Genomic DNA, 511,785 nt, shown 5'->3' with positions numbered 1-511,785 from the left:
CGATGCTCAAGCTTTGTGTGCCCTAAAAATGCCCAAGCCCTGTGCACACACGCACACCCCCCACCCCACCCCCCCAAAATACTGCTTATATATAACAGGAGCAAGAGCGTGTCTGTAAACCATCGCACACGGTCTCTACCACCCGCCTCTAACTGTGGAGCTGTTTGTTCTCCACCTGCACCTCGTAGAGACCCCTGAGGTGCACTGGGGTGGGGGGTGGTCGGACGGACTTGTCCCAGCCTTCTATCCCGTTACTCGCTGGCTACCACAGTCACAACGGTGATTATCAGCCTTTCTTGATTTTACAAGTCCGGAACCTTAATTTAGAAATCATTTTGCAGCCTAAACTAATTACTGCGATACTGGCAGGTGCAGAGTGCAGCCAGAACACTTGTAAATTACCAAGTAAAACTGTTCGTGAAAGGATAGCTGGCATGGATCTGCGAAGGACGCACGTGGGGATGGACCAACTCCGCGCTGGCTGAATATTTATTAGTTCTGCCTCGAGGATGCTAAAGTGCATAAGGGAAGCAACCACCCCCCAGCGTCTCACGATTGTTTTACCTCCTCGTCAGATGCACAAAACAAGGGCTGAAGGACGTCAAGGAAAAGAACAGGTTGTTTAATCCTGCGAGAAGTTGGGGGGAGGGGGGGAATAAAAGGAAAACAGTTTAAAGATATATATGCCTTTTTAGGGCATATCACAAAGATCACATAGGCCACCATCTTTTAAGATTGCCTCATTGAACGCTTGATTCTAGAAATGGCCTTTATATTTTAGCAAGTGTAAGCTATTGACTAGGCGTTAGTGGAGCCCGTTTACAGTCTCTTGAGCCAATGTTGTTGGTGCCTAGAGAGATTGCACATGCTTGATACTCTCTGGTCAGAAATCTCACCAGCTCACGGGTCCCAGCAGCCGCTCTAGGCCAAGGAGGCAAAGAAGGAAGAGAGGAGGGAAGGAATGAAAAAAAGCAGGGCATGTTGGGAAAATAGATCAAATTCTTGACAAAACATTAAGCACCCCAAGCCATGGTTGTTTATTATCATTTAATAATCGTAAATCTAATAGAGCACAGTACAATGAAACACCCGATTCTTTCCTCTTTCCTCATAACCATCTTAATTTAAGAGTGATCCTCACACATCGTATGAAGACATTCTATTTCCCCGAAGCTTTGACATAATGAGGGAAGAAAAACATGGCATAGTTGGAGCGTGGGATTGCTGGTACCGGAATCTCTGAGCAAAGTAACAGGGAAGATGAGCTAAGTACTGAATGGGCCTTGGCAGTAGCCTGGGCATCTCCCAGGTGTGGAGTGGAGTGACTGTTCTCAGCAATGGGTAAACCAGATGGAGACAATAGATCTCTTTTCTTTCAGGTTGTGGCTCTGTTTTACTACCTCAGTTATTACTGTTGTTCCTTGTGGGAATACAGAACATAATGAGAAGTTAGTTGACTGATAAGTGGGCTAAGCTTCAGTGGTCATTTGCCTACGGCTTAGCACAGTTGTGGGGGCTGGGGGTGGAGATACACCTGAAGCAGGATTCCCAAGCAGTACGACCCTGCCCCCGGCAAGGACTAATGGCAATGTGGGCTGCAGTTTGTCCCTGTAGCCCACCTGAGAAGTTTCCTTGGCAGCACTGAATGGGATGGGATTGCAGAAAGGAGGAGAGGGAGTGGTCAGCCAGTCTGGGCATTACTAATTATTTTAGAGTCAGCTGCTTCAAGGGCAAGGTGTAGGAGGGAATGGTAGACTGAATATAGCTTGTCAGGACCCTCCTCTGTGAGCCCTGCCTTTCAGAAGTAAGCTTGAGACTCTTCAGGGAGGTGTTACTTAGACCAGCAGGACCTAGAGGCTGGTGGCTGGGATCGAACAAAGTCAGGCCACTAAAATGATGGTCCCAAACCAGAGTGGTTTACTTAAAAGCCAATAATCTTTACAATGCAACCTAAAACTTGTTGCTCTGTTTTTTCAAAGGGGCCAGGCCATTATTATTATTATTTGACTAAACCTCTCTCCACCTCTCCCTTCAGGGCCAGGCCTTCTGTACCCTTTCTATGATTTTTATATCATTAAAAAAATCTAGGAACTGGCTTTCAACAGGGTAGTTTAGGGTGGGAGGGAGCTTCAAGGCAACTGAGCAGAGAGAGGGATTGCTGGCAATGACCAGCTCCAGGTCCATTTGCACAAACTGAGCAATAAGAAATGGTTATATATTTATATAAAGCTTGATTCTGAGAATCATAGTAACCGAGATAATTTAAAGATAAATTTAAAGACTCATGTTTTGCTCTCTGCACTTAATCTAAGGTCTAGGAGGGCTGAGATGCCTGGTGAAAAGAATAATTACTTACTCAGTGTTTAGAGTTGGGGTGAAGGACAGGTCTCATGAAATGGGGAGAGGCTGTTGCTGTGTAAGTTAGGGAGGAGGATAATATTTCATAGGGATCGGCGGGTCAGAAGCCCCAGTCAGAAGTTGATACAAGAGCTGCCAAGTATGGTTGTATAAGCGGAAGGAGGAAGAAATACCTTTTACTGTGTCCTCTCTTTTAATTCAGAAAATCTGTTCCTAGTTTAAGAAAAATGGTGATTTTTTTTGAAAGGCCTGGAAACAACACCATAGGTTTCTAATTAGATGTATTAAAAGAAGTCTGTAATCTCATAAATGGAAGAAGCAGGATGTAAAACGGTATTCAACGATTCTATTTTTTATTTCATTTTTTAAAGATTTTGTTATTTATTTGAGGTGAGGAGGGGCGGAGGGAGAAGGAGAGACTCCCAAGCAAACCCTACACCAAGCACAGAGCCCCACACGGGACTTGATCTCACAACCCTGAGATCAGGACCTGAACAAAATCAAGAGTCAGATGCTCGATGGCCTGAGCCATCCAGGTGCCCCAGGATCCCATTTTTTTTAATGTCTGTACATGTATGTACACTTACATCTATATGAACATAAATATGCTTGTGAATGTGTGCACATACACATATATAAAGGCACATACAGCAAAATGTTCATCTAAATGACTATCTCCAATCGCTTCTCAGCCTTTTGGCTAAGATCAAGTGTAATTGACTATCTCTATATGGTGGGAATATGGATACTTTTCTGCCCTGCAACAGAAGCCTTTGGCCTAGGACTCATATTTTGAAAGGGCATCAGAAGCCATAATTTTCTACTGTTTTCCTCTAATCAAAAAGGCATTTACTATTTTAAGCACGGCAAGTTTCATTGGCAGACTTTTGTTGTTGCATGGAGTAGAAACCTTACCACTGTGAATGTAACATATCTGAAAAGTCTGCTTTAAACCATTGGCCCTCACCTCTTGCTTAGCCCTAATCCACAGTGGGGAGTCGATCCTGAGTAGACTGACTGCCCAAGGAAGCTTCTTGGTGTCCAGTGTTTCACCTTTGCCCTCAAAGTGTTTTTTCTCCACTTCCTTCCAGTTTTCTACAGTAACCATAGCACAAACCACATGGGGTTCGACCACAGCCCCAGCACTTACCGGTTTGTATAACTTGAACAAATTAACTTCTCCAAGTCTCTAGCTCTCCTTCTAAAAATGGAGCTATTCTTAACTAAGGATTTTCTTAAGAATTGAACCAGTTGGTGAGTACAAGTGTTTAGTCAAACCTAAAGTCTCCTGTGAAAAACCAAGGTAGGATGGTCCTTCTTGACTTTACCAAGTCTGCAATTTGGGGAAAGAGAGTTGAGAGCTCTCTTGTTCTAAGCCAGTTCTTCCTCCAAAACTGACAGATGTATTTCCTTCCACTCCCAGTGACTATGAGATGATGCATGGAAGGAGAAGAAAATGTATCTTACAGTTCACACTGCAAACATACACCGTCGCCCCCCTCCCCCACCTTTAAGTTGCTTTTCAGCGAAGGTCATAGTGCCCAGATTCTTTGAAAATGCTGTTTGCAAGACAACCCAAGCAACTCTCATGACTTTCAATTCACTACTAATTGAAATGGGAGTGGGTACTTAAGAGTTATCTCGCTTTCCCACAGCTGGGGGGAAAAAAGTTATCTGCCCACCTAAGTGTGAAAATGAACCCATGTACCTAGCACCCAGATTCAATAATTATCAGTTCATGATGAATCCTGTTTCACCCATTCCCTATCTCATCTCTTTATCTCTAGATAATAAAACGTTGAGTCAAAGTAAAACATACCAAAACATCGATACTGAGAGGAAACTTTTAGGGCGATGGCCTTGTTCATTATTTGTTGGTTCCCTGGGTGTTCCTATATTCAAAACTCACCAAATTATACGCTTTAAATTTGTGTACAGTTTATTGTGAATCATTTATACCTTAACAAAACTCTTGAAGCTTTAAAAGCTAAATAGCTAAGAACACTAAAATAAATAGACAAGCCAGAGGAAAATGGAGTAGAAAAACCAGTTGGCCCTCCCACATGGCATTGGGCTGCTCTTCCCCGGGGAGCTAAAACAAGCCCACTCTGTCAGATAGAGGACAGTCCCGTTTTTGTCCATTCCAGTACTCACTGAGCTCCAACTCTTTGGCAAACACTTTGCTACACTCAGGAATACAAAATAAAGAAAATATGCCCCCTGCCCTCAGAGAGCTCAGTGTCCTTCTGCAGTAGCCCAAAAGGAGAGAACTTCAGCCCTGAAGTGGAATATCTTATAAAGAAGCTGGATCCAACAAGCAAAAGGAAGTGAAGTTAAAATGAAAAGAATGTCATTTATCTTTCAAGTCCCTCAAAGGGAAGTAAACAAAATGCAATTCATAACCAACTCCCAACTAGACTTTACAACCCCTCTTTCTTCCTTTACCACACTCATGGTGACCTCCCATATTCTCAGTAGCCTCTTCAGATATGCCCTCACCCCCCAATAATAGTTGCTCCCTTACCCACAGCTAGATCAGCTTTTAATTCCTCTCTTTGTCTTTGTTATTTCTTGTACCCTTTATATATTTATTTTTGGACAAAACCTCTCTCCACCTCTCCCTTCAGGGCTAGGCCTTCTGTACCCTTTCCATGATTTTTACATCATTAAAAAAATCTAGGAACTGGCTTTCAACAGGGTAGTTTAGGGTGGGAGGGAGCTTCAAGGCAACTGAGCAGAGAGAGGGATTGCTGGCAATGACCAGCTCCAGGTCCATTTGCACAACAATGAAAGCTAGGTCCTGGAATATTAATATATTATACTGTATGTTTGCTATACATTGCTACAGTGGTGGGCACAACAGATATAATACCTGCCTCTGTGTAATTTACATTCTCTTTGTGCTTTGAGTGAGAGAAGGAAGTTTGGGGACACTTCTCCCTGGCAAAATTTAACTCCTCACATATGCTCACTTCTATTTTTATGACAGCCATCATTTAAAGCATAACTACCTTCAAAACTTTGATCTCGTTTTAGTTTGGATGTTTTATGCTATACACAGTAATGGAGTAAAAATAGCACCCCTCCTGCCAATTGGCCTAGGGCAAAGATTCAAGCAGAAGTTGGAGAAGCATCCATTAAAGTTTGTACAGGTGGATCAGTAAGTGGAGTAGAAGCCAGTCTCTCCTGGGGTGAATCTTTCACAAGATTCAGTGCAGTGGTGACAGCCTGGTTCTCTCAAATGCACACTTACTACTTTTTTTTTTTCCCCACAAACTCTACAATTTGCAATTGTATCTGTGTTGGCATGGCCTTGGAACTAGAATGGTGACTCCACCCAAAGCCTTGGAATCTATTCAAATGTCATTCCACTTTCTATACAAAGTGCAGCTCTAACAAGTAGGAAGAATAAGGAAAGTATTTAGAAACAAAATTTATAGGGGCGCCTGGATGGCTCAAGTCAGTTAAGTGGTTGCCTTCAGCTCAGGTCATGATCCCAAGGTCCTGGGATCCAGTCCTGCACCATGTTCCCTGCTCAGTGGGTAGCCTGCTTCTCCCTCTCCCTCTGTTGTTCTCCCTGCTTGTGTTCTTTTGTCAAATAAATAAAGTCTCTAAAAAAAATTATTTAATAAATACTGATCGGGCATGGATAACATGCTTGGGCACTGTTTCAGATAATGGGGATGAAGTAAGGACAGAACAGACAGTTTCAGTGGAAAGATGGGGGGTCAAAGCTTGTTTGGAGTTTAGGGAAGGAAGAAAAAAATAGAAACAGAAGGATGAGATTATACAATACTCCTGCAAACAGGAGTGAAAGAAGCGGAGGAGGGTGGTCAATGAGCTATAAGTATGGTTGATAGGTGTTAGGGAAGAAAAAATTTTCCTCTGCTCACTTGGGTTCAAAGTTTGGAGCATGTGATTTAAATTGACAGAAGACAGATTAACAGGAGAAAGGACCCAAGTTTATTCATGTACCTATGCAGAGGCACACAGGAAAATGTTATTCAAAGGGGTCATTAGAATATGGGGCTTCAAAGTCTTAATAGGGGCAGAAAGGCCACTTATGCAAAAAATAACCTTTAGGAAGGATAAAAGGGCCTTTAGGAGAATGGATGGGAAATACGGTATTTTTGTGACAGTATCTGTTTAAGTGATTTCTTATCCCTGTGACTTCATCTCCGTGGATAAAAGTTATGAAACTCCCAAGGAGAGGATTTGTGACAGTTGAGTTCTTTGGAAGGCTCTGTTTCTAGGCAGATAAGGAGAATGGAGTTTGTGGCAGAGCAGTTCTGAAAAAAGGGCTCAACTCTATAGGCAGTCATGAGAAAAGTCACCCTTGGTGTCATAGTTGTGGATTTCACTCACTTTTGCAATGTCTGGCAACAGCCTAGCTAAGTGAGAAGGGAATCTTACATTGCAGGTACAGTATAAATGTCTTCTATTCAGAGGGTAAATGTTCTTTACCCCAAGGGGATCTAGACTCACCTGTATAGATGATAAAATACATTAAACCTGCAACATTTGGGGGCACCTGTGTAGCCCAGTCAGTTGAATGTCTGACTCTTGATTTTGGCTTAGGTTGTGATCTCAGAGTTGTGACATGAGTCCAGTGTCAGGTTCTGTACTCAGTAGGGGAGTCTGCTTGAGATTCTCTCTCTCCCTCTCCCCCTCCTCCCCAACTTACTCTCTCTCTCTCAAATCAATAAATAAATCTTAAAAAACCTGCAGCATTTGTATTATCGAGTTGATCTTAGGAACAAACCGTGTATACTTATATTCGAGAGAATTTGACATATGAGGGCTTTTGACAGATTTACTTTGTAATTCTAATTTAAAATGTGCAACTGAGTAATGGATTTCGACTGTGATTTTAAGTTGAAATCATACTGCCTTTATCAGCAGCAGTAAAACATTTAAGGGAATTTTAACATTCATCAATTTTATAAGTTTAATCCCTTTGTTTTATAAAACTTAAATGGTAAGTCTTAAAGAGGAACCTGTGTTTGCCAGATGATTGGTTCTTTTTCTATGGTTTGTTAGGGTTTCCTTCAAGCATCTCTAAAGTGATTTGTAAATAAAAGAGTAAGATATTATAAATTGAACTTAAAAGCTTAAGGAGGAACTAATTTTTAAAACTATGACATTAGTAAATTCAACATAAAGGTTAATGATATGTTCTGAGTGTTTTTCTGAGCAAAAGAGTGACAAAAGTGACCCTCAGGGACACAAAAACCCATGTTGACAGTGTTACATTACAAAATTCAACCAAGTCTAATTTGAAGATCTAATCAGCTTTATCATTTTTTTAAAGACTTTATTTATTTATTCATGAGAGATACAGAGAGAGGCAGAGACATAGGCAGAGGGAGAAGCAGGCTCCCCACAGGGAGCCTGATGCAGGACTCAATCGCAGGACCCCAGGATCACAACCTGAGCCAAAGACACTCAACCACAGAGCCACCTTATACTCAGTTTTATGTGGAGATTTTTATATCCTGCCCTTTTACAAGGGTCTAGGAACAGTGGGAACCCTAAGTTTCATAGCTGGGGTACTGGGTGCACAGACATTTTGAAGGGTGCATGAGTTCCTTTCCCAAAAAATATCAAACGTATATTGAAAGGAGATTGGACTAAAATTTGTCAAATTTAGATTCGTTACCTTTGAAACTTGGCACTTCCCTTAGAGCTTGGGAATATTTATATATATATAAATATATATATTTAGAGAGAGAGAGATCTATATATATATATATGGAGAAATTAAGAGATCTCAATATATATATTTCTATATATTTGGATATATATTTTTATCTATCTATCTATCTATCTATCTATCTATATGAAGAAATGAAGGTCTAACATTGAAAAAAAATCTGGCCTACAAATTGCTCCACAGCCTTAGAAAACAATGTTGGTGGAATTTCAAAGGAGTGAATTAATCTAACACAGAAAGCATACCCTTTGATGCCAGCTGTTCTCATACAGAAACAGTGACATTCAGGGAAGATCTGCTGAGACACAGTCAGACAATGGCATTCCCTTGCCCATTTGACCAATGAAATATAAATGTTATATTTACAACACTGTCTCTAATAAATACCTGTAGTTAACACTACATCATTTAGCTCTCTATAGCTAACCTAAACAGACTTGGTAACATAAAGTTTAGCAAGAGAGAAATGACTATAAAAAAAAAATCACTTAACATTTATTGGGGGCATAATGATATCCCAGGAACTATTTTAAGCTTTTTTTTTTTATTTTAAGCTTTTTAAAAAAAGATTTTATTTATTTATTTATTAGAGAGAGAGAATGAGCAGGGGGGGTGGGGTAGAGGCAGAGGGAAAAGCTGGCTCTCTGTGGAGCAGGGAGCCCTATGTGGGACTCAGTCCCAGGACCCTGGGATCATGACCTGAGCCAAAGGCAGACACAGACACAGAGCCACCCAGGCACCTCTATTTTAAGCCTTTACAGGCAAGTGTTAGCTTATTCAATCTCACATCATACGAGTTGGTATTAATATTTTCCCCCCTTAACCTATGAGGAGTAAAGGGGTGCTGAGACAGGAAGAGGTGAATGTACATAGCCAAGATCATACAACTAGGAATTAGTAGAGCTGAGAGATTTGAATCCTGGCAGCTGGACCCACAGCCCGTATCCTAAACCCATCCACTCACCTGTCCACCATATACAATGATGGTGCTGGTGACATCAGCATTTTGCATGTCAACTCCAGGTCTTGACAAGAGGAATTCTCCCAAGTTGGTTCTCTCAGGGGTAGCACGGGATTTTTATTTTTTTTGTTTTTCCAGTTTAGGAAATCTTTTGGTGAGGAACTAAAGCTACTGCTGACAGAATGTAAATATTGAAAGAGTCGGAGAGAAGCCAGTCTTCCATCTAGTGGTGTGAGAATGATTTGTAGCAGTTGAACACAGAGCTTCCTTAACATAGCTCAAAGGAGGAACAAACAGGCAAAACAAATATTTCAACCCCTCCATCGGAGTCACCACCTCTTTTGTTGGGGTATTTTCCTTTGACACATGTGTAATTTACCTCAGAGCGATGGGACTCAGGAAAGATGGTGCAAACAAACACAAACTCCAATGCTTGATACTTCTTGATTCTTCTGCAACTATGGCGACCTTAACCTAGGCGCCTAGGCAGCCGAGAATCATTAATAAAGAATCATTTGGTTTTGCAAGCTGAGAACTAAAGACATGAATACATTTTGGGGATGGTGAGCTCTCCTGTGTTTGTCATAGCCTGTGCTTTCCATCATGCACCTGGGAGGATGTTGTTTGCAATCATGTAGCGTATGGATAGAATATGGTAAAGAAAGGTGACGTTATGGACACTATCAAAGCAGGATAGCAACAAACGGGGAATGGTTTATGGCTTTTATTGCTTTTCTTCTGCAGTTTCTTAAACTCATACTAGCAAAGTCACTAAAAATGATAAAGATGTCTTAAACTCAAGAGAATCTCCAGTACTACAAAGGAGACTCAAAACAGATACTCCTAGTTTTATACCATAGATGTGAGTAAAGTGTAGCAAATGAACTCTGCTACTGCTCTAGGGAGTTAGATGTCTGACCATCATGACAAAAATACCTCTACAAAGAGTGTCTGTTGGACTTTGGGTGAATAAAGGTAACCAGGCAGGCCTTGGGCATGTCACTGGCATGGTCAAGTTTGTCTCCATTTCCTTCTTTCCTGACTCAGCAGTGTTAGAACCTCCCCTCACCTATCAAGTAGTTCCTGTCTTCCTGTGCCCTGTCTTCTCTGTCTTTGCCCCATAGCCCTCTGAGCTCCTCCCCAGCATACTGGGATAATTATCCTTTCCTCTTTAGTCTCCCCACCAGCAAGCTTTTCTTTTGCCTTCCCACTTTCTGGCCTAGCATCTAGCACATTCCAGCTCCATGCATTCCATATCCAATAAATATTCCTGAAGTGCCCACTATGTTTAAGCACCAGGGATACAGCAGTTACTAAAATAAAGTCCCTCTTCTGATGGAGCTTCCATTCTCATGCCCTGGGCTGAACTGAACCATCAGAACCCCAAATACAACCTGGCCCCACCCTTCTCACTTTGACCCAAGCCATTCGTCTCTAACTTCCTCAGTTGATCTTATTTGCATTTTAAATCTTTTTTGTCCATCTGTGGGTTGTCTTTCTGGCTTTTTTAGATAAATTTGCATGATCAGGAAAATAGGAGTGGTCTTCTGGACCCTCTCATTCTAGATTTGATAGGGGCCATGGAAGTACATCCCACTTTTGGTGCCTATGAAATGGGAAATCATCAGAAGGAGAGGCTAATCAACCTCTCCCTCTTTCTCCAGTCCTTTACTCCCTGTCTCTGCCAGGAGGCTGATTCCTGGGGAGCATCTGGTTTCTGAAGGATGTTGTCCAATCTCTACCTTTTTTGTGCCCAAGGATGTAGACTCTAAAACCTGTCCTTCCTATTGGAGACACAGATGGTTTTGCTGCCCTCCTGCCCTGTCCTGTTCTCTCCTGAACCCTTATTGCTCTTCCTCCATCCTGCTGCCTCATCCTCTCATGTCCCTCTAATCTCAAATGTACCCAGTTGCCTCAGGGATGGCCCTCTTGTGCCCTATTATCTCAAGCATGGTAGGCAAAGTCCATTGCCTGTAGCTTGTGATGCTACTCAAACAAATTGCTGGGTCCTCGGAATCAGAAATGAAAGCTAAGGTTCCAGGGCACCTGGGTGGCTCAGTGGTTGAGTGTCTGCCTTCGGCTCAGGTTGTGATTCCAGGGTCCTGGGATTGAGTCCCGTGTCAGGCTCCCTACATGGAGCCTGTTTCTCTCCCTGCCTGTGTCTCTGCCTCTCTCTCTGTGTCTCTTGGGAATAAACAAAATCTTAAAAAAAAAAAAAAAAAAGAAGAAGCAGCAGCAGCAGCTAAGGTTCCTATCTTCAAGGAGCTCAGGGTCAACTTGAACTTGTTTTATCCAACGACTGATGATCTTTGAACAATGCTCTGACTTTACTTCTAACGGGTCATCCACAACAGCGACCTTTTACACTTGAATTTTATGTTCTTCTGATTCCCAACTCAAATAATTAGTCATCTGTAGACACATACTAGGGTAATATGAAGAGCTCTTATCTGAAGAAGTTCTTTATGGAATTAAAAAAAAAGTTAGTAAGAAAATCATTCACAGGGCAGCCCCGGTGGCTCAGCGGTATAGTGCCGCCTACAGCTCAGGGCGTGATCCTGGAGACCCTGGATCGAGTCCCACATCAGGCTCCCTGCATGGAGCCTGCTTCTCCCTCTGCCTGTGTCTCTGCCTCTCTCTCTCCTCATTGTGTATTCTTATGAATAAATAAATAAAATCTTAAAAAAAAAGAAAAGAAAATCATTCACAATGCATATAATTTATCCTTTCATAAAATTGAATTTTCATACATAAGGTCTCCTACAAAAGTATAACCATACCCATTTCTACCCACCCCCAGTGTCTAAAAAATGTTAGATTATTGGACTGAACTATCAAACACCAACAAGTATTTTTTTTAAAGAGTCTTGGTGGTTCAGTTGGTTTAAATGTCCAACTCTTTTTTAAATTGATTTTTAAAAGACTTTATTTATTCATGAGAGAGTGGCAGAGACACAGGCAGAGGGAGAAACAGGGTCCATGCAGGAAGCCCAACATGGGACTCGATCCTGGGTCTTCAGGATCCCGGGTCTCCAGGATCAGGGCCTGGGCTAAAGGCGGCGCTAAACTGCTGAGCCCACCCCCCCACCCCCGGGCTGCCCTAAATGTCTGACTCTTGATTTCAGCTCAGGTCATGATCTCAGGGTCGTAAGATCGAGCCCCACCTCAGGCTCCACATTCATTCAATGTGGAGTCCGCTTGGATCCTCTTTCTCCCTCTCCTTCTGCCCCTCCCCCTGCTCATTCTCTCGCTCACTCTCAAATAAATAAACAAAATCTTAAAAACAAATAAAAAGAGTCCTTTGGCAGTATAAAATAGCCTAACAATCACCAGTTTGCCTCCTGCTGCTTCATGTGGAGAAATAAATAAATATGTGTATTTTAGGGAAGGGTGTGCAGATGATGGAGAGAGCCTCTCTTGTCGCTCTTTCTCGATGCTACAGTCACACCGCCTGCAGGGACAGGTGAGCTGGATTCCTATTTATTGGAAAAGATGCCATGTGGGTTTCGGCTGCAGCTGCCTGAGGTGCCGGAGCCCTATGCATCTGGGCAGAACCAAGCAGGGGTTCCAAATTAATGAATCTCTGAACTGGAAAAAAAAAATCCCCACTTACAAATGAGGATGCTGGTGCTGGAGGTTCTTAGAGCAGAGAGCTAAAGGTAATGTGAGTTTTCCTGAAACATCCAGCTAATCACAGCCAAAAATGTTTTCCCTCAAATTTTCAGGAAGATGTCTTATCTTTCCCCTTCACCCTTCCTCAGGTGCATGTGACAATGAGAACCAGCCAGAACAGCTCAGAAGTTAGGATCAAAACCTGAAACCCTCCCATCCGTATTTCTCTCTCTTAGTGATCTCAACAACTGAGGTTTTTTGTGAATTTACAGCAGGCATGTCAGCTTGAAAGAAATGGCAGTGATACGTTTCTAGTGAATCTGTACAAAGAGGGTGAGTTTCTCAAAAACAACCTCTACTTGTGCCCCCTCCTTTGTGGGGGTGTTCTTTTTTCATCTGAACTACTGTTTGTTTGGTTTTTTTTTTTAAAGAAAGCTCAGATAGGCACATGGTAAAATACAAATATTAAGGAACTGTTTTTCTCTCCACTGCCTCCTCCCTGCCTGTCCCCCAGAGGTAACCTCTATATATACTTGCCTTTTAAAGAAAAATATTCTTGTTGCACAACACCGTGTCTTGATCCAAGTTTTTAAAAAGTGAAAGACAAAATGCCTCAGATAGCCTCCATCGCTGCCGGGCCCAATCCAAATATCAACAAATTGGTTCCACCAGACGTTTGGAATTAAAAGGTTAACAGGCACCGTAGCTTAGGATATCTTTTTCTAACTATATCCAATAATTTCTTTGCATGTTTACTCAGCCTTAGAAGAAATCAATACATGTTTTTTGGTCAAATAGGTTGTTTTTGCCTCACTAAGGGGCCCTTAAATGAGAAAATCATAAATAAGCATATAATCACCACTTTTTGCCTCTTTTACCACAGAAAATATATTCTGAGGCAGGTTTCCACAAATAAAAGAGCCTCAACGAATGATCAGAAATGTAACCTGGCCTGGAGGGAGGGAGGGACACACACACACACACACACACACACACACGTAGATGTTCCTGGAAAGGCATCCAGTGGATTTGTTTCAGATCTTTTATTACTGCTGATAATCCAAGTAGGGGCCAAAACCCTCTTTGACTTTTTATGAGAAGGATTGGAGCAGTAACGGTAGAAAATGTCTATGTTTATTTGAAAACTCTGTCAATGTCAAGTTGTTATGAAAGTTGATACTGTTTTGTCTCTTGTCTGAGAGATTCTGTAAGCCTGGGCATGTGCCCCCAGCTGTGGCTCATCATCACTTTGCTCACAGGTCAAGGACCCCTGGAGGGGGCTGGCTGAGCAGCTGGGGGCTTGTTGCCTGCTTAGGCTCACAAAAAAGAAAAATCTAGAAAGTCAGCCAAAGCTTGGATGCCTCAAGCTCATTCTTCTGAGGAATTCTACTGGCAGGCCAATGGCACTTGATAGCTTAGACAGATCGGGACTTTATTAAAAACAACAAACAAACAGGAATTCCGTATCTATTTTGCGAGTTTATACTCAAGTAATTATTATTATTTTTTCAAATAAGTAATTATATATCTGTAACTCCCTGATAGCACTTCAAGGATCCTCTGAAAAATAATGGAGAGAAATGAGAGTTTGGGAGGCAAATAGAGCCAGATGTAACTCCTAGGGGCAGTCTATTTATCTGTTTGACCTTGATAGATTATTTGACCTCTGTGAGTCTTAATTTCCTGCTCCATAAAATGAGAATAGTAGCAGACATCCCCACTGAAGCTATTGGGAGAACTTCGTGGGATAATGAACATGAGGTTCCAAGCCCAGTATCTGGCACATAGTAGGTGCTTAAAAATGTAAGTACCCTACTTAAGATATATATTAGGGATGGGAGAAAGAAAGGATCATTAAGGAAGAATAAAAAGAAGACAAGGAGGGCAGCCCAGTTGGCTCAGTGGTTTAGTGCCGGCTTCAGCCCAGGGCCTGATACTGGAGACCTGGGATCGAGTCTGGCATCAGGCTCCCTGCATGGAGCCTGCTTCTCCCTCTGCCTGTGTCTCTGCCTCTCTCTCTGCCTCTCTCTCTCTTTGTGTCTCTCATAGCAAATAAATAAATAAAATCTTAAAAAAGAAAAAGAAGACAAGGAAGGGTAAATCAAGGACAAGCAGAGGAGGACAAAGTAAGTAACAGAAACCTTTTTGTGATGGAGAAAATATGTGTGCTGCGTGCTGGGCTGGTACCTATTGCAGGCCCCCCCTCCTCCCTCCTGCAGTTCAGCCTTTAGCCATTTCATTGCTCATTAGCACCTGCCCTGAGAAGAAGAAAGAGTAGCTGAAGCCCCAATCAGTCAATTTTGCTGTTAGCAAGTCTTATCAAGATTGAATTGGGAGCAGAAAAGATGCGGTCAAAATAAAGGTTAGGGATCTTGTATATTTCTATTCTCCCTCTCTCTCCCTCTCCTCTTTACTCAACTATCTCTGCTGAGACGTCTAGGTCCTATATCTTTTCTTCCTCATCCTTGCTCATCATCTAACCCTTGTCCTGTGTCTTCCACCACACCCACCCCCCCAACCCAGCATTCTACCAACCTCTCCCTGTCAAAGGTCATTGGTGACCTCTTGGCTGCCAAATTGTATGGCCTTCTCTTAGTCTCTGTGATATCGGCATGGCTGACTTAAAACTCAATGTTCCTATAACTAACTATGCCCCTAGTGTCTGAGAATACTAGCTGTCTACCCAACCCATTGGCCCCTTCTTCCATGCTAGCCTCTTCTGGAGGCATGATGCTCACCTAAAATACCACAGCCTCCTTGGCCGCTAGAATGTCCAGTAAGATGTAAGCAGGATTATCCACAGGGAAGGGGAGCTTGGAGGGTCATCACCCAAGTCTTCTGGTGGCTTGAACAAAACCCTGACTATAGCCTGCTTTTCCACCCAGCCTTGGGAGACCTGAGATCAGTAAGGAAACATTTCCCTAGGACCTATAAGAATTCAAGTCTGGTGAAATTCTCCCCCTTCCCTCACATGGGTGTGGAGTAAGTGTGATTGGGTTGAGGGGGTGCCCTACTATACTTTTGGGCTCCTGAGAAGGAAAATGGAAAAATCCATTTGGAAGAGGAGGGTTTCTATGTGACGTATTGGGGATGATTCTTGGTTATCCTTCCTGGTGGTAGGGTGACATATCCAGAGATTAGAGAGCTGCAGGGGTAGAGGAGGAAAGGCTGAAGTAGAGAGGCCCCACCCTCAGTACAAGGAAAAATCAGTCTGGAAAGGAAGACCTTTTAGCTAAAGGAGAATAGAAATGCCTGGGTCCTTGCTTGTGCTCAGAGAGTCTGAAGAGGGCTTGGAGGGTGGGGTGCTCAGTGGAAGCCCCTGCATGGTCCAGTCAGCCTGAAATCTCAGCCAGGGATAGGACTCTGGCTCCTCGAGGGGAGAAGCTGAAGCAGGGTGGGGGCAGGTGGCATGGGAATGGCTGTGCAGCTAGAAGAGCCAATCAGGAAAGTATTGGTAAGATGTGAAGAGGTCACAGGGGAATAATCAGAGTGGGGGCCCTTGAGCCCCAGTGAGTCACTGTGGCACAGTATACACCCCTTGCTGGTCTTGTTTTCTTAGTGACACATCTTCCTGATACATTGTGGTCACTCTACTGGCTAGTCTGGAAATTTGTGCCAGCTTACTTAGTCATCTACTGGAAAGATTGTCTTAGGCATTTAAAATCTCTGAAGGATAATCTATAATGTAACGGGGAAGTACATAGGAGTCAGATATATCTCTGTGGCTTGGGGCAAATTCTATTTCTCTCTTGAGCCTTAGTTTTTGCGACTATGAAACGGTAATCATAAAGCATACCTATAAGCTTCATTGTAAGGATTAACTGAGATCATATATTTAAAGCACCGGATCTTAAAGTTCAGCCACCTGAAAAGTGTTAATCTTGTTAAATTTTTATTAAAATTTTTTAAATTAAAAGCTTTTTAATCTCATTAAAATGGGCTCTAATTCCAGAGTTTTTTTCTTTTTCTTTTTTTTTTTAATTTAGGTTTTTTGTTTTTGTTTTTGGTTTTTTTGAAAGAGAGAAAGAGTACATGCATGTATGCAAGCACCTGTGCAGGAGTGGAGGGATGGAGGGGCAAAGGGAGAGGAGAGAGAGAACCCAAGCAGGTTCCATACTCAGCTCAGCACAGAGCCTGATGCAGGGCTCGACCCCATGACCATGAGGTGAAACCAAGAGTTGGGCGCTTAACCCACTGAGCCACCCAGGTGCTCCCTACCTCCAGAGTTTCTGATTTAATAGGTCCAACTAGGGCCTGATAATTTGCATTTGGAACAAATTTCCAGGTGATACTTCTATTGCTGGTCCTGGTCCCACAATTTGAGAACTACTGTTTTAAAGTATTTAGGCTTGGGGCGCCTGGGTGGCTCAGTCAGTTAAGCATCCAACTCTTGATTTCAGTTCAGGTCATGATCTCAATGTTGTGAAATGGAGCCCCTCATTGGGCTCTGTGCTCAGTGGGGAATCTGCTGGACATTCTCTCTCTCTCTCTGTCTTTCTCCCTCTGTCTGTCCCCCTGATCTCTCTCTCTCTCTCTCAAATAAATAGACAAATCTTAAAAAAAAAATAAAGTATTTGGGCTCTAAGACTTAGACATGAATTTAATGGGTTCCTTTTCTTCCATCCATGCAATGAGCAGCTCTAAAACAAGGCTTAGGCTTTTGAATAGTTTCTTTGTATAGATACAATTAACAATTGCTCCATACTTCCGATATCAGCCTGATTTATAAGAAAATAGCCCTAAAAAATAGCAATAGATAGTAGTCTCTCTAGAGATAACAGTAACAATGCTAACATTTGTGTAGACCCATCACAAATATAATTTAATTTGATCGTTACCAAAGCCTCATTTTGTAGATGAGGACATTGAGGCTGAGAGAGGTTGAGTGACTTGGTCAAGCTCACACAACTGGAAAATTTAGAGTTTGCACTCATTTTGAGGTCTTCTGACCCCTAGGCTGATATTCTTTCCATCAAACACTACTGACTTCATTGTTGTTGTTGTTGTTGTTGTTGTTATAACCTAGTGTGAAGGTGGGTTTTCTCCCACTAGGGTCATATATCTGTAATGAGGTACCTGATTCACCGCAGAGTCCATACAATGAATGACTTTATCACCCACAATCCCCAGATGGCAGGTGTGAATGGCTTTCTAGTATTTGTTCATGAGGCCTGCTCACTTTTAACCAAGGAATAAGCTAAAGAAGCTGGTTACATGAGAAGTGCTAAAGTGTCTTGGCCTTTCCTCCTCAAAAGAGATACTCCCTACCCAGTAGTACTACACTGGAGGTGATGCATTGTCTGAGAACAAGAATTCTTGTTCCCTGCAAGGTCCTTCTAGCCAGACTAAGAATCAAATTGTCATGAGACAGATGAACAGCAGAAAATAAAATTGATGGTGTTGGTACAGGAAACCCATAGACATGGAAATTCCAAAAACAGGCAAAATAAAGTATATCTGTCATTCTGAACTAAGGAGAGGGGGTATAGGCCTGGGTCTTCAAAGGGAAGGAATGCAATCTTCAGGAAGAAAGAAAAAGAGTAAATGTTTGGTAAACAAATGTTGATGGGACCGGTCAGACTGAATGAGACACAGAGGACTTTGATCGAATAGGCCTTCTAGGTGCCTCTTTATCTACCTAGTTCATATCATAATGTAGTTATCTATGGTGATATCTCTCTTCCTGGAGCAGATCCTCCAGGTAAATTCTTGTGAAGCATTTGAGGGGGAGGTAAAGAGTTTCTCCCAAATCTGCTGGGTTTTGATTGCTTTTCAACTCGAAATAGTCTTCATACCAATGAGGCCCATTTTGGGGCAGACTACCCCCTTCCTTGACACCTACGATGTTAAGGATGAAAAGATTTAGAACCACATTCAACCAAAAGATTGCTGAAAAGCAAATGGAAATTGTACTCTATCCAGGGAAAAGGAGAGTCAACCACCTCTCAGTGATGGGAAGTTCATAAGGCTGAAAAAGAAGCATCTGGCTTCATTTGCAATGGGATATGGAGCCAAAAAGACACTCTCACTTCAATGCAATTAGGGAATTACAGTTTTGCTGTGAGCAGCACTGTAGGAATGACTGATGATGTGAAAGAAGACAGCTGCTGGAACCAGACGAAGTTGGCTGCCAGTCCGGGACCCTCCACTTCCTGGACAACCCAGGGCAAATTCCCAACCTCTGACAGCACCTGTACTCTTGGAGCTGTTGTGGAAATTAAATAGGTCCCTGTTAGCACAGTATGCGCCAACACGCTAGTTCTCTTCCTCTACACACTGGGGTCCCCTTAAAGGGGGACAGCTGTCTTTTTTGGGTAGTGGCGCTATTTTATTTTTCCTGCCTTATAACCAGCACACCCTTCTTATCTGGGGATGAGTCTTGGGACCACAGGACCTGTCGCCCTTTAAGGAAGGTGAAAGGGCCACATATTCCTTCCCTCTGATCCTTAAGGAGCAAGTGTGTAAACGGGTTTTGCCAATGATGAACTTTCATATTTTGAGTTGCCTAAAAGCAGAGCCAGAGACAAGGACTTGGGTTTGGGGAACATATGTTAGAGATGAACCCAGGGAGCAAACCTGCAGGAGCAGGAAAAGTGCAATGGAGAAGAAGGGAGCACCAATTAGGGGCGCATTATTGAGCTGCTTCCAGGGTGGGCATTGGGGCTCCATCCTGCTGGGGACCATCTGGAGAACAATCTAGAATGAATCTCACAATTGTCTTTCAGAAATGAGAGGCTAGAGGGGCACCTGGTTGGCTCAACCATTTAAGTATCTGACTCTTGGTTTCAGCTCAAGTCATGATCTCAGGGTCCTGGGACTAAGCCCTGTGTCAGGCTCTGCACTCAGTGGGGAACCTGCTGAAGGGTTCTCTCTCTCCCTCTCCCTCTGCCTCTCCCTCTGCTCATGCACATGTTCTCTTTCTCTCTCTGAAAATTTTTTTTAATTTTAAAAAATTTTTAAAAAGAAAGGCTAGAGCAATTCTACTCCTAATCATACATCCAAGAGGAATAAAAACATATGTCCCCATAAAAACTTGACCCCAGATGTTCATAGCAGCACTGTTCAAAACAGCCAAAGAAAGAAACAACCCAAATGTCTACTGACTGATGAGTGAATAAATAAAACATGGGCTCTCCACACACTGGAATATTATTCAGCCACAAAAAGGAATGAAGTATGGGCACATGCTACAACGTGGATGAACCTTGACAACATGATGCTAAGTGAGAGAAGCCAGACACAAGAGACCACATGTTAGGTGATTCCATTTATGTGAAATGTCCAGAACTGGAACATTTGTGGAGATAGGAACACAGGGTTGCTTAAGGATGAGTGCATTGGGGAAGGGGGTGATAGCTAAAGGGTATGAGGTTTCATTTTCTTTTTCTTTTTTTTTTTTTTTAAAAAGATTGTATTTATTTATTCATGAGAGACACACAGAGAGGCAGAGAGGCACAGGCAGAGAGCAGCCTGTTGTAGAGCTCAATCCCAGGACCCCAGGATCATGACCTGAGCCAAAGGCAGATGCTCAACCATTGAGCCACCCAGGTGCCCTGAGGTTTCTTTCTGAAGTGATAAAAATTGATTCTGGTGCTGGTTGCATATCAGTGACTAACTAAAAATCAATATGAATGGCACATTTTAAATAAGTGAATTGTATGATTTAGAAACTATATCGCAATAAAGCTGTTTAAAAGAAAAAGGAGGTTGAGATCCTGGTTGAAAGGGGACTCTAGGAGATGCTCCCCTAATATCCGGGATACAAACTGAGGGCTGGGTGAGTTCCTGAGGTCCGGGCAACAGGTGGACTAGGTGGGAGCAGGAGCATGGCTGGGGCCTGACCACAATGACAGTGAGCTAAGCAGAAGTGTTCAAGGGCACCAGAAATGTTACCTACCTTTCCCCTAAGGTGTCAAATCACATAAAGGTGTAGCAACAAAGGGGAGATTATTCATAATATGATCCAGCAATTCACTTTTGGTTATAGCTCCAAAAGAACTGACAGCACGGTCTAGAAGAGATATTTGTATACCGATATGTATACCCATATAATGCCATTCATAATGGCATTATTCATCATTGGAAGGAAGCCAAGTGTCTATCAACAGATGAATGGGTAAAAAGTATGTAGTGTATACACACAATAAAATATTATTCAGCTTGAAAAAGAAAGAAAATCCTGCTACATGCTACAACATGATGAGCCTTAAGCCTTAACATTAGGTTAAGTGAAATAGAATCACAAAAAGACAAAGACTGTATGATGCCTCTTACATGAGGTAGTGAGAGTAGCCACATTTATAGGGAGTGAAAATAGAAAAGTAGTTTTTAGGGGCTCGGGGGAGGGGACAACAGGAAGTCACTTAATGGGGACAGAGTTTCAGTTTGGGAAGATGAAACAATTGTACAGATGGATGGTGGTGATGGGAGCACAGCCGTGAAAATGTACCAAGTGCCACTGAACTGTACACTTGTTGGGAATGTAAATTAGTGCAGCCACTATGGAAAGCAGAATGGAAATTCCTCAAAAAAAACCCACTAAAAATAGAAATACCATATGATCTAGTAATTACACCCTGAGTATTTATCCAAAGAAAACAAAAACATTGGCGCATCTGGGTGGCTCAATCAGTTAAGCGTCCGACTCTTGATCTCAGCTCAAGTCTTGAACTCAGAATCATGGGATTAAGCCCCATGGTGGGCTCCACACTGGGCATGGAGTCTACTGAAAAAAAAAAAAAAAACGGAGAAGAAGAAGAAAAAAGAAACAAAACAAAAACATTAATTTCAAAAGGCATATGCCCCCTATGTTTATTGCAGCATTATTTACAACGGCCAAGAAATGGAAACAACCTAAGTGTCCATCAAGAGATGAGAGATAAAGAAGATGTGGTGTATATAGATGCACATATACATACAGTGGAAAATTAGCCATAAAAAAGGATAAGAGCTTGCTGTTTGTGACAACATGGATGGACCTGGAAGGTTTTATGCCAAGTGAAATAAGTCAGACATAAAAAGACAAATGCCATATGATTTCACTTACATATGGAATCTTAAAAACAAAAATGAGCAAACATACAACAGAAACAGACTCATAATTACAGAAAACAAACTGGTGGTTTGGGTGGGGGATGGGAGAAACAGGCAAAATGGATTCACAGGTAAAAGGGATTCCAGTTATGAAATAAATAAGTCACAAGGATGAAACGTATAGCATAGGGAATATATCAATAATATTGTAGTAACTTCGGTGACAGATGGTGACTACCCTTATGGTGAGCGTCGCATAATGTATAGAATTGTCAAATCACTATGTTGTATCTCTGACACTGATGTGACATTGTTTGTCAACTATACTTCAGTTTAAAAAAAAGCTGAGGGGCGCCTGGGTGGCTCCGTCGGTTAGGCATCTGACTCTTGATTTAAGATCAAGTCTTGATCTCAGGGTCTTAAGTGCAAGCCCTTTACTGGGCTCCATGCTCAGCCTAGTACAGGGCTTCAAATTAATTAATTAATCAGTCAATTAAAAAGCTGAGATGATTTAAAAAAAACATAGCTTACTGTACACATTTTTTTAAAAGATTTTATTTATTTATTTAGAGTGTGTGTGTGTAAGGAGCAGAAGAAGAGGGAGAGAAAGAATCTCAAGCCAACTCCTGAAAGAATCTCAAGCCAACTCAGGTCCCAGTCCCTGAGTACTGGGACCTGACTTGGGGCTCAATTCCTTGAGCCTGAGATCATGACCTGAGCCGAAATCAAGAGTCTGACACTTAACCACCTGAGCCACCCAGGTGTCCCCCGTACAAATATTTTTTAAAAGGAGTGGAGGGGAGAGGGTTACTCACGGTGGTCATGTTTCAAGTCCTATGGTCTATGGTGCTATCTGCAAGGCATGGAGGCTGGGCTTCCTGCTACCTCACCTCCCCTGGTTCTGCCTTTTTCAAGCCTCGCTCTCCAGCCTCCCTGCAGAATCCATGAATGCCCAGATAGCCTTCTAACACGCTTCTTCTGTGCTTATACTTGCCAGAGTTACTTGCTGTCACTTGCAGCTCAGAACCCTGACTCATACGCATCTAGAGTAGAATCAGCAAAACAGAAGTTTCAGGACATTTTCTAGCATAGTCACTTATGAATGTAAATCTCAGGGCCAGACTCAACACAAAGGATGCGACTGTTGTTGAGCAAGATTGTGGCTTTCTCAGCAGCAATATTAAGCAGGTCCTACTGGTGATTCAGGAAGTGTGCTTTGGGAAATGCCCATTCCCAGTGTGAGTAGGGGCAGGGTTGGGGGACACTTCTCCATTTGCCATCTAGATAACATCATCACTATGACCGTGGGGGCTGCCGGGGCCATCCCAGGTTGGCAAGTGTGTTTGTTTCCCAAATATGCTGAGGACACTGAAGGGAGAAGGGAGCCAGCCATGGACTCCACAGCAGCATCAGGGAGAATTACTGAGAAAAAAAGATCTTTAGGTGGTGTTCTTACCTCCATTCCCTACTGGCTCCCATTCCCAGGAAGGAGAGGCCAGCATGGTGTGTCTAAAGGCACATTGTAGGGAGATCTGCAGAAATAAGCACTGAGTGACCCATCTGCTTGGCAGGACAAATGTCTAATTACCAAACATCTACTCTTCTGACCATGCACGAAGTACATTTCTTTCCTCTGACATCCCAGACCCCCACCCCCTTCTCCTCAGTGCAGGATGGCATATAGACCTCATTTTGCCTGACCGGTTTGGAATTTCCATGTCTATGTGGATTCCCCATCCCTACACCTATTAAATTTGATTTCCTCCTGTTATTCTCTATCATGTCCATTTTATTCTTCATCCAGCTAGAAGGACCTTTGAGGGGACAGGAATTCTTGGCTCCCTGATATCATAGTCAGTAACCGTACAACCAGGTCAGGTGCATTCATTTCATTACAGAAGCAATGTTGTTTGTAAGCAAACTCTGTGCAGCAGAACTGTGTTGCATGGTTTCGGTCAAATGGAGCTCAGCCTAATTTGATGCAGATCTAAAGTTGTGGGCTCTCCCTTTCCCTCTCTCTTTGTGGTCATCTCTTTCTGCTTTGTTGATTCTTCACTTCGTTGATTCTTCAACAAACTTCCCATCTTGGGTTAGGGCTGTCCTCTCTTTCTTGGCTCCGCAGGGACCTCTGGAACCTCAGAGTCTTGTCCCAGCCCTTCTCCTCACGTAGCCACTGGAACTACTTGGGCCTCAGGGGCAGCTAACAGTCCCCAGTGGCCCTCAAACTCAGCATATCGCAATCACTTGAGGGAACATAAAGAATCCATCCAAGTCCTTAATTGATGGCCTATTGAGTGAGACGCTCCAGGAATGGGGCCAGACATCCAGATACTCAACCTCCCTTTGCCATTCTAAAGTACAGCCAGGTTTGAGAACCATCGCCTTGGCCCAAGCTCCCGGATCTGTCCACTTCCTAACCACAGAAGAGAATCAGCAGGGAGCCCCTGGGAATAATCCGGGCCCATAGATCAAGTGCCTGTCAAAAGCTACAACGCCTCTGGAGGCTGGTGTTCTGTCTTAAAACTCATTCAGGTTCGGATTTCTTAAAGTTCTGCCCTCTGTGACGGACTGCTCATGTTGATTACCTCTCAGTATTTACGTCACCAGAGATCATGAACCCAAATTTCCTATCACTCCTCACAGAGAAACACTTCCACTGCCTAAATTACCTGGAAAGACCAACGTGATGCTGGATGCTTTATTTAACTGCAGCTATCAGACCCCTCACAACAACATGCACAGCAGGTAATATTATACCCATTTCATAGACCAAGAAGCTTCTGCTCAGACGCATGACAAGAGCCAGTAAATGACAGAGCTGTGGGTTTTTTTTTTCATTGTGGTAAAAATACGCAGAACACAAAATTTACTTTTTTGTCCATTTTTAAGTAGCATTAAGTACATTTACAACATTGTGTAACCACCACCATCACCTATTTCCAGAATTCTTTCATCACAGACAGAAAGTCTGCCCATCAGACAATAACTCCCCGTCTTCCCACCCACAGTCCCTACTAACCACTGTTCTGCTTTCTGTTTCTATGAACTGGCCTAGTCTAGGTACCTCGTAGTAGTGCATACAATATTTGTCCTTTGTACCTGTTTTTTTTTCATTGACCATAATGTCATCAAGGGTCAAGTTTCATCCATGTTGGAGCAGGTGTCAGAGTTGTAGTTTGAACTCAGTTCTAACAGATTCCTAAATCCACGTTCTTTCCGCTTCCCATTTTGTCTGCAAGTACTGGCAGGGCTGGGAGGTAGAAGAGGAATCAACCCAATTTTTTTTGGTCATAGGATATAGAAACGAGATCATCAGGGGAAGTTTCAGAGAGGCCAATTACAATTGCAGAAGGTAAAAAAAAATTGTTTTTAATTTTTTTTTAACTTTTATTTATTTATGATAGTCACAGAGAGAGAGAGAGAGGCAGAGACACAGGCAGAGGGAGAAGCAGGCTCCATGCACCGGGAGCCCGATGTGGGATTCGATCCCGGGTCTCCAGGATCGCGCCCTGGGCCAAAGGCAGGCGCCAAACCGTTGCGCCACCCAGGGATCCAGAAGGTAAAAAAATTTTGTCGTTAGAACTGACTCAAATTTTAGAAAGGCATCCCACTAGGTGGTAAGTTACCTGTCATTGGAGGTGACCAAACACAGGCTGGACAACCACATGCCAAAGGAGCTAATTTCTCCTAGCCCATAGGATTTTGTTTGGGAGAGGGAAGGGTTTGGGATAGAAATAGGCGCTTACAATGGCTACTCCTGAGATTATGCCAGAATCACCTGGAAAGCATTTTAAAACAAGGATCCCTAGGTCTCCCTGCAAATTTTGACTCATCAAATCTGGAGAGGACTCAGGGATATGTTTTGGAAGAGCTTTCGGAGACCTAGGAGGCATCCCCAGGTTCTGGACTACATAGCCACTCCCATCCTGACACTAGATCTTTTTTGATTCTAGGGCCAGATAGTCATTCTCAGCCAGAGATTTTAAGTTCCAACTCATTTATTAAAGGGACAAATTCTGCACTGAAACAGGCTCTAAAGACTGTTAACAATCTCTAAGAAACAGAGGTCAGTGGTAGGCAGCTGTTTCTTGGTAATGACTCAGGCACTGAGGGAAATACTAGAATGGTGGAGTGTTCTAGCCCATTAGCATCACGAAACATTGCCACGCTCAGGGAAAGGGCAATAAAAGTCATTTCTGTGTCTTTGGAAGTAACAAGATCTACCTTGGCACCCCTTTGGATGCTACTCCTCGTGGTAGGCCAGCCATGTCCTCTGACACCTGCTCCTTCCCTCTCCCTCCCTCCAACCCTGCCTGGTCCCCACCAGTCCCCAGGGAATGCCTTGGACTGGGAGTAGATGGGGAGAGGAGGCACAGCGGTCCAGAGCAGGCTGGTCCTTGGATGGAATAAGCACATGGATCGCTGAAGAATCTTGTGAAAATGCAGATTCTCGTTTAGTTGGGGGCATGACAGGTGGGACTGGAGATTCTATTCTGCATTTCTAACAAGCTCCCAGGCGCTACTGCTACTTTCCGCTGCCATATATCCCTGCTCCGGGGACCACCCTTGAATAGCAAGGGTGGCGGGTTCAGAGGGCAGGTTCTGGGTTCACAAGGTCTGAGTCTAAATCCCAGGCCTACATCCATCCTAACAGTTGCATTCGCTTGGGTAGGACACTTAACCTTACTGAGAGCCCAGTTCCTGTATCAGAGCAAGGGCGAAATAATAGTGCATATGTCCTAGGACTGTGAGGATTCTTCTAACAGATAAAGTAAGAAAAGCCCCAGCACCGTGCCTGGCACACAGTAGGAACCGTGAGCCAGCATTAATAAACAGATTGAAGAAAAGGAGGTGTCCAGAGCCAGTGCTGGGAGGGGAGGCAGAGCAGCCAGGGTCTGAACTGGGCTCTGGGTGTGGCTGTCGCCTCTGCTGTTTTGCTGTCCCATCCCACACGTTAGCCCAAACCCTCAGATATCCCATTCCTTTGAGAGTTTGTGGAAGTTGCTGCTGCTTTATCAGCTGCACTTCTTATGAAGCTTGCTTGGATGGTGCTGGTTGAAACCCACCTCGCCAGTAGGAGCCACTTAAGGGCTTGCCTTGAATTTGGTACCGCTGTATGGGCTTAGCAACCGTGCCTTGATGTGCTTTAGCTCAGCCATCCCTAAATTGCTATCCTGTTGCTTTGGCCCAACTATACAGAAGCCAGTAATGAGTCCAGCCTGATGAGCGATTCAGGTAGGAACACTTTTTATTTCCCTGGTGAGACTTCATTGACTATCCTGGCAAGACCCAGCAGGAGCTCGGAATTATCATGATCTCGTTAGCAGCGATGGCTTACCATTGGCTGGGTACTTGCAGAGTGTGGCAAAGGATGCTCATGGGGCCGAACCCTCAAGCAGGCCCACTGACCTGTTCTTTTTTGCCAATTTCCCAGATTCTCTGTACACCTGTGTCCTATTTCTCCTGGACATTTAAGACTCCGATATGTGGTCTGTTAGCGCATCTTTTATTTGCAACCATCAAAGCCTGGTGTTACTCAGTGAGCAAAAAAAATCTTGGTTAGGAACACTGGGGGGAAAAAATCTCTGGCAAGTGACCGTAGTAGCAACAATGGCTAAAAAGATATTTGAATTTAAAAGATATTCTAGAGCAGTTTCCTGGGGGCATTTATTTACTAATTTATTTATTGCATCCCTGAGTGGGCTCGAACTCATGGGGCCTTTTTTATTTATCTCTGTTTATTCAGAAGGATAAGGGATGGACCAGCGTCTTCAAGATTCTTATCTGTTATTTCAGGAGCATTAATAACTTAAAATTCAAGCTTCTGGCCTTTTTTCATGTGATTGCATCCAGGTCAGGACCTCATTCTCTCCAAGCTGAGGGCTAGGACGGGGTGCATCATGGAGTCCTTTAACAATAAAAGTGAGATGGGAGGAAAAGCAGGGTTGGGAGTCTGAGGCCAACTTGATTTGAGGCAGTAGTGGTTTTGAGGAATGTGCAACTCTATACGGAAGAATTGCTCAGGTGAATTACACCTTGAACCTCAAGAGCCAAAGCATTTCTCAATTTAACTATTTCTTACACAGATATTTCTTTTTTTCAAAAAACATTTTATTTATTCTGCCAAGACGTAGGCAGAGGGAGAGGCAGGCTCCCTGTGGGGAGCCCAATGTGGGACTCGATCCTACAATCCTGGATCATGCCCTGAGCTGAAGGCAGACACTCAACTGCTGAGGCACCCAGGCATCCCTACACAGATCTTTCTAAAATGTACTTTACACATCATTATATGGAAACCACAACTTATTTTCAGTGGCCAAACCACCATTGGGATATCCATTATTACCCTGACAAGTTTAAGAAGGGTTGAAGTGCCATCGACCCTTGCACAATATAGTGCCAGATCTTCAACTTTTTATAACTAACCTTTATTGGTTTTTCTGACTGTAAAGTGACAGAGTCTTAACATTTTTTTAAGCTTCACTTTTTAATAGTTTTCAGACCATTTACCTATCTATTTGCTACCTCTAGCTTTTGTTAATACATTCTAGCATTATCCCTCTTGTTTGTTCTGTTTGATCTAGATTTAGCCTGGGAAGCCACACAATCAAGCCTACTACAATTGTTTGTGAAGAGTACCCTCAGGATAGACAAACCCTTGGCTGACCAATATCACTATTAGGATAGAACTTTCTAGTGCATTATAAAAGAAGCTTAGGCTAGGGAATCAGATAGACCCAAGTACGAATTGCCTTTCTGACTCTTACTGGTATCGGGAGCTTCTGCAAATGACCCTATCATCCTCAGCTTCTGTTTCTTTAACATAAAATCAAAATAATGTCACCAAACTTGAATGGCTGCTGTAAGGATTAAAAGATGGGACACACCCATTAGAGTGTTTGGCTCTTGATGGTGCCTCTGTAAACACTTGTTACCCCTCCTTGTGCATCGCTCCCATGTATCACAATGTTGTAGAAGAAGAATGCCTCTAGGACAGTGGTTATCAAACTTGAACTTGCATCAGAATCTCCTGAAGGGCTTATTAAAATACAGATTGTTGGAGGTGTCCGAGTGGCTCAGTCAGGTGAGCATCTGACTCTTGATGTTGGCTGAGGTCATGATCTCAGGGTTGTGAGATGGTGCCCCATGTTGGGCTCCATGCTGGACATGGAGCCTACTTAAGATTCTCTCTCTCCCTCTCCCTCTGCCCCTCTACCTCCCACTCTCTAAAAAAAAAAAAAAAGAATAAAATAAAGTAAAATAAAATGAAATCAGATTTCTGGGCCCCACCTTCAGGGTTTCTGATTCAGTAGGAATAGGATGGGGCTCAAGAATTTGCATTTTGAAGAAATTTCCAGGTATGATGGTGATGCTGGTGGTACTGGTCTGGGGGAGTCACACACTGAGAACTTAGCATTGGTCTAGGAGATCGGCTTTGGTCTAAATCCTGATGGCTACTCAGTAATTGTGTTAATTAATGTATGTCAAACTGAGCCATAGTTTCCTCATCTAAAACATAAGTGTATAGCGGGATGAGCACTGGGTGTTATGCTATATGTTGGCAAACTGAACTCCAATAGAAAAAAATAAAACATAAGTGTAACCTCTGCCTCATGAAGTTGTAATAGAAATTAAATGAGATGGCAGTTGGAAAGATCTAGCAATTAATAGGTTTTCAAAAAATCTTAATTTTTCCCTCTTTGAGGAAGGTTCCTTTCCTGTTCAGCTTAAGACTTTTTAATGCCCCGAGGAACTATAGGAACCAGATGTTTTTTTGCCCCTAAAATCGCATACCTCTTGTCTTCAGATACTTCACAAATAAGGCATCTGTCACACACTCAGAAAAAGCAATAATAGACTCTGTAATAGGTAGTGGATATTGATCCCGTACAGGTAGCTCAGCAGATCAATATCATTAACTTCCTACCTGTTTAACTTGTTAGAGGAGTGATGGATGGATTTAAAATATCTCCCCCTGCGGACCAGGAAGCGTTTTACAGGTGAGTACATACAAGTCAACAGGTACTATCTCTATGGGGTGTATGTGGGCTATGGGCTGTGGGTTGGGGGCAGCTATTTAAACTCAGATCGAAAAGTATATCTAAGTATATAAGTTGCAAAGCAGGTGTCACTCTAATCATATTTACTCTGTCCAAATGACAAACTCTCCAGGAAAAAAAGAATGTTTTTCTGCTGTGAAATTGGTTTGCTGGTGTACTGCCAAAGGGAAGCCTTATCATAGTAAATACATCAACTTTAATTATTCATTTCTATTTGCTCGAAGAAATATTCTTATGTGACATACATATGTTCATACATTTCCTTGTTGCGGCAACATGAACTAAATAAGTCACTTTCACACATAAATGCAACTCCAAGAGTTATTATCGCTAACTTGTGTTCTCTATACCATTCACACATTTTCCATTTAGCTGGAGAAAAGGTTAGTATTTGGGTAACGGGGAGGAATCATGGAGCAAAAGATGAAGATCTTTTTAGTGTTCCTTCAAGTAAAGGGGGGTGGGGTGGGAAAGCACAGGCTACCATCTGCTTTTGCTGATGCACTGAAACATCTCCTCTATAGAGGCTCCTTAACGTGTGACTGGTTCGCCAAATTCATGTTCTGAATCTTCAGAACCAGAACGCGGCCTGCACGCTGGGGTCTGTTCCGCCACCTGCTGTTCACTAAAGGAAACGTCCGCTGAGACCTGAGTTAAACAACCTGTTTCTCCTATGTTGTGGGTTGTCGTGAAATTATGATCTCGGTGAAAGAGAATTCCAGAATTTCAGCCAGATCCCAATAGAAGACATTGGTTTGTTAAAAAACATTAGTTTGGGGGCGGCTGGGCGGTTCAGTCGGTTAAGTGTCTGCCTTCGGCTCAGGTCATGATCTCTGGCTCTTTGCTCAGTGGGGAGTCTGCTTCTCCCTCTCTCCCCCCATGCGCTCACTCTCTCTTTCTCTTAAATAAATAAATAATATTCTTTTAAAAAGAATAAAAACATTAGGGGCAGCCTGGGTGGCTCAGTGGTTTATTGCCACCTTTGGCCCAGGGCATGACCCTGGAGACCCGGGATCGAGTCCCATGTTGGGCTTCCTGCATGGAGCCTGCTTCTCCCTCTGCCTGTGTCTCTGCCTTTCTTTCTCTGTGTCTCTCATGAATAAGTACATAAATAATCTTAAAAAAATAAAAACATTAGTTTGAAAGTGATCAAGACACACTGTTCAATGGCAACCGGGATCTTTTAACTCAGGCTTAGCACCCAGCTTCTAGGGATGCTACAAGAAGATAAAACTGGCCCTGGCCACTTTCTATTCTGCATCTTCCCTGTATCTACCCTCTCTCTCTGCTTGGCTCAGTCACATTTACTCTCACTCCACAGTTTTATTGTTTTGTTCTAGTTGCCACCAGGCCCATCTACCCCCTTCAAGACGCTCCTTCCATTTCAACCAAAATGCTTATTTCTTGAATGCTACCCTATCTGATGTCTATCTATATGTTTATTATATACTTATAATAGGTATTTATAATATATGATCCGATTAAATTAATTTTGTTACAATATGGATGAGACTTAACTTTTCCAAGAAGTGTTTGCATTTTCCAAAGAGCTTTATTAGCACAAGAGAATGTGAAGTTGGTGAGTGTTGCCAGAGAAATGGCTTTGAGTGACAATGTTCTTCCATCAGTCAGTTGACAGCTATTTATGGAGCACTGACTTGGGTGTTAGGCACTGTTCTGGGTGCTGAGGGCATAACAGGTAAAGGCAGAGTCAGTCTTAGAGGGGCCTGCACTCCAAGTGGAAAGGCAGGTAATAAATACACAAGCAAATTAGTAAAGATAACTTCAGGTGCTGGTAAGTGTGAGGAGCAGGTAAAGCAGGGCAGTGTGGGTCTGAGGAATGAATGGGGAGTCAGGGTGATGTTTTTACCAGGTTTGTAGAAAGAAGGAGCCTCCTGTGATGAGAGGGGGGGGCCACCCAAATGTCTCAAAGAATAGTTTTCCAAGCAAAGAGAAATAGTGCAAAGACTTTGGCATGTTTCAGGGAAAGAAACAAGACTATTTAAATACCATCAATAAACTCCCAGAATCATCTCTCCAGCCTATCCTTATCTCTTCAATTCCAGATTCTTATATCCAACTTGGCTTTAGAAAGTGTCCCAAATCTATTGGGTAAAAAGTTGCAGTTCTGGTTTCATGAACCGACCTCAAAGTCAACCCCTTCCTGGTCTCCCAATCTCAATAAATGGCATCTCCATTTCTCCAATTGCTGAAGCTTACAATTTAGGTCATTCTTAACCTTCTCTCTTTCTGGAGTCTCATATCCCATCCATCAGCAAATCACAATGACTGTTTCTTCCAAGTGCATTTGATCACTGCTCACCACTTCCATGGCTACCATCTTGGTGCAACACATGAACTATGGCAATTGCCTCAGCGGTAGCTAGGGTGTCAGCTAATGTGCTGGAACTGAAATACCATCCTAGCTAAGATACTGAACTAAAAATACGGGGGTTCAAATAAGGTAGCTGCTTATTCTTCTCTAGCCAAGAGGTAGAAGAAAGTTCTATGCTGTGAGGTCATCCAGGGAACCAGATTCTATCTTGCGTCTCCAGTATTCCTTAAGTTACTGTTCTTCCCTTCATGGCTGAAGCAGGCTCAATGCCATGTCTTCTATTCCAGCCTACAGCAAGGGAGAGGAAACGAGTGAGTGTGTGTGTGTGTGTGTGTGTGTGTGTGTGTGTGTGTAGGGGAGAGCTGGCTTCCTTTTAAGGATGCAGCCTTGAAGTTGAGTATATCACTTCCCCCTACATCCCATTGGTCAGGATGTGGTCACACAGCCCCGTTAGCTACAAAGGAGTTTTAGGAAATGTGGTGTCCAGCTAGGCAGCCCTTGGCCCTGATAAAACTCAGGGAATATTCTTAGATAGGAATGCATAAAAGAGAAACTCCAGCAATTTCTGCATCTACCTCTGTGGGAGTCACACAGATGCCCCACCAAAATCTTCCACCAGGGAAGATTGCTGCTCATCTACAGGAAGTGTGGCCGGCACACAGCCTCCCACTGTCATGTCCTTTGATGAGGAACACCAGTCCTTGCCCGATGTCATACCCATCCTGGGCAACCTACCTCCTGTGACTGAGCTGGGAGGGGACACAGAAGCCCAGACATTTCAGCACACTGGTGGCCAATACTTGCCCCGGAGCTTCCCACTGGGTTGCCCAAGGCTTGCTGGCTTCACATTTCAGTTCCGCTTTTTTGTCTGGCAATCTAGCTTTTCCTTTCTTCATAAGTGTTGGTTCTTATTTCTAGGTCAGAAGGGGCCAGACTACGGAGGTTGGTTCTTATTTCTAGTAAGTCTCTGGCACCCCAAACTGTCTTAGCGACTATTAGAGAGCCCATCGTCTTGGTCTCCCTTCTCTAATCTGTGTTCACCTAGAGAACGCTCCGCACACAGCCACGAGAGGGATCCTATCCCCAAAAGATCTGCTTCTCTCCCCTCACTGTCCCCTCCCTACCCTATTTCAGATCTCACTCACTTCTTGCTCACTCCCCTCCAGCCTCGCTGGGCTCTTCCTTGGACATGCCCATCACCTTCCTGACCTGGATCTGTGTCCTTAATACAACCTCAGGGATCCCTGGAGTTTGCTCCTTCCTTTCCTTCAGGTCTCTGCCCTAAGTCACCTCTTCGGAGAGGCCTGCCCTGATTGCCCCATTTCAAATAGCCCTTCCTCCTATCACTCGCTGTTCTTTTACCTTGTTTATTTTTCCTCATAGCACTTACCACTTGACACTTCATTTATTTGTTTCTTATCATTCTCTTCTTGTCTTTCTTCCTCCACTAGAATGTCAGCAATTTCAGGGCACAGACTTTTGCTGGCTTTGTTTGCAGCTGGCTTGGCGCATGGTCATCCTTAAAGAATAATCACAAAGTAAATGAATAAATAGACAAAATGCAGCAAAGGAGAGAGAGCGGAAAATACAGGTCAGAAGGGGCCAGACTACGGAGGGCGCTGTGGACCACAGTGAGGAGTCTGCATTTTGTCCTAATTTTAATGGGGAGCCATGGAGTGTCTAAACAGGAGTGACCTGATCTGTTCTTGGGATGACTACTCATTGAACTCCGAAGGATCCAGAACCTTGATGTTACCAGTGACGGAACTCTCACCATTTCTTGAAGAAACCAATTCCATGGCTGAACATCTTTAATTATTAAACATTTATTTTATATATTGAATCCTTCTTCCCTATAAATGCTACTCATTAATCCAAGTCCTGCCTCCAGGAACAACTCAAAACGTAATGGATCTTTGAAATACTTGGAGACAGCTTTCTAAATCTTCTCGTCTCTAGAGTAAACATCCATGATCCTTTGAATTATTATCCCATTACACGACTTTGAGACTATTCATTGTCTTTCAGAGAGTTCTGACTTTTCGGTATGCTCCGTAAGAACTGCCAAACTTGGTCTGACCAGCACAATACAAAGGAGCAATTGTGTCTGAGACAGGATTTGTCTATGTCTTTGAACAGAGCCTAACTTGATTACATTTCAGTCCCATCCTGGGGGTCAAGCTAAACTTGTGGTCAACAGAAGGATCTGGAAATTCTTCAAGCTACAACTACTCCGCCCTCTACTCAATCAACCTACATGCTGTGATTTACATCAGTCTTGTGAAATTTATCCTGTGGCTTATCCTGTGGTTTCTGGCTGATGTTGCATTTTTTTGTGATCAACTCTGTGTTCTCTTGGCTTGTGCAACATCTGAAAACCTGCAGGAGTGTTCTTTGGACTTCATCTGGTTGTTGAAACTATTAAACAGAATAGGACTGGGGACAAAATTCTATGGTTTTCGTCTTGAAAAGGCTTTCTAAATTATCAGCTTTTTGTATAACAGACTGAGTAAGGAGAGGAGTGTACTCCTATGCACATAGCACAAAGATCTTTAGTTCTAGGATGTTGATGGAAAGATTAGGAGCAGGGCAAGTCCATGAAGGTAGGTATGCAATGTTGAAGAAAACTGATAAGAGAACACACAGAAACAAAGGGAAAGTCATAATGCCCTTGACAGGCTGAATGACCAGTTGGATTTGTTTTCACCTAGGAGACATCTGTAAGGGTCCTTGATATGTTCATACATATTCTTATAATGAGATGCTTTAAGAATGTTTCTTAAAATCCATGATCTTCTTTTTTTTTTTAAAGGTTTTTTATTTATTTATTCGTGATAGACAGAGAGAGGCAGAGACATAGGCAGAGGAAGAAGCAGGCTCCATGCCCGGGAGCCCAATGTGGGATTCGATCCCGGGTCTCCAGGATCGCGCCCTGGGCCAAAGGCAGGCGCTAAACCGCTGCGCCACCCAGGGATCCCAAATCCATGATCTTCTTGAGGAGTCCACATAATTCAACCTTGTTGGGTGTCTATACCCACTCTAAATTTAAAGACTAAATTTTTTAGTGTATGTGCTGCCGAAGTGAGCACAAAAATTAAAATAAAAAAAAGTAGTAGATAGTATTCATGGGAGAGATTTTTGCCTCCAACCATCTTAAAAATAGCAAAACATGGGACACCTGGGTGGCTCAGCAGTTGAGCGTCTGCCTTCGGCTCAGGGTGTGATCCCAGTCCCAGGATCGAGTCCTGCCTTGGCTCCCTGCAGATCGAGTCTGCTTCTCCCTCCACCTGTGTCTGTGGTCTGTGCCTCTCTCTGTGTGTCTCTCATGAATACATAAATAAAATAAAATCTTTTAAAAAAATTGCGAACCATTCCCCGAGACTTTGTATGCTTTCACATAATCTAACCCCATTAGAGCTATTAAACCCCTGTGGGGTTTGGTTGTTTCCTTAGAGCTACTTAACAGAGCCTTTCGCATACAGTTTGTTCAAGCAGCTGCAAAGTCAACTGGTAATATGTGAGTCCAATCCACACTTCAAATATTTTTTAAAGATTTTTTTAAAAAGATTTATTTATTTTAGAGAGAGAGACAGAGAGAGAGAGAGTGAGCGAGTGGGGAGAGGGGCCACGGGAGAAGGAGAAGCCTGAAGCAGACTCCCCGCTGAGTGCAGAGCCAACTCAGGCTCCATCCCAGGATCCTGATATCATGATCTGAGCTGAAATCAAGGATCGCCCCTTAATTGACTGAACCATTCGCCCTTTTTTTAAATTAAAAAAATGTATTTAAGTAATCTCTGCACCCAGCATGGGGCTCAAACTTATGTCCCCAAGATCGAGAATCACACACTCTTTTGACTGAGCTATCCAGATGCCTCAGTCCAACTCACACTCAGTGTCCCCCTCCCAGGGATTCCATCAGGAGGAGTGTCATCAAAAAGTTTGCTAAAATGGAGGCACACACCACAGCTAGAGCATTTCCCCTTATCTGTTAACCTAATAACTGTGTCAAAATCAGACTCAATTTTACTATGTTGTAACCTGTTGGAAGAGAACCCATGTTGGTTTTTAGTGATCCCCTCACCTTCATCCAAGTGCACATAACAATTCAAACCATTGGGCTGTGGATTTATGTCAAACTTACTGGTCCTTGGTTTTCACAAACTATGGCTTTTCCTCCTGTGTCTTCAGGAATCTCTCGTATTTTTAGAAATTCATTTTCCCCCCACCATATAGTGTTACAAATTCATTACACAAAATTTGGAAATGGAGAAAATAAGAAAAAAAAAAAAACCTCTCCTTCTAGCTGACATACTCAACATTTTGGTGCATTAACTTCTAGCATTTTTTCTATATATATTCTTTATGATGTCCCAATGTTGTCTATGTACTTTTTAAAATAAAATATTCATGTTATTAGATTGTTTTCCTTACCATCTTATATTATAAAGAATAATGACAGTGATGTTGAGGTCATAACTACAAGATCTTGCAACTTGGGATACATTTTCCTCGGTTAATAGCCCTGAAATGCATTCTTTTAAAGATTTTATTTTTAAGTAATCTCTACACTCAACGTGAGGATCGAAGTTACAACCCCAAGATCAAGAGTCACACTCTCCACCAACTAGGCCAGCCAGGTGCCCCCTCTGAAATACATTTTGAATAGCTAGCTACTCATAGTATTTTTTTAGTTGAATTCCAATTCCATCTTCATGATGTCCACCTTACCTTTTTTGGTGTAAGTATAATTTTCTTTGCTAGATAAGCCAGAAGAAGACTGAAGATTAAATAATTGTGCTCTCTCTTTGCCCTGTGTTTAGATCCTTCAAGCATTGGAAAGTTGGAACGTAAATCTGGCTAACCTTTTGGAAGGCAACCATGTAATGTGTATCAAGATCCTTAAAAATGTTTTGCTTTTTGTTCAAGTCCTTCCACATCTAGAAATAAGATCTTAAGAACATTATATATTGAGAGATTTTATAAAAGGATCTTAACTCTGGCATTAGTCACATGGTAAAAGATACCATCTAAATGTCCAAAAATCGGGAGATGATTAAACTACACCCGATGAAAGTTTTTATACAGTGACTTTAAAAGAACATGCTGTTAAAACAGAAGTAGTGATCTAGGAAAGTGCTTATGACATGAAAATAAAACACAAAATTATGTGCTGCGTATGATCCTGATTTCGATTTTGGTATATAAAAAGGCTGCAAGGACATAACTCTACGTGGCAAGATGATAGGATTTTTATTTGTTTCAAATATTTGTTTTCCAGATTGATTAGATAGATGAAACATGCTTCTATAATGAGAAGAATAAACATATAATTCTCCACTGTATGAACCTCTTCTTTGTGAAGTAGAACACCCGCCCCCGTTCTTCCTGTTGTGACTCCGACCTTTGTTGTCCTTGTAGCTCACGTGATCTTTATCTCAACCTGGCCTTGTCTTAGTCATCTGAGCTCCTGATATTTTGCAGACTTGGTTTATGCTGCATTTGAATTCATTCTATGTAGTATTTCCTTCCTTCCATTCTTTTCTTTTTTCTCTCCTTTCTGTTTTTCTTTCTTTCTTTTTTCTTTTTAGCAGGGTCTTTTCTTTCTATATCTGAGCTCATCAGAGAACTTCTTGAAAAGTCATGTTAGTTTCTCTGGCTGCCTTCTCATTTTCTTCTACCTCAGATAATCAGTGAACACATTTTCAACGTTTTATTCACAGGCCCTCATCTGTTCCCTTCTAGAATCTCTAGTAATGAGATCATATGGATCTGTCCTTTTGATTGCTTACAATATGTTTTTTCTAAATAGAGGATGATGTCTATGGGAAAGATCCCAGTGTTCTCTCCTTGGTATTCCAAAGTGTCACAGCCTTTTTGTCCCAAATGTGCCATAGCTCTGGATTTCATGTGAAACAGGAAAAGGGAGAGAGTTGGGACCTGGCACCAGATCCACCTGCCAGGCGTAAAGGACGCTGAGAAGACTGACTCTGGAGGAACTGGCTGGGGTTTCTGGTGATCACTACACATTCCATGGGTGACATGATGACTCTGCTTTATATTGGAGGGAAACATCAGTAGTATTTTCTATACAAAGGTGAGTTCATGGAGCAGAGGGATCCTATGCTTGTGCTGTCCATGGGGACCAAGGCCAAGTATGCAGTGCCCAGGAATGCTCTTGTAACACACAAGTATTACATACCTACTTTTGTGTTTGTAGATTTCCATGGAGGAAATATATTTTTTAAGATTTTTATTTACTTATTTGAGAGAGCACACTAGCAGGGGTTGGAGCAGAGGGAGAGGCAGAAGCAGGATCCCCGCTGAGCAGGAAGCCCAACTCAGGGCCGGATCACAGGACCCCAGGATCATGACCTGAACTGAAGGCAGACACTTAACCAGCCGAGCCACCCACATGCCCCTCCATGCAGGAAATCTTACATTTTCCCCGAAAGTGGAAATAGATTTTCTGTCTTCTCTACTGAGCATATTGAAAAAAATCAGCAAAAACAAAATAAAATAACAGCCTGACATGTTAAAAAGAGGGAAGAAAGGAAACTACCCATATTCCACCACGTAAGGATGATGCTGACATTTTGCAGTAGTGTATGGAATGTGGCTTTTTTTTTCTTTTGTTCTTTTGTGTTTTCTAGTAATGAACACCAATTCACTGAGTCTTATTGAAATCTATTATGGTTTTGTGTGGGAATTTCCAGGACTTTGGTGTAAGACTTTCGACTCATTGATATTAACGATAAGAAGAATGTTAATGAGAACAAAATTTTCTCAAGTACTCAGTATAAACCAGGCACTTTTTAAGTACTCTGCATGTATTCCAATTTAATCCTGACAACAAGCATTTGAAGTGGGTTTTCTTTTCATCCTCATATTAGAGATGAAAACTTGACTATAGGCTCTTACTTGCTGAAGATACCACGGCTAATAAGAGGCAGAGTCAAGACTCCTACTCAAGTGTACCGTGATTAAAACCCATTGTTAACCAGGGCATCACGTTCTCTCCGTTGTGGTGGGCATGTCCTCCTTCCTGGAGAGAGTCACCCTCCGAAGAACTACGCACTATGCTCCTTTTTTCTATTTGGCTCATATTCTCCTCCATAGATTCTATATCATAGTTACATGGTGGGCACTTTTCTCCAAATCCAGTTTAAAACCTGAACATCTGAGTTTGGTGATTCTGTCCAGCAAAATTCCCTCCAGTGTTGACTACGGTCCTCAGTCCTTTGCTAGGAGTCCCTTCTTTGGAATAAAGTCTTTTCCTCCAATGCATGCCTCGGGAGAACAGCGACGTTCCAATTCCAAGTGTGGCCAATTTTACGTTGGTCATTTCACGAAAATGCTCCCACTCACTGACACCTCAGCATTCAAGTTTCATTTGGAAAGTCAGAATGGAAGACAAGTTCGGTTTGAGATGTACTGAGGTCTTTTTCTTTCTTTCTTTCTTTCTTTCTTTCTTTCTTTCTTTCTTTCTTTCTTTCTTTCTTTCTTTTTCTTTTCTGTCTTTCTGTCTTTCTTTCTCTTCCCCAATCCTTTTCTCTCCCTTACTACTCTCTTACCCCCATTTGTCTTCTATACCACCATTAACACTCTTTCCAAAATATAAACCTGACCTTGGCTCTCTCTTTCACTGACTTCAGGATGAATTCAAACCCCTAATCATGGAATATAAGAGGCTCTGTCATCTAGATCCCCTCCTACCTCCAGCCTATCTCCCTCTATCCCATATGTGAAATATTCTGCTCCAGCAACATTCAACTGTTTGCAGTTATTGGGAAAACATCATGCTGTTTTATGCCTCTTTGCCTTGGCAACTACCTGGAATATCTGATCCTTACCATCACATTCCCACACCCCACCTTACTCCCTTTGAACAACTAAGGTCCTATAAGACACAATCCAAGTGAAATACCCACTGTGAAGTTTCTGCAGGTGCTTTTACATTTTATTTATTTATTTATTCATGAGAGACACACAGAGAGAGGCAGAGACACAGGCAGAGAGAGAAGCAGGCACCTCGCAGGGAGCCCGATGCAGGACTTGAAACCAGAACTCCAGGATCATGCCCTGAGCTGAAGGCAGACACTCAACTACTGAGCCACCCAGGTGTCCCTCTGCAGGTGCTTTTAAGGAGAATAAATACCTTTGACTTTCTTCTATTATTTTATTTACAGCACCATATTTCAATCCTAGTAAACTGTGAACTCCTTATAGGCAACAATGAAGCCTTCTTGTTTTCTGAAATTCCAGTATCAACCACAAAGTTTGGCTTAGTAAGGGCCTAGTAAATGTTTGTAAAATATTGAATGAATTGGGTGCCTGGGTGATGCAGTCAGCTGAGCATCTGATTCATGACTTTGGCTCAGGTCATGATCTCAGGGTTGAGAGATTGAGCCCCACATCAGGCTCTGCACTCAATGCAGAGTCTGCTTGAGATTTTCTCTCTCTCTCCTTCCCCTCCTGCTTGTGCTCTCGCTCACTCACTCTCTTTCTCTGTCTGTGTAAAATAAATAAGTAAATCTTTAAAAAAAAGAGAGTGAATAAATTTATGGAGCCAAGAGGTAATTCACAAGAGATCAAGGAGTCACATAATATAGAAAGTATAGAGAGTAGTGTCACTTTGCCAAGAGAGAGAACGTATGTGGTGGAAACCTACCAGTTGAACTTGACTTAGGTAAATATTAATATGCTAAGACAGAAGGTCTTAACCCTCACTGCAATCATAATTACCTCAGCACTTAAAAAAAGCAATGCCTAGACCCCTACCACCCCCAGCAAGTCTATTCAATTTTTCTTTTCTTTTTTTAAAATGGTCTGGGAGATTATAATGTACAGCCAAGGTTAAGAAGAACAGCTCTAGATGAAGATTGAAATTGTAGTATATAGAAGACTTTCGTTTCTTCAAGGTAGAAGCTATTTTCATGTAGGGGATCTCAGAATTCACACAAAGATGTTCCAGTGATGACTCAGGCTGGCCATGTGTGTTTTTGTAGACATGTATAATCATGCCCATTAAGCTCTGTAACATGTTCCTTTACCCACTTTGCAAACATGTGCATAGTTCCTGATAGATTCTGTTATCAGAGGAGAAAAGGCACTTGCATCTTTCCATCGGGAGCTTGTTGGTGGATGTGGCTAGAATCTCACCCCAGAAAGAGGCAATATTGAAAAAAAAATGTTTTTAATCTAAACTGTTGAGAAATGTTTAATGTTATGGTCAAAGTCTCTGTTTGTAAAGTAAATAAGAACATTTTTGAACATGTGATGCAATGTGATTTTAGGAAGACAGAACCTTGAACTCTGAGTCTAGGTCTCTATAGTTTAATCTACAAAAGAGAATAGGGATGGATCTATGAAGTCATTAAGGGTTTCAAGTACAAGGTCCTATGTTTCTTGTAAGACAAATGTTTTCATGTATTCTTCAAAATAAATGTCTATGTGTCTGTGTATTCCTGCCCAGGGTTAACAAGCAATATACTAACTGCAACATTAAGTCCAAGGGTTGGCTAATCTTTAGTGGTGAGTATAAACCCCAACAATACAAAACAACCACTTGATTTGCCAAAATTCCTGGGGCTTTTTTTTTTTCCTTAAGGGTTTTTCCACTTACTCTGCCAAATTAAACTTCAATGGTAAGTTTAAATGGGTCTTTAAAATGTCATGTAACATCGATGATCAGCCAGCTTCTTGGTTTTTATTATAAGGCAGTTAGTGGGAGTTGAATTATATGGAGGAGATAGATCAGACTCCAGGCCAACCACATGGTGCTGAAGTTATTTGGGGCAATGATTCACCAATGTAAGATGAATGCTTGCATCTCATCCTAAGGCTCATTGTGAAGGCTCTTCATTAGATCCATGTGTGTTTTTGGAAGAGTTCTGAGAACATCTTGTAATTCTCAGACATGTTCAAGTGGCAGTACACTCAGGACTAATAATAATGATAATTTATTAATTGTGCATATTACCATCCATTATCTTTGTATTTAATTACACAAACCAGGGAAAATTTTACTAACAACAAAAAAGGGAAAATACACAGCTTCCCCTGAAACCACAAACACATCTGACTCCCCTGAAAAGCTGTCCAGACTTAAGTTTGATTTAGTTGTTTCTTCATTGGCTTGATACTATAATTTTTGCATTATTTTCCAAAGTTTAATAGCTGGCAAATAGGAGCTGGATGTCAATGGTTCAAAAATAACATGTATACATAATATATATGTAACTGCTTATGACTACTTCTCTTCATACACACGCCTGCATATCCACACACATACACATACATATATACAAACTTAAAATTGAAAAAATTCTGTCCATTATACTGATTTTTATGGGGTGATGCCAAAAAAAGTTGAGGCCTTATACAGTTTGGCTTAAGACCACCCTCAAGGAAACCACAAAAAGGGCACATATTTGTTTTGTGTTGTTATATTTTTAAGCAACTTCAAATTTAAAATATACAGAAAATTTCAAGAATAGAACAAAAACCTCCAAATACTCTTTACCCAGAGACCCCATTCAACCTTCACCAAACATCCCCTCAGGCACTTACAGCAACAACATGGCACACTCACGTAACAATTCTCCCTAAGGTCCCTCAGTCTTTCTCTGCCTTTCATGGCCTTGGCCATTTTGGAGATTACAGGGCAGTCATTCTGCACAATGTCCTTCAACTTGAGTATGTGCAATATTTTCCCATGACACAACCCAGGTCATCAAGTGAAGGGCAGGACTGTTGCAGAAGAGATGCTGTGTCCTTTCCATTACATCCTCTCTGGGGGCATACTATGTCAATTTGTCTCATTAATGGTGATATAATTTTGATAATTTGATTAAGATGATGTCTGCCAAATCTTTCCACTATAAATTCCTTTTTTCTCTCTTTGTAATAAATACTTATGTTAAGTGGAGACATTTTTAAGGCTATATGAGCATCCCATTTCTAATCCCACTAATACCCCTAGTTTAACATCCATTGGTATTTTTGCCAGAATTAAATATTTCTTTTTTTTCTTTTTTTTTTTAGAATTAAATATTTCTATGATGATTTCCAAATGACAATGTTCTGATTCCAGTATTCCTATTACATTAATTGATTGGCACTCTACCATAAGGAAAACTTTCTTATCTTCCAATATACTTGTTAATATGTTTATTGCTATCAAAATGGACTCCTTTATTTCCATTTTAGTCAATGGATTATAACTTGTTACTATCATTACTTATTTTGACGCTCAAACTGTCTCATATTGAGAGCCCCTTCAAATGCCTTCTGGGTCCTTTTAACATGTCCCTATCATTCTCTGAACATTATCTGAGTTGTTCTTCATAACATAATGTTCCAGACTTGGCTTACACTTTCTAGTCCTAGACTCAGCCAATTTTCCAAGTAGCCTTGGTGCCTTTCCATGGATAGTTATAGTAGAAACCAAGATCTAGGCACCAGGTGTGCCTAGACAATATACTAAGTATATTGTCATTCCCAGGCTATCTTGGAAAGAGCTAGGAATAATATGTATGTACAGGCACACATACTTACCCATGTGTATCTATAATTTGTATCTATAATTTCTGTTTCTGTCCATATATATGCAAAATTTGTACTGCTATCACTACTTCCAATCCAAAGCTACAGGGTTTATTTAAGCCTTCCTTCTTTCCTTTTTGCTTCTTCTCCCCACCAGTAAAAATCCTGACTCCCATCATCCCTCATATATTTGCCTGTTTCTCAATCCCTTTTTGTAGCCAATCCTGCAGCAACACTGGGCTGTCAGCATCTCAAGGGTCAATGTGACTGCCCCACTGAGTCTGCCCCATGACTTTTGGACAGAGTTACAAAGGAAGGACAAAGGAATGGAGGGATTGAGGGTGCAAGGGAGGGAAGGAAGGAAGGAAGGAAGGAAGGAAGGAAGGAAGGAAGGACTGCGCTGCTTTTAATTTGAGGTATAGTGAACATAATAAAATGCACAGATCTTAAATGTTTAATTGGATGAATTTTTATTTTTTAAATTTTTTAATTGGATGGATTTTTAAATTTTATTTCATAAATTATTTTTTAGAAATTGAATTATAGTTGACACACAATTTTACATAATTTCAGGTGTACAGCACAGTGACTTGACAATGCTGTGCTCACTGCTAGTGTAGCTACCACCTGTCACCATACAATGCTATTACAGTTCCATTGACTATATTCCCTATGCTGTACCTTTAATCCCTGTGATTTATTCATTCAGTGACTAGGAAGCCTGTACCTCTCACTTCCTTTCACCCATTTTGCCCATTCCTCACCCTTTGGAGACCATCATTTTGTTCTGTGTATTTATGAGTCTGTTTCTGTCTTTTGTTTATTTCTTTGTTCACTTGTTTTAGTAAAATGAGTTTTGATCATTGCATGTGCACTAGTAACAAACACATAAAAGAAAATATAGAATGTTCTCACCACTCCAAAATGTCCCCTCAGGTGAAGGTGCACATCTGTCAGCAAATATTGTTAAAAACCCCTCTTCTGTCACTGTTTCTCTCAACATCTATCACTGCATTTGCATCTGTTGCCAAAAATGTCTCTTCTTAGTTTCACATTTCTCAGATTTGTTTTCCTGATGCCCAGCCCATTTGGTTTTTCTCTCTCTTCCTCCATCTACCTCAGATCTTTGTTCTGTAGAACAACTCGGTCTTGTCTTCTTTAGCTTCTCTCTTCTCCATGCATTAAAGGAATTCTCCACGATAAATTAGAGCCTGTGGATGATCTAGAAAACCCTTTGAAAGGGAAGGTGGAGTGTATGTGTGTGTGTGTGTGTGTGTGTGTGTATTTGTAAAGATTGTTGTTTAATCACAGAAGGGGAAGGACTACGATTGTTTTCTATTAGTGGCAGTATACTTTTCCTCTTGTCATGGAACACAATGTTCATTAGAAGCATAGTTCAAGAATCACTGCCTGACAAGGATATTACTTAAACTGATGTGTATCAAGCAACTTTAGACATCAAAGACCAACTTTAGACCTCAAAGACCTGAGAACCTGCAAAGACAGTTGACTCAGACTTTGCCATAACAAGGGAGGCAATCACTGTCATTTGCATTTGGCAGAGAGTCAAAGTCAGAGGAGTGGCCAAACTTAATTGTGGACAGAAAGGTCCAATTTCAGGTATGTCCTGATGGGAGGTTGTTGGTATGATAGGGATGGCGGAAGTGTACTAATTAGAAGCTGGGCATCCTATGCAATTCATTAAAGAACATATTTGGGTTTCTCCAGTTTGTCCTAAGTTGAGTAAATTGCTCAATTGCTCATGGAGGTCATGATTTGGCTTGCCAGATTGGTTGCTACAGAAACTAGGGGTCAGAGTTCTATTTTTATTTATTTTCTGGCCATCGTCCACTTGTATATTCAGTCCTTGAGAGCAAAGAGTATATGAGAGGATGAAGGAGTCATGGCTGGTCCTCTCTGAACCCCTAAGCAACATCATCAGCATTGGTCATTGTCTCCTCCTACCCAACTTCTGTTCTTCTCTGAGTCCCAACTTGTAACTTCATGTCAACTTTCCAATTCCTAAAACAGATATAGAAATCTGCCTATACAGATCTAAGCATTAGGAATAACAAGCAGGACTTTGTGTTGACTTGATGTGAGAAGACTGTGGATTTAAGGAAAGCTGTAAACTTGCGCCTGGAGCTCCCAGGACAGTCTCATTACTAATTGCAGGTAGAACAGAAATCTGGAAGAAAGCATCATTTTGTGATGGAAGATGATGAACTCGGTTTTTTTAGGCATTATAATTTTCGATGCCTCCCTGGTGGATGTTCTTTGGAATCATACATCTGGAAAGTGGAATATCATTTTAGAGGTGTGGAGACTGAAACCCAGAGATGGTCCTAGGTTTCTACATCAAGATGGTGGGAGAAGCAGGTGCTCCTCACTTCTGATCCTCCACCTACTATGTATACAAAACTAAGGATGGAGGATGAGAGGTGTGGTGTAGAGGCCTGACAATCTGGGAATCACCAGGATTCTATCAGGGGTGATAACGGGCAGTGTTGTGCTGTTAAAATAAATGCTATGAAGACGGAAACCATTTGCCAAAGATTTCACAACAGACCCACAGAAGTGAAAGTAAATGATTAAAAAATAAGTCTCAGGGTTCCTTTCAAATTGTGATATTTTACCTTCTATTGACAGAGATAAAAGGATACAGGAGAAGAGGTTAATGTTTAAGCACTTTTATATTTACATCCTTCTTTTTAGCAGAGGAAACCACTTTGGTAGTGCCCGTGTGTGTCATCCATAATGATTTCTCTGTGGCTCATCTTGTTCTCGAGTGTTCTCTGCCATGTTGCTACTGCAGGACGGAGTAAGTATTCTTTGCTTTTGCAAATATAATTAATATATCCAATCCCTTAGCACATGACAGGGATCAATAATGATAATTAAAATTCTCTCTAGTGCAGATGCTGGATACCGATTCTTCAATATTGTCATTACTTAAAGCTCCCTAAGGTATTCAGCCAGTTGAAGCCTCGATGGATTGACCAATAAAATGGGGATAACTATAGTATCCTTCACAGGGTTGTTGAGGAGGTTAGATGAGATATTGCATATGTGAAATATTTGACATAGAACTTGGCATAGTTACTTTTGGCAGCATTAAATAGTTTTTTCATTTTTGTGCTGGAAAAATGAAAAGCTAAAAACTCAACTTTTAGCTGAGCTTAAAAGTGAAAATATAGAGTTCTTTTTAAAATTTTATTTAAAATCAGTTAGTTAACATATAGTGTATTATTAGCTTCAGAGGTAGAGTTTAGTGATTCATCAGTTGCATGTAATGCCCAGTGCTCATGACATCACGTGCCCTCCTTAATGCCCATCACCCAGTTACTCCATCTCCCCACCTTGCTCCCCTCCAGCAACCCTCAGTTTGTTTCCTAGGGTTAACAGTCTCTTATGGTGTGTCTCCCTCTCTGATTTCACCTTATTTTAGAAAAATATGGATTTCTTAACCACTTTGTGCTTTATTTCAGCTTGTCCCAAACCAGATGATATACCATTTGCCACAGTTGTTCCATTAAAAACATTCTATGACCCAGGGGAGCAGATAACGTACTCCTGCCAGCCGGGCTATGTGTTCCGAGGTCTGACGAGACGGTTCACCTGCCCTCTGACAGGAATTTGGCTCACGAACACCGTGAGGTGTATACGTAAGTCAGTGCCTTCTCCCACTTGCTTTCCCTCATTGGATTCTGGACACTTGGGGGATAACATCTACTTTGTCATGCTGGGGGCACAGAGGGCCAGCAGAGGCACAGAGGGAAGAGCTGCGAAGACACAAGAGGACCTGCGGGGATGTTCATGGGAGGAGAGACCAGAGGCAGTGGGTGCTGTTTAGAGAGGAGGAGGTGAGCATAGCCCGGAAGTAGGAGAGTGAAGACCTGCCAGGGTATAGGAGAGAGAAACACTGCAGAGTTAAAAAAAAAAAAAAAAAAAAAGATGTACAGATACTCCAAAATTTAGATACCAAAGAGACTCTTGACTAAATAAAACACAAGGAATCATCATATCTTTGGATTTTGCCTCAAAATTAAAGCAGATCTAATATAATCATCACATTATAATACCTTATAATAAATATATGAATTATATATGATTAATAATTTATAATAAGTTACAATAATTTATATATACACATATTAAAAACTTAAGTATAAATTTATTGCCATCACCTCATGGTAGATGGTGGCTTTTCTTTATTCCTTAGACCATGGTTCTGTGGTCCCATGCCCACATTACTTTTGGCAGTCAAATATAGAGCAATCAACCCAATAGAATTTCTGGCAATTTTATGTAGAAGTTAAACAGTAAAAATAACTATATGGATCTATATGAGCTCTGGTTATTTTGGTCATATGAACATGACCTTTGTGAAAATCACATATTTAATAAAAGTGATTTTAGCATGCTTTTTGATTTAAAAAGGACTAAACACGATTTTTAATAAAAAATAGCTATAACATCATAAGAGAAAAGCTTTCTTTAAATTGGTCATAAGCCTAGAACACTACCAATTTCATTTTTTCAAGTTACTTTCCACATGTGTATTTTTGCATCATTGTAGAGAGTAGGTACCATTTTATATCTTTCTATTTCATCTGCATAGCATAAACATTAACTGTATCTCCATGCTCTTCATAATTCATATTCGTATTGGCTACATGAGAGTTCAACTATTGATTTGCCATAATTAATCAAAACAATCACCTGATGTTAAACATTTAGCCTGTCCAATTTTTGTTATTAGAGATAACAGTGCAATGAGCCCCTTTGTGCATATATCATTTGACTAACTTTGATTTCTTTTCTTAGAATAATTAACAGAGTTATTGGATCAAAAAATAGAAATGAGTTTATATGTTGTTGCTTTAATGAAAAATTCTATAAATTGAAATTCACCTTTTTATCTTTAAATTACAGCCAGAGTATGTCCTTTTGCTGGAATCTTAGAAAATGGAGCTGTACGCTATACAACTTTTGAATATCCCAACACGATCAGTTTTGCTTGTAACACTGGGTAAGGACGTCTAGCCAACAGATGCAGAACATTTCTGTGCCTTTAAGCTAAACATCAAGACATATTTTATTTTTAGCCTTCAGGCTGGACTTGCTGAATACAAATCAATTATAGTCCTGTTTTTAATCTATATCACAGTGGTATTGGGGTTGGGGAAACCATAACAACTCGTGAAATGTGAAGTTGCTACTGCATTAAAACTTTTTTCTCCCAATTAATTACTTATCTGAGGAGGTACACTGGAATGATTAAAACTGGATAATAATTCTTAATCACCTCTGGTCAAATCTTGGCATGAAGGTTAAGATACTTTAGGAATTGGACTTGAGCTTTAGTTATGAACCTAATTTGATTGACTGACTTGGGAGTCTCCAGAAGGGAGGTTTTTTTTTTTTTTTTTAATTTATTCAAGACACAGAAAGAGAGAGAGAGAGAGGCAGAGACACAGGCAGAGGGAGAAGCAGGCTCCCTGCAGGAAGCCTGACACAGGACTCGATCCTGGGTCTCCAGGATCACAACCTGGACTGAAGGCGGTGCTAAAGTGCTGAGCCACCTGGGCTGCCCCCGGAAGGGAGTTCTTTGGTGAAGGTTGGGTGTGTGGTGGTATAAAACATACTTCTGTTAATCCTCACGCAATGCAGGACAGCATTCCCAGCAAGAAAGCATGTACAGTGGGTCATATATAGCTTATGTGCCTTATGAGCAAAGGCACTGCCAGTGACATTGTCAATAGCACGTCGTCTGTATCCTAGGGCAAAATTGCACCGAGACTTCTTGCTCGGAATTGGAAATTAAGAAATACTATGTGTTAAAGAGAATTGGACTCCTTTCATCTGAAACATCAATTAATTTGTGGGTCTGATGACAAAGTACCTTGAAACAATTCGCTTCGAGGAGACAGTGTTTTCAATGGAAATATACTGCATTGTTTTTACCCATTTATGTCAGTAGACTGAATCGTTTCAGAAAATGGATAGCAGCCATGACTCAGTTTGATTCACTTTTGTGATCCTGAAGAAGAGACAGACGCTTCTTTGCTCCACATAAGAAGCTGTTAATTTGGCCTGCTGATTGGAAAAGAGGGATTTGGGGTTTTGGCTTTTACGCTCATAGCTATGGAAACTTCTCATTCTTCTGTGAGACCTCTGCAGCCCTGGGCTGGGAAATTTGATGAGCCTTAAATGAGCGCTGAGCAACTCAGGAAAACAGCATTACAAAATAGGGGGAAAGTCGGTAGCATTAATCTGAAGCAATGCTCAGTGGAGAAGACATTTGAAATGCCATCAATGGATTCTTTTACTGCTTGATGGGTTCCATTTTCCCTTTGCAGGTTTTATCTAAATGGAAGTAGCTCTGCTAAATGCACCGAGGAAGGAAAATGGAGTGTTGACCTTCCTGTCTGTACTCGTGAGTCTGGGGGAACCCAGTTATGGGGAGACTAATTGGTTTGCCTGGGACTTTGCTGGTTTGACACCTGTATGTTCCACACCCTGGAAATCCCTCAGTCTTGATTTCATTGGACAGTTGCTCACCTTTATGGGGAGTGTCCATCCTGATATCAACTCACCTTGGAAGATGCAACAACCCTTTTGGAATGACAGAAAGAAAGCGTTTGACTTGTGAACACATTTGTATCCTTCACCTCGTGGATCCAGAGATATCTGGGTCTATTCATTTCATCACTCACAGTTCTTGGCAGGGGCTTGGATACATGTGGCGTTGGTCAATCGCAGACTGCCATCATTTGACTAGAAGAACATCTAGTGAGATCAAACATCTTCCTCCTACTCTGGGACCTCATTCATTCATTTATACATTCACCCATTTGTGTTCCATAAACAGGTGTTGAGGACCTAATGTGTGCCATATCCTGTTCTCAGCACTGAGGCTACATGGCTCAGAAGACTTCAGTCTGCCCCCAGGAAGTATGTCTAGTGATGAGGGAGACAGGAAAGTAACCTTCACAGTGAGCTTGGACTCCATGTAAGGGCCTTGCCTCATAGGAGTGGGGTGGGATTGCCCCCCAAAACATTGCTGGTTTATCCAAGGGACACTCAGTCACGAAGTCAGGGTCGGCTCTGGGCATTGTTCATCTAGGGAGGGACATTCTGATGTTCCCTAACTTGTGATTCATAGGAGTCCAGTACAATCATTGACCAGGAGGCCCCTGCATTACAATAATGGTTGCAGTTCTTTAACATTTCAGTGAGGCCTGTCCTAGCAAGAGCCAGTAACAAAGTAAAGCAATTTCAAATCAATGATAGTTTAAGAAAAGCTGAACTACCAAAGTATTTTTAAGGGTAAATTAGAGTTCTTTACTCAGCACTAAAAATCACCATGATTCCTATTGTTTCCCTTGTAAGCAGATTTATATAAATTATGTAAAGTTACTTTTTCTTCTTGGTTACAAACAGAAAGTCTACTTTTCTTCAATCTCATCTAAGTGAGAACTTCTCATACTTTAACATATGTATGACTCAACTGGGCATCTTGTTAAGATGCAGATTTTGATTCAAGTGTCCGTGGTGGGGTCTGAGCTTCTGCATTTCTTGTAAGCCTCCAGGCTTTCCTCTGCCGCTGGCTCATAGATCACACTTTGAGTAGCAAGGATCTAAATAATTCAAATTAAATCACATTCTGGTCTGCACTGACTTTCTTTACATTGGTATAACTCTCCCTGGACTTATTGAAACCCCATATTAGTGAGTCCAGATGACAATCCCTACTATGCCTCCAGGTAAAGCTACTTATATAAGCTCCATACATACAGAGTGCAAAAGCAGGAGATATTCAATAGGAACAAATGTAAAACAGCAGTGGAACTGAGATGTCACAAACGACTTTGTACCAAGTGCTATCATCAGCAATTATTGCAGGATGGGGCAGCCCCGGTGGCTTAGCGGTTTAGCACCACCTTCCACCCAGGGCATGATCCTGGAGACCCGGGATTGAGTCCCACGTCAGGCTCCCTGCATGGAGCCTGCTTCTCTTTCTGCCTATTTCTCTCTCTCTATCTCTCTCTCTCTGTCTCTAATAAATAAATAAATAAATAATCTTAAAAAAATTATTGCAGTATGGTTCTCCACCAATTCACTTCCAGAAACATCTTCCACGTAGCATTTAGATTAAAGACTTAGGGAAACCTATGCATTGTGTCATTATAATAGGCAAATTAGTGGTAATGAAACTTAGATTTACTTCATTTTTCAGTCTTTGGACTGGTTCAGACATCTGATTTTCAAATCATATTTTCTTGCACAACTTCTACAATAGATTGTTTTTACCCTGGCATTTGATCAATTTTTGCATTCTCTCAAGTTAATCTGTTTTTTTTTTCCTTTCTGTAAAGAGTATCTTTAAAGGACTCAACTATTTCATAAGAGTGATCATTCTTTCTTTTCCAGCTGTAACCTGCCCTCCCCCATCGGTACCTAAGTTTGCAACACTTAGTGTTTTTAAGCCATTGGCTACAAACAACTCCCTCTTTGGAAACAAGGCTGTCTTTGAATGTTTGCCACACTATGCTATGTTTGGAAATGATACAATTACATGCACAGCACATGGAAATTGGACTACATTACCAGAATGCAGAGGTAGGTGCAACTAGACAAAACTATTACAATAGTATAGAATCCCATGTTTGAGAAGTATGGAAAATTCTATCATTGAGTGTTTCCAATGGCCTTGTTCAACAAATGTTTATTGATATCTACCATGTGCCAGGCAGTGTGCTGGGTGTTGGGGATATCAGATGAATGAGACCTGGCTTCTGACCTCAAGACAATTAAATATAATGCAATGAACTGTTTGGAGTTGCTTGGGAGAGCTTCCTGGAAGAGGAGAATGGAGAATAAGGAAAAGGCATGGAAAATCAGGGAGATGTGAGAGAACAGTGTGTGTGCATGGACAGTCGAATATGGTGGTGAGGCTGGTAGAGAGAAGCCAGGATTAAACTGGGGAGTACCAGGAGATGAAGGTGAAAAACTGGGCTGTAGTCAGATTGTCACAAGCTTTTACTAAGAATCACAAGAATATTTGATTTAAAAAATTATGAAAATTCTTCCTCTTCTATTTATTTTTATTCTTTTAGAAAAAGAGCATGCATGTGCTTGCAGAGAGGGGGAGGGGCAAAGAGAGAAGGGAAGAGAGAATCTCAAGCAGGCTCCAGGCCCAGCACAGAGCCTGACATGAGGGTCAGTCCTGCAACCCTGAGATCATGACCTGAGCAGAAATCAAGAGTCAGATGCTTAACTCACTGAGCCACCCAGGCACCCCCTTCCTCTTTCAATTTCACCTATCTTCGTTATCTTTGAGTTTGTCAACTACACAAAAGTAGCAAAATTATAGGCTTTATCATGTACACAAGGAGTTATACTGAGGACTACTACTTTCTCCTAAGTAGATATTGCAGATATGTCTTGAATGATCCAAAGCATAAGTGCTTTTTAACATGGGGAAACTACCAATAATGATACAAAGCACCTCTGAGGGACTGAAACTCTGGGTCAGGCACTCGTCTCCTGCTGTATATGTGTCATCTCATTTAATTCTTTCAATCCTAAGCAATAGGGTCATTTTTTTTTTCTTTTTCAACCTTTCACCTAGATGCATAATGCCATCTGTTGTAACTGCCAAAATGTTGTAACTTTCTATGTCTCTTTCTCTTTTTCCATAGACAGATGTTTTTTCTTCCTGAACCATTTGAAAATAAGTTGTACACATCATGACACTTACCCATAAATACTTCAGCATGAATGTCCTAAGAACAAGAACATTGTCACTGTAGGCAAGACATTTAATGCATTTTGAATTATTAACAATAATGATTTAAATTATTATAATAATATAAACAATTAACAACATTAATTTCATGTGCAACCACCGCCCCCCCCTGCATTGACCTGAAAGTGTTCAGTTTTGTATTACATGAGATCTCATCAAGTGTCACACATTTGGTTTAGTGTCATGTCTCCTTAGTCTCCTTTGGTTAGGAATGACCCTCTGACTTTATAATTGTCTTTCCTTGGCATTTTTATTTTTATTTACCTATATCCTTTTTTGAGAAAGAGAGAGAGTGCGAGTGTGTACAGGGGTGGAGAGGGAGGGGGAGAGGGAGAGGGAGAGAGAGAATGCCAAGCAGACTCCATGCCCAGCATGGAGCCCAATGAGGGGCTCAGTCTCTCAATCCTGAGATCACAACTTGAGGTGAAATCAAGCCAGATGCTTAGAGGCACCTGGGTGGTTCAGTCATTAAGCATCTGCCTTCAGCTCAGGTCATGATTCCAGGGTCCCTGCTCAGTGGGGAGCCTGCTTCTCCCTTTGCCTGCTGCTCCCCCTCCTTGTGCTCTCTCTCTCTCTTCCCCCCCTAAATAAATAAATAAATAAATAAATAAATAAATAAATAAAATCAATCTTTGAGAGAGAGAGAGAAAGAAAGAGAGAGAGATGCTTAATTGAGCCACTCAGGTGCCCTTCCTTGATATTTTTAAAGAATATAGGCTTGTCTTCTAGCATATTCCATAATCTGAATCTGGTTGATGATTTACTTGTGATTAGCTTCAAGTTAAATAATTTTGTTAAGAATCCATCACATCAGGAGGTGCCACTGGTCTTGCTTCATTTGATCCCTTGGTCAGGTGGATTGTTTTTTTTTTTTTTTTTTTTTTTTTTTTTTTTTTTTATTTATGATAGTCACAGAGAGAGAGAGAGAGAGAGGCAGAGACACAGGCAGAGGGAGAAGCAGGCTCCATGCACCGGGAGCCTGATGTGGGATTCGATCCCGGGTCTCCAGGATCGCGCCCTGGGCCAAAGGCAGGCGCCAAACCGCTGCGCCACCCAGGGATCCCTGGTCAGGTGGATTGTTAGATCTTCTTTTGGTAAAGGCATCTTTTCCTCTTTGAAATTAGTAAGCAAATGGTGGGTAATACTTTGAAATTGTGTGAATATCTACTCTAGCTGGAATTTTGACATCCTCTGAGGATCCTCGACTTAGTCATGACACTGGTGGTTGCAGACTGGTGACTTTTTATCTTTTCTTCTTTATTTATTAGATTGCACACTTCTATAGAAAAGAGCTTTTCTTTTCTTCCATGGACTATTTTTTAAATATTACTATAGACTCCTAGATTCAGGTGCCAGCTAGAAGCACCATGTTTCTCCATATTTCATTCTGGCTTCTAGTATAGACTGAAGACATTCATAAGAATTAGATTTAACATCTGAAATCCAATAATGGTGTGCTAGTGCGTGTGGAGGGAGTCTTTGTGTTTTAATTTCATGGTTTGTTGATTAAAAGAGACAGACTCTTTTTTCTTCTTTCAAACCTGCCATCTTAGACTGCATGGAGATGAAATTTGAAAAAAAAATACCTTGTGATTGTATGAGAGCCCAAAGAACTTGGTAACTCACTGATTTAACTTTCAAAGTATTGATTCTTTTTAATATCCAGGGTCATGTGAGCATAAGATAAGGGGGACAGAATTGAACACCTAGGTCCCTAGAAATTGCATTCCAGCTACAGGAACACCCAGTGGCTCAATGGGAGTAATGGAAGCTGGAAAGTAAATATTTCATAACTATGGGAAAGTACTACCTTTTATACTAATATGTCTTAATGAATACACTTTTTAGAAGTAAAATGCCCATTCCCATCAAGACCAGATAATGGGTTTGTGAACTATCCTGCAAAACAAATACTTTATTACAAGGATAAAGCCATGTATGGATGCCATGATACGTATACCTTGGATGGCCCGGAAGTAGTGGAATGTAACAAATTTGGAAACTGGTCTGCACAACCAAGTTGTAAAGGTATGAAATATGGGTAAGATCATAACTCATGTCTGAATTTATCCAGGGGATTAACCTTACTTGCCATTTTCTTGTGCCAATCATTTTCTGCTCATTGTTCAGACTTGCTTCAGTTATTGAACTTTAGGACTCACATGTGCAAGGGGAGCTTCATGCTTAGGAAGCTTGTTTGAGATGATACTGTAGAGGATAAACAGATCCTTTGAGGATCTGTAACATTGAGGATATGGTGGAAGATTGTGTGGGTTTCCTCTACTTGCCTTCCTGTGAGCATCCTTTTCTGCTTTCTTCTAGTCTAGACTCTTCTCATTATTGCAAAAAACAACCACACATTCAAGATTGTTCAAGGAAATGGGGGTTTGTCATAAATGGGCAACAAGTGATCATGTGGACATGGAAGATGAGGAAATGAAATGCAACTGGTCCTCCTGAGGATTGGAACTGAAAGTCAGGCCCTATTGCTACTCTTTCCATATCTCAGTGGCCTCATGGTCTCTCTCTCATCTCCGTGTTTCCCTGCTCACTCACTTCAAACATGGCTTGACTCTACACTAGGACCTTTCAGCCAAAGGACTCATCACTAACTGGCATCTTTTCCTGGAAACACTGGTTCCTTTTGAGTTAGGTGTCTATCCTCGATCTGGGGTCATGCCTATGCAAGAGTATTAGCACTATATTTCTGCTCAGGTTGCCATAGGGCTAGGCAGTCTAAGCAGAAAAGAAAATTATGGGGATCCCTGGGTGGCTCAGCAGTTTAGCGCCTGCCTTTGGCCCAGGGCGCTATCCTGGAGTCCTGGGATCGAGTCCCACGCTGGGCTCCCAGCATGGAGCCTGCTTCTCCCTCCTCCTGTGTCCTCTCTCTCTCTCTCTCTACATATATATCTATCATAAATAAATAAATAAATCTTTAAAAAAAAAAGAAAAGAAAAGAAAATTAGGCACTGCAGGCAAAATGATGTATAATTAGTGTCTTAGGTTGGGGTTCCCTAGAAGCAGAGCCTAAGACAGGGATTCAAGTGCAGATGATTTATTCAGTGAGTGTCGCAATTTCCCTGTACCCCAGAATCATCTGGAGGGCTTATTTAAACACAGAGTTTCTGATTCAGTAGATCTGGTATAGGACCTGAGAATGTGCATTTCCACCAAGTTCCTGCTGCTGCTGCTGCTGCTGATGATGATGATGATTCAGGGACTAAGTTTTGAACAAATATGTGGTCTCAACAGGAGTCTGGTTTCAGTTTCATCCCCTTGGGGAGCTCTAGACATGAATTCTACTCCAGAATGGGTCCCGCCAAAGGGAATGGGGACCTGCCTCTTGTAATACTTTTATTAATCAGTCATTGGCTATGGGCTGCTCCCTTCCCTGACCTTCGTGTGGGGGCTGATTTGCTCCCAGAAGAGGCAGCTCCCTTATGGCTGAGGGCAACTTTTCAGAGAAAGGAACCTTTATGAGCTATTATCAGCCAATGCACACAGTGGCTGGTAGATGGCTACACTAGCTTAATAAATGGGATCTAAGTGGGGCAGTGGAGGTATGTATGAAATGGCTATATCTGGTAGAAATTCTTTTTCACTGACGCCTAAAATCTGATGCTTCTGCTTTGACCCTCATATGTCACTACTACAGGGGGGAGAAAAAGGCATCTTGGAAGCCATGATTAATGGTTCTATTGATAAAGAATTGCTATTAGCACTGACACTGACATTAGTCACTATGAACATACTTGGAGTCTTCTTGTCTTGAGCAGTTTGTTTCAGGTGTACTCATCTACTAATTCACATGCTATGTTGTCCTTAAGAAAGACTAAATGAACTCCTAAGTCTTGACTACAAATATTGTCTCTTTCAGCATCTTGTAAATTATCTGTTAAAAAAGCTACTGTGCTATACCAAGGAGAGAGAGTAAAGCTTCAAGAAAAATTTAAGGATGGAATGCTACATGGTCAAAAAGTTTCTTTCTACTGCAAGAATAAGGAAAAGAAGTGTAGCTACACAGAGGATGCAGAGTGCATAGATGGCACCATTGAAATCCCCAAATGCTTCAAGGGTGAGTCTAACACTGGTACTTTTAGCTAGGACTTCCACTTGCCCCTCACCGTAATAAGTACTTTAGTTACATAATAAGAAGCCATATCAGTTTGGCCATTGGATTTTTTTTTTTTTTTTGAGAGAGAGAGTAAGAGGGAACGTGTGCAGGTGCATGGCAGGGAGGGGCAGAGAGGGAGGGAGAAGCAGATTCCCTGCTGAGCAGGGAGCCTGGGATCATGACCTGAGCCCCTGGCTGCTGGGTTTTTAAAAAAGAGGCAGGGACCAAAGGAAAGAGTACGATGAAGCAATAAATGGATTCATTTTTTTTCACTTGCAATAGCATCTTCCTTTCCAATTCTCTTCCTTAAAACTCAGGATTGCAATTTTATTCAATGAATATTGAGATGAATTATGCCGTCCTGTATAATTTCAGGTTAAGCTCAAATAAGAATAAAAATATTTCATGGAATATTGAATAATAATAATATTTGCTGCCTCTTGGTCCCAAGTTATAGAGAAGTCACCTCAATTACAAAGTAACTCATGGTAATGGTGATTGGTTTATAGATCTTCTAACATTTTTTCCCTTCCTTCAGCAATTCCTAGAGTTTGAAAAGTACCCATTAGAGCAAAGTACTCATTAGAGCAAAATATTTTAAGGAAGATGGGATCATGTTTGTGTGAGGTAAAGAAGCGTACAATGATCAGCATTTAGAACTGCTGACTTTTTAAATTTGGGGGTTTAGGGTTTAAATATCCTTGTACTGTAGAGGAAGAATGAGCCAGAGGCTGAAGTTACTATTGGCTCTTAGTTTAGAAGTGTTCCAAGAATGTGGACAGCTCTATATTGGGCAGGCAGATTAGAGAAGAGAGGGTTTTGAGAAGTGACCAGCTAGAGACAGTAGAGGGAATGATAACTAGTACTCATACCTACTTCATGGGTTTGATTATCGGAATGATCCAAGCCAGAGTAAGTGCTCAAACAGTGATAGTTATTATAATCAGTAACAGTTAGAAATGCACTGGATAAATTGTTCAAAATATAGCAGACCCCTGGGCAGATGTTAAATATTGAAATCGACAGAGGACATGAAGTCTAGTACAAATCAGAATACAAAATATTAGGATAATAATAAAAAAAGACAAGCAGAGTTTTGTTGATGTATTTCTTCAGGCTATTGTCTCTTACAATCTTCAGACAGATGCAGCACCGTTAGTGTATCGGTGAATAAATAAAAGCCTGATATAGTTTTTTTTTTTCCTTTTAATCTTGACTGTCAGAATTATACAGAACCTTTTATTTTCTCTCTTGGAAATGAGTGCCTTATCATTTCCCTGATGTTTTCTCCTAACACTTAAACCTCACAGTCGATGGTTTTATTCATATAATTAAATTTTCCCACACGTTTGTAAAATGTATTTGATTTGGCTTAGCTACTTAACAAATTTAAGAAATGATTGTTTCGCCTAGAATCTTTCTCTTTTCCTTCCCAAACAGAACACAGCTCTCTGGCTTTCTGGAAAACCGATGCATCAGATGTAAAGCCATGCTAAACTGGTTTTCAGATTCAGAATTAAAGGCCATACTGGAATCGGTGTCTGTCCAAGGAACATAAAGAAAGGTGGAAAAATAAAGTGACTGAAAACTTACCCTCTCTGTCACTGCGGTGTGGTAGCTTACTTTATGTTACGTTATGTTAGCTGGTTAAGAAATCTGAACATTTGGAACATGGAAATTTTATGGCTGTGGAATGGAAAGAGTACACTTATTATTCAGGTAACTCAGTTCCCCTCTCCCTTGTTCTATTCTCAAATGCCTAAACCGATTGCAGTATTTTTCATAGAATGGTCCAGAGAACCATCACATGAGCCCTCAGCTCTGCCTAGCAATCTTACCATATCTCTTCACTTTGTGCGCTCTCCTCCTCTCCAAGGTGGCTATTTCTCTTCTCAACCCTCTCCTAGCCACCTTCTTTCCCCTCACGCTCGCCAGATAATCATGCTCCTATTGCATCAAGAAAATAGAAAAGACTTTTTAAAATATGTTCCCATGGGGTACCCGGAAGGCTCAGTTGGTTAAGTGGCTGACTCTCAATTTTGGCTCAGGTCATGATCTTAGGGTCCTGGATTCGAGGCCCATATTGGGCTCCATGCTCAGCAGGGGGAGGGGGGCGTCCTGCTGGAGATGCTCTCTGTCCCTCTCTCTCCCTCTTCTCCCCCACTCATGCACATACATGCACACACACTCTCTCTCTAAATAAGTCTTAAATAAAATAAAATAAATAAAATAAAATAAAATAAAATAAAATAAAATAAAATAAAATAAGATAAAATAATCTTCCTATGACCAAATCTGTCAACTTACCAGTACCTGCACCAGGTTCTCTGTCCTTTGTCTTGCTGCAGTGGAGAAACTCTGAGTTCCCATCTGGGGGCAAACTTTATGCACTGCATCCCATCTTGTCCCTCCTACTTAAGGATTTTCCCCCTGCCATGAATGATCTTCCATTTTATTTTATTTCTTTCTATTGGACTATTTCCATCAGTGTACAAATATACAGTAATGCTATCCTTTGCAAAAACCCTTCCTGTTGCCTGACATCTTTTTCCAGCCGCTGCTCCATCTTTTCATTTCTTATTTTTATAAAAATACTGAAAAAAGCTGTTTCTCTTTGCCAGCTCCACAAATAGTACCTGCCACTTGAAATCTGTCTCCCCAAAGGTATTTTCTCACTGATGCTTTTTCATCAGGATTTGACCTGCTTCCTGTGATGGGGGTCAGATCTTTTCTCCAAGATGTTTCTCTGCTTCTCGCCCTTTCCTTCTCTCCCAGGTGGTGATTCAAAAGCTCCACATTCCCATTACTTAGCCTTAAAAAACAATTTTACTTTTTCTTCCTCAACCCTTTCTGTATTGTCTCTCCCTGCCCTCTGGGTATTAGGGCTTGAGTTTGAGATGGTTTCATACCTCCCCATCATAAACCAAAAAGCCCTATTTGGAGATTTTGCTGAGCAAAAGAGACATTGCTCTGGACTTCTTTTCTTGCAAAGCTTTAGACCCACTTCCCTAATTAATTTTGTTATTTCAAAATTTAAAAATACATAGAAAAAAATTTAAATTGCTTACTGTCCCTCAGCTCATTTGAACAGAGCTATGGAGCAGTGAAAGTTGGTAATGACTTTATTTTACATCTGGTTAGTAATTACTGGGGGCCTTTCTAATGTAGACCTGAGCTCCAAGGCCTTTTGCTCGATATCTGATGGCCTTTTAATAAAAACTCACAACTAAGCTTTCCTGTTCTTTCACAAGGCCATTACCTAAATCAACTAAAACGTAATCCAGAAATTTTGAAGTACTATCATCCAGCTTATACCCAATGAAGGAATATACCCAATGGGGGATTATTCACTTTAAGTATTGATTATCTACGACCTATCTCGAGGGTTTAACCAGTGAAATATAGGACCAATCAGAATGAATGGTGGTCCTGGATGGGGGGCTGAGGTGGGGAGTTGGGGCTGAAAGCCCCCTGATGTATCAGGCATTAGTCTTTAGTTGTCAGACTGTGTGAACTCAGGGCAGGAGGTCCTATGGGAAAAGCTGTTGGCCTCGTGGTTGGTACTCAGAGATTTGAGACAACACCTATCTATCAATTGGCATAAAAGCTTTTCAATATTTTCACACCCTGTAGGCCCTGCCATGCCCGCTTTCAAGAAATATTTGGGACATCTTGATGTCGAAAGGACATAAACAACATAAAAATAAACCACACACATCAAACAAAACAAAACAAGAACACATATTGTATTTTTACATTATTCTACCATTTATTTTTTGAGGCTTTGTTATTTTTTTTTTTTTAGAGCAGTTTTAGGTTTACAACAAAATTGAAAGGAAAGTACAGAGATTTCACATATACCCCTCACCCTCACACATGCATACCCTAGCCATTATCAACATCATTTACCGAAGTGGCACATTTTTAACCAAAGATAAACCTACACTGACACATCATCCCACGTCCATAGTTTACCTTAAGGTTACCTCTTGGTGTTGTATACAACAGATATACAACAATAGAATATATTCTACAATAATAGAATATATTCTATGGATTCAGACAAGAGTATAGTGACATATATCCATTGTAAAGAGTATTTTCACTGCCCAGAAATCCTCTGTAATCTGTCTGTTCATCTATCTCCCATGATCCCCCACCACCACTGATCTTTTTATTGTGTCCATAGTTTTGCCTTTCCGTGTCTTATAGTTGGAATCATTTAGCCTTTGTAGATTGGCTTCTTTCCATAGTAATCTACGTGTAAGTTTACTCCATGTCTTTTTTCACGGCTTGATAGCTCATTTCTCCTTACTGCAGAATGATATTCCATTGTCTGGGTGTACCAGTTTACCTATTATCCTTTCACAGACTGCAGGACACTTCGGTTGTTGCCAAGTTTTGGCAATTATGAATAAAGCCGCTATAAAGATCTGTGTGATTTTTGTGTGGATATAATTTCTACAGCTTCTTTGGGTAAATACGAAGGAGCATGATTCCTGGATCATATAGTAAGAATATGTTTGTTTGTTGTTGTTGAGATATAATTGACCCATAACATATTATATTAATTTCTTGTTCAACATAATGATTTGAGAGATATATGTATTACAAAATGATCACCACAATAAGTATAGTTAACATCCATCACCACACAATTATATATTTTTTTCTTGTGATGAGAACGTTTAAGATCTGCTCTCTTCGCAACTTCCAAATATACAATACAATAGGGTAATATTATGTATAGTCACCATGCTGTACATTACATTCCTGGGACTTAATTGATTTTATAACTGGAAGTATATATTGTATTACTGGAAGTAAGTTTTGGCCACCTTTACCTATTTCACCCAGAGTGTGTTTGGTTTTGTAAGAAACCACTAACCTGCCTTCCAAAGTGGCTGTACCATTTTTCATGCTCAGCAGTAATGAATGAGAAGTCCTATTGCTCCACATCCTTGTCAGCATTTGATGTTGACAGTGTTCTGAATTTTGGCCATTCTAATGGGTATATAATGAGATCTCATTGTTTTAATTTGTATTTCCCTGATGACATAGGATGTGTATCTAAAAAAGGTGTTGCCATACCCAAGATCATTCAGATTTGCTCCCATGTTATCTTCTAGGAGTTTTACATTTTGGTCTATGATCTATTTTAAGTTATTTTTTGTGACGGATGTAAAGTCTGTGTTCTAGATTAATCTTTTTGCATAGGGATGTCCAGTTGTTCTAGCACCATTTATTGAAAAGACTATCTTTGTTTCTTTGAATTTCTTTTGCTTCTTTATCAAAGATAAAGTAGACTATCAAAGAGTGGACTGTATTTATGGTGGTCTTTTTCTGGGCTCTTATTTCTGTTCCATTGATCTATTTGCCTATTATTTGCCGATACCCACTCTCTTGATGACTGGAGCTTCACATCTGTTATTTGGTAACAACACCAAGTGTTCTCAATGCCAAAGTTTCCTGATCCTAGCTCTCCTATTTTAAGACTACAGTACCTCTCTACCTCCTATCCCCTTAACTTGCTCCACAAAGAAGCTCCTAGAATATGGTATGTTTGTTGAGGATAGTGTTTGCACCATTTTGTTCCTCAGAAGGCATTTCAGGCTGCCGGATAGGATTGGATCCCTGAAAAATTAATCAGAGTAGACTTTGAAGCTTAGGCCATAGTTCCGAGTCCTCTAATTTAATGATATTTTCATAGGATGAAAATCTGCTATTTTTGGCAATCTGAAGAGGTTATTTGATTAGAGGGCTCCATCAGTAGAAACTGCCCAATTGCAGTCCTCTCCTTTCATGATTATGTGGTCCACTTAATGACATAGGTAGATTTTCTTTCCCAGATGTTTTTCTTCTTAAACGCTTAGGTCATCAGGTCACCTGTCATCAAAATTCAGCTATCCCCTCTCTTGCCTAAGCTCAGTGATCTCTCCTGCTGGCTGACAGGCCAGGAAGTACTTCCCTCCTCCTCCCACAGGCAGTCAGATGAGAAAGGTACAACTATGGCTAAGCAGCAGGTTATCATCCTATATTTTAGTATGGCTGAATTTGTCCTCCCATGGTATGTTATAGTAATTAACTAGCAACTGCAGATCCATCCAACGCAATAAGCTACATATGACCAAGGAGGCCGCCCCCTTTCAGGACAACTAGGTCCCCAGCTGTGCTTCCCAATGACCAGCTTTCTTCTCTTGGATTATGGCTGGTTAAGCTTCTAAATGCAAAGGTGTCCATGTTTTAGCTTTTCTCTAATGTTGTCCTATATATATCTAAGAAGTTTAGAGTATCAAAAATGAATTCTCTCATTTCTAAGATACTGAACAGTCTTTCAATATATAAGGTCTCATTTCTGAGGCCTTAATAACTCAATAACAAATATTCATCAGTGAAATTTCCCATCTACCCTGAGGATCATGCCTCACTTTAATCCCTAAGTGAAAGATTAAAAAGACACAGAAGTAGAGAAAGAAAAGAAAGTCACCTGGGATGTGTGCAAGGATGTGTGTGAATGTGTGATGTATGCATATACATGAATGTGTGTGTGTGTGTGTGTGTGGTTGGTGTGCACATGTGTGAGCAAGTTTATCCAAGTGGGAGTGTGTATGTGAGTGTGTGTTTGAGAGTATGTGAGTGTGCATGTGTAAATGTGTGATGTATGTGTATGTGAATGTGTGATGTCTGTGTGTGCATGAATGTGTGTGCATGTGTGTGAATGTGTGATGTATGGGTCGACATGAGCGTGTGTGTGTGAGTGCGTACATGAATGTGTGGGTGTGTTAGATAAATAGTTCTTTGTGGACGAATGCTGCCTCCTGGTGGCATCTATTACTTTTAAAATTGCTTGCAAAACTGTTGGGAATGAAAAAGATACTCAAGTTTCCTCGTGTCAAGCATTGGGCAATTTTCCATATATCTCACGTTTATTAATTTCATTTTCCCAGTTATGCCACAGGGAAGGTAAAGAAAATAAAGCTCATGTCACTTCATTTACCTGAGTCACAAAGCTAGTGACAGTTATCCAAACTTCAGAATCTTGTCTTTTCTACCATTCTTATGCTGCTAATTTAGCTATGAGTTTCCCCAGTGGCTTTGTGGAAATGATTGCAATCTAAAGTTAGAATTTCACAGCCAAGGGAGAAGTGCTGAAACATTAGAGGAGAGATGTCTGTATAGGGAGGCTGTGAAATGCCCCAGTAGGTGGTTGCCAGTTTGCACACTGGCTAGGGCAGTATGCATATTACTGAAGGGAGAAGGGCCAGTTTCTTTTGGTAGCTCCAGTAGGGATTGCCCAAGAGGGCAGGATAGAGTAAGCCACAGGGGTAGGGATAGAATGGTGAGTGCAGCTTAGTTCTGGCGGAAGGATGGAATCCAGCATCATCGTGTTACAGGTAGTAACTTTTTCTTCTTCTCTTTTTTAGTAGTGAAGAAAACATGCCTCATAATTCTGTTTCTGCTCTCTACATGCTGCATCTGTTTTTGTCTTACAATTTATATTTTGTGACCTGTAAATAGGAAGTTCTGAATCATTTCCTATCCAATTTAAGGAATTTAGTGGCTGCAGGATTATTTTGATATCTACCTCTAATGTGTTTACGTAATAGTAATCATTCTAGGTATTTACGAATTGCTTTCCATTTAGATAGAAGAGAGTCATTCATTTATTTCATTCTAATGATACAGAGTATCTTGATAATGCGAAATGGTGAATCAACTAAAATTTGATTAGTTAGAATATCAGCCCATGCTAAGTAATATGTACAGAGCCATTGCTGGTTTCAAAGCGAGAAATCAAAATATGGAAGTTAGGTATACATGTCAAAATCTAGAAAAATGGACAAAGGGCTAAAGAGATTCTTTGCAAATGAATAAAAGGAAAAAAATGAATAGAGATTTAAAAATATTTCAATGTTTCTAATAGTGGAAAATGCAAATTAAAGATGACTGTTTTTATATGCAGTTAGCACAGATTAGAAAAATTGTTAATGTGAGACAGCCACTCTCAGGGATGATTGGGTGGGATGGCAAATTTGCAAAACACTTCTAGAAAGCAATTTGACAGTCCTGATCAAAAGTCTTAACTTTTTTTTGTTTATTTTAAGATTTTATTTATTTATTCATGAGAGACACAGAGGGAGAGGCAGAGGCACAGGCAGAGGAAGAAGCAGGCTCCATGCTGGGAGCCTGACGCAGGACCTGATCCCAGGACTCCAGGATCACATCCGGGGCTGAAGGCAGTGTCAAACTGCTGAGCCACCGGGGCTTTAATTGCTTCACCTAGAGAATCACTGTCCACACTTGATTCATATTCTTACCAGTTGTTTTCCTTTCTTTGTGTGTCTGGCAAGTATGTGAGATGGAATAATGATATTTTGTAACTCACTGCTGGTATTTATTAGTACAGACTTAAACTTTTGGTATGGATCTTTAGGGCAATTAAGGTATCAAAAGAATGCCTTTAGGAAATATATAAATTTTATGTGTATATAGCTTAAAGTTAAGAGATGTAAGTTACTGTAATCAGGTTTACATTTGACTTTATAAAACAGGAAACTCAAATGACGGTGGCTTCAACGAAATAAAGGTAACCTCCCGGTCTGTGCTTCAGTTACTATGATTTTATAGAGCCAGAGTTTAAAATATAGAGTTCATCAGATTTAATACAACAAAATCCAGGCCTAGTTCAAACTAGGTATGAAAAATTATTATCTTTCTAATTAGCAATAGGTCACATTTCCCCATGTTTTATGTAGGGAATATGAATTCACATGGTTCAGTATTATCTAGGCTAATTTCTCAGTTTAAGTTTATATTTTGAAAAGAAACAGATTGCTTGCGACGTGAGAATTATAGCATAATCATCTTCCCACACAAGAAATAAAAACAATTTGTATTTTACAGAATGTCATGTTTTTACTATCATGCTCATACTCTATTATCAACTGTATTACCATTGGATTTTTAAATATTGAGGTAAAATGTTACTTGGTTTTGAAACATCTTTCATTTAAGTTGTTTGTAGCTGATAGGAAACAATATATATTTTTTGAAACAGTATTTTCAATGGGAGTAATGTTTCAATTTCAATACCTTTTTAAAGGCAAAGATAAAACAAGATTGAGTATATACTTTCATTTCCTGACTATAATCACTATATAGTGTTTGCTTTATCTTCCTTCTCTTCCCATAATATATTATTGATATACCTTTTAAAGCAGGTCACATAATCTGACTCCAAATGTGGTTATCTGTTTTTTTTTTTTAATCTGGTGTTTGTCTTATCATCTCCTACTATATTTTAAATTTTTGGAGGGCAGAAACTCATCTTTGTTCCCAACAACTCCTGAGGCTTTGATGTAGTTGGAACCATTTGTGCTAACTCCTCAGCCTTCTTCTCTGAGAAAGGAATCCCAATCCTTGTCCTTTAGCACAAAATTGAGCTAATAAAGTCATGTTTATAGAGTGGGATGCCCAATCTCCTGACCATACCCGATCTGATTAAGTGTGCTCTCACTGGATTCAAATTAGACCAATCAGATGCACTCTCCCAGAAAGAAATGTGAATCCAGACAAGTTAGTCTCCTTGGTCTTTTGAATGGAAGCTTTGTAAAGTAGGAAGTTAAGGGTGGTCCTATTCTACCACAGGTGCGGAGAAAAGCACAAAAGACCAATCTGTCTTCATTCTTTGATTCAATAAACATTTATGGATCATCTCTAAGTGGTAGGTACTCTGCAAGGTGCTGGGTCTACCGTGGTAAACACGGCACATATGGTCCCTGTCCTTATGGAGCCTACAAACATTTGAAAAAGATTGTTAATATTAGTTAATAATTGATAATAAATTTTGATAAATGCAATGGACGAAAGGTACAGGGGTTTTGAAAGAGAATAAAGTGTGGTTTAAGAATCAATGAAGGCCTCGCTAAGCGACATTTAAGAGCAAAGTGTTAGAACATTCCTGGTAGAGGAAACATTCCTTGAAGATACATACTAAAGGTTCAATGGCACCTAGTAGCATTCAATAAATCTATTTTGAGCTGAAAAATTATTATGCTTGATAAGGTAACTAGACACAAAAGTCCTGTTTCTTAATTGGTTGCCATAGGTGTTTAGCCATAAAAAGTTTATGTGAAACTGTATTTTTCAGGCCATATAAACTTGGGGCTATTACTACAACAGTCACAAAAGAGTATTTATCTGGCTTTACCCTTGAGGTCCCTGAATGGACTCTGATTCTGGCCACTTCTTCCTGAATATTAATGAGGTCTCCAGGGTGGGTCTCACATGTGCTCTGTATCCTACTAAACTACCATACGCTGTGCAGCATTAATTTTTCTCTTAGGGTGTGTAGCTGTGAGGATGCTGTTATTCTCACTTATCTCTGATGCTTGATGAAAGCATCGCTGCTGCTGCTACTTTTCATTGAGGCCTGCTCTGACCTTGTTGGCGCCCACTGCTAGGGGCAATGTTGTCTGTACTACGTGCTACCTTGAGAAACTATGTTCACAAATGCCAGTTATGGCTTCTGTTCTCAATGTTTAAATGGGTATAAAATCCAAACACAGGCGTTCTTAACCTAAGCTGTATGGATGAGCTTCAGAAATTTTGGAAACCCTTTGATTGGTATGCACATTTTGGGGCATGTGAGCATTTGATGGTGGAGGAGTAAGGGAGGAGGGTTATAAGTTTTTAAGATTTTTGGACATTCCTTACCTCTAAAGATTAGGAATCTTTTTTTTTTTTTTTTTACAAGAGGAGGAGAACTGGAAGCCATTCTATGGCTAGCACTATGCTTTATGGAGAACTGCCTTCCCCTTCAATGTTTGTATCATCACTGAACCAGATCTGCTCACCATCTTGTAGGATGAGTTATTTCCTAGGGGTTCCTTGGTTCTCATGTAAGGAGATTCTTTACATTTTCCACCAGACCTCACAATATGATGTATAGGCTTGAATCCTAAAGTGAACACAGCTCAGTCTCAAACTGGTATCCCAGCTACATACTTATAACATAAATAACAATCAAAACCTCCCCGCATAACAATATTTTTGTTTGCATAAATATATGTATATATGTTTACATACATTTGGCCCTTGAACAACATGGGGATTAGGGTGGCTGAACCCCTGAACAGTTGATTGTATGTATGATTTTTGACTCTCCCAAAACTTTACTAATGGCCAACTGTTGACTGGAAGCCTCACTGACAAGAGTCAATTAACACATATTTTGTATGTTATATACTGTCATATACTGTATTCTTACAATAAAGTAAGCCAGAGAAAAGAAAATCATAAGGAAGGGGAAAGAAGGGCAGCCCTGGTGGTGCAGTGGTTTAGTGCCGCCTGCAGGCTGGGGTGTGATCCTGGAGACCTGGGATTGAGTCCCACGTCGGGCTCCCTGCATGGAGCCTGCTTCTCCTTTTGCCTGTGTCTCTGCCTCTCTCTCGCTCTGTGTCTCTCATGAATAAATAAAAAATAAAATCTTAAAAAAAAAAAACTTTAACTCCCCCCCATCTGAAAAAAAAAAAGGAAGGGGAAAGAAAATAACAGGACTATACTACTGTATTTATGGAAAAAAATTGGTGTATAAGTGGACTCGTACAATTCCAACCCATTTTGTTCAAGGGTCAACTGTCTATACTTTTTAATTTTTATTTATTTAAAAAGATTTTATTTATTCATGAGAGACACAGAGAAACAGAGACATAGACAGAGGGGGAAACAGGCTCCCTGTGGGGAGCCCGATGCAGGACTTCATCCCAGGACCCAGGGATCATGACCTGAGCCAAAGGCAGATAGGTGCTCACCCACTGAGCCATCCAGGTGCCCCTGTATAAACTTTTTTAAATGAAAAAATGACAGTCTTCTAGTTATTTATTTATTTATGCTAAACCGCTGCGCCACCCAGGGATCCCAGTCTTCTAGTTTATAAAAGTAGAAAGGGAGATTTTCATATCTTCTTACTTACTTGAGTAATTAATTAGTACTCTACTTAATACTCTACTTAATAGTCTTGATACTCATTTAGAGGAAATAGTTTAAGAAGTTTGCTTTCTTAAGTTTTTTACTTATTTTTTATTTGTAACCATATTTTTCTCTGCAGTTATTTCCTCTCAGATGAACCTGACTTTGTTATATTTTTTCCCTTGATCTTTTTTTCATCTTCCATTTTTTTTTGCTTATGCTTACTTAGACATCAAATGTTGAAAATTCATTTCATGTTCTCCATTTAATGTGGTTATATATTTTGAAGATCTTCACTGAGGGGTCAAATTCCTGCAATTAATTGCTTGCATGGGTTTTGCATCCCTGAATCTTAGTGCAAATGATCCGGATTAATGATCATTCTTTAGCTATAAACATGTTCAAATATGCTTTGGAAGGCTAATTTCTAAGAGGGTTTCATCTCATTACCTTCTTTTAGCCTTCATAATTTGTCATGGAAACAATGAAGAACTGTTGGTGCTTATTTCCGGTGGGGTGGGTTTGAAAAAGCACCTTGGAGAGAATACGACTTCCCTTTGGAAGCTTGAAAGTAACTAGTTACAAACGAATGAATCTTCTATTTTCTTTATGGAAAACTGAAAAGCTGCGTCAAGCTGTGCTTATGTTAGATTTGGCATCACGCTGAGTGCATTGCAGAGATACTGCAGAAGGATTCCTGTTGTGAAATTAGATGAAAAACAGTGGTAAACGGAATTTCATTTAAGTCAGTGTTTTTACAATTTAAATGTTGTCTCTGCCTTCCATTTAAATAAATATACTTCAGAGCTTTTCCAGAAATGGAATAGAAGACCAAAGAAAGCCACAACAGAGCAACGCAGACATGGGGACTGCCATTGGGGTGGTTGAGACTTCCTGGGAGTAGCAAAATTACGTTTTCCACTTGATCTTGCTATTATGTTTTTTTTTTTTTTTTGATCTTGCTATTCTAACACAGAATTGGCAAACACAAAACCTTTTATTTTATTTCAGCATCTTCAGACAGAATTTGGGGGGTCCAGTTTCTCCAAACCTCGGATAGTTCTGAATGCAAAAAAAAAAAAAAAGAAAAAAGAAAAGAAAAGAAAAGAAAAAAGCAAACTAATGTGCATGTTTCCTGTTTAATCCGACCTCAGGCACCTCTGGGTGTTGAGCTACCAGGCAGAAAATTCTCACTTCTGCAGCCTCGGCGACGTCTGTCCAAAGGCGCACCCCTTCTTGTGAACACCCTCCAGCGATCCCGTCTTCCTTACCCTGCACCTGTTTCTCCTCCACGACCCCTAACGCGGTCACCAGCGAGATGCCCCAGGGCAGCACCGCGCACCCCGCGCCCCGGTTACCCCGGGAACCTCCGCCTGGGACCCGCCCACGTGCCGTCGTCAAGCAGCCCCGCCGTCCTGGAAGGCGGCGCGACGACCCGGAGCGTCGCCATGGCAACGCTCCCGCGACCGGCAGCGCGAGGACACGGGGACGGAAGTCCCGCCTCCGGAGGGCCGGGAGCGTCGCCCTGGCAACGGCGCCGCGCGCGCCGGCCGCGACCGGAGGGGTGGGAAAGGGGGCGGGGAATGCGGGCGCGGAAGTCCCCGCCCCCGGGCTGCCTGGGCGGCGGCGGCGGCGGCCCGCAAGGATTTGAAACCGTTTCTCGGCGGCGGCGGCGGCGGCGGAGGCGGTCGACCGGAAAGCTTGCATGTAGGGGCGTCAGGTTCTCGGTTTCCCGAATTCCCCTGCCCCGCCCCTGCCCCCCCGGGTTCTCGAGTGGAATTTTGCGCGGGGGGCCGGGGGCCCGTTCGAGGAGGGGCGTCGCTTCGCAGGCCCCGGGCCCGTTCGCCAGGCCTGTGGGGCGCGCGCGCGGCTGGGGGATGGAGGCGGGGGAGGGGGAGGGGAGGGGGAGGGGGAGGGGGGGGGAGGGGGAGGGGAGGGGGGCGGGCTGCGAGCCGACGGCGCCGCTTCCACTTGCGGAGGGAAATCCAGGCTGGGAAAGTTCCGGGCAAAGTTTTCCAAGCGGCTGGAGCTGGTCCGCAGGACGGGGTCCCGGGGTCCGGGCGCGGGGGCAGGGAGGCGGCCGCGGCCTCCGGGGCTCGCAGCCCCCCTCCCCGCTCCCCTGCCTCCGGCTCCCGCGGGGCAGCTCAGCTCCTCCCAGGGCGGGCTGGGCGCCCCGCGCTCGGGAAGGCCTGGCCCGGCGTGCTCCGAGCCCCACGCTTCAGGACGACCACGCAGGTCCAGACCCACAGCTTTCATCCTCCTCCTCGCGTGGCTGTCTTACCCTTTGTTCTTTAGACGTGGGCGTAAAGATAAGGTAGAAGAGGCGAGCGGAATGGCAGGAGCATCTGCGCAGTGGTGCGGCCGCAGCCCGGAGCGCGCGGTATCGAGGCCCAGCTGCCACTTTGCGTGGGGCTGACTCCCGGGGCAGCAGCAGCTCCTTAACCCCGCGGAGCCTCGGCTTCCCCCTCTGGGAAATGGGCATGAAACAGGGCCCGTCCTCCCGGGGTGATGATGCCGCCCGGGACAAGTTTGTAAAGCACACAGCACGCTCCTGGCACCATCAGGGAAAGCAAGCCCCAGTCACTCCCTCTGCTGACTGTCCGAACATCACGTGCACCTGCAAAACTTGCTGATTTACCGAGGGGATGTATTTCAAGTTTTCTGGAATGACTCCTGCAACATTTATTTATTTATCTATCTATCTATCTATCTATCTATCTATTTATTTATTTATTTATTTATTGCTGCTTTCAGGAATATGTTTATCGTGTTGGACAGAGGGCGTGAGAGATGCGTATCCTTCGTTCGGCAGCGTGGCTGCTTTTCTTCCAAGGCCTTACGATCATTGAGGCTTGCTTCTACTTTGCTGACTCCTAGGGCAACTAAGCACTTTGAGGAGGTCTAAGCCCATTTGATAGGTGTCCACGTATAATTAGTTTTTTTTTTTTCCTATTTATTCATGAGAGACACACACAGAGAAGCAGAGACACAGGCAGAGGGAGAAGCAGGCTCCATGCAGGGAGCCTGATGTGGGACTTGATCCTGGTTCTCTAGGATCAGGCCCTGGGCTGAAGGCGGCGCTAAACCTCTGAGCCACCCAGGCTGCCCTGTTTTGTTTTGTTTTGTTGTGTTTTGTTTTTAAAGATAATGCTAGTGAGTTAAATGAAAGACATGATCAAATCTAGATTATAAGCAAGAGTCACCCAGTTGACTTCTCTTTTTGCTTGTGAAGTAATTTATGTGACTAGTATAGGTACATGCCTAAGGCAAACATACAGCTTTAGGTAGTCCTAAAACTTTTTGATTCGTTGGAACTTAGTAGATACAGTTTGTTTATAAGATGTAATTTGTGTAGCAAGAATTCTTTGAAGGTTTGAAATGGTACCTCAGTTTTTTTCCTTTTTGCATTTCTTAATTTTTTTGGAGAATAAATAAGGGATAAAGAGATGCAGATTTTTAGCGTTTACCCAATGTCACATAGACCCTTTATTGTGTTTTAAAAAACTGTACTCCAGTATTGTAAGTTCTGATAGCAATTCCAATTGCCTTTCTACTTTTCAAAGTATGTCTTTATTGGAGATATTGCTGACGTATATGTAAATAGCCAAGAGGTCCGGTATAATGGATCTGAGAGCGTGGGATTTCAGAATTTTAATCTGAGCTTTGTGCTTAATTTCATGACTTTGGGGGAGTCTTTATTGAGTTTTATTTTTCTCTAACATTAAACGTTAACCTTTCTTGCGTGTGTCAAGGGATTTATTGTGAATTAGTGATCATTAGAAATCTTTTTGCTTTAGCTTTATCTATTGATGCTCTTAGGTGAATGAATAGATGGGCAGGATGCGCTGTTTAAGCCTGGGAATATACTCCTAGGCTAGAGCTATGCTTAAAATTCTGAGTTTGGGAGTTTCCAGTTGTCTGTTCATCCATTTGAATAGTTGCTTTTCAGCTTTATGATCTAATATCCTATAGTGGTATCATAGTCTTCTGTTACCAAGTACATAACAGGTGTAATTATATAGGAATGCAGTTAGTTATTGTAGGAAGGCAAAACAACCAACCAAACACCCCCAACCCAACTAACCAATCAGAAAATGCATTTAAATAACATTTACTTTTTTTGTAAGATTTTATTTATTTATTCATGAGAGACACAGGGAGAGAGAGAGAGAGAGGCAGAGACACAGGCAGAGAGAGAGGCAGAGGGAGTTAGCAGGCTCCATGCAGGGAGCCCGACGTGGGACTCGATCCCGGGTCTCCAGGATCATGCCCTGGGCTGAGGGCGGCGCTAAACCACTGAGCCACCCGGGCTGCCCTAAATAACATTTACTTTAATCAAGTCTTAAATTTGACAATATGTTTCTTCTATTGTGATGCAGAAGGTAGGATGGCCCGTTTTGGTAAATCGAATTAAGGCCATATAATATTTCTATTCTTGATGATCTGTTTGGTACTTAGAATCTTCTAAGCGTTATTAGTCTTGTTAAAGTGGGACATTTTCGCCTTTGGTTAGCATTTGTTCTTTGTACGAGTTCTTTAGCTTCTAATAACGTGCCACGTAAAGTACCAGATACGTCTAAGATGTATGAGTCATGGGCCCTGCTTTCCAGGAACATCTCACAGATGGTGGAAGGCATGTAAATAATACACAGATATGTACAAAGAATAATAGCATAGTGAAGGCTGCCCCACAGATGTGAGCAGTGCACACTGAGAATGGAACTTAAGAGTCTTGACCAAACTGGGCAGGCTTTTCTCTGAAGTGCCGTTTAAGTTGTATTTACCTGACTGTAGGCAGAGGGAACTGCTTGGGGAGAGGATGTGGGGTCGTGTAAAGGCTTGGAGTGTGGCAAGAATGGCACGGAGGTCATTGGCTGGGAAGTGGCCCTTGGCAGGTGGACATGTTGGGCGGCATGGATGTAGTGAGAGGTGAGAGATGGGTTCACTTGTAGGCCTAACTTTGGCTTTAGATAGTATCTTATAGTAGGTAGTCAAGAGAGATTTTTGTTTAGAGAGGGATATACTTAGCTTTGCACTTAGGGAACTTACTCTGGTACCAGTGGCTGGAGTAGGAAAAGCAGACAGAGGGGCGGCCGGCTGTTTCAGGAGGGCTGGGAGTAGTGGGAAGGGCTCTCTCTGACACAGGGGCAGCAAGAAGAGAGACACAGGCAGGTTTGGAGACATTTCTGAGTACTTGTTGACTTACTGGCTTGAGGGGAATTAGAGGATGGAACCTGTGGAGGGGCTGGAGGCAGAGGGGATGCAAAGTGTGAACCTGTGAGGAGGTAACTGATAGGTGATAGAAATAATGGCACTAGAGAGGAGAGTTAGCGCTTAGGATACAGAAGCAGGGGGTCCCTGGGTGGCTCAGCGGTTTAGCGCCTGCCTTTGGCCCAGGGCGCGATCCTGAAGTCCCAGGATCGAGTCCCACGTCGGGCTCCCGGCATGGAGCCTGCTTCTCCCTCTGCCTGTGTGTCTCTGCCTCTCTCTCTCTGTCTATCATGAATAAATAAATAAAATCTTTAAAAAAAAAAAAAAAGGATACAGAAGCAAAGGAGGCAAGGAGGTGTTCTCCTAGAGGAAAGTTCAGAGGTGTAGGGAAGGGCATTTTGAGGTGTCACCACTTGACTCTTATTTTTCCCATGAAGAGGGGGTAAGTTTTTTTTTTAAGATTTATTTTTATTTATTTATGATAGACATACATATAGAGAGAGGCAGAGACACAGGCAGAGGGAGAAGCAGGCTCCACGCCGGGAGCCCGACGCGGGACTTGATCCCGGGACCCCAGGACCGCGCCCTGGGCCAAAGGCAGACGCGCAACCGCCGAGCCACCCAGGGATTCCCGGGGGTAAGATTTTTTAAAATTGAGAGTGAGGGAAGGCAGGAGCAGTTTGAGGGGCTCTAAGATGTCTGATAAAAGCTCAAAAGCTGCTTCTTGGAGGAGGAAATAGTGAAAGACATCTGAGGATTCGGGTAAGGTGGGAAGCTGACTACAGGCAATGCCATTTTTCTCCAGCAGACCCTTAGTGAAGGGGTGAAGGAGGGCATCGGAGGAGTTCAGGCTTGCTGAGAGAAGCGGAGGATGAGAGAGAGTTTAAGAGGATAAAGGCTATGATCAGATAAAAGGGATTTGGGAAGGTAACGGTGATGGGAATGGGGAGAATGAGGTCTGGTCAGATGTTTAGGGCCTCCTAAGACAAGAGTTCTGGGTTGAGGTTGGAAGAGCAGTAGCTGGGAAGCGGCAGGATGGGTTGCAGTCACTGGTTTCCTTCCTGGCCGAGGCCAAGGGGAGGGTGAAAGACCCCAGAGAGTGGGTACCATGTTTCTTTCTTTTTTTTTTTTTTTTTAATTAATTTTTATTGGTGTTCAATTTACCAACATACAGAAAAACACCCAGTGCTCATCCCGTCAAGTGTCCACCTCAGTGCCCGTCACCCATTCCCCTCCACCATCCGCCCTCCTCCCCGCTTCCACCACCCATAGTTCGTTTCCCCGAGTTAGGAGTCTTTATGTTCTGTCTCCCTTCCTGATATTTCCCAACATTTCTTCTCCCTTCCTTTATATTCCCTTTCACTATTATTTATATTCCCCAAATGAATGTATGTTCTCATTCATTTGGGTACCATGTTTCTGAGAGGGAATGGGTTCATGTCTAGCAACTGGGAGGGAAGTCATGGCAACTGGCAAGAGCTATGGTTTACTTGCAGAGACAGGTAGACCTTTCTAGAAGGAGATTGTTGGTAGTAAGAGGGAGGACACTGTGGTCAGTATTAGAAGCTGGTTTAGCAGGAGGAGGGCAGTCTGTGGAGACAGCTTATGAGGCAGGACAAATTTTTTTCCAACCTGTAATTTGTAAATGAATAAATGACAAGTTGGGGACTATACGTAGTGTAGAGGTAGTCCATATCCCTTCCAAGACCTTTCTTATAATTTAAGGGAACATGTTGAGTGTGGATATTTTTAACTTAAGGAATTTTGTCAAAACCTACTGATTTTGGGGATTCACTTTCTTATAGGTAGTGTGTTTCTTGCTAATTACGAAGAAATGCAAGGACTAATCTTTTTAGTTTTTTGAGGGGAATTAAAAATTTTGGATTTACATACAGTTAAAAAAATCACTTTTTGGTATACAATTTGATGAACTTTTACACATACATAGAATAGGGTCTATAACCTGCTATAAAAACAGTATGCAGAATAATTTCCAGCACCCCAGCTGCTTTCCCCATGCCTCTGCTTTGTGTTCAGATTCTTCTTCCCCCACCTGCCGACCCCTGTGGACCACTGATCTGTTCTCTGTACTCATACTGTTTGCCTTTTCTAGAATGTCATACAAATGGATTTGTACAGTATAGCCCTTTGAGAATGGTTTCCACAACTCAGCGAAATACATTTAGAGTTTATCCCTGCCATGTATGTCAGTTCATTGTTTTCTCTTGCAGAGCACTCCTTCATTGTGTGCATACACCAGAGTTTGTTTATCTGTTCCCCAGGTGAGGGACATTTGTATTGTTTCCTGTGTTTGGTGATTAACCAAGAAAAAAGCGGCCACGGGTCTTAAATTCAGGTCTTTTTTGCATGATTATAGACTTTGTTTCACTAGAGTTAATACCTAAGAGTGGGGTTTCTGGATCATATAATAAGGGTATGTTGGACTGTGGAAGAAACTGCTTAATTGTTTTTCAAGGTGGCTGCGCCATTTTGCATTCCTGCCAGCAGTTCATGAGAGTTCTGTGGTTCTGTGTTCCCATCAGCATTTGGTATTGTTTATTTGGTATTTTTAATTTTAGCTGTCCTAATAGGTATGTACTGAGATCTTGTGATTGTAATTTGGAGTTCTCTAATGATTAATGACATTGAGCATCTTTTCATATGTTCAGTTGTTATTTGTATTTTCTTTGGCAAAGGGACTTTTTTTTGGCTATGTATTTTTTTTGTGGTTTTCTTATGGTTGAATTTTGAGAGTTCTTTACAGGTTCTTGATATAAATCCTTTATGAGATATATGACTTACAAATATTTCCTCCCAGTCTGTGGCTTATCTTTTCAATCCCTTAATGGAGTCCTTTGCAGAGCATTTTTTTTTTTATTTTGGTGAAGTCCAATATAATAATTTTTCTTTTATGGGAAGTACTTTTGGTGTCATATCTGAGAAATCCTGTCTAATCCAAGGTCATAGAGATTCTCTCCTATCTTTTCTTCTAAGTGTATTATAGTTTTACATTATATAGTTACGTCTATGATTTATTTTGAGTTGATTTTTGCATACACTATAAGGTTTAGGTTGACGTTTGTTTATTTATTTTCCATTTGGAAGTCCAATTGTTACAGTGTCTTTTTTGTAAAACCTATAATTTCTCCATGAATTGCACCTTTGTCAAATACCAGCTGTCCATACTTGCATCAATTTCTGAACTCTAGTCTGCTTCATGAGTCTGTGTGTCTTATCCTCTCACCAATACCACATTGTCTTGATTACATAGCTTGATAGCACATCTTAAGATCAGGTAATTGAATTCTTTTTTCAGAATTGTTTTTGCTATTCTAGTTCCTTTACATTTTTATGTAAATTTTAAAACCAGCTTGTGCATGTCTACAAAGAATACTGCTGGAATTTTGACTAGAATTGTATCTATACATTAGTTTGGTTTAACACTATTTAGCTCTAATGAGTTTTTCTTGATCTCTTTCATTAGAGTTGTGTAGTTATCAGCAGACAGATCTTAATATTTTAATTTTAAATCTTTTATAGGCTGAATTATGGAAATAGGAAGTGAAGAAGAAAAATGGGAGAAGCTGGACGCAGAATTTGATCACTTTGTGGTAGATATGAAGCCCTTTGTTCTAAAATTATCCCATAGGTCAGGTAAGATTATGATCGTAAACTAGATTCTTAAGAATAATTTTTTTCTTTATATTACTTTTTCAAACCAATGAACTATCACAATGAAAAGAAAGCTAAGGGACACCTGAGTGGCTCAGTGGTTGAGCATCTGCCTTAGGTTCAGGGCATGATCCTGGTCATGGAATCGAGTCCCACATTGGGCTCCTTGTGAGGAGCCTGCTTCTCTCTCTACCTGAGTCTCTGCCTCTCTCTGTCTCTCTCATGAATAAATAAATAACATCTTTAAACAAAAAAAAAGAAAAAGCTAAATTTATTTAAGTTAAAGATTTATTTATTTTAGAGAGAAAGGGCATGTGTGTGTGTGTGTGTGTGTGTGTGTGTGTGTGGCGGGAGGGGGAGAGGGAGAGAGAGAGAGAGAATCTTAAGACTTCCCACTGAACCCACAGCCAGACACAAGGCTCAGTCTCACAATCCTGAGATCATGACCTGAGTTGAAACCAAGAGTTGGATGCTCAACTGATTGAGCCACCCAGGCATCCCAAAAAGCTAAATTTCTTTAATCACAGTTTCATCTTAAGCTGATGTAGGATTGTTTGCTTTAAGCTATTCAACGGTTGGTAGAAATTTAGTGATAATATCCTAGTAAACTGTGGAAAGATCTTCCTATGATACCATTTTCAGACATCATGAGCTTAAAGCCTGTGGATCTCTAGAGTTAGCTACAACTGTTTCTTCCTGCATCTTTTTTCTCCCTGAAATGCTTCCTCTTATAGGAGCCTACTGTCTATCTTTTTTTCTGACAATTTTATTTAACAAAGCAGAAAAATATCTATTGCTCTCATATGCTTATTGGTTGACTGAATGAAATCAGTTGTGAATGAGTTTTTGTTGCTATCTTGTCTGCAATTCCTGGCCTGTTTTCTCTAATTATGGGATGAGGGTCTTTGTATCAAGTCAAAGACTTGTCAGATAATTTAAGGCATCAGAGAATACTTGGAGTGAGTTTAGGGGGCCAGGATGATTCTCTAAACTGTAGTAGGATGTGAAGGTAAATCTGATTTGGTAGTGGGGAGTAGGGCCAAGAAACTCTGGCTTTTATCCAAGTTTTGTCCAAGTTCCCTATTTCCCTAAGGTCTCTAAGTGAACTCCGTATTCAAAATAAGGCAGCAACTCAATATTAGATATTTGTTCCAGGGAGCCACACTGGGAGAAGAGGGTATAGTGTATCAGTTACGCATTTTGTGGCCACCCATTGTTGCAGGGCTGCAGCCTTTTCTCGCAGGATGGCTTGGCATGGTCTTCCTTCCAAGCTTCTTTTCCTACTCTCTTCTCTTGCCTCATCAGACTGTAACCTCCTCTTTCTCCCTCTGCTAGTCTTCAAAGATGCATATTTCACATCCTGTGGCTCATTCATGATTTGTATTGTTTGTATATTATTTGATTAATTGTATTTCTATTTAATGATATCTATACTGTGTTCTTTTCTGATATTCACTCCCTTTATCTTTTGTCTTAGATCTGCTGATTAGGACAAATTTGCTTTAAAGTCTTCCATTATAAATGTATTTGTAATAAAACTATTCTCATATTTCATCTTCTTTTGAAGTGAATGTTAGGTACATAGAATCGGATTAATTGTAATCTTTGGTTCATGACTCATTGTCAGTATTGATATATTCTGCCCTTTTGTTTAATTCATTAATTTGTAATGAATGCTCCAGAACTTCCATTCCAGTCAAGAGCCTGAACAATGATAATAATTTATATCTTCTTACAGCTAAATTCTACTTCTAATAATGGCTCTCCTCAATATTTTAAATAATGAATTCTTTTCGTGAGCTAAATTGTACCACATTCTGGCCCTTAGGGTATTATATAGATTTGCTGCAAGGCATATAGAAAATACATAGTTTGAAAAAGTATTTTCTTAATTTTATCTGTTTCACATTTTTTTTCTCAAAGTACACCCAATATTTCAACTTTGCTTTGTGATTATATAATTTTCAAAGCTAAAAATACAATAGTTCTTTAAAGGTTAGCCCTCGTACTTGAAGTGATAAATCTGGTATGAGCAAAGTGGTAAATCCGGTCCTAGCGATTTTTGTAGGTAAAACAATAAATGAATATGACCTTTAGAAACTAAGAGATTAAAGCAGACTTATGATTTATGTTAGATATATAATCCTCAAATTGAGTTAGATTGATAAAAGATTAATGTCAAAATAGTTTTCATGAGGCCTAGAATTCTGTGTCGTGGTCAGATAAAGTAGTCAATAGATCATTATATGTGGATTAAACTGTGCTGTATTTTTAAGGTAGTCTTTAGAGGGATAATTATTTTGCTAAATTACAGGTTAATAGTCCTCAATTATTTTTAGAGAGGCTAAAAGAAAACCCTAAATTAATCAACTACAAATCTGAAATTTATCAGCTTTAATAAGTAAAACATTTGAGATCTAATTTTAGGTTAAGTTTAAAAGCTTAAATAAGATTGCATTTCATCTCTCCTTTGCTTTGTGTAGTTAGAATTATAGAAATATTTTTCAACACAGCTAAAATTATCTTAGAGATGTTTTTATAGTAAAATTTTATTCAGACATTTATTCAATAGTGATCCAGAGGTTTTATTTTTGAGAAAATAATTCTTTGCATTTGTCTTGCCTGATCACTAGTTAACTGAAAAAGTTAAACTATAGACCAGGGGTTGGTGAACTATAGCCTCCCAGGGCCAAACCTTTTCTGTAAAGTTTTACTACAAGATGCTGATGACTATTTGATTACATGTGGTGTGTAGCTGCTTTCACGTTAGGGTGGCAGAGTTGAGTAGTTGTGTCGGAGACCAGGTAGCCTGCAAAGCCTAGAATGATCACTGTCTGGCACTTTACAAAGTTTGCTAGCTCCTGCTCTAGACCAAAGCAGGTGTTTTACAGGTCTTTACTGTTTATTTTCTGAAAAATCAAGTTTCTAACAGTTCTTACCTACTTCTAGAACGGCAGAGGTGTGCACTTTGGATCAGGAAACTGTGTGAGCCTTCAGGAACAGGTGCAGGAATAGTGGGCCGGAAGAACCGGAACCTGTATGCAAAACTGTTATTGCACATGCTGAAGCGAGGAGTGCTCGAAGGGCCCTTTACACACCGGCCTGAACCAGGGACACTGAAAACATTGCCTTCCTACATGGTAGGTATCATAGACCAAAAAATGTCTTAGTTTCATTCCTTTAAAAATGTCAATTCATCAGCCCAATTGGGAATAGTTATATTATTAAGTCCTAGGTAATATATGAGGTAAAACTGTTTTTATTCTTCGTAATTCACTTTTTCCCACTTTGAATAAAAATCAGATATTGGCCTTAAGAGCACTGTGCTTATTGATTTGCCCATTCCACAATATTGTACAGTATTTCTGAAAAACTGAAATAAAATTTTTTATATTGAGCCTTAATTTCCCACTAGTTTTCACTGAATTAAGTGTAATAGCAAATATACTTAATAACATTAAGTATAATTTTTGTCTACCAGTAAATTCTGGTTTATTAAATTCTTTCAGATACATTATTTAAAAATTCATGAGAGGTTGGATCTAAAATTCCTTTCTACTTAGGTTGGAGTTTATACTTCACCTAATTTCACTATCAAAATCAGCTGTTACAAAGGCAGATATAATAACGTTCATTGGTGAATTGTCACTGTCTTGATCCTTGTAACCATGAAATATGCCTTAGTTCGTGTGGTGTTTGAATACTTGAGAAATCTGACTGGGGTACTCAGTATTGGTAGTTGCTATTAGGATATTTATGTATTTTTTTTAAAGCTGATTTTATAAGTTTACTTTGGTTAACCTAAACCAAAATGCAGTCAAGAGGCATACTGTACCCTAGATGATAATTCTGTTGTCCAAGGCAGAGATGCCGAAAGTTGTAATGGTGTTTCCAGTTGAATGTTAAAGTAGAATTTGTATTTTGCTTCAGATCAGTAGTGTTGGAGGCAGTAGTGACTTGACTTTGATATTCAATTGAACATTGCAATGAGGGTCTCATAAAACTGCTGTGCCTGTCTGACTTGGAATAGAGAGGGTCATGTGTCAACCTCTCCCTAGAGTACACCCCTCTTGAAGATTCTTTGGGTAGAATTTGGAGAATTGGTGCCCAAGTATCCAGTTAATGCAGAGTTTTCTTTGGAAGTTTGTCAGGAAGTCCTCCTCACTTGAAACGCAATTATTAGGCTCCTGCCATTCTTCTTTAAGGACTAAAGGTAGAACATTGTCCGAAACTCATTCAGACGTTGATAGATGGATGTGTTGCATCATGTTTTCCCGTTCATATTCATTTCACAGAATCATAGGAAAGGCTTTATTTCACAAATAAGAAGGCCGCGTGACCCGCCTGGGATTTTCTAGTATGTGGTGTGGTCAGAACTAAATTCCTGGTCTCTACCTGTTGCTCCTCCTTTATTTTATCAATGGATTCCTAATTTTTGTTTCTGAATTTTATAGATTGTGGTTTTCTGCCCATTGATTGTGTGTGTGCAGAGTAATTAATGATCACAGAAAGAAATAGAGCACATAATTTAAAAGGAACTTTTCATTTATCTTTTTTTTTTAATTGGGAATTTCTAGTATTCCATTTCATCTTCACTATTTTTATTAGCTATATCTTTCCTTCTTAGTAGTTGCCTTAGGGCATACAAATTGCATCTTTAATTTATGGCAGTTTTTACCTTCAAAAGTATTTTACCAATTTATGAATTATGGAAGAAGCTTATAAGATTTCCTTCTCCCATTCTTTGTGCTATAACTTTTCAGACATATCACTCCTACATGTGTTTTATTATTATTTAAAATTTTAATTCCAGTGTAGTTAACATACAGCATTATATTAGTTTCAGGTGTACAGCATGGTGATTCAACAGCTCTATACATTATTCCGTGCTCATCATAATTAGTGTACTTTTCATCCCCTTCACCTATTTCTCCCATCCCTCCACCTACCTCCTCTATGATAGTCACTGGTTTGTTCTCTATAGTTAAGGGATTGTTTGTTTGTTGTTGTTTTTTGTTTATTTGTTTCTTTTTTCTTTGTTCATTTGTTTTGTTTCTTAAATTCCACATATGAGTGAAATCATTGTGGTCTTTACTTTTTATAAAGCTTTATTTTTTTATAATACAAATAATCACCAGATTCACCTGTTATATCATTTCTATCACTTATCAGATTTCTTATACAGCGAAGCATAAATAAAATGTATAATGGTATCCATTTTATGTGTTTTAATATTTCATAATTCATTATTCATTTTTTATGTAATTGAATTTACATTGAGTATTTGAAAGGTTGTTATCAGACTTGAAACTTGATGGAAATCTTTATTTCATTATAGTACATTCTGAAAGAATTTTTCTAATTTTTAAAAATCAGTCCATCTATTTTGATGAACCAAATCCAGCACGAGCAAAAGGTTCAAGCCCAGAAGGATTACCAGACTGGGTAATGGGTGAGCTGGGGACAAGTGAACACAAATTAAATGAATCATGGAAGCTTTCTTCTGGAGAAGGTTACTCTTTGGTGCAGTCGCCAACTGATGGACACAGGTATGCTATCAAAATGGGATTCAGATATGATTTGTAATTTAGCCTGTCTTCAGAACTGGTTCATACATTGTTTTTTCGTGTGTGTGTGTGTGTGTGTGTGTGTGTGTGTATGTGTGTGTGTTTTATGGTAAGTAGTTGATTTACTTTATAATTTTATTAAAGTTGAGGGCTGTGAAGGGATGTGAGGTAGGTAAAATAACAGTTTTGCTTTAACATTTACTATATATTCAAGATTGTGTTACAGTTTTAGCCACTTTGTGGGTATCTATTAAATATATATGTATATATATATCCCATTACTTGAAAGGTGGTGCCTCAGTATCTTTAAATAACTTAATTCTCTGTTTTCCTTCATGACAAGCATGAATTAAGAACATTACTAATGACTTCAACAAAATATAACATCCTGCATATTCATCTTGAAGCTTATACTTGAATTTTTTGTTTTCCCCTCATTGAACAATATTTGTTTTGATTTAATAAAATAATGAATGTAACGATAAACCCCATTCAACTGTACTTTGTCACTAAAGTTCTAACTTAAATAGGACTTCTGGTGGAAATAAAAATAAACTTCTAAGTTTTCCAAATACACAAAAGGTTTATTATTGTCATAGTATAATTTTTGGCCTTTAGGAGGGATAGGTTTACATTGGGCTTTTATCAAATTTTGAATTTTACCTTTGGTATTTTCTGAAATATTAAAATGTTGGACAGTGGCAATTGAAATGACCCATACTTCATGCTTCACTCCTTATCACCATTATCTTGCTAATTATCTTGCTAATTTTACTTTTTTGGAATGTGATTTGGTTAACAGTATAGTCTCTCTTTTTTGGTATAAATTTTTGTTTCTCCCTTAATCAGAGAAATGTTATTAGTAATTTGAAATGCCTTCATGGTTGATATAGCCTGGTTATATGTTTTTGAGATCTCAGGTATTATGATGGAAAAGGGCAGATGAATACAATGCAAGAGATCCAGTCCATAAAATTTTTTTACTAGCAAGGGGCAACAAAATGGAGAGGCAAAAAGGAAGAAGTGGTAGGTAGAATTAAGGATGCTTTCAGAAGATTAAAGAGAAATGAATAGATAAGTTAATAGCAGGTGGTGTTAGATACGTATTTTTTTTTTGCAGTTAGGGGAGATTTAAAAATAGAAGAAGTGCTATCATGGAATTTTTGTTAGCCTTATAGCTGGTGAATGGAGGTATAAAGGGATTGTGGTTTGCATATGAAGAAAAACACAATTCTTAGTTTGCCTGCAAAATCCATTAGGTGTTTGCCAAAACATTTCTTGAGTGTCCAACTAAAAGCTGTATTCCTTTCTAGGTAATGAATATGGAGTTTACAGTACAAAGGTGAACTAAAGTAGTTTCCCATGTCTTGGAGCTGAGCAGAAGTTGGAAACTTGTGGTCTTAGACTGAATGAATCATGTGAATAGATTTTTGTTTGACTTATGTAGTATCTTTAAAGATTTTTGAATGAGTTATTCAAACTTAAAAACAAGGAATTTCAATTTCATATAAATACCTAGTTTTCTGGACAATTTAAAAAACTGGAGACGCACCTGTCTCTCCAGAAGACAGCCATACATTGGAGCTAAGTAATACTTGGCTACTCCTCTAATGCAGCATGCCTTCACTATTTGCTGCTCATTTTTGACACTGAGTTGGAGATCAATTGCATCTCTTATTGAGTATGATCTTTCTTCCTTTTTAAGGAGGGTTGAGAGGTAAAAGAAGTATTTCTTTTCACATTTTTACATTATATCACAAGGGGAAAGAAAAGGTAGATAGATGAAGAGGGATTATAAGACTCAAAAAGAGGAGAGAGACTGCATCTTTGTAGAAGTGAAGACTATCTCTACATCTGGTAGCATAATCACTCGTTACCTAGACTGTACAGACTTGGGTTTCTAACTGGTGTTTTAGGTAAATAGAGAAGAGAGTTAGGTGCATGGATAATTTCCACATAGCAGTTATAAGTAGTTGTGGGGATATTTGTGAAGATTGAGGTGTGTGTAAAATTAAGATTTAGGGTAGGAATAGATTTGAGATCTCAAGGAGTCCAAGTGAATGGGCTTTTCTTCCTTGGAACAGAGGATAAAATTTAAGAAAATACAGAGAATATTCTTCAAATATTAGTGACTTTTCTAGAAAATACCGTAATAAAATCTTCATAATTTAAACACATAACTTCTTTTTCTTTGTTGCTCACCTGTAATAAAATGGCATTTAATGCAAATTGTTCAAATATGAGACATTAGCTCTCAGGTATATAATAAGTAATTAATGGGAAAAGCAGGCAGTCCTTTGGTCCTCCTCAGTCGTTTAGAGCTCACAATTCAAAAAATTCTTACCTAACACCCCAGGTCTGTTTAAGGGACTCTTTGCTTCCTTGCTGCACTCATGACATGCAAAGATTTCATATCTGTCCTCTGTGCTAGATGGTAAATGCCGTGAGGCAGGAACTATGCTTTTCCTATTTGCACTGTTTCCAGCGCCTAACACTGGCAAGGAACCTCTTGGGAACTTTGTTAAGTATTTCTATTTGATGAGTGCTTACATGCGTGAATGAATGTATCATATTAGGCACTGCCACATACTTAATTTAATCGGTACAAAAACCTTTTGAGATAGGTAGATTGTGACAGAGAGGATGGCCCACAAGGATTGAAAAAAACTTTTGGACAAGTTGAGGAAAGAAGTTTTAAAGTTAAGAGAAGCGTGGATGTAGACTATAGAGATGCTCTTCACACACTGTGAGGAATATAAAGACAGTGAGCTGGAAAGACATATTGAAATATCTTTCTGGTCAAGTGTCAGAATACCACCAAGGCTAATACCAGTTAGTGTGGCAAAAACAAAACTTCTCAGTATCTTTTCTTATGTTTTTCTCTTAATTTAATTCGATCTATTTTCAATTTTAGTTTGATTTAACATTTTAATCCACATGTACATGAATTAACATATTTGTAATTTTGTATACATGAAGGCATTTAAAAAATAAAACTGACATTAACTTTACTTTAAGGCAATAAAATTGATTTAAAAGCCAAATACATAATGAGTGGGATGAGATCAGGAGTGGTGGTGAAGAGTCCACTGATGGTCTGTCCTTGTTTTTCTAAAGTTACTCCTTTACTCTCTGAGTGGTCATCCTGCACTAATGAAAAAGTTAGTGTCTGCTAGTGTTGACCTAATACATCTAATCAGTTCTGTAAGAAATTGTTTTAAAAAGTTTAAGAGTCTTATAATATTTGACACATGTATGTTTTTATAGTGAATAATTTATTGTTACTTAGAACTGAAGTTTAATGCTGCCTCATAAATTTTACAATCACTTCAACTTGTCCTTTGAAAAACCTCTTTAATCTTAAAAGATTTTCCCCCTTAGTGTTTCTTTTTTGATCACTTTATAAAATCCTGCTTTACTTAGACCTTTTTGTATGTGAAGTATTTCTAATGGCATTTTAGATTATGCTGTTTGTGTCCTAGCCTTTTCATATTATTAAAGATGCAGAGCCCTTTTGAAGCCTCTTTGTTAGGATTCTCTATTCAGTAGAGGTGGCACCTTTTCTTTACCTTTATTCTTCCTGTAGGATACAGGGTGTAGCTTCATTCCAGACATGTTAGAAGTAGTATGAGATTATATTCAATCATGCTTATCTTCGTGCTCCCCCCCCCCCCCAATACACATCATACACTAGTAAACTTAGTATTTCACATCAGTTTTGACATATAGCTTGTTCCATCCTGGTTTTATTCTTTGCTTTCCTTTTTCATATTTCTTGGTTTAAGGTTATGTCATTACCTATGTTTTCTTTTAGAAAAACCACTTTCAAATCATTTTTCTATTTTATTAGAGATCTATTACTGTATTTTAATGTCAAATATCTGCTTATTTTCTTGACAGTGAAGTATTTTACTTACATTTGAGTTTGGAGCATGGTTTTACAGAATGTTACTGATGAAACTGTAGACTTAGATCTCATCCCTGTACTGTTTGGCTGACTTCATTTAGTTCTGTAACCATGAGCTGGATCCATATATATTACTTCCTGGTCATCCTTCAGGTACTTAACCACTGTGATCTGGTAAAGACATTAATTATCTTTGTGGTAGGCAGATTTTCAGGTGGCTCCATGGTCCTCCTCTGGGTGTTCATAGTCTTGTGTGTGGGCAGGACCTGTGACTTGCTTCTAACTAATAAAGTATGGCAATGGTATTGGGATGTCACTTCTATGATTACATTATGATACATAAGACTCTGTCTTGCCAGCAGACTGGCTCTAATGTCTTGCTGGTTTAAAAGAAGCAGGCTGCCATGAATTCACTAGCTCTAAGGAACTGAACACTGCTGACAATCATGCTAGTGGGGAAAGTGGATCCTTCTCCAGTAGAGTATCTAGATGAGAACCCAGCTCTGGGCAAACCATGATGGCAGCCTTGCACGGCCCTAAGCAAAGGACCCAGCTCAGCTGTACCTATGTTTCTGACCCACAGAAACTATGAGAAAATATGTAAAATATATGTGTGTTGTTTAGAGCTCTTCAGTTTGTGGTAATTTGTTATGCAGCAATTGGTGACTAATACAGTTTTTATCCTCATTTTAGGAAATTGTACAAACTATATATAATACATGCTTGTAAAAACCTCAATGTAGAAATATGTGGAATGAAAAGTCAAAATCCTTCTCTCCTTATCCCCCTATTCCACTTGCCTCATGGGAGATAATGACCATCAGCAATTTGGTGTGTATCATTCTGCAGTAGACACATAGCCACACAAATGTAACTTAACAATTATGAATTAATTTATACTATATGTACTATTTTGCAACTTGCTCTTGCTCTTTTGCCACTTGACTTGTCTGAACCTGTGTCATGTAGTCTGTGTAGTTTTTTTAATTGCGAATCAACTGTGTAGATTTACTGTAATTTAACCTAACTTAACCTGTCTCTGTTGCTTTTAATTTTTTATTGTTATAAAGAATGCTTTAATTAACATTTTGGTACATATACCATTATGCAACTGCTTGTTTTTTGAGCTATTCCTGATGCCCAGAAATGAAATTGCTGTTTCAGTAACTAGGTACATTAACAGATTTAATGGATAAACTATTGGTGAGATTATTACTAGGTACAACATCTTGTGGATTGGTAAGAAAAACCTATATGGGCTAGTATGGAGAGATCTCTATATAAAATTTTAAAGAAGTACATAAAAGTGTAGTAAGCTTCCTTTTGTGTGTATGTATGTTTTACAGAGGATATATGGACATATGTGTACATGTGTAAGGGATATTTCTGGGTGCCACATTTGAAACAGTTTTACCTTTAGTGTGTAAGACTGGTCTGGGTGGAAAGTTAAAAACTTTTATTTTGTACGTGTCTGTGTTATTTTTAATAGTTTACACACATGTATTTTTTTTAAATTTTATTTATTTATTCATGAGAGACACACAGAGAGAGAGGCAGAGACGCAGACAGAGGGAGAAGCAGGCTCCATGCAAGGAACCCGACGTGGGACTCGATCCTGGGTCTCCAGGATCACACTCTGGGCTGAAGGCGGCGCTAAACTGCTGAGCCACCCGCGCTGCCCTACACACATATTTTTTGATAGGTACTATTAGGTTGCCCTCCAAAATACCGTCTTGTTAAGATGTATGGGGATAGATGTCATGAACATTAGTGATGTACATTCATATATTTAACTATATGTAACAAATCCACAAATTTAAACATAAGGATGAAATTTTCCCAATAAATACTTGTTGATTTCACTTGTATTTCTAATTTGTTAAAACAGAAATCAAGTGGGATAAATTGTACCATTTATGAAGCATTCCTTGTATGCTAGATAATATTCTAGAAATCTTTGGTAAGTTATATTATCTGATTTCATCCTCTTTATGGTTCTGTGAGATTGGCGTGATGGGCCTTTGTATTTATAGATGAGATAACAGCGTCAGTAATGTCATGCCACTTTCCCAGTGATGGATTCAGTTATGGAATCTAGGTCTTGATGATTCTAGACCTCATGTTCTTTTCTAACCTACCATGTAGGCATGAGTACTTTTTGTAGCAAGTATGGAAATGCCCCTTTCATCCATCTTTTTCTCCCCTTGAGCTGCATTGGCAGTCCTCGGTGACCATGCCTTTGTTCTTGGTTATTTCTAGATTGAGCTGAAATGAGGCAATTTGCCTTTTTTCACATCCTACTTTTGACACTTGGCAACCGTGTATCCTCAGGCAAATTACTTAATTTCCCAAAACCTGGGTTTCATCATTTGTAAAATGGAGACACAGAGCCTCTGACATGGGACCTGGGAAAGTGCTAGCTGTTGTGGCCACCATCTTTTGGCATGATGATTGTTATTTTAATAGTTCCTGTGGGGGCTTCCTTATTAGTTTGTTTGACCATTGTTTTGCTTCTCTAATTATCTAGTCTTCCTAAAGGATATTATCTTAAAATCCATTGGTCAATTATTTTGAATTACTAAAAATCATGTGTTCTTGAGAAAAATAAATTAATGGCTATGTAGAAGGTTCTCATTGTAAACATGAATCCTGCACACTCTCAGAAAGAGTGTTAAGAGTATTTTAAAAGAGACTTCAAAAGAATCTTTATTTATTTATTTATTTATTTTTTTAATTTTTATTTACCCATGATAGTCACAGAGAGAGAGAGAGAGAGGCAGAGACACAGGCAGAAGCAGGCTCCATGCACCGGGAGCCCGACGTGGGATTCGATCCCGGGTCTCCAGGATCGCGCCCTGGGCCAAAGGCAGGCGCCAAACCGCTGCGCCACCCAGGGATCCCAAGAATCTTTATTTAAATAACTCAGCAAATCCCTTTCCCCCCAAATAGAAGGAATAACAATGTAGCTGCCCCCCCCCCCCCCCCCCCCCGCTTAAAATTTTTTTTTTTTGCATTTGGTCATACCCTGAAGTAGAAGCTGCCTAAGTAGACACAAGTTCACGTCATCTTTGTATATTCTTTTTTGTGCATTATCCCAAACACAGAACACAAAGATAATAGGTTGTATTCTTGTCTTATGATTCTGTGAAGCTTCTTTTTAATGGCTTATAATTATTTTTATGACTTTTCAGTGAAGTATGATGTGGTCTGGTAGCTTATCACCAAAGTGAAGTTAGGGTCTAGGATAGAAAAGATGAAAAAGAATGATTTAATACCATTTATTTTTACTTGAAAGTTTGCTTAAAAGTTATGGGTTAGGAGAGGGTGGAGGGGAATAAAGATGAATCAGCCTGTGTACTAATGGAAGAAACACATGGATTCTGCTTATTTTAGAGGACTTTGTTCATGAAAAATAAGTCATTAGTTTAGATTTCTTTAGAAGCCATTTTATAAAGAGGTACCATCTACATTATATAAAAATTTTAGGTGTGCAGACAACTATTATTTATTGTATATTACTTTTACTATATTAGATTTAGGTTATCTTTATATGAATTAAAGTTTTATCTTTTAATTTATATTGTGTTCTCTAAATAATAAATTTGTTCATACCTATAAGAAAGGACTTGGAGAATAATTATCCTACTTTAAGTGATTATAGAGGACTATAATTTTTGCATCTTGCTTTAATGAGATCCTTCCATGGGTTATTTGATGCCAGATTTTAGTTTGGAATGAAGAATCTAATTATAGCCCTGCCCTTATGGAAAATATGATTTGCTTTACAATGATCTCTTTATGATGTGGTTTTCCAGGAATGCATTGCAGCAAAAAGCCAGGACTGTGTATGTCCTTTAAAAATGTCTCCCATTACAGCTAGCATTTCATTTGCTTATGCAGTTTAATAACATGGCCAGCAGATGGTGATCAAGTATAATGAAAGTGTACTTGTGATCCAGTATGTCAGATCTTTGTGAAAAAACATTTTTCACTTTAAAAATAATGATGTAATTTTTTAGTCTGGATACCTAAAAAACTGTAAAAAAAAATCTCTTTTCACTGTTAAGCTCTATTTTTATATGTAAATGAAATTAACACTATAAATAGCCCCTGCTCCTAAATTGTTGGATGAGTATATGGGGGAGCTGATCAATACCTTTCCTTCCTAGGGATACTTTTTGGTTTTTTTTTAAGATTATTTATTTATTCATGAGAAACACACAGAGAGAGGCAGAGACATAGGCAGAGGGAGAATCCCTCCCCTGCAGGGAGCCTGATGTGGAACTCTATCCCAAGACACCGTGATCAAGCCCTGGGCCAAAGGCAGACCTCAACCACTGAGCCACACAGGTGCCCCTTTTATAGGGATTCTTTATATCCACTGGCATAAATAAATATGTTTGGTAATACATAGAGTAAAACATCCTTAAATGTTCACTAAGTACATTCATTATGTTTAGGAATAGCCCCATTGTTTGGGCAAAGATATATTCTATAATAGCATGGTCCAGTAGAACTTTCTGCATAGAAATGGTCTGTGGCCACACTGTCCAACACAGTAGCCACTAAGCCATTCACATATGACTACTAAGCACTTGAAATGTGACTACACTGAATTTAACATCGCAATTAATTTAAACAGCCACAGTGATTTAGTGGCTGCTGTATTGGGCTTGGAGCTGTAGACCTGAGTCTTCTGTGGGGGTGTCGTAAAACCTGACCTGCTAGTGGAGACCTGCTGTCTAGGTGGGGCAGTGGGATGCAGACAGGGACTAGGAGTTGAGTGTTGTTGCATATAAATTGCCTCTGCCCCAGAGGAGACCTTTCTGTGCTTCTTTGCAATTTACAGGTATGTCTCTTCTTTGATGATAATCATTCATGATCAATACATAGTTGCTTTTCTTTCAGTCAGTCTCAGGTTTCGGAGGAGTTCTTGTGAATATATATATTTTTGAAAGAAAGAAAAATTAATCATTTTTCTTAACTTTTTTTTATCATTTTATTTGGGTAGACCACTTAGGATGGATTATATCTGATTAATTTGATATTTTGATACAATAGCCACTTAATCTTGAGCTGTAGAAATAAGTCTGCTACATAAATGAAGAATGAAAACTGTTTCTTAGGGTACTCCATAACACATAATGTTTCACTCATGAAACCACTTAACTACTCATTAATTTTCAATATTAGCATACCAATTAAATATCATTCTTCGGTGTTTACCAAGACAAGGAAGTGGCAACAAATTGTAACTGAGATGGAATTGATTTGAAAATAATGGCCTTGCTTTTCTCTTAGGCTTTTTTTTTTTCTTTTTTTTCTGAGTCATATTTTTTAGAAATTTGGTCACTTTAAAAAAAATTTTTAATGAATGGGGCTTTGTAATAACATCTTTTTATTTCATGAGTAAGTTTCTTTTTGTGAGATCATACTATTGAACAGTTTTGATTGTTCTTTTAATAAAAAGGGATGACAGTACGCTTATATTAACATAAAATTTAATTTTGAGGTTAACTAAAATACTCTCTAAATGTTATCTGTTAAACCAGAGATCTATTAATAATTGTTGACTTAATTGTATGACTTTTAAAGACATTCTTATTTTTAATTTTTAAAATGAATTGTGTTGTTTTAAGGTAGGAAGTAGGGAAAACATGAAGTCTTAAGTTGTTTATGAATCTCTGGTCATTTTTAGTTTTGTTAAGCATCTAATTTTTTTCATTTAGTTTTGTTTTTCTTTTTATTCCTAATAAAGTTCCCTTTGAAAAATTAAGTATGTTGTGGATCATTGAAAATTATTTTTTTCTTATTTTCAGTGTTATTTGATAGTTTACTGCATTATTAATTGTTACTATTTATTGTTTCATTTGTATTTTCCAATACCTTAAGAAGATGATTCTTCAGATTGTATATAACATTATTACCTGCTGCTCAGATGAATGCAAAGACATGAAATCTAGTTCTCATTTTAGTTTTGTGATCATTTATAATGCAGTAGTTGTGCAGGAGTTTTATTACTCTTGTGATATTTTACAGCTGTAAAACAGCATACATGTAAAAAGTGTGCAAAAATACATAGATACACTTTAAAGAACAATTACAAAATAATACTTCTAATAATGCCCCATACTTGTAGCCTACTCATGAAATAGCATGTTAGAGTACTCCAGGAGACCTTTAGATGTCCTTCCCTACTGGCTCCTCTTCCCATCTGAGAGGATCATTGTCCTGTCTTCTGTGTTAATCGTTTCTTTGCTTTTTGATTTTTTGAATGTTATATAAATGGGACCATCGTTTACGTATTATTTTGAAGCTTCTTTTTCTCATCATATTTTTCAGATTCACCCATGTTAATAAATGTAGCTGTAGTTCATTCTTTGTGACAAACTTTTAAAATTAACATGTAACATACAAGGCACGATATCAGGTCTAAAGCTTGATGAAGTCTTACAAAATAGATACTGTTATGTAATCACCTTCTAAATCAAGATAGAGAACATCACCAACTCTCCAGAAACCTGTCTTGCTCCTTCCCAGTCATTTATCATCCCTCCGAAGTAACCACTATTCTGCATTATGTCACTATACATTAGTTTTAATTGTTTCTGATTCATAAAAAGTATGTTCACTTTTTTCTATTCATTGGCTCAACATTATGTTGTGAGATTGATTCATGTTGTTGAATTTATCAATGGATTATATTTTTAGTTTACTGCTGTGTGAATATATCACATTTATTTATCCATTCTACTGTTTTTTTTTTTTTTTTTTTTTTATCCATTCTACTGTTATAGGACATTTTTTTTTTTCCCAGGTTTTGGCTATTATAAATAATTCTATGGTGAACATTCTTTTACGTGTCTTTTTGTGCAGTATGTTGACTTGGAAGTGTAATTACAGTAGATAATGCCAAAGAGTTTTCCAAAAATGGTTATAGGAATTTACATTTCCATGGTAGGACTTCAGAACCTGTGGCTCCTCATCTTTCCAGCACTTGGTTTGTCAGTTTCTTTTAGTTTTAGCAATTCTAGTGTGGTGTTTTAATTTGCATTTTTCCTCATGACTAATGACTCTGAGCACTTTTCTCCATGTTTTTGGCCATCTGGATGTCCACTTTTGTGAAGTTCCTACTCATTTTTTAATAAAACATTGTCAGTCTTTTCTGTATTAATTTGTTCTAATTATATATTCTGGATACAAATTGTTGATATATGTATGGGAGATATCTTCTCCCACTTTCACTGTGTCTTCTGTTGAATGTTATTAATTATAGTTTTATCTGTTATTTGAGATATTGTTTGTGTTTGTTTTTGTGTGTCTTGTTTAAGATTTCTTGCCTTTGCCTAACCCAGGATCATGGAGATACTTGCCTATATTAGCTTCTAGAAGCTTTCTAGTTTTATCTTTTCTCATTTAGGTATGTGCTACATCTGGAATTGATTTTTGTATATGAAGTGAGGTAGGGCTCCCTGCTATACCCCCTTGCCACCACCCAGGATAGCAGATAGCCATTTGATCCAGCATCTTAAAAGAAAAAAGCCATTCACCTGTAGTTGGCATCATTATTATAAACTATGAAATCTTATTTGTGTGGGTTTGTTTCTGGACTCTTGTCCATTCCATTGGTCTGTTTGTCTATCTGTATGCTGTTCTACTCTGCCTTAATTACCAAAGCTTTGAAATAAATCTTGATTTTTTAGTAGTATAGTTATGCCCTCCAGTTTTCTTCTTCAAGGTTGCTTTGGCTCTTCTTGGTTCTTCACATTCTCATTTAAAATTTATGATTAGCTGGCCAGTTTATACACACTCACCTCCATTGAGATTGTGATTGGCAATGTATTGAGTCTGTATATCAATTTGGAAAGAACTAATATCTTTATAATATTGAATGACACTCCAAGGCTCAGACAAGTAGTGATCTGCTTTTTGTCTCTATAGTTTTGCCTTTCCTAGAAATTTGATATGAGTGGAATCATAAAGTATATAGTCTTATGCATCCGGTTCTTTCACTTGGTGCATTGTTACTGATGTTCATGTTGCATGTATCTATAGTCTATTCCTTTTTAACCCTGAATGGTTTTCCATTGATGAGTAAATCATCAATAAACATTTTGTTTATTCATTCACTAGTTAGTGGATATTTAGATTGTTAACAGACTTTGGCTATTATAAATAATGCTGCTGTGGACATTCATATTGCATATTGCAGATTTTTGTTTGAACACATGGTTTTCATTTCCTTTGGGTAGAATTCTAGCAGTGAGTTGTATAAGTGTACAATTTAACTTTATAAGAGAAATACCAAACCATGTTCCAAAGGGGCAGTACCGTTTTACATCCCTATTAGCAGTGTGTGAATGTTTCAGTTTTTTTACATCCGCAACTCTTGGTATTATCGGTGTTTTTGATTTTGGTCATTTTGATGGGCATGTAGTTATATTACATTGTGGTTTTAATTTGTATCCCCTAATAACTCATTATGCTGAGCATCTTTTCATGTGCTTAATGGCTATTTGTGTTTCATATTTGGAAAAACATCTCCAGTAGTTAACCTGCTCCCTACACGCCCAACTACAATAATCACTATAGACGTTTCTAAAAAGGAGAATAATAAGAGTCACAAAGTAGTCACTGGCCCATAGCAATTCTGAAATCTAGTTGGGTAGGTATTGGGAATTCCTTAATTCAGGCTTAAGACCTGGGAATAATATTCCATGTCTCTTGACTCCTCCCACTAGGTTCTTGATTCCATCTTCTGAGTTCTTCCTTTTTCATGAAAGATAGCATGTATTTGCAGCTGAGCAGTTTTCTCAGTTGCTTCCTTCTAGAAGACTTTGGGGGTCCGGTGGTCCCTTTTCATTTTGTACACTTATCTTTTTCAGTCCAGGAGAGTAGTTATTTTGCTGATACAATGTTTTAAAAAGATTTCATGTATTTATTCATGAGGGACACACAGAGGCAGAGACATAGGCAGAGGGAGAAGCAGGCTCCCTCCAGGGAGCCCGATGCAGAACTTGATCCCAGGACTCCAGGATTACGACCTGAGCCAAAGGCAGAGGCTCAGCCACTGAGCCATGCAGGTGCTCCACTGATATAATTGAAGGACAATGACTTTAACCTTTCTAGAGACTCTGTTGTTTGAGAGAATCTTTATTTCATAGCCTTTATTTTTTTTAAAGGTCTCCATGTGTGAATGTATAGAGTGCTCTGATGTACCACCTTTAATATTTTTGATCTTAAAAGGTTTTTCATCTGTACTCTTGGCTTTATCTCTAAGCAATGCCCAAACTTCACTTGGATGCCATTCTTACTTTAGCATCTTTTGCCAGCTGGAGACTAGGAATTTTTAAAATTATGAAGTCCTGCTTCTTTTTTCTTTAAGTGTCCTCCACTATATTTTTTCTCTCCTTTTGCATTTTACTATAGGCAACAAGAACTACTTTGCTTGGAAATCTCCTTCACTATATCACTCACCCAATTTACTAAGCACATTTTCTATTTTACATGTTACTGAAGGTGATAGTATAGCTTTCTGCCATTGTAGTAAAAGAATACCTCTTCCTCTAATTTTCAATAACATGTCTCTCACTTTGTCTTGAGTTCTCACTAGCAATGTCCTTAAATTTAAGATTTCTACTAACAGCTCTTCAAGTCAATTTTGTCTTAACTCTAGCTTACTACTCAGTCATTCCAACCTCCAACCACTATTTGATTCAAAAGACTTTTCCACATTTTAAAGTAGTAATAAAAATCTGTATTAGTTGTCTATGGCTGCATAACAAATTACTCCCAAGTCTTAGTAGCTTAAAAATAATAAATATTTATTATCATGTGGACATGGCTTAGCTGGAATTTTGGCTCAGGTTCTCTTATAAACCTATAGTCAAAGTATTTGTGGGATGTTTGTCTGAGGGCCTCAGTCTTACGGCTTTCATTTAGAGGCTTCCCTCTGTTCCTTGTTTAGACTTTATCCAGCGTGCAGCATGGCAGCTGGCTTGCATTGGAGAGAATAAGCAAGATGGAAACCAGGCTCTTTTTGTAAGCTAATCTTGGAAGTGATAGCTTGTCATTTGTAGATTCAGGTTATTAGAAGTAAATCAGTAGATTCACTGTATACTCAATAAAAAGGGCTTATAGAAGGGCATGAATACCGGGAAATGGGGATCATTGGGAGCCACATTAGATGTTATGTAGCATCTTTGATACTTAGAACAAGTATCAAAAATAAAATAGACATATAACTGGGAATAAATATAGCTAGAGGGATTAAAATGGAATACAGTAAAATAGTCAACACAAAAGGTAGGGAAGAACAGAGGAACAAAGGAGATGGGAAAAATATGAAATAAATAGCAAAGTGACATATTAAATAGAACCATATCAATAATCATGTTAAATGTAAATGGACTCAACAGCCCAATCCACAGGCAGTGATTGTTATATTGGATAAAAAAACAAGAACTAATTGTATGTTATCTCTGAGACATACTTTAATATACAAAGACAAGTAAATTGAAAGAGATGTAGAATGTAGAGATCTAAAATGAAACAAAAGTTGGAATGCTGTATTTAATATCAGGTAAAATAATAGAGGGTAAGCTAGGGAGAATTATTAGGAACAAACAATTTTGTAATGATACAAGGGTCAGTTAATAAACATGACATAACAATTATAAATGTGTATGTAGAAAATAAGCGGGGGGATCCCTGGGTGGCTCAGCGGTATGGCGCCTGCCTTTGGCCCAGGCACGATCCTGGAGTCCTGGGATTGAGTCCCACGTCAGGCTCCTGGCATGGAGCCTGCTTCTCCTTCCTCCTGTGTCTCTGCCTCTCTCTCTCTCTCTCTCTTTCTCTATCATAAATAAATAAAAAAAATAAATCTTTAAAAAAATAATAAGCAAATAATCTTCAAAAACAAGAGGCAAAAATTATAGCTAAAGGGAGAAATAGACAAATCCATAAATGTTGCAGATTTTAACACCCTTTCTTAGGAACTGATGGAGCAGAAAAATCAGTAAGGCTAAAGGACTTGAACAATGCATTGACCCACCTCAGCCTCATTGACATCTATAAAATACCCCACCCAATAGGTGCAGATTACACATTCTTTAAGTACACATGGAATGTTCATCCAGATAGGTCATGTCTAGGTCATAAAAGAAATCTCAGTTGATCAAAAGATGAAAGACACAGAGTATGTATTCTGTCCTCATTTGAATTTAATGAGAAATGAACAATAGTAGTATTGTACATCCAGAAAAGCCCTCAAATGTTTATAAATTTCAAAAATAACTTCTTTTTAAAAAAGATTTTCTTTATTCATGAGAAACACTGAGAGAGAGGTAGGGACATAGGCAGAGGGAGAAGCAGGCTCCCGTGAGATTCCGGGATCACAACCTGAGCCAAAGGCAGACGCTCAACCCCTGAGCCACCCAGGCACCCCTTTTAAAAAAGATCTTATATTTAAGTGATCTCCACACCCAATGTGGGGCTTGAACTCACAACCCTGAGTCACATGCCTCACTGACAGCCAGGTGCCCCCAAAATATCACTTCTAAGAAACTCATTGGTCAAGAAAGAAATCACAAGGAAATTTAGAAAATATTTTCAAACAAAGAATAAGGAAAATATAAAACTTAAAGGTGCAGCTAGGGTAGTGCTTAGAGGGAAATTTATAGTTTTTAATGTTTATAACAGAAAAGGAGATAACAAAAATCAGTGATCACAGCTTCCCTCTTTGGAAGCTAGAAAAATAAGAGATGAGTGAACCCAATGTAAATAAAATGAAGGAAATAATATAAATAGTAGAAATCAATGCAACAGAAAACAATAGGAAAAGATCAATGGACCAGGCATTAATTTTTTTTTTGAAAAGCTAAATAAAATTGGTTAATACTGGTCAGACTGATCAAATAAAAAGAAATACATGGACAAATATAAAAACCTGTAGAATTTTTAATTTTGGTGTATAATTCCATTTTTTTAATTGCATTTTTTAAGAGTAAAAAGTAATATGCATAAAATAGTTATAGATATGTGTTAATGAATACATGGTATGAATAACAGAATTGTGGGGAGAGATGTGGAGCTATAAAGTAGTAGAGTTTTTGCATGCAATTGAAGTTTAAAATATATTGTTAAACTTTAGGATTTGTGTGTATATGTGTGTGTGTGTATGTGTGTGTGAGATCTTCATGGTAACCACAAAGAAAATATACAGAAAAGGGAATATACAGAAGGGAATCAAAACATGTTACTACAAAGAAATCAACTAAAAAGGGCAGCAGTAAGGGAGGAAATGAGAGACAAAGAAGCTATAAGAATACAGAGGATGGCAATAATAAGATTTTGTCTATCACTAATTAATTGCATTATGTGTAAATGGTTAAACTCCACAATGAAAAGTCATGGCTTAGCAGAATGGATAAAAAATGCCAACTATATGCTGTTTACAGGAGATTCACTTTAGATCTAAGGAGACACACACATTGAAAATGAAAAGATAAAAAAAAGATATTCCATGTAAATGGTAACCAAAGGAGAGCAGATATGGCTACATATCATACAAAAGTATGATTTTCTTACTTTAAGAAGTTTTAATGAGACAAGGACATTATATTATGATAAAAAGGTCAATTCACCAAGAAAACAGAACCATTATAAGTATATTCACCAAACATCTGAAGTCCTAAATATATGAGACAAACATTGATAGAACTAAAAGGAGAAATAGCTCTACAATAATAGTAGAAAACTCCAGTACCCCATATTCCCACATTCAATAATGTATATAACAATCAGAAGACTTGAACAACACTATGGACCAATTGGGCCAAACAGATAGATGCAGAGCTTTCTACATAACAACAGCAGAATACACATTTTTCTCAAGTGTGCTTTGAATATTCTCTAGGGTAAACCATATGATAAGCCACAAAAAGGTCCTAAAGAATTGAACTCACAAAGAGTATTTTTTTTTCTGATCAAAAAATAGGGAAACTAGAAGTCAATAGCAGAAGTAAAACTGGAAAATTCACAAATGTGTGGAAATTATAATAACTCTAAGCAAGCAGTGAGTCAAAGAAGAAATCAAAAGGGATATTAGAAAATATCTTGAGATAAATGAAAACGAATACACAACATACCAAAATTTATGAGAGGCTGTGAAAGTAGTGCTAAGAGGGAAACATATAGCTGTAAAAGCTTACAGTAAAAATGAAGGATCTCATATTGACAACCTAAATTTGCATCTTAAGGAACTAGAAAAAGAAGAACAAACTCCAAAGTTAGCAGAAGGGAAATAATAAAAATTAGAGCAGAGATAAACAAAATGGAGAATGAAAAAGACATTAGGGAAAAAATAATACCAAGAGTTGTTTTCTTAAAAATCAACAAAATTGACAAACCTTTAGCTGAATTGACTAGAAAAGAAAGAAGACTAAAGGAACTGAAATTAGAAATGAAAGAGGGGACATTACAACTGTTTTTACAGAAATAAAAAGGATTATAGGTGAGTGTGATGAGCTGATATATTCCAACAAATGGGATAAGCCAGATGAAATGACCAAATTACTAGAAATACATAATCTACCAAGAGAAGAGAGAGAAATCACAAAGAGATAGAAAATCTGAAAAGACCTCTAAGTGTTAAGGTGATTGAAGGAATATTCAGCAGTTTCACAACAAAGGAAAGCCTTCACCCGTATGGCTTCATGGGTAAATTTTACTGAGCATCTAAAGAATATTTAGTACCAGTCCTCAGACTCTTCCAAAAATTGAAGAGGAGGAAACACTTTTAAATTCATGGCATGAGGTCAGCATTATTCTGATACTAAAGCTGGGTAAAGACTACTGGAAAACTACAGACCAATTTCCCTGATGAATATTGATGTAAAAAATCTTAAAAAAAAAGCATAACTAGCCTACAACTTGGCAGCATATTAAAAGGATTATTCACCATGACCAAGTGGGATATTCCTGGAATGTAAGGATAATTCAACATATGAAAATCAATCAATATAATACATACATTAATGGAATGATGGAAAAAAACCACATGATCATCTCAACTCATGCAGAAGAAGCATCTGACAAATTTAATACTCTTTTATGACAAAAATGCTTAATAAACTAGGAATGGAAGGGAATTACCTCAAAATGATAGTCCACGTATGAAAAGCAGACAGCTAACATCATACTTCATGTTGAAAGACAGACTTTCCGCTAAGATCAGGAACAGGACAATGATGCCCACTCTTGTTACTTCAGTACAGTGCTAGAAGTTCTAGCCAGTGCAATTAGGCAAGAAAAAGATATAAAAAGCATCCAAATTGGAAAGAAAGTAAAATCATTTCTGTTCACAAATGACATGATCTTATACACAGAAAACCCTATGTATTTTATAAAAAACTGTTAGAACTAATAAATTTAACAAAGCAGCAGGATACAATACCAACACAAAAATCAGTTGCGTTATTTTATATGCTAACAGTAAACAATCTAAAAAGGAATGAAGAAAACAATCCTATTTACAATAGTATGATAATGAATAAAATACTTAGGAATTAAAGAGGTGAAAAACTACAAAATGTTGCTGAAAGATATTAAAGAAGGCATTACAAAATGAAAAGACATCCTGTGCTCATGGAAGATTTAATATGTTAAGATGCCAGTATATTCAAAGTGATATGTGGATCCAATGCAGTACTATCAAGATTCCAGTGATGTGTTTTTTTTCTTCCCTCAGAAATACAAAAATCCATCCTAACATTCATATGGAATCTCAAGTGACAATGAATAGCCAAAACAATCTTGGAAAAGAAGAGCAAAACTGGAATCCTCACACTTCCTGATTTTAAAATTTATTGCAAAACCATAGTTACCAAAACAGTGGTATTAGCATAAAGACAGACATATATAGAATAATACACTAGAATAGGGACCCCAGAAATAACCTCTTGCACATATGATCAAATTATTTTTGACAAGGGTACCAAGATTAGTCAATAGGAAAAGAACAGATTTTTCAACAAATTTTGCTGGGAAAACTGGATGCAAAACATGCAAAAGAATGCAGGTGGACTTTTACCTTACAGTATATACAAAAATTAACTCAGAATGGACCAAGACCTAAACGTAAGAGCTACAACTATAAAACTTTTAGTTGAAAATATAGAGGAGAAGCTTCATGACAGTGGGTTTAATAATGGCTATGACACCAAAAGCAGAAAAATAGATGAGTTACATCAAAATTAAAAATTAATGTGTATCCAAGGATGCAGTCAACAGAGTGAAAAGACATCTCATGCAATGGGAGAGAATATTTGCAAATTGAAACATGATTAGTCTTCAGAATATATATCAAAAATTCTACAAGTTGGGATGGTTGGATGGCTCAGTCGATTAGGTTTCCAACTCTTGATTTTTGGCTTGGGTCATGATTTTGGGGTCGTGGGATTGAGCCCTGAGTTGGGCTTTTTGCCCATCTTGGAGTCTGCTTGAAATTTTCTCACTCTCTCTCTTGTCCCTACCCTCCCCAACCTCTGCTGCCGGGCTCACCCACACATGCATTGTCTCTACAAAGAAAAACAAAAGCAAAAATTCTACAACTCAGTGTCAAGAAGAAGACCTGTCTGGTCACAAAGTAGATGAAAAACCTTGAATAGACATTTCTCCAGAGAAGTTACACAAATGGCCAAGAAACACATGAAAAGATGCTCTGGAATGCAAATCAAAAATATACTAAGACATACCTCACAGCTATTAGGATGGCTGCTAGTAAAAAAACTCATCAACTAGAATAGTTGTTTCTTAGTAGCAAGGATGTGGAGAAATTGGGACCCTTGTGCACTATTGGGAGGAATGTAAAATGTGATAGGCTACTGTGTTAAATAGTATGCCAGTTCCTCAAATAAATTAAAAAATAGTTACCTTATGATCTAGCAAACCCAACTTCTAGGTATATATCCAAAAGAATTGAAACAAGGACTTGAACGATTATTTGTACACCCATGTTCATGGTATCATTACTTGCACTAGCCAAAATGTAGAAGAATTCCAAGTGTTCATTAGTTGATGATTGGAAAGAAAATGTGGTATATGCAGAGAGTTAAGATGAGTGAGCCTTAAAAAGGAAGGAAATTCTGAAGCATTTTATAGCATGATGAAACTTGAAGATGCTATGCTAGGGGAAATAAGCCAGTCACAAAAACATAAATACCGTATGTTTCCACTCCTGTGAGGTACCTGAAGTAATGATATTCATAAAAGCAGAAAGTAGAATAGTATTTGCCAATGGCTGCAGGCAAAGAGGAATGGGGTGTTACTGTTTAATAGGTACAGTGTTTTAGTTTGGAAGATGAAAATGCTCTAGAGATGGATGGTGGTGATGGGTGCATAGCAATATGAATGTACTATTTTAAAAAAAAATTATAATTTGAGAAAGTGTGTGAGTACATGATCAGGGGGAGGAGCAGAGGGAGAGTGACAAGCAGACTTCGTGTTCAGTGCGAAGCCGGGCATGGGGCTAGATCCCATGACCTTGAGATCATGATCTAAGCTGAAACCAAGAGTTCAATTTCTAACCAACTGAGCCACCTAGGCACCCCTGTGAATGTACTTAATGCCACTAAACTGTACACTTAAAAATGGTTAAGACAGTAAATTTCATGTGTATTTTGCCACAATTAAAAGAAAGAGAAAACACGAATTAGCATTATCCAGAATGAAAAGGAGACTCCATATGGATTCTGCACACAGTAAGAATAAAAAAAGAATAATATAAACAGCTTTATACCACTGAAAACTTTGACAAAGTGGACATGTTCCTTGAAAGACACAAAACCAACACTGACTCAAGAAGAAATGGGAAATTTGAGTAGCCCTATTTCCACCAAGGAAACTTAATTTGTAATTAACCACCTTCCCACAAAGAAATCTCCAAACCCACATGGCTTCCTTGGTGAATTTTATCGGGCTTTTATGGAAGAAATACCATCCTGCATGAAATTTTTTTTCAGGAAATAGGGAAAAAGGGAATGCTTCCCAACTGATTTTGTTCAGTCAGTATTATGTTGTTTCCAAAAGTAGACAAAGACCTTACAAGAACATAAAACTGTATACCAATATTCCCTCATGGACATAGACTTAAACATTCTTAATTAGCAAATTGTATCCAGAAAAAGGATAAAAGGGTTATTATATCATGAATGTACATGGTTTAATCCCAGGAACATGAGGGGTTTTGGCACTTCATCACATAAATAATTTAAGAAAGAAAAATCATGTCATCATCTCAGTAGATGCAGAGAAAGCACTTAACATAATGCAACAACCATCCATGATAAAAACTCCCAGTAAGTTAGGAATAGAGGGGAACGTCCTCTGCTCAATTTGTTATCCATGAAAAACCAAAGCAATTATACGTAAAGGAAAGAAAAAGGTAGAGGACTTAACGTTCCTGACTTTTAGAATTAAAGCTACAGTAATAAAGATAGCAGTGTTGGTGAGAAGATAGATAAAGCCATAGATTAGAACAGAAATTCTAGAAATATATCTGCACATATACAGTCAATTGATTTTCCATAAAGATGGCAATGGAATTAAAGGAATTAAATCAAATTATGAGGGAACAACTGGATATCCATATGGGAAAAAATGAAATGGGTTATAGACTTAAATGAAAATGCTAAACCTAGAGAGCTTTTTTTTTTTTTTTTTAAAGATTTTATTTATTTATTCATATGAGGCACAGACAGAGAGGCAAAGAGAGAAGCAGACTCCATGCAGGGAGCCCGACGCAGGACTCGATCCTGGGTCTCCAGGGTCATGCCCTAGGTCGAAGGTGGCGCTAAACTGCTGAGCCACCCAGGCTGCCCCAACACTAGAGAACTTTGAAAAGAAAACAGAAAGATCTTTGTGACCCAGGAATAGGCAAAGATTACTAAAGTAAGTTGTAAAAAAAAAAACCCACAAGAAATAAGTTATAAACTGGACTATTTAAAACTTCTTTGAGAGACATCATCTGGAAAATCACCTGGCAAGGTACAGAATGGCAGAAAATATTCTAAGTACAAATATCTGACAAAGAACTGTGTCTAGAATATGTGAAGATCTCTTTACAATTCAAGAAAAGTAGACAACCTAATTTGCTAAAGATTTTACAGATATTTCACAAAAGAAAATATATCAGTGACTAATATGCGCATGTGAAAAGATGGTCACCATTATTCTTGATCAGGAAAATGAACATGGTCGAGTACAATGTGATATTACCACACATGCATTCGAATGGCTAAATTATAAAGACTTAGAAAGCCAAGTATGCTGATGATGTGATGAAACAGGAAGGCTCATGCAGTGTTGATGAGAATGTAAACTGGCACAATCACTTTGGAAAACAGTTTGTTAATTTTCTAGAAAGTTTAAGATAACTTACCATATGATTCCATAATTCTATTACCAGATGTTTAGTCAAGACAAATGAAAATGTATGTCCACATAAGTACTTGAATTGGAATGTTTATGGTTTTTTTCATAGTAGCTGAAATGTGGGGACAATCAACATGTTCATCAGCACATGAATAAATATGCAAGTTATGGTTCATTCATATTAGGGAATACTACTAATCAATAAAAAGAAACGAACTTTTTAAAAATGAGATTTATTTATTTGGAGAGAAAGCACATGAATGGAGTGAGGGGTGGGGAAGAGGGAGAGAATCTTTCAAGCAGACTCCCCACTGAGCATGGAGGCCCACAAGGGGCTCCATCTCATGATCCATGAGATCATGACCTGAGCTCAAACTAAGAGTTGGATGCTTAACTGACTGAGCCATCCAGGGGCCCTAAGAAATTAAATTTTATTACATGTAACAATATGGCTGGATCTCAAAAACATTTTCTTCGGTGAGAGAAGCCAGACATAAAAATGTACATACTGTTTGATTCCATGTACATGAGATTCTATTAAATGGGAGTTGTCTTGGTTTGTAGGAGATTGACAACAAAGGAGCTTGAGAGCACCTTTGAGTGTGATAGAATCTGTATCTTTATTGTGATGGTTATATAAGTATTTGTCAAAATTCATCCAACTCTACATTTTAAGTGGATACAGTTTTATTGATATAAATTATACCTCAATAAACTTAATAAAAATCATATCCAGGTATTGTTGAGGCTTCCCTGGTATGGCTTCTTCTAATCTAAACACCTGTGAACTAAAGTAACAGGTGATTTCCTCCACCTCCCAGCCTGGCTATAGCCAACACATGGTAGAGAGCCTGGAGAGCTCCCATTCGAAACCAGGGAAAATGGGAGACCCATAGTGATGACGATTCTATAGCAATTCTGAAATCTAGCCAGGTATTTGTTTCCTGTTTCTTGATTAGGGTTTAGTGTTTCTTTCTGGGGATGTTCCTCATGACTCTTTGGTCTGTCTTTTGGGCTCTTGGCTTTTCCCTCTGGATTATTATTATTTTTTAACCATAAGGAATGATTTGCTTCCTTAAAGCTGAGTAGTTTTCCTAGCCTCCCTCCTGTTTGTAGGAATTTGGAGAATCAGATGTCTCTTTTCATTTTGAACTCTGTCCCTTTCATATGAAATTAGTCTGATTCATTGGTTTTGAGGCTATGTCTGTGTCCTTTGCCTTTCCTAGGCATACACCTTCTTATAAGCCATAGCTTTCAGTAATGATCACTTGCACTGAGTTTCAGTTTCCTCTCAAGGGCAAGGAACTCCATTTCTGCCTCTGGATTCTTGGTGAGTTTGACTTGTTCCTCTACTTTGGGGAACTTTGATCCCCTTCTACTTCTCCAGAGTCACACTTCCTGCCGTTTCTAGTTGTTTCTGGAACCAGAGCCTGGCAGATCTCAGGTTCCATCCTTTTCATGGCATTGCATTTTTGTTCTAGCTAAAAAAAGTGACATAGTAAGCTCCTCTTTTAAGCTTTTCTCTGATGCAGTCTTGACTGGCATTGTCACTACTATTTCTTTAATTATTATTTCCCCAGTTCCTATTTATTTACTCCTTCTGGAATTCATATTATTTCAGTGTTAGAGATTATGGAACTATCTACTTTATCTCTTGCATTTTCACTTATTATAATTATCCTTTTATTTTTTCCTGTGTGTTATCTGAATATTTCTTATCCTAGTTTTGTAATTCACTGATTTGATTTTATGTTATTTTATACTTTATTTTTTAAAGATTTTATTTATTCATTCATGAAAGACAGAGAGAGAGAGGCAGAGATAAAAGCAGGCTCCATGCAGGGAGCCCAAAGCGGGACTTGATCCAGGGACTCCAGGATCACCTCTCGGGCTGAAGGCAGGCGCTAGACCGCTGAACCACCCAGGGATCCCCTTATACTATATTTAATCTGTTATTCTCTTCCATTATGATTTTGAAATTTGGTAATCATGTTTTTCATTTTTTTTAAAGATTTTATTTATTTATTCATGAGAAACATACAGAGAGAGAGGCAGACACACAGGCAGAGGGAGAAGCAGGCTCTCCACAAGGAGCCTGATTCAGAATTCCATCCTGGACCTTGAGATCATTCCCTGAGCCAAAGGCAGATGCTCAACTACTGAGCCACCCAGGCATCCCCATGTTTTTCATTTGTAAGCACATTTGTATGAAAATAGATTGTTCATTTCCTTTTTATATCTGAAATATCCATTTGAATGACACTGGTTACACAAATTAAAGTTATATTTAGAAGTTCCCCGTATATCTATATCTATGTCTATATATATATATATATATATATAGACATATATATATATATTTTTTTTGTAGGAGGACATTTGGTCTTTCTTTAAATCTTACATGTCTTGTGTCTTATCTCTTTATCTTTATGAGGACACGTCTTTGTTTCTTTAGTATTTGGAATCTAGAATAATATTGAGAGAATGGTTCTGGATTCCTGCTGAAATATTTTAGCATTAGGAAAAAGTGAAAGGGAAGAATTTATATTTCCTATAGTTTTACTCCTTCTGAGGAGGAAAGAGGCATTTGGATGTCAAGGAACTTACTAACATAATTACTAATGTTTCTGTGTTAGTTTCAGCACCCTGAAATTGATCAAGCCACAGTCCCTCTCTTCTCACTGGCACAAGTACCATAACCGTGAGTTCTATAATCATGTCCCCTGCACCAGTTGTAGGCTATGTACGAGCATCATGCCTTGCTGTTCTGTGTGGTAGACAGCACCAGTTACTCTTCCTAAAGAGGCTTATGGTGTTGAGCGTTGAGCTTTATCTTCTACCCTCTGTCTCATGGTCACTCTGACCTCTGGCTCCATCACTGTGAGTTTGAACTGTCTTATCTACTTTGAGTTCCAGTTAATGGTGTTTCCAGATGGAGACAGTCTTAATGGCAAGAAACGGAACTTCTTGCCTAATGTCCATGTCTCTTGTGCCAGCTAGCCTCCTTCATTAGTTGTCTCAACTGCTGGCGCAAGACGGTGGCTTCAAGCAGTGCCTCTGCTTTCCTTGTCCTGAATGGGAGCATGGATTAGGGACAGTATAATGAATTTAGTGTGGGACACATTGAATTGTAAGAAAGTAGGGCTTTTCAGTTTGTATTTGTAATGGGGTTAGAGGTCGAGAGAGAGCAGTTTGGGTTGGAAATGTTGACTTTGTAATCAAAGCTCCTTGTTATTTGAAACTGATAGTCCTTTTATTTATTTTTTATTTTTTATTTTTTAAAGATTTATTTATTCATGATAGAGAGGGAGAGAGAGGCAGAGACACAGGCAGAGGGAGAAGCAGGCTCCATGCTGGGAGCCTAACGCGGGACTCGATCCTGGAACTCCAGGATTGCGCCCTGGGCCAAAGGCAGGCACCAAACTGGTGAGCCACCCAGGGATCCCCCTGATAGTCCTTTTGTTAGCAGTTTGGATTGTCCAGAGGGAATGCATGTAAAAGGGAAATAAATAAGGTTAGACACAGAGTCCTGAGATTATAGCATACTTGGGGTGGTCAGGGAAGGAAAAGCTGCTAAAGGTTATTGTGAAGGAGATTTCCGAAGAATTGAATGAGAAAGGGGGAAGAATGGTTCTACAGAGCCAGTAAATATGGCTTCTTTAAAACACTGTTCCTGATGTTTTGGGGAGATCGACTAGGGTAAGGACACTTAGTGGCTCATGTGCTTGAGCAACTAGGAGATCGTTGATGACTTCCCAGCACTTTCGGGATAAGTGGAAGTCAGATTGCAGTTGATTGAAAAGTAAACGTCAGGTTAGGACATGGATCTAATAACTTATTTTGAAAACTTAGGAAAGAGGTGGATTGGTACAGAGGACAGCTACAAGTGAATTAAAAGGATATGTTGTTTTATGTATGCACCCTGTGTAATAAATAGATAAATGTTTCAGTCCTCTTTTTTTATTAATATTTTCTATGAGAATTTCTTTTAATATTTAAGCATTTTTCAATTTTTAAGTTAGCTCTTTTTATGATTGTTTAATCTATTCTTAAAGAAGGACAGGCCAGTGCTTAGTATGATGTATCAGATTGCCTCTTCCTACATCCTTAGTTTTAAATGTTTATATGAGCTCAAGCACATGGGCTAATGAAATTATTCTCAAAATATTACTTCATCTGTTTTCTTGTTTGTTCTTAAGTATTTGGATACCTGGGATATTGAGTAGGGGTATAAAAATTAATAGCTCTCTTTAAAACAGCTTTTTCAGATATTCTACATTACTTCGTAACTAGTCTAAAGATTGTTGCTCTTTCAATGTTACTAACAAAAACATATTCATTGTCATCTTGTCTTTCTCAACTACTATTCTGTCTTTGAGAATACTTAGTATGGACCAGTATTTGTGAAGGGAATCCTGATAGGGCTTATGGTTAAAAGTTAGTGACTTTAACTCATTCTTTAATGGTTAATTTCCATTTTATGTATCTTTAAGGAGCTGTTCAGAGGAAAAGATATTCATAATAATGAAACTTTCATTGAAGTAGCTTGAGTAAAAATACATGAGAGACTCCAGGCTAAAGTAGAATATTGAGAATGGTATTTTTACACTATATTTTATATTGGAGAAAAGTCTTCTTGTTCAAATTCATTTGGAAGCTTACACTATTTTCCTATTTATACTGTATTTACAACATTTTACCTGAATTAACGTGGTGTATTTTAAATTTAAGACTTTGATTTATCTGTAGTTTCTGACATGGTTTCAAATTAATCCAAATTTTCAGTACATGAAGATACTTAAATTTTATATATTTTAATGCTTCATCTTGATGTGCAACATGAATCCAATAACACTTACTAACCTTTTAAAACAATTATCCTCTCTGAGAATATATGTTTTATTTTTCTCTTGTTCTCTACCTTAGGAAAAGAAGGAGGGAGGAGAAAAGGTTTAAATACATGTAGTTAAAAAAATACATGTAGTTTATTAATAGTTCCACTTAAAAATAGCACTTGTTTGTAAGCAAGTGTGTGGCATTTAGGTGACATTTTACTTATAGTTAAGCCTAAGTGAATTAAAACGTAAGAGATACAAATGGTTGTTATTCTCATTTATTTTTTCTTTACTATGGAAACATCATTGTTAAATATAAACAATCATCTGATATCCAGAAGAAAAAAATTAGTAATCCTAGATTTGAATGCCCATGTGTCCTCTGAATTTCCCCCATTCTGATTGTTACTATTTTGGTCTGTTAGTAGGGAGCAATCCACTGCGAAGCTCCAAATGAGATCCCATTCTATGAGTCCAACCTCCAGAGAAGATGGACAAAATATTACCCCAAAGAGTTGTGTAAGATCAGATTCTACTTTTGTTTGTTTGTTATTTTAAAATAACTCCACAAATGTTTAATTTCATGTTTGTCAAAATGCCAACAATTATTTGAAAACAGTGAATAAAGTCTAAATGTTTTGGTGAACACCCTGATAGCAAAGAAAATTGTGTTTGGTATATTCCACCTTGTTCCTTCTGCTTTCTCAATGATTCTGAGGCATCATGTGAAGCAGTGTGTTGTTTCTCTTGTGCACTGAAGAATGACTTTGGAAAGCTTCATTTTTTAGTTGTTTTTTTTTCCCTTTCCCCTTTCACTCAGAGTATATGTGTGTGGGTATGTGTGTGTGTATATGAATGATTAGACATCCAGTGGTCACAAATTTAAGAAACTGGGATTAATTTGTAGTGAAGTAGAGGACATTGCATTTTTGCTGAAAATGAACTATTTATGTCCTGAAATGTGAATGCCTCTCTTGCATCTAATTACTTAACATAGTTTTGGTTTGAACAAGGTGCTAGTGAGCATTCCAGTTGGCTTTCTAAAGAGAAGAATTTTGTCTGCTTACTATGGCCTTTCTTTTGTAACTCTGGCTTGTCTTGGGTTATGTGACTTTTAGTTACAAAGAGATCATGTGTGATGCGTGACTGTTCAGCAAATATTGCTCCAAACATAACTCACTGCATTTTCTCCAGTGATAGTTTGGAACTTTGGAAAATATTTTAAGGGCAGCGTGTTTTAAATATTTGTGGGTTTATTATCAACCATTACATTCACTCAAAATAAACAAGGCAGGTGCTTTTTCTTGAGAACTTTTTGTTCACAAAGAAAAACAGACAAGAAGCAGGGGACCTACAATATAAATAATAAGGAATTTAAATATGGTATATATAATAAATTCAACATTCTGTTCAATAGAAATTTGGAGATAATAAGATATGAAGAACATTTTAGTATATCTTCATCACTTCAGATAATTTAAATGATTATAGGTAAATAGATTTATTTATTAATAATGAGGTTTTTCTAAAAGCGTGAAAATGCTGTGCCAATAAATTTAATTTCAAAATACATTTTTTGGCCGTACTGTAACTTATTATTATACACAGATTTACTTTTCTAAGTTTCTAGAGCTTTTAGATCATTGCCCATTTCTGGGTACCAATTTTAGACTGTGTTCAGTTAATTATATTTTTAATCGCCTTTGATAAATGTGTAATATAATAAGTTATATGGGAGGAGAAAAAAGCATGCAATTTTAATTTTTTAAAAAGTAAAATTTCACCATAATTGTGTTCTCATGATGTGAATCCAAAGCTTATTTCTCTTTATATTCAGTGTATGAATGAGAATTAATTTCAGAACAAAGAGCTTCTTGGACATCAACACAAACTTCCCTGTTAACTAATTTTAAGGATTATAAATAATTCATCTTTTCAAGTGTTTCCCCACCCCCCTTTAAAGCTACTGTGGTATACCACAATTAAAACTTTTTGTAAAAGAACTTAAAGAGAAGAATCTGGATTAATTTTTAAAAAGTTCTTTTGATGTGTTTTTTTTTTTGAATCTAGTTACTATGCGAATATATTGGAAGGCACCTCATAGCCCTCAGCAGCTATAATAAACAGTCATTACTTAGAATTGAGAACTCTAGCTCAGCTGTAACATAAACCTTTCCTCTGAGGGTGATACACCACTACCAGAAAAGCACACAAAATTTTTCATTACTTTGAATGACATATATTTTGTCCTGTTTTCTGTCTTTTCTGTTTTCTTTCTTTTCCCCTCACTCCCTCTCTCCCTCGTTCGTTTTTGCTTTTATTTCTTCCTTCCTTCTCCCCCTTCTTGTCTTTTGTCTTTTGTCTTTCAGGAAGCTCATTCCAAAAAATGTGCTGTTTCTTTGGATGACAGCGACATCGAAGCTCGCCTAAATAGTTGGAATCTTGGGGTAAAAAAAAGTACTTGTTTTATGTATGTATATTAATGTAGGAGAATCGTATTATATTTGTAAAACATCTCAACTAATTCTATTTAGTGAATATTATTGGATGTCAGCCATTCAGTACTGCGGTGGTACTGTGGGAGAAGGACTTTGAGTACAGGAAAGAGAAAGAACATTCCAAAGAAGCATAAAACAGCCCCTGCCCTCAACAAGCTGATTTTCTCATTGGTAAAATAGAAGATATACACATAAGTCATTAAATAATAATTTAAGATAGTATATGGTAAAATATTAAAATGAATTAGAAAGTACAATACTAAAGTGGTGGAACAGGGAGGGAGGACTTGGAGAAGCAAGGTCATTTGGGTAAAAAAAAATGGGAGATTTCCTGGATGAACTGCCATCATGGGCAGCAGTTTAGAGATACAGAGGCCGAGAGGGGCATGGATGTATCTGGATAGCTGTGGAGGTACAGAGCTGGGAAGAGAGAGGTATGAAGGAACATGTGGTGTAAGTCACTTGACATGACGGGATCTTTGGGATTAATGTAGGCGATTAGCGGGCAGTGTTAATCAGGCTTGATTGTATTGGAGCTTTGATTGCTAGATGGAATGATTTAGCTTTTACATTTTAGGCAATAGTGAGCCATAGAGGTTTATTTTTTCCTTCCATGGTCCACTCTACATGATGCTGTTTAAATGCTCTGAGGAAATGAAAAGTGGTTTAGAGCAATTTTTATCACATTTTGTTATTAATTAAATAATTTGTAATTTGAAAATTGAAAAGTATAGAAAATCAGAGGAATAAAGTATGTTTGAAAATCCTAACACTGAGAGATGGCTTAACCTTGCGTTCTATATATCCTCCCCTTCTTTTTTCCCCTGTATTTACACAATTAAACTTTAAACAAAATTGGGGTTATGAATATTATTTTGTGCTGTTTTAAATTTGCTATAGGTTTATAATAGTTCTATAAATATGAATATTAACAATAGCACTAATTTTTCTTTTGGATGGGTATTATATAACTTATTTAAGCATTCTGTTATTTTTGGACATTTTGGTTGCTTTCAATTTGTGGCTAATATAAGTAACATATAAGTAAACCTGCTGTAAAATTTCCTACAGATTCTTTGTATACATTTTTGGTTGCTTTCTCAGGTTACATCCCTTCCAGGCACCTGCCTCCAGATGGTATATACCAGTTTATTCTCCAACTAGCAGTATATAAGATTATCTATTTCTTACTTCTTCACTGCATATTAGGGATTGTTGTTTTTAAAAACGTAAAACCTTTCCTCCTAATAATGGTCTTTAATGAAAGCAGTGCTTTAGGAAAATTGACTTGGTGGCATTTTGAAGGTTGTGTTGAGTGTGAATAGAAATTGGAGAAAGGGAACCAATCTTTTTGGTGTTTGTGGTGAATACCACATTAGTATGATTTCTGTGAAGATGGCAAGTATTGAAAGAAAAGACATTTCAAAGAAGGTAAAAGATGCTAGTGACTGATTGGTGAGCTGACCAGAAGGGCACCTAAAGGTTTACTTCTAGGAAATGGGAACATTGGTTCTCTGTCAGCTTCATGAGACTCGAGGGCTGGAATCCTATTTCATAGTCACGCGGTCCCGGGTGGTGGCTGCACCCAGAGGCTGGACAGCCAGTCTTCAGGGGACAGAGTAAGGACAGCTGGCTCCTGCAAGGGACATGAGTAGAAGGTAGGGCATGGATAAGAATTTAAAGCAATGTGAATCTCCTAGCCATTTTGGGAGCATGTTAGCTAAAGAGAAGAGAGAGAATAAATAACAAGAGGGGAATAATAAGTCAAAAGAAACACACTGTTATGTTTGAAGGTGGAGCGGAAGCTGCCACTGGAGGGCAGGCCTAAGTTACAAGTGTGGGAGAAGAGCACAGGAAATCCCCCAGAAAGAAATTTTTTTGTTATTTGCCAGAAAGCAATATCAAAGGGAAAAGTGAAATCCTGGGCTATCCTTTTAAACTTGCCTTTGCCCTTAGCCATTTGAAACTTCTGATGTACATTTCTTAGCACAGAGAGTACTTTGCCTGATTATTTAACTGTTCAGTGGATTGAATTCATATAATAAAATTAAAATAAAACATCTAAAATATTTTGAGGTAATGCCTGAAAACTAGGTCTGCCTGGGTTTGTTTCACACTTTTATTGTTCAAAGGATGCACTAACATTGTAAAATATGAAAGTCTTGCATTTTTATATATTTATAACATATATACATTAATCAGGCTGAACTATATCTTTTGATCACAGTAGAATAATTTAAGAATCCAGTGTATTAAAAAGCTTAGATTTTACTTTGATTTTAGTTTTGTACGAGAATGTGTGATGGATTTTTTTTCTTTCTTCCTGTGAATGATGGTTAATAGTAGTTAATTTTAGTGCTCTATACCAAGGGTGCATTTTTTATATTGCTGGCATGACTTTCATACGCCTTCGTTCAGAAGGCATTAGATGTTCTAGAATTTGAATTTTCTAGCTTTTGTTAAAAATACATTTTTTTTCCTGCAAATATATTCTTTCTTTCTCCCGGGAGTGTTAGTATTTTTTTTTTTTAAGGAATACATAATTCAAATAGATTTACTTATTAAACCTAGCAATTAAATTTTCCTCCTGTATTTTTTTCTTACTCTTTAAACTTTTAACCTTTAGTTTTGGGTAAACTTTCTTACTCTGCCATATAATTGATATATTCCATGCTTGACTGTCTTTATGTAAATTTTGTTTTTTCCGTTTTATTTTTCTGAGGCCCTGGTAGAGGGCTGGGAGGAGGACTTTCCTGGGCCTTCCATTCTAGTTATTAGTCACCTGCCCACTGCCACCATTGGCCTATGCACTGACTGTAAAATCTCACTCTCACCAGGAGCAGAGGAATAGTGAGGACTCTCTTTGCTCCTTTGCCCCAGAGCAGGATCCAGGAGGAGTATGGAATTAGCACAGGGATCGCTCTCAGGAATAGGCAGTGGGAGCTGGGTGAGGTTAGCAGAAGTGAGTGCCCCTTAGATCCCGCAAGTAGCTCCAGCGGGTGGACAGCGCCCTAGAGTTAGGCAGACCCACCTGGAGGTCAGGGGCCATTAGGGAGGAGTGAACCTTTCTGCCGAGGGCTAGGGGTTACCTGTGAGCTGTTAGCAAGTGGGGATATGCCTTTACTGTCCTTGTGGGAAGCCTGGCTGGTCTGCTCCCTGGGGCCTTCTTCACTGTGGCTGTTGGGAACTGTCTTTATCAGACACGGGGGACAGCTGTCAGGCTGGTGTAGCAGACAAAAGAATAAGAGTAAGACCAAAGAGTAGGTTGAAATGAACGATTCCAGTAGATGAGCTGCCCAACTTGTTGACCCTCAGAATTGCGAGCTAAATAAAATGGTTGTAGTTTGAAGCTGTGAAGGTTTGGGGTAATTTGTGGTGTAGCAGAAAGCTAATTAATACAGATACTGCCTAATGATTTTCTGAAGTGACTGTGCTGGTTTTCATCATCATCAGCAAAGTGCCGGCTTCTGAGAGTCTACTTTCTCTTCAGTCCTTGGTATGGTCAGTTAATTTTTTTTTTTTTTTTACTTAAAAAAATTTAGCCTTTCTTAAGAGTGGTTAGTAACATTGCGTTATGTGGTTTTAATATGTATTTTCCTGGTGACTAACACAGTTAGGTGACTTTTCCTATGTTCATGACAGTTTAGATGGTCTCTGGGAGTCAAGTGCCTACTTGTGGCTTTGCCAGTTTTTCTGTTGGGTTGTTTGCCTTTTTCATACTGGTATGTCAGAGCTTTGTATCTATTCTGGGTAAGAGTCCTTTTGGACTAAGTATAAATAGTTTCTCCTACTTTGTTGCTTTCCTTTAATCTCTTACTGGTGTCTTTGATGAACAGAAAGATTAAATTTAAATGCAGTTCATTTTCTCATTTTTTCATTATGTGATTAGTGCTGTTTTGTGTTCCATTTAAGATCTTTGACTACCTTAAGGTCCTGAAGATGTTCTTCTCTGTTTTCTCCTAGCAGCCCTATGGTTTTACTTTTTCTATTTAGATTACATCCCATCTGGAGGTGATCTGGGTATATGGTATAAGATAGGGTGTTAAGATTTATTTTTGTTCCTTATGTCTATCCAGGTGACACTCTCACATATTGTAAAGACTCATCCTGCTGTACTACAGTGTTATTTGTCTCATAAATCAGGTGACAGTACATGTCTTTCTGTTTCCATTCTGTTCCTTTGGCTTATTTGCTTTTCCTCATGCCAAAAGACTGTGCCTTTATATCTGTATTTAATTTGTGCTCACTAAATGTTGAAATGTGAGTAAACCAACGAATGAGCCTCCATTTGTAGTATTATTTCTGAAGAAAAACGTTTTTCAAGTTTTAAAATGTTGACTTAAAAAACATTATTTTGGAGCATAATTGATTTGACATTGAGGACTGAATTTATTTTATGCTATTGAGAGAATTTTGGCAGTTCTGACTGATGCCATGACCTAAAAACATTTATTTTAGTTGTGGTGCTAGTAATATATTGCTTGGTAATGTCCTTTCCTTTAAGGCGGCTAAAATATCAGATAAAATATCTATTTTTCTAGAATCATAGAACATCTTTAATTGGTCAACATTAGCCTATAGGGGTATTTGATCAGTTTGACCAAAATCCTGAATAATCCAAAGAAACTGGCAGAGCCCTTTGTAACCAAACAAATTGGCTAAAACACTAACCAAAATAGAATATCAAAAGCAGTTTTCATTAGAAAGAATTCAGATATCTGTATTTGTGTCTAGTTTAAACTATTACATATTTTATTACTGTGATTCTGTTTGCTCTTTAAATAAGAAGTGTTTGGTCATGTGATTCATTCCTGCTATTGGAACTTAATTTTTTTGGCTTTGTTTTCTGTATAATATTTTGTTAGACTTTAGTGTTTCACATAAATCCTTTCTATCTTCTATTTTGGACATTCTTTATTGTGGTCTTCTTTCCTGAGGTATTATGAGAGAACAAGAAATTTTCTAAAAGAACATGAAAAAAATGTTAAGACTGTTTACAGATTGCTTCAAGTCCATTACTGGTGGGTTACAAAGTGGGAACATTTAACTTCAAAGCACATTTGGCTGCTGTTATAAAATCAGAAAATAGATTGCTTATTTCCCCCAAATAGACGCAAGAACATGCTTTACTATGGATAATTCTCATTACATATTGAAAGTGGTAATGAGACAAACTCAATGTATTGTAAATGAACAACAACAGATTCATATATGTTCGTAGTGTTCATTATTGTTTTTAAATATTATGATAGACATTTTCTTTTTTTTTTTTTTTTTTTGGTCAGCTTGAGAAAGGAAATTTATGATAACAGAATGAGTCTTTAACTTCTGTATTTAAATGGCTTTTAAAGATGCAGAGGATGAAACAGGAGTCACTTCTCCATAGTTGAAAGGCTACATTGTAATTAGCTAAACCAATATTTTGTACTCCGCTTGTAAATGTAGAGCTGTGTCAAAATAAGTCACAGATGGTTTTCTTGGCTTTGGTTTTAAATTTTAAGCTTAATTAGAGCTTGAGCATCTTTGAGAATTCCGTTTCCCCCGCCTTTATTTTTCCCCTTCTATTTAATTCTGCTTCATGAATTAGGGTTTTATATATTTGCAGATATGGGTGTGGCTTTGAAGAACTTACTTTCTAGGCTGTTTTTATCCATTCCAAAAATAGAGAATGGTTACTTACTTTTCATATATATACCTTCAGACAATAAATATTTATTGAGTGCACTTTGCTGCCTCCTGGAAATTTGCTGCCTCTATTTTTCAAAAAGCTGTGTATATATAGTACAGTGTTATTTACTAAATGTGCCTCTTCCTCTGGTATGATATTTAAGTGGGTTTTATTATTATCTCCACTTAATAAATGTTTTCCAAAGTAAATGTACAAATGCATACACCAACTAGTGGTACACCATCTAAAACACTTTTATTTTCAGATTTTTAATGTGTACCAATCAAGTGGCTATAAAATGCTATTTCACTGTGGTATTACTTTACATTTTCATTGGAAAAGATTGCACATATTCATATGTGTAGTAGTCATACAAATTTCTTCATCAGTAAATTGTGTCTCATATTTTTCCCATTAAAAAACCTGTATTCTTTCATTAAATTTTAAAGACCTTTTTTACATATTTTGAGACTGATAATTTGTTCAAACATCTCCAGTTTATGGTTTATCTTTTAATTTTATTTATGATATATTTTTTGGAGTAAGTTCTTGCCTAGTCAAATTTATTAATTTTTTGTTTATGCTTTTTGGATTTTTTTTGTCTCTTGCGTAAGAAATCTTTTCTGTTTTGGCCATAAGTCATTCTTTTTTTTTTTTCCTTAGCAAGTGAAGGGGAGTGGGGGATGGGGTGAGGAGGGGCAGAGGAGAGAGAGAGAATTTTAAGCAGACTCCACATCCAGCATGGTGCTCCATGAGGGGCTCAATCTCACAACCCTGAGACCATGACCTGAGCTGAAATCAAGAGATGGATGCTTAACCAACTGAGCCACCCGGTGCTTTAAGTCATTCTTTTAAGTTGTCTTCTGAAAGGTTTGGGTTCTGCTTTTATTTTATTTACTTATTTTTAAAAATATTTTATTTATTTATTCATGAGAGATACAGAGAGAGACAGAGAGAGGCAGAGACACAGGCAGAGGGGAGAAGCAGGCTCCATGCCGGGAACCCGACGTGGGACTGATCCCTGGACTCCAGGACCACGCCCTGGGCTGAAGGCAGGCGCTAAACTGCTGAGCCACCCAGGCGCCCCGTAGGGTCCTTTCTCTATAGCTCTTCCTTTCTTTCCCTTCACCATGGAGAAACTTCCTTCCAAGGGGCCTGTCTCTCCTGCAGAAGTGGTTCCCTCCTAAGAATCTTCTCTGGTTCTTTATAGTTTTCACACCCTTCTTTTGATTCTCCTGTCTCCAGCTCTCTGATCCATCAGTTTTTTTGTACGACTCATGTAAGGTAGACCACTCTCCTTCTACAAGTCAATATTTGATGACACTTATATTCCAATACCACTGGGACCCTGAGGCCCTTCCTTTTTGTTCCATTCTATCACTCTGGTTTAGCTTAGGATCTTATTCTGCTGATCCGTGATCTTTCTTTGGCCACTTAAATGTAAGTCAAAAGTTTTAGTAATTTCTCCTTATTATGATGTAGGCATAGGTGATGGGTGTTTTTATGTGCTGTTTTTGGTGATCTTTACGGGTTTTTGAGGATAGGGAGAGAAATATCAATTCAGACAGTTGTTATTACTTTATAGGAATCAGCCTTCAGGCAAAAAAAATTGTTTTGTAAATTACTCCTTATCTAAGTATTAAAATATAGTTAACTTTTCAGATTCTATCTGTTGCTAGAGAGGCTTTTATGTTTTTTTAAAATGAATAATCAGTTCTATTTTTAATTTTGTTGCCTCTGTATTCTTTTAGTAGTTGGTCCTTTATTCATCCTCATCTTTATCATCAACTTGGGCATGGATTATCTTCTTTGATTATTAACTATAATAAATTGTTTGAGGAGCTTTCTGAAAACATAGTGAGATTTTGGAGGAGTAGATCCTGATAATATATGTTTAACAAAGTTTGTCAGTTGGTGCCAATGGTATACTTCAGGGTAAAAACAATTATCCTAGTTTGAAGTCATGGTTAGTTATGTTTATGTTATTGTACATTTTGAGATTATCTATGTCATAAATTATAAGTTTAAGATGTCAGATTAGAATTTCATGATAATGATTTTCAATTATCACTTCATTTATGAATGAAATAGTTGAAATAATAATAATGAATATTTCTAATTTATCATATAGTATATTCATTCACTAAATATTTCCTCAAAAGCCTACTATGAGTTAGATATTATGCTATTTCTAGGAATATAAAATTGAGAAGTCATTATCTTTGCATTTATTGTGCACAAAGGCAGATGTGGAGACATACTGATAAACACTTAGAATGTGCTACGAGAGACACGTTAGGATAGTTTAGAAGCTTGATAAGAGGGTGGGATCAGGTACATTTTGCCCCTTCCTTCCTCCCTCCCTCCCTCCCTCCCTCTCTCTTTTCCTTCCTTCCTTCTTTTCTTCTTAATGAATATTTGTTGGGCACCTACCTGCCAGGCTCTGTGGTAGATGCTTGGGATAGATGGGTTGTGACAGTCATAATCTGTTTTCAGAGTTTTTACTCTTTTATAGAAGACAGATGTTTGATTATAAAAGGGTACAATTGAAGTAGTAGAAACTTAATTAAATTTCCTGGGGAAGAGTCTTGAATAAGTGAACAATAAGAAGAAGTTGGGAGAATGATTTCATAGGGTGCAAAGATTGAGATTTGGGAAAGAATGTAGTGCTTTTAAAGGTAAAACAAAATGTTTGGTGTTCTTAGAGTACAGGGTATACTGAGGGGGTAGATGAGCCTGGAAGGTAGATATAGGAGGAGTCCCAAAGCAATTCTCTACTCTTATAGAGAGGTAATTCTCTACCTTCTGGAGGCAAATATAAGGATTCATGCACTGAACCTGCCTGGCTGTGTAATAATTAAATTGAGACTTGAAAGATGAATAGGTGCATGCTTGTTGAGGTTAGAGGGGCATAGAGTCGTGCCTAGGGGTAGAGGGGCACAAGAAGACTACTGTATTTTAGCAGTGTAAGTCACCAGGGTTCTGGGAATCTAAAACGTGTTGGGAAGAGTAGTGGAAATGAAGCTGAGCAGTTAGGCTGTGAGAGGATCACGATGGTGCATTTCTGTCTGCAAAGAGTTTATGTTTTATATTTTGTTAGTGGACTACTAAAAATATATTATGCAATACCCATCCTAAAACACTAAGTATTAAGACATATAGAAAATGTTTTCATATACCAACTTAATTCTGTATTTTATCAAATAATTAAAACTCAAAAATAGTATTAATAATTAATAAATTATTAATTTCTATCTTGAATTTTCAGATAGAAAATCCTCGATACCTGAGACAGAAACCAATCCCAGTTTCTTTGGTAGGTGAGAATTTCATTGGACTTTTCCTATGGACAGATTTTTTTTTTAAAAAGATTTTATTTATTCATTGAAGAGGGAAAAGAGAGCACATGCACAAGCTGGGGGAGAGGGGTAGAGGAAGAGGGAGAAAGAATCCCATGCAGACTCCACAAGTGTGGAGTCTGATGTGGGGCTCCTCTCAATCCTGAGATGATGACCTGAGCTGAAATTAAATAGAGTGCTCAATTGCCTGAGCCACCTAGCGCCCTCTTATGGACAAATACTTTTCTTTTTCTTTTTTTTTATAATTTTTTTTTAAGATTATTTATTTAATTATTCATAGAGATGCAGAGAGAGAGAGAGAGGCAGAGACACAGGCAGAGGGAGAAGCAGGCTCCATGCAGGGAGCTCGACATGGGACTCAATCCAGGGTCTCCAGGATCACGCCCTGGGCTGCAGGCGGCGCTAAACCGCTGTGCCACCAGGGCTGCCCTGGACAGTACTTTTCAATAAAGTAATCATTAAGTCATTTACAGAAAAGAACACTAGTCCACATTATGAAGTTTAATAGTCTTATTAATCCTATCACTTGCGGATGAATAAATCACTTTTTCTCCAATGTTCGTATTATTATGATGAGAACTTCAGGGAATTGAGTTTCGTTTTGGGTTAAGGATAAGCCAGGCCAAAAAAGTATTGAATAACTCTTATTTTATTGAACAGGTGACTCCCAAATTCAGCCTGAGAAAATCCAGCAGTTTCCATGATGACCATCTACTCTCTCGAATGCATGAAAAAGAGGTAGGATTGAGATATTTCTGATGTATCAGATAATGAACATGGTTTTTGTATATATATATTTTTTTTTAATTTATGATAGTCACACAGAGAGAGAGAGAGAGGCAGAGACATAGGCAGAGGGAGAAGCAGGCTCCATGCATCGGGAGCCCGACGTGGGATTCGATCCTGGGCCTCCAGGATCGCGCCCTGGGCCAAAGGCAGGTGCTAAACCACTGCGCCACCCAGGGATCCCCTGGTTTTTGTATTTTATATAATATGAGTTTTCAGGTCTTTGAATAATGATGCATGGTAGGAAGAGGTTATCTTTGGTAGAGATGTAAAATAATGATGCAAGGGTAGGCAAGATTTTTCTTTTTTTTTCAGGGACATTCCCCACTTTGTGAGAGTGTGCTGAGGGGCTCTCTTCTGAGTATCCATTCCTGCTTGTCAGGACCTGGGAGGTGGCAGTTTTCAGAATCAGTGTCTTTGACGTCAGTGAACCCCTCCATCCTGCCATTATCTCAACTTATTTTAATGTATTTTTCTAGTTTCACTATTCTTACTGTTTGTACTATTTATTTTTATTTATTATTTATTTTTTTAAAAATGTTTTATTTATTTATTTATTCATGAGGGACACAGAAAGAGAGGCAGAGACATAGGCAGAGGGAGAAGCAGGCTCCCTGCCGGAAGCTTGATGTGGGACTTGATTCCAGGACCCTGGGATTCTGATCTGAGCCAAAGGCAGACTCTCAGCAACTGAGCCACCCAGGTGTCCCTGTTTGTACTATTTAAATTGATCTGCTAAATTAAGTTATGCTATGGCTAGTATGTAACATAATATACTATCTTTCTTTGGTCATTTGAAAATAGAATTATCCAAGAGGTAGTATTGTTTATTGGTTAAAAGCATAGACTGTGGAGTCAGAAATACCTGGATTTAAATCCTACTTGTTTGCTGTGTGAAAATGGGCAGATACTTGCCTTCTTTGTCTAATTTGGGAGATACCCGCTTTAACAGGATGAGTATGAAAATTCTGTAGTCTGCAAATAACTGTATGCTTCACATATAGTAGATATTAAATGAAAGTGAATTTGCTTTATTATTTTCTTTTAAAAATTTCTGGGGATCCCTGGGTGGCGCAGCGGTTTAGCGCCTGCCTTTGGCCCAGGGCGCGATCCTGGAGACCCGGGATCGAAACCCACGTTGGGCTCCCGGTGCATGGAGCCTGCTACTCCCTCTGCCTGTGTCTCTGCCTCTCTCTCTCTCTCTCTGTGTCTATCATATCATAAATAAATAAATAAATAAATAAATAAATAAATAAATAAATAAATAAAATATAAATATCATAAATTAATAAATAAAAATAAAATAAAATAAAATTTCTATTCTAGAAAATTTGAAAATCATTATTTTTATGTCTGCTTATGACACCAGTGAAACACTTGAATTATCTGTGTGGTGGTAGAAGACAGATTAGGAATCTGAAAAACTATGTCCTTAACTTGTCTTTATCATTCTCTAGTCATATTACTCTGGGAAATTAAGAATATTAGTTTAGTTTTTGCTTAAAAAGGATATAATTATTGAGGAGATTAATTGAGGTCATTACCAAAATTAACGAGAATGAATATGTATGAAACTTGTAAATTGTATTTTATGCAAATATGAAAATGTTATTGGACTTAGTTTTAATGTTTCTAATAAATTTAATTAAATAATTGTGTCTTTCATTATTTTTTCTTTCATTTTAATAAAGATGCTTCTAAGTTTGGTGATTTTCAATATGAAAGGGTTTTCTCACCACCTTATTTATAAAATATCATAAAAGACATTGATTTTTTTTCCTTAGATATTCCAAACAATAGCATAAGCATCTAATTTAATTTTTGTTGATAATGGAGGAGGAAAGGCAATTTTTTCTTTTAAATTTCAGGCTGGTGGAATTATTGCTGCTGATCTCAGTAGATTTGTCATTTCACGCCTCCAGTGTGAGGCATGGAGGCATGTAGAGTTTTGTTTCCTGGTGCAATCTTAGTGTTTAAAAAAGCTGTTGGAATAAAAAGCAACTACATTTTAAAAAGCCTTTGAGGGTAATACTTCTCATATGCAGATGTATCTTCTTTTGAGCTCTTATTTTGCATTTCTTTCTTTTCCAAATTGTCATTAATTGTTTTTACAAGTCATTCCAAGTCATCCCTAACCACTTTTCTTTTTACTTTTATTTTGTACTAATTCCTACTCTTGAGGCTGCTTACTGTAGAATAATTAAAATAATTGAAGGGAAGTACTGGCCTTTTTAATCTTTTGGGGTCTTTGATGAAATAATATCTTTATTCTTTATGACGACACCTTGGATCAGGCATAAGCATACCAGTGTGTGTTGAATGAGAAGAAAAGCATTTAAAGCTGTCGTGTATTACATCAGACATTCATTTTTAAATGTGTGTGGCTTTATTTTTTTCCACACCCTTATGTTTTTGTTTTTCTTTTTGGCATACTGCAAAAATATTTTTGGCATCATTGAGAAGTTTGCATGTAAACATCAACTTACTTCATATCTTAAAATATATCCAGTGCATATATTTTGGCTAAAGTAATCCTTTGTGCAATTACATAGTTGTTTTGGCCTTTTGGATGAAAACTTTTTATCATATTTTTTTCTCCTTACTAAAATATTTAAAAAGTATATGGTGAGTTGCCCCAGTGTGAGAATTATCTGTTTCATCTTTCTTTTAAACTAGTATTTATAATTATAATTGGTGGATTTTTATTGAAGACATTTTGGAAGATAAAGAGATATGTAAAGAAGAAAATAAAATCACCCATAAAACCAGAACCTAGAAATAAAAATGCTGGCAAAATATTGCATTGTCTTTGTTTTTTTCTTTATGTATCCTATAAACACAAATTTTTCCTTAAAAAAATTAAGATGATATATATTGTTTTGTATATTTTGAGTAATTTTTATTCTATTAAATATTGTTCTTAAGCATCTATTTTTAATGGCTGTATTATATTTCAAATTATGGAAGTATTCTCAGTTAATTTAACTTATCCCTATTGTTGGGAATTGAGATTTTTTAAAATACTTTTACTAATATAAATAATCCTGGGAAGAATATCTTTAATGTCTCTATATGCATCCCTAAATATTTCTTTGGGGTAATGAATTATATCTTACATGATAAAATTGAATTGGTGGATTTGTAGAAGTTTAGTATCATTAATAATTTAACTTAAGAATAAAAATTAACACTTGGAAGCTTATTGAAAATTGTATTTTACTGTAAGATACAAGTAAGGAATTTATTGTGTACAAAAATGAAAAGGAAAATAAAAAGACAAGAGCCACTTGAAGGCAGAGGAAGTAACAGTTTATATTCCCTTTTTTTTAAAAAAGATTTTATTTATTCATGAGAGACACAGAGAGAGAGGCAGAGACACAAGCAGAGCGAAAAGCAGGCTCTATGCAGGGAGCCCCATGCGGGACTTGATCCAGGGACATCAGGATCACTCACTGGGCCAAAGGCAGGCGCCCAACCTCTGAGCCACCCAGGAGTCCCTATATTGCCTTTGTAAATACAAAAATACTAATTATAGAACACATATTTGCAGGACAAAAATTTTTTTAGCATTTTCATATTTGAAATGAAAAATACGAATCATATTGTTTTGTTATTTTTGTCTGTTTCCTAGAGATATTTTACTAACTTGGATTTTTTCCCTAAATTTAAATACATAGTTATGTTGTGATATGCATAGTTATCCTTTAGGATAGTTCTATATCTACTTGCTTAAGTCACTTTTATTAAACATTTACTTGTGGGCATGATGATAAATGCTTTTCTGTTTTGAAATTCGTAGGGCCTTGCATGTCTGTGTAAGAAAACCCTGATGTGTCTTGTGCATGTTCTCATCGAAAAATGCTGAGTGGTGTTCTAAAAATAATAAAGAGCATTATTTAAGTGGGTTAATTTTAAATGAAATGTGAATTATTAAATATTTAATCTTCATTTTCTCAACACCTAATCTTCTTTCTTTAGAGGTAATCATCGCTGAAAAGTGTATATTCTCTTTAAAATTTTTTATTAATATCTCATTTTTTTATACAAATGAGATTATAGACCATACTCTATATACTGCTTCAGTTTGCTTTTTTGACTTAAATATACATTCTGATAATATTTCTATGTTAGAAATGGTCTTCATTCTTTTAAGTAGTTACATTGTATTTTATTTTACTGCTATATTGGATTTAATTAATACAGTTTCCTTTTGAGGAATATAAGTTATGCATTTTGCTGTAATAGTGTTTCAGGAACATCCCTGTATAAATATTAAATCTTTGTGTATTTTATGCTTCTTTTTTTGGGAGGGGCAGAGGAAAGGGATAGAATCCTCTCCAGAGAAAAGGAGAGAATCCTTAAGCAGACTCTTCGACAAGCTCAGAGTCTGTCATGGGGCTCAATCCCAGGACCCTGAGATCATGACCTGAGCCAAAATCAAAAGTTAGAAGCTTAACTGACTGAGCCACCCAGGCTTATTCTTATATGATACATTCTGTGACATGGAATTGCTTGTTGACGGGGTTGCTCACTTAATTTTTTTTTTTTTATCATCATTAGATTGCCCTTGAAATAAAGTTCTGCGTGCCTAGGGCTGCAGGTGTGGGTAGAATGGGGGGATGAGGGCAAAAGGATATGAGAGTTGTTTTGTGGAGTGCTGAAATTAGATTGTGAGGATTTTTGTTTAATTCTTTGGTACAGTAAAAACCATTGAATTGTATACTTTAAATAGGTGAATATTCTGGTGTGGGAATTATGTATACCAGAATGTCTGTTTTCTCATTTTATCATCAGCACTCAATTCTAAACAGTTTTGATTATCTGTGACATGAAAAATAATATCTTGTTTTGATATTTTCATTTATTATAAATGATAATGAACATATATTCTGTTTTATTTTTATTTTTTAAAGATTTTATTTATTTGAGAGAGAGAGAGAGGGACAGAGAGGGACAGTGAGAGTACAAGCAGGGGGAAGGGCAGAGGTAGGGAGAGGAGCAGAGGTAGAAGGAAAAGCAAACTCCCTGTTGAATAGGGAGCCTGATGCAAGACGGATCCCAGGACCCTGGGATCATTATCTGAGTGGAAGGTGCCCCTGTTTTGTGTGTTTTAATTTTACTTTCGTGAGCTGTCTTTTCTTAGAGTTTCATATGTTTTCATTATATTGTCATGTGATTCCTGAGCAATTTCTATATATATATATATATATATATATTTTTTTTTTTTAGCAATTTCTATATTAAAGAATTCTGGCTTTTTTAATATTTCTTGCAAGCATTTTTTCTATGTCTCTTATTTCTGGTATTTTTTTATGTATACAAGTTTTCTCTTAAAAGCTAAATCTGTCAACCTTTTCTCTATAGCTTGTGGTTTTTGTATCATACCTAGAAAAACATTTCTTATTATATGATTATGAAAAAATTCACTGTTTTTGTCTCTTTGTAAATCTTATTTTTATCTCAGATCTGTTTCACAGGCTTTTGTTGTGGTGGTAATCTAGAGCCATCAATTTTAATGTTAATAATAAAAAATTTAGGAGGTTGCAGTGCTTAAGTTAAAGAAGGCAGTAAGTGTGGAGAGAATTGATTGGTATGAAATTTTATACAGATTACAGGGTTCATTTGTGTCATGAAGCATTTAATGAAGGATTTACTTCTGTTTAAACTTTAGAGAGTTCTAAAATAGCTTTTAGAAATCAAACTTTATAAAATACAACTTTCATTTTAAATTTATAATTGTGTGGTAAAAGCCATGTATGTTAAATGACTAATATTAGCAATATTATTTTATTGCACTTAAAGACTTGTAGTAGGTTTTTTTGGAGGTTAAAAATAAACTTATAAAAAATTAAAAATGTTCTTTTAAATTTCCAATTAATTTTGGACATTATGGGAAAACATGTTCAGAGACAGTGATCCTTTATTTTAACTGTAGCCTATCATTCACAAACACACTTGAACTTGTTTGCCTTTGTTTTTTTTTCTTTTTTGAATTTATTTTTAAGATTTTATTTATTTATTCGTGACAGACACACAGAGAGGCAGAGACATAGTCAGAGGGAGAAGCAGGATCCCCGCAGGGAGCCCGATGTGGGACTCGGTCCGGGACTCCAGGATCACGGCCTGAGCCGAAGGCAGACGCTCAACCACTGAGCCACCCAGGCATCCCAAACTTGTTTGCCTTTTTTTTTTTTTTTTTTTGGTAAATTTATTTTTTATTTATTGGTGTTTGCCTTTTTAATTGCTAACACATTTCCTGTGATATTATATCACAGAATTCTGTGACAATGAGCATCATTAAGGAGTGGGTTTTTTTTTTTTTCGTGTTCTTAAGAAAGATTTCTGACATAGTTTAAGTTATGTGGAAAACTGTTGTCACTGGAAATGAAGTATGAGACAGCACAAGGGGAGATCAATTTTTAGAGCAACCATCAGTTTTCAGAGAGCAGATGGTAGAAATTGCTCTTTGTGGAATAAAATAGAAAATTTCCTTTGAGCTTCACCTTCACTTAAATTTAACATTCTAACCTATTGTATAAAAAGGGATGTTGCTTCATTCTCGCATATGATGCCAATTATATATTTTTACCTTTGTGAATCTGCTAATTAAAGATAGAATTTAAATAAATCCAAGATAGCAAATTTATATTATCAACATAGCAAATGAGAAAATCGATATTTTAAAACATTTTGTATGAATGTAAATTCAGATACACAGTCTCACAATATATGATAAATAATTACACAAAGGAATGCCATTGTAAACAATATTCAGGCAAGGAATTAGATCACTGCCAACATCCCAGAGGCCTGCTGCCTGACCATTCCCAGACATAATTGTTTCCATCTTCCTTAGAAGTAACTACTGCAGTGCCTGGTGGCTTAGTGGGTTAAGTGGAGTCCTGGGTGGAGCCCTGCGTCTGGCTCCCTGCTTAGTGGGGAGTCTGCTTAAGCATCTGCCCTTCCCCCTTCTCTTGCCCTCCCCCTAGTCATGTTCTCTTTCTCAAATAAATACATAAATAAATCTTTAAAAAAATAACTACTATCCTGATTCTGATAATTTACCACTTTTGTTTTTAAAATTGATTTTATCACCAAAGCCAGCATCCTTAAAAATGAAAATATTTTTATCTTAGTGGATTTTAAACTCCATATAAATAGAACCAAGATTTATATATTCTTTTGTGTTTGCTCAATATGTTGGTGAATCTGCCACCTAGCTTTCTATTAAATGAATCTGCCATAATTTCTTGCCATTTTGTTGATGAGTCTACTCTCATTTTTGGCCTTTACATACAGTAATGCAATTAATTAACATATGGTGTATTATTAGTTTCAGAGGTAGAGTTCCGTGATTCATCAGTCTTATGTAACACGTGCCCTCCTTAATGCCTATCACACAGCTACCCCATTCCCCCACCCACCTCAAGTACAAGAACTGATATTTGTTGCTAATGATAATATTAGAATTTTGGAAGCTCTGTCAGTCACTGTGAGCTTGAGAGCTTTCAAATTCTAAGACTTTCTGGTGAGATTAATAGTGATATTAACCAATGTGAAGTTTTGGTGTTGTACAATGAAATTTTCAATATTTGGAAATCCACATAACTTATTGAACTGATGTTTTCACAATGAGTAATGTGCCGTCATAAGATCACACCTGGGTAAAAAGTCCATCCCAAGTTCAAGGTAGATCAACAGAACTTACTGTGACAGAGCATGAAAAGTTTCAGATTCTACAGTGCAAGTACTTGCTAGTGTTGGCTTACTTAAGAAGACTATCCACAGTTATCCAAAAAGGTTACTAAAATACTTTTTCCCTTTCCATTTACTTATTTATATAAGGAAGCATTTAAGGAAGAATGAATTCCAATATTATACAGATTCTTTGAGATAGTAGAGGAGGCAGGAATACTTCGGAATTCATTTTATGAGACACCCTGACACCAAAACCAGATGAGAAAAAAATTAAATCCCAGGAAAAATAAAAATATAATAGCAAAATTCGTTATCAGTACACTGAGAAAAGACTTTTAGTTAATAAATGATGCTGTTACAATCTTTCATTTACCTGGAATAAAATAGAATTGGATCCTCATCCTCTAAAAACAAAATGAAACAAAACAGGTTCTGGATGTACTGAACAATCTGTAAGTGCCCCCCAAAAGCCTCAAAACAATAGAAATGTTGCAAACAAAACAAAACAAACTTTTAGGAATCAGAAGATTTTTCTAAACTAAAAATCTTCCCATACCTAGAATGTATAAAAGAAATAATGGTATTCAACTCAAGTGGAATAAAAGACTTTGTACAGTAAAAAATATAACAAGATCAGTAGAGATATAATGGATTTTGGGGAAATATTTGGGATAGATGGTGTGTTAATGTGGGAAGCACACCAAAAGTTCTTACTGATCCACAGAAATGTTATCAAAATTATGACAGTGTATTTTCCAGAAGATTAATGCAGACCCAGCATGTGTAAAAAGGGGCTGAGAGAATAGTTTTCAGGGGAATTCAAGTCAGAGTAATAATGAGGTAACCACTCTTATAGGGGAAAGGTGAATTTACCTTTATTTACTTTATTTTTATAATTGTTGCTGTTCAGGAAGAGGCATTTATATTCTGCCCTGTAGGCACTTGAATTTACCTTTATCAGAGAGCAAAGTTTAGTGAGATATATCCACCATTGATTCATCTGCCTGTCTTTTTAGAATTCATACCAGAGAAGCCAAAGCCCTGGTGTGTAGGATGCATGTATGAGAATTATTTTGTGGTGGTGTTTTTATTAGAAAAATACTGAAAATAGGATGAATATGTGTCAAAGGAAATGGTTGAACAAATTTTGTTTTCATTAAGGAATAGGTGGTAGCAATTTAAAGGAATGAATAAAAACTATAGCAGGTATTTTAAGAGGGATTTCTATGAGATGTTCAGAGAGAAAAGCAAGATGAAGAAAAAAATATATGTATGTAAAACATTCGTAATAAAAAAATCTATACTGTTGAAGGTATAGTGGCTTAAAGAAGGAAATTTGTTTTAGTTCAATGTGAACTTAAGGAATGAATAAAAACTATAGCAGGTATTTTAAGAGGGATTTCTATGAGATGTTCAGAGAGAAAAGCAAGATGAAAAAATATATGTATGTAAAACATTCGTAATAAAAAAATCTATATTGTCAAAATGGCTTAAAGAAGGAAATTTGTTTTAGTTCAATGTGAACTAAAGGTCCAGGGTGTGTAAGGGAGTGCTCTGCTCTGTGACATCATCCAGGGCCCAGGCTCTTGGGGAAGCTCTCTCATCTTCAGAGTGTGATTTTAGTCTCTGGGTCTGAGGTGGCGGTTGCTCACCAGTACCTTATCTTTTATGTGTCATCCTTCAGAAAGAAAGAGGGCATGAAAAGAAAAATACTTTATTTTCTAAAGATAGTCCAAGTTGCCTGCAGCATTTCTGTCCCAATACCCTCCTTGACCATACCTAGTCATCAGGTCACATGCAGCCTCCTGTGATACAGCCCAGCCCAAATTTGGTAGTGGTGGTGGGGCCCTGAAGGAAGAAAAGGAAGATAGATCTCTGAGGACACTGGCAGTCTGTGCTACAAAACCCCATACCGGTGTATGCATTTTAGCTTATGTGTGTTTGTATATGATTCTGTGAACATGGCAGGAGATATGCAAATATACTGGGTTGTTAGTATGGAATACCTCATGCAGATATTAATGTAGAGGGAGGAGGGGGAGAGATTCAAATAAAAAAGGAAATGAATACCAAGGAGTGCAGAGAAGCTTAACAAAATAAACAAAACCTCAGTATAAAGTAGGATTATGATTATGTTTGTGTTTCATGTAAATTTTGTTTGTATACGTTCTATAACAAAAATTAAAAATTCGAAAAAAAGTATCGGCATGCACTGTGTCTATTTAACTATCACTTTTTCCCTGAATGTAATGAGTTCTGAGGAGACAAGAAATTACTGTTCAGGAGAATTCTATCTCTAAGCCCCACGGATAAGGTAACAAGAGAGATAGATGCATTGTTCTTTGTGCTGTGTTTATAAATAAGCAGGATGAGTAACAATTGGCATTATGAAATATCACCAATGAACATTTTGAGAATAAGATACACTGGAGATGTTAATCAGGATGAATCTTAATTATCAACACACAGTATCTTCTGACTAGCAACTAACAGAATTCTCTAAAAAAATGATTGTAACAATTAGGTATCCGAGTAAGTACAGTGCTGATTATTTTAGAAATCATGTTTGCAATTTGCTGTAGTGATTGTTGAGACGCAGAAAGTGTGAGTAAACAAATATATCATGTAATCGTGGGCAGTACAGATGGTTGACCTCAGCAATGTTTTCAAGCTTTTATGCCTTAAATTGAATTACTATGTAGGTACGGTAAATAAAGACAAATAATATTTCAGTAATATTACATTTTATACTTTATTGAAAACTTGTAGTTTGTAGACTTATTCTCTATATCAGATTAAATCTTGCTTTTTTTTGTATGTTTTATTCCTTTTGATATGATTAAGGTAGTTGATCAACATTAAAGCTTTGAAATAACATTATAAGGAGTTCATTGCTATTTTTAAAATATGTAGATGATGCCTGTTTAAATAACTTTAATACATTTTCTTCTTACAAATTCATTAATAGTTCTTGTGCTGTTATTTTGGTATTGTACTGATTTCAGTATCAAATGTTAAACATACTTTGCACCTGCAAAACTGCTAGTAGTAAAAAGTACCATTCTAAGTAAGAAATATGCCCTCTGTAGGAGTGAATGTTGAATACCTGAGTGAATAGATTGGTAAGTAATTCTTTTTTTTTTTTTTTAAACAACCCTTAATTTAAAGTTTGTGTGTATTCAGCTAAATAAAATGACAGTGGAAATTGTTCTAAAATTTAACTAGTTATACTGTAAATGGGATATTTTTATACCTAAGGAAATACTCAAATCCTACGTGAGCACCTTTATCAGTTTTATTCACTTAGTAAGAATGTCCAACCTCAGAGCCATTCTTTGAAGCACATACTTCAGAGAAAATAAAGCCAAATGGACTTTCTAAATAAAATTTCTTAAGATCTAAGTCCAAATTTTAGAGATTCTCTTAGAAATAGCTCAGGGCCGTGCCTCTTACAGTGGGAGGCTATCCATTTTCAGTTCCTCTGTTTGGGCAGTGAGTTGTCCGTGGAATGGCTTGTCATACACGCCTTGTATTTCTGTGGAATCGTCTAAGTCTCTTGCTGGCTGCATGCTGCTTTTTCTAGAAGTGGGTGGTTTAGCCCTGAGGTGGTGGTTCAAGTAATTGAGTGGATCTTCTTGTTCTATTGCACGGGACTTGGTCAGAGGAGGTAAAGCTCTCCTCTTTCCACTTACATCAACTGATTCTTGCCATAAGATATTTTTAAGAGGGCAAATGGCCTATGCAGGTATTTCAGTTCCAGTCCAAACCCTTTTTACATCAGAGGATTGATAGTTGAAAACATGTTGGACAATGGCTAATTTTAGAAATGGGGTAAAATCAGTGGCATTTCTTATGCATTGCTTTAGCAGAGTTTCTCTGCCCTCTCTCACTGGCTCCCTCTTCTTAGCCTGACCTCGAAAGTTCTATAATTTAGGCTCAGTTATTCATTTGTCTAAACTTTAAAACTTAATTTGACATATACATACCTATGTGCTTATATATGTGTGTGTAAGTATAGTACAAAGAGAATATAAATGTGACTACAATGTTTAATTATTTTATTTGGCAAACATGATGAGAAAATCCTTTAAAACTTGTATTTCAGTTCCAGGAAAGAAGGAAAGAAAGTGAATTGCAAAGCAACTGCAGGGCAGTGTTGAATATAAATTATTACAGGGTATCCTAAGGAAGGAAAAATTGCTGTTTTCTGGGAACTTTGAGGATGGCTTCATGGAGGAAATGGCGTTTGAGCCATGAGATGTGAAGAGGCAGAGAAGAAAGACATGGAAGTAGAAACCAGGGTATGTGTTTAGCTGGAGCTCGTAGATGACTTGGCTGGTGGTACAGGGAAAAAAAAAGAAAGGGGGTATTACCTCCCCTTTTCACAACTGTGCTTTAGGAAAATGAATGGGTATTGGTATCTCAGATGGACTAGTGGGGTGGGAGATGGGGATGACAAGTGTGGAGTGAAGAGGCTTTCTGACAATGGAGGGTTGGGTTCCTGAGGAACTCTGTAGGGTTGTAACAGGCTGAAACAAGGCACTGTGTGCTGGCCTAGAATGTGGTGACTCGGGATGTTTAGAGTCAGGGACAAGGAGGAGGCAAAGATAAGGGACTTATTTATACATAGTGACTCTTATTTTGTATCGAGTGTTGAATTGTACTAGAGCAAAGACCAACTGGAGCTGGCTTAGAGATGGTGGAAACTAGGAAAGACCTGAGTGCTGGAGATGGACAATGTGACTCACCTGCGTGGGAGACTAGGGTTAAATCAGGATAAAATCACCAAAGCAAGTGTTTACTGTAGTGAAGCCAGCAGGGCTGGCTGGAAGGTGGGAGTAATGTGGAGGAGACAAGAGAAACCCTCTCCAGAGCAAGAGGATAACCAGAACAGCAGAGTCACAGAAGCTGAGGAAAAAAAAAAAAAAAAGATGATCCTTGTGCAATTCGCTGAAGACAAAAGGATGGAATTTGCCCTTAGATTTGGTGATTGAAGGGCTTTTGGAGGAAGAAGGACAGTTATGTCACATTGTGACCTTTGAACTTGCAGTTTTAATGAAGAGTGGAAGGCAAATTCTGAAAGGGAGAAGTGGAAGTATAAAATGTGGAATATATGCACAATGAGAAGGTCATTAGTTAAATAAGAAGGAGAAAAGAAAAATGATAATTTGTGGTGCAAGCTCAGATATTTAAATAGCAATTTCTGCTGGTATCCTTTAATTGGGATTTTAAAAAATTAAATATTAATTTAATTAATCTATTAAATATCATTGAGGAAAATGTATATAAAGTGTTAAATGATTTAAAAAGATTGGAGCTCTTAATCTTAATAAATTACTAGAAGTCTTTAGGGAATAGAAGTTGAATCCTAGCATGTTTTAGTGTCAGTGACTTACAGGTTGTGTACCTGTCCCTACTCTTCTCCCTAGTTGTGTCAGGTTTTCTGTCCCAGGCAAGCATTTCTCATTAAAACCATCAGACTATTTATTTAGAAAGCATCTTCTTTTCCTTGCTTGAGTTCTTTTTATATTTTGAGCTGGTAGATGAACCCTCATCTTTTAATTAATTAATTAATTAATTAATTTATTTATTTATTTTGAGAGAGAGAGGAAGAAAAAGAGAGAATGCAGGGGAGGGGCAGAGTGAAAGGGAGAGAGAGAGAATCTTAAGCAGATTCCATCCATGCTCAGTGCAGAGCCAGATTTTGGGCTTGAGTTGAGCCAAAATCAAGAGTTAGATGCTTAACTGACTGAGCCACCGAGGCACCCCTAACCCTCATGTTTTAAAAGCTACTCAGCTTTATTTAGCTTGTATTCACTAGCTGGACCCAGTCCCCTGAGTATGAATCCAGGCTTTATACCTCTGTGGCTCAGTGACCTTGAACAGATACCTCTTTGTGCTGTAGTTTCACTCTGTGTAAAAGGGAGAGAGTAAAAGTACCCCCTTACAAACATCATTGTGAGGATTACATGACATAATGAAATAATGCATGTAAATTGTTAGGAACAGAGATTTGCAAGTTGTATGTATGTAATCAGTCAAGTATTTATTGTTTTTCTGCTTCTGCAGTATTTTCTTTTCACTGCTTGCTGCTGCTGCTACTACTGAAATAGATACTATAGATGGTACCCAACTTAGGATGATTTATGCATTTTTTGACTTTATGATGGTGCTAAAGCAAGACACATTCAGTAGAAACCATGCTTTAGATTTTGAATTTTGTTCTCCTGGCCTAACAGTATGTGATGTGATGATGCTAGGCAGTAGTGTTCTATTGTATGACTATGCCATAATTTGTTTATCTGCTGATTAATCACTACTTTGTCCTCAGTTTTGGCTGTTATGAATAAAGCTACCATGAAAATTAATGTACAAGTTTTTTGGTTAACTTATGTATTTAGTTCTCTTGGATAAAATTGCTAAACTGCTTTTCAGGTAGTTGTACAATTTTGTACTCCTATCAGCAATATATATGAGTTCAAGTCCTCACTGACACTTGATATTGTCAGTTAAAAATTTCTTTTAATTTGAACAGATCTATAAACAGAAAAATTGAATCGGTAATAAAAAGTCTCCCAACAAACAAAAGTCCAGGGTCAGATGGCTTCCCAGGGGAATTCTACCTAATATTAAAAAAGAATTAATACCTATTGTTCTCAAACTATTAAAAAATAGGTATGAAAGGAAAACTTCTAAACTCATTCTACGAGGCCAGCATTACCCTGATTCCAAAACCAGACAAAGACCCCACTAAAAAGGAGAATGACAGGCCAATATCTCTGATGAACATGGATGTAAAAATTCTCGACAAGATACTAACAAATTGTATCCAACAGTACATTAGAAGAATTATTCAACATGGTCAAGTGGGATTTTTTTCCTGGACTCCAAGGGTGGTTTAATATTTGCAAATCAATCAGTGTAATACACTACATTAATAAAAGAAAGGATAAAAACCATATGATCCTCTCAATAGGTGCAGAGAAAGCATCCATTCTTGATAAAAATCCTCAACAAGGTGGAGCTAAGGGGACCTATGTCAACATCTTAAAGGCCATATACAAAAGACCCACAGCTAGTATCCTCATTGGGAAAAACTGAGAGCTTTTCCTCTACGGTCAGGAATAAGACAGGGATGTCCACTCTCACCATTGTTATTTAACATGGTACTGGAAGTCCTTGCCTCAGCAATTAGACAAAAAAGAAATAAAAATAAAAATAATCCAGAACTGAAAATTCCACTATTTGCAGACCATTTGGTACTCTGTGTAGAAAACCCCTACCAAAAACTGGAAAGACTCCACCAAGAACTATACAGGAATACAGCAAAGTTGCAGGATACAAAAATCAATGTACAGAAATCTGTTGCATTTCTTTTTTTTTTTTTTTTTAAGATTTTATTTATTCATGAGACACACACACACACACACACACACACACAGGCAGAAACAAAGGCAGAGGGAGAAGCAGGCTTCCATGCAGGGAGCCTGACGTGGGACTTGATCCCTCGATCCCGGGTGTTCAGGATCACACCCTGGGCTGAAGGTGGCACTAAACCACTGTGCCACCCGGGCTGCCCAATCTGTTGCATTTCTATACACCAATAGTGAAGCAACAGAAGGAGAGATCAAGGAATTGATCCCATTTACAATTGCAGCAAAAACCAAAAGATACCTAGGAATAAACCTAACTGAAGAGGTAAAAGATCTGTACTCTGAAAATTAGAGAGCACTTAAGAAAGACATTGAAGATAACACAAAGAAATGGAAAAACCTCCCATCCTCATGGATTAGAAGAAAAATATTTTGAAAATGTCTATACCTCTCAAAGCAATCTTCACATTTAATGCAATCTATATCAAAATACCACCAGCATTTTTCACAGAGCTAGAAGAAACAATTCTAAAATTTGTATGGATCCACAAAAGACCCTGAATAATAAAATCAATTTTGAAAAAGAAAAGCAAAACTAGAGACTTCACAGTTCCATATTTCAAGCTATGTTACAAAGCTGTAGTCATCAAGACAATATGGTACTGGCACAAAAACAGACACATAGATCAATGGAACAGAATAGAAAACCCAGAAAAGGACCCACAACTATATAACCAACTAATCTTTGACAAAGCAGGAAAGAATATCAAATGGGAAAAAGTCTCTTTAATGAATAGTGTTGGGAAAACTGGACAGTAACATGCAGAAGAATGAAAGTGGACTGCTTTCTTGTACTATACACACAAAAAAGAATTAAAAATGGATGAAAGACCTAAATAGGAGACAGGAAACCATCAAAATCCTAGAGGAGAACACAGACATCAACTATTTTTTTTTTTAAGTAGGCTCTACACCCAGCCTGGAGCCCACCATGGGGGCTTGAACTTACAACCCTGAGATCAAGGCCTGAGCTGAGATCAAGAGTTGGACATTTAACTGCCTGAGCCACCCAGGTGCCTCAGGCAGCAACCTCTTTGACCTTGGTTATAGCAACTTCTTCCTAGACATGTCTCCGAAGGTAAGGGGAACAAAAACAAAAATGAGCTATTGGGACTTCATCGAGATAAAAAGCTTCTGCACAGTGAAGGAAACAATCAGCAAAACTAAAAGGCAACCTATGGAATGGGAGAAGAGATTTGCAAATGACATATCTGATGAAGCGTTAGGGTCCAAAATGCAAGGAACTTATCAAACCTAACCCCCCCCCCCAAAAAAAACCCCAAAACAAAAACCAAAGACAGACAAACAAAAAACAAATAATCCAGTTAAGAAATGGGCAGAAGATATGAATGGACATTTTTCCAAAGAAGACATACAGATGGCTAAAAGACATTTGAAACGATGCTCAACATCACTTGTCAGCAGGGGAATGCAAATCAAAACCATGATGAGATATCCCTGTCAAAGTCTATGTAGTGTCAATATTGAACCATTTCACACTGGTTCCCACTTTCTGCTTCCCACATTGCAAATCTAATAATTTAAAAATAGTGTAATTCAGTTTAACTTTGCCCTGATTCTCTGCTGTTGACCTAGTTCTACATACATTAAACCTCACCTTCCAGTGTTATTAACTTTGCTTTAAGTAGTTGTGTTTTGAGTAAATTAGGAGAAGAGAATGAAAGATGCTCTTTTTGTATTTATCCACTTATTTACCCTCTCATGTACTCTTCTTTTTTTCATACATGAGTTTGTATCTGGTATAATTTCCTTTCATCCTCAGGAACATCATTTATTATTTCTTGTTATGTACTTCTACTGGTGACAACTTGTGTTAGCTTTTCTTTTATCTGAAATGGTTCCCGCCCCCCCCCCCCCCCCCCCCGCCCCTTTTCAGCACTTCTGAGGTATTATTCTGTTGACCTTTGAGTTCTGTTGTTTCTTGTGAGGAGCAAGCAGTTATTCTTATTATTGTTCCCCTGTAGATAATGTCTCTTTTCTTCTGGCTGTTTTAAAAATTTTCTCTTTATCTTTGGTTTTCAGCAGTGTGACTGTAAGATGCCTAGATGTTGTTTTCTTTGTATTTATCCTGCTCAGAGTTCACTGAGTATCTTGGATCTCTAAGTTAGTGTTTATTTTTTCTCAAACTTGGGAAGTTCTTGGCCAATATTTCCTTAACTAGTTTCTCTCCCTTTCTCATTCCCCTCTTTAGGTATACTAGGCTCTTTGATTTTTGTCCCACAGCTTCGTAAAGTTTTGTTCATTTTTCATTGATTCTTTAATCTTTATTTCCCCTCAGGTCATTGAGCTACATCATTTCTATTGATGCATCATCAAATTTACAGACACTTTCTTCTGCCATCTCAAATGTGCAATTAAGCTTATCTAGAGATTTTTTTTCCTTTCAGTTATTATAATCTTCTGTTCTGGAATATCTACTTGTTTCTTTTTATAATTCCATTTTGCTGCTGAGATTCCTTATCTTTTCCCTCATTAAAATACATTTTTAGGGATCCCTGGGTGGCGCAGCGGTTTGGCGCCTGCCTTTGGCCCAGGGCGCGATCCTGGAGACCCGGGATCGAATCCCACGTCGGGCTCCCGATGCATGGAGCCTGCTTCTCCCTCTGCCTGTGTCTCTGCCTCTCTCTATCTCTCTGTGACTATCATAAATAAATAAAAATAAAAAAAAATACATTTTAAATTTTTTGAATATATTTTCATTTAGTTCTTTGCACTGCTTATATTAACTGCTTTAAAGTCTTGCGTGCCAAGTAGGTTCATCCTTTTACTTATTTGTCTAGCTTATAGACATTTTTCTTTTCATGTTTGTTAATTACTGTGTAAAGGACATTGTCACTATGGATGATACATTTTAGAGACCTCTAGATTCTGTGGTCTTCCTCCATAGAATAGTGATTTTTGTTGTTGTTTTTATGGGCTGTTCAGTTATTGGTTAATTACCTCCAACTTGTGTAAACTTGGCATTACATTCCATTAAGACAAATATGTGGAAAGTCAGAGATACTTCCCAAACTCCGCCAACGTGGTGGAATCTAATCTACAAGCTCTGTCTCTTCTGAGGATCTTCTAAAAATTTGGTTTTAGACTTCATTGGGTAGGTTTAGGATAAGCCTAAAGTGTGGCCTTTTGGTGTTTTGGCTGAATGCCCAGGTATTCCCAAGTTGTTAGGAAGATGCCTCTAGTTTGTTTGGGCTGGGCCTTCAATATATATCACAGCACTGTGTGATCTGTGGTATCTATTCTATTTTCTACCTTATAGCAGCCATTGCCTTGTTATTTACCCTATGCATGCACCCCGTGTGCCAAATGCACATACATCCCAGCCATGGTCAAGGACTGGCAGTGGTTCCTGGTGGCAGTTCTCATCTCCCCTAGTGCCCTATACTTAAGATTCCAGCTTCTTCAGTTGTCCTGAACTCTGATCTTTACCTTCCCAGTTCAGTAGAGTTTTGGGTCTCTGCTTGGACTGTGTTTGTGCCCAGGAATGATAGTGGAGCTCAACTTAGGAGGATGTCGGTATCACACTGCCTATTTCCTAATACCTGGGAATGGTCACCTCCTACATTTCATACCATTTAGTGCTTGTTAACAGTGGGAGGTGAGAAGTAGCCTCATTATAGTCTGAAGTAGACCCCCATGGTTCTTCACTTTGAAATTGATAGTGTATATGTTAAGCCCAGTTAAAGAAAACTTAAATGTTGTTTGGAATCAGATTTACTAGCGGGGGTGGGGGTGGGGTGGGGTGGGGGGTGTCAAATAAATTAGAAGTGCTATATTCAGTCTTTGAATTAAAGTCTTTGTGGTAAATTAAGCAAGGATGTTTACTATCTTTCCATATGCATATGGTATGTGTATATAAATGCACAAAGATGTATGCATATCTGTATATCTATATCTTGTGTCCTGTAATGTCTTTATATACTATACTAGTAAGATCATTTCTATATTCTAATCCTGATAATTAATTTATCATGAATCATGCCCCAGAGCACAGGCAGAAATATAGAGCTATTCTGTGGTGTCAAGGTAAGTTTCCAGAAAAGAGATACTCCTTTATTATTATTATTTTAGGATGACAGTAGAGAAACTTTCTTTTTAGTACTACCCTTATAATAACTTGGTGTTCTCTCTTTTAACCAAGTTACCAAATGTTACATTGTTATTGGGACAAACCAACCTCCTCCTAATAAGATGGAATGAAAAGACACAATGTCATGTTAGTGTTAATCTTGCCAAAATGTAGTAAGTCTAGTCATTAGGAAACATCAGACAAATCCAAATTGGGAGACATTTAATGATTGGCTGTGCTCTTCAAAAATGTCGAGATCAAGAAACACAAAGCCTGTTCTAGATTAAAGGAGATACAGTTGATATGATATCTACAGGCAGTTCGTGAATTGGATCTTGAATTGGGAAAAAATAGAAATAAATGTCATTATTGTGATAATTGATAAAGCTTGACTGTAGATTGTGCATTAAGTAATGTTATTGTGTTCTGTTACATTGCCTGGTTTTGATAATGACTGTGGTTGTGGAAGATAGCATCTTTGTTTTAAGGAAATATACAGTGAAGCTTTTAGGACAAAGAAGCACGATGTCTCTAGCTTTCTCACAAATGGTTTAGAAAATAGTTTTATGTACAAGTAGATATAGATATAAGAAATGATAAAGCACATCAGGCAAAATATAAACAGTTTGTGAATCTGGATGGAGGCATATGGGAATGCCTTCTAATACTATTGCAACTTTTCTTTAAATTTAATATTATACTAAAGCAAAAATTATAGCAGAAAAATCAAATTTAGACATATCTCTATGGTTGCAAGAACAGAGATCCATCAAGCTTCTCTGAAATAAAAAGGAATACAAAAAACCTTCAAATTCAAATATGCCTAGTGTCATGGAGACTATTAGGGCCTGAGTTTGCTTAGTGAATATTTCAGATGCTGTGTGGCTTCTAGTCTTTGCGGTGTTGGTTATGTGCTTTGCTGTGTTCTGCATAATGGATTCATCTGCTTTCTCTTGGTTGCTGCCCCTCTAGAACTTATTTGTTCCTCAAAGTTGCTAACTTGCTATTCTAGTTTCAGATTCTTAAGAGAGAGCATTAGAACGATTATTCTCCAACTAATGGATTGGTTAAGCATATGTCAGGTGTTTATTCCTAATCTGGTCAACCAGGATTGAAAAGTGGGACAGATGGGGAGGAGGTGGATTGGGTTATGGCAACATAGTTCCATGGCATTTAAGGCTGATCCTCAGAAGCCAAGGGTATGACAAATTCTCTTGAAGGTGTTGTGGAAAGATATGGCAATGAATTCTGTCTCCTGTATCTGCCCAGCTTGCTTATATTGCTTTTTGAGTTTATTTTTCAATAGAGTCCTAAAATGCTTCTGTTTAGGATCTTCATGTAGACTTAGATCACCCAGCCCCCTTTCTGCTAGAATGAGGAAGAAGTGACAAAGGGAGTTAGAGGCAAAAGAATGGAATCATTAAGTATTTCTTCCTTTTGTGTAGTAAATGGATGACTGCTTTCCTCTCTACCGCTCAGTGTTTAAAAAATCATGAGACTGTGTTAACTTTGTTTGTAAAGATTTTAAATTTCATTTTACTATGTTGATTTGATCATGCATGTTTATCTTAAGTTCAGATTCATTACTTTTTTGAAATAGCAATTGAAAAATATAAAGTGTTTCAAAAATTTTCAAGAGAGTATTTTGACAGTACATTTGTATTATTTTAAAAGAAAATTTTCCTGAAGGTTGTAGACTAATTTTTTTGAGTACCTACTTTGTGCCAAGTAGTGTTCTGAATGTAGCTACTTAAATGATACTATTAAAATAAGCTTCACTGCTCATTGAGGTAAGGATAATTAATCTTAACTAGCAGGAGAGGAAATAGAGTCTCGAAATGGTGACTTGCCCAAAGTCACAATAGTTAATGTAGTGGGAGGAGAATTCACAATGGAATTGAAGTCTGTCAGACTCTAGTGTATATATTCTTTCAAAGGGTAAGGGCATCAGATGGTCCCAAACTTTTACATTTGAGATAATCAATTTCATGATATTCATCTTAAAACCTGCCACTATTGTTTTAATTCTGAGTTGTGCCGGTTATTATCTACAAGGATTGGTTACATTTTTGACTGGCTTTGCTTAGAACACTGGTACAGTAGATATTGGTTTGATAAGGAGAGGGGTTGTTAATGAATGCTCAAAAGGAGATCAAGTTACCTCCTTGAAGTAGTTGGGATCTACGATTCCAGGAGATAGAACTGGAAGATCTATTAAGAGAAATGTGCAGTTATCAGTAATATGCCATAATTGTGGACATCCACTCTCAACTTGTCATAATTAAGTATGTAGGTAATGAGCATGTAGTTTTAATGAGCATGTAGATATGAGAATAAAACAGTAAAAAGGTTAAATAGAGACTCAAATTTAAAATAGTAAACAAAGGCTGAACTACTTTTGGATTTAGCAAAAATAACTTCTTTTGAGGAGTGGCAGGAGGGGGGATAACTGCTGAATCTGTATTTAGTAGTCTCAGTTTTGCCTTTCCAGTGAAATGTATTTGAAAATTAGCCTGGAAGTAAGCAAAGAATGTAACCAATGTGTTGGTAAAATGATGTGATCGCTAGACCAGTGACTATAAGAAAAAAGTGGAAAGTGATACTCTCACATCGGGAATTATTTTAGTTTAATTGTGTGCTTTTGCCAAAGGGAAAAGTATGTTAATAACACCTTTAAAATGTTTTTCTTGAAGTTGGACATAAAAACAAAAATGTTGGAAGCTAAATATCATGAGGAGAAGCTTAAACTGCAGCAGAAACATGATGCCGATGTTCAGAAGGTAGGGTATCTGCTGGAATATTCTTTTATTAATATTGAATACTCAGAATAGTCTACCTTTTGTGACCATCATCCCACCATCCATTTATTTATGTACTTATAACAGTGTGCTATAAATGGAATTGGTTAAATTAATAATTTGGCAAAGCTGATCTGTAAACTTCATTTTCTAAACAAATGTATTTAAGTAAATTTCCTTATAGCTTGCATTGTTTGCTAGTTCTTCCTCTGTTGTTTGAAGGCTGGACTTACAGTCCGTAATTATTACCTTTTGTAAAAGCTGAAGTAAGACATCAGCTGTAAACACCAGTGTTTATTTGAGTCTGATAACTCTTTTGAGTTTCTGGAAATTAACATTTTCTTTTTAATTAGAAAAGGAACTTTTATATTTAGTTCTGTTTGGTGTAGACTGCATGTACCATGATGGTAGCACTGAATGTAGGCTTCTTTTTTCAGTAGTTCATTGGGATTTATGCCTTTTAATGTTTCAATTTGTTTTTTTTAAAAGAAAACTTATTTTTCTTAATGGGCACAGCACCAATAAGCAATTTATAGTTATCCTACGTGGAATTTGAATGAATGTTAGTATATTTTAGTATTGATTTAAAAAGTTGGGTGATGTTTTTACATATTTTAATACATGAAGGTCAATCCAAATTGAAACTTGGCATTTACTGTTTCACAATGAAGCCTGATCCTGCCTCACAAAACTGAGTGACAGAGATGGTGGCAGAGACTTGAGGCCACACATCACATATCCACACTTTCTCAAAAGCTGAAAATATATTAATATTTAGTCAGGTGCCTATTTGGCTTTTTTTCTTTCAAAGCAACAAGAGGGAAACCACGGATTGAAAATTAGAAAGAGAAAAATATTGAATCCTTTTCCTTCTTCTTTCTTTCCCATTCACATTTTAAAGGCCAGTATTACTTTCTGCTCTTACTAGAATTTTACCTTAGCTTAAATTGGTTAGATAAAAACAGCTCTCTGTCACAAATATGTTAGAGATTTAGTAATGTAATTTTAATATAACATAATGTATATCCAAATGAAATAGAATCTAGTGATGTATAAGATAAACAAGTATAAAAATAAACTTGGAAAAATCATAGTAATAGAGTTTGAAATAGGCTCCTTGGTATGTCCGTTACAAAAATCTATTCTAAGAAAAACATTTAATAATAAAATTCTTTCCAGGAATTCCTCTTTTAAAATAAATTCTGCGTGAAAAAAGAAAGCAATGCAGCTAGTTTGAAACGCCAGGTAAAATATAAATAAAATCCTTGACCTTATGCCAGATTTGGAAAGTATATTCATCGTTTTGTTGCTTGGATGGCATTTTCTAAGTGTCAGAAATTGGGGAGGAACAAAATTAGAGTGTTTTATCTTTTTGTGGACATTTTTTCCTTTTATGCTTGTTTATGAACATTAGGATCAAACTAGCTCCGTTTCTTATTTACCAATCATTCTTAGAGTTTGAACTAAAACTTTTACTGATAGTAAAAGCACTAAGAAAAAGTTAGTTAGATGTTTGTGAATAATGCCTCCTGCCATTTTTAAAAAAAATTTTAATTAATTAATTTTTTTCTGCCATTTTTTTTAAAGCTGAATTTAGGTGTATAGGAAATATACTCTAACCATGAGAAAAATGGATATTCATACTCCTGCCTCAATTTGGTTTTCTTTTTTCCCCTTTGTTAGCACATTTTTTGTCCTACTTGCTGGCTACTATGTTTTGGTTATTTCTCTATTTTTTTTTTGGGGGGGGGAGACGTGTGTGTAGATATATTTAGAAGTATAAAATCATGATTCAATCTTATAAAATGATTCATTTAAAACTTCTGACATAGTACAATTAATGATGTAAAAAAGTCATGCAATTTTTGGCTTGTTTTGAACTTATTTTTTGATTCATAATAGCAGAGCTAGATATAAAAGAAGCCTATTATAGCACATCTTCCCATGTATCTGGAATTCTTGTTATTATGCGTGAAAAAGAAAGGACACCAGAGGGAGGATCCAGGGACCACTCATCTGAAGATGTTCTGTCCCAGTGCAGTGGGGAGGGGATTTTGCTGAGCCAACATGCCAATTTTCTGATGGTTTCTCTTTGCTACTTTATGACACTTTAATCTCGGAATTATATCTTAGAGACTCACCTAATTTATTATTTAGATTCTCAAGAATTGATACATTAGAATTGGAAGCTGATAACATTTGTTATTATTTTTGATATTGTGTCCTATGTATCCTATGTGTCCTATGTATAAAAAATAGTTTACTAAAGCATTTTAAATTCATTTGCAGATTTTAGAAAGAAAGAATAATGAAATAGAAGAATTGAAAACTTTATACAAAAAGAAACAATATGAAATGGAGGAGACTATTAGAAAACTTGAAATAAAAGGTGATGTTTTATTACATTAGTTTTTAAAAAGCATTCGCATTTTATTTTATTGGCTATATAAAGTAAAATTTTATTTCTGACATGGGGATATTTCTGTGGATTTTCATATGTATGAGGAAAAACTGTGTGGGTGTGTATGAAGGCATGTGGTGTGATATGTGTGTGTGATGTGTATGTGCAGGTGGTATGTGTATATGTGCGTATATGTATGGGGTGTGGGATATGTGTATATAGGGATGTGTATGTGTGTGTATAGGGTACATGGGGTAGGTGTGTGTGGGTGTGTGTATGTGGTATGTGGTGTGTATGATAATGTGTATATGTATGTGGGATATGGAGTATGTGATTTGTGTATGTATATGTGTGTATGGTGTGTGTGTGTGTATGGGGTACATGGGGTATGTGGGATATGGAGTATTTCGTGTGTATGGTATGTGTGTATGTGGAATATGGAGTATGTAGTGTGTGTATATGTGCATATGTTGTGTGTGTGTGTATGTATGCACATGGGGTGTGGTGTGTGTGTGTGTGTGTGTGTGTGTGTGTGTGTGTGTGGTGGCGGTAGTGGTAGTTGGTTTGGTTGAGGAGTTGGATGAGTCTGTCACTCTTCCTCCCTCTTCTTAACGGTCTCTCTCCTTATTGGACTGGAACTGCCCTGGGTGGGTTATAGATTAGAGCTTACTGGCTTTCACAGGGAAGTCTAGGGAAATTACTCCTGTTGGTCTAATAAAATTCAATGCATTAATTACTTTAAGCTTTGTGGTATATGCTGGCATTGTGATTGACAGAACAAACATTTAAAAAGTATTCCCCCTTTATACTTTCATTATGAAGGAAGAGAAAGCATGTAATCAAGTGTAAAATCGACTATGACTGTAGGTTACAACATTGAAATGCAACAGTGGTCAGAGAGAGTGAATGTTGAAAATATGTTTTGGAGAAAGGAACTTTAAAAGTTTTGTAAGATTTGTTTAGTTTGAAGAGTTCCGAGTACAGGGATAGGTATACGCTGTGTTGTCAGGTATGGGAAGGGTGCTGCTGAACCGCTGGGCTCGAGTGGATATCCTACACCATTAGGAGGATTGAAAAGGACTAGACATGGGACTTGGCCTGACTTAAGCATGACCTTGAATTTCAGACTTTGAAGTTTCAAGTTAACCTGTAGATGTTGGGAAGTCAGAGAAGATTTTTGAGAGGTGAGCTTTAGGACCTCATGTTTTAGGAAAGTAGCCTGTTAACGGTGGGTGTGCCAAACAAGGTGAGGCTTGTTTCTAGTTTGTTATAATAAAAGCAACATGGAGGTGGGGTAGAGAGAGAAAGAAAGAGAGAGAGAATGCATTCTACTTATTAGAAACATGGGCTCTAATCCCAGTTCTGCTGTTTCAGTGTTTGCTATATGACATCAGGAAATTTCTGGGCCATGGCTTACTCATTATAAAATGGTGAGGTATAAACTCCCTTCCAACTCAAGGATGTTCTGTTTCCATGTTTCTGTGACTTTGCATGTGAGGTGATAAGGACCTAGAATGCCTAAATGATGGTGAGGATGAGGAGGGTAGTGAGAGTGGAAGTGAAGAAGGTATTTTGGAGGATTTGGTGAAGGTAAGGTATAGGCGATGGGAGAGGTTTCTGTTTAGGGTTTCCATATGGAACTTACTGGCTCTCTCCCAAACCACCAAGCCTGAATGTATCTGAGAGGATGGTAATGCCCTTGAAATATAGGGTGGCAATTACATATACAAGTTAATTAATAAAATATATATTTTTAGGTTTATTTCTTCCAGCCTTAAACGTTGGTGAGAATAATTAGAAATTTGTTCAGGTTCTTTCGCCAAATATCAGTGGCTACAAAAATATTTAAAATTTTTTTCTAAGTTTTCGTTTCTTACTCTGATTCAAACCAGGCAATTTAAACATGCCTAAGGTTTAAAAATAATATTTCCTAAGACTTTTTGAATTGCAAACAGATCTTAGTTTTAATTTTGGAATTGTGAAGTAAAATGTTGTAGGTGCTAAAGACTATATGGTTAGCTTGGATCATTTGCCTGTTTCCCTCCTGTGTTACATAGTTGAGATACATGAGTGAAAGAAGTTTCTATGTAAATGTTTATGAAAATTTTGCAATCTTATAGTAAGTGAGGAACATGTTCAGTAAGCTAGGAAAATAGTACATTCAAGCAAACATACAACTGAATTTACTTTACCCTCCAGAATTTATTTTACATGAATATATTAAACAAATTTTCACTTAAATCAGCAGTAATTCAAATCATTTTTAAAAAAGAAGATAGAAATCTAGATGATTTATAAGGAAAATGTTTTATACAATTTAAAGCCTATTTTGTTTCAGTAACATAAACCTTGGCAATGATTTTAATGTATCTAGGAGTGATGATATATTGAAATGATGGGTTCCTTCATCTGTATTCAGGATATATCTTTTTGAGTACTTGCCTGTATGGTAGTGTTTGTTATGCCTTGCAGATAAAAAGTTGAGATATCTTTCTCCTTGGGAGTTAGGCAAGTAAACCATTGTAACATATTAAAAGTGATAAGTGATTTATTGGAGAAATAGATGAGGTTCCCTGGGGATAAAGAGGAGTTTCTTCCTGTCTCTGCAAGGGAGAAATCTGGTTGGTGAATAGTTCATAAAGAAGATGATCCAGAGTTGCAACTGAGGATAGGTAGGGGTTTCTTAACAAGGGAGGGATGGGGATCCCTGGGTGGCGCAGCAGTTTGGCGCCTGCCTTTGGCCCAGGGCGCGATCCTGGAGACTTGGGATCGAATCCCACGTCGGGCTCCCGGTGCATGGAGCCTGCTTCTCCCTCTGCCTGTGTCTCTGCCTCTCTCTCTCTCTGTGACTATCATAAATAAATAAAAATTAAAAAAAAAAAAAAACAAGGGAGGGATGGGCATTCCACATAATAAATGATCACAGTTAGGCAGTGAAAGAATGTGGCCTCAGGAAGCTGTAGATAGGTTGGTGTGTTTACAATACAAGGTTAAAAATACGGAGGTGGTGAGAGATATGGCCAGGAAGTAGTCACATCATGTAGAATTGTTTTCCATATTAGAGAGTTTTGGCTTTTACCTTTTAGTTGAGGGAAGCTGTAGAAGATTTCAAGTCTAGGAGTAACGGTGCTGGGGTTGTGCTATAGAAGGTCCTCTTCAGAGCAATGGAGGACCCACTGGGAGAGAATGATGTGGAGGCCAGAACACTGTTAAAATCGTCTACAGAGTGATAAATAATGGATTCAACCAAGGCTTTGGTGGTAGGAATGGAGGAAGGAAGGACTAAGAGATACTTTAGACAATTGAGAAGACTGGCAGAAAATGAAATTATCTGTTAACTGTTAAACCATATTTTTTGTCATCAGACTCTTATGAGGTAGCTAGAATTGGCTTAACTATGTTTCCATCATTTTTGACAGTTCAGACCCTTATACGTGACTGTCAAGTTATCAGAGAAACCAAAGAAAACCAGATTACGGAGCTAAAAAAGATGTGTGAACAGAGTACAGAATCTCTGAATAATGATTGGGAAAAAAAGGTAAGCGCCATAAAATAAAATAATGATGGAAAATACAAAGGTTTATGCCTCAAAGTAATATATTTAATTATAAAAATAATGAATGTTTACAGAACATACAGAAAAGCATGAAAAAAGAAAATTAAAATAACTTAAAATCCAAGACCAACTGTCTAGAAATAGCTGCTGCTCATGTTTTGGTATATTTTCTCTAGTCTAATGGCTTAAAAAGTAGTTTTCACTTAGAAAATTTACTTTTGACTATTCTTTAATTTTATTTTCTGAATTATTTGTTATAGCATATGGATTTTAAGAAAAATTAGGGAAAAAGCAGTAGGATAATTTTTGGAAATTTTACCTTTTTAATTTTGGACTTAGGCCACTGGATCATTTCTTTTCGGAAATTTCAGATAACACAATATTTATAGTATAAACTTATTTTTGATGTAAACAAAATCAGTAGTGGATGGGTTATTCTTGGAGAAGCATTTAACTTAATTAAGAAAAATATTTTCATATAATTTAGTAGTGCCAAGAGAAATGTAATAAAAATACTTCTTATGAACGAATCTCACATAGTCATATAGTACTTTCACTTAGGAGCCCTTAGCCATTAGTTCAAATTACAATATGTGTTTAAAATAAATTAGGTATGTCACTTCTTTTGAGGTATTCTATCATAAAGATAACTCATATTGCTAACTCATATTTCTCTTAATTATGGTCTGAATTCGAAATATTTTACTGACAGTTACAAGTGCCTTTCCAAGCAGATACTGTTGGTCTGAAATATGTCCTGGTGATGGCAGCTTTAGGATGAGTCTGGGAAGTACACTGCAGATATATTAGGATGCATAGAGTTATCTCTTTTCTGATTTTATTTTGTCAATTTCTGTGTTTTTTCCTCTTTCTCTTTTTTCGGTTTTATGTATTCTATAAATTTGGCATATTTTTGTGTTTGTTGCAGGTGCATTGTGTATATAGTAGGACCCCTTCCTTCTTTTGCCTGAATTCCCTAGTTCAGTTTAAATTGCCAAGTATTGGAAAAGTCTGCTATGTTCAAGGATGCATTTTATTTCTTCAGTTGGATTAACAAGTCTCTCTTACAGCTGCCTATTAATTAGTGGATATGAATGTTCTGCAAACGTGATTGAAAGTCTTTTTTATGAAGTACAATTGCATGTAAATATGAGAGAAAATGTGGTGTAAGCAAGATAGGTACCAAAAATTAATAAGCAGATGATAGATGCTTTGTGATTTATGTAGTTATTTCTTAAAAATTTATTAAGCATCTACATGGACAGGTGGTATGAGTGTGCATACATGTGCATGTATATTTATACACATGGGTGTATGGTGTGTGTGTGTGTGTGTGTGTGTGCATGTGTGTATGCTTGTGCCTGTGTGTGCATGTACTCCATAATGTCCCTAATAGAAATCTCCATCCCACCTTTTTTATTCCAAGTCCGTTATACAACTACCTAGTTAAGATCTCTCCTTGACCTGAATCTCATCATTCTCTCCAAACCTCATTTTCTTCCTTTGTTGCTAAAATGATCTCCTCCTAGGGCTTTTCCCTGATTTCCTCTTCCCTGTGGCAGTGCTATCTGCCCAGCTGCTTAGACTCTTCTTTTTGCCTTACCTATTCCATCCAGTGACTTGCTAAATTCTACTTGTTTTGTTCACTCTACTTGTTTTGTTTTTCACCACTGTTTCCTCTCTAGTTCCAGAGACGATCACCCCTTCCTATATTTGCTCTAACTGGACTCTCTGCACCTCTTTAGTCCATGCCCTGTAATAATACACCACACCGATGGTCTTTCTAACACATATCTGGTTTCCCTCACCACCATGTTTAAATCACTCCAGTGGTTTTCCCAGTAGGAAATTTATGTGGCTCTTCATAACTGAGACTATCTTCTTTCAAGCCTCCCCTTCTGTCACTACACTTGTACTTTTGTACTAGTTTCATGGAACTTTCCCAGTTATCTGATTATCATGTTCTTTCTAATGTGTGGGCCTTTAAAAACATTGAATTATGATTCACACACCATAAAATTCACCCTCTTAAAATGTGTGTACAGTTCAATGATTTATACTTACAAGGTTGTGTGACCATCATCACTATCTGATTTCTAGGACATTTCTGTCACCCTAGGAAGAAACCCATTGCCAGTCAATTTCTGTTTCCCCTTCCTCCAGCCTCTTGCAACCACTAATCTACTTTCTGTCTCTAGAGTTTTGCTTATAGAATCACATGCCATGTGGCATTTTGTGACTGACTTCTCTCACTTATCATGTTTTTTTGAGTTTTATCATGTTGTGGTATGAATCAAGAGTTCAGTCAGCATTAAAGCTGAATAATCTGTTGAATGGATATACTGCATTTTGTTTATCCATTCATCAGTTGGTGGGCATTTGAATTGATTTCATTTTTTGGATATCATGAATAACGCTACTATGAAACCTTATGTACAAGTTTTTGTCTGAACATATATTTTCATTTCTCTTGGCTGTTTGGGAAAAAACACTGCTTGTGTTTTCCTTCACTCATATATTCATAATACTTCTGACTCCATATACGTGGGTTTTCTACACATCAGGCGATTTTCTTGGATACCAACTGGATGTCCTGTAATTCAACTAAATTTGATACTGTTTGCCTAGACTTAGTTGGTGTCAGATCCTACAAGATAAGGGCTAAATCCCACATCAGATGTCAATCAAAAGTCCCAGATTGTTGCCTGTACTTCTTACCAAACAGCTATATATAGTAGTAACAGAAGCCCTTCTTGGATTCTGTGATTTGCTGGAATAGCTCACAGAACTTAGGGAGACATTACTTACATTCATTATTTTATTATAAAGGATATAATAGTAGATACTGATAAATCACCAGATGAAAAGATACACAGGGCTAAGGGCAGAGAATTTCCATGCCCTGCCCTGGCACACCACTCTCACATGAGTACCTTCATGTGTTCACCAACCCAGAATCCCTCCAAATCCCAAACTTTTAGGATATTTAGGGAGGCCTTATTATGCAGGCATGAGCAACAGTAAATTTAATATTCAGCTACTCTTCCCTTCCTAGAGGGTGGGGAGTAGGGCTGAAAGTTACAAGCTTCTAATCTGGCTTGACCATCTAGATCACCAGCCCCCATCCTGAAACTATCCAGGAGCCCATCAAAAGTCACCTCATTAGAACCACACACACTTCTTTCACCTAGGAAGTTCTAAGGGATTTAGGATCTCTAAATCAGGAGCCAGGGTCAAAGATCAAATATTAGAACAAAAGATGCTCCTAGTACTCTTATTACTTAGGACATTACAAGGATTTTAGCTTTGTGCCATGAAGTGGGGGCACAGACCAATATATGTAATTTTCTGTTATTTCACAGGTATATACCTAGTAGTGGAATCTCTGAGTTATGTGGTAATTCTGTGCTTAACATTTCAAGGAACTGCCTATTTTCCAAAGTGGCTACACCATTAACCTGTGGGTTTTTACAGTACTTCCCCCATCTATTTAGACAGATTGCTGATTTCTCTGGGTCCCTTCTAGCATGAGGCAACTACATGGTCAAATGTCCATATGTAGAATGCTGGTGTCCATATGTAGGATGCTGGGAGGGCCTTCTGCATCCCCTGTGCCCATTGCCAAACCCTGACGAAAAAAAATGTATAGATCTCCTCATTATCAGTGCTCTGGTGGCATCCTGATGGCTTAATAAACCTTAGCAAGGTCTGTACTTCAGAGCATGACAAATATTTGCTGCTAAAACAGTATATCACTCAGGGGAATATTTGCCCTTTAAAGCCTCCCAACCAAGTTGCCTGGACTCCAGTTCATTGCTAGGTTTGGGAAAGCTCTCAGTGATGTATTATGCCTGGTATGTGGTAGATACTAATAAAATTTCTGGATGAATACTGGAGTATTAGTCATCTCCAGTCAGATTATTAGACTACATACACCTGTTTGATCCTCAAAAGTATCAGCCAAATTAGAGCATACTTGTTTCTGCTGGTATCATGTTTACCCTTGCAGTCTTAACTATAAATTCCCTTGATGAAATAACTCTGACTTATAGACACTCCTCTGGCTTCAGCAGGCAGTCCCCGTGTAAATCAATTGTGGGATGCACCTGAGAATCCCAAAGTCACTAATGGATGACTAGGTATAGTAGATTTGTAACTTTTGGTAGGCATATGTCCTAGGACCTCTGGGAGACCACAAACAAACCACTACAACATGATTAAAGCCACAAAATTCTAAGTGACCCTTTCGATCATGTCAGTCAACAGCGCTGAAATTTAGGTGCAGTGGGCTTAGCTACATTCATGTGCCAGCTAAGAGACTGACCTTTGACTCTCAGACATTGTTACACCAATTTAAAACAGACTTTGGCAAAAACATAAACACAACATATCAGGGATTTTGGGGACCACTCAAAAATAGCCCACACTAAAAAAAAAAAAAAGTCCAAACTGCATATGTTAAATTTGTGAAACCCAAGGGTCTTCTTTTGTGTGGCTGTTGCTGAGCCACTCTTCCTGTTCCCCTAGAAATGAGAAAAGTTCTTGGGGCTCTTCCCAGTAATGGGCTTAATTACTGACTGCATTCTGCCTCGAGTTCCCACCATCTCTCAGGGGTTTCCCTGTTCGTTCAGTATCTTCTCAGTCAAATCAGAATCTACATGCATGTGTCTCTCCTAGTCATGAATGGGTTAATCAAATCTTTTAAACTCTTCTTGACTTCGTGCCCCCACCCCTGCCCCAGTTGAGTGAGCCTGGGGTTGGGAGGTGGAGTGGGGAGTGGAGGTGGGGGTAGGGGTGAGGAGGTTGGTGGTAGAGGATAGGAGTTAGGCTCAGAATTTCACTTTCATTAAGATAAGTGAGGGAATGCCCCCAGGCTGGGAACAGATTTTTAACGCCCATTGTGCTATCTGTATGATTTATTTACTATTTCTACCTGAAGTAGATAATTCCCTTTAATATTTGTTTATTCATTAAAATTTTCAGCTCAGGGAAGTGAAGAAAAAACTTGTTTCTTTTTTCTTTAAAGATTTATTTGCTTATTTTAGAGAGAGAGAGAGAGAGAGAGGAAGAATCTCAAGCAGACTCCCTGCTGAGCATGGAGCCTGATGCGGGTCTCTACCTCTCAACCCCAACATCATGACCTGGGCCAAAGTCAGGAGTTGGATGCTTAACCGACTGAACCACCCAGGCACCATGAAAAAAACTGTTTATTAACCATGCTCTATATATCTTTACTTCGAATGTTTATTTATGAGTTTTATATCTTTTGTTGTTCAGGACCAAATAAATAGAGAAATATAAGAAAACATTTTTTTTCTGAATTGCAAAGTAGTCTCTTCTGTCTTTAATAATAGTAAAAGAGTCACTTCTTGAATTCACTGTGTAGCTCCACAATGCTGTCGCAGAAATGGAAAAGGAAAAGTTTGATCTTCAAAAGCGGCACACGGAAAATATTCAAGAATTGCTCGAGGACACAAACGTGCGTCTGAATAAAATGGAGGGTGAATACATGGCACAGACACAGTCCACGGTGAGTCTTTTTTTCCTTTTCTTGCCGTTTTAAGTAGCTATCCTATTAATCTCCATGACTCCATGCTTCCTCAATGTGTGCAGTGCATAAATAAATGTGTTATAGAATTAAAAAAAAACGTTTTATCTTCTGACTTGATACAAAATTATATGCGACAATGGACAGCTCTTGAAGTCTGCTGTGGGATTTTGCTCTGGATTGTTCAGTGCCACTTTTTTTTTTTTTTTTTGCTTAACCCCCAGAGGCCTTGATAAATCTTTTTTCTTGTTTTTTTCACTGACTTTTACGCTAGAGATCCTTCCTTCCTGTCTCCCTCCCTCTCTCTTTCCTTCTTTCTCTTTCTTTTCTTTTCTTTTCTTTCCTTTCCTTTCCTTTCCTTTCCTTTCCTTTCCTTTCCTTTCCTTTCTTTTCCTTTCTTTTCTTTTCTTTTCCTTTCTTTTCTTTTCTTTTCTTTTCTTTTCTTTTCTTTTCTTTCTTTTCTTTTCTTTTCTTTCCTTTTCTTTCTTTCTTTCTTTCTTTCTTTCTTTCTTTCTTTCTTTCTTTCTTTCTTTCTTTCTTTCTCTCTCTCTCTCTCTCTCTCTCTCTCTCTCTCTCTCTCTCTCTCTCCCTTTTCCTCCTTGTTTGTCTTTCTCTTTTCTTTTAATTTCATTTTGTTTCATTTCAACTTGTCCGAGGGACCAGACCCAGATATTGCATGGGTAAACCCTAAAAATTCCCTTCCTGAGAATATGGAGAAGGAAGTCACCAGAATTCACTGCAGAGCGACCAGTAGCTTTCTCTAAGGAAACATGAAGGATTCCCCTCAAGAGAGGAGAATTGGGGAAGCAGCAGGCTGCAGAGGGTAGGTCTGAGAGAGTGAGCATCTTCAGCCTTTGAGGAGGTTGGCTGACTTCCTAAAATATGTAAGCCTGAAACAGGTAGGCTCATGGGCACATGGTTGGGGCTCCTCATATGTGAGGCAAGTACACTTCATCAGTCTTGTTCCTAATATATGATATGACCTTGCAGAATGGTAGAGCCTCATGTACTAGGCTTGAACACAGTTCTCATTTTCCACTCATGGTCCATCCCAGCCAGCCTGGCTTGGCCATGTACTTCCTTGAATTTAAAGCTGTGGAATTTGAACAAGAGTCAGTTACTTAGGCTTATCTTGGAGATCCCTAGACCAGTTCTACAGACTATCTCACAGGGTTAAAGAAATGGGAAGCAGGATCCATAGTGACTTGGAATTTGGGCTTTAGGGTCTTGGGTTCAAATCCCAGTTTACCAGCTTGAGTGCCATGTAAGTTCTTCATTCACATGGTAATTTTCCTCATCTGTGGGATAGGATAACAGTAGTACAGCGTAATATATGTTGTTGGAAAATTTTTAAAAGATTTTATTTAGGGGATCCCTGGGTGGCTCAGCGGTTTGGCTCCTGCCTTTGTCCCAGGGTGTGATCCTGGGGTCCTGGGATTGAGTCCCGTGTTGGGCTCCTTGCATGGAGCATACTTCTCCCTCTGCCTGTGTCTCTCTGCCTCTCTCTCTCTGTGTGTGTCTCATGAATGAATAAATAAAATCTTTAAAAAAAATTATTTATTTGAGAGAGAGATAGCACCAGAGAGAGACCATGTATGCACACAAACTGGGGGAGGGGCAGAGGGAGAGGGAGAAGCAGACTCCCCATTGAGCAAGAGGCCTGATGCAGTCCTCCATCTCAGGACCCCAGGATCATGACCTGAGCTGAAGGCTGAGCCACCCAGGCATCCCTATGGTTGGAGATTTTTAATAATTTAATACATATAAATTAAGTTACATAATAAGTGCTCAATAGATAATTTAATACTATCTTTGAAAGTGTAACATATAAGAATGATAATCAAGAGAGAGACCTATAAATGAGGACATGATGAATTCAAGAAGTTAACATTTGTTTGAAGATTGTGTTGGCCTCCATCCCCTCCCACAAAAATGATAGTAGAGGGATAAAGAAAAAGGTATAACTCAGAAGGGCAAATAGCATTTGGCAGTAATGAAATTTTTGGAGTTAGAAAGGCAGTGAGTGAACGGAAACTGACTTGTTCAAGAAAGCCGAATCCTAAACTAGCACTGTAGAAATCTACAAGCAACCTGGGTGATACCAGGGCTTAGGACTCGTCAGCACTGGTTGCCTCTGGAAGAGGAGGTGCAAGTGGTACTTCAACACATTGGATTCCTAGAAAGTTTGTTTCAGAAGCCACTATATGTTGATTTTGGGTGCTGGACACAAGAGGATTTATCATACTATTCTTTCTATTTTTATGTATGTTTGAAATGTCCCATAATAAAACTTTTTTAATGATAAAATTAGCGGGATCCCTGGGTGGCGCAGCGGTTTGGTGCCTGCCTTTGGCCCAGGGCGCGATCCTGGAGACCCGGGATCGAATCCCATATCGGGCTCCCGGTGCATGGAGCCTGCTTCTCCCTCCGCCTGTGTCTCTGCCTCTCTCTCTCTCTGTGACTATCATAAATAAATAAAAATTAAAAAAAAAAAAACAAAAAAAAAAGATAAAATTAGCAACCAAAACCAAACATCTTTCTGCCACCTGCACCCCCCCCTCTTTATGAAGCATGGGATCTTAGCAGAAGACACAAGATTATTTTCTGAAGAGATTTCTTACCACAGTACAGCAGTTCTCAAAGTGTGCTGAGCACATCCTGATAAGTCCTTGAGACTCTTTAGAATCTTTTGAGTGGCCAGATTATAGATTGTAGCTCTTTCCACCCCCCACTACCCACCCCAATAAAGGAAAAACAACAAAAACTTAGGTCACTTATAAGGAGAAAATATTAAGCTTCCTTCAGATTTTCTCAACTCAGTGTTTGGTGCCGAAAGACGATAGAATAACATGAAGAGAAAAACAGGACAAGAAGCGTGGCCTAAAATGGTTTTTAAGTAGAGGATAAGAGTAGTTTTGAACATCAGCATATCTTTGATTTTTGATTTTTATAAATTTTAAATGTCACTCTGATGTCTCTAGATGTGAATTTTTTGGCATTATTGGAGCCCTTTAAGTCTGTGTTCAGAGAAATTTATTTCTGTTATTCCTCCAAAAAGATCTGTCCTTCCTACCTCTTAGATCTTTTCTTTGTTTTCTCTCTTTATATTTCCTTCCTATTCTCTGCTCCTAGGATGGTTTCCTGTTCAGATCTTACTCTCACCAGTTAATTCTTTAGTAGAATTCCTTCTGTTTTTTGTGTCTATTATACCTTTTATTTAGCTATTATATATTTTTTCACATCCAGTATTTTCATTTGCTGGTGGCTTCCTCTTCTACCTCCTCCTCTTGTTTTCTTCTTTTTTCAAGCAGAATGCATATATTCACACATCACATATGTGGTAAAGGATAGACATCCAGAATATATAAGGAGCTCCCACAACTCAACAACAACAGTTTCTGGGGCGCTTTACCCTGAAGCTCACCCCCTCCTCCCTATCAAAAGTATAATAAGCCCAACAGACATATATAGTCTATTACAAAAACATTCCAGGCATTATAGTGGATACTTGGAGCTGTAGTGGTGACCAAAAAGTCCTATCCACAGTGCTCACATTTTTGTGGAAGTGACAGCCAATAAAGAAATATAAATGTCCAGAGGTGTTAAGTGCTCGGATGAAAAAGAATTCAATGTAAGACACACTTTGTAAATGGGGGTGATTTTGTCCTCAAGAGGGTGAGATTGGTTGTTGGGATAAAAAGCTTTAGATATTATAATGGTTTGTGAACCTCCATTGGACACAGTTTATAAATGGTAAGTCTGCGGTATTAAAATTTCATGGTAGGGAACAATTAAAAGAAAATATATCTAAAGAGTCTCCTTATTAAGGGGGCAAAATTAAAAGAAAAAAATAGGCTGAGCTGCACTGGTGTAAGGGGATAGGATAGAAGAGGTGCTACCACAGGTAAGGCAGTCACGGAAAGTCTTTCTGAAGGTGGGGTGTTTACAGAGAGATCCAAGGAAGTATTGGAGGGAGCCATGTGATTATCTGGGAACAGCATTTCAGGCAAAAGGAACAGCCAGTGCAAAGATCCGAACACTGGGATGTGTTGGGCATGTTCTGAAAACAGCAAGGGGGCAGTGTAGACCGAGCAGTGGGAGCAGAAGGGGGAGTGGCAGGAAAAGCAGATAGGGCACAAATCAGACAAAGCTGTATAGATGGTTCTAACTGATTCTTCATTTGTTGTGGTTGTTGTTTTTTTTTGTTTTTTAAACAGCTTTACTGAGGTATAATTTATATATTACAGAATTATTTTAAAGTGTACAATTCAGTGAATTTTAAATATATTTGTATTGAATTTTTAATGGGTTGAGCACAAGGAGGTGATTCCATCTGACTAATATTTTAAGCATGTCTCTCCGGCCCTGTGCAGAGAAAGAAGTGTAAGGCCCAAGAATGGGAGCAGGGAGACCGATTAGGAAGCTAATTTTTATACTCTAGATAAGAAAGGGGCTGGCATGGACATAGGTATCAGCAGGCAAATGATGATGCTGTTCAGTGCAATGCTGGAGGTGGATCAGGTTTATTGGGGTAAAAAATAAAATCAAGAATTTATTTTCTGGATAATCAGTATAACGATGCATTCAAAGTCACGAACAAACACCAAACTTGTATCTGAAATACATTTTTTGTCATCTTAGCATGCTAAATTTTTGCAAACATGAATTAAACATCTTAATTTTGTAAGTTGAAATTTGTGAAACATATTGATTGCCTAAAACGTTGACTATGTAGTTATATTTTATTAAGTAATATAAGAGCAATATTTTTCACAGTGGAATTTTTAGTTTTTATACATTTGGGATGTAAAGAAAAGTGATGCTTTGGAGCTAAGTGGTTATTGTCAGGGAAACTTCATTCTATTTTTAATGAAAGTTGAAGTTAAAAATTAGCATTCAAACCTTGTCATTAGGTAACAGTAAATATAGAGAAAAATGGACAGAGTCTGTCAGCAGGATTGAATTTAAGAATCATCAAAACTAGACAGATCTTGCTGAGCAGCTCCTGATTTAATAATTAAATAAGATAGAGTTCAAGGCATGGCTTAAGATGAAAGACGGGACTGTCACTGAGAATTAGTTTCTCTGTTTGTTCTTTCAGGCTTTTTTCTTTTCTTTTCTTTTCTTTTCTTTTCTTTTCTTTTCTTTTCTTTTCCTTTTCTTTTCTTTTCTTTTCTTTCTTTTCTTTTCTTTTCTTTCTTTTCTTTCTTTCTTTCTTTCTTTTTTTGTTGAGTCTTGTTTTTTTTAATTGCCATTTGTTTTAAGCAGATGACTTATATAGATTATTAGACTTATGTCCTTTGATATTGGCAAGGATTTTCATGTGTGAAATTCATAAAACATGTAAACAGTGAATTTTTAAAATAAGATATTAGAACTTATAAATGTGAAAATTATAGCAAAATTACCAGATGCTTGGGAAGGTGACAGCTGTAAAATATAGGGTTCTATTCATATCAGCACTTAGACACACTGGAAGTCTGTGGATGGCTTTGTTGAGATTTTAGGCTCTGTTAGTGGAATTCTTTACTTTTTCCTGTATAATGGATCCTGCTGGCAATCTTGTGAAGTCTATGTAGTCCTTCTCAGAAAAATATTTTTAAATTTAATAAAATGTTAAGATTACAAGGAGAAGAGATTTTATTGAATTACAGTTATGGAAATACTAGTAAGTCAAAGTCATGATAAAGTAATATATATGTTTCTAAACTAATGCAATAAATATCAAGATTTAAAAGTGGGCCTAATAATTATTGTAACTTTTGAATAAGGATGAAGATAAACAATATTTATTATCTTCAGCTATGATTATCTTCAGCTATGATGGACTATACAAATATCTATGATTTCTGTTAGTCATAGGTGTTGCTAAATACTACTTTGGTTTGTTGACTATATTCTTAGGTGAAGAGAAATGCTGAAGGTCAGTTAAAGTAGTGAAAATTAAGATGATACTTTCTTTTCCATTCTAATTTCCTGACACTCTGAATTGTGTTCATGTACCTGTATCAAGGCTAAAAGCCTCAACCTTAAAGAATATCAAAGGGCCTTAGACATCTGAGAATTTTATTAGCCATTATTAACTGTTGTTAGTAGGGACATGTGATAATTCATGGAGCAACTCATCTCCTCTCTGAGATGACCTTTTGTAGTTGCCACCAGCATTTCTTCTCCCAGCCTCATAATTATAAAGAAACCCCCAAACCCCAGTTCATCATTTTGAGTTAAATGACGATTTTTAAAAAGCAGATCTAATTTTTTTAAAACAGTATTAAATTTACAGAAAATTTGAGAAGATAGTACATAGTTTCCATATATGCCATACTCGGTTCCCTTTATTAACATCTTCCATTCTTTTGGCCCACTTGTTACAACAAATCAATCAGTACTGAGTATTATTATCTAAACTCCCTAGTTTATTCAGTTTTCCTTAATTTTTATGTAATGTCCTGTTGTCCGGGATCTCATGCAGGATGTCACATTACATTTAGTTGTTACATCTCCCTAGTTTACTCTTGGTTGTGGCAGTTTCTCAGAATTTCCTTGTTTTTCATGATCTCAATATTTTTGAGGAATGTGGGTCAGGCATGTTGTAGAATGCTCCTCTATTGGATTTTGTCTCATGTTTTTCATATGATTAGACTGGGGTTACGGGTTGAAGCAGTAGGATCCCACAGGTGTAATGTTTTCATCACATCATATTAGTAGTATGTGAAATTAATGACATTACTTTAAAAAGAAAAGATTTTATTTGAGAGAGAGAAAGAGAATAAGACCATGTGCAATCAGGGGGAGGGATGGGAACAAGCAGATTCAGTGCTGGACATGGAGCCCAACTTGGTACTTGGGTCTCATGACCCCAAGATCATGACCTGAGCCAAAGTCAAGAGTAGGACGCTTAGCTGACTGAGCCACCTAGGCACCCCAGTGGCATCACTTTTGATATTAATCTTGATCACCTGGTTGAGGTCGTGTTTGTTAGGGTTTTCACCATAAAGTTACTCCCACCTTTCCATACTGTCCTCCAAGGAAGAAAGTTACTATGTGCAGTCCATGCTTAAGAAGCAGGGAGTTATGCTCTTCATACTTGAGGATGGAATATCTATATAAATTGTTTGAAGTTTTTCTGCATGGGAGATTTGTCTCTTCTTTCTCATTTATTCATGTGTTGAATCTTTTATTTATATCAGTATGGACTTATGGATATTATTTATCTTATACTCTGGGTTATAATCCAATATTCCTTCATTTTTTTGCTCAAATTGCTCCAGCTTTAGCCATTGGGAGGTCTTTCACGGGGCTCCTGTGCCCCTTTGTCATATCCCCATCAATGTGGATACTGTGAAGAAGATATTAGAAACCAAGAACTGTATGCTAGGTGTGCTCATTACTGATGGGGTGTCTTTTCTTTTATTCTCTTTTACCTGATGGAGCAAGAGAGCATATGTGCATATACTAAACTGTGTACACATGCATTGCTATAAACATTTCTATATGTAACCGTCTGTATGTATATTAAGCTAAGCATAATTTCTTACTGATGTCTGTAACTCTAATAAATTACCACATGCAATGTTCTAGCCTTTTTCCAATGTGTATCTGTAAATTCCCAATCCAACAGTGGAAATTTGGCTTCCACCACCTTCCTTAATTGTTACCTAACTGTTGAATTCCAGTATACATGTATACCAGTATCAGAATTATTAATCCATACCCCTGTAGGAACCAACTTTGAGTATAGTGCTTATGAGCAGTTACTTTTTGCTTTTGGTCTTACAATTTCCACTCATTTTAAAATTGCTTAGACTGTCACCTTTCCCCCATCCCTTCAATGAGTGTTTTTCATATATTTGTGCTATAACCAGATACTCTTGTCATAGCCTGTATTTTTCTCTGAGATTCCCAAATTTCTAAATTATTTTTTAACTTTGCATAACATAGGGTTCATTTTTTTTGTGCTTTAAAATTCCATGTGCTTTGACAATAAATCTTCTCATGTATCCATCATTATAATGTCATACATATTTTCACTGTTCTAAAAAATCATCTGTGCTGTAGTCTTTGCATCCCTAGCCCTTCTCCCTAGAATCCCTGGGAACCACTGATCTTTTTTTTACTGTTTGCATAGTTTGTCTTTTTCAAAATGTTATGTAATTAGAATCATACAGTATGTATCCTTTTTAGACTGATTTCTTTCACGAAGCAATTATACATTTAAGGATTCTTCATGTGTTTTTGTGGCTTAAAAGCTCATTTCTTTTTATTGCTGAATAACATTCAGTTATATGGATGTACCATTGTTTGTTTATCCATTTATCTATTGAAGTGCATCTAGTTTATGTCCAGTTTTTGGCAATGATGAATAAATATTCACTTAGAGAGTTTTGCAGACATAGTTTTCAAATCAATTGTGACTCAAATCATTTGCAAATTCACTACAGGAAGTATAACCAAAACAAATCAGTGCATAAATATGTACTGTAAAATATTTGTGGAAGTTACTATATACATTATTTTTAATAGCCAGACACTGAAAACAACCCATCAATAAAATGGATAAATTATTTTGTGTATATTTACACAAGGAAGAGCTATATATAGCAATGAAAATGTTTTAATTACACTATACCTCATCACATGGATGAATCTTTTAGATATACAATATGCATGATGGAGCCTGACCCAAAAGAGTACTCTATGATTCCATTTATAGGAAACTCTACAAAACCAAAGTTAATTTTTTTGTGATGGAAGTCAGAGTAGTGATTGCCTTTGTGGAGAGGATGACAATAAGGCTTCAGAATGGCTGCTCATGTTTACATCTTGTAGTGGCTCATGGATATTTTCAATTTGTAAATAGCTATTAAAACGTATACTTAGAATTTGTATATCTTTTGGCATATTTCAATAAATTTAAGACATAAGATAAAATATGTCACTTTTTTTGCTACTCTACATAGTTACTGAGTTACCCTTTCTAATTTTTAGCTCCTATCGGATTTCAAATGTTTGTGTGTAAGATTCCAACATTTGTGTCTCCAGTCCTGCTGTCTTATTCTATCATTTGCCTAACCGAAGGCCCATTGGTTATTTTATAATTGCCTAATATGTAACTTGTTGAAAATCCTGTTTTTATTTCCTACCAAAGCAGAACTCTTTGCTGAGCTTTCTCTTAATTCCCTGTGCTATAATACTCTTGGCATATTAAATTTTGAGCCTGGAAGATTTATAATTCTTGCCATTTGTCATCTCCTTTACTTGGTCTTTTACTTAATCATACTATTATTTACTACTCCAAACATTTTCTTGGATCTTCTCTCTTCCCTTCTGTTTCCACAGCTACCACTTGAGTTCAGGCCATTGTTGCCTCATTCTAAGACCCTTCTAGTAACCTGCTAGTTGCTTTCCCTGTCTCCTCTTGTTCTGTATCCCATAAATGCAGTTTGTCCCATTTACCCATGATTGAGAACTTTAATTACTAATCTAATGCCTGTTATAAGTTCTGCTTATAAGCCATGCCCATTCAGGAAATGCAGCCCCCTCTTTCGAGCGCCACCTTTGAATTCACAATATGGGAAGGTATTCTTTGCACACAAGGTAATCTCTTTGTCATTAACTATACAGTTACTTGTTGTTCCTTGATCCTATTATTCCCTACCTGGAATTCCCCTCTACACTGTCACAACCTGCAGAGTAATGATTTGATGGCATCTTTTTTCCCCGCATGACTTTTTACCCCATTTTGAGGCTTCTGTTATTTGTATTCTTTCCACTTCTTTGTATTCAGTTTAAAAAATGGTTACTTTGCCTAAATATTATTGTCCTTAAGGTATTTCAATTTTTGTCTATATGCTTTCCCTTAAATTTATTTTATTTACTTTGGGTCTATTTTATGTAAGATACCATGAGTGTTAGGAAAATGCCTTAAAAATACATAATAAGAATAAAATAATAATAAAAAATAATAAAATCAATAACTGTCTTACTCTGTAGGAGTATATATGAGTGAGTTCTGTTGCATTTATTATTCTTTCTACAGGCATTGTAAGTCTTCTTACTGTTGTTTATTTCCCTGAATTGACCTCAGTCATAATTTGCTTCCTGTGGATGTGGCTTTCTGTGATTTTTCACCGAGCCCAGACTTTCCTGTTTATTCTTTCATGCCACATTATGTTCAGAGATGCTATAGTCACAACTTGTATATAAGTTATTGCTGAACTAAACAACAGATTATTTGCATCCCACTTAGTTTGGATAGCTATGTTCTGATGATATTTTCTAAGATCTCCAGCCATGGGTTGTGCTTTTTTGGAATATTCCTGCAATTCTATGTAATCATTTCATTTTGCAGACCTTCCTCATGTATTTTGAGTTATGTAACATATTCCTGATAGATTTTTAAATTTCAGTATCTAGGCCATTCTACATGTTGATTTCTGTTTTTTTCCCTTTTGATTCTGATTTTTTACATGCCTGGTGTTTTCTGATTGAATGCTAGACATTGTGTATGAAAGATAATAAGTGCTCTGGATGATGGTATCTTCCTCCAGAGAGCTGCCACCCTAACGTTTGAGAGGCATCTGGTGTAGTGACAGCTCCCCCTTGACTCATTCAGGGACCAAGGTAACTCAAGGCTAGGTTGTAGTCCTTGGTTTACTTCTGATTCAGTCCTACTTCTGGTGAGGCCTTCTACACAGTTGAAGGTGAAAGTCTCTGATGAAGTGACACTGCTGAAAACTCTAGTCTGCATTTCAGAACATTTTCTCTGGGTTTCTTACCTGTCTGCCCTGTAAATGTTAGGAATTTGGCAAATTCCTTAAAGAGAAGACTGCTTGTGTAGTGCCCCCCTTCTCTCAGGGATCTTGGTTCCTCAAGTCCTGGCTGCCAAGGCCACCCCCTGCTCTACTGCTTTTCCTCATCCTCATTTGCCGAGACTGCAGAATGCCTCAGAGGTAAAAGCAGCTTATGGAATGTTGTCTCATCTCCCTGAAGTTTTTTTCTGGCCCTCTTAAGCTGGCTTAACCTCCTAGCTGCCTTGGAGGTTCTCTCATGCTTTCAAATTGATTTTCTCTTAGTGTCTTTTGGGTTTTTCAGTTGTTCTCAGTGCAAGTGTGATCTGCAGCAAGCTTCTCCTTCCTACGCAGAGCTAGAAATTCCTAAGATTTATTAAGACAGAGTTTCATTTCTGTTTCTAGTATATCTTGTCTCTTTTGGGTCATTTCCAAAGAGGAGAGAGAATAAAAATCATTTTTATTCTGCCATTTAAAATTGGAAGGCCAAGGATGTATTTTTTTCTTTGTTTCTTCCAGTCAATCAATATTTAGGAAACAAGGAGAGTTTAGAATATGTATTGGAAAATTGAGCTGTCTTCTAAAAGGAACTTCCAAAGCCGAGGGATCATTAATAATGAGGCAGAATGAATAGGATCCATGGAGAAGAAATCTGAGCATCTGATATGTGTCAGACTCTAGGCTAGGAATTGTATGTATTTTCTGTATACCCTACCTATATATCATGTTTTTGCATTAGATGTAATTATTTTCCTTTCTCAAATTCAGAAGTTGTTGCTTCCAAAATTTAAATTATATATCTAAATTCATATTATAATGAAGAAAGGATGGAATGAATAAAGAATGTTAGGGTTGTAATATTCTTTGATGCTTAAACTTTATTTTAAATGTTTATCTTAGAATGAGCATAAAAGGATACCAATTGATTGGAACATCATCCTAACCTTTTCTAATTGCTCACACTTACTGGGAGTGTAATTGTTAAAATGAAAATCAATTGTCCTATCAGCTAATGCCTGCTTACCCTAATTTTAGATAAAGTACCTAGTCATAAACACCTTGATCTAGTTTTATAATGATGAAAAATTCAAAGTAACTTAAACATCATAGAGTAGGGGAATGATTTAATTATGTGATGATTTTGGAAGACTTTGGAAAATGCACTGCTTTTGATAAAATGGTAAGTAAATAAAAATATGAAACAGTTTCACTCACTAATACTGCAACTATGTGATAAAATATTTTTATACACTTATGTGATAATATAGGTATCACTTTTTAAAATAAAATTTTTAAGAAGTTTCTAGAACTTCAAGTGAAGCCTAAAGAACATTGCCAAGTACTTACCTAACAAATACACATTTATAGTTGCATAAAGAGAACGTAACCTTTGTGAGGATAAGGACTTCATCTTTCTACTGGTTTGTCCGTAGATGCTGGAATAGTATCAGATTCAGTAAGTAAATATTTTTTGAATGAATGAAATGAATGAATAGCTAAAAGCACATGAGCATGATGGTCTTACTCTTATGGGAGAAAGCATTCTTTTTTTTTTTTTAAAGATTTTGTTGAATTAGAGGTTGGTTTAATTTTTACCAGTATGATTTATGATACATTTAATTTCTGTGTTCTTATCTCTAATAGGGTATATTTTCTTCAGGCTACTTAATGATACAGAGATGTTATAAAGTCAGTCAGAGGCTTTCCTAACATTGACCTATTCTTTCAGAACCAGGTGGTCAAGGAACTGGAGTCCCGGGTCCAGCAGCTGACTGGAGAAGCGGAGAACAGTAACTTACAGAGACAGAAATTAATTCAAGAAAAATTGGAACTTGAAAGATGTTACCAGATAACATGTAGTGAATTACAAGAAGTAAAGGCAAGGTATTGTCTAAAGTCAGATATCAATCAGGTGTGGCTGTAAAGTACTGATATTAACTGTAAAAGTTATTTATAAAGTTAATCACTCCTGTGCATTTAACCTTGGGCAGTTTCTAGCATAAATATTGCCATTTGTTAATTTTTAAAGTCCCATTTAATATAAGAAGCATAATGTTTAAGAACAGTTGATTAAAATGTGAATACTTACTGGATATATTGAAAGATAATGCATTTGAATTTGGTTCACTAAAAAATTTCATTTTAGATATTCTAAATGCATTGGAAGTATATTTTATTCTCATTGCTTTTAGGCGCAACACACTGCATAAAGAGAAAGATCATCTCGTAAATGATTATGAACAAAACATTAAACTATTACAAACCAAATATGATGCTGATATAAACCTTCTGAAAAAGGAGCATGCTCTTTCCGCTTCTAAGGTATTATATGCTAGTAGATATAGCCATACAAAGTAGTTATTTACCTGACTCAGCACAGAGCCATAGATGGCCATGTTGAAGCTAACAATTTGGCATTTGAAATTAGTCTCTTTTTTGCTTTATTCTTGAAATAACTGAAATTTTAAGAATTATTGGTATTTAAAATACTGAAAATGATGTGTCTAATATAGAGCATAATATATTTAATAAACTAAATTCTACTATAAGTTAATCCTTTTAAGTATCAAAGTTTTTTAAAGGAGGAAACATAGAAAAATTCAAGTAGAAATGCTCAATTGTGTTAATAATACATTTTTTAGGGTAACTATATACATTATTATTATTATTTTAAAATCTAGTCATGGTTTAGTTTTCCTGTCATCACATACACATACATACAGGAGCCTATAGACACCCTTACTGGCACCCACATACTTTTGTGTCAGATACTGAAACTCTCCACAAAGAGAATCCTATAGCTACAAATTCTAAGGTAGTCAGTTACTTGCTATTTCATGAATTAAGTATTCCAGTGGATTTCTTTTAAAATTAAAATTTAGAAGATTTTCTGTAAGCCTGTTATCTTTACATTAGTATTATATTTTTGTAACTTTAAGTACTGGGCAGAATTTATATTTTGCCTTTAAAGATTAATTTTTAAACCTAAAAAAACTGTCATTCAGATTTATAGATGATTTTAATCCCGACTAAATGTTTAATCGGGGAAAAAAAAGTAAATTATTCAACCAGAAGTTCTAGGATGGTACTGTTTTTCATTATTCTTAAAATTCTTGTAGGCATCTGGTATGATGAAAGAACTAGAACAGAACATCTGTCAATTAAAACAGCAGCTCCAGGAATCAGAACTTCAAAGAAAGCAACAACTGAGGGTGAGTCTTATATGTTTATTCAGAGCAGTGGCTCAGACTCACCTTTCCTTTTCTTGATCGTGTCTATCAATAAGAGTCAATTAAGAAAAAACCCCACAGATATGCTAGCCATTTGTTTCTTTTGTTGCATTGTATCATTTTTCATTTTATTTATTTTAACAAAAGTAGCTGCTAATGGGATATAGAGAATAAAGGATAATAATTTTATTGAATAGTCATTTATAGATTCATTTAAAAAATAAACCTTATTTAAATACATTATTATTTTAGAATAATTTCCTTCTTATTATTTTAGAATTTCCTTCCTTTAAATTACTCTCTGTCTCCATATTTTCTCTTTCTCCCTCACATCTTCTAGATCTTTCCCTTTCTCTCATGGTCAAAAATTGCCAAAGACTGACAGATGATATCATTTCAAATGTATTATTTCTATACTGAGTTAGTTGATTACTTTTAAGTAACCTCCTAGTCCTAAGGGCCAGAAAGGTTCTCTTAAACTGTAAAGTAAGCCCTTTTGAGAGTAGTAATATCTTCAGATAACTGAGGTTTAGTGTTCTGCATTCACATAAAGCTACTCCTATTTCTATTTGTAGTTTAGAAGATTGGACAGGTAGGGGTCTCATAACAATATATAAAACTTTCGTAAAGTTTGTCATCAGGTAGATTGATTTCCTTATATTACAAATTGTATTGACTCTAGTAGCAACTCTAAGTACAAATAAAAGTAAATATTTATTATTCACAGGATCAAGAAAATAAGTTTCAAATGGAGAAAAGTCATTTAAAACGCACCTATGAGAAAAAGGTAATATGTTTTGTGGGACACTGTAAGACATTTAAAGTAGCCAATGAGGCAATTGAGAATGAGGGCTGGTTTTTATGAAGCCATGCATTCTAGCCTTAAAAAATCATTAATTTCTTAAGTTTATTTCAGCTAGCCAGTGATCCAATTTTGCTTCATTTTTTCATGCTCATAAATGGCTTCTTTAGGTTATGAACTGTATTAATGTAAAAGCACCCCTTGTATATTATGTAATGCATGAGGAATATTATGGTGTTAAACTCACATAATAATGCTTTGAAATTATATATTTTTTCTACCAGTTTAAAAATATGATACAATTGAGGGGAGCTATTTGTATTCTGTTGTATCATATATGTCATAATGCTGAATATTTAATCAAAGAATATAAAACAAAGAATTGTCTACTACTTAAAAATTTCATTAATAATTGTTTCTTGTCATTTAGAACAGTGACTAATTCTACTGCATATGCCGGCATCCCTGTTATCAGTAATAACTGGGGGTTTATTGACATACTTTAACACCTTTGGCAATAAAATGCAGAGTTCTATAGGTTTGTGACTTTTATACTTCAGTTTTGAATTTGTTGTTTGCTATATGACATGGAAGGTAAAATAGTTGAAATAACAAAGATTTTATTGTTACTTTTGTAATTATTTACTGTTGTAATATTAACCAAATCAATCTATTTGTAAAATACCCACTTAATGGAAAATGAGTAAAACATTAACCCTTCACGCAATATGAATTAAAATTAAACAAGTTCTATAGCATGTTGTTTTTTTTTTTTTTAAGATTTATTTACTTTAGAGAGAGAGAGCAGGAGTAAGGGGCAGAGGAAGAGGGGGAAAGAGTCCCAAGCAGACTCTGTGCTAAGTGTGGACAAAGCCCAACGCGGGGCTAGCTCACAATCTGAGCTGATTGTGAGCAACCTGAGCAATCCACCAAGAGCAGATTGCTTAACCGACTGAGCCACCCATGCACTCTGTAGCACAACATTCTTAAAACACTTTGTATATCTCATCTTAGTCACTCAGCAGATATTCATTAAGTGCTTTCATTGGGCAGGATATCATAGGAGGTGCTAGGATAGGGGAGAGGATTGAGGATGAATTAGCACAGATACTGCCTTCCAGGAGCTTAATGTCTAGGAAGAATGTCTATGTCATTTGGAAGAGTGAATATTTCTACTGACATGTTGATCTGAATACATGACCTTTAAAATTATAATTTTCTTAGTGCTAAAGTTTTTTTGTTTTTTGTTTTTGTTTTGCTGCTGTTTTAATATACTCTCAATACAGGGTCTTAAATATATTTCATGTCTACAAAATGATATCTGAACAAGAGAGGGAAATACTGCTTTCATTGAAATAAAGATTTTTTTTTTTAGTTTTTACTGTTGAGCCATGCAGCTTCATAAATATTTTACTTACTAAAAAGAGGATATATGTTATTATAAGCCTTATCCCCACTGTATAAGGCATCCTCTGGGTGTCCTTATTAGTCCATTGTTCATTCTTTGGGCAGATGTCTGGCTTCCTGTTCATTAAGGAACACCTTCTTGGCCTCCTGCTTCATTAAACTCTGTGGTCAGCCCTCTTCCTGAGATGGTATCTGGGTACCTGTGAGATAGGGAGAGAGGCAGGTAGCAAAGAGAAAGGCCTGCATTGACTAATTGTGAACAAATGTGTCCCTATCCCAAACTCCTGTAAACCCTCCTGAGGACTATTAGAGAGCTGGAGAGACCGTCTTTCTGCTACCACTGCCTTTTCTTGGCCCGTTAGCCACAAAGGACATGGAAGTTTCTGGGTCAGCCCCTCTGCCTGGCAGACACACTTGAGAAACAGTGTCAGTGCTCAGTTGGTCCCTGTCTGGACCTTCCACACATTCCTGTTCCATTTCACTTAGGGAGGGACCTAAATTCTTTTTGTTAGGCATCCTACCTACAGCTTTTCCCTTTCTACAAAGTATCAGTTGGCCTTAGCTTTTTAATAATGTAACTAGTTAGAGTATGTTGTTTTCAGTGTAAAGAAGTGTTTAAAATACTAGCAGTCTTAAAAAGAAAAATAAGCGCAATTGTTTCCATCTCGTATGTTCTAGTTCTAACACTATTTATACTGGAAGAAAATGTTGCTCAGCATGTCACTTTTTGTTTTACAATTAATTCCACAATCTCTTCCTTTTAAATTGACATCTGTTCTTCTTTCTTTATTAAACCTGCTGTGATTTCAGTCCTTGAAGATTGGATGCCTCGTACCCCCCTCAGGGAATATCCTTTTTGACTGCGCAGTGAGCTGACATAGGTCTGACATAGTCCTGGACTGTGGAAGTCCGTAGCTAAATGCGTCGTATAGGTTTTTTTTTGTGAGCCAGTGTTACAGGTGTGCACATTCAGTAACTTTTGGTAGAAAACTTAGTTTGGAATATCTGCTTGGGAGGAGGAAATGCCATCTGAGTGACATTATTTCCTCACACCAATAAGAAAGCAGCATGAGGGATCCTAAGTTGTCTTTGAGGTAAGAGAAACAGCATCAAATGCTGTCCCTAATTTAGGCACACACACATTATCTAATGGTTTTTATTGATCTCCAGCGGCTATTGCCTGCTCTTAAGATCTTTGAACATCAAACAAATAATAGGTAGTAAAACTACATGTCATTGTTTGATGGAGTGTCCTAATCTGTTAAATCAGGAAATGGTTAGGCTAAATGATTTTACTAGCAAGGAAACACCTGCCTCCTACAAATAACCTATTGCTTGTTTTCCAAACAGGCACCAAAGAGTGAAAGATGGTGCTGTTCACCTAAAGAAGTTCATAAGACAGATGTTGAGCATGTATATTCTAAAATGTGCTAGAATTAAAATACCTGCTTATAATTTCTCTAATGTAACTTTGTAACAGATGAGATATAAAGTCTGCTGGAGTTCAAAACCATCAAAAATAGTATTCCAGTGTTTTGCATTCGCTTATAATTCTTTTAATTAGGTTAAAATAAGTTAAAGTGTTCAGTTTTACACATAAAATATCATGTAATATTTTCCAACCACTACAGGCGTGATTTTCTTGCCTTGAGTGGAGTTTTAAACAGTGCAATTGCTCTGTGAAAGGACTTATGGAAAGAAGTTGTGTAGTCCAGTGCCCACATTTCTCCTGTAGGGAAGCTGAGTTAGAGATAGGATGGAGTTAGCCAGATAGTCGATAATGTAGGTGAGCAGCATTTCACTGCTCCTTCCTAGGCCGGGATGTCTGCCATTGTGGATCTTTGTCCTTATGCAGAGCAGAATCTCTTTCTTATTTATATAAGTACTCCTTTCTTGATTACTTAAATTCTTGGGTTGCAAGGGAAATATTCATAATATTTTACATATGTTTACATACATTTTACATATATTTACATACATTTACTAATGTTCAGTAATTGTGCTTATGTCTAGTTCAATCAATTATTTACAACAAACCCTCATGTTGGGGAATATATGCTGTATCTTCGACTTTCTGGTTTGTATTTTCATTATTCAAGTTATTAAAATTCATTTTTGGTATTAACCATATAGAGTAGGGAAAGGATTACAAGATCAGGTCAGATTATTCTCCATTGCCTTGAGTACATTAAAAAACAAGGATTAACAGCATTATCTTTATCATGGCAACTATCTGGAATATAGGTAAAAACTAAAAATAAAATCCAACAAGGCTCTTAACCACACAAGTATATTCAATTAGTCACAGATAAACAAACAATTCTTGTGTGGGCCAGGTATTGTGCTGGGTGCTGGGGATATAGAAATAAAGGAAGAAACAGCTTCTAGCTTTAAGGACCCTTCAGGTCAAAAGTCTGTGCATCAACACATGTATGTTTACCACAGAGGGAAGTCTCTCCTTCTCCCCCTCATATAGTCCCATTTCTGCTTCAGAAATGGTTCCAGTGCTTTTAGGGGCAATAAATCAGATCAAGGTGCATGTGTTAGCACACTGACCAGCATCAGGAAGTCACAGCTGCAAGCCTGACACAGGTTAAGATTGAATAGAGAGTGATAAAAAGCACTTTTACAAGAGTTCCAATTCTTAGCAACTCAGCAGCCGTCTTCGGAAAGGGCAGCCAGTCTACATAAGGGATTTACTGTATTGTGCCTTCACTGTCACTTTGGGTCTTCATAATGATCTGGACTTTTCAATAAAATGTTTAGGTATGTTCACTCCAAGAAGATAATAGTAATAATTTTTAACATTTGTGGAATGTTTATTATGCTCCTAATACCGTCCTAAGAGCTTTACATGGAGTAATTTATTACCTTAACACTATTATTAACCCATGACAACTTTTAAAATATAGTTACTGTTAACCCTATTTTTTCAGGGGATGGAACAGAGGCACAGTGTTAAGTAATTTATGGAGGAAGAGGGAGGAAACTCATGCAGTCTGACTCCTGGGCTTGCACTCATAATCACCATGTAATTTCAGATAGATTTTCCTTAAAGATGGGTAATTTTTTAAAGTTTTAACTTAAAGAGGTAAACCTTAGTTATGCTTTCACGCAGAGAGTTCTGAGTCCCGGAAACAAAGAAACCTAGCAGGGAACAGAGGGTAAGATCCTGGTAGTGCTGTGCATTGGCAGGACAGTCTGGGTAATGTAGATGTTGTGAGTGGCTGGTAATTTCACCTGCAGCTCCTTGTTCCTTCCCCACGTGGCCTCTGGCTTCAGAGTCCTGCAGAACTGGGCCAGGAGGTGTGGAGAGAAACCCCTCTCTCCACTGGCCGGGGGGCTCCTGGGGTCCCAGGCCAGAGCTGCAGCCCCGTGTGGGAGGCCCTACGAGCAGACACATGAAGGAAGTGAGCCAGGGGCCCTGCATTCTTGCTCAAGCACCAAATCTGAACAATAATGTGCTGTTTACAAGTTAGTATAGAGCCATCCTGGGGTCTGTGGCAAAACCATGCAGAGCAAAGGAAGGAGTGTGCTCTCTCCTTTACCCCAAAAGAGAGCATCAAAAAGCTTCATCCATAGATTACCGGGAGATGCAATGTCTAGGAAGGAGGAACAGGATGGAGAGAAAGTGGAGGTAATTGCCATGTGAAGAGTGTGAAGAACCTGGAGACACCACCGCGGAGCTGACGTCCCTGTGGCAGCTGGCAAGGGGAGAGCCACTGCTGACAGGTGCCCAGCTAGTGATGTGGAGGACAGACCACCATGCTGCAGACTGCAGAGGACTGCAGAGATCAGATACGACCGCTGAAAACAGAAAATTAGCAGACAGCAATCGGTATTGCTGAAGGGGGCTCAGAATCAATTCACACAGAAAGATAGGTAGGAAAGAACTTTTTGGAAGGCCTGTGGATACAGACTAAGAAGATTCACCCTCTATCAGATAAAAACCATCAAAGAGAGCCTCAGTACAGAGAGTGGTTTTATAAGTCTTCAGGCTGGAGTGAGAAGGGGTAAAGGTCAGGTCAGTTTAGTTTCCTTGGTTGCAAATCGAAATGTCTTAAGACAGCAGAGTGACACATGTTCTGTTGTTTGGCCAAAATGTGACTCGATAATCTCATATGCACACTTTTCCTTCGTGTGCAAAGACAACAGCTGACCTTCGTGGATGTGTAAAGTCTCAGAGAGAGATCACTGAGATATTCCTTTTGAAAATAAAATTGCTATTAAATGTACTTTCATCCCCCTAAGGATAAGCAAAACATTGAATCAAATAAAACAAAAAATTAAGAATAAAAAGAGAAATGTGCTGAATGCCACAGTTAACTAAAATTTTTTAGTTAATAGTTGAATTTAATTTAAATGTTTATTGTGTACATGATATAAAATAATGCAGATGTCAGAAAAATATCTTGAGAGAAGAGATGTGTAGTTAAAAAATGTGAAAATGACTGGATCAAATTAATCAGATTATTTAAAAAAACAAAATGGATGGGAGAAGAGGTAAATGTGCTAAGCTATTATTTAACAAAAATAGGACACAGAAATTAGTTTTTTGCTTGTTGACTATTAGAGAAGTACACGTTAAAAATAATTGTGAAATGTTTATAGTATCACTGGTGAAATTAAAGACTGTATCTATGTCAATCTATCAGAACTTTAGAGAAGTTTGGAACAACAACAAAAAGCTGTATAAAAAAGGAACATAAAAAATCAGAGCGTAAAGAAAAATTGTGTAAATAAGAATATTGTAGTGATAGGAATAGATTCAATAATCTCCCCTAGTAAAAGAAAATGTATAATTTAGGTCAAAAGCCAGATCTGTGTGATATTTATAGGAGACTTAAAATTAATTAACAGAGGTAGCTTAAAACAGAAGGATAGGGGAGCATGTGTAAACAATAGAAATATTAATGTGGAGATGTTAACTTTCTTCTCAACTGTCATTCCCCCATCTTCTACTCCAACTTTTCTTTGTGTTTTTATTTAGTTGGTGTTTGGTTTTTTGCTTAAGATATTTCAAGAAAGGATTTAACTGATATAAAAACATGTTTCCAGGGGTGCCTGGGTGACTCAGTTAAGCATCTGCCTTGGCTCAGGTCATGATCCCAGTGTCCTGGGATCGAGCCCTACATGGGCTCTATGCTCAGCAGGGGTCTGCTTCTCCCTTTCCCCGCCCCTTTTCCCCACTCAGGCTTGCTCTCTCAAATAGGTAAATGAAATCTTTAAGAAAACAAAAACATATGTTTCCAAAATGTCCACATCGGGTCATCTCTGAGTTTAATTTGGGGCTTTAATTTCTTTGATTCCATACATGAAAGAGACCAATCAGTGTTGGGATGGTGCTTCTCTTGCTTTATTAATGAATGTATGCACTCCGATTTAGCATGCCTATTATGTGCCAAGCTTGAAACACATACCAGGAATCCAATATAAGTAAGATAATAATTTGAGTCTAGGACCTGGTAAAATTTTGGACAGTGGACTTTTTTCCTCATGTAAAGTAAAATAAATGTAATGGCAAAATTTTGTCAGGGAGGTTGGTTGCTCCTCGTTTTAGTAAGGTAGGTATTTATGAGGTGTTTTAATTTTACCATTTAAAATATGGTGGAGAGGGGCCCTTTGTCTTTATTTTCCCAAGGACCTACCCTTGCTACCACCCTGTGTGTGTTTCCAGTTTTGTCTCACAGTAGCCAGTAGAAACTTTTTGATATTCTCATGGAATATGAGAATACAAAAAAACTCATGGTAGATTTCCTCTCTCCTCTTTCTCCTTTCAGTTGACAAACGGTTGATTTTATTTATGTATTTGTTTTACTAAACCACCCAAAGGAGAAAAACATAAGAGAATTATCAAAGGAAGAGGTCAAAGAGTAAAAGGTTTTTGAATTGGGGAGGTCTCCATCCAAACTAATACAAATAGCCAAGTACAGGCATTTTGGGCTAGCACTGAGTCAGTGTTTGTAAAGTGCATGTGTATGTGTGTAGGTATGTGTATTGTTGTTGTTGGTTTTGTGCTTGTCACTCCTCTCCCATCCCCTGTACCCACCAGTGGTGCTGTCAGCTTCATCTGGCTTGCCAGCATGTATGCAGCTGGTGTCCTCGCCCCACTAAGTGACTTGCATTTTCTTATCTACCTGCTGGCTCTGTACCCTCAGTTGTCTTGTGTGTGGAAGCAGGGCTGCCCTTTTACTCCTCTCTTTCCATCCAGCTATACCAAAGTCTCCTTTCCCTGCAGATCCATATAATGTCCATGTTGGATATGCTTATCTGTATTTGCGTGTGAAGTTTACTGTGAAGAGAAAGTTTTGGTTAGCCCTCATTATTCATGCTGCCATCCCACTGACTCAAAGGGTGCTGCATTTAGGAAAGAGATCCTTATGGTGGAGGGATCGTCTCCCAAACTCAGTGAATGGTTATACAAACCCTTCCCAACAGTGGAAGAGAGGGCTATTTCATCAAAACCTGTATATGTTTGCAAAATATAGACACATGATTTATTATATTCTCCTGAATCTTGTGAGATTCCTTTCCTTTGGCTAGTATGTAAATTAAAAAAAACTTAACAAGTGACTGCTCCTTTTGAAGTTCTTAGGTATCGGTTTATTTTACAGGAAATCCACACATAGGTAGACTCAAAACAATTACTAACTTTGACCAGAAAATTGATTTTGGAAGTATAATATTGAAATAGTTGGATGGTAAATGATTATGACTAAACAAGTCTCTATCTTGAAATATCTAAATCTAATTTTACATTAAAAATAGATTTAAGATGGGATCCCTGGGTGGCGCAGCGGTTTAGCGCCTGCCTTTGGCCCAGGGCGTGATCCTGGAGACCCGGGATCGAACCCCACGTCGGGCTCCCGGTGCGTGCATGGAGCCTGCTTCTCCCTCTGCCTATGTCTCTGCCTCTCTCTCTCTCTCTCTCTGACTATCATAAATAAATAAAAATTTAAAAAAAAAATAGATTTAAGATGACCATTTCATTGTTTGTATTTCTCCTCTGAGTACTTGTCTTCTGATAACTTTTACATATCTTCATCATGGCAGATTCATGACTTGCAGAGTGAACTTGATAAAGAGAAAGAAGATGCTCAAAAGAAAATCCATAAATTTGAGGAAGCACTGAAGTGAGTAAAATTGTAATATATTTAATTAAAAAATACTCTTATTCTAGACTGTGAGCCACATTAAGCAACTAGAACTTAAACATCCTATTTTTATGAGTCTTGCTGTGGTTTAGTGTGAATTGGTTTCCTACCATGAATCTCTATTTTTTGAATTTTATTACTAGCCAGCACATTTTTTTTTTTCAAAAAGGAAAAATCGGTTCATCTGTTTTTAAGTGATAGGAATGTAAGAAAATAGAACTTAGTGGTTTTAGATGCTTTCTTCTTCTTAAATGAAAACAGATTAAAAAGAAAAAACCCAAGATTTAGGTCTTAGGACATTTAGAAATTCCTCTGTAGATTTTTTTTTTTCGTAGAAATTTGGGTAATGAAATGTTCTAGTTGTTATATTTGAAAATGGACTATTACATAGGCATTGTTTGGAAAAGATTTTGTCTCATGATATAACACTTAAATCTACATATTAAAGTATCAGATTGTGTTTGTCTTCTCCATTCATTTACTGGGTTGATTAGGTTCTACTTATCAGTAGGTTTTATCATTTAGTTTTTAGCTGAAAAACATTGATTTAGTCAATAAATATTGAGTTTCCACCATGTGTCAGGCAACGTGTAGTCCCTTCCCAGAGGACATTAGAATCAATTGGAAAGATATTCAAGAACTTTGGCAATCATATTACAGAGTGATAACAGGGTACCTGACCCAAAAAAGTGATTTAAGAACGGAAGCTTACTTGAGTGCATTATATCTACCTAATTCCCAGAGACTCAGCTAATTCGATTTTTCTTTCTTCCTCAAACCTTCAAACAAGAATACTTGCAGAAAAGCCAAAAAGAACACCCAGAATGAACAAACCTAGTATCAGATTCTGCCTGGGCAGATTACATAACCATTTCCTCTCCCTCATTTTGCTTGTTAATAAAACGAATTAGCCAAGTTGTTATATAGAGCATCTTAATTTGTATACTAGGACATTATGATTATAAATTTTTTATCTGCACGAGGACTTACTGCTTATTTGTCCACATCATCACACATGAATTAGATAAAGTCAGAAGAGAACTGTAATATTCATTAAATACTAAGTTAAATAAGTCTGTTTTATACTCCAATTTGGATGGTGACAAACTAGGGCATTCTTGCTTCCTTCATGAAGGGCATGCCCTTCCTTTATTCTTTGTTCATTTTTTTCTCCTTCAAATGTTGATTTCTCTTTTGTTCTACTTTGTCTCTGTTCTTTTGTAATTTCTTTATACTTCTTTCATTGGCTTTTTTATTTGCATTTTATATTCCTAAAAGAAGAGATAATTCCTCTAAATAATAGTACATCAACAAGTATTTGTTTGGTACTTAAGATGTCTATAGATTGTGGTATGATATGAAAACAAATAGAAGACTTAGAATATATAGCTCAAGACAGAATGCTGTTCTCAATGATTTTATATAGTTCAGGTTAGGCACTGAAATACTAGATACTCAGTTGTTGACAGTCAGTGCAATTGGAATTCACAAAGATTTTTTCATTGGGATATTGGGAGTTTATGTGTAAAATAGCTTAGTATCTTTTAATGTTCACTGATACATTATGGAAGAACTCTAAGCCTTTGGGGTTTTCTATGTACAACATCATTCACTGAGCCAAGTAACACTCTTTAAGGCTTTAAAGGTCTTTACCAAAAGACATATATATATGAATGATTATATATATTATTATTATTATAATGATTATATATAAATATATATATGAATGAACATATATATAAATATGAATGATTACTGGTTTTTAGTTAGTACTGAAAATATGTAGTCATAATTTCCATAAAACATATGATAATATTGGTCTTTAGATGGTGTGATAAGTGAGCCTATAGGAAACAAGCGCTTACTTAGCTAAAACATTTTGTTTTGGTCATAGTTGTTATATAAATATATACATGACTGGGTGTGAATGTATATGCCAGAAGAAAAACTTTTACTGGGTTTTAAGAAAAAAATACAGAAGGGTGAAAGTATCTGGGCCTTGATTTCTCGCCTCTTGACATTACTAAAACAAACCAGTCATGCATTTTTGTAAAAAGGAGATATCTTATGAAAACTGGATATTCCTTTATTCTTTTTAATCTTTGCCTTACATTTTTGTCATGTTATTTTATAACATTGAAACATATGCTTATCTTTTTGCAAATTTTTATAATATATAAAATGTATATATTTGAATATAGATATTTAGAAATATATGTTAAGTTTGCTCTTGCTTAGAGTTTGCTGTAAATAAAAATACTATAAGGAGAAGTGAAACAGTGGCTCATTGTACCCTTATGATTTTTTAATAGTCTTTTTTTAAAGCTAGTTAATAGAGCACTATGGTTTAAAATCTGAAGGATTTTTAAAAAAGCATATAGGAAAAAGCTCCCCTTCCATATAAGCCTTCTAGCTGTACATTTTTCCTTTTTGGATGGAGCCATGTTGGCCAGTTTTTTGTGTATCCTTTCATAGGCAAGTATAAATATTCCTTCCCCATTATCTTTTCCCCTTACATTCTACATATATCCTGGTATTTCTTTTTTTATTGTTTTTTACTTATCAATGAAAATTGGAAATCATTTCATATAAGGACATAAGGGCTTCTTCATTCTAATTTATGTATTTGATATAATTTATTTGACTAGTTCTGTAGTTATGAACATGATGAAAATTCTCTCATTTGTCTTCTAGTACATACGTGGTTTGATTTTAATATTTAAATCTATGATTCATTTGAATGTATCCAGTGTAGGTTGTGAGGTATGGATCCCGTTGTTTGTGTTGTTTGTCAGATGGTTAACTACCTCGAGATCATTTATTTTAATAATCTAGCCTCTCCTTCATCTGAGTTCTGCTGCAGAGCCATTACTACACATGTTTCTAGACTTTCTGTTCCCCTCCAGAGATCTGGATGTGGTTGTACCAGTCTCAGACTCTTTTAATTACTGCAGTTTAAAAATAATATTTAATGTCTAGTAGGACCTCTTATTCTGCCACATTTTTTAGAATCTTTTTTTTCTTTTCATATTTTTCCACTTGAGCTTTATAATTAACTGTCTACTTAAAAAATATCAGTCTTTTTGTTAATGTTAACTGAACATGTATAATTCAACAAAGGAAGAATTGACATCTTTTATGTTAAATCTTTTTGTGCAAGAACATGATATGCTTCTCTCTTTGTTAAGGTCTTCTTTTGGCCTTTTTGTGCCAAAAAAAGGTGCCATACATTTTTTGAAACAAATATTGTTTGCAAGAAATTTGTTACTTAAATGTCACAAGTTGGTTCTTTTGTGTTAGGCATGTGTGCTAGTATTTTGACTATTTATTAGGTATGTGATGTGAAAATTGAAATATGTAGGATGTTGTATGTTCTAGGCTGGTTCTAGGCTAGAATTTGAGGTACGGATTGTAAAATCTCTGTACTTTTGGACACACCACGTACTTGTCTAGGAAGAATGCAGAACTCTTTAGGGCATCTCTAGCTTTGTGTATCCTTTGTAGCCATTCAGTGTCTTATTTAATCAAATTAATTGATTCATTCCTCCCAACGTTTATTTTCTTCTAGGATCTGTGTTGGTGTTAAGTATACACTGTGTGGGACAGAGAAGGCAAGGGCTGTGCTATGGCCACTGTGCACAGATGCACACAGGTTTTGTGTTGCATAGGACCTATTAGTACAGTGGTGTGGTACACTGTGTAGTAGTGCCCACAATACAGGGGGCACTGTTCACGGAGACTGCTATGTGATGTTCTGGAAGCTAGATGTGTTTTTCCTGCTTTACTTGGTAACATCCAATATTGTTGATTTCATTTTATCAACTTAGCATAAAATAGTTATTTTGCCTTTTATTAAACTATTGTTTGGATCACTGCACTGTTTGTAAAAGTAGAAATTTTATATTGAGGGGGAAAAATGAAGTGTTTCATGCATGATTTCCAGAGTTTGGATTGGTAATTTATAGGAAGTCCAGAATCTGTCTGCTTAACCTCCTGTGCCCAGGACATCTTTTTAAGGTAAAGTTGCCTGAGCACCTCCTAAGTGTCTTTACTACTTAGTCGGCTTTCCTTTACTGGTTACCATCAGCAGATGTTCAGACTGTATCATGTTCATCCTTTGTGTAATGTTTTCTTCTGTTCATGTAGGCAGAATGAAAGTCAGTGTTGTTTTCTTCTGCCAGCCAGTCTAATAGGATGTCTTTAAAGCTACCCAAATTTTCCTTTCAGAGAAGAAACAATCTTAGGAATTTAAATACCAAGTCTTATTTATTGTGGAATTTCTATCTAGATCCCGTTAGAATACCACTTATTTTTTGTAGTACTGATTCTAGATAGCACTATGGATTTGCAACACTTTCAGGATTATATCATTTAAGTAATTGGTGAATATAGGAAAAATAAGGAATAGTAACTTCTAGTAGAGTTTATTTCAGCAAGTAAATAATTCATGTTTTTATAATAATAGTATATAATGGTTTTATAATACATAGAGTGAACTTATAAGTAAAATATCTACTTTTAAAATAGATTGAAATGACTTTTAGGGACGCCTGAGTGGCTCAGGGGTTGAGTGTCTGCTTTCAGCTTAGAGCATCATCCCGGAATCGAGTCCTGCTTCTGGCTCCCTGCATGAAGCCTGCTTCTCCCTCTGCCTATATCTCTGCCTCTGTGTGTCTCTCATGAATAAATAAATAAAATCTTTTAAAAAATAAAGAATTGACTTTTATAGTATAAACAAACATTAACATAAAATTAAAATATAACATAAACATGTTGAGAAAGGGGATGTTATTATACCAGATATAAAATTATTTCTGTATTTAAATTCTAAATTTGTCCTGGCCTGAACTCTTTTTAAGTGATTTAGGGAAGCATTTGAGTTTAGCGTAATTAAGGCCATGGACTCTGGACCCAGCGTTCAGAGATCCAAATACATGCTCAAATTAATAGCTGTGTGACCCTGGGTATGGTGCTTAATTTCTATGTGATGCAGTCTTTACATCTGTAAAATGAGGATAGTAATAAAATCTTCCTCCTAAGAGGCTTAGAAGCATTAACATATGCATTTAGAACAGTGTCTGTTACATGCATATATGAGCCCTTAGCAATATGTTTCTCATTGCCTTATCAGAAGATACAAACAAGTTCTTCAGAAGTAGTAATCTTTCCCTGGCACCATTTTTTTTTTTAACAAATAGCTTTATTGAGGTATAATTATCACACCATAAAACTTACTCATTTTAAGCATATAGTTCAGTACTTTCTGGTAAATTTGTAGAGTTGTGTCACCATCACCATAGTTCAATTTTAGAACATTACCATCAGCCCAAAAGATTCCTTATGGCATCAGATTTTAGAAGGAAACTGTCATAATTGATATTTTCTGACTAAAAGGAATAAGCTATAGGGGACAAGATCTTCCACAGTTATTTTGTAGTAAATGCTAACTGACCACTTCTTATTTTGACCCTCAATAAAAATTGAAGTCATTATATTGAGATTTATTTCAACATTTTGTGGAGACCTAACCTAATGTAGCCCTAATATGTTGTTTCTGTGTGTTATTTAACTTTCTTATGTTTTAACTTTGATACAAGGATGAGTTTAGAAAGCAGATTCTGTGGTATGAGTGCATGTGCACAAGCTTGCATGCATGTAAGTGCAGTAAAAGGGGCCTAGAAGTACATATATGCTAACATGTTTAGCACTAGAGTAGGGGTGATATTTATGTTTCTCTCTGTATTTGTATTTAGTTCAAATCTCTCCTAATAAGAATAGTGTATGTTACTTTTATAGCTTAATAGTAAAAGACGAAAGAAACCAATACACATTTTAGAGGGAAGAATTGTGGAGTATTAATAATGGTGACCTCTCGGTGGTGAGCATATGGGATTTAGAAAGAATTTCTCTGTATTCCATATGTTCTAAAATACATGCGTTCAGCAATTCCTCAGAGTCTTGAGACCCTTTCAACTTGTCCTAAATCTCTTAGCCAGCATGGGCTAGGGCAGGTAATAAGTTCAGTCTCTGGAAATACCTGAAGTCTAATTATTTGGGGTTTTGATTAGAAAAAACCTTTCATGTATTTCATATAATAAAAGGACAGATGATAAGGTTGGCTTTTCACTTTTTTTTATAGGTGAGAATTTTTGTCACCTAGAGAAGGGATAACCTGCTACAATATTTTAAGAAAGGCTATTAGGAAGCCTATGGAATATAGAATAGGAAATACAGCTTTCTAATAAGTGTACAATTAGAATATTCTTAATGAAAGTGAAAGGTATTTGCTATGGGAGATTATAGTACATTTTTGACATGCTTTAAGTCTTCTTGTGGGAATTCACATATAATATAGATTCATTTTCTGCTTTTCATTTATGAATCTTATTTTGTAAAACTTGAATCTGATTATAGTACACAAATTTCGATTCCTAATGTCAGAGCAGATTATATGCACTGCTTATTGATCCCAAGAGTAAAACACAATGCACTGGTTACCAATCCCTGGGGAGGACTCCAACTACAGAGATCATCATGATGCCAGCCACCAGAAATAGAAGTCCAAACATTTCTGCCTACTGCATCTTAGCATTGGAGTCACCAAGAACACAACAGAAGCATTGGATGGAACAGTGCTTTCCTTACACAGAGAAGGGACAGAGCAAGATGAGCTTCAGTAGTGGGCTCAGTCACCCATGGGCAATGTCTCTTTCCCAATGGCTGTCCCAAGGCAATTTGCCTACCTCTCCTGTGTTGCAGTAGAAAGACTCTGTCCTCTCCATGTGGAGGTCAGATCTAACAGTGAGGTTGGCCAGGTGCCAGATGATGCACACACTTCAAGCAAAGACAAAAGAACATTCTTTGACCCGAAACAGGGAGAAATATTCCCACACAAGATGATACGCCCAGCATAAGCTTTGTGGGCTCTTTGTCTGTTGAGAAGTATTCCAAGCCCCAGGCCCATTCTTATGTGGCCGAGTGGGTCAAAAGACTGCAAGTATGAGATTGCCTTTCCTAACACCTAAATATCCTGATATTTCAGGAGAGGTAAATCTCATGTCTGACTTGTACTTTCAGGAGATTACCCTGGCAAGAGTGAGAATATCATGTGTATCAGTAACAAGAAATCGGAAGCAGGAACATTAAGGGATGGGGACACAGTAACAGTCTGGGGGAAAGGCACTGGACTCTGAAGTTAGTGAGTCTGTGACAGAGTGGAAAGACAGCTCCCAGGAAAAGCAATTTCTCTGGAACTATTCAGGCTCATCTAAGTACCTTTTTTAAAAAAATTCAGAGTCAGAATGAACTTTCACAGATAAATTCCAAGAGATATGCTGATGGAAAAGCTCCCCTGCTTTATATTTTTATGCCATGTAGGAGTAACGTAGATTGTTGAGCAAATGGGAATATAAAGTAAAATGTCTTTGAAAATACTGTAACATGGTCTTAGGAGATATAAATTTAAAGATGTTTAACTTTTATTGTTGAAATTTGTTGCCAGCTTTATTGAGGTATAATTGACCTAGAACGTTCTTAAGCTTAAGGCATACAATGTGTTGATTGATACACTTCTGTATTGTGAAATGATGACCATCATGGCTTTAGCTACCACCACCATCAGCTCACAAAATTACCATTTTTTTTTTTTTTTGTGGTGAGAACAATTGAGATCTACTCTCTTAGCAACTTATAAGTGTGTAGTAGGTATTGTTAACTATACACACCATGCTGTACATTAGATCCCAAGAACTTATCTAATAACTGGAAGATTGTACTCTTTAATAAACATCTCCCCCTTATCCCTTCCCTCGTAGGTCCTGGTGTTCACCATTTTACTCTTTTTCTGTGAATTGGGCTTTTTTTTTTTTTTTTTTTTAAAGATTCCATATACAAGGGTTCTCACACAGTATTTCTCTTTCTCAGTCTGACTTCTTTTACTTAGCATACTGCCCTCAAGGTCAATCCATGTTGCAAATGACAGGATTTCCTTCTTCTTATGGCTGAATAATTTTCCATAATTCAGCCATTATTTCTTTAAATAAACTTCCTACTCTTTTCTTCCTGTCTTCTTCTAAAACTCTAGTAATTCACAAATTGGTTCTTTCGGTAGTATCCCACAGTCTGTGTAGGCTTTATTCATACTTTTTCATTGTTTTTTTCCTCCTCTCACTGGGTAATTTCAAAGTTCCTGTCTTCTGGTCTTCTGTCTCATAGGTTTTCTTTTTTTGGCCTGATCCATATTGCTCTGGATGCTGTTGATTCTTTTTCATGACCATTCTCTATTGCATTCTTCATTTCATTCATTGTATTCTTCAACTCCAGAATTTGTTTGCTTCTTTTTTTTTTCATAATTTATTTCTCTTTCTTAAACTTATTTTTTTCATGTGCTATTTTCTTGATTTCATTGAATTGTCTTTCTGTGTCTCAGAGTTCCCTTAGAATATATAATATTATTCTCTATCATGTAAATCACAGATGTCCATGTCTTTGGGGTCAGTTACTAGATTATTGTGATCCTTTGATGGTGTCATGTTTCCCTGATTTTTCATGTTTCTTGAGGTTTGGCATTGCCTTCCTCATGTTTGACATAGTAGTCACCTCCCAGGGGTCTTTACTATTTGCCTTCAGGAGAGAAATACCCTCCTTCAGCCCTGCTAGTTATTTTGAGGCCTTCTCAGACTTTCTAGAGTACACCTGCTACATGCTTCTTTCTCCCTCTTGTGGCAGAATTCTTAAGCTTATATGCCTTTTCTAGATTCTGCAACATATCTGGCCAAGTGCCAACAGACTCTGTTTTTACAGACATGGCACTACAGCTCAAGTTTGTGGTCTCTGTCAGGCCCTCAGATTTAGGCTGGCTTTTTGTGCATTCTCTCTAGCCATTTGCTAAAGCTAGTTCTGGCTGCTGCCACTGGGAGCTCACACAGGGAGCTGGCTGCAGGGAGAGGGTGTGTGTGGGTAAGGTGCACTGAGTGCTGTGGGTGGGCGTGGGCCTATTGAGGGATCTGTGGGTAGGGAATTTCCAGTGGCTCATGGGCAGGCTTCTTGATGGAGTCCATGGTGCAGTGAGTAGGATCTGAGTCCTGTTAATGCCCCCTGAGAGTCCTGTCTACCATTTTCCCATCCTCTCCCCACCCTTTAGTCACACAGCTATTCAGTATTCCAGATGGAGTTGGACAAAAATGAACTTCTTTTAAATAGCATTTTAGCTTATTCTCACTTGTTGAATAATGTTTCTTTTTTGTTGTTATTGTTGTTGAATAATGTTTCAAAGTGAACATACCACAATGTTATTTATCCATTCCACTGTCAGTTTCTAGCTTGGGGATGATATTATTGACAGTGCTGAAGTGAACATTCTTATGTTTCTTTTGGTGGACACATATACACATTTCCTTTAAATATACATCTTCATCCAAATTGTTATGTTGTGCCAAGCTAGACACATAAAGGGTTTTGGACTGTTTAATGGCATTATCAAAGAACCAAGTGAACTTAGTGGGGATTTGGGTTGGTTTGGAATCAAAGGGAAGACGTTATTGGAGGCCTTTCCTCACTTTTACTTCACTCTGGTACAGTTTTGAACCTCTCATTTGGAGAACCCAGTCATATATCTATCAATTTAGTTTGTTTTGGAGGATCAAAGACACAAGTGATCTGATTCATAGACCTGCTAGTTGGTGAATGGGTGATGATAAGCTAATTGAGCAAATATTACAAGTAAGGAAAAAAATATGAGAATTTCTTAAGAACTTATAATATTATTGATTTTTGAAATATTCCTGCCTCCAGTAAAGATTCTGTTACCAACAACTGTTTTTGAAAAAATAAATAGTCATTTTTTCGGGTATCACTGCTTTTTTTGGGGCGTGGGGTGGCTCCTACCACTGCTTTTTCAAGTACAATTTCACTTGCATATAGAGTTATTAGAAAAATATTCTTGAGGTTTTCTACAGTAATTCAGAATGTTCTTGAAGTATATTTTTATTTGCTTTGAGGCCAACTCTCAATGGTAGTGATGGTCAGTAAATGTTTATCATTTGGTTTATTGAAAGTCATTCTATAAAATATTTATTTATATAAAAATGAGCAGCACCTCTTCTTTTGCCTGACTTTATAGTTTTATTTAAAATGAGAAAATTTATGAAATATTTTTGGGGTGCTATTTTTCCAATGCATTTTAGAAAACACAGTCTTTTCTTATTTAATATACACAGTATTTATAATCTCCCATTACAGTGGAAAACAGATTATTTACCCCTAAAGTCATATTTTTAAAGTAGTTATATTTTTAAACATGAGTAGAAAAGCTTTCCTATAAGGTTCTTATAAATCTCTTTCATTTATCTTTTGGTTGTTTGTTGTTATAAATCTACATTTATAATATTAGTAGGAATGGGGATTAATCTTCAAATAGGAATGCCTTAGAGTATAGATAATAAAACTCCAATGTTGTAAATACAGTTTTTTTTACTTTTATTTGCTAGAAAGTAATCTTAAAAGAAGACAAATGGAATATTAAATAATTTTGTGATTGTTCAAAGGACAGAGTGGACTATATTTTGATTAGGTTTGTTTTTTAATGGAACATTGCTTATTGTAAAAATTTGGATGAAATTCCATTAAAAGCAGATAACCTTTCAGTTTACCCAGGAGCTTAAATTTTGAATTTTGGTAGAAAGAGAGAGCTAGGTTCAGTCTTGTGCAGGAATTTTGAAGTATAGCTGAATCGTATAATTCTAAATTCAGTTTTATATATTGCCAAAGTGAAGGACTGTGGCTTGATCATTTTGTTTATAAGGTTGGCAAAAAAATACCTTAAGGAATCACTAGTGATATATACTTTAAAAAGGAAAAAAAAGTAAATTAAAGAGTTATACAAAAAGAAGCTAAAGATTTCTGTGCCTAATAAGTGCGTGAAAGTATCTTTACCTTGATAAGAGAATTTATTCTGTTTAGAAAACAAATTTGTACCTTTAAGAAGTTTTCTTGGCAATTATCATATGATTTCACTCATATATAGAATATAAGAAATAGTGAAAGGGACCATAAGGGAAAGGAGGGAAACTGAGTGGGGGGAAAAATTAGAGAGGAAGACAAACCATGAGAGACTTCTAACTCTGGAAACAAACAAAGAAGGTTGCAAAAAGGGGAATAGGTGGTGGGAGGATGAGGTGACGGGTATTAAGGAGGGCACTTGATGAGATGAGCACTAGGGTGATGGGTATTAAGGAGGGCACTTGATGAGATGAGCACTAGGTGTTATATTGTATGTTCGCAAATTGAATTTAAATAAAATGTAAAAAAATAAAGTTTTTTGCAGTATGATATATGAAAAATGAAAAAAAAAGTTTTCTTGGAAGATTAATTATAAAAACTGTTCTACTACAATATAAAGTAACCCCTAAGCTATGATACTTAATAAGGAAGATGTGATGGTAGCTTTAATGAAGAATATTTAAGTTTAAAGATGAATTTGGTTTGCAAATTTTCAGTCTATTTTTTATTACTGTTACTGAAATTAAGAGCAGATACAATTCATGATGTATTACTCAATGAAAGTATGTCAGATTTTCATATCTATCATGTTACCTCCAACAGCCTAAATATTATACAGAGTGAGGAGCAAGAAGAAATTGATGTATATGACATCATTATAGATTTCATGCAACTGGAATTAGATTAATTATATCAAGGTTGGGTTAAATGTAACCAGAGATTGATAAATTATATTATAGTTGCTTTATTTAAAAAGTTTGTTATTTGTAACTGCCCACTTTTGTTCTAGGCTAATCCAAGAGAGAAATACTTTTTTTCTACTATAGTAATAGAGAGCTTATGTTAAAATGAACCTATGCAGGGTCTGTGGAGGGTGAACTCTGGATGCTGACATTATCCAATGAGAAAACTTTTATACATATCTATTCTTTAGCTTTGTTTTTATTATAAAACTAGTATATATTTGCTGTAGAAAATTGGAAAACGATAGAAGAGCCCAAAAGAATCAAAATAGCTTATGATCACATTAAATTGAGCTACTTTACTGTTATGCCATTTTAATTACTCAGAAAACACTAAATCTTGAGCTCTCATGCAGTGATAACATCCCCTCACACTCTATTCTTTTTTCTTTTTCCCCACACTCTTTGTCTCCAGAATTGTCTTAGCTATTCTTATTTGCTCTTTTGTTTCAATTTCAGAATCAGGTTTTATGAAATTCTGTTGATATTTTATTTTATTTGCATTGCTTTTATAGATTAAGTAGATTTAAAATTTTTACTAGATTGGTTTATTTCTTCCATAAATAATATATTTCTCCATTAGTCTATTTTAATAGCTTTTAAGATTTATTTATAGCTTTTATTAATTTGAGAGAGAAAGAGCACAGTAGCAGGGGAGTGGAGAGGCAGAGGGAGAGAGAGAGACAGAACCTTCAAGCAGACTCCCCACTGAGCATTGAGCCCAACACAGGGCTGGATCCCGGGACCCTGAGGTCATGACCTGAGCTGAAATCAAGAGTCAGAGGTCTGACTGGTCCACCCAAGAGCCCCTATTTTAATGGCTTTAAATGTTTACAATTTTCTCCACATATATATTTCATATTTTTGTTAAATTTATTCTTACATATAGTTTATACTACCATTTTGTATTTTATCTTTTTCAAGATTATATTTCCTTTTTTTTTTAAGATTATATTTCCTAATTGAAGGATCCAGCTGATAGAATTTTTTTTTTTTTTTTTTTTTTAGGGTTAGTATGCACATGGTGGGGAAGTGGCGGTGAGGCAGAGAGAGAGGGAGAGAGAGCATCTCAAGCAGATCCCAAGCTCCCCTCGGAGCCTGGTGCAGGGCTCGATCTCATGACACTGAGATCGTGACCTGAGCCAATATCAAGAGTGGGAAGCTTAACTGATTGAGCCATGCCAGTGTCCCTGGAAATACATTTTAAAAAACTACTGGACTCCTGCATCTAGCAACTTTGCAGAATGTATTTTCAAAGTTGGCCTATAAATTATGTTGGAGTTGCTGTGTGGATAATGGTGAATAATCAGTAAATAATTTATTTTTTCTTCCTTATTCAATTTTTATGCTTTTTCTATCACCACTCTCACCTTCCTGCACTGGTCAGAATTTCCAACAAAATGTTGAATATCATGGTGAGTGCAGGCATCCTTGTATACAGGGAATACTTTAACTATGAATGATGTATAATTTTTGGTTGAAGGTTTTTAATAGGCCACTTATATCAGGGTAAGGAAATGCCCCATCAGTTCCTAATTTTCTAAGAGTTCTTTATGTTTTTAAAAGTCATAGATGGATGTTATAATGTATCAAAAATTTTTTTATTGCAATGGTCATATGACTTCTTAAAACGATTTTTATTTTATTTATTTATTTTGAAGATTTATTTGAGAGAGAGAGAGGCCGCATGCACAAGTGGGATGGGCAGAGGGAGAGGAGAGAATCCCAAGCAGCCTCTGTGCTGAGCACAGAGCCCAACACAGGGCTTGATCTCACGACTCTGAAATCATAACCTAAGATGAAACCAAGAGTTAGGCACCTAGCTGACTGTGCCACCCAGGCACCTCTTAAAATCATTCTTTCTTTTTTTTATATATTTTATTTATTTATTCATGAGAGACACAGAAAGAGAGAGGGGTAGAGAGAGAGAGAGAGAGAGAGGCAGAGACACAGGCAGAGGGAGAAGCAGGCTCCATGCAGGGAGCCTGACGCCAGACTGGATCCCAGATCTCCAGGATCACAACCTGGGCTGCAGGCAGTGCTAAACCGCTGCACCACCGGGGCTGCCCTCTTAAAATGATTCTTAAAAATTTAGGTTCCACTTTTTAAGCAAATTTCAGTTATACAATACAGTGTTATCAACTGTAGTTACATCATTATTATATATTAGATCCTAACACCACATTCATCTTACAACTGAAAATTTGTATCGTTTTTACCATCCTCTATTTTCCCCACCTCCAACTCCTGGCAATCACTTTTTTACTCTCTGTTTCTAGGAGTTAACTTTTCTCTTGTTTTTTTTTTGTTTGTTTGTTTGTTTGTTTTTTAAGATTCCGTATATAAGTGATATCATGCAATATTTATCCTTTTCTGCCTGGCCTATTTCACATAGCATAATATCCTCCAGATTCATTTACATTGTTGTAAATGACAGGATATCCTTCATTTTTGAGAATAATGTTACATTATATGTATACACCACAATTTCTTGATCTGTTCATCCACAGATAGATACTTAAGTTGTTTCCATACTTTGGCTATTGTGAATAATGTTGCAAGGAACATGAAAATATAGGTAGATACCTCTTCAAGGTAGTGGTTCTGTTTCCTTTGATTATATTTCCAGAAATGGGATTTACTGGATCATATGGTAGTTTTGTTTTTAATTTCCTGCGGAGCCTCCATACTGGTTTTCATAGTGGCTGCACCAGTTTACATTCCCACCAGTGTGCACAGGGTTGCCTTTTCCTACACCCTCACCAACAGTTGTTATCTCTTGTCTTTTTGATAGTAGCCTTTTACCAGGTTTATAGTGATACTTCATTGTGATTTTGATTTATGTTTCCCTAATGGTTTGTAATGTTGAACACATTTTCATGTAAATGTAGGGCTTTGGGGAGATCTTTTTTTTTTTTTTTTAAAGATTTTATTTAATTATTCGTAAGAGACACACAGAGAGGAACAGACACAGGCAAGAGGGAGAAGCAGGCTCCATGCAGGGAGACTGACATGGGACTCAATCCCTGGTCTCCAGGATCACGCCCCGGGCTGAAGGCAGCGCTAAACCGCTGAGCCACCCGGGCTGCCCTCTTTTTTTTTTTTTTTTTTTTTTGTAGATGTCTATCTATAATATCAACTATCCTCTTAGACCTGCTGCCACCCATAATTTTGGTTGTTGTGTTTCCATTTTCATTTGTCTCAAGATAGTTTTGCAATTTCTCTTTTGGTTTCTTCTTTGATCCGTTGATTATTTAGTAGCATGTTGTTTAATTTTACATATTGGTGAATTTCCCAGCTTTCTTCTTGTAATTGATTTCTGATTTCATACTATTGTGGTTGGAAGGATACTTCAGAATATTTTAATTTTAAATTTACTAAGACTTGTTTTGTGGCTTAATATTTGATCTATCCTGGAGAATGTTTCATGTGTACTTGAGAAGAATGTATACGCTGCTGCTGTTGGGTGGGCTATTCTGTAAATGTCTATAGGTCCATTTGATCTGATGTGTAGCTGAAGTCGTGTTTCCTTATTGATTTTCTCTGTGCATGATGTATCCATTGTTGAAAATGGGTTGTTGATATCCTTACTATGACTGTACCACTATTTCCCCCTTCTAGTTTGTTAATATTTGCTTCACATATTTCTTAATCCTGTGTTGGGTGCTTAAATATTTACTAATGTTATATCTTCTTGATGGTTGATCCTTTTATCATTATATAATGACCCTCTTTGTCTCTTGTTACAGTCTTTGGCTAAAAGTCTATTTTGTGTGATAGATATATAGCTAACTCTGCTCTCTTTTGGTTTCCATTTGCATGGAATATCTTTTTCCATCCCTTCACTTTTAGTCTATATGTGTCCTTAAAGCTGAAGTGGATATTTTGTAGGCAGCAGGTAGTTGGGTCTTGTTTTATCCACTTAGCCATTCCATGTCTTAACACTGGAATATTTAAACCATTTACGTTTAAAATAATTGATAGTTTGTGGATTTATTGTTGCCATGTAGTTAATTGTTTCCTGGTTGTTTCGTAAGCCCTTTGTTCCTCTTTTGCTCACTTCCTTTGTGATTTGATGATTTTCTATAGCAGTATGCTTTTTTTCCTTTCTCCTTATCTTTTTGTATCTGTAGGGTCCAAACTCTGTCCTTAAGCAGAAGCTGAGAGTTGGGAGTTTCCTCATTATTACATGGCACTGTGCTGGGGGTGGTGTTTATGGCAAGAGTGTGTGTGTGTGTCAGCCCTTCCTACCCCAGTTGATGCATCTCTCTTGTATACTCATGGGTTGTTTCTGCAGACATTAAGAACTACTTCTTTGTTTGCCATAGCCCTGTGTGACTTGTAAATGCAGGCCTCATTCTCGCCTCATTCTCTATCAGAGCCAGGCAAATGTAGCTGAGTAGCTCAGCTAGTTTTTGGGTTTCTTTCACAGTTAATTACTACATGTGCAGCTGTATATTCCATGTGTCTGTGGGAGGAGGGGCCACCTGTGATGTCATCTGGGGTCGACCCCCTTTAATTTGGACTTCTTTTTCTTCTTCTTTCTGAAACTTTCCTCTGTGGTTCCATGGTACCAGAAGCATCTGATGGTTTTCTGCCTAATTGATTAGATGCTTCTTTTCAATATCCTTTGACCTGAATTCCCCTTTTATATTATGGTTTTGTGTTTTAAAGTTCTTCAAGTTAAATCTTTGATCATCTTTTCTTCTGTATTTACACTCACTTCTTAAGTGATCTCATCAAGCCCCCAGCTTCAAGTAGCAAATACTTAGTAAATTTCACATCTTTATTTCTGGCCCAGATCTGTCTCCAGAATGTTTAATTCAACATCTTTATTGAGTTTTTATATATATGTATGGAATATATAATATATAAATGTATATATTTAGCATATATATGTATAAACATAAATATCTGTTTAGCATCCTCTATGTCCTTTTCTGTATCTTTTATTCCTTCATATTTCCGATTTTCTTACGTTTTTATCTGTGTTTTTTGGTCCTCTTAGTATATGTTTAAGATGGTTTAAAACATCACCAATTTGACATTCTACCTGCATGTATCTCTTCTACTTCCATGATGAGTTTTTATTCTACTCTAAATTTTTCTTTTTTATCTCTCTCTATCCTAATCATTTCCCAGTTTTTTTTTCATTTCCCAGTTTTAAATCACACTGAATTCTTTTTATCTTAGATCATTCTTAAGACTTAACCCCCTCTTTCTTAGAGACTGTCTTCTGTCATTCATAGCCCTCTCAGTATCCTTGTTGCTTTCTTGTGGATTTTATAGGAGACCATTTTGACAGGTGACTCTTCCGTGTATTTGAAATGTTTGTATTACCAGGTTCTGTAGTTTATCTTTCAGACTCCAGTTGGTATTTTCATATCTTATTACTCAATCTTGAACAAGGTAAATTTTGTCTGGTCTTATTTCACAAATACTTACTGAACTTCCACTGGGTGTGCATTTTTGTAGATACCATCTGGCATTAGTATACCATGTATTTTGGGTATGGATTGTCCTGTCTGTGCTCTGCATCTACTTGTATAATATTCCTATTCTGTTTGAGAGCTACAGCTGGTTAGAAACACCATTTGTCAGCTGCCAGTGAAGTTTGAAGTTTCTAGGGAAGTATTACCAATAGAAATTCTGCTATACTGATGGGATACTTTTTCATGAGCAGTGTGGTGAGTCTGTTCTTCTGAACTAATGTGAGTCCTGTACATACTGAACTCAAGTTTCTTCCTATTTTTGTTTCCATCTATATAACTTTAGTTGTGGAAATTACAGCTTCCTCCATACAGTCTACCATCATTCATTCTTTACTCTCACTTCAGATGTTTTCTGGGACTTACTGGCTCTGAATGGATGTATCCAAAACATCTGTGAATATTACCCTGGTGTTCTTTGTTATGTGGAAGAATCCCAGCTACCATTTTTTTTCATTTGTTCAAACAGAATCCTTTACCTGAGAGACAAAGAGGGTGTCTTTCTACCTCATTTTTCTCTGGTTCTATTTCCTAAGACCAATTTACGTTTGTTCTCAGGTGGACCTGTTTAGGTATTTTTTATCGATCCGTTTCCATTTGCTTTGTATTTATAGGAGATTCCTCTCAGCTTTATTCATTGGGTTGTTAGTTCTTGTTATTGGGATTTTCCCCTCATTTTCCCCCTTCTTTCTCTTTCTAGGTATTTTTAGTGAGTACTTGCATGATTCAAGAGATGTTAGTTAGCCAGATGCCATTTTGTATATGGAGACTAGAACTATTCTTAACTTATTTTCTGATAGAATTCTTTTGAAATATAATGTATACTATCCCATCTTTCTTATCATTGCATAATGAAAACAATTTTTGGGAAGTCAGAATCGCCATTTTTGGAATCAATTATTGTGATTTACTGTAGATTCAATTATAGATTAATTTATGTGACTAAAATCTAAATACAGTGACCTTTCCATGGCTTTGAAACTTGTATTTTAAAAAAATTCCTTGATTTTAGCTTGCTTTGTGCTCTTTTGCCTCTTTTTCAGGAGAAGAGTGAGCCATGTGGAGCTGTATGGCCTCCTGAGCAGTATAACACTGTTAGCTTTCTGCAAAATTAATAAGTGAATCAAAGGCTGACTCAGATCTCCCAAATGGTTTTTTTTCTAACTCCAGAAAATCATATTCTCTGTTGCCATGCATATTCTTTAATTTTTCACACCATTGATATATGCTTTATTAGTATAATAGATCACAGTCATATCCTTCTGAGCCTTTATACCTATTGTTGTTTTGTTTTTTATTCCTGACACTATTTGTTCATGGAGCATATATGGAAGCCTTTGTCATCTTCTCCTCCTTGCCTGCCACCTGTCACTAATTACATGTAAAATCGGTGCTATTTCTATTCTTGCATCTCCAAACCCAAGTAGTTTCTACTTTCCTTAATGTCCTTGCTTTAAAACCTTACTTTCCTATGTTCTGTGAATTTAGAAGGTCGTCTCTCACACCCATTTTCTTCTCTGGCTCCTTTCCCAAATATTGCCCATTTCTCCACTGTGCAGACTAATTTAAGATCTCCTTACTATCTCTCACCTATCTTGGTCCTTTTAACGTGTAGACAAGAGTAGGTATCCACCTGAAAACACCCTTTCTCACAACACCCTCATTTGTGATCATTTACCCTCTTTGCTTTCATAGGCAGGTTTCTGTAGCTATTTTGCAAATTTTCTCTGTGTTCTCATCTTCCACTTCCTTTCTTCAGCCCAGTCCCATCTGGTTTCTTTCATTATGTTACCCAAACTTTTCCCAAGGTCACAGTGACCTTCGATCTGGATTTTGTCCAGTCTCCTTTCCCTACAACATTCTCTTCATCAGTTTTTGGGACACACATTCTCCTGACTTTCTTCCTTCCACCCAGTCTTGATTGCATGGTCATTCTATGCTCTGCTTCCTCTGGATCCTTTCCACAGACAATCTAGTCCAAGACCATAGCTTTGGAAACCATTCTTCTGTACCATTCTTATGGCAATGACTTGCACATATATATTTTAGTCTCCGATCATTTCCTGCCTTAATTTTCTATATAGCACTTATTAGTATATATTTGATACTTATATTTATTTTTCACTTTTTAAACTCCACTTTTAAATTCACTTCCTATAGAGTTCCAGGAAGTCACTGAAGCCATTCCTTTCCCTTCATCGTTTCTCCTTCACACTGATCTTATCTTTGCCATTTCTGTGCTTACTTGTTGATTTTGATGTTCTCCTGCTCAAGTTCTCACTTTCTTGGGCTGCAGATTGAGTCATTCTGCACATGTGTTCAGTTTGGCCTGCAAAATAGATTGCAAAGTTTGAATCAGTTGCCAGCATTATAAAATTAGGAGACTTCACATGTATTTGAATTTCTGGTTTCTCTGCAAGATCTGGCAGCACTAAGCCATCCTCTCTCATGGCAACAGGTGGCTGGAGCTGATTGCATAATGTTTAGATTAAGTCATAATCGAAGTTACAACAGTTTTCAAAGAATCATTGCCATTGAGACCACTTTTTCTGTTTTTGGTGCAATTAAGTTAGTAATCAATAATAAGCAGCCAGTTTTCTTTTTAAACCCTCAGGTTTGTCAACTTAAAATTATACTTTTAAATAACTAGGTTAAAAAGGGAATTATAATTAAAATGTCCAAATATTTAATGAAAGTGTTCCCCATCAAATATTAGGAAGTATCTCTAATCTGGTGTCTAGATTGAAGTGACCTCAAGAAGCTAGGTAAAGACAAGAGTCAATATGAAGATAACAGAAGAAATAAAGGTAAGAGCAGAAATCTGTGAAATTGGAAACAATGCAGAGAATCACTGAAACCACTTTGAAAAGAAGTTAGATCTCTATTGGACAGATTAAAAAAGAGAGAAAACTAAAGGAAAAAATTAAACAACATTAACCAATTACCTCAAAGCGACAACATCACTCTATGCAGAGAATGTTGTTTTGGGCTCATTCTTATTTTTGTTACCTGGACCTTGTAGGCATTTTCACTTGTGCCCCTCTCCACAGTTTTAGTTGTTTTGCTTTCTTGTTTAGTTGTTTTGTTTTGTTTTGTTTAAACTTAAGTTGAAATTCACATAATATAAAATTAACAATTTTAAAGTGAACATTTGAGTGACTTTCAGTACATTCACAATGTTGTGCAACGAGCATCTGTATCTGATTTGCATCACTCCCAAATAAAACTCTGTGCTCATTAAACAACTTAGTCCCCAATCTCTACCCCTTCCCAGATCCAGATCCTCACAACCACCAATCTGCTTTCTGCCTCTGGAGTTCACCTATTATGAATATTTCATATGAATAGAATAATACAACATGTAATCTTTGTGTCTGGCTTCTTTCACTTACATATTTTCCAAGTTCTTCCATGTTGCAGTGTGTATCATTACTTCATTGTTTTTCATGGTTGGATAATATTTTGTTGTGTGTATACACAATACTTTTTTATTTAATCCATTCTACTGTTGATGGACATTTGGATTTCTATCTTTAGGCTATCGTGAATAGTGCTACAATGAACATTCATACACAAGTATTTGTATAAGTACCTGTGTTCAGTTCTTTGGGTGTATACCTAGGAGTGGAGTTACTGGGAAAGCTATTTGTTCTTGAACTTGGCTTTTGTTTTCAGGTCTTCAAAATGATACTCTTGTCATATTTCCTTGTCAGCCTAGTTTTAGCTGCTACTATAGTCTACAAAAATCCTCACTCAGGATTATGTAAAGAGCTTCTACGTATTTGGTAAGAATATTCTTTTCTAGTGGACTAGTCTATTCCAGAATCCAAACCATTGATTAAAGTATTTCTGAAAACCGTAGAATTAAAACAAGGAGAGCTGGATGTTTTTAAGTCATATTTATATCAAATTAGAGTGAGCAATTAAGTTGGATGGGTTGACCTTCCCTACTGTGGGGTATTTTTACCTGTATCTCCTTTGTTAGGCTTTGTAAGCAAAATTTTCCTCTGCTAATCGTTGCTAAAAGTACTCTGACAGATTTTTACCCTCCATATCTGTCCATGTATAATCATCATCATAAAAAATAGTAAATTAGGAACTTCCCCACCTTATGCCGAGAGTCACAATAGAATTGTTAGGTTTTTACACCTGTTGGCCACTGGGCAGTTTGTGAATGTTGTCTCCCTTTGCTATAACTTAGTATTTTATTTTATTTTTGCAAATCAGAAAAATAGTGCCAACACTAGTGATAAGAAATCACGTCTTACAAAGAAAGCATAATTGAGACAAGATAGAGATCATCACCCTTGTTGAAAGCAATGTTTCTTTAAGCTCAATTAATTTCACATTGGACTCAAGCCTGTGTGTTAAAAGTATAAAGGAAGAAAGCAAAAATAAATAACACATGTGAAATACTGGAAAACATTTTTAATGATGGTAACTTCTCACAGTTATTGTTGGCTGTTAGCTATCAGATACTTTGATTTCTTCACGGAGACTTAGAAAATAAGTTTTCATCAGTAATAAATTAATGTAAACTCTCAATCTGGTGTTAATTTTGATAGTAGATCTCTTTCTGATGGTATCCCCATAGTATATTCTGAATATGTCAGCTTACATACCTGATGCGTTTATTCTTGTATATGGTAGAAGTCATCCAAGAAGTTGGAAGAGTATGAACCCAATATGGAGGGATGGAGAGTGCAAGAGGGCATGTGAAGGAACCAGAGAAAATGAGCCCAGTTGGAACAGAAATAGAAGAGACCGATGGTCCAGACTGAGAAGGACCCTAAATCCCCCCAAACTGGAGGCAGAAGGATGTAATTCCTCTCATAGAGAACAGCAAATGGTTGGAGAATTGGTAGCAGTGTGGCATATGATGAAACTGACTTTGCAGGAAAATTTAACTTTCCTGAATATGTCTGCAATAAACTACGTTTTGAAGAACAGAAAAGGGACTGGTGGAGAAGAGATAATTTCCCTGCTAAAAAGGAGTAAATTTTTCTAGAAATGAATGTGGTAATGTGTTAAAGTCCAAGTATGGGGTTAGGAGTAAAGCAAACAGACCTGGTTTTCTGGAAGAGAGATTTTTGTCAGACTATAATAAACAATAAATAAGCAAATGTCAAACATTTCCAACCTGAAGAAAAACATGCTTTTATTTCCGTTCTATGTTTCATTTTTTCCCCCTAACTCATAGTCCCTGAAGTCTGAGATCATGAAATTTAACAAGGGAATTTAAAAATTGATGACTTTGTTAAAATTTGGATCTTCTAGTTTTTTATTATTTGATATAATATTTATTCATCTTAGGTGTGGAATACACAAATGTCAAGGAACTTTGAAGAAACTTTCAGTAATTTGAACCATATATCTCTATTCTTAGTGAACAATGAAAACATCCCGAAGGAGGTTTGATGTGGAGTAAAGTAGGTCTGGAAATGGTCTATATTGAAAGACCTAATAGTCTTTTGATGTCTGATTCTTTGATTTTGCTTTTGCTTTTTAAAGGGGTGCTATGTGATTATAATGAGAAACATTTCAAGTTCTTCACTTGGGAAGTTAATTGTTCCTTCACTTGCTCTATTATGACTAATCAGTGGTTTTGAATGGTAGCAGTGTTTGAAATTATTACTGGGGAGAGTCACCTTGTTTGGTAGAAAGTTCCAATTCATCATGAAAGTTTATCACACCATAAACTGTCATCATTCCTTCTGTAGGTTGTGACTATGATGTGAACATACTTTTATAGTATATTTAAGAAATTTCATTTAAATAATTTTCTAAGTAATTAGTGGGAATAGAATAGTGTTTTTCTTTATAACTGGACCATTATATTTGAAGTTGAAAATCATGGATAAATTATTAGAAGACACCATCAAAAATTTATATTCATTTTTGTTAGGTGATTTAAAAAGTATTCAGTTTTGCATTGATGCGGACATTTGAGTCATCTTGAGAAAAGTTACCCTTACATTTGGAAAGTGCCCATAAACTCAACATAATTTTTTTTCTTTAAAAATAGCACTCTTAAGTATCAATGGTGTTGGTGGGGGGGACCCATCTGTTCTCTTTTCTGCACTCTGCTTGAGCATCTGAAACCATTTTAGATGGAGAGCAAAGTTTCCCATTTATTGTAAGCATTCCTTAGCCCCAGTGAGCAGGCTGACATAACCCTCCGTCTAAGAAGCATGATGGAAAGGACAGAAATATGTGGTGACCTTGTTTCAGATTGAAAAGAAAGTTTCTATTCTATTACATACTTCTTTTGTAGATATGTCTTTACAGAACTCTGCATTTCTTCTCGTGAGAACTCACTGCTTTAAATCAATGTCAGTGTGCTATGATGGTCAAGAAGCCTCTTACTGACAGAGACATTTGTGACACTATTTCACACAATAGATTTAATTTGTAACGTGAGGCTTTTAGCCTTATTAGATTTTTTCTTCAGGAATTAAGTTTGCAAAACTCATTTTTAAAAGCAGTTTATATATTTAGCTTCTTGAGTTTTACTACAGTCAAAATTCACTTTAACAATGAAATGTGAAGTAAATTTAAGCCTGGCGGGGAGCTGATAAACTAATAAAATATAGCAATACTTTATTTAATGCTTTATGGTTAACAAAATGATTTCAGTATATATTCTCTCAGTTCATCCTCAAAAGATACTTATGTGGTTGTTTGTGATTTTCTACATTTTTAAAAATATTTTTATTTATTTATTTATTTATGAGAGACACGGGGGCACAGAGACACAGGCAGAGGGAGAAGCAGGCTCCATGCCGGGAGCCTGCTGCGGCACTCGATCCCGGGACTCCAGGATCACGCCCTGGGCCGAAGGCAAGCGCCAAACCACTGAGCCACCAAGGGATACCTGATTTTCTACATTTTAAAGGGAGAAACTGAGGTTCAAAGAGATTAAGCAATTTAACCAGCATGGTGCAGTTCATACGTGACTGAGCTGGCACTTAATCCTAGGCCTTCTGGTTCCTAATTCAGTGCTCTTTTCCTGATAGAATGTATGTAAAGAGGACTTTTACTTCTTGGGTCACTTAGTAGATCAACTTTTTTGCTTTTTAAATGACTTGATCCCAGTGATTCCTAGATGGCAGCGTATACTAGGTATATGTCATGGTTTGTGCTTCCCTGAAGTCCCAAATGGGTGACTACGCCCTAGCCACAGCTTCTGATAGCCACCCACCATGTTCTTTACATAGGACCCTTCTCCTCTGATAATGTACATTGGGTCTAGAGTGGACACCTACCTGATCCAAAGACAGCAAACTCATTTTACTCGGAGATACAAAGAGCTTAAGGTGACACAGCTAGTAAGTGGAGGTACAAGGATTTGAAATTGTACGTGTTTGACTCCGAAGCCCCTAGACTTAACCGTTGTGCTACAGTGCACAACCCCTCCTTCCTGATCTTGGGAATTTGAAACCAGGAACCCTAGAGACTAAATCAGTGCAGAAGCTGGAAACATGGAGAGTTACTAAGATGAGGATTGATTAGGCAGCCACTGTGGGCCGTATGCAAGCTCAAGTTCTGAGTAGTTGTGTTGATTGAGGTTGAGAAGAGAATGGAGCAGATGCACAGGGAGAGCGTGGGAAGCTATAGGAAGTGCAGCCCACATGTACAAAAGCTTTGTCTATTCCAGCTCCATCTCAAGAAAGACTCTTCACTGAGATCTCCCACCTTTACAGTAATAGACAGTAATAGCCATTCTATTTATTTAGGGAGTATGAATTGGAAGTATGTATATTAAGAATTTATTGAAATAGTTATGCCCGTTTTTAACAATAGACCCAATGTGGCCTATATAATGTCATTGCAAACTGTATTTTATTTTTTTAATTTTTAAACTTTTTTTTAAAGATTTTATTTAAATCTTAAATGTCCTGTCAGAATTATCACAAATTGTTACTAACAAAGGCTGACTTAAAATGTGAATGGCATGCTTCTATAGATTTCCTTAGCAATTTTAAGGAAGATCGTTTATGAGAATAAAATTATGATACTGTTTTATTAGGAACAGCTAGGGTCTATTCAGTAGGAATAAATTCTTGACATAAACTTGTAAAAAACCTGAAAAATTTGTAACATTTTTTTTATTTGGAAGAGATTAGAAGCCAGTAAGTAATAACCCCTTTCCCTCTCAAATTTAAAATTAATTTGAAAAAATAGAAGAATCAGATAGATAAGGTTGTGGTTTAGGTGTGTGGCCAACATACAGCTTGGGAATCTTCCCTCATAGAATTAATGTACTCGTCTGGTCACAGCCCAAGCAGCTAGCAAGAGTCTGTGTATAGCAGAGGACATTCCTGGAGAGAGAGGAGGGGGCTAGACAGTGCCTTCATGGTTGTTTCTTCCAAAGCCCACCCTCATTGGCAGGTGTGGGAGAGGGCTGGACCAAAACGGGCAGAGTCCTCTTTTTGTTGGAGGAGCTCAAGTCCTGTTAGATATTTTTGTTGTTGGCATTTAATTTTAGAATCACATCCCCCGTCCTCATTGGTTTTGTTCTTTATTTTTTGAGTAAATGGAACATTAACATGGTTTCAAAAATCAGACCTGGACTAAAAGATATATTCAGAGAAGCAGCGTCCCATCTTCATTCCTGTCCTTTCATCCCCAGCCCCAGCCCTACCCCCTGTAAGTGGGTAGTCTCATTCATTAATCTCTAACAGATTCTTTCTGTATTTGTTTTTGCACAGATGAGCAGATATGTGTATATCTCAGTGGTTTTTTTCTTACACTTTGCTTTTTCCATTTCTTAAAAACTAGAGGTCATTCATATATCAGCATAGTATGCTAATGTGTGGATGAATCACAGTTTATGCAACAGCTGTCCTATCTATGGGCATACAGGTTGGTTCCAATATTTGCAATTATAGCTGATGCTGTAATGAATAACCTAGTAGTCATGCATTTTTGTATTGTCTGGTCAAAATATAAACATATATGTAGTTTTGTTACATATTGCCAAATTCATACACACACACACACACACACACACACACACACACACTGGTTGAATTTCTACTCGCTGCATATTAGAAGGATTTTTGACCCACAGCCTCCCAAATGGAATGTGTTACATTTTTAAAATTTCTGTCTGATAGGAGATAAGTAATAAAGAGTATCTTAATATAGTTTAAACTTGCAGTTCTCTTTTAATAAGTGAGATGAACATATTTTAATATATTTCAGAGGTATTTTAATAGCTTTTTTGAGTTATAGTTGAAATATAATATATTTCACATATTTAAAATATACCATTTCACATTCTGACATATATATATATATATACACTTGTGAAACTACCAATACACAAAAATATGCCTATATGAATATATAGTTATTCCCAAGAGATCCTTATGCTCTAATGAAATCTTTCCTGCCCACCTTTCTTCAACTTCTCCTTATGCAGACAGGCACTAATTTCCTTTGTGTCACTCTAGTTTAATTACTAGAATTTTAAAGAATTTTAAATAAATGGAAGCATATGCTATGTGCACTTTTTGGTCTCACTTCTTTCTCTTGGCATAATAATTTTGAGATTCATCCATGTTTTACTGAATATCAATAGTTCAATCCTTTTTATTTTTGAGTTACATTCCATTGTATGGATATACCATAATTTGTTGACCCATATGCCTGTTGGTGAACAGTTGGGCTGTTTTCAGTTTGGGGCTCTTATGCAAAAAAGCTTCTATGAGCATTAGTCTTTGTACATTTTCTTTTTGTTCTCCTGAGTAAAATCCTGAAAGTCAAATGTCTGGATCACATAGGAAGTGTATGTTTAAGTCTTTAAAAAACTGCCAGACTCTCGTCCAGAGTGGTTGTACTATATTATATTCCCTCCAGCAGTGTGTGAGAGTTCTGTTTCCTCCCCATGCTTGCCAACACTTGATATGGTCAGTGTTGTTATTTTCACAATTCCAACAGGCTTGTCCAAGTACTTCACTGTGGTTTTAATTTGCATTTCCCTAGTGACTAATGTTGAAAAACTTTTCATGTCCTTTTTTTGCCATGAATGTATCTACTTTGGCAACTGTTTGTTCAAATCTTTAGCTTCATTTTTTTTTTTTTAACGGGGTTAGTTTTCTCATTATTTAGTCTTGAAAATTCTTTATATATATTGGATACAAATCCTTTAAGAGGTAGATGATTTGCCAATGTATTTCTCCCAGTGTGTGGCTTTCCTTATCTTTCTTTTAATGGTTTATTTTAAGGAACTGGTGTTTTTAATTTTGATGAAGTCCAGTGTATTTGTTAGTTCTTTCACAGATTGTGCTGTTGGGTTCACAACTAAGAAATCCTTTCCTAAGATCACAGAACTTTTCTTCTGGAAGTTTATAGTTCCAGGTTTTACATTTAGGATTGTGATCTATTTTTTAAGTTAATTTTGTTTGGGCTGGGAAGTATGGATTAAACTTTTTTCTCTTTCTTTCGTAAGACTGCCTTCTTATCCTTTTAATATGTGTAGAATCTATAGTGACGGAATCTCTCTCATTTGTAATGTTGTTAATTTGTATTGTCTCTCTTTCCCAGTCAGTCTGGCTGGAAGATTATCAATTTTATTGGTCATTTTGGGATTAGGTAATCTAGTAGTTATTAAACATATTATTAGATTATCTAATACTGAATTGTTCTTGCCTTCATGGCATAGCTCCAACTTGTCAGCAATTTAAAGATGTTGCCAAATTGTCTTCTTGCTTGCATTGCTTCCACCAGACATCTACTTTTGTTCTTCTATAACATGTCTTTTTTCTGACTATTTTCAAGATTCTTTTTTCCTTTGTCACTGGTTTTGGGGCAAATTGAATATGATGTGCCTTCCTGTAGTTTTATTCATCTTATGCTTGGAGTTCTTTGAATTTTGGGATCTTTAGATTTATAATTTTAATTAAATTTGAAAAGCTTTTGGCCATGATTTCTTCAAATATTTTTTCTGTTCCCGTCTCTCTCTTTTTTTTTAAGGAGTCTAAATACACATATATTAGGTTGCTGAGAATTGTCACCAGAGCTTTGGTTCTTCTTTTTTTTTTATTCTGTTTTTCTTTTTGTACTTCGTTTTGGTTAGTTTTCCACTACTAAGTCTTCAAGTTCATGAACCTTTTTTTTAGCAGTGACTGTAATCCCATCCATTATATTTTTCATCTTGGACATTGTAGTTTTTCTACAAAGCTACAAAAGTTCTGTCTCTAGAATTTCGGTATGACAAGGTACTTTTCAGCTTCATCACAGGCCCTTTTCCTTCTGTTCCCTGTGTTGTCATCCTGGCCTCTGTGCCCTTCCCTGTTTAACCACAGTCTTCCCCTCTTGCAGCTTCTCCATTTGTTATCCTTTGTGCTAGAATAATACCCTTTACCCTGCAGTTTCATTTATGGAGTCCTCACCCTTCAGTTAACTTCTTTTTTGTCATTTAAAAAAATGTTATTTTCTATTGAAGTATAATTGACATATAAATTCAATTAACTTTAACATTACTTCCTTTCATCTTAATTCCTAATGAAGGTTTTTCACCCTGTTACACAAACCCTAAATACTCCATATTTCTTTTTTGGTCATTGAATTGAATCCTCATTGTTCTCATTTGTATTAATTCAATGTCTTTTTTTTTCTTTGCTAGACTGAAAGCTCCCTTAGCACGGGAACTGGGTGTAATTCATTCAGTGATGTTTTCTTAACATCTAGTGAGGTGCCTGGCACATAATGGGTGCTTAACATATTAATGGTAATGAATTAATGAATGCCACATGGTAGCAGATTAACAGTGACTACACTTATTGCTGAGCACATATAAGATAATCACTGGCGCCTTTGGAAAAATGTAGTATGAGGTAGGGAGAAATGGTCAGTGAAACATGGGTATTTATGTTTATAAATAAAGATTGGTTTCTCCAGCTACCACACTTTTATGCACTTATTAATAGAGCATGTGCTTTTTATATTCAGCAAAAATGGTTGCATATTTTATTATATCTGAAACAAAACGTTATCTTTAGAAATCTCTTACCTCTACTGTATTCATCTTCCTCTTGAAATAAGTAAGAATCTTCTGATGGAGATTCCTCTTTTCATGGAAAGTGTGATGGTAAGGAGGAAAATAAAAGATATTTTACAAATATCAAATACAAATATGTATTTTAAAAATACATACACATTTTAATATATATAGTTAACATATATGTATATATGTTAGTTACACCTCTTATACATTCTTAGTGATGATCTTACCAAACAAATGACCTGCCCTTTGTGAAAACTTTTCTATTTTACCTTAGGCACAGTGAATTCCCCTGGACCTTGTTTGCTCGTATTATTATGTTCATATTGTGTAGCTTTTATTTATTTTTTTTAAAGATTTTTATTTATTTATTCATGAAAGACACAGAGAGAGAGAAGCAGAGACACAGCAGAGGGAGAAGCAGGCTCCTTGCAGGGAGCTGGACATGGGACTTGATCCCGGGACTCCAGGATCATGCCCTGGGCCGAAGGCAGGCGCCAAACCGCTGAGCCACCCAGGGATCACCTGTGTAGCTTTTAACATAATGAAAATAGTATAGAGTTTGTCTTCTTTTCTGTATTGGATGCAACTTTGGACTTTGAAGTCAGATGGGCTGCTTTAATTTCTCATTCTGTCATTGACTGTGAACACTTGGACAAATCATTTAACTCCTTGTTTTCATTTGTGAAAAATAGTAAAAGATAACTTTCTTATCAGTATAAAAATGAAATGAAATAATAAATGAATTGCTCTAAACCAATGAGGATAATGAACACTCAAAAAATGTTCACCCTGTTTTTATCATTTGTGAAGACATTAAAAATGATGGTTACACCATGAATGTTATAATTTGTAGCAGCTTCATCCACTGGAAGTACTGAAAAGTGTCTATTATGACTTTAAAATTATTTCACATTATTTAAAAATCATTTCTTATAAGCAGAAAAACTTTTCTCAATGATAAATATTACATTTATGTTTGGTAAATAAACAGAAAATTTGCCTACTTAAAATTTGATCTACTTGTGCATAGTGATGAATGTAAGTGAGAATATTTTCCAGCTACTTTGAAATATTGAACTGCCCAGGGACAAGGCATGGATAATGTTTTGAAGGAAATAAATATTTCAGCTTCACGTTTCAGTCTTTCTTCTGTATTCCTTTGATCTGGCTTTGGTTTACTTATTATTCTGCTTGAATGGCTTCACATTGCCTTTTTCCTCTCCCTAGTAACAAGAAATGGTTCTGCACCTATTTCAATGTATTTTAGGCTTTGTCATTTTATCAGATGAACGTATCTCTTCTTATTTACTGATACATGACTGCCTGTAAAGTAAACTGTATTGGTTGGTATGTGCGGAGCTTTGCATGTATGATGAATAATTTATACATGGAACTTTTAATCAGTACTTTCGTAAATAGAGGAAACATAAAAGGAAACATTAGATTGGGGATTTTTTTGAAGTTTAAAGATTCTGAAGGAATTTTTCTTCACTCTTCACTGTAACTGTCTTATCTTTAAAGATCATTTTCTCAAGGTTTTCTTATTTTATTATGAATATTTCAATTGCTCTTCTATTTGCTGGGGTAGAATTCTTTTCACTTATTTATAGGCCTATATTGTAGGCAGAAGTTAGTTTAGCACAAAATTATTATGTAAAACTTTAAACTACGTAAACATGTCATCACATTTACCTACATTGCTTTATTTTATACTTTACACAAAAATCTTCTGATCTTCTGAGACTAGTTTTCTTGTACAGACTCTCACTGACTCTTCCCATTTGTCATATTCCCATAGCACTTAGAATTTGTCACATTTTTTTCTTGCATTTTCTTTTTCTCCTTAGATTGTAAGTTTTTCTAAGATAGAATCCATTTTTATACTTCTTGGTTTTGTGCAGTATCTGACCAAGTAGGTCTCAAAATTTGCTGCCAGGACCCTTGCCTCAGCTCCTAGAACACAACTGGTTTTCTGAAAATACAGTGTAGGAGGTTGATGCCAGAGTAAGTTCTCTTGAATCATGATTCACATCCAGTGGAGGGCAGCCCAGGTGGCTTAGTGGTTTAGCACCGCCTGCAGCCCAGGGTGTGATCCTGGATTCCTGGGATTGAGTCCCACGTCGGGCTCGCTGCATGGAGCCTAATTCTCCCTCTGCCTTTGTCTCTGCCTCTCTCTCTCTCTCTGTGTCTCTCATGAATGAATAAATAAAATCTCTTTTAAAAAATAAATAAATAAAAAATAAAAAACAAATCCAATTGATTACAAGGAATTTCTGGACCTCCTAGCTGAAATCCATATGTTTTTAAGATATTTTTGGATAGCTTAAGAAGAGTCCTCCTTCTTATTCATAGGTAATATGCTTCAAAACCAATCATCGTGGTCAAGACTGGAGGCTGGCTCTAGGAGCATAGCCTACTGGGGAAGCCTAAGTCATTGACAGTACAATGTCCTTGTCAGAAAAGTTTCATAGTAGTTTATATTGTTATCATACCCTTTTTGAGTATTTCCCCTAATATTAAGAGAAAAATATCTAGCTGGTTTAGTACTGGAGCATCATAGTTTCATAGTCTTATTGCATATTTGCTCATAGATATATCCATGCTGTCATATTTGAGCCAGGATTGTGGTGGGAACTGCTGGCTTTCTCTGTTCTACTTTGAGTGTTGCTGTATGTAAGCCCACTTGCCACTGAGTGGTTTCTAAGAAGGTTGTTCTGATTCACCATAAAAGGATGGAGATTGCTACAGTAGAGATCTGTTTCCTACAGATCCATCTCTTCCATTGAATGGAGTAGTGTGAAAACTCTCTGAACCCTCGCCTTCTGTTTTTCAAGACCCTGTGTTTAAACCTCTGTTAAAATATTTGGTATTTAAATATTTTTTTTTCCTTTACCTTATGGCATCTTCTTAGAAAGACCGGTTTCTCATATGGCTATAGGTCTTTAACCAAGTTTTGATGAATGAGTTAATAAAAGATGGGATGACTCTGTTGTAAACTCAAAATAATATATTCTTTAAGGAAGAAGAATGGAAAAGTCTTCTCAGATTTGCTATGGACATTTTAAACATAATTTTGTTATCCTTAGAAATACATTTATACTGTTTTTAGGCCTCAGTGATTATGATTATCTTATATGGGTCCTATTCTATGACTCAGGAAAGCACTTTGTGTGTTTTGCACGTCATCCTTGCACAGCAGCCATCCTAATCTCTGTATCATCCCAATTTTAGTATATGTGTAGCCAAAGCAAGCTCTGTCCTTCTGTTTTTGACTAATTTTTAGAAAGATTTTATTTATTCATGAGAGACAGATTGAGAGAGAGAGAGAGGCAGAGACACAGGCAGAGGGAGAAGCAGGCTCCATGCAGGGAGCCCAATGTGGGGCTTGATCCCAGAACCCCGGGATCATGCTCTGAGCCAAAGGAAGACGCTCAACCACGGAGCCACCCAGGCATCCCTGGCTATTTTTTTTTTAAGATTTTATTTTATTTTATGTAATCTCTACACCCAATATGGGGCTCAAACTCATGACACTGAGATCAAGAGTCACATGCTCTACTGACAGAACCAGCCAAGCACCCCTGTCCTTGTGTATTTTGAATTAGACTAGCACCATGCACACCCGTACTAGGTTTCAAAATTGTGATATGTATCTTTGATATCAAGAGCACATGAATGTTTGGCAGCTTCATTTCCGTATAGAGCCTTAAAACGATTCTATAAAAGTACCTTAGCTGTGAATTGGCTTTCTCCTTCAGTCTTTCATAATCCCTGGGGTGCCTTGAAGTTTTCAACAGCACCTCATTCCTCATTATCCATTGCACACTACTTTTCTATGCCAGCTTCTAGTCTTATGAACTTAACTTTAAAAAAACTAAAACTTTCTTTGGTCACTTCTTCCTTTTGCAAGTCTTAGTAGTCGTTTGTTGATCTCCAGAAATTTTAGTTCCTAACCATACTGATTCCCTGCACTTAACCACACTTAGAGTTTGCGTATTTGGGGAGATGCGTCTTGGTCAAGGGGAGTACCTAGAACTAACTGAATAGTCTTTGGACAGTTTTACCCTGGGTCCTATCTCATCCAAGTTTACCACTATTGAATGTAAATATGACCTTTGGGTAGAAATAATTTGGCTCTTAGTTTTTTTTTTTTTTTAACCTGGTGATATTATCTAGAAGGAGTCAATTAACAGAGCAAACATGAAAACTTTAAACATTCAAAGGCTATAACAAAATTTAACCTATGGGTTCTTTGCCTGATTTAACTTTTAAATTTGTTTAATTCTCAACTTATTGTTAAATTTGTTGAATTCTCAACTTATTTTTTTTTGTCCATACAGCATTGTTAAGGCAATTACAAATATTATATATTAAGTACTTCAGAGAGCCCTTTAAATGTTCTAAGTTTTGAAAATACAGTATTTTTGTTAGTTGTTATCATTTCCTGTCACTGCCATGTAATAGAGTGTCTTAACACAGTTCAAATTTATTATTTTATGGTACGGGAGATCAAAAGTCAAAATAAAACTTAGGGCCCAAGATCAAGATTTGTTAGGACTGGTTTTTGCTGGGAGGTTTTAGGAAAGAATCTGTTCCTTGCTTTTTCCGTTTTCTGGAGGCTGTCTTCGTTGCTTGGTTTGTGACCTTGAATCACATTGTTTTTGTCATTGATTACTCTCTCATATTGCCTTGTCTCTCCATTGACCTTCTTGCTTCTCTCTTTTAAGGACCTTATGGTTCCATTTGAGGCCTAGCAAGATAATCCAGAATAATTGCTCCATCTCCAATCTTTTTAACTTAATCACATCTCCAAAGTGCCTTTTGCTATATAAGGTAGCATATCCACAAGTTCTAGAGATTAGGATATGAATATCTCTGGGGAGCCATGGTTCAGCCTACCACATCAGTACTGTTTCAGACTAAATCACCTGATCCACTTTGTTGGATATTAGAATTGGTATCACTGATAGGAGAAATGACTCTGTCTCCTTCTGAAGATATATCATCATTTCCCATACATATCTCTTAGAGTGGTTTAATGAAGGTAAACTCAAGGAGGCTAGTTTACCCAAGCATAATAAGATGCATCTTATCAAAGCATAATGGTGTGATGTTTCCTCCTAAATTGGCTCTTCCCCCCCAAACTTTATTAAGATATAATTGACATATATGACATGAAATTTAAGGTATACAATGTAATGATTTGTTATATGTATATTCTGCAGAACAATTACCACAATAAGGTTGGTTAACACGTGTATCCCCTCATATAGTTAAAAATTTTTTGTGGTGACAATTGTTTAAGATTCACTCTCTGAGCAATTTCAAACATACATACAGTTCAGTATTGTTAACTTTACTGTACATTACATTACCAGAACCTATTTATCTTGTAATGGAAGTTTGTACTCTTTGAACACTGTCACCCATTTTTTCCACTCTGCCAACACCTCCACTGGCAATCACCAATCTACTCTCTGTCTCTGAGTTTGGTATTTTTAGACTACAGAAATAGTGAGATCATGCAGTAGTTGTCTTTTTCCTGCCTGACTTCTTTCACTTAGCATAGTGCTCTCAAGGTCCACCCATGGTTTTGCAACTGGCAGCATTTCCTTCTTCTTTATTGCTGAATAATATTGCACTATGTGTGTGTATCCTGTTTTCTTTATCCATTCATTTGTTGATGGACACTGAGGTTGTTTTCATGTTTTGGCTATTGTGAACAGCAGCACCACAATGAACATAGAGGTGCAGATATCTCTTCAAGATAGTGATTTTATGGGAAGCCTGGGTGGCTAAGTGGTTGAGCATCTGCCTTTGACTTGGGTCGTGATCCTGGGGTCCCGGGGTTGAGTTCCTCACTGGGGTTCCTGCAGGAGAATTGAGGACCACTCAACAGTGTGTTTGAAGTAAAGACTTGTGTTCCAGAGATGAGCAGAAGTTCAAGCTAGAGCTAAGTATTGAAGCCCCCAAAACAGAAAAAAGACTGTACCTTATCAACCCATGTGTAGTGGGCTGATTTGTGGCCTCCAAAAAGATATGTCCATATCCTAATCCTCAGAACTTGTAAATGTTCTTATTTGAAAAGAGGACCTCTGCAGCTATAACTGAGTTAAAGATCTTGAGATGAGATTGTCTAGGTGGGTCCTAAAACCAATCTTGAGCATCTTTATAAGAGAGACACTGTGGAGAAGGGACACAGAAAAGGTCATGTGAAGATGGATCAGAGAGAGAGATATAGTCACAAGCCAAGGATGCCAACAGTCTCCAGAAATTGCAAGTGCCAGGAAATGAATTCTCCCCTAAGAGCCTCCAGAGGGAGTACAGTGCTGCTGACACCTTGATTTTAGACTTTTGGCCTCAGACTGAGAAAAAATAAATTCCTCTTGTTTTAGACTATTGAGTACATGCTAATTTGTTACAGCAGCTATGGGGAAACTGATAGACCAAGCCACTTTCATATATAGCTCCATGGACTTCATTAATGAATTTCCTCTGTCCTATAGCATGTCTGTAATGGTGATAATCTCAACAATCACCCTTTCATTCTCTGCAACAAGAACTTTTTAGCTACTACCATTCTCTCGTTCAGATATGAACTATTCCTCCACTTGGTATTTTTGGATATCATTCAGTTTGCCTTTCAGAGTTTGCCTTTTTAAGACTTAATTATTCCCTTTGATATCTGAATTTACTCTCCTCTGCTACCTTTCAAAGGTCATTTGATAAACTAAAGGAACAAACTGTGGTATCAGTCCAACTAGATAATTACAAAATAGTCCCTCCTTGACACTGAAAAATCTATACATGTTAAGTACAATTACCATACAGAGTATATTCTTAATTAATTATGGTTATCAGTTTTCCCCCTTACTGTTTTTTGCTTCCTCTTCAAATTTTTCCATTAGAAATACATACCTAGGGGCCACTGGGTGGCTCAGTTGGTTAAGCATCTGACTTCAGCTCAGGTCACGATCCCATGACCTGATCAGTTGAGCCCCATGTCAGGCTCCCCACTCAGTAGAGAGTCTGCTTGTCCCTCTCCCTCTCCACCTGCCCCTCTCTTCAGTCATGCTCTCTTTCTCAAATAAATAAATAAAATCTTAAAAAAAAGAGAAATATATACTTAGTTGGGAAAATACATGCAAAAACTCAAACTACAAAGAGCTACACAAGCATATCATCATGATCATGATCATGATCATCATCAGTTTAGGGTTATCTGAATCTTCTCTCTCCAGGTCAAAAACACCTATGAGGCACATGCTGTAGGAACAAACAAATTCTTGATGGTGGAGCCATTATAGTCATTTATAAGCATTGTATGGCATTGAATTCTCAAAGAAATTGGATGGGAATTGTTTTTTCAGGTTATTCCCAATTACCAATATCCTAAACCTTGTTTGAAAATCAAACACCCAGGGATGCTTCGGTGGCTCAGTGGCTGAGTCTCTGCCTTTGGCTCAGGGCGTGGTCCCAGAGTCCCACATCAGGCTCCCCTTGAGGATCCTGCTTCTCCCTCTGCCTATGTCTCTGCTTCTCTCTCTGTATCTCTAATGAATAAGTAAATAAAATCTTTTTTAAAAAAATCAACACCCAGAAGCCAAATGATACCTAAGGCTTCTTTCATTCCTTGGAATTTGATAAAGAACCATACTTTCCGGCCTAGTGGTCCTCAGTCAGGCATGATTTTGCCCTTTGAGGGCATATTGGTGTGTCTATGGACATTTTTGGGATGTCAGAATTGAGGATGGGACATTGTCACTGGGATATAGTGAGTAGAGGCCAGGGATACTGCTAAACATATCATGATGCACAGGACAGGTCTTCCCCATGGTAAAGAATTATCCAAACAGAAATGTCAGTAGTGCTAAGGCTGAGAAATTTGTTAGGTTCCATGGTTTTGCTGATTCTATCTAGATGATATAATATGAATTTATGAAACAAATAATGAATTACTCTATACAAGTAGTATCTTCAAGGTATATATATGAATATGAGGAAAACACAGTTGTATCCTCATATCCTCCATTCCTCTAGGCTCAAAGAGATTTCATTATCCTAGAAAAGATAAATATATAAATTAACCCTTGTATAGTACATATAAGATGCTATAATTGTAACCAGATAGGGCAGATGACAGCTGGATTTCTAGACTGGCCACAGGGCACATTCACTTCCCAGGTGACACTGGAAGGGACAAGGTGAAAGTGGAGTAGAGATTGAGAGGGGCCTGGAGACCCTGCACCTGCCTGAAGCTGCTTGCTGTGGTGATGACAGACTTGTGGCTCAATGAACCTGCTGTGCCACATTGCCCAACATCATGAAAGTCAAGAAGAAGATTGAGGTCATCAAGTCTGGAGACGTGGGTGTGGACCTGACCTCCAAGCTGTCCTTGATTAGTGTGGAGGACCTGCCCCTGTGTACAGCTAGTGTCAAGGTGGAAACCATGGAGGACTTGGTGGCCAACGTGAGGGAGATTGGGTGGATTTGAGCCCCTTCCCTGAAACCCAGCAATAAAACTATGACCCTCCTGGAAAAAGAAAAATGCTATAGTGGCAGTATATAAAAAGTGTTGACAAGGCAAGAGAAGTAACTAGCAATTCTATCCAAAGAGTTGGCATTTGAACCCCCTAAGAATGAATAGTAATCTGCCAGTCAAAACAACAAAGAAGGGAGGATTCCAGTTTATATATTATGGCCAAGTAAGCTCCTATCAGACTAATCCTACCACGAATAGAAGCTCTGTACAAAATACAAAGTGCAACTACCTGATGGCCCTGGAGAATAAATAAAGACAGAGATAGTGGAAGGGAGTACATACTTAGAAGAAGGAAAGGTGTCTTCTATTTTTATAGCTTTTATTCTTCTACATTTGGTGCCTGTGGGACATTTGGAATTGGGTAGATACCTGTGATCTTAGTGCTTGAAGAACCAGATGAAAGAATGGGGCAACCACTAGCAAACTAAGATGGAGAGACACCTGGGAAATAAGTGAACAAGCGAGCAGAGGTAGGAAGCCCAGAATTCTTTGTCTAATCTTGGTCCATATTTCTGACTGATCTCTGAAACATGCATGGTTGGAGAAAGACTCTAAGCAGCCCAGGGTAAGACTAAAAGAACTGAACTTGGGATCCCTGGGTGGCGCAGCGGTTTGGCGCCTGCCTTTGGCCCAGGGCGCGATCCTGGAGACCCGGGATCGAATCCCACGTCGGGTTCCCGGTGCATGGAGCCTGCTTCTCCCTCTGCCTGTGTCTCTGCCTCTCTCCCTCTCTCTCTGTGTGACTATCATAAATAAAGAAAAATTTAAAAAAAATAAATAAATAAAAGAACTGAACTTATATATGAACTTTTGTCACTTATAGAGGAAACAGAATTTAGAGGGTTTTTAAAAAATTTATTTTAATTTTTTTTGTAGGTAAGCTACATTTACTGGTTTAGCAATATGTCTAATGGGATGCCTGGGTGGTTCAGTGGTTGAGCGACTGCCTTCAGCTCAGGGCATGATCCTGGAGTTCCGGGATGGAGTCCCACATTGGGCTCCCTGCGTGGAGCCTGCTTCTCCCTCTGCCTGGACTTCTGCCTCTCTCTCTCTGTGTCTCTCATGAATAAATAAATAAAATCTTTAAAAAATATGTCTAACATATTAAAAAAAAATATAGTTGCAAAGCCATAACGATGTCAAGGATTTATGTTTGAATTCAACCAAGTTAACTGCCTGCTAAAAGCAAAAATTAAAATTAACCATTAGTACTGTTTCAGAGGAAAATAACAGAATCCACACCCTCTACAATGTCTCATTTGTAAAGATGATAAGCCAAAATTACTTGACATATGAAGAAATAGGTAACATAACCTATTTATTCTCGAGAAAATAATCATTGGCGACCACCTCAGGATGTATTAGATGCTGGGCTTAGCAGATAAAAAATGTAGGGTAGCTATTATAGTTGCACTCAAGGACATTAAGAAAAATTAGTAATCAGTGAGAAATTGGGAAATCTCAACAGAAAAACAGTGAAAAACACAGCATTTGACATTTAAAATGTGGTCTAAATATAACAGAATGGAGGACAAGAAGATTCAGTGAACATGAAGATAAATCAATAGGAATCAGCCAATCTGAGGACAAAGAGAAAAATGTACTTTAAAAAAATGAGCTGTAGTGACTTGTAGGATAATCACACTGTATAAATGCTATTTGAGTCAGAAGTAAAGGGCAGAGAGTAATAGAGGCAAAAAATATTTTAATAAGGGAGATTGGGGTGATTCAAGAAGCTAAAATAAAGCAGGGTAAATGCAAACCAGAACAAAACAAAACAAGTAACACTTGTTCCTATCTGTCTTTTGATTACAGCCATACTAGAGGTTGTATGATAATGATAACATTGTGGTTTTGAATTGCATTTTTTGGATTACTAATATTGAATGGCCTTTCATATGCTTATGGGCAACTGTATATCTTCTTTGGAGAAACCTCTATCCAGATTCTTCACCTGTTTTTAAATTATGTTCTTTTTTTTTTTGTTAAACTATTATTTGTAAGTGTTGTTTATGTGTTCTTGATACAAGTACCTTTTCAGATAAATGACTGGAAAGTATTTTCTCCTATTTACTTTTGATTCCTTTTCACTTTTGATGATATCCTGGGAGCACATGTTTTTAAAATTTGCTGTTTATCTGTATTTTATTTTCTTGTTTATGCTTCTCGTGTTATATCTAAGAAAGCTTTGCTTAGCTCAAGGTCACCAAAATTTACTCCTGTGTTCTTCTAAGAGCTTCATATTTTTAGTCTTACATTTTGGTCTGTGGTTTATCTTGAGTTACTTTTTGTGTATTGTGTAAAGAAAGAATCCAACTTTATTCTTTTGGGTAAATGGATATCCGGTTGTCCCAGCACCATTTGTTGTACAGACTGTTCTTTTGCCATCGAATTGTCTTGGCACCCTTGCCAAAAGCCCACTGATCATCGATGTAAGGGTTTATTTCTGGAATCTTAATCCTATTCCATTGATTTATATGTCTTTTCTTATGCCAGTAGCACACTGTTTTGATTAATCTAGCTTTGTAATACAAGTTTTGAAATCAGGAAATGTGAGTTCTCCAACTTTGTTCTTCTTTTTCAAGATTGTTTTGCCAATTCTGTGTACCTTGCATTTCCATATGAATTGTAGGGCCCATTTGTCTATTTCTGCAAAATATCATCTGGGATTTTGACAGGGATTGTGTTGATTCTGTAGATCAAATGAGGATTATTGTCATCTTTCCAATATGGAGAGGAATACTAATTTTCAATTTATTGCACATTCTTTCTGACTCTTGAAGTATCAAATGTTTAGATGTTCACAGTGTTTACCATTTTTTTTATAAGAATTTAGCAGAGACCCTCAAGTCTTAGCAGTCATGTGAAGAAGAGGCCAAAGTTCCTTAATTTATCATGCATAGTGCAAGGTATTATTTTTAGAACCTTTTAAGTCAATTGTATCTTCAGATTTTTGACTGACTGACTCTAATCACCTCGAGTACCAATCAGAAGCCTTGGACGTTGATGATATAGCTGCTCAGAAGTCTTGTTTTCCAGCCCAGCTGGAAAGGGAATGGAGACTCCTCTAGCTGTTTTTCAGATTTGTTTGAAGTTTTTTTGTTTTGTTTTGTTTTGTTTTTCTTGGAGTTTCCAGTGGAGATGCCATGCTGGCAGCAAATGAACTATCCTGTAATGTGAAGCCTTATAAATATATGTTGGATCACTGCCATCATTATCAAAAGTGCTGGTACAGAAATGTGCAAAGGGAAGATTTTCAAATTAAGGTTGGCCTGTACATATAAATGTTAGCTTGTAAAGCTCAAGAAATACTAAATTGTAGTCTATTAGTCTCCTACGTTTTATTGCCTTTTTGGAATAATCATGTACTTCAGAACATCCTTTAATCTGAGCTGGCTTGTGGTTGTATAAGAATGCAGCTTCTTTTTTCTTTATGCTTTATATTCTCAGATGAGGAAAATTTACAGCATTTTATAAATAAATCAGAACTAAAAAGCAAATTTTCTTCCCACCTTTTTATCTTCATGGAGGCCCTGCTTTAAGGCATTTGAGTGATGGCAGTTTTACTCGACCCCACAACTAGTTCCACTGGAAAAAGTAATCTTCAAAGTCTTTTTTTTTTTTTTTTTGCTTCTTACAGGACACAATTCGGAATCATGGTAAAAAGAATACTGTTCTTAGTGAGAGGTAGACCTTTCTCTTTTCAGATGCTGAAAGTTTTCACTTCCATTTCATTACTTTGATAGAAATTAAAATGCATCTCTTGTTAAAATGAATATCATCTCTTTAAACTAAGACAGATATTTTATTTATGTTGAGAAGCTTCCTAAATATTAGTGAAGTTCGATATGTTTGTCATGTTGATCTAGACAGAATAGTGATTTACATTAAGTGAGGCCTTTTTTGATATTTAGCTTTACTACTGGCAGGTGTGGTGGGACTGGAGCCTAGTTGGTAGATTTCCTCATTTCCCTATGCTTGCTATTTAATATACAACAATTTTTCTTTTTTTTTTCTAAATTTTTATTTATTTATGATAGTCACACAGAGAGAGAGAGAGAGAGAGGCAGAGACACAGGCAGAAGGAGAAGCAGGCTCCATGCACTGGGAGCCCGACGTGGGATTCGATCCCGGGTGTCCAGGATCGCGCCCTGGGCCAAAGGCAGGCGCCAAACCGCTGCGCTACCCAGGGATCCCTACAACAATTTTTCTATTTGTAAATAGCAATAGAAATTATCAATTAAAAGTAATGTGCATTACTACATAGGTTTTATTTTAACTATTTTTAATACGATTTGTAATATATACCTGGTTATAGGTAAAGTTTATGACTTTGATTTATGTGGCTGTAAGTTAGTTATAAAGTAAATGACTAAATTTGAGAATAAGAATGAAATGATACAGAGAAAATATTTTCCCAATTTAATTTAAAGTCCTTACATTAACTAAATGGCTAATGTGAATATTTGGGCAAAAAATGCAAAAGCAACAGAATTTTAGCATTCATAGAACAGAATGGATATTTCAGATACTGGTCATATATTTTATAAAATGTGTTAGCAAAATTTTCTTTTGGCTAAGTAATGGTGCATAATTTTTAAATTATATGATGAATAAGTTTTTAAAGTTTTCAAATAGTGTTTAATGTAGTTTCTTTTGTTTAAGAAGACTGACCAAGCAAAGTAGATCTTTGAAAAATTGTAATTTTTTTTTTAAGATTTTATTTATTTATTTGAGAGTGAAAGTGAGAGAGAGCACAAGCAGGGGAGCAGTGGAGGGAAAGGGAGAAGCAGGTTTCTCACTAAGCAGGGAGCCTGATGCATGGCTCAATCTCAGGACCCTGGGATCATGACCTGAGCTGAAGGCAGACGCTTAACCAACTGAGCCACCTAGGCACCCCGAAAAATTATAATCCTGATATAAAAATGGTCTTTTCAGGTACTTTTTAGAGGCCCTAAAAAATGAAAGAGTAACATAGAATGAATTAGTCACTGTAGTCCCGGGATAGCATGGAGGTAGCTCTTATGCCTCCTAACCTTAATCCCTTACCTTATTCACCAACCACAGTAGCCTTTTCCTCTGAGCCTGGTCTCAAAAGCCTTTCAACAGAGAGTTCTTGGCATCCCCATTCAGTCATTTGGGTCCATCACACCAGAAAAAATGTCCATTAAACATTTGTGACAAAATGTTTATGGCAAATATCCATCACATTTGCCAACCTAGGTCTAGGACATGGTACCCAGTATATACCTTATATGACTTTATGTTCTCATTTGTTGTTTTAGTATTCAGATATTTGAATATTTAAACAAAATATTCAATGTTTGTATCAGGGAAACCCTAGTCAAGCCTTCCTGCTTCTTGGGCAAACTAATACAAGAGAATGAAAATGCACCAGACCAAATTAAAATTCCCCATTGCTGGGATGCCTGGGTGGCTCAGTGGTTGAGTGTTTGCCTTTGGCTCTGGGTGTGATCCCAGGTCTGGTGATCGAGTCCCACCTCAGGCTCCCTGCAAGGAGCCTGCTTCCCTCTCTGCCTGTGTGCCTGCCTCTCTCTCTCATGAATAAATAAATAAATAAATCTTTAAAAAATAAAATAAAATAAAATAAAATTCCCCATTGCCATCAGAGTGCTCAGTCTTTTGTGTGGTGATGTCTCTTGAATCAGTCTCATTATAACATCCAGTTATTAATCACCATCGTCTACTAGCTAATATTATTAACATTATAGGCAAAGAAACAAAGCATTAAGGCCTTAGAATTTGGCATCCAGTTAACATTAAAGATATTTTAACACAATGGAAGAAAAATGGAGAACAGTAAGATACCCAGTTTCCTGTTGTGAATATTCATCTAAACTAAACCACTTAAAGAAAAGCTTTTTTAAAAGAGTTCCAGAAGCCTGCACCACATTGTTGTAAAATGCAGCAACCAGGAGCTACATCTGGTATGCAGCATGACCTAGAATGGCTTCGCTCTTGTGGAGGGCCTCACACATCCTTGGGGCAGAGTGTGAGACCCTTAGGTCATTAAAGTGGTGGCTCCACCTGTGAAACACACATGTAGAAATGGGATTCAGTGGAAAAGCTGCTTTGTTCTGCACAGGCATATATTGCAGATAGAAGGATATGTGGTGGGTTTGAAGAGGTCAACACAAGTGGTATATAATGAAAAATAAAGGAAGATGGATATGGAGTATGTTCTTCAAGCCTGTATGCAGAGAGCTACTTACTTCAGATACTATCCAAACATGGCGAGGGGGGACTCTAAACTATATATGCATTGCTACATTTCTTTACAAAGGGACAGGCGAATTCTACTGAAATGGAAACTAGGTGGCAATGTTTCTTATCAGTCTTTTTGCATTAAAGCTTTGAGAAATTTTTCAGTGTTTTTGGAGAAAATTTGGTATTATATTTTATATAACATATATGTTCTCATTAAAAGGCCTTGAAACTATTAAGTGTCTTAGAGGGGTTTTAAAACTCAGATCTGAGTAATTCCAAAACACTCAAATTACTTTTTGCCCATCTCTTAGACAGTAGCATCATTGTTTGGGAAATGTCTCCCCTCTCCCCAACCCCATCATGATGTTTCTCTAAATTTGTTTTATGTGAGATAAATCACTCCATCTCCCAGCATTCTTTGGTATTACAGTTAATGAGATAATGTTTTATATGTGTGTAAACTTTTGGATTTCGGGAAAGTGAGCCGAGTTAATCTTACTTATGATGTCTCAGTCTGTTTGGGGGACTGTAACAAAATACTACCAACTGGGATGTTTTCTTACAGTTCTGGAGGCTGGGAAGGCCAGATTGAGGGTATCTGCAGGGTTGTGTTATGATGAAGACCCTCTTCTTGGTTCATAGCTAGTGACTTCTCACTGTGTCCCCACATGGTAGGAGGGGCTTGCCTCTCTCTGAAACCTGTTTTAGAAGAGCACTAGTCTCACTTCAGGGGGATACCTTCAGACCATAAAGTGTGGCATCTGGAAAATCAGAAAAGCAGCATGGCATAGGAGCCAACAGCATGAGCTCTAGGGTCAGGGTGCCAGGACTGGTCCTGGCTAGGTCTATTACTAAACATATTGTCTTGGAACTACTCTTTCCTGCTCTGTAAAACTAGGGACATAATAAAACTCATGTAAGTTTGCTATGAGAGTAAAGGAGAGAAGATATATAATATAAAAATATTTGCACACTGCCCAGCACCTAGTCAGAACTCAATATGAGCCATTGCTAACTTTCATACATTTATAACCTAAAGCCTGGAATTTTTCCTTCTATCAGTATGCAAAGATTTCTCCTATTTTGTTGAACCCTTTTGACCATATATCTTGAGTTCAAGATGTAAAGAAATGAGATGGTTATCACTAGGCAAGTCTACTAGAGGGCAGTAGAAACATCTCAGGCCATCAGGTTGTTCTGTTGTGTCTGTCACCCTGCAAGTCAGCTGCTGCTAGACATGCTATATTAGAGATAATTCTAATGGTACATTGTAGTTTTGTTTCAATTGAGATATATTTCACATACTATAAAATTCATCCTTTTAAAGTATACATTTCAGCAGACTTTAGTATATTCACAAGGATGTGCAGCCATCCCTACTATCTAATTCCAGAACATTTTCTTCACCAGAAAAGACACTATACTGTGTATGCCTTAGCGGTCACTCCCCATTCCCTCTGTCCCCCCTCTCCCTCCCAGATCCTGGCAACCACTAATCTACTTCCTGTCTCTGAGCATTTATCTATTCGAGTATTTCACATAAATGGAATCATACAACATGCTGCCTCTCCTATCTGGCTTCTTTCACTTAGCATATGTTTGACACTCCCCCATGCTTTCGCATGTGTCAGAACTTCAGTGTTTTTTAAGGTTGAATAATATTCCATTGTACAACTGTACTATATCTTGTTTATCCATTCATCAGTTGATGCAAATAAATGGGTTTAAATGGTTTTGTTTTTAGGGAAATCTTTGAAAGTAGTTTGAAAGAAATCTTTGGAAGTAGTTATCAGAACACTTTGTCTCTTTTTCTGCAGACAAAGTGTTTTATTGTCAACTTTTTAAAGGGAAGTTTTATAGAATTTGGATCAAAAAATTGAAATCTGAATGTTATTTTAGAGAGGGTTAAATATTGCTCTTTCATTCAAGCCGAGTTCTTTTATTTTACATTTCAACTGTGAAGCTTTTCTGGACTCTTCTAGGGAAAAAGAGGAACAGCTAACTCGTGTGACTGAAGTTCAGAGGTTGCAGGCCCAGCAGGCAGATGCTGCCCTGGAAGAGTTTAAGCGGCAGGTGGAACTGAACTCAGAGAAAGTCTATGCCGAAATGAAAGAGCAGGTGAGGAGGCCACTGTATCATCTTTTTTGAAAGTCACTCTCTCAGTAGGAAGGTACATTTCTGATCTTTATATGACAGAAACATATTTACTTTTAACAAAAGTTTTATCAAAATTAGCCATACAATTGGGTCAGAGATTCAGAATGAAAAAGGGATATTAGCCCTGGCAGAGGAAGATACCCACCTCCACTGGAGCCTGGAAAGAGGAGGTAGCCCCAAACAGCCAAGAAGGATGGCCCTGGTAGAAAGGGCTCCGCTGGCAGGCTCACCCTTCCCCCGGCAGAGCATGTGAAGGGAGGAGGCCGAGAGCACATCTCCGGCATGCCTGCTCTGTGCTACCCTGGCCACCAAGTGGGCGCTGACTAGCAACTCCTTGATGGTAGCTCGTGGAGGGTAAAAGGTGGACGCCCCCTAGGAGCTGGACAGAGAACGAAATGGGTCCTCCTTCATCCTTCAGGATTCCTTGATTCACCTTAAAGTAATGCCAGCATAGGCATTTTAAAGTCGTAGCTACAAACATAGTGATAGCAGGAGTGTGTGTCTTGCTATAGGAGCATGGATCGGCCTCTCGGTAAATTCCCATGAGCAGTTTCCACAGAGCTAGGGCTCCAGTTACCCATGTCTGTGCTTGTTCATGTTCCATAAGTAGTGTTTTGTTGGTCAGTTACAGCAAATTATTTGCAACTGGCATTTCAGGAGGACAGAGACTGTCTCCTGTTCTGGTACAAGTCTAGTGCTATGCTTTTTAGTTTTGAGAGAAAATTAAAAATTTGAAAAGATAGAACAAACACCTAGGTGCCCTCCATGAAGAATCAACAATTGTTAACACCTGTTTATTTAAATGAAAACATTAGAGATGTAGCTTTAGTTCGCTTTGCTCTGCATATCTAATCACAATACTGTCTCCTTTCCACTCAGGAGAAGGCCACTATCATTAATTTAGTGTTATTACTTCAGTCTCTTTTATACTTTTGTATTATGGATAATGTTCATGTATCTTATATGCGCACATACGTTCTATATGTATGTATTACATGCATATGTAATTTTTTTGTACATCTGTTTTTTTAAGTTTGGTGAGTACTACAGATTTATGTATGCCTTATTTGCTCTTTTATATTTGTTTTGTTTTTCAACTGGCTGCTTCGAGTTTATTTACTACTTGGTGCAAGGGTGCTCTTTTATGTTTAATTTTATATATCCATGCCCTATCCATGTTGATTTAGTGCAGTCCTTTTAACACTAATATATCATGTGACTATACCACATTTCATTTATCAGCTCCTCTATTCAAGGGCTTTTGGTTAATTTTTGAATTTTCTCAATTCTAAAAAATGTTGCAGTCTTATCTGTGATCTCTTTTGCAGGCAGAGTTATCTTCCTCAGGAGTACCAAGCACACACTGGGGGGTAGAAACATCCCTGTGGAAGGTTTTATGACTGAGCCCTGTACTGTTTCTAGTTTGAAGCAGTCGTTTCTTATTGTTATTTTTTCGATTTGGATTTTCACTCCTGTTGAGTTGTTTGAATCTGGGTTTTGCGAGTGGGGTTCTGAGATCCCATTCTTCTACTCGCTGCCTAGGGCAAAAGCTGGAATCATGTGGAGTGTTTGTGCCAGAAGGTGAAGACCAGCCCCTGCTGCATGGATGTAAATCTTCCAGCTCCCTGCTAACTAGCATCAGGGCCCAGGCCCTAGAATGTGTATTTGGTCCAAATATGCAATGGAGCTGCATAGGAAACTCTGATCTCTTTAACACTAAAGGAATACAGAAAATATTGAAGGAGGAGGCCCCTGGCAAGAAGTGTTTAGCCTCAAGAAGTCTAAATGAGGCATTTGAAAGTGTTAATACTGACAGTACAACTTCTGAGAGAAGCTGAGACCATGAGAGCTACATTTGGCTCAATGAATGCACCACTTGGGGCTGATGGTGTAATACTAGCAGATCACAGCACTCATGGGTAAGGAAGGATTAAAAAACAAGCAAACAACATGGAACTCGTGAGAACTTTCTGTAGAGTAAGAAAAAGACATTGTATTCAGCAGTCTGAATAAAAGCATACTTCTGAAGATAATCTAAAGTAGAATTTAGGACAAAAATCAGATAAGTGGTATCTTTATAAGAAGACATGATCTATGTAAAAGATGTCACACATCTTAAGTAAAAGTAATATAATGAAACCTGGATACATTTTGGAAAAAGAATTGAATCTCAAAAATAAAAATTATCCCACAAGTTTCTAAGCAGGATGAAACTGGCAAAGAAATTAGAAAAATAATGGACTAATGTTTCAGAGTTTTGAAGAACAAAGTTTGTGACCTGATTTTATACAATATCAAAGAGTTTTTCACTTGTAAAATCAATGGAAAAACGCATTCTTAGAGCTCTTATAATGAATATTGCTTATTTTTTTTCCTGGAAAAAAAATTGTATGAATACATCAACCAATCCAGAGATGAAGCAAAAGACATCCCACACATCCTTAAACCATCATATTTAAGGATGACTAGGAGACAATGGAATCCAATGAAGTAGAAACAAATGTAACAAATTGTTACAAATCTGATTATAAGAAAGAATGCCAAGATTTGTTGATTTTTTTAAAAAGAAGGTATATAAAGTAGAAGATACAAATTTAGTAACAACAATTTAAATCTAAATCTCTTGAGTACATTAACAAAGATCAAGGAGATGTGAGTAGTGAGTGGATGAGAGGAGCAGTATGCTAAAACTCTTGGCCACGGAAAGGGCAGACTCAAAGTTCTTAAAATTAGGGAAATGTGGGTTAAAATAGTTTTGGAATGTATAAACATAGGCATTAATAAAATCAACAAGTCGTTATATCCTCATAAAAATCTTGAGAAGAGGGTAGCCCGGGTGGCTCAGCGGTTTAGCACCGCCTTCAGCCTAGGGCTTGATCCTGGAGACCCAGGATCGAGTCCCACATCGGGCTCCCTGCATGGAGCCTGCTTCTCCCTCTGCCTGTGTCTCTGCCTCTTTCTCTCTCTCTCTCTCTCTCTCTCTCTCTGTGTGTCTCATGAATAAATAAATAAAATTTAAAAAAAATCTTGAGAAGATGAAGCAAAACTTGAGAGGAGCTATTGCCAAAGGAAGAGAAGCAGAAACAGAATGAAATGTCCAAAATAAGACAGAGTATATAACTGTAGTAATAAATATTAACAGGTTAATTTTTTTAGTAAAAAAAAGAAGATATTGATTAGTTGATTAAAATCCATGTTTATGCTATTTATAAAAGATGTGACTAGTCTACAGAAAATTATATTAGAAAATGATGCAAATATATGTCTTTTATTTAGAAAAAAAGATATAATACCATCATATAAATTAGCATCAATACAAGTTAATAGACTGGATGAATGGATATATTTTTCATGCTAAAAGCAAGAATACTTAAATATGAAAAAATGTTAGGAATACTTGGAGAAATTGACATAGTCATGGGTGCTTTGAAATATTTTTTTCTCTATCTTTGACAGATCAGGGGGCAAAAACCCAAACAAACAAATAGGAAGTCTAAGTAACAGCTTATAAAACACTTATATTTCTACTTTCTACCCTTCAAATGTGACAAATTTAATTCCTACTCCCTTGGAAGAGTTATAAAACTCAGTAGACCATAAAGAAACACTCAATATGTTTCTAACACTTGACATGACAGAGAGCACATATTTTTTACCACAGTGCAATAAAACCAGAAATTAAATTTCAATTAAAATCACAACATTCCACTTCACCAAAATTAAAAACTTTTGCTCTTTGAAAGACACCATTAAAAAAACAACAAAAAGAAATAAGGCAAGCCAGAGAATGGAAGAAGAGATTCACAAATATTTCCTAGAACTTGTATCTAAAATATAAAAGAAATCTTACAACTCAATAATAAAAAGACAAACAACCCAGTTAAAAATAGGCAAAATTTTGGATACCTTACAGAAAAAAGATATACAAATGACTAATAAGCACATGAAAGATGTTCAATATTATCAATCATCAGGGAAATTAAAATCAAATGAAATGCCACTATATATGCTTACTAGATTAAAATTATAAGATTGGTTGATAATGCGGAGTGTTGGTGAAGATGCAGTCACATGGAACTGTTGCATACTGCCGGTGGGAAAAGTGCCAATTTCTTAAGAAGTTAAGCATTCCGTGACCATTTGTCAGTCATTCCATCCTATGTGCTTAACCAAGAGAAATGAAGACATACCCAGATAAAGACTTGTACACAAATGCTGACAGCAGTTTTATTCACAATAGCCCCAAACTTGAACAACCCAAGTGTTTCTCAGGAGTTGAAAGAACAAAAAAAAACAAAAACAAAAACAAAAGAAGTTGAAAGAACAATTTAAGCACCCGACTCTTGATTTCAGCTCAGGTCATGGTCTCAGGGTCATGAGATTGAGCCCTGTGTCAGGCTCTGCGCTGAGTGTGGAGCCTGCTTAAGATTCTCTCTCTCCTTAAGCCTCTCTCCCCACTCATGTGCGCTTGCTCTCTCTCTCTCTTTAAAATAAGTAAATAAAATCTTTTTTAAAAAAAGTTGAAAGAACAGTTAGATGCAGTATATACAATGGAATACTACTCAGTAGTATAAAGGAATGAATGACTGATTCCCATAACAACATGGATGAGTCTCAAAATCCTGATAAATTTTGTACTGGTATAGTCTCTAAGGTTAGAATTGTCTAGATGATCTTAAGTTTTTTGTTTTAGCAGATTGTCAACCCAGTTTGTTTCAGAGTGAAAGTCCTGTCTCATCTTCTGTGGGTGGGTTCCAGTTTCAGTTAAGTTCCAAACCCTTTGCTGTGCTGTGTTGGATCTGTTTGGATTGTGCCAGTCAAGAGTGAGTCTGAGACGTGGGTGGTATTTAACTCACTCCACCCAGTAATCATAGAGGCACTTGTGGGACATTCCCCCAGAGAGACGATATGCTTGGATGCAAAACAATTCTCAATAGTTTTAAAAAGGATTAAAGTCATGCAAAATGTGTTCTTTGACCCCAATGAAAATAAATTAGAAATAAACAACAATATGAAATCTGGGAAGTCCCCACATATTTGGAAATTAAATAACATGCTTATAAATAACTCATGGGTCAGAGAAGATATTACAAGGAAAATTAGGAAATATTCTGAACTGAATTAAAACAAAAACACAGAATATCAAAATTTATGGAATGCAGCTAAAGCAGTACTTAGAGAAAAGTTTATAGCTTTAAACATCTATATCCCACAAGAAAATTCTCAAATCAGTACTGTAAACTTCATCTTAAGAAACCAGAAAAAGAAAACCAAGCTTCTGCCCAAGTCAGCAGAGAGAAAGGAGATAGTAAATATTTTTATATTTCTACAGAAAGCAAAGAGGTAGAAAACAAAAAAATGGAGAAAATTAATGAAGCCAAAAGTTGGTTCTTTGAAAAGATCAACAAAATTGACAAATCTTTAGCAGGACTGATGGGGGAAAATGAGAAGAAACAAATTAACAAGGTGAGAACTAAAAGAGGAGAGGACACCGTTACTGATCCTATAGAAAATGAAAGAATTATAAAGGTGGTATTTTACAAACTTATGCCAACAAATTACAAAACTCAGATGAAATGGACAAATTCATAGAAAGATGCAAATTACTAAAACTATCTCAAGAAGAGATAGAAAATCTGTATTGTCATATTATATTTAACTGACAATTAAAAATCTTTTCACAAAGAAAAACCAAGCACCAGATGGCTTCACTGGTGGTTTCCATCAAATAGTAAAGAAAATTTTAGTTTTTTGAAAACTCTTTCAGAAAATCGAGGAGGAAGGAACACTTTCCAGTTCATTCATAAGGCCAGTAGTACCCTGTTATCAAAGCCAAAGACACAGGGCAGCCCCAGTGGCGCAGCGGTTTAGCACCGCCTGCAGCCCGGGGTGTGATCCTGGAGGCCCGGGATTGAGTCCCACGTCAGGCTCCCTGCATGGACCCTGCTTCTCCCTCTCCCTGTGTCTCTGCTCTCTCTCTCTCTCTCTCTCTCTCTTTCTGAATAAATAAATATTAAAAAAAAAAAAAACCCAAAGACACTAGAAGAAAACTACAAAATACTACCTGTCATGAATGTAGACACAGAAATTCTTAATGATATTTTAGAAAATGGAATCTAGAAACATATAAAAATGATTATACATCACAACCAAATGGGATTTATTCCAGGAACCGCAAGTGGTTTTAACATTTGAAAATCAATTAATGTCATGCAACATATTAATAAAGGACAAAACAACATGATCATCTCACTAGAGGCAGAAAAAGCATTTTAAAAAGTTCAATATCATTCATGATTTAAAAAGAATTCTTGGCAAATTAAGACTAGAAGCAAACTTAACCTAATAGGACATCTATGAAAACTCTATGGCTACTATACTTAATGCTGAAAGGCCTAACACTTTTCCTCTAAGAACAAAGAAACCGTATCTGCTTTTGCCACCTCTGTTCAGTATTGTATTGGAGATTCTAGCCAGTGCATTAAGGCAAAACAAAGAAAAGGAGTAGGGTAGGGGGAGAGAAAGAAAAAGAAAGGGAAAGGGAAGGAGGAAGAAGGAAGGAAGGAAGTGGAAGAAAGAAAGAATGAACATATAAATTGGAAAGGAAGAAGTACACATATTTTCAGATGACTCAATCATCCTGTATGGTTAAAATCCATACAAGAAATACAAGAACTAATAAATGATTGAAGCAAGTTTTCAGAATATGAGATCAATATATGAAATTTAGCCATACTTCTGTTATAGCAATGAAATATCTACAAAATTAAAACAATTTAATCCATAATAATGGTAATACTTTAAAACTGATAATTTTTTTTTTTTTTTTTTTTTAAGATGAAGTGGTCTGAGAGCTGTATGGCAAAACTGAAAGCCCTGGAGATAATGTCATCTCAGCAACCATTTAATTAAGAACCCTACCTAGCCACAAAGTGAGACTGCTAATGGTCAGGGATGAACAATAGTATATGTGGAACTGATTCTGGAAATACCCTTAATTGTTCTACCCTCATATGTCTGACTGTTCTGTGCTGTGTTCATGGTCTGTTTTCTATTTTACATCACCAATCCTGCCAGACACATTTGACTCCCCTACTTGTGAACGTTGAGTTCAAGTGTTCCTGTCTTGTAGGTATCACATCTCTTACTTAGACTGGTTAAATGATCCCATGAAGCATCCTACTGGGTGCCTGCCCCTGGGATTCCTTTCTTCCTACACGTAGGAAGTGCTTTGTCTTTGTGAGTAGTCCTCATCACATCTGATCTGCCCAGCAGTGCTCGATTGAGTCTTCTTGAAAAATGGCAGTGATGGCAACTGATGAACAGGAAATTCTTTTGATGGTCTTCTGTTGAAGAAATAGTCTCCAACGGTTTCCATCATAAATGGTTTTGCCAAGTGCAATTGAATTTCTGAAATAGAGAAAGCACCTTTGATGTGAGTATAATAATAAGAACATCATTTCTGATGGAATCCTTATAGCTGGGCTCATTCACAAATCAAATGGTTTTACCTGGCAGATTTTAACAAATGTTAAGTAAAATATATATGTCGAAACATGATAAATTAGAAGTCCTCTATTATAGATTATGAATCAGTTAAAAAGTGTGCATCTGATATAGCTCAAATTCTTTAAAAAAATCAGCAGATTCCTTATTTGGAGAATCATAATGTTTTCAGATTTTTCTGTAGTGTATATTTTTAAGTCCTCCTTTTCTGTTGTTGTCTTGAACTGCTCTTTTCTCTTCTTACTAAAATCTTTTGTGCAAAAGCCAGCAGAGCTTAGGGCATCTTTTTCCATTTGGAAACCGCTACAGATAGCAGACAATAAGATTTTGAATTAAAAAAAGTAAAGCTTTGAGTTTGTTTTTGAAAGCGAATTGCTATTTCAAAAATGAGGCCCATGAGAGAAAATGGAACAGAGAAAGTTTAAAAAAAAATTGCTTCACACTGTTCCTTTCTCTTTGAAGAACTTTTTATCTCATTTAAGATTGCTTCAATAACCTAATTTTTACTCCAGTGGTGAAATATATTATAAATGCTAGCTGCCAGCAATTAGTTATGTAAAATATACATATTTTAATTGTGAAAATGTACTACTGTGATAGAATTTTCCACATATATATGTATATAATCATATTTTTAAAAGAATGAGTGTTCTATATTTACCTATTCTCTGTGAAACAAATAAATGACTGAAAAAGACAGCCATGTTTTTTGAAGTACTGGCAGGAATCCTAAAGTGAAACTTTTTAATCTTATAAATTGACCTCATGAATGTCAGCTAGCTAGGTCCTCCTGGGGCCTCCACTAGCCACTTGACTTCTAGTTAATTTTTCTCCCCTTGAAAATACATCCTCGTTAAATGGTATTTGCTGCTAAATATCTGACTTTAAATTTAATTCCTTTTTTTTTTTCACAGTCATCAGCTACATGATACTAGCTTTGGACTTGGAGAACATACTGGCTTGCCATGCAAACAAAATTCTGAAACATTGCTTTTGACTGCTGAGGGTACTCTGGCTCCTCGTACATTTGAAACTGGGTAGCAGTTTCTTATATTCTTAGAGATTGTAAATTTAGTTCATCATCCTATTATTGCTGTTGAATTAAAGAATGCCATGTGGATATATTTGTGTCATTAAGGATAAATGGATCACAGACAAAGAAAGAGTCATCATATGAACCATTCACTGTGACTTACACCTTTGTCCTCTTGTCCTTTAAGGATCATGCTAGCTCATGTAATTTTAAATAAGGCTTTTTTAGACCAGTTTTAAGATAATAAAACATCCAATATAAATAGAAGCATTTTCTCTCAGTTACTTTTTGATTTTGGAATTTTGTCTTTAAATAGATTAGGTAGCAGAAGTAAAATCCTAGAATTATATCTAAATGTTTCAAAAGAAGCTATTGTGGTCATTCATCAATTCCAAATGACAGCATCCAGAGACTGTGTCTAAGTATTTGGCTTTGAAAACCAAAATGAAATAATAACAGCAAAACAAATAATTAAAAGAAATTTTAACTTTTATCCTTAAATGCTTAATGTAAGAGGAGTAAGTGGAGCTTTTTCCTTGTAAAATTCGTCAATGACTAATCTCTTTTGCAGACAGAAAATAAGCCAAAAAAATCTGAGGACATTGGACTGGAAAATATGTTATTTTTTTCTGCATTTGACTGATTAGAAGTGTTATTGATTGTGAAATAGTAACATTATTATTTTTTAATATATCTCAATTATTTTATTGACTTACTGGCCAAGGATTCAACAGACTTGACTTCTTTTTTCATTCATTTATAAAAAATTTATGAATACTTGCTCTATACCAGCCATTGTTGATTCTGGGAATTCAGAGTTTATTAGACATATTTGTGGCTTGTATGATAGACCAGCACATAAAAGCTTGTGATTTAATAAGTGAATAAACAGATCAGTAAGAGAGCTCAGAGGAGGGCACCTAAGCTAGCCCAGTGAGTTTGGCACTTATCTGCAATTATGGCATCTTTGTTGTAATTGCTAATTTCTCAGATATTTACTTACTGAAATATTACTAGTAGTGAATTTAGTAAGGTTACTGAGTGTAAGATCAGACAGACAATGCAGTTTTATTTCTATATACCAGCAGCCAACAAATAGAAAATAAAATTGGAAAAGATACCATAGCACGAGAAAGCTTCACGTATATACCTAAGAATAAATCTAACAAAAAAACGTGCAAGGCCTCGGTTTTAAAAACTGGAAAACATTGAGAGAAACCAAAGAAGACCTAAATAAATTGATGGATTCAAAGACTCAATGCCATAAACACGTCGGTTTTCCCCACATTAATCTATAAAATCAACATAGTTCTAAAAATCAAAATGTTAGTAGTGGTTCTTTTGTTCCTTTGGGGTTTTTTTTTGGTGGGGGGTGAAGGGGAATGAGAGAAACTGGCAACTAATTCTAAAATGTATATGAAAATGCAAAGGACTGAGAATTGCTCTGGCAATCTGGAAGAACACAACATATATGACCAGATACTGAGACTCATATTCAGTTATAGTATTAATACAGCATGGTTTGGGCACAAGGATGATCAGTGTTACAGACAACGGAGACCCAAAATTAGACTCTCACGTACATGATCAACCTGACTCAGGTCGAAGGAAGTGCTGCAGTGCAGCAGGGAAAGAATGATCATTTCAATACATGCCACCATGTCAGCTTGGTAACCACATGGGGAAAAAAAAAAGAATCTTTCCTGTTACCCCATTCACAAAATTAATTCCAGGATTATAGACGTACAAGTGATAGGTAAAACAATAAAACTTTCAGAAGAAAATGTAGAAACGTTTTTGATAGTTGGAACTAGGGAAAGATTTTCTAAATAGGAAACAAATAGGCATAAAAACCCAAAATATTGTTGAATTTAACCTTATTAAAATTAAATAAACTTCTCATTAAGAAAGTGGAAAGGCTCCCTCAGAGTGGAAGATATTTGTAATTCAGATGTGGAGCTAAAATTCATTTCCAGAGCAGATCAACAACTCCCACAAATCGATCAGGACAGATACCAGAAATACCGTTTGTCCTATATCAACTTATGTTTTTTTCTCACAAAAGAACTGTAGGTATAATCAGTTTAATGTTATTCACTGGTTTTCCCTGCTAAGGATATTAGTTCCTACTAAGTCTTTAGCCAAGCCCAGAAAAATGATGTCTTTCTGCCATTTATATCTATCTGCCTTCCTGCCTGTTTCTATTGATCTACTGATCAATTGATTGATCTATCTACCAGAACATACTTGAAGGTTAGTTTTTATAGCTTACCTAAATATGTATTAAATACAAAAATATATTTTGAATTGTATATTCGCATATAACTGTCTGCTTGTTAAAATGTGAATTGTACATGTCGAATTCCTCTGAATATAATAACACAACTTTGCTAGAGAAAAAAACAATAACTTACGACCCTCTTTGACAGTGACTACCAGGTGTCCATGCCTGCTTTCTTACTCATAGGGCCCTGATTTTATTTAGGGCAACATTAGACACAGTTTTAAAACTGCAGTTTCTCACCTTGCAGATGGAGCTTACTTTTTAATGTAGTTCTAGTGAATGAGATGGCAAACAGCATAATTAATTTGTTATTGACAGGAACTTGCAGGAAAGCTCCTTCAAAGGGTATTCAGCTCAGCTAATACGGACCCTTTGGCCTTCGCTTCATGTTCAGAGCTGCAGAAGCCATTTTGCAACTATTATAGGAAGGTTGAGTTGCAGAGACCTAACCCTGACATCTTTGAACTGCCAGTGTGGCAGCCTATTTTTGAACTTGTGGCACAAGGAAAACATAAAGAGCCCATGTTATTTACGCATGCATGGTCTCTTGGGTTTTCTTTTCCATGTAGCTGAAGGACCCAATGCCTGAGGCACCAGAGGAGGAAAACACTACCCTCCCCTTCCTTCTTTAAACACTAAACATTCGCAGAAATACACCCAACTCCTTTTTGCTCTTAATTTGCCCACCAAGCTTTACTCCTAGGTTTTCTTGAAGCTAGAGTTACGCCGTAAAGGAGTGTTGTTGTTCATTTCCTAACCCTTGAAGTTGAGCGGAATGTGGAATGGTGTATGAGGAAGCAGGATCTTTTGTATCTATGGCAACTGAGAACACTGTTTTTATACAAAGTCTTTTATAAGACTTTAAATTTTTTTTGTTACATTGTTGAAGGAAAATGGAGTGGGGCCTTGCATTTTCGGTCAGTATCATCTAATATGACATGCATTTCCTCTTCTTGTATCAGTTATTTACTATGAATTTGTCTTAATGTTTAGGTATAAAAGGTCTTTTCATGTGTTTTAAATTGTTATCCATTTTGGTTATAGAAGATGATTCTGTTTTTTCTTGAAGGTGCTGAATTTTTACACACATAGAGTACATAAAGGCCTTAGTTTCTATTTTAAGTTCTAAGTATTTTAACTATTTAAATACTTATTTACTTTTAATATACAGTCTGTACCGAGATAAAATAAGAACCTAAAATCAACTTCATATGAAGCTCTGTCTTGAAAGTACTAAATAAACCAGATCTTCTTTCCTTGATACAGCTTTTCTTCTTTTCATCCCCTTTTGCTTTTGGCAATTATTTTATTCATCCTTAAGGATTTAATGCATATTTATTCTGCATACTATACCAATTAGTTCATAATTAAGATATAAAAGAATTATAAATCATAGTTCCTTTTATTCAGTAGCTCATGATCTAGATGAATAAACAAAGCTCACACGTTTGAAACACTTCCATATTATAGAGAAAAACACAGCGTGCTATGGAAATAGATGTTAAGTCCTTGAATGTAGAGAGAAGGAAGGCACTTATGTAAGTTGGTGGGATTAAAAAACACCTCAGAGGACACCTAGATGGCTCAGTGGTTGAGTGTCTGCCTTTGGCTCAGATTGTTGTCCCGGGGTCCTGGGATTGAGTCCCACATCAGGCTCTCTGCAGGGAGCCTGCTTCACCCTCTGCCTGTCTCTGCCTCTCTCTCTGTGTCTCTCACGAATAAATAAAAATAAAATCTTAAAAAAAAAACAAAACACCTCAGAGAGAGGAGAGTAGATGAGTCATCCTTGAAGACCATCACTTTGGACGAGGGGAAAAACTCGAAGGGGCTTTCCAGATAGCACAAAGAGCAAAAGGCTCTTTTTGAATCGAGACATGGCTAATGTTGGAAATGCCAAGGATTTTGGAGTATAGGGAGCGCAGACTGCCTTCTGCTGGAGGTCTGATGTGAAGAGCACTGAAGTAGAGAGAGACTGGAAACCCATGTCTTGAGTTAGAAACAGAGGGCAACAAAGTGGGCTTGAGTATGGGTCCTTCAGTAATTCCTTAGTAAATGTGTTCTTGGCCACTGTACTACCTGTGGATCAATACTCTTACAACTCTGATTGTTGAATTTGGAAGCAGATGACTTAGTGTTATTAGGGTTGCACTCTTTGGATTTTACGAAGAAATACTTAGGCTAAATCTCATGCCATAATTTAGATACCCCAGCCCTGCTATGAGAAGCAGGAAACAAGATGTACTGTTGGACAGCAGTAGTGAGGGGCTGTATGCATTCTTTTCTCATCTGATGCAACTGGCTACTCTTCACCTAACATCTTTGCTCCTGGAGCCTTAAGGTTTAATCATGTCTGAAAAAATGCATTTGAATGATTTTTTTAAAATTTAAAATGAGAAACTGAAGGAACATTTTTAGGATTCATTTCCTCTGATATTCATATTGTGTCTAATCCTAGCAGTTGCCAAAAAGTAACCTGGAAGAGAGCATGGTGTACAACTAAAAAAAGAAACATCTCAACCAATCAGTGAAGCAGAGTAATAAATATAGAGTAGCCACTGGTAGGACGATTGTCATATTAACTGACAGTTGTTTCAGGAAAAAAAAACAACATAAACTTCTGATACATAGTCAAACCAGAGGAAGAAAGACAAATGAAAAACTGCACTAGGAAGGTGCCATTTTCATGTTATTTATATGGAGTGATTTTATAAGAACATTTATTTCTTGCCACATATAAATGAGCATCTGGCAAGAGCAAGACAATCATACATTATCTCTAATTTTGTATGTGATAGAAAGTGTCAGATTCAACATGATCTTGTATATGTTATTAAGAATCTGCAGCTCTTAAATGTTGAAAATTGTTTATTCAGCAAATCTCAAACCTAGGTATATACACTTGGTTTGTCTTTTTTCTGCTTCATTTGATTATTGGGTCCCTATAGGTGCCAGGCAGTGTGCTAAATTGTTTGGATACGTGAGTGAACGTGGGGTTACATTACCATGGGTGAGGCAGACATTAAAATGAGCCCTAAGGAGTAAGTAAATTGTATTATATACTTGAAGGTGATATGTCCTATGGCAAAAAGGAACAGTAGATCAGCAAAAGGGAGACTTAGAGGACTGGGGCAGGAGGAGGGCTGCAATTTAAATAGGGTGGTCAGGGAGGCTTCACAAAGATGACCTTTAAGCAGAAACTTAAGACTTTGAGAAAAAAGCCATGTGACTCTCTGAGGGGAAGCTTCCAGAGGATCTCTGGCATGTCTCTGGCATGCAAAGAGGCAGATGGGCTGGAATGGTGGTGGTGATGGTATAGAGTAGCAGAGATGAATTGAGAGTGGTACCTGGGATTGGAGGAAGCCTTGTGGGATATGGCATAGTGTTTGACTTTTAATTTTTTTTTTTTAGGATAACAGCTTTATTAAGATATAATTCACATATGGGGTGCCCAGGTGGCTTAGTCAGTTAAATGTCCAACTCCATCTCAGCTCAGGTCTTGATCTCAGGGTTATGAATTCAAGTCCCATGCTGGGCATGGAGCCTCCTTAAAAAAAAAAATTAAAAAAATATATAAATCACATACCAGGAATTAAATTCATTATAAGTGTAACAATTTAATCATTTTTAATATACTTAATTGTGTATCCATCAGCATAATAGATTTTTTAAAAAGATTTGTTTATTTTAGAGAGAGCATGAGCAGGAGGGGCAGAGGGAGAGGCAGGTGCAGAGGGAGAGGGAGAGAGTGAGAATCTGAAGCAGACTCCACGCAGAGCGCAGAGCCCATCTCCTGTCTCAGTCTCATGACGTGAAGATCACAGCCCAAGCTAAAACCAAGAGTAGGTCGCTTAACCAACTGCACCACCCAAGCGCCCCAGGACAATCAGTTTTAAATTTCCATTGCCTCCAAAAGAAATCTGACACCCTTTAGCAGTCAGTGCTCACCCTCAACTCCCTCTCACTCTAGGCAACCACTAGTCTACTTGCTGTTTCTATGGATTTGCCTTCTGTATCACATTTAATATAAATGGAATCATAATACATAGTCTTTTGTGTGTGACTGCCTCCTTTCACTTAGCACAGTGCTTTCAACGTTCCCCATATTATAACACATACTAGTATTTCATTCCTTCTTATAGTTCAGTGATGCTCCTATGTATGGACCTTGTTTTGTTTATCCATTATCCATTGGTGAACATCTGGGTTATTTCATACTCTTTTTGGCTATTATGAATAATGCTGCTACAAACATTTGTGTAAGTTTTTGCGTGGATGTTTTAATTTCTCACCCAGGAGTGGAATTCCTGGCACATATGGTAACCATGTTTATCCTTTTGAGGAACTGCCAAACTGTCTTCCATTTTACATTCCCAGCAGCAGGGTTTGAGGGTTCTGATTTCTCCACATCTTCACCAATACTTGCTGTTATCCGTCTTGATTGAAGCCATCCTAGGGGGCGCAAAGTGATACGCCATTATTGTTTCGATTTGAAATTGCCTAATGGCAGTGATGTTGATCATCTTCTCATATGCTTTTTGGCCATTTGTATATCTTCTTTGGAGAAATATCTTTTCAGTTCCTTTACCCATTTTAATATAGAGTATAATTGCCCATTTCTTAGTGGGCTGTAAGCATTCTTTATGTATTCTTGATACAAGTCCCTTATCAGATACATGGCTTACAAATATTTTCTCCCACTCAGCACATGCCAAGGCCTTAAAAATTCTTGTAGAATAAATATTTGAATATTCAAAGTTATATTTCCATTTTTATACAGTTCCATTTTTATAGCATCAGAATGTAGTCAATTATATTCCAGTGTTAATTTTCCTGACAAACTATTAAAGATATGTAAATAAATTGACAGAGCTTTCATTATCTTGTCATCTTAAAATTCACCATTATGATCCATAGGGGGTGTTTAAAATCTGCCATTTTAATGAATGGTCAAACTACAAAAACATGGAATAAATTTTTTGTTTAAAAAATGTAATATTTCATTTTTAAATTTTATAGATGGAAAAAGTGGAGGCCGATCTAACTAGATCCAAGTCTCTTCGTGAGAAGCAATCAAAGGAGTTTTTATGGCAGCTGGAGGATGTCAAACAACGATATGAACAGCAGGTTAGTCTTTCATTTTGATGATGCCATTGAATTTTTAAATGCATTTATAATCTCTTTTGTAAGAATTTCATTATAGGGGTACCTGGCTGGCTTAGTCGGTGGAGTATGCAACTCTTGATCTTGAGGCTATAAGTTTGAACCCCACGTTGGGTGTAGAGACTTAAAGATGAAATCTTAAAAAGATATATGATAAAATCCCTTCACAATGAAAATGTTACTAAGAATGTTATTATCAATATATATGAATCATTTGAAATAAAATCTGTTTTAGTAAAATCCAGAAATAGGATTTTAGCTCTTCACTGAAGTCTATTACAGTGGTTTGTTAATCTGCATGTTTAATTGAAACTTTTATTGTAATTCTTGAGTCCTTCTGTTCCTGTCAGAGCATAAATCTGAGTTGCTTATTTATTTAAGAAATAGTTTTTGGTACCTACCATGTCCCGACTCTGGGCAGAGCAGTAATCCAACTGACGACGTACCTTTTCACACAGAGCATATACTACATTTTTTAACAATCATTTAAAATTTTTTTTCTAATTTAAACTTAGTTAACATATATAGTGTATTATTAATTTCAGGGGTAGAATTTAGTGATTCATCAGTTGCATATAACACCCAGTGCTCATTCCATCATGTGCCCTCCTTAACGCCCAACACCCAATTACCCCATGCCCCCACCAGTCTTCCCTCCAGCAACCCTCAGCTTGTTTCCTAGAGTTGAGTCTCTTATGGTTTGCCCCTCTATTTTTATGTTATTTTATTTTTCCTTCCTTTCTCCTATATGCATCTGTTTTGTTTCTTATATTCCACATATGAGTGAAATCATATTGTATTTGTCTTTCTCTGAATGACTTATTTTGCTTAGCATAATACTCTCTAGTTCCATCCATATCATTGCAAATGGCAAGATTTCATTCTTTTTGATGACTGATATTCCATTGTATATACATACCACGTCTTCTTTATCCATTCATCTGTCAAAGAACATCTGAGCTCTTTCCATATTTTGGCTATTGGGACATTCCTGCTATAAACATTGGGGTGCAGGTGCCCCCTTGAATCACTCACTGTGTTTGTATCCTTTGGGTAAATACCTAGTTAGGGCAGTTGCTGGGTCATAGAAACTTGTCAAAGAATTTATCAAACTCAACACCCAAAAACCAAAAAAATCCAGACAAGAAATGGACACAGACATGAACAGACATTTCTCCAAAGAAAACATACAAATGGCTAATAGAACATATGCTACATTTTGGTGAGCAGCCAGCCTATTAATTAAAAAAAAAACACAAAATAATTTCGGAGAGTGACTAATGAAAGAGGAAGAAAGTATGTACAGAAGCCTTTTTGGGTGGAGGTGGAAGGGGGATTACCATCATTGACAGGTGGTCAGGGAAGCCCTCTGAGCAGGAGAACCTTGTGCTGAGAATCTTGAAAACTCAGGATGAGCCAGCCATGAAGTCTCTTGGAGGAATAGTATTCCAGGCTAGCGGAACAGTGAGTGCAAGGATCTGAGATGAGAGCAAGTTGAGAGTGTTGAAGGAACAAAAATGACAGAAAAAGACAGTTCAGCAGGAATGTAGAGGGGAAGGTTCCAGCTGTAGGAGATGGGGTGAGAACTTGGCTTGGACTAGGACCAGGACATCCAGAGCAGCCTAAGAGGTTTGGATTTGGATCTGCATCTTATTTACCTAATAAAAAAAGTTTTATTTTCATCTTTTCTAAAACTGTATTCCTGCCAATTCTTGGAATATTCAAGGTGGTTATTAATTTTTACTTATTTGTTTAATTTGCTTGCCTTGTTTCCTTAAACATCTGGAAAAATGTTAATTAGCTTAATTACTAAGTTAAGAAATTTTTTTCTTAAAGACAATATTTGAACCTTTTTATTCTGAAAACCTGAATAATTTTTTCATTTTTATATTTTCAAGTCCTTATTAAATGGCTACTACATCAAAAACTAATAATCTCGTAATGATTACTGAATTTTAATCCCTCTCCTAAGTGATAGCAATTGGCTCAGTTGAGTTCCATGAAAAGGAATTCTGATCTGACATGTATGTAACCTTATGGCTGTTATGTTGTTGTCGCTCTTTTAATTTTAAAATGTTTGTAAATATACCTGAGTTACTTTCATAGTGATGGTTTAAAGTTCGCAAATCGGTCCTTCTTTGTTATTTGCATTATCTGTGTTTTGCTCTATTCTGTCTATGCAAATCACACCCATCCTTCAAGACTTGCTTCCTGCTCCTACACTTCCCTACAATGTCACAGGACCTTTTTGGCCCACACCCAGTTCTTCCTTCTCTGAAATTACAGCATTAATCATCTCATTATTCTGTACACTTAAATCAGTTCTTGTATTGTAAAATATCATGTAGAGCTGTTTTTATCCAGGGTGGAGTGCAGTCTACAAGGAAGCAGAAACTTTCTCTTCTATTTCTTCCAATCTCTGTTACATTATATTTCTGATTGAGCTGATAATAGAAATACATTATAGAATTCATTATATTGTTTAATTGATTGGAGTAGAAAATGGGGAGAAAGAAGGAACATAAGATGACCAAATATAAATAAGAATAGTAAGGAAGGTCAAGAAGTGTTGCATATTATGCTCTAGTTATGAGGTATAACTGAGATGATTTGGGGATTAAAAGCAATATTAAAAGCAAAAATAAAAACAAGAGAAATGTCAGTTCCTCTAAATAAATTGGTGGAGTAACAGGAAACCCCAACTCTGTCTCCCAGGTGGAGAGAGGAAACTCAACAAGTTAAAAACCATTTCTGTGACACAGATATGACTCAGAAACTATTGTGTTTCAGGGTGAGTATAAGGAGGAGACGCATTCTCTTTGAGAGTGTAAAAAATTATATTTTCAGGAGTGCCTAGGTGGCTTAGTCTGTTGAGTGTCTAACTCTGGGTTTTGGCTCTGTTCATGATCTCATGGTCTTGAGATCAAGTCTCAAATCGGGCTCCTCCATCAACAGAGTGTCTGCTGGAGATTCACTCACTCTCCCTCTGCTCCTCTCCTCCCTCTCTCTCTCTTCCTCTGCCTCCCACTCCCCACTCAGTTTCTCTCTCTCTGTCTCTCACTTTCTCTCTGTCTCTCCCTCTTGCTCTCTAAAATAAATAAATAAATTTTAATTTGTATTTTCTTTTTGGTGATAATCTTCTGATGGCAAATATATAACCAGATATAGCCAAGTGACTTCAGTGCCTGATTTGCATTTATTTTGTTATTGTTTTGGCACATCTCTGGCTTCTTAAAGTTGGATACATAAGAAAAATCACCATGGAAAATTAACATTTGACTAAATAAAAATTATTTTAAGTTAAAAAAAGAAGAAATAATATTTTGCAATGAATGTGATAGGCCAAGAATGATTCTCTTATGAAGTTAATAAATTTGTAACAAATAAAAATAATTAGCGTATAAATTAAGTAATTATCACAAATCATAAGAAGATCATTAATGTCCCAATAAGTGACCTCGCAAAGGACAGAAACAGATAAGAAACTAATTGAATAAATGACCATGTAGAAACATCTTTAGCCTTAGTATCAATAAAAATGCAAATTAGAATTAACAATGATGTACCATCTAAAATTGGCAAAAGTTTAGTGAAATTTGTACTTTCATATATTGCTGGTGACATTTAAATTAATGCAGCCTTTTTGGAGAGGATTTTGGCAGTATCTACCAAGAGTCATAAAAAGTATTTATACCCACTGACCCAGTTATTTTTAATCTCAGACAGAAACATTCAAACAATAATATTAGTTATTTTTTAGGTGATGGAATCATGGTTGATTCTTTTTCTATACTCCCTCCTTTACACATTGTGACTGTCTTTTTTATTTTTTTTAATTTTTTTTTTTTAATTTTTATTTATGATAGTCACAGAGAGAGAGAGAGAGGCAGAGACACAGGCAGAGGGAGAAGCAGGCTCCATGCACCGGGAGCCCGATGTGGGATTCAATCCCGGGTCTCCAGGATCGCGCCCTGGGCCACAGGCAGGCGCCAAACCACTGCACCACCCAGGGATCCCACATTGTGACTGTCTTTTTTAATGTGACAGTTATGTTTTTAATTTAAAAATACACTTACATCGTGTGAATCACCAAATTCTACACCTGAAACCAATTTTACCATATATGTTAACTAACTAGAGTTTAAATAAAAACTTTAAAAAATACACTTGCGTAAACTTATTTGGAAGAATGTAGGTTTCAAAGGTTTTTCTCAGAATGATAGTTTTAAAAATCTACTAAAGTTGTGTCTTTGTATAGTCTTGCCTAAAAATACTTAATAAGAGAAATTAATTTTTTAAAGAATTGATACTATTTATAGAAACTACATGCTGTGGGGGTGTCTAGGTGGCTCAGTTCATTGAGTGTCTGACTCTTGATTTTGGCTCAAGTCATGATCTCAGGGTTGTGGGACTGAGTCCCCTGTTGAGCTCCATGCTTGGAGTGAAGCCTACGGAAGATTATCTTCTCCCTCTCTGCCCCTCCCCCTGCTCCTGCTTGCACTTTCTCTCTCTCTCAAAAAAAAAAAAAAAAAAAAAAAAAAGGAAAGAAAGAAATGTTGGCAAATGGAACTCCAATAGAAAAATATACAAAAAAAAGAACTTTGCCAAGAAAAGATAAAAAAAAAAAAAAAAAGGAAGGAAGAAAGAAACTGCTGTTGCATTAACTTTTCTGCATTTCATTTTCATGAAAAGGGGATAAATGATACAATTGTCATGCAAGTGTGTGACAGGAGTTAAAAAAAGCTCACTTAAGGATCTCTCAGATCTTGGTGATTTCACCCATTTTATTCTTCCTATATCTATAGGCCTGTTTATTAGACTTGGTGTTGAGATTGAAGATCCCAGGCAGTAACTCACTAGGAAAAGACAAACACAGGAATATGAGCTAATAGATTTTAGGAGAATATTTATTTATTTATTTGAGAGAGAGAGATAGAGATAGCCAGAGAGTACAAGCAGGGAGGAGAGGGAGTAGCGGACTCCCCATTGATCAGGGAGCCAACTTGGGACTTGATCCCAGGACCCTGAGATCGGGACCTGAGCCAAAGGCAGGCGCTTAACTGACTGAGCCACCCAGGTGCCCCAGGAGAATATTTATTGATGTGATAATATGCCAACTTTTTAAAATCCTTTCCAGCAGAAAATTTTATTACCTGGAACAGTAAGTAGTCCCCCAGACCACTCCAAATTGTTAAGATTTTTACTGTGAAAGTTTATTATGAGAAATGATAGGCATATAGTTGTGGTCCCTACAAGCTAGCAAAAGTTCACTAAAAATGAAGCCCATAAACTAAGCTCATTTCCTTTTTTGAACGGGGGTCAGGCTGGTAGATAAGGAAAGTATGGCTGGACTTCACTGAGCCACCTGGTAAGGTCCTTCATGAAGGCAATATGGAAAAAATGGTTTAGATATTGGTGCAGTTATGTGGCTAAGTGGTAGGTCAAAGGGCCATCACTGGATGATGATACAGAGGTAATGTTCCCTGCTTCCCCAGAGTTCAGAGGAGTAGTTAACACGTGGGACATGAAAATCAGTACTCTGAAGCTTTAAACAGCTGAAATTAAGATGATTAAATTTATTAGGATTGAATATAAAATCCTATGCTTAGATTTAAAAAATTATCTGCAAAAAATACAAGGCAGGGGTGAGGGTGTATGAGGGGTATAAAGGGCAGGGGCAGCAAGGCAGACAGAACAACATGCCTGGGATGATGGGGTAACGGGCCCAGTACATTGTTTACACATCAGGTCACATAAGGAGTAAGTCAGTTCTAGTTGCCACATTTGAAGTAGGACATTGACAAAAGCATGTTCAAGTGAAAGTCTCCAGGATACAGAAAGACTTGGAGCTATGTCAGTGAGAGTATTTAAAGGAGTTTCAGCAAGAGAAGACAAGACTAAGGAGAGTAACATATCTATCTATTATTTTTTAAAGATTTTATTTATTTATTTGACAGAGTGAGCACAAGCAGAGAGAGAGAGAGGGAGAGGCAGGTGCCCATCTGAGCAGGGAGCCCAACGTGGGGCTCCATCCCAGGACGCTGGGATCATGACCTGAGCTGAAGGCAGATGCTTAACTGAGCCATATTTATTCTTAAATTCAAAATCAGTCATCTAGGAAATAGTAGGATTGGTCTGTATGGGAATATCCCAGTAGCCAACAGTTAGTAGACCTGCTCGGGGCCACGGCCCACTTCTGGATGCTCTGTGTGAACTCAGCCACGTCCCTCCTCACAGTGGTCTTGCGAGGCAGAGACTATTACGTATTTTTCCCATCTTCCAGTTGTAGAAACTGCAGCGCATCCTCTTAAGTAACCTGTCCAATGTCCCACACACTTAACAGATGACAGAATCAAGCCTGAACTGGAGCCATGCTCCACTCTAAACAGACTCCCCTTGCAGTTCCAGGAGACAGAAATTGAACCCATGTGTAGATAACACTGGGAGGCATATTTTGACTCATTTCAAAGTCATTCTTTCCTAAAGAATTAGGCAAATGCTCAGTGGTTTATCTTGTGAGAAAGTAAGTTCCCCAGCCTGAGTGTTGAAGTAGCTGTTGGGGGTGTTGTAGGGGGAGGCTGTGCATTCGTGGGGCTGTCGTATCACTAAGATCCCTTTCGAATCCAGGGTTCTGTGATCTTTCTGTTCATCTGCCTGAGTAGACCCTCAGCCCATGTGTGTATGTATCGTGACAGATGGAGACATCCCTGACTCCACCACTGACTTGTATGCTTACATACTTGTCTAGCTGGATGTCCTTCTTCCGGGCTTCCACCTGCCTTCTCAGCTGCCGTTTTGTGTGTGATAAGCTTTCTATTATTTTGTTTGACTTTTCTATAAAATGTGAAATAGTAAATATTATGGTTATAGCAACTCACACTGGAATGGGATGTAGATGCTCATCCACCAGGCCTTTGTCTACACTGAAACTGAGGTAGGTGTTCCCTGGGATAGTGAGCCAGTGCCAGGGTGTGTGTGAAGCTGCATACATGCTTCCTGGAAGGTCGGAGTCACTTGATTATTTTGTGGGAAAGCGAAGCAGTTTTACTATTGAGGTAACAATCATATTAAAACAAACAGAGACTTTCCTGTTTTGTAAAATGCAAAGTTCTCATGAATTTTTAAGATAAAATAGGACATTTCAAAGAAACCTCCAGCTTGCAGAGGCTGCTTCAGGCTATGCCCTCAGATCCCCTAGAGGGGTGCTATTCATTTTCACTGCTACCAGGGGTACTTTGGTGGAAAAGTTTAGAAGCACTTATCTGACCTAATCTCCCATTTTATAATGAGAGAATTGCCATCCAGAGGAAATGAATGACTTGTGCTTTTTTGGTTGTTAGTTTCCTTATTCGGTTTTTATTTTTGAGCCCCTTCCCATAGGGAAAGCATCATGCCAGGAACTGAAACGAAGTGAAAAAAGCAAAATGGTATTTTAAAATATTTTAGCCAGAATGCAGGCATAAAGTGGGCAGATGTGGAGAGAAAAACTTCAAACACATGGGCTAAACACTCACACAAATATCCTGTAAAGCCCAAGCTTTCATCAAGATTTCCTGTTTCTTTCCTGTATAACCCATTGGAACAAAAAGACAATTCTAATTGTCTGCACAAACCTCATTCAAGCTGGAAACAAACAACAAACCAGGCATGCTAGGATTTCCTGAACTATGGAGATTTTTTTGGCAATCCCATCATATCATTCTTTAGTCTTATATTTTATATCTTCTCTTTTCACTACAAAGCCTTTAAAGGGAAATGTAGTTCAACAGATAAACAAGTGGTCAAATTCTTGGGGAAGAATAAATACTTATTGTTAATGATCATAAAAAACACTGAAGGGCCAACTGCTTACACATTACTCTTAATTTGAAACTTAAGAACATTTTGATAGCAAAGGCAGTGTAAAGATGAGACAAATTATACAAGATAAGTAGTTGGGAAGTTAGAAGGTCAGTTGAGATACTTAATTAGCAGATAACATGCAATTCCCAATTTTTCCCCTATGAATATTTTAGGTGTCTTAATTTTTCTATAATGTTAGACTGTGTAGCCTCACTGGAAGGGGATACAGTACAAAGCAAGACGTAGAGGCCAGAGAGGGAAGACATGACTAGTCGAGGTGCCCAGGGATGTGGAAGTGTGCGGAGAGAGGTGTTGGCTTCAGAGGAGAGGGGCAGGCCTCTGCTACAAGTAGTGAGAAGGGGAGGGGAGGAAAGATACATAGAAGTTTATAAATCTGCAGCAGGAAAATGAGGATGCTCTTAGACTGAAGGTTTTCCTTCATGAGAGAGGAGGAGGGGTCATTTGCTGAAACTAGAAGAATTATATAGACAGCAGGGCCAAGGGAAGTGAGGATGGTTTGATATGATTGTGGTGATCCCATGACTGATCTCATCAGAAAAATTCAGTGAAACTTCTTTTTGGTATCAAGGTCTCTGATGAGGTTAATGACCATGAATTTGTGGGTCTCCCTAAGAGCTCTTCAAAATGGGTTTTCATGCTTTCTGAACATGTGTGTACCTCATTGCATGCCAAGCATGCTCTGTCATTCTCTTTGTTTTCTTTTCGCTCACTCTATCCTATTTCTTTTAAAAGTCTTTTGGCTTGGCTTTCTGTTTCCAGTTTGTAAAAAATAATTTTTGAACCTTAATGACATATCAGCTGCTCTGCTCTCTACATGGTAGTGGAAATAAATGTAGTCATGATCCAGTGATGCTGCAAGGCACAGATTGGCCCTACAGGCAGGAGGCAGAGTGCCAGATTCCTGGACATTAGGTGGCCAGAGTCAGAGACTCAGGCTTTGAAGCTGTAGAGCCCATGGGTCCAGGTCAAGCATTAGGAGCCTATGTCCATAGGATGGGCATTGATGCGTGGTGAAAGGTACTTAAGGCAGGCCTTGTCTTCCTGTTTGTTTGTTTGAAACTTTTCTCATCTAGGTTAAAACAAATGGCACATTTATCTGGAGTGGGAATTAAGAGGGCAAAGATGAACACAGCTCTTTTCAGTAACTATAATGTGAAGTATATATGTTTTGTTTTAGGGGATACTTCATTTGCTATGGGGCGCCTGGGTGGCCCAATCAGTTAATCATCTGTCTCTGGATTTTGGCTCAGGTCATGATCTCAGGAGTGTGAGATCAAGCTCCATGTCTGGCTCTGTGCGGAGTGTGCAGCCCGCTTAAGATTCTCTCTCTCTTGGGCAGCCTGGGCAACTCAGCGGTTTAGCTCTGCCTTCCACCTAGGGTGTGATCCTGGAGACCCTGGATCGAGTCCCATGTCGGGCTCCCTCCATGGAGCCTGCTTTCTCCCTCTGCCTGTGTCTGTGCCTCTCTCTCTCTCTCTGTGTGTCTCTCATTAATAAATAAATAAAATCTTTAAAAAAAAAAAAAGATTCTCTCTCTCCCCTTCAGACCCTCCCCTCAGACCTCACCCTTGCTCACCTGCTTGCTCATTCTCCCTCTCTCTAAAAAAAAAGTAAAAAATAAATAAAAATAAAATGAACAAAAATGTGTCCTAGATAGTGATATGGCTGATTGATGATACCCATTCTTTAGATACCTTAGAAGTTTATAATATAGAAGCAGTGTCTTTCCAATCATTCATTAGTTAATGCATGTTTATTGAGTGACTGCTTTGTACTCACCATAATTCCAGGTGCTTAGGATATGGCAGCAAACAAAATATAGTGTCTGCTCTTATGGTAGAGGGGACAACAGCAACAACTCTCTTTCTGTATCTCTTTGTGTCCCAAAATATAAGGTAAGGTAAGGTAATGACAATTTCTACAAAATAAAGCAGGATAAGGTGTTTGGAGTTGAAGGGGCTATTTTATATAGAGTTGTTTCATGTAAGGTGTTATTTTAGATACAGACTGTGAAAGTTGCTAAAGATATGATACTCAAATTAAAACCTGCATGAAAGGTAGGAGGAAACCATACAAAACTTGAGAAGAGGAAAGAATATTTTATACAGAGGGAATGGGTTGGTATGTGACTGGAATGGGGTGAGCTAGGGGAGAGAGTGTTAGGAACCAAGGTTAAGCTGTAGGCAGCTTCTATCAAGTTTTATGGACTGTGTTGGGAAATTTAGGTTTTATTCTGAGTGTGATGGAAAGCCATTGGAGCATTTGAGTAAAATCTGGTCTGAGTTTTAAAAAGATTTCTCTAGCTGCTGTGTGGAGCACTGATTGTAAGGAAGGTGGAGGGGAGGGCTAGTTAGGAGAGATGGCAGGGCTCTGGTGAGAAATTACCAAGGCTTGGACCTGGGGGGTGTGGTGGGGGTGATGGCAAGTGCTTAAATCCGGATGTATTTGGCAGGAAAGACTTGTTAATAGATGGGAAATGGAGTGTGAGGGGAAGAAGGAACTCAAACGGGACTCCTCAGTTTTCCTGCTGAAGAGCCAGGGGAATGGTGGTGATGGACCCGGGCCCATGAGTAGAGAGAGAAGAGGAAGGAAGGCCCAGGACTGAGCCCAGGGGCACTACAACACTTAGCAATGGGGGAGAGGTGGAGGGAACAGAGGCTGGGAAGGAGCGGCCAGGGAGGTAGCAGGAAAACTGAAAAGGTCTGGTTTCCCATAAGCCATGTGCAGGAAGTATTTCAGGAAGGAAGTGTGAGCAGCTGGCTGTTCCAGGCGCCTCCAAGAGGGGAAATTAGACAGGGACTGGAAAGCGCCCACTGGATTTGGCAAGAAGGCTCTCGCCACCTCGTCAAGGCCAGTTGCAGGGGAATGTGGGAGCAGAAGCCTGAGTGGAGGGAGAATGGGATATGGGAGTTCCTTTTGAGGAATTTTGAAAGGAAAGGGAGCAGAGAAATGAGGTGGTAGCTTGAAGGATATGTAGGGTCAGTGGAAAGTTTTTAGAAAACGAGATAAGTACAGACGTTTGTTGGTAGCTGAGCACGATCCATTGGGGAAGAAACCAGCAATGATGCAGACAGTGGTGGGATGATTGTGAGAGCAAGTGCTTGATTTGGCGCGAGGGGATGGTGTTGGTGCACAGATGGCAGGGTTCTCCTGAGGTGACAATGAAGATGGCCACCCATCCGAGTCACAGGAGAGGCAGAGACTAGGCAGGTAGACACATCTGTTTGGTGGTCAGGAAGATGAAGTAGTTCCCTTCTGACTACTTCTGTTGTTTGGCTGTTCCTGAAACCAGCTGTTCATTCAAAACGATGAATGTTCTTGGAGTGTTGGGGTAGGTGATATGAGGAAAAGATGAAGAAAAAAGGTATAGTCCATATCTTAGAGGAGTTGGTAGCTGGGTTGATCTGTTTGTCCTTCTAAATTCCATATTAGCTGGGAAACTGATGATTTTTCTATTTCCTTATTCATTCAGCAGCAGTGATGTGCTGGGTTAAGAAAACCGAATGTGTTTTAGAGGAACAGATAAGAGGTAAAATAAATTAAAGATAAAATGTACAGTGAAGACATGTTTTCCCTCAAAATGTTGAACTCTGTCTAAGAGGGTGATTTCTCAGTTAATGAATTTTCTCAGTGTTGAGTGGCTTGAGTTGACCGTCATTAAACCATGGAGAAGAATCTTGAAGGATTTGACTATCTGAATGAATCTTTCCTGGGTTTTAATTGAGATCTGGCAGACAGAAAATAGTAGCTAATTTTTCAGACAGTTTTAAAAGGGTCATTATTGTCACCCATGACCTACGGGTGCTGGCGAAGTATTTTGGACATGTTAAAGAAAACTGCAGAGAAGAGTACTTACTTCCCCCATGCGCAGCATTTACCAGCGTTCCTCCACCCCCACTGGTGTGCCTCCAGCCATCCACCCTCCAGGATTCTGAGCTCCAACAGCTTCTGCAGACACTCGTCCCTGGCTGTCGATGGCTCACAGGAGGGGAAAAAGAGAAGTGGCCGTGTATGCTGGGAGGTCCTCATTCCATCTCCAATAGCAGTTAGCACAGCAATATCAAACTTTTTAAAAAGAGAACTTGCATAACAAAGCTGAATTGTTGATAGACAGATTTCATAGATGGGTTTTTTGTTGCAGTGGGTATCATTTAGTCCCAGAGCCACATGGTCACGCACAAATAAATTTTACTTCTGCTCTTGACTCACTATTTGTTGGGGGGGGGGGGTGCCTGTTTCTATGAAGATGTTGTTCATAAAGTCAGACTATACCGTGGCATTTTCTGTGCTGACTTGTGTGGAATTTTTACTCTGACTGCAATGGCTCAGGCAGATTGTATATGTCCTTAGGTTTATCTTTTTTTTTTTTTAAGTTTTTGTTTGCATTCCAGTTAGTTGACATACAATATAATATTAGTTTCAAGTGTACAATATAGTGATCCAATCATTCTGTACATTACTTAGTGCTCCTCCTGATAAGTATACTCTTAATCCCTGAAAAATCCTTGTTTGTTTTTTTTATTGCCAACTCTCTAAAAGAAAGTACACCTTGAATTATTAGCCTCGTATATATAATTGCTCATGATATTTGAATTGACCTTCATCTCTTTTTTTTTCTTTTCTTTTTTTCCTCTCTTTTTTTCTTCTTTTTTTTTTTTTCTCATCTCTCTTTTTTAAAAAAGTAGCACATTTACAATAGTTTATGAGGGGATCCCTGGGTGGCTCAGCGGTTTCGCGCCTGCCTTTGGCCCAGAGCGCGATCCTGGAGTCCTGGGATCGAGTTCTGCGTCGGTCTCCTGGCATGGAGCCTGCTTCTCCCTCTGCATGTGTCTCTGCCTCTCTCTCTCTCTCTCTCTATCATAAATAAATAAAAATAAATCTTTAAAAAAATACAATAGTTTATGATTTTACTAGGCAGTGGCCTTCCTATTCCTCTACTCACACTGAAGCAGGGAGGAGCTACCAGAACTGCAGTAGCATTGTCTTGAGGAGGAGATCCAAAATCTCAGGAAAATGAGAATATTAGAATGATTTTGTTACTTTAGACCAGATAACCTACTCCTTGGGAGGACTTAGAAGATACTGCCTTCACTAAGGTGTTGAGGAATGCACTGATGGTGGGTGCCTGGATACTCTTGAGCAGCTACGTGGTGGCTTCCTCCATATGCTGGCCCTGATAGTAGGAGATGCTGCTTGGAATGGGGGTGCCCACTTCCAGGAGGATGGTAGGGTTTCCAAATGGCAGACACCAGGGGAGGAACTCAAATGTCGGATGGGAGGTAGAAGTGATTACTGTAATGGGCCCCAAGACTAGAGAGGCAATCAACGTGTCTTGCCTGGCAGGGATCTGTGGTGATAATGAATAGAGCATGATGTTGAGGGTTAAGAGAGACCAACGAGAGTACTGCTTGTACAACATCAAGAAAAAGCCAAGAGCTGGCAAGAGAACTTTAGACAGCTCTCTACTTGAGTAGAAAATCATGGTCTTAAAAAAAAAAAAAAAGAAAAAAAGAAAATCATGGTCTTTCATTAAGTTTCCAGATCTAAGTTCAGTTTGTAGACCCAAAACCAATGTATTTGAAGGGAGACCATGTCCCTTGATAAGGACTCTTACAATGCCAAGGAAATGCCATCCAACTTGGTACTGTGCACAATGGAGAAAGCAGAAATGCCACCAAAGTCTTATCTTCTGGATTTGACTACTGTGAATCTGATAAGAGTATAATTCCTGAGATTTCTGAGACATAGATTAATAGAAGGGTAATGTAGATATATAGACACAAACATTTTCTAAGAAATGAGACGATGCTGTATTTTCTACTTTTATTAAAATAATGTTATGTGAAATTAGTATACTAATAAAGAAACAAGGAAAACAAGGAATTTCTGAAGTTTTGAAAATGTTTCTTTGCCATATGAGAGGTGACTTCTTAGAATATTAATAAAGATTAAAATAAGATTGAGATGTGAGACACCTGGGTGGCTCAGTTGGTTAAGTGACTGACTCCCGATTTCAGCTGAGGTTGTGATTTCAGGGTGTGAGATTGAGCCCCACATTGGGCTCATGTTGAGCATGGAGTCTGCTTTGGATTCTCTTCCCTGCCACCCACCTCCACTTGCATGTGTGTGCACTCTAAAAAAAAATAACAAATTGACGTCAGAGTCATTTTTAATTTTATGGCTCAATTTTGAGAGCATTAATTTACTCACTATAATAAGAAAAATAAAATTTACATTCTTAAACCTTTTCCACTCACTCCTTCCACTCTGTTTTGTCAATTATAGTGTTATGTATACATTGTGGAGGGTTATAACATTTGTATTCTGTTCTATAATCATGATTATCATAATTACATAGAGTTATTTTTTTATTTAAATCATTTGTATGCTCACCACCAGGACTTTTTTTTTTTTTTTCACCACCAGGACTTTTAGCACAACTTCCTCATAGTGAATTTCTTTATTTTGATTCATCTGTTGAGTGCTGAGATTTCATCATTAAATCGTTTTTTTCCAGGAAGGGCATCTCATTGTTATATTCATTGCATTTTTGCATGAATGAATAATGTTTCCTTATTTTTGGCTGGGCATAATACACTGATGACCCTCTCTTCCCTAAAGCTTTGTACATAGTATTCCCCTGTATTTTGGCACTAAGCATTGTCCATAATACCCCTTTTCTAGTCATCTCTTGGTTGCCTAAATTTCATCCTCAAGTATTTTTTTTCAAGAATGGTTTGGGTTCAGTAGTTTTGAGTTTTGTTATAGTATTCTTGAGCTGTTATTTTCCTCAATAACACAAATACATAAATACAGTGTGTTTTTTGATATACACACTTAGCTCTTCATTCATTAATGGTAAATTTTATGATATGTCTGTGTGTACATGGATTTTCTTTTGCTGTTTTCTCTCTGCATTTTCTTCTCCATCTCTTTCCTTATCTCAAGTATCTTGTCAATACGAGGGATCCAGTTTTCAGCCATGCTTATTCAGTTGATTGATGTTTCTAATTTAGAATTAATTTTGTGATCAGGTTATTTTGGTCCTTAGCTAATTCTATTGTTTTCTCTTCTTGTCTTTGGGTTCTTCTTGCACCGCCCCCATGCTCTTACTAGGTCTCACTGTCACTCCGCTTGTTCCTGATTTTGAAGTTGTATTTTCTTTCCTCAAGAATGATGGGCCTTCTTTCCTTTCTTCTCTCCTTTTCCCTCCTCCCCACTTTTTTTTTTTTTAACTAAGTTTGTTTTTTACTTGATGTAACATTTACTTTCTACAGCTTGAGATGAGGAGAACAAGGAGAACTTAGTTGGGGCTATGAGCAACTCTTTGTTAGATAAGTTGATGCCTACTATGCCTTTTAACATTTTACTCATGTCCTCCACCAGGATGTGCTCTCTGTATTGGAGGGTTTTTTGGGGGGGGGGGGGCAATGGGAACTCTGAAGCCTCTGTTTCATCAGAACCCGCCATAATTTTTCACTTTCTCAGTTTTACTCATCTCTTTCCAGCAGCCAGTTCTCCCCCACGCAGTCACCCTCCCCACCCTCCCATTAGGAGATCTTCCCCAGCATTCACCAGCTCATGTCCCGCCGTGTCAGAACCTCTCTGTCATGGATGGCCAGTGTGACAACCCTCTTTCTTTGTGGGGCTGCTGCCAGTGAGTGTTCTGTTGGTTTTTAATGTTTGTTTTGTTGTTCTTAAGAATTTTTCAGCTGTCTTGACTCAGAAGTTCCGGTGCCAGGTGTGTTCACTGTGAAGCCTAGGTTGCCTCAGAAACCATTTGTTCCCTTACTGCCAGAAACATCCCAGCAGCAGCTGAATGACTGACCATTAGGGTGTGATGGGGAAGCTTCCTGGATTAAGATTGACACTGTATTACCTGGGTAGCCTTTTCATCTCTCCCAACTCTTCATCTTTCATACTTCTGTTCACTTGGAATTAGAGTAGCTACCATTAAGTTGTAAGGCACATCCATCCCCAGAGCTCCTAATTGAAAACTCCTTCCCCTTTTTCCTTTCCCATCCAGAGCACAGGAAGGGCCTCTTTTTCTACCAAGGCTTGTAGAAATATAGATTTTTGTAATTTGGTTATACATAAGGTTATTTTAGTTAGTATTTTGCACCACAAGTCCTTTTTAAAAATGTGTTGGATACATTCTATCACTTGCACAATTTATGTTTCTGGTTTTGAAATTTCTGACATTGAGATGTGTTATTGAGTTGTATTGGTCTTCCATGGGTTATGTACTGAGGAGTAATGACTCTGTCCATCCCCCTTCTCCTTTTTCTTTATGAGATTATTAAAAGGTGTTCAGGCCACATCTGCTGACACGGATTTCACTGTAAAATAGTCACCAGGACTAAAAAAAACATATATCCTAAGACCCTCAGAGACTTGGCTATCTGGTTGTTCCATCTTGGTCTTTCTCAGAGCCTGGAATGTACTTCTGCTCTTGGACACTCAGGTGAAGTTTCAGTTAGAATGAGGACATCATCATCAGTTTGCAAAATGATTTAGTCTGTGATGGAGGGCTGCGCTTTCAGGGACTTCAGAACTTTAGAATTTCACTCTTGAACTTCATATGTAGTGTGTATAGTGTATGTGGGGTAACGTGGTGAATGGAGCACTGTGTCTCCCATTTTTACCTTCAAAAATGTCAATTTCAACCTAATAGCTTCTAGGCAATAAAGCCAATTTCTCACCCAAACCCCAACCACCAAGCCATCAAGCCCAGCATCTCAGGGGACTACCAGATACTACCAGATGCTTGTACTTGAGAGCTATTCATTTCACTTTCCCTGGAAGACATGCCGATCTGCTTTAATACATGTTGCGTGGGTGTACATAGCCAGTATTGGTACCTGGCCCACAGCCCAGTGCTTTTGGATTAGGGAACTTAAAGCTTTCCCTTCTGTATCACAGGGAGCTCTTTAGCTGGCCTTACTTTAAAAGGTTCCTTGGTGTTGGTGCATCCTATTTACCCCTGTAGGATATATCGCCTTGACATAGAGACCTTATTGACCACTGAACATTCATCGCTTGGATGCTGTGTGCTCTTACATCCTCCACATTTTCGATGATTTACAACCTCCCGATCACCATTAGCTCCTTTAGACATGATTGTTGGTCAACCAGGAGTATCTAGTAGTCCAAGATAAAAAGGACACCCTACTTCATGTTTACCTTTGAGATATACCTATAAGTAAAGGACTGAGCTGGAAAAGCCAAAAAATTCTTTTAACATTTACTGACAGGGAAGAGGATAGGAATCAGTACAATCTTGAATTTAAACAGATTTACTTTGGTGATGGCTTTGTAGTAATGAATATCATCATTAAGATGTTTCCAGAACATTAGAGTTTTTTTTCTTCTGGACTCCACCACTTATCAGGAGAAGACATGTCTACCAGATGATGCTAACAGTAAGGAATCCTAGGCAAAGACCAGAAAGGTTCATAATATCTAGAAGTTGGCCAAGTAGTGTTGGTTTGAACAGACAAACCTGAGCTGTTTCACTTTAAAAGGCTCCAGAAACCCTGAGATTTATTCATTCATGAACTAGCATCACTGAACAATGGTTCCTGACATAATAACAAACCACTAATAATTTATGAACATCTATCTTTAGGCTTGAAATTGCACTATCTCTATTTCATTTGTTCCTAATTTTTAAAAAATGAATAAACTGAAATCTGAACCTGGGCAGGGTCATTGATCAGTCTACTGGAGTTTTTCAAAAAACTCCGAGAAAGTTACTATGGAAGTACATTATTTAGAGCCTAAAATGAGGCAGCTTCATTACTAATGATCTCATGGCGACTTCTGGTCATGTGTTTTTTCTTGGGGGAAGAGTTCTATAATTCTTCTGCATTGATTACAGGTCAGCTGGTTACTTTTTCCTGGAGTATGTAAAATATGCTGTTTTCCATCAATTTTAAATCACACCCATTCTCTCAATTTTTCTGAGGCTTTTGAGTATCCGGATATCCGTAGAACTCTCTACCTCCATCTATTTCCTTTCAGTGTGTGAACTTATATGATTTTAAATAAAACTTATAAATTTATTATAATAATACTTGGTAGTGTAACATTGAGTAGAAATAATAATGTGTCCAAGAACTAAAAATATCCCAACTCAATAATTCATAAACTCAGATGCCTGAAATAATGCAGTAATATCAATAAAATTTTAAATTCTCTCTGTTCTTGGGATTAACATTGTAGTTGTGTGAGTCACAGAGTAAAGCATGCCCATTAATTTTAAATAAAGAAAACTTTACCACTTGGTATATAAAGAGAAGATGGTTATATTATATTTTCTATGTATTGCCAACAGTAGAATAATAGGGAAGAAAGATCCCTAAATTTGAAGTAGACACAAATTCACTAGAATGTGTCTTTGTTCTCAGATGCAAAATAAATGTTTCTGTATTACTTTATACATTATTTTGTTCTGGTAAGCACATGTATCGAGAAGTGAATATCTTTTCCTTTCTTCTCGATAGTATATATGTAATACATTCATAAGTGGTCAGAAATTTCTTGTTCATTTTCCACTCTAAGAAAAATCACAATAAGAAAAAAATGATGAAACCTGTGTTTATAAGCATATTCAATTTGTGTTTTGATTCTCAATTTGCAATTAGAGGATGAGAATTTCAAATCTCAAAAGAAAATAACTTCTGAAATTTAACGTAGCATGCACGCATGGAGAAATGAATGCTATCACTTTAAGATAAGGTAGTCTGGTGATTCATTGCACGAAACAAGAAACAAGATCGATTTGGAGCAGGCTCCTACTGTTAGCTTTTTTGAAGATGGATTCTCACGCCGAAAATAACACAACATATTCTAGATAACAGCAGTTTTTCCCCCTGAAATCCACCAAAACTGAAGAAAAATCCAAGTGACTGTTCTTAGCAGCTGTGTGGCCCGGAGTTCACTGGGGAAGCTGGCTTCCTGCAGTCCCCTATTCATCACCTGCTTCAAAGACAGCCTGGCTGGCTATAGTGTGCAGGCCAGGTAGGGTGCCATTGTGCACAGTCTGGGAGGATTAGTATCAAAGCTGCGGCAACCAGGCCCTTGGTCTCGGGCTGCCATTCAGTCTAGCAGGGAGAGGCTAAGACTGGCCAAGGTCACAGTCTCCAGTGTGGAGTGGACTGGGAAAGGATCCTGAGAATAGAATGCTCTTTATGAAATCATGGCGCAAGCTTGCAGCACAGCAGGTGCCCTTCTGGAACACATAACATCTGTTTATGTTGGTCTACCGTAGCTGACAACAAGATAATAGAGCTTTGAAATTTATCATTTTATTTTTTAAAAAGACAACTGTATATACAATAATCCAGATGCGTATTTAGCTTCGAGCTTTTATTTGAAAATCATAAAGAAAACTGACCGATTTAATTGCTGCTTTTACGTGTATATATTGAAGCAAACAGCAAAGCGTACTGACTATTAACCATTTATAACCATTGCTGATCAGTAATACCCAAATTCTTGGGTAGGAAATACCTAGCATTCAACATAATTTTATTCAATGTTCAGGCATTTATGTCAACAGATTGCAGAACGATTTCCTGAATATGCCCAACTGTCTTGAATATTAGGAGGTTTGGATAAAATCCCTCCCCCCCACCCCCCACAGACGAGAGTATTTCAAGGGTGAGGTAATAATGACGCAAAAATAAAATTTTCAACTTGGACAAATTAGAGAAAAATTAAGCTGTCCATGAGTTGTCATGACGACAAGGATGTTCTGTTGATGAACTGTCCTCCTCATTGTCCAATCAGATAGTAGAGCTGAAGCTGGAGCATGAACAGGAGAAGACGCACCTATCACAGCAGCATAGCGCAGAGAAGGATAGCCTAGTCCGAGACCATGAACGGGAAATTGAAAACCTGGAAAAACAGCTTCGCGCTGCCAATATGGAGCACGAAAATCAAATTCAAGAGTTCAAGAAACGAGATTCACAGGTAATTATCAATAATATTTGATAAAACGGGTATCTATTTTTAAAAAGTCATCAGCGTTTAGTGTTTTCTTATTATTCTTGTTGGTGCACGCTGTTTGATCATTTGCAAAACTGACATATAAATGTGATTTTTTTTTGTTTTCTTCTCCCTACCCCCCCGTTTTGAGGATGAATAAGGCTTTAACTACAGAAACCACAGGTAGCCAGATTAAAAATCCCATGGCGCGCTATAACTTGGCCCCTTTTTTATAATCTTGTCTCGGTGCCTTTCATGATGGATTTTTTTAAGGTATCTGCCCCTTACCCCTCCCCTTAGCCTCAGCAAATCCCTATGAAATATATCAGCCTCACTCCTTGCTTTTTGTTTTAATCTCTGTAGGTAATCAAGCAGCTGTTTTAATATTTGCTTTTCCTTCCTGGTATTGCTTTTTTTTTTTTTTCATTAGACTCTATATTTGATTAGATCACTCAGATGGTAATTGATAAAAATGACTCCAGAGAAGGGCTATTTCCCATCAGGTCTGTCGCTTTTTCCTACATGCACATTGCACATGCCTCCTAGCCTCCATCTCTGGAGTCCCTGTTGGAAGCCATTTGGCAGAATAACCCCCAGCTGTGGTAGCATTTGACTCTTCAAACTTATGGATGAAATGTGCACTGTCAGCATGGAAAATTATCTTTATAAATTTCAGATGAAAAAAAAATCTTATTGGGTGTGTGCATCTTTGTGGTACAATACGTTCTTTAGGGTATATATAATCAAAGGCCTTTAGTGTATCCTCTTGAGATTGCTGGGACATTTTATTAAAGAAAAATTGAGGAGCAATTGATAACAAAAAAAGATAATTTTCTTTTCTAATAAGACCATATCATATACTAGGTCTAAATACCTCTTTTCCCATTGAAATCTTCACCATATTATTCATACCACACATAAGCTTCTTCCTAGTTATCCTTTCTCCCCAAATAATACAATTTTTAAACAATGAACTAAGCCTTCTATTTGTTATGACATGTGTTTGAACAATTTTATATAATCATCTAAACAATAAAAATACTACTGATTAAATAAGATGTTTATTTCTTGGGTGGAGGGCGGGAGGCGGTAAGGCAAAGAATAGGAGTTATTGGTTATTTTTCATTTGACCTTGAGTTGTCTTTTACCTTCAGAAAATGACTGGGGCACTATAAGTATACTCAACGTGGGTTTTTTTGGTCAATGTTATACATTTATAGGAAAACTATTTTCAATTTGTTTTGGGGGGGTTTGCTAACTAAAAAGGTAGTCATTGTAGTAGCCATGGTACCAGAAGAGTCAGGTGGTTCCTGCTAAATCAACGTGTATTATATTTTTGCCACCAACCTCATTAGAGCCTTTATAAAATATATGCTGATCTTCTGATTGTTAGCCGTATAATTTACTAAGAATATTTTCAAACTTCCATTCTTCTTGAAAGATGATGCTAAGCCTTACCATTGTCTTCTATGATAAAGTATTTGGGTTCTGAGTCTGTGTAGGGTCTGTTTGCATAGTAGAATTGAATACTTGATACAATAAAATACATTAATTTGTGTAACTTCCTACTATTTTGGTGCTGTTGTGGAAAGCTGACAGTAGTGGAGGCCAAATTTAGGAAATCTTTGTGATTTTACATACGTCATATCTGCCATATATAGGGTGCGGTTCATCCAATAACAAAAGGGAAATTTAGAATTATTACATATAATTAAGTCACAGGGAGAGTACAATAAGGTTCTTAATTGAATTTCTTCTAATTGAAATAATGAGTATGAGGACCATATGACCTCTTCAAATATTGTAGCATAGGATTGTGTTTCTCCTATTTTGTGTCTTTCTTGGAACAATCGGAATTGCTGTCATGGGAATGCTAGTAAAGCAATGGAAACTAAGGCTAAATGCATTCTTGATCTGAATGAAAATGATTTTCTGTGTAAGCTAAATTTAATTGTTTTTAGAGAATGTGTTTTTAAAAAACTTTCCCAATAAGTTATATTTTTAAAAATATTATCATGTATACCAAAATGCTAATAATTTGTATTTATTTTGGTTATTCATTGAGGATATTAATTCAATATTTCCTTCAGGTAAGATCTAAATTTTTCAAATATATCTTTTCATGGTTATGATTTAAATAATATAATGTATACCTTTGAAGTCCTGAATTCCATTCACGAATTTCAAAAAAGCAAAGTGGATATATATTTTTTAAATAGATATTATTTTCAAATCATTGTTTTGTGGCTTGATACATGTGTGATATATCTTAAATATTGGATTATATATTTTTAATTTTTAGTTCCAGAGAGATTTGATTTTCAGTTCACGTTTAGCTACTCCCGTTTAGCAATGGAGGCCATTTTGTAAAAAGGATTGTTTGAAATACTTAACCAAAAGAGGACGAGTGAAGGTACCTATTTTGGATACTGCAGCTTTGCTTGCCATTTTTTCTTCCATCAGATTGTTCAATGCAGACAATATACTAAAGATCTACTTTTGGTTTCTTCCAAACATATAATGTATACTGATAAGAAAACCATTATTTTATTTTTTTATTTTTTTATTTTTTTTTTTGAAAACCATTATTTTAAAGTATAGTTACTTACCGTAAGGTGAATCATATATCAAACAACTACTCCCTTTTGGTGAATATGCTGTATAATTATTACAGGTTAGTTGTTACCCAGGTAATTTCTGTTTTATAGAGAAATCCGAAGATACAGTAATGCAACTAAGTACAATTAACTATTTCTTTCATTTTATTTGGTGCATTTAGTTAATTATTCTGTGCATATGTTATATCTTTGTTGTAACTTGATTTTCAATTAAATAGGATATTTTATGTTGTGATGCTTACATTTGCTAAAATTCACATTAAATTTTACCATCTTCATACAAGATGGTCAACCTGGTATCTACCTAGGGTCATAATGTTTAAGAAAAAGCATCCAGGTCAGTAGATAATAAGAAGTTACAACCTCATTGTCTAATATTTCTCATTTGCCAGATCCCTCTTGTTGAAATTAATTTGAAGGATGATTTGATTGACTTAATAATATTTTTTAATACAAAGAAAATGTATAGTTTTGTTATGACAATCTTAGGATAGCTTCTTCTAACATGGTGGTTCTGCATGTCATTTTGCTTTTGAACTGCAATGTAGTGAAAGAATTTCAACAGTTTATTCTTTTGAATGACAAGAAAAACATAACTTAGGTTCCTTGACCTCTTAGTTGTCCTTTTAGGACCCTGAACCACCTGGAGATTGCTTGATCCTTTTTATGTTTGTCACCAGAGTGTATATATGAATACTGTAGAGAACCTTTGTGACCTGCCCCAGAGGTGGGGTCACCATCATAGGACAGCTGTCTATGTGACCTGTTGGGGTACAGACACATGGAAAACTCAGGGTAACCACAGCAGCCACTGTGAACCACCATCAGTATAGTAAGGCACATTAGTACACCAAACTTAGAGAAGGTTATCACAAGATCCAAAAATACATTAAACTTAAAATTTGTATATAGGAAATTGGATCTTGCCTAACACTGGCATCTCAATGCCTTTCTTGATTTCTTAAACTGAGAACCATGATGCTCATATGAATGAACTTTGCATAATAAATGGACAGATCATCTTGATTTTGCCATTTTGATAAGTAAGAAGCTGCCTTGTTGCTAATTCTAGAATGTAGGATTTTCAGAAATCCTCCTCTTTCTCTTTTCTACCTAAAAATATCTTCCAGAAAAGCTATTTGAGGTCAGATAATTTTAATTTTTAAAATTATATCTCAGTAACATCACTTTGTTTTCCATGAATTTGGTAGCCTGGGTCCAAAATAAAAATGTCCATTTATAAACTGGGTATGTGCCTGCGTGCATTGGATTGAATACTGGCTATCATTCTTCAAAGATTGCTTATGGATAAATTTAGCAATATGTGTGTTCTGAACATTTCTGCTAAACCTATGCATGGTCTTTGGGCTTTTGTAGGGGAATATTTTTCCTTTGAACACATTGAGTTTAATTTCTTTATGTGCCAACCACTTTCAAAAAGGATTTGAGGCAGCATTTTGTAATAAACACACATTTAAACAGGTAAAATATACTGAAAATAGTAATTAAGCAATAAATGTTATTAACCCACCAGAAGATCTGTATCTTTTTTAAAAAATGCTTTAGTTAAGTACAAGTTTGAGCTTTGAGCTCACCTAGAAGCCACAGCAAAGAGTGAAACATGATGAACTGTGTAGCTTTAATTATCAATGAAAGAAATCATACTAGTTCATTTTTTTCTAGCTCTCAGTTCTGAGATAAATTTATGACATAGGACTTAGCATAAAGGCCACTGACCAACATAGCTGATGACAAACTCTATATGTTAAGACATTTGGAAATAAAATCTTGTAGGACCAGATTCTCTAAGTACTTTCACAAAATGTAATTAGCGGGTTTTATTTTAATGTGTCCAAATTTCATGTTAATTAATTGAAAATACCATCATTCTTAATATCAAAAACACATCTGCTTCAAGAAGGGATCCAGTTTTGTACATATTATGTAATAAAATGAAAGCATATTTTAAGTCACAAGCCTAGCAATTTCCAGTACTTTCATTATGTGACTGATCCTGAAACCCTTAGAAAAATGTCTTTAGGAAGTTCCAATTAGAAACATGGCTGAGATTAGAAATAGTTTGAGTTAATGCCCTACTAGTAATTTCCAAGACTGTTACTCTCTTTCTTCGAATTCTCTTGTCCTCTGAATTTATATTATGGAAAACTCTGAGAAATAAAAGTAAGTGGTAATTTGGTCCAGTAGTGTAGGCTATTTGTATCTATTTGTAAAATAGGTTGCTTTCTACCTACATAACCAAACTGGTACTTTATCATCAATATTTATTCACTAATATCATTTACTTTGTTTTGAGGTAGTAAATATTTTTATCTCTTTGGGTGGACTGATGTCTTGGAAAAACCAAACTATGTAAATATCTTTCCCCCAACATAATGAGGCTGTTGCTGTTAATGTAACCCCGCTTTTTGTTCCCCTTGTGTCCCTGGTGACACATATAGCCACATCAGAGTGGTTGCCTGGTGTTCCAGCTGTGTACACACCACACTTTGATACTTTCCCTGCTACACTGACTTATCTGTGTTAGATGGAAAGAGGAATGGAATTAAGTGTGTTTTTAAGTATTAAGGGGGGGTTTGCTACAATGTACGTCATGTTTAGTGTCAGACATAAGAGATGGTGGGAAGATGTTTTTAGCATTTACTTTATTATTCTGCAAAAATAAAATAAGACTTTTTCAGTGGACTTGTGGCAAAACCACACATTACAATTTTCCATTTATTTTCTTTAGATGAAGTTTTATAGTATTATCTAAGTGCTGTGTTTAAGATAGATCAAAACTTACTGTAGACATTTAGAACCTCTGTTTATACAGAGGTTGTCCTACTAAGCCATTTTTAAAAGCCTGCAGGAGGGAAGTACTGTTTTTCAGATACTAAAAGCATAGGTTATACAGAATTTTCCAAATACGACCAAAATTCTTATATTTTGAAATAGATATATATCAATGCAGAGATGTTGTTTTACTAGTATCCAGTGGTGGTTTGTCTAATAGTATCACATATACTTAATAAGATGTTTTGTTTATATCTTATATATATTTCTGTGTATAAGAATACTGTTTCTTAGGTGCTTCGTTAGGAGGAAAGATGGAAAGATAACCTTTCAAGTAAAGTTTACATTTTTCGTAGATCACTAGCTTTCTTTTTCCATTGTAATTCTAAAATTCTGTAGTTATTTTCATCTTTTAAGCACAAAATAGCATATATGCCTATAATTAAACTATTATAAATAATTCAACTTGATCCTCATTGTGGAGAAAATTATATTAAGATGAAAAAATAAAAACAAGCTGAGACAAGGAAATCAGTTTCTCTAAGAATGATCCATTTGTAGAAGTACTATACAGTGTATCTTTAGTCCTGTGCATATTTTTTAAATGTGGCAGTTACCATGGAAACCACATTCCATGGCATGTGGTCCACTTTTAGATAAAGAATATTCCTTTTAAAGACAAACCTTCCAAATCATAACATAAAGTATTCCCTTTGAATTAACAACTCCGTGTCAATTGAATGATTGCTTTAAAAATCTGTCTTTCGTTCTCATTATACTTCATAGATTTTTTTTTGAAATATTAAAGTTGTTCTTGAAGAAGTAATAATTAAATGCTGGAGATATTTAAAATAGGGGGTGCAGTGTTTTCTGCAGTGATGGAAACAAGAGAGCTGCCCAGGGAGCACAAGTCTGTTGATACAGCATGTGGCGCTGGACACGCACCTTGTAGTCATGTCAGGTATCTAAGTATCCAGCAGTAACATTGCCAGATTGAGTAAAGAGATGACCACATCCAATTATTTTCGGTTCACAGATAAAGAACCTCTGGTTCAAGGACATTATCTTGCCCAAGGTCACAGAACGAACAAACCAGGGCTTCTTAATTTTAATTCAGTGCTCGTTCTTTATCTCACAGCCTCTTTCAAAAGAGATTTTAGATTTTTTGGAGACACTTGGACACAGCAGAAAAGGCACAGGGTTATATGTGAACCTTTGCCTAGCAGGAGAGAGAGAGACACTGGTATTCTTTGTTCCTCAAGCTGAGATTCTCATCGCAATTTGCATTTCTTTCACTGATTCGCCATACTTGACGTTGCTGCAAAGTCGTAATTGAATCATGCTGTGTGAGTTCCAGTTTTAGTAAGCAATACCTCCTAGAACAACACTGAATTTTTATGCTTGTTTGTGTTTAACAGCAGCAGCAGTAACAAATATTTATTGCATGCTTCCCATGCACCAGGCTGTCTGCTAGGTCCGTTACATTGCATCATCTTCTACCCTTCCAATGTTCAATAAGGATTAAATTTCCCATTTGGAAACTCTGTTTTGACCTTCTTACCTGGGCCATAGGATGAATGTATGTTACTCCATTTTATTGATGAGAAAAGTTTCAGAAAGCACAAGTCAAATGCGCAAGGTTATATAACTAGTAGTTAGTGTGGTTAAGACTCATGGCAATGTCCCCTGTCCCATATGCCTGCTTCTGTATTGAGCTTGCTGTATAATTGTGGAATTGTATAATCCACTATATTTTCAATTTTGTATTGTTAATACACTAGTGGATTTAAAATACTGATGCCCAGGGGCACCTGGGTGGCTTATTGGTTGAGCATCTGCCTTTGGCTCAGGTTCTGATGCCCAGGTCCTGGGATCAAGTCCGCATCAGGCTCCTTAAGAGAGCCTGCTTCTCCTCTGCTTATGTCTCTGTCTCTCTCTCTGTATCTCTCATGAATAAATAAAATATTTAAAAAATAATTAATAAAATAAAATACTGATGCTCATAACTCGGACTATGTATATCCAAATTAAGATTTAGCTAGTGGTTTCAAACTTTCTCCAGAACCACAAGCCATGGCTATGTCTCTATTCTGAGACAAATTAAACTCTGAAGAGGTGTGCAATTCTTAATATTTTATTTGGAATAGAATTCCTTCCCACAAATTTCAGAATTTGTAGAATGGAAAAATGCATATGATTTTGAGATGGGTTTACTATTGGCTTTTACATTAATACTGAAATAAAAAGATATGTCTACAGTAAGAATCCAGGAAGCTTTTAAGTCAATGGATCTACCAAGCTCTATAAAAATCAATTAGGGATTTACATTTAGTACTGGTGAAATATGGTTTGTTGTGAATGGTTTATTGTAAGTGAATATCTGTTGTATTCATATATTAATTTGTAATATTACAAATGATCCCTTCATTTTATGGAATGAATTTTTAAATCTCAAAGATTTTAATCTCAAAGAATTTTTTTCCCTAAAGGAACGCATATAATGATCCTGATTGCATGACAACAGCTAGTCCAAACCTTTCTGAAGTGAGGTCATGGAGGTTGAGTAAGTTCAAACTGGGAGACTTTCTTGATAGAAATACAAGGAATAATTAGAAAATGTGTTTCCTTTAGAATCCTCAGAATCAATTTATGTTGATACAATTTGACTTAGTCAAAATGAGAAGTTTTTCAGGTGAATTCTTTTTTCTCTTTTCTTTCTCTCTTTCTTTCTCTTTTCTTTCTTTTCTTTTCTTTTCACATAAAATACCTCAGAGATGAATTGTTATTCCACATACTGAATGTCATTCCCATTGACATAAGGAAAAATGCCTTCAGTTATTTTTAGCATATTGCTCTTGTCCTTTTCACCTCTGCCTCAATGAAATTACTAAGAATGTTGGCAGAAATTTATCTTTGAGGAAATATTGGATGAATAGCTCTTCTTTCTTGATGTCTTGGAAAAGTCATTTTTGGATTTCTGACTCAGTCAGTTCTCTCAGAGACATCCTTGATGTCTTTATTTAGAAATTTGAGGTAATTTTTTGTGACAGGGAGGTCGGAGCCAAAGTGCAAGAAATGATTGGCAAAATGATGATATCATCAAATGTTCAAAGAGCTGGCAAATTGAAGCTTATTAAACTGTCATTTTGTCTTCCATTCAGGACTAATTGGAATCATGCCTAGTTGCATGATAGGAAAGATATTTAACACCTGAGAATTTCTCATGAGAAAAATGACAGGAATCGATGTTAGGGAGACCCTAACCTTGTGTTTGAGGAGAAAAGCAAAGGAACTACATGAAAATTATAGTCTGTTTTCAAACTGCTTTAATATTTGTGTACAGAAAATATTTGAAAAATATCATTAATAGGAGAAAACATTTAGATGATAAAAATTGGCCTAATTGAGACCTACAGCCTTGAAATTGGTGGATTAATGTGAAACTTGAGGTAATGTTTTTCAGTTACAATGAATATTAAAACTCAGTGAAACTTATTTTTCTTCATTTGTTTTACATTGGTACCTGACAATTATTTTAAATTGTTACCTGACCTCTCAAGTAGTTGGGGGCATTTGTGTACTGGGAGGTTGGAGAAAGATCACAAGGAATCAGGAAGAAACAATACATCATTAGACTTGGAGGGTTTGAAAATGTGTGTTATTTTTCCAGTTTGTTTTGATTTGTTTTTCTTAGGTATGAGGTCAAGGCCTGAAGGTATTAGTAATATTTGAAAATGAGTTAATGGCGTCCTTAGAGAATGGAGTTTACTAAAGTATGTAGCCTGGACCTGGGGTCTCTTCCCTTGTTAATAGGGGCAGTCTCAAGGCAGCATTAATCTTGCAGTGTGTGTGTGTACATGCACACATGTGTATATGTGTGTGCGTGTCTCACTGATATCATCAGTCTGTGTTACAGAGGAGCTTCCAGTGAACATGAAACCAACAGCCCAGCCAGGCCTAGCATCTCAAAGGAAGGGGATTTTCCAGTGGAAAGACTTGAAAGTTACAGGTCTTTAAAAAGGTTAAAATTAAACTGGTGATTCATTCATCTTAAGTTTGCTCCTTAAGTCAGTGTTTATTAATGAAACAAACCCCAGATCCCTAGGGTCAAGTGGGACCTTATTTATTTTGTTATTTGCAAAGATGTCATTTAATGTACAAAATGCATGTGTTCACCAAATGTTTCCTGAAAAGCTAATTTTTTGTAATGTAAATGTTATCCTCACTTGTTGGGCAAGTTTTATAGTAGCTCCAGATAAAGTGATGTTGGCATGTGCAACAAAAGTGGAGTGTGAGGTTTGAAAACTTTTGTTCTTCAATTATTCAAAAATTCTGCCAAAGCTGTCGTTAGACAAAAGCCATGAGTTCAAGAGGTACAGTGTGTTGCCAGCCCCTATTAAAGTCAATCCTGACTGTGCATGTGCTGGTTCAGACTTTGGGAAACATGGAAATGCACTCTTGTGCTTTTACCTCTCTAATCATTTCTAGTGACATGCCGTTGACATCACAATCTGTTACTATAAAGTTGGTGCTTCTTAGATTAAATCATTCAACTCAGATATAAGGATAGTTGAGTAAATAAATCTTCTCTGAAAAACATAATTATTGTTAACTATTCTAATTGCTTTTGAGGAGTCTCATTGTTCCATATAGATAGTGACTAGATGGAACTCTGACTTCAACATTTTATAAGTGTGACTCTTTGGATAACACGTTTAGTGCCATCTTCAGCCCAGGGCATGATCCTGGAGACCTCAGATCAAGTCCCATGTCAGACGCCCTGCATGGAGCCTGCTTCTCCCTCTGCCTGTGTCTCTGCCTCTCTCTCTGTCTCTCATGAATAAATAAGTAAAACCTTTAAAAAATATTCCAAAGTCTAGTGTAGTGCCTGGCACATAGTAGAAGCTCAAAAGATGGTGCATCCTTTTGCTGATGACACCACCTAATTTGGTGTGATGATTTAATGAGACCCTTTAAGATATTTCCTTCACCATTCTGTGAGGTGGAGGGAGATTAATATCCTCTTGGCCCCCTCCTACTGTTTGGAAACTTTGCCTTCATGCCTGCCTTGTCCACCAGGTGTGTAAGGAACTGGTAACAATATCAGCATGGAAATGGATAATTTTATTGTGGCCTCCTTTAGCAGGCCCAGCCTTTCAGAGCCTTTCAGCCTTCCAGAGTTTACACACACACACACACACACACACACACACACACACACACACACGAAAGCAGTAATAGTACTCTGGTCCCAAGTGAAGAGGATGCAACAGTCTTGTGGTATGAGGGTGTAGGGTCTGGGGAGGTGATCAGAAAAGGCTGCATTAAAGGACATATCATATGTGTTTCATTTCAAAAATGAGTAGAATACTCTAATGCAAATTAGAGTAGGAGAGGCATTTTAAACAGGAATAGGGACAGTCCGGGTGGCTCAGCAGTTTAGGGCCGCCTTCGGCCCAGGGCATGATCCTGGAGTCCCGGGATTGAGTCCCACGTCAGGCTCCCTGCATGGAGCCTGCTTCTCTCACTGCCTGTGTCTCTGCCTCTCTCTCTCTCTCTCTCTCTCTCTCTCTCTCTGTGTGTGTCTCTCATGAATAAATAAATAAAATATTAAAAAAAAAAAAACAGGAATAGCATGACCAATACCTGGAGAACACCCTATACCACATAGAGAAGTCTGAACTGGATGCCCTTGAATACTGTCTTCATTTGGGGGCGTATACTCTGTCTATGCTGCCATTTCCATGTCTTCCATTTGTCCACCTTCTTGTCCTACTTGAAACATTTATTACCCCTTCTGGTAATAATTTAGAACAGTATTCTCCCAAATAGGTTTTATTGGGATATAGGGAGAAAAAAGATAAAACTTCTATTTACATGTACTTATGTTTCATCTTTTAATAATACCCCTTTTGTGTGAATTTTTGTAATGTACATGATGTGTTAGCACAGTGGTGTTACAGATTTATACTTATACACACTGGGTTGCATGCCCCAATTTTTTATGATAGAAATGTCCAATAAAAAAGGTTTAGAGATCATATCCATCAATAATCAGAAATCACTGAAGAATTTGCAGCAGAGGATTAGGAAGTAGATAGCAGTGAGATTGGATACGGGGTGACTGGTTAGGAGTTATCCTAAAGAGATGATGAGGGACTTAGCTAAGGCATTGGCAATGGGAAGAAGGTGATGTGGCAGTGAGGGAGAGAGGAGACCCAGGGATATGGCTTGCTGTGCCATGAGATAGCAGGTGTTGATGTCATGTAGCTAAGTGGCAATACAGGACTAGAGTTCAAAAGAGAGCTCTCCTCTGGGAGTGGAGGTTTGGGAGTCACCAGGATGGATGGTAATGGGTAGTAATGGTGAAGATGAGATCTCCTAAAGAGGTAGAGTAGAATGAGAAAGGATGACACTCATTGCCTAAGGGAAGATGGAGGAAATAGAGCGGGACAAGACCAAGAATGTGGGCCAAATATGATAGGAAGGGACCCAAAAGAAAATGGGGTTTCAGGAGCCAGGAAAAATCACAATACCTAATTCCTGGATTGTTTGTGAGAATTCGGAATGGGCAAGTATTTTTGAATAACAGTTTATTTATTATAAATAAATACCAGTTTGTTTATTTCAATTTGTGAACTGTGGCCACATAACACAAATGGACACTGCACCAAATGGACAGCAGTCTCTGAAGTGAGACTCTGCAATCCTGCAGCCTCACATTGGCTTGAGAACAGGGAGCCCATTTCAGAGACAGGAAACATGAGACCTAGGAGAATGAAGCACCTCGGGTGCTTCAGGCAGAGTCAGGCATCATTTGCAGGCAACCCTAAACCAGGCTCCCACAGCAGTGTGTGGGTGGAGAGGAGGGCTCTGTGCCTGTGGTCCTTCTGCTGCTCCTGGGAGAGTCTTTCCAGGCTGAGTACAGAGAAAGCTTCCACCGCTCACCTACAGAAGCAGGGATCAATTGTTAAGATCACCCAGTGAGACACAGATGATCAGGTTTTGCCTACGCGGTTGTAACAGCCAAGAGTTAGAGAAGCTGAGATGGGAGAGAGAACATATCTAGCATCAGCTGACAGGAGATAAGGAGATCACAGACTTCTCTGAAGCTCTCCTCAAATGCCCAGATTCCCAGACTGAGTCACTCAGTGAAAAGGTTCCCACCCAGAATAGTCTACCCCTATGCCTGGGATCTGGCAGTTACATTGCTTGAAACATCTCTGAGTAGAGTCTGGGTTGGTGAACATTCCCTATCTTGCTTGCCCTTTTCTTTATTGAATACATTCGCCTTGAGTAGGCAGCCCAGGCTTGCATTTAAAATTTCAAACTGGATAAATCCATACAGTAAAATGAATTTTGCATAGGGAATTCAGGAGCACTTTTAAATGTACATGAATAAAGGTATAAGGTAAAAAAGAACAAATGATCTCTTTTAAGATGGAAATCCATCTCCTAGGATTTCTTCACTTGTCTCTATTCGTTCCTCTTTTATTAAATGTCTTTGTGTCACCATGCTCAGAGAAGGTATACAAAAATAAGACAAAACCCTTCCCCAGAGGAGTTCGCAATCTGGCCAGGCAGTTTAGCCAAGAACACATCACTAAAATAAGCTAATTGCTGTTATCTGGTTATCTACCCTGCATCCCATGTCAGGGAAGTCTTGACAAAAGGGAAGTTCAGAAGTACACTGAGGTGGAGAGGCAAAGAACTGTCAAAGCCACCATATTGTGAAATTGTTTCTCATTAAATTGCTCTCATCAAGCTAAAATCCATTACACTGAAGAAACGGGAGTTTCAATGGATAAAAGAGTGTGGAAGGAGAAAGAAGTTTGCATAGAGGGTTGGAGTCAGAAGGCAGGGACATCTGGGGTGGGGGAGGGGAGAAAAAGACTTAGGAAGTGCAGACAAGGAGGTGGGAAGATGCTAAGGCAAGCTTCACTGGCTTTGAAGTTGTGCCTGGGGTGAGTAATGCCCAAACTATAGCCACCTTGAGACACAAAAGCAGAAACCACCCCTCCCTTAGGGGAATAAGCCCCAGGATGCTCCAGTCCTCATAGAAAGCCTGGGGGCAGGTGAGAGGGTACAGGTCAGCTCCTCTTGAATAGGTGGTAACCCTCCTGCCTGTGAAAGATCTGCTCTCTCTGGGTTGGGGAGTGCAGGTCCCTCTTCCTCCTCTCTACTTCCCTGACCTGTTGCCTGATCCTGTTTGAGCCCTCTCCTGCACCACATTCCCGTCCCTAGTGCCATATCCACTGAGCTCCCTCCATGGGGTATGCTAAAGGTTAGGTGTCACAAGCAAACAGGTGTATATGCTCAAGGGTTTGACGGGTGATGGCCAGGTAAGATTCCAACATAAGGAAGAGGCAGTACTTAGGAGCTATTGGAACTGGAACAGGGGGGAGTTTCATCATCCACTTTCAAAAGAAGGGTCATTTTCATTAAAATGTGATTCTGTTGTATATTAGAAACATAAACATTTTTAACAAGAAATGGCCTAGTTTGAATTGTTCTGTGTATTGTTAATTTTGAGAAGGGGAATTGAGCATCATGTTACGCGCTATACACTTTCACGTGCTTTCTGGAAGGTTGTAGATACTACCTCGGTTTTTCCAGGAGGGAAGGCAGACCCAAGCTGTGCAGCTCTTAAGTGCCAGGGTAGAACCTGAACCCAAATCTGCCTGACTTCAAAGTCTGGGAACTTCCTCTCCCCTGTACCTTGTGATGGAAATTAAAGGCATACGCATTGGTGGGAAAGCCTTTTTTTGCTACTACTCACTAGTGACTTGTGGTTAACATTCATGAATATCGTGAGGGCAGTTTCACAGAACAAATCAAATCAGCATGTCAGGACTATTTAGAAGAGCAAATAGTTCTGGGAGACTTTGAGTCCCTCCCCCCAAATCTCCACAAAGCGTCCCCCAGCATTTTACGGGAGGTGTTGCGGCTCTTTTCTGTTTGAGTAGTCGTTAGTGGCATACCGTAGTGAGGGCTGCAAGTCTTCCCCCTAAGCAGCTCTTTGCCTTCTGAAACCTTGTGGCAGCCCCTGGTTGTTTAGATTGAGCTCAGCAATGTTTTTAAACATTAATTTGGTTTGACATGACTTGGTGCACAAATTAATTATTCAGGCACATCTTGCTCCGCGTACATGAAAAGAATGAAATTGTAGTGAATCACGTTGTACCGACCACATGTGAATTGTAATGTTACCAGCAATCAGACTATTAAAGAACAAAAGCTGGCAATGTATAGTAACTCTGAATTTGGCCAGTCCCACAACATTAGCATAAACATGCGAGGCAATCAGAACAATTTTGGGCTTCCTAGGAAAGTGTCCCCATTCTTATCTACTTCTAAAAGAATGTAGAATAAACTATTCATTTAACCAAGTCTAAAAATATGTCTGCTATGCAGTTATAATCATGTGTCATTAATCAGAAAATACTGCAGAAACTCTGACAAATTAAAAACACAAGGATGTGTCTGCAAGGGTTTTCAGCCATTAAAAAGCTGCTTCACCTCTCAGGCGAGCTCTTTTATGGCAACTTCTTGCTCAGTGTACTGACATCTTCAAAGGCTCTGACATCTGTCGGCCTTTGAACTACCATTAAAAAATATTATCCCATTTCCATTCTTTTATGCCCATTTTTTTAATTATAGCCCTTCTTTCAAGTTGGGAACATGGTTGGTTTAAACGATGCTGTCCTTTCGTTTTCAGCCACCCAGCTGCGGTTTGAATAAATTGATGTAGAATCAAAGGCGGGACTTTAAAGGAAAAAGGTTTGATGGACTTGGACTCCGAACCAGATGAGGTTTTATGATGAAAAGGGGTTTAATCCCAGCACAGGCATTGCTTCTATCAGTTGAGCAGTACAAAGCAATTCATATATATAGGTTCACGCGAAATGATCTATTTTTTTTTAACAGCACAGATCTCTTCAGGACTTGCAAATGTGGCATTAGCTAATATTCAGAGAGCTGATTTCCTTTCATCCACCAGAAGCTTATGATTATAGTACAGTTCTCGAATTGGAAATGAGAGCTGCAACACAGATTTAAAGCTGCTGTCTGATTTGTATTCAATATACATGTCACTGCGGGACAGGCTAGTCTGGGCCAAGCTGGTTCAATACAAGGAAAAACAGTTTCATCATCGGAGATTCTTTAGTCAAAAATATCACCAGCTAATTAAAACAGCAGTCTCATGACTATTAGCGAGGTGTTTGGTTGATTGGTATCTCTTTAAATTTGACAGGAAGGATTAGGAGACGCATCCTCTCTTTTATTACATATTCTTCTTGCAGTGTTAATGTGTTCAAGTGCATTGCGGGGTAATGAAGTGTAATCAGTTAGCTCAAACCACTTAAAAAAAAGAAAACAACATGATTTTAAAACAGTTGCTTCTTCCGCATTGAAATATTTCCCCTCATCTGATTTTTGATCAGGAAAAAAATCATTAATGAAAGCTGACTTTAACATTGTCTTTACTCAGTATACTATTGAATGATAAATACTATCTTGAGACAAATAGTGACGTAACTAGGTAAGTCCTTTAGGATAATTACAAACCTAGAACATAGATCTAAGTCCACTTTAGAGTAAAAAGTGATTATTTTTGAATTTTCTCCTAGTAATTCAGGATAAACAGTCCTGAATTAGAAAATTTTCCGTTAGAAAATTTTCTTAAGATAATGTGCACCTGCTTTACATTAGAAATTTGCTGTCTGCTTCTCAGAATAAAAATGCTTCTTCCGTTTACTTGGACAGTTTGGTACTATTTAATTGTACAGATTTGGTCATTCTGCACCACTTATTTTCTTCCTCTTCAGATAGAATTTCTATTTAAACTACAAATTACTATCCAAACTAGAGTTTGAAGAAATTCTCAATATGTTCAGTTTCAAATTAGCAAAGCAGATGTCAGTAAGAGGAGCAGTACTTTAATTCTTCTTTTACTCTAGACTGTGGTCTACCTCATTCTAGAATGTTTCTCTCTCTCTCCCCCTCTTCTCTTTGGAAGGAAACCTTTATTTTTTTGTATAGGATTTACCAGGAAATACATTTTGCTAGTCCTTACATATTTTTTGTAGATTCATGAGAATTTATTGAGTCACTTGGCAGAAGTTGGATTTCTCTCCATTATAATCATCATGGTTTTTCGCTCTGTGAGACCTCTTTTAGCTCCCCCTTTTTGTTATAGCATGGCCAGTCTTTCACTGCTTTTAACCCTGTAGTTAGGCTTTTATCACTGAATACACACCTTTTCTTCTATCCTACCAAATTCTATCTTCCCACTGAGTCCTTGTTTTCCTCCTGCTTCTCTACTTCTCCATCTTAGTTCAGCTTCTTTTTCTCTACCAGCTTCTCTACCTCTCCACTAATTATTGGAGTCTGGCCCCTTCTCTTTTTTCTCTTCATTCTTCTGTTAAGTGATCATCTACATTTAAGTGACCTTAAGTAACTCTGTGCTAATAACCTCAAAGTTCTTATCTCTCATCTGAGAGCGGGACTCAAATATCCAGCTGCCTCTTGGCATCTTCTCCCCACTAGCTCACAAACACCTCGAATTTCACATGCCTAGAACCGAAACCTCCACACCCATCTTCTCTGTGTCTATAAATGGTATTATTTTATGGTCCATGCTCAAGCCATTCTTCAATGGCTTCCCTTTCTCTTACTTTGTCAGTAAATACTATAGATTCAGCCCCCAAACAGATTTCTAATCCATTCACCTCCTTCTCTTTTACCTCCTGCCCTAGTGCCTGCAGCTCACCACCGTCTTTTACCCAGACCTTGACAGCAGGCTTTGGATAGTCTTGCCTTGCCTTCTCTCTTGTTTTTCTCAATAGCCATACTGATCAAAATGTATATTGGGTTAGAAAACTCCCCTGCTTAAAATCCTTCCATAGCTGACACTTAGCATAAAATCCAAACTTCGTAGCATGGCCTACAGCACCCTGCATGATCTGGTCCTCCTATTCTTATCTCCTCCACATCTTCTCTAGTTGTTCTCCCCTTGCCCCCATATTTGGGCTACAGTGGCCTCTATTTAGTTGCTAAAATATACCCCACTCTTTGTTGCCTTCTGGCTTCGGCTCATGATGTCAATTGGAACTGGAAGGCATTTGCTCTAGCTCTTTGTGTGACTGGCTCCTTCACATTCTGCACGTCATGGCCTAATTGTTAACTCCTCAGATAGGACTTTTCTAATGACTCTAGAAGGACTTGGCCTGCTATTCTCTATCAGAGCACCTTGTGAACTTCAGAGAACTTCCCCTCAACTGATTCTTGATCTGGAAAAAAAATCATTAATGAAATAATTCTATTTATGTTACATATTTATTATTTTTTATCTCTTCCACCAAATAGACTGAAAAAAGGGACCCTGTCCATTTTCCTCATTTCTGTATACCTGTACCTAAAAGATTCCTGGTCTAGGCTGTGGCCTGAGCAAACATTTGTGAACGTATTAACAGGCAGATTCACTAATCAGCAGGAGCCATAGGAAAGCCAAGCAAGGCTCTCCTCTGAGGAGCCAGTAGTGGCTTCAGGGTTGACTTAGGTCACAGGGGAAGAGACTGATGGTTGCCATGCTCTCATAGAAACCACCAGTTCATGTTAGTTGTTTTTGTTTCTAGTTAATATTTTTTTAAAAGATTTTATTTATTTATTCATGAGAGACAGAGAGAGAGAGAGAGAGAGAGAGAGAGAGAGAGAGAGGCAGAGACACAGGCAGAGGGAGAAGCAGGCTCCATGCAGGGAGCCGGACATGGGACTCGATCCTGGGTCTCCAGGATCATGCCCTGGGCTGAAGGTGGTGCTAAACTGCTGAGCCACCTGGGCTGCCAGAGTTTTGTTAATATTTTTATTTGTTCTTTTTGTTTATTTTGATGGCATTGTCAGGGTACTTACCGTTCCAATCTCTTGAGATCACACAGAACTTCTAAAACTCAATGACAAAATACACATACACACACGTATGTATTTTATATATATATATATATATATATAACATATATATTATATATATATATAATTTTATAGACATATATATATGTATATATAAAATTAGCCCATAATTACTGTTGTGTCATTATTAATTACATGTTTGTGTCTTCCGGAGAGGGGACTATTGTTTCTCTGTCTTTACATCTCTAAGAACATACCAGAGGGCATGGCCCAAGTGCTGATGCTTCATCAGTGAATGAAATGAACACAAGTCAGTAAGTTTAACCGTCTTGCAGGGATTGGTCTAGGTCTGGGCTTTGCTTGTACCTATACCCTATTTTTTAACCTTCTGATTTCTAAAATACATGGAAGATGCTTGTTAAATCTCCAAACAATAATCACTTCAGAGAACTGGTTACTATTTTGGTAAAGTGATTAAAATTATACTATATTCCTCTGACACGTGCTGAGGGCCTCCTTAAATCTCAGGCACATTGTTAGCTGCTGAAGATGCAAAAATGAATTAAGACACACTTACTGATAAGGAGTAGAAAACAGAGAAACACAGATATGAAATAATGGGCTAAGTGCAGAGCTGGAGACATGAGGAAGCATTATGAGCCATGAAGGAGACCTAAGACCTTGCTGGGAGGTTGCTCCATCTCTTAACAGTACATGCTCCTCAGACCCCACTCTTGTGGAATTTTCTTTCAATTGAAAAGAGTATTCTTTTTCTCCTTTATTATTTCTTTAATTTTTTTTTCAATAAATGAAAAAATATTTTATCTCCGTTGTCACTGCTGTGGTTAGAGGCTGCCATGTGCATAAGAAGCAGGAACATAATCAACAAAAGTCCTTTTTTAGTTCTTTGCTGAAAGCCCCCATGATCACCCAAGGAGTGAATTATGCTATTGAATCTGTGGTGTTAGAACAATATTCCTACACAATTTAGTGTTCCTTTCTGTAATTAACATGAAAATCTTCAAAAGGGGGTTCAGCATAGAGAATGTCCTTAAATTTTGTTGTCCTCTGTTAGTGATTATTGAGATTGATACAGTTTTACCTTAGAGATTTTCTAGGTGCTTCTCTGGTACATAAAATGAATTCAGTTTATAGAGCTCCTCCTTTCATACCATTGAAGTGTTGCCACTAGGAGGACAAATGTGGTGACTGTGTCATGGTATACTGTGGTACCATGGAGCCATCATTCATTCTTTTTATCCGCGTCCAGTGGGTATGATGCTATAATTAAGGATAGTTAGTTGGCAAAGGGAACACAGTCTGAGATCATCTTCAGGAACTTCTTTAGCTCTTTTCCAGGCAATAAATTAACTTTTGAGGGCTAAAATAATAAGACAGTTGTTTGAAGCCATGTCTGATGGCCAAGGGGGAAAACATACACATGCACGTGTGCACATGCACACACACAGAGACACATGCAGCCTTTTTTCAGCTTTGCCTCTGAAGTTTATGTATGAAGTTGGCTGTGTCTGTTCTTATAAAAATGATGCAAAGGGGGAAAATACATCAGTTAAAATAAAGTAGCGTTACTCTGTGCTACAGAGGGCCTCTGACTTCTCTTCCTAGTTTTTGTTTTCACCATAATTATAAACTTTCTCATCTGAGATTAAGAGTGAGGAATTAGTAAACACTGTTCCTCCATTAGGCAAAGACTCTGAGGTAGAACAGTCTCGAGACTTTATCATTTGAATTAGAAAAGTTAAGACAGCTGTGTCGAGCACTGCCACATGTCTCCTGCCCTGGTCAGAGGTAGAAGACAGTCCCGTCCTTGGCAGTTTTTCACTCCTCAAAACTGCAAGGTGGCTAATTGCCTCTCTCAGGCTAGCACTAACTCTAAATCAAAGACCTCAGAAAGCCTCTGTGACTGTTATTTCCTCAAATTTGTCTTCGTTTTGTCTTTTACTCAATGTTTTTTGCAGATTTCCTTCCCTTTATGCTCAAGAATCATATTTTTAAATCCTAAGAGATCTTTTTGTACTTTTGCTATTTTTCAGAGCATCTTGTTTTCATTTGATAGATGTAATAAATTTTCCTCTCTCCGTGTTTATGAATTAGAATGTTTTTTTAGTTCCATTTCCTGAATTATCTCTTTCCTTCAGAGTTGGTTTTTCTATTTGTCTCTCTATTTGTCTTTCATATTTATTTCTCCTAGTTTTCTTATATGCTCGGTGATTCTTACTTTCTGTTGAGATTTACAAAAGATGAATGGGTAGTAGTTTCATAGTGCTATTGTAACCAGTTACCACAAACTTTGTGGATTAAAAACAAAGAAAGTTGTTATCTTACAGTTCCGAAGATGAGAAATCTGAAGTTAGTCCTATAACACTAAGATCAGGGTATTGGCAGGGCAGGGATGGATCTTTTGGGGGTTTCCAGGGAAGAATAAGCTTCCTTGTCTTCCCTGTCTTCTGGAGGCCACCTACATTCCTGGTTCATGGCCCATGTGGCCTTTCTTCTTGCTGCTACCATTGTCACATGGCCTCCTCCCTCCCTCTTAAAAGGACCCTTGTGACCACATCAGACCATGTGCATACTACAGGATAATCTCCCATCCCAGCATCCTTAATCACATCTGTGAAATTTCTTTGCTGATAGCTTCTGAGGATTAGGATGTGGACATCTTTGGGAAAAGGAGAGCAGACTTGGACAAATGAAAATCCTAGTACATCCACCCCATGTCCTAGTGCGTCTCTCCCTAAGTAGGAATCAGAGTGAGACTTGGGGAAGGATGGGACATTTGGACTGAAAGATATGTTAGAATTCAGGCTCCTTAAACGTGGAATGGAGAGGGCTGCATTCTGGGGTTGTAGAAGTCACGTGAAGCCATAGCTCTCCCTGGCTAGTTCCTTCTCTTTTTTAAGGAAGAGCTTCTGTTTTTCACCTGTATAGTCCATAGTCTGAGGATTGGGGACCTCCTTTGCCTGCACACAGACCTTTAGGAGCTTGTTTTTATTCTGACCTCTCACTGGTGTCTTTACTGTCTTTGTAGTTCCTGAGCCTAGAGCCTGTCGAGAGCGTTGTGATAGATGGGCTCCCCACTCCACTGCTGCCTCCTTCTTGGCTCAGCTTTCACAGACCGTTTCATCTCTCAGCATCTGAATATAGCCTTATCTACTTTCTGTCCTGCGGAAATTTACTGAAAGCTATTTTCACTTGGTGTCTCTTGCCTAAAAGTGCCTGTTCCCGTTCTCTCTGTTTCCTTGGCTGGCTTTATTTTGCACATTTATAGTTTTATTTTATGCAGACTCACTTTTTAGGAGTTCATTAGATTGATTAAAGGTTCCCAAAAGCAGAATTCCTGCTACATCATAATATTCACTTAAAGATGTAAAAATATTTGCACATATAATGACTAAAATACTGCATTCGAGGAATGACTATCAGCTAAAACTCTTTGTTGGTATCTCCTATCAGATCAAATAATGTGATACACATTAATTTTTAAACTAATAGCCATTGAAATTGACTGGAATGAAGGATAACTAGACATATTAGTAGAAATCCAGCCTGCCACTTCCTTTGCAATTTTACATTATAAAGTAATGTAATTACAAAGCCCATTATTAGAAGCTTTAATTGTGCATGATATTGTGGAAGTTTGGGTTATTCTGAAAACACAGCCTGACACAAGTGTGAGCATGCAGGTAGTTTATGGGCGGGGTGGGGAGCGTGGATTCCAGGAATCTAAAGTGAGGGGATGGGAAAAATGAATAAAAGAAGTGAAAAGCCAATAAAGGGTACCTCATTGACTGAATTACCTGAAATCAGGGGTGACTCCTTCCACTGAAGATCCTGGATAATCTTTTAGAACACACCATGGAGTGATTCCACCAAAGAATGTGAATCTGGAGCATTTATCCATGAAATTCCAGCCCCTTTCAATTGAGGGTATTCCTAAGGGGCACCTTCTCCTGCATTTCCTCGCCACACTTGCACTTTCTGGCCACACCTACCTGTCTGCTTGCTCCTGCAAGTCCTGGCTGAGTGCCCTTCGCTGTCTTTGGAGAAAGCTCAGGGTGGCAAAACTGAGTCACACCATCACCCATTCGAGGAGAATGAGTTCTTGCCTCAGCTGGGCTATGATCAGGTGGGTCAAAGAGATGTGGCCCAGGACACCCGAAGCATCTAGAATTGAATGGAAAGAGTAAAAGCGGAATAGAAATATGGATGCGTCTTTCTTTACACAATTGTCTTCCCTACATAACTGCACTAAAACTACTTTCGGAGATTTGAATCATGTGTATTTACCCATAGAAACCCCAGATCGTCAGATCACATGTGTTGATTCCCTGTCCTTTAGAAGGCCCCCGTAAAATGATAATAAAGGAATACTAAAGGCCTAAAACTACCATGGCAAAGAAAGCCTAAGAGAGGACATCAGCAGACAAGAGACTTAGACATGTTTCTGGAAGCAGCTGAGATAGCCAGCATCTAGCTACACATGAAGATTACAGTCGGGGAAAAAGACTGCCTTCCTCATGAAACTCAAGAGAGGCCCAGGACTAGGAAATGCCAAGAAGGAAGGGCAGCAGAAGAGAGATGGGAGGATGAAAATAGGATTCATTTAAAGTCAGCATCTAGAGTAGGCGATTTCTCTCCACCACGAGCCCAGAATGGCCAGCTGCTAGGCATTTATTCCCAAGCTGAGATAAATGGATGATCTGTCTGGGAGGAGTACAGGGAAGCTGGTGTGGAGAATAATGCCTTGGAGCAAAGCCTCTGCTTTCCAGCATTTAGAGGGATCTGCAGCCTCACAGCTTCCTCTACTCTTGCTCACCTTCAACCACAGTGACCCCTTTAACATACAAGCGCCAGCCCCTTACACATTCAGAGCTTCCAGTCTGTGTTTTACCTCTTTGATCTTGACTATGAACAGAAAACCCTGGATCATCTGACATCTGAGGAATGCCTCAGAGGCACAAAAGAGAAAAACTCAACAGATAACTCCAAAGAAAACAAGGCAATTCAGGGAGCAAAAAGTAAATTTAAGAAAAGCAAAACTGAAATACCAAGCCCGATATTCACAAAAGAAGAACAGGCTGCTATGAAAATGTAATAAAGGAATAAGAAAGGGCCTTGAAAATTAAAGAATTACTTTCATTGTTTGCAAAAACTGTCAGGAACATCTCCCATAAGAGGATAAAAAGAAACAAAAATCTGAGTATAAAAACACACTTTTAAAAGCAAGCTGTAGATGATTAAACCACGCTGCTCAATATTTAGCTGAAGTTCAAGAAACAGAGAATAGAGGAATTATTATCAATGTAATAAGAGTATGGAAGTATGAAGACTGAAGTATCAAGACTGAAGGATGTGTGTCCTTAGATGGAAAAGGCAAGTAAGTCTAATCTGCACACATCAATAAAAGAGATCCTAAAACCTTCTGGAGAAAAACAAGTCCCCCTACACAGGAACAAGGTAGATGGGCATCCTGTGTCCAATAATGGTAAGTTAAAAAATGCCATTGGAACAAAAGAGGAATATTTTTTAAACTAGGTTTCTATACAGAAGTCAAACTTCAGTCAGCCATGAGGTTGGAGAAAGACATTGCACACATGCAAAGATCTGGAAAGCTTATCTCCTGCATTTCTTTGGAAGTTGCTTGTAGATGTTCTTCCATAAACTAAAGGAGAAAATATAAAAGAACTATAAGTTCAGAGATTGAAGCAACGGTGGACTCAAACAGAAGAGGAGGAAAGAGAAGTCTCAGCGACTGCTGCACAGTGAGTCTAGGAAACATCCAGTCCAGACCAGGACAGATGTGAGGTGAAGGGAGGAAGACTCTAGATACTATGCATGAGAATTCTTAATCATGTTAGGAGGCAATAAAAGCAGAAAATTCAAAGGTGATATAAGGAAGTTAATTAGCCTCAGTTCGGAGTGGGTGAGAGGGAACTACCAGAAGCATAGTTACATAATATGTTCTCTTGTGTTTTGAACAATAACTAGATTCTATGTTTAAATTTCGCCTTGTGAAATCAGTTTCCATATAAATCATGGGAAATTTATTCATGGTTATATACATAACATGTTACCAACCTTAACAGAAGTACAAATAACAGAAGTACAAACTCAGGTAATCAAGGTTTTGAGAATGATTAGGTCAGGTGAAGGTTAGGCAGTTCTAATATACTCATCAAATTAAGTGAAGAATGAAAAGAAGTCATCTATAATTGCTAGAAAAGTTGAATTATCTTATTGAAAGTTGTATTTTTAATTTTGGGAGGAACCTCCACACTGTTTTCCATAGTGTCTGTACCAGTTTACATGCCCACCAACAGTGCACAGGGGTTTTCGTTTCTCCACATCAAAAAATTAAAAATAGAACTATTATATGATCTAACAATTGTACATCAGGGTATGTATTTGAAAGAAATGAGATCACTATCCAGAGGAGGTATCTGTACCCCCATTTTCATGGCGTCATTCTTTACATTAGCCGGGACATTGAAACAACCTAAGTGTCCCTCAGTCACTGAGTGGGTACAGAAAATGTGGTTTATATACACAATGGAATACTACTCAGCCATAAAGAAGAAAATCCTGCCACTTATGACAACATGGATGAAACTTGAGAGCATTATGCTAAGTGAAATAAGTCAGACAGAGATAGACCAATACCATATGATCTCAGTTACATGTGAAATCTTGAAAAACCCAAACTCCTAGAAGCAGAGAACAGATGGTGGTTGCCAAGAGGCAGGGGATGGTGGGGGTCAGGGTAGAGAAATTGGGTGAAGATGATCAAAAGGTACAAATTTCCAGTTATAAGATAGTTAAGTTCTGAAGAGGTAGTGTACAGTGTGGTGACTATAGTTAGCAATACTGTACTGTATATTTGGAAGTTCCTAAGAGAATAAATCTTAAAAGTTCTTATCACAAGAAAAAATATTGTACTTATATGAGGTTGACGGATGTTAACTAAACTTAATGTGATCATTTCATAATAAATACACGTGTCAAATCACTGTGGTATAAGCCTTAAACTTACACAATGTTATATGTCAATTATATCAATAAAATTGGAAACAAGTTATAAAGGTAACCAATAAATAAATTAAAAATGGTGAAGCAGCTATATTCCAAAGATGGAGAAGGAGGGCCAGTGATGGTGTAAGGAAGCTAAATCTTTATCTTTTATAGCAGGAAGTAAATAGGTAGTGAATGTAACTAATGGAATATGTAAAGGTATGAAGGTCGTTATCTGAAAAGGCAAAAATGCAACTGAAAGAATTAAATGTGTCTACATCTGGAGGGTGGATTGGAGACGGGAAGTCAAAAGCAGTATAGTACTGTTCCCATGAAAAGCCCTTCGAATCCCATTTGGTTTGTTTATTTATGAGTATTTTAAAATTTTAAACACTTGAGTGAAAAAATTTCATAAAGAAAACTTTTGTCAACACAAGACCGGATTTTTCTTTTTCCGCTTTCATCTACTCTACTCTTTGTTTTCTGAGATGTTGCACAGACATAGGTTCCTGAACAGTTGGGCAAATTCCTTACTAGTTAATTTATAATGCACGTTTTCAGAGAAATGAAGAGATATTCAGAAGGCTTCTCCAAGTTGCATCTGATATTTTGGAATGCAGTTTTCTGGCATCCTGCAAAACACATTATGGTACCATCATTACTTTGTGCCTATGAGAATGGTCAGTAAGGTATTCTTGTCGTTAGTGCAACGGAGGTATTTACATTTTAGCATTAGGAAGGCAAGGATACGTATCAGTTGGAGCAATTGTTGAGATGGAGAACTCAAGACAGTACAGAGGAAACCTTACTTATATGCCAGGTGGTGGTCATAGATGGATTAAGGGTGACATGCTTTTCTGATGCCAAGGTGAAGAATAGAACACAGCTGTGCACAGGTTCCTCAGTATAGAGAGTACATCAGACAGCCCCCATGGTATGGTAGTCAGTGTTGTAGGAAATAGAAAATATAAAATCTAAGTAGAGAGAGGACTCAGAATAATGCACTGAGAAATAGAAACTGCATGAAACATTAGTGGAAATAAGTAGAAGACTGTTTGAGGCAAGACTTTTTTAATAAATCTTGAACATCTCGTTGAAATGTAATTTCATGATGCCATAAAATTTGAGGTGAGAAGCAAAATATCAGACTTTAATAAAATGATACTATTTCAGTTAGGTAATTCACCAGTACGCAGGGAATCACTTCATGTGGAAGGATCTAAATGCTTTTTTCCACTAATGTTATTTTATATTTCTTTAGAATTGACATGTTAGTTAAATCTTTTTTATTTATCCAGCTGGCAACTGTTTTTAAAATAAAATTAATAATAATCATTAAAGATTTTAATTAAAAAATTTTTAAAGTGCCCCAGTCACTTTGGACTAAACTGTGCAAATATCTCTGAGTTCTAGGGCAAGGAGCTTTGGTTAACTAAAGCACCGTGCTGTCCAATAGAGCAGATGAGGAAAGTCAGAGGTCCTGGAAGCCAGTCCTGATTGCTACTTGCAAGATGTTTGCCTGCACTAAAATAGATACCTTAATACAGTCTTTCAGAGCATCCATTGTATAATTTTTAATGGAAATGATAATACGTACATGTTTATTATAAGGATTTCAAATAAGTCTGTGAAGCTGCTTGTAAAATTTTGGAACAATACATACACACAATAATTTTCTAAACTCCAAAACTGAAAGAGGGTTATTTAAGAGATGTAGTTTGTATTATGCATAACATTTTAATTAACGGCATCCACTTTATTATATACATTCAATTTTAGTCACAGACCTGGGAAAAATTCTTTATGATGGATGAAATTGATGTATAGTATATACCCACACTTAAGACATCTCTTACAATAAAAACAAACAATCCTTTATATAATTTTCTGCTAACAAAAGTAATATGTACTTTCTGATTTCTTTGATTACATTTTCAGTTCTCAGTTTTTTTTTTTTAAGATTTATTTATTTATTCATGAGAGACACACACAAAGAGAGGCAGAGACATAGGCGGAGTAGAAGCAAGCTCCTCATAGGGAGCCCGAAGTGGGACTTGATCCGAGGGTCCGGGATCATGCCCTGAGCCAAAGGCAGGTGCTCAACCGCTGAGCCACCTAGGCATCCTTCAGTTCTAACCTTTTACTTCCTTATTGGCCACTTTCCTTTGGAACTGCATAGAATAAAATTGTGGTCACAAACACAGTTCTGTATCCATAGCAACATGCATTTCTGTTTCAATACTTTGCAGGTATTTATTTTCATTCTTATACTTCCTAGGATTTGTTGGATGCTTTGGGGCATAGATAGCTCAGTCAATGGCCTGAGGAAATAAACAGTAATCTCACTGCATTAGGACATGGCAGAGGGAGGAGACCAGGTAGCTAGGCACTAATATGGGCCATTAAGGTCCTAGAGGATCAGAAATTCAAGTAGGTCAGTTTTAGAATAATGAAGTCAGATCATGAGGTCATGAAAAGAACCTTGAGAGTCCAGGTAGTTAAAACAAGAGATAAAAAGATGTAGTTATATAATGTCAAGAATCTAAGCACAGCAACAGATTTGGGGAACCAGTAGTAAGCCTAATTTTGAAACATGTATAACATCAGGAATTCAAATCCCAGATTATGAAGCAAACAATATCAGAGATTGAGGGTAGCAAAAAGGTTTTAGTCAGACACCCAAAGTTCATGACTGTGAGCCTATCTTGGAGGCAAGGTCTCTTCTGGCTAAAGACCTCTTGGGTGTGCCCTTCCTTAGCAAGGGAATGATCCAGTGAGTGAATAGGCAAGTGCAAGCTTGTGCTGGAGGTTAAATGGGAGAGAGAGAGTGAAGGGAGTTTCTGAGACTTTTAGGTCAATGAAAAGGAAAACAATCTCGTAAATCATGTGTCTCCTTTATGTCAGTTGACTTTGTTTAGTACACCAGGTAAGTACAACTAGTAGGCTACCAGTAGTTTAACAGGCAATGGAAATTTGGTGAACTGACTAGTAGAAGTTATAGGTAGTTTTATGGCCAGAACTTTTAATCACAGAATGGATTTAGAAGAGCTCTGTGTTGTTATATGAACCATTTTTGTTAACAAAACTGTCAATCTTAAAATACATTTGATGTCAGTTACTACTTCGTGAAAAAAATGATTTATGTATTTATCAAAAAATGTGAGGCTGATTGTGAAACAAATTTTTTTTTGTTCACCTCTAAATTTACTTACAAGCATTTTTCTGTAGGTTTTGAAAATCCATTGGTATCATGATCTTGATCTTGTTAAATGTTGTCTTTTAGTTTATCTTAAAAGTGTTTTAAGACCAGTGTGCCTATAGTTAAGTGTATAAATATATAAGATGTGTAACTTAGGCCTCATAACTGTCTAGTTTTACCAGATGCAAGAATATAATGTTGAAAGAGTTTAACATTACATCTAGTAAGATAAATTCTTAAAAATGATAGTCTAGGTGTTCCTGAGTGGCTCAATTGGTTGAGCTTCTGACTCTTGATTTCAGCTTAGGTCATGATCTCATTGGTCATGAGATCAAGCCCCAAGTTGGGTTCTGCTCGCAGTGGGGAGTCTGCTTTAAGATTCTCTCCCTCTGTCCCTACCCGCCCCCCCCCCCGCCACACTCTCGTTTTCTCTCTCTCTAAAATAAATAAGAATAGGTCCCCTGCAGCGTACCCCCCCACACTTGTTCTCTTGTGCGCGTGTGCGCTCTCACTCTCTCAAATGAATACATTAAAAAAACTTAAAAAAAAGAAACTATATATACCTTTTGAATATACACTTGAATATATTTAGGGACAACCATTTTTATCCTCTTACAGAGCTTCAGCTAAAAAAATTCACAAAAATATTAATAAAAGTAATTTTAAAGTGAAACAGCCAATTTATTACAAATTAACAAATATATATTTATGTTTATTAGCAGAGGCAAATAATACCACTATGGATTTAGTTAGTGCATTTTTTCTAGTTATTTGCATTGGCTTTGCCCACAAAATATTTCTTTACATTAGGTAAATTCATTTTATGAATAGAGAAGTGAAACAGCATGTAACAACAGGTCATGAACAAAAATGCAAGTTGTTATAGTACATTTAGTTAAAGTTTCTCTATCTCTGGGGTGCTGTGTTGATGTCAAAATCATCAAGGATGCTTTCCCAAGTAGAGTAGATTAAGAGCTATATAACCTCGGGGCACCTGGCTGGCTCAGATGGTTAAGTGTCTGCTTTCAGCTCAGGTCACGATCTTGGGATCCTGGGATGGAGCCCCAAGTCTGGCTCCTGCTCAGCAGGGAGCCTGCTTTACTGTCTCCCTTTGCCATTCCCCATTCCCCCTGCTTCTGTTCTCTTTCTCTCTCTCTCAAATAAATAAATAAAATCTTAAAATAAAAAAAAAGAGTGAGGTAACTTCCCTCTCTCTTCTGACACTGTATGCTAAACATAATACCAGTATTCTGACACCTAAGATATCTTGGGGAGGCCCACCTGAGCAATGACGCTATCCTTTATGGTCAAGTTGGCTGGGGAGGATACTGTGCTACTCTGCTAGAGAGATGTACCACCAATACCTTCATGGCTTGAGAATGGATTTCCTAGACACTTATCTTGAGCTTCTTTCAAAATCCCTAGAACTAGATCTATCAAGAATTGTATGCAGTTATTGAAAGGAATATTAAACTAGATATCCTCACTTATAATCTGATGCTTAGGTTGGGGGGGGAGGCTGCAATAATAGTATAATTTTTCAGATTATTGACTTACATGTTTTTATTGCAATTACAAATGTGGTTTACATGGTACCGACTTAAAACATATTTGGTCCTTCTGTATTTCTGCATATATTTAAAGAATTAGTTATACCAAGTGCACACAATGCATAAAATAGTATGCATAATGATAAAACAGGTTGCACCAGGTCCATTCTGAGACAGGCAGTCATGGAGTGAGCTTCACCTTTCACAGAGGGTAGGACTCCTTTCTCTTTCATCAGCTCATTGTTATCAAGTCAACGATTTGTGCTTCTGAGTGTTCTAGATTTTATGTTTAATTAGGCAGCCAAAACTTGTGAATACTTTGCTTTAAAAAAGTCATATGGTTGTTAGCATAGTAATCAGTGTTTTCTGAATGGCACTAGTATAATGTGTGGGCTCTTGTGACCTAAGTGTGTATAGGATGTTTGAATAGAGTGGCTAATGCAGAATTGGCAGAAAACATAGGTCAAACTTTGTTTTCCCAGAACAGGGAAGTAAGTGGAGAGTATTGAAATCTGCTTTCCAATTACTTGAATGTCATTCTTTTAGAAGAAGGCTTCTAGTGAAGAAGGATTCAGCCTGAATTTATTTTTCTTCCAAGGGCAAATAGGTTGCCTGTCACTCCTGGAAACACTCTGTCAAGAAATAGTTTTAAGTATTTCTAGATGCTGCAAATAACATCTTCCCAGCATGTAGTCCTCCTGATAACTCTGATGTTGCACTAGAATGAACCGTGGATAATATGTCTGTTTTGGCTTTTTAATACTCGTATTTTACATTCTCCAGATGAGATTACTAAAAGTGGTGTTTGAAGACTAGGTCTTTTTAAACATTTTTTATTTAAATTTGATTTAGTTAACATATAACGTAGTATTAGTGTCCAAGGTAGATTTAGGGATTCATCAGTTGCGTATAACATCCAGTGCTCATTCCATCATGCACCCTCCTTAATGCCTGTCACCCAGTTACCCATCACTCCACCCCTCACCCCTCCAGCAACCCTCAGTTTGTTTCTTACAGTTAAGAGTCTCTTATGATTTGCCTCCATGTTTTTATCTTATTTTATTTTTCCTCCCCTTCCCCTTAAAGACAGTATCTTTTTAGGGCCATCATTCTCAGAGTATTTCCACTCTTTTAATTCCATTTGAGTCTAGAAAATTTATAAAAATTTATATTTTGTGTGTCTGTTAATTATTTATATAGTTTAATTTATAACATAAATGCCCCTATACAATCATTTCATGTCTAGTAGAAATTTCATTTGCAAATTTCCAAAGTAGGCCAATGTGTTAGGAACCCTCTTATTTCCCTTTTAATTTTAACCTAAACTAAAAGCAATTTGCTGCGGATTTTTTATTCACTTTCCTCAAGACCTATTTTCAAATAGATGGTTTGGGTGGTACTTTTAGAATAACACTAGAAATTTCAACATCAGTTATGAGTTTTTAGCAATATCGTCATTGCTCACAGAAAAACAAATGCAGCCATAACGTTTGCCAGTTCGTGTGACTCATTACATGTTCTACTTCTTTTGAAGCTTTTTTCTGCAGATAGGCATGTAAATTACTGGAGCTTTTCTTTTGTATTTTTACCCTTCTTTTTTTTTTTTCTTTCCCTCCACCTAGAACGTTCCCTGCTTTTGCAAGTAAAAATAAATTTCCTTTCTTAAGTCCTTTGTAATATATTCCCAAACTGAATATTTGTTGTTCTAAAATTTTTATCCAAATTAAAATTTTTCTTGCCTTTCCTATATGCTAAACTCTGTCCTTTCTTGCATCACATAATTTAGTAGTGTCCTTGCAAACAGCAGTACCGCATTTTATTTTATTTTTGTGTATAGTATTCCTTTTAGAGCTAAGCTAGTCTCTTGGAATTTGGGGGAATTCTAGCCCGTCTATCCTACGAGTTGGAGAGGAGATATTTTCACTGAACCACAAGGTGGGCTAATGATTTTATTTTTAATTAGTAGATGTAATAACTGTAGAACAGGAGTCTAAAAGCACAAATGTCCTTTAAATATACCAAATGTGCCTATCAGATGCCCATGAAATTTTTGAATTGTTTAAAAGTACATCTGCTGGCTCTTAGTTCTAAACATTTCTCAGTCATTTAAGGGATTTAAAACAGATTTTCCATTTGATAAAACATAGACATTATGATTCAAGAAAGTTCTGTTTGCAGCTTAGATGCAGCAGGTTAAAAATAGAAAATACGCTGTCCTAGGAATCTAAAGACCCAGTTCCTTATGCAGACTTTAATGTGACTACTGCATCCATTAATATTCTTTTTTTCTACTTTTATCAATTACCTGTCTTTACTGTGGCATATATGAGCACATTTTAAAAGCTTTAGCCCTATAAAAATACTATAAAATAAAAACTTTTATTAAAATTACCTTATATGTAAAATGATTTTATAATACGTGGTTTAATTTGAAATTATTAATTTCCAAAAAACATTAAAAGGCATAGTATATGTCAGATGATATAATTATATGGTAAAATAAGCTTTCCATTTTTACTACTTATATGACTTTTGTTTTTTAAATGACAATAAATAAAATATATCAGGTATACCTGATACAAGTTTATACATAGTATAAGTTTATTCTCTAAGATAGATACATTAAACCTTTACAAGGTATTATTTTTTTTGACTGATCCAACAGTATTTTCCTAATATGTTCTACTACTTTTTGTTACATATGCTGTCCTCTCTTAAATTGAATATCCACTTTCACATCAATACTATATATATTTTTTCAATTCTATATATTTAATAAAATCTGAGAAATTCATATTTCATTCAGTGTATTCCTTTCTTTAAAAAAACATTTTATTCTGGTAGAGTGAAAGTTCTAGGGAATCCCTGGGTGGCGCAGCGGTTTGGTGCCTGCCTTTGGCCTGGGGCGCGATCCTGGAGACCCAGGATCGAATCCCACATCAGGCTCCCAGTGCATGGAGCCTGCTTCTCCCTCTGCCTATGTCTCTGCCTCTCTCTCTCTCTCTGTGACTATCATAAATAAATAAAAATTAAAAAAAAAAAAGTTCTAGAAGAGTAAGAGTCTGAAGTTTTGCTTCAGAAATAACTGGGATATAGGAGTGATCTACAACCAAATATAACAAAGAAACCTGTTATCTGTATTTTAATTTTTAAAATATAATAGTTGATACTAAAAATATAATAATATAAACAAATGGTAGCTATATTATATACTAGATTACATATCATAACTAACAGTAATCTGTATTTTCAAACCTAGTCATCAGGGTTTTTCCTCAAACTTATTTTTTAAAAAGGCATAGGCTTTTTCCTTATTAGCCAGAAGCTTCAACACCGAAAGTTAATCTCCTAGTATTTCAAAGATCTCAGTGAGAGACATATATTCAAAGACAAATTATGGATGTTTACATAAGACACATTTAAATTAAGAAATAGAGAAGAAACAAAGCTAAGTTATTCTGTAATAAACACCTACTTATTAAAGCAAAAGGAAGAGGTAAGGAGAATTTAAATGTATATGCTCCATAAAAATAAATAGCAGGACGGATTTTTTTTTTTCTGAAATTACTTTAAGGATATCCATCTGGTCACCATAGATGAACCCCAGTCCCTTTATACATTTATGTTCCTTAGAATGCTAATTGATGTTTACTATAATGCCCTTGAATTATTTTATGGTCCTGGAATATTTCCAAAGTCTTCAAAGAAAGATTAAAGTATTATAAGTATATACATAGCAACTTGCCCTCCTGAATAGGGTGCACTTCCAATATGTGATACTTGCAATGAGTTCATTGTCTCAGGTCTACCAGCCATGCAGACCAACTGCCCTGGTGCTTCCTGTCTGAGGTAAAATGAAAGGACCAAGTGAATAAAAGATGAAAAACATAACCTATCAAGGCCGCTTAACTGCAGGATATAGGAGTGCTCTGACCTTTTCTGCATGATGTAACCAGCCAAGAAATTAGATGGGCATTTCTTCAAATCTTTACCTTTCTGTGAGGTTTTCATTCCTGTGGCATTTATGTGTAACTTCCTTGAAATGATGAAGTTGCAAACAGTGTTTTACTGCCTGCCCTATACCCCACAGAGATTAACAGGCACATCTCAGCCCTTCCACTCTATCCTCCTAATTCATGTAAGAAATACAGGTGTGTTTGAATTCTGTGTGCTCTTGCTCTTGAAGCCTGTATGAAGCAGTTACACTAGCTAACCCAAAATTATCCACTTCTATACCAGAATACTTCCTAATTCTAACTCTGTCATCAGCCAAAGAATGCCTAAGGAGGGTGGGAGAATGATGTCAGGGCTCCTGTTCTTAGGGTCTTACCCTTTCATTGTGGAAGGAAATTTCCAGTGAGGAGGAGGTTAGGAGTTTGGACTATTTCTCTTGAAATGGAATCCCAAACCATTTCCTCTGAGAGGTCTACCTCCTTGATAAACCTTTTATAAATGAGAACATAATTCTTCAGAAATGGACACCGAAGCCTCATTAGTAGGTACGGCCTTCCAGCTCCTGAATATGTGATTCGGTGGGGTAATGGATGTTTAGATGCATGGACATACAGATGGACAAACCAGTGACTGACATAGCTGGCCAGAGATCTATGAACTCCTTACTCAGGGTCAAAAGTCTTGAAAGACGTGAGACCTATGCCAAAGCAAGAGTTCACCTGGAGGTACTCACCATTCTTTGAATAACTCTGCCTCAAACCATTTTGAATTAATTCAAATCTCCCACCTTTTTATTACTTTGTTTCTTTTTAATTCTATCTTTCCATATTGTCTGACCCTACTACTGCCTGAGCCATGGTGTTCATTACACACTAGTTGTCCTGTCTCCCAACAATGCTGATTCGTGTTTAACTGTTGCATTTATTAAACACAGTAATCATATGTCATTATTTCTGGTACTTTTTTGAGAGACAAAAGCAGTGTTTTCTTACAAGGTTAAATTCTCTTTTATGCTGAAGTTTCTGTGGGAGCTATTTATGATAGAAAATTCTATTGCATTTGATATTTATAAAATATGTTTGAAAATTAAAAGACCATACTTTAAAATAGTGTCTTTTCTTTGAGTCTATAAGCTTAAATCCAAATATTTATTTATCATATCCAGTGTAATTAAAAAAGAGAAATTATTTAGAGGTTTTATATGACTTAATAAGTTTGGTGGCCTTAATATCAAATATAAATAACTAAAAATGTATTCTAGAACTCATATTGTTCTAAAGAAAACGTATTAAAGTTTTTTGTGTAATAATGAAAGGTAAAGAATGATGTGACATTCAATGACATAAATGAAATCAAGGGTCCCCTATGAAAAATGCACAATAAAAAGAAAAATCATCATAGGATTGTGCATTTCCATAATACAGACTATATTAAAAATAATTATTGTATTAAATTTTTAAAAATTATTCCTTATTAGAAGCCTTCTCCTTGCCATCTAGGCATAAAAAAATCTGCATTATTTTTTAAAAAGGTTATTGCATTAAATCTTACATGTACAAAAAATATGTCATAAATAATATTAAGACACACTGACCACCCAGGTTAAGAATTGGAACACTGCTAAAACCATTGTCTCTAACCAGATGGTCCTTCCTTTCCTGTGTTCCCAGGATCTGCCCCAGAGGCAACCTCTGGCCTTAATTGTGTGTTGATGGTTACTGAATGTTTTTTTCAGGACAGCTTTATCACATATCTGTCCCTAAACAGTATGTTGTTCGCTTTTGCTTGTTTTTGAACTTTATAAAAATGATTGCATATTGTAGGTAATCCATGATTTGAATTTCTCTCTTAATAGTTTATTTTGAAGATTCACCCCTTCTTTTATGTGCAGTTCTAGTTTATTCATTTCTCTGGATATAATATCCCACTATGATGGGAAGTCAATTAATGTGATACACAGTTTGGTCACCTCTAGTTATATAGTTTTAAAAACTCCACCATGCATATTCTTGGACATGTTCCTGGTATACATGTATTAGAATTTCTCTTTAAAATGTTGGGACGTAGCTCATGAAAATGTTCAACTTTTCTAGGTAGTGCCAAATTAATTTACAATAAGGTTTTGTCACTTTACCCTCCCATCATGTGTGTCCTTGCCAACACTTGGTAGTATCAAACTTCTTAATTTTTGCAAATATAGTGATTGTAAAATGATATTGCATTTTCTGATGACTGCTGAGGTTAGGCACCTTTTCATAACTTTACTATTAAAATTTTTTCTTTTATAAAGTTCCTAGTCATGACTTTTTTCATTTCTCTATTACAGAGAATTATGTCTCTATATTTATTGGTATGCTTCACAAATTCTAGATACTGTTCTTTCATTAATTACATGTTAGAAATCTCCCCTTTTAAGTTTTTATTTTTTCATTATCTTTATGGTGTCTTTTGAGGAATAGAGGTTTTTAATCATATTATGTTCTCATTTATCAATCTTTTAAACTTAGTGCTTATTGAGTTATATTAAAGAAATCCTTCCTTACCTTGAAGTAAAAAAAACCCTTCCTCATATTTTAAAAAATGTCATCTTTCGCATTTGGTTTCTGATTCACTATACATTGATTTTTAGAATATTAGCCTTATTGAGATATAATTTCCATGTCATACAATTCACCTGTGTAAAGTGTGCTATTGAGTAGGTTTCAGTATGGTTCACAGAGTTGTACAACCATCACCTCAATAATTTTGAAATATTTTATCACCTCCTCCCAAAAAACGTACTTATTAACAGTTAGCCATCTCCATTTTCCTCACAACACTCTGGCACTAGGCAACCACTAATCTAAATTCTATCTCTCTAGATTTGCTTGTTCTGGCTATTTCTTATGAATAGAATCATATAATATGTGGTCTTTTGTGACTGGCTTCTTTCATTCATGATGTTTTTAATACAGCCTGTAGTAGTTCTCCTTTTTTTTTTTTTTGCTAAATAATATTCCACTATTTGTCTGTGCTATAGTTTATTCATTCATCAGCTGATGGACAGTTTGATTGTCTCTGCTTTTTGCTGTTATAAATAATGCTGCTATGAACATTTACATACAAGTGTTTGTGTGGAGATATGTTTTATTTATCTTGAGTATACACCTAGGAGTAGAGAGAATTGAGTTTTGTCTGTTGTGTAAGGTAGGGATCAGATTTCATTCTTTCCCATATGAATAATTTCTTGTCTTAGCACAGTTTTTAAGCTGGTTCATCATTGCCCCCCCACCAAAGCATAATACCAGCTCTGTCCAAAGTAACCTTGTTTCTAGGTTCACTATTACCCTCCATTAGTCAAGATGTTTCTGTTCTTTATGCTAATACTACATGGTATTAATTTCAGTAACATTATTTTAGGCCCTGATACGTGGTATGGAATGTCACACCACTTGTTCTTCTGTAGGAGTATCGGTACTGTGCTCATTCTATACATTTTAGGTTCAGCTTGTCGTTTCTTGGAAGCTTTTGTTGAAATTTTAATTAGACTTGCATTGATGGTATTGATCAGTCTGGGGAGAAAGATGGAGAGATTTTCCATCACCATGGTGTATCTCCCAGTTATTTCGATCTTCTTTAATGTCTTTCAAAAGGCTTATAATTTTTTTCTTTAAAGTTTTGCACATCTTTTGGTAGACTTGTTTCTGATACTCTTGTATTTGTTATAGTTACATATGGTGTTTATAATTTTTTACTGGTATGTAAAAATTACAAATCATTTTTAAGCATAGATCTTTAACTCAAACACCTTTCTAAACTCTATTGTTTCTAATAATTTGTAGATTCATTTTGCATTTTCTCTGTAGATAATTATAGGATTCATGACCACAGACAGTTTGTTTTCACTTTATTTTTTCTTGCCATATACTTATCAGTACAAGTAGTGGTAGGCATTTTTTTCTTCTTTCTGATTTTAAAAGGCTGCAGCTTCACAATAAATAATGAATAAAATTTGCTGAGCTTCTGGTAAATACCTTTCATCTGGTTAAGAATTGTCTCTTCTGGGGCACCTGGGTGGCTCAAGGTTGAGCATCTGCCTTTGGCTCAGGTCATGATCCTGGGGTCCTGGGATCAAGTTCTGCATCGGGCTTCCCACAGGGAGCCTGCTTCTCCCTCACCCTATGTCTCTGCCTCTCTCTCTCTCTCTCTCTCTCTCTCTCTCTCTGTGTCTCACATGAATAAATAAATAAAATCTTAAAAAAAAAAAAAAAGAAGGAATAGTCTCTTCTATTCCTATTTGGCAAGTGCTCTCGTCATGGACTTTTTTCAAATGTTTTCCTGTTTATTGTGATAATCATAAGACTTTTTTTCTTTTAATACATTTTAATACATTAATGTAATAAATCATATCATAGATTAACTTTTTACCATTACACCAACAACACTGTTGTAACACTAGTGTAACACTATGTCCCATTGAATTTTTTTTAAAGATTTTATCTATTTATTCATGAGAGAGAGAAAGAGAGGCGCAGAGACACAGGCAGAGGGGGAAGCAGACTCCATGCCAGGAGCCCGATGTGGGATTCCATCCCGGGTCTCCAGGATCACACCCTGCGCTGAAGGCGGTGCTAAACTGCTGAGCCACCCGGGCTGCCCCCATCCAATTTTTAAATGATGTATTAATGCTGGCTTAAATTTGCTAATGATTGTTGAGAGTGATCAATCTGAAATTTCCTTTTTTAGACATTTTAAATTGATGTTATGCTAGCCTCATAAATTGAGTTGCTGACTAATCTTTTTCTGTTCACTGAAAGAATGAATATGAGTGGGTCATTTGTTTCTTAATAATTTGGTAGATCTAGGGGTGCCTGGGTGGGTCAGTCAGTTAAGTGTCTGATTTCAGCTCAGCTCATGATCCCAGGGTCCTGAGATGGAGCCCCGAGTTGAGGTCCCTGCTCAGTGGGGTACTTCTCCCTCTCCCTCTACCCGCCCCTGACTTGTGCTAACACTCTCATACTCTCTATCTCAATTAAATAAATAAATAATATAAAAAAATAATAATTTGGTAGATCTGGCCAGTAGAGCCATCTGGGCTTGATATTTCATTTCTGGAAAGATTTTGACTACTGTTTAAATATTTCTAATGGATACAGGATGATTCACATTTTCCAATTTTTAAGCCAGTTTTGGTAAATTTTTATAGTTTATAAATTTTTCCATTTCATTTAAATTTCATATTTATTGGCATTGATAGATTTATGAGGGATGTTAAATTTCTCTTGCATTCTCTATAACATGGCAATTACATATTTTATTTGTATACATTACTGGACTTGGCTTACTAATACTTTATTTAGGATTTTATGTCTGTGTTCATGAATGAGTTGGCATATAATTTTTATTTCTCTTGCTATTCTTGTCATCCTTTGGTATCAATATCATGATTTCTGAAATAGTTTGAGAGTACATTTCTCTATACTCTGCAAGAGGTTATAAAGACCAGAATGATCTATCTTCTGGGAAATTTTTTTAGAACTTACTTGGAAATTATGTAAGCTTAGAGTTTTCTTTGTAGGAAGATTTTTCACTATTCTTTCAATTTACTAGTTAGATTATTTTATTTTATTTCTTATTTTTGGCAGTTTAGGTTTTCCTAGGAATCTATTTCACTTTGGTTCTCCAATGATTGGCATAATATTTTTATGGTATGACCTTTTTAATCTGTGATGGATTTGTAGTATTTTTTAAAATTTTAGTAACTGTCTCTTTTTTTCCAGGTAATATTGCCACAGCTTTATTTTCAGCCCCAATATTGTTTATTTGTGCCTTCTTTCTTGTTTCCTTTATCAGTCTTACCAGAAATTGTTTAATTTCTTAAATTGGCTTTTTATTAACAATTGGACTTTTAAAAATAGATAGCATGTTGTGGCTACATATTTCCTTCACTTTAGTTTCATCCTTCAGGATTTGGTAAATAATATTTTCATTATCAGTCATTTCTGAGAATTTTAATTTAAATGTTATAAATTTATTTTTATTAGGAAATATGTTAACATCAATCAATTTAAAAGTTACAAAAATAGATACAGTAAAATATCTCCCATGCACCCCGACTGTTGGCACTAACTCCCTCATGACTATCTAAAACAGTACAAATGGAAAAAAAAAATGTTTTTGGTCTTCTTCCAGAAATCAGTTCTAAGTACTTTAGTTTTTATCTTAATTTCATTTTGAACTATAAGGTATTTCTTTCTTTATTTTAGAAAGAGAATGTGGTGGGCGGGTGGGCAAAGGGAGAGGGAAGGAGAGAATCTTAAGCAGACTCCAAACCCAGCACAGAGAGAGCCAACACAGGACTTCATTTCACTTCCCTGAGATCATGACCTGAGCCAAAATTAAGGATCATACACTTAACCAACTGAGTCACTTAGGCGTCCTGAGACATGAGTTACTTAAAGTGTATATTTAAAATTTTGAAGTATGTAGGGAATTATTTTGGTTTTGTTGTTACTATTTTTGCCATGGTTCCAAATTTAATTGCAATCATGTTGAAGAATGGTTTTTGATACCACCATTGTTTTTGCAGTATGTTGACATTTAGGTTTTATGCTTGTATGTGTGTGTGTGTGTGTGTGTGTGTGTGTGAGAGAGAGAGAGAGAGAGAGAGAGAAGAGAGAGAGAGATGAAATCTACTAGAATGGTGAATTTTTCCATTTTCCCCTGTAGTTCCATTAAATTTGTTGTATATATAATCTGAGTTTGTTTTATCACATGTATATAGTTTAGATGTATCTCTTTGGTGAATGAAATCTTTAAAAATAATAATTTAATGATACTCTATTTTGACAGTATCTTTGGTTAATATTTTACTGGCATAACTTTTTCCATTTCCTTAGTTTCAGTTTCTTCATGTCTTCAGTATGTCTCATTCATCATATGGATGATTTTTGATTTGTTTTATTTTTTTTTTATTTTTATTTTTTTTTGATTTGTTTTAAAAATCTGAACTATCACACTCTTTTAGGTAGTAATTTTGGTCCATTTACACTTGTTGCAATTATTAATAGACCTTACTTTTTTCATCTTTCCCCCTTTTTTCTATGCTTCTTTCTTACCCTTTTTAAAATAGATTTTATTTTAAAAACATTTTTAGATTTAGAGAAATTGAGAAGATAATATAAAAAGCTCCCATATGCCTTGTACCCAGTTTCCCCAGATCTATTACTAAGATCTCATATTAGTATGATACATTGTATATAACTATGCACCAATATTGATATATCATCTTTAACTAAAATCCATACCTTATTCAGATTTGCTTAGTTTTTAACCTAATGTCGTTTTTTTGGTTCCAGGATCCCATCTAGAATATCACATTACATTTAGTTGTTATCTCTCCTTAGTCTCCTCTGCTATGATAATTTGTCAGATTTTCCTTACTTTTGAGGACTTTGACAGTTTTGAGGAGTAACCATTAGGAATTTGTAAAATACCCTTCATTATAATTTGGAATTCTTCTGCAAGGAAGATTTGTTTTATTCTCCCTCATTTTATTAATTTATTAAATTATTTATAGAGTATGTTTTCATGGATATTTATTTTATTCTTTGGATATAATCTAATCTTTTTTTCTCAAATTGTTCCAGCATTGGCCATTGAGAGGTCTGTCAGTTGGTTCCTGTATCAGCTGGTTCCATCCAGCGAGATGTTTGGATTCATCTTATGTATTTCCTGCCCATTCTTAGAATCAGTCATCTGTCCAAGGGCCACTGGTTCCTTTTATTGAAGAATGGTACTAGAACCCAATATCTGGATGTTTGGTGTACTTGTTGCTACTGGGATGTAATTTACTGAATGTATTCTGTTTTTCCCTCACTTTGCCTGCTTTTAAGTTCTTCTCTTTGTCTTTTGTGTTCTGCCATTTCATTACCTAATATATAGTGTGGAGCTCCTTCCTTCCTTCCTTCCTTCCTTCCTTCCTTCCTTCCTTCCTTCCTTCCTTCTTTCCTTCCTTTTTTATCCTGGTTGATATTTATTCTACTCACTATTTCTGTGGATTTTTGCTTTTTCCCATTCAGGAAAATTTTCAGTCATTTTTACATATGCTTTGTATCTTCTCTTCTCTGTCCCCTCCTTCTGGAACTCTAGACATCTGTTAGATATTTTTATTTTACCTTCCATAGCTTTAAACATCTCACTTATAGTTATTGTCTTCTGATACTAATATGTTGTATCCCTAATAATTTATTAAGATCTTCCTTCTCTTTCATTACTTTTTGCGTCTGCTATGTTTAAACTGCTTTAACCCATCAATTCTATCTTTTATTCAAAAACCTTATTTTTTGGAATTTATATTTGTTTTTTTCCCCTCAAATCTAGCAATTTTTGCTTAATCTCTTCTGATTTACTAATTTTGTGATTCCATCTTTTGTTTTTTAAAAATATTTAAGACATAATTATTTTATCTTATTTTCTGATAATTCTCATATTTGAAGTGCTTGTCAGTGGAAACCTATTTTTGCTGACTCATACCAATGATGTTTTTTTTTTTCTGGATTAAGTAATTTTTCTACTATGAGCTCATTTTTGGTTTATCTTAATTTATGGAAAACTTGGAGACATTAAACCAAAGAAGCTTTTCTCCAGAGGGAATTTGTTTTAGCTTCAGGCAGGAGTAAATAACACTATGGAACTGGAACCACTTTAGGCCTATTCTAGGCTCTCTGACTTAATTCTGTGGAATCATGTTCAGCTCCCATATCCCTTGTCCCTGAAGCTGCAGTACCAATAAGGACATTTGTCTTCAAAGATGTCTTGCCTTTTGGGTATGCTTACTGCTCATTATCCTATTTTTGGCCCATGTAGTTTATATATGTGTGATTTTTGTTTTGTTTGGTTTTCCCTTTGGATTTTTCCCTTACTTCCTATGAGCAAAGAAAGGAAACATTGTATTTTATACAGAATCTAGTTGTTTCATCTCGAGAGGGCCTCTCAGAATATCTAATTACCAAACTACCTGAAATAACCATCCTAAACCACCAATATTCCTGTCTCTTCCTTGCCTTCAACACACATTTAGTTGTTTAGCCCTTTTAATTCTACTTCTGAAATTGTATCACCCATTCTTGTCTGCTGGCCTTCTCCTCCCTGGTATCTCTAACCCATGATAGAAACCCATTCCACTTTAATCTTTCTTAATACAAATTCAGTGGTATTTCTTCTCTTACTATCCCCATGTACTCCTCTCTAGCATCCAGTTGAGGCATCTTATTGGTCTTCCAGTGCCTTGGTTTAATATCTTCAATGTGTGCAGCAAATCTCTCTTTTCTGAGATTTCCCCTATCCTTTGATGTTCTGTTTTTCTTCTTCCGTGCAACTCATTCTTTCTGCCTGAAATGTCCTATATTTGTCCCTGACCCCAAGTGGTACTAATTTGTCTCTTAAAGTCCACCTCAGATGCATTCAATTTTATTCAGTTTTCCAGAATTCTTCCTAGCTCAAAAAAAAACTGTTCCCTCTTTTGAACTTTTATGGCACTTTGTCTTCTCTTCTGGCTCTATGCTGTGTGTGTGTGTGTGTGTGTGTGTGTGTGTGTAGCTTATATATCACAGTCGAAAGTCTTTAGGAAAATTTTTTTTCTAGAAGTCACTTACAATGGCTTCTACATCATAGATGCTAACAAATAGTGAATTATATATAATTATAAATTAAAGAGTAGCACATTGGAAATATTTCAGCCAGTAGTGGTGATTGCTCATAAACTTTCTGTGAAAGTACAGAGTAACCTAATACATCAACAACTTATTAATGTATTTTTATTCCAAGACTACCTATAGAATAATTTTTCAATTTGCAACATAGTCCAAATGATTCTTTCTTAACCATGAATGTGTTCCCAACTTAGCTACATTTTGCTTTCATAATTTGTATTTTTAAATTTTGTTTGGGACTGCTTTGATGATAATCCTGGCAATCCATAATCATTTATTAGGTGTTTCAAACTCTCAATTCTTCTGCCAAAATTATCAGATTCAGGGTGATTTCAAGAGTCATTAGCTTTCCAAGGAAATTGGTGTGTATGTTTAGTGTTTTGGTGGGGTTTATTGTAATTCATTTTTTTGTTATAAAATACACATAACATAAAATTTACCATCTTAACCATTTTGAAGTGTTCAACTTAGTGGCATTAAATACATTCACATTGTTGTGCACCCATCACCACATCCATCCCCAGAACTCTTATAAAATTCAAACTCTATGCCCTTTAAACCGTAATCCCCCATTCCTTCCCCCAGCCCCTAGCAACCACTATTCTACTTTCTGTCTTTATGATTCTGACTACCTTAAGCACCTCAAGTAAGTGGAATCAACAGCATTTGTCTTTTGGTGAGTGGCTTATTTCACTTAGCATAATGTCCTCAGGGTTCATCCATGTTGTAGCATAAGGCAGAATTTTCCTTCTTCCTTTAAGCTGAATAATATTGCTTCGTATGCAGAGACCACACTTTGCTTATCCATTTATCTGTTGATGGACATTTGGGTTGCTTCCATGTTTTCTGGTCTGTATGTTTTTAACTGTTAATTAAAATCAGCTTGATTAAAAGTTGTCCTTACAAAACATTATATGGTCTCATTCATTTGGGGAATATAAAAAATAGTGAAAGGGATTATAGGGGAAAGGAGAAAAAATGAGTGGGAAATATCAGTGAGGGAGACAGAACATGAGAGACTCCTAACTGGGAAACGAACAAGGGGTGGTGGAAAGGGAGATGGACGGGGGTTAGGGTGACTGGGTGACAGGCACTGAGGGGGGCACTTGACGGGATGAGCACTGGGTGTTATGCTATACGTTGGCAAATTGAACTCCAATAAAAAAAGTTGTCCTTACAGTGTTTCCTACAGATACAACCTTTATTAATTTGTAAAATTTCTTTGTAATTCTACTCTTTTATATCAGTCAGACAGATGAAGCTTTCTAGCTCACTATTTATAATATTAAAGAAAAATGAACACATCTATTCTAGATTGATCTTGGCAGTTCCATCACTGTAGTTATCAGCACATGCTAAGGACTGAAATATTAAATACCCCAGGGAAGTCTTCAGCATTAGATTCTTTCATTTAATGTTTATTTCTTCCATAATTAGTTGATACATTTTTCATTATAGTTTTTCTGTTTGAAAACCATCATTGGACTAGTGCCAGTTTATACCAATGTGCCAGCAATTTAAAATACCGTCCTTAAATTATCATCACATTCCTAGTCAACTAATGAAAATATACAAAATTATGAAGTACAGCAGTAGCAAGGGTGTGGAGAAACAGGTCCATGTATCCACATTGTTCACACTAGAAATGGATTGTTTCTGTAGAACAATCTGGAAAAAAAAGTTAGAAAGCTATTCTTTTGACCAAAGAATTTTGATAATATAACCTAAAAGCAAAATACCAGTGTAATTTATTCATAGATGTCTCATATATAATAATGACTAATTGGAAAAAAGACAAATATCTCAGAATAATATGATTAAGTAAATTACAATATCCTGCAATGATGAAATATCAAAGAGCCACTAAAAGTGACAAATACACTAATAAAAAGGCAATGAAGAAGTAAAATTAGGTATAGGAAAAGGCAAAGTAAGACCCAGACAGTGATGATCCATTAAAAATATTTTTGCATACTTTGACAAAGATAGAAATTGAGTTTGAGTTGGTGTCAGTGGTTTTGGAAAGCAAACTTTTTTGCTCATTTTTTATTTTTAATAAAGACATTATGACCTTGCAACTGTGGGAGGCAATGTTGTTCTAATCATAGTGAAAACTAGAGGTTAGAGGTGCACAATAAGAATAAATTAATAAAATACAGTAAGTTTCATTCTTTATAAAAAATTCTTACTAGTTTGATACAGTATAGTATGTGATAAAAACAAAGGCTTTCAAATCAGACTAACTTAGATAAAATCTTTGCATGTCTCTTTGTCTTGGACTACATGTCTTAGTCTGTTTTGGCTTCTATAACAAAATACCACAGGCTGGGTGACTTATAAATAACAGAAATTCATTTGTCACAGTTCTGGAGGCTGGGAAGTCAAAGATCAAGGCACCAGCATGGTTGTGTTCTGATGAGGACCCTCTTCTTGGTTCATAGCTAGTACTTTCTCACTGTATCCTCACATGGTGGAAAGGGCAAGGGATCTCTTAGTTCCTTTTGAAAAGGCACTAATCCCATTTTATAAAGGCACTAATTACATCCTAAAGACCCAAGATGACCTGTGTCCTTAAAAGAAGAGGAAAATTTGGATCCAGAGACACAAACACACAAAAAAGCCATTTGAAGTTGGAGCAGAGATTGGAATGATGTGTCTACAAACCAAAGGAATACCAAGGATTGCAAGCAGAAATGAGAAACTAGAAGGGAGGCATGGAACAGATTCTCTCTCTCAGCCTTCAGAAGGAATCATCCCTGCCAGCACCTTGATCTCAGACTACTAATCTCTAGAACTGTGAGAGAGTAGTTGGCTGTTGCATTAAGCCACCTAGTTTGGGGTACTTGTGATCGCAGCCTCAGGAAACTAATATGCCCCATATATTTGAGAATTAAGAAATATGCTTCTAAATGGTTTATATAAATAAACTATTTATATAAATAAACCAGAAAATAATAAAGGAAGTTAAATATTTTGAGCTGAATGATAATACCATATATCTACACCTGAGAGATTAAACTGATACAGTAGTTGGAGGCGGATTATAGTCTTAACTCAATAAATCAGAAAAGAAGAAAGTGTGGGGGTGACTGGGTGATGGGTACTGAGGGGGGCACTGGATGGGATGAGCACTGGGTGTTATTCTATATGTTGGCAAATTGAACACCAATAAAAAATAAATTTATTTTAAAAAAAAAGACAAGAAGAAAGTATAAAGATAAATGAGTTAGGGACACCTAAGTGGCCCAGCAGTTGAGCATCTGCCTTTGGCTCACAGCGTGATCCCAGGGTCCTGGGATTGAGTCCCACATCAGGCTCCTTACATGGAGCCTGCTTCTCCCTCTACCTGTGTCTCTGCCTCTCTCACTGAGTCTCTGATGAGTAAGTAAATAAAATCTTTTTTTTTTTAGTAATTTTTTTGTTTTGTATATTTTTTGATTTGCCAACACATAGCATAACACTCAGTGCTCATCCTGTCAAGTGCCCCCCTCAGTGCCAATCAACCAGTCACCCCATCCCCCTGCCCACCTCCCCTTCCACTACCCCTTGTTCGTTTCCCAGAGTTAGGAGTTTCTCATGTTCTGTGACCCTCTCTGATAATTCCCACTCATTTTTTCTCCTTTCCCCTTTATTCCCTTTCACTATTTTTTATATTCCCTGAATGAATGAGACCATATAATGTTTGTCCTTCTCCGATTGACTTACTTCACTCAGCATAATACCCTCCAGTTCTAGCCACATTGAAGCAAATGGTGGGTATTTGCCGTTTCTAATGGCTGAGTAATATTCTACTGTATACATAGACCACATCTCCTTTATCCATTCATCTTTCGATGGACACCGAGGCTCCTTCCAGTTTGGCTATTGTGGACATTGCTGCTATAAACATTGGGGTGCAGGTGTCCCGGCATTTCACTGCATCTGTATCTTTGGGGTAAATTGCCAGCAGTGCAATTGCTGGTTCGTAGGGTAGCTGTATTTTGAACCCTTTGAGGAACCTCCACACAGTTTTCCAGAGTGGCTGTACCAGTTCACATTCCCACCAACAGTGCAAGAGGGTTCCCCTTTCTCCACATCCTCTCCAACATTTCTTGTTTCCTGTCTTGTTAATTTTCACCCTTCTTACTGGTGTGAGGGGGTATCTCATTGTGGTTTTGACTTGTATTTCCCTGATGGCAAGTGGTGCAGAGCATTTTCTCATGTGCTTGTTGGCCATGTGTATGTCTTCTTTGGTGAAATTTCTGTTCATGTCTTTTGCCCATTTCATGATTGGATTGTTTGTTTCTTTGCTATTGAGTTTAATAAGTTCTTTATAGATCTTGGATACTAGCCCTTTATCTGATATGTCATTTGCAAATATCTTCTCCCATTCTGTAGATTGTCTTTAGTTTTGTTGACTGTTTCTTTTGCTGTGCAGTTTTTATCCTGATGAAGTCCCAGTAGGTCACTTTTGCTTTCATTTCCCTTGCCTTCACAGATATATCTCACAAGAAGTTGCTGTGGCCAAGTTCAAAAAGGGTGTTGCCTGTGTTCTCCTCTAGGATTTTGATGGATTCTTGTCTCACATTTAGATCTTTCATCCATTTTGAGTTTATCTTTGTGTATGATGTAAGAGAATGGTCTAGTTTCATTCTTCTGCATGTGGATGTCCAATTTTCCCAGCACCATTTATTGAAGATACTGTCCTTTTTCCAGTGGATAGTCTTTCCTGCTTTGTCGACTATTAGTTGACCATAGAGTTGAGGGCCCATTTCGGGTTCTCTGTTCTGTTCTGTTGATCTATGTGTCTGTTTTTGTGCCAGTACCACACTGTCTTGATGACCACAGCTTTGTAGTACAACCTGAAATCCAGCATTGTGATGCCCCTGGCTCTGGTTTTCTTTTCCAATATTCCCCTGGCTATTCAGGGTCTTTTCTGATTCCACACAAAGCTTAAGATAATTTGTTGCAACTCTGAAGAAAGTCCATGGTATTTTTATAGGAATTGCATTAAATGTGTAAATTGCCCTGGGTAGCATTGACATTTTGACAATATTAATTCTTCTAATCCGTGAGTATGGAATAGTTTTCCATCTCTTTGTGTCTTCCTCAATTTCTTTCAGGAGGGTTCTATAGTTTTTAAGGTATAGATCCTTTACCTCTTTGGTTAGGTTTATTCCTAAGTATCTTATGCTTTTGGGTGCAATTGTAAAAGGGATTGAGTCCTTCATTTCTCTTTCTTCAGTTTCATTGTTAGTGTATAGAAATGCCATTGATTTCTGGGCATTGATTTTGTATCCTGCCACACTGCCAAATTGCTATATGAGTTCTAGCAGTCTTGGGGTGGAGTCTTTTGGGTTTTCTATGTACAGTATCATGTCAACTGCAAAGAGGGAGAGTTTGACTTCTTTGCCAACTTGAATGCCTTTTATTTCTTTTTGTTGCCTTATTGCTGAGGCTAGGATTTCTAGTACTATGTTGAATAGCAGTGGTGAGAGTGGACATCCCTGTTGTGTTCCTGATCTTAGAGGAAAGGCTCCCATGAGAATGATATTTGCTGTGGGCTTTTCATAGATGGCTTTTAAGATGCTGAGGAACGTTCCCTCTATCCCTACACTCTGAAGAGTTTTGATCAGGAATGGATGCTGTATTTTGTCAAATGCTTTTCTCTGCATCTATTGAGAGGATCATATGGTTCTTGTTTTTTCTCTTGTTGATATGATCTATCATGTTGATTGCTTTATGAGTGTTGAACCAGCCTTCCATTCTGGGGATAAATCCCACTTGTCATGGTGAATAATCTTCTTAATGTACTGTTGGATCCTATTGGCTAGTATCTTCTTGAGAATTTTTGCATCTGTGTTCATCAGGGATATTGGTCCATAATCCTCCTTTTTGGTGGAGTCTTTGATTTTGGAATTAAGGTGATGCTGGCCTCATAAAATGAGTTTGGACGTATTTCGTCCCTTTCTGTCTTTTGGAACAGCTTTAGTAGAATAGGTATTCTTTCTTCTTTAAATGTTTGATAGAATTCCCCTGGGAAGCCATCTGGCCCTGGACTTTTGTGTCTTGGGAGGTTTTTGATGACTGCTTCAATTTCCTCCCTGGTAATTGGCCTGTTCAGGTTTTCTATTTCTTCCTGTTCCAATTTTGGTAGTTTGTGGTTTTCCAGAAATGCGTCCATTTCTTCTAGATTGCCTAATTTATTGGCATATAGCTGCTCATAATATGTTTTTAAAATCATTTGTATTTCCTTGGTATTGGTTGTGATCTCTCCTTTGTCATTCGTGATTTTATTAATTAGAGTCTTTTGTCTTTTGTTTTTAGTATGGCTGGCTAATGGTTTATCTATCTTATTAATAATTTCAAAGGACCAACTCCTGGTTTTGTTGATCTGTTCCACAGTTCTTCTGGTCTCTGTTTCACTGAGTTCTGCTCGAATCTTTATTAACTCTCTTCTTCTGCTTAGTGTAGGTTTTATTTGCTGTTCTTTCTCCAGTTCCTTTAGGTGTGAGGTTAGCTTGTGTATTTGAGTTTTTTCCAATTTTTTGAGGGATGCTTATATTGCAATGTATTTCCCTCTTAGGTCTGCTTTTGCTGTATCCCAAAGATTTTGAACGGTTGTATCTTCATTTTCATTAGTTTCCATGAATCTTTTTAATTCTTCTCTAATTTCCTGGTTGACCCTTTCATCTTTTAGCAGGATGCTCTTTAACCTCCACATGTTTTTGAGTTTCTTCCAAATTTCTTCTTGTGATTGAGTTCAAGTTTCAAAGCATTATGATCTGAAAATATGCGGGGGACAATCCCAATCTTTTGATATTGGTTGAGACCTCATTTGTGACCCAGTATGTGGTCTATTCTGGAGAAAGTTCCATGTGCACTTGAGAAGAATGTGTATTCAGGTGCATTCAGATGTAAAGTTCTGTAAATATCTGTGAAATCCATCCAGTCCAGTGTATCATTTAAAGTTCTTGTTTCTTTGGAGATGTTGTGCTTAGAATATCTGTATTTGCAGAAAGTGCTGTGTTGAAGTCTCCCAGTATTAGAGTATTATTATCTAAGTATGTCTTTACTTTGGTTATTAATTGATTGATATACTTGGCAGCTCCCACATTAGGGGCATAAATATTCTTGATTGTTAGGTCCTCTTGTGGGATAGATCCTTTAAGTAATGATTATAGTGTCCCTCTTCATCTCTTACTACAGTCTTTGGGATAAACTTTAATTTATCTGATATGAGGATTGGTACCTCAGCTTTCTTTTGAGGACCATTTGAATGATAAATGGTTCTCCAACCTTTCATTTTCAGGCTGTAGGTGTCCTTAGGTCTAAAATGAGTCTCTAGTAGACAGCAAATAGATGGATCTTGCTTTTTTATCCAGTCTGAAACCCTGTGTCTTTTGATGGGATCATTTAGCCCATTCACATTCAGAGTTACTATTGAAAGATATGAATTTAGTGTCATCATAATACCTATTCAGTCCCTGTTTTTGTGAATTATTTCTTTGGGCTTCCTCTTTCTTTTACAGAGTCCCCATTAATATTTCTTGCAGAGCTGGTTAGGTGGTCTAAATAAATAACATCTTCTAAAAAAATGTGTTAAATACTGAAAATAAATAAAGAGAAGGAATATAAAGTAAAACCAAGAATGTAGAATGCATCATGAAGTAAGATCTGATATCAATGAAATAAAAACAAAAATACCATAGCAAATACTAGATGAATCTTTGAAAACTTTTTTTTTTTAATTTTTATTTATTTATGATAGTCACAGAGAGAGAGAGAGAGAGGCAGAGACACAGGCAGAGGGAGAAGCAGGCTCCATGCACCGGGAGCCTGATGTGGGATTCGATCCCGGGTCTCCAGGATCGCGCCCTGGGCCAAAGGCAGGCGCCAAACCGCTGCGCCACCCAGGGATCCCCTAGATGAATCTTTGAACATAATGTTGAATACTTGAAAAAGCACATTGCACGAGAATACATTTACATAGTACTCCATTTACATAGATATTTGAAGCAAAACTAAACATGTTGTATACGGTAAAACATTCTAGGTAGAATTTATGTCTAAGCTAGGAGGGAATGGCATGGGATAGAAGAATAAGTGATGAGGGTAAGGAAAGAGGGAAGGAAGGAGAGAGAAAGGAAGGAAAGCGTGAACTTGTATGTTAACCTTTTGTGATTCTCCTTTTATGATTTTTCCCATTCATATCCTCTACCCATTTTTCTATTTTTAAACACAAGGTTATTGCTGACATGGAGGCCCAAGTTCATAAGCTGAGAGAAGAGCTGATTCACGTGAACTCCCAGCGGAAACAGCAGCTAGTAGAGCTCGGTCTCCTTCGTGAAGAGGAAAAACAAAGAGCTGCGAGGGACCACGAGACTGCTGTCTACAAACTGAAGGCTGAGTCAGAAAAGATGAAGATGGAGCTGAAAAGGACTCATGCTGCTGAGACAGAAGTGACTTTGGAAAAGGTGAGCTATCTAGCTGAGTTTGTGCAGGCCTCTGAAACCTGTCCTTGGACCACACTGCTGCCACCTTGCACCTAATCTCGAAAAGGTGGTAGGCATAGAACTACTCCAGAAATTTACCAACTGTTCAAATGAGCAATTTAAGTATCTTGCTATATGTTTAAGCTCCAAAAAAATAATCCAGGGAGTTAGATTTCCTATTTTCCCTTAATGTCCATGGAGAGGATAGTGTGGAATATCCCATTCCACAATGATTAAATGCACATTGTGATAAAACAATCTGTAATATTGTCCAATATTGTACTGAGTAGGCATATTTGGGCTATAGCCCTAAGTTTTCCTAGGTTAAGTCTAGGTTTCAGATCTTTCTTCAGTTTTCTAATAGTCATTTCTCTATTTCACAATCTTTTGTAACTTTGTAACAGCATAATGTAAATGATGACATAGTTTCCCAGATTACTATTTCAAATTAAGGAAAGTTTCTTTTGAATTGATACATTTTTGAAATATATGTCAATATAATGTTTGCACATCTTGGGTTGACTGAATTTCCAGGTACAATCTCAAATATTCTTTCAGTGTTCTAGAAAGGAAGAAACTTTTTAATTGGGTAGTAAATGTGAATTGCTATTAATCATAGCAACTATCAATTGCTTCTTTAGTTTCTGTAGACCAATCTAATCTTGAGATCAAAGAACTTGAAAATGGTAATCTAAGAATCTTCCAGTTCTGCTTACTTTTTTTCACCTTTTCTTCATCTTTAAATGTTATGCCTTCATTAAACACACACCACCATTCTAAGCACTGCTCCATTGGTTTTACATGGATTGTGATCCTAAGGTGCTTCTTTTATAGTATCTTAATTTATCTGAGACTCAGATTTCAGCAGACTTTGCCCTTGGCAGCATAGTTCTGAACCCAGAAATAGATAAGAAGAAAATTCTAAAGAGGCAGAAGTGAGCCTGGCTTCTTAGAGGAAAGCAAGAAGGCTGATATGGCCAGAAATGGAGGCCAAGGAGAAGGAGGAGGAAGAGAAGGAAGTAATGAAGTCAGGGAAGAAACCTCAGGGGATGAACCTCAGGGTTTTTGCTCTGACTCTCTGGGAGTCACAGGTTTTGAGCAGTGAAGTAGAATGTGTTGGTTCACATTTGAATAGGATCTCTCTGCATGCTGAGAAGAGACTGAATTGAGGACAAGGAAGGAAGTAGGGAGACTAGTTAAAAGGCCACTGCCAGAACTTAGACCAGTTGACAGAGGCTCTGCCTGGGCAACAGCAGCCAAGGGTGAAACCTGATGAGAGTCAGATTAGTTTCTAAAGGTGGAACTGATGGCATCCTCTATTGGTTTTGATGTGAGGCGGAAGACAGAAAGAGAGAGGCATGCTGTTGAGCAGTCAAGGGTGATTCCGAGGAGACTTGCTGGAGCCAGTGGACCAATGGAGTCAGCTTTCTGGCAGCTGAAGGAAGATGGCTGAAGCAGGAGGCGGGGCCGCTGGCGGTGGGTTCCAGTTGAGATGCCTTTTACACATCTTAGAAAAGTTCCTTATCTGGACAGTTTTACCCTCCGACGATAGCAGATCAGTGAGACTGATGAAAAGTGAAATTAGTATTCTCTCTGTTGACTCTTTTTTTTTTTTTTAAGACTTATTTATATATTTTAGAGGGAGAGCATGTGCAAGCAGGGGGGAGGGCAGAGGGAGAGGGAGACAAGCGGACTCCACACTGAGCAAAGAACCCCATGCAAGGCTCCATCCCAGGACCCTGAGGCAAAATCACATATTGAATGCTCAAATGACAGAGCCCCCCAGGCACCCCTCTCTCTGGCGACTCTTATCATTCCTTGCCTTGGCTCCATTTGTCTCTGCCAACAGCTCGAGGTATTTCTAAATGTTCTTAAATGGCATGTGTACCAGTGCACACTAATTTAAGGAAATTGGACATAACAAAGCCAGACTTATAGAACATACAAGTTTGGCCTTAATTTTCTTTCATTATATATTCACATTTCAAATGTGTCTCTTTAGTAGAAGATTAACTTTTTCCAGTATAGGTTTATATGTGTTGTAACTAATTAGCAGGTTACAGAAAATGAAAAAAAAAATCAGTATTAGAAACCATTAGTGATTCATTTGGCAAACATTTCTGGAAACTCTTCTATAACCCAGAAAGGCATTATCCCAGACACTGTGGGGATACACAGGAAAAAGAAAAAAAAGGCACTGTTCTCAAGGAATCATAAAATAATAGTGACACCAAGACATACACACGTACAAAAATGACTATGATGCAAGGTGGAGTGTGAATTGGGGGAAATTATTCCTATTAAGGTAATGAGGGAAAATTAACTGGAAGAGATGTTGCTTTTACTAGATATCAGTAATAGATATGCAAGATGGCATTCTAAGCCAAAGGAATAACAACAGCAAGAGCAAACAAAGCCATTTACATGCATGGCATAGAGGTTAATCAAAGGGAGTGATTAGTAATCAGGCTAAAAGATAGCTCGGGATCACTGAAAGTCCCCCAAACTGTAGTAGTATTTTAGCTTCATTGGGTAGACAACAAGATGCTGCTGAAAGTTGTTAAGCCCTGAATGTCAAGATTCAAGTGTTTTTTAGGAAAATCTTTCAGATGCCCTCTCAGTAGGAGTTGGTGGGGACCAGATTCACACAGGCAGGAGGCCCCTGAGGGCATGTTTGAGGTGCTGGAGGGCAGTGAGAGCATAGCAGTGACACAGGGGACATGTTTGAAAATCACTTCAGAAATGGCATTGATTAAAGTTGTGAGGTTGATTAGACTTGTGAAATATAACCCGACTGTTCATAAATCAGGACGGTAGAAGTCTGGTTTGGGGAGGAAGAAGGTATGTACCGCGATGAACTTGTTGGCTTTGAAGTGTCTCTGCTCTGCCCAGCTGTGATGTTCTCTAGCTGTGGAAAGAACGTTTGTAGATAATCATAAGAGAAGGCAGGACTGGAACAAACAGCTGTAAGGGTCACCCACAGAGAGGGCCTGTTCAAGAGAGGGTTACAGGAAGAAAACAGGCAGCTGTGAAGGAAGAATTTCATTGAAGAGGTCAGGGAGGAAACAGTCAAAGAAGGGTCCTCAAGGTAAGAGGAATCTGAGAAGAATGTATTTTCATGGAAACAAAGGAAGAGAATATTTAGAAAGGCGGATTTTCAAGAATGTGACAGAAAATCAGGAAGGCTGAGGGTGGAGGAAAGGTCCCGGGATTTGAAAGTGAGAAGTCATTGATGATCTTGGATAGAGCCCTGAAAGGAATACTGTGGACAGAAACAGAGTCTCAGTAGATAAGTGTGGCAGTGGAGATTCGTGAATATGTCTGGTATTAAAAGGAAGGTGTAGTTCTTAAGGGAGTATACTTTTAGGCTGAAATTGTGTTGCAGTACACAAGAAGAGATTAATGGAGAGCAATTGCTTAGTGATGCAGAGAGCCATAGACACCGGAGGGCCACCACCTGAGGCAGGAAGGTGTGGATGGAAGACCAGCACAGGCCCACCCTCACCCCTTGGCCACAGGCATCCAGCCTCAGGAGACCTTGGCCTGTTCCTGGAGTAGGCCTCGTGCTCTCCTTCCTCCAGGCCTTGACACCTGCCACCCCTCTGTCTGGGATGTTCTTCCCCCAGATTTTCTGTGGCCATCTTCCTCCTCCTCACTCTGTACTGCTCCATATCCTTCCGTAACCTCTCTCTCTAAAGTTGTGTCCAGCTCTACCACCTTCAGTGGTCCCATTGTCTTCATAGCTCATCTCATTATCTGGACTCATCTTTTCATTTTTCTGATTGTTTATTTTCTATTCATCCCCATCCCCCACATTAGAATATAAGCTCTTTTAGCAGGACCTTGTCTGCCTTGTTCACTTCTGTACTGCTAGTGTTTAGAAAACTTGGCACCTGATAGGTACCCTCCTAGCATATACTGAGTGAGTGAATTATAGGAGCCATGACTTCCAAGGAGGGAGGAAGGAAGGAGAGAACTGGTAAAGATACCAGGGGGTCTGTGATGAGACTTGCAAGGACCTTCTATCTGATATCATCTATGCTTTTAGTAAAGAATAGCATTCTTATGAGTAAGGAATTCCAGGAGAAGTGAAATAGCCAGGCTTTGGGCTGGGCTGGAATGTGGCTAGAAGGAAGCAGGTGTAAGGGAATTTGCCCAGATAGAATTGGAGTTCTGCAGATACAGGAGGGAGGATGGCAGCATGCGTCTGGAAGAATGGAATGTTCCTGAATTGAACTGAGAACCCAAGTAGCACAAGAAGATAGAAATGGGGTTTTAGCATGGTAGCACTTTAGCCCCCATGGTTAAAGGGGCCAGCAGGGTTCATCAGGACATAGGAACGTGTTGGCAGATGGAGAGTCTAGAGAAAGGGATGAGAGCATTACCTAGGCTAGTGTTCAGTGCCATGAGTTTGGTTTTTGTTGAGTTGGTGGAATTAACCAATCCCAAGGTCCAATGATAAAATACAAGTGCTGAGCTCTTAATGTGAAGAGCAATTTGTATTTCTGATTGACAAATGTTTTTACTTGACTAATGAAAGGAGTTCAGCATTTCTAAGTGCAGGAAGACCTGGCTGAGTTCCCTGAAAGCAGTCCTTGTGAAATGCTGGTTTCTAAAGCCCCAGGATCATGTGTTGGCGTCTCCTCCAAAGCAGACACTGATAAATGTTGAGAAAATGAGAGAATGATGATGAACTGAGAAATTCAGCCTAGCTATGGGAATGGTAATATGAATAAATAAGACATTAGTTTTGATTCATCCACATTTGATTTCAACCCATATAAATACTTTAGATGGGACAGGATACATCTTTATATTCACATCTTTATTTTTTTTTTTTAGTGTGGTAATTTCTTCCATGTTACTTAGTAAACTAAATGTATTGCATAAAATATTTTTCAGACATAGTTTCATTTTTTTGTACACACATCAGTAGAGTTCTTAATATGAGAACCTGAATTAACACTAGTAAACTGGTACAGAATCCTGTTGCTGCATGTTGTGCGATTGTGAGTGTTACTTGAATTCTTCTACTGTATTTTATAAAAGGTTTAATGTTTTATCATGTTTAAATCTGCAAACTAAAATGTTTGCCAGAAGCTCAGAATCCTGTCAGAATTGAGGGGTTTAGAAATTAATTTTCTCTCATAAAATTGAGGTTCAGAGAGGCAAATAACACCAGAATAATAAATAATCTGGACAGAACATTCCCTGTGGGTCTGGGTTGTGCCAGTGGACTTACAATGTTGAGGATATGAAGGAATCCCTGAGTCCAGACCCTACCTGTGTCTCTGTCAGCAGCAGCTCAGGCCTTGCCGACATCATCGGTGGCTTTAAAAGAAGCATGAGGGATCCCTGGGTGGCGCAGCGGTTTGGCGTCTGCCTTTGGCCCAGGGCACGATCCTGGAGACCCGGGATCGAATCCCACGTCGGGCTCCCGGTGCATTGAGCCTGCTTCTCCCTCTGCCTGTGTCTCTGCCTCTCTCTCTCTCTCTCTCTCTCTTTGTGTGTGTGTGACTATCATAAATAAACTTAAAAAAAAAAATATATATATATATATATATATATATATATATATATATATAAAGAAGCATGAAATCCTCCAGCAGGTCACAAGACATGAAATAGAGATTCCAAAAGAGTCAGTGATTGACATTTGCAAAGTGAAAGCTGCTTTTCTCACCTTTTAAAAATCTTTTTAAACCAAACTGAGGGGCAGCCTGGTGGCTCAGCAGTTTAGCGCTGCCTTCAGTCCAGGGCGTGATCCTGGAGACCCGGGATCAAGTCCCCACATCAGGCTCCCTGCATGGAGCCTGCTTCTCCCTCTGCCTGTGTCTCTGTCTCTGTCTCTGTCTCTCATGAATAAATAAATAAAATCTTTTAAAAAAATAAATAAATAAATAAAAAATAAACCAAACTGAAACAGAGTCCACAAAAAACATGAGCCTTTGAAAAATTAGACTGTTACTAGGTGATGGTAGTGGGTCATTTTCAGAAGTTTGATTAAAACTTTGGTATTTATAATTTACCATTGTTTCAGAAATCTACTCGGTTATTTTTTAAATAACCTTTCTTGAAATAAGAAGCTATTTTAGAAAATATGGGAAACAGAGAAGTGTAAAATTTCCTGTTACTACCACCAGCTAGAGATAACCAATAGTGATAATTTAATGTATGTATAAAATAGCTATGTGAGTTTAGCGGACTGAGATCATACTAAATAAACAGTGCAGTGTTTTGCTTTTTTTGAAAAGTCATACAAAGAATATTCCAATGTCATTGGAGATTCTTTGAAAATATAGTGTTCGTTGTTTCATGATATTCCATTTTATGGATGCAGCATAGTGTATTGGAGTATTCTCTTATTTTTAAACATTTAGCTTTAAAAAAATTGCCTACATTGATGCAGAGATGAATATCTTCATATGTATATTTTTGTCAACATTTCCATTGTTTTTGTCTTAGGTTAAGATCCCAATAGAATTAGAGGGTCAGATCGCTTTTCCGAAAAGTTGTACTATTTTATATTTTCCACAACAGAATATCCATTTTATCTAGCCAATCCTTACCACTAATACTTTTCTTTAATTTTTGGTATTTTTTTGTTAAAAAAAATTGTTGTTCTTAATTTGCATTTTTAAAAGTGAACTTGAACATTTATAATAGATTTGTTGTGCATATATTTCATTTTCTGAGAACTGCCTGTTCACACCCTTTGTTTCTCTTCTGTTAGTGTCCTAATGTTTTTCTTATCACCTTACAGGATGAAAAAATTCTTAGCTTTGTGGCAGATATTTTTGGTGCTTGCCTTTTATTATCATTTAACTTTATGATACACAAAAGATCTTATTTGTGTTTAGTGTAAATTCATCCATCATTTCCTTTGTGAATTCTCTACTATCAGTAGTTATTTTAAGCTTCACAAAATTTGAAAACATATTAAAAATTAAATATTTAAAAATATAGGAACACATCAAACATTTTCCACACCGTACTCTACTGAGTAGAAAGCACTTGTGAAACTGACATAGCATTTACCAGCTTGGGTTCCTGGTCTGTAATTTTAATAGTGTCTGAAGGATTATACTGGAATTGTGCCAACCTGAAGTCATTAAAAGGCTTTGAGCAACAATTCAGCATCTTTTTCAAATTTAAGAAAAGCTCCATATGGCATAATTATTCAAAGCTAAGGTCATAGAAACTACTTAAACCTTTGAAATTTATAATTAAAGGATTAATATTAACTTATGAAGACATTGTCATTTTGGCTTAAAATGGATTTCTAATCTCAATTCTGTTCCCTTTGCTTTGATCTTTTCCCTGACTTTTTCCTTTGCTAAAAATATGAAGTTTTATATCCTTAAAATTTTAAATTAAATATTATCCTCAAACAGTTCAGACTTACAAAAATTGATTGACAAACAACATCCATCTCATTTTTATATAATTTCACAAATGTTGATGAACTTCAAGTTGGCATTTGCCTGTGACTGCAGCTTGATAGAATGGACCACAGTGATACATCTCAAAATAACAGTAAATTGATTCACAAAAGAAAAACATGCACAAATGACAATTTGGAAAACCATGAGTGTGTACATAATTTGAATGTGATGAACTGGTGTTCATTTATATCAAGGTTTAGAATTTTAAAGTGTCTTCAGAGTACCTCCACTGTAAACCTTCTTGGAGTGGTGAAAGCGGCTATGCCTTGTTTCATACCAAAGCTAAGACTTTTTTTGTCATTTTGACAATATCTACAAAGCAGTCAAAACCAAATATTTTATTTTATTTTAAAGATTTTATTTGTTTATTTATGAGAGACACATAGAGAGAGGCAGAGACACAGGCAGAGGGAAAAGCAGGCTCCATGCAGGGAGCCCGATGTGCAACTCAATCCCGGGACTCCAGGACCATGCCTTGGGCCGAAGGCAGGATCTAAACTGCTGAGCCACCCAGGAATCCCCCTCAAACCAAATATTTTAGTTAAATCAGTTTATGTATCTCCTATGTAACAGGAGGAATTGTGTGTTTCTTAGAGACACAGTTTTGCATCTATCCCCAGCTCTCTCCTACTTTTTGTGGTTCTGCTGTGAGGCACCTGTTTCACAATGATTCTACTAAATAAATGCTGGAATAATGTCTGGGGTGTCTGTTTATTAAACAAAAAGAGCCCCTATTGGATATTTACATCGTCAAGCTTTTACCATCCCGACCTGAATGCAGGGCTGCGGAGCTCAGTGCAGACAGCAATGGGCACTCCCTGCTGAATGCAGCTCTTGCTGTTTCCCAGAGAATCTTTTGCCGATTCTCCCTCTGCCTCTTTGCTGCATATTAAAGAGCACTTTTATTTCCTGGCAATCTGGGAGAGCAGATCAATAGCTTAACTTCAAAGTTGAGTTTTCCTAGGCTAGATAGCTATGTTTTACTTACAGAAAATTAAAAGCAGTATAGTCTATGTTAAGGCTATTTCAAAATAAAATCTAGAAGTGTAAATTTATTTTTAAAGTAAATATTTACAATTTATAAGGTCAGCCCTCCCTTGCCTTTCTCTGGCCTAACTTTCTAATATTCTAATGGCATCATTATAAATGTAAGTCCTGCCATTCACCAGAAGTTGTTGGTTTTATCCTTTAGGGTTTTCTTAAGGTAGAAAATTTCTACCTAGAATAAAGGGAAGTTATCTTAGGTCAGGGTAGCAAAAGATGGTATTTTGACTTGAGAAGCTGTTGAAAATGAACAATTTATTTGGCATCTTCAGAGATTGATATCCCAACTGAGAGAATTGAGAGTAAAATAAGCAGGTATTTGCGCCCAAAGGTGCACACACTTCTATGTGTGTTCATTTCGGTTTTTGTGAGTTTCTTTGGTATGTGTTGTGTGTGTACATTCATGTGTGTTTTTCAGATTAGCAGTGATAATTGTACAAAGCTTTCAATCCTTTTCGGCTTCATAGCCAAACCTATAGGAGTCTTATTGGCAGTGAATCATTTTTTCATAACAAGGAAGAAAATAAAATAAAATAAATATGTATTCCATTAGTATCTTCAACAATGATGAAGTGATTACAAATAAGAACAGAAAGAATATTTTATGGCACTGTCTCAATGGTTTACCAGAAGTGGGGGGCCTATACGTCCCAACTTGCCTGGGAAGGTCCCAGTTTGCACCTGTTGTTCCAGGATCCTGAATGATTTAACATTCCCCACCTCTTCCACTCTTAAACATGTCCTAACTTGCATGTTAAGCTCTGTGATCACCCTATGTGCTTTTTATGTAAAGGAGGTATCCTTTCTCTTTATATATCCTATAATTTAATTATTGAACATCATAATGCTGACTACATATATTTTAAATGAGTGCCTTTTTGAAAGTAATACTGAACTTAGATTATATGTAACTAGACTCTAATTATTTTAATATCCGGACTAGCCTTCAACTGATATTTTTTTCTATACCACGCCAACATTTCAGTAGCATTTGATGAACTTAGAATGAAAGTATTTTCCATTTGTTAGCAGACTTAGATTGGAATAAAGAAGCAGAGCCTCACTGTCCATATTCCTGCCTGTTTTGTTTGGAGATTTTCTAGGAAAGGAGGGCAGAGGGTGAGCTGATTGATGGGCGTTAGGTGTTAGGCACAGAGTATCTGATGTCACAGAGGGGTCAGAGGGCATGGCACATTGGAAGAGCTCTGGGTTGAGAGTCAAGTGTCAGTCTAATCATTGTTCATAATGGAAGGGAGGCAATTATTCCCTGTGGTATGGGGTTTCCTAATTCAATATTGTGAGGATTAAATTAATAATCGAATGGAGCACCTGGGTGGCTCAGTCAGTCAGTTAAGCAGCTGCCTTTGGCTCAGGTCATGATCCCAGGAAGGGCCAGAGTCAGGCTCCCTATTCAGCGGGGAGTTTGCTTCTCCCTCTTCCTCTGCCCTTGCTCCCTGCTCCCGTGTACTCTCTCTCTCTCTCTCTTTCTCTCTCTCGCTCTCAAATAAGTAAATCTTAAAAAATAATAATAATTGAAAATGGTCAATTAATTTACTAAATTGAATACATTATGGGACCCAGTAAAAATAAATAAAGTATATGACCAGAAAAACTACAGTTGGTTTAAATATACCTCTTTATTCTCACAAGCAATCAAGGGAAATACTAATTAAGATAAGATACTATTTTTCATGTATTGAATAAACAAATTATTTTAAATGACACTGGCATCACTTTTAATTAATAATACCAAATACCAAAAGTGTAATGAATAGATACTCCAAAATATTATTAGTTAGAACATAAATTGGTACAACCTGCCTGAAAGCCTTTAGTTATCTATATTGTGGACTTCTAAAATATTCATCTCTTTTGATGTGGTAGTCTATTCTTGGTTAGCATAACATAAATATCAAAACCCAAAAAAGATATCCCTCTGAGAACAGATTAATCTCAGAAATCTGTTACATTTCTATATATTAATAATGAAGCAGCAGGAAGAGAAATTAAGAATTTAATCCCATTTACAACTGGACCAAAAATAAGATACCTAGGAATAAACCTAACCAAAAAAGTGAAATACCTCTGCTCAGAAAACTCTAGAACACTGATGAAAAAAATTGGAGATGACACAAAGAAATGGAAAGACATTCCATGTTCATAGATTGGAAGACCAAATATCATTAAAATGTCTATACTTCCCAAAGCAATCTACAGATCTAATGCAATCCTTACCAAATAACAGCATTTTCCACAGAACTAGAACAAAAAACCCTGAAGTTTATATGAAACCACAAAAGGCCTGAATAGCCAAAGCAGTTTTGAAAAAGAAGAGCAAAGCTGGAGGTATCACAGTTTCAGACTTCAAGTTGTATTACAAATCTATACTAATCAAAACAGTATAGTACTGGCACAGAAATGGACACATGGATCAAAAGAACAGAATAAAAAACCCAGAAATAAACTCACAATCATATGGTTAATTAATCTTCAACAAAGGAGGAAAGAATATCAAATGGGAAAAAGACAGTCTCTTCAACAAATGGTGTTGGGAAAACTGGTCAGCTATATGCAAAAGAAGAAATTGGATCGCTTTCTTACACCATACACAAAAATAAACTCAAAATGAATTGACCTGAGGAGCACCTGGGTGATTCAGTCAGTTAAGCATTGACTCATGATTTCAGTTTAGGTCATGATCTCAGGGTTATGATATTGAGTCCTGCATTGGGCTCTTTGTTCAGTGTGGAGTCTACTTGAGATTCCACTTAAGATTCCCTCTGCCCCTCCCCCAGCTCACATGTGCTCTCTCTCTCTCTCTCTCTCTCAAATGAATAAATAAAATCTTTTAAAAAAATAGATTGACCTGAAAGCATAAAAATCCTAGAAAAGAGCACAGGCATCTCCCACCTGTCAAAATCCCACCTGCTAAAATAAAATACACAAGAAACAGGTGTTGGTGAGGATGTGGATAAAGGGGAACACTGGTGCACTATTGGTGGGAATGCAAACTGGTGCAGCCACTGTGGAAGACAGTATGGTGGGTCCTCAGAAAGTTAAAAAAAATGGGACTACCCTATGATCCAGTAGTCATACTATCTGGTATTTCCCCCAAAAAACATGAATTCAAGGGAATACATGCACTCCTATGTTTATAGCAGCATTATTACAATTGCCAAGGTATGGAAGCAGTCCAAATATCCATCAATAGATGAATGGAGAAAGAAGATGTGGTATATATACAATGGAATATTATTCAGCCATAAAAAGAATGGAAATCTGGCATGCCTGGATGGCTCAGTGGTTGGGCATCTGCCTTTGGCTCAGGGAATGATCCTGGAGTCCCGGAATCAGGTCCCACATCAGGCTCCCTGCATGGAGCCTGCTTCTCCCTCTGCCTGTGTCTCTGCCTCTCTCTCTGTGTGTCTCATGCATAAGTAAATAAAATCTTAAAAAAAAAAAAAGAATGAAATCTTGCCATTTGCAACAATATGGATGGAGCTATAGAAAAAAAAAGTCAGTGAGAGAAACACAAATACCATATTATTTCACTAAAATGTGGACTTTAAGAAACAAAACAAGCAAAGTTAGAGAAGGAGAGAGAGAAACCAAGAAACAGACTCAACTATAGAGAACAAACTGATGGTTACCAGAGGGGACAGGAATAGGGGGATGGGTAAAACATGGAGATTAAGGAATGCACTTGTCATGATGAGCACTGGGCGGTATGGAAGTGTTGAATAACTCTACTGTACACCTAAAATTAATACAACACTATGTTAATGATACTGGAATTAAAATTAATAAATAAATCAATAAACAAAGAAATAGAAGAAGAATGGATGCTGAGGGACAGTTAGCAGACAATGGCACACTCTTAACACTTTCAACATTTGGTGCCAATTTCGTGTATAGCAGTCCTAGACACTTGGTGTAGGCAGATATTCCTGTCTCCTCAGAGTTCACATTCTAGCAAGAGAGACAAATAACAAGCAGTTAACATGCCACATAATTAATGTACATAGAATTTTTAAAAAGTGTCTAAGTGCTACCGAAAGAGAAATGATAGAAAAGAGTAAAGGAGACTGGAGTACCAGAGTTGGGGCCATTTAAATGGTGTGATCAGAGTTGGCCTCGTTGAGGTCAGCAAAGGAGTTGAATCAGCCATGTGGATTATCTGGAGGAAAACATTTCTAATGGAGTGAACAGCCAGTACAAAGACCAAACAAGAGCATGGCTGGCATGGTTAAGGACCAGCAGGAAAGCCAGCACGGGGAGAAGAAAGTAGATAGGGAGAGAGAGTAGGAAATGAATTTTGAGGAATCCCAAGGGTCCTGAGCACATAGGGCCTTTGAGGCAGTTGTAAGGACTTTAACTCAGAGTAATGGAAGAACATCAGGGCGTTGTGCCAAGGAGTGATATGATCCAACTTAGACTTGAAAAGATCATTCTGGCAGCGTGAGGACAAAGGTGGGAAACCCATTAGAAGGGCGCTGCGGTACTCCAAGGGAGAGATTATGGGGGCCTGGAGCAGAGTGGCGCCAGTGGAGGTGGTCAGATTCTGAATATATTTAAAGATGGAGCCAACACAGCTTCTTGACAAATTTGATTTGGGATGTGAGACCAAGAAAAAAGGAAGTCATAGATATATTTACACACCGGAAAAATGCAAATATGCTAGTTCATTTCTCTGTGGAATGGGATTATAAGTGATTTTTAAATTGTATTGTTCAGTTTTTCTAAATGTTCTCTGTTCTAACCATGTTGTAGTCCTAACAGGGATATACAAATCACCCCCTGGTTATCTTGTTACCCTGCCCCGAGCCCTAGGACATCTTCAACCTGCTTCCCCATTCTGCCCTGAGAGACCAGAGTCACAAAGAAAATAATGTCCTGACCCTTCAGGCCTAGTATTACATTAGCTGCTGTCAGAAACCAAGCAGTGTGATTGTGATGTCACCAGCCCCTCCTCAGCCATGCTGGTGAGTTTGGGATGTTCTCTGATGCTCCTGCCCCTGGCCCAGGTCATCTTCCTATCAGGGCAGGGAAGCTGTGCCCTCATTAGCTTCAGAAAAAAGCAGAAATTTTGCCTGCCTGACGTCAGCCTGCTCATAGGGCTCTCATTTTTGCTTCTGTAACCTTAATGAATGCCGAAGGAAATGTGGGCTTCCCTGATTTCAGATCACTCGCCTCCAAGAAAAGCCCAGCTCAGGGTCTGATAGGGAGGAAAGGAGAAGCTCATAGTGGCCCCGAGGCAGAGCAAGCTGGTAGTCTGAGGCCCCTGAGGGACACAGGACCATCTGGCCTCAAAGAGAAGAAGGTAAGATTGAGACACTCTCTGCCTGAGACAGGGATCTTTCTAAAAACACAGATCTCAGGGGCGCTGAGCTGGCTCAGTGGGTAGAGCATGCAACTCCTGATCTCAGGGTTGTGAGCTCAGTTGAGTCCCATGTTGGGCAGCACAGCTTACTTTTTAAAAAGGGAAAAAAAAATCTCATGGCTGGGCTGGATTAGGCACTGGCAGTATAAAAACAGCCTCTCCCTTCAGAGAGATACCCTCTAATGGGGGCAAGGATAATGGGACAAAGGACCCTGTGATTACAGTGAACTGAAATCAGAGCCATTGTCTGGATCTGTTGGCCAGCATGCCTTGAAAAACTCCCAAGAAGTCTGTGGGGGAAGGGTAGGGACCAGGCAGGACCTTGTGGAAAGGTAAAGTGTGAGCTAATGGCATTTCCCTCTCTTGCTTACAAGCCTGCAAAGTGTCATTACCCGCAGCAAAGTGAAGTTGCCACAGCTCCTGAGCTTCCTGGCCAAGGATTTGCATAATTGCATTTCTCCTCTCCTACCTTTCCCCTTTTTTCTTCTCATTTATTTTAATTAATATAATTTTTCAATGCCATTAAGTACATTTAAATTGTTGTGAAACCATCACCACCATCTCCAGAATTCTTTCATCTTGTAAAACCTGAACTGTCCCCATGAAACACTAACTCCTTATTTCTCTCCCCAACCCTGGCCCCTGGCAACCAGGGTTCTACATTATTTCTATGTATTTGATGGCTCTAGGTACCTCATGTGACTGGAATCAAACAGTATTTATCTTTTTGTGACTGCCATATTTCACTTAGCATCATGTCTTCAATGTTTATCCATGTTGTAGCCTGTGTCAGAGTTTCCTTTTTTAAAAAAAGGCTGAATATAGTCCATTGTTTGTATACACCACATTTTATCTATTCATCTCCTCCATGGACAGTTGGGTTGCTTCTACTTTTTGGCTATTGTGACTAATTCTGCTTTGAATATGGGTGTACAAATATCAATCTGAGCTTCTGCCTTCAGTTATTTTGGGTATAATATCTAGTATGGAATTGCTGGACTATATGATAATTCTATTTTTACTTTTTTGAGGAACTCTCCATACTATTTATCATATCTGGTGCACCATTTACATTCCCACCAGCAGTACACAAGGGTTCCAATTTCTCCACATCATTGCCAACACTTGATTTTGGTTTGTTTCTTTTCTCATTTTGATTGCCATCATAATGAGTATGAAGCGGTATCCTCTTCTACCTTTCTTAACTGTCACCCCCACCACAGACACAATCTGTGCTGTGCTCACCCCAGAAGACTCCCTTTTCCCCCAAATAGGCTGTAAGCATTCTCCTTTCATGGTTTTACATGTGTTTTTTCTCTCTGCCTGGAAGACCTGGGGAACTCATCATCCTCATTCAAAAATGTTACCTGCCCTTGCCTTATTCCTTCTTACACCAACTCCAGAAGGAATCAGGCTCTTTCTTTTATCAGAAATCTTATTTTAAAAACATTTTTAATCAAGATATAATTTTCATACAAACGATGATCAGTTATGCAACATTGACAACCCATCACCACAATCAAGATAAACAACTATTCCATCACCTCAAATACTCCTCTAGGCCCTTTGTGTCAATCCCACTTCCTTCCTCTTACTCTGATTCCTGGAAACCACTATTTTCCGTGACTATTAGATTTGCCTTTTCTGGAATATCATATAAATGAATCATTCAGTATGTAGCCTTTTCAGTCTGGTTTCTTTCCCTTTAGTGTAATGCATTTGAGATTCATTCATGTTCTTATGTGTAGCAATAGTCCTTTCTTTTTTATTATCAATAATGTTCCATTGGATGGATGTACCAAAGTTTGTCCATTCTCCATGGAGAAATATTTGGGTGGTTAAACATTCAGATAAGGGTTTTGTGTGAACATAAATTTTTCATTCCACTTGGGTAAATAACAAAGAGTGGGATTGTATGTACTCTATCTTTAAGCTTTAGAAACTCCAAACTGTTTTCCAAATTGGCTATATCATTTTGCATTTCCATCAAAAATACATATAAGTTCTAGTTGCTCTGTATCCTCACCAGCACCTGATAACTGTTGAATTTGTGACATCATTTTAGCCTTCCTAACAGGTGTATCTCATTGCATGTGTATTTCCCTATAATAACTAATAATGTTGAACATCTTTTCATGTATGTATCATTTGAGTATCTTTCTTGGTAAACTATCTGAATGTTTATCCAATTTTGTATCCAGTTTTTTCTTTTTTAAAGATTTTATTTATTTATAAGAGACAGAGAGAGAGAGAGGCAGAGGAAGAAGCAGGCTCCATGCAGGAAGCCGGACATGGGACTCAATTCTGGGTCTCCAGGATCAGGTCCTGGGCCGAAGGCGGCGCTAAACCGCTGAGCCACTCGGGCTGCCCCAGTTTTTTTTTTTCTTTTTATTGAATTTTTATAGTTCTTTTTATAATCTGGATACAAATCCTTTATAAAAGATATGATTTGTAAACACTTTTCACAGTCAGTGGCTTAACTTCTCATCTTTTAGCAATGTCTTTCAGAGAATAGGGATTCCTAATTTTTTATGAAGTCCAATTTATCAGTTTGTTCTTTTATAGATCATGCTTTTGGTGTCATAGCTAAGAAATCTGTGCTTAACCTAAAGTCACAAAGATTTTCTCCTGTTTTCTTTTAGAAGTTTTAAGTTTTATATTTAGATCTGTGGTCCATTTTGAGTCAGATTTTATGAATGGTACAAGGTACAGATTGAGATTCAGTTGTTTCAGCATTATTTATTAAAAAGACTATCTCTGTTAAATGGCATTTGCAGCTTTTTGAAAATCAGTTGACCATAAATATGTAGTGTGCTACTGGACTTTCTAATTTTGTACAATTGATATCCGTAACTGTTCTTGTCTAATAATGCCACAGTGGGTTTTTAAAAAATATTTTATTTGTTTGTTTGTTTGTTTTAGAGAGAGGGCTCGTGAGCAGGGCAGAGAAGTAGCAGAGGGGGAGAGAGAGGAAGGGGGAAAGAATCTCAAGCAGAATCCATGCTGAACATGGAGCCCGATGCAGGACTGGATCTCAGGACTCTGAAATCATAACCTGAGCTGAAACCAAGAATCGTATGCTGAACTGACTGAGCCCCTCACCTCACAGGTGCCCCACACAGTGTCTTGATGATTGTAGTCTTCTAGTCAGTCTAGGAGACAGGTGGTATGAGTTGTCCAACTTTGTTCTTTTTCAAAATTTTTTTGCCTGCAGTAGTTCCTTTGCTTTTCTTAGAATCAGCATAGTAATGTCTACACAAAATCCTGCTGGGATTTTTAAAAAACTGTGTAGTATCTATTTCTCAGTTTGGAAAGAAATGGAATGTTAATTATAATGAGTCTTCCAATCCATGGCCATAAAACATTTTTTTTAAAGATTTTATTTATTTATTCATGAGAGACACAGAGAGAGAGGCAGAGACACAGGCAGAGGGAGAAGCAGGCTCCACGCAGGGAGCCCAATTCGGGACTTGATCCCAGGTCTCCAGGATCATGCCCTGGGCTGTAGGTGGTGCTAAACCGCTGAGCCACCCAGGCTGCCTGACCATAGAACATCTTCGCTGTTTATTTAGGTTTTCTTTCATTTCTTTCATCAGTCTTTATAGTTCTTAGCATATAGATGTGGCATTTATTTTGTTAGGCTTATATCTAATCATTTAATGTTTTTAACTTGAATACCCAATTATTTGTTGCTAATATTAGAAATACAAATAGACTTTTCTATATTAATATTGTATCCTGTGACCTTTCTAAACTACTAGTTCTAGCCTCTCTTTTTATCGATTCTTTGGGATTTCCATATAATCAGGTAAGTACATATTATTTAATAGTTTTACTTGTGAGAATTTTTTTAATGAAGCCATCAAGATGTTTTATTTCTCAGTACTCTAACTAGCACAATTATTTTTCTTGACTGGTGAATTTTGGAAAATGGCTTCTCAAAACAAACCTATCTTAAGAATCAAATGAGATCACACCAATGAGAAAATGCATGTAGAATGTGGAATCTCTTTAACTTCCATGTTTGAAATTGCATTCCCCTTAAAAATATTTTTTTCTTTTTTCCCCTTAAAAACATTTTTAACTGGTTCATTACATCATTAGAGTGTATTTTGAACTTTATGTTTTGATTTACAACCAACTCACAAGTAACTTTTTGGGATATATATCTCATACGTTTGTGTGTGTATGTGTATGTGTATGTATATATATATATATATATATATATATATATATATATATATATCATACATATATAGATATGTTAACAGATAGGAAGAATGAGAGAGCCTTCTCTTTATAGATATACCTGAGATATATGTCCAAAAAAGTTACTAATGAGTAACATACATATACATGGGTCCAGAATTAAAAATACACAAATTGACTCCAATAATAATATAGGCTGTATGTATCATTGCACTTATGACTAAAATGCTAGTTAACCAGCCAGGTGTAGAGTATTATATAATATTTTTTGTATTTTCCAGAATGTATTACACATTGTTATTGAAAAAAGAAAAGCTACATTTTTAAGTGTGTGCAGATGTGAGTTTTGGCTAACAGAAGTATTTTTAATATTCATCTATGGTATTTACTTGGCAAAGAAAATGGACATTTGTTCCCACTGCATGAATTTAACAGATCAGTAGACATCCTAGGGATACTCTAAGGAAGCAACCCTGGGTCATGGAAAATATCTCATAAAACATCAATATCTTTGAATCATATTTGTGACAGTTGCTTATGTTACTATACATTTCATGTTATTATTGAATGAGGGATTTTAACGAGTCTTTAAAGGAGCTTTTAAAGAGTTATAATTCAGGCCTATAATTCTATTAATTATTGCAATTCTAACATGGATGATGGTGTTTATTCAACCCAGACTATTTTGTTAGATTGAAAGAATATCATCCATTTTAGAGACTTCCTGAGACCAAGAAATTATTAGAATTGCCATACTTAGATTATAACGGATGGTCCTTTTTGTCCTATATTTGGTGTCAAATAGCACAAAGAGGGAGTAAATGGGTGATATGAACTTCCAAATCTCTAGTTTCCTTATTAACTTGTGGGTAAATGAGTCAACATATATTAACAAGCATTTACTATATACTTAGTTCAGTGCTGATCTCAAAAAGGAATGTAACTGTGTCCCTGCTTTCTGGACGCTTTTATTGTTATAGTGATAATGAGAAATACAAGCACGAAAGAGCTTTTAAAACTATATAACTCTGTATAATAAATTCTAGATTAGGGTACAATGCTGGGAAATCTGAGAAGGTCTGTCGTATTCAGAGGATGTTTTATGGAGGAGGTGGCCCTTGAAGTACAATATTTGGATTGGCACTAGATATGAAGAATTTTCTGAGGCAGTCCAAGGGGATAAAATGGGAAGCCATGGGTTTAGAATGAATTGAGAGAATGTCAAACAGTAATTAGGAAAAGCTTACTTATAAAAAAGATGGACGGTGACTTTTTGAAACTTTTCCATATTAAAACTTTTTATTTACACTTACTGAAAAGTTGCAAAAATAGTGCAGAGAATTCCCATGCACCCTTCACCCGGCTTCCCCCATGTCAACATGTTATTTATCTACATTGCAACCAATAAAATGAGGAGATTCACATTAATAAAATAACTTTTTAACATTGGCAACCTACATTTATTTTGGTAAATAACTGTAGGCCTTATTTGAATTATACCAGTTTTTCCACTAATGCTCCTTTTTTGTTGTTCTGGGATCTCCCACCACATTTACTTGCTCAACTTTTAGTCCTCTCCAGTCTATGACAGTTCCTCAATCTTCCCTTTTCTTTCTTGACCTTGACATTTTTGAAGAGTATTAGGTATCTTGTAGACTGTTCCTCACTTTAGGTTTGTCTGATGCTTTTTTGTGATTACGCTAACGTAATGCGTTTTTGGCAAGAATGCTACGGAAATGGTGTGCCTTTCTCAAATGCATTATATCAAGGGGTGCATGATACCGAAATGTCTTATTACTGGTGACATTGACATTGATCACTTGGTGAAGGTGGTATCTGCCAGGTTTCTCTGCTGTAAAGTCACCTTTTCTCCTTTGTAATATGTAAAAATATCTTGAGATACTTTGAGACTATGAAAATATTCTGCTTCTCCTCAGACTTGCATCCACTAATTTTGTCATCTATTGGTAATCTTGCCTGCAACACTATTATTATCTTTTTTTACTCAGTTCCTTTGAAGTTGTGGCATTTTCTGGCTTTAACTTAAGCTGAGGGTGGGTTTTTTTTTTTAATTTTTAGTTTTTCATATCTTTAGGAGAGAAAATACTGGAAGTTAAGGTGACTTTTTAAATGCAAGTTTTTTTAGAGTAAGGAATCAACGTTAGAGGAAAATAAAAGAAAAAAATAAGATGAAAGCAGAGGTAAGGCTTGTGAAAAAACAATGCATGGTACAAGGGTTTATATACCTAGAGAATGACCTCAATTTGCCTCTGCATTTTCCAAGAACAAATGGAAAAGAGAGCATCATAATTAGAACAAGATTCAGTGCAACCAGACTTTAAAAATTAATTAGTTCAAGTTCTGGGGCACTTGGGTGGCTCAGTCAGTGAAGCGTCTGCCTTCTGCTCAAGTTGATCCCATGTCGGGCTCCCTGCTCATCGGAGAGACTGCTTCTCCCTCTTCCTCTGCCTTCTGCTCTGCCTGCTTGTACTCTGTCTTTCTCTGTCAAATATTAAATAAAAAATCTTCTAAAAAATAATTAGTTCAAATTCCTGGAATTGAAATCTTTGGATTTCCTAGAGGCTCTCACAAAGAAATCAGTATATGATGTGGTTAACATCCTCAACAACAATCTCATGGAACATGACATTTTTATTCAGTATTTTCTTAAAATGGAGGGGGTGAGTAGTAGGTATTATATTGATTTCAACTTTTGTAAAAATGGAGAAACTGTTACCATGAGATATAACGTTATAAGAAGTCAATCTGATCTCCAGAAGTCCTTAGAAGGTTCATGAAGTTATTTTGGGATCAAGCAAATTACCAACCAGATAGTATTTACATGAACAAAAATTGAATCCCTGCTAGTCCAATGCTACTGTGCTAAATAACAAACCTTATTGCAATAGTATTTTCTCTGGAGTAGGAATCATTCAGTCTCAAACCATGTAAAGATTAAAGAGGGATGTCCCAGAATAGTCTTGTTATAAAATAGTCCCACAGTATTAACTTTGGGGAAACAGTTAACAAAATTGAGATTTGCTAAGCATTTGCCTTATTTGTTGTACTTCCTGAGAGATTTTTAAGTTTTACTTCTGATGATAATTTTATCCCTTGGAACTGAACACCGAGAAAGGATGTTAGAAAAGTAGCAAGGAAGAAGAAGAGTGAGTATGCACATGCTGCTTAGCTTCTCTCTCGGTCATTTTCTATTTCTAAAGAGGTGAAACTGTTTAAGATTTTGACATTATCTTCAAATATGTGACTTTTGATCTGCAATGAAGTCTTGGCTAATTTTACCAAAAAAGCTTAAACAGGATTTAAATGAATGACTGACTATCTGATTTATGCAAAGTAAATGCATGTGTACATTTAGAACAACTTTTAGTGAAGGAAAACTAAATGTGTAATTCTTTCATTGTATATCACATTAGGATCTGAATATCTGGATTATTTTGCAAATTGCCATATCACTAGTATAATTCAGTTGAACTTCATATTCAAGTTAACTGTGCACTAGAAATGCATTAAATACAAGGATACAAAGAAAAGATAACATTGTTGACTAAGACCTAAAGAGTCACAATGTATTTTAACATAGATTTTTTTTAAATTACAGGTTAGTCTATTTCCTGTACAATTTAACTGAGAATAAAATAGCCCCAACATAGTATCAGCTGAAATTAGATAAAGAGTTCACCCAGGGTCAGTGGACTATATTTGGCAGGATCTTTAGAAGTTCCATGTTATCTGCATTTATTAGGTTATAAACTGAAAATAAAATACTATAAAAGTTTCCAGTTAGAGTGTTTTGGCATGACTTTTAACTGCCCTGTGCCATCTTTTTAAAATGTGCCTTATATGGCCAAGGAATTAGACAGCATTTTAATCAAAAATCCAGATGTGAAGATCAGTGGTTTTTTTTTTTTTTTTTTTTAAATACTCTGTAAGACCTTGGGAATAAAACCAAGTCAAAATTGGCCAATGCTAGAGACCCAGTCCTTACCACTCAGAAACTAGAAATAGCACAAGTTTTGATAGACAATTCTTGGGGAAATCTTAGATTTTTAAAAATCACATGAGCAGAGATTTACAGGAACATGAAAGGAGTCTGATGTTGGCTTTGATCAGATCTTTCAAGAAGGAAAGGAGAAAGTTACTTGGGAAAACATTTTGTAATCTTTTTCAGTTAAATAACTTTTGTTCTTTTTAGCTTCACACATCTTCCCATCAAGTATTTCAGCCACTGTTTTGAATATTTGTAATTAGATAATATTTTGATTTTGTTCTCATAACTTAGGTTGTCTCACTAATCACCTAATTAAATGAAGAACATTTGTCAATGTGCTGAATATTTACACTTAGCTGTACATAATTAACGTATACCAATCCCCTTTATAAATGTTAGTATGTATAAAATAGTCTTTAGTATGATCTGATATCCAAATTAATTATATATTATATATTATATATACACATATAAGTTACCACCTATATTTTCTGATCACACACAAAATATTTTTAAGTGAATTAAAAAAATAAGCCAGGTAACATTTTATTTTTTGCTTTCATAAATATGTATTTGGCAATCTCTATGCCAGTTTCCCTGGAAAGAAGAATCATAAACAACTGCTTGTAGAACCTTTTTATGGAATTAGCCCAGAAATAACCAATGAATAAACAAGTACACTTTAGACCAGATGACTACACTAGTGAATTCTATCAAACATTTTAGGAAGAAATAATACCATTCAATACATGAACTCTTTCAAAAAATAGAAGAGGAGAATCACTTCTTAGCATATGAACTTATCAGGACCTTGATGCCCAAACTGAACAACTTATGGAAAGAAAATTATAGACGGAAAAAGTTCCTCATCAAAATATATATAAAAAGAATAACACATCATGGCCAAGTGGGATTTATCCAAGGAATGCAAAGTTGGTTCAACATTCAAAAATCAATGTAGGGGCACCTGGATGGCTCAGTCAGCTAAGTGTGTGACTCTTGATTTCAGCTCAGGTCATGATCTCCAGGTCGTGAGATTGGGCCCCATGGACTCCAGGCTCAGTGTGGAGCCTGCTTAAGATTCTCTTTCCCTTTCCCTCTGCCTTTCCTTCCACTCATGCTCACTCTCTCCCTCTCAAAAAAAAAAAAAAAAAAAAAGAAAAAATCAATGTAATGTACCATATTAAAAAACTAAAAAAAGAAAACCATGATATTATCTCAGTAGATGCAGAAAAAGCATTTGACAAGGTTTAACATCCACCTTTGGATAACTCAGAAAAGTAGGATAAAAAGCAAATATTAGAAAAAGAAAAATCTATAGCTAAAAGTGTACTTAATGGTGACAGATTGTATGATTTTTCCTTAAGATTGGGAAGAAAAGGATGTCCATTCTCACTTATAATTCTTCTTTGTACTAAAGCTCCTAGGCAATTAAAAATGAAAAAAAAACATATAAATCAGGAAGAAAGAAGTAAAACTGTCTTTATTCTCAGATAACATGTCATCTACCTGAAGTAATCAAAAAGAATCTGCAAAAAACAAACAAATGAAAAACCCTCCTAGAACTAATAGGTAAATTGAGTAGGTCCCAAGGTACCAGGTCAATATGCAAGATCAGTTGTATTTCTGTGTACTAGTAGTATATCCTGTAATAATAATTTGAAATTTCAAAAATCGATACCATTTAAAAATGGCAACACAAAGACGAAATACTTCAAGTTTTAACAAAATATGTGCAAGATCTATACGCTGACAATTAAAAACATTGGTGATATAAATTGAAGAAGACCTAAATAAGGGGAGATAAATATCAAACCCATGAGAAGGAAGATGCAAAATTGTTAGAATGTCACTGCTCCCAAATTGATCCTTATGTTAAGTGTAGTCCAAATGAAAAAATCTCAGCAATTTTCTGTATTGAAATTGATGGGTTGACTCTGAATTTGGTTTGACAATGCAAAGCACTGCCAAATCAATTTTGAAAAAGAATAAAGTTGGAGGATGCACACTGCTCAATTTCATGACTATAATATACCTACACCAACTAAGAGAAGGTGGTATTGGCATAAAGATAAATCTGTCATAATCAGTGGATCAATATAAAGAATCCTGAAATAGACCTATAAATTTATAACCAGTTGATTTTTGACAAAAAACGGTGCTCAGATAATGAAGAAAGGAGAATGAAGAAACTTTCTGCAAATAGTTCTGGAACAATCAGATAGCCATGTCGGGGGAAAAAGTGCCTTGACTTTTACTTCATGTTTACACAAAAGTAATGTGAAATGGATCGTGGACCTACACATAATGATGAAAGTATAAAACGCTAAGGGAAAATCTTAGTGATGTCAATTTAGGCAAAATTCTCTTTGGACTCAAAAAGTATAAACTATGGAAGAAAAAAATTGGTAAGTTGGACTTAAAATTCTTGCTCTTCAAGAGATACTTTTTTAAAGATTTTATTTCTTAAAATACTTTTTTGTATTTAAATCCAACTAGCCAACACAAAGTACATACCTCCTTTCAGATGTAGTGTGCAAAAGATTTCATTTTTAAGTAATCTCTATACTCAGCAGGGGACTCAAACTCACGACCCTGAGATCAAGAGTCACATGCTCTACCAACTGAGCCAGCCAGGAACCCTGAGGGATACGCTTAAGAAAACAAAAAGGCCACAGACTGGGAGGAAAAATATCTGCAAAATATGTATCTTCTAACGGATTTTTTAAATAAAATATTGCTATCAAACACATATAAAAATTATTATAACTTAATAAGAAGACAATATTCTTTTAAAAATAAGGAAAATCATTTTTCTTCACCACAGAAGATATGCTATACTAACTGAAATTTTAACTGTTTTGTTGGGGCACTGGGCTTATCTAATTAAACCATAAAAAGCTATGCAAATTGGAACTCTGCGCAGCAAGGACTGCCTATATTTAAGAAACAGAATCACAACTACCTTCAAAGTATATGAATTTTCTGGATTTTCAATTTTAAGTGTCCAATAAGGTACAGACACCCTGTGTTATTTTGGGGAGCACCATACTATATGTGTATGAAACATCTGGTATTAAACACTCCTTGCCCTAATTAATTACTCTTACTGACTCGAAATAAAAATGGTCAATATTTCTTGCACCGAGCATCAAGCGCTGTTGTATAGGCTTATTTCATTGTCATTGAAGTAAGGACTGCTATTCCCTTTGCGGAGGTTTAGATAGGTTCAGTAATTTGGAGAGATGAGATGCAAACTCAATTTGAATCCAGAACCCATGTTCGGAACTGCTCTTATTGTACACATGGTGACAATAAGTTTGATGACTGTACTGAGAAGAGAAATAAGGGAGATATGAGAATATACCAGAGCTGACAAGTTAGTCTTTGGTCTCAGAAAGACTTCCCTGAAGAAATAATGCTGATGCTGCTCCTTTGATGAGTGAATGTTAGATACACATTCAGGGAGAGATGTGGGTTTTAGCCAGGCCCCTGTCAGTGACTAGATAGCAGCCTTTAGACCAGTGACCTCTCTGAACATGAATCTGTCCTTCACTCACAAGGTTGTTTTTTCAAGCTTCAATTAAATTTTTTTTTTTATTTTTAGGGTTTTTTTCTGATTAGATTTTTAAAATTTATTTTTATCTTTTATTCAGGTGCAATTAACATATCATGTTGTATTAGTTTCAAGTGTACAATATAATAAACTTCATATCTTAATGCTTTCTTTTTTTCTGTTAGGAGAAATGGGCACCTTTGATGGACAAAGGATTTTGATGTGAGGTTAACTATGTTTGCAATAATTACTTACTTTGTGTACTACCCTCTGTCCTGTCTCATTTCTACCCCAACAGTTTGATTAGACAATACAAGATTTTTTATAGAATCATTCTTGTTAAAAGTTGACATTTTCAATGTCATAAAACAAATCAACTATCTTCTCTATTTTTGTAAGGCTAGAAAACACAGATCCTCTGCTTTGCACTTTCTTGTGCTCAAAGAAGTTCTTAAAAATATTTGATGTTAAAATAATTGCGAAGCCTGTTCAGTATGTATCGGCCTAATGGAAGAAGATACTTATTGTATGTGTATCATGTATTAGGCACCTGGACATATGTTATCTACCTTAGTTGCCACATGAATCTGCTTTAATTCTTTTGAGGTCATATTCCCTTAGGATAGTTGGAGATACTGGGGCTTGGAAGAGTTAAGTAGCTTGCTCAGCATTACAGGGACATAAGTTGCAGAACCAAGATTCGAATTCCAGTTTTTTTCTCCAAACCCACACAAGGAGTTATTTACTTTCCACGTCATGACCCAGCTAATCCAGCCATGTGCTGGCTCAGATGGGTCATCATGAACAAAAGATAGAAGCGGCTCCTCTTTGCAAGATGATTAAGCTTTTTGAACCAATTCATGCCTATTCCTACCTTCCTCATTCCCAACTAGACTCTGATTCGGTTTCCGCCTCCTCATTACCTGCACCTTTGGTTCACAAACCTCCTTATCTATATTTCTGACTGCAATCTTGATTGGTCTCCTTGGATATTTGCTAGCTGACTCATCTTTCAGCTCTTATTTGATCACTTTGGACTTGACCTCAGATCCATTTGACTTCATGGAATTCTCTTAATGTATCTTTTCTAGTAGACTTATTAATCTATTTCCCTAGACAAACATCAGACCTTTCCCTGCTGCTTCTGTGTAGAACAACCTGAAGTGGTTGTCCTATAATGTCCAGCTAGTCATCTGGGTTCTTTGGTATCAGAGGAAATGTTTACCCATGCAGTATCTGATTTTCCCAAATTAATCTTCTGATTTTTGCTTTGTGTTTGAATTTGCACTTTATTTGATTTTTACTTTTATATTTTTTTGTTAAAAATACTTCAAAAAGCAGTGTCTGATTTTGCTTTCAATCTTAAAAATGTTGAAAACAAGCTTTTTATCCTGTATGAACTCTAAAGTTTTACACATTTATTTTTCAAAGTGGTAGCTCTTTTATTTTTTTTTAAACTTTGCATTGACATCTGTAGAAAATTCTGCTCATGTAAGTAACAGTGCTTAAAAGTCACTTTGACTTTTGAAAGCTGCCAGATTGCCTTATCATTGTCTTTAAGAGATTAGGATGTTTGTTTGGAAGGTTGCCTTTTTTTCTAAATAAAACAAGTTTTGTTGTTCCGTTGTGATATTTCATTTTAATCTGATTGTTTTTTGTGGAGATAATATATAACAGGAACCCAAAATAGTTCAATAAAAAGCCTTCAATTATAAATAGGCTAGCTGTTGTTGGATGGCTTTCGGTGTCCTTGTCAGCTGCATTGAGACTGCTGCTTTTGATCAATGTGGAAGAATTTCTCTGGGCTCTTAGGGTCTGTGTCGGAGTATAAAAAATATTTCTATTCTTTCCTTAACTATGAATCATCTGCAAGGAGGAAAAGCTATTCTTCATATAAATATCCTGGAAAGCAAGAAAATGAAATCAAGGGAGAGTAGGATATTTTTCAATAAGAAAAATATATTTTCAATATACATGATGATGACTGGATAACAGCAATGAAAAAAAAATTGTGTTAATGGAAGACTAAAAGCCCCAAGAATGGTTTTACATATATTTTAATAGTTAAATGCCACTTCAATGTAGAGTGGTAGACCAAAAATGAGGCATTCCGTTGTTGCAGATGTATGGCTCTCCGTTTAGCTTTCAGTTCTAAATAGATTGATAAAGTTAAGGAAAGCAAAATTTTTTGAACTTTTATTTAATTAGATAACATTATCTCATAGAGGTTGACATTCACAGCTATAATTTGTATGTAATTAAGCTGGTACAGACAGAAAGCATGTCCTAACCCGAATCATTGTCCAGCAGGGACTTCTGAGCCATTAGCCCCTCCATTGTACATTTTCCATCAACTTCCTTATTTCTTCATTTTCCAGCTAGTGTTAGAGTCTATCAATGTAATCCCTCCCTTGGACTACCCTCAATTTCCTTGTCTCTCTTGTCCTTTACCTTCCTCACTCACAAATCCTCCACCCTGGTTGAACCAAACACTCACATACCTTACTTTTGTATCTCATTGTGTTCAAGAGCGGAGACACTTACGCTAACTGGTCTTACTTCAGCTTAAGGCCAGGAAGCTTAAGTAAGCCTTACACATGGTAGTGGCTAATTTCTTTACCACCCTCTAAGAAATTTTCCTGCCTCTCTCTTCCTCTCAAACCTCACTCTCTCACTTTATTTCACTAGACCTTTATTTCACTAGAAAACTAGCAGCAACAAAAGAAAACCATCTCATCAATGGTTCTCCATGTCCACCATCCAGCTGCATCCATATCCATGTGCCTTCCCTCCCTTAGAGTGCATGGTACCTTACCCAAGGCCTCTTCCAAAGGCCTTTTCTGGGGCCCTGTACTCCTTATCTTTACTGTGCCACCCAGGGGCCCCCAGACTGTAATATTTTAAAGAATTCTTTGACCACCTCTACCAAATTATATGTTATACTATGTTAACAAACTGACCTCCAAATCTCAGGGTTTTAACAAAGGTATATTGTTAAGTTAAACCATAAGAAAGTGCTACTCTTGTAGGGCAAAAATAGTTTGATATCGATAATCTCATGTGATTAATTAATACTTTCCCAGACTGTGAGTCCAATATTGTTCGACAGGCAGACTCCACTATCTTGAATATAAGTAGTCATGTGTGGCCAGAGAAAAAGGGGCATGAAGAACTCCTACCTGATTCTTTGTGCTTTGGTTGGGAAGTGACACATAGTCTATTCTCAGCCCTTTAGCCAGAACTAGACAGAGGCCTGCCGACCTAGCTGGAGGGGACTGGGGAATGGAGGTGGGGGATTCTGGGGAGGAGATTCGGATATTTAACAAGTGAAGGCTGGCTGCAATCCAAACCCCCCTTCAAACACTCTGCCTTTTCTCTACCTTTCTTCATAACCAAACTCTCCAAAAAGAGTTGTCTGCATACTTGCTGCATTTCTCATTATTATTTTCCAGTGGCCATGTCAGTGGGGCTCTCAGCCACTCCAGTACACTGAAAACTTTGTCCAGTCAACACATGACCTCTGCACTGAATGCAGTGCTCATTCCTCCATCTGCATCCCCAGTGATTTCTCAGAAGTTCTGACATTGGCCATCATTCCCTCTTCTGTAGAATTTCTTCTTTCTTTCTTTCTTTCTTTCTTTCTTTCTTTCTTTCTTTCTTTCTTTCTCTCTCTCTCTCTCTTTTCTTTTCTTTCTTTCTTTCTTTCTTTCTCTCTCTTTCTTTCTTCTTTCTTTCTCTCTCTCTTTTCTTTCTTTCTTTCTCTTTCTTTCTTTCTTTCTTTCTTTCTTTCTTTCTTTCTCTTTTTAAAGATTTTATTTATCTATTCATGACAGACACAGAGAGAGAGAGAGAGAGAGAGAGGCAGAGGGAGAAGCAGGCTCTACACAGGGAGCCTGACGCAGGACTCTATCCCAGGTCTCCAGGATCACACCCCGGGCCGAAGGCGGTGTTAAACCACTGGGCCACGGGGGCTGCCCATTCTGCAGACTTTTATCACATGATCAGTTAGGAGGAACATCACCCTTTCCAGGGGTCTCCCCTAACTGGCTAGCTGCTCCTACTCCACCTCTCTTACTCGCCCCAGCTCATCTTCAGAGCTCTTAGTGTTTCTCTACCCAGTTCCAGACTGATCTTGTCCAGTCCCACCGCTTCACCGCTTCACATGCCATCTAGGTATCTTTGTATCTTCTGCTTTGTATCTTTTGTCCCAGTCTCTGCCTTGAGCTCCAGACTTGGGTATTTAACCTTTTCCTAGACATCTGCCCTGAAATTCTAATAGGATCCCATACTTGCCATTTCCAAAATGGAACTCTTGATTCTCCCTGCATCTTCTCTAAACTGGCGAATAGGACTCAGAATTACTCTTGACTCATTTCATCCTTCCACACCCACAGTCTTCCTATCAGAAAGTCCTGCTGATTTTATCTTCAAAAAGTATCCTACATCAGGCCACTTCTCAGCACTCTGCCACTACCACCCTGGTCCACAAGCACCTGGTCTCCTGGTTTTCATGTTTGCTTTAACAGTCTGTTCTCCACATAACAACAGTTAGATCTTTCTAGAAATAAATCAGGGTGTATATTCCTCTGCTCAGAACCCTTCAGGGGCTTATCATTATTAGAACAAAATGGAAACTCCTTAGCTTTGCCCTTATGGTGCTGTATGATCCAGCCCCTGCCTGTCTGTCCAATTTACCTCCTGCTCCTCCCTCCCACAATTAGGCAGATCCAGCATGCAGCTTTCTTTTTAATAAATGTGCCAAGCTTGTTCCTATATAAGGCCTTCACACTTACTTTTTTCATTTCTCTTTCAGATCTCATATCTCCTAATGACCAACTGGTCCCTGCTAAGTATTAAATGCCCCTACCACTTTCTTTTATTGTACCCACACTGCTCACTTCTTATAATTTACTATTGTTTACTTGTTTATTATTCAGTGTTTTTCCTGAGCCTAGAACAATGCTTGGGACATAGTGAACATCCAGTAAAAATTTATCGAATAGATAGGTGGACAAATGGATGATTATTGTTTTTTTCAATTAGACTGAGAAGATTTCATAAAGAATAATTCTTGGGCTTTAATTTCACCAACTAGTAAAATTGGCGGAGACACTCTAGCTCTCTAGAAACAGAATAGGTCAAAACATTTTTGCTGCTATCATATCAAATATGATTTGAATGTGTCCATAATAAAGCTTAAAATTATGAAAATAATATAGAACTGATAAACATTTGAAACAGAGCAGCAACTAAGTTTTAAAGGGAATGAAGCAGCTTCCACGTGAAGATTTTTTTTTAAATTTTCATTTTAGGCAGAAGATTGAGAGATTTTTTTGATCAGATTCTCTGATCTTCTAATACCATGATTGGGTTAATTCAGATTATTTTTTCAACAAAGCATTGCTTAGAAAAATTTGAAAGAGATAGTTTCAAGACAAATAAAAGGAAGTATAGGAATGCCTCATTCATCAGATACTGTCCAGTAATAAAACATTCCAGGTGTCAATTTCCAAATAACTAAAATATATTCCCTACATATGTGCCCAAACTGACATTTTGAAGACTATTTCTCTAACATACCCCCCAACTCTTTTAAACAAAAATGCTGATGACATAGGACATCAGCAACCCTCCTGACAGCTCAGTTGTCCCTGTGGACATTATGATGCCATACAGAAGATGGCTTATAACCAGCATGCCCTGTCATCATTCTGGCTATCTCCTTTTACAGTTCTAAGTCTGCATCTCCGAATGTCACTTTGTTTTGAAGGCAGCCGCTTTCTATCTCTTGGCTTATTTTCTACACCCGGTGGCATGGGCAAGGGCTTCAGGGCAGTTCCTAAATAATATACATGATTGATGCCAGAATTCTGATCTCTGGGCAAGTGAGGTATTATGGTGGTAGTAGAAATGGTAAAATAATCTAAAATACATAAAATGATGGTGTTAAGGAGGACCTTTATTACTCTTCCTGTGTCTATAAAGATTACTTATACACAATCTCTTCTGGCTAAATGGACTATGAACTTGACCTAGGATATTGGTATCTAATGTTATCCTGTTAATAGCATATCGAAGATATAATTCATGTTTAGGATGATCATAGGTTCTAGTCCTTTTTTCTCAGTGTAATTCTTAACACTCCATTCACTCTCAAGTGTCATCCAATCTAGACAATAAATTATATTCACCCTTTCACATAAGTAGCATTTTAAATAACTCACAAAGTACTATTAATTTTTTTCATTCAGTCCAGAATGTAGTGACCTGAAATTGGGTAATAAAACTCATAGATGGGATTTTTTAAGTGATGACATCAGAAATATACTTAGTGAAGGATGCCTGGTGGCACAATCAAGAGTTTAACTCTTGGTTTCTGCTTAGGATCTTGAGAATCAAGCCCCACATTGGGCTCAGTGCAGAGTCTGCTTGAGTTTCTCTCTCTCTCTCTCCCTTTGCCCCTCCCCCCCCACATCATGCTTGTATGCACAAACCTGCTCTCTCTCTCTCTCAAATAAATAAATAAATCTTTTTAAAAAAAATAAAGAAAAATATACTTAGTGAAAAATTATGCTCAATGTACTAAGCAAAAAGAAATGTGAATTGAAATTTTTACTGGTGACTGTAAAGCATAGATCTCTTGCAAGGGAAATTTGACAGTTTATATAGTACTCCCAACATATCTGTTGAGTGAGTAATTAGATTTATTTACCTACATTTTAAGAGTAAAAATATCTAAAATTTGTTTTCTAAAAAACGCTTTATAGACTTAGAATAAAGAACAATGTCATGGACATAAATTGCACATCTAATTTTAATAATAGAGAGAAAATATATTTTGTATTTGTAAATCAAAATGCAAAGCTTTTGTGTTTACTTAAATTAGTAGTAAGTTTGCTTATATAAACCAGGGAAAACACATTTTTAGAAACTACAGGTATTAATCACAACTCTTTTAAGACCTGCTGAGAGGTTATGGCAAGGTGGCAAATTCCTTTAGATGAGGCCTTGTTTATTATTTAACTTTTTTTAAAATCTGTGTTAGGAAAGCATCTGTTCTAAAGAAATATAATCTCAAGGTATTAACAGCATGTAATTTAGCAAAAATTTGCCTGCAAAGAGTCAATGAATGAAACATGACACATTTGGATATAATGCTATCAACTTGTAATAGAAATGGCCCAGAAGTTATCTTTATTAACTAAAGATTATCTCTATGAAACTATTTGGAGTGAGTGGAGGATCGAGTTTTCAGGATACCATATGGGTCTGGGTCAAATATTGCAATCAAATATATTTTGAGAAAATAATACAATCCCTAAGTATTTGGGGAAAAGTCTTCTTTGCCAGATACAAGTCAACTTTGCATCTGTATAAATTACATTTTGAAAAATTTTGACACTAGTATGAGATATTTTTCTTTTAATCACGTTTTTACCACTTTTTTCCATTTAAAAATGATCATGGTAGAGAAAGCAAAGGGGGATATCATGCATACAACAAGATACCTAGAGTAGCTAGACTTCTCACATGTTGGGTTAGGACTCCTGAGGTTCATGTCCTGAGACAGAGAACCAAGTGGAATCCATATCACCCTTTTGACCTACACTCAGAAATCGAATAGTGTCATTTCTACCACATTATTTTGGTCAAAGCAGCTACAAAGTTTTTTCTAATTTCAAGAAGAGAGATCTTTGACCTCATATCTTGATGCAAGAATATGAACACTATATTTTGAGCAGAACCATGTGGGAATGGGTATATTGATGTGTGAGCATCTTTGGAATATATAGTCTGCTGTACTGATAAAACCTATGACTAAGCATAATGTGTTAGGCAATATGATGAGTTCTGGAAATAAGAAGGTGAATGGTATACAATTCCTGTTTGTGTGATACTGTAGTCTAGTAATGGGAATAGCCATGTAAATAAATTTTATACAAGGTGATAGGTGTAATAAGGTAAAAGAATATTAGCTTTGTGGGAGGTGGGATGTTGGCAGGTTTGATGGAGGAGGTGTTTAATGAAGACTTGAAGATGAAGTGAGTAATCTAGAATGTCTCGCAGTTTCCTGGTTTGGGTAGTCAAGTGGATGAAGGTTTTAAAACATGTTGGGCTGGAGACACCTATAAAATATCCACATAGAAATGGCCACTGGTCATCAATAAGACTTTCAGAGAAAACATTTGTGTTGAAGATGTAGATTTGAGAGATACTGACTTTTGGGTAGAATCTGAAGACCTACATGGATAATATTTCCCAAGGAAATTTTGTGGAATAATAAGAGAATAGGGGAAGTGATGTAACCTTGTAGAAAATAACACTCAATGTCCTGGGGAAGATGTCAGGATAAATGTCAGAGTAAGGACCTCTAGAAATTCTTTTCTCCATGAAAGCAATGAGAAAACAGGCAAAAACGACATAATCAACCTTTTCAGAACTGTGGAAATTAATCAGAGGCTTTAGCAATCTAGGGAACATTCAATAAAAAACAAAAACAAAACCCAGCTGAACCAGTAAGAAGAGCAAGCTTTGTGATTTTTTGACTTATGCTATTCCTAGCTAACGTTTCTTCCCATCTCTGCAGTTGCATTGAAAACTAATAGCTAACAAACATGGAGAAAATTAGTAGCATGGAAACTACCAGGAAGGGCAAAACAGGTAGCTCCTTCAAAGCCCATTTCCTGAGAACTATTGTTATTTGGCCTGTCTAATGGATCCCAGAGAGACCTCACTCAGAAGGTTGTCTTTTTTGTCCTGACTTGTTGCTCATCCAGTATGAAAACCTTTTTCTCTAGGAGTACTTTTCAAAAACAGTTAGAGATACTTGTTTAAGATCATGGCTGCGTGATGTGGTATATAACAGCTGGGGCAAACTATAGGCTAACCTAAAAGCTTAAAATGTAAAACTGGGAAACGAGCTGTCCAATGCCATGCACATTTGTATGGCCACGTGCCATATGCATGCCCCAGAAAGATCTGAGGTTCTAAACTCTCACTTCTGGCCTGCACAAATAAGAGAGGCTTCTTGAAGCTCTGGACAAAAACAGGAAGAAAAGACTAAGGCAGAGTTGCAATATGCCAGCCTAGTGTGGAAGGTTCTCACCAACATGTACATAAATGCCCTTGACAAAAACCAGAAGAGTTATTGGTTCCAGATATTTGAAGAAACCTCTGCCCAATAATTAGCAGACTACTAATCAAACAGAGACTTCAGTGACCATTTATTACAGAATACCTACTTTGCAAAATTAGTTCAGATAAGTCACTAAAAATAACATCAACAGTAAACCCTAGCACCAGCAAAAACTTTTGGAAAAGGAAGAGAATATGTTTTCCATAATTGCCAAATTATAATATCCAAAATGTACAATTTTCAGCAAAAGAATTATGAGACATGCAAAGAAAAAGTATAACCTATATGCAGGGAAAAACAAAATCAATAGAGACTGTGCCTGAGGAAGCCCAGATATTGGACATAATAGATAAAAACTTTAAATCAACTATTTGAGATATGTTCAAAGAAATAAGAAACTATGTATAAAGAACTAATGGGAAGACCAACAGCTGATTTCTCATCAGAAGCCATGAAGGTCAAAAGAAATGAAGCATCCAAAGTCTTGAAGGGAGAAGACTTTCAGGTAAAATCATTTTTCAGAAAGAAAGGACAAATAAGATTCACAGGTAAGCAAAAACTGAGAAAATTTGTTGATAGCAACCCTGCTAGACCAAATATACAAGCTAAAGTTTTGAAACTCCTAAAAGAAAACATACCATCCGTCTTTGTGGCTTTGGGTGAGGCAGTGGTTTTGTAGCTATGACAACAAATGCAAAAGCAACAAAAGAGAAAATATATAAATTGGACTTCATCAAAAGTAAAAACTTTTGTGCTTCCAGGAGCATAACCACCAAAGATCAAAAAGACAGTCCACAGAATGGGATAAAATATTTGCAAATCATCTGATAAGGGTCTAGAAGCCTATATAAAGAACTTTTATAACCCAACAATGAAAAGACAGAGAATCCAATTTTAAGATGAACAGAGGGTTTGAATAGATATTTTTCCAAAGAAGATCTGTAAGTGGTCGATAACCACATTGAAAAGATGCTCAACATTATTTCAGAAATGCAAATCAAACCCACAATGAGATACTATTTCACACCCACTAAGGTGGCTGTAATCAAAAAGGCAGATGATAAGAAGTGTCAAAGATGTGGACAAATGTCCCAGCGTTTCACTGCATCTGTATCTTTGGGGTAAATTGCCAGCAGTGCAATTGCTGGGTCATAGGGCAGATCTATTTTTAACTCTTTGAGGAACCTCCACACAGTTTTCCAGAGTGGCTGCACCAGTTCACATTCCCACCAACAGTGCAGGAGGGTTCCCCTTTCTCCACATCCTCTCCAACATTTGTTGTTTCCTGCCTTGTTAATTTTCCCCATTCTCACTGGTGTGAGGTGGTATCTCATTGTGGTTTTGATTTGTATTTCCCTGATGGCCAGTGATGCGGAGCATTTTCTCATGTGCTTGTTGGCCATGTGTATGTCTTCTTTGCTGAAATTTCTGTTCATGTCTTTTGCCCATTTCATGATTGGATTGTTTGTTTCTTTGCTGTTGAGTTTAATAAGTTCCTTATAGATCGTGGATACTAGTCCTTTATCTGATGCGCCATTTGCAAATATCTTCTCCCATTCCGTAGGTTGTCTTTTAGTTTTGTTGACTGTTTCTTTTGCTGTGCAAAAGCTTCTTATCTTGATGAAGTCTCAATAGTTCATTTTTGCTTTTGTTTCTCTTGCCTTCATGGATGTATCTTGCAAGAAATTACTGTGGCCAAGTTCAAAAACGGTGTTGCCTGTGTTCTCCTCTAGGATTTTGATGGAATCTTGTCTTACATTTAGATCTTTCATCCATTTTGAGTTTATCTTTGTGTATGGTGTAAGAGAATGGCACCCCGATGTTTCTAGCAGCAATGTCCACAATAGCCAAACTGTGAAAGGAGCCTCGGTGTCCATCGAAAGATGAATGGATAAAGAAGATGTGGTTTATGTATACAATGGAATATTACTCAGCCATTAGAAATGACAAATACCCAACTTTTACTTCGACGTGGATGGAACTGGAGGGTATTATGCTGAGTGAAGTAAGTCAATTGGAGAAGGACGAACATTATATGGTCTCATTCATTTGGGGAATATAAAAAATAGTGAAAGGGAATAAAGGGGAAAGGAGAAAAAATGAGTGGGAAATATCAGAAAGGGAGACAGAACATGAAAGACTCCTAACTCTGGGAAATGAACAAGGGGTGGTGGAAAGGGAGGTGGACGGGGGGGTGGGGGTGACTGGGTGACAGGCACTGAGGGGGGCACTTGATGGGATGAGCACTGGGTGTTATGCTATATGTTGGCAAATTGAACTCCAATAAAAAAAAAATCTGACCAAAAAAATAAAATAAAATAAAATAAAATAAAATAAAATAAAATAAAGACCAAAAAAAAAAAAAAAAAAGATGTGGACAAATGAAAACCCTCCTATTTTGCTGGTGGGAATGTAAAATGGCAGCCAGTTTGGAGAACTTTTAGGCATCTCCCAAAAGAATTGAAAATAGGTCCATGTAAAAATGTGCACATAAATGTTCATAGTAGCATTATTCATAATTGTCAAAAAGTGGGAACAACCCAGATGCTCACTAATGATGATAAATAAACAAAAGTGGTATATACAAACAATGGAATATTATTTGGCCATAAAAAGGAATGAAGTACTGATTCAGGCTGCAACACGGAAAAACCTTGAAAATACTATATAAGTGAAAGAAGCCAAACACAAAAGGCTACACATTATATGATTCCATTTATATGAGGTGTTCAGAATAGATAAATCCATGGAGACAGAAAATAGGCTGGAGATTTCCAGGGGCTGAGAGGAGGAGGAAATGGAGAATGAGAGCTAATATACAGGGTTTCCTTTTGGCAGTATAATATTCTGGAATTAGGTAGATGATTATACAACTTTGTGAATATACTAAGAACTGCTAAACTATATACACTTTAGAAGGATGAAAATAATAGTAAATGAATTATGTATCAATTTTAAAAAGTGGATTATGAAAAAAAGGCAATCAATAATATTGAGAAAGGAATCTGTCAAGAGGTGGGAGAACTCAAGGGATGGGAAATTGGTTTCACATCCACCCACAGATAAATTTCTCATCCCCAGGTTCTGAGGAATTATTTATGATTCACCCACAGTTAGATCTCACAATACATCTTTCATTTGTTCCAGTTGCATTCTGAAAAATATGCCAAAATTAAACATCCTTAAACAAGGAATTACTATAGGAAAATCCATTTGTGAATGTGTCAGTATTTGGATGAAAGATGGATGGTAGAGAAGTGCAAAGAGTTGAGAATGCTATTATTTCCTTTTGTTTAATTTTTTTATTTTCCCTAATGCAGCTTTCTCCTTCAGAAAGCAGCACAAGGCTAGGAGAGCCATGTTTCATTTCCTTTGTCTCCCCAGTTATTGTCATCTCCTTAGAACTTTGAACAAAAGCCCTCACCCATTGGCAGCAGCTCTTTGACTATTGCTGCAGTTATCTGCTCTGCTTTTCTGGTTCATTCTCCATGGTCCCAAGCGAGCCACACTCTCAATGTTACTTTACTAATTTCACTCACTGCTCACAAACCTTTAATATATCCCACTGGATCCAGAATAAAATCCAAATTCCTTGGCCTCAGATGCCTTGATTTGGCCCAAACCCTGAATTTTTGGCTCTGAAGTCAGAATTGAGTGGGAGACAAACAAGAGAATAAATACAACCAATAATAAGTGTGTCTGAGTGAAGCAGGGGAGTGGGGGGTTGGGGGGTGGTTAGCATATTAAGAAATTAAATCAGGGGTATTAGGAACTTTTTGTCTAAACTGTCAAGGACATAGTGTTTCTTTTGGTAGAAATTTCTAAAGATCTTCTGTTGACAGCCACAGGTTTTATTTTAAACGTAAACAACAGAAGAAAACAAACTTTTCTTAGGAGATTATGCATAGAAAACATTTCTTCTTTATTTCACCTCAAAACAAAAGGGAAGTAACACTGGAGAATTAAATACTACACTTTTAAATTTAAACTTTGAAAAACAAGTGGAAGGGCACATCTTTTGTGTCTGTGTGACGTGAAAACATTTGTATTATACCTTTGATCAGTCAAGGAAATTTAAAAATTTAGTTTCCACCTGTTCAGCTAGTAAATTATTTAGTTCACATCTTTTGTTTTTGTTTTGTTTTGTTTTGCTTTAAAAATACTCTGAAGGCTTGTGGCCATTTAAAAAAATTAAGAGCCCGCTAAAGCAGTCCAGAACAGTCTAGTTCATGATATATTTGTGCATAGAGTTTTATTTGGTCTTTATTTTTAGGTGAATTGAAAACCATAGTCATGTAGTTCATTAGAAAAAGCACTTCAAGATTTTAGTGGCTTTAGATTCTGAATCAATTAACTTCAGCTTTTCCAAACAAGAGACAGTAAAACTACCTGGAATTTTTCCAAGTTCTGTTCTGAGATTATAGTACTGGAGAGTTGAGTGTTATGACAACCCACCAGTACTAAGCATGTCAAGCAGCTGGTTTAAAGCGTGAACAAGGTTATATGCAAATCTAAATGAAATTTAATAGAATATAGGCTAACATCAGATGCCCTTTAGAACCTGGGTCTGCTGTGGATTTAGACTGTGTGAGTCCAATAGCCTACACAGGAACAACATTGAGTTTTTGTACGTACAAAGTGGAAAATCAGATTGTGATCCACAGTGGATTTCAACAAGTTAGATGCACCTCGTGGATGGTTTCACAAGAAGTGGTTAAGTACTCTTGGGAGTTAGCTGACCAGCCAGCCTTTCCAAGCAATAGACCAATCTAGATAAGAATATTTCATCCAAATGTCTGTAAGAAGACAGTAAGTTTCAAATTTGAGTATGTAATATATAATTTACCTTTTATAACTAAATGTCCTGGAGAAGTGATAAGGAGGTGAGTCCCCACTGATTGGGTCATAGGCTGACAAATACATAAAGATCCAAGAGGTGTAGGAGTCTGGGGGCATTTTGTTGAGAACCACAATACTGGAAAACCAGTCAGAGGGACCTTGGAGCTCTGCCAACCCAACCAGACCCCATTGCAGAGACTCCATATTCACACACCACCAGGTTGTCTCCAAGGGAGCTAGACAAGTGAGGTGTAAGCATCTCCCATTTATCCCTCTTTGGCCAGGAGCATGAGAGACCCTCAGACCCATCACCACCCCAAAATAGGAACTACCATGACCCTCTACAAAGCAGTCTAAAAAATCCTGGAAATTTTGAGTTGAAAGAGACCTAAGAGCTGTCTGGTCTGACATTACCATCCCTGGAGGCACACTTATGTTCGGGGAGAGAGAATCTTAGAGAAGCTTCAGCCCTCACAATTTCAAACACAAGTCTTCATTTCAATAATTATATATACGGTGCCTAATTAGCTAATCTATGCTTGTTCAATATTATAACCAAATACAAATTTACTTTTTTTTAAGAGTCTCCTACTTTCCCATGTATGTGTTTATTCACTTATTTCAAATTCAGTGGAGAAATTTAGTCCTTTTCTTTGAGAAAGAAACATCAGTAGTGACTAGTCCTGCGTTGTTTTAATGAGAACAAAAGCAGAGCGTTCCAAAATTAGTTTCTTGCAGCTACAAAGCACGTTGAGGGAATAAAAATTTCCTTCATTAAATACGCGAGGAAGAAAAAAGAATTGTTTTGAAGTTCTTATGATCAGCTTGTATCAGCTTCATTGTAAACTGATACTAAAGAGTCCCCATTATGATCTGTATATTTGGGTGCCAGAAGGTTTTTTTTTTTCTTATGCTGAATTATTAAGTTCTGTCAGCTGCTGGGCTGTCATATAGAGATATAGTAAATCACATTATATTTTGTCATGGATTACACAGAGCAATAAATTTGGGAATAAAGATCAAAGTAGTTCCACAATCACATCTGAGTGTAGGAGGGATGTTTAACTTGTAGGAAACTGATTTAGGTGAAGCTGTTGCGGTCCTTGTGTGAATTCGAAATGAATTTGGATATTTGGTTGAAAATGAATGAGGATCAAATCCCAAAATGACTTTGAGTTTTTGTATTTAGTTCAGAGAAGTTAATGCTAACACCTAGCTGCGTGACTTGAATTAGATAAATACGAGCTGAGAGGGGAAGACTGTGAAAACTGGTATTTATGTATTTTAATTGCTTTCATGACCAAACAGTGTACTCCTCTCTTTTTTTATTTGGGGTGTTAGGGGACGATGCAATTAGTTAAATGCTCTCATAGTAATACCGTCTGACTCCTTGGAACTGACTATTTGCTTTTCACTACATTTAAAGCCATTAAAAGTAAGCCAGCTTAAGATCACTGAGCAACCTTGATTATTTAGATCTTGATGGTTATTATCTTTGTTCTGTGTTACCATAGCAACTCTTTGGGGGTTATCAAGGTTGAAGATATTCATTTATTTAAAACAACCAGCCTCAACTTGTTGGGTGCTTTTCACAGAAGGGTTACAGTAGAAATGAGATAATATGCAGAAGTATAAGCAGAAATTATATGCTTTATAAATTATTGTTTTTTATTTAGGAAAGGACTGTCAGTCAAATCCTCAATTAGCTGGAGTACTGGTTCCCCAACTTGGCTGATTATCAGAAGCAATGGGAGAGTCTTTAATATAGATTCCTGGGCCACAAGATCCTGGAGATTCTGATTCAGTATGTTTAGGATTTCAAATAACATTTTCTCCTCTCTGATATCATTTCTCTTACTTTCTCCTTTGTTTTAATCCTATTTGGGGAAATATTTTTCAAAGCTCTAACCTATTTACAGATATGTAAGCTATGAAAAATTATTTCTCAAGATTTTGGTTCTTTGTTTTTAGTCTGTCATCATCCTTTTACTAATTTTAATTGATTTTATTCATTAAATTGAATTCATTTTTATTAATTTTATTAATTAGATTTAATTAATTTTCCTTTTACAAAATCTAGAAGATTTTCCCTAATGCTATAATAAATTGGTCTGACATCTGATGTAAACAGATCATCCCCAAAGGGTCATATGAGGATTAAGACCTCTCCATTCCAAATGGTAACAGAATAAAGTGTAATTGGAATATAGACAGGATGGCTTGTGGTTCTGATTTTTGTCCAAAGGAAAAAAAAAAAGCCAGTTGATGAGTGCGTGCATCAGATATCTCTCCCCAAGAGAGCGTTCAACTAAGAAGGAAGATTTAGCAGTGGTGCTACAAAGGCCTAGTTGGAAGAAACTGAACAATTTGAAGAACTCAGTATCTGTAAAAGGATGGAGGGACACCCTTCAACACTAGATCGTGGAGATTTTACCTAACAGGCCTCAGACTCTTCTAACACACTTTTCCTCATGTCTTCTGATGGTGCTGTAATGCCCCGTAAGTCTAATGCTCTCAGATTGGCACCACTATTTTAGAGCATCTCCATGAAAAACCAAAGTCAAGTAGAGCTTTCAGAGAAAGATCTGATCCCATATGCTTGCTACTACCTTTTTTAAAAAAAGATTTTATTTATTTATTCATGAGAGACACAGAGAGAGAGAGAGAGAAAGAGATACACAGGCAAAAGGAGAAGTAGGCTCCACGCATGGAGCCCAACGTGGCAGCCCGACGTTGGACTCGATCTTGGGTTTCCAGGATCGCCCTGGGCTGAAGGCAGCGGTAAACCGCTGAGCTACCTGGGCTGCCCGCTTACTACTACTTCTGTGCAAGGGATCAAAGGAGCCAATGATACTACTTCATATCCACTAGGATGGCTACAATAAAAAAAAAAGAATAGCAAATTTTATCAAGGATGTGGAGAAATTAGAACCCTCATACTTTGCTGGTGGGAATGAAAAATGGTGCAGCCACTTAGGAAGATAGTTTGGCAGTTCTTAAAAAGTTTAACCTAGTTACCATATGAGGTAGCAATCCCACTCCTACCTAGGAGCTTGAGACCTGCAATTAGAATCTCCATGATCTTCTCTTGAAGAAGATCTTTGAAAATATATTTCCCCTCCAAAAACACATAATGAAATGTTTACAGCAAGGACCTAGAGTTTTGTATGCTCAGCTTCCTTGTAAAGTAACTTCTGTCTTGTTTCCACTTTATCCATTGGTTATTTACAATAGCCAAGAAGTGGAAATAATTCAAATGTTTATCAACTGATGGATGGATAAACAAAAATATGGTGTAGCCATGCAATGGAACATTATTTGACAGTGAAAAGGAATGAAGTACTGATCTGTGCTGCAACATAGATAAACCTTGAAGACATACTATGTGAAAGAAGCCAGCCACAAAGGGCACATGTTGTTTGATGCCTTTTATATAAATATCCACAATAGGAAAATCCGTAGAGACAGAAAAGAGGTTACTAGTTGTCAGTGACTTGGGAGAGGGGAAAATGAGAAGTAACTGCTAAAGGGTGTGAGCTTTCTTTCTTTCTTTCTTTCTTTCTTTCTTTCTTTCTTTCTTTCTTTCTAAGATTTATGTATTTTAGAGAGAAAGGAGGAAAGAGGAAAGCTGAGGGAGAAGCAGAGGCAGAGGTTAGATAAGCAGACTCCCTGCTGAGTGGAGATTCCCAAGGTGGGGCTCAATCCCAGGACTCCACTGATCATGACCTGATCTGAAATCAAGAGTTGGATGCTCAACTGACTGAGCCACCCAGGCACCCCTGGTGTGAGGTTTCCTTTTGAGGTTACAAAAATGTTCTGGAAGTTGATAATGGTCTTAGATATACAGCTCTCTGAATATACTAAAACCCACAAATTGTATAGATTAGAAGTGTGAACTTTATGACATATGAATTATGTCTTACTAAATCTGCTATTAAACATAGGAAGTCTGACAATGCTAAGTAGGGTTGAAAGTGTGGAACAAAAAGAACACTTATATACTGTGGTGAGACTAAAATGTTGACGGCATTATCCTTTAAAGTTGAACATTTGATTTATGAACCATCAATTCAGCTCCTTAGCATATGCCTTAGGAACTCACAAATATGCACCAGAAGACATGTACAGGAATGCTCATATCAGCATAGTTCATGGAAGAAAAAACGAAAAGCGCACATGCCTGTTACCAAGAAAGAATGATTTTGATCTGTTCACACAATTGAATATTCTAAAGCAGTGACCATGAAGGAAATACAGCTTCAAATGGAACATCATGAATGAATTTAAAAGAAAAACACGTGAGAAACAGCAAGTTTCAGGAAATTACACAAAGCATGATTATGTTTGTAAAAGGCAAAAAAAATAGTAAGACCATTATGCTAGAGATACTTCCATATATAGTATTTTAAAGCAAGGCAATAAATAAAATTTAGGGTAGTGGTTAATACTCGGGAGGAATTTAGAGGATACAGTAGGGTGGGAGGAATCACTGGTGTTTGCAAAAGCTAGATGTTAAGTGGTATGGTTGTTTTAGGAGGGTTCTTTATCATCTTTCATAAATGTGCAGAATATTCTTTTGTATTTGTCAATTATAAAATTTAAAGAGTTACAAATAAAAATTATTAGTGTCAAAAGCAGCAAAGCACCCCATTTTTTAGGACATGTCAGGAAAAAAATTGCTTCCCCAGTAAAGAATCTGAAACAAGCAGTTATTTTCAAGGACCCAAAGTAAAAGAATGAACAACAGTAGCAAGAATTGACTGCAAAAGACTGATTTTGACAGCTGACTTTTCTAATAGCCTGATCCTACAGTTTTGTATGCTCAGCTCTCTCATAAAGTAACTTCTGTCTTGTTTCCACTTTATCCATCAAAAAATTCAGACATGCGTTAGACCTCAACATTACTCAACTAGTTCACCTCCAAGATCTCAGCCCATCAGGTTCTCCTTTTGATCACTGTTGCCTTACCTTTTATTTTTCCCGTTCCCTCACGCATAAAGAACCTGGTCTTTATCCTCATTCCAGTGCTTACTCACCACTCTCTGATCCCTTGCCATCTTGAACTTCCACCATTCCTATGTTGCTAAACCTCAGTCCTGTTTAATCTTTATTGTCCACTTTATCTGAACATTATAAAATAATGCCCAGGAAAGTTCAATAATTTGCCCATGGTCACACCACCCAGGTTGGTTTAACTTCAAAGCTTGTGCTCTTAACCACCATGCTCTACTGCTTACTGTTTGGCAACAGTTGTTGGAATAGTCAGTCAATCAAAGTAACTTGAGTTGATGAAAAGATGGTTTTTGAAGTAGCTTTGAGGGTCTGGGTGATGGGAAATTCACCTACATAGCAACAAAACCAACTGAAGACCTTATGTGTGCAGACGGAGTGGAGGATAAGACATGTTTGGGGTTTTTTTTAAGATTTTATTTGAGAGAGAAAGGGAGAGAGAGCATGAGTGAGGGGAGGGACAGAGGGAGAGGAAGAAGCAGACTCCTTGCTGAGTGAAGAGCCAGGACCCTGAGATCGTGACCTAAGCTGACGGCAGATACTTAGCTTAACCAACTGAGCCATCTAGGTGCCCTGGGATATGTTTTATATAGGCACAATACTCATTGTTGTCAACTATATTGAGATAGAATTACCATAAATTTTTACCAATTTTTACCATAAATAACCAATTTATTTAAAAATAATGTTCAAAATAAATTGGTATGGTAATTCTATCTCAATATAGATAACCCTGGAAAGCTGGATAAGCTCTAACTCATCTTTAATTAGGAAGATCCAATGACTGCATTTAAGAATGTTCTTGAACATCTATTCCAAACTTCCAAATTATCCAGTAAAGAAAATAGAGATTTTGTTAAGTATTGTGATTTATATTGAACTGCCTATGAATCTAACATAGCAACTTCCTGTAAATGTATTATTTCATAAGCTTTCCAATTAATATCCATTATATTCTTTTTTTCTTATACAAATGAGCCAAAAAGTAGAAAAATTTCCAAAACAATAAGCAAAATAATAATGGGATTTATGAGTATGACAAATCAGGACTTCTAACTCCCAGATTCAAAGCTTATTTGAAATAATTTATTACTTGACCAACAATTCAATTAACATCATTTAGTCATTATCACTGTGTTTCAATGTCTAAAGTCATATATTTGAGATAGATCTTCATTCTGCTTCCTAAAAGTACTATACCAACAAATGTGCCACTCAGATGTAAATATATTAAGTGAATTTAAAATATATATTATGTATGTTAAAATTTGTTATATATATAATAGTCATTTTTCTTTAACTTTTGTCAAATCATGCAACCTTAGATTTCGGTGTAAAGCATAACAGTAACAAAGGCATAAAAATATTATAGAAGGTAGAGATTCTTAAAAAAATTAATTGGCCCCATTTACATTTGGTCTTTGATGATAAATTCTTTTTTGCACATCAGAGAATAGTTGCTTCTTCCCTAGAGCAAAGTAAAGTTTTTTTTTCTCCTTCATTCTCTTAAAGTTTGTGTTTCTGCCCAAGTAATAAATGAGTTTCAGTTTCTGTGGCCTCTGCTTCAGAGCATTCCTCTGAGGGTGAGCTTTTGAAATATGATTAGATCTTAATTCTTTAACTATTTCCATAAGCTTGTTTCACAGTTTGCTTTCTTATTCAGTGAGTGGGGTGGAAATTCATGTAAATCTTATGTGATCATTTATGGGTGTTAGCCACATAAATACCTATGTTGCAATGGCAAGAAAATTAGTCCTTCTGAATTACAGTGACGGCAGAAAATCAACTGTCCCATGTTATTCTATAGGTTATCTGTCATTAAATGCACATTATTTAATGTAGACAGAGAATGTATTCAATACTAATTGGGCGTGTTCAGAATTAGAGCCAGATTCAGGAATATGGGCACTTTTTTGAGAATGGATCTGCCGATATTTACTAAGAACTCAAGATATGGTAATATTGATAATAACAGTCCTTTTCCAAAACTGTCTGGTTTCTTTCTTCCTTTATAGAGGATGTGGCTTCTCCCTGGAATTCTTACAAAATAGTTAGGCAGTGACAAAAACAAAACACTTGAAGTTCCTAATTACTTGATTCTGGTTCTGGGTAAAACAACTGCATAAAATGATTTTATCAGTTTTTTTTTAATTTTATCAGTTTTTTAGAAAGGAATTATGACTGAAGAGTCACTAAGTATGGAGCATTGACATCTGCAGGTCAAATGTTAATTCAAGCTTGGAAGGAGGGGGTCTAGGCCTCACACTCTGACACACTCACCAACTTAGAGGTATCAGGCACGGAACCAGGTTGTCCTTTATCTCTTGAATTACTACCATTCCTCTCATGGACATCTCCTTTCTAGAGAGGAGGCATGATGGCAAGAGGATCTGAGCCAGATGCCACCAAAATCTCATCCCAGCCCTTAATAGTCATATACCTGAAATGGACATAAATCTCAGGTCATGAACTCAGATGTGCCTATTTTGATGTAATCTCAATCTCTGTTTTGAGTCATCATGTGGCTGAATAGCCAATGGTTGGTACTTGTCCTTAGTTGCCTTAGATCTCGTTCTCCTCCTTGCCCAGGATAACATGTGAGCGCAAGGGCTCCATCATGCTATGGTGTGGTGGATGAGGCACAGGGCCCTCTGGTCCCAGTATGACCTGTCCACATCGACATTTACTGATATATCTGCTGCCCCCATGGATCTTTGGTAGTCAGATGATTTGGGTCACTTCTCTGTAACTCCTCCTTCCTCTTTGAAAGCCCCTTAGGCCTTGCATTCTCCTTGTTACATCCCATCTCAGATACCCAGGAGGTTTTATATCCGCCCTGCCTTGTGTCAGGGAGAGGAAACAGCACAGCAGTCTTGCTGGCCTGCGTAGACACACATGCCACACAGCCCAGTTCTGCTATGGCTCCAGTATATGTGCCAGTGTGGCTGAGAACTCAAGGTCCTGTAGCTCTGGCCTCTATCTGGCATGCGAGCAGAGGCCCCTCTGCAATTAGAGTAGCCCTATCTCTATGCGGGGGGAGGGGGGGTGTATAGGACACGAAACAAGGCCTTTCTTCAAGAACAGACTCCCCTTCACTTCATACCGTGTCTCCTGCTCCCAGGCTACAGAATCATTTTTAGTCTGGAGTAGAGAAGCAGTAGGGGAAGCAGACTGAGTAAAACCCACTGTGACCGACAGACTTCTGTGCCCCAAGTTGAGTGCCACTGGCCCAGGTTAGAGTCAAAAGCCAAAAACTGCCTCCTTTGTTTTTTCTCTACTTCTGCTGTGTCATCCTTCCTGGGAGGTAGTAAAGGTAGCATGCCAAACTGGGATGTGTTGGGGAATGGAAGAGAATACCAGGTTTAGGACTTCAGAAATATCCTAGTACCTGCAAGTATGTCCTATGTAAAAATCACTGAGATGTCAACACTGTTACTCTGGATGATAGGTTACAGGAAATCTTATATGTGTGTTATATACATATATAGCTCACATATTAGAACTATTATTCAAAATATATTACTAAATGTTAAAATATTAATATGTACATTATTAAAATATAGTATTGAATATGTACTGTACATTATCAATTAATATGTATTTTTAAATATATTAAAATATAACTTGAAATATATTTATATATTTTATATATAATTTTTATACATTCATATACAGAATATATATATTCTAGATAATTTTTATGTATTTACATAGAGAAGATTTATATATTCTACACTGTGTATTTGCTTTTTTTAAAAGATTTTATTTATTCATGAGAGACACAGAGAGAGAGAGGCAGAGACATAGGCAGAGGGAGAAGGTTCCCTGCAGGGAGCCTGATGCAGGACTCAATCCCAGGACCCCAGGATCTCAACCTGAGCCAAAGGCAGATGCTCAACCACTGAGCCACGCAGGCGTCCCTGTATTTACTTTTTAAAAACAGCATTATTGGGGCACTTGGGTGGCTCAGTCATTTAAGCATCTGCCTTCGGTTCAGGTCATGATCTGGGGTCCTGGGATTGAGCCCTGAGTTGGGCTCCCTGCTCAGTGGGAAGCCTGCTTCTCCCTCTGCCTATGTCATTTTTTTAAATGCACATTTTTAAATGTACAGAATTGTACAATTATCACCACACTCTGTATTTATTTTTATAATAAAAAAATTTGAATGTTTATTAAAATGGCCTCTTTTTACAATAAGAAGGTCATTGCTGAGTTGAGTGGAGGGGAGGAGAGGGGATCAAATTCAGGCCAAAGATAAAGAATGAGGAGTCACCAAGCTGTTCAGCAAATATATCTGAACTAATGATTGAAAATGGGGACCAAGGACAGAGATTGCCTTTCCAACAAATGTGGCTGAGATGGAAGAAAAGCAAGCCTGACACTTCCCATGCTCCTGCAGGATTTTTCACCTATTACTCCTTCCATGGAATTTTCTTCTTTCTTTTCCAATTGGTTGATTCATTTTCATTACAAGCTGATCACCTCAAGCAGGCTTTTTACCTTTCTCTCTCTGGGTTTCGAGGTCTCTAAATGAGGATAATAATCGTGCCTACCTCACATAGTTTTGGGGAGGGTTAAATCTGTTAATATGTGTAAAGCATTTAAACAATATGTGTCAGTAGAGTGAGAGCAAAATAAATACTGGTGGTTGTTTTGTTGTTGCTATCATCATCATCCTCATTATCTTCATCATCATTATCCTTTAATATTCATCTCCTTACAAAAGCCTTCTCCAATGTGAGGTATCTCATAGTTTTCCCCTAATAACACCCTGTGCATAGCTCTTCTATGACATTTGTGGTGTATTTTATTTACTCATTTATTTGTCTCCTCCTCAACTGCATTAAATCATTACCATTACCATTGTAAACAAAGAGTGTCTGACACAGAGGAGGTACTCAAAGTAAATGTTTGTAAAACCATCACAGGGATATAGCAGGATTGCAGGCGGGTGTGCGTGTGTGTGTGTGTGTGTGTGTGTGTAAAATTAGCCTTTTAGAATCACATGGAAATGAGTCAATGTAGAAGAAAATATTGGTGTTGTGAAAGGGAAGGAGATTGGCGTATCAGACTCCTGATTGGTGGTAAGAGGTGGAATCCATGTTTTGGTAGAGAAACGTTGCTCCCTTAAGTTACCATTCTATCTTCTGGAAGAGTTTATGTGGAGTTGATATGATTTCTTCCAGAGATGTTTGATAGAATTCACTAGTGAAGCCATTGGGCCACACAGTAGTGTGTGTGTGTGTGTGTGTGTGTGTGTGTGTGTGTGTGTGTGAGATGTGTACATGTGCCTGTTTAATAGTTTGAGGGATATATGACTCTTTGAGTTTTCTATTCTTGCCTTACTTTTGGTAACTTGTATCAGTCTTGAAGTCTTAAAGAGACTTTCATGTTTTGTGTCAATTATCAAAAAGTTTGGCAATGTTATTCATGTTTCCTATTGTCCTATTAATGTCCGTGGTATCTGACAGGGATGTCCCCTTTCTTTCCTGATATTGGTTAATTTGTATCTTCTCTCAGTTGTTTTTCATCAGTCTACTAGAAGTTTATCAATTTTTTTGATCTCAGGGAACCAGCTTTTGGTTTCACTGATTTTTCTCTATTGGTTTTTATTTCCTATTTCATTGATTTATACCCTGGCATTTATTTTTTTCTTTCTTTTGCTTATTTTGTCTTTAATTTGCTATTCATTTTCAGGCTTCTTTACAGGAAGCTTATATCACTTACTTTAGATTTTCCTTCTTTGCTAATAAAATAATTCGAAGCTAAAAACTTCCCTGAAGCACTGATTTAGCTGCATTCCACAAATGCAATGCTTCCACTTTTATTTGTTTTTTTTTTAATTTTTATTTATTTATGATAGTCAAAGAGAGAGAGAGAGAGAGAGAGAGAGAGGCAGAGACATAGGCAGAGGGAGAAGCAGGCTCCATGCACCGGGAGCCTGATGTGGGATTCGATCCAGGGTCTCCAGGATCACGCCCTCGGCCAAAGGCAGGCGCTAAACCGCTGCGCCACCCAGGGATCCCTATTTGTTTTAAAGTATTTTCTAATTGTCCTTGTAAATTCTTCTTTGGCTCATAAAAATTAGGTGCATTGTTAGTTTTCTGAATATTTTGAGAATATCAGATACATATCTAGTATGGATTTCTTTTTTTTCTAGTATGAATTTCTAATTTAATTTCATTATGGTCAGAGAAAATACTGTGTGTGATTTTAATCCTTTAAAAATTTATTAAAATTTTTTGTATGACTAGGAATATGGTGCCTGATTAATGGTCAGGTTGGTTGACAGCATTTTTCAGATCATCTACTTCACTAATTGTCTACTCTTTCAATCAATTCTTTAGAGAAGAGGGTTGAAATTGCCTCATTTATAATTTGTGGATTTGTCTATTTCTCCTTTCAGGGCTGTTAGTCTTTGCCTCGTATATTTTGAAGCTCTTGAAATTAGATACTACACATTAGGGTTGTTCTCTCATTTTTATGAATTAAATTTTTATCATTATTGGAATATTCCTCTTTTTTTCTGCTAAATTTCTTTGTTCTCAAATCCACTTTGATATTAGCATAGCCACCTCCCTTAGGATTACTTTTTGAATGGTACATCTTTATTCATCCTTTTACTTTTAACATGTTTTAAGTATGTAGTGTTTATTTTGAAAATACCATGTAGTTACATCTTCTTTTAAATCCAGTCTGACAATCTTTGTCATTTAGCTAAGATTTTTAAACTATTTATACTTAATATAATTATTGATATTGTTGGGTTTTATTCTACTACTTTGCTATTTGTTTTCTATTTGTCCCATCTTTTTTCTTTTTTCTTTTCATGCCTTTTATTGAATTCACTGAGTACTTATTAATATTTCATTTTATTTCTACTATTGGCTTAGTAGATGTACCTTTTTCTTTCTTCCTTTTTTTTTTGGGATATGGATCTTTATTATATTAGTCTTTTCACATACTCCTAAGCCAGTTTATAATAAAATGTAAGTGCCTTCATAACAGTGTAACTCCATTTTCCTATTTGTATCCTGGTTCTACATATATTATAAAGCCCCAAATACTCTTTTATTATATCTGCTTTTGGTTTAAAAAAAGGATTTATTTATTCATTTTGGTGAGATAGAAAGAGCACATGAGTGGGGTGAGGGGCAGAGGAAGAGGGAGTCTCAACCAGATTCCACACCCACCTTGGACCCTGATGTGGGGCTCAGTCCCAGGACCCTGAGATCATGACCTGAGCCAAAATCAAGAGTCAGCTGATTAACTGAGCCACCCAGGTGCCCTTATTATTTCTGCTTTTCAAAGTACATTTTCTTTCAAGGAAATTTTAAGAGGTGAAAACAAGATAATTGATATTTACATACTTATTTTCTATGTACAGTGTTCTTTATTCTTTAAGTTGGTCTAGGTTTGCATTTGGTACCTTTTTCACTCTGCCTGAACAACTTCCTTGACTGTGGTTCATGTCTGCTGGTGACAGATTTTTGTTTGAAGATGTCTGTAGCTTATCTTCAGTTTTAAAGGATATTTTTACTAAATACACAATTCTAGATTGACAGATTTTTTTTCTTTCATCACTTTAAAGATTCTTTATGTTATCTTCTGACTAGAATAGTTTCAGATGAGAAATCCTCAGTCATTCTTATCTTTGAAATGCATCTGCCTTCTCTGGCTGCTTTTAAGATGTTATCTTTAGTTCTATTCTTGCCATTTGATTATGATTTATCTTGATGTGGTTTTCTTTGTGTTTATCTTTTTTGTTCCTTGGTCTTCTTCCACTGGTGGGTTTACAGTTTTCTTCATCATGCAAAATCTGTAGCTATTGTGTTATCAAATATTTTCACAAACCTTTCTCCTTCTGATATACAATTAGACATTTGTTAGATGATATGATATGGTCTCATACATTACTGAGATTATTCATTAAATTTGGTCTTTTGTCTTTCTAGCAGTCATTTGGATACTTGGATACTTAACACGCTTTTTCTTCACATTCACTGATCTTTTCCCCCATTGTACCAAATCTATTGTTAATTGCATCCAGTGAAATTTTCCTTTCAGATAATATATTGCTCTGCCCTAGGCTATTTAAGTTTTTTTCTTATATCTTCCATTTCTCTCCTCATTATGCTTATTTTTTGTTTAAATATTTAGGTATGCTTTTAATGTTATTGTAAAAACATAGTAGTAGTCTTTGTCTACTGATTCCACCATCTCTGTCATTTCTGAGACGAACTCTATTGCTAATTTTTCTACTGCTTATGGCTCCCATATTCCTGCTTCTTCTCATGCCTCCTTTTATTGAATGCTGGGCATTATAAAATTTATATTATTGAATGCTGGATTTTCTTGACTTCTTTTAAAAAACATTGAGTTTTGTTTAGAAAATATTTACTTCTCAATGACCAGTTTGATCCATTTGAAACTTATTTTTAAACTTTGTTAGAGCAATTTAAAGTTGACTTGACTCTAAGGCTAGTTTAACTCCATGACTTAGTGTGACCTTCCTGGATTTTCTATGAGAACCATTCATTCTGGCAGGTCAGAAGTCAAATATCCCTCAGCTTTCAATAAACTTGGATATTGTTTATCTTAAATCTCACCAGTCACTTTTTACTTGTCCTTGTAGAACTTTACCCTGTATATGCACATGTGGCTCAGTATCAGCAGCAGACTCTAAGGGAACCCATGTCAGTGTCTGGAGCTCGTTCTTTCCATAGCTCCCTCCTGTCTAGTGCTCTGCTCCCACAAATTCCAACTGCCTCCCAAACTCCAGTCTTTGTCTTCTCAGTTCACAGTCCCATTCTGCTGCCCTTTGATTCTCTTGCCTATATTCAGATGGAGATGTCCCTCCAGGAAGAGAGCAGGGGTGATTTAGGAGGGTTAACCTTACTTGTTTCCCCTTTCTTCACAGGATCACAATCCTGTATCTCTTCTTTTTCAATATTCCTAAAATAGTTCCCTGTATTTTGCCCAGTTTTCTAGCTGTTGACAATAGCAGATTAAGTATGGTCCCAGTTACTTCATCATGGCCCAAGTAGAAATCATGAATATTTCTTATGCTTCACAAATTTATACCTTTATTTTGAGGTAAAATATAGACAATTTCAAGTTTGAAAGTTCTCTAAATATTTTAAATTATGTTCAAATAAATATATTCTATGAATTCTCTGAATATGTTTTGTTTTTAAGGGAGTGCACAGTTATATATTAGCATCTGGCACCAACTGGCCATAACTGTACTCAGAGTGTTTAAAGAAGCTTCAAATGGATTCCTACAAAGCTTTTGAGTAGGAAATACTGCATAATAATCTGAGCTTAAGGCTATGTTTCAAGACTCTGGGAAGCATCCTTTTTTTTAATACTAAAAACAAATATTTAATTCAGAAACTAATGCTGTTATACTTTAAGGAAATTTATCTTTATAAGATCTGAGCTTGCCTTAAATATAAGTATTCTAGAGGAGTCTCCTAATTTTCCTCTAAATTTACCTTCCTGGAAATAGAAATGCCTGAATTTTCACCAATTATAAGAAATGGAAAATAAAGAAATGAAAGACTTTTTGAATGAAGACATAACGCAAAGTACCCTGCAAGAAGAAAGTGGTGTATTAGGATGACTAAGCACCATTGACGCCTTTCTAAAAATTTATTTATTTCCACTAGAGTTTGAACCCAAAATTTTGATGGGAATTACGTAGAGAAAGTGAATCAACACATTGGCAGCTTTTTAACAAGGAAGAATGATCTGAAAAAGAGGCCCTAGAAAAGCAAGGGGGAACTAAGTGCTTGGTGGAGGGTGGAGGGCATGACCAGCCATAAGGGGAGCAGTTAGGAAGAGCCAGAGATTAAAACAACAGCCACGACAAAACAAAACTTTTTCACTTCAAAATTATGATTTTGCTCTCATATGTTATTCTACATTTATTCTGCCTATGCAGCAGATGTTTGTAAATTGCTTCTATATAGTAATGATAGCTATAAAAATAAGACTCAGATTAAAATAACCATAACTTGATTTAATGTATGGAAATGTACAGTCAGTACCATCCTGAGAATAAAATTATTCAAGACATGTTTTAGAGACAGTTTGCATGATAAATTAGCTGTAAATTTTGAACCGTACTAGACCGGAGACTTTTTTTTTTTTTCTTTTGAGAGAGAGAGAGAGAGGGAGAGGGAGGGAGAGGGGGAGAGGGAGAGAGCATGTGGGTGGAGGAGGGAAGGAGAGAGGCCAAGGGAAAGAGAGACTGAAGCAGGCCACACACCGAACACAGAGCCCAACTTGGGGCTCAATCTCATGACCCTGAGATCCTGACCTGAACCAAAATGAAGAGCCGGAGACTTAACCAACTAAGCCAAGTGCCCCTAAATCAAAGCTTTTTAGGTTTATTTGAGAAGTTCAGAAATTCAGGTAGTTGTGACTTAGATTCAAATACATAATAAAAACCTCGAAGGTTGATAAATTAATTTTATTTTTTTAGTCACTGTTATTATTCTCCACAATATTGATTCTGTTCTATTTAGCTATTGGCAAGTTCCAAAGGTACGCATATATACCAGCTGGCCTCACTTTATTTGTATTTATTTATTTGTTTGTTTATTTATTTTAGAGAGAACATGAAGGGGGAGGGGCAGAGGGGACAGAGAGAATCTCAAGCAGACTCTCCCCCAAGCCTGGAGCCCTATGTGGGACTCAGTCTCAGGACCCTGAGATCATGACCTGAGCCAAAATCAAGAGTTAGCCATTCGACCGACTGAGCTGGCCTCATTTTAAATCTGACATTAGTAATTTGAAGTGGGTCCCAATGCTTCCTGGAGGCCCATACTGCATTCCTTGGTCCTTTCCCTTTCCTGCTTTCCTAGCTGACCATCCATACCCTTCCCTCCCACCTCGAATCTTCCACCAGTCTCTTCTACCATCCTCATGCTTTGCTATGAATCTTTCCCCTGCTTCCTGGGGAAGGTGAGAGCGAGCACAGCTTGCTCTCACTGGTACTGTGACTTCCCCGCACTCCTAGCCGAGGCCCTCTCCTCGCCTGTGCTCTAGATCCTATTCCCTCTCCTTTACTCAAGAACACGTCTTCTCCAAATTTCTGGCAGCACCGAGTTTTTCCTCTCTCCTGCCAACTCTTTCCCATCAGCCTGCACGCATGCTGTTAGTTCTCTCATGGTACAAAAAGCCAAACAAAACAAGTCAGACCTTTCTTTACCCACTTCCCCCTGCAGCTTTCAGCCCATTCCTCTCCTTCCCCTTGTGACCGAACTCTGAACAACTTGTCTGTGTCTGCTCCACCACCTCTCCTTCTCTTGAGCTTCGTACGACACTGCAACTGCTTGTGTTCAAATCATCAACATCCCCCACAGGCTAAGCCATGTACTTATTTTTCAGCCCTCATTGCATGTGACCTCTCTCTGTGTAGCATCTGACACAGGTGGAATAGCCCTTGAAACACTTTCTTCACTTGGCTTCAGGATTGCATATTATCTTGATTTCTTATCTCTCTGGCCATTACTTCTGTTTGCTTCTGTCCTCATCTCCAGCCTTCTGACATTTGCAGGCTCAGAGCTTAGTATTTAATGTACACTCAGTGCCTTGAGAGCTCATCCAGGAGCCTCGTTCTCTGTACCACTTATATACTGGTGATGTCTGAATTTATACTTTGAACCTACATCTCTCCCCTAAACTCCAGACCTGAATATCCAAATATTCGCCTCAACACAGATGTCTGATAGGCATCTCTACGCCTAATGTGTCTGAAACCGATCTCTTCATCTCCCCCCCCCCAAAAAAAAAACCTGTTCCACCCATAGTTTTTCTGATGTAAGGTAATGACAACCCCGCTCTTCTAGTTGCTTGGGAGAAAATTCTTGAAGTCATCTTTGGTTTATCTCTTTTTATCATACAGCGTATCCAGTTGGCTCTACTTTCAAATCTTTCAAAGAATCTGACCACTTCTCACCACATCCTCTTTTATATCCTACATTATTTTTGACAGCCTCCCAACTGGCTTCTCTGCTGGGTTCTTGCCCCAAACAGGAGCTAGAGTAATCCAATGACTACTTAAGTTAAATCATGTCACTCCTGTACTGAAACTTCTTCAGTGACTCTCCATTTCACTCATTCTAAAAGCCACATTCCGTACAGTTGCCTACAACACCATGAAGGATCTGGCTCCTCATTCTCTCTCAGCCCTTATCCAAGGAAGACTTTGCTCACTGACCCAACCACACTGACCCCCTCACTGTGCCTTGAATATGCCAGGCATGCCTCTGCCTCGGGGCTTTTATAACTGGCCCCCTCTCTGCCCAAAGTGCTCTTTCCCTAGAGGCCACCATGGCTCCTTCATCTCCTACAGGTCTGGACTCACATATCATATCTGTTCCATGAGGCTTTCCCTAACTCCCACATTCTTAAAACTGTAAACTACCCCCACCTTCCATCACTTCTCATCTCTTCCCTGCTTCAGTCTCTCCATAGCACTTACACCATCTATAATGTTGTCATTTCTGTAAGTTATTTCATTTACTCACTAGGATAGAATTGCCATAAAGGTCGGGAGGGATATTTGTCTGTTTTATTCACTGCTCTAGTCCCAGTGGCCTGGAATGGATGAATGAATTAGATGGTTTGCAAAGGCAGTTACATGAGTTTGTGGGATTCTGACCCAGGCTGTCCTGCACAAACCAGCATCTCTGCCTCCAACTTTTTTAGGGAAGATAATTTAATTTTTATGGCACTGTAATTTTTATACTTTCTAGTGAGTAAATATTTTAAAAACACTTACAGCAGTGCCTAGCACATGGTGAGAGCTCTGTAGGTGTTTATTAAATAGGCAAAAAATATTTTCTCAAGCATTTTGTGATTTAGAAACTATTGGTGGAATGCGAACCAGGACAAACCTCAAGAAGTCGAGTGGCCTTAATTCTCTGATGGAGAGTGCTTTATTATAGAGGTAGAGTAGAGTTTGATGGCTTAAGAGAAACAATAGTAATAGTCACATGCCCTCTCTAGTCTGAAAAAAACAAAACTACCCCAGTGTATTCAGTGGGGCCATAGATGCAGAGAGATTTATGGAATAGACTCTCAGGAATTGCTTTTGAACTGAAATCCATAAAACACATAGCTATTGTCTTAGCTCAGGTTCTATTACAAAACGCCATCACCTGAGAGGTTTATCAAGGGCAGAAATTGATCCCTGGTAGTTCTGGAGGCTAGAAGTCTGAGCTCAGGGTGCCAGCATATCGAATTCTAGTGCAAGCCTTCTTCTGAGTTGGAGACTCCATCTTCCCATTGTATCCTCACAGGGCAGGAGCGGGCAGGCTCTGTAGAGGCTCTGTAAGAAGGCTTTTTAGAAGGGCGCTAATCCCACCCATGAGGGGATACCATCCCATAACCTAATTACCCCCATAGGCCTCTCCTCACATTCCATCCCACTGGGATTAGGGTTTCCATGTCTGCCTCTGCCCCCACCCCTGGTTCTCTCTCTGGGGAGATGGAATGAGGGAGGGGACTCAGGTGTGGCTGGGGGCAAAATGAAATTGGGATTGTGCAAGAGTCAATCTGAACACGTAGACTCCCTTCTGTAAACACTGATGGCCAGATCTCTGCTGTCAGGAAGTGCGCTGGAGGATGCAGCTCTGGGCAAAATGGCCTGAGACAAATGTCCAGTCACGGGAAAGTACAGGTCTTTCTAAGACACCCTGCGACAGGATGTCCACGCATCCCAAGCCTGCCTGTTTTAGAGGCCTCACTTTAAATACAAAAGATCACCAGACAGTTTTGAGGAAAGTTGCTAAAGGGAAAAACAGAGACAAAACTGGTTGGCAAAGCAAATATTTGCAAGGAACTCAGAAACAACACAGGCACTCTAGAGAGCAATGTTTGTATGTGTGTGTGTGTGGACATACAGATACATCTTAAGTGCAGATGGATCTAATAACCTCAGCAGAGAGAGGTTTGCAATGTGCTCTACTGGTGGAGCCTCCGTGCTCCACTGTGTGGGATTGAAGTGGCTCCATTGAGGGACGCCTGGGTGGCTCAGTGGTTGAGTGTTTGCCTTTGGCTCAGAGTGGGATCCTGGAATCTGGGATGAGGTCCTGCATCAGGCTCCCTGCGGGAAGCCTGCTTCTCCCTCTGTGTATGTCTCTGCCTCTCTCTGTCTTGTGTCTCTCATATAAATAAATATTTAAAAAAAAAAAAAAGTGGCTCCATTGCTTCCTAGCTGTGTGGTGCTGAGCGAGTTACTTAACCTCTCTGTGCTTCCATTTCCTCACCTTTAAAAGGGGATCCATGATGCTACTCAGAGAACGACAACAACAAAATTACGAACAGAAGGGCAATATTTTTTTTGATCCAATAGAAAGTTTAAATTAAAAGTTGAGAACTCACTGTGAAAGATCAAAAAGACAAAGAAATGGAAAATCGAAATAATGAGAAAAAAAGATGGTATACCTGAGCAGCCCAATGGCCATAGCTGCAGAGACAGACAGATGGACAGACGAGAGAGAGAGAGAGAGAGAGAGAGAGAGAGAGAGAATGAGCGAGCGCTGGGAACAGAGAGAGGAAACTTTGAGAGTAATGACCAAAGCTCTTCTAGAAGCAGAGGGCACAGCTCAGATCGGAGGGCCTACTTGGCGCTTGCACAGTCAATGAGAAGAAAGGCCCAGTCCAGGCGTGTCGCAGAGCCATTTCCGAGCACTCAGGATGCAGCGAGGCTCCCAGAAGCTTCCGGAGAGCAGGAAAGCAGGTCATGTGCGGAGGATGGGAACTTGAGTGGCAGAAGAGATAGTCGAGTTCTAAGTAATGCGGACGATTCTGGGAAGGCCACCCTCCTTCCAGGACATGAAAATGGTTTGATGTAGACACATTTGTCACTTTAAAAAAAATAGTTCTTGTGTGTTAGGCAGACTGGGGGCTCATGTCTTCACTAGGTGAGTCTCAGAATCTATCTGCCTCTGTCCAGGAGCACCTAGTTCTTTCATCTTTCAACAATGGGGAAGAGGTTTAAGTTTACCTTTTCCTGTTTCTCCTGCCCCCACCCCCCTGCCCCTTGTTTCCTTTCTCTTCTCCTTTGATTCCTCTGCCATTCCCTACTTTACCTTCTGAACCCTCACACTCTTGCTAGGTCTATTTCTGTCTCTTCTTCTCAATTTCTCTTTCTCTCCACAGAAGTCTGTGTTTGTCTCATAATTGGCAGGAGAGATTTTTTTTTTTTTTTTTTTTTTTGCTTTTGCTTTTTAAGTGATGAATAGTTGGCGTTAGATCAAAGACAAGCCCTGTGGTTTTCTGGCTGCCCCAGAAGGGCGGTGCAGCTGGCAGCCATCCCAGCTGCCTGGTGATAGGCATGTGGAAGAGATACCAAGCTCACAGGTCACTGTGTGTGTGTGTGTTCATGTACGTGTGTTTTTCAGGCCAACAGCAGGCTGAAGCAGATTGAGAAGGAATACACTCAGAAGCTTGCCAAATCTTCACAGGTAAGAATGTTGAAAGGAAAAAAAAAAAAAAGCAAAACCAAAACAAACCAAAAAGAAACCTATACATAAAAAGCATTTGTACTTTCAAGTTAAACCTCATTCTCTTCAGTGTCTTTAAGGGTTACTATCCTATTTGCAGTGGGTACGTGGGTAAATAATATATACTTTTAATACTTTGGCCTTATGAAAAGATTTTTTTAATTAGGCATATTGAACCATTTGAACTAACATACACACATCCCCACACACACATACTCAGATGTTGTAAAACCAGCCAGTGCGCTTGAACAAGCCCAGGCTGCAACATATTTCACAAGGGCGGGAAATACACACCTACATTTGTGATGTAAGCAGTTTGATACCATCTGTGCTTTTTTGCAATATTCCATTTAGTTGTACCTAAGGACTGCTTAAAAGTAAAATTCAAAATGGTAAATGTCCTGGGTTAAATTAGCCACTGAACTGTTGACTTCTTTTGGGGAAAAGAAGAATCATAAGGCCCTGCATTCATATCTTGCTACATGTTGTTGCTATCATAGTTTTAGTAGAAGGCCAATAATTGAATGCTTGTCTCAACTTGACATGTGATGCTTAAAATACTTTTTCTGTCTAAGTTGTTATAATAATATCCTAAAGTATCATTCAGGGAATCCCAAGCATTCCTTCGTTTTAGGAGTAATTCTAGAATAAAAAAATACAAATTTTCATTGTATCGATGGAGAGGTTAAGCCATTCATTTTTGTGGGCATCACATGTAATGACTTTAAAAATCAGCACTTCACAGTATTTTTGCATATACACGGTGATATGTGGCCATGAACTGAAATTTATGTACTATTTTATAAGTTACCACACAGTGGTCATAACAGTAACACGACAATGTAACAGTAATAAAATCAGGAATTTTATGGGGCACGAACCATTTTGACTCAGTGTTCATTCATGATAACTCTCAGTTAGGAACTGTTCTTGGCTCCATTTTCCCATTGAGGAAACTGAGGCTTAGGGAACAGACTCAGAGAGCTGAGGTCACATGGGTTAGCAAGTGACTACACCGGGACCCCCCCTGGATCAGATTGGAGAACAGAAGCTCACAGTCTGACACCACTGGCCTGGCTCAGTCCCTCTCGTTTTTCATATAGCAGAACTCTGGTGATACTCTCATAAAATGTCTTTGGTTATACAATTATTTCTAAAATGTGCATATGCCATGTAATGTACATCCCATTTGGAAAGCCAAATGTCTTTGTCTGAGTGAAGACTTACATGTACTTATTTCAAAGATGATGATTAGGTCTTGATTGCCATTATTCCAGACCTTCTTTGAAGAAGGAACATGGGGAAATATTCTTTTTTAATCACTGCAGAAGATTCTTATAATCAGAAGAAATATTATTGCTCCAGTAGTTCCAGTTTAAACTAAGGCATGAAGAATCCCCAACTGGCATACCCTTATGTCCTGCCTATTTTGCATTATGTTAAATGGGGGAGGCAGACCGAAAGTGAGATAGAAGATAGCTAGTAAAAATGCTTAAATAATGAGAGTGTAAACAGGAGTATTTAAGTTTATCTAAAGGAATGTGTGAAGCAGCCTGATTAGTTCATATTAAAGCAAATTAAATGTAAGTTAATGCGGAAGAAAGCCTGAGCTTTGGAGTCCAGCAGAATTTGAATACCAGCCCTACTACTTATATGACCTTGAGCGAGTTACTTGCACTCTCTGGAATTCAGTTTCCTCATTTGTAAAATAAAGGAGTAGTACTTACCTCAGAAGCTAGTTTTAAGTATTAAGTAATGTAATGCAAAAAAAAAGTGCTTAGTACAGAGTGCTTAGTACACAGCAAAGCACTTTAATAACTGTTAGCTTGCATGGTAGCAGGATTAAAATGGGAATAGAGACAAGAAAGGAGGGAGCAAAGAATAAAAAAAGATATGGAAGGAGCAAGAAATTATTTTTAATTTATTTTTGGGTGTTCCAGAACTGATCAAATCCCCCCCCCCCCAAATTTGAGAGGCAGGGAATTGCTAAATATTGTCCCAAGTAAAGATGTGAAAGAAGCAGGAGGAGGAGGAGGAGGAGGAAAAGCCAATTAGTGACAACGATCATGTCCCACAGCCATCATTTCATACATCAAAGGACAGTGCAACACCAGAAGAGAAAAAAATATCTTTGAAATAGTATAATAACATAATAAAAGATGGTCCATCCTCCTCATAAAGGGTGGGCTGACAAGCTTACATTGATAATATTTGGTTTCCCCACCTCTAAATACATGTAAATATTTGCATGTACATAAATAGATGTGTATGTTTGTATCTGTGTCCTGACATTTGGGAACATTGATCTTCAGTCCAGTCAGTTTAAAGAAACAGATAATTTGAAAATGAGCATTACAAACAGAACCATAGACTGACTTTTTCTGTTTTCCAGTGATAGTTTGCTGGAATCGCTAACTCCTATCTCAGCTGAGGACAATGCCAGAAGCAAAGTTGCTTAACTGTCTATCAGGTTTAAAAAAAAAAAAAAAAGAGGGGCAGCCCTGGTGGCCCAGCGGTTTAGCACCGCCTTCAGCCTGGGGTGTGATCCTGGAGACCCGGGATCAAGTCCCTTATCGGCCTCCCTGCATGGAGCCTGCTTCTCCCTCTGCCTGTGTCTCTGACTCTGTCTCTGTTTCTGTCGTGAATAAATAAAATCTTAAAAAAAAAGAAAGAATGAAATCCCTCTCTTTTTTCTCTTAAAAAATTTTGTTTTAAGTAATGTGATGAATGCACTCATAATGAATGCATTGGTATCTAGATCATCAGCTTGAATTTGGAAAATATTTTAAATATTTTCCTCCCTTAAAGGAAGTTACTTAATCTTTTAAGATTTTATCAAGCTTTTAAGATCTAATGGACCATTAAAACTAAACCCATGGCATACCTAGAATTGTGCCCCTTCTGGGTCTCTCAGTGTTCATCCTGATGGCAATGTGTGCATCATCTCTGGGCACACTCCCAAATATAATTTCCATCAGAATCATATATTTGTTCTTTTTGTCTTAATATGACATGGTCACCTTGCCTTTTCAATGTTAGCGCAGTTGTTCCCATTCAGCTGACTCACCTGGTGGCCATTTTTCAGAGAAAGATATTGCCATGTGGCAAGAATACAGGTAGTTGTGGACAAGACTAGAGATGGAATACAGGTAGAGCCTGGCTGCCCGCCCCCCGACCCCAACCACCCAGTGCCCTCACTTACTCCCACATACCTAATGCAGATTATGCCTGGGTGTATCGCGTGTGTCCGGCATGCCCGCAACCTTCATATCATTCTCCAGGGTGGCAACCCAGAATGCAAAATGTGCTCAGGAGCCACTCTTTCACTTATTTTATGAGGATCTTCAGTGTCCACCAAATCTTCCCAAGTATGCCCTTTTGTATTTTAAAGTTTTATAAAAATCTCAAACTAGGGATCCCTGTGTGACTCAGTGGTTTAGTGCCTGCCTTTAGCTCAGAACGTATACTGGAGTCCTGGGATCGAGTCCCACATCGGGCTCCCTGCTTGGAGCCTGCTTCTCCCTCTGCCTGTGTCTCTTCCTCTGTGTGTGTGTGTGTCTCATGAATGAATAAATTAAATCTTAAAAAAAAAACCTCAAGCTGTACTATAACCTTTAAAACATCAAAGTGAGTTAAATATGAAATCCTAAACTCTATTCAGAATCTGATTTTAAGACTTAATAAGACCACTAACATTTTTTGCCAAGTGTTAACTGCTTAGCAATAATTAACCATTATAGCTTTCATGAGTTAGGTTGCTTACGGCATCAGCCCGAAATAGCTCTCCTTTTGCTTCCCAAAATATTTTTATTTATTTTTTATTTTTTTATTTTATTTTTTTTAATTTTATTTATTTATGATAGCCACACAGAGAGAGAGAGAGAGAGGCAGAGACACAGGCAGAGGGAGAAGCAGGCTCCATGCACCGGGATCCCGATGTGGGATTCGATCCCAGGTCTCCAGGATCGCGCCCTGGGCCAAAGGCAGGTGCTAAACCGCTGCACCACCCAGGGATCCCCCCCCAAAATATTTTTAATATCACATGGAAATGTTTGAATCCACATCTTTCTCTGAAGCGAATGCAGGGTAAACATTCAGTTGAGTGGTGACATTTTGTTTTATGGTTTTTAATTAAGATTCAATCAAAACTGGTGGGGTTTATGATTGTGTAGATGAGTTCTGACTTCTCTCAGAAACTTTTCATATCATTCTATAAAAAGGCTAGATTATCTCAATATGATTTGTCAGGTAATTATTATTTTTATATGCTCTCACTATAGTTCCATTAGTTAAATATTAAGGGCTAGTTATGGGCACTGTGCTAAGGTGAATATAGTCTATTGTCTTTTACTCTATGTCTACAACCAAGTGAGTTTTGTTCTTTACCTAAAACATGTTAATCTAGTTAGGATTATTTCTTAATCTTAAATCTCATTTCAGGTTTTAAAAATTATCCACATTTTATCCACCTCTCTCTATCCAACTCGTCTATCAGTCTGTCAACCACTTTATCTACTCAGCTACTACCATGTTTCACCTGAAGTATTTCTCTCCCGTAGATCATCTTCATAAGTTTTTAGAATAACTTGCTAAAGATAATCTCATTACTTCCCCCAAAGAATCTCATTATCTCCCCCAAGAATGTAAGGTTTCATTTTCCACACAAAAGGCACATATTCTCCTCAGAACATGCTCATAGAGTCTTCCAAAACCTGCATTTATTTCTTTTTGATGTCCTCTTGTCATTAAGCTTCTGAAAAGGAGGGATCCCTGTTTCATACCCTTGTGGTCACTTGAAGAACCCACAAATATTTTTATCTTCAGTTAGTCAGTGAAAGGGCAATCTAATCTTACTGTTTTTTAAAGAAACAAAATTACTTTGTACCTTAAAAACATATGACATGATTTTGGTAGTGGATATATCAATTTATTGCACTAAACACACACGCACACACCCATGTACTTACACGCACATACACAAACACAATGAACACATGACAGAAGTAAGCTTACCATTTCTATAAAGTTGTAGTTTACTTAACTTGAAACGCTCCAATAGTCACTGAAATAGTAAGTTATTTTCACTATTTGGCTCGATGCTCTTAAAAAATATCAATCTTAAGTTTCATGTTGGGCCAAGGAAATTTGGCTCTTTCTTATCTCTGGCTCCTCTTGCTCTGTGACTGCGAGTGAGTTGATTATTCTGTGCCTCAGTTTTTGACATTCACTATAAGAATTTAACCTTCCCTGTTTCATAGAAGTGCTATGAAAATTAATTGAATTGATGCCAGAATGGGAACAACGTTTAATCAAAGTTCGGAAAACAGATGAGAAACATCTTTATTCTTAGTAAATAGATTCCTCCACTCATAGCAAAAGATTCAAGTTTGTTTTTAAAAATATTAACATACTGCTATTATGTATCTTGCCATTTATTTCACAATGGTCTTAACATGTGATGATTTACAAATCCTAAATGTGAACCTTTGTTACAGTGAGTTTGCTCACTTCTAAAAGCAGATCTACGCCATATTTTATTGTAAATATGCTATCATTTATGTCCATAGTACCAATTAATATTCCTATAAGACTTGGCATCTGTGAAACTGCAGACAGTTTCTATTTATTGTCTTAACAATACCACACTCTAGTTTTGCCACCCAATATTAGGTGGAAAAATTGAGCTTCAAGGAAGATAACTAACTTGTCCAAGTGCCTCACCAATGAGCCCTGCTCCTGTACAACCAACGGAATTCTATTCTAACCAGGACTAAGGATATTGGGTTTTTTTTTTTAATTGGAAGAAGAAACGTATTTCCTGCTTTTTAAAAGATTTTGAATTAGGAAGGAAATGGATGCATACAACCCCAAGGAAGAACATGTTCTCAGCTCATGATTACTTGGGAACTCTTAGAGGATACCCATGCATGGAGAGAACCAGTTCTCCTATGTGGAGGATACTACAGGGGTCTCTAAATAAACTTTCATGGATATCTATCAGTTGGGAAGGAGGCAACCCATTTGGAACTATGTTACGATAAGGTTCTTTTCTACACCAAAGCCTCATTTGGAAAAAACAAAGGCTAGTTGGAGGATCCAATCAGTATGGTGATTGATCTGACTGCATTGTTCAGGTCCTACCTGTCTATTTGGTTTGATATCATCTGTGACAACGGGATATATGGGACCTCTTTCTCTGCCTCTGTTTCTCCATTTATAAAAGATGGGTGATAATAATGTTTGTAAATGACAGTAGGAACTTGAGACACTTAGCACAGGGCACAAACCTTAGTGAGTACCCAAAAACCGTTGTGTAGAATTAGGTAACTATAAAGAATGAGCACTGTTCATTATTTTCTTTGGTCATTACAGTTCCAAATATTAGGAAAGGCAAAATAGCTTTCTTCATTCTAATATGTCTGTTTCTCAGTGAAATAAAATCTGACGCGTTTCATATTTTTGAGATCACAGATGTTCTTTCTTCTGATGAGTAAATATTGTGGAATGTTATAGTGGAAGTGTCTTCCAAATATATTTGGTTCAGCAGTTGTTCACCATTCACAGTTTTATTATAGTCTTTTATTACGTGGAATTTCATGCGTTATAGTGTGCGATATGTTAATTGAAAATATTTAGTTTGTGGATTAGACTTTTGCCAAATCCGCTTTTTTGCTAAGCATAAATACATATAAAATAGATGCCTCTCACTGAAGAATTTGAAGTTATAGCATGCTGTTTTCATTTTAGATCATAGCAGAACTTCAGACAACCATTTCCTCTCTGAAAGAGGAGAACAGCCGGCAGCAGCTTGCTGCAGAAAGGCGGCTCCAGGATGTTATACAGAAGTTTGAAGATGAGAAGAAGCAGCTGATTAGAGATAATGACCGAGCAATCAAGGTAATCTGAAGACTTCAGTCACCAATGGTACCAGCTGCTTTAATGTAATTAAAAGGAGGGCTACAATCCCAGCAGTGGGCAGATGAATGCAGGTACCTAGCTTGCTCATGCAGCCTGCTCTAATTCCATTCACTGGACTCTACCTTTGATGTATCCAGTGACTCAGGCTGACTTCCCTCCAAGAGATCACATGCCAGCATAAAAAGTCATTTTTGGCAAGCCTGATCCATTCACATTGAACAAATATTTGAAAAATACCCGTCCTTTCTCTTGAGAACCACTTTGGAACTGTCTCTTGAAATTAGGATGACTGTTTTAGCTCAGGACTGCTGGCTAATAAATTCAGAAGTCAGCTTCCAATTTACATTCTCTTCTTTGCCCACATCCTTTCATTATGTATTCACATAATGAGAAATAACCTGTTTGAGGTTTGGAATGCCAACCATTTGATGTGCTTTGACATAGTGCAGGGTAGATGTGTTGCTGCTGAGAACCTAGGCTGTTTCCAAATGGCTTCAGAGAATCACGCCTTTAATAGCAACAGAAAAGTTCCCTGGACCCTGATTCTTTAGGTGATAGGCAGTTCGATCTCAAAGTAGTTTTTTTCTTGGCTTCATAGCAGTGAATATTATTGTAAGTGTCTACATCATGCTGGGTTTAATCTGTGAGGATAAGCATCTGGAAACCTTTATAAATAAGATTTAAAAGAGAACAAAAATTTTTTTCAAGAATTTCCAGCAAAAGATTATTTTTCAGTGATTTTACTTTGTTATAACAATGCTTAAAGCATGTTGAGTAATCAGACAAAGCAAGGAAAAAGAAAAGAAACATTTGAGTTTTATCGCTGCCCTTTTCTACCCAACCCCTCTGTCTTTCTTTTCTATAGCCTATTGTAGGCAATCTGAGTAATTTACGGAAAAGCTAGTGTTAATGTCAGTTGCTTTTTAAAATATACTCTTTAAGCCTGGACAAGACTGAATGGAATAAAAGACCTTCAGATATGGACAAATCTTGGAGGCCATTTCATCCAGCCTCCTCACTTTAGAGGTGAGGACTTATTTTATTTTGTTCTTAATGAGATTTTCCCTCTACATTGCCATCAGCAAGCTTCTTTTCCCCCTACGTGTGATATGAGACCAAAAAAAGAGGTTTCTTTTTTATATTCTGGTAATTGAAAAAAAATCTTTGAAGCTTTTCTCATTTATAAATGCACAGGAGGTACTCACTCATTGATCTGTATAACTGTTTTGCTTGGCATGAACTGAGCTGAATACTTTGTTTAAATTCCTTTAGCTATATAAAAATTTCATTTTAAGTGAATTTCTTTTCCACTTGGTGTCCAAATACCATGCAGTAGGCAGTTTCCCAATTTTAAATAAATAATTGAATCCCAATATACACAAAAAGGGAAAACATAAATTTACTCTGTAACAGCATAGTTTCTAGTATTGTTTCTTAAGACTAAAAAAAAATCTTAAGGGGATCCCTGGGTGGCTCAGCAGTTTGGTGCCTACCTTTGGCCCACGGCGTGATCCTGGAGTCCCGGGATCGAGTCCCACGTCGGGCTCCTGGCATGGAGCCTGCTTCTCTCTCCTCCTGTGTCTCTGCCTCTCTCTCTCTCTCTCTCTCTCTCTCTCTCTCTCTGTCTATCATAAATAAATAAATAAATTGTAAAAAAAAAATCTTAAAATAATTAGTACAGTTGCCTATTTTTAATTGTTTTTGCAGTTTTAATCTACTTACCTGCTAAACCAGATCCTAATTTCCAGAAAAGTGTCAGATCTCAAAGACTTAATTTAAAAGGTGTACATACATATTATATTAAAGTATCTACTACATGATATTTATGACCTCCAAAACAGATACTTACAAGCAACTAAAATTATAATGTAGGTAAGATATAGTTCAGTTTTTTGTGTTTTGTGTTTTTTTAAGAGAAGGGGAGAGAGAATGGGGGGGCGGGGCAGAAAGGAAAAAAAGAATCTCAAGCAGACTCCTCACTCAGCTTGAAGCCTGATGCAGGGATCAATCCCAGGACCCTGAGATCATGACCTGAGCTCAAATCAAGAGTCAGACGGTTAACCGACTAAGCCACCCAGATGCACCACACATAGTACAGTTTTTATTGACTATTAGATTATGTGTAAAGTGAATGATATCTCTCGGGTTTTTTTACTAACCTACATAATATAAGTAATTCATTAGCACTCTTTGCCTTGATTTTTTACCCTAGATGATGTCATCAAAAATAAAAGGAATAATAGCTTATACTTACTTGACATCTCCTATGTACCAGGCTCTCTGCCAGACATTTTTATTCATCGCCAGGCCCGTTAACGTCATTTAGGCCTTCTAGTAATCCTCATTAGGATGGTATTTCTGTCATCCCCATCGTAGAGGTGGGAGAACTGAGGCTCTGAGGTTAAATAACCAGTCCAAGGTCATATTGCTCCATAACTGTTACAGCCAGGTTCAGGTCACAATCTTCCTGACCGGAGAGGCTCAGCCATAAACTTCAGGACATACCCAGTCTCTACATTTTGTCCGTGAAAGCCAGTCATGGGCCAGGTGCACAAATGAACCCGGAGAACCTCACTCTCATTTTCTGTCTGTCTGATACCAGCATGTCTGCAACAGCTATTTGAGATGGACACTCTCATTGTGTTTGAGTGTTTTGTACATATAGATATATGGATAGGTCCAGATACTCAGAGAGAGGCACAGTTAACATGAGGCTTGTATTTGGCTTTCTAAAATCAAATGCATTTGTTTGCATCTATATTGAAATAAGCTAATATTACCGAATACTTTGTGATATTAATCGTTACTATATTGAAATATTAGAATCAAAACATGCTGTATAAAGAGTGTGCGTGTTAATAGTGGAATGCACTCCGTCCTACTTTCTGGGTTGGGGATGAGCTGAGCTCTCAAGCTTGCAGTTGAGGATGAGGTGGATAGTAAACCTGGCACTCACCCTGCCAGAGCTTAAAATAATGTCTCTGTGGATCAATAGACCTTTTTATTAAAGTAATTCTTGAGAGAAAAGTTAGTAGGGTCTAAAGTAGTCAACGATAGCCCACTTTTAAAGGCCACTAGTGTGGTATAGGGTAATCTGCTAAAACATTTCTGGAGAACAATTTGGCAATACCTATCATTACTATATTACCTGAGAGACATGCCCAACTTTTGACCCATTTCCAGAATTTGCCCAAAGGTGGCAGTTAAAAGGTTGCACAGAGCTTCAGCTAGCCAAAAAAATGTTCATTCTAGCATTCATTCATCTAGCCAATAACTATTTATCAATGTCCTCTTCATGCTAGGCACAACAATACTAACATTTTCTATTCTCTGTATTTTTGCCATAGTACATAAACTAAAAACTATGCACTATTGAAAATGGTGTTGGAGAAAGATATTTAAGGATAGTGAAAATGTTCACAAGATAATTTTCAATGAAAATACAGTTTACCGAAATTACATATGGGTCATGTTTGTAAATCAAAGAACATATAAAGAGAAAAAAGATGGGAATCATATATCAAAATTTTACTGGAGGACATCTCTGGTGGGTGAAATTTTTGGTCATTTTCTTTTATCTTAGCTCCATATTTTTAATTATAGCATCACTTTTGCAATAAGAAACAATAAAAACTGTTTGGTAAAAGAGGAGGAGCCAGCATTCTAAAGGAACCCAGTAGACATTAATCACGGTAGTCAAGACCAGTAGCAGGCATGATCCCGGCTGTCTAAGAAACAACAGACCAAGGGAGGTCTTTCACAGAACAGAATTCTTGGAGTGTAAAAAGAGTTATAGAAACAAATGCATTCATACAGGTAAATCTTTTATACTGTGGTATGCCCTATCTCAATAGCAAAAAGATCTTTATCACTCATCTACTACTTGAGCTCACTCCTTACCTTCAAAGTCAAGCTTCTAAAAAAGACCCAGCTCTCCTGCATAATAAAACCACCCCAAAACTTGATGTTTTAAAGCAGCAACCATTTTATATGCCTAGAATTCTTTGGATCAGAAATTTAGGTAGGAATAGGGTAGAGGGTTTTTCTGCTCCACGTGTAGTGTTGTGCAGTCACATTCAACAGGAAGTATGGCTGGGGCTGCAACATGCTATCTGGGTGGTCAGACTTTTCACATGGAAGCTGGCATCTAAGAGGAGTATTCAAATAGGTGAAGGCAGATCTGCACTTCTCTTAAGGCTACTGTAGGAGGATTCACAGTGGCACTTCCACTGCATTCTCTTGGTTGAGATTGGTCCCAGGGTCAGCCTGAATCAAGGGGAGTGGAATTAGCCCCTGCCCCTTGAAGGGAGGAGTGGCAGAGATAGTGAAGCTGTCTTAAATCTACACAGTAGCCTATGCTAAAGGTCTGGTTTTCATCTCCCATCAATTCCTCACCCAAACGAAATAGTACAATGAAGAAAATAACTAAATCTATATTCCTACCACCCCAGAATCAACAGTGTTAATTAACATCATGGCATAGTTTTAAAGAAAATCTCTGTTGTTTTGTAAAAAAAAATGGATAATCGCATATTTTCACAAATGATTCAAATTGTAGAGGGGAAGGTAAAAATATTAAGTCACCCCAAATCTCATCACTCAGAAATAACCATCATAGCATTAGTGGTGAGCATAATTTCAAATATCCTAGTATATATAAAGAAAAAAGAGAAGGAAAGTCAAATAGACTCATAAAATGAGATAATACTCCAGAATCTGTATTTGTTTGTTTTAGAAAGATTTCCAAAGTTAATTTTACTTCAGTTCAACAGACAAAAGAAACTAGAGTCAAACAAAAAGAATTGGTGGGCTTTTGGACAGAATTTGATTTAGGTTTGAAAATGAGTACATCCGTACGTTCATTGCCTCCCCTAGCCCTTGCTTTCCCCCTCCTGCCTGGGATGGTGGTATTATTTTTACACTGTCCAGGTTTGTGATAGTCACAATTTGTCCATAACCCTAATCTTTAGTTTAATATTCATGCTGTCCTTGCTAGACGTAGTGCTTACCTCTAGACCTTACTGGATGTGGGGCTTACCACTAGACCTTTCATCACAGTGACTTCATTTCTGAAGTTTTTACTCGAATTTGGTTCTTAATTGACTGGATTTCATGGTCAAAGCATTTTTTCAAGACTCATGGTACTGTCTTCCCTGAATTGTTCATGTTTAAGAATGTCTGCCGGTTTACCTTTATGTTTGAACAACATGTCAGGTAGGCACCAACTTCTTGTTCATGTGTTTTCCCGTGAGAACCATAAACATTGCCCACCTAGCATTTGATATTGCTGTGGGGAAAGCTGGGTGAGGCTAGGTTTTCCCCCATGGAAATGATTTGCTTTCTTTGAGGGATTCCTAAAGAAGTCTTTCTTTACTATGTTAAGTTTAGTAGATTAACCAGGACAAATTCAGTAATTAACCAGAATACCTCTACATATTAAACATTCAATATATGTTTCTGAAGCATCGTGATCCTCCCACTGTAAGTAAAACTGATTTGTGGTGTCTCTGCATTTTCCCTAACCTGAGAAGGAGGGAAAGGAAGAGCTGGGATAGAGGTGTGTGTGTAGTCTGGTTGGGGCGACTGTTCTGTGTTTCAGCATTCGAACTACCTAAATGGAAGAGGACATCTGATATCTCTTTGGGGTTTGAATTATCTCAATTTGGCATGTATCCCTGAAGTCCTGACACCTTCAGTTTTCTATGAGATAGACAGCCCTGATATTTACCTGTTTTTCCACCACATCCATTTCCACTTCTCACAGTTGGAAGAGGAAAAAGATGAGGTCACTCATACAGCTTTTTTTTCTTCCACATTTGGTGATAATAACGAGATTTCTCGGGATTTTGTTGACTCATAATTAGAATAATAAATTAGGGAACATTGGCAGATATGGAGGTTGTGTCATGATGCAGTTGTGCCTCAGAATCATGTTTCTTTCCTTGACTATGGGCTTTTGAGAGTTTTTTTTTTTTTTTTTTTGTATTATTTACCTTACTACCCTATATCAATGCTTCCATGCATTTTTGCTAGTTTTTACTCTTTTACTCACTTCATTTGGTGTTGCAAAACCTATTTGATCTTAGAAGCCTGTTTGATTCCTTTATAACATCTAACAAGGAACCTGTGTTAGTCAGCTATTGCCGCAATAATGCTGCATAACAATCCCCCAAATTTAATGACTTATAGTAACAAGCATTTATTTATTTATTTATTTAATATTTTGCAACATATCTATGGATTATTGCTGTAGCTTGGATTCAGGCCATTGATTGGCTGCATTTGACTCCAGACTTTAAAATGAGTTCAAACCTGTTCTGTGTGTCTGCACAATCTCCCTAACCTAGCAGCTGCCTGGGGTATCCTCCTTATGGTGGGTACAAAATGATGGGCAGGGAAAAACATCTCTGCAGCCTCAGCCTCATTTCAATTCACATCAATGGGGCAGGGAAAATACAGAACCACTCTAGTCCATGAACATCTATGAGCAATCATTTAATCGGCCACAAAGCAGTCTCTAACATCTCCCTTAGCTCCTTGGCAACACATTCCCAGTTCATCTGCCATTCCAAAACCCTCCCTCCCACTCCCATTCCCTGTCTCTTCGTCCTTTTTTTAGCACTCAGATATTGGCATTAGCAAGACCTCTTCTGTTTTCTTTGTATGCATCCTGGACAGTCTTATTCCTTCATGCATATAGCTTCCAAGCAATTGAATTTTGAGTCTTCATCTCCACGTAGACTTTTTTTCCGAGCTCTCAATCCAGATTTCTAACCACCATTGCACATTGTCACTTGGATGACCCATTAGGCTGCTCAAACTAGACATTTTATATACTGAACTTCATCTTCCTCTCACTCTTGACTTATCCTCAATATGTTCTTCTTCTTGTTTTGATGATCTGAGTTAAATACCATGACCCAGTCCCTCAAATCAGATTCTGGAAGTACCCTTGGATGAAGGAAGTACCCTTCCCCTCTCTCACCTCTCTGAGGTCAGTTCTTAGAAATAATGCCTAAATATCTGCAAACCCATACCCCATTCTGCAATCACTAGTTCCTACCTTCTTAGTCAGCCCTTCATCATCTTTGTCCTTGTCCATTACAACCCCTCTTATGTAGAATCATTGCCAATAACTCAACTGTCCCAAGTCTCTCCCTACCCCTCTTGATAAGGTGACCTTTCTAAAACAAATATGAGAATGTGGTTTGCTACTTAAAATCCATCAACAGCTTTCCATTGCCTACAAGTCTAAACTTGCCAGCATGGCATGTAGAACACTTCGTGATCTAAACCAACAGTTCTCAAGGGGGGTCTTTAGACCCCTGTGGGTCCCTGATACCTTTTCGGGGGCTCCACAAGGTCAAAGGTATTTTCATAATAACATGAAGACATCATTTCCCTTTTTCAGTGTTCACATCTGCACTGCTGGTATAAATATAAAAGCCATGGTGGATAAAACTGCTGGTGTTTTAGCACAAAACACAACATTATCACTAAACTGAGTAGAGATTATTTCCTTCACCACCACATACTTGTGCTTTAAAAAAAAAAAGAAAAAACCTGAAGCTATAAAGTATATTAATTCTATTAAATCTCAACCCTTGAGAACACATCTTTTTCATATTAATAGGAAGTACACACAAAGCACTTCTGCTGCATAGTGAAGTAGGGTGGTTGTCTCTAGGAAAAGCAGTTCTGCATCTGTTTAAATGTGTGCTGAACTCTAGGCACTTGGAAGGAACAATTGACAGGCAAACTCTGCTTATTCAGATTTGACTATCTGGCGGAGGTGTTCTTGAGAAGGAAGGAAGCAAACCTGACACTTCAAGGCCAGCAACTGACTATATTGTTGCTAATGATAAAAATCTGAGCTTTCAAGCGAAAATCAGAAATTTGGAAAACCTTGTACCAGCACTGTAAGCTTGACAGCTTCCCAGTACTTAAAGACTTTACGAATGAGATCAGTGGTCTTACTAATGATGTGAATGGGAAGAGAGGGAGAGGAATATAATGTAGTGTATCAACATTTGGAAGATTTATGTAACTCACTGAACCAGTGTTTTCCAAATGACCAATACCTGGTGTTAGAAAATCACGTGTGGGTAAAAGATCCGCACAAAGCATTAAAGAGAACACTGGGTTTTAATGTAGCAGTAGGCAAAGTTCACGGATACGAGTTTCAAATTGGGTATTGCAGCTAACTTTTAAGAAACTTCCCCTGTCAAGTTTTGATGTTGTCCCAAGGAGTCTCCTGAAAAGGCTATGAAAATAATCTTTCCTTTTCTAATTACTTATCTGTGGGAGACTAGATTGTTTTCCTGTACTCCAATCAGAGCAACACATTGCAAGAGATTGAGTGCAGAAGCAGGCAGGAGAATCCAGCTACCTTCTATTAAGTCAGACATGAAAAAGATTTGGAAACATATAAAATATAGCCACTCTTCTTACTACTTTTTTTTTGCTGTAGAAAATAGTTATTTTTTATTAAAAATATGATATGTGATCACACATAATGGATTTGTGACTGTTCTTCTAAAACAAATATTTTAGTATTTCTTAATTTCTATTATGGTAAATGTCAATAGATACAACACTTATCAACAAAAACCTCTTTGGGATTCTGAATTTTTTTAATAATTTTTTTATTTATTTATGATAGTCACAGAGAGAGAGAGAGGCAGAGACACAGGCAGAGGGAGAAGCAGGCTCCATGCACCGGGAGCCCGATGTGGGATTCGATCCCGGGTCTCCAGGATCGCGCCCTGGGCCAAAGGCAGGCGCCAAACTGCTGCGCCACCCAGGGATCCCAGGATTCTGAATTTTTAAGAGTGCAAAGGGGTCCAGAGACCAAAAACTATGAGAACTGCTTGTCTAGATGCTGCCCTTTGGTCTACCTCATCAAACAACCAGTCCTCAGCATTCATGCCATGTTCCCTGTGATCCCATGAACTGTGCAAGAGGTCCTTTCCTTCTTAAGATTTAAATGTCATCTTTTCTATGAAGTGGCAGAGTGGGAAGTGCATGCCAGCTTTAGTCATACCTCTGGTGAAGTTCTCACTACACTGTAACCTCGTCCACAAACCCCTTATCTAAAACCTTGAAGTTAGATATGTTTCACAACTCAGGATCTGCAGATTCCAGGAAGGTGGTACAGCACTTGTCCTTTATCCCCAGTGGGGTCGGGGTGGCACACTGCACCCAGACACACAAATGCACAGTGAAACGTGTCAGTGTAACAAAGGGGAAAAATAAAGACTACGAACCCTGACAGTCATCAGTCTGGTTTTGTTGCCTCATGAGTTAACCTCAACCTTTCAGAAGTAATTTGTGGTTGTTCTGAGGGTTTTTGAATTTCAGGATTGCAGATAGGTTGTGAACCTGTCTTTTGATTGATTGCCTTTCTCACTGACTAGACTCTGAGCTTCTTGGGAACAGGCACCTGCAGCAACATTTGGTCCTGTGGAAGGTGCTAGAAATATGCTGAATGAATGAATGACACTACCTCGTAAATCCAGGCTCTGAGCATTAATGGTGTCCATTTATTCTCATGTTATCTTATGGATGGCAGCAAACTTGTAAATATTTGGGGGTGGTATAGCAGATAGGTGTAAATAACTTCGACCTTGTGATAGCAGTAATATGCTTTGCCTGATTAGGCAGATTCAAATAAAATACCTTATACTATGCATGTATTACCCGACAGCATAAGTGGTCTACTCGAGAGGAAGGTTCCCAAACGGCTGTCCACCAAAGCAAAGTTACCTAAATGTTAGTTAGCAGTATCCACTGCACTCACTGAAGTTCACTGGGGGAAATTGTTAGAAATAGTTCTATAGAAAGACTGTGGAACATTCTTCTGGCATCACTGCCCCACCAGGGCTAAGCCCTTTCTTTGAAGCTAGTGTATTGAAAGTTCCTCACTGTGAAGCCAGATGTCCAAGCAGAGATTTCATATCAAGGAGAAATGTTGTAAAATTTTTGCTTGCAGGCATAGAAAAGAGATTTTAAAGCATTGATGCTTCTCTCCCTTGGCCACTGACTGGAGTTCACGAGAAAAGGTCGGCTGCCAGTAGGACATCTAGAAATCTGGTCTGTATTACCAGAAGGGCTTGAGGGGGGAAAAGAGAATATTTCATAAGATTGGGCAATTCTCACTGTGCTAAAAGCTTACAGGAATCCATTTCCCAAAGAATAAAATTACAAACCTCATTGTGGGGTTTTAGTAGCATTGAGAAACAGAAAGAAATCTCAGTGCCTAGCATCAGATGGCTTTGTTTGGGACCTGTTCATTATTTAATTCCTGTCTCCCCTGCATGCACGTCCTAAGGGCGCGGGGGGCGGGGGGGAGTGGCATTTTCTTTGTGCCCTCCTGAATTAGAATTAATAATGCTAAGAATAGAAATGTATTTTTCCATCCCACCCAAGAAGGCTTGCCTGTGTACTCAGAAAGGAAGACAGAGCCATTCATTCATACTAGCAGAAACCCTAAGTGCCATTTTCCAGGAAGAGTACTCTGGAAGATAAGGTCGGGTACAGCGTGGTAGTGAATTATGGTCTCGCTTCCTTAGAGCAAGGAGAAGCAATAACAATAAATGAGCAGAGAGGAAATGAACAGTTCTTCGCTCCCAAAGCATTTCACCCCATACCTTTCTTCAGTTCTTTTCTCGGACAAAAATTTATTTTTTTTAAAGACTAGTCGAAGATTATTTGTTCAGTGGACAAAATCCTTTAAGCATTATGAAAAGTATTTGCAGCCTCTGGGACACTGTCTTGTATAAACTAAGGGATCAGAATTAGGGTTCGATGAGTGAATGTGTGAGTGACAGAGAGTGATTCAAAGAATGCAGGTGAAAACAGATTCTTCTTCACCAGTGGCTGCATAAACTCTACTCTTTGGAAGCCATTCTGTGCATTTTATTACTCCATGGTCCAAAATATGAATGGCTTTAGTGAATCAAATATTGGAATATGTAATGCACCAGTTTCTTTAATATTTGAAAAAAATCAAAAATAACTATTTGGAAACATTTTAATCTTTAATGGTTCTGAACTATCTCAGAAACTATTTTAAAGTCAGTAGAATGAACCTAACAAGCACTGAAATACAGAACTGTATGCCAAAGTTACCGAATAATTACTATTTATATACATATGTGTATATACACATAGTTCTATATATTCATGTCCATGTGTATATTCAAAAGCACTGAGTTATAAAGAATTTTAGTTATTAGAAGACTTGATAATGATTTCATATATTCAACATATTAAATAATTTTGTGATGTCTTGATTAAATTGGCTGTTTGCCCATTCTCTCTAGCAGAAGCTGGGTTTCTTGTCAACCTCAGGTCAGGTGACTCTTGATAAACCTCTCTCTTACCATTTATCAACAGTGAAATTTACACCTCTTCCTTTTTATGGATCATAATACTGTTTCTTGCTTCCCAGGATTTTTTCCCAAAGAATGCATCATGTTGCTGTGGCCCTCCTGTACTCTCCCCCCAGCTTCACTAGGGGTGACAGCAACACCCCGCTGGCATGCTGGCCCAGGCTCATCCTAGCTTGAGTGAGCTGATTGTCACATTATCAGGAACTCTACCTGTGGAATGTGTGCACTGTGGAAATCGTGCACACTGCTACAGAGATTTTTTGAGAGCCAGTTTTTAAACATTTACTAGGATACTGCTGCTACAAGAGTTCCTTTTCTCCTACTTTCTTGATGAAAAGCCAGTTTCCAGCTGTAGTCACTATGTTCATGATGCTACTCAACCTTCTCAAAACAAGGGGTACGTGGATGGACAGGTAGATAAACAGCATTCTGCTGTCCCTCTTGCTACTCTTTCTAGTTACCTGCCAACCACTAGCTCTGCTTTTTTGGATATGTACTATATGATTCAGCTCTTCTAAACATCCCCTTAAAGTCCGATATAATAGGGGAAGTTTGCAAAGTAACCTATTACCTCTTCTCTAAATTCAGTGGTGTTTTCCCACTTTCAGTCATCCTCTAACTCCATGCAGCATTTGACTTATATTGATCAGCAGTTTTCCTTCTAGAGGTTGGCAAATGTCTTCTGTAAAGAACCAGATAGCAAATACTTTAGGCCTGTGGGCCATACAATCTCTGTGGCGGCTACTCAGCTCCTACTTCTGTGGTGGGAAGGCAGCTTAGACAGTATGTCAACAAGTGGGCATGGCTGCGTTCCAATAAAACTTTATTTACCAAAACCAGCTGGGTGCCAGATTTGGCCTGTTGGCCACAGTTTGCTAACCCCTGCTCTAGAAACTCTCCTTTGGTTTATCTGGTACATCTCTTACTTGTTTCCTCTACTGATCTCTCTTCCTCCCTGTGGGTTTCCTCAAGTCTGTGTCAGGGGCTTCACTTCCCCTTTTCTTCTACCATGAGCCCATCTCCTGCATGACTTCAGCTGTCACTTCTACAGGGACGCTTCCCAGAAGCCTCAGCCTGATTCCCAGTTGGGTCCTGTATCTTACACTGCCTGTAAATCATCTTCATTTGGAGAAGGCATGACTATTTCAAACTCAGTAACTACAACATTGAATTATCATCCTCCCTTCCAAATTGGCCCTCCTTGAGTCTATCAGGGTTACCCCCAGGCTTCCTGTTTCCTGTTAGAAACTCTGGGTTCTTCTTTGTCCCTTCTCTCCTTCATCCCAATGTACCTCAAGCCTATCACCAGAATCCGAGAATATATATCTTATTCCTCTGCTTGTGACCCTATTCAGAGCCCTTCTCAACTTGCAGTTGATTTAAAACAGCCTCCTCTCAGCTGGTATCCCTGCCAAAAGTCTCTCAGCTCAGTCCAGGATAAAGAAATCTGCCAGAGAAATCTTAAATCACGGACTGCCCTGCCTTACAAAGGGTGCTTGAAAATCAATAGGAAAAGACGAACAAGCCAGTGAACGAAAAAAAAAAAAAAAAAAAAAAAAACAGAGGATAGGAGCACAGAATTCACAGACAAAAAGCAATATCCAGCAAACCTGTGAAAAATATGCTAATTCTCATGCATAATTAAAGAAATGTAAATCAAAACTACAAAGTTTGGAATGGCCTGGCTGCCATGCAATAGGCATAAATTTTGAATTTGAAGAACTACCCAATAATGCCCAGTTGTCAGGGGGAATAAATGGCTGCAGCCTCTTTGGAGGGCAGCGTGGAGGCATCTGCTACCACTTTCAGTGCACATAGCCTTTGGCTCATCAGTTCCACAGGTAGGGATTTAGCCCATGGATATACTTGCTGGGATATGCAGGGTCTTTGTAGCATTATCTGAGCAAAAAGCTAGGGGAAACAACGAATTGTGGTGCACACATCTGCACAGTGGAGTACTGTGAGGCCATTTTGAAAGACTGAAATAGACCTCTAGGGAAGTAAGACGAGACTGCCAACATGCTATGCTGTAAGTGAAGAGAATACAGAATGTCATATACATTTAAATTTGCCTGAGTGGGTTTCAAAGTGGGGCAACTGGCCATTTTGGGGGGGGTAGGACATTTCATTTTTTCCTTTCTGTATTTTGATGATCTTTTAATCTCTCACAAGGTCACATTATTAGATTGAAAGTGGAAGGTTGCATTATAACCTTTGAGGTTATAATGCAACCTGGCTTTCAAAGCCCATCCAGATTTCTCAGTATTCCTCAACGTGTACATTCTGTTCTAGCCAATTGGTCTTCTCCCTGCCCGCAAGTACCCAGCAGTGCTTCCATCCACCATTCATGGATTCATGCTGTGCCTTCTTCCTCACTGCAGCCTCTTCTCCAGCCCTCAGACTTGTCAAGTATTAGCAATGCCATCTCAAGCTCCTACATGCCTCCTCCAGGAAGCATTTCTGACTGCCCCTTTGCTGGGGACCTTTTACTTTCATGAAGCTCTCCTTATAGTGAGAGCTTCTCACTATAGTGATTCTTTCATTGCTTCTGGTTTCTGCATAGCGCCAATATTCCTGGGCACTCAAAAATACAGACTCGCTTGATTTAAAGAGTGTAATCTCTCATTATTTAATGCTAAGTGTTAAGTCTATTATTGTATTTTTTTAAGGCAGCTTGTAGCATATCATCACCAACCTTGCAGTTGAAAGAAGTAGGGATACACACACGTCTGCAGTCAACTATCTAAGCCTTTGGGTCAGCAAACTCCTCTTTCAAGATGCAGACATCCTTGATGTGTTAACATATTAAAACCACTTGAAGTCGTTCACGCTCTAATGTGAAATAGTTTAATCAGAGACTTTCTTTCTAACAGATGAGATCATCTCATTTGAAGGACTAGGAAATGGTATCTGGAGTAGGAAGGGTGGCAGCGAGAGCTACAGAGTATTTAGGGGCCTGAGCTGGGCAGACAGCTTTGAGGGCAGGAGAGTAGGCCACAGTGAACAGGAAAGAGGCTCGACAGGGATGGGAAGAGGAGCTCCTGGGTCCCCATGGCCTGGTCAGACTTTGTTTGGCTTCATCTTTGTTGCCTATCCTTATAAGTAGTTCTGACTCTATTTTACATCATTCTGTGTTGACAGCTATTGGTTTTTACAAAAGGAAATGGAATGGATGTATATATGTATGTGAGTGTATGTATTTGTGTTTGTGTTATGTGCATGTGCTTTTCCGAAAAAGATAGGGTGTGTGTGTGTGTGTGTGTGTGTGTGTGTGTATAGTATTATTTTTAGGGAATTTGTTGCAGAAAGAAATCTAGAGAGTTAATTGACAGCTTTAACAGAATTTTAAGTAACTAAATCAAAATAAATAAATGAATCAAAACAAATGGAGTTTTTGTATTTGAATTGTGTTTTCCAAATGCATATAATTGAAAAAATAAGAATAGAACCCAAAAAACCCTGATGTGATGCCATCGAGCCATCAGGACAGACCAAAATGTCATTTTCGGGCTTGTCAATAGGAGGCTGTTGCTACCAGGGCACAGGAGTAGCAGCTGAAACCAAAGATTTGGAGCGAAAGAGATCTGGGGTGGTTGGTGGGTTACAGGAATGCTTTAATGTTGGAAGCACAGAGGAAAAAGTGGAATTAAAAACAAAGCAACAGCCCCCATTTTCTTCAAGAGAGGCAGAACCCTTTTGCTTTTATGTCTCTGTCACTTGCTCCAGGATTCTTCATAAAGCCCTCTAACCACCTCAATAAATATTCATATGGCTGCTCACCATCTCATTAATAAAACAAGATTTGGTGGTACAATATTTCAGAGTAACATGCGATTTGCATCTCACCCTTGTTTAACTTTAAATCTCAAGCAATTAATAAATTAGACTCGAGAGCTTTTTAAGAAGTAACATCTTCCATGCACCACAAATTGCATTATTTTTATGTGTAAATAATGATGAAAGGAGAGATGGTTCCTTTGATGTCGATAAACTACACTGTAAAATATGCAGAAAACATTCTTGAGTTTAGTTGCAGCCAAAACAAATAGACTAGTTCATAAAACAAAGCAGCAGCATTCTTAGAAACAAGCATTATTTTTCTTTTTATCCCAGTGGCTCTTTTTCCATCTTATATTCTTGCCATTCCTAGTGGCAGATTCGTTCCAAATGCAAACACGATGCTGGTCTGCATTTTCTCATCCGGAGGACGGGGTCCCTCCCGGGTCCCTCCCCACTAAAGCTGTCTTCCTCTGCAGCTCTGACCGGACCTCCACTGGACTGCCAGGCTTTGTGCAGGGAATCACTTCTGTCTGAAGCATTTCACTGTTGCTTTGAAAACTATTTCAAATGTTAGCAAATATCAGTACTCCTCAGAGAGGATTTTTTTCTCTCGATTTTTCAAGCTGGCTTATCTGTTTTTTGTTTTTTTTTCTTCTTTCTTTTTAAATAGTATCTGCAAAGTTTACAAAGTGTGAGTTTGGCCTTTTTTTTTTTTTTCTCCTCTGATAGAGTTGATAAACAGCACCTTGTTGTAAGTTTTTACCTACCACGGGAAGGGTGCAGAAACAGTTTGGGCTCCTGTTAGATACAGAGCATGTTCACAATTAACATCACAAGATGGTATATGGTCTACCTTGGACCATGCGTGTATTTTTCTCTGAACACACTGTACGTAGCATAAGATTAAATAGTAGGTGGATATGCTTTGGAGAGACCAAAGATGGAGGCTTCACCTAAAATCCCTCCCAGCCTGAACAATGGATATTTTTCCATGGATCAGCTTTGCTGTGGCCTCTGTTTCCGCCTGGCTAGCAAATCTACCGTTTCACTTCTTGGCCTAATGCGCTTTCGTTAACATGGATCCTGAGCTCTCAACAAATCAAATACCAGTCTTGTCTATCAGATCCTGTGTCACATTTCCTCTAGCTGAGTTTTTCTTCTGATTTTACTTTTCCTTGATGGCAGGTTTCCACTCACCATCTCTCTGTTCTCAAACATCATGTCCTCATCCATCCTTCCTGTATTTGTAACAAAGTTTAATGAGCAGATTATTAAATGTAGTGGATTCATGTGAAACTGTTTCCTCTTACACCCACTGAAAATCGTAGTCCCATATTATGTCACTGATTGCTAGCGTCTTTAGGTGGAAAAGAATCTTGAAGAATTGGCTCCACGGACCTTGCTGACCTCCCGTTCTCCCCATCCTCATCCCCCACTTCACAAAAAAATCCTGAGCCCACCGAAGGGGAAGTGCCTGGTTACGCAGCTATTGGCAGCACCAAATTTGAACCCCAAGCCTTCCAAGGCTTTGGTGTTTCCCTCATCCTCCGTGTATTCAAACACACAAGAAAATGGGAATAAGATTTTTACTTTAAAATGGATGGGGCGTCTTCCTCACAATCTCCTGTGACCCCTTGTGACCTAAGCAGAACTTGCCCTTGGGTTTTAGAGTGTGGCCCAGCAGAGCCATTTCTCATCTGGACTGTTTAAGAAATGTTTCCTTCAGTAGTTGGCGTTGGTGCTTGCTGTGATTCTTTAAAAATTATCTTTAGCTGTCCTTGGAAACAGAATGTTCAAGGCCAATTTAGAAAAGAGGTCATGATTTGAAAAGTAACTTTCTAAACACTTTACCTAATTTAAAGAGCATTCCAAAAGAAGAGATGTTGGTGAATAATGATCTCTTCAGCCTTCTAGATGTGGAGGGTTCGGCAAAGACACTTATGCGAAGATTGATTTTCAAGAAGGCTGAGGAATTTGTTTTCCAAGAGGAAAGCAATTATTTTGAGAATGCATTTGGTTCAGATGATCTTATTTCTGTGATGTCAAATGATCAAATGAATAAATACAGCCAGTCTCTTGATTCTGAGAAGGCCACTAGCGCAGTGGAATGAAGATGGCAGACCCAGGATCGCTTTGAGTGATATTTTGACCTTTGCCAAACTGAAGTGTTACATGAAACCCAATCTTTTGAGTATTACCACTGTGTCATTTTTCTAAGGCTCCAAGTATCCTCTTAGGTTATCCTGCATGTTTTGCATTAAAGAGAGGTGTAGGGCTTAATAGCATGCATTCTAGAGCCAGACTGCCTGAGGTTTAAATCTTAGCCCCACCATTTAGAAACCATGAGACCTCAACAAGCTTCTTAACCTCTCTCTGCCTCCATTTCCCCATTTCAAAATAATGGAAAGGATAATAAAACTTGAGAATTAAATGAGGTAATGCTTGAAAAGCATTTAGAATAGTGTCTTATACTAAAAAGTCCTACTACGTGACTATTAAATTATTTTTTTAAAAAAGACCCTAGCCAGTAAGAGTTGAGGTATGCTCAAATGTAACACATAATAAGCAAGCCTCTCTTGATCAGTTCCCTCCCAGCTGCCATCTCTACTTCATTCCCACTCATTTTTTGTTACTTTACACTATGACTTCTGTCCCTGTCACTCCATAGAAACCAGTCTTTGGGTTGCCAATAGCTTCCTGTTGCTAAATCCACCAGACACTCTGTGTTTATCTGCTTGACTCCCCTGCAGCATCTGACACAGTGGAAGGCAGCTCCCCCTTAGTCACATTTATGGGTTCCTCTTGCCCTCACACCCTATTGTTCTTCAGAAGGATTATTCTGGGCTTTTTCTTTTAATTAAGCTCAATTATCTCATGTAGACAATCTTGTCCACTGCCACCTGTATTTTGAAAACTGGCAACTTTCTATCTCTACCCCAGATCCCTTAGATCTTATTGCATTCCAGATCTTTCTGGAAGCCTCTTGGGTATCTCTACAGAGCTTGATGTGTCCTTCAGAAACCTGAAAACTCACCATGTTCAAAGCTGAAATGATTTCCTGAGCCCCTTGTACCTGATTCTGCTCCTGTGTTCCCAAGTGCAGTTAATGGCCCCGTCCTTCCTTCTCACAGGCAGCCAGTCCCCTGGGTCTGATCTTCACTTGGGCTTCCCCTCTTCTCTGTACCCACAAGGCCCTTCCCCTCAAGTGGGGACCTGCCGGTGCTCTCCTGATTCTCAACCCTGTAGTCCCTGCTCCACACCACACGCTGAGTGATTTATGCTTCCCTGGGTCCCCACGGGCCCGAGGGTACAGCCCTGATGCTCTAACAAGGCTCACAAGACCCCACAACTGCCCAGCCTGACTCTGCCACCTCTTGTCCCCAGCCCCCCAGCGCCCCACGTTCCCACCATTACTCACCCTCAAACTCTTCAGCTCCACTGAGCTTCTCTCATCCTTGGCTTTTGCTCCTTCTCGTGTCCAACTCCTGAGCATCCCACAGGTCTCATCTTAGATGTCTCTGTCCCCAGAAAGACCTTCTTGGCCACTCCAGCCTCCCAAGACGGGTGTGCATTCCATCCCTTTCGCTCCTCTTTTGCCCTCTGATTCTCCCATCACACGGACGCACATGACGTGGTGACCTCTATACTTGTCTACACCTCCACCTGACTTCTAAGCCCCAGGAGAACACGGCCACTCACCCCAGCCCCAAAGCCGAGCCCAGTGCCTGAGACACATGATCACTCAGCATTCATTTGTCGACTCACCAAAGGTTCATGGCCTAGTGTCCACCCCTGCATGGACTGCATGAAGAAATAAAAATAGTTCCCTACAGGGAAGTGCTTTCTTGTTAAAATGGTATGGCAACACATATGCAGAGAAAACAAGCAATTCAACTTCTTCAGCATGTAAAACCACTTATACTCTTCATGACGTATTTTGGGGTAAGGCCTCAGGTTTACCTCCCACTCTCCCTCTCTTCCCCTTTCACTGAGGCAAATCATTCAGAGCATTTCTTTGAATTTTTCATGTGGAAACACTTGACAGAATTTTTCGAACAGTCATATGTACAGGCTTCACCCCAAGATGAGAACATTTTCTGGTCTGCCCTCTCTCAGTCGTAAGCCCTAAACTATCTAGAAGTTCTGCAAAGTTGGATTTCCCTCCCCTTTCTCTTATGATGTTTATCCAAGTTTTTGTTTCATCTTGTTGAAGCTAGATTAGTTCATGACATAAAAATTCCTTTCATTTTACCAGTAAACATAAACAACTATGTCAAAAAAAGAAAAAGAAAAAAAAAGTTAAACTACATCCTCCTGAAATAAAATCAGTAGGATTGAATCCGTGTACATAATGAGCTACTAAGGTCTAGGGGCCCATGGAAGGAGGCCGTCCGCCTCCCAGGATGCATTGAAGGAGGCCTTCGGCAAAAATTTAATCATTGAATTTATTCCATGGAAAAATAGTAAATATTTTATTGAAATTAAAACAGTAAACTTCCATTTTAACTTCCAGTTAAAATGTAGCATAATACCACTTTTACATTCCAGCACCTTCACTTAGTCAAGTTTTAGGAGTTAAAGAGATGAGTCAAGTTTTCTATTAATAGAGAAACTTTGTCAGAAAAAAAATTGTTGTGCTCCCTTTGGTTTTTTGTTTTGCTTTTTTGGGGGGTTTTGTTTTTATTTAAGTTCAATTTGCCAACATATAACACCCAGTGGTCATCACATCACATGCTCCCTTTGGTTTTCAGGGTAAGATTCTGCAAATGCTTATTAGGTCTGCCAACTAAATGACCATCAGTAGATGAAAAAGGAATTGGCTCCACTGCTTCTATTCCTCTCATTTCTTCCGGGTCAAAAAATCAGGGGCCCTTTGCAACATTTTCACCTGGTTACAAATTCTCTAGCTGCTAATTTTCCAAGAAATCACGTTCAGAAAAATTAAACTCAAAAGCCAGGAGAATCTAGGAAAAAAGTATTTGGGAAAAAGAAATTTTCAAAGCAATGCTTTGTATTTATCATCTAGCATCTCTAAAGTATATCTACTTTGCTGGGGGACACAGAATGTGAATATATACTTTCAAACATCGGCTTTTAGGTTAAGCCCTGGAGCCAGGAGGGAGAGCCAGTATTCAAACAGCAAAAAGGAAAAATCACTAATCAAAAGAATAGATAAAAATTAAGTACAGTGGTCATAATATGGCATTTTATTCCATTTGATGAAAATCATCAAATAAGTTTAAAACCTGATTTTTGTTCTATTCCTGGCTTCTTTTTGGAATTATTCTGTCTCTTCTGGGACTAACCTGTTTTCATATCTGTGAGATCATTATAGTTTAAAGAGAGTGTGCGTGAGCTGTGTACTGCCCATCCGGTCGCTTGCCTGAGGCACATGACATCCTTTCAAACACTGTTTCCAGGAGCAAGGCAAATTTGTAAATTCATAGTAAAAACTTTTAAGTGTGATATAGTAAGAACTCCTAAAATATACATGTCTATTTAGCTGAGCAAATTATATTTCCTAATGAGAGCCAAGTCATAGAGGTTAGCATTTTTCTCCTTTTTAAAGATTTATTTATTTGAGAGAGAGAGAGTGAGGAGGAGGGAAAAATGAGGAGAGGGGGAGAGAATCTCAAGCAGACTCCGAGCTAAGCGCTGAGGCCGATGCAGGTCTCTGTTTCACCACCCTGAGATCACAAACTGAGCCGAAATCAAGAGTGGGATACTCAACAGATTGTGCCACCCAGGTGCCCCAAGGTTAGCATTTTTCTAGGAATTAAGTAAAATGGGACACATAAGTATAAATCTTATTGCAGTCGAGAGTGTCTTCAGGCTTGACTTCTCTGTGTCATTATTTAGATATTCCTGGCTTCTATAGGTAGAAAATACAGCTTTTTAACTTAAAGGTTATGACAACAATAATTTCTAGAGTCCAGACCTGTAATCATAACATGATTCCTGGTCTCCCATTTCTTGTGCCTTCCGGTCCCATCATGTTGCCAGCAAGGCCCCTGTAGTGCCCCTTTTTGGAATCACGTTCTCTGTTTTCTCCTCATGATCTTGTAATCCTATTTCTCACTTCCACCATGACCCCCACATTTGAAGTGATTACAATATCAAGACATGTTCCTTGTATCCCAGATGGAAACTCTGAACACATTATCTAAGGGAGACATTGTTATAAATGGTGACAGGGTCCCAGAGTACAATTAGCACAATATAATATTTCAGACACGTAGAGGCTAAATGATCTTGTGCAGATTCAGTTCTTTCCCTGAAGAAACCAAACTTTGACTTGACTCTGACTCGTTCCCCCACCTGGACAACTTTCCCCTCTCAGTCTGTTACAGCCTCACATTCTTACACAACTAGGACTGTGCCCGTCCTCCACTTCCTCACCAGGCTTCTTTCTTGTTCTTTGTTTTATGCCCCAGTGCCCAGTTCAGTCTCTGGCAAATAGTAAGGCCCAGTACATTTTTGTCGAATGAAGAAATGAATTTGGTGTTTACATCTACCAGCCCATAAAACCACATTTTTAGAAACGAACTTCCTCCCACTTGTTTTTAGCATCAGCAAATATCAATTGTTGTAAGGTGATCGTACCGATGATGATGGTGAGGGTGAGAGGAAGTCGTGAATCTCCCCCAACTGCTCTCAACAACATTCGGTTCTGCTAACCACCTCCTTACAGTTCTCTCCTTCCTTGGCTCCCTGGATTCCATGCTATACTTAAAAATGTTTTCTATGGTTACATTCACTGGCTCTTCTTTTCTCTTCTGGAGCCCTCAATATAAATTCTGCACCAACGCTCTAGGATTTCTTTTCCTTTATTTGATTTTCCTCAGCAAATGCAATCTGAATCCAACCCTGATGACTCTGCAGAAGAATCACAACTTCGAACTCCTGACCCTGATTTTCCCTCAAGTTCCAGACTGAATAGACACCTCTTTATGGATGATCTTGGCATCTAGAACTCAGCATACTTCCTCCTCACTCCTACTGCTCATGACTTCAACTGTACCGAGATCCTCAGCTGATTCTTCCCTTCGTTGCTTCCTACACAGAGCCAGTTGTTTCTGTGCTTTAAATTCACTCTTTCCTCCCTATTAACATTCCCTCCATCTGATTTATGCTGTTGACTTCTGTCCTGGGCTCTTCCTGGGTCTCCTTGCTCCCTCCCATCAGACTCCTTCATGTATCACTAGAGTAGATCAGCTGCAGATCTAAACAGACCTAATCATATCACTCCCCTCCTCAAAAGTTTTGAATTGCTCCTCACCACCCAATGAGACATAAACAGCTCCCCTAACCCATCTACTGTCTTCTGTTTCCACCGGCGCCCTAAGCATCAACCAGAGCAGACTTTTTATTGCCTAACTACACCCACTGTTTCCTTGTATAAAAATCTTGGATGATGTTCCTTTAACTAGATAGGCATATGGGATTGCTTAATTTAAGATGTTAGAGATGCACCAATTCTAAATAAGAAGATATATGTAAGAATATATATATATACACCAAGAAGATAAACTAGGGACACCGATGGCTGATTAATGAGGACCCCAAGGTCCTACAATTGTAGTTGGGAAAGAGGAAGGCCAGGCCCGGCTCACATTCTGAATCTACAGATAATGGGACAAGAATGAACAGATACATACATGTACTGCTAGGTGGTGTTCATCTTTATGTAAATGGCCAATAATTATGAAGTCAGTGGTAAAAATTTTGGGTATCCTATAGAGGAAGAAAAAAAGGAATTTTGTAAAATATCTGGTTTGTTGACTTTTTTGCATCTTGATCGGTTGGGTTATCCCAACTCAAAGTGAATTAAATGTAACAAACAGAATTTAAAAATGTTAAATGTTACACATTTACATTATGTTACACATTTACATTATGGGCAAAAGGAGAGAGAGCCAGAGGGGGAGAGAGAGAGAGGAAGAGAGGAGGAGGGTTGTAGGGAGAGGGAGAGAGAAAGGTTGTGTTTGGAGCTCAAAGGGACATATTCTCTCAGGAAACATCAAATTCTTTCTGAAGAGGAGAACCTAGAAGATGCTTGCATAATTTAGATGAGGAGCATATTCCAGGTTTAAAGAGCTGGCTTTCAAAGACTCCTTTAGAAGGGTGTTGAGAGCTGGTACGCACGAATGAAGAGTGTCCAAAATGAGAGAGGAGAGGTAGATCGAGTGTTCTTCAGCCCCTCAGAGAGGAACTAAGGGAAAAGGAGAGTAAACTGACCTGATGTGGAAGGAAATAATAGCTATTAAAGAATTGGAGGGATGGGAATAGACTGTATTTGTGAAATATTTGAGTTTTGCATCACCTGAGTGTGTTTTGTAGGAACCAATGGGTAGCATGATAATTTGGTATAGCTCTTAAAATACCTTCTAAGTTGTTCTTTAGATAGTATAGGTTTTCCTTAAAAGGCTGTATTTAGGTTTGCTTATGTTTTTGTTTCTAAAGTTAATATAATTTGTATCCTTTGCAGATTTGGGTTTGTAGTTCCCTAAAATAAAGACAGCAATTTCAGAAGGCTATGCAATAATTTTAATTATATCAGCAGGTTCTAATTGTCTGCATACCTGGTAACACCCTAGACCACTACTATCTGCTACAAAGCCATACTCTCCTCACATCTTATATTACGCATTTCCGTAAAGCTACCAGAATACTCACTTGCCATTTATCATCTACCTGCCTTCCCATAAAGTGCAGAAACTAGAAAAGCACACAGGAAAAGTGAGCATGATTGCCGTGTGGGGATTATAGTGTGGTCTGGGTTGTCCTTGTGCTCTACTCTGAAGACTGTGAATGTGTTTTCCCATTTCCTTTGTGCCTCAAGCCTGTCTTCCCTGGTTTTTATGCCCACTTTTTACTTCCTGGCCCAGCATTAGCTAACTGAGCTGGGTGCGGGTGATTTTTGGCATGACCACAGGCTCCGTTGTAGCTCCGTGTTAGTGGCAGCGCAGCTCTGAGCCCCATCCAGTCTTTGCTTTCGAATGTCACTCACAGCACCCACCTACACAGAGGGGAGACTTGCTCACATGTGCTCATCAAAAGTGAAAATTAGAGCAGGCCCAGACAGCTCTGACCCTGCTTACTTTCTAGTACTATTTTGGTCACTATTTACATTTGCTGGTGAGAAAGCAGAGGCTTTTTTTGTTCCTCAAAACCGTTTTTGAAGCCCCATGGCACAGTAGAAATTATATGTTTGTCTGGGCTTCGCCACTCAGAGGGAAGAGGGCCGTAAGTACACAATGAGGATGGTGGTGCGGATAACCCTGTCCTGTTTCATGTTACTTTCCCAAGCATTTGTAATATGCCATATTTCAAAAGTCTTTGGAAGTCTTCCTGCCTGGGGTATAAGCAAATTAGGCATCAATTTCTCCAGGCTGCTTTCCACCTGACATATAAATGCTGAATACTTTAGTTCTCCTCAGAGATCTAAAAGAGGTGGATGAAGAGGTGTTTATTTTTTGTTCTGCTATTCATCTTCTGTGTGTCTTATCCATGAGTTATGGGAAAAAGTATAATTACCCTGTGAGGGCAAGAACCATTAATTTCATGCCCTGATTTCCCTCACTTAGAGCATCTCAAGAATTGTCTTGTTGAGCGCCGTGCGCCTTGGATACATAATCATTAAATGGGCACGGGGTGATAGTGTCCCACTCAGTGTGCCTCCTCTGTGCAGAAGAGGGAGGGGGTGAACAGGGCCACTCCATCCAGCAGGCCAAGATCAACATACAAAGAGAATTGCAGCCAAGAGCAGAAGCCCAGGAGGCAAGGTGAAGACACATGTTAAAGGGCTATTCCAAGGGGAGAGTAAACTATAACAAGTCTCCAGTCTGATCTCAGCCGTCCTCAGGGATGTGGGGGTACAGGGCTCCACCAGAACCACCCCAGCTGCTTCAGGTTCTTGGTTCAAAGACAAACAGAAAGCAAAAGTACGTTCATATTAAGCCATAGAGTGGTGCTCTGGAGTCCCTTAAATATCTCTTGCCTTAGATGAAATTGCTTTTAGGAACAGTTTAAATTTGTTCAGAACAATCCTAATGGAATAAGTATGTGTGCAATTTCAAGGCCCCTTCTGAGTTTTCACCCAGGGACAGGAGAAAAGTTCCCTCCACTAAACAAGATTACAGGAGAGTGGGAGACAGAGAGCAGGAGCCTCCACGATCACACTCAGTGAGTCCTACAAGTTCAACATGCTAACTTCATACACGTAGGGAAAAAGCTGTGGTGTGAGAGTAGTGGTTACGTCTGAGTGCAAGGAGTGTGGAAATTTTATATTTTCCCCTTTATGCTTTTTTAATTTTCCTTCAGGTAGCAACATATTACTTTACAATCAGAAGGAAGATATAAAAACTGGGGGAAGGGGAGTAAAATAATTTTTTAAATTGATATTAGATCCTAGAGCAAAGTTTCATCTACTAGTGAGAGGTTGAGAGGTCTTGGCTCTTCAGAAGTTGGGCTAACAAGCCATGTGAGCAATAAACCAATGAGGAAATAGAATTCTTAAAAAGTAACTTAAAACATTGGATTTCCTAGACCTCATCTTTTTCAAGGATACTCATCACATAATGTGCTAAAATGAATCTTGTCCATTTTGAAGAGAAACAACAACTCATCTGAAGCTGTAGGTGTTTGGTTTGTGGTGGTTCATTTCAAAGGGGCCTGGCTAGCCTTCCAGTCTTAGTTACAGGAATTCATTAATAAAGGAGTCTTTGAAAAGTTAAGATTGAGTGCTCACTCGCTTCGGCAGCACATATACTGAAAAGTTAAGGTTGAAAAATATATTTTGACTAAGCTCTGCCAAGAACCAGCCTTGTTGGGGGCGGGGTGTTATATATATATATATATTTTTTTTTTTTTTTTTTTTTTGCCTAAAAATATTTTTTTAACTATTTGCATCCCTACTTTAAGTGTGCTGGGTCCATGCTAGTCCATGAAGTCGTGGCTTACCGTACACATCACCGTCTCATACTGAAGCTGATTTGAAAGCTGTGAAAACACTATTACGGTTTTTTCTTTGTATTTATCATGCGCTGCTGCTAGTGATTGAAGGAAAACATTTATGTTCTTGACAATAGTAATTGTTAATCCAGTAATTCACAAAAAGTTTTAATCTTTATCATTCTGTTAACTCACATAGGAAAACACAATCTTAACGAAAAAAATCCAGTTGGAAACTTCTGAAATGTTCATCTTTTATTTTGGTGGGGGGAGCTCTATGCCTGATGTGGGGCTTGAACTCATGACCCCGAGATCAATGATGGCATATAATTTCATCATGACTGTCATTTTTGCTACGTATTTAGAAGCATCAATGTTCATGTTCATTAATGTCCTTTGAGATTGGAATTCAGAACTAATTCACAGCTTCCCTGCCCCCACTGTCAGTAAGTTTCATTTCCCAGGAGAAAGAGCTGTTTCCCACAGTGGTCTTTAAAGTCCTTCAGTGCCAACACCAACCCCTGCCCTCATGAGAAATATGGATAGAAGAAGAAACAGATGCCAGTCAAATAAAACAATCACAGAAATGAATGTGAAAATGATGATCCTGAACCAATGAGAGGCCATTGGTGCTGGCCTGACTGAAGAGGTTGTTCTTAGAAGAGTGACATTTAAGCTGGGGTATAAAGGATGCGTGGAGAGAGATAATTGTTAAGTGACAAAATCATGCTCCAGATAGAAAGGAATATGCAGGGACACCTAAATGGCTCAGTGGTTGAGTGTTTGCCTTTGGCTTAGGGCATGATCCTGAGGTCCTGGGATCGAGTCCTGCATTGGGCTCCCTGCGGGGAATCTGCTTCTCCCTCTGCCTATGTCCCTGCCTCTGTGTCTCTCATGAATAAATAAAATATTTTTTTAAAAAAGAAAGCAATATGTAAAACCCTGTGGTGGGAGCAAGATGCCTGGCACGACCAACTCAGAGATCCAGTATGGCATGAGGGGTGGGCAAGGGTGGTGCCTGGCAGAAGCAGACAGGGAGGAAGGAGTCCTAGAGGCAGTGCCTGAAGACTAGGCACGAACCTTTGAAATATTTTAAAGAGAGGAGGACTTGATCAGATACTCTACAGCAAGTATTTACTGCTGGCACTTTCTAATATGCCAAGCCCTATTCTAGGCCCCAGAAATCCGGTGGTGAACAGGATCCATCCCTGGCCTCCGAGGGTCTAAATAAGAGAAACAGAAAACAAAGAAGGAAAGTATCAAATGGTAATAAGTGTTCTGCAAAGACCTAAGGTGAGATGTCATAAAGTATGACCAGGTGGCCAGTTTTGACTGCCTGGTCAGGAAGGGTGTCCCCAAGGAAGTGATGTGTAGTCTATGACTAGCTACAAGGAGTTGACCATGTGAAGCTTATGGAGAAAATATTCCTGAAGGCAGGGAAGAGCTAGTGTGGGTCTCAAAGGTGGTGATAAATGGGGCTATATTCAAAGAACAAAAGGAAGCCGATGTGTGGCTGGACCAGCAGGACCAGAGAGAAGCTGGCACAAGAGGCCTTAGGGACAGGTGGCAGCCAGGTGGTGAGGGCCTCACCAGCCTTGGGGGAAATGGGAGAGGATTCCAAGTCTAACACTGAGCCACTGGACAGTTTTGAGCAGGTGAAAGCTATTCATACCTCCAGTGGGTCGATCTGACTACTGTGTGCAGAATGTGTAGGAGGGAGATGAAAGGAGATGAAGGGAGAGGCTAGTGGGAGTGTTCAGGTGAAAGGTGGCCATGGCTCAGATGGGGCTGGTGGAAGCAGAGGCGGCGAGGAGAGAAGGGGGTGGCTGTGCACGTTGTAAGGTGGACGCAACACCACTTACTGATGAATCCCACACAGCAGGGGAGGTGAGGGAAGGAGGGATTCAATGATAACTTCTAGATAGGCCTTAGAAGTCGTACCTGGCTGCTCTGTGGACAGTAGGACGTCTGTTGAGATGGCACCAGGAGGACCCAATCAAAAGGTATTGAAGAGCTTGAATCCACAGGGCTTAGTGAGGACGAACAGGACTCTAGGGGAGGGGAGTAAGTGGAATAGAAGCAAGCCGTCGGGGTTTTACCTTGGAGATAATTGGCCGGAATTTGCAGGTGACACTAGTGCTGCTCCGTAGGGGAGAGGTTGATCCAGGGGGTTACTCTGGTGACGGTGAGCTGGAGAGACCTCCAGGTGCGTGCAGGGCCCAGATAAGAGCCAGCAAGCTCAGGGATTGACTGAAGGCTGGAGAGGAGAAGCATCTAGAAGGCAGGTAGGTGACCCAACAGGAGCTTCAGTGTGTCCTGAAGTTTCCTGATTTGGATGACTAGGGGAATATGGGTTCCATTAATCTAGATCTGAATATGTAGGGAGATAGGTTTAGGCAAAGGGGTGGGGTGTGTAGGAGGGTAGGGGAGGAAAGCAGGGGAACTGATAATACATCCAGTTTTGTACGTGCTAAGCCTGGGACATTGGTGTCTAGGAAGTAATTCTGTATATTTCTGTTGAGTTTAAGCATGGCATCAAAGCGCATCTCCTCACCAGATTAAGTGTAAACTCAGCTTGACATTCAAGGCCTCTATGCTCTGACCTTGACTCCATTTTCAGGACCACCCCCCACTCCCAAGGGCTGTTCCTTTGGAGTGCAGGTTTTTGCCAGGTGCACCCCCATTTTCCCCTTACTTACCCTCGCAAAGGCTATTTCTTTGGCAGTCAGTCCTTCCCTTTCCCCACCTGCCTGTCCAAATTGCAACTACCATTCACGAGTTCCCCCAAGTGCCACATCCCACCTGATGATTTACCTAATGATGCTGTGCTTTCTCCCCAACCTAGTCATGTTACTGTATATGTATATTTTAAAATTGTATTATAAATTGCAAACCTACCCAAAGCATAGAGGCTGGTACTCCATGATTATCAAGGTCTGGCCACATGTGCTTTATCTTTTCTCCCTGTTTTCTTTGCTAAGATACTTTAAAGCAAACTGCAGACGTCGGGTCGTTTTACCCTGGATATTCCAGAACGCTTCCCAGAAAATACGGACATTATCTCACACAACCACGGTGCCCCTATCATACCTCAGAAAATTAGCAGTTGTCTTTTAGTATCACCAAATGCCTGCTCCCAAGCTAGATATCCCCAGTTGAGCTTAAAATGCCACTTTGCAGTTGATTTGTCTGAATCAGGATCCAAACAAGATCCAAATGTGACACTTGATGGTTATTTACCTTACATCTTCTTCAGTTGAAAGCAGACCCCTTCTTTCTTTTTACTCCATCTATTGACTTCTTACAGAAACCGAGTCAGTGGTCCCTGGAAAATGTCCCACATTCTGTATTTATCTGCTTGCTTCTTTATGGTGTCCTTGAACTTCTTCATCTGTCCTCCCTCTTTTCTTTTGTTTTCCCAGTTGGATGCTTAAGACACTTCTTGTGCTCCCCTGCTTTTTGTGCTTATTGCATATCTGCTGTGATAGTGTGAGCTCCTTAAAAAGTAAGACCGTGTCTTACCCAACTTTTGCTTTCCCAATGAGATCTAATATATTGTGTACACTCTAAAAACATTATCCAATGGAATTATTTAGAAAGAGGTTTCATTCCTCTTGTGAAAATGTGAACTGGAGTTATTTTCAATGTGAAGAAATTTATACTAGGATTAAATTGCCAGAGAAATCTCAGTGATGGAAGTCACTGTTTCCTAATTGTCCCTGAAAAAATTGCAGCCTAACTTTAAGTGGCACGTTCTTATATCTGAAGAGTCTTACAATTTGGAGCATTATGAAACACTTAAGTGAAATTTCCAAGTCCCCTCCATTGTCTCTAGGTCCACAGAGCAGCAATTGCAGAGATCAATTGTGTTGTGCATTCAGCATGAAAACTAGGTCACTAATCATTTTTTCTGATCAGGAGAATTTAATTTTGCTTAGTTCAGAAATCAGCCTGAAAGACTGACTAGAAAAACACTATCACGTGTGTGCTTTGTTGTTGATAACTAACTGCAATCCAAGCTTTAATAACTAAGAGGGAGTGGAAGAAACTTCAAAAGGTTGCATGATAAATGTTTTTGACAATGTGTCAGCTGAACATTAAACAGGACCTTTGTAAATCCTCTCGTTCTAAGTGGTTTAAACAGAAAATTTTAAACTTCTTTCTCGGAAGTATTGGCTCCAGATATCACAGTATCTTAGGGTTAAAAAAAAGAGAGAAAAATACTTTATGTGGCATATATAGTTTCCATCCCCTATGCAAAGGTGGGAGTGCCAGAAACAGGCTCACCTAGGCTCTCTGTCTCTGTGTCTTGGGCATCTCCTCTTTCATGGTCTAGGAACGCGTCAGTGTTTTACTGGAATAACTGCCTTTATAACCTGATAGGAGCTTGGACACAAAATGATAGAAAGGCAAGTGGGTAAATATAATTGTCATCCTCTTGAAATGCCAACTTTGGAGAAAATCTCCCAAGTTTCCAGATTGTTGCATAACGAGAATGCTGTCAGTCCTTACGTGGACTAATTGAAGTCTAGAACTAAGTGATACAAAAGGATTGCGCTTGTTTGTGCTTGTGCGTGTGTGGGTGTCTGCGCACACGCTGAAATGTTTCAGAGAGAAAACGTGTAAGGCAAGGAAGTTCCTTGGTGTGAGTTTCCTAGGGCTGCCATAACAAAGTACCAAAAACGGAGTGGCTTAAAACAATGGAAAGTGATTGACTCACAGTTCTGGAGACTAAACGAGATCAAGGTGTCGTCAGGGCCATGCTCCCTCTGAAGTCCCCGGGGGAAGAATCTTCCCTTGCTTCTTTTACCTGCCGGTGTTTCCCAGCAGTCTTTGGTGTCCTTGGCCTGCAGGTACATCACTGTCCAGTCTCTGCCTCCAGTGTCACATGGCCAACCTCTTCCCGTGTTTCTTGTCTCATAAGAACACCAGTCGTACTGGATGAAGGGCCTACTCTGATCCACTGTGACTTCTTCTTAACTAATTCCCTCTTCAAGGATCCCATTTCCAAATAAGGTCATGTTTTGAGGTTCTGAGGGTTAGGACCTAAACATGTCTTTTTGAGGGCATGTAGTTCAACCCAGAATGCCATGTGATGCCCTTCTTTTTTGACACTATAATAGGCAAACCACCGGCATCATTATTATTAAATCTGTGACACAGAAACTTCTTTTTCCTTCTTCTTTTCATACATTTTGATTCATAAGCTAAAGGCTAAAGATCTTAAGACCAAACCCAGGGCAGCCCAGGTGGCTCAGCCGTTTAGCGCCGCCTTCAGCCCAGGGCTTGATCCTGGAGACCCAGGATTGAGTCCCACGTCAGGCTCCCTGCATGGAGCCTGCTTCTCCCTCTGCTTGTGTCTCTGCCTCTCTCTCTGTGTCTGTCATGGATAAATAAATAAAATCTTAAAAAAAAAAAAAAAAAAAAAAGACCAAACCCAGATCATTTCAAGTGACGGGCGGCTTTTGAAAGAAAACGTGGACAGTAGAAGGCATTCCAGATAAGCTGAAGGAAGGAACAGAGGGCCCCAGGGCAGTGCAGAGGGGGCCCTCTCGGCAGCAGCAAGTGCAGGTGGAGAGGCAGATGGGACAGATGCTCAGGCAGTGTCCAGCTGACCTGGGGCCATTTCCTGTCTTTATGACTTTCTAGCTGGAAAGCTTGGGCAATCTGTAGTAGCCTTGGCTGCCTCCCTCCCCAGTGAGGCTTCTCAGAGAGTTATTGTGAAAGGAAGTGGAGTATTTAAGGCTCCTAGCACAGTGCCTGAGCTAGGAGCTAACATGTTAGCTTTGAGTTCGTACGCTGAGCACAGTAGGATTATGGAAGGATTCGGCACTAGGTAGAGGAACGCTAACCTCGACAGGGTAAGAGATGGTCAGGCATTTATGTTTTTGGAGATGGAGAATCAGGGGAAAATTTGTCTGCCAGGGGGATGCAGGGGGCCACAACTGGGAAAACTGTGGAATCCCAGTGTGCAGAATGAAGATCAAAGTAAGAGCAGCTTCAAATAGAAATTGAAGGAACTCGGACAACTAAGTGGGACTGAGAGGGAACCAGGGGTGACCCGCAGAGGCCTGGGAGTTTAAACCTGGGTGGCGGCGAAGAAGAGTGCTGTGTTGCTGATGGGCAGGATGGTGGGGAGGGAAGCTGGTTCAGGAGGACACCCTGACTTTGGTCTCGGACATGATATGTCTGTGATGGTGGTGAGGCAGCTGTGCATAGACGTAAGAGATGGTGGGAGAGGCCACACCAGGGAACATAAGAGATGTGTATGGAAATGAGCTGTAGGGCCATCAGCAGGAAGGCCCTGACTGGAGCTGGGAACCAGTGCCTGCAGGATGGGAACACTGGTAACATGGTGCACGCTCCAACTCTAGCACTCAACTCATAGTCTTCCTGCCCCAAAGTGCTTCCTGCATGATTGATCTCTCTCTGCACTGTGCACTCATGATCATCATTGGCATCGTATTACCATTGAATCTGGATCACACAGAAACTTACTTTCTCTCTTCCTTTCCAGATACTCTAAATTCTGCTTTGTCTCCCCACCTCCACTCATTGGTCAATGACAGCATCCAGCCACCTGTGCTGGGAGGCTTGTAGCCATTCCTTCAACCACCTTCTCTCATAGCTGATACATCCCTCCTTCAGCTTTAATAGAGGAGAAGGTCATGGTTCATTGGAATGAATGCTGCAGGCTCAAGGGATCACGCATGTGAATGATTAGCCGTTGTAAGAAAGTCGAAATTGAAATGAATGACTTATGGGTGCTTCCTCTTCCCCAGGCTTGTGCAGGAAAGGGTGGTCTGTGAGACTTCAACACTTTTCACTCTGTTCCCCTCTTCCATGATCCTGAAACATCCTAGCTATGGTTCTTGAACTTGATCCTCAATTTCTACCAGTCGAGATAAGAATTTGTGCTTTGGATTTCCTGAGTAGAAAAATACTGGCTACTTTAAGAGGAGACGTGGGTCATAGTCTCTGAATAACATGATTTCTGTTCCTGGGACCTGTGTGTTAGGACCAGGAAACGCCAACATTTTTAAAAGTGCATTTTTAGGACTTTTAAAGGAAGTTCTTTAGGAATTTTATAAGCCTGAAAATAGAGAAAAAGAGAAAAGAGAATAAATAAAAATTTTCTTCTGCATTGGCGAAAACGCTACTCTTGTTTTTTATACTGGCCACGATACTTTTGCCTTTCATGTTGAATCAGTAGCCTACTACATACTAGAGCAATGGCTCATGTCCAACTACAGTTTCTCATACATGTGGTTTGTTGCAACAAGGACTAAAAATCTTTCCACCTGAAAGGAATTTTGCCTGATGTGAAGAGTAACATATGTATGGGGTTAACACCCCCAAGATCTCCTTTTCTTCATACCAATATCACCAGAGACTGAATTATGAGGGTTAAAAAGAAGAAGAAAGTGCTTGCTTGGAATGTGAAAAAAAAATTAAGAACCTGAATGTAAGCCATAAGGAAAAAAATATATACTATTGTGTTGTGAATAGTATATATTGTGTTGTGAATTAGTGGCCTCCGCAGTGACTGTGGTTCTGATTTTCTTTAGATCTATAGTATGAACCCGTTCTCCTTCACTGTAGAATCACTAGTAAAACTTGTCTGTGATTTGTTATTCATCCTATGTAGGTCTAAATGAAGAAATCACTTTGAAAAAAATCTTGACTGGCATTTCAGTTGAAGACTTGTTACTTTTGTTAGTAGATTTAGCCTATTAAAAAAATAAAATCAAATCAGACAGGAGCCATAGTGGCTTCTGTAAATAGCCAGTGAGACCACCCAGTAAAAATGTCATTCTGCCATTGTATCATCTTCCCTCCCCCCAGATGTAGATCTCCTCATATGGGAGACAGGGCTTGGTCTTCCTGCTGTATCCCAGTTGTTCAAAATGTGCTAAAAAAATAAAAATTAAAAAAAAGTCTATAAATCTGACCAAAATAGTGAAAATTTATTGCTTTTCTTTCATTTTTCCTTAGCTTTCACTAGCAATAGTAGAAAGAAAATCAGCTGCTCTTTCTGTGTCAGTTGACGTGTCGAGGAAAACCTACTCGTCAGAAATATTGTCAGCACCATTTGTAAAATGAATTAGAGTAATGCTGCTTCCACAAGTGTGGGCGTTATTAAAAAGGCAATTAAGGTTTAAATGAGAGTCATCCCTATTTCTCCTTCCTAATTAGTATCTTTTCCCTGTAGTCACAGATCAGGTGTCATTTCCGGTCGATGGATAAACCAATCAGTGGATGATGGTTTATATCAAGATTTTATCATCTTAGTAGATATTTCATGACACAAACTTTTAAATCATCTTACGTGTTTTAAATGGAAAACAGACCACTTCTGTTAAAAAATAAACCTGGAATTTTATTGTCTGTAAATTATATCTTAGTGAAAATAGAAATAAGCCTTCTCTTTCTTTCCAGTTATCTTCTCCTTAGGTCAAAATATGAACATCACTCCTTGCTTCCTTAACTTTATGTTCAGGACAGACATGGGGAAGTCCTCCTACATCTCTCCTACCCTTTGAATGATGAATGAATCATGTCTTCTCTGAAGTAAGATAGTAAATTCAAGCCTCATGAAAGGAAGGATATGGTGACTTCATGTTTTTTAAGTAGGAAAAGCTTAAAACTTTTTTTAGCTTTTTATTATGGAAACTTTCAAACATCCACAAAAGTAGGGAGAATAATAAGCAAAATCCCCATCTACCCATCAATTTTCAACAGTTTGCCAGGCGGACTGGACAGCATCTTTGGTACAAATATTCTGTTTTTGCTTGTTAAACTCCTTGGCTGTGCAGAGCTTTCTGCTAAATGAGGCCCCTTCTGTGTTTCACCCAGCAGAGGCTTGTCTGTGTCCTTATTTCATGACCACAGACCTAACCCAAAGTCTTCAAAATCAATGACTTTGAGGACCCCAACTTTGTACAGGGCAAAACTTAATCCATGATTTTTTGATCTACATATGCTTTAACCCAGTTTTTCAAATAAAGGGACTCTATACTGTTCCAAGATTCCCATGTCCCAGAGAATATGTGGAATATGGTCTATGGGAGAGAACCAAGGAGAGGGTCTGTTTACCCTTTGCCCCTCAATGTACTTACTGCAGGCTCAGAAAAAATGTCCCCGTAGGCCTCATGATGATTTGTGAAAAGGTCAGACGTAGGCGTTTTGCCAAAACTTGGCAACATCGAATGAGGCAGAATAGAAGTGTAAAATGCATTAAATTTCAAGTCAGTGAGAACTGTTTCAAAAATCGGGGACTCATACTCCTACAGTCTTGGTAACAAAATGGTAAGAGTTCACTCTGCTGACAGTGTTTCCAGAAGTGACTCAAGAGAAGGGTAGCTTTTTCCTGTTGATTCTGTTTTGACTGGAAAGTAGTTTCCCAAATTTCTCACAATGGAGGTTTTGGTAAAGATGGGTAAGTCGAGAGTTTGAGAACCTGGACCACAGATATTCTAGGGGATGAGATGAGGACAAATGTGCTTGTCCACACAGCCCACTGACAAAAGATTATGGGGTGCCTGGGTGGCTCAGTGGTTAAGCATCTGCCTTTCGCTCAGGTCATGATGGGATTGAGCCCGGCTTTGGGCTCTGCTCAGTGGGAGCCTGTTCCTCTCTCTTCCACTACCCCTCCCCTTCTTGTGCTGTCTCTCTCTTTTTCAAATAAATCTTTGAAAAAAAAAAAGTTCATAAGGTCGTAGCTCTCATGAGCCAGAAAGGACACCCACCCCCACCTCCATCTGTGGAGCTGACTGAGAGGTTGGCTAAGGGCAAGGTCAGATCTCAAGAAAGACTTCTGCTCACACTAAAAGACTAAATCTGAAAGCCTCTGTCATATGCCTTGTATACTGGGAACATTGTGATATCTATCTATCTATCTATCTATCTATCTATCTATCTATCTATCTATCCAATCTCTTCACCCAATGTGGAGCTCAATCTCATGACCCCAAGATCAAGAGCCACATGGTCTTTTGACTGAGCCAACCAGATACCTTATATCTTTTTTTATCACTATAACACAGTGTTCCTCCCTTCCAGTGACTTTTTCCCTTCAGTAAATACCTTTTTGACCACTTTATAATTGAAATGAACTCTTTTGTTTCACTTACTCATTATTAAAAGGCAAGTATCTGCCATCATTTCATGTTTGTTTAATTGATTCCGAACTGCCAGAGAAACTTTGGTTTTTATTTTTTTAAAGATTTTATGTATTTATTCATGAGAGACACACACAGAGAGAGATAGAGGAGGGCAGAGACACAGGCAGAGGAGAAGCAGGCTCCATGCAGGAAGCCTGATGTGAGACTCAATCCCAGGTCTCCAGGATCACACCCTGGGCTGAAGGCGGTGCTAAACCACTGAGCCACCAGGGCTGCCCGAAACTTTGGTTTTTAATAAGACTACAAATAATTCCTTAATGCATGGTTTTACAAGTTGAGTGGTTTGCTTGGAATCATGTTTACAAATTTTGTGAAAATAATATTGACTATAGTACTCTTCCCCTCCCCAAACCAAGAGCAGAGCTCTAGTACTGACACAGGTGCCATTCAATGGGCACACTAGCTACCAGTGCTCCTCCTCACCCTGCAAAAGTCCATTGACATGTATAGTCTTTCAGACTTTAATTTGCCCTAATTATTTTCGTATTTTAAACAAACAAATCAAATTCTCTTATAACTTGCTCCCTTTTAAAGAGTGGTATGCCCTCATTGTTCTTGCAAAGCTTATTATGTCATTTACATTTTTCTTCTGGAAAGTGTCATTCTTTGTTCCCGAACCACCAACAAAGCACTCTGGAAGCCGGCACAATGTAGCTTCCTACAGCAAGCTGACTTCCATGGCATTTAAAGGCAGGTTTAATTGGGAGAAAAGAACTGCCTTTTCAGTAATGATGCAAGTTAACACAGCAGAGCAGAGATGGGGAATAATTTTGCAGAAAAAACAGTTCAGCGGTGCAAGTTGGATTCTGTTTTATATTGGTGACCTAGTGTTGGACATTCTGTTCTTTCATTATCATGGGCTTTTCTCAGGAATAAACTAAAAGTTGTGATTTTTTGTGTGTGTTGAATGTCAGATCTGAAGGTTTTTGAATAAAGAAGCCACAACTCGAAAGAATGTTCCTGCTTGTACTGATTGAGTAATTGTGGTCACTTTCACACAGTCCTTATGTCAGATTCTGAGGTTGGAACCCTAATGGCCTAATAATATTTTAGAATACGAGGCTAGGAACAGCTGCCAATATAAACTGTCATTTTCCTTTCATCTAAGGACGTTTTAACTTTTTTGAAAGTGGCATATTATTTGGTTACTTTTCAATTTTTGAAACTGATTTCTTAACAGATAATAAAAGTAATTTCTAGACACACTGCTTTCTCTGATTAACCTTAAAAAGATCATGTCTTACATCTTCAAACTACGAGCAAATTTGAAGAGTGGTACCTTTTTGAAAGGCAAATGTAATTTCACTTCTGTTTTGATAATATTGATAAAATATGGTTGACTTCATCTTTTCACTGTGTGGAGTGTGGAGATAGAATCAGGTCTAATTCTGAGAAAGGCTTTCAGCCAGAGCCCTGTAATGCTAACTTCTCAGCCACACCCTGACCCCCAAGTTCTCACCGGCCCCCTTGGCATGCTCCCCCTCCGCCTGCTTCTCCACAGGGATGTCAGCCAAGAGTCAGGTTTGTGAACCTCTTCTCTTTCTACTTCCTTCCCCAAGGAAGTGGCCCATTCGTACTTAGCCTCTGAGATCCCTCTTCACTGCTCAGAATCCTCTCCCAGTGTCACTGGTCTCCCGTCAAGTCCCACCAGCACCGTACACTCATCTGGTCAAAAACCATTTTCTGGGGGGCACCTGGGTGGCTCAGTAGTTGAGCATTTGCCTTCAGCTCAGGTTGTGATCCCAGGGTCCTGGGATCTAGTCTCCCATTGGGCTGCCCACAGGGAGCCTGCTTCTCCCTCTGCCTATGTCTCTGCCTCTCTCTGTGTCTCTCATGAATAAATAAATTAAATCTTAAAAAAGAAAAAAATCCCACCCCCACTGCTCTGGCTTGCTCCTTGGCCCTTTAGTAGTTCATAGTGTCATATTCCGTGGTCGTTCAGCATCAAAGCCTTATGGTCTCTCTGCGTCCCTCTTTCCCTTGACGCCCCATTCATGGTCCCACCACATCCATCCTCAGCCCTCTCTTAAGCCCTCCTGTCCTGTCTGGCGTTCTGTCTGGCTGCTGCACTCTCGCAGCAGCCTTACTTGACCCCTGGCTTCACTCCGCAGAATTAGTTCCTCAAAATTCAAAACACTGGGATGTGAACAGGGCCAAATACTGCCAGGGGATGAGGAAGAAAATTGGCTTCTGGAAGCTTTGGCATTTGGGAGGTGACAAGTGACTGTGTTGAAAATGGACTCAGGAGCATGGTGAGGACAGCTGGCAGGTGCAATGGGATGCTAAGAAGGTGCAGAGACAGAGAGGGGACACTGCGTGTAGCTACTCCCAGGGTCTGCTGCTGGAGGCATGGCAGGGGCGAGGGCAGGAAGCAGGGAACAATGTTTTGTTTAAGACAAGGGAGGTACACGTCTCCTTTATTTTTTTTCTCTGTGAAATAAAAACTAAGGGTGCCTGGGTGGCTCAGTTTGTTGAGCCTCGGGCTCTTGCTTTCAGCTCAGGTTGTGATCTCAGGGTCATGAGGTCAAGCCCCCTACCTGGCTCCACGCTCCGCAGGGAGTCTGCTTGATTTTCTCTCTCCCTCTCCCTCGACCACTCCCTCCCCCTGTGGGTACACATGTGTGCACACACGTCCATGCGCTCCCCCTCTCTCAAATCAATCAATCAATCTTTTTTTTAATAAAACAAAAACTAAAAAAAAAAAAAATACAGGCAGTGTTGTAGTTTTTAATGTGGCAGAAACCACACAACATATCGCCACAAGGAACAGTAATGTCATATAGGTATTTGGAAGGTAGAGTGGTATATTCTGTATTTCGAGAAACCTAATAACCTTTAGCTTAACGTGCCGTATTAAGGACGTTTGGGAGCCCTGCTGATTGAAGTACATTTCCTCAGGGTGTATAGTTCAAATATTTATTAGCTCCCTCCACAAACATGAGTCGAGTGTCAAGTGTGTGCCTGGCGTGGAGCTGGCCTGGCCCTCGGCTTACAGACCTGAAGGGGAGAGAGCCCTGAGCTTCTGTCGCTCAGCCGCACACAGACCTGGACTGTGATTCTCTTAAGCACTGGACGGATAAAAGCCCAGAGGAGTCCATTCTGAGTTCTCAGGATTGACACCATCAAGCGAGCAGGTGGGGCAGCTTCCAGGCAGAGAAAAGAGAAAACAGGTACAGAGGGAGAAAGAGGCAGCGCGACGAGGAGCGAAATGTACAGAATTTGAAGTTAGTGTTTTAAAATTCCAGTCCAGTGCCTGAGTACGGGCCACAGGGACCTGAGCCGGCTTCTCAACCTCGCTGAGCCTCAATTATGTGCTCTCGAGCATAGATGAAGCAACACCTACTGCCTGGGATGCGGTGAGGGTTAAAAATAAAACCCACGCAGTCAGTGGTATCTCCTGGCGTTCTTGATCCTGGCCACGGCAGCAGCATGACGCTGAGGCTTCGTGGGGCTCAGCCTGGCCAGAGCCAGAGGACAGAGGTCCCTGAAAGCCACGCTCAGGACTTTGAACGCCATCTCAGGGATGCTGGAGTATTGTTTAAGCATTTCAGTGGGGGACTGACATAATTAGATTTCGGGTTAAGAAGATCACTCTGACAGCAGGATGAGGGTGGAAGGGGAGAGCAGGCAAGACTGGGAACAAAAAAACGTGCCAACGTTCTTCCCACGACAGTAATCATTACTCTCTCCCCATGATGCCGTCAGAGAAGCAGAGAAGATCCTCTGTACTGGTAGCTACCAAAAGGAAAAAAAAAAGAAATTGCTACTTGATCAACAAACATAGGAACAGTTGCATTCTCAGACCACAATAACAGAATTATAAACAATACCTTCAAGCTGGTTGGCAGACTTGGTTGAATTGTGGATTTTATAATCAAGCATGATATCAAAGAGCCCCTAAAGCTTTTAACCTCGTCCTCAAACCATTTAACTTTTTAAATTAGAAACTCTTGGGACGCCTGGGTGGCTCAGCGGTTGGGCGCCTGCCTTTGGCTCGGGTAGTGATCCCGGGATCCAGGATGGAGTCCCACATCGGGCTCCTGCATGGAGCCTGCTTCTCCCTCTGCCCATGTCTTGGCCTCTCTCTCTCTCTCTCTCTCTGTGTCTCTCATGAATAAATAAATTTAAAAAATTAATTAGAGGCTCTTAGCCTGGGGTTCATCCATAGATGGGCTTCAGGAAGTATGTGGACTCCCTGAAATAAACAATCATAAGCATACTTTCTCCATGAGGAGAGTAACCACATACCCTTCATCAGATGCTGGCTGGCTGGGTCCAGAACCCCAGGAAAGGTTAAGAACCACTGTGTATAGGTCTGTATGTAGAAGAGACTGGAGTTGCATTGGAAGAATTCTTAATGACTTAGACATATCTGTCTGAATCTCAGACTCTTACTCCTAGCAGCAAACCCAGTATCTTTGCTTGGATGTGTAATGGACATTCCAGACTTAATGCAACCCATCTTTGGCTGACCCCTCCCTCAACCTTCCCTAACTGCCACCTTCTACCTGTTCAAGCCAAAATCCTGGGAATCTTATTTTCATGCTCCACATCCACCCCATGGGGCTGTCATTCTATCTTCAAATATATCAGGGCTCTGATACTTCCCTCACCCCCACCTGCTACCGCCCACCAATTCCCCGTCATCCTTCCCCAGTATGTTTCCATGGCCTCTGCCCTGCCTCCCTGCTTCTGCCCTTACCCCTTGTCCATCCATTCCTCATGGCAACCAAAACAACACTTGCCCACACCCTCTAGTAGCTTTCCTTCTATCTCGGAATAAAAGCTAAATTTCTCGGGACACCTGGATGGCTCAGTGGTTGAGTGTCTGCCTTCAGCTCAGGGCATGATCCCGGAGTCTGGGATTGAGTCCCACATCAGGCTCCCTGCGAGGAGCCCACTTCTCTCTCTGCCTCTCTCTCTCTGTCTCATGAATAAATAAATAAGACATTTAAAAAATAATAATAAAAAAATAAAAGCTAAAGTTCTCAATTGCCTGCTGAGGTTTTGTGTGACCTGATGGGACCTGGCATCTAGGATGTCTCTGATGTGGTTGCAGCCCACTCTCCACACTGGCTCGAACATGCCACCTCAGGGCCTTTGCACATACAGTGTCCCCTGCTTGGAGGGTTCTTCCTGCAGATGTCCATGACTTGCTCTCTCTCCTCCTTCAGGTCTTTGCTCAAGTCTTCTTGGGCCATCTGTTTAGAATTATAAGATCTTCACTGACCCCACTCCAGAATATCCCCCTGCCCTGCTTAATTCCTTCTCTACACTTATCACTGACATATTATACTTATTTGCTTATTGTCTACCCCCCAATGTAATACAAGCTTCATGAGAAGAGGGAATTTTTTTGTTGTCTGGTTTCTTTTACTCTTTTATTTAGAATGCTATCACAGTTCTTGACACCTAGCAGGAAGTCCGTTGTCTTGATTGAATTTTATTTTGAGAATTTGACACCTTTACAGTTACCATGCCGTGTGTTCTTCTCACTGTAACTTTCTGCATATCATATCCGTAATTATGTCAAGGTGTTTGCATTGTATCTTTTCTTTTTTTTTTAATATTTTATTTATTTATTCTTGAGAGATAGAAGGAGAGACAGAGCCAGAGACACAGGCAGAGACACAGGCAGAGGGAGAAGCAGGCTCCATGCACCGGGAGCCCGACGTGGGATTCGATCCCGGGTCTCCAGGATCGCGCCCTGGGCTAAAGGCAGGCACCAAACCGCTGCGCCACCCAGGGATCCCCTACATTGTATCTTTTCGAATTCACCTCTTCACTCAAAATAGTAGTTGAGGCAATGATAATTATTGACCTCATGGGTTCTGAGTTCCCCATATTAATTTTTATTTATTTATGATAGAGAGAGAGAGAGGCAGAGACATAGGCAGAGGGAGAAGCAGGCTCCATGCACCGGGAGCCCGACGTGGGACTCGATCCCGGGACTCCAGGATCGCGCCCTGGGCCCAAGGCAGGCGCCAAACCGCTGCGCCACCCGGGGATCCCCTGAGTTCCCCATATTAACCAGAATTCTTTTCCAGTGGCCACTTGGCAACGGAGAGAGTTCCCCTCTGTAAACTTCTGACGGGTTCCTCAAATTCCACACCACCCTTCATGACTTAATAAAGAAATTCCTTTAAGGTTACTATGAGAATAATTTGGAAGACTGACGTGTTGGTCCGACATTACAGTCCCCAGGCTGTCACCACACTTTTCCGAGGGCAGCGCACCTTGCAGGTGGCCCCACAGAGCTGCTGTAATTAGCCACAGCTTTAGGCTTCATTGCATGCTTCGTCTCTGTGCAGGGGGTATCAGAGACATTTTTATTAACTGAGCTGACACCTGCTAGTGTCTGTCTTACCTTCGGAATGTGTTAGACTCGCTATTCCTGAACCAGAAAACACCTGGGCGTGCCCCTAAAGGCCTGGTTCTGTTTGCCCGAGCTCTGCGGAACAGCAGCAACGGCGGACTAGAGCCGAGGCCTTTCCGGTGGTCCCATTTCTAGCGTCATTTCTAAAGTCTCCGTGTTTATCTTCCACCGTTTCAGGCTCTACAAGACGAACTAGAAGCCCGCGCTAACCAGGTGCGGTGCGCAGAGAAGAAACTACAGCACAGGGAACTGGAGTCCCAGGAACAGGTAGTGTCCCGCTCCCGCTCGGCTGCTTGGGGGCGGGGGGGGGGGGTCTCCCTTCTCCAGGTCTGGAAGCTTGCAGATGCGCTTCCTCGGCGAGGCGCCCTACGAGGAACAGAACACCCCACACACACACACCAGGTGCCATAAACAGCTTAGGGGCCGCTGACCTCACACGACCGCAAGTCTGCGGGGAGGCCAGGCTCCGCTGCTCGGATGGCTGCCGCAGCCCCAGGCGCCGCACGCACCGCAGGAGGCGTCCCGGGGGTCCCGCTACGCAGCCCCGAGACCCTTCCCCGACCCCCGCCGCCCCATCCGCGCTTGCCTCCCCTTCACATCCCATTGGCCAGGACCAGTCACATGCTCAGCCTGGCCTGTCCAATCCCAGGCCAGAGGGCTCAGGTGCCGCCAAGCAGCCTGGACCAATCAGGATCCCCCGCTGGTGAGGGCCTGGGACCGGAAGGGGCGGTGGCGTCGGGTCGGCGGGGCCGCCTTCGCCGCGCGGATCCGGCGTTCTTTGGAGCCTTCGTACTCTCCGTCTTTCCGTGAAGTTGATGAAGTGAATCTCCTATAACCGGAATAATCTGGCCGTGACAATAGCTAATGACCTATTTTATGTTCAAAGACAGGATTATGTTCATCCAGTTCTTCCGGTTGTAGTGGTGTATTCTTTGTGGTAATTTTGAGTCAAAGTTTAAAAGTTAAAGTCGAGTTAAAGTTTAAAAACTCAGCCACGTCATCCATAGAGATCGCGAGGCCTAGCGAAACCTTTGGTAACTGCCGTGCCCCAGCCCCTGGTGTAGGGGTGCTGACATCGTCCAGGCGCCACCGGCCTTTCCGCACGGACGCCGCCGACGGGACCCGCTCGTCCCCTGGAAACGCGAGGTTCGATACTGGTGACCTCGTGGGAACAGTAAACACTGAAGCAAGGCTGACAGGGAAACGTCTTTCATGTCTGCGGCCTTTACAACAGGATCCGGGTGGGGAGGGCGCGAACAGGCCGACGCACGCGTCTGGGAGACGCTGCCCGTTAGTACTCTGTGACTTGACTCGCTGGCCCCTGACGCACATCCGGGTACCTGCGCACCACGGACGCGGGATGCACGAATACGGCCTACGTGCATGTACGTGGCTGTGACGACTCGCAGGGCTCCTTCCTACCCTCTGACGCACGTCCGGTACGCGCGTGCCACGTACACACGGGATGCACGAATACGCTCGCACATGCACGTACGTCGCTGTGACTTGACTCGCAGGGCGCCTTGCGGCCCCAGAATGCACATCCGGGTATGTGCGCGCCGCGTACACATGGGATGCACGTATACATGTGTACGTGCATGTACGTGGCTGTGACTTGGCTCCCAGGGCTCTTCCGGCCCCCTGACGCACATCCGGGTACGTGCGCGCCGCGTACACACAGGATGCGCGAATACGTGTGTAGGTGCACGTACGAGGCTGTGCGGGACTCGCGTGGAGCCCAGTGAACAGTCGGCGAGCAGTGTCCCAACATGAGACAGGACGAGGATGAAGAATTGAATAAATAACTACACTCGATCAAAGGCCCGACCGCGACCGAGGCCGCCCCAGAACCGCCCGTGTTCGCTCCTTGGGCGTGATGCCCGCCGTGGAAGGCCAGGACTGTCGCCCGTTCACAGGGAGGCGCACAGCTGGCGAAGACGAGAGGTGGATTCCAGCGCAGGTGCATCAGAGTTCTAGCCCCTTCCCGCCCCCGACAGGGGTGACAGGCTGACAGGGTCGCGGGCGCTGGCTGCGGTAGCGGCTGCCGCCGGCCTCCGTGGGCAGGGCGCGGCCAAGCGCCAGGAAACCCGAGGCGAGCAGCCATGGCTGCGGATGACAGTGCCCCTCCGGGCGGGCCCGTGTGCCCCTGAGGTCAGCTGAGCTCACCCCCCGGCTCAGAGGAGACCGGCTGCCTAACAGCAGGAAACGGCCTCCCTCCCCGGGGCTTCTCCAGTCTGTGACAAAATACGACTTTAGGTAAAACTTTGTTGACATCACTCTTAATTCATGGCAAAACTTCACACAGAAAATTCCATAACATATTGAGAGTAGGGAAATTAAGAAATCCCAGATGAACAATAGGGAAGGATCCAGGGACCATTTTCTATCTTTTTTTATTGACTTCTTTTTGATCATCAAAGTTGCTTTCATCTTTCCAGTGACAATGGCTTTTTAGACTTATTTCTTGCACCAATTCCTGATATCTTCTATTATGGCTACAGTTTACCAAAGAAATGTCAGGAAATACCCACGGGTAAAACTGAGTATTTCGTAATCTTTGCAACCATAAAATGTTGAATTCTTTCCGCAAGATCTTAGGGTGTGGCTAGGATTAAATGCCAATTGTTTCAGCAAAACTGAGGAGCCAATAACGGGCATGTAATACATTCTGTTCCTCTGTCTTTCGTTTAACTTTGGTTTTATCTGCAGCCCCCTTTCAATTTGCGACCCTAATGGAAGTAGTGAAAAGTAACTCTAAGTATTGCCATGGACATTTTATAGGATCTCCTTATATAGGGAGTTTACTTAGGATATTTCAAATGTCGAAATTATTGTGTATGATTTTCTTCTCTGCATCTGTCAAAGCAACTGCAGTACCAGTAGCCAGCCTGACATCAGCCTATCAAATCAAAACAGCTTCTTGGAACTTTCTTCTCTTTCTTTTCAACCGAATATTATTATCCTGATACTCGTTGCACAAAGAATCAAAATTGAGACTGGCAGGATTACAAAGGACAATTTCCCGGCCTTTCTTTTTTTAACTTGCTTGCTTAAAAAGAAAAAAAAATTTAAACTGTTTCTGTTTTTCATTTAAGAAAAATTCCTGTGTTTTGAGTCTATAAAAACAAAAAATGAATGAGGCATTTTAAAAGTTATGTTTTTAATTAAAAACAAAAAGCTGCTTCTCATCAGGTCTTGATGGGTGGTATTCTCGCTGTCCACCACTTGCCGGGGTGCCATCACCTCTCCCCTCACCCTGGGTAGCTCAGTCTTTGCTCCTCAGCAAGCAAAGAAGGCTTGTTCACCCATGGTTACAAAGGGTTAATTTGCTCCTCATGTACATTCAAGATAACACAAATAAAATGAGAAAATACTAATGTTCTAAGCGCTGTATAGAAGCAGGTTTCCTGTAATCCACAAATAACGAACTAATTTTAAAATCATTATTTGAGTCCATACCAGGAGTTAATAATTTCTAATTGTAAATTAGATCCAAGCAAGAATCCCATAATTGCAGCAAAAAAAGAGGGACCAGAGCTCTGAGTGAACTTCCTCATTATGCAAGGAAAGTAAACCATCAGAAAAGGAAGTGAATCCCTAACATGGTAGTGGTGGGCTCCGGCGTAAGACTGCTCGTACCTGTGTGCTAGGTGGGCAGCTCACTCCCAGGAATTTCTTTTCTTTCTTTTTTTTTTTTTTAAGATTTTATTTATTTATTCATGAAAGACACAGAGAGAGAAAGGCAGAGATGTAGGCAGAGGGAGAAGCAGGCTCCAGGCAGGGAGCCCGATGTGGGACTCGATCCTGAGACCGCGGATCACGCCCTGGGCCGGGGGCAGGTGCTCAACTGCTGAGCCACCCAGGCGTCCCGGAATTTATTTTCCATGATGTTGGGCACTATGCAAAATGGATAAATGCCGTGTATCTCTTAGGTACAGATACATGTAAAACTAAATCTCATTTTTGGGAGCAAACCATATTTCAGTATTTGCAGTGAGACTAAGTAATGTGCTAGCCCTAGCCAAGATAATTTGGTCTGGTAAGTTATAGAAAAAAGAAGAAAAGAAATAGTCTAATATTTTACTTATGGTATTTTTAACACTATACAGAGCACATATTTATCACAAAGGCACCAAACAATGTCAAATAATAGCATATGTGTGACAAAGCTCATCCTTTGTATGGAGTATCTTAAGTTTTGAAAGTCTGAGTAGCTCTGGTTACATTGATCACTCAGTTTCTCAGAAGATCATTATAAATAAATTAGAAAAAATAATACCTTTGAGATCCAATAAAGTATAATGCTGTGCATCTCGTTTGCAGGGTCATACTTTTTTTGCACAATATTTCATTCTTTTGATAGGCTTATTGTGCCAGACAATGATAGGTACTGAGAAGAAACAAAGATGATTAAGTTATAGTTCTTGTCCTCAAAGAGTTTACAGTTGAGTAGAGCAGAGAACATATGCATAAAATGGATGCTGGGCATGGAATTTAAAGGAGGTTCTTTTTCTTCTAAATGGCAGCATAGAGACTCAATCACGAGATGCAGAAAGAACACGCACATTGATACTGCTGTACATCTTCCCCAAGGGGAAGGAATGGAAAGATCTTTAGCTGGTAAAAGGTTAGGGCCCATCTCCCCAGGCAGAGCTTGGAGCCTGTAGGCAGTGGGTTTAGGAGCCTGTGGCCTTCAAGGGAACCAGATCCTCGCTGAGAGGTCAGGAGAGGACCAGGGCTTCTGCTAGCTTCTTGTGGAGCACCTGAGCCCCTGCCTCATCTCGTTGCCTGGGGCCGTCCCTGGAGAGCCTCTGGTATATCCTATAATGGCTAACATTCAAAATATATAAAGAACTTCTACAACTCAACACCAAAATAATGCAAGCAATACTATTAAAAAATGGGCAGAGGACCTGAATAGACATTTTTCCAAAGAAGACATTCAGATGACCATCAGACGCATGAAAAGATACTCGAATATCACTCATCACCAGGGAAGTGCAAATCAAACCACAGTGAGATATTGCCTCATACCTGTCAGAACGGCTAGAAGCAAAAAGACAAGAGATAACAAGTGATGAGAATGTGGAGAAAAAGGAATCCTCATGCACTGTTGGTGGGAAGGTAAATTGGTGCAGCCACTGTGGACAATGGTATGGAGGTTCCTCAAAAAATTAAAAATACAATTTACCCAAAGAAAACAAAAATACTAATTCAAGAAGATAAATGCCGCCCCCTGTTTATTGCAGCATTATTTACAATAGCCAAGATATGGGAGAAACCTAAATGCCCATGATTAGAAAAATAGATAAGGAAAATGTGACATATATGTATTGAGAGAGAGTGTGTGTGAGAATTTATTCCATTGAATATACCCCATTTTATATGTATCTCATGTATATTCCAATTTATCCCTTTCTCTCTCTCTCTCTCTCTCTCTCACACACACACACACACACACACAGTGGAATATTACACAGCCATAGAAAGTAATGAGATCATGCCATTTGCAACAACATGAATAGACCTAGAGGATATTTTGCTGAGTGAAGTAATTCAGATTGAGAAAGACAAATACCATATGATTTTACTCATTTGGATTCATAAAAAAAATAATAATAAACGACCAAAAGCAGAATCAGACCTATAACATGGAACAAACTGATGGTTGCCTGAGGGGAGGTGGGGGATGGGGGGATGGGCAAAATGAGTGATGGGGAGTGGGAGACACAGGCATCCAGTTATGGAATGAATAAGTCATGGGAATACAAGGCCTAGCATAAGGAATATAGTAAATGATGCTATAATAGCATTTATGGTAACAGATGGTAACAACACTTGTGGTGAGCATAGCATAATGTATAAATTTGTCAAATCACTATGTCATAACACCTGAAACTAATGGAACATTGTCAATTATATTCACATTGAAAAATTGTTAAAAAGTACAAAAACTGAATAAACAACATCCAGTCACACTTAACATTTCAATCACAGCTTTGTAGCAGTGCATTTTATATTTAAGGTCTAGCCACATCAGTTAATTTAGGAGAGGGGCACCTGGGTGGTTCAGTGGTTGAGCGTCTGTCTGCCTTTGGCTCAGGTCATGATCCTGGAGTCCTAGGGTCGAGTCCCGCATCAGGCTCCTTACAAGGAGCCTGCTTCTCCCTATGCCTATGTCTCTGCCTCTGTCTGTGTGTCTGTCGTGAAGAAATGAATAAAATCTATTAAAAAAATTAAAAGAGAATCTAGTGAACAAGGTAGTCACAGGTAATTGTGTGTATTTGAGGTGGGGAGAGAGACTGTCCCAGAGACCGCTACCAAGACACCAGGAGGAGTAAAAGGAGAGCCTTCAAGGACTAGTATGATCCAGCAGAGAAGTGCTGCTGGTTCTAGGTCTATCTTTGTCACTACTGGTCATATGCTCTTGGGCAAGTCACTTAACCTTTCTGGATATCGAGTTCATAAAATGTCAGTAATAATTCCTTCCCACAGGTGATTTGAACATCAAAACAAGATAATGTGTGAGAAATACTTCAAAAAATATAAAACATAATGCAGATGAAATGTGTTTTATTATAGTTATCCATAGAGTACAAAGGGACATATGAGCTAGGCATCAGCAGGAAGGAAAGACATTTGGAACAGAATGAGAGAAGGTGTGAAGCAGAACGGGCTCAGAAGGTTCAGGGAATAGTGGGTAATATCTTGGTCAGAGGGTAGCATCAGTGAAAAGGAAAATAAGACCAGAGAGTTAGCCATGTTAATTTCATCCATTCAAAAAAAGAACTGACCTGTGTTAACCTTTTCTTTACCAGGCACCGTGCTATGTGTTAGGAGCATTGGTGGCCAATCTTGGATGCAGTGTTAAGGAATTCAAGCATTGGTCAGAAAGCAGTTGCCAGCCATTGAGGCTTTTTGCCCTTTACCTGGGTAGTGTTATATGATTGCATTTATACTTTAGAAAGATTAATCTGGCAGCAGAAGATGAGACGAACAAAGGATGAAAAGAGATAAATTCAGAGGGTATAGCACTAAAATTCACATCACGAGTCCCAGGAGATCAGGGGGGCTCGAACTGGATCTTGTCAAAGGGAATAGAAAGAAAGGAGTAGATATGAAGCCTCACTTGAAATTCACAGAACACGAAGATTTAGAGGGCAAAAGAAAAAAATATCACATTTTTGAATTGATAGGCTGATGAATAGTGTATTGTCCACTGAATGTTGAGTCTGAGAGACTAGCAGCAGGACATTCATTTGGAGACATGTAGTTGACAATCTGAACTAGAACACAAGGAAGGGTGGGGGTCTAAAATCTGAATCTAGAACTCAAGAAGGAATGTATATATGTCTGAATCCTCTTGATGGGGGAATCTATTAATGCCCACAGGATGTGGATGATACTGAGAGACAAGAGACAAGGGGCCCATGGGCAGATGCATGGACAAGAAAAAGTAGGGAAGGGTACATAAAGGATTTTATTTTTTAAAAAAGATTTTATTTATTCATGAGAGAGAGAGAGGCAGAGACACAGGCAGAGGGAGAAGCAGGCTCCACGCCAGGAGCCCGATGCAGGACTCGATCCCGGGACTCCAGGATCACACCCTGGGCCAAAGGCAGGTGCTAAACCGCTGAGCCACCCAGGGATCCCCCCATAGAGGATTTTAAAGGAGTGAATGGTCAGGGAGAGAAGAGGAAGGCCAGAAGAATTTAATGTCATGAAAACCAACAAGACTTCCCCACTAGACTTTAAGGTCCTTCAGAGTAACAGCTCTGTGTATCACCTCAAGATGCCCACCAATGCTGCACTGAATTGATCAGTAAAGCCCCTCCTGTCCTGAATCTCATCCTCAGAATTCTCTTGCCCACTTCATTTCCCTTTTTCATCTGTGCTCTTTTAACACTTTCTGTGAAACTCTACTAAAGGTTTTCCCATCAAACCCCCGTAGTAGATGTTCTTTTGAGGGTGGGCCTTGGGGCTGGGACTGTGTCATCTACATCCTTGTATCTCAGCATTCAACCCAGTGCTGGGCCCATGTGGCACTTGGTAAATTTGTGGCAGGAAGACAGGAAGGAAAGGAGGGAGGAAGGATTAGCAGCCTTGTGTGCTACAAGGAGAATGAAGAGTTGGAAAAGCCACCAGACTTGGGTAATGACTCCAGATCCTTTTATATTGCACCCCCTAAACATATGCTAAGTAGACTCTTTCTGAACATATTCTTGTCTAGGCTTTTGTTAGAATAAATATTGTAATTATTTTATAATTGTCATCTGGGGTGAGTGGGATTACTGAGCATTCTCATGACTTACCTGTGGGCCCTCAGAAGAGTTCGTAGGTTGAGGAAAACAAGGAGAAAGCAAAATACCAGCACCCTACCCACACAGCCCACCTTTCCTCTTTTTTTCTCAGTAATTTTTCCACCTTTATTGAGGTATAATTGACAAATAAAATTGTATATATTTAAAACAAACATAAAACAATGTGATGACATGGTATACATTGTGAAATGATTGCCACAAGTTAATTAACACTTCCGTCACTTCCCATAATGTTGTGTGTGTGTGGTGAGAATGCTTAAGATCTACGCTCTTAAAAAAAAAAAAAAACTACGCTCTTGACAATTTCAAGGAGACAACACAGTCTTATTAGTAATAGCCACCATGCTGTACGGTAGAACCCAGAACTATCTTAACTTCACCCTTTACCCAGTGTCTCCACATTTCCCCCACTCTCCAGCTCCTGGCAGCCAGCATTCCACTCTGGTTCTGTGAGTTCACCTTTTTTCCTGTCTTTTTAGAAATCCGCAGATGGGTGAGATCCTCTGAGTTCTCTGGTTTATTTCTCTCAGCCTACTGTCCTCTAGGTTCATCCATGGTGTGACAAATGCCATGCAGCCCACTTTTCAGCTCCTCTCTAAACCAGGGCAGATTTTTCCTTGCAAATCTTTTCCATAAGATGCCCTCAAAAGGCCAAAGCAGGAAGGATACCAGCAAAGTCCTTTATTTTCTCTCCAGATAAACTTAGCGCTCAGCAGCTTCCTTCCTAGGTTCCTGGATTTAAGAATAAACCTGGATCTCTGTAGTATCTGACTTTGGGGTCATACTACACGTCTCTGGCAGAGCCTTAGCTGCTTCTGCCTGGTACGCCATTATGACAATCATCTGTATTCCCAAAGAATTTATTTGCCTCCCACAAAGCCTAGTGATCTTTGGGGGAGTAACATGGATTTTAGAAGCAACATCAATATATTTAAAGCTTTCGTTGGGTAGCACTGCTTGTCTTTAAACTACCTCAGTCATCAAGAGTAACTAACAAATCCATAGAGTCACAAGCAGCCCTACATAGCCCTGCTATGTAGACAGAAAATCAATTAAGCAATAATCGTGACAATTGTTAAGAGGAAGAATTGGTCTTTTGCAGATTTCCAAGCCTTTAATTTCTGTTTTCCATAATGGATTTTAAAACTTCACAGTCTTAGCTGCTGTTGGCTAACTCATCTGCAGTGAAATCTATTTAAAAGTACTAACAGCTCAAAACTATGTTTTATCCGAAAGCACATTATGAAAACAGGAATAATAATTGCAACAGAAATAAAATTCAAAGACTTTTATTGACTTTTCATGTTTAATGGTTATTATTCTGGCTTGTTTCGAGTAATTTTAATAACCACAGTTTATTTACAAAATTCAGACTAATTCTTTTGTTCCCATGCCAACAAAATACATTTGTTCCCAGACAGCTGGTATGATGCATCATTCTAAAATTTGTGTTGTTATGAGGAATAGAACCACATTTAATTTTGGCCACATCTTATTCTCAATGAGAGTTTATTTGAATACTTGCTTCTTTTCGGAAAAACATTTGGTGCACAGTGTCAGGGACATGAATATTTTTGTTAAAATATACATCTCATCAAAATATTCCTCACAAATCCGTTATTCTAGTAGATTTTAGTGGCAAAGCAAGTCAACACTTGTACACAAAACGTCTACTACAAACTATGCACGATGATCACAACGCCATTGTTAAATGAGAACTTAAAGCAGCTCTTCTGGGATGAATGTGCTCTGCATTTCATCATGGCTTTCTTGAGATTCCCTTTGTTTTTAACTTCACTGGGCTGGTTGTGCTGGGGGGAGGAGAGAGGAGGCGTGTTTTTAATCCTGTGCTTTGCTGACATATCACATCCAAGTGTCAGCAGAGCACCCACTGCATCATTGCAGGTGTTTTTCCATAAAGCCTTTTCTACATTGTCAAAGTGGCTCTTTGTCCATGTAGCGAACACTGGGGGACGATGGGGACAGGGGATGAGGGCCACAAAGGGACTACACAGGTCTCTGACCTGGGGCTGCCGGCTTCAAAGCCTGGCTGTGTCTGCCTGGGGCTGGCTCTCATCTTGTAATGTGTAATGAAGTAATGTGATCGTACATTCTCACTTCTTACGGTTTGATTTTTTTTTTTTCAGGTAGTTTGGAATTTTAGTGTTTTTTTTAATCATCTTTTTATTCCAAAAATGATTTACTCCAGATCAGTAAATTATAGAGGCACTTAAATCCCAAGAATAAAAGCTTAAAACCAAGTTTTCTTCTATGCCACCTTTTTAAGTTGGTGGACAAGAGGGATTATCACAATCATTAACCTAGGTAATGGAATACAGTCTCCGAGGAGGAGAGAAAGGAGAATATATCCCTGAGCAGTGTCATATAAAGCCTTGTTTTTCTGGCAGCTGCTAAGCACTGAATTCATGGAATTGAGGGAACAGCTGGAAAGAGGAAGTAAAAGAAGAGAGAAACACAGAGATGGTAAAAGAGGGTGGGAGTGAGTCAGCATGGTTACAGAGAGATGTTTGATGACTACTTACTGTGCCTGTCACACTCAGAAAAGTTATCAAATATTCTGAGTCATTTACTTACAATTCCTTTTCTGTTCTCTCTAGCCAGAAGATATCTCATTCCTGTTGAAAGAGGCTATTTTGAGGTAGAAGTGATTGAAATTGTTTATTGTCCAACAAATGACAGAGCACAGGTATTTTAGAGTCATCAGATGTTTATCAGTTTAAATTAGAAATAGGGAAAGAATGGTGATATTTTTATACAAAAGAAAATTCAGAAATATATTTTTTAAAGATTTATTTATTTGAGAGAGAGAGAGAAAGCACTAAGCAGGGGGGAGGGGCAGAGTGAGAGAGAGAAGCAGACTCCTCACTGAGCAGGGAGCTTGACATGGGGCTCAATCCCAGGCCCCTGAGATCATGACCTGAGCTGAAGACAGACACTTAACCAACTGAGCCACCCAGGTGCCCCTTGGAAATTTCAGAAATTTAAAAGGCCCTTTGAACATATTTTACATGTAGGTAACCTTTTGGATTTCTACACAGAACTCAAGGACAGTTCCAATTGTCATAAAATGTTCAAGTGCAAAAAATGACTTCTTGAAACACATGGAGAAATTAGAACTAGTGAATATAGCGTCGTTGGCATGATTAAAATTGTATGAAATATGACACCTATTTTGAAGTAGACAAACCTAATACCTTCTCAGTGCTCAGCATATAGAATTGACATGGAAATCTTGTCTTCTAGGAGCTTCTGTTTTTATAATAAAGGAAAATGTCATTTAAAGATCCATTTGTGGTCTCATATGTGAGATTTACACTCAGGTTTATTGAGAGGAGGTGAGAAGTAGGAGTAGAAAGCTCTCTGACAGTAGATTTTCTCATTTTAATTAAGAAGTAAGGGAGGGGGCAGCCCCAGTGGCTCAGCGGTTTAGTGCCGCCTTCGGCCAAGGGCCTGATCCTAGGGTCCTGGGACGGAGTCCCATGTCAGGCTCCCTGCATGGAGCCTGTTTCTCCCTCTGCCTGTCTCTCTGCCTCTCTCTCTCTGTGTCTCTCATGAATAAATAAATAAAATTTATTAAAAAAAAAAAAGGGAGGGTTTGCACTGTGTTAGCCACGACAGACATGTAGGGGGGCTCTTCCTGGCTCAGGTAGGTAGCAAGGTACAAATAAAGAAGAAAGGTCCCAGATGTCAGGCTTACATCAGGCTTGGTTCTTACAAGCGGCAGCAACTGAAAGGTTCAGATAGGTGACGCGTCGGGCCTGGTACCCCACTACGGATCCAGAACAGCAGTGTATTTTGTTTTCTACCCTTCCACTTTAAGATTTTACTTGAGTGAATGCCCATGCAGAGAGAATGAGAAAAAATTGGCAACTTATACTAACTGATTCCAAATGCTTCATTTGGCTCAGAAGATTTTGAGGTTTTGCTTGAGTTGGTAAACAGAGGAAGGTAAATGAAATGGTAAATCAGAATGTACCATGGTAACTAAGCTCAGGGTGAACTTTCTTTCTAAACTCCTAAGTCGTACATTCAACATTTCAATTCAATTCAACAAATATTTCCTGAGCACCTACTATGAATTGGGTCCTTTATTGGCCTTCTTGATAGACATCAATAAGCAAAGAAAAACCCTTGCCCTTAGGAAGCTTACATTTAGTGATAGGTTCTTCATAGCCTTTTGTGGTTTTTTTAAAGATTTTATTTATTTATTCATGAGAGACACACAGAGGTAGAGGGAGAAGAAGGCTCCCTGCAAGGAGCCTGATGTGGGACTTTATCCCCAACCCCAGGATCATGCCCTGAGCCGAAGGCAGACACTCAGCTGCTGAGCCACCCAGGCGTCCCAGCTTTTAGCATTTCTATATAAATTTTCAACTCAACTTGTCAATTTCTAATGAGTCTTCCAGTCCATGAACATAGTATATCCCTCTGCTTTATTTAAGCATACTTTATTTTTTTTTCATTTTTATTGTTTTATGTAAAGATGTCTCACCCATCTTATGTTAAGTTTATTCCTATTTACATATTATGGTGCTGTTTGAAATAGTATTACTTTTAAAATTTTATTTTCTCACCATTGGTTCCTGGTATATAGAAATAAAGTTGACTTTTGTGTAGTTTCCCTTTATCATATTAAGAAAGTTTCTATTCTTTTAAAAAAAAAAAAGACTTGTTTATTTGTTTATTTATTTTTGAATATTTATTTATTTATTATTTATGATAGACATAGAGAGAGAGAGGCAGAGACACAGGAGGAGGGAGAAGCAGTCTCCATGCTGGGTGCCCAACGCAGGACTCGATCCCGGGACTCCAGGATCGCACCCTAGGCCAAAGGCAGGCGCCAAACCACTAAGCCACCCAGGGATCCCCAGAAAGTTTCTATTCTTATAAAAATTTTTTTCACTTTTAAATTAAAAATGGATGTTTCTTAAATGCCTTTTTTTCCATCCTTTGAGATAGTCATACGAATTTTGCCCTTCATTCTGCTAATACAGTGAGCTTCATAGGTTAGTTTTCTAATGTTGAATCATTAGTGTTGAGTTCCTAGAATAAGCCCTTTTTGATCAAGATGACTTATCCCTGTTTATCTTTCACTGAATTTCGATTTGCCAATATTTTGTTTAGGGTTTACATCTGTGTTTATGACTGAGATTAGCCTATAGTTTTCTTTTATTATAATGTTCATATTAGACTTTGGTATCAAAGTTTGCTGTCCTTATAAAACAAGCTGGATATCCTCTCTTTATCTGTTTCCTGGAAGAGTTTGTCTAATACTGATATTATTTCATCCTTAAAATGGTAGATGAAGCCACTGGGGCTTAGAGTTTTCTTTGTTGGAAGATTTTCAATTAATTGTGTATATACTTTCTTGAGTGGTTATAGTATCAGATTTTCTCTTTTAATGTCTGCCTGATTCTTCTCTTTTTGAGATGATAATTATATTTATATTAGACCTTCTAATTTTGTTCCATATGTTCTGTATTTATTCTGGATATTTTTTCAGCTTCTAGTTCACTAATTCTTTCCTTAACTGTGTTTAATCTGCTGTTAAACCCGTTCTTAATTTTGGTTATTATATTTTCCAGAGCTAGAATTTTACTTAGTTTTTTTATAGTTTCCTGCCCTGTGCTGAAGTTCACAACTGTTTTTATTTTGTGGAACATATTTATCTCAGTTCTTTTAAAGTCTAAGTCTGATCATCATTATGTGGAATTCACATGGATCTTATTTTATTGCCTTTGTTTGTCTTGGCTTTTGGTCATATTGCCTTTCTTTCTTGTGAGCCGGCTATTTTTGATTGAGTGCCAGGTATTTTATATAGAACTTTATAGAAAGAATTTGAGGCCTACCTAGAATGATGATAATTTTCTCCATAGATAATTTGCATTTGCTTCTAGGTAGGCAGGTAGTGGCCTTGCTATGGTGAATAATCCTTTTAATCCACTTTCAGGGATTGAGATGATTTGAAGCTAGACTTGAAATTTAGAGAGAGCTTATCTATTTCCAGTTTACTCCTTCTCATAGGGGGTAGCCCTTTGGGATCTACCCAAAGCAAGGGATTTTTACCAGGCACTCCCATTTAGTGAGACCTGGATTGCAGTTTGTGTCTCCATGGCTTTTGTGTGTGTGTGTGTGTGTGTGTGTGTGTGTGTGGCTGTTAAAAGATCTGTTCAGCTTCTCAGCCTCTTACCAACTACTCCAGAGTTGGCAAAGGCCACTACATTAAAATATTCCAAATGCCAGACTTACAAGCTCTCTTGATAGCCATAATTCTAAGATCTTGGTCCTATAATTCTTCCCTGCCTTGTTAGTTCCCTAAACTTTGAAACAGACTTAGTAGAGAATTATGTAAGTGCCCATTACTAGAAATGGAAATCCAGTATTTGCATTTCTGTGAGTTGCTTAATGACATTCATTGCTAATTTCTTCTATTGATTTGTTTCTCTAATTTGACCTATAGAAATTAATTTTCTGGGATCCCTGGGTGGCGCAGTGGTTTAGCGCCTGCCTTTGGCCCAGGGCACGATCCTGGAGACCTGGGATCAAATCCCACGTCGGGCTCCCGGTGCATGGAGCCTGCTTCTCCCTCTGCCTATGTCTCTGCCTCTGTGTGTGTGTGTGTGTGTGTGTGTGTGACTATCATAAATAAATAAAAATTAAAAAAAAAAACTTAGAATCTCTTAAAAAAAAAGAAATTAATTTTCTTACATATTTTGTATCTTAGTGGTATGGTAAACTGCAAATACTTTCAGTTGCTTCTTCTTTAATTTTGTATTCAATATTTTAATTTTTTTGAGAACATTGTTTTTCATTTTTTCTTTATGGTTTCTAAGTTTGCCTGGGAAGGTCTTCCCTACCCTAATATTATAAAATATATTCTCTTTGTAAATGTAGTTAAAGTTACTAATCACTGACTTCAAAAGAGGGAGTAGGCCCAATCTAAACCCATGATTGGGCATGGGTTAAGGGCATGCGAACTTTCTCTGGCTGGAAGCAGCAGAAGGGATGTGACAGGAGAGGAGGTCAGAGAGATTGAGAGATTTGAAGTTTGAGAAGGATCCAGTGCACTGGTGCTGATTAAAATTGGAGAGGGCGGGATCCCTGGGTGGCGCAGCGGTTTGGCGCCTGCCTTTGACCCAGGGCGCGATCCTGGAGACCCCGGATCGAATCCCACGTCGGGCTCCCAGTGCATGGAGCCTGCTTCTCCCTCTGCCTGTGTCTCTGCCTCTCTCTCTCTCTCTCTGTGACTATCATAAATAAATAAAAATTTAAAAAAAATTAAAAAAAAAAATTGGAGAGGGCAATATGAGGTGGTCTTCAGGGGCTGAGAGAGGCTGCCAGCTAACCATCAGCAAGGCAGTAGGGACATCAGCCCTTATAGCTACAAGGAACTTGAAATGTGCCCCAAACCTGAATGAGCTCAGGAATAAATACTCCCCCAGAGCCTCCAGATGAGAGTCTAGGCTAGCCAACACCATGATTTTAGCCTTGTGATACCAGAGCAGAGGAACCAGGTGAGCCTCTTGAGATTTGTGATCTATAGAACTGTAAGATAATGAATTTGCATTGTTTCAAGCTGCTAAATTTATGGTAATTTGTTAGAGCAACAGTAGAAAGCTAACACAGGGATCTTACCTTACTAGTTTTATTTCCAAATAGATAGCCAATTATTATATTTTTTAAAGATTTATTTATTTATTTATGATAGAGAGAGAGGCAGAGACACAGGAGGAGGGAGAAGCAGGATCCATGCAGGAGCCTGATGTGGGACTCAATCCCAGGTCCCCAGGATCACACCCTGGGCTGCAGGCGGCGCTAAACCGCTGCGCCACCGGGCCTGCCCTAGATAGCCAATTATTGATCACATTTATTGACTAAGATATTCTTCCCCCTTTTATTTGAAATGCTACCTTCGTCAAGAATAAAATTTTCCATATATGCATGAATCTGTTTGGGACTTTGTATTTTTTCTTATTCATCCATTTCCTATGCCAGTAAGAGTCTTTTTATTACTATTAAGAGTCATTTTTATGGTGCTTAAGAGCATGAACTCTGGAACCACAGTGCCTGGGTTCAAATCCCAGCTCTGCTACTTCTACTTACTCGCCCTGGGACTTCAGACAAGTTACTTTACTTTTTTGTCTCAGTTCCCCCATCTTGAAAACAGGTTGGTAATGTACTATTACCACCTTGTAAAGTTGTGAGAATGGTCAGTCATTATAAGTAACATCTTTAGAAACTATAGAGAAGTAGAAACTTTAGAAAAGTATCAGTACATAGTACCTATTATCTCTAGGGAAAGGTTCCCCTTAAGACCTCTTTTTAGAATTGCCTGAGTCATTCTCAAGCATTTACACTTTCATGTGAATCTTAGAATCATCTTGCCAACTTCCATTTTGTAAAATTCGTGGGATTGGTTGGCTGGAACTGCATTGAAGTCATGTGTTAATCTGGGAAGAACTAACATCTTTGCAATATTGAGTTCACTTATTAGGAACTTCACATCTCTTTGCATTTCATTATGTCTTTAGTGTTTTTCAGTATAACTGAAATTTATCCTTTTATAGATGTTGTACAATTCTTATTAAATATATTCCCAGGTATATTATGGCATTTTTTCCATGGGTTTTCCCCATATATTCTCTAAACAGTCATGACTCATGTTTAGGAAAATGTTCATGTTTTGTTTGTATAAATCCAGCTAACCAGAACTATTCTCAACCTTAATGCTATTGAATTTTCAGTTGATTTCTTTAAAAATTTAAGCACATTTTCGGTTGATTTCTTAAATTTATCTAAGTAGGCAATTATATTGTTCCTTAACAAATAATTTTGTGTTGGGGCACCTGGGTGGCTCAGTCAGTTAAGCCTCTGCCTTCAGCTCAGGTCATGATCTCAGGGTCCTGGAATGGAGCCCCTCATTGGGCTCCCTGCTCAGTGGGACGTTTGCTTCCTTCTCTCCCTATCCCCCTACCCCCACTCATGTGCTCATTTTCTCTTGCTCTCTGTCAAACAAAGAAGTAAAATCTTTAAAAAACAACAACAACAACAACAACATAATTTTGTGTCATCCTTTCCCTCTTTCATCGATATTTGATTTTTTAATTGCCCAGATGAGGCCTCTAGTTCAGTGCTGAGGAGCAGCAATGATAGAATTTGTCCTTGTCTTTTAGTTGTTTTTAACGAAAATGCTTCTTAGGTCTCACACAAGTGCTCTAGTTTCTGAGAGCTTCTGATAGTTACTGTTTGTGGGCTTGAGACACATCACGTTCATTGTAATTATGTCCATGTTTTGTCCTTCCCACTAGGCTAAGACTCCTTTAAGGGCCAAGTATATGTTAGAGTAGGAATACATGCATATACTGAGATCGTGTGTGTGTGTGTGTGTGTGTGTGTGTGTGTGTGTGTGTGTGTGTGTGGTATCTGCCTCATAGTCAACTTTCAGCACAGAGAAGAGTTTATCTCCACTTGGTATAGGACATTTGCACCAATTAGACGGACATACAGAAAGCCTCAGAGTCCTCCTGTACATGCAAGATAGAAGTACCTCTACCTTCTGATTTGTCCTGTTATCAGCCACGAGTGACTTCTCGGCCCACTCTTATTATATCAATGGGGTCTCTTACACTCTGTGTAAGACCCTCATCTCCAAGGTGTAGAATCCCCTGTGTAGGAGTCAGAGGGCACTTCTCCCCTTACTGCATATCTATGCTATGCTCCCTCCCTACTCCCCCCTTCTGGAGCCCTTAGGCCACTGTCAGGGGGAATCTGAAGCCACCCTGTGGTCTGACCTTCAGATTCCTGGCCCACTGACTACTGTTTTCCTTTTTTGCCACCTGCTTACAGTATTTCTCTTTTCAACCAGCTGCATGCTGTTTGTTTTACTCACCCCCATGTGGCCAAACAACCTCAAAGAACATCTGAAAAATGCATTTCCCTTTAGAAACAGTAGTAGACATTGCTTATGTTATATTTCTTATGTTAATATATTATATCTAATATTTTCTTTATTTCTTTATAATAGTAAGTTTTTCTTTCAAGGACCATAAGATGAGTTAATTCCCCAATCATATACATTGGTCTTAATCTTGGTACCTGCCCATCAACACAGCATCCACACAGCGCTTTGTGCAGAATGGGTATCCAACTGCTTGATCAGTGAATATGTGAATAATACATTCCATAAGTTTTTGGACTGAGTTGGCTGTCGGATTTATGATTCTAAAGCAATGTCTGCTTGGTTTTCATTAATCTTTAAAACTGCTAGATTTTTGCTTATGCATATATTAACCTTTTTAGTGAAGCTTGCATATGTAAAAATGATGTTGGTTAATTGTTGTAATTGTTGCCAGTTCCACTTCTTTGTGAGCTGTGACATTTGGGAGGATCTAAGTCTGGAGGAAGGCAAGGTTAGGTTGAAACCTGAAGTATGCATGATGTGTTGTAAACTTGGCACTTTTTGCTATTTGGTTTTTAAACAGGTGACAAACAATGATAAAAGTGTTTGCATTTGTGTGTACAAAGATGTTGCCAGCAATTAGAAAGTTTCCTGAGAATTTAAATTATGAGTTTTAAAATTTCAACTGAGTTATAACAATACATAGCAACAGGACCCAAATAGTGAGTTGACCTGCTTGTTAGGAAAATCTAGCTATGATATTGAGGCAACTATATTACGGTATAATTGGAGTATACTTTTAAAATGACAGAACACCAAAGTTTTAGGCCCTCTTTCAACCATCAATAAACCAAATAAAGAAGAGATGCCTCACTGATGGGAGAAACAAGCTATTTTTTAACGGGAGATGGCTCCTATTCATTCAGCAAACATTCATTGAACACCTACTATGGGCAAGGCACTATTAGCCTGGAGTGTAAGATGAGTGGGAGAAACTTCCCAGAAGGAGCTCATGGCCTCGCAGAAGAGATTCTTGAAGTTAGCCTGTATTGGCCTGTTGACTCAGCATAATCTGATTTTTCTGCTTCGTTTTTCACCTCCCTCACAATCTCTTCTACTGACTTCTGGTCTTTGGGAGTTACCCTTTTTGTAGGTAACCTCTGCTTTCTAGTCTTTTCCTTCTTAGTTCTCACAACTATCCATTCTGTCTTCCTCAGTGATAGCATCTATCTCCAGGGGCTTCAACACTCACTTATTTCAGTAACTTCCAAATTTCTATTCACAGGTGTACCTCTTTCTCAAACTATTTCTACCTGTGTAGTGACACATGCATGTTAGTCTGGCATATCAGACTCGGGTTGAAAGCCAGGGTCTTTAGAAAAAGAACTCCTTGCTGCTAAATCTAGGTTTTAGAGTCAATCTAAGAATTGGGACTCCTAGTTCCTCCTCATCTTCAAGAGGAAAGAGAAATGAGTCATTAGTAATAGGCAATATGAACAGAGTTTGTCTTAAAACCAAGCAGTCAAGCTGGTAGTGTGATTTCAGTGAAGAGGGGGAAAGATTCACTGCCCCTTTCCCAAAGATGTTTGCTCTCCTAACTTGTTGAACATAAATTATTGGGGCACAATTTCAGGTATCAGAGGCCTGACTGTTTCCCAATTAGAGACATCCTACTGCAAGAAATCCCTTGAACTGGTCACCTATCACAACTTACCAAAAGGCATTTGGCTAGGAAAAAGTGGTGAGAAAATGTGAACATATTGGGCACCAGAACAGGACTGGGGGAGGAGGACAGAGAAAGGAGAAACCAGGAGACAAGTGTCACTCGAGAGTTTTGCATAGTGTTGGCTTGGGTGTCAATTAGAGCCTTCTGGTGATGGGTTGGGAAAGGAGCACACTTGCTGTGATGAGCACCGGGTGCTCTCTGCACACCTTGAATCCCTATATTGTACACCTGAAGCTAATACTGCACTGTATGTTAACTAACTGGAATTGAGATAAAAAGTTAAAAGAAGAACAAAGGGCCCCTCCGAACCTGTTCTTGGCCAACAGGGTGGTATGAACTCCTTCCGTGAATCAGTAGTGCTGAACTCTGGAAGAAGACAAACCACTCAAATTGTAGCAAAACGAGAGGAAAGAAAACCCTTCTTCTTCCACCCCAAGCCAGGGGGTAAGTGGGTTTAACCTTGCATTGTTGTCAGAGAGCACTTCCATTCCTGCTCAGTTTATATAATCCCAGGAATGCTGTGCCCCCAAAGCCACATGTAGTCAGGTGGTTTTAGAGTTTTCTCTGCCCTTGTGGTTATGAATCATATAGACTTTTAGTGCTTAACCACAAACAGAGGATTTTCCAGGTGGGGGATCGGAGTCATGAAAAGCAAACCACTAAAACACAAGTCACTGGGGTCATAAGGTCTTTTTTTGTTGAAATGGGGTGACTGCCCTAAGAATGGTGTCCCAGGCATCACGCCCCACTCTGAAGTGCAGGGAATAGCTCTTGCGCTAAGGCTTCCCAGGCGGTGGGAGACAATGGAGGTAGTGACCCCCGGCCAGGATGGACTCTACCTTGCCTGAGTTGTTGTGCATTCTATTCCTTGAGGTTGTTCTAGAAGTTAAGTTTATTCTCAGCATACAAATAATAGAAACTAACCTTAATGTTGCTTCCATTTTTGTTTACTTAAATGTATGAAATGTAAAATATGCTTGTTCCCAAAATTAATTATCACTCTAATTCCCACTGCTAAGTTTTAGCCTCTCTTGGACTCCTTTCAATGGGCCTTTTGTTTTTGCATGAAAGTAGGAATATTTTTAAAATGCATGTTAGTAATACAATCAATTATAGAGGCATAAGAGAAAAGAACATAGGATTTTAGAGTTTTGGGGTGTTTTATTTGGGTTTTTTTTTTTTTGGTGTTGTTTTTATTTGGTTGGCTTTCCTTTTTTCTTTCTAGTACATCAGAGTGGGACCACAGTTTAAGTCAATCCTATAACAGATACCAACTCCAAAAATATCCTTTTATTCCCTTACCCCATGGCCCTGAAGTTGTGATTACTCTCTGTAATTCCTTGGGCTTCTACATTTGGTTCCCTGGACATTTTCCCAAGCTTGTTCAACCATTAGCCTTCTGGACTTCTGGGTTTAAGTACTGTCAGATCAGATTTAAATCATGTGTTGAGGCTTGGTGGGTCCATCATTGTCCTCAATTTAAGAAGCATTATAGAGGTCACGACATTGCTACAAAGAAGGTGGCACTAATCCTTCACTTTATAAAAGGGAACGCTGTGGTATGCATTACACCAAAGCACCAGCCCCACCAGCACCAGAACCCAGAAAGCCAGCAGCACACTCATTTCCTCTGCTCTCACTGTGTACTTCCAGGGATGGGTAGTACAAAACCAGATGTCAACTATTTTTCAAATACTCCTCTCTGACTTAGCATTGAATTTCCTTGAGACCAGATGCCAGTGTTTAAATAATATCCTGAAGGATCCAAAGAGAAGGAATTACTCATCGTGTTTCATTCATATAAAATCTGAAATAAAGGGGAGAAGAGTACAAAGAAACCAGAGTACCTTGAGTATGTCTTGCCAGACTCTCATAATTTGAAAAAAGATTGCCTCGCTTACAAAAGCTCAGGAGTGAAGTGTTCTTTTTCTTTAATTATCAATTGAGCCTCTCATTACTTGTTATTAGTGCTTTCTCGTAAAAACGAAAGCAATTTTTCTTGTAAGGCAGTTTGGTTACGTTTTCAGGAGATGGGGCAACACTTGCTTCAAAGTGGCACTGTCCTCAGTCACTTCCACTTATTTTATCGAGTTCTGCCTTGCTCTCTGAAATCATTGCTTTGATGGTCTGCATCACTCAAGACACAGCAAATAACCAAACCCCTTGTCTTTGAATAGTTCCTTTCCGTGGTGCTCCCCAAGGTAGTACCAAGAGCTTCACCAAGTACAGGTGCCATTAGGGCCTGAAGGGCCCCAAGGCCAGTCATGGGCAGGTCCTCAGCAATGTTGGCTGCCGGGTATGTAGGTCTCTTATAAGATAGAAGTTGTGTGAAAGGGCCCACCACTACGTAAAACAGAGGCCAGTAGAAGGTGCACTGCAGTTGAATAATGTGACTTTGTGGTTGACCCTATCAAAATAATGTGTGTGTGTGCATGTGTGTTATGGTTGTTGTTTACTTTCTGCAGCAGCAAGAGAGAGTCTCTGAATAGGGAGAGCAGATGGTGGGCAGTACCCAGGGCTGGGGATTGGCCCAGAGCACCCAACATCAGATGATAGCATGTAAAGCCTACCTTAATTTGGAAAGTAGGGAGGCTTGGGGTGACCAGAGTTGGAATGCAGGTAACAGGAGGGCAGGAGGTAAGATACGTGGAGGTGTGGAAGGTGGTGCAGGGGGTGGGGCAGATGTCCGTGCCCCAGGATCCAGTAGGGTCAGTGGGGTGTGGTGGCTTTTAAATAGTGGCCATCCTCATGTCATCGTTGCTGGCTGATTGGTTGGGTCAGCTCTTCGGTGCAAAGTCAGGAGCCTTGGCAGAGAATCTCGGCCCCTGTCAAATAATCCATTAGAAATAGTTGGTTGAATCTCACACCGGTTTAAACAGTAAGAATGTTTTGGTTCCTGTAACTGAGAAGTAGTATTGGCTTCAAAGGAGGCTTAATCCAATTACTCAAAGTATGTGACCAAAAGCCAGTTCTCTCTCCATTTGTTAGCTCTGCGTCCCTATTGTCCGCAGGTTATCCCTCTCATGGTTGCAAGCTAACTGCTAGCAGTTCTGGGCGTGTGTGTCCAGGCTCAAATCAGCAGAAGAGAGAAAGTTCCCCTCCACAGCAGCGGGAGTCTTGGACTCAGTTTCACTGGCCTCAAGCTCTAATTCTAGCAGGGCCTGGAGCAGAAGGCAGAGGGGAAAGGCAGTTCATACAAACCAATGGGGTTAATGAAGCAAACCACCATTGCCTGGGGCCTGGGGCCTGGGGCCACAGGCTACTAAGTCCACAGGCTGCTGGGCCTCAGCTACTAATGTGTCTCCTGTCCTTACCTGCATTGTCCCAGTGGCTCATAGGGCTGAGCAGGCCAGTGTAAGGGCCTAGTGTCTCAAGTAGAGTGAGGATGAAAAACACCCAGAGTGTGGTATTTTTAAATTTAAAAATCGTTAAAGTAAGGTGGTGGGACACCACCAAAGTAAGCCACTGGGACACCTGGGTGGCTCAGTCAGTTAAGCATCTGAGTCTTGATTTCAGCTCAGGTCAGGATCTCAGGGTGCTGAGATGGACCCTGCATCTGACTCCGAGCTGGGCATGGAGTCTCCTTGAGACTCTCTCTCCCCCCATGCTGTTCGCCCACTCTCTCTTGCCCTGGCACTCTCTTAAGGAAAAAAAAAAAAACCGAAGTGGCATTACAGCATTATGTCTCCCCCAAATTCTTGTGTTTGAAGCCTGAAGTCCCAGTGTGATGGTATTTGGAGATGGGGCCTGTGGAAGGTAGTTGGGTTGGGGATGGGGTTAGTGCCCCTGTAAGAAGAGACAGGGAAGGTCTGGCTCACGTCCACCGTGTGAGGACACCACGAGAGGGTGACTGGCCCTGAGTCGGCGGGAGGGCTCTCACCAGATCCTGATGCTGCTGGCGCCCTGGTCTTGGACTTCCCAGCCTCTAGAACCATGAGGAGTAGATGCCTGTCATCCAAGCCACCTGGGCCATGGAATTGTGGTACAGCAGCCTAAGCTGACTGAAGACCAGATGGGACCGAGAGGCCAGAAGAATCAGGATCATCCATCAGTGAGGACAGAGAGCCTGGACTGCGTCAGCGGATTGAGAGGAAGCCTGTGCTTGCTGCTGCCTCGGCCTCTTCCTCCTCCTCCTCCTCCTCCGTCAGTGACTCCTTACAGTGTCTCATCACCAACACGTGTGACTTCTCAATCCACTTTGTCCTTCCCTCCCCACCCCCCACCCTCCTGGCTGTCACCTTTGTTTGAATCCGAATCAACTCAAGTTGGGAGGAAATGGCCTCTTGCCTAGCTGGTGTCCCTGCCTCCATCTCTGACTCGTCTTCCCTAAATACCACTGCTGCTGGGTTTTCTTCTGCTGGAAGAGACCACTGGCTCATAGTCTCGTATCAGACTTCTCTGCTCGCTTCTGAGGGCTCTGGTGGTCTGGAGGGCTTGTCCAGGCTTGTGTCCAGGCCCCCGGCCCCCACGGGCTGGCCTCCGCCCGGCAGGCCTCCACTCCCACACCAGCCACGCTTCCTGGTGCCACAGCACACAGGGTATTTCTCTTCACCTGCAATGTCCTTTTGCCAAATCACCACCCATCCAACTGCTGTTCACCTTTGGGGGTACAGCTAAACACCCACCTCCTCCCCTCTGACCTTCCAAACTGTCCCACGCCACAGAGATCTCTTGTTCCAAGCTTCTATTACACTCAGGGTCCCCGTAGCTGAACGTGTAATGTTTGTGGGCTAATTCTGTATCCCAACAAAAGTGGAAGACAGGATTGGAGACAGGATTTGATTCCTCCTCTGTGTTCCTCCTGGAGCATAGGCTAGGACTGAGAATGATTTAGGGGTTCAGCATTGATTAGGAGAGGTGAAGAGGGAACACTGGCACGAAATGTCAGCCCCCAGTCCTGAGCACACTGGAGGCCAGACTTCCTTGAGGCGGCTCCTCCCATCCTAGTGGATCTCCGCCTGACCTCCCAGTGGGCCCTACATCCCATTGGCATGGAATCATTTAAGTGAAGATGTAAAGGTTGCTCCAGAAATCCTGAGACAGTAGTTTAAAGGCCCCTGTGCCTAAGACTAGCCTCCCTTTGATACGTTGCACACATAATCCTTCTATAGCCACACTGGCTACCTGCCTTTCTCCCAGGCTGCTTCTGGTTCCCACATGCCAACCAACGGCACAGTGGAGCTACATGAGTAGATTATATTAAAAATTTCAGCTGAATCTTCTGAAAGTTCTCATTCCACCAAACATTTGCTCTGCGTTAAGGGACATTTAAAGTATATATTAACGTAAGTTTGCGATCAACAGCCCTTATTTTTCCAGGATCACTGGACCTGACAACAGTCACATAAGCCACTTTTACAGGCCCTTGGGCCCACCTGTCAGGCTATTTAAAGTCTTCTTTGAAAAAATAAAATAAGATGTTAAGGCCAGGAGGAAGCAAGATTAATTTTCTCAAAGAAAATCTATCACAAAAAGATTTTCTCGAGGCTGGAAAAAAAAATTGTTAGCATAATACAAGATAAATGATATCCTTATCCCCCAAATCTCAGACTTTCTGCTACCACCATTGGTTTTAAATATATGTACAAGATAAAGAGGGAAATGAAATGGCTCTGGAGTTCTGAGCGACCCACTCGGGCACTGGAGCCCCACAGAAAGATCTGATAATGGCCTACAGTGCTCGGAAATACATAGCAAAAACAAAACCTTGCGGATTCAATCAGAATTAGAAACGACACTCTTTCTGTTTGTTTTCACATATAAATGAGGTAGTGGAAATGCCCGCTATAATATATTTTGCCTTGAGGGCCAATAAGCATAAAGAATAACATTAGTCATAATATCAGCACCAATGTTTAGGAATTTTTTTCTAATTTTAAACAGTGATTTTTCTCTGTCATTGAAGTAAAGAAGAAAGCTGTCCTGATGAGGAGCCCTCAGCCAGCAACGGTTGTCGAGAGCTTTTTTCCCTTTGTGTTTTGACTCTCCGCCGTGAATTCTTTTCAGACATCATCAGAATATGTTTCTAGATTTCAGTACATTTTTAATATTAAAGAAATGTCTTCAACTGAAGGAACAAAATCTTCCTGCTCTTTACTTGACCTTTGTTGGTTTGATGTGTTTTAAAAAAAGATCTGGGCAACAGTTTTATAAAGAATGCACTGAGACATTCCTGGAAAAGCACACCAATGAAAATAATAATGAAAAAAAGATTAGAAGAGGAAGCCTCTTGCTCAATCTAACATACTGCTAATCTCCCCACAGTTTTTTAGGGTTGTGCCAGTTTTATTGAAGACAGGAACAACGTACCCAAGTTTTTAAAAGATACTTGAATGTAACTGTTTCTAACAGCAATTTTACTTTCACACATGTCCCAATAGACCAAGCCAAGTTATTATTCCTCCCAGTTTGTCTGATTTATAAAAACAGAAATGCCAGTCTCTCTCAGACTGAACATGAGCTGCTCTCTGGCCATGTCTGCACCTGACCTAGAGCAGGTGGGGAGCCCAGATGCATGCATCGGGTATGTTCTGCTTTGTGCAAACTCTAGCCTGCATAAGAGGTGGGCAAAAATGCCTTTATGTTGGCAAAAACAATCCTTAGGATGTTTTCAAGCATCAGCTCAATAACAATGCAATCTTCTTTTCTTTTCAAATACCATTGATTTCCAGTAAAACAGAGAACCTACCCTCAGGGGACCCACAGTCTAATATGAAGGAGGAGTGCATAAATAACTGTCGTGTGACCATGAAGAAAAACAGAGGTTCTGGGGTAAAGACCTGGATACGGGTCCTAGTGCACCTGCTAACTAGCTGTGTGGCTTTGGATAGAGAGGAGCCGCTCTTGGCCTGTTTCTTTGGATTTTAATAGCCATAAAGATACCACATGGAATTGGTAGGGAGATGAAATAAAATATAATATATGCAGTTGGATGCATTATGGTGCATAGTGCATATAAGACAGTTAGGAATTCTCAGCTGGCCACCGTCACAACAGCGATAACTATTCACTGCCTCAGACTTAGAGGCATGTTAGAGGAGGGAGCAGGTGGCCTGAGTGGACCACTACAGAAGGGCGTCCCAGAGAAAAGGTCTCTGTGAGAGCAATGAATAGTGCTCCAGCTGGTCAGGAGGAGGAGATAGCACAGAACACGTGCAAAGGCGTGAGGCACTGAATGGCATGCGATTTGGTTGGGGGGGGGCGGGGGGATGCAAGTCCTCATGGGAGCACAAAGTGTCCTAAAAAGTTAGGCTAAGATCAGCTGAGAAGGTTCTTAGGTGACCCATGCGAACAAGGCTGTCCTTAGTCTGTCAGTTAAAAAAAAAGTCACTGAAGCACTTTCTTGATGGGGGGGGGGGGGGGGTGGGGGTGCTCCCAACATGGTCAGATCTGCATTTTCAAGAAATAGGCAACAATGTAGATAAGCAGTTGAAGGAAAAAAAAAAAGTAGAAGCAGTCTCTCCCTGTCCCTTTTATCCCCTGGTCACTGCACGACCCCCGCCCACACCTCACCCCTTGGCAGCCCCAAAGCATCCCACACACGTCCACCTGGATGCTTGTGGCCCTTCCCTCTCCTGCATTCAGAAAGTCCCTACTCGTCCCACAAAGTCCGAGTCCCATCTCATCACCTCTGTGAAGACTCCCATTATCCCACTTAGAAGTAATCAATCTCTCCGTTTCCCGTCCTTGGCCTATTATGCTTCAATTATGTTTTTATGTAGCTCCTTTTTTACGTGTCTGATGTCAAATGTGTAAGCTTCCCGAGGACAAAAACCATTTGCTACTCCACACAGAGCTACGCGGAGTAATCACCCGGAAACGTTGGCTAGATACAGCTCCCGACCGTCGTCATTCAGAAAGCCTGAATGGAGTCTTTGGATAACTGCACGTTCCCCAACTTTTAATTGAATGAAAATTCCTTTTATGTCTGCTGTGTAAAGGTGAACAACTCATGAATTTAGTCAGTGACTGTTTACAATGGTGTTTTGAAATTTTCTGCTATGAGGTTGTGGGGTCTCTGTTCCCATTAGTTGGGAGGTAAGGGGATTCATGCACAAAATCCTCATTAGTGTTAATTGGAACTGCCTAAGTAAATCCCGGGTGCGCCAGGGGGACAATGACCGCCTTTGTATTCCTATTTTGTGTTTTGTATAGAATGCCATATCTGGCAAGACATGCCTTCTCAAACATAAGGAGATAATTGGTACTTTGAGGGAGAGATTTAACTTATTTATAATTGTCAAGAGTTTAAATATGCAGAAAAGAAAGAGCAGTCATAGCTTGCCTCTTTTGAAAAAAAATGCCCTCAAACCAGGTCAGAAACCTCAGACTAAATCAGATATTGGGAGTGATCTTTAAAGGTTAGCTGTGGATACTCCCGTAATTTTTGCTTTAAAATAGGAAACAACATATTTATCAACAAACGAATTCCATCCTGAACTCTTTATTTGAAGCACAGTGGCTCTCAGATCTCCCAGGACTGATCCGAGGTCCAGGTGGCTTTGTTTCACATGCGGTGACAACATGGGAGGCGAACCATGGCCGTGGTCCTCGGCCCCCCTGCAGCTGCCCAACCTGTGAAACCCAAGGCCATGCTCCCCACCCCCTGCCTTTCAGCCCACCTCTCCCACCATTCCTGATCTTTCTCTCATTCCACTTCACATACACCCTGAATGGTGGAGCCCCTGGTGGATGACTCTCTGCTCCTGGGAAATTCTTAATCTCTCCTTCCCCCTTCAGAAGCCCTTCCAGTCCCCAGGCTTCACCTTGCTCCTCCAACCAGGGCTCTCAGGCATCCATTCCTCGCCTTTCTCATGAGCTCCGTGGCATTTCCGAGCACCTCCCTGGTGTGTCAAGCTAAGTGAATACAAACCCAGACTATGTCTTCTCTCCTACCCACCTATACACAGGCTCCCTCCACCCACCACCCCATCTCTCCAGGGACATCGCTCTTCTGGGCATGTGGCTGAGGCCTGAATTCTCATTCAACTCACCTCTCACTTTTATTTTTTACAAGCCAGTTCATCATCGCCATCTGTAATAGGACCTTCCAACAGCCTTGCCTTTGAACCAGAGCACACTCTCATTCTCTCTCACTCTCTCTCTCTCTCTCTCTCTCAACTAGATCACTTCAGCCGTGCCCACTGTCCCCAAGCACCAGGCTCTTCCTCTCCTGAGATTTCTTTACAACATCTCCAGATTTTCCCTCCTAGGGTCCCATCTCCCAGTGGCCCCACCATAAGTGGGCACAGTGTGGGATCAGCTTCAGCCCTGGGTCTAGCAGTTGCTCACTGTGGGCCTGTTTCTTCATCTATGAAATGGGTGTGATATTATCTGTCTCCCATATTTAATGGAAGGATTGAATGGTGTCTTCATAACAGGTGGAAGATTGGGTATCAGTTCCTTAGTATGGTGCCTGACATGTCAGGTGTTTGTAAGTGTTGATTTCTGTTTATTTTCTGTTATATTCAATGGGATGACTTTTACTGCCTTCCATAAATTCAAGATCCTAACTACCTGTTCAGCCATAGCTTTGTTAAGTCATTAGCTCATTAAAACAGTATTTGCTGAGCATTTACCATATGCCAGATGTTCCAACCTTACTTGAGTGTACAGAGAGTTAGATATCAAATGGACTCCAAAAGCCTCACCAGTAGCAGGCTCACTCCGTAAGTCCTCTTGGGTCTTCTATTAAGGAAGTCAGTTAAAAGTCTCAGGAGTCTTTCCCCTTCCTCCTTGGTTGGGGTTTCGGTCCTCTGTTGATGGACACTACCTTTTCATGAAGTCTGGCCCCACCCCAAAGGGGCAGACCCACTCTGTCTCTGAGAGGAAGACAGTGGAAACCACCCCGTCCTTCCCCAAACTGTTCTCCCCAAACCCTTTCAGAGACAGACCTTCCGAGGTGGACATATTGCTTCCCTTTAATTCCTATAAGCCCGGCCCTCCACGTGTCTCTGGCATGCACCACCCCAGGCTCCCCATTCAACCTTTCGCGGTCCCCGCCTCCAGAGCGGGTGCAGGCATCATGATCCTCTCAGGCTTCTACCATTTAATGTTGCAACCCTATAAAAAGTGTGGTTGTGCGGTGGGGGAAAGAAGCCAGAGGAGGAGGCAAACCATGGATGAAGCAACCCCCCCTTTCAGGGCACATCTTGGCAGCCCGGTGGGCGTTGGGGTTTGCCTCCCTCGTCCTCAGCTCCGAGGCTGGCCTGCTTATTCGTAGCCACAGTGCTGATGAAAAACTGCAGGACCATAACAACAGAATCTGCACTTTGTATTTTGGGAAAGATTTGGTGACTCATTTACTCTGGACGTTCTGAAGACCCTGTCGTCTTAAGACAGAGACTGACTTAATAACACCTTGTGCCGTGAAGCTTGATTCATTCATTCACTTGGCAAATATGTGGTGACTTGCTGCCATAGGCCAGACCCCTAGATAACTGCTGGAGCCGCCTCAGTCAGCAGAGCGAGCACAGCCCTACCTTGCGGTCCTCAGCCTAGTGCAGGGCTCAGCCAACTTTCTGTGAAGGGCTAGACAGAAAATGGTTGAGGCTTAACCTGCGAGCCCTGGGGTCTCTGTCCAGATGGCTCATGCAAAGGAACCACAGATAGTAAGTGAGCAAATGAGCTTATCTGTGTTCCAATAAAGCTTTATTCACAAAAATAGGCAGTGGGCCAGATTTGGCCTATAGGGCAAAATTTCTTGGCCCCTGATCAAACACACAACATATGTCACAAGTTACTATTCTGCATAATCTGCCTTGTTTCAATCAGGACTATTTCGCTTGCAAGTAACGGAAAATGCAACCCAAACTGAAAAATCTAAGATCAGGGCTAGCTTCAGGGTCAGCGTGACAGAGAGACCCAGTGTCTGTCTCTCCAGTTCTCAGCTCTCCTCCCTCCAGACTGGCTCCCCTCTCAGTCCAGCTTTCACTCGGGGGTAGCAACATGGCTGTCACAACCCCAGAATGACGTCCCCTGGGTGAAGTCTAGCGGATGAGAGAGTTTGTCCCATGACTCTTGGTGACTCTGGTTACCAAGGCTGGGGTCATGTACCCAGGCCCCAAATGATCCCAGCACAAGGGCAAAGTGACGTGATGCCTGGCTGGGCCTTATCACATACTCCACCCTCCTACCCCCCATCCTGTGACCCTGGGTGGGACGGTGTGGGGGAGAGGTATATTCGAAGCCTCTCAAATGAATGCTGGAGGGTGAAACAAATATCCACTACATATATCTTGTGAAATTCTAAATGAGTACCTCCAAAGGCCACATTTGTTTATAGGAACTCTAAAATATGGTCTCAGATTTTTCTTCTATATCAGAAGGGAAAGGGTACCGCTTATGTGCGAAATGTCCTCCAAAATTTTAATATTTGCCCATGTTTATTTCATGCCCCAACCTCAGTCTTCTTATCAGATATTTATTCAAGTCTTTGATTCATGGACAGGTTTGGGCAGTTTATTGGTAAGTTTCTGGCCTATGATTATCATACCCATCTTTTCTATGTATGTTGTTTCTTATGAATAGACTTATGAGACCCATGTTTCTTTTTGCCGTCAGGAACCTTTTTGACTACCCGGAGCTGGATTTAGAGCATCCAAACCTAATTAAAGTGCTAGGTTCAGACCATTGTCTTCACCCTCAGGCCACTGTTAACTCCACAGTAGCAGGAAACTGTTCCTTCCTGCTAAACCATAACCCTTCCCAGAAATGAGTTCATGCTATCCTCACACTACAGGGGCTGGTGGCTGCTTCATTAATCAGCCACCCCCTTTCCTGGGAGGCTCAGGTCCAGTCTGCAGCAGGCTTTGCTCCCTGAGGGTGGAAACTGGTCCCTCTGCACAGGGAACCAGAGTCCTGTGAGCTGCAACCTCAGTCTGGGGGAACACCCGTTGGAATAAAGAACCATAAGATAAAACCATGTTGAAGAAGGAGGGGGAAATGAACATTTTGAAGATTGTTGAGAAAATTATGATTACTTCTACATTTTCACGTTGTATTTTAGAATCAAAGTGCACCAGCTATGCTGCAGAGCACCTTTCTTAAAATGGATCTCTCTTGGCAGTTGCTGTGGCAACGCATAATACCTTAACCCCAATAAAAATGAAATTTCTTAGAAGGCAGAGCATTTTTTTCTCAGCTGCACTAGAGCATTTTTTTGGCACCATCTTTTACTACAGTTTCTTTGATTCTTATTCTTTAAACCACATTGGAATTCAGTCTCAAAGCGATGAGTTTTATATACTCCCCAAAAAGACCTGTGCAAAAACTTTTTGCTGCACAAAGGCCCATCTCTCAGAAACATCCCCACATTCCGCCTTATATCAGATCCCCCCAGTAACCTTCCTCCCTGTGTCCCTTTCCTGTCCACCCCTTACCTGTCCATCACCACCCTTCAGACGCCCAGCATCCTTTTGATATTTTCCACTTACTCCAAACCACCCACTGCAGTGCCCACCCATGTTCACCCTCTCTCAGAATACATACCATGCTCCAAATTTACCTCTTGTTCTTGCCGTCATCTCCAAACCCCTACAATTTACTCCACAATCAAACTCCGTTTCCTTTATGACATTCAGCTAAGCCAGTTGTTAGAAGGACACGGTTCTGGAAATACTAATCCACAATGAGGAGCAGCATCTGATCATTTCCCCCACCCCTCCCATGTATATCTAATTGGTAGAAATCCAAGCTGGATGGACAGTTTTAAGCTGAGATCCTTTCCTTAAATCATTCAGCATGGAGCAAGGATTCCCAACCTGTGGACCAGAGCTATTGGCGAGGTCTGAGAAAATTCATACATACACACTAATCACTTTAGGTAGCCAGGATACATAATATGGTACTACTGCTTTCCAAATGTAAGTAGAGATTTTAATTATAAAATACAAATCTACTTAAAAGTGATTCTGAAATCATAGAACTTTTTTGCCATTATATACTTTCTCGATCCATAGATACTCAAAAATGCAAAAAAAGGTTTACATGGGACCCTCAAGTTAATCGTGAATACATGCAAATAATTTGCTATCAGGATTTCTAGTAGTGCAAATTATAATTCATAATATGCAATGACATATGTAATGAAATATATATGTATAATCTCCATTATATGATGTAATGATTGCTAACATTTATTGAACATTTACTAAGTTCCACTCTTGTAAAACTTCTACATATATTTAGTCATCTAAACCTCACTGCAGCCTTGAGAAGATATAATTCCCATTTTCCTGAAAAAGAAGCTGAAGCATAGAGAAGTTAGCCTTCCCAGGGCACACAGTTTAGGGACCCAGCTCATTTTCAACTCCAACATTCCCCATACAGAGCCTGGTTTCTTAAGCCCTATACTTGACTCTGTTAAGTTAAAAGGCAGTTTACAAAACAATCTGTCCTTTTGCACAAGGTGACTCTATAAGGGCAAGTCACAGGTACCCCTCTGCAACCACTCAGTGGTGATCGGTAAAATATAAAAAGAGAAAATACAAAAAGAGCAAAGTAAATGGGGTGCCTGGGTGGCTCAGTGGTTGAGCATCTGCCCTCGGCTCAAGTCATGATCCCGGAGTCCCGGGATCGAGCCCCCTACCAGGCTCCCTGCATGGAGCCTGCTTCTCCCTCTCCCTCTGAAGTGTCCCCCTGCTTGTGCTCTCACTCACTCTCTATGTCTCTGTCAAATAGATAAATAAAAAAGAGAGAGAGAGAGGTAAAATGTATTCAGTATCAAAAGCAGGATGGATATTAGTGTGTGACCTGGAAACAGAACAGAGCCCCAGAGTGATGAGTGAAGCCAAAGCCGCGAGTACAGGGTCCCGAGCCCATCTGCAGGCAGAGGCAGCTGGGAGGGAAGTCCCAGGAGTAATAGGGACAAAAATGCTGAGAGGACTCCTTGCCAGGGAAATGACAAGAGGCTGAGTTACAGCTTGAAAGCAAGGGATAGGGTGACCCCCGTTCTCAAAACTGAGGAAGGCTGTTGCCTGCCACAATGAGGGGCTCCAGCTCATCTGAAATTAGGAGACAGTTGCCCCAGATGCAGCCTCCTCCCCAGAGCCTGCCAAGCTCCCACGGGGCAGGACCCTCCGGACCCAGAGATCTACATGGAGGAGTGGCAAAGCCCTATGGGACAGGGGAGTAAGCAGAGGGAGAGGAGAGAGGGCCTGTCATGAGGAAAAGCATCCAGGCATCTGGTGAATGGACAGAAGGAAGCCAAGGAATTGGGTGCCAGGAAGTGAAAGGACCCTCAAGTGACAAGGGATGCAGTGAGGTGACCAGGGGCCAGATGGTGCAGGACCTTGTTGGTCTCACTAAAGGATTTGATTTTGATTTTAAATGTTAAGAAAATTTGAATCAAAAACCAAAACCAACATAACCCATATTACAGCAGGTCAGGTGTAAGGACCATCTCCTGGGGCCACGCAGCAAAATGGGGAGATATTTCAGAGATGGCAGCAGTAGAAGTCTTACTTAGTTCCCTTTTTCTTCTGCTGAACCGACCCCAGAAACGCTCGTTGGATTTTGTGAAGTAACATCAGGCACACTCATTTTCCCAAACTGCTTCACTCTTACCGCAGAAGACACAAATGCCTGTGCAGGGACGTGTGACAGGGAAACCCCAGCAGACACCAGTGGCCACTCAATAGGTGGCCTCCCCTTTGCTCACCTCTTCAAAGGTGAATGCCATCTCGGGCACACTGAAGCTTACAGTAAGACGACCTGTGGTTGAGGCACATCCCCTAGGTTGTGTGTATAAAGCTGCAGGCTTCCATGTCATCTTGCTACACAACAGGAAGATGACATATTTGACGTGGTTTTGACATATCGAGTGGTTGACAGTGTCTTTCGATAAAAACACAGCAAAATATGCTTTCATTCTCCTTCCATATTTTCAATGAAATTGTAAGATTTCAAGGTTCACTTTTTTCAACATCACTTTGAATTTTTATCTCCAGAGATCCTTTTGGCTCAAGGCAACTACATATTCTGTACACCCTGTAGACTCTTGTTTATGCAAACGCGTATTTGTCTGATTACCCAGGTATAAGTTTTACCAGAGTGTAACACTAATCTCTAGTATGGATGTTCGCAGTCTTCGTGACCCTTTTTAAAAATTAAAGGAAATATTGTCAGTGCTCTGCCTTCGAGGGAAAGGTGGGCAGTCGGTTGCCATGGTGCGGAGCACAGCTATCTTTGGTCACGTGGGTGCCATGTTATACACACACCATTTTCACTCAGCGTCCAGGGGTCTTATTACATTACAGGAATGTCATTGTTTGTCACGATGTCCTATGTTTCCTAAGTCTCCTTTGCTAAAGGGAATAAGATGAAGGAAAGAGGGAGCAAGGGAGGCTTATGTCTATTTGGGGTGAGGTGGTTGAGGAATGTGGAAGAGCAGATAATTATACACAGTGCTTTTAGAGGGCAGTGGGAGTGGTGAGGTGGGATGGAAATGAGCCAAAACAGTCCTGGAAATTCCTTTCCCGAATTACTCAAGTGAGGACAGTCTTTGAATGCTTCTGCCCTTTGTAAGCTAATATAGGACCCACTAGTACAATTGGACAGTGTAGGCTAATGGAAATTAATATTCACACCTAATAATAAGGTAGATTTATATGTAAAAGCGTTCATTTCCCTTAGTAGAAGGGCTTATGTGTCCATCAAATCCTTTGCTCAGATCAGTTCAGTTTCCTCTTTCTTCTTGATCTGTTGTTAGGCCAGATTCAGACCACAAGGGAAATGTGGGAAGGCAGGAAGAAGGGAGATTGGCACATTTAGCAGTTCATAGTTAGTGATTAGGCTATAGATAAGTGTTATCACCCCCTCCTTATCCCCCCTCAAACATATCCTGGGTCAGAGGTGGAGATAGAAAAATAGTAACAGGCGTCAAAAGTGATATGAAGCAACATAAGCTAATTCTTTCCTTCCTCTTTCTCATTTTGCCACATGACAGATAGAGCCTTCACTGGTTGGCCCTTAAAATGTGTGCTTCTGTGGGGGATTTATGGAACTTCTAGTTTAGATCAATATGTGCATTGCATTTGCAGAGATTTTTTAAATTAGTCTTATTTATAAATCTTTAAAATATTAAACCCATGGGAAGGAAAATATGAGGAATGAATTATTGTTGTCATTGTTATTGTAGTCATTAAAAAAAAATAAAGCAAATAATAGATGAATGTCTGGAAGGATGGTAGTACATCCACCCCCTCCCTTAGCCCCTGCTATATTGGGGAGAGCGCCAGTGTGTAGTGGACGAAACTTCTCTGTTTATGTCTGTGATGTCCTTTTCCTTTTGGAGTGGAAGAAACATTTCAGTATTTGGAAAGGTTATTTGAGAAAGAGCAGAGCATAGTGGCTAAGAATGTGTGCTTGACAAGCAGACTCTTTGAGTTCAAATCATGGCTTACTCACCTCTCTGGGCTTAGCTCACTGGGTTGTCAGAAGGATTAACCACTAACTAAAGCACTTAGAATTGTATCTGGCGCATCAAAAGTACTCAATAAATGTTTGCTAGTAGTAACATTATTAACCTTATAAATAGAGCAAAACAGGTTAAAGTTTTCCATGACTTTTTAAAAGTAACAGGATTCTGCTTGGTATAATGATTTTTAAATTCAGGATCTGGGTTTAAGGATTCAGGGTAGTAATATTTTCCTGGTTGATAGTCTCATTCATAAGTGAGGTAATTTCAGATTTTCCAAGAGCTCATTTTCACTCAGGTTCATTGAAATCATAAAAAAATAAAAAAAAATTTAAAAAGGGAGGGGGGTGGTAGACAGGAAATGGGAATGCTCAAATCCTCAGTAAAAGATGGAAAATATAGCCTACTGAATTTAAAAGTGATGTGATAGGGTGATCAAAGGGCAGTCTTGCTCACACACCTTTCTCTGCTGTCTATGACCTCGCCTCCAATACAAAGAGGCCCTCAGATAGGAAAAGTGAAGTGGGGACAAGGGAGTCAAGAGAAACTATGAAACTTCACAGAGGAACATACGTGCTTGGACTTCACCTCCAAAGTAGTTAAAACTGAGGGAAGATGGCCTCAAGAAAAGATGGAAACGGGGGATGCCAGGTTGGCTCAGTGGTTGAGCATCTGTCTTTGGCTCGGGGGTGTGATCCCGGGGTTCTGGGATTGAGTCCCGCGTCAGGCTCTGCGTGGAGCCTACTTCTCCTTCTTCCTGTGTCTCTGCTTCTCTCTGTGTGTCTCTCATGAATAAATAAATAAAATCTTAAAAAGAAAAAAAAAAGATGGAAAGGGCACATACAATGTCTCAGGAAAAGTGGTCATCGTTCAAACCAAAAGATATCCCAGTGAAGTCCCTGAATCAAGGAAAAAGAAAATCATGTGGACATTCAAGCTAAGAAAGAAGTCTGCCTTCAAACTTCACCATAGGTCCATGTGATGCCAGAGGACATGAGAAAGAAGAGTCACCAAGTTCTTTGGGAAAGGAGATAGGGTTGGGCACTATTATATCCAGCTCAAATGTACAGGCAGTGACCAGACACTCCAAACAAACAAGGATACAAGAAAGAAAGAAAGACAGCAGGAGTCCCTTTTGAAAGAGTTGTAGCTCCAAATTTCAGAGTCAGTCTTGAAGGATAGAAAAATAGAGTCAATAGGCTTGTGGACCCTCGATAAATGTTACCCTTAAGATCTGTGTTTTGCTTTGCATGTGCCTTTCATTTTGCTTTAATTATTGAACTTAAGTCCAAGAAGAGAAGGTGGGAAAAATCAAATATTACACCACTGGGAGAGATCATTTTTTATTATTTCTGTTCTTCCTTTAGGTGTAAATCACAAGATTATAACATTTGTCAAAAAACACTTTGCCAAAGATTGAAAAATCATATTCTAGAACATTTGCCATGGGATTTTAGTGGATAATGAAATGAACTGTTAGAACACATTTCTTAATTTGGTTTAATCTAGGGGAAGTTGGGAATTAAAGGCTGATAATTTTAAATATCTTCAGTAAACCCATAGGCTTGTCTAAGTGAGCTCAGCTGCACAGATTTTCATAGTATGTTACCTTATTTCCAGATGCATCCAATGAATCATTTATGGGATACTGTGCAATTCTGCTTTAATATTCAGTTAAGTCACATACAGCATATGCAATAGGTTGTTTAATTCTGTTGCATCTCAGATTAGGAGGAAGAGAAATCAGCCTAGCTGGAGAAGGACACCAAGACACACACATGTTGATGCTCACACTCATGCACCTCTGCATCCTGCTCAGGCACATCCCTCCAAAGATTTTTCTCACCCCTTCTCCACTTGCTTCTGTCTGTAGCTTTTAGAGAGATGAATGGATGAGCCACCAAACTTTCCTTTACCAACCCAGGGACCCATCAATTAGCTGAGCCCAGGCTTCCTTGTGTTCTGGAGGGGGAGGGAAGCCCATGAGCCAGAGAAGCTCACAATGGCAAGATACTCTGGTCTACCTGTGTGGAGACTTGGAGACACCTTGGCATAGACTATGCTTTATTCCTATCCCCATCATCCTATGGATTATACTGAGCCCCTAAGTACCTAGCCAGTTTGAGGATCTTAATCAAATCAATAACATACTATGAATTGTCCTCAAGTCACAGTGTATCCACATCCTGATCAAGAAAAGGTCAGCATAGTGGAACATATCATGAGTGGTAAGAGGAGAACAGGTTTTATTTATCAAGTGCTGAAAATTATATTAATGGGGATTTTAAAGAAAAGTGTCCGAGGCACTGTCTATCCCAGAGCTCAAGGGCAGACTGAGTGCCTTTTGCAGTTTGTAACTCTTTTTCCTGTCATTTCATTTGTATTGACCACATGTAACAAACTTACCTTTGTAATAAATAGTTACTATTCATTGTTTTAAATTTAAAACCATTCTTTCTAAGGAGAAATTGATAAGCTCTCTCTTTTTTTTCACTATAGATAACTTACATACGACAAGAATACGAAACAAAATTCAAAGGGTTGATGCCAGCATCTCTAAGACAAGAGCTTGAAGACACCATTTCCTCCTTAAAGTCACAGGTAATTACTAGAACCAAGGCATTTCCTAAGGGTCCAGGTGGTGTGCATATCTTGAAAACAGACTTATGTATTCATACGTTTCATTGTGAATTGATGCCAGAAATTAATGTAATATCATATATAACATAAAGTACAACTGAGGATGAATTAGGTTTTGTGTTTTTTGTTTTTTTTAAGAATGTTTTTTCTTACTAGTTTTGGAACTCATTGTCTCAGTAAGATTTTCTTAAAAGCGCCCATGAAATTGAGAAGTTCAGTTATGGTTACTTTTACTCACTTAACAGTGTACATTCCAAGACAGCCTCCCCCGTTTTACTCTTGGTACCAGGCCTCGAATGCCATGACTTGGCACATTGGTGATTCCTGACTGTGTGAAAGTGCAGAGAAACAGAAACCATGGTTAAATTAGAAGCATTTTTATTCTGGTGTGTTTTATATGGTTGTTAGACACAACAAGATGCATTTTAGATGCCGAGCAGAATAATGACAAGGTATTCAAACAATTGGGTCAAATATTTCTTGCTGAAATGTGTAGTTCCTGGTATAACTTACGAAATACAGTGTGAGAGATGCAACTGATGTAAATTTAGATGCTTAAAATGTTTTCACAACTTCCAGCATCAGTTTTCTCCATGTACTTCTATAAATACATTTTATATTTTGCCAGTGCAGTGAGATCGTGTGCTCCAACATGGGAAAGAATCTACATACTCCCATTTCTAATAACTTAGAAATCTAAAACATACTTTTTCCCTACAACAATCATGTTCTTGTATGTCCAAGGATCCTTGTATGACTGAGATTGATGAAAAACAATACCCAGGACCCAGAGTAGCCAAAACCTTCTTGAAACAATAAGAATGAATTTGGAGGGCTCATACTTCCCAATTTAAAAACTCACTAAAAGGCTGTAGCAATCAAGACAATGTGATGTTGGCAAAAGAATAGACACAGAGATCAATGAAATAGAATTGAGAGTCCAGGAAAAAAAAACCCTCATATTTTCGGTCAGGTGATTTTCAAATGTTCCAAGATGATTCACTGAGGGGAAAATGGAAAGAAAGGCACTGGGACAGTCAGATCTTTCACATGGAAAAGAATGGAGACCTCCCTCACATGTTTGCCACAGGTTAACTCAAAATGGATCATAGACCTAAATGTACCTCCAAAAAGACTGTAAAACTCTTAGAAGAAATCTCTAAGAAGAAATGTTCTTAGATGAAGGAGTGAATTTTTGTGCCTTGGGTTAGGTGGAAGTTTATTTTTAGCTATGACATGAAGCATATAAGCAGCAGCAGAAAAAAAAAAAGATGAATTGGACTTTACTAAAAGTTAAGACATTATGCTTCAAAAGACATCATTCAGGAATTGAAAAGACAAACCACGGGATAGGAGAAAATATTTGCAAATTGTGTATCTGCAAAGAAACTTAAAAAAAAAAAAAAAAGGAAAACACACTTTTTTTCTGGGAGAGCTCCTTGAGAGAAAGAGGTCTTTGTTCTTCATATCAAGACACTGTCTGTCACATAGTAGGTGCTCAATAAATTTATTTACAAACTGATAGGATGTAATGATATTCACATTAGCTTTTTATCCTGTGTAAGACAGCACACACAGAAAATTTTGGCTGCCCTGCATGTATTCCCCTCAGTCAAAAAGCCTCTTATCTGAAGATAAAATGTTCATCATATCAATCCGTGTGCTACTCTTGGCTCTGCTTCTGCCGGTGGAGTCTTGCCTCCTCCACTCCTGCATATAAAAACAAGTACTGCAGGGAAGTGTTACTGTACAAAGGGTTAAGTCCTCTTTCTTTACATGAAAAGCTCCCCTTGAAGTGTGGTTTACCTATTAACTTTCTAGGAGAGCTCCCATAGGGTCAGCTATGTAGGACCTGGCACCCTTCAGGAGGGTGGTGGTGTTGGTTTTTTTTTTGTTTTTTTTTTTTTTTAGAAAAAAAAGAACGAAAGAAAGTAATCTGATATCCACCTGCAGGGCTTCTGTTATCATTCACATCATTTCCCTGTAATAAAAGCCACTTCAGCCTCCTAAAACTGGATGTTGACCCAGAAAGAGTGCTGCCAGCTGCGTTAGGGCTTCAGCATTGGCAGCTGCATGGAGGAGTCGCAGGCCATAGAGTGAGCAAATTTAGTTTGAAAGCACAGGTGCCTGTGTTTTCTGAAAATTGTTGGGATTCCAATTGCAAAGCGCAGTGGGGGAAGGGAAGCCGAATGAGTATAATCCTTGCATCTGTCAACATTATCAATTGTCCGATGGGTCATATGAGCAATTGGATAGAATTAAGACCAGGGTGATATTACAAGTAAACAAAACCGAGGGGGACCTCTTGGATATGTACCCATCTAGAGAAAGTGTGCTTTCCTTTCCTGCAAGCACATTTGCCCTTCTGCTAGCTGTATTCTCTTGCCTAACTAGGCTTCAGAATCAACCGTTGCCATGGTTTCAGTTCAGACCAAAGTGGCAAGAGTAAACAATTCTGAAATGATCAAATGCCGCTGACTCTTGATTACATGGAGCTGTGGGAGCAGTTACCCCCAAAACCATTTCTATTTGCTTGTGGAAGGTGCTTTTGAATTCATACCTGATATAGGTATCTTTAATACTATACGGAAATTTATGCTTCCAAAAAATCAAACCACACTCTGAAGATCTGATTTAAGAGACTTTGCTGAGTCACCAGTTTGCTCCATCCCTCAGCACCCCCGAGAGTGGGAGCAGGGAGTGGTACTGCTCCGAGCTCTGTGCTAGGTGGCTTCTATTAGTGTTTTCATGCCCTCCTCCTAATCTTTGAAGCAGCTGTCATTGGTCCCATTTCACAGATGAGGCATCAAGAGCTCAAGTAACTTTCCTAGAGTCAGGGAGGCCAAGCCAGGAGTTGAACCCAAGCTGGCCTAACTCTGACTTCAGCTCTTTATGGTACCAGTATTGTCTCTCCTACCTCAGGGAATCCCCAGGATGGACTGAGGTTTCCAGAAGACAGTACTTTTCTTTCTACTCACTCATACATTCATTCATGCAACATTAGTGCATACCAGCGTCATACTCAGCCCCATGAAAGAAGCTGGGGACACAGAGATGAAGAAACATCCTTTCTTGTCCCAGAAGAGCTCCCAGGTTTTGTTTGGGGGTGGGGGGGAGAGATGAAAACAAACAACCACGTGGCAGCTCAAGAATTGCTAATAATGGAGCTCAGGAATACAGAGGAGGGATGCTGACTTTGCTTCGGATGTGACGAGTGGTTGGGGAGGAATGAAGGAAGTCAGTGACATGTGAACCAAATAATGGAGGGTAAATAGGAGATTGTTAGCCAAGCATTTCAAAGAGAGAAAATGCCCTGCGCCAAAGGGCAAAAGAGTTGGGAAGCATGGTGTGCAAGATGGTGATGGTTGGGAGGGCGAGACGAGAGATGGAGCCTTGAAGATAGGCTAGGGCCAGATCAAAATGGCTCTGCAATAAGGAGGTTGAATGGATTCTTCAGTCTCGGCTGGATTTTCAGGAGGGGATGCAATGTGATCAGAAGTGAAAAGCATAACACTGACATTCAGCAAATCCTCTGCCTTTTACCTAGGGAGCCCCGTTGTTTGCACAGTATTGCCACCTCGGCCACATTCGCCTCTGCTCATACACGGTGTCTTTTTCTAGGTTAACTTTCTGCAGAAGAGAGCCTCTGTCCTTCAAGAAGAACTGACTACATACCAAAGCAGAAGGTACAGCCCATGCTCCTAATGCCTTCTGGTTACTGTGTATTGTTTGCACCTGTGAGTCTCAGGGATTGACATTAAGGTCTTTATTAAAATGCTTACACATAGTATCGATTTCAGGGGGAAGAAAACTTATATTTTTACTAAATAGCCTGTCTTTGAGAAGCCACCCACCTCTTGTAATCACAGTGCTTAGTCAGTATGATCAGAATGGAATGAGAGAATCTGCAGGTGCCTGACAAGTCTGGACCTCACCTGCACAGTCCTGACAAGACATTGTCTTGAAGATCAGTTGCAGGTTAAGGAGACCGTCTTTCTTTTAAGATAGCGAGATGATGCAATTCTTAGTACGGTAGCCCACATCTTCAAAGCCCTGTATCCCCTGGAGGTTTGGCGCTGCTGCAGCTAGATGTTCTCGCGACCAAAATAGATAAACGGCTTGGTGGTGTGGCAACACCATGACTTCAGTGGCCCCCGTGTGTGCTTCTCGAGGATGCCTTTTTAGTCCAAGGCCCCCAGAGACATCACAGGCATGGGTCATGTTTACCTGCTCCCATTCAATCAAACAACCTCCGTTTTTGTGCAGTGAAAGGCCATAGCACTTACTTGGCATTGGATTAGAAGTTCAGATCTTGTGAATCATTCACTTTCCCAAAGATTCCGCTGCCTGGTGCAGATGGGACTGGATCCTTTATGGACATAAGTGATGACATTTTGATATCAAATATCCTTTTTAATCGCCATCCAACTCCTCCCGAGTTGGGACATATTTTTTCATTGACATGCTCTTTAAACTTGGAGAAAACCCTAACTGAGATTTTTGATTTTCAGGTAACTGCACCAAGGCTTGGCCTGAGTGGCACAGGCGAGGGCAGTGGATGTCCTGTCTGAGTGCACTATGGATTTCTTCTAGCAGGTTTGAAGATTTGGATGTTGTAAACTGTGAGCTCTGTGGTATTTTTTAATACTGTAATGTAATTAAGACCATAAACACATGCATCACTCATACACTATGGGGTAGTTTTATTTGTGTCTGCATAAGTTATTTTTTTTAACATTTCTTTATTATTTCCATATTTGCGTGCATTTGGGTGTGTACTGAGAATTGCTTTTATTGGGAAAAGAAATGATTTCTTATAATACGCCTTGTTGACGCTTTTGCATGGAATTTTACCGGTTGCATATAATCAAAATCACGCTTGTAATACCGTATCACAATTTTTAACATGCTTATGTTGTGTTCATGTTCATGTTCATATATTATTAAAACATTATATTTTGTACTTATCAATTTTATTTCTACTTTTTATTGCACCTCATTTGTCAATATAAGTATGACATATTCATGGTATTTTTCCCTAGAAAACCCTGACAATCTGAAATTGTACTCTGGGAAAAAAATACCTTTATGTCATCATGTCAGAGATCAAATCCATAAGCCGTTCATTTATTTAGAATGAAAAAAATCACTAAGTCATCTGATACCATTTTAAGAAGTTGTCGCGTTGGTCTCATCTGACCCTGGGACTCCAGAGGCAGAATGGTGTAAGAATTTTATGTAACAGCTCTGGTTTTATTGTTGCTTCCTCTTTTTATGGTTGTTGTTTTCATTATAATAGCAATGGACGTTCCATAAGAAAGCCTAAAAATGAAGGGTGAGGGATGTTACAAGGACACACAACATGGTGTCATCAGGTGGTGGCAGATGAGCTGTGATTGGTCCCATTTCACTCTCTGAGAATATGGTGGTATTCCCCTGATTGGATGTTTGTCTCCACGAAAATGCCCAGAAGCAGTTCTATGCAGATTGGTCAATCCCACGTGCCGAGGAAATTTTGATTTGCGGTGGTCCAATGCTCCGTATTCTTTTGACTGCACTGTGGTATGTGCCATGGGCCCTTTGAGACACTCTAAAAATCTAGGCCGCCAGCAGGGCCAGAGTCATCCCATTTACTGTAACAGGACAGGGCAGGACATTTCTTTACACTTTTTCAAAATTCTTGTCTCTTTCCCACGCCCACCTCTCTTGTCTGCTGCCCAAGGATTAATGACCCTTTCTTGCACTGTAACTGAGACCCAGAAATGATAAGGAAGTAACAGGTTTTACAGCCAATTCCAAAGCCAGGGCCAGGATGGGCATAAATGCTGCCTTGCGGCGGCCAGCAATAAAAAGCTTTGCCTTGCTACTCTAGATCATCTCTGGCTGGTAACGTTTGCCCTGACACCTCCTGCAGAAGTAGAGATCTCTGGCCTTTGAAAACTCAGGTCTTCCTTGCATTTACAATAAATTACAGCACAGGCTTGAAGAATATTCAGGAAAAGGTCCAATTGAAGCAGATGCTATTAAAACCACCTACCAAATGAGGACAATTGGTACTCAGACTATGATTTAGGGCTCGAAAAGGAAAGATTAAGGCTACATGATTAATTTTAAGTGCTTCTCTACAGACCGTGAAAAACAGGTTGAAGCTCAACAGATTTCATTAGTAAGGTTATTAGCCGCCTGAAGTGAAAATACTTGGTGAATTGTATTGTCTGCTGGAATTGGAACTCCCACTCAAGAATATTTGTTTTCCATGAGTAAATATCAGTAGGTGTTTTGGAAGGTTGCCTGCTATTCTTTCTTTTCCTTGTTTCAAGGGTTATGAAATCACAAACACTGGTGAACCTTTGACATTACCCAGATCCTGTTTCCCTTCTGATGCGTGTCATATACGTCTGGGAGTAAGCGTGCCGAAACTTTAGGTCAGTTTGATTGTGTGTGTGAGGACTAGATGGCCGACACCAATGCTTTTGTGAACATCCTCTGATAAAGGAAGAGAAAGAAAAATTGCATTTGGCACATTTAAAATCCCTTCCTGAATTGAGCCCTGGGTGTACCAAAGGCTACTGGGAGAAAAAGCAAGTGCTCAGGAAATAAATTATAAACATTGTGCCTTATTATAAAATCATCTAAGATTTCATCCCTTCTTTTATCTGGTGGAAGATCGATTGTTCATCACAAGTACCTCATTTAGTTCCATCTCAGGTTGTCGTTCTTGGCTCCTGTCCTGGAGTCATCCACCTGTGCTCTCTATGTGTCTGCGTGCGACCGTCCATGGGCAGTGGGTGATGAGGCACAGAGAAAAACCAAGGGGAAGGAAGCTGTGGGAGTGCAGGGTTCTGGGTGCATGTTTTTACCCAGCCATGGGATCGAGCGCAGGAGAAGGGTCAATGAGAAGGCCAGTGATCTGCCCATGTCATGGTTTTGTTGAAGGTCCACTGCTTCTGCGTCACCAAGCAGTGAGCCCTTTCAGGGGCATGCCCCCTGATTTTGCAACCTCCCTATTCAACAATGAACTCCTCAGAGGGCAAGCCATCCAGGGACACAATGGAGAAAAAAGGCCTAAGAGGAGGGAATGGAGAATGGGTCGGTCTTGCCTCGTAGTTTGTACAGAAGAATCGGCTGTGACTCAAGGGAAATTGCTCAATTCCGACATTATCCCATAATGCTGCATAGTAACGGTGAAGTCCTCAGAAACAGGCATATGCCTGTGGTCGTGAGCAACCTCATTAAAGGTGTCGGCCGAGAAAGTACAGACAGGAGAAACTGTGAGTTTGAATTAACAATTAACAGCTCCCTATTGAAGTGCATCACCATCCGCAGAAGGCACTGGTATTTTAGCTTTCGTTCTGCGAGTAAAAAGGAAAGGTAAAACATCAAAAATGGTTGGAGAAAAGTTTCAGAACACAAGGTCATTTTAATTCATAGTTTCCTTAAAAGAGCAGTCTCTTCGGAGCTTTCATATTTTGTTCAGAAAGGTCATCTCTTTTAAGCCTTGTCATTAAAGACAGTTTGCTCTTTAAAGTGAATTATCAAAGTGTGTAGAAATTGCAAGTTACTGAAACTAAAATGCATGATCAATTTTAAGTCTGCTAACTAAAGCTTACTTAAAATTGGATGTGCTTTTGTCCTCGCAGCCCCTTTGATAAGACCAAAAAAAGATACATGGTTGGTCAATTCAAAGCAGGAGAAGAAGATAATTAGATAAAACCTTTTTTCACCCATTGAAATGGTTCTTGGATTTGGAGACTTGATTGGGAAACTGTGGCATAGGCTGGAATGGTATTTGAAAGGTAAAAATCGAACATCCCAGATTTTGACCTGCATTAACATTCTTCCCTGTAGTGTTTTCAGAACGGAGTCAGACTTCAGATCCTGTTATTTACCTCACATGGAGGAAGAGAGATGGAACTTGTAACTTAAGACTTAAAGGAATTTTAAAATCTGGATCCTTCACCAACATCTAGGTCAGTTGAAAAAATTCATTCTTCCAGAGATTTTCAGTTTTAAGCAAAGATTGCCATCAGGCAAATGTTTTAAGACCAAAGGGCCAAGATGTTGCTATACATTCTGCTGTTTTTAGAAGTGAGCTTAGTCTAGACGTCAGGCTAATAAATACCCTATATCCTATTTGGGAGTCTACCATTTAAGAGAGGTCTCCTGGAAAGAGAGCTAGCTGGACACCAAGACTTGATCAGCGAACAGAAAGACAAGGCTACCTAACGAGAAGCCTGATAGACTTCGTCAGCTGAAACGTGCTTCCATAAGGGAAACAATGTCCACACCCCTTTACTTCAGCTAGGAAAGGAAATCAGTCCATAGGTGGGGTCTACCAGTTAGCTTTGTTTCCCTAGGGAATTCCCTTTGCCTACCGGGGCCTCACTTGGGTCATCTGTAACACGACTGGTTATTTCCCAAACTCCACCATTTCAACCTCTAATTCAGCGTTTCTCACACCCGTATTCTAGTCTATCACACTTGTACAACTTGTCTTCACATCTTCAGATGGCATATTTAGGAAATGTGGCATGCTATGTCCCCCTCCTGAAGGCTCACATCCACATCACTCCCTCCCTCAGTCATTCATGTAACAAATGCTGCGGCCTGCTGGGTGCTGACAGCACCCTAACCGCCTCTAAAGTGGGTGGCTCCATGATAATTTATCATCTCTCTCAGTGCAGAGGGTTGACCAGGCTCGGCTAGGCTGTTCTTGCTTGGGTTTCAAGCAGGTGCAGTGAGATGGTGGCTGGGGCTGTCACCATGAGGGGCTCACAGGGCTGGAGGCCATGGTGACTGTGCTCACAGGGCGGCCATCGGGAGCTATCAAGGGCAAAGCCAATGAGAGCCCAGACGTGGAAGTCACCAGCCACATAAGCCATGGACCCCGGAAGGGCACAGCATGGCTTCTACTCAACTTCGTCAAAGACAGAGCCCACCCAGACTCAAGGGTAGAGGACACAGACTCAGGCAGTGTCGAAGAACCTGCCATCTCTAATCTGCCACCACTTGGGCAAGAAAGGAGCCTATCTATCTTTAACCTGGAATCTCTGCTTAAACAGTCTATTCATGAAGAGTCTTTCTGTAGCACACATGTCTTATTGCCCAGCGTTCTGAGAAATATGGGTTAGAGCCCAAATCCAGGTGATTGCTAAAAAGTCTCTTCCCATGCAACATTCTGTTAGTCCATTTTGTATTGCTACAATCACAGGTTAAAGGGGATTCGGAAACACCACTGGTGGGGAAGCCCTGAGTTACGAGGATTCACTAAGGCCATGTCTTCCTCTGTGATTCTTTTGAAAGATGGTAGCAACCACAGGCGAATGCTTCTCCCAACCCTTCTCTGTCTGGGGCTTGGTGTGCATTGTTTACCGTAATTATCTTAGCAAGTGTATCATTATAAAGGTCCACCAAAACACATACCCGGTGCTTAGCGTGGTTTTTCCTTCTTTCGTGGAAATATCAGGCGCATGGAAGGGCGTGGTCTTGATGAGCCTGCGAGGGAACATTCCCTGAACCACAGAGCACTCAGAGAGCACTCAGCTAATCGTCCAGATAAACAAGTGAATCAGCCTCCTAATTGCCCCGTTAGCTTCCTCGCCACCACGGCAGGGTTATCTCTGTTCGCGCTCCGGAGCCCAGCTCCTGGATCTCCGCAGCCTGAGCCTGGGCCTGGGCCTGGGTGGGGGAGGGAACAAGGAATTGACGCCCAGCCACCACTCCTCCGCCTTCCAACCCCCAGGCTCCCTGAGCATTGATCCGGCCTGGTGATCAGTGTGTGTTTGGGGGGAAGCATCAGAAGCCGTGGCGCGCCCCGAGTTCAGCTCTGGTCAGCAAGCAGAGCCTGGCAGTTTCAGGGGGAGAGGAAGCGAGAAGAGACATCGTCTCTCCCCAGGAAGGAGGACATGTTTTCCTGGAGGGGTGGCCGAGGGTCCTGAGAATCTTGCACCCTTCTTTTTGCAGAAGTCCCCTTGACATCGACTGAGCTGTCTTGGGAGCGGGTTTGCGCTCCCCACGGTGGCTTCATGCAGGTTGACTGAAGCTGCCCTTGACCTGACATCGACCCTGATGTCACTCTTCACGTTCTGAACAAACTCGGTTTGCAGTCCGGCTTCCCCTGCACGCTTTGCGTTTCCCAGCTACGGCGGTGTCACCATCCGGTGGGAAACCCTTTTCAGAATGGATCACTTGGCCCATTACTGATCATCGTGTTTGCAATAAAAATATTTATCCAAGCCGGGCGCAGCAGTTACGGTGTGAAGCCCGGGCGGGCGGCCTCTTCATGTCTCCACCTGCTCCTCCTCAGAGTTAAGGATCTGCTAGCCGTTTTCTGCCTAGAGTGCAATCTCTTACAATGTTAGGGAAACTTTCTCTGACGGAGTTCCCACTTGTGTTATCTGATTTTCTTCCTCGGTATTTGTATTTATGCATTTGGGCATGTGAGTTTGGAAGCTTCTAGAAGACAAATTGGGTGGATTAAAGGAATTTTTTTCTTTCAAAATCATTTCTGCAATCTTACTTGGAGTGTGTGTGTGTGTGTGTGTGTCATATTTTTTCTACTAGGCTAATTAAGACAGCAAACCTAAGTAGACCACCTACTGCCAGCCCCTGCTATCAGGTACTTTCCCTAAGACCATCTAATGGTCACTGTCGGGCAGCCCGGGTGGCTCAGTGGTTTAGCGCCGCCTTCAGCCCAGGGCCTAATCCTGGAGACCCGGGATCGAGTCGCACGTCAGGCTCCCTGCATGGAGCCTGCTTCTCCCTCCGCCTGTGTGTGTGTGTCTCTCTCTCTGTGTGTCATGAATAAATAAAATCTTTAAAATAATAATAGTAATAGTCACTGTCTCTGCCTTTCTATTGGTAAAGGAGAGAGATTAATTGGCCTCATCTCTAGCTCACATTATAATTATTGTTCCCTCTGCGGTATCACCTCTACCATATGAGGAGCATTTTTACTTCGTGCAAATGGAAATTGAGCTCAGTCCTTCAAAACTGGAATGCATTTGCTTCCAAACTGAATACCCCGCAGACCTTTGCTGAGTGCTTGACACGTCCCAGGGACTGAGGCTGGCAGTTGAGACACACAGAGATGCAAGAGACCTGCTCCTTGCCTGCAAAGGGCTCGTAATCCATACGGGAAGATAAGACATACATAGGAAAGAAAAAAAAAGAGAGAGCATGATCTTTGTATAAGAGAAATGCCAAATATTCTGGGAATTCGAAGGAAGTGGAAACATTTTGAAATCATCTCATAGGAGGAGGTGACATTTAGTCTGGATGTTGGAGTAAGGGTAAGATTTTAATCGGTTAAAAATGTGGGGCGGGTGTTCCGGCTGGAATGCAAAGCCGGGAAAGTCGTTCACGTCCGCTGCATCACATGCATGAGGAGGAAAGTAGTCCGAGAGAAAATGTAAAAGGTGTGTTGGAGTCAGGTTGTGGAGCCAAAGGGAACTTACTGACCCCCTTGAGTGCTGAGCGAGCCTCTGAGCACATGTGGCCAAGGCCTTTGGAGTCAGAGGGATCTGGAGCCAGGCAGGTTGCTGGGTCCTTGAGTCTCCATTTCCTTATCTTAGAAGGTAGAGGAAATAGTAGAACATGGTTGTGAAGACTGGATAAGATAATGCATTTTTAAAGTCTAACATGCAATAAACATGCAAAAAGTGAAGGCTCTTTATTTTCTGACCATCCTCAATAATTTCATGAGCTAAGTACGATTTATGCTTGAAGATACCAAAGCAAAGAGAAGCTTGGACGTTTGGCCAAGGCCCTACTTCGAATATGTGCAGTTGGAGCTCGTGTCCCTGTAATTCGCTCTTTGCCCTTCCTGCTACGTGGCATTGCCCCCATGGATGAGGAGAAGTGTGGACTCTGTGTTATACAAAACCAGGGAACAATTAAAGTGTTTTGAGCAGGGGAGTGACACCATGAGAAACTGCTGCATGAGCATTTGTCCTGAAGCAGCATGAGGCCCAGGAGAGTTGGAGACAGAGAAAGAGACAGGAAATGTGTGCAGGAGTCCCATGGGTGCCACCAAATCCTGAGGGAGAAGGAGCATCCCCCATCCTCACCCCCCTTTGAATGGAAACTAGGCCAAAGATTCAGTAGCTACTGTGCCACCTGAATGAATGAGATGATTGTGAAGGCGAAAGAAATGTAGGGCCGAGGTCCACAGCCTAAAAAGATGCAGGGTGCAGATTTGGGAGTGGGGGTGGTGATGAGTTTGGGTGTAGACGTGCTGGGCTTGGTCAGGTAACCAGTAAGCCTGGGTCAGGGCCCCAAGATGCGTCAGTCAGGAACATTGTGGGTGAGAGCTGGTGCTGAGAAGCTGAAGGTTTCACCAAGAAGTGGGGAGAGGAGAGAAAGAGGGGGCAGGAGGGGACCAGGAGGTGAGGGCGCATGGTTCCTCTGGCAGCTGAAGAAGAGGTGGAGGGTGCAGGGCTCAGGAGAGGACAGGGGGTGCCCAGTGGAGCACAGAACATCTGCCATTTGCCCTGGACAAGAGATGCAGGAGGGGCAGAGTTAGAGGAGCCCCATAAATTCCTTGAGAGTCCAGCCTGAAGGGCGCGGTGCCTCCCAGACATCCACCACCCTGAGATAAGTGGAGAAGAACCAGGTTGAGTTCTGAGGGGCCCCTGGGGCTTGGAGGCGGGATGCCCTGCTCCGATTCCAGATAACAGATCACAGTTGGCAAAGGTTCCGCAGGACCCCAAGGCCACGGCGCCCAGGAGCTGGCGCGGGCCGGCTGTGCCAGTGGGTGTCCTGACCCATCCATGAAACCAGGGAAGCGTCCTTGAAAGTTCAGGTCTTCTCTCGTCATAGGGTCTTCACCCATTTGTCCATTTAGCGAAGTCACTAAGTGAAGTCAGCCGTCCAGATAAAATCAGTGGATTGTCCTCAAGGGACATTCCTCTACATTCAAATATTTGTGTTTCAGATCCTTACTGATACAGACTTAAGTTGGTTTTCAGACTTTTTTGTTTTTACAGCAACAACGAAAAGTCACCTTGAACTTGATATTTAGGTAGAATTTAACCTACGGTTAGTATATTGATCGCAAAAATTATGCTTTTGGATGCCCCACCCCCACCTCCAAATCCCAAACAGTAAAGAACACCAAGTGAATACATGTTGAGGGTAAAGAAGATTGCATTACGAGTCAAGCAATGTAAGGATAGGACAGGGACTTTAGCATGGAAGACCAGGAGATGAAACAACTTTTTTTAAAAAAATTTTTTTCCTTAAAGATTTATTTATTTTTCATAAGAGACACAGAGAGAGAGGCAGAGACATAGGCAGAGGGAGAAGCAGGCTCCCTCTAGGGAGCCCGATGCGGGACTCAATCCCAGGAACCCAAGATCATGACCTGAGCCGAAGGCAGACGCTCAACCCCTGAGCCCCTCAGGCATCCCCCAAAATAACTTTTTTAAAAGGGAAATTAAACTTACTCATATTCTAGAACCATAGGTGAGACTTTCTTACTACCTAAAAACATTTTGATGGCCTAAATTTCTTTAATACATTTTGTAGATACGTACCCCACAATGTCTAAAAGCCATAAATGTCTTCCTTTACTTTTTTTTTTTTTTTTAAATAGTTTGGCACCAGGGACGCCTGGGTGGCTACCTCCCTTCAGCCCAGCTCGTGATCCTGGATTCCCAGGATCGAGTCCTGCATCGGGCTCCCTGCATGGAGCCTGCTTCTCCCTCTGCCTATGTTTCTGCTTTTTTCTGTGTGTCTCATGAATAAATAAATAAAATATTTTTAAAAATAGTTTGGCATCAAAATTTCCTTCATGCCAATACCAGAAGTTCTTAGCAGGGACTTAGAAGGAAAATTAGCCAAGACATTTTAATTCTGCATAAGAATAAGGTCTTATTTTAGAGGGAGGGAGAAAAGATAGCTTTTATTTTTTCTACTGAGAAAAATTGAGAAGTGGATATTTGGTCACTTTATATCTCCAGGAGGGGATGGGAGGGAAAACATGCTTTAGATTTGCTGACTGTCCTCCGAAGACATGACAAAGGGAACCCAATTTAGCCTGGTACCCTTGAGCTTCTGGGAGAATTTAGTCTGCTCAAGCTGGCCAGACTGTGGCTGCCCCAGGGCGCTGGGGGTGGGTCCCCACTGGGAATGTCTGAAGGGGACTGTGATGCCTACATGTGTGCCACCACTAATTTAGCTCTAGATTTCTTTCTCAGCAACAGAATCCCCCCTCCCCCAACCCCCACGCCTCATCAAGCTACAAAAAAGAGAAGTCAGAGCCCAGTCTCAAGCTCAGAGTATGGCCATGTTTGGCTTGTCCGTTGCAGAAGTCAGCAGTATAGAGAGCAGGAGAGGAGGGTTTGTAGACACGGACTCGGGGTATTTCTGCCACTGGTATCCCAAAAGTGTTGTCACTTTTCTGCCAGATGGCATCAGCCAAGGGCAAACCGAGAAATGCCACAGGTAATTAGGAGCTTGATTTTCAAATACTTACCACTCTGCAGCTGGATAGGATGTCCTGTTCACCCAGGCACTTTAGGAACAAATGGAGAGGATCCCAGTGATACTGAGAAGTCTTGAGAAATATGGGTAAAACTGGGAGTACCATGTGCCTTCCTCTGCAGGGAGCCTCTGAGCTAAAAACAAGAAAAGCCTTATTTCAGGTTAGCTTGATTGTTAACACCCTCTAAATAATTCCATTTCGTATATACTTAGATTTTATGCTCTAATTCCTACTTGGTCATAATGGTTTTATCTGTGATTGTGCCCCCCAGGGTAGCTGAATTTTATATTATGCCTTCTGACCACAGGAAAAGGAAAGTATAATTCTACTGTGTCTTCAGGCAAGTTATTAAATATTTTATGGTACAAGTATAGTTCACCATACTTTATTTAAAGCAAGAGCTTATATTGATAGACAAATTTAATTTCTAACACCGGTGAAATAGGCCTTTAGGCTACCTGCTTAAACTCTGTGTGCCTTAGTTCATTATCTAGATAAATAGACAAGAAATAATGACTATAAGATGATCAAATTAGCTATGTGTTTAAAATCTAGAAGCCCCACTATAGAAATCACATTGGCCATCCTGAAAGGGAAATGCCATGTACAGTTACTGTGGACAGCATGTCACATTCAAGGTCAAGGTTGGTGGCGATTTTTCTGACTCCCATCTGCAGCTTAGAAAAGAAAAATGCATCCTTTTTTTGCAATACTTCACTTAAAAAAATTTGAGTATTAGCGTATTTTCATGCTTTGCTAGATATAAGCAAAGCAAATGTGATGTGTGGATTCCTGCATCGACAAATGAATAAACAAAGGCCATAGTTTTGGAAATAAAGCATTTAATGAAAAAGAAGACATTTTATTTGATTGTGAGCTCAATGTCGAAGGATACAAAAATTTGAAGCATGTAGAGAGCCAGTTCCTCAGTTATAAGAAAATGAGATAGGCTCATTTATAAAATAGAAGAAAATTTTGATGGCATAACAGGAACCTAATCAGGTGTGATGGATCTGTATGTTTCAGAATCCAGCACTAGTTCAGGGGGGAAAAAATCACTCCTCTTCTGAACACATAAGAACAGGAAGGCATTTTCAGCACCACCAAAGCAGTGTTTCATCACTTCTAGAAATGAATTTGTTAGTTTGATGTCAAAGTACAGGCAGGAGAAAGCTTTCAGAACCTACTCAGAAGGATCCAAGAATTCTACAGAAAAGTTAATGAAAGGAAGCAATGGAATCTTCTCCCCCCACCGTTACCACTCAGTGGGTTTCTAGAGCATCCACGCACATGAGAGCCACAGTACCTGTTTTCTGGAGATGACCCTCATTCTGAACACAGTTCCGAGGCCCTCCAAGCAATGAAACATGCTGGTACAAAGATGCCATTTTCTGTGCAATGTCATTGGGCTTATATTTTAAGAAAATCCATCCAACCCAGCCCATGAACCAAAAGCCTTCAAGAGGGAACTTGATGGCCCAGTGTTTAATCTGATTGATGTTTCAGAGACCAAAGGTAAAGTGATTTTTCTGAGGTTGGAGGTCAGCTACCAAGTGGCCAAATTCGGTCTAGAACCCAAGTTTCTGGTTTCATAGTCCATTATTTCCCCCCCATTGCTTTTTCTTTCTCATCCTCCCCCTCCCCCCCCCATAATGTATCAGACACATTAATTGAACTCCACGGTGATAGGAGTCAAGGCTCTTTCTTTTTTCTTTTTTTTTTTTTTTTTCTTGTTTTTCACAATGGTCACACTTGGGCCAAGGTCCATTTGCTAGTTTCTTCAGTATTTTATGTGCCTCCTGATCCAGAAAGGCTAAGAGGTCTGGCTAGATCTTCATGGTCCTGGCAACAGTGTCTGTTTGGAAATGTGCTATAAGGCATCAAAGCTTAATTTCATAAACCATCTGATAAGATATTTTGTAGAAGAATAACACTTGCCAGAGAAGTGGCATGGGCAAGAGTCTGCTCTTGGGCAAGAGTCTGTGAAATGAAGAGGAGATTGCAAGACAGGAGTCCTGGCATCACTTCCAAATGCTCTCTGGCCTCAAGCAATTCTCCCTCCGTGCGTGGGCTCTGTTTCTGGTGTTTTCCCCAGAGAGATCCCCTCTGGGCGGTGGGGAAGGGGTCCACGAGGAAGCCACTGCCTTCCCGCATTGGCCAGTGCTAGAATTGAGTAAAGAAATTCTTTCTCTTTGCACTTTCATTTCTTCCTCTTTATTTGCAAGGTTAGAATAACCATCTGAGATAGGCCTTCCGTTCCCCTGGAAGCTAGTGGGCCCTCATTCCTGCGAGCCTGGGAGCAGTGGCGGCAGGGAAGCGGTAGGGAAGATGAGAGAGGGCATTGTGCAAGCCCTTGATCTGTATCTCGTGGGTCCTTTGCAACTCCAAGATCCTATGACAAAATCCTAGGATGCAGATAAGTAGCTACACTTGGGCAATGGGAGGGAAAAGTGTGAAGCAACCAGACAGATCTTTGATAGCCAGCCATATATCCTCACATGGGGACCTTATTTTTGAAAGACCCTTAACACATAAGAATTGGGCTTTCCCTTTGCCGCCTGTCTCTCATTTCCATTTGGAGACAGTGGAAACACAAGCTAAGGATGTGAATGAAATGTGGCTGGTTTCTGGGGCAGCCCGAGACGTCACTTGAGAAGGAAACAAGTAAAAAAAAAAAAAAAAAAAAGAAGAAGAAGGAAACAAGCAGAGAGCCTCCTGTTTTCCCAGTTTGGGTCTCCTTGTCGCTGAAGGGAGATTCTTAAAAATCTCATTTTTTTTTCCTTGAAACAAAATGCTCTTAGATAGCATGATATTCAAGCCACCTCCCAGGGCCAGTGGCTCCTGGACCCCTCACAAGTCATCGGGGCTCAGGATCACTTGAAAATAAGCCTGCAGTCCCCACCTTTTCTGTGTTTTGCACATGGCTCACAGAAAAGGGTGCAAGCAATTCCTTGAGAGAGTCCGACCTCAGTTGCTGGCTGTGTTTAACACCCTAAAACAACACAGATCATACCAACTTTGAGCCAAAAACATATGTGGATCAATCTACCTCCTGAGGGCAAGCCACTTCTTCAGGTATTTCTCCTGACTCTTCACAACCACTCTGTTATGGGTACCATTGGCTCTTCTCTACAGATGAAGAAATGAGGCTGAGAAGCTCTTTCCCGAGGAGAAACCATCCTGGTAGTAGGACAGGGACTTGAACCCAGGTCTGTCTCATGAAGACCTTTCCACTAACCCAGCAAAAGTAGACTGCGGTCCTCACCTGGGCTGCGTATTAGAATCGTTGGAGAAGCTTTTTTTTTTTTTTTAATTTTATTTATTTATGATAGTCACACGCAGAGAGAGAGAGAGAGAGGGGCAGAGACAGAGGGAGAAGCAGGCTCCATGCACCGGGAGCCCGACGTGGGATTCAATCCTGGGTCTGCAGGATCGTGCCCTGGGCCAAAGGCAGGTGCCAAACCGCTGCACCACCCAGGGATCCCAGTTGGAGAAGCTTTTAAGACACACCTGAGCCTAGTGCTCCCGCAAGACCAATTGAATAAGAAGCTCAGGCCTGGGCGGGGTCTGCAGACACTTCTATTTCTCTCATTATCCCCTTGCATTGGGAAGGAGTCAAGCACATCCTCCAATCAGCCTCTCCCAGCATAGGCCGAGGCTTCTCCCAACGTCCCCTCTCACGAGAACCCGTGCAGTGGCATCTGGCAGCCCTTTGTGCCAGCAGAGAAACAAAGGCACTGTATTCAGATTTCCGATGCCCCCTCTCTGTGCTTCGTTTGCAGGGACAGAAAACCTGCCGCATACAATAGCCATAGAATTAAAGGCAGAAATGCAAGTACTGTGCCAAGCCAGGGCCTGGCACTGGTAAAGCACCCCATGAATGGTGACGGAAGAGATGGTGACAAGGAGGAGGAAGCCATTAAACTTACCTGGTTTCCTCCCCCGCTTTGGTGCCCTGCCCTTCTCACCAACGCTGGTGCCTCAGTGCCCTGTTCTTAGGAGAAGCACTGAGTCCAGGGCCTTCACACTCTGGGAAAGGATTTGTCCGCTGCCTCTGGACAGCACCCTGCAGCCCAGATTTTTCCTGATCCCTCTTTCACCCCCAGCTCATCTGAGAACCAGCTCATCCCTGTTCAGGGGACAGTCGCTGCTGAGGACTTTGGTTCCCTGCACAGCATGCCTGGCCAGGGCAGAGCATGATGAGGGAGCCTGACTCTGAAGCTCGAGCTGGCTTCAGATCCTGGTCACAGCATTTATCAGCTCTGTGACCTCAAGATAGGACTTGGTCCCACTGAGCGTAGTCTCCTTTCCCGTATAACAGATACAGCACCTACCTTGCATGAGGTTGTATTGAGGTAGCCCCATGGTATGTTACCCCTGAAGGTGACACATGACCCTAACCCAGACAACATGACTTACCAGACAAATACTTGGGACCCGAGTCCCAAGACGAGCAGAAGGTTGGTGCAGGCGGGTGATACGCCTTTTATCAAAACCCTTAAAATTCCTGAGTCTCCGCCTTCCTTTTCAAGGTGCATGGCACCAACCTCAGCTTGTCCTTCCTTCCACTCCAGTGCTCATCCTGTCTTCAAGTGTAAAGAACGATAGGACCCATCACCAGTTGTCTTCAGATCCCAGGGAGCATTGTATAAACCCACTCATTTAAATGAAGGGTCCCATTATACCATGTTGATTCATTGTATCTTCAAAACTACCAAAGAGAAAAGAGGTTGAAATGAAATTTTTAAAAGATTTTATTTAATTAATTTATTTCTTAGAGAGTTAGCACGAGATTGGGTAGGGAGAGGGCAGGAATGGCAGAGGAGGAGGGAGAGGGAGAGAGAGAATCTCTCAGGCAACTCTGCACTGAGCACAGAGCCTGATGCAAGGCTTGATCTCACAACCCTGAGATCATGACCTGAGCTGAAACCAGCAGTTGGATGCTTAATTGACTGAGCCACCAGGCACCCTGAAATGAAGTTTTTCTAATTGAAAATCAATAGACTTTTTAAGCCTCATTTCAAAGTTCTGTTTTGAAAAAGCAGCAAATGTTACATTAAATCTACATCTGTAGCCAATTCAGATGCCCCCTTCTGGTGGCAATGTCTCTCATGGGTGACCTAAGAATTGTGGTGGCTCCCCAATAATAAGTGTCCTTTTCCTTATGGAGTTGGCCAACGCAGGCAGGAGGGAGGAGAGGCCCCAGCCCCCTCACTATGAAATTTAATCTCCACCATTTTCATCTGGAAACAAAAAGGCATTGCCCACAAGTACCATGGAGACAGATTTTGAGGAGTTTCATCCTCAGGGACCACGAGATGACAAGCCTCCTGAGCTCTTGTGTTTTTGCAGGAGGTCAAGGAGGGAAAGTTGCAGGGAGAAGAAAAGCAGAGAAGGAGGCATCTTGGGATACCCTTAGGCCTAAGCCAGTTGGGATGGATGGGGTAGAGCAGCCGTGTTGAACTTCATGAAGGAGGAATTTGCCCAAGTTCACAAAACTGGAAGATTTCAGAGCTTGGGTCTGGTCTGACTTGAAGCCATGGTCTTGGGGATTCATCTAGTCAATTGATTTAATGGACAACTAAAATGCCTTTTCCCTTCATTTGTTAAAAACAAAGGGAAAGTAATATGCTGTTGTTATTAGGAAGGACTGACTTCATTAGGCACTGGATGAGCAGAGCAGGCACAGGTCCTGGGGACCAACTCGGATGGGGTAGGATTTCTTGATGGCGTCGAAGTGGGGTGTGAGGGAGAAAATGCAGGATGGCTCCAGAATGTCTGGCCTGAGCAACCCAACGCATGCCGTCTCCTGTTAATAAGATGACAAACCACATGTGCTACAGGTTGGAGGGAACAGGGAACTGGAGCTCAGTTTTAATCATGATAATTCTGTGAGGTCTGTTTAGCTTTTACTCACACCCATCACGTGTGTAAAGTACTTAGCACAGCACAAGAGGAATTCAATAAAGACTTGTTTCTGTTTTCATTATCCTTCTTAGCACTCTGCTGCTACTCCTCCTTGAATCGCCATGGCGATTGGCTATCTCTGCCCATGTGTCTGAGAAGGCAGAGGGCTTCCTTCCTGGGGCATCTCAAGCCCAGGGTGAGCAGCAGCTGACCATCTGGAAGTTCCCTTATGTCAGGGCCTTGTGCAAGAGGGAAGCTGACTTGGGCTAATGTCACACCGCAGCTTTGAACTTCAACCCAGGGCCCCAAGCAAAAGTGTCAGCAAGGACCCCTCTGATCTCTGTGAATCAAAACACATTCATGTTATTCACAGAGCTGGAGCTTATGACTACAGAATGGAATCTGGGTCATATGGCGGGGCCCTTATCCATTCAAAGATGAGGAAATGGGGACCAAATTATGGGAAGGCACTTATGCAATATCAAATAGCCAGTTAGTGGTGGACCTAAGATTAGGTAAAGTTCTTAATGCCTCATCTACTCTACCATTGAGCTGTTTTCAAATGGGGCTGGGGCCACTAGGCTGGCTCAGATGGAAGAGCAAGTGATTCTTGATCTCAGGTTATGAGTTCAAGTCCCACATTGGGCATAGAGCTTACTTTAAAAAAAAAAATCATTTGCCACAGATTTCTGTTTCTTGGTACAATGTTTTTTATTGTTTTAAGAGCATGTTATAAGCTCTCTCAGAACAGGAGCATGCTATAAGATCTTTGAGAACAGGAATTTAGTTAGTTCAGGTCAGCATTTGCCGACTTTTGGTTTTGTGCAAGGTGCTTTCTTGGCCCTGGCGCTTCAAAGCATAGCTGATGTGGTCTCTGCCCTAAAGGATCCCTTGCCCCTTAACTGAATACCCTGTCCCTATAGATGCTTAGAAAATTTTCAAGTAGGAAAATCTCCAGGCATCTCAGATCCCATTCTCCTTGCTACCATGTAAACAGAAATATAGAGGCACTGGGGTGGCTCCATGGTTGTGTCTGCCTTTGACTCAGGTCATGATCCCGGGGTCCTGGGATCAAGTCCCAAATCAGGCTCTCCACAGGGAGCCTGCTTCTCCCTCTGCCTATGTCTCTGTCTCTCGGTGTGTGTCTCTCATGAATAAAAAAATAAAATATTTTTTAAATTAAAAAAAAAATAAACAGAGACATAACCATACCCTAGATGTTCTAAGGCATAACCTTCATATGACAATTTTCCTATTCTTTTGGATAGAGGAGGATGTTCATTGTATAAAAAGTTTGGGGGGGGGGGGAGGGTAAAGACGATAAAGACTGTATAGAGTTCCAGTAATGTCAGAACATCTTATATGGAACCAACTCTGAAAGATAACAATGATAAACTCCTGACAAAATCATTTTAAAAAAAATCTATTTGGAGGCACTGGAGAGTGGCCAAACACAGGCGCAAAAACTAGAAGGTATTCAACTTTAGAAAGAAGGGAACCATACTGAGAGCCACATACATGTAGTTCTCCCTATCTACATGCAATCTACAGTCTGCAGGACATGGAGAGACTAGAACTCAAGGAAAAGCCATAGTTATAGCTTTGAGGTAGCAGAAGACATAACTGGGGCTGCCAGAGTGCCTAGACATGGAAGGGGAGATCCAGGAAAGGAGGCAGCTACAGATTTGGAGCCTCAAAATCTGTAGATGAACCTCAAATTCTTGGCTGACTCGTGAACTATCGATATGTGGGGAGACCCCAAGGAGCTACAGAGAACACTGGGTGGGAGGCTGAAAGAGAAGAGCAAATATGTCAGAGCCACACCACAGGAGAAATTGAGTTTGGAGTTTGAGACCTGTTAATGTTAGCCGTCTGCTTGAAACAAAATCACTATAGTCTTCAGAAGAGGTTAAAATCCAGTCCCTATAGCATTTATAATACAATGTTTAGTATATAATTTAAAAATTGCTGGATATGAAAGGGAACAGAAAATATTATCTTAGTAAAAAAAAAAAAAAAAAACTGACTCCAAGATGGCACAGGTGTTGGAATTAGCAGACAAGGACTTCAAGGCAACTTTTATAAACATGCTCAAAGATTTAAAGGAGAAGACGATCACAATGAATTTGAAAATGGAGAATGTAGATGAGAAATAGAATTTTTTTAAGAACTAAAGAATCGGATTCTAGAGCCGGAAGGTATATCTGAAATGAAAATTTTACTAAAAAGGCCTGGCAGCAGATTGGAGATAGTGAAGAAAGGTCAGTTAATTTAAAAATAGAAAGCATCCAATTTGAAGAAGAGGATATGGCAGAAAAGATCAAAGCCTCCATGCTTTCTGGAGCAATACATGAGGTCTAACATATGTGCAATTAGAATCTCAAAAGCACAGGGGAGAGTATGAGGAAGAACAAATATTTGAAGAAATGGTGGCTGAAAAATCAGTAAATTTCATGAAAACCATCAATTTAGAAATCAAAGTTGTTCAGCAAATCCTAGGCAGAATAAATTCTACAAAGAAAATTGCACTTGGGTACATCGTAGACTGTTAATATAAAGAAAAAACTTGAAAGCCACCAGAGGAAAAAAGACATTATAACCAGGGAGCCATGTTAAGAATGAGTGCTTGCCTGTCGTCAGCAACACTGGGGGCCAGAAGACACTGGATCATCCATAAACTGCTGGAAAGATGTCGCCATCCTTTCAGATTGTTTCAGAAACCATCTTTTATCCCCTGCTCTCCTCTCTCCCTGACTGCCTCTGCAGCTTGGCTTGGAGTGCCCTGGAAATGTGTATACGTACCTGTTTGTGCTTAGGTCTGTGCAATTTTACCACACACGTGGCTAGTTTGTTTTATTGTTTTTTTTCCCCAATATATACTTATTAGCATAAGACATAGTTTGGGGACATGTAGGCGGCTCAGTCGGTTAAGTGTCCAACTCTTGGTTTTGGCTCAGGTGGTGATCTCATGGGTTGTGAGAGGGAGCCCCACATCAGGCTTTGTGCTCAGTGGGGAATCTGCTTAAAGATTCTCTCCCTCTGCTCCTCCTCCTACTCGCATGCCCATGCACATGCTCACACGCTCATTCGCTCCCTTTCTCTCAAATAAATAGATCTTTTTAAAGAAAAGACATAGTTTTGCGCTAAAAAAAAAAAAATTTGTAGTCTGGTTAAGAAGACCAAGGAAATATATAAGAAAAGTTAACATACACATTTAGGAAATGTTTTTGTTTTATTTAGCTTTTTTATTGAATATAATTTATATGCATTAAAGAACACACATTTTAAGTGAACAGCTTGAATCATCACTTAGATTAAGATGGAAAAACTTCCAGCACCCCAGAGGCTTCTCTGGTGCCCCCTCTGAGTCAGTGCCCACAACCAGAGGTAATACTAGTCTGGTTTCTACCACCAAAGTTCAATTTTGCCTGTTGTTATATTTAATATAAATGGACTCACGTAGTACGTCCTCTTGTGCCCAGTTTCTTCTGTTAACAAAACATCTGCGAGTTTCAGCTATGTTATTGTTGGTGTTAGTACTCAATTCCTTTTTACTCTTGTGTAGTATTCCATTGTACAAATATCCCATGATTTATTTGTCCCTTTACCTATTGATGGACATTTGTTGCTTCTAGTTTGGGGCTATTAAGAATAAAAATGCTATGAATATTATTTTTTTTAAATTAATTTTTATTGGTGTTCAATTTACCAACATACAGAAAAACACCCAGTGCTCATCCCGTCAAGTGTCCACCTCAGTGCCCGTCACCCATTCCCCTCCAACACCCGCCCTCCTCCCCCCTTCCACCACCCCTAGTTCGTTTCCCCGAGTTAGGAGTCTTTATGTTCTGTCTCGCTTCCTGATATTTCCCAACATTTCTTCTCCCTTCCTTTATATTCCCTTTCACTATTATCTATGAATATTATTTTTAAGATTTATTTATTTATTTTAGATTGAGAGAGAGAGAGTGAGGGATGGGCAGAAGGGGAGAGAGAGAGAGAATCTTAAGCAGGCTCCATGCCTAGTCCAGAGCCCGACTAGGCTCCATGCCTAGTCCAGAGCTTGATCCTCCAAGAGATCATGACCTGAGCTGAAATCAAGAATCAGAAGCTTAATTGACTGAGCCACCCAGGCGCCCCACTCTGAACATTATCATACATGTCTTTTGGTGGGCATGTGCAACATTTCCTCTGGATATGAAACAGAGGTCATGGGGCAGAGGACAGACATATATTTAGCTCTAGTAGATAACTGCTAAATAATTTTCCAAAGTGGATGAACCAATTTACACTTCTATCAATGATGTATGAGTGTTCCTGTTGCCTCACATGTTTGCCAACACATGGTATTGTCAGCCTTCTTCATTTAAGTCATTCTAGTGGATGTGTAGTGTCAGCTCGTTGTGTTTTTAATTTGCATTTCCCCCGTGAGTAGTGATGTCGTGTATGGTCCCAGCACCCAGCACAGACTGGAGCAGAGAGCAAGCACCGTTTTTGTTGGATTAAGCGGAGTCAGCTCACTTCCTGTACTGTTTTCATCAGTCTCCACCTCGCCCTATAACTCGGCAGAGACACCAGGGGACAGACTTTTTTAGGAGTCAGCATGGGAGATTGGGGAGAAATAGCCCCTACCTTAAGGCCCTGCCTTGGAAATAGGGACAGCATGTCTCTATGTCATTCTTCCAAGCGAACTGGAACTGGGTATTGTCCTAGAATTTTCCACAACTTCCTTGTACAGCAAGATCCCTGGGGACTACCCCTATAAATTGGCCATAAGGAGGAAAGTGGCTCCAAGTTGATGATACCAAGATGGTAGTGTAACTAAGGTGAGAACTCAGGTCACCTGACTGAATCTGAACCCATGATGGATCTCCTAAGACACAGTCAGAGGCAAGCCACACCGGATGCCTCCACAAGCCCATCCACTCTGGTGCTGTTGTGTTTGGGACAGTAGCCTGTTGCCAGGTGGCAGATAAGTGAAAAGCAGCTGCCTTTGCCCTGGGCCCTGGCTTGGAAAGACTGCTTTTCATCCCCACCTAGATATTAATCACTTTGCAAACTGCCAGCCTGTTGCCAGCTGCATCCCTTGACGGCCCATGTTTTAATAAGGCCTGAGCACTCCTGGCAGGCCAGAGTACAATGTGTGGATTCACCAGACAGGATTACAGAAGGGGCTTTTCTTTGCTGCACTAGGCCTGGGAGTTTGTGTGCATTTCTGCTCCAACACAGCATCTCCAAGGAGGCTTTCACTTTCTAAGAAGGATGCTACCCACTGCGCTATTCAGAGTGGGTAAATGAGAAAATGGGTTAATAAAATACATGCTAGAGAAAAAGAAAATAAGATTAGGGGGCTGATGTTTGGGCTGAGAGTGCTTTTCTGGGCTCCAGGAAAAATAGAACAAGATGATTATTTTTTTTTTCGGCCCAAAGGACGTCATGCCCAGAACACCACCACTAATCCAATTTTCCTGCCCCAACAAGTATGTGATCAACACTTCTTTAAAAGTTTAATTCTCCTACTGACTAGCCACCAGCTCCCCTAGTTATTGATATATTTATGGAGATCTATTTTCAATGTCTTTGACAGAACTACACGATGCTGATTTGCCCTAAAACAAGAATGGGGGGGGGGGGGTGATATGGTTTATCTCCTGTAACCACAGTTTGGGGGTGGGAGGGGCTCTCACTATTAATGGCCTAAGAGCCTGTGAGTTAATTAAGAGTCATTGGGGCAGCGTGGACATCCCAAGTCAGCAACCAGCACTGAGTGCCTGGCCCTTCCCAGCTTGATTAGAGTTAACTGTGTTTGGTGAACAGGCAGTAATAATTTTCCTCCCTAACCAGGGGAGAGGGGGAGGGAAGGTACGGGGAAGCTAAGAACTGAAGGTTTCGTCAGTTAAGACTCTTTCCCAAACTTTCAAGCTGAAAAGGTTTTTGAAGAGTTTCAAGCATGTTTTTGCAAGGCATTAAAAAAGAAGAAAGGTTAAATATAAAAATTGAAGTTTGGCAGGCAGTATTCCCTGAACTCAATGCATTGCTTGTGGTATTTTGAAAAAAGAAAAGAATTTTGCTTTGAAAATGTCATACTCCAAAGAAGTTTTTGTAAGTTATTTCTAGGGGAGTTGACTCCTATTTAGTTGAATGGATGATTTGACTGTTCCTTTAAAGATATTTCAAACTGTTCCAAACGGTTTCTTTCTTTCTTTTTTTTTTTTGAACAACAGAAGACCTACCCTACACAATGTTCCAGTAAAACAGGGTAGGAGGGAAGACATTTCCATTTCAATGGGGAAATAATAATTACAAAAATGTTAAGATGCTCCGTCTAACGCCTGATAGTCTTCTCAAAAGATAGGGAAACATATGCCACTCAGCTGGCCCCAGAAACCCCCCCAGATGTGAGGCAAGGGATCAGGAGACCATTGGAACTTCAGGGATGGGGTGCCACTGTGCCATCCACACGACTGCTCCAGAAACAGAACGCTGCCCGTGTTTATTCTACCTCAAATGGCCTGATTTCCTCCCCTCCTTCGGGAGGTGTTTAGGGAGGAGTGGATGAGCTGTCATGTCCCTGACTTGCTTCCCTAGGCGGCGGGGGACAGGATGGCATGTAGGCCTTTGCGCTCCGGGTCTAGGAAGGAGCCCACAGGAAGCAGGTGCCAGGGAACAGGCTTTTGAGAAAGGAGAAAACATCTGTGTGCAGAGGGAGCTGACGTGGCACAGGATGATTGTGGCAGACAGTGAGAAGCACTTGTCACCACTCCATCGTACCACGCGGTGGCAACTAACTGCTCCTTCCACAAGGATCGTGAGGCTCAGAGGATTCTTGCTGAACGAGACTTTGGAGATGGTCTTGTCCAAACCCCTCACTTCGCAGAAGAAAGCAGGAGAAACAGGGCATTTGATGGCCTGGCCGAGGCCCAGTGGCTAGCTGGTGCTGAGTGTCACTGAGTTGTCAAACGGCCCTGACACAGGGGAGCAGTGTGATGGACAGGGCGCCTGGGCTAGGGGGCCTTCAGCCTTAGCACAGTGCCCAGCACACAGTAGGTGCTCAATGAATGTTAGTGGAAATAAGTAGCGGACAACCTCATCAGATTAGCCACACATCCACTCCCGGCCAAGAGCAAAGGCCAAGGCAATGCACAAAATGAATGGGTTCCAGCAAAGATCACTGTAAAGTGCATCCTATTCTCCCATCGGCTTCTGTTGTGAGACCAGAGCTAACTGTCATCCGGAGTGGGGGGAGCAGGAGAACCGGTGGGATTCGTTCAGTCTACTAGAGCACACATCAGGTCCATGGCTATGACCCCCTCTTGGCTCATCCCATTTCCTTTGTGCCAACATTGAAGATTATGCCCTAGTTGGTCATTTTATGTTTGTGATGGGCCATGGAGGAGCCCAGACAAGATAGTTAGGGTGGATGGAAGCAGATTCTTCACGGCCGCTAGACAGAGCCATTCAGTGAGGATCAGATTCCGCTGGAAGGTCCATAGCATGTTGGGTGTGCTTGGTCTCTGCATGTGGCCTGTAACCAGCAATTTGAGAACCTGGTGGCATTTTGATTCTTCTAAGTTAAGAATGTCTCCTTCACTTTCAGCTCCTCTCCTGTTGCTTCCAGGGCCAAGGATTCCCCAACTCTGAACTACCTCCTCCTCTTCCTCTTCCTTTGGGCTAATCGCTGGCAATGTCTGATAGAATCGGGTTGTGTTTCCATGCTTTACCAACAACAGGTGCCCCCTGCTCAACACCCGGGGGACTTGAACCCACACCTGGAGTTGGCCGCTCCCATTCAGTCCAACTACTCAGCATCCAATTCTGACAATCCTGTAAGATTACGCTCTTGTAAAGCAAAGGCGCTGTAGTTCTCCTCATTCCCCCACCTCTACCAATAGCAAGTCTGCAATGGTCTGTGGCCACAACCATGACCACTTCTGGTGCCCAGCGTGTTGCTCAGATCTGAGGATACAAAGGGAGATGCAGTTGCTACTCTCAAGGAGCTTGTGGTCTTTAGGGCTATACAATATCCGCTCATTCTTACCCATTTTTGTGCACCCCAGAACAACTATTGGGAAAAGAATAAAGAGTGTAGGGAGCACTTGCTACAATGTGCCAAAGACACTCCATTGCCTCTGACAACCACAGCAATCCTATGAGCTAGAGATTTCCTCCTCCCACACCCCCCATTCTACAGGTTGGGAAATTGAGACACCGAGAGTTTGGGTAACTTGTTCCAAGAAATGTCCTCAGCCGACAGACAGCAGAGTGAGGTGTAGACTTAGATAAAATGATACTCCACAAAGCCAGCTTCCTGGGGCAGTGGGTGTGACTCAGGCTGGATCTCTGGATCTTAAGTTTAGTCTTTTTATTTTTTTAAGATTTTATTTATTTATTCATGAGAGACACAGAGAGAGAGAGAGAGAGAGAGGCAGAGACATAGGCAGAGGGAGAAGCAGGCTCCATGAAGGGAACCTGATGTGGGACTCGATCCTGGGACTCCAGGATCATGCCCTGAGCCAAAGACAGACACTCAACCGCTGAGCCACCCAGCATGGGACCCAGGCGTCCCTTAAGTTTAGTCTTTATTTCCAAAGAAGTGAAAAGCATTCTGGAGTGCTCCTCCCACTTCCCCTCCCCCACGTGCATGCAAACACACACACACACACACACACACACACACACACACACACGTGTGCCCCATGTCCTTTCCAAGGGGGGCCCAAGGAAGGGAAGCCATCCATCCTCCAAGTGCTAACCCGGAGTTTGTTTCTGCTTTGAAGGCCAAGCCTGGTGGAAGCTTATTAAGAAGACTGTCCCTGGCTTTGGGCCTCTCCTGCCTCCAGCAAAGCCATCTCTAATAGAGCTTGCTCTTGACACCTCCTCTGATCACATGGGAAACCTTCCCCTCTGAAAGCAACATGAAAAGACAGCCCTTCACTTGGTTCCTAAACTAAGACTCTACTCTCTCTGTGGCCTTGCTGCCTTTTTTTGGAGAACCTTCTTGGTAAATACAGGTTTAGCTTCTCTTGATAATGAACATTCATTTTTTAAGTGTTTGTCACATTAAAAAAAAAAAAAAGGCAAGATGTAAAGGAGAAATACCGGCATGCCCCCAAAGAGGGATCTGGACAGGGGTGCTGAAGAATCAAGCCAAACCCTGACCCCAGTCCCCCACAGCGTTCAGGCTCACCGTTCCAGACTCCCCGATCTCTGCACCGGCACAGAGCCCTCCCCCCGCACCTGACTGCCCAGCCCCATCCAGCTGAGTTACATGTCAGGAGCTCGAACTAGACTTGCCCAAAACCAACTATTAAAAATAGACTTCATATCCTATCTTCCTTTTGCGAGGAAAGAACGCTGAAAGAAATGTTTCAAAGTATTTTAGAATAACCCAAGGCGTTCTAAAGCTCTTTAAAAACAAAACAAAACAAAAACCCAGGCCCTCCACAAGTTCCCCCCCATTATAAACATCCCCAAGCATCTTACTTTCCAATGTGCAAAGATCAGAAAACCACTATAAAATGGAAAATCCAGAAGTAAGGAGGAGAGATTACGGTTATTCCTAATGTGGGCCAATTTGGGCTCACAGTGCCTTTTAAATCTTTTATTTCTTCACAGTAGAAATGTTTAAGCAGTTGTAGTTCTGGCAAAAATGCAAATGAAACCCTCCAATTCAAGTAGAAGTTCCTCCAGGGTCTGCACAAATCATATTATAAAGCAGCTTTTATGTATCTAGAATAATTACACTTGATTTGAAGGAGTTTGTTTTTTGTTAAGCTAACTTTAGCATCGATTCTAATTGGGAGCAGATGTACTGCACATCCCAGGACGACAAGCACCTTTGCTCACATATAAATGGACGCGTCTACGTAGAGGCAGTACGTCAGAGAGAAGCATGGCCCGGGACATCCCCCACCACCCCTCACCGTGGCTCTAGAACCCCTACATTTCTATGCTTTCTCATGGGCGGAGCTGGTGCCACCAAGCCCTGTCACCAGGGGAGTCATTGCCTCAGGCTCCTCAGCCCCAGAATCCCAATGGCCCAAGCCCCCCCCCCCCCCCCCCCCCCCCCCCCCCGTGGCTCCTTCTGAGGGACCTGCCCACATTCGTGACCCTTCTGGTTGCAGAAAATCCAAGAAGTGCAAGAGTGGCCTAGGAGAGATGGGGGCTGAGGCCATAATGGAGAAGTATGGACCCTCTCAGAGGCAAAGCTCCGTCCCTGGGAGAGGAGAGCCCCAGGCCTTGGGAGAAAGTATGAGAAACATTTTGATCTTTGCACATAAACCACTTTACTTTTCAAAACCTCTGCTTTTTTTTCCCCTCCAGAATGCTAGCTGAAGCGTGTGTATAAATAAGATAGAAGAAACAAACAAACAAAAAAAAACCCAAGGCAGGGGTATTTTGAAACCAAACCCAAGACAGGCTCATTTCAAACCTCATCAGAAGCATATGCACTGGGGTCTAAAGGCTGACTGTCCTTCCCAGCTCTGGCGGGAGGGCCTGACCAAGCATTCCCAGGAACACGAGAACCTGCAGCCATGGCTTCCTGTCCCTACAGGCTGGAGGAGCCACCAGCTGCCTCCCTTGAACCCGGAGCACCACGAAGCCCAGGCCCCAGAACCCAGGCCAGGGGGCCAGCTCTGGGTTCCGAGAGCCCCGGCACCTCGCAGGCCAAGGGCAGGCCTGCTCCCCTGACCCACCTCCTCCCTGCCAGGGCCTCCTCCACGGCCTGGCCTCCCCCCAACCCCCAGCTCCAGGACACAGGCTGCAGGGGGAGAGGTTGGCTCTGCAGCTAAAAACACTGTCAGGGCCTAGCAGATGGAGAAGGGAGCTTTCCAGATGTTGTGCACAATAAAGCGGGTTTTTATTTTATTATTTTTTTCTTTTTCTTTTTCTTTTCTTTTTTCTTTTTTTTTTTTTTTTTTAATGAGGAGATGGGGAGTTGTAACCAGGGCAAAATGTGAGCTTTTCAAATCCTCGGTGTGCCTGTGTGTGTCGGGCAGAAAGAGAGGTGTGGGCTGCACGGTGGAGAGGCAGATGCTAGAAATGTCACATTGGAAACCGGGCAAGGGCTGCTTCTCGTTACTCCTCGCGGCCAGGGTCGGGGGCTGCAGGAGCCTGCTCTCCCCCTCTGTGTTTTCATCTTTCCTGCGTAGACATGCGTTCCGAATGGGACTCAGGGAACTGGAGAAATAAGACACACGTTTGCAACGTGAGTTAGCACCCCCTCCATGTTTTTCCCTTTCTTTTTTCCTCTCTCTCTCTTTAAACAGAGCGACAGGCAGCATAATGATCCTGAAAGAGCTGCTGCCTCCGGGAGCCCAGAAAGACTTTTGCAAAAAAAACAAAAAAAGGAGTTGTGATGTTTTTTCCCTCTCGATGAGACCAGACTTTGCTCCTCGGTGGGAGAAGCCGGGATGAAAGTTCCCCTCTCCCAAGGCCCCTTTGGGGGACAGATCTTTTTAACAAGCCATTTCCTGGCGCACGAAGAGTTTGGTCCCCTTCCCCTTGAACAGTGCTGTGCACCATGTCAGACATCAAAGCCCTAATTAAACCCATTCTTTAATTGTGTCTTTTTTGCTTCATTACTTTCTCTCCTCCTTTGATGAGGGCTGCACCTCTCTGATCGCCCCCCCCCCCCCCATGATCCCTTTCTCTTTGTTTTCCAGAGGATCTGAAAACTGCTCACTGGGCTGTTGTTTTGGGGGATCCCCCCACCCTCTATATTTTTTTCTTCCCCAAGTCGAGGTGGCTGTCCTGCCCCTGCCCCCCCCCCACCCCCCACTCTTGCCCTCCCAGGCAGGCCAGTGGTTAAAGGGATATTCACACCTTTTCCCTCCCGGCTCCTCTATTCTTATGAAGTTTCCATTGATTATTGTCCTGAGATTCCTTGGTCCAGTCATAGATAAAAGGATAATGACTTCAAAGGGAAGAGTTAAGAGTTTAACCCCAAGCTAAGAGAGTGGACAACTAGATAATTGAGGGTAATAACCCATCACAGACTCGCTTTCAAAGGATCGCCGGGCGAGCTCTCAGGTGGCTTTAATTTTATTAACATTTGTAGCCGCTGACTTGAGAAGACGGTCTGGAGTCCTTACGAGCTTCAAAGCTCCAGGTAACACTCCACCCGGCCGGGAACCTGACATCAATTTGGGCCCGAGCGCTCCCCTCCCAGGATGGCAGTGATTGCTGCTAACCCCAAACCTCTCTGCCAAACCACAGAACCCAGAAACTTTGGGAGGGGGGCTTGCAAGAGGATCAAAGGTCTCACTTGGCCCCCACCTCTTTGCGATGGCAACTGAGAATTCAAATCAAATGAAAGACACATAAAAAGTGCCAGGGTTTTTGGAAGGGAGGATGGAGGTGTTGGAAGCTGGGGCAGGCTTTACAGGGACCTGGGGGTCCTCGGGGCCCAAATCCACTCTGTGCTGGTCTGGGGGGTGGGCTGTGGGCAGGAGGAGGACTCGAACTCTCAGGTCTGAGGATGGAATATGGACGCCCCCCCTCAGCGGAGGCTTCCCTCAACCTCCCTTGCATCCTCTGAGAAGCCCCTGGCGTTCAGGGAGAGAATCAGGCCCGGCCACCAGGCCAACCCCTGTTTTGTGGATAGAAAGGTGGGGTGACCTGCCCTGAAATCACCAGCTAACTGGTAGGTAGGTAGGTGGTAGCAGAGCCAAGAACTCTGACCCCCACAGTTACTGATGGTGGAGCAGACAAGACCTGGGGAAAATGAACTAGATGATGGCCCAAAGGAGACTCGACTCGACATTTAGTGTAGACATTTGCAAAATCCCTCCATAGCGTTTGTGCAAAAGCTCCAGGTCACCGTCCGGCTCTGCGCACCTGCGTGTGGCCCGTCAGCGAATCCCAGAGGCCAGAAGGGGTCTCCTCCTGGTCACTACGGCCGCTTCGGATCCTTCCTCTGATTTATTGCACTGATTGTCCAGCTCCCAGCTCCTGCCCGGCTTGGAGGGGAGCTTGCTAGCCTTCCAGGTCACTGCAGTTGGAGGACTTCCCTGAGCGAGGCTTGGGGCTGTCCTTTTGGCCGTTAGAAGTTTAACAATAGGCCTTTGAAATGGATCGACACTTGAACAGCTGCCAGGGCGGCCAGAGCCTCTCTGCAGACCTGGGCCAGGGCTCTCTGGATGCATTCTTGGGCCGTCCTGTAGGGAGGCTGGGCCTGCGGGAAGTCACTGGAATACCTTCACCACTGCCAGCACCCCTCAGCTCCTCGGGCAAGGCCTCTCCTCCTCCCCAGCTCCTGCAGAGAGCCACCTGCGTCCCCCAAAGGACCAGAAGGTGCACCCTGGGCCGCCAGGGCCCACACAGCGCTTGCCACCAAGTGCCTTGTAAAGCTCCCTCAGTGTGTACACTGTACAAAGGGCTCCGGGGCAGGGGTCTTCGTGGGCCTGAGACCACCCGACTGTAGCCCCATCCACCTGCAGCCTTCACTCCAGTTCTTGCAAAAACCTTCCCTCGAGAGCTGTAAATGCCACCCTAGCGGGAGGGTTTGCAGCTTCCCCACTCCCGGACTCCTATGGTGGAAGTGCACACACACCCGGGCCCTGGTGGAAGAATCTGGGTGGAGCAGGAGACAGCGGCGTGGGGGGGGGGGGAGGGTCCTCGTGGCACCTCTGCAGTGTCACCTCCTGTGCAGCAGCCTCCTGTCCTGCAGGTGCCACCCCCTCGCAGAAAGACCGCCTCGGAGGAGATGAGACAGCAAGTGGGACCAGGGAAAGGAGCCGGTTTCGCCTCGAAGCTTTAACCCAAATGCTCTAACCAGTCAGCCTACCAGAGACTCTCCATGACTGCATAGGGGTCGCCTACCCTCCGAGTTACGCCAGGGAGGATCCCGCCGCCAGGTCTTTGCATTTGGTTTGTTCATAGAAAATCATGATGAATTTTTAGCATAGTCGGATAGGGGGGAAATGATACACGTGATTTGGTCCAATCCAAAGTTTTCCCCCAAAAATCATCTGCTAATTCCAATATTAGATCCTCCCCTGCTTAGAAGAGAGCACCTGGAAGAAACTGGAAACACGCTTAGTGTGGCCTATCCCTCCCTCCTGGGGGCTGCACGGACACCATCTGCGTTCTCTTGCCCAGAACTGCTCGTCGGCAGAGATGGGCCTGAGGTCAGGGTCACAAGTCCTTGGCTCTGCGACAGAACGAGTCCATGTGTGAAACTGGATGCTGGGGATGGGAGCATCGCCAACCTTTGATTTTTATGATGTTGTAACCCAGATGTCTTAGTTTAGACACATGTGAGGTGTATTGGAATAAGCCCAGACTTTGAAGTCAGATGGACACGTGTTCAAGTTCAGACTCTGCCACTGACTGACCAGCTTAGCTTGGACAAGCCCCGTAGCCTCTCAGGTCCCTGGTTCCTCGGGTGGTGTGTGAGGAAATACGGCCACCTGGTAGCCAGGCGCCAAGGCTGCCTACCTGTGCTGGGCACCTGCCCGGGTGAAGTTCTGGGAACGTAAAAGTGAAGGCATTTCATCCTCACCCTGAAGGGTCCCGGGCTGTGGATCCAGACTGCCTCGCTGTCCGGTGGCACGGGGACTTAGATGTGGACACAGGCATCCTAGGAGAAGCCCGACCAGCTTGGATTATTGCCAGGATGCCCACAGTGAGATGGGGGCACAAATCCTAACAGGGAAGCTCTCCAGGGTGACACTGGTGTTCTCTGCCCGCTCAGATCTTACAGTCACAGTTCTGATTTTTTCCCCCCTGCAACCTTGAAGGTCCAAGACGAGTAGGCTTTGTAAATGGGCCCAGGGCATGGACTTTAACATTTTATGGGGAGCAGTTCTGCTGGTGGATCGACCAGGATGAAGATGCAGAGGGGTCCTCGAGGGAAAGAGGGAACGGGGTGGGGTCCTCAAGCCATATCACTCACTGATGATAGGATTCTCCAAGAGAGAAGCAGGGCCTTCCCTGAGCCCAATCTGAAGGAGACAAGGGAGCTGACTGCCTGGCCCTGGAGGCCGGCCGAGGGTGTCTGGCTGGATGGGGGCGGGCGGCAGGGCAGGGAGCCAGCCTGGGACCCAGCGACAGGCTGATCTTCTCCCCACCAGCTGGCTCACTCTGATCTCTATCCTCAAGTCTGAAGGGGTAACTCAGATGCTCGGTGATGAGTTGCATTGAGGTGGAGATCACGTGTCTTTGTGGCCTCCGTAGGTATCCCGCCTGAGGGTCAAAGTTCTGTCCCTGCACCTTCTCATTTGCGTGAAGCCTGAGCAGGCCGCTGGCAGCCTGTAGGGAATGTTCGGTGGATGTGACTTCCCTCCCCGCCTGCCCACGTCTGACATTACTCACCATTTCGGAAGTGGAGTGTGCTTGGACATTCTTGGAGAACTTTCCCAGGGTGGATTCCTATTTTTATCCCTATAACAGTCTTAGAAGTGGGCAGGGCAGGTAAAGCCATCCCGGTTATGGGAATAAAGAGCACTGAGTCACTGATGGATGGGGACGCGCCCTTGCCCCACATTCAGATAACCAGTCAGTGACAGCCCGTGGATGGGCTCCTGGGCTCCAGCAACCCAGCCCCGAGCCCTGCTGGACAGCCCTGGTGTTCGGAGTTAGCTCTTGGCTCAAGGTGGCCCCCTACCCCCGCTCTTTTCCTGGCCGTGTCCCTTGCCCCTTGCACAGCTGGGAGGAGGCTTCTAGATCCACAGGGTCCCCATAATCCTGTGGTCCTGGTTTGGACGTTTCTTGACCTTCTAGATTTGAACCATCTGAGTTCTTCTGAAGCACTAGTTCCTGGCTAATTCCAAGGCTCACGGGACACACTGGGTGTCCTTGGGAGGTCTCAGAACCAACCCAAGCAGGTAACTAAGACTCAACACTCTGCCCTCTGACCCCTCCCTCCCTCGGGCACCCACTTTGCCTACCAGCTCCGAGAGCACCAAGTGCCTTCCTCTCCTATCCTATCCCCTGAGCCCTTAACCGGTGACTAAGAAATGCCAGGGCATCAGTACCCAGCTCCTTTGGCTCTAAGCCAGGGTGACAGTGAACCAAAGTTACCTGCCGGGGGACACTAATGGACATCACAGCCTCACTGGCTTCCTTCCCTACCCAGGCCACCACCTCCTCCCCCTATAGATTTTTCCTGAGACTATTTCCTAGGAATTCACCTGAATTCCCATCTCCGGGTCTGCCTCTGGGGAGCCCAACCTAAGAAAGTTGCTGAAGTGAAATGTAAACATCTAACTACAACCTCTTCGATTCCCGTGGACTCCCACCGGGGTCCCTGGTTCCTGGCTCCCACCCTTCATTAGACCCAGCCCCCCTCCCAACCTCTTTATAAAGCCAAGGCCATACTCCACACCAGAACATTCGGTTTCTCCTTGCTCTGGCCACTCCACTCCGGACAGCCGCTTGCCTGGCATGTCGTGTGTCCATGAGGTACGATCCGGCGGGCAGCTGTGCCCGGGCCCAGGGCTGTGTCTGACCTCTAGGCCTTTGCTCATGCTCTCTTACCTTCCAGGGCTGTCCTCCTTAGCTTCCTTGGACTGTTTCTGCCCCTTTGTCATCACATCTAGGGTGGGCCTTGTGCCCCCACCCCCTTCTTCCCAGTGCCCCATGTCTATCGCTGCTTGGCTCTTTCCCTGTTCTTGTTATGTCATCTGCTTCTCTGTTTACCTCCCAGATTCTTAAAGGACAGAATTTTGTGCCTGGCCATCCTGACACCGTCCCTGAGCCTGACAGTGTGTATGGTATATGGCAGGCACCTCCCAACGTGGGTCAGAGTGACCTGGTGATGGTCCTTGAACCCACGGCTGTGGAATGAAATGAGCCCTTCCTCTCCATTCATATGTCGAACCCCTAAACCCCAAGATGATGGTATTTGGAAATGGAGCCTTTGGGACGTAAGTAGGGTTAGGTGAGGTCATGAGGGTGGGCCCCTCATGCTGGAATTTATGCCATTATTATAAGAGGAAGAGAACAGATCTCTCTCTCTCTCTCTCTCTCTCTGCCACTTGAGGACATGGTGAGATGGTGATTGTCATGAGACAAGAAGAGAGTTCTCCCCTGGGAACTGAATGGGCTGAAATCTTGATCTTGGATTTCCAGCCTCCAGAACCGTGAGAAGTAGAGTTCTGTTGCTTAAACTGCCCAGTCTATGGCATTTCGTTACGATGGCCTGAGTAGACCAGTATACACGGGCACGGTAAATCCGAATATGTACATTTCTGAGCAATACCAAAGCACCTACGCTGGAATGGGCATTGAGACCTGTTAGATATTTAATTCTTTAGGGATAAAAGAAGGAATTGAAGCATTAATTTTCTCTGCATGTAATGATGCCACCAGTCATTCATGTTAGCTTATCTTGGTCCAGCCTAGTTGGAAAATCAGTGGACTAGCTCCCCGGCCCCTAAACCTGGCCTCCTGAGCCTCCTGAGCCTAGCTGGGGACCTCCCCAATGATTCTGGAGCTGGTGACAGGTGCACCCGCTGCGCTGCAACCAAACTCACATAAGGCTCTCACTCCATGCTCCCGCGTTATGTCATTTATCTATTTTATTCTACTTTTTTCTGTTTCACTTTTAAATTATATGCAGTATTTGCATGTGGCATGCAGATCAACAGTGAGGCAGGTATCCCCAAAGCTGCATAGTGTCAGTCCATCAGAGATGAAAGCAGGGAGAGAAGCCTGGAGAAGCCATTCTCACTACTCTCAAGGCACGTGGACATCCGCTTCACCTTCCTGGGCCCAGACTTGCTGTTTTTCCCCTGTCTCTGAGGGTGGGCCCAAGGGGTGGGGGTGTGCGCTTTCTTTCTTCTCGAATGAAGGGATCAGGTGAGAAGAGCTCGCCCCACCTGCACCCCTGGCCACAGAGCCGCCCTGACAGCCTCCTGGGGCTTGTGGGTCTCCCCGGGGAGCCACCCACCCTTTCAGTGCCAGCACATTGGCCTTGGCTTGGCCACCTCTGCCAGCAGCCAGCACTGCCCTTGCCAAGAACTGTGGTCCCAGCTCCCCATGGATAGAGGCTGTGTGGGTCCTCTTCAGTGCTTCCCATCCTCTTCCTGGGCCCGTGGGGCTCCCTTCCCTCCAAGGCCATCAGCCCTTAAGAAAGCAAGTCCTTCTGTGGTGCTCCTGGTCCTGGCGGAGGGTTTTTCCAGGGCCCGTGGGGCCAGAGACCCAGTGGGGTGAGAAACTTCCCTGGCCTTCCATGCAGAAAGGCCTTGGGACTGGAGCAGAAGAGTTAAGTTCTGGGCTGAGGCTTCAGGGTTCAATTCCGTTATTTCCTGCTGATGACACTGCTGCCTTCCTACAGCCATTGACACATGTTGCTTTCATCTGTTTCATTTCAAGACATGAGTACACTCGCTGGAAACTATGCTTAATAGCTAAACTCAAAACATTTGGATTTCCTTTCCTTCTTGACTCTTTGCTGGTATGCTGCATTCTCTCGTGGGTTGGTTTTTTGGGTGGTGGTGACTTTTTTTTTTTCCAGCCACCATTTTTAACCCAGCAGAGAGAAGCCAGTGGCTTCCCGGCCAATTGGCTCAGGCCCATCTGCTACATATGGGCTATTTCACTTCCTGGGGGAGCCAATGGCTCATGCAACCCCCTTGTTGTGGTCGTTAAACAGCATCTCCTAGCCTCCTTCTTTGCCCAGCTCCTCCCTGTGTCAGGGAGAGCACGGGCCTGTTTACTATAGGATGGGCAGGGGGTTCTCCGGAAGGCAGCTGCTTCCCTGGGCTCTGTGACTCATGGCTTGGACCTCCTGAATGGAGCCTCTAGAGTGGAGAGGTGAGCTTCTCAGTCTGGACCCAAGGACTCCGGGGAACAAACAGGCCCGGCTGCCCAGGGATGGGATCTGGACAAGCCTCCCCCTGGCCAGGACCGGGATGGAAAGTGGCCATTGGAAGCAGGCCAGCCTCATCTGGTTGGAATTGGGTTTGACATGTGTTTCTAAACCTGGTTGCAGCCACTCACCCTTCACTGAGCCAGGACAGCATTGCCTGTTGACACAGTCTGCAAAACGAGCCATCGGTCTGCTCGTGGAAGAGTCTCAAAGGTGCCCGGCCTGGGGTGACTGCCCTGTGCTCAGCACGCCCGGCCCCCACCAGTCTCTCCAGAGGCTCTCAGACATTTCCCGCTGGGGCCCCAGGGTTGGCAGGGAGAGGGGAGAGGCCGTTGCAACCTGGTTCCCTAAGCTGAAGGGAAGCAAACATTTAGAGGCCACTTACTAAGCACATGGACCTTTATGACCTCTTCCTCATTTCGCCCTCCCATTTCAGAGTTGAGAAAATCGAGACACAAGGAGGGCAAAACATTTTGCCTAAGCCACATGGCTTTTAGGTGGCAAAACCGGGATAGGAGACCAGGAACCGAGGGGTCCCCAGCAGCTTCCGTGTGGCTACACCACCCCTGCCTTGTCCCCAGGAGCCCGGGGTGCTTGGAGAGCCCACACATACCCCCCACCCCACCAACACCCTTTCCCATGCCACCCACCCACTCTGGGCCTTTCCCACCCAGCAACCTGCAGCACAAGCAGGCGGGAAGAAGGGCCACCAAAGATGAGAGACAGGAGGACAGGGTCCTGTGCGTCTTGTCCAGGAGGAGAGAACGCTTGAGGCCACTCTGCCGCCCCTTTCAAGTCAGCAGCCCCGGCCAAGAGCTTGAGATAGCAGGAAGTGTGCAGAACAAAACGTTCAAGGGGAGAAGTGTGTGAGGGGAGTGGAAATGCCCAGGGATCACAGGGCCAGAGATTTATCACTCTTATCTGTTCAGACTCACTAACAGAAGTCCCCTCGCCGAGGGAACGGACTTCAAATTCAATACAACCGATGCCATATTTCCTTCCGTCTTCTTGTCTGCTACTTCCAGGCCATTCGCCGTCTGGTTTGCGTGTGTGAGCGTGAGGGGCTGTGCGAGGCCGCGGAGAGACCCCGGTGCAAATGCAGATACTCTGACTTGCTTAACAGTGTGGGCGGCACAAAACGAGCAGTGCTGAGCTGCCTTTCAGAGATGACATTTCTGAGAGGAACGAGGCTCTGTTGGCCCATCGGGTTGTCCCCAGCAGGCCTTGGCTGGGGGGTGTCTGATGCCAAAGCCCCCAGATGGAGATCTGTGTTGCAAAGCATTCAAATGGCCCTGAACTGTGGCTCCTCCGTAACCCTGGTGAAATGAAGCAAGGCCAAACTCATTTAAAATATTTGAACCCAGTAGAAGGCACTCTGAAATGGTAGGGTTGCCAAGAATGCAATGGGACCCCTCTTCGGTAGTGAATTGTTTTATTAAAAGTAACATAATGTCATTGTAGAAATTTTGGAAAACACAAGATTAGTATTATTCCATTTTAAGGATCAGAGACCCACTTGATTGATTTGATTTCCCCAAGGGAGAGCAGAGATGTGCTGCAAGAACACGAGGGGCTTGGGGATCCCTCAGGACATGGCCCCTCCCTCGGGCCCCTCATCATTTCAAAAGCTCCCTGGCCATGGCAACTATTCCCTCAGCCTCGCTCTGGCCCCTTTCTATAGCTTTGGCTCTCATAGAGCACAATTTTTTCTTTGTTTCTCAGTTCAAATTTCAGAGAAAAACTGAACCACCCAGCTCCTCTTTCTAGGCCTGACTACTCCAGTCAAGCGGCACCGGCTGGCCTCGGATGGGCCGCCCGTGAGTGACGTGGCCGCACGTAGTTCAATCAGCTGTGCCCAGGCCGGGGTAGGGTCACACGGCGCAAAATGTCACCATCCAGGCCTGGCTGGGCATGACTCAACCCAAGCACACTAACATGGTGTAAAAAGCCAGAGAGACACGATCCATACTCCCACCATCTACAACTCAAGTCTTTTTTCTATACATTTTGCCTATTTGAATACATGTTCTACACAACTTTTGCCTCTTGCCCTTTAGAGTCAACTTCACGTGTACTTCCAATATCATTACAGCTCCATTACCTTTTACTTATTCTTTTTAGAGAGGGAGAGTGGAGGAGGGGCAGAGGGAGAGAGAGAGAGAGAGAGTCTTAAGCAGACTCCATGCCCAGCGAGGAGCCCAACGCAGGGCTCAGTCTCATGACCCTGAGATCATGACCTGAGCCAAATTCAAGAGTCGGATGCTTAACCCACTGAGCCACCCAGGCGCCCCATTCCATTACCTTTTATTTTTTATTTTTAAAGATTTTATTTATTTATTCATGAGAGAGAGGCAGAGACACAGGCAGAGGGAGAAGCAGGCTCCATGCAGGAAGCCTGATGTGGGACTCGATCCCGGGTCTCCAGGATCATGCCCTGGGATGAAGGCGGCACTAAACTGCTGAGCCACCCAGGCTGCCCTCCATTACCTTTTAACGACTATATAATGTTCCTCTGTGTTGCCTGTGCCGTGTGTATGATCTCCTTAATCGGTCCTCTTACAGGCGTAGATTGTATTTTAAAATCCCTAGGATTATACATAACCCTGAATGCTTGCAATAGTGTCAGGAATGCACGGGACGGCATCCTAGACGCATTGTTAATTTTAGGAGAGTTTGGGAAATCTGGCCCTTCCTCCCAAAGCAGAGGCACGATGGCTCTGTGGAAGAGGCCACGGGGACAGAAAGGAGAAGTAGGTCCCCATCTCTCAGTATCTGCTTGCATCCGTCTTATCGTTCTTGAATGCTGGAGCTGTGGCCAAGACCAAAGGTCACAGACCGGCCCCTCTCCACTCCCTCGGAGGAGGCCTCCACAAGCTGCACAAGGGGAAGAGGAGCGAGTGGGGGACAGCCTGCTGCCCTCTGAAGTCTTGCTGCTCTTAGCTGATGCGTCCAGCCGTATCCAAGGTGAGGCTGCGCCGCCTCCTGTGGGTGTGACGTGCAGTGAGGAAGGAGAATCCAGTAGAAGGACCCAGGGTGTAGGAGGCAGAGATGCCGGTCCTCAAGCCCCGTCCTGTGCAGGTGGGAAGCCCTGCACAGCCCGGAGTGGTCTGGGCCACCCAGCAAGTTGGAGGCAGACCCAGGACTGGGATGGAGGCCTGGGCGCCCGCCGCTAACCCTCCCCGATAAGAACACCCGGCCTCCTGGAAAATTAATAAAATGCCTCTTCGGTTTGGTGGGTCTGGTTCTTAAAACTAGCAGTTCCGACTGGACGCCTTCAGCTATTTACACCTCTGGGAGCCGCCACGTGTCATTCAGAGAACGGGACGCTGACCCTGGCCCAGAGGTTTTGATGCGGAAACTCCGGCAGCTCAGGAGCCAGGCCTGGGCCCCGGGCTCTGAGCCCTGGTGGCAGAGCCCAGGAGCGTCTGTCTACAAGGGATGTTTGCGTGGCGGCTCCTTCCAGCTGGTGCCTCCTCTGTCCCAGAAGGGCAGCTAAGCAAGCGAAGGTCGACGTCTTGCGGGGCGATGGCCCACCCTGGAATCCCTGCCCTACCTGCAGCGTGCTCCTATCGGACAGCTGGGTGACCAGGAACGGTGCACCTGCCCTCTCTGAGCCCTTGTCCCCGTGGCTGGTGGCAGCACCATCCGTGGGGTAGAAGAAGGGCCGGGAGGAGCCAAAGAGCCAACCCAGAGCCTTGCCCTCCCGCCCCGCACCTGTCCGCGCCCAGCCCACCACGTCTGGAGCCCTCCGGACCGGCTGGCTGCCCGGGCAGGTGGGCAGCGCAGTCACGGTCACCGGGCTGGGAGGGCCCCGCGCTGGCGCCATCTTGAAATTCCTGAAGTCCGGCCAGGCCTGCACTCCCGTGTCAGCGTCCTGCCCCCAGGACTGGTTCCTGCGACACGGGCTGATGACAGCAGCGTCTCCCGCGAGCCGTGGTTGGGCGGGCGAGCCGGCGATGCTCCCTCCACACCCAGCCTGGCCCTCAGCAGTGGCTCCTCACCTCAGCCACTAGGCCCCTCTCGTCCCCCCAAGCCCTCCGCGGCCTGCCTCGCCCTCGCGCTCCTTCCCGGCCCCGGGAGGACTTGTCCCCCAGCCCCTCGCTCTCTCCGTGGACTCTGACCCGAGGATTCCAATATCTGGGGCACAAGGGCCGGACTTGGAAATCACAGCAGTCTCCTCAGAGCGCTTGAAGCCCTTATCAGAAAGGAAACTGCTAACGACCCTGTCTCTGGTTTATGGCAGTTTGCTCTGTTTATGGCCCTTTTTACAGCCCCAGGCCCTGGGGGTTCAGACAGAGCCGCTCTTTGTGACGGAAGATGGCGCCAAGGAGGGAGCCATCCCTGGTGGCCCCGGCTCCCAAGACACGGACAGACCCACCTTCCCTCTGGGTGCAGGCCTTGGATTCCCTGTGGCCCGGGCACGTCGGCCTGGAAACGTCCACAGGCAGGTCTGACTTGGCTCAGAAGCTGCATGTGCACCGCTGAGTGTCATCATCCTGCCCAGGCCTCTGGGGTCAGCTCCCCGGCCCCGACGTATGTTAACGCCAACAGCGATAGCGGTCACTCTGCTCTCTCCACGCACTTTGTATAGACTATCTTGATACCCACAGCGCCTTGGGCCTGCTAACCCAGGACTGGTACGTGGGAAACATTTTTATTTTTATTTTTTTTTAAGAAGGATAGCCTGAAAATTATCTAGACCTTTTTTCCTTTTTTTTTTTTTTTTTTAAAGGATAGCTTGGAAGTTATTTCGGTCATAAACAACCCCAAAAAGTGATTATCTATCCTTAGCTCTGTTTTGTGGGAGGGGAAATGAAGGCTTAAAAGGATATCCAACTTACTAAAAAGGATATACAACTTTTTCCGGGTCGGTGGTGGGGTCAGGATTTGAAAGTTGATGTATCTCTGGCTCCAAAGTCCCAAGAGTGGTGTTGCTTCTCATTCGTTAACTCCTCTGCTCCTTCCTTCGTTATACTGCATTGGATACAAAAGAAGTGGTTTGCTTGGTCCCAGCATCTGACAGGTCTGTGCAGGTCAGGTTGGCCAGGCGAGCATCCCTGGACAAGTCTAGCACGTTCTGTATGCAAGACAAACGGCCCAGCCCAGGCCACCTGCAGAAGGGTGGCAAAGAGGCTATTTCTGGGATGGGAGTGACTGTGACTCCCTGTCTCTGTGTGTCTCTATTTTGTCCCCTCCTGTTCCCAAACAAGGTCCACCTCAAAGAGTACATTTATAGAGAGAACTTCTAAATTAGGGGCTGAGGTTCCGGCAGGGGGGCACCGATAAATAGCACCCCCTGTCCCTGCCCTAGCATAGAGCTAATTGAGCACAGACATAGGGGCTCAGGCAGGTGGTGATGATGCATCAAGTCTGCTGCTGATCAACTAGGTGTCCAGCAGTAGTCTGCAATCCAGCTTCCGAGCGCCCGGACCAAATTAGATAGGTTTACTTGACACTGGTTTGGAGGGACGATCAATCTTCGGATCTTCCCAGTGGGGTCTGCCCTATGAAACTTAGGGCTTTCAGGAACTGATGAAGATGGGGAGACTCTACATGCTGATTCCAAAGAGGGATGGGCAGAGTTACACACACCCTGGTGAGTCTCTTCCTCTTCTGGGGCTGGGGGTCCTTCCCCCATATGGGATCAAAAGAGTGGGGGGAAGCATGTGCCTATGCAGAGGGCCAGGAGATAAGGACCCAGCCCCCCAGCTGACCAGCAGAGGATGGAGCAGGCTTGCGTCTGTAAAGGGTGGTCAGAGGATGTGGTCAATGAAGAGAGGTGTCCAGTGGCCTCTACTCCTGAAGCCCTCAGGGATCTACTTGACTGAAAGTGAGCAAGGCCCAGCAGGGAAGGTCTGGCTGGAAAGCCCCAAAATGTTCCCATTGCCCTTTCCCGTCCCCTGCACATCCATCCAGCCTCAGGAAACAGGCCCAGGGGTCCCGGGCTGGGTGCACTGCACCTAGTAAGGCCATCCAGCCTCCCCGGCTGGCCTCCCAGCCCCCACCAGGGAAAACGAAATCTAAAAACTAGAGCCGATCCAGGGTCAAGTGCTTCCGGGATGACCAAACTCCCTCCTCCCTCTCTGCCTTCCCTCCTACCGCCTTCAAAACTAATGACGGCTCTGCAGGCTACTGTGTGTGCTTCAAAGTTGGTGGGAGAAACAGGTGGGCTTGCAGGCCCCCGCAATGTCCCGTGATGAGGCCGAGCCGAGAGGGCTCTGGGGACACCGCAGACCCATGCCAGGCACACACACGGCATGAGGGCAGCCCAGGCAAGGCAAAGGGCACGGCGCGGCATGCTAAGGGAGCACTGAGTCAGTGTGCAGAGCACCAGGGGGGCGGAGGGGAGCCGGGAGAGGCTCAGTCTTGGACTCCTGTCCTCCAAACCTCCCATCCACCCCAGGGGCCTGCCCCCGACATCACTGCAGCAGCAAGATGTCACAGCTCACTGTGTCTTAAAGACTCACAGAAGCCTCATCGGTGAGGAGGACCATCCCACACATCAGCAGGAACCCCCTGGCTAGCAACAGAAAATGCACCTGGCAGGAAGCCTTGACATGTCTGTGGCCATCATAACCCTCGCCCCGAGGACTGTCTTTGAACAAGCCTTTTTTTGACGCAGAATATGAATAAGGGATGGAATCTATACTGAGAGGAACTGTTGAAACACAGCATCTTGCACGATTTACAAAGAGAGGAACAAATGTGCCCGGGGAAGGCATCATAAACTTGGTAGTCACACCTGGATCATTAAAACATTGTGAAAACAAGAAGAGAACCAGCATGCTGTGCTGTGTGTCTGTTGCCAATTATGTGAAGATCCCTCGGAAGGCTCTGGGGGACTGGGAGTGGCTGGGGGCGTTGAGGATAAGTGGGGCCAGGGATGGGCACCCCATGTTCCTGACCTCACCCCCCGTGGGGCCCATCTTACAGCTCTTGGGAGGAGCAGCAGGATCATAAAACACACCAAGATTGTTCCTATCGGAGCTTGGGGCCAGGCCTGAAGGGTGGGAGGTGGTGGGGACAGGAGGCAGCATGGCCAGGGGTGCTGATGCTGGGCAAGGGTTCACCCACCCGCCAAAAGATGAAATCGTTGGCTCAGTGGTGGCCAGGCTTGGGGCTGGGGGTGCTTTCCGGGGAGACTCACAATGAAGTTAGCTGGCTGCAGCCCCTACCCCTAGTTAAGACTGGCAGTGAGCGCTGAAGAGATAAAATGTGTGCCAAGACCCCAGCTGGCCTTGGCAAACCATTGGTGCCAGAAGCGAAATTTATTGGCTAGAACATTTCCACTCAAACTCCATCTGAAACATGGCCATTATTTTTATTCCCATTTTATAGTTAGGGGAAGGGAGTCTCAAAGACCCCAAAAGCCTTTGCAGGGTGTCCTTAGCCGAGGAGCCAGGCCCTGGCTGTTCACTTAGTTTTTCCCCCAGGGTGACGGATCCTTACCAGGTGCTGACTGGACTGGTCACTAGGTAGGGTCCCAGCCACTTTACTGTATTACTTCTTTTAATCCTCACACCAACTCCCAAGCCAGGTACCGCCATCCCTCCCAATTTGTACTTAAGGAAACTGAGGCCCAGAGAAAGGACAGACTCTGTAGGGAGGCAGCCATCCCTTTTCAGAGCCTCTGCATTTAACCACTGTGCCACACTCCCCCGGCTCGTAATTATACTTTAGGATAAAGACAACATTGTCCCCCTGGCCCACAAGGCTCCCCTGAGCCCACCTAGACCAGTCTGCCCACTTTGCCTTTCTCCCTGGCTGTTTTCATGGGCACAGCTTCCTCCTGCCTGGGGCCTGTGCAGGTCCTGTTCCCAGGGAGCATAGATTTCAGGCTCTTCCTCCCACCAGACTTTCCCGCCCCAGGTGATCAGAGCCCCCATCTTGAGCCCTCCTCGTTGAATAGTCTCCATAGTCTATCCCCTCCCACTCCGGGGCTCCCACGGTTGGCTGCAGAGGTCAGGCACCCTGGCCTTTGGGTCTACTTTGGGGATTGGCCAAGCCTGCATTGACCGCCCATCTTCTTCTTCCCTGTTGGCTCCCAGGGAGAAGGTCCTTTCTGGAGTGGGAGGGGGTACTGAGCACCATCCCAGGGGCACACTAGGCCCTCCATTGTCTTGTAGAGTGTAAGGTTGACACCTTTTCACAGGGAAATTAGGAGCAGGGACCCCCTGGGGAGGCTGGAGGTGGGGAAGGAGGCGGCCTTTGTCAGGTAAAGCTTGGGGTGGGGGATTGGGAGGGTCCCTTCCGTTACTGCAAAGCCAAGTTCGGGTGAAGCAGCTGCTAGACCTACAGGAAGTAGGTGGTCCCCTGAGAAAGCTGACACTGGGGAAGGCCTGGAGGCCATGGGGGACCCCATCCCCGCTTCCTGGGTGGCTGAGCTCCTCAGTGTGGGCTTCTCCGTCCTAACCTCTGGAAGCTGTCCTGCAGCTGGGGCTTCTCCTGGGCTCCCTCCGAGCAGCCACCGGGAAGACACTCCCGACTGCACTCGGCAGGCAGCTGTCTCACACCTGCCCTTCACACCTGGCTCACTGCACTCCCCGTCTTCTCTGACCTTGGCTTTGAGAAGGGGAAGAGGGAGGAGCGAGCCTCTTACTCACATTTTGTAACCCCCAAAAGCAGGCAACCAGGTCTCCATCCCTTTGTGATTTATGAATTAATGGATTAATGTGAAAAGCGGTACACAGGTCGACAGATTTAACGCATTAAATTGGCCTTGAGAAAAAATATTTAACTCTGCAAAAAAGAAATAGTTCAGGGAGAGGGGAAATGATGTTTTCAGCTAAAAGACTGGCCTTCTCGCCGCGGCATCTGTTGGTGGGACCATGCTCCAGTCTCCCTCGTCTGGAGAGCTGGGCTAGCTCAAGTGGGTTTTTCCCACTTAATTTTCCCCCTAACATCCCCTAAGTGTTGGAGTGATGCTCTGAGATGATCAAGACAGATTCTATAGACTCCATAATTACTGTATCATTTTTTTTCTACACTCAAAAAGTATTATTGGGGAATATTTATAAACTATTAACAGAACATTAGTAACAGGAGGAGAGGCGCAATCCACATGTTCTAATTTGGGGTTACTCGTGTTTTTGCTAAGAAAACCATTAAGTAAATTCAGCCATAACTTGTAGTGCACACAATGGTCACATCAACAAAACAAAAACAAAAAAGACTTTTCCAGAGTTTTTCTGGGCCTCCCCATTCAGGAATTCTCTCTCT

At 39.3% G+C, this 511,785-nt stretch overlaps 2 protein-coding genes across 15 annotated transcripts; both read left to right on the top strand.

Moving 5' to 3' along the window:
* Positions 1-43,909: 43,909 nt before the first annotated feature.
* On the top strand, positions 43,910-59,136 carry APOH (apolipoprotein H). Of its 3 annotated transcripts, none has more exons than XM_072746772.1 (10): positions 43,942-44,032; positions 45,179-45,236; positions 46,332-46,437; positions 47,105-47,281; positions 48,552-48,648; positions 49,979-50,055; positions 52,053-52,241; positions 55,279-55,458; positions 57,308-57,505; positions 58,985-59,136. In XM_072746772.1, exons 3-10 carry the CDS (start codon positions 46,374-46,376, stop codon positions 59,038-59,040), a joined length of 1,038 nt encoding a protein of 345 aa, XP_072602873.1. In that variant the 5' UTR covers positions 43,942-44,032; positions 45,179-45,236; positions 46,332-46,373; the 3' UTR covers positions 59,041-59,136. The 3 variants fall into 3 exon arrangements, with proteins under 3 accessions (XP_072602872.1, XP_072602873.1, XP_072602874.1); XM_072746773.1 differs by having other exon boundaries at positions 43,959-44,032; positions 46,335-46,437; XM_072746771.1 differs by lacking the exon at positions 45,179-45,236 and having other exon boundaries at positions 43,910-44,032.
* Positions 59,137-71,066: 11,930 nt separating this feature from the next.
* CEP112 (centrosomal protein 112) lies at positions 71,067-468,328 on the top strand. 12 transcript variants are annotated; one of them, XM_025999623.2, is made up of 27 exons: positions 71,089-71,221; positions 78,266-78,379; positions 81,347-81,537; positions 83,774-83,946; positions 111,564-111,657; positions 113,508-113,585; positions 122,573-122,620; positions 123,324-123,401; positions 145,364-145,450; positions 147,758-147,857; positions 151,289-151,407; positions 156,812-156,955; positions 169,493-169,647; positions 169,956-170,085; positions 170,883-170,975; positions 171,721-171,780; positions 180,256-180,335; positions 226,352-226,487; positions 242,366-242,473; positions 262,166-262,348; positions 314,333-314,563; positions 374,629-374,691; positions 381,478-381,627; positions 424,512-424,601; positions 463,217-463,318; positions 466,979-467,043; positions 467,869-468,328. In XM_025999623.2, exons 2-27 carry the CDS (start codon positions 78,274-78,276, stop codon positions 467,870-467,872), a joined length of 2,868 nt encoding a protein of 955 aa, XP_025855408.2. In that variant the 5' UTR covers positions 71,089-71,221; positions 78,266-78,273; the 3' UTR covers positions 467,873-468,328. The 12 variants fall into 12 exon arrangements, with proteins under 12 accessions (XP_072602869.1, XP_025855408.2, XP_025855409.2 ...); XM_025999624.2 differs by having other exon boundaries at positions 71,093-71,221; positions 111,567-111,657; XM_072746764.1 differs by having other exon boundaries at positions 71,106-71,221; positions 78,266-78,336.
* The last annotated feature ends 43,457 nt before the right edge of the window (positions 468,329-511,785 follow it).

This window comes from Vulpes vulpes, chromosome 2, assembly GCF_048418805.1.
Source record: "Vulpes vulpes isolate BD-2025 chromosome 2, VulVul3, whole genome shotgun sequence".
Taxonomy (NCBI): Eukaryota; Metazoa; Chordata; class Mammalia; order Carnivora; family Canidae; genus Vulpes; species Vulpes vulpes.
The sequence above is the reverse complement of the archived record's forward strand: the minus strand, read 5'-3'. Positions and strand labels throughout refer to the sequence as shown.

What these genes read in the sequence shown, in the direction of transcription:
- APOH (XM_072746771.1), top strand. Translation starts at nt 46,374, where the DNA reads ATGATTTCTCTGTGGCTCATCTTGTTCTCGAGTGTTCTCTGCCATGTT. An exon ending in TGACCTTCCTGTCTGTACTC is followed by an intron (nt 50,056 to 52,052) that starts GTGAGTCTGGGG and finishes TTTCTTTTCCAG; the next exon opens with CTGTAACCTGCCCTCCCCCA. An exon ending in TGCACAACCAAGTTGTAAAG is followed by an intron (nt 55,459 to 57,307) that starts GTATGAAATATG and finishes TGTCTCTTTCAG; the next exon opens with CATCTTGTAAATTATCTGTT.
- CEP112 (XM_025999623.2), top strand. Translation starts at nt 78,274, where the DNA reads ATGGAAATAGGAAGTGAAGAAGAAAAATGGGAGAAGCTGGACGCAGAA. An exon ending in TTACAAGAAGTAAAGGCAAG is followed by an intron (nt 169,648 to 169,955) that starts GTATTGTCTAAA and finishes CATTGCTTTTAG; the next exon opens with GCGCAACACACTGCATAAAG. An exon ending in TTTCCTCCTTAAAGTCACAG is followed by an intron (nt 463,319 to 466,978) that starts GTAATTACTAGA and finishes GTCTTTTTCTAG; the next exon opens with GTTAACTTTCTGCAGAAGAG.